At 43.9% G+C, this 434,280-nt stretch overlaps 1 protein-coding gene and 1 non-coding gene across 12 annotated transcripts; both read left to right on the top strand.

Moving 5' to 3' along the window:
* Nucleotides 1–60,834: 60,834 nt before the first annotated feature.
* Nucleotides 60,835–434,046, top strand: SENP6 (SUMO specific peptidase 6). Of its 11 annotated transcripts, none has more exons than XM_033935424.1 (24): nucleotides 60,835–61,468; nucleotides 86,759–86,852; nucleotides 105,361–105,424; nucleotides 145,670–145,803; nucleotides 184,877–184,981; nucleotides 186,891–186,911; nucleotides 201,056–201,120; nucleotides 211,876–211,997; nucleotides 239,864–240,248; nucleotides 246,373–246,611; nucleotides 261,988–262,158; nucleotides 267,572–267,605; nucleotides 290,865–291,050; nucleotides 292,565–292,791; nucleotides 301,780–301,883; nucleotides 301,968–302,084; nucleotides 332,402–332,521; nucleotides 344,371–344,463; nucleotides 377,267–377,700; nucleotides 390,860–390,963; nucleotides 406,962–407,050; nucleotides 425,904–425,972; nucleotides 426,067–426,217; nucleotides 433,521–434,046. In XM_033935424.1, exons 1-24 carry the CDS (start codon nucleotides 61,435–61,437, stop codon nucleotides 433,719–433,721), a joined length of 3,363 nt encoding a protein of 1,120 aa, XP_033791315.1. In that variant the 5' UTR covers nucleotides 60,835–61,434; the 3' UTR covers nucleotides 433,722–434,046. The 11 variants fall into 11 exon arrangements, with proteins under 11 accessions (XP_033791315.1, XP_033791313.1, XP_033791314.1 ...); XM_033935422.1 differs by having other exon boundaries at nucleotides 211,876–212,018; XM_033935427.1 differs by having other exon boundaries at nucleotides 60,836–61,468; nucleotides 211,876–211,937.
* On the top strand, nucleotides 245,568–245,638 carry LOC117358336. Its single transcript, XR_004539030.1, has one exon. It is a non-coding gene; the product is annotated as a U7 small nuclear RNA (small nuclear RNA).
* Nucleotides 434,047–434,280: the final 234 nt, after the last annotated feature.

Below are 434,280 nucleotides of genomic sequence, written 5' to 3'. Positions count from 1 at the left end.
AGCTATGCTGATGACATTACTATTGTACTCCCTGTTGCAAGCCTGAAGCTCACAGAGATACATAGAATAGACTATCCTGTCCACCACAGAAGATTGGATGACCCACTTCAAATTACAACTATCCATGCCAGGGCTCCGAGGTAAGATAACATTATTTGCCGATGATGCCAAACTAAGCAAAGTAGTGGGCAAAAGCACAATATATAAAAATTCAATGCCCGATAATATGATGCACGATCTACTCTTACTAGAGAACTGGTCTAAGACATGGCAGCTCAGCTTCAATGCCAAAAAATGCAAAGTTATGCATCTGGGTACACAAAATCAATGCAGGACTTATACCCTTAATGGCGAGATCCTAACAAGAACGGTAGCAGAACGGGACTTAGGGGTGATCGTCAGTGAGGACATGAAGGCTGCCAATCAAGTGGAGCAAGCTTCTTCCAAGGCAAGACAAATCATAGGTTGCATACGCAGGGGTTTCATCAGCCGTAAGCCTGAGGTCATTATGCCTTTGTATAGATCCATGGTGAGACCCCACCTGGAATACTGTGTGCAATTCTAGAGGCCGCATTACCGTAAGGATGTGCTGAGGCTGGAATCGGTCCAGAGAATGGCCACCCGGATGGTCTCGGGACTGAAGGATCTCCCGTACAAAGAACGGTTAGATAAATTACAGCTATACTCGCTCGAGGAGCGCAGAAAGAGGGGGAGACATGATCGAGACGTTCAAGTATCTCACGGGCCGTATTGATGCAGAGGAGGATATGTTCTTTTTCAAGGGTCCCACGGCAACAAGAGGACATCCATGGAAAATTAGAGGCGGGAAACTGCGCGATGACAACAGGAAATTCTTTTTCACCGACAGGATGGTTGATCGCTGGAATGGTCTTCCACTTCAGGTGATTGAGGCCAGCAGAGTGCCTGAATTTAAGGCCAAATGGTATCGACACGTGGGATCTATTCGCAGGGTAAAGGCAGGGGAGGGTCATTAGGGTGGGTAGACTGGATGGGCCGTGGCCCTTATCTGCCGTCAATTTCTATGTTTCTATGTTTCATGTCATACGCAAAGGTTTCATCACACTCTGGAAACTTAGATCCATGAGAGAATACTTTGATCTGGCACCATTCTAACTCCTAGTCCAAGCACTAGTCGTAAGCATCCTAGACTACTGAAACATTGTCTACTTAGCAGGATTACGCAAACACTTCCGGAGACTAAACATCGTCCAAAACACTGCAGTGAATCTGAAAATCTGAAAATATTAAATCACATAACCGCATTCTATCAAAAACTGCATTGGCTGACGATGGAGGGCTGAGTGCTCTTCAAATTTGTCTGTCTCTTTAACAAAACATTATATGGCCTACTGCCTAAGTACCTTACTAATCAGTTCCTATTTGCCGGATCTATATGCCATCAATCATTCTTTACCTTCCCCTCAGTCAAAGGCTGCACTCAGAAAAGATTCATCAACAGACTCCTATCGTACCAAGCTGCTTCTAGAGACCCAGAATGGAATTAACTGGTCAGAGCATTAGTCTCTTACATATACTTTAGAAAGCTCCCAAAAACACACCTCTTTCTAAATTCAGTGGTCCTTCCTACATAAGAACATAAGAACTGCCATCTCCAGTTCAGACCTTCGGTCCATCAAGTCCGGCGATCCGCACACGAGGAGACCCAGCCAGGTGTACACCTGGCATAATTTTAGTCACCCATATCCCTCTATGCCTCTCGTAAGGAGATGTGCATCTAGTTTGCTTTTAAATCCTAGAACGGTGGATTCCGCAATAACCTCCTCTGGAAGAGCATTCAGGTGTCCACCACTCGTTGCGTGAAGCAGAACTTCCTGATATTTGTCCTGGACTTGTCCCCCCTTAGCTTCAGTCCATGACCTCTTGTCCGTGTCACATTGGACATTGTAAATAATTTTTTTTTCCCTGCTCTATTTTGTCGATTCCTTTCAGTATTTCAGTATTCCTAAGATTTGTAGGATGTGACCTCCTTTATTAATCACTCCTTCCAAGCTATGTTGTAGCTCTATGACATTGGTCATTTCTACCTCTTTGTAAATCTCTACTACTACTGCTCATGACAAGTTAATTGGCCATTTCTACCTCTTTGTAAAGATCTGTTCATTACCTCATTGTAAATTTCTTTATTAACCCCTGCCAATTTATGCTCTAGCTCACTGACTTTGGTCAGTCTTACCTCTTTTGAAAACCACATAGAACTGAAAGGCTTTTGTGGTATATAAATAAAAATTTATGTTATGTTATAAAGCAATACTAGAGAAACAAACTGAAATACAATATAATCACAGATGTTCATTTTCAATGACTTGCATTTTATAATTAATAAATTTAGAATGAAATACATTTTTCTACCTTTGCTGTCTGAGTAGCAGACTATGGACTTTTCCTCCAGGAACTTATCCAAACATTTCTTAAACCCAGCTATGCTAACCACTGTTACAACATGCTCTGAAGCTTGTTCCAATTAAAAATTCAAAATACAATGCTTTTTTTCTATCTATGTTATCTGGGTATTTTATTTTTCCATCAAGTTGGTTCCAGTTTTCTTTTCTGCTTTCCTGTTCTCTGCTAATTCTTCTTCAAGCAGCTGTTTTCCATTTGTATTTTCTCCTCTCTCCTATTTATTCCCTCACTACACCTGACTCTGACATATTTATCATTTCTTTTTAGCTTTTTCTGCTTCTTTCTCACCCTTATCCTCTTTTTTTAAGCTATTTATCAAATTTAGATCTTCTTTCACCCATTAGCTCTCCCATTCCCTATCTCACTCCTTCCTCAACCCTCCATTCCCTTTCATCTTTAATTTACTCTCCATTAACATGTTTCTACCCTCTGTAATCACTATCCTCTCATTCATTTCCTTGCCACCCCTCTCCTTCCCATCCTGGCCTTCCCAAAAGGGTTCCACCATTCCCAATATCTTCCTCCTTCTACCTTCTAGCCCAGCATTTGCTCCCTCTTCCTCCCTTTTCTGCCCTCTTAACCCAACATTCCCCTGTCCCTTCTCTCTTCCTGCCTGCCTTTTAACATAGTAACATAGTAGATGACGGCAGACCCGAATGGTCCATCCAGTCTGTCCAACCTGATTCAATTTAAATTTTTTTATTATTTCTTCTTAGCTTATTTCTTCTTAGCTATTTCTGGGCAAGAATCCAAAGCTCTATCCGGTACTGTGCTTGGGTTCCTACTGCCGAAATCTCCGTTAAAACCTACTCCAGCCCATCTACACCCTCCAAGCCATTGAAGCCCTCCCCAGCCCATCCTCCACCAAATGGCCATATACAGACACAGACCGTGCAAGTCTGCCCAGTACTGGCCTTAGTTCAATTTTTAATATTATTTTCTGATTCTAGATCCTCTGTGTTCATCCCATGCTTCTTTGAACTCAGTCACAGTTTTACTCTCCACCACCTCTCTTGGGAGCGCATTCCAGGCATCCACCACCCTCTCCGTAAAGTAGAATTTCCTAACATTGCCTTTGAATCTACCACCTCTCAACCTCAAATTATGTCCTCTGGTTTTACCATTTTCCTTTCTCTGGAAAAGATTATGTTCTACGTTAATACCCTTCAAGTATTTGAGCGTCTGAATCATATCTCCCCTGCCTCTCCTTTCCTCTAGGGTATTCATATTCAGGGCTTCCAGACTCTCCTCTTACATCTTCTGGCGCAAGCCTCCTATAATTTTCGTCGCCCTCCTCTGGACCGCTTCAAGTCTTCTTACGTCTTTCGCCAGATACGGTCTCCAAAACTGAACACAATACTCCAAGTGGGGCCTTACCAATGACCTGTACAGGGGCATCAACACCTTCTTCCTTCTACTGGCTACGCCTCTCTTTATACAGCCCAGCATCCTTCTGGCAGCAGCCACTGCCTTGTCACACTGTTTTTTCGCCTTTAGATCTTCGGACACTATCACCCCAAGGTCCCTCTCCCCGTCCGTGCATATCAGCTTCTCTCCTCCTAGCATATACGGTTCCTTCCGATTATTAATCCCCAAATGCATTACTCTGCATTTCTTTGCATTTAGTTGCCAGGCATTAGACCATTCCTCTAACTTTTGCAGATCCTTTTTCATATTTTCTACTCCTTCTTTTGTGTCTACTCTGTTACAAATCTTGGTATCATCTGCAAAAAGGCACACTTTTCCTTATAACCCTTCAGCAATGTCACTCACAAACATATTGAACAGGATTGGCCCCAGCACCGAACCCTGAGGGACTCCACTACTCACCTTTCCTTCCTCCGAGCGACTTCCATTAACCACCACCCTCTGGTGTCTGTCCGACAGCCAGTTTCTAACCCAGTTCACCACTTTGGGTCCTAACTTCAGCCCTTCAAGTTTGTTCAACAGCCTCCTATGAAAAACTGTATCAAAGGCTTTGCTGAAATCTAAGTAAATTACATCTAGCATATGTCCTCGATCCAGCTCTCTGGTCACCCAATCAAAAAATTCAATCAGGTTCGTTTGGCACGATTTACCTTTTGTAAAGCCATGTTGCCTCGGATCCTGTAACCCATTAGATTCAAGGAAATACACTATCCTTTCTTTCAGCAACACTTCCATTATTTTTCCAACAACTGAAGTGAGGCTTACCAGCCTGTAGTTTCCTGCTTCATCCCTGTGACCACTTTTATGAATAGGGACCACATCCGCTCTCCTCCAGTCCCCAGGAATCACTCCCGTCTCCAGAGATTTGTTGAACAAGTCTTTAATAGGACTCGCCAGAACCTCTCTGAGCTCCCTTAGTATCCTGGGATGGATCCCATCTGGTCCCATCGCTTTGTCCACCTTCAGTTTTTCAAGTTGCTCATAAACACTCTCCTCCGTGAACGGCGCAGAATCTACTCCATTTTCTCGTGTAACTTTGCCAGACAATCTCGGTCCTTCTCCAGGATTTTCTTCTGTGAACACAGAACAGAAGTATTTGTTTAGCACATTTGCTTTTTCCAGATCACTCTCCACATATCGGTTCCCAGCATCTTTTAATTTAGCAATTCCATTTTTCATCTTCCTCCTTTCACTAATATATCTGAAAAAATTTTTGTCTCCCTTTATTACATTTTTAGCCATTTGTTTTTCCGCCTGTGCTTTCGCCAGATGTTTCTCTCTCTTGGCTTCTTTCAGTTTCACCCTGTAGTCCTATCTGCACTCCTCTTCTTGGGTTTTTTTATATTTCACAAACGCCAACTCTTTCGCCTTTATTTTCTCCATCACTAGTATCGGCTTCCTTTTTCTCTTGTTTTTATTCACATAAAGGTCCATAGCCATTTTTATCACTCCTTTCAGCTTATACCACTGTCTTTCCACTTCTCTTATGTCCTCCCATCCTAACAGCTCTTTCTTCAGGTACTCTCCCATTGCATTAAAGTCTGTACGTTTGAAATCTAGGACTTTAAGTAACGTGCGGCCGCTCTCCACTTTAGCCGTTATATCAAACCAAACCGTTTGATGATCGCTACTTCCCAGGTGAGCACCCATTCGAACATTAGAGATACTCTCTCCATTTGTGAGGACCAGATCCAATATCGCTTTTTCCCTTGTGGGTTCCGTCACCATTTGTCTGAGCAGAGCCTCTTGAAAGGCATCCACAATCTCCCTACTTCTTTCCAATTCTGCTGACAGAACATTCCAGTCCGCATCTGGCAGGTTGAAATCTCTCAACAGCAGAACCTCCTCTTTCCTTCCAAACTTTTGGATATCCACAATCAGATCCTTATCAGTTTGGATATCCACAATCAGATCCTTATCAATTTTCCCATCCTTCACTCCCATTGTCTGACATCTATTCATCATTCCTTTCTACTCCTTGATCCAACATCTCCCTCTTGCACCAAGAATGTGCCTCCAGGGACTTCTGCCCAAGAGGGAAGGGTTAGGACAGACATTATAGTGGGAGATTTGATCACTAGGCATGTAGATAGTTAGGTGGCTGGTGGACGTGAGGACCCCTTAGTTACTTGCCTGCCTGGTGTGAAGGTAGCGGACCTCACACATCACTTAGATAAGATTTTAGACAGTGCTGGGGAGAAACCTACTGTTTTGGTACATGTGGGTACAAATGACATAGGGAAATGCAGTAGGGAGGTTCTGGAAGCCAAATTTAGGCTCTTAGGTAGGAAGTTAAAATCTAGAACCTCCAGGCTAGCATTTTTAGAAGTGCTCCCTGTTACATGCGCAGTCATAAAAGACAGGCAGAACTCCAGAGTCTCAATGCATGGATGAGGCGGTGTTGTAGAGAGGAGGGTTTTAGATTTATTAGGAACTGGGTGACATACTGGGAAAGGGGGAGCCTATTCCGCAAAGATGGGCTTCACCTTAACCAAGATGTTAAGCGTCAATATTTAAAAAGTTGCTTATAATCTAAGTTTGTGTCAGGAAATACAACCATACAAGTTTACAGATAATAAATGTAGTAGCCTATAATTTTCACATGTTCATTTCTTCTTTGAACTCTAGACATCTGCTAAACAGGTGACTTTTCTGGGAATAGGACAGCTGAGTTAGACCCAACATTTACACCCCCCCCCCCCCAGATGTTTCCAGCCCACAAATTGGAACTTCTGGTAACAGATGCGATGAAAAGGGGTCTGTTCCACCAATCTGTTTTAAGCAGTAAACCTCCTGTTCCCAGATGTAACGTGCAATATAAAATCATAACAGGATGTTAGCATCCAGGAAGCATGCAGGGGGAAAATGATTTTCAAAGCTGTTTACCCATGGAAAAAGACCCACTGGAAATTAATGCATTTAAAAGCCCCCATGTTGATAATTATGGAGATACTTGCATCTGTAGCCAAAAAAGGGCAAGGTTAGTTCAAGGGAGTGAGCGTACATACTGAATTTCATCTTTAAAGCCCTTGCTATACTTTCCAGTGGGTAGATTTGCACCTCTGTCAAAGTAGGTACAAATGTATTCACTGGGAAGTGAGCCCCATTCTTGTGGACAGCCTCATAAGGAAACCCCATATAAAATTTTGTCTTTGAAAATGAGCTTACATTTCCATGGGTAGCACAAGCCCTGAACAGAGTCTCAAATTTCTACCTTAGTAATTAAGAAAGTCACAGCTTTTCCTGCATAGCTCTCCTTCCAGGCATACCTCATAGAAAGGTACAAAGCTGCTAAATGACCAAGTTCCAGGAAGGAGATTGTGGACCAGTTCTGGCTTTCTGACAGTGCCATCAGTTGCATTATAGGACCTGGAAACACTGATTAAAATGAGTGGAATCAGGGACTTCAAATCCCACACTGCTTTGGGATGTAAATTTAAAACCAGGACTGACCAGCAAAGTTTCATGGGAATTCTCCAAAACCGATTAGCGCATGCTAAACGCTAACGCATGCATGTTAGTCTATGGACACGTTAGCGTTTTGCATGCGCTAATCGGTTAGCGCACCTTAGTAAAACAGGGGAAGGGATTCTTCATTTCAACAACCAACACATATGACCAATAAGTTGTTCAAAGAAACAATTATGGTGTTCCAAAACAAGTCATTACTAGAAAAACACTGCAAATAATAAAAGTGTAAATTGCTGATTTACATGATACAGTTCCACAGGGGAATAAGTTACTGATTCTTACTTCCATACTCTCCTGAGACAACTCCCTTCCTTTGAGTTCTCTCTAGACTTATACTGGTTCAAAAAACCCTTTTTCTCCCTCTTACTCCAACTACTGTATTTCAAATCTTCCTCTTTTCATCTGATCTCCTCTAGATTCTTGGATAAAACACCAACAGTCCACGAGGATAGGTACCTGTTCCACATTTCTCACTCCTGCAGGGAAGATCTTCATTCACACTTGAAACACAGATCAGAAACCTTTTTCACATTAAAGGCACACAAAGTGAGAGATTTACTTTCTGAGAGCAAGAATTCTCTCCATTCTGTTGCTGGATCCCTTAGGAACAGCTACTTATGGTGAAATGCCTGAAACATGCATGAGGACTTTAACATGTGAACTTCCGCAGGGGTGGCCTTATAATGAGGCCTCAGGCGGCAATCTTCTGGAAGCGGCCTCCTGCTCATGTTACCTCTACTGCAATCCTTCCCTGGCATCTCTCCTTATATTCCCTCCCCCCTCAGCAGGGATCTCACCTCTTCCTTCTCAATCCTCCCCCCCCCCCCCCCGATTCTACCTTTACTTGTTCCAAATATTGGTGATTCACACACACTGCCCATCTGAGTCCGGCCCGACATCTTCTCTCTACTGCGGCCTACCCCAGCGGAAACAGGAAGTTATGTCAAAGAGGGCAGCCCACAGTAGAAAGAAGACATCGGGTTGCCCTCAGACAGGCAGTGTGTGTGAATCACCAACCTTTGAAACAATTAAAGGTATCATTGGGGGGGGGGGGATCTCATCATTCACTTCAGGCAGCAGATTGCTTTGGGCCACTCCTGAGCTTCAGCACCTACTGCAGAGTAGAATTATGACCTAATGGATATTAATGAAATCTATTTACATACAGGGGAAGCAGTGCAGAAACATTTAATGCATATTGATTAGAGATAGCCTACAAACCTAATTAGTTTGTGACCTTCCAAGATTGCAGTTTTACACCCTTGGTTTAAGGGTCTGATGAGACCTAGCTCAGGAAGCAGATGATGTCAACAGTAACAGCTTCTGTATTGGCATATATAGGACAAGAGGTGGCATCATCAGTTGCCCATGTAATGCCCATGTGCATTGGTATCCCCTGAAGTCATTAGATTAGCATCTGAGAAGAAGTACTGTAGCATCATTGGCCATCACTCCCATTGATTCCAGGCCCTCATCAGATTGTTGGGGGTCTTCAACCCCTGAAGCAATCGTCTACCCAGTTTTGTGATCTGAATTATCATTTGCTCCACCTAAATTCATTAGCTCTTACTTAAGGATTCCCTTCTTCCCATCTACTGGTAAGACATATACATATTGTCCTATTGCCATTTCTGATACATTTCAAGTTCTAATCACCTGAAAGTCAAATCTCCAATCTCTTTTTAGTCAAGGTTTGTTTATTAATTTTTGAATATACAAAGTATGGAAAAAAGTAAACATATGAAACAGTCAATGCGAGGCATGCATAGCAAGATACTAATAGCAATAATTGAAACAGACAAGCAGAAGTACATAAACATAAAATCAAAACATTGTGGAGGCATCTCTCAAAAAAAATCTCCAATCTCTGGACAAAAGATCTAGGTTTGTCTTGTGGTCTTAAACAGCTGCCCTAAAACTCCCAATTATACCAGTCCTAAGTCAATCCCAGTCTATCCTCAATGGCTGCTTTTATTACTTCACCATCTAGAGCAGGGGTAGGGAACTCCGGTCCTCGAGAGCCGTATTCCAGTCGGGTTTTCAGGATTTCCCCAATGAATATGCATGAGATCTATTTGCATGCATTGCATTCAATGCATATTCATTGAGGAAAACCCGACTGGAATACGGCTCTCGAGGACCGGAGTGCCCTACCCCTGATCTAGAGCAGGGGTGTCAAAGTCCCTCCTCGAGGGCCGTAATCCAGTCGGGTTTTCAGGATTTCCCCAATGAATATGCATTGAAAGCAGTGCATGCACATAGATCTCATGCATATTCATTGGGGAAATCCTGAAAACCCGACTGGATTCCGGCCCTCGAGGACCGACTTTGACACCTGTGATCTAGAGCCTTGTAAGCTACCTGGGTTTCCTTAGTGAAAGCAAGGAGCTGATCTTGCAGCCCACTCAGTAGTTTGTGTCACTCTTTCAAATGTGGCTTCAGGATCATCTTTTTTTCCCCCAGCACTTTGGACCTTACCATATTACCCCTCTCAATAATTACTGCTTGCTTTGCAGAAGTCTACTGCTCTAGTACTTATTGCTCCTCCAAAGGTTTGATCAGCAGTTCTTGCTCTTATTGCTGTTGAGATACAGTTGAAAACATTTCTGCATGGCTTCATGTTGAGTCTGCAGTTGCTTAGTCATTCATTCCAGGATCTGCTTAACTTCTTTCTTGCCTGCCCTGTCCCCACCCAAAAAAAGTGTGGATCGCAAGAAAAATGTCCTCCTTTTTCAATCTTCTAGTCTCAAGGTCTTTAATCCCTTAAGCTTCTGCTTACCAGTTTCTTTACAGTCATCTTTTCTACCATTTCAAATTGGCTCCTCTGTTAGTGTATACCCCTGGTGACTTTTTTGCTAATAACTAAATCTTACAAACATACAAAGCTTGCATTGCCAAAGCATCTGCACATTCATCACTGCATCTCTTCATGTGGTCCTTCAAGATCCCACCACTCCACAGCTTACATTATATTCGACTTTCTTAATCCTTTCCAATTTATTTGTGGTGAAGTGAATCTAAATTATGTTCTGCTAGAAGGAGGTATGCTGTAGTCCAAAGTCCTTGCTACTGATGCTTCTAAAATAGGGTTACCATATGGCTCCAGAAAAAGGAGGACGGATTGAGAGATCTGGGTTTTACTTCCACTGAAAGCCATGGAAGTGAGGAGGACAGACAGAGACAGCTGGGATTTATTTCCATTGAAAGCAATGGAAGTAAAACCCGGATGTATCAAAACATCTTCCTTTTTCTGAAGCCTTATGTTAACCCTATTCTATAATGAAATACTCTACAGGTGTTTTCCACTCCATGCTCACCTTTCTAGGCGTAAAAACTTGGAATGACCTTACTGAAATGACCAGGATGGAACCTAACCACACCAAATTCTGGAAGAAACTGAAAACTCATCCATTTGACACCTAATCACTTATATCCTCTTCTCCTCCTGTATCTTCCTGCCCTCCATTGTCCTCCCTACTCTCTTCTAACCCCTTCCTCTGTAATGTTGCCAAGAGCTTGCGATGCACAAATGGAAGAAATAAACATCAGTATCCTCAATGCAAACTCCATGTACAAAAATAAATACTATCGTCACTTATATCAAGTTCCAACTTCTTCTCAAAAGAAATAATTGCTTTTTTTCCTCTCTAAATAGTTCCAGGAGCAACCTCACAAAAATATAGCTGTTGTCTTCTTGAAAAAGATCAGCAGCTTCCAAATAAACGGTAAAGGGATGGGACTTGTATATTGCTTTTTCTGTGTGGTTTACATATTTTAGACAAGTCCTTATTTTGTACCTGGGGCAATGAAGTGTTAAGTGATTTGCCCAGAGTCACAAGAAGCTGCAGTGGGAATTGTTCTCACAACCTCGGGGTGCTGAGGCAGCTGCTCTATCTTTTAGTAATAGTTTGGAAGGGAATGGGATAGGGGGTTTGGGATATATGGGAGGGGCAGAAATTTGTCAGTTTTGGTGTGACCTTTCCTCTCCAGTTCATTTGTGTTTCTTAATTTTATTGAATCATAAGAGAATTTTATACTGTCTATTCATGTTGCTTTGGAAATGCACAATAAAGATATTTTCAAAATAATCCTTTTGTAAAAATAGCTGCTGTTCTTTTTTTAGCAAAGCTTATGAGTTTCCAATCCAAATAATTTCTGCTCAAAATGGCGGCTGTAATATTATTTATCAAGGCCCCAAAAGCTTTCAGCGTTTCAGGGCTTAGAACAGTTTTGTCTGCTTATACTTTTGTACTACCCAGTGGTATAGTTAGGTGGTGGGCGGGGGCTCGGGCCCCTTCCAACACTGTGGCATCTAGTGCATGGCTGACAGGGGTGATCAAATCCCACCAGCCAAAGAGGTTCCCTGCCGAAGTCCAGCCCAAGCAGCCTGAGCAGTGGAAGTGCTGGGTGTCAAGAGGCCGGAACAGCCTATCACCTTCTGCTGCTCAGGCTATGTGGGCTGGGCTCCAGGAGGGAAATTTCAGCTTGCGGGGCTTGAGCATCCCTGCCAGCAAAGGTATGATGGGGGGGGGGGAATTATGACAATGGTGGTGGTGGCAACGATGGCAGTGGGGAGCGTAACAACAACAGCAGCAGCACAGGGAGGAGTACTGAGAAGAAATGCTTGACCTCTCCAGTGCACCGTCAGTCCCCCCCACCCCCCCAAAATCAACTTCTGGCTATACCCCTGCTACCACCCTCTGTAGCATCACAGAACAAACACTTGTTACAAACCATCCACAAGTAAACATGTGTCTCTCAGGTAAACATAAGTGGTCAACACCAGAAAAATAAAAAACATAATAACAAAGAGCTGCATTTTTGAAAGGATGGTCCACTCAGAATATGGAAGTCCAAGTCACTACTTCAGAAATGGATGTCTATCTTACATGTATTTTAGAACATGATACAGCCTATTCTAAAGCACATATCAGGACGTCCATGTACTACTACTTATCCTTATTTATATAGTGCTATTAGACATACACAGCGCTCTACATTAAATATTCAAGAAACGGTCCCTGCTCTGTAGAGTTTACAATCTAATCAAGCAGACAACAGGAAAAGTAGGGGGTTAAGGATTTTCTCAGAGAGGGAATGATAAAACAGGCATGGGTACTTTACAAGCAAGTGATAGTTTAGAGTTAAAAACAATCTTGATGGTTTGTTATAATAAGTTTACCATCCCCTCTATTGTGATACTTTTGCTAGGGGTGACTTCCTGAATGCCTCTACTTCCTATTATCACCTCCACCTGTATATATGATTGTTTTTCTAAGAAGCCATTGCTAGTTATGTTTTTTCTCCAACTTGTTCCCTGGGAATCCTAGCAGTGGTGGGTGAAGGCTGGGCGTCTCTACTCCTCTTTACCGGAGCTCGGCTGGAGGCTTCCTATGCTTGGGGTACCATGAGTCTCATTCCAGGGCACATTGCCACATGGTATGTAGGAGGTATTACCTCCCCAGTTAAACATAGTAAGATACTGCAAGCACTCAAATGGCATAGAGTCGCAATAGCTTGTCTACAGGAGACCTGTTTGATGGATGATGAACACCTAAAACTCAATAGGCAGTGGGTAGCTGAAATATTTTATGCCTCCTCTGGGGGATCGCCAGGGCAGAGTGGCGGTTCTCATACACAAATCCGCTCAGTGCAAGGCAGAGTTGCTGCACAAAGATTCCACTGGCAGTTATTTCTTGTTGAAACTTCAGCTGTTCGGATGGGAGATCCTCCTGTTGGTCGTCTACGGGCCCAATCAGGGTAGCACAATCTTTTTTTGGCACCTGCTTTCAATTTGCTCTCCTTATCAGCATCATGAACTGATGGTTGTGGGAGACATGAACTCGATTATGGACCCATTAGGGGACTGCTAAGGAGTAAATACTTCCCAGAAGTGTTTTTAAAACCAGCTATGTAATCTGTTCTTACCACAATCTCTGGCAATGCATTCCAGAGCTTAACTATTCTCTGAGTGAAAAAATATTTCCTCCTATTCCTCCTGCAACTTCATCCAGTGTCCCCTAGTCTTTATCATTTTTGACGGAGTGAAAAATCAATCCACTTGTACCTATTCTACTCCACTCAGGATTTTGTAGATTTCAATCATATCTCCCCTCAGCCGTCTCTTTTCCAAGCTGAAGAGCCCTAACCATTTTAGTCTTTCCTCATACGAGAGGAGATCCATTCCCTTTATCATAGAAATCCAGGACTGGCCAAAAAGTCTCCCTTCTGGAATGGGTAACCTAATCAGCCTACCCTGGGTGTACCTACCCAAAATTGAAGGGCTGGTAATGGCCATAACCAATTCATGGAGCAGCCTTCTGGTAGAGGTGGTGAAGATGAATGGGCAGACTGGCTAGGCTATATGGTCTTTATCTGCCTTTATTTTTCTGTGTTTCTCTTTGCACCACCATAATAAGTACTATTAGCTACATTCCATTGTTGCTAGCTCCAGGATTTTGATGCGACCCTATTGGGCCAGATACAATTGGTCAGCAACTATAGTACAACCCATGGACCATAATTTCAAAACCTCTGCTCTAAAAAAATTTAATGGCTACCTTTAGCTGGATTTTGTTTAACTACTTCCAGAGAACTAATTCGGTCCCCTTGTTTGTTATAGCTGAAGCTAATATAAATAAAGAGGGACATAAAACAGAATCCCAGCCTCCGAAAGCACTAATTATCCATGGAAAATCCAGTGAGTCAGTCTCTAGCTCTATATATGTCATATTTTTATAGAAACATTACATCACACTGAATCTTCAAAAAAAAAGTAGAAGCCAGAATAAATAAAACCAAGCATCAAAAAGTCTTATGTCTAATAATAACAGTCTGGAATTTGGTAATGTGTAGAGATTTTCTGTTAGAAGCTGTGCCACAGTGAGAATAACCTAGTATGAAACATTAGAGAATATTATATGTACCTGCATTTATCAATTTACTCTATGACAGCTGTTATAGTTAAGAGAGTTTTTAAGTTTATTAGGATTTTATATACCGCCTATCAAGGTTATCTAAGCGGTTTTACAATCAGGTACTCAAGCATTTCCCCTATCTGTCCCTATCTGTGCGTTCTCTTTTTAGATCAGTCATACTTTTATCTTAGGTGCTGATATTTTATTTATTTCTGTTATTTCCATTTTTAACAACATAAGAATAGCCTTACTGGGTCAGATCAATGGTCTACCAAGCCCAGTAGCTCGCTCTCATGGTGGCCAATCCAGGTCACTAGTACCTGGCCAAAACCTAAGAAGTAGAAATATTCCTCAACTGTTCTTCAACCGCTGGTCCGCAGACTGGTGCCGGTCCGCAGAAAATTTCTGCCGGTCTGCGCAGGGCCGGCAAGATTAAGGTGAACATAGGTCCCGTTTTCAGACCTCCTGTCCCGTTGTCCCCCCCCCCCACAGCTTCGGGACAGCATCCCTAAGCTGTGCTCGGGGACACCGGGACAGGCGATCATTTCCTGTCTCTACCTGTCGCGCAAAAAAACCCAAAAGCCTCCCTCCTTCCTTTCCCCAATCTGCTGCTCTTACCACCCTACTGCTGCTAAAGCTGACAGGAATTCTTCTTTCCAACGTCAATTCTGACTTCGGAGAGGACGTTCTGGGCCAGCCAGGCAGCGATTGGCTGGCCCAGAACGTCCTCTCCGATGTCAGAATTGACGTCGAACAGAAGACTTTGTGTCAGCTTTAGCAATAGCAGCAGCAGGGCGGTAAGACAGCAGCCGACCTGGGGAAAGGAAGGAGGGAGACTTTTTTTGTGTGTGTGGGCAGGGAGGGAAGGAGGTAGGCAGGCAAGCAGGCTGGCTTTGGCCAGGGAGATAGATAGACAGACAGGCAGGCTGGCTTCGGGGGTGGGGGTGGGACAAAGTATGGAAGGCAGTGAGAGGACATAGGAAAGAGGCACTGGGGGTACTAAAGACAGGAAGGGGCACTAAGGACATGGGAAGGAGGAACTGGGGGCACTAAAGACAGGAAGGGGCACTAAGGACATGGGAAGGAGGCACTAAAGACATGAGAAGGAAGCACTGGGGCCACTAAAGACAGGAAAGGGGGGTACTGAGGGAGGTGCTGGGGTGTTGCATAAGTATAGACAGCTCACCAGGTCGTGCAGGTGCAAGGCCGGAGGGTTATGACATTGATGGGAAGATAGGACTTCGATGAGAAACCTAGGGGGCAAGGGGGCCCCTTCTGGTGATTAAAGGCAGGTCATGACCTGTTGGGCCGCCGCGGGGGCAGACTGCTGGGCGGGATGGACCTCTGGTCTGACCCGGCAGAGGCACTGCTTATGTTCTTATGTTAGGGCACTAAGGACATAGGAAGTAGGCACTGGGGCCACTAAAGACATGGGAAGGAGGCACCGGGGGCACTAAGGACATAGGAAGGAAAGAGGAAGGGAATAGAAAGGGACAATTCTTGGGCCTGAGTTCAGAAAGAAAGAAATGAAAGAAAGGATACACAGACAGAAGGAAACGCAACCAGAGACTCATGTCAGTTTTGAGAATTTATATCTGCTATCTATATTTTGCACTATATTTGTCTATTTTTCTATAGTTACTGAGGTGACCGAGCTCGTGGAGATGGGGCGGAAACAGGGTTTTTAAATTTTAGTCCTTGTAGTTTGCTGGTCCACAAAATAATTATTTTATTTCTGCCAGTCCATGGATGTAAAAAGGTTGAAAAACACTGTTCCATGCTACCGATCCAGGGCAAGCAGTGGCTTCCCCTATGTCTTTCTCAATAAGACTATGGACTCTTAGGTCTGTCTAAACATAATCATGCATGGTTATTCAGCACTTGACAGATCACCCTGTCACAACTTTTATGTTCTTCTTCTCAAAGAAAACCATTTTGGTTCACTCAAATTTTCCCAAAACAGTGAAAGATGATTATCATGTCCGGTCATTTCATAATTGCAGACTATCTTTTTCAATATACATGGGCTGCGTAAACAAATAAAGCTAGGGAGGCGTGGTTTGGTGCATGTATGTAGGCAACCCTAATGCACATGATTGAATTTTTTCCTGCCTACAGAAGCTGTCAGTCACCGTTGGATTTTTATTTTTGGCAAAATGACAGAAAAAGTTGAACAACGCTACTGCATTAAATTTTGTGTAAAGCTTGGCGATTCCCAAGTGGAAACGATCCGCAAGATTCAACAGGCCTTTGGGGACGAAGCAATGGGCACCACAAAGATAAAGGAGTGGTACAACTGCTTCACAGATGGCCGCACGTCAGTGGAGAGTAAAGCAGGGCCGCCATCAGAAATTTCTGGGCCCCTTACTGAGCAATCCTATTGGGCCCCCCACGCACCCCTTCCCCCCCCCGACCCCCCCTTCTTCCATGGGCCGAATACACACATACTTTTTTCTGTCGCCGCACTCTTTGACCAAAAGATTTGTAAGCCTGCAACCACGTCAAGGTAGACTCTTTCAGCAGCTCCCCTCCCTCCTTCCCCCTTACCTTTGTGGCCAAGTCAAAATGATCTACCAACAATAAAATTTTAACAACACAAAGCACGCTGTACGCAGAGAAAATGTTAATTATCATTTATATTCTGCAGGTTTTCAAAGAGGTCAAGGCAGATGACTTTATGCAATGTCACCTCAGTAACAACTATACAAAAATAGACAAATATTCCTCCTCCCTTTTTACTAAAACGTGATAGCGGTTTTTAGCGTAGGGAGCTGCGCTGAATGTCCCACGATGCTCTCAACGCTCATAGGCTCCCTGCGCTAAAAAACGCTATTGTGTATTAGTAAAAGGGGGCCATAGTGCAAAATATAGACAGCATATATAAATTCTCAAAGCAGACACATTTTGATCACTAAATTGAAAATAAAATCATTTTTCCTACCTTTGGTAATTTCATCAATCTCTGGTTGCACTTTATTCTTCTGACTGTGCATCCAATATTTCTTGCCTTCTTTCAGCCTCCTGTATGCTTCCTCTCCTCCAGACCTCATTCCCTCCCCAAACTTTTTCTTTGTTTCATCCTGCCCCTTCTTTCTTTTTCTCTCTCTCCATACCCCCTTTCTTTCTGTATGTCTGTTTTTCTCTCTCTCCGTGCCCCATTTCTTTCTTTGTTTCACCCTGCCCCCTTTCTTTCTTTCTGGCTTCCTGTCCCCCCCCCTTTCTTTCTTTCTCCCTGCCCTCCCCTATGCCATCACCATTGGGAAAATGCTGCCACCGCCACTGGGGAATAGGCTGCCACTGCCGCAATCGGGAACAGGCCGGTGCCGAGTTTGCCCTGCTTCTCTTCCCCGTGGGGCCGACCAACTCTCGCCACCCGACGTCAATTCTAACGTCGGAGAGGACGTTCTAGGCCAGCCAGGCAGCGATAGGCTGGCCCAGAATGTCCTCTCCGACGTCAGAATTGACGCAAGTGGCGAGAGTTGGTTGGCCCCAAAGGGAAAAGCAGGGAAAACTTGGCGCCGGCTTGTTCCCGATGGCGGCGGTGGCACTCAAGTGACTAAAGAGGCCTAGGGAGAACACTGGAGGGTGGCCAGCTGTGCACCCCCTTGGGACATAAACCCAGGGCGGGGCGGGGTGAACCGCCTCCCACACCTTGGTATGCCACTATCTGTACCTCACTCCCTTCCTATGACCACAAAAATTCTCCTTTCTTCTATTCCCCGTGTACACAACCATCTCTTTCCCTCCCTTCCTCTCTCCCAAGTCCATGCCTTCTGTGTCCAAAAACCCATTCCCTCCCCCATCTCAGCATCTCTTTCCCTCCCTTCCTCTCTCCCAAGTCCATGCCTTCTGTGTCCAAAAACCCATTCCATCCCCCATCTCAGCATCTCTCCCTCCCTTCCTCTCTCCCAAGTTCATGCCTTGTGTCCAAAACGCACTCCCTCCCCCCTTTTGTGTTTCGCATTTGCCTCCCAGCCCATCTTTGCAACTTTCTCAGCAAAACGGAGCTCGAGCCGAGAGGCTTGTCTCCTGTTTCCTGCCTGCCCTGCCGCGCACAAAAAGCCGACTGGAAGTATTCTACGACGTCAGCGCTGACGTCGGAGGGCAGGCTTTGCTTAAGCCCTCCCTCCGATGTCAGCGCTGACATCAGGGAACACTTCCGATTGGCTATATGTGAGCGGCAGGGCAGGTAGGAACAGAAGACGAGCCTCGCGGCTCGAGATGTATTTAACTCTGCGGGTCCCCCGTCCAGCTCTCTCCTGTGCACCCCCTTGGGGTGTGCACCTAGGGCGGACCATCCCCCCCCTAGGTATGCCACTGGGACCGGCACCGGTCCGCGGACCGGCACCGGTCCGCGGACCGGCGGTTGAAGAACTGTGGCCTAGGAGCCTGGGGGAGCCCGGGCCCCTGAATGCAGGACTGGTAGTACTGCCCCGATGGCGGCCCTGGAGTAAAGCACATTCTGGTAGGCCCTCAACATCCAGAAATGAGATCGTCATTGACCAAGTGAGGTGTAGTTCATCACGAGTATGCACCACACAGTACAACGTTCACCAAGGGGTACTACCAAAAGGTTATGCGTCGCCTTCGTAATGCTGTGAGATGCAAACGGCCAGACCTGTGGGCAGCAGGCAATTGGCAGCTCCATCACAATAATGAACCTGCCCATTCTTCACATTTGATACGGAGTTTCCTGGCCAAACACAACACACCTGTGATTCCTCAGGCTTCCTACTCTCCCGACATGGCTCCAAGTGACTTCTGGCTTTTCCCCAAGCTGAAAATGTCCCAAAAGGGACCAGATTTCAGTCAAGAGAAGACATCATGCAGAATGCGATGGACCAGTTGCGAGCAATCTCAAAAGAGACATTCCAGCACTGCTTCTGACAGTGGCAGAACCGTTGGAAGAAGTGTGTGGCAGACCAAGGGGACTACTTTGAAGGAGATTAGTATAAGATTGTTGTATCTGAATATGAGTATTTTTTATGAATTAAGGTTTGATACTTTTTGAACAGCCCTTGTATTAACCACTCAATTTCAGCTTTGGATTTCTGATCATGGTACTTTTCCTTATTTGGGTTTACGATTTACTTTCTAAGATTTACTTTCTAATATTTTATCTCATATGTTTCCAACAGTTTATGTTCATGGATTTTGAACAGGTCAGTCAACACTTATTTTTAATGAAGATCAGAACCATTTTACTATTTTCTCACCCATGATCACAAATTTTGTGTTTTAATTATGGTCCCAGAAAACGTTTCAAAATCGGTTAAGCCTCAGCATGCTCCACAGATCCACACCCATTGTCCAAACACTTAGGTCACCTCTCTTCTTGATGATTTCTTCATCATAATATATCTACACATCATTGTTTTACTTGTATATTAACATTTTTAATTTATTTTATTCTCACTCGAATCATTCCGAAACACTTTCCTTTCACATTTTGTCACCTTCATTGATGTACACTACACAATCATTCTTGAACACGTTTCATATATTCTTTATTCCTTTTTAAAAAATGTATTAATTTGTTTTTATGTTGCATTCTTACCTATTAAAGGACCCCTGAAGAAGGCAGATTTCTGCCAAACCACGACCCACGTAGGATCCAATATTCATGACTTAACTACAGAACATAAGGTGAAATCATTGTATAATCCATAACACAAAACTCTGTGTATCCAAGTTGTTTTTATTTGACATTTTGGGGCAAATTCTATAAATGGCGTCCCTGCCATGATCAGTTTAGCGGTTGCATCCTCCCTCCCACAAAGACTACCGGCAGGAAGGATGCCCAGTCCCTCCTGCTGGAACCCCCAAATGTCTGTTCCTCTACCTCCAAATGTCTGTAGCAGGAGTGCCCAATTCCTCCTGTTACCACCCCACCAAAACATCCCCCGGCAGGAGAGATGCCCAGTCCCTCCTACCAAAACCCCCCACTCCCCATAAGACCATCGACAGAGTAGCAGAGTAGCAGGGAGCCAGGAGAATTTGGGAGGCAACGAAAAACAACAGCAACAACAAAAAAAAGGAATCAGAGCGGGGCAGGAGAAGGCAGACAAGAGGGGCAGCGATGAGAGATAGCTCCGCCCACCCCTCTGACATCGGCACTCGGATCCGGAGCTCTCCCTTAAAAGGGGAGGGGCCAACGGCACGCAGCCATTTGGTGCGCATTGAAGGCGAGCGTTAAAGGCGCTCGCCTTAGTGAGAGCACCTTTGCTAAGGGCCTTAAGAAGGACAACCACAGCAGCCTCACCAACAAGAAAAACAGAGGGAGACACCAGCAGCTGCACCAGCAAGCAGAACAGAGGGATACAACAGCAGCCGCACCAGCAAGCAGGGAGAAGCCACTTCAGACGGACCAGCAAGCGGACAGCAATGGAAGCCGCAAACAGAAGCAGGATGTTGAGCTACCCAGTTTTCTGCACCGTTTGCCATATGTATGAGTACCTCCCCTTTGGGAGGTGGTCTTATGTATGCACTCGAAGCGGGGAACTGGAGCGCCTGAAGAAACAAGTTAGACTCCTGGAAGGCAGAATACTGGAACTAGAGGTACTTTGAGCAGTGGAGGAGGGGGACAGAGAGGCAGACAACTTCAAGACAGAGGAAACCACTGAGGAAGAAGTCCGGGAGTTAGAGAAGTTCATCGAGGAGGCATACAGAGAGGCCATGGAAAATTACCAGCAACAGTGGAACTGCCGAGACACACCCACAGTGAGTGAGGACCACCTGGAGGACAACCACAAGGAAGAAATGGGTGACACAGCAGCAACACCTGGAAACAGCGAAGGGGAACCACAGGAAGATGAGACTGGAGCAAGCCAGCACTAGGTTGAGGGAAGATGGAAGTACAAGGAGGACACGGACCTATGGCTAGAGAGTTGGACATACACCAGGGACACGGACCTGAGGCTGGAGAGGCAAGAGAAGACAGAGAGGACAGCGATCATCGTGGGGGACTCCATCATCAGGCAAGTCGACAGCCACATAGCAGGAGGAAGACAGGATCAGTTGGTGACCTGCCTACCGGGAGCCAAGATAGAAGACATAGTGAACTGCATCGACAGGATCATCGATAGTGTGAAAGAGGAAGATACAGCGGTGGTGATCCATGTGGGAACTAGCAATGTGAGCAACAGGAATTACAGCAGGGAAGTACTGAAGGATCAGTTCCAGATACTAGGAAGGAAGCTGAAGACCAGAACACAGAGGGTAGCGTTCTCGGAGATCCTGCTGGTACTCATGGCTGATGAGAAGAGGCAGATAGAGCTGCAAGCAGTCAACGCGTGGATGAGGCGCTGGTGTGAGGAAGAAGGATTCCACTTCGTGCGCAACTGGACGACATTCTGGGGAAGAGCAAGCTATTCAGGAAGGACGGACTCCACCTCAACAGAGACGGAACAAGGCTACTTGCAAGCAACATCAAGAGAGAAATTGAGAAGTTTTTAAACTAGGAAGAAGGGGAAAGCCGACAATTAACCAAGAGAGAGAGTCAATGGTTCGGGAACCGATATACCCAGAGGATACCGTGCAAGAAGATAGCGGGGAAGACTCACCGGATCTCAGGCAAGACAGATCTAAAGGGACACAAGAGGGAAGGAAATTCAAGAAAGGAACAGGCCACAAACTCAAGTGTATGTACACGAACGCAAGGAGCTTAAGGAACAAGATGGATGAATTAAAAGCTATGACACAAAAGTATAACTTTGACATCATCTGCATCACGGAAACATGGTGGACCAAAGAAAATGTCTGGGACACTGTGCTACCGGGATACAAACTATACCGCAGAGACAGATTGGGTCAAAAAGGTGGGGGCATTGCCCTATATGTCAAAGAGGGAATCAAATCTACTGGAGAGAACACACCTGAAATGATGAATAAGATAGAGTCTCTATGGGTCAAAATTCCGGGAGCCAATGGATTGGAAATGAAGATCGGCTTCTACTATCAGCCCCCAGGGCAGTCTGAAGAAATTGATGGAGAAATGATAGATGAGATCAAGCGCAACTGCAAGGGAGGCAACGCAGATATCATAGGTGATTTCAACTATCTGGGAACCTAGACTGGAACCTAGGCTGCGGTAGAGAGACCAAGTTCCTGAATGCTGCAAGCGATTACTTCCTGGAACAACTTGTCAAGGAAAACACGAGAGGAAATGCAATTCTGGACTTAATTCTAAATGGACTACAAGGACAGGCGGAAGATGTAGAAGTGGAGGGGACGCTGGGAACCAATGATCACAATATGATCCGCTTCAACATGGCTGCAGGGGCAAAACATCAATCCAAATCGACGGCCACAGCACTGAACTTCCGAAAAGGGAATTAAGAAGGGATAAGACTCATGTGGGGAAGAAGATCAAGAAGAGGATAATGGTCACCGAGGCGCAAAATCTATATAAAGAACCTTCTAACATTGTTTCTAACTTTAGACCCATCGCCAACATCCCTCTGGTAACCAAAATATCAGAAGGGGTGGTAAATACCGAACTCATTACATATTTGTAGAAACATAACATCTTACACAACAACCAATACGGCTTCCGATCAGGGCACAGTACCGAAACAATTATAGCCTCTCTGTTTGATTACCTTCACCTTCTTTTCAGCCAAGGATCAAGTGCTCTGATATTGCAACTTGATCTGAGTAGTGCATTTGATTTGGTTGACCATGCTATTCTGCTGGACTGCTTGACATCTATCGGAATCTCAGGCCATGTTCTCAATTGGTTTCATGGATTCCTGGGAAATAGATCCTATAAGGTGTTTAAGGACGATACCATCTCCTACAGTTGGGTCAACCCCTGTGGGGTCCCACAGGGCTCCCCTTTGACCCCACCCTGTTTAACATTTATCTTGCCTCCCTAGGAAACCTCTTGCAAAGTCTACAGCTCAAATTCTTCATCTACGCAGATGATATCACCATAGTCATTCCGCTATCCTACTTTACACCAGAGCTGCTAAATTCTCTATCATCTATTCTAAATCAGGTTGAACTTTGGATGTCAGCGTTTCGTTTAAAGTTAAACCCAGAAAAAAACAAAATTCTTCTTGGCAGCCCCAAATGACAAAATCAAGAACACCACACTACATGTGAATGGGCTTGGCTACTGTATTGAGCAATCCTTAAAAACACTAGGAGTCACTTTAGATAAGCATCTCACTTTGGAGAAACACTCTGATCTAGTATTTAAGAAAAGTATCTCGGTGCTCTGGAAACTCCGCACCATAAAAAAATACTTTGACAACGTCTCTTTTCGTCTGCTGGTACAATCTTCTATTCTGAGTGATCTGGATTACTGTAATATCATATATCTGGGCACCTTCAAGAAAATCACCAAGAAGTTGAGGTTAGTCCAAAATACTGCTGTCCGTCTCATCTTTGGCTTGAAGAAATGGGAGCACATAACCCCTTTCTACCACAAGCTGCACTGGCTGCCGTTCGAATCCAGAGTTCTATTTAAGTTCTCATGCATCTGTTACAAAACAGTATTTGGTATGTCACCGGACTATCTTTACCCTCACTTCAACCTGAGCCACAACAATAAGAGCTCCCGCAGAACAAATCTGTTCGCTTTTCCCTCACTAAAATCGTGTCACCTAAAAAGATTCTTTGAAAGAACCTTCTCCTTTCAAGCAGCCAAACTAAATTCATGGCTAGCCAAAATTATACTTGATGCCTCTTCATATCTCAATTTTAGAAAGCAGATTAAAACTCAGCTATTCAACAGACCGAATCCCTAATCGTTCCCCATGACTATCCCCTCTCACTCTTCTAAGATTGCTGCTCTCTCCTCACGGCTTGCAAACATTTTTTTTCCTTGTATGCTCCTCCCTTATGGCGTGCATGCATTTATCCTCACATAAATTATTTGCATGTACTTATTGTATCTACTGCATGTATTCTGCTGCATGTACTTATTGCTACATGTACTTATTGCATGTACTTATGCATGTCCTTATTGCACGTACTTTTTGTACATATGCATGTATTTTTGTTCCCTTCACTTAAATTGTAGACGTATAACCAGCATGTTAATTTTTATAATTGCTTTGTTCATCTTTTTTGTTATCAACTGCAACTGCACTGTTTGTATTAAATCTAACTGCTGTGAACCGCCTAGAACTCCCTGGGTATGGCGGTATACAAAATAAAAATTATTATTATTATTATTATTATTATATATACCGTGTATCAACAAAGGATCCAAGAGGAAAAAGAACAAAGAACCAGCGTGGCTCACTGTACCGGTGAAGGAAGCGATCAGAGACTTGAAGACTTCATTTAAGGAATGGAAAAGGTAAAAAATGGACAAAAACTGGAAAAAGCACAAACAGCATCAACGCAGGTGCCATAAAGCGGTAAAAGGGGCCAAAAGAGACTATGAGGAAAAAATAGCCAAGGAGGCAAAAAACTTCAAGCTGTTCTTTCAATATATTAAGGGGAAACAACCCGCAAAGGAAGCGGTGGGACCGTTAAATGATCATGGATTTAAAGGGGTGCTAAAGGAGGACAAAGCCATCGCTGACAAACTGAACACATTTTTTGCGTCTGTATTTACCAAAGAGGATATACACAACAAACTGGAACCCAACAGGCTATACGCTGGAGGCGAAGACTGGAAACTGACAAGGTTGACGGTCAGTCTAAAAGAAGTATGCAGGCAAATTGATAGGCTTAAGAGCAACAAATCCCCATCATTAAGAAACTAAAAGGGACTATATCTGAACTGCTTCAACTAATAACCAATCTGTCGATCAAATTGGGAAAGATTCCGGAAGACAGGAATGTGGCAAATGTTATGCCGATCTTCAAAAAAGGTTTGAGGGGAGATCCGGGAAACTACAGACCGTTGAGTCTGACCTCGATACCGGGAAAGATGGTAGAGGCGCTGATAAAAGACCGCATCATTGATCACCTTGACAGACATGATCTGATGAGGACCAGTCAGCACGGCTTCAGCAAAGGACGATCTTGCTTGACGAACTTGCTGCACTTCTTCGAGGGAGTAAACAGGCAGATAGACAAGGGTGACCCGATCGACATTATATATCTGGATTTTCAAAAGGCATTAGACAAGGTTCTACATGAATGACTACTTCGGAAAATTGAGAGCCATGGAATAGAGGGTGAAATACTCACGTGGATTAAAAACTGGCTAGCGGATAAGAAACAGAGAGTGGGGGTAAATGGACAATACTCGGTCTGGAAGAACGTCACCAGTGGGGTGACGCAGGGCTTGGTGCTTGGACCCATGCTCTTCAACATATTCATAAACGATCTGGAAATGGGTACGACGAGTGAGGCAATTAAATTTGCAGACAATACGGTTATTCAGAGTAGTGAAGACGCAGAGGGATTGTGAAGATCTGCAACGTGACATAACCACGCTCGGGAAATGGGCATCAACATGGCAAATGAGGTTAAACATGGATAAGTGTAATGCATGTCGGTATCAAAAATCCCATACACGAATACAAGATGTCCGGGGCAGTACCTGGAGAGACCTCCCAGGAAAAAGACTTGGGAGTACTGGTTGACAAGTCAATGAAGCCATCTGCGCAATGTGTGGTGGCGGAGAAAAGGGTGAACAGAATGCTAGGAATGATTAAAAAGGGGATCAAGAACAGATTGGAGAAGGCTATCATGCTGCTGTACTGGGCTATAGTATGCCCTCACCTGGATTACTGCGTCCAGCACTGGTCACCGTACATGAAGAAGGACACGGTACTACTCGAAAGGATTCAGAGAAGAGCGACTAAAATGGTTAAGAGGTTGGAGGAGTTGCCGTACAGTGAGAGATTAGAGAAGCTGGGCCTCTTCTCCCTTGAAAAGAGGAGACTGAGAGGGGACATGATCGAAACATTCAAGATAATGAAGGGAATAGACTTAGTAGATAAAGACAGGTTGTTCACCCTCTCCAAGGTACAGAGAACGAGAGGGCACTCTCTAAAGATAAAAGGAGATAGATTCCGTACAAACGTAAGGAAGTTCTTCTTCACCCAGAGAGTGGTAGAGAACTGGAATACTCTTCTGGAGTCTCTTATAAAGGAAAACACGTTCCAGGGATTCAAGATAAGGTTGGACAAGTTCCTGCTGAACCAGAATGAATGCAGGTAGGGCTGGTCTCGGTTAGGGCGCTGGTCTTTGACCTGGGGCTGCCGCGTGAGCAGACTGGAGGGCCAACTGGAATCTTAGGCCTCTCTCCCAGTGCATTCTGGGATGCACTGGGAGTGGCCTAAGATTCCAATTTTAGAGGGGGGGTTCCAGCAGGAGGGAGTGGGCATCCCTCCTTCCAGGGGATGTCTTGGGGGTGGCGGCAGGAGGGACTGAGCATCCCTCCTGCTGAGTGATGTCTTAGGGAGTGGATGCAGGAGGAATTGGCATCCTACCTCCTGCTCTGGTCATTCGGGGGTGGGGAGGCAGACATTCGGGGGTTCCAACAGGAGGGACTGGGCATCCATCCTACCAGTAGTCTTCATGGAGAGGGGGGGGTATAGGTTCCCTTCCGCAGTCGTTAAACTGATAGTGGCAGGGAGATTTCCTTGCTGTGATCAGCTTAGAGGCAACCTGATTCTCCAACCGGCACCTGTAACATGTTCGCTGGTTAGAGAATCGTTGTGTTAGGTGGGCTTAGGCATTTTGTATGCTATATAGGATGCCTATGTGTGATTCTCAAAAGCTACTACTAGGCGTCCTATACAGAATCTGGCTCTTTGAGAATAATAAACATTTGCACCAGAAGCTACCTTAGCGTCCAGGAACTTTTGTTCCATCTTTGGATTCTTCTCTGTTATTGTGGAACATTGGTCCTTTTTCACTTTCACTTGAAGTTTTTTTCATATGCCATTAATAGTGTTCATTTATCTGAAGAGGGTGCAATTATTGCAAAAAGGGCACAATTTTTCAGAAAGAGTGCACATTGTTTCCCATGAGTTTGTACACTTCTCCTTCCCGATTCACGGATTTAGGACTTGCGACTTTGGTTATTTGCGGTTTTCTAAACCCGGAATCACCTGCACCTCCCTCCCGTCTTCTGGACCTCTCCACACCATACCTGGTGGTCTAGCGGTGAAGTGGGGCAGTAGTAAACGTCCTACGCTTCTGCCTCGTGCAGAGACGTCCACAAAAATGGCTGCTGTGAGTTCCTGTGGTCTCACAAGACTACAATGGGAACTCACGGCAGCCATTTTTGTGGACAGCTCTGCACAGGGCAGGAGCATAGGAAAATCGCTACTGCCCCGCTTCACTTCTAGACTACCAGATACGGTGTGGAGAGGTCCGGGAGGCGGGAGGGAGGTGGGGCGGGGGTCAGTGTCAGCCCAAAAAGTTATTCGCGTTTTTCGATATTCACGGGCCAGCTCTGCCCCTAACCCCTGTGAATATTAAGGGGGAAGTGTATATGCATGCACAATTAGAAAAAAAAAAGTGTGGTCTTTCCAAGAGTATATGATCTTAATGATATTGCTCCCATGGGGGGGGGGGGGGGTGGAACTGAACAAAATTAAAATCCCCAGAAATGACAGAGAAAATGACATGACATGAATTTTTTGGGGGCTGCATATCCCTAATACATGCTCACAATCTTGTCATGATTGCAGAATAGTAGTTTGGTGCCCTCTTGTGGGTCATATTGAAAAATGTTTTAAAAATGAATGCTATAGGTAGGGATTCGCAACCTAGTGTTCAGGACACACAAAGTCAACCTGGTTTTCAAGAACTCTGCAATGAAAATGCATAAGATAAATTTGCATACATGACTTCTTTTGCATGCAAATATATCTCATACATATTCATTGTGGGTATGCTGAAAACTTGACTAGCTAAGTATGTCCCAAGAACTGGGTTGAGAACCTCTATAGACTGATTATGCAAGCCTTAACCAGAATCTGCTTTATTGAATGCACAACCACATGTGGAGGCAGATTTTAGATAAAACGTGGAGAGGGAAATTTACCCTCTGCCTCAAACTAAATAAGAACAAAACCAAATTCCTTTGGCTAGGACCCTCACCTGATCCATGCAACACTCCAAGGATTACAGTAGATGACATAGACTTTCTATTAGAACTACAATCCTGAATCTTAGGAGTAGAATTTGATAACTACCCATCCATGAAAAGCCACATATAATCAATAATTAAACAATCTTTCCTCGTAATGAGAAAGCTAAGATCCATCAGAAAATACTTTGAAACAGGGCTTTCTGAATTTTTGTGTAATCCCTAATCCTATCTTGACTAGACTACTGTACTATAACACTAGTTCTTTCCTCTAAAACATTGCTATCGCGTCTACAACTAGTTCAAAATGCAGAAGTAAGATTCATATATGGACTAGAGAAATTGGAACAATTACAGCCCTACTATATGAAGCTACATTGGCTGCCCATAACTGCAAGGATCAAGTTTAAATTAAGCATCACTGCTTTTAAGATCCTGAGAGGGAATGCACCTGACTACCTAACAGAGTTGGCCATCCGACTCCAGGGTGCCTTCAACAGATATTCCACCAGAAATCTTTTCCACTTAAAATTCCCAGAATGCAACAATATAAAGTCAGCGCTGCCTTTGAAACTGTCGACCACCACCTCCTCTTATCCAGACTCTATGACCTTGGAATCAAGGACTCTGCCCTCCAGTGGTTCACCTCTTTCCTTCACCAAAGAACCCAAACAGTCCTACTAGGGACACACAAATCTAACCCCAAGCCTATCAAATATGGCGTTCCCCAAGGCGCCCTTCTAGCCACCCTCCTATTTAACCTCTACATCAGACCTGTCATTGATATTGCCCAGAAGTACAATGTTAAAATCCACTCCTACACCGATGACATCCAGCTGCTCCTCCCACTAAGCAAAAACCGATCATCCCAAATCACCAATCTCCAACACCGCCTCTCTAACATGAAAACCTGGATGATAAACAACAAACTACAGCTGAATGCCTCCAAGACCGAACTTTTATGGATCAGGAAAAAAAGTACCAAATACACACGCCCAACACTATCATGGGTCTCCACCTTACTAACTGCAGCAGATCAAGTACGCAGCCTAGGAGTAACATTAGATGGCCACCTGTCCCTGTCCACCCACATATCTCAAGTAGTCTCTACCTCCTTCTACTACCTTCGCCAACTGAGGATCAAACCCTACATCTCCACACCTGACCTAGCCCAACTCCTCTACGCCTATGTCCTCTCCAGGATGGATTACGGCAACTCCCTATTTAATGGAGTAGCCAAGAAAGATCTCAAGCGCCTCCAGCGGGTACAAAATGCAGCAATCTACTTCCTACACTACCTCAACTATCATGATCCCATCTCCTCAACCCTCTGCGCTGAACACTGGCTTCCAATTAACCAACGCTGCGCATTCAAGGCCCTGGTAATAGCGCATAAAAGAATTTACGCCACCACCCCTACCTACATAAAATCCAAGCTAACCCTGAATACCCCCTCCCGCCCCCTCTGCTCGGAAATGGAGAAACGCCTATGCATCCCCCCCAGGAAAGTCCCTCCTGTCAGAAACCGCCCGCAAACGCTCCTACAGCCACTTCATCCCCCAACTCTGGAACCAACTCCCCCCACAAATCAGATTATAGAACTCATTGATGACCTTCCGGAAACCCTCCTCTTCAACTAAAATTCAACCACAGTCTACGCCTCACCCCCCTTAAACCCTCCTCCCTTCTACCCTCTCTTCTCCACTCTAAACTTCTACTTAAATTGCTGTATAGTCCTTGTATTTAAACTACTGTATAGTCTTGTATTGTCCAAATGTACTTCACTGTGAATGTTTGCTTGTAGGCCGTTCTGAGCTACTGGGAGGACGGGATAAAAATATAAATAAATAAAAATTACCTTATACATCCAATATCAATTAGAATAATGATGGAACCAGCTATCACTTATACTACAATCTTGTGCCCACTATCTCAGGTTCAGAAAAGTTCTAAAATCATTTCTCTACTAAGACAGGGAGCCAACCCTGAAGTAACTGAAATAGTAATTGTAAAAGCCCATTTCTAGCACCTTGAGAGGTAAGCGATTGATTCACTTACATCGCTTGGCTATTTAGCATCGGGTTTTACCGATCCTAAAACCTGATTGCTATACACCTGTGTTACAGACAGGTCTGCCTGGGTTTATTTCTTCTTTTTTGCAATGGCACAGATATTTTACATGTATTACACATGCAAAATATCTGCCCAATAAAAAAAGAAAAAAGTCTTCCGACAGCACCCCATTGGACAAAGCATCCCCCTGACAAAACACCTCCTCCTTCCGACAAATTTCCGCCTCCCGCCCTGAACCAAAAAAAATGGCAGGAGGGATGCCCACTCCCTCCTGCCACTGGACACTTCCCCCCCTCCCGAACTTAAATATGGCTGGAGGGATGCCCACTCCCTCTTGCCAGCGGAGGCACCCCTCCTCCCTCAGCTTCCCTCCACTCTGGTACCTTTAGTCAGTCCCTCCTGCTCCTATGCCGGCCACTGTCTACAATGCGGACCTTAGGCCCCTCCCCGGTGTATCATCTGATTCATGTGGAGGGGCCTAAGGCCCTGATTGGCTCAGATGCCTCAAGCTCTCCCCTTGGGTGGGGTCTTAGGCATGAGTCAATCAGGGACTCCGTTAGGCTCCTTCTGTATCCTGGATAAAAAGAGGAGGAGCCTTAGGAGCATGGAGTGGGCATCCCTCCTGCCATATTTAAGTTCGGCAGGGGGGGAAGCGTCTGGTGGCAGGAAGGAGTGAGCATTCCTCCTGCCATATTTGGGGGGGAGGGGGCAGGCACAGGAGGGGTGCGCACATCCTGACAGCAGTGACAGGAGGCTGTTTGCCTTGTCACTGCTGTTAGGGCTGTGTGCATGTTTCAATCGCTCACTGAGCAATTGAATTAGTCGCATTTGCATGCAAACTTGATAGTGAATCAATTGCTGTTGGAGAATCGGCCAACAGCAATTGACTCGCTATCTTTAGTGAATCTAGCCCTATGTACAGTATTTCTAATTATGACCCAACTATATTAATAACTTTCCTTATCAACTCTATTTAATGTCTGTGTCAAATTGTCCATTGTAACTTCCTGGGTAACTGACCCAACCTCTTATACTGTAATCTGACCTTGAACTGAATAGGTAAAGACAGAATAGAAAACCTGATTAACATAACATTTATTTACCGCCTATCAATGGAGATTGTCTAAGTGGTTTACATTCAGGTACTCAAGCATTTTTCTAGATTAGGACAAGGAAACTCCCACAGTATTTTACAAAAAGCTCTACGTTACATTACATTATATTAGTGATTTCTATTCTGCCGTTACCTTGCAGTTCAAGGTGGATTACATAAAGGATCTATCTGGCCATTTCCAGAGGAATTATAGAATAAATAGATTGGTTCATAGAGATGAGGTGGTTCTTGTGGCGTTAGGTTGTTTTAGAGAGTGGAGATGCTTTAGGTTGGTTTCGATTGTTGGGTTTCAGGGTTTTTAAAATAGTATGGTTTTTATTTCTTTTCTAAATGTTCTGTAGTCTTGGTTCGTTATCAGCAAAGTAGAGAGTTGGTGGTCTAATCTCGCTGCCTGTGTGGCCAGGAGGCCACCGTACAGTTTTTTTTCCGTTTGACCTCTCTGATTGGGGGGTATGTGAATGGAGCGTGGGTTCTTCTCTGTTTGGTTGAGATGGTTCAGATTAGGCAGTTGTTTAGGTATGTTTGGCTGATGCCGTTCATAGTTTTAAATAGAAGACAGCAGAACTTGAATTGTATTCTTGCTTGAATTGGTAGCCAGTGTGAGTGGAGTAACGCCTCGGAGATGTGGTCATGTTTCCTCAGTGAATAGATGAGTCTCAGGGCTGTGTTCTGGACTGTTTGGAGTTGTTTAATCATGTTTGCGGGGCAGGGGAGATAGAGAATGTTGCAGTAGTCTAGGAGACCCAGCATTAGGGCCTGGATTAAGATCCGGAATTGTGTTTTGTCAAAGAATTTTCGCACTTATCTTAAGTTTCTCATGATTGCGAAGGATTTCTGTATTATTTTATTGATTTGTGGTTGCATGGTGCAGCTCCTGTTAATCGTCATTCCTAGTAGTTTTAGAGTGGGTTGCATGGGGAATGTGGTTGAGTTGATTACTAGGTTTGTTATGGATGGGGTCTTATCATTTTGTAGGAGAATGAATTTTGTTTTGTCTGAGTTTAGTTTCAGTTTGTGGTCTTTCATCCAAGTTTTTATTTAATCTAATGTTTTGTGTATAGTGTCTGTCATGGAGGGTTTTGGTTGGTCAAAAGGGAGAAGAATGGTGATATCGTCTGCATAGCTGTAGATTATGTTTTATTTATCTAGACAGGTGCCGAGGGATGCGATGTAGAGGTTGAAGAGTGTGGGGGATAAAGGGGATCCCTGAGGTACTCCACAGGGGTTAGACCAGGGTTCTGACTTTTCGTTGCTTGATTTTACTCTGTAGGATCTGGTCTTTAAGAATCCTTGGAACTATGCGTGTACTTTGTCTGTGATACCAATTATATCCAGAATTTGTAGAAGAATGTTTTGGTCTACCAGGTCAAATGCTGTGGTTAGATCTAGTTGTATGAGGGGTATTTTTTTTTTCCTGTACTGAGGTGTTGTCTAGCTGTGTCCAGGAGGGATCCTAGTAGTGTTTCAGTGCTATAATTGCATGCAGGGTAAACAAAATGATTTACCATAGTTTCAGAAATGCCAAGTTACCCAGTTCCAGGCTGGAGATTTTGGGATAGTCCTGGTTTTGAACTTACTTTCCAAAGCAGTGTGGAATGTGTAGTGTCCAATCCTGCTCATTGCAATCAGTGCTGTAAGTCCCATAATGCACCAGGCTGCAGTGCTCAGAAATCCAGGACTGGAATTGGGTAACTTGGTATCTCTGTAGCCCCATATGCTTTTTATAATTACTGCTTCCTGATATGAAAATACATTGATCCTACAACACTATTCGCCCTAACAGTGATTACTTCAGCCTCCTAAAAGCATTTATTCCCCTCAAATTTCCCAGTTCTCCCAGTATTGCCCCTAGAGCAGTGTTCTCATCTTGGTCCTGGAGAACCCCTTTGCCAGTCAGGTTTTCAGGATATCTACAATGAATATGCATGAAAGAAATTTGCATATAACGGAGGCAATGTATGCAAATCAAGTTTAAATTTGCTTATAATGGAGGCAGTGTATGCAAATCAAGTTTATGTATATTCATTGTGGATATGTCTTGTTTCTATATCCTGAAAACCTGACTGACAAGGTGGTACTCCAAGACCAATTTGAGAAACACTACTCTAGAGCAGTAGTTTTCAACCCAGTCCTCAGAGACCACCTGACCACTTGGGTTTTCAAGATGCCCACAATAAATATGAATGGGATATACAGTATTTGCATGCACTGGAGAAAATAATATAGTTTGAAAAACAAACAGGAGAAACCACCTTCACACCAGTGAGAAGCAAGAAACAACAACGAAGGTGACCAATTGGTGCTCAATCTTTTTATTTTGCAACAGACTCTACATATTTCTATAAATTTCTTCATATACTGCATTTTTAGGTTTGGATTGTAAAATTTTTTTTTTCTTTTTTCTTGTTCTTTTTTTTCTCTTTTCCTTTTTCTTTCCATCCTCAATATCTTTCAATGTTTCTCATGATTCAATGTCAATTCAATGAATAATTTGAGCATGTGAATCAGTACGATTTAACAGCAAGGTATGTTTATTTATTAAAATTTTGCACCTTTTTTATATCATTGAATAGCAAACTCCTGGTGATCTATGTATATATGTATGATTCATATTTGCATATAATAGAGATGACAGCCATGCAAATCTGCCTAATACATATTCATTAGGGATATCTTGAAAACCTGACTGCTGGGGATCCCCCAAGCCAGGTTTAAGAACCACTTTGATATACAATCCAGTGATGCAGCAGAGGGAAGGCCCTGATGGGGAAGGCCGCAAAGCAGCCCATTCAGAGCACTGCTGCCACTGCTATTTTTGGAGGCCTTGGAGCAAAGGTATGTCAGTCTCATGGTGGGAGGGTCGGTGGGGTTCTGCTGCAAAGGGGGATGGGAGGGAGGGATAGAAAGATGCTGCACAAGGAGATGGGTGGTTAGCCAACATCTCGCCCACCTCCCACCCAATCCACTTCTCCAAAAATGCCCCTTTTCATTCTAGGTGTACAGAGACAGGGTAAAGGCCTAAGCTGGTTTTAGATACATCTAAATCCAGTTTGATTATCGGTACTTGGACGACCTATCTGAGCCCCTTAGCGGGGTTTAAAAAAGGTTTGGATAATTTCCTAAAAGAGAAGTCCATAGGCCATTATTGAGATGGCTTGGGGAAATCCACTGCTTATTCATAGGATAAGCAGCATAAAAATCTGATTTACTACTTGGGATCTAGCTAGGTACTTGGGACCTGTGTTGACCACTGTTGGAGACAGGATACTGGGCTTGATGGACCTTCGGTCTGTCCCAGTATGTTTTATTTTATTTAAATGTTGCTTCAGGTATTTTAAAAAACATTGCAAACCACAGTTTAAATATTGACCTGTTAAAACCAATTATACAGCGTAAAATGCCTGCATGTTGTAAAAAGAAGGAAAAAAAAAAATCACAAAAAGAGAGCAAAAGAAGTTAAGACACCTGCAGTTTCTAATCTGAATAATTTATGTTCTTGAAAATGACGGTACAGAGATAGCTAGCTGTGCAAACTAATCCTATATGGTGGCTTGTTATTATGGACAACAGTTCATAGAAAACACCCAACTCATATCATATGGGAGCTGAGTCAGGGTCTGCAGATGTGAAAGTACAAGGTTTTTGGAATCATACTCGACTCCACCCTATCGTATGAATCTCAAGTATCCAACCTAAGGAAGAAAACCTTCTATAACATGAAAAACTAAGCATATCAGACCCTTTTTTCAAGAGCACCACTTTGCCATATTGACACAAATTCTTATACAAATGATTATTTTGACTTCTTCTATGCAGGTCTCAACTCTACTCTCCTAAACAAACTACAGATGATTCAAAACACAGCAGTCAGACTAATATTCAAATTAAAAACTGACTCTGTCTCACCTTACTACAGTGGTACGGACCGCCCCCCAATGCCAAGTCGGTGGGGGCACTGGCACCTCTCTTCCTCACCATACCATGCCACCCTCGTACCATCCCTCCCCCCACCCTGTACCTCTGTATTATCTTTGCTAACGCGAGCAACTTAAGAACATAAGAATAGCTTTACTGGGCCAGACCAATGGTCCATCAAGCCCAGTAGCCAGTTCTCACAGTGGCCAATCCAGATCACTAGCACCTGGCCAAAATCCAAGGAGTAGCAACATTCCAGCATCTCAAAGAGTAGCAAGATTCTGGAACCCCAATGAGAGCAACATTCCAGAGCTGAGATTGTGATGTCATAATGCCTCATTCCACAGTGCCTCAGAGCCAACCTCATCAGTGATGTTACAATGGCACATGTAAGAGCGTAAGAACAGCCTTACTGGGTCAGACCAAAGGTCCATCAAGCCCAGTAACCTGTTCTCATGGTGGCCAATCCAGGTCCCTAGTACCTGGCCAAAACCAAAAGAGTAGCAACAATCCACGCTACCCGCTCTTACCACATCCTTTGGCAAAGCGTTCCAGAGCTTAACTATTCTCTGAATGAAAAAAATTTCCTCCTATTGGTTTTAAAAGTATTTCCATGTAACTTCATTGAGTGTCCCCTAGTCTTTGTAATTGTTGACGGAACAAAAAATCAATCTCCTTGTACCCGTTCTACTCCACTCAGGATTTTGTAGACGTCAATCATATCACCCCACCAGCTTGGCTCCCCTCTGAGTAACTTCTGGGTCATGGGGCCAGGAAGTGATGTCAGAGAAAACCTAACGCTGGCGCAAGGAGCATGCTTGCAGAAGCCACTCATGCTGGTAAAGATTAAGAGGTATGGGAGGGAGAGCACAAATGTGGAATGGGGGCAGGAAGGAGCGGGGGGGAGGGCAACAGAGAGGAGGGTGCAGGGGGAGGGGTGCACCACCATCCCAGGTACCTCCTACACTTACTACGCTACTGCCTTACTATAAGAACTTACACTGGCTGTCTGTCAAAACTCGTATCACCTTCAAACTATCATGCATAATGTTCCAAATCCTTTATGCAAAAAACGCGAAACTGATCATACACTTCTTCCTCCCTATTCACGGGAGTTAGGGACAGAGCCAGCCTGCGAATAGGGAAAAATCGCAAATAACTTTTGGCCGGTTCTGACCCACTTCCGGACCTTATCTGGTGGTCTAGTGGTGACACGGAGCAGGAGAGATCTTCCTACAATCCTGCCCTGTGCAGAGCCATGCTGCTGAGTTCGCAAGGTCTCTCGAGACTACAACTCCCTGTTGTAGTCTCGTGAGACCACGGGAACTCACAGCATGGTTCTGCACGGGGCAGGAGTGTAGGAAGATCGCTCCTTCCCCGTGTCACCGCTAGACCATCAGGTAAGTTCCATGCTCCGATCACCTTCCCCCCCTGTCACTTCCGATTGCCCCCCGCCGCCTCTGATCACCTCCCTCCAAGTCCCAGAGCTGTTTTGTTTCTATGCCAATGAGCGATTCTCAGGGGAGGGGCCTGGGGAAAAATCCATGGATAATCAAAACCGTGAACATTGAAACCGCAAATAGGGAAGGGGAAGTAGAATCCTATTTGTCAATTCCTGGTTTACATCAACCAGAAAACTGAAATCACTTCAACTGCTCCTCCCGTCTCCCAAGGGGGTTAAATACAAGCACATATTTGACTCACTCTTCACATATCTTGGCACCAAGACCTGGAACAACCTCCCGACTGACATCAGGATGGAAACATTCTATAACAGATTCCGAAAAAATTATCTCTTCTTTGAAAGCATACACACCGTAGACAACTAACTCAAAATACCTAATGTCACTAAATCCCATACTCTACTCAAGTGCTACACCAGTAGAATCATAGAACTTCCATTCTCTCGTCCCTATTTCTCTATTCATAACTCTGCCTTCCTCAAACTGCTATAATGTAGCAAATAGATTCTGTAATCCCTTATATTGTAAGTCGCCTTGAACCTGTTTAGGCATAGCGCAACTCAGAAATTCTAGATTAGATTAGATTATCTTATTTCATTAGGCACTTCATTAGGCATTAATAGTGTGCATTCATCTGAAGAGGGAGCAGTTATTGCAAAAAGGGCACAATTTTTCAGAAAGATTGCACATTGTTTCCCATGAGTTTGTGCACTTCTCCCTCCCGGTTCACGGATTTAGGACTCGCGACTTCGGTTATTTGTGGTTTTCTAAACCCGGAATCACCCCCACCTCCCTCCCATTCTTTAACTCTTTTCTTTGATATTAGCTTCCTACGAGTTAACTACATGTTTTAACAGGTAAGGAATGAAAGTAGAGATTTTTCTACAAATAACATACAAGATTTCTAATAGCCTATTCTTGTTCCTTTAGCAAATTAAATAGTCCTTAGTGTACATGTTTGTAAAAAGCTGTGCATATTTTGTATTTGAACCATTTAAAGGTTATTGTCGATGCCCTCATTTTCACACAATCCAAATAAAAGTTTCAATTTACTGCAAGATCATCCAGGACCTTTTGGATTGGCCATTTCTATTTTTTTTCCCCCCATAATACATTCTGGGAGATTTAGGGCTCCTTTTATCAAGGTGCGCTACGGGGGTTAGCGCGTTGGACATTTCATCACGTGCTAACCCCTGCGGCACACCAAAACACTAATGCCTCGTCAATGGAGGCATTAGCGACTAGCGCGGCAGGCGGTTGAACGCGCGGTATTCCGCGCGTTAACTGCCTACCGCAGCTTGATAAAAGGAGCCCTTAATCTTGTTTGACATGTCCACTAATAGTGCCATATCCTGGGATAGCGAACAGAGGGGGGTCTTTTAGTAAGGCTTGCTAGCCGATTTAGCGTGTGCTAAATGCTAACGCGCCCATTATGTTCTATAGACGAGTTAGCATTTAGCGTGCGCTAAATCGGCTAGCGCGCCTTAGTAAAAGACCCTCAGAATCTCTGCTTGCAGCCTAAAGTAAAATCACACATGTGCACTGTTTTTACAGAGCACTAATTTCTTTCACAATAAACAGCATTACAAAATAAAAATGACAAAAAAAAAAAAAATCATTTCATGCATAAATCTGAAAAAAAGAAATTTGCTTACCACAGCCACTGCTACTGTTTTCCAAAAATGTTTTGGCATTGTAAGGTAGGTCTTTGATGGATTCTGAGCCTTAAGAAATACGTCCAGTTTAACAGTTCTTTGAAATGACAGAAAGTGCATGCACAGTAAGTCATTCCCTACAGCTACTAGAGATGTATTTTTGCTCTCCAATATATCAAGATATGAAAAAGAAAGAAGATCTTTGTTCATTTGGCGATTTCAAACAAGCATGTCTTGAAGAATCCATTGACTAACTTTTAGTGTGGGATGCATTCTCTTTCACTACACTATGAACATTTTTGCCACAAAATGCATAGCTTGAATACGGTAAATGAGGCCAGTGGACACTGGCCCTATCAGTAGGAGTACAGCCTATATTGAAAGCATTTTTGGCATAGTAACACATTTTTTTGTGGTACAGTTATTTCATCTTGGGCATATAAAAGTTGAATTTAGTAATTACAATAGTCAAAAGGATTTATGAGCCCCTCTCATGGCCACACCCCCTTTTGAGATCTGCACATTAGAAATTACACGCATCACATTATAGAAAAACACTTAGAAAGTTGTACAGATAATTGCTTGTTAATAGCCAAGTATCAGAGCCAGTTCAATGCTACTTACTATAAATGTATAACACTACTGAATGCACAAATAGATTGGCTGTTTCAACAAGATGTTGAGGAAATAACACAAGGCAACAAAAAATTTATTTTCAGAATCATCCCACTACACAGCACATTTTTCTAAATCAGTTTTTCACGCTGATTTCAGATCTGTTATTAGTTTTAATCAGTCATGTAAACTTTTTTTTAAAACTTTTTTTTTAAATCTTTATTAATTTTCCAATCTAACAACAGTGCATGAAATTAATACAGAAATAATTCAGTAAACAACACTTGCATCTTTCCATTAATACTCGAAAAAACATTTTCTCCCACCCTCCCACCCAGTTCCACAAACTGAAGAAAAACATAATACAGTCAAACCTCGGTTTACGAGTGCACCGGTTTGCGAGTGTTTTGCAAGATGAGCAAAACATTCTCGCAAATCGTGACTCGCAAACTGAGCATTGACTTGATTTGCGAGTCCCCCCACCCGCTAACCGGCATGGCCCCCCACCTGCAAATGATGCCCACCAGCAAACTGCCATCGCCCCCCCTCACGAACGCCCGCCCACCCCCCACGTGAACTGGCATCCCCCGCACGCCCAAACTGAAAGCTTTGTGGCACCAATGTGGCACCAGCACTCAGCACCAACCCACAAGAGGTGCCGGTGCCCGAAGATCATGCCTCTCCTCCGACTGGGCCTTGAGCATCTGCGCACGCTCAAGGCCTCTCATTCTCTCTGAAAAACTACTGCCTGCTCAAGAGGAGGCGGTAGCGGCTAGTGCAGCCGGCATATTAGCGCGCGCTATTACGCCTGTTAAACCGCTAACGCAGCTTCATAAAAGGAGCTTTATCCAGCTTTACTATGTAGAGGAAGCCTGCCTTATTTAAAAGTCCAGTCAGTCGCAAACATTCCTCGTGTCAATTTTCCTCGTCTTCTTGTGCCATTAATTGCTTATACTATCCTTGAGATTCCAACACTGATCACAGCTCGTATTCCATAACTTTTTATAAAGCTCCACGTAAAATACGATGACCCTTTCTGTATGTTGAGCACGTTATCTGTCCATTGAAATAAAGAGAAAAAGCTGAATCCCTTATAAGCCGAGCAACTATAAGATGATGCCATCTGCTGGTAGAATATAATTCCTCCAACCTTATATGGCATCACATTAGTGAACATATCAGTGCATTCCCAATATGTTTTGTCACAGCTAAATCAGTTACCTTTTAAAAGAAGATAAGATAAAATAAATTATAGATCTTCATCATTTGACCCTTATCCTTTCCTCATTCGATGAAGGACCGAGGTACAGTGTGAACTGATATTATTATATAGACATCTGTTCTGTTTGCTGACATATATATTCACTCAGTTTATCCGGGTCTTCAAAGTTTATAATTTTGTTCCCATGTGTAATCCGCATTACTGCAGGATAAAAGAGACCATATTTGATATCCAGTACCCTCAGCTTTGGTCTCAATAGCAGGAATTGTCTCTTCAGGTTGGCTGTCATCTTAACAAAGTCTGGAACAAAAATTAATTTAGAGTCTTTATACCATAAATTACTGTCTGCCTTTGTCAATTTGAGTATTTCAAGCGCCTGTTGGAACCGCAGTACTCTAAATATCATCGGTCTTGGGCCCACTTGACTGTTGGTTCTCCTCATTGGAATTCTGTGGGCATGTTCAATTTCCAACGGAAATTTTGAAGTCAATGGTAGCAACTTCAGCAAAATCTCTTCTATAAAAAGCAACAGCATCAGATCCTTCCAATCTCTCTTTAAGTCCCAGTATCCGTACATTATTTCTTCTAGCCCGGTTCTCATATTCCTCCAGTTGTTTTGTCACACCGTTTAAAATTTTATGATCTTTCCGGCATTGTATGATTCCATCTTCCACTTTCTCCATCCTATTTTCTAGCTAGTGTTACCCAAACATTTGCAATTTCCATTTGTTTAGCCAGATTAACAACTTCTTTTACTTCTGACAGCATCTGTTTAATGTTTCTCAGTTCCGTTAGGAGCTCAGAGCTGTCAAAGCATTGTCTGCGGCTTTTTTGGGCAGTGGGACTTTTGAGGGAGTCGGTGGATCTGCTTTCAACCTTTTAGCATTGCCTTCCCCCATGAAAGCCACTTCTAGTTTTGATTGCCTGGTAGAAGCCATCATACCACTTACAGTCTATATTTGAAAGAAGAGGAAAAGCTGCGAGTGACTATAAAAAGTTCATTCAAAACACCCAGAGCTCTATGCCCCCCCTCCAGTCATGTAAACCTGTAAAGTTGTGTCTAATGTTAGTGTATTAAAAAAAGAATTCTTTATCTTAAATATCTTTAATTCTAAAAATTTTTACATATAAATACATATTACAATATATCAACCACACAGGCACAGGATATCAAAATTGCACAACAAATCAGCAAAATACTCCTTTAAAAAACAGTCACTCCATAACAGTGGAAAAAAGGAGTACTTATCTTCTTCAGAGTTGTTGTTACATCCTGGGCTTAGCTGCCGATTTCAAAGCACTCCGTGCTTCAAACCGAAAAAAGTGAAAACAGTCCAGAGTCCTAAAAACCTCCACTTCTCAAAACGCTATCCAAATTTCTCAGTCCAACAATCCACGATCAGTGATATAACCCTTCAATGCAATTCATAGTTTCAAATATCGCAGACTTCCTCAACACAGTTTGCAGTCTCCGGTAGTAGTTTGCCCATATGTGTTTCACTTCCAGCTTTCTCATGAGGAAGAGAATTGCAGCACTCTAAAAAACAGCACGTCTCAATATAAATACACACTATATCAGCACCAATAAACTACATAACTTATCTTCTAAAACTTACATTATATAAAACAGCACTCAGCCCCACATTGAAATGAAGTCCCAGACAGGACTTTATGGTGGCATACGCATCACCACAATGCTCTCAAAGTCATAAATTACCCACCCATACTTCCTTTCTTTAAATCACATGTTCACTTTTGATGTATTTCAAACTGATTGGCTGTCAAAATACTAACAGCCTAAAGGCCACTCCACTGTTTTGTTTAACCCCCTCGGGGACACTGTGTCCCAAGTAAATATAAATCTTTGTTCACAATTTATCAATTGTCTTGAGATATTCTCACCACGGGTAGCATGAAATTGTTTCAATACAACAAATTTTAAATCGATCTCCTGATGATGTTTGGCGAGTCAATGCTCCACCCATGGCGCTACCCTCTTTCTTATTTTGCAAACAGCTCAGATGTTCCGCTATCCTCAGCTTAACTACCCGGCGAGTTTGGCCAATATACATCAAGCAACATGGACAAATTATAGTGTATATCACCTACATAGAAGTACAATCAGTATATTCATATAACTCATACTTTTGGATACAATGGGGTATTTGTACACTCGTAGTTATTAAAGCATGTTGGCAATAAACGCACTTCCCACACTGATGATGACCCCCTATTAACATTAGATGACAATTTTTGAGATCTAGATTTTTTTATTAACTCCCCTAAATTTTGCCCCCGTTTATAAGCAAAACGGGGTAAATTGGAAAATTCTGGATAGTATCTCAATATGTCCCAATGCTTTTGTATGGCAGCACGTAACTGCACTGTTTCAACTGAATAGGGAAGAACACACGTTACAGTATCTGATTTAATGGGTTGAGATTTATAATTCATCCACTCTCGATTAACATTAGAGGCACATTTATATGCTTTTTTTAAACAACCATCAGGATATCCCTGTTCCCTAAATCTATTTATCATTACATGAGCCTGATGTTTAAATTCCTGTTTAGAGGAACGTGATAGTCTCTTTAATCTGAACATCTGTCCTACTGGAATACTTTGTTTCAAATTCTTTGGATGATGACTACCATAATGCAACAAAATATTCCTATCTGTTTCCTTACAATAAATAGAAGTATCAAATCTCCCCTGTTCATAGTTAACAGTCACGTCTAAAAAATTTATTTGACTCGCATGAACAGTTTCTGAAAAAACAAGATGCGGATTACACTGGTTTAAATAATGCACAAATCGATGAACCCTTTTCTCCCTTCCAAATAAAGAAAATGTCATCAATGAACCTACGCCATATAACAATATTAGCAAAAAACTGAGATTGATACACAAACTGTTGTTCAAATTCTACCATGTATAAACATGCTACTACAGGAGCTCCAGTAGCACCCATGGCTACTCCTGCTTTCTGGAGATAAAAATGCTTTTCAAAACTAAAATAATTACATTGAATAACAAACTTTGCCATTGACATCAACAATTCTTTCTTACCACCAATCATATCAGATTTTGATAGATAATGTTTAATAGTTTGTAACTCCTCATTTTGAGGAATACTGTGATGTTCAATGTAACAAGCCAGATTTCATCTTCAATGGAAATAGACCTAACAGATTCAGGTGTCTTTTCAACAATTTCTTGAAGTTCTGTAAATTTTGCTGTTGGCCAATATATCATGGAAGGTTATTCCACTCCCTAGGACCAATACAGTGAAATCACTGTTCCTGGAATAAGAAAGCCTTAAGTCCCGCACAGCTGGCACAAACAGATCACAATGCTCAATTGAGCGAAGCAGTTGAACCGGCTCACGAGGCAAGATGCTTTGGACCAGGTGTTCAGGGGCCAACTTCCGTAAGCACATGAAAACATTTACCAAGAGCTTGTAACATAACATATCTTATCTGTTCATAAACCTTACCTAACTTATTGATTGGAAGCTTGTTTTATTGGCTTCCCTGAAATGTTCTCATAAACATTTATAAGATGTCTGAAATCTCATGGGATCAATATATAACCAAATGGAATAGAGATTTGGGTTGTAATTTATCCATTGCTAAATTTCATCAGAGCCTGGGCTCTCACAGAGTTTCTTTTATGACTGCCCCTCAATATGAGCAACATTATAAATTTTTACTGCGTACGTATATTTCACTCCTTAGGGTTTAACTTGCAACCTTATGTCCGACTGGCCAGTGTCCCAAATGTTCATGTATGGATGCTTCCCTTGGCCATATGTTTTGGACTTGCCCACAGGTTTTGTCTTTTTGGTCCTCTTTGATTTCTTTTGTGTCATGCTCGTGGAACTGTGTTTGGCGTCGTTCACCTTTGATGTTATTTGGCTGTTATCAAGTGGCATACCCCAGACTAAGGGGACTACAAGATTTTCTTCATCGTGTGACTCTGTTGGGGAAAAAGTGTATAGATATACTTCAATGCTGGCTGGTTCTGATTGCGCCTTCTCTATCACAATGGCGTTCTCTGATGATCATGCAAGCTTCGATGGAGCACAGATTGATAAAAGACATGGATTCTAAATTAGGTCAGCAGTTCACTTTGATCTGGGAACACTTCTGGTCCACATTAACACCGGAGGCCCGTGGTCAACTCTTGAATGCCTGATATATTGCTGTTTCACGCTACAGAATGTGCCTTATTTCTTATGAATACCTACCTGGCATGGGGGGGGAGGGGGGTTTGGAGGATTTGTTTAGGGGTGGGTGGAGGCATCATTTCTTGCTTGACTGATTTCATTATGAGCTGGTTTAGCTTGTATTATAATTTATGTTCTTACATTGTTAACATGAATGGCACCTCATCCTCCCCCTGGAAACCGAATTGTGGAGTCCCGCAAGGCTCTCCACTATCCCCTATCCTTTTCAACATCTATATGTCCTCCCTAAAACTCCTCCATCTATCCCCCCTTGAAACAATTTACACTTATGCAGACGACATCCTCGTCCTCCTCGAGACCGATTCGAACCTCACCGACCTGTTTAAGAACATATCCTCTTGTATAATGAACCTACAATCCTGGGCCCACACTGTGCAAATGAAATTGAATGAGTCCAAAACAAGACTTCTTTGGCTCGGTCCAAAACTAGATCACCTACCCACCTCCATCCCACTACCCTCTGGCTCCTCTCTGCAGCTTGAGTTCTCGAGCAAGGTCTTGGGCATCATCATTGATTCCACATTGTCCTTCAATGACCACCTCCAATCCTTGGTAAAAAAAAAAAAAAAGCTTTTTCAGCCTTCACATGCTGAGGAAAGTTAGATCCTGCTTCCATCAAAAACATTTTACCCTCCTTGTCCAATCCATCATCCTCTCCAGATTGGACTATTGCAACTCTATCTACTTAAGCCTAACTAAGAAAAACCTCCACAGACTCCAATGGATTCAGAATGCCGCGGCCAAGCTCATCTTCGCTAAAAGTAAATTTGACCATGTCTCCCCGCTCCTGGCCAAGCTCCACTGGCTTCCGATAATCGCCAGGGTCCACTATAAATGCGCCTGTTTAACTTTCAAAATCCTATATGGTATCCTCCCTCCCTTTATCCCTCTTTCTTGGAATTCCTCAAACCCTAATACCACCAGATCCTCCCACAAATTAAAACTATCCTTCCCCTCGCTAAAAGACATTTCCCACACAGGAAAGTTAGGGACCTCCCTCCACTTCAAAATCACTGAGCTCTGGAACAACCTTACCTCCCCTCTTCGGAACTTGAGCTCTCTCCAAGTTTTCCGCAAACATCTGAAAACCTGGCTTTTCTCAAAAAATGTAAGTCTCCCTCCAACTTAGGAATCAAGGAAACTCTTATATCTTGGCATCCCAAGTCCTCTAAATTTTCTTCACACTTCTACCTCTAACCCTCTGTTGTAGTTCCTTCCTATTTCTCCTACTGTAAACCGCGTCGAGCTCTACGAACGTGGAGATGATGCGGTATACAAACCTAAGGATTAGATTAGATTAGATTAGATTATGACCAGGTGGTCTTCTTGCTGTATTCACTGGCTAATGTTTGTATGTTTCTGTTCTTTTGAAAATGAATAAAGATGATTTAAAAAAAAAACCCAAAACAACAAAAACAACCACCTTACCTAACTTTTGGTGTGGTTTATAGAATAGCACTAAGTACATTTTTATTCTTTGCTGATTTTTCCAGCACAATACAAATAATTTAGTCCTTAATGCATTCAAATTTTAATGCTGTTAATAAATTTAACTTTATTAGTTCTATTTTTCCCTCCCTCCTTGGGTTCAGCATCTACATAAGAACAAAATAGCCATATTGGGGCAGACCAATGGTTCATCTACCCCAGTATTCTACTTCCAGCAGTGCCAAATTCTGGTCACAAGTACCTGGAAGAATTCCAAATAGTTGCAGGATTCTATGTTAACAATCTCAGAGACAGCACTGACTTTTCACATTTCTACCTCAATAGCAATCTATTAATTTTTCTTCCAGGAATTTGTCCATACCTTTTTTTAAATCTAGATATTCTAACCACTGTTACCACATTCAGAGGGGGTGAGTTCCAGAACTCACCCCCCTCTCATAATCCCCCCCCCCAAGCTCCTGCCCATCCTCTCTTTCCCTCCCCTTCCCTTGTAGGTCTGGCAATTGTTCCTACTTCATTCTTTGTCCCCATTCTGTGGTACTACAAACTTCACGGGCAGCATTTAAGCCAGACTGCCACCAGTAACCCCCATGGTCTTCCCTCTGCTGCAGGTTCCTGTTGCTACTTGGGTGGGAGGCAGCAGAGAAAAAGCCAGGGGCAAGCCAGATACTGCCTGGCTTGTTCACTGCTGCCAAAGGGGAGAGGGAGTGTGTGAGGTTAAGGAGAGATGTTAGAAAGTAGGAAGCAGAGGGTGTGAGGTTAAGGAGAGATGTTAGAAAGAAGGGAGCAGAGAGAGACTGGACTAGATAGGGAAATGCATTTTACTTATGGGAATGACATTTTTATACTGATTGAGATTGATCCAAATATTACCAATTTAACTTTTAAAATAAATCACTGTATCTCTAAACTTCAAACTTGGGCTATGTCTGTCCAGATGAAGCTAAATGCAGCTAAAACTAAACTTCTGTGGTTAGGCCCAAAATTGGATAATCTTCTTTCCACTGTACTTTTGGATTCTGGAGCCTCCCTACAAATTGAGTTCTCTTCTAAGATTTTGGGAATACTTTTTGATTCTTCTCTTACTTTTAAGGATCAAATAAACTCTCTGGTTAAGAAATGTTTTTTCAGTTTACGAATGTTGAGGAAGGTCAGATCTCTTTTTCATCAACATCATTTTCCTTTTTTGGTCCAATCTATTATATCATCCCGGTTAGATTATTGTAATGCCATTTATCTTGGCATCACTAAGAACTGCCTTCAAAGATTACAGTTGATTCAGAATACTGCCGCAAAGTTGATCTATGGAAAGAGCAAATTCGACCATGTGACTCCTTTGCTTTTCTCTCTCCATTGGCTCCCGGTTTATTTTAGAATTCAGTTTAAGTGTTTATGTATTGTTTTTAAGATTTTACATGGTATCTTTGCTCCTCTGCTATGGAATATTTATAGATTTTCATATGAAAGAGGCATTCATCGATTTAAACTTTCTCTTCCTTCTAGGAAAGGAATTCAAGGAGTTAAGAATTTTAGCAGCTCTCTGACATTTAAATTTCCCCAATTACAGAATGAACTTCCCCCTAATTTTGAGGTGTCCCAGTTCCTTCCAATTATTCCGTAAACTTCTAAAAACTTTTTTATTCGCTAAACATTTTAAAAACTAACTATCTTGTATTTCAGTTTACTTTATTTTTTTTAATTTATTGTTAACCGCGTCGAGCTTCCTTTGGTTGAAGACCCAGTATATAAGGTTAAGTTTTAGTTTAATTTAGTTTAAGGAAGGAAGAAATCAGGGAGAGATGCTGGACTGCAAGAGAGGGGGGGGGGGGGTCAGGGGTAGGGGGAGGAAAAGGAGAGTTGGCCATGGGAAGGGACAGAAACACAGAAAATAGTTGCTGGACAAGGATAAAAGAGCTAATGTTGAAAAGATCAGGATAGGGACACAGAAAGATGATGATGAACACAGTAACATAGTAACATAGTAGATGATGGCAGATAAAGACCCGAATGGTCCATCCAGTCTGCCCAACCTGATTCAACCCAAATTTTTTATTTTATTTTTCTTCTTAGCTACTTCTGGGCAAGAATCCAAAGCTCCACCCGGTACTGTGCTTGGGTTCCAACTGCCAAAATCTCTGTTAAGACTTACTCCAGCCCATCTACACCCTCCCAGTCATTGAAGCCCTCCCCTGCCCATCCTCCACCAAATGGCCATACAGAGACACAGACCTGCAAGTCTGCCCAGTACTGGCCTAGTTCAATATTTAATATTATTTTCTGATTCTAAATCTTCTGTGTTCATCCCACGCTTCTTTGAACTCAGTCACAGTTTTACTCTCCACCACCTCTCTCGGGAGCGCATTCCAGGCATCCACTACCCTCTCCGTAAAGTAGAATTTCCTAACATTGCCCCTGAATCTACCACCCCTCAACCTCAAATTATGTCCTCTGGTTTTACCATTTTCCTTTCTCTGGAAAAGATTTTGTTCTACGTTAATACCCTTCAAGTATTTGAACGTCTGAATCATATCTCCCCTGTCTCTCCTTTCCTCTAGGGAAGTGATTCCCAACCCTGTCCTGGAGGAACACCAGGCCAATCGGCTTTTCAGGCTAGCCCTAATGAATATGCATGAGAGAGATTTGCATATGATGGAAGTGATAGGCATGCAAATTTGCTTCATGCATATTCATTAGGGCTAGCCTGAAAACCCAATTGGCCTGGTGTTCCTCCAGGACAGGGTTGGGAACCACTGCTCTAGGGTATACATATTCAGGGCTTCCAGTCTCTCCTCATATGTCTTATTTTTCCAACAACTGAAGTGAGGCTTACCAGCCTGTAGTTTCCTGCTTCATCCCTGTGACCACTTTTATGAATAGGGACCACATCCGCTTTCCTCCAGTCCCCAGGAATCACTCCCGTCTCCAGAGATTTGTTGAACAAGTCTTTAATAGGACTCGCCAGAACCTCTCTGAGCTCCCTTAGTATCCTGGGATTGATCCCGTCTGGTCCCATCGCTTTGTCCACCTTCAGTTTTTCAAGTTGCTCATAAACACCCTCCTCCGTGAACGGCGCAGAATCTACTCCATTTTCTCGTGTAACTTTGCCAGACAATCTCGGTCTTTCTCCAGGATTTTCTTCTGGCTACCAATCAGCCATAGGATAACGTTTAAAATAATGCTCCTAATTTTTAAGACTTTAGCAACTAATGAACCTCAATTTATTTCTAGATCACTAATCCCTTATAAAACCCAACGCTCACTTCGATCTTCCGATCAAAATCTACTTTCCATACCCTCCCTGAAAATTATAGGGACTAGGAGAGCAGACATGTTCACAGTAATGGGACCACAATGGTGGAACGCGCTTCCTCAGTATATTAGAATTGAACGCGATATCGTAACATTTAAAAAACTTTTAAAAACCTATTTATTCAATGACGCATTTAACACTTGAATTGTATTCGTTTTAGGGACTCTTCTTAAACTGTGCTTTGGATTTTACCCCTTACCTTTTGTGTTTACCTTTTTACCGAACCCAAGATTGTAACTTTTAATTCCTTTCCTCCCATCTCAAGTATGTACTTTATGTAATTTTATGGATAAATATGTTAGTTTCTTTGTTTCTTTTACCTGGAATATGTACATCGCCTAGCAATTTTAATAGGCGATCCATCAAATGTTTAATAAACTTGAACTTGAACTTTCTCCTCATCACTCTCCACATATTTGTTCCCAGCATCTTTTAGCCTAGCAATTCCATTTTTTATCTTCCTCCTTTCACTAATATATCTGAAAAAATTTTTATCTTCCTTTTTTACATTTTTAGCCATTTGTTCTTCCGCCTGTGCCTTCGCCAAACGTCTCTCTCTCTTGGCTTCTTTCAGTTTCACCCTGTAGTCCTTTCTGCTCTCCTCTTCTTGGGTTTTTTTATATTTCATGAACGCCAACTCTTTCGCCTTTATTTTCTCAGCCACTAGGTTGGAGAACCATATCGGCTTCCTTTTTCTCTTGTTTTTATTGATTTTCTTCACATAAAGGTCCGTAGCCATTTTTATCGCTCCTTTCAGCTTAGACCACTGTCTTTCCACTTCTCTTATGTCCTCCCATCCTAACAGCTCTTTCTTCAGGTACTTTCCCATTGCATTAAAGTCCGTACGTTTGATATCTAGGACTTTAAGTATCGTGTGGCCACTCTCCACTTTAGCCATTATATCAACCAAACCGTTTGATGATCGTTACTACCAAACCGTAGTAGCGATCATCAAATGGTTTGGTTTGATATAACGGCTAAAGTGGAGAGCGGCCGCACGAAAAAGAGTGCACATGAATGGAAGGAAGGGGAAGGGAAAAGAGGAGCAGATGCTGCACATGGACAGTGAAGGGGGAGGGATACAGCCAGTGGTATACCTGGTGAGACAAAATCCAGGGCATTCCTCTCCTTCCTCCAGGCAATGGGAGGGTGCATGGAGGGCTCACAGGGCCATAACCTACCTGCATGTGGTCGTCAGCACTGCCGGCTCCCTGCTCCTTCATTATATTCAAGGAGGGGTTATTTGTATTGTGTCTGGCAACCCTAGTCATTTTGAAATATTGGCACCTATGCACAGACAGACCCTCACCAAATACTGATCAAAAATTAGAAATAGAAATATGAAAAAAAAATTGAACTGGTAACCCCAAGAAGTCAAAATTTAGCACTGGAAAATTAAAAACAAATTCATTTACTCTTGTATTGAACATAATACAAAGATATCTGTAATGCATATTTCCCAAAACTAACATATTCCAGTTCATAAATTCAGAATAAACTCACTTTTTTCCTATCTTTGTTGTCCATTTTATTTTTCCAATTATGTTGGTCTTAGTAAGTTTTTATTTTCTGATTTCTGTCTTCTGCCAGCTTTCTCCAGTGACTGCTATTTGTCCCTTCTCCTTGCTCCTCCTGTCTTTATCTATTTCTTCACATCTGTCTCTCACATATTTATCTTTCCTTTTTAGTTCTTTCCTGCCTTTCTGTCCATTCAAATTTCACCCTTTTTCTCACCCTCCAGTTCTCCAACTTTCTTGTCATATGCCTATCAACTTTCTATCTCCTTCTCTGTCCCTACCTCTCCCATTTCTGATCTCCCTTCCCCAATCTCCTATTCCCTTCTTCACATTTTTACCTTCTATACTCACCACCTACTTTGACTCCTCTCCTTGACAACCCCTTATGGCCTCTCCTATATGGTTCCATCCTGTTCATCATTTCCCCTCCCTCCTCTTTTATATCTCAGCATCTCATCTTTCTCTTTTTCTTCTCAATTCTACAGAAACCACATTGGAATCCCTATGGGTAAAAATTCCATGTGTATAGGGGATAAGGATAGTGATAGGCGTAGGTATGGCTAGTATTTTTAGGGGACCTTTTACCAAGAAGCAGTAAGCAGTAACACATGCTTATGTAACACAGCTTAAAATATCATACAATGGGGCGCACTGCATTACTTTTGACATATACACACAATATTGGCAAGCTACAAACTTCAATACAAATTTTAACTGAGAGGTGTATCTGGGCGTGAAGGAGTGTGTCTATGGAAGCAGTTAGTGCAGCTATATTACCAAGCACTGATTAGCGAGATACAGTGTTGCCAGTTGGGCATTTTTATGCTAAATTGGGCAAGTTTTTAAGTCCCACAGTGGAAAATAAAGGGCTTTGGCGGGTTTTGGGGCTAGTTATTTTTCTGTTGCACTTGCCTTTTGAAAAGAATCACCCTGTATCTGCTGGGCTTTTGATATACTATTTTCTGAAGATCGAAAGTCTACAAAATCCTGAGTGGAGTAGAATGGGTACAAGTGGATTAATTTTTCACTCCATCAAAAATTACAAAGACTAGGGGACACTCGATGAAGTTACAGGGAAATACTTTTTTTTCACTCAAAGAATAGGTAAACTCAGGAATGTGTTGCCAGAGGTTGTGGTAAGAGCAGATAGTGTAGCTGGTTTTAGGAAATATTTGGACAATTTCCTGGAGGAAAAGTCCATAGTCTGTTATTGAGAAAGACAGGGGAAGCCACTGCTTGCCCTGGATCAATAGCATGGAATATTGCTACTCCTTGGGTTTTTGCCAGGTACTAGTGACCTGGATTGGCCACCGTGAGAACGGGCTACTGGGCTTGATGGACCATTGGTCTGACCCAGTAAGGCTATTCTTATGTTCTCAAGATGAAGTGGTAGGCTACTAAGTTCAAGTTGAAACTTAACACTGGTAAAATAAGTCTAGTGCTGTTTTGGACTCATTATGCCCAGAAGTTTGAACAGCTTTTAATTTTGGGAAGGACTTTTACATTAAGTGCTTGCTTTTATTGTGCTTTTCCTGAATGTTTTGTATTTGGGATATGTGCAGTGTATAAATAAACATTTTGTATTTGTATGAAGTATTTGTTTGATAAACTATAGAGCAGGGGTGCCCAATGCGTCGATCGCGATAGACCAGTAGCTCAGGAAGGCAACGTGAGTCGATCGCGAAGCCCATCCCGGGCTCCGTGATAGACTCGTGTTGCCGTCCTGATCTACGGGCCGATCAGCTTTCCTCTCCAGGGCCTTTTAGCTGGGCGGTCCGCCCAGCTGTCATCTGCCGCTGCTGAACATTAAAAAAAAAACAAAAAAAAACGGCTTGGAGATTTCAGCCCGTAGCGAACTTATGCTCCAGGCTCTAACATGTGCGTGCCGGCTTCTCTTCTCTACCCTCCAAAACCGGAAGTTATGTCCGGGGTGGGGGGGAGAAGGGAAGCCGGCACGCACATGTTGAGAGCCCTGAAGCAAGCGTTCGCTACGGGCTAATGCGGGAGACAGGTTAGTAAAGCATTTGTTCTTCTTCCTGTCGAGTCCTGCCTACTTTCTGTTTCCGCGAAGGCAGGACCCGGCAGCATTTCCCCCAATAGGTTGATCACGATCTTGGGCTGATCAGCCTTCCTCTTCCCGACGGCAGAATTGACGTCGGGGAGAGGAATGCTGGTTGGCCGAAGCAGGGAGAGCTTGGGGTCTGTTATTGGTGGTGTTTGACTCCTGGTCCCCGATGGCAATGGCAGGGAGAAAGAAAGAAAAAGGGCAGGCAGGGAGACAGAAGGAAAGAAGAGAAACAGAAAAAAAAAGAAAGGGAGGCAGAGAGAAAGAAAGGGCAGGGAAGAGGAAGGAAAAGTTGGGGGAAGGAATGAGGTCTGGAGGAGAGGAAGCATACAGGCTAAAAGAAGGGAAGAAAGATTGGATGCACAGTCAGAAGAAGAAAGTGCAACCAGAGACTCATGAAATCACCAGACAAGGTAGGAAAAATGATTTTATGTTAAATTTAGTGATCAAAATGTGTCTGAATTTATATCTGCTGTCTATATTTTACAATATGGTCCCCTTTTACTAAACCGCAATAGAGGTTTTTAGCGCAGGGAGCCTATGAGCGTCGAGAGCAGCGCTGGGCATTCAGCGCAGCTCCCTGCGCTAAAAACTGCTATTGTGGTTTAGTAAAAAGGGAGGGGGGTATTTGTCTGTTTTTGTATGGTTGTTAGTGAGGTGACAGTGCATAGAGTCATCTGCTTTGACCTCTTTGAAAAACCCTGGAATAGGAATGATGATTAACATTTTCTATGCGTACAGTGTGCTTTGTGTTTTTAAAAAAATTTTATTGTTGGTAGATCATTTTGACTTGGTCATTTTAAAAGTAGCTCGCAAGCCCAAAAAGTGTGGGCACCCCTGCTATAGAGGTTTCCAGCGGCAATTGTTTGGGCTAATCCGAGCACATGTTGGGCTATTTTTTGCCATGAATTTGGCTGGAAATTTTTTTGCCATCTGGCAACCCTGGCATGAGAGCTCTTATCACCTACAAAATAGGTGGCAGTAAGAGCTCACACTAATTTTTATTCTTTTACAATCCCTCTGGAGGCTGAACTCGTGAGACCTTTAGCCCTCTTTAGCCTTGGCTGCAGAGCTAATAAAACTTGTTCCCTCCCAGCTAGGCTATCTGCCGGGTAGCTTCCTGTCATGCTCAGTTTGTTCCTGCAGCCTCGCTGCATGGGTGAAATCAGTCTCTTCTGCTCGTGATTTATTTTCAATTCCTAGTCTTTATTTGATTGATTCGCGCGTTTGCTCAAGTGCTGCAGATCAACTCTGTTGGAGTGATCCTTCGGGGGGAGATCGCAGACATTTTAAATTTTGTCTGCTTCTGGAGGGTACTCTGTAAGCTTAAACTGAAGTAAGCCCTCTAGACCAGTGTTCTTCAACCTTTTTACACCTATGGACCGGCAGAAATAAAATAATTATTTTGTGGACCGGCATCGGTCCGCAGACCGGTGGTTGAAAAACACTGGACTAAGTCATGGGCCAGCCCCTGCCCATCTTTACCCAATCTTCACCCCCAGACCCTGCCCCCATAGTCCTAATTGTAACACTATTTTTTTCCATTCATTTTTCATTACATACACACAATATAATCTTATTAACAACATATCGATCGCACCGCGGACCGGCAGTTGAAGAACACAGTTTTGGGCCTTATGCACATGCCGGCCCTGTGGACCGGCAGGAAATTTCTGTGGACCGGCACCGGTCCATGGACTGGTGGTTGAAGAACACTGCTCTAGACAACCTGCAGATTGGATTGGGTCTCCAGGATCGGGCACAATCTCTCTCCTAATTCATATGTAAAGGGGTAGAGCGCAGGCTGCTGCAGTTCCGTGGAGGTACGCCAGGATCAGAACCGGACCGTGTGTCTTCCCTAATTTCCCTGAGGGGTCCTGGTGGTCGTGATTTGTGGTGACAGGGAAGGTGAGGAGGTCAGAAGACATGAAAAATCCAGTTTAATCAGCTCCGGAGGTATTGATCTCTTTGCTTGTACTGTGTATTGCAGGCTGCCATAGACTTTCATTGCAGCACGTCTCTGTAGTGTTTGTGAGTCACAGAGTTTTGGCGATTTTGGGGGGGGTGCTGAAATCGGGGGTTTGGGTGGTTTCCCTGCGTGCCCTGGTCCCCCCACCTGTAAAATCATAACATCGCCATTTTTTGCGGTTCCCTGAGATTTGCAGTGTTAGGGCAAAATCGGCACCTGCGGCGGCCATCTTGGATTAAAGTTTTCAAAAGTATATATTTTGGACTTAGAAGTTTCGTTTTTACTCCAAACTTCACAGATGGCCACCTCAGGACAGGATGGCATGGATTCATGCCGTAAATGCGGTGGATGGCTGAGAGATTCGCAGCCATATATTATGTACGCCGCGGCCGAGAGCGGCGTGAACTGTGCACGGATTCTGCACTATCCTCCTCCAGAGAGGCCCTGCTTTCATCTGATTCCGTTGGAGACGCGATTCCAGCGTCCAGGACACCAAAATTGGGTGAGGAGGACGCTTTCGCGAAACGCAAGCACAGTTCCGGAGAAAAGTCTCATAAGTCTTCTAAACATTCCAAATCTGAGTCCCACAGTTCAGCTCTTGCTGCCGATGACAAATTTCTGCTGGAATTTGTGGATATGATGTATCAGGCTTTCAGAGCTATGCCTATCTCTCCCTCCAGACTCCGGTGCGGCAGTCTGTTCATCCTTTGGAATCCAACATGTCCATTTGCTCCCTTGTTGGTCCACCTGAAAGCAAGAGCAGCTCCCCGCCATTGTGTCAATTGCTATGCCGTTGCTGTCGCATGGCTATTCGGCGGGGTCAGCTTATGTAGCTAACTTAGCGGATCTAGGGGATTCCCACAACACTGATTTCCACGATCTGGGAGAGGATCAGATAGTGCGCAGGATCTTTAAGTCCAGCCACCTCCATGATCTTATCTCTGAGTCCCGCTTTCCGCTGCATTTCCGGACCATGCAGACTTGGCGGAAATGCTCTTGGAGGTTTGGGAGGCCCTGGAGGGTCCCCTGAAGTGCACTAGGGCAATGGCTAAGTTATATTCCATGGCATCGGAATTTTCCAAGAAATTAGTCCCGCCGAAGGTGGATGCGGTGGCGGCTCAGATCACTAAACGTAACTCTTTGTCCTCGGATGGAGGGGTTGTCCTGAAGGATGGCCAGAAGAGTGGATTTTGTCATGAAGTGTCTTTTTGATTCTACTGTGGCGGGAGTGTGAGCTGCGGTGGCCATTTCCATTGTGGCCCGGGCATGTCATACCAAATTCCATCAGGATCCTAAGGAGGTTGTCGTTTGGGACCTCGACTTCCTAGATTATGGGGTAAATTATTTGGCAGACGCACTCTATGATATCTTGAAAGTTTATACTAAGCTGGGAGTTTATTCAGTTTCTGCAAGGAGAATGCTATGGATGATTCTTCATCTAAGGTTAGGCTGAGCAAGTTGCCTTTTAAAGATTTGCTTTCGTTTGGTCAGGGTTTGGATGACCTTATGGCCAGTGTGCAGGACCGTAAGCCTAAGGTGCTTCCTGGCTCTAGACCTCGCCCAACCAGGGGGTGGCACGGCCAAATTTCCATCCCTTCCAGTGAACCTCACAGTACCCCTGCGGCGGGATAGCGTTTCGGAGCATCCTCCAGACCTCGCTTTGGAGGTGCAGCACGCTAACAGTCTTCCAAATCCCAACCTTCTGTTCCTCCCAAGAGAAAATTATGGGGGGTGGCCTTCGGCCTTCCTTCCAGAATGGCTAAAGATAACCTTGGACCAGTGGGTCCTAGAATTACTCAGGGAGGGCCTTCGAATACAGTTCTTGTGGCCGCCGGTGGACTTCTTTCTGTCCTCTCCTTAGGTAAATCCGGACATGGACAGAAAGGTACGCACTACGGGGCACCAGTTACTGGATCTGGCAGCCATAGGGAAGACTCGGGCTCCGGGAGATACTCAATTTATTTCATCATGCCAAAGAAAGACTCCGAAGATTACAAACCTATTCTGGACCTGAAAGCAGTAAACGCATTCCTGTGAGTTCGGTGTTTCTGATGGAAACGGAGCGTTCTATAATGGCAGCAATGGCTTCCTTGGATCTCACGGAAGCGTATCTCCACATCCCAATATTTCTGGATCATCCGAGGTTCCTGAGGTTTCATGTTCTTGGGAGGTATTTCCAGTTTGCGGCACTATCTTTCAGTTTGGCGTCGGCACCCAGATCATTCACCACAGTCATGGTGGTGGCGGCTTATCATATGTGATCACTGGGTGTGCTCATACATTTGTACCTAGATGACTGGCTGATCAGAGATTCCTCGAGGGTGCAGGGCCTCTTGGTGGTTTGCCAAGTGGTGTCTTTGTTGGAAAGTCTCGGATGGGTGATCAATCTGAAGAAGAGTCGCCTCAAGCCAATGCAGGACTTGGAGTATCTGGGAGTCCGGTTCCACATGGGGATGAACCGGGTATTTCTTCCAGAATCCAGAAAACTCAAACTCAGGAGTGGGATTCGGGACATGTTAGCGTTCCCAGCACCGACCGCCTGGCAGTATCTGCAGGTGTTGGATCTCATGGGGGCGACCATAGATGTGATTTTGTCGTCTTCAGTTATCCCTTCTCACGCGGTGGAATCCCCAGAGATATGTGCTGAGGGTGGAGCTGCTTTGGTTGGTTGCGGCGCACAGCAGTATGCTGTGGTGGTTGAACTCGGTCACTCTGAACAAAGGGGCTTGCGGATCTTGGACTGGGTGACCCTGACTTTGGATGTGAGTCTCTCCGGCTGGGGAGCAGTTTGCATGTCTGTAGTAGAGAGTTGCGCGGGGACAGAAATCTCACCCGTCCCCGTCAAAGTCCCACCCGTCCCCGTGTGGAATCCCTCCATCCCCACTTGTCCCCGTGAGGAATCCCCTCCGTCCCTACCTGTCCCCGTGAGAAATCCCCGCCCGTCCCTATAAACTTCAGAAATAGTTATTTCATTTAATTATGCTACTGAATTAAAGGCTCTGGTAGAAACCCATTTACAAATAAGCAAAGAGACTTTATTAATTTGGAAATATTAATTGGGAAGAATACATACTTTGTAAACGGGTTTCTACCAGAGCCTCTAATGTTTATAAATTTTTATCAACACAACTAATATACTACTTTATCCTGATGCAAAAAAAAAAAATAGAATTTTTTTCCTACCTTTGTTGCCTGGTTTCTCCTTTCCTCATGTTCTCATTCAATTCCTTCCATCCACTATCTCTCTTCTCTCTGTTTCTTCCATTTGCTGTTACTGAACCTCTCCCTTTCTCCCCCCTTCCAAATTGGTCTGGGACCCATCTTCTTCCCTCCGCTCCCCCCATAGTCTGGCATCTCTGTCTTCTTCCCTGCCAGCGTCTTCACCCCACTCTCTCTTCCCCATTTCCTTTCAGCGTCCTTCTCCCCCCCATCTTCCCCATGTCCTTTCAGCATCCTTCTCCCCCCTGTCTTCCCCATGTCCTTTCAGCGTCCTTCTCCCCCCCGTCTTCCCCATGTCATTTTAGCGTCCTTCTCTACCCCTTTGTCTTCCCCATGTGCTTTCAGCTCCTTCTCCCCCCTCTGTCTTCCCCAATGCTTTCAGCGTCCTTCTCCCCCCTCAATTTTACCCATTTCCCTTAAGCGTCTTTTCCTCTCCACTCCAACTTTCCTCCCTTTCTACCTCCCTGCCCCTTACCTTCGTGGCGCTTCCCCGCCCGCCCGACAACAGAACAGACCCGGTCCGACAAACCTCCCTGCCCTGAATCCAGCTGCTGTAAGAAGGTAATTTAGATTCACAGCTACAGGGCAGGGAGGTTTGTCGGACCGGGCCTGAAGTCGGTTGGTTGGGGGAAAGCGCCATGAAAGTAAGGGTTTCTGGCCGGCTCTGCAACCCCCTAAGGCTGCCCCGGGGCGGACCGCCCCCCCCCCCTTGGTACGCCACTGCCTTGAGTTTTTCCTACCTGCCCTGCCGCAGCACACAGCCAATGTCAGCGCTGTCGGAGGGAGGGAGGGCTTTGCTTAAGCCCTCCCTCCGACGTCAGCGCAGACATCGTGGAAGACTTCCGGTCGGCTGTGTGCTGCGGCAGGACAGGTAGGAAAAAGAAGACGAGCCTCATGGCTCGAGTACATCGGAACCCCGCAGGAATCCCGCGACCCTGCCAGCCTTTGTTCCTTCGGGTTCCCAGTCTATGTTCTGCAGTGTCTGGCTGTGTGGTGTCTCCTTTTGAGATACCTGGAGGCCACTAACGTTTTCCGTCTGTTGGATCATCTCTTTGTTCTTGCGTGCCATGGTCGACCTGCTTCTAAGGCTACTATCTCGGGATGGGTATGTGTGGCCATTTCCGCTATCTATGTTTCAGTGGGGAAGAAGCCTCCCCTTGGAGTGAAGGCTCACTCTACCAGAGGAATGGCTTGAGATTTGTAGGGCGGCCATGTGGGCTTCGCTTCATACCTTTACCAGGTTTTACCAGCTTGATGTGGTAGCTCGGGGGATGCGGCATTTGGCACTTCCATTCTGGCGGTAAGCTCATTGGGCCCCCCCTGATAATTGGGATTGCTTTGATACGTCCCACAAGTTCAGCCTCCAGAAGGATTGTACAAGACTGAAAGATTAGGTTTCTTACCTCTGTTAATCTTCCTTCTTGTAAATCTCCTCTGGAGGCTGAACTCCTGTCCATCTGTTTTGTCCATTTCGAAGATCGCCTCTTCAGTTACTGGTAAGCTGGATTACTGTCTTTGATCAAACTCACTAAGAATTCCATACATGTTCCGTTAGGTTGGGTTCATGGGTTGCCAGGGTTCCTGGGTGGGGCCCCCTCTGAATTTCAGGCTGTGTCTACGTTAGGTGGATTTATCTGTTTTGCAATTTGTACTTGTTCAAATTTCTATTTCTTATGTAACAAAAACGAAATCCCCCCAACAAAAAACAGAAACAATTGGCCTTTTTTGGCCGTGGTTCCTTGTATTTGATGTACTTGTGAGCAGAATTGGCTGGTAGCGGGAGTTCCCGCACCCTCTCTTCTCTTTTTCTGTTTCCTGTTTGCACTAGATATCACTGGCTTTTCGACAAACTGAGCATAACAGGAAGCTACCAGGCAGAGAGCCTACAGGGGAGGGAACAAGTTTTATTAGCCCTGCAGCCGAGGCTAAAGAGGATACAAGATCCCACGAGTTCAGCCTCCAGAGGAGATTTACAAGAAGGAAAATTAGCAGAGGTAAAGAAACCTAATCTTTCAATGGTTGTTTGTTAATGACATTAGTGCATGGCCATTATATTGTAAACTCAGCCATTTTCTGGCCACTGAAAAAGTGGCTTTAGTGTGTGGAAAATTTTGACCCACATCAGGGCTTTCCAAGGCCATTTCTTGCTGCAGCTTAGTAAAAGCACTCCTTAGGTTTTTTTTTCTGCTTTATTTATATGATTTTGATTTTTTTTGTTGGGGGGGGGCATCATTTTGATTGTTAAAAAATCATTTTTTGTGGTTTCACAAATCAAGCTGATTTTAAAGAAAAGATCCCACTGCCTGGATTGTTTGTGATAGGGGTGTTTTGTAGGTCATGCAGTGAGGGTTTTGATGCATTTTCCTTTATCGTAATTTCTCACCACCCCACCCAGAGGATGGGTTATATTTATATTTAGTGAAGAGTTATACAGTACACATTTTAGTGCAAATAAGAAAAATGACATACTTATTACTTTTTAAGAGTACTGTATTTTTTTTAAAGGTTCATAAACCGTTAATTCTACGATTTTCATGTCCTAATTTCTCACAATTCAATAGGAGCAATTTACCTATTAAAGCTAAACAAAAAAAATTAGCAAGAAGTGAAATAAATTAATTCACTTTAAATCGTCATCCAAGATAAACAACAACAAAAAAAAGGTCATTCGAGGCCAGACTCTGCTCTTCGGCAGCGCCTGCCCATTTTTCCCCAGCCCCAGCCGGTCGGTCTTCCCCAGCACTACGCCGAGAAACACCCGCGCCGAACGCCACACACAAAGGCGTCGCGAAACGTCGAAGCCACGCTACCGCGTGCCGCTCCTCGCGAGAGCGCCGCGCGGGCCCGCGCCGAGCTCACGTTTTCTCGGCTAGCTTCCCCCCACCCCTCCCCCGTCTCCTTGTAATGCAACTTCACGTCAAGTTATTTATTTTATTGCGTGTGGAAGGGGGCGCTGCGGAGACGGCTTGGGGAGTTGAGTCGCTGCGTTTACTGGAGCGGGAGTGGGGAGCGAGAAATCATCGCGGCCTGTGGATTTGAGGAGAATCGGCGGCTGCGGGAGAGGAGCCGTAGACGAGTCGGGGGTCAGCTCCGGAGCCCGGGAAGAGAGAGAGCAGCGCGCGACCCCCACCCCCTTCCTCCGGACCCTAAGAGCGGCGGAGCTGGCCTCTCGCCGCCGCCGTACTCGTCGTCTCGCCCGTAGCAGCTGGCGCGTCTGGAACAGTGACAGCTTCCGAATCCTCTTCCCACCGCCCGGCCTGCCCCGTTGTCCCTGTTGAAAGAAACCGCCCCCCCTCCCCTCCTGACCCGAACTATGGAGTGAGCTGGAAGATGGCTGGCAGCAGGGAGAGCCGGTTTCTGCAAGGTAGGGACGAGGGCGGCCTTAGGTCAGCCGCACCAGCTCTGGCGGAGGGGGAAAGAGGCGGCGGAGGCACTTTCCATATTCGGCGTTTCTTCCCAGGGCCCAGGCCGACCAGTGGGACGCTCAGCTCCGGCAAAGCCAGGGGGGTGAAGAGTTTGCTGGCTGGTGGCGGTCAGGCTTGGTTGAGGCCTGCCACAACTCTTTTCTGTTGTTGTGTGTATTATAGAGGGTAATGAGTGGAAACGTCAACCGCCCGTCCCCCGCCAAGAGGGCATCTCTAGCTTTCTGTAGAGCTATGGAGGGGGGGGGGGGTGTGCCGAAGAAACCTATTCCCATTTCTTTTTGTTACCAAGGTAGAGTTTTTGTGGGTCTTGACATTTATATAGCCTTGAGTATTACTCGATGTCCGGGCTTTATAATAAGTCAAAATAACACACAAAAAATGAACGCAGCTCTCTAGGTTGCGTGTTTAAATGTGCAGCTCTGCGTGAGTCTGGTGGCGGTATAGAAATAATAAACTGTTGTTGCAGGTTGTGAGTTAAAAATATTTCGCCTCGGAGTCTTGGCTTGAAATATCAAGCGTCCTTGTTTTTGTTTTTTCTACTTTTAGCTATCTTGTAGGACTTTTAAAATCTGCTTTTAACACACACAAATATTATTTTGTTCTCTTAGATATGGAATTCTGAGTCTTGTTTTTAGTTTTGTGTGGGGTTTTTACTTCATGGTGTAAGGAATTTGTATAGAAGTGTATAAATGGGAAACATTTTTACACAAGAGTTTTGATTTTAATGTAGAAAGCTCCTTGTAACTCTTGTATTTTGTATTATATTTGCTTAACTTTAACAACTGATCAGTAATCTGAGTTTCTCATACCATGATCTACTGAATAAAGTCAGGGTTGCTGTTTTCCAGTAAACAGGTTATCATAAGAACCTAAGGGCCTTTTTCTAAGCTGTTAGGTGCTAATGCACACCTAACACAACAAAAATGGCTTAATGTGGATGTACTAAAGTGTTTCTTGTAAGTTTTGCCATCTGCATATGGTAAGCACATGGTAATATTTTTTATCATTACATTACATTAGGGATTTCTATTCCGCCATTACCTTGCGGTTCTGTTTTGGATGGGGTGTGTCAGGGTGGAGAATGGGTGAGGATGCCCTAACCAACCTGCTGATATCACCACCATGCTAACTGGTTATTCTGTCCATAATATGTGAGCCCTTAATGCCTCCTATTTAAATAGGAGGTGATAAGGGCTCCAGTGTTCAATTTTTTTTTTTTTTAATGGACACATGCTAATGCTAACAGTGCATAGCTATATATTCAACAAATAGGAAAAAGTCCTTTTTTGACTACCATGGTAAAATTAGGCTTAAAAAGGGCCTTCTTAGTTATTAGCAATTCTGAGATTTTCCTTGCTAATTAGAAATATAAGGTTGCAAATTTTATTGCATTAAATATACTATCTTACTGTCCTAACACACATGCACAGTAAAACGTTTAGCTTGTTTTGAGATGCAAGGCACCCTTAAAAGAGGGGAGACAGGATGTTGAAGCGAAATGAACAGAGCCCAGTATTCACATATTGTGATGTATACTGTACACACTCATCCATGCTTCTTCAGGTCTCACTATCTCTGTACAAAACTAAGGGCTCCTTTTACTAAGCTGCGCTAGCGGTTTTAGTGTGCGCATGTTAGACGCTAACGCCACCATTGAGCTGGTGTTAGTTTTCATGCGTAGCGCGGGGGGTAGTGCGCGCTAAAAATGCTAGTGCACCTTAGTAAAAGAGGGGGTAAGTAAAAGATCTGTTCTATGGCCTAATACACTTCTGAAGCTATATTTACTTTGTATTTCAGTATCATACATGAATTTGATAATCTGAATTTTATATTTGCTTGCATACCTCTCATACTGTAAAGATATTTCTTTTCATATTTTCTATCATTTAAGTGTATTACCATTATTTCTATCCATTATTTATTGTTGTTCATTTCTTGTTAGACTAACTTTCTAAATTATTGTTATACCACAAATGATAGACCTGCAATGTGTATGTCTCAAATTACGATATAGTATTAGCTGGAAGGAGAAATGTTATTAGTTGAAAGGTTACGGTATATACTCAAATATAAACCGAGATTTTTGGGCCAAAAGAAAGAAATGGCCCAAAAATGGGATCTCTGTTTATATTCAGGCCAGTGCCCACATGCTACCCTCACGTACATGCAGGCCTCCACTGGGTTTGCCATAAGACCTGGTAGTCCTGTCTCCTGACTCTAATAATTTTCACGTCCCTCCTGCCTCTCCGAAACGGTACCTTAAAATCCCTAGTGGTCCAGTGGTTAACTGGAGCAGGAGGAATCTTCCTACACTCTTGCCCCATTCAGAGCCACTTTCTGAATGTCTGCCATGAGTTGTCGCTGTCTTAACGACAGGCCCGATGGAGGTCTGTAAGGCAACAGGAGGGAGGGGGGAAACAGGGTGCAGAGCCGGGGAGGGAGGGGGGGCTGGATGCAGAGCCAAGGAGGGTCGGGGACAAGGTGCAGGGTAGGGAGAGAAGGGGGACTGGGTGCAGAGCCTGGTAGGGCAGGGGAGGGGAGTGAGGGAGGGGCTGGGCGCAGAGCCAAGGAGAGAGGGGGGCTGGGAGCAGAGCCTGGTGAGAGAGGGGGGCTGAGTGCAGAGCCTGGAAGGGCAGGACACTTGAATATAAACCTCCCCGGTTTATATTTGAGTCAACCTTTTTTCCTTCTCTTTGGGAGCAGAAAAAGGTTACTTCGGTTTATATTTAAGTACAGTGGAACCTTGGTTTACCAGCATAATTCGTTCCAGAAGTATGCTCGTAAACCAAATTGCTTGTATATCAAAGCGAGTTTCCCCATAGGAATGAATGGAAACTCGCTTTGATTTGTTCCACCAACCCCCCCCCCCCCCACCCGAGGTTACCGGCGCTGCTCCAATCTCCCCTCTTGAGGCCACGGCCGCTGCTCCATCCCCCCCGCGATCCGGCATCCCCCCGCTCGAGTCGTTCCCCCCCCCTGCGATCTTACATGCTCCCCCGAGCACCAAAACGATATCCCTTACCCCGATTGGGCACCGGCACCAGCACCAACACACAGGACATGCCGGTGCCCGAAGATCCTCCCTCTTCTGTGCTGGGCTGGGCGATCCTTCCTCTTGCTTGTGCTGGGCTGGACTGGGCCTTGAACATTTGCGCATGCTCAAGGCCTTCTGGTCTCGCTCTCTCCGAGATTCTGAATCTGAGAATCTCGGAGAGAGCGAGACCAGAAGGCTTTGTATATATGATTTGTTCTATTGTAGAGAAAGTTACTGAATGGCAAAAATGTTTTCTTTGTTAAATTGGTGAAATATATCCCTTTGCTCCAGATTACATTTCAAGTTTATTTAAAATTTGGTAATCGCCCTATCATATAGTCAGGGCGATGTACAATTCTAAAAATATTTTATAACAATACACAGGGGAACAAAAAGTTCATATAACAAATACATGACTTTCAGAACAGATGAGACCAGTAGGGTAAATAGGATTGAAATACAATAATTAAAGGCAGATGAGACAATCAAGGAAAATTATAAGAGGAGGGATTTTTGTTTTGTTTTTTAAAAAAGGATGGATTTTGCTTTGGTTTTGGTGTTTTTACGATGTCTAGCATTCAAATGCATCTTTAAAAAGAAAACATTTTAATTGACTCTTAAATCTACCAACATTTCTTTCCTCCCTTAAGTAGATTGGCAAGGAATTCCACAATTGGGGAGCCACGACAGAAAAAATGTATTGTCTTCGTGTATTAATGGTTTTAAGTGATGGAACATAGTATAATCAGGTGTCAGTCTCAGGGGCTCACGCATTTGCATATAAATGCAAGACATATTACATATGCAAAAAAAAAAAAGGTTTTTACACCTTAAACAGTAAACAAATTATATACAACTGATGTACATTTTTTTGTGTGTACAGACTTGTGGGAGAGCACATAAATCATTATAGAAAAGTGCATATTCTGTGTTTTAGTGTATCAGGTAACAGAATAAACATAGCAATATAGTAAATGACGGCAAATAAAATGACCTGAATGGTCCATCCAGTCTACTCATTAGTTATAGTCATTTAAAAATACATGATTAAATTCACTTGTCTCTTTTCTTTGATATTTCTGGGCCATAGACTGTAAATTCCACCTGGTATTGTCTTAGTTTCCAAATGCTGGATTTGCTGTCCAAGCTCACGCCAGCCTATCCAACCATCCTGTTGTTTTCAGGATACCTACTATAAAGTCTGGCCAGTAGCTTCCTCATGTTTCAAGTTAGTGGAGTTCCTGTTGATGTCCTTCCCAGCCCATCCTATACCAAATCAACATATATGGGACACAGACCATGAAGTCTGTCCAGTACCGGCCTTAGTTCTTTAATTTTTACCATTCATTTTCTTGTTAGAGATCCTTTCTGTTTATCCCACGCTTTTTGTATTTTGTTACCGTTTTCTTCTCCACCATTTCCCTCGGGCATCCCTCCAGGCATCCAGGAATAGATCTTCTACTTAGCTTTACACAGAGATACTGAGACCTGGAGAAGCATGGGTGTGTATACAATACTCCCCCAATATTCGCGGGGGTTCTGTTCCAGGAACCCCCACGAATGTCGAAAAACTGCGAATACATTTTTTAGGCAGGGGAGACAGGAGAGGGCAGCTGGAGAGGCAGGAGAGGGCAGCCGGAGCACCGGTGAGTGAAGGAAATCACTCGCAGTATGCTCAGACTGCCTCTTCCTGTACTAAAGTCGGGCCTCACCAATCAAGAACTGCTTTGACCCCTTTGCGGTCAGAAAATACTGCGAATGACCGGAACCGCGGACCGCAAATTCACGGGGGAGCACTGTACATCAGAATATGTGAATAGTGGGCTCTGTACATTTCATTTTAACATCCTGTCTCCCCTCTTTTAAGGGATCAAGGGTGCCTTGCATCTTAAAACTAGCTAAACGTTTTACTGTGCATATGTGCTAGGACAGTAAGATAACAATAGTTTTGAAAACTAATCTAGTAATAAATGAATAACAGTAAATAATGAATAGAAATAATTCTAATACAGTTAAATGCCAGTACAAAATATGAAAAGAATAGGATTTTACTTTTGTGGACATTCACTTTCTGCATTTGTTACATTGTTACACCTATGCATGTTGATGATCTCAATTTTATGCTTGCTTGCATACCTCTTGTACTGTAAAGATATATCTTTTTGATAGTTCAGTAGTTGTAGAAATTATGATATTTGGGTTTTTGCCAAGTAGTAGTGACCTGGATTGGCTACCATGAGAACAGGCTACTGGGTTTGATGGACTATTGGTCTGACCCAGTAAGGCTACTTTTATGTTCTTATGAAAAGTCATTTTTGTAGACAAGTTCATGAAGTAGAGCAAATAATGTTGGTTGTAGTGCACAATATGCCCTCGCCAGGCCAAGTTTTCAGGATTTCAATGTAGGCAAATAGATCTCATGCATATTCATTGGGGAAAACCTGACTGGATTCGGCCCTCGAGGTTCAGAGTTGTGCACCCCTGGCATAGAATATGTTTAGAATGTTGTTGAATCTGTAATGTAGGCTGTATGTTATTGCAGGTCTGCTACTTTGTATGGTGTTATCCCATGTACATGGCTGTCATACCATAATAATAATAACAGTTTATATACCGCAATACCGTTAAGTTCTATGCGGTTTACAGAAGATTAGTGGAGTACAAGTTGAATTGACGTACAAGTTGAGTTAACTTAAGGGATGTGGGAACAATGGGGAGAAAGGACAAGAGAGGGGAAGGAGGGAAGTGGGTCAGCTGTCTAGGTATTTCAGGAATAGGTGAGTTTTGAGGCGTTTCCTGAATACCTCATAAGTGGTGGGCAATAGGAGTTGTTCTAGGTCTTTACCCCATAGAGCAGCCTGATGTGAGAGAAGATGCTCATGGTGTTTTTTTAGTTTACCATGTAAGTGGATAGGATCAGTTCATCATGAGATAGCATATTTTATCATTGATATAGTGTATATTGTAAGTTGCTATAATAAATTTCATTTCAAAGGTTTATATAACAATATAATAGAAGAACATATAATTATATCATAAAAATGTTCAGTATTTTATAAGAGAATCTAACAGTGCAATAGGGATGATATTCTGAATAGGGTTGAAACTGAATCTGAAACCAGACTGGCCTCAATAACGAGATAGGAACACACAACAGAGAGTCATGAGACCAAGATGTCAGAAATCCAGCCAGGGGTGTATACCGTATTTCCCCGAATATAGGCTGCCCCTCTGCATAGGCCATACCCAGAAAAGGGCAGCCTATGTTTAAAAAACAGAAGATAAGCCGCCCCATGGTATTAGCCATAGCTTATCTTCCGGTACCTCCTTTTAAAATCTACCCCCCTGGTACCTTTTTCGAGCCCCCCTGGAAGGCGAATCTCCAGCGGTGCAGAGTAGCCGCAATCTCTTCGGTGTCCAACCTGCCCCCACACTGCTTGCTGAATGGCTGACGTCAGCTCTTGTGGGACTCGCGAAAACTGACATCAGTCACTCAGCAAACGGTGCGGGGGCAGACTGGATGCCGAAGAGGTCGCGGCTGCCCTGCACCGCTGGCGATTTGCCGTTCAGGGGGCTCCGTAAAAGGTACCAGGTGTGGGTGGGATGATTTAACATTTTTATATAGGCTTCGCCCCATACACGGGTTTGTAAAACCCATGTATAGGCCGCGGCCTATACTGTATATGGGGAAATATGGTAGTTGGCTGGATTTCTGACATCTTGTCCTCACCATTCCCTGTTGTGTGTATCATAGGGTTGTCCATGGCTGCTCACGAGCATTTTGCAGAAGATGTCAGTCATAGCTTTTCAGCTAATCCTTCTTCTCCCTAGACTCTGCTGCCCCCTTCAGTTTTTCTTCTGAAGGCGAGCATGAAGGTGTTGTGCTAATCTGCTCCATTTTTCTTTTTAATTTGCTATTTTACAATCTTAAAGACAAGCATACAATATTTGAATACAGATCCATAATAATAAACCCACTTAGTTTTTACAGTGAAACAAATTACCCTGTAATAGGAAAATTATTATTAGTCCACTATTGTCGGGACCAAGAGAGGGAACAAAATAAAAATGAAAATCATTATATTTCAAAAAGGACAGCAATAGGAGTACAAAGTCTGCAACTGGTATGTTTTAAGTTGTGGGAAAAACTATTGGCCTTATTATCCCTCCCCCTTCCTTAACCACGATAAAATCCAGCAATTGCTTTGGTTCAAAAAATAAGAAATTTTTCTAGCTAATGAAACACAACATTTTGCAAGAAATTTTAACATGAAGGATGCTCCTACAACAAGGACTCTAGACCCCTATCCTAAAAAGTCCTTCCTTCTTTTCTGTGTTACTTGAGATATATCAAGGAGGAGGTGGGACTGCTGGATGACGGAGATAAGAAGGGAGTGGTGAAGGAGGAGAAAAAGTGGTGGAAAGACTAAAAATGTTCTTTTCATCAGTATTTACAAAAGAGGACACATCTAATATACCGGAACCTGAACAAATCTTCAAAGGAGACCAAGCAGAAAAATTAACATGGAAGTAAGCCTCGAAGACGTACACAGGCAGATAGAAAAATTAAAAACTGACAAATCACCGGGCCCGGATGGAATCCACCCTAGGGTACTGAAAGAACTAAAGGAGGAAATAGCAGAACTACAGCACATCTGTAATCTATCCCTGAAAACAGACGTGATCCCGGAGGAGTGGAAGATAGCCAATGTTACGCCCATCTTTAAAAAGGGATTGAGAAGTGACCCGGGGAACTACAGACCGGTAAGTCTGACCTCGGTCCCGGGGAAAATGGCGGAAGCACTGATAAAAAGATAGCATCAAGGAGCATCTAGAAAGGAATAAACTTATGATAACAAGCCAACATGGCTTCTGCAAGGGAAGATCATGCCTGACGAACTTATTGCACTTCTTCGAAGGAATTAACAAACGGATGGACAAAGGGGACCCCATAGAAATCATATACTTAGACTTCCAAAAAGCCTTTGACAAGGTACCCCATGAACGCCTACTTCGGAAACTGAAGAACCATGGGGTGGAAGGAGACGTACACAGATGGATCAGTAATTGGTTGGCGGATAAGAAGCAGAGGGTAGGAGTGAAGGGCCACTACTTGGACTGGAGGAGGGTCACGAGTGGTGTTCTGCAGAGGTCGGTGCTTGGACCGCTGCTATTCAATGTATTTATAAATGATCTAGAAACAGGGATGAAGTGCGAAGTAATAAAATTCGCAGACGACACCAAACTATTTAATAGGGCTAGGACTATAGAAGACTGCGAAGATTTACAAAGGGACCTGAACAAACTAGGGGAGTGGGTGATGAGATGGCAGATGAAGTTTAATGTAGAGAAATGTAGAGTCTTGCTCGTAGGAAACAGAAACCCGAGGTACAGCTGCACGATGGGACAGCTGTCATTGAGTGAGAGTACCCAAGAAAGGGACTTGGGGGTAATAGTGGACAAGATAATGAAGCTGTCGGCACAGTGCGCTAAGAAAGCGAATAGAATGCTAGGTATAATTAAGAAGGGTATTACAACCAGAACGAAAAAAGTTATCCTGCTGTTGTATCGGGCGATGGTGCGCCCGCATCTGGAGTACTGCGTCCAATATTGGTCGCCGTACCTAAAGAAGGATATGGCGATACTCGAGAGGGTTCAGAAGAGAGTGGCACATTTGATAAAGGGTATGGAAAACCTTTCATACGCTGAAAGATTGGAGAAACTAGGGCTCTTTTCCCTGGAGAAGCGGAGACTTAGAGGGGATTTGATAGAGACTTACAAGATCATGAAGGCATAGAGAAAGTGGAGGACAGATTCGTCAAACTTTCGAAGACTACAAGAACGAGAGGGGGGACAGATTCAAAACCAATGCTAAGAAGTTCTTCTTCACCCAGAGGGGGGGTGGACACCTGGAATGCACTTCCAGAGGGCGTGATAGGACAGAGTAAGGTTTTGGGGTTCAAGAAGGGATTGGATGATTTCCTGAAGGAAAAGGGGATAGAAGGGTATAGATAGAGGATTACTATACAGGTCCTGGACCTGATGGGCCGCAGCGTGAGCGGACTTCTGGGTATGATGGACCTCTGGTCTGACCCAGTAGAGGCATTACTTATGTTCTTATGTTATCTAGAAATTGCTCATTAATATGTCTGAAGAATTAGGTCCCTATCAGATTGCAAAGTAAACGTCACAACAAGGGTAGTCCTCTCCGTAATTACTTCTAAAGAATTTTCCCCAAAATTTGTTAGATTCATCTCACCACCAGCCTCTCCAACCGTGTCAGTAGGAGTAGAACTTTCTAATTTACTCGCCAAGTAGAGAGATTGCACTCTCAATATAGGTGGTAAATTTTCTGTTGAAATTAACAATATCTCTCTCATATCTCCGTAATATTTCAGCTGCTGACACGATTAAAGATTTTGGAAAAGTGAACATTCTCAAATTATTTTTTCTTTGTTTATTTTCCACAAATTCTAACTTTCTGGATATAAGACCTATTTAATCATTTCCATTTCTAAAGTCTTAATTTGATTAATCTGTTCTTCATGCTTTTGGATACTCTCACCGTGTTCTCGCAGCATTTCACCTTGAGTGTTCACCGTGTGGTTGATAGAGGCACAATCATTTTGTACTGTAGTCACTTTCCTCAGGTTGGTGTCCATGATTTCGATAGCCTTCCATAGGGCGTTCAAATTGATTGTCAGGCTTTACTAACTTTCCAAATTGTATGTTCTCTCTCCGGAAGGGCAAAGTTCCTATAGCCTCCTCGCAGGGTGCCAATGTGAGGGCCTCTACGAGACAAACCTCAATCACTGACTTCTTTCCCGTTGTTCATCCAGGCCTTGGGAGGAGTGAGCTACCTCCATACCTGCTGGGCTCTTCCTTCTGGGTTGGAGAGGGGCCTGCCCCTGGTCTGGGCTCAAGGAAACCCATTCCAAAATATAGACAGCAGATATAAATTCTCAAAACTGACACATTTTGATCACTAAATTGAAAATAAAATCATTTTTCCTACCTTTGTTGTCTGGTGATTTCATGGGTCTCTGGTTGCACTTCTTCTGACTGTTTATCCAGCATTTCTTTCTTTCTGCCTCCTGCATGTTTCCTCTCCTCCAGACTTCGTTCCATTCCCCAACCAACATCTCTCTCTGTCCCTCCATGAGTCCAACTTTTTTCTTCCTCTGTCCTCCGCCCCATTGGCAACAAGTCTTCCTCTCTCTCACTGTCTATCTGTCTTGAGAGATCCAGACATCTCTCCCACCTCCTGTACTGCCACATCCATCATGTCTCCCTCTCTCTTCCCCCTGATCATGTGCAGCATTTTTCACCACTGCCCACTAGCCCCATGCCCATTCCTATCACCCCTCTCTAGCACCATGCCACATCTCTCCCTCCATCACTGTGCCCAATATTACCCTACCTTGCATCCCCTCTGTTCCCTCTCCACCACAATATCCAACTCAATAAACAATCTGTGGAATTTCTTGTCAGCAGATCCAATAAAGGCCTTCTCCCCCTGTCACCCTTCTCTCCCTCCCTGCCTTCCAGCCTTTGTCAAGCAAAATATCATGTCCCCCTTACTTTTTTGAACTGCACTCGCTCCTCAGCCCCCAGCAGCACTCCCTGCAATGGATGGCACAAGCAGACCCACACGCTGCACGTGGCTGACTCACAGGTTTCCCTCTGACATCAGAGAGAAGGCTTCTGGGTCAGCCACTTACGTGCAGCACCTGAATCGCTGCGTGCACCGCCCACTGCAAAGAGCGCTGCTGAAGACTGAAGGAGCGAGTGTGGCTCCAAGGTTGTCACACTGTGTTGACTTTGGGAGTGGTGCGGCGAGACAGAGATCATCGGAAGTGGCTTCAGTGAGGGCGGGGGATGGATAGGAACGCAAGATCCTGGGTGGCAGTGGCAGATGCCACCTCTATGGACGGGCAGAAATTGGCAGGAAAGAAAGTGATGTAATTGCAGATAAACAACAAAAATGTCCTTGATCTACTCATAAAACAAAAGATATCAACTTTGAAAAAATCTGCTCCATCCAGAGTTTATGCCTCAGTGCCACCAGGGCATGAAGGGCGCACTATGGACAAGTTTGGCTGCCACTTGTACCAAAACTCCATGTTGGTCAACAGAGTCCTAAACTACAATTTCTATATTTCCTGCTATGTCAAGAAATTGTCATCTTTTGATAGGTACATCCCTTCACAGCAGTTACAGGATTTTTGTCACATCTCTCGCACCCTTGAGTTACCTTCCAGACCCTCAACTATGTCAGTGGCAATGAGACGTCTGGCATGGCTCAGAGTCTCGGACATGGATATCAATCGCCAGGATAGATTGGCTAACATTCTGTACTTGTTTGATGAACTGGTGATTCTATTGAAAATGCTACCCAAAAACTCACTGACCATAAGAAACATTGGGATGCCTTAGTCAAATCCAAGCCTAAGCCTTCATTTTCCAAGTCTTTCAAGCCTTTTTCTTCCAGACCTGCAGAAGAAACAGAAACAACAGCTCTTCGGAAGACTCAGACAGCAGCTCCACAAAAGCCTGCTCATACTTTTTGACGTACTTCTCGAGAGCATAACTGCTGTTCCTCTATCCCAGCTTCTCCCTCAACCCATCGGAAGATGGCTTCAACTCTATTATCCTCGCTGGGAACTGATTACCACAGACCTCTGGGTACTAACAGTGATTCGAGAGGGATACTATCTTCACACTCCAGGTATTTTCTCGTCCAGAAGAAGACGGGAGGTCTTCGTCCAATCTTGGACCTCCGGTGTCTTAACAAGTTTCTAGTGAAGGTAAAATTTCGGATGCTATCCCTAGCAACTTAATATCCTTTCTTAGATTGCAACAACTGGCTATGCTCTCTGAATCTGAAAGAAGCGAGTCCTCCGATTTCAGGCGGCTCGTCACCATTATCAATATAAAGTACTACCCTTTGGCTTTGCATCTTCTCCCACAGTATTCACCAAATGCCTGGTTGTAGTGGCAGCAGCACTATGGTTTCAAGGCCTCCGAGTCTTTCCTTACTTAGATGACTGGCTGATTAAGGATCCTACATCGTAAGGGGTGACAGCGACTTGCATGATAATTTCCTTTCTTCAACAGTTGGGTTTCAAAATCCCAAATTCCAATTTCAACCATCTCATACTCTACAATTTATAGGAGCTCTGCTTGAAACTGATCATCTTAGAGCGTTTGTACTTCAGCAAAGACAAGACAATTTGATTCAACTTTGCACTTTATCATCTGCCATCAATCTCAGCCAGACAAATGATGGTACTCCTGGGCCACATGGCTTCCACAGTGCATGTTTACTCCGTTTGCAAGACTTCATCTCAGGATACCTCAATGGACTCTTGCATCTCGGTGGTCTCAAGCTCTCGACCCACTCTCTCAACACATTACATCATATCTTCAATTTGACAGTCACTACACCGGTGGTTGAACTCTTCCAATCTGTCCTGAGATTTTTTGTTCCATACTCCTCCTCATCAGAAAGTTCTGACCACCAACTCGTCCATTTATGCTTGGGGAGCTCATCTGGACGGTCTTCGTACGCAAGGTCATTGGTCTGCCCAGGACTGCCTTTGTCATATAAATCTGTTGAAACTGGAGCGATCTACAATGCTCTCAAAGCTTTTCAGCAAAGTGATCAATTAGGTCACAGTGTATTACAAAAACAAACAAGGAGGCACAGGTTCTTTCCGTTGTTGTCTGGAGGCCCAGAAGATTTGGACCCGGGCCATTGCGCACAATATATTCCTGAAAGCAGTATACATTCAAAGGGAACAGAATTCACTTGCAGACAGACTCGGCAGGTTTCTTCAACCACACAAGTGGACATTCAACTCTGCAGTTCTGCATCCCATAGTTTCTCAGGGGGACTCCTCGGATAGACTTGTTTGCGTCTCCTCACAACCACAAGCTGCCTTAGTCCTTAGTTTTGCTCCCAGCAGTACTCTCCTCGCTGTCTGGAAGCAGATGCTTTTCTGCTGGATTGGACTTGTGCCTTTCCTCCAATCCCTGGTTTTCCCTTCTACTTCAACTCAGTATCAAGGAACCTATCCCTCTTCAAATTTTCCGTCTCTTCTCACACAGAATCACGGATCTCTTCTGCATCCCAGTCTTTCAGCATTGCACCTGACAGCTTGGTACCTCTCGGTCTAATATCGGCTGACCTTCATCTTTCTCAGTCTGTCAGATTAATCTTGGAAGCATCCAGAAAACTGTCTATGCAGCAGTGCTACCAGCAAAAACGGACACAGTTTTCCACCTGGTGTGCTTTTCATCATCATGAGCCTAAATCCACCTCGGATTATCTTCTTCATTTATCCAATTCAGGTCTCAAAACCAGTTCGATTAGAGTTTATCTCAGTGTCAGTGCTATCAATGCTTTTCACAGACCAGTTGATGGTAAATCTTTCACTGCTCATCCTCTTGTGTCCAGATTCATGAAAGGACTTTTCAGTGTCAAACCACCTCCAGTGGTTTGGGATATTAATGTGTTTCTTGCTGCACTGATGAAGCCTTCTTTCAAACCAATGTCTACGTGTACCTTACATTTCTCTTACTTCAACTCGATGAGTCAGTGAGCTTCAAGCACTAATGGTGGATCCCCCTGTCACAGTATTCCACCATGACAAAGTTGTGTCTCATCTATCCCAAGTTTCTTCCAAAGTTTGTCACAGAATTCCACTTCCAGTGTTCTTTCCTGAGCCTTCTTTCTCACCCTGGGGAAATGGCTTTTCATTCTCTGGACTGCATTGGCTTACTATTTGCAAAGAACTCAACCGCATAGAACGTCTCCTCAACTTTTTGTCTCCTTTGATCCTAACAAGTTGGGACGTCCAGTATTCAAGAGAACTATTTCCAAATGGTTGGCTATGTCATCTGTATATTATACTGAGGAAGGAAAATAAGAGGCCTTAAGGAAGGAGTTCTCATTGACAAAGGCAAACAAGGCCTAAAAGTATGCAGACTCTTAGTGATAGCCTATCACTAATTTCCAGAATTTCCAAAGGCTTTTGCAGCAATAATTTTGGGAAAAACCCGCATTAACAAAAATACATTTCTTCTGAGGTTGACTGTTAGGGCAGTGCAGCGGCTATGATGTGTTTTACGCCTGGCTTCCAGTAATTAAGATAGGGGTAAGGAATTAAATAACAGGCTTCTTCACCCCCACCCCTGCCATTGGCACCAGACCCCAATGCTCATCAAAGGAAGTCTAGACCAGTGGTCTTCACTAATTTTTAAGTTGGGGTCACTTTCGATTTTAATAGAGCCACCAAATAACTGCCCATATCTGTGACAGTTCTGACTAGTGCATATTAATGACATCAGCACACCTTCAAACTTTTCATTGGGGTTATCTTCTAGAAGGCATGAATTTCCAAATGCATTCTCTTCAACTATTGTCCTTTAAGCATGTGACTTTTCCCCCTCATCCACATCACCATTTCTATCCTAAGTTTTACAGAATCAGAAAGTAGTAGAAGAAAAATTATAAAGATGTTGGAGGGCTACCACAGAGGTCTCCAGGGACTGTCATTGGCCCTCGGGCCATGCATTGAAGAACACTGATCTAGACACTGTGGAAATGATGGTAGCACTCATCTGTCCTAAGAAGAGGAAGAGAAGATATTTATCAGTCAGTATTCAGTGGTGCTCAGAATGTCTTTTTTTAAAGCAGTGACTGTGGCAAATTAAATTAGCCCTGGATGTTCAGTGCAGGGCCATGACTGGGCACCAGCATGATATATCTGGGTATGACTAGACATGTCTTGGTTATGGAAACTTAAGTGGTTTCTGGCCTGCTTTTACAGGATTTTAAAAAAGGTTTGGATAATTTCCTAAAAGAAAAGTCCATTAGCCATTAATACATAGTTTAGTTTATTATTATTTATAACCTACCCTTATCCAGAGTGGAGTACAGTTAAACATATATAATAAAAATATACAACACTAAAACAACACATTTCAGACTTAACTAGAATAAATACTCCAGTGTGCTGCTTTGCAGTTGTCTACCATGATTTCCAAAACAAACATAATCAAATCTTAGCAAAAGCCTTGTGCAGCATATACTTCTAAAGTTATTTTCTTTAACATAGATACTGTAAGTTGGTTTGCTTCTTTAAATCAACAGGTAATTTGTTCACCTCATAAGGACCAGCTACTGAGAATGTGCCAACTCATGTTCTGTCTAGTCTTCAACGGTGAAATTGAGGGATCACTGGGTCCCCAAGATGGTCTTAGGAAAATCTACTGCTTATTTCTAGAATAAGCAGTATTAAGCTTTTCAACTGTCTTGGGATCTGCCAGGTTCTTGTGATCTGGATTGGCCACTATTAGAAGCAGAATGCTGGGCTAGATTGACATTTGGTCTGTCCTATATGGCAATAATTCCCTCCTTCCCCTCGACAGGTTGCAGCATCATTTTTGCCACCAGAGCTGCTAGAGGCAGGAGTGAGTGGGCTCCTGCTCAGATTGTCCACTGGACCACCAGGGATGTTTGGGAGAGGGAGAGGGGAGACCATGTTTTGTTGGGGAGTGGATTGAGAGCAAGGAGTGCATTCCCTTGGAGGCTATTTGTTTGGTTAGGTGGGGGGCCAGTAAGGGGGTTAGGCTTCTGTCAGGAGGGAGGGGAAGACAGTATAAAATAGAAACTGGTACTTAGAAGCAGTGTGGGTGCTGGCCAATAATCGGTGCTGGCCCTTCCATAGCTAAATGGACATAGTTAGGGCCACTTGTGTGGTTCTTTCTGTTCATATGGTTGTGTAAACACCAGCACTTAATATTGCTTGGACCCATATATCTCCTGGCTCCTTCCTCACTCAGCCCTCATAATGCCCCTCTCCTTTCCGGATTTGAAATAACTGGTTAGTTTCATTAATATTCAGCAGCACTGCTTGGTTAAATGCCATTGAATTTTGGCCTCTCTTGTCTGCTTAAATCGCTTTGACTATCAAAGTCTTTTATGGGAGCAGCTCTAGGAAGGAGGAAAAGGAATGGACGAAGGGATGGAAATGAATGTGCATCTTTGGGGGAAGGATAGAGCAAGAAGACTTCCGTGGGGGGAAAGAATGCTGAGGGCTTTGCAGATACTTTGCAAATTTCGTACTGTATGTATATGTACCTCACCCTCTATCAAGCCCCCTGTAAGAGAGAACCCAACATAAAAAAAACTAGGTACGGCTGTTTTCCAGATTTTTAGGATAGTCTGTTATGGATTCAACATTGTTGTGTTTTTTTGTTATAAAATATTATGGTACATACTCTGCCTTTAACAGCATGGGCCTGTTTTACAAAGCCACGCACCAACGGCCCCGAAGCCCTTTAAATCTCTATGGGCTTCGGGGCTATTACCGCGCGGCTTTATAAAAGGGCCCTATGTTTAAGCAGAATACGAGGAGATGCTAAAAAGTTCTCAACCCAACCAACTTCATAAATTTTGAGTGTTTTTTTGCCATAATTCTGAATTTTATTTTGCAAAGTGTCAATTTGCATAACCATATTGCTGTGTTTTGACATTATTTCAGATAATTGATTGAACTATGTTAATGAAAAGTGTGGCATTTTCAAGTGTGAAATTCCTATTCCTGCAGAAGAAAGCTCCAAAGGAAGTCCATGAATGTATACAATGAGTGGCAAATGCCCATCATAGTGAAGAAGTGGTGTGCAAACTTTCAGTATGGAGATTTCAAGACCAAAAATGCAGCAAGGTCTGGGAAGCCTCAAATGGCGTCAACTCCTAAAATTGTTGACCATGCCCATAACATGATTTTGGTAGATCGGTGAATATTGGCTAAAATTGCTGAGACACTATAGATAGTTACTGGTGATAAAACATGGTTACACCACTATGATCCTGAAACAAAACCAACAGTTTGTACAAGGAGTAAAAGGGGCTCTCAGGGAGGATAAGGCCATAGTGGCGAGACTGAATTAATTCTTTGCTTTGGTCTTTACGGAAGAAGATGTAAGACTGAACCGGAAATGGTTTTCAAGGGTGTTGATGCAGAGGAACTGAAAGAAATCTCTGTGAATCTGGAAGATGTGCGTAACTAAGCCAAATCAACAAGTTAAAAAGTGATAAATCACCTGGAACGGATAGTATACATCCCAATATACTAAGGGCTCCTTCTACTAAGCTGCGCTAATGGTTTTAGTGCGTGCTGCTTTGCTGTGCGCGCTAGACGCTAACGCCAGCATTGAGCTGGCATGTAGCGCGGGATTAGCATGCGCCACAATGCGGTGCACACTAAAAACGCTAGCGTACCTTAGTTAAAAGAGCCCTAAAAGAACTGAAACATGTAATTGCTGACCTGTTGTTAGTGATCTATAACCTGTTGCTAAAATCGACAGTACCTGAAGATTGGAGCGTGGCCAACGTTATGCCTATTTTTAAAAAAGGTTCAAGGCTGAGATCCAGGAAATTACAGAACGGTAAGCCTGACTTCAGTGTCGGGTAAAACGGTGGAAACAATTATTAAAAAATAAAATTGTGGAACACGTAGACAAACATGATTTAATGAAACTGTCAGCATAGGTTCAGCTGAGGGATATCTTGCTTCACCAATTTGCTTGACTTCTTTGAAGGTGTGAATAAAACATGTGGATAAAAGTGAGTTGGTTGATATAGTGCAGTGTTCTTCAACCTTTTTTCACCCTTGGACCGGCAGAAATAAAAGAATTATTTTGTGAACCAGCAAACTACTAAAACTGAAATAAAAAACCCACATTTCTGCCCCTTCTCCGCGAGCTCGGTCCCTGCAAACCATCTGATCCCATCCGCACAAGCCTCAAATAGTTATGATTTTATATTGAACGTATTTTATTAAAGTATAAAAAGAAACAATATTCTGTACGATTGTCATTTTATAATACAAATATACAGAGAAAGGACCAACAAAACCCCTGTCTCCCTTCCCCTTCATATATATCCCCTCTACTATCAAGAAAACTGAACAAGCCAAATCATTACAGAATGCTACACAGAAATATCATGCTAACAGAATACTGCAGTCACACATGACAGGAATAGTGTTAAGGGAGTGCCCCCTTGTCAGAGAGAGTCCTAAGCCAGCTGGAAGCTAAAGATGCACTGCCTGGACTTTGCAGTCCCTTGTTATGTCTCTAGCAGGATATATATTTCAAATCTGATATATTCTAATGACAAAATAGAAATAAAATTATTTTTTTCCAACTTTTGTTGTCTCTGGTTTCTGCTTTTATCTTCTTTTTACTCTTTTCCTTCCAGCGTCTACCCAGTCTCTTCAATCCAGCATCTGCCCGTTCCATCCACTGTCTTCCCCTTCCAGAAACTGTCTCCCCCTGCCATCTCTCCTCTAGACCCCCCCTCCTTTGGTCTGGCATCCATCATCTTCCCTCTGTTCCCTCATGGTCTGGCATCTTTCTCCTTTCAGCTCTCTTTCCCTCCCCCTGTGGTTTTTAGCATCTTTCTTCTCATTTCCTCCGCTCAGATCTGATATCTCTGTCTCATTCCCCGTTCTATGGCATCTCTTTCTCCTCTCTCTCTCTCTTCCCTTTCCTTCTCTGGTCTTCCTTCTTTATTTTCTGCCTCCGTCTAAATTAAATTCTTTCTTATTATACAGTCCTCAGTTTCCCTCTTTTCACTGTGTCTACTAGTGCTGCCCGATTCACGATTCGAATCGATTCAATTAAAAAAAAAATAAAAAATCGGCCTCCCGATTCAATGGCCAACCCTTTCCCCCGTGCCTTCCTAAAGCAGGAGCTCCAGCGCTGCCTCTTGCTGGCCATCCGTGACTGCTCCTGCTTGAGGAGGGGGGTGGGGTCGGTCAGAAAGGCCTCCCCCAGCTTGCCCGCTCTTGCCTCCCCCAGCTTCCCTTCTCTTACCTCCTTAAAGCTAGTAGGGCAGCTTGCAGGCTCCCTGGTGTTATAGCGATCCCTGCAGCTGCCCGTGGTCCTCAGCGGCAAGTTCTCTTTGCCGCGATCCTGCCCCTGCTCTTACGTCAGGGGCAGGATTGCGGCAGAGAGAACGTGCCGCTGAGGACCATGGGCAGCTGCAGGGATCGCTATAACACCAGCGAGCCTGCAAGCTGCCCTATTAGCGTTAAGGAGGTAAGAGCGGGGAAGGTGCAGGCTGTGGCTTGAGCAGGCGTTCGTTCGGCCGGGGGGGGGGGGGGGAAGAGGCCTTCGCGCGGGGAGGAAGAGAGAAAGGGCCTTCAGGGCAGGGAAGCAGAGGGAGGAGGAGGAAGAGTTCCTTTGGCGGTTCATAGTCTTAAGAGCGCGAGACAGATGTGGGCCGACAATTCAGTGCGCCATAGAAAATCCTTCTTTTAAAGCACTCCGACGGGGGGTGTTGATGGGGAATCCCCCACTTTACTTAATAGTGATCGCGTTGGCGTTGGGGGGGGGGGGTTGGGGAGTTGTAACCCCACATTATACTGGAAACTTAACTTTTTCTCTATTAGGGAAAAAGTTAAGTTTTCAGTATAATGTGGGGGGTTACACCCCCAACACAGCAGCGCGATCCCTATTAAGTAGAGTGGGGGGTTCCACCCCACACCTCCTGTCGGAGCCCTTTAAAAGAAGATTTTTCTGCGGCGCGCTTAAGACCCGTCACCCCTTTGGCGGTGGGGAGACAGGCCTGTGCAGAGGGAGGAGGAGGAAGGAGTAAGAGGGGAGATGCCAGACCTGGGGGTGAAGTGAAGGGAAGAGAGAGACCAAAAAGAGGGGGAGGAAAGCAGAGGAGAGGTGCTGGACTAATGGAGAGAGGGAGACAGAAATGCAAGACCACAAGGGGAAGGGTACAAGAGGGACAGATACTGCTCCAAAGTAGGTGGGCAAGGTGCAGGATGGCAGGAGTGATAGTAGGAGAAAGCCTGTACCTGGGGAAGGGGATACAGGAGGTAAGGAAGAGAGAAAGAAGAAGCTGGATATGGGGAGAGATAAGATGCTGGGCATGGAGGGAGCATAGGAATAAGGACACAGAAGAAAGATGCTGGATGAAAGGGTAGAATAGAAAAGGAGAGATGGTGGATCTGTGGATGCTGAGGTCCATCGCTGCAGCTGCGGGGGGATGGAAATGAAAAAAAGGAAAGATGCCAGACCTCCGGGGGAGGAAAGGGAAACAGAAGGGGAGGACAGAGATGGAAGATGGATGGTTAGTACGGAGAAAGAAGGAGAACCTGATCAGAAGACAATCAAACCAACACGGGACCAACAAGATTTGAAAAATGACCAGACAACAAAAGGTAGGAAAAATAATTTTATTTTCTGTTTTGTGATTACACTATGTCAGATTTGAAATGTGTATCCTTCCAGAGTTGATGTTGGACCGCAAACGTGAGCTAGGATTTAATAGAGAGAGGAAAAGTATTTTTTGTTTGTTTATTTTGTTTACACCACAGGACCAGTGTGGGTAGAAGAGGGCAAAGAAGGTGAAGAAGCTATAAAATAAACCCACCAGGATGTTTGGAAAAAACCACCCAATTGGGCAGGAAAATCGAATCGAAAAATCAATTCAATAGGATGAATCTAATCGAAATTTTTTTTTCCTGAATCGGGCAGCACTAGTGTCTACCCACAGCATGCCACCCCTTTCTTTCACCCCTCCACTATCTCACTAACTCTATCTTCTTCCTCCATCCAGCATATGACCTTTTTCTTTATCCCTCCTTCCATCCAGTATGTGTTCTCTTTCTCCACTTACATTCAGCATTTGCTCCCCCTTCTCCCCACTTCCATCATCTGCCCTCCTCTCTCTCTTCCCCCAACTTCCATCATCTGCCCCCTTCTCTCAATCTCTCCATCCAGCACAGGCCCATCTCTCTCCCTTCCTCTCACCTTTCTTTCCGATTTTGGCAACAAGATCAGCAACGTGCCTCCCCCCCCCCCCCCGCGATGAAACTCAAAATTGGCAACGGGCCTCCTCCCCTGGCATCAACAGCACTTCAAATCGGCAACGCGGTGCTCAGCCCTAAGCTTCCCTCTGACTCTAACTGGCTGGGCGGAAACAGAAAGCTGAGTCAGGGAAGCTTTGGGCTGAGCACCGTGTTGCCGATTTGAAGTGCTGTTGATGCCGGAGGGGAGAAGGAGGCCCGTTGCCGAATTTGAGTGCAGTCGCGGGAGGGGGGAGGCCCGTTGCCGATCTTGAGTGCCGGGGGACCCGTTGCCGATCTTGAATTGCGTCGCATGGGGGTGGCCGCCGCCAATGCCGCTCATCGCCATTGCAGCCTAGACGCTGCTGATGGCCCCAATCCGATCTTGCTGGCCCTGTACGGACTGGCAGGAATATTCTGCGGACCGGCGGTTGGAGAACAGTGATGTTAGTGCATCTAGGTTTTCAGAAAGCTTTTAATAAAGTTCCTCATTAGAGGCTCCTGAGAAAATTAAAGAGTCATGTGATAGATTGGAAAGTTAAATTGTGGATTAGGAATTAGTTAGCGGATAGAAAACAGAGGGTAGGGTTAAATAAATGGTCATCTTTCTCAATGGAGGAGAGTAAACAGTGGAGTGCCGCAGGGATTTGTATTGGGACTGGTGCTATTTAACTTATTTATAAATGATCTGGAAATTGGAACGATGAGTGAGGTGATTAAGTTTGCAGATGACACTAAACTGTTCAAAGTTGTTAAAACGCATGCAGATTGTGAAACATGTAAGGCAGACCTTGGAAGACTGGGCAACAAAGTGGCAGAAAACTGGAAGTGGTAGAAAACTGAAATACTCTTCCGGAGTCTGTTTATAGAGGAAAACATCCTCCAGGGATTCAAGACAAAGTTGGACAAGTTCCTGCTAAACTGGAACGTACGTAGGTGAAGCTGGACTCATTTAGAGCACAGTTCTTCAACCACCAGTCCGCAGAAAATTTCTGCCGGTCCTCACAGGGCCGGCGAGATCAAGTCGGCAGTTAAATTTCCTGCCGACTGCGGTTCCTGCTCACTAATGTTCCTCCCAGCCTCAGGCGATTAAGACAGTCTGCCGACGTCGGGGCCTTCCCTCTGTGAGTCTCGCCTGTTGGGAAACAGGAAGTTGAAACAAAATAGGCGGGACTCAGAGAATGAAGGTCCCGACGTCGACAGCCTGTCTTGATCGCCGCCCCTGCCGAGTTGCTGAAGAGGGCCGCGGGGAAGTTACAAGTAGAATGGAGAGAGCTGCAGATACAGGTGCAGGTGGAGGGAGATGGTCAGCGTGTGCGAGCAAGATCCTGGGGAGCCTTCACAGTGACTTCCTCCCCTCCCACCAGCTCTCCTACTTGCCAGGGCAGTGATTTACCAGCAAGTTCCTGCAGGCAAGTACTGAGAGCTGCTGGAAGGGGAGACAGCCACTGTAGGAGGCAGGGAAGCTGCTGGATAGAGGGAGAGCTGTTACTGGACTTGGAGAGAGTTAGAAGGAGAGATGCTGCTGGGAGGGGAGGAGGGAAATTGATGGGAAGAGAGTTAATGTTGGATAGAGGGAGGAGAGAAGGGAGAAGGAAAAAAAGGAAGGAGGGAAGGGAGAAAGAAAAAGGAAGGAAACAGCTGGCAGGGAGATTACAGGAGGGGAAGGGGGTCAGGGTGGAATGGAGAGATCAGATGAGGGAAAGGGGAGAGAGAGGAATGAGAAAGTAGAGAGACATTGATGCTGGAAAGGGGGTCAGCAGAGAAATGAAAGAGGGATAAAGATGCTAGATCTGATGTAGGAGAGATAAAAATGAAGAAGGCAGTGAAGCTGGAATGAATGATGTAAAAAAGAGAGATGAGGAACAGGCTGGATGGACAGGGAAGAGGGGCATAGAAAGAAGTCAGATACATATGGAAGGGGGAGAGGGCAGACATTGGATGGAACGGGCAGATGCTGGAAGGAAAAAAGTGAAAAGAAGATGAAAGCAGAAACCAGAGACAACAAAAGGTAGAAAAAAATAATTTTATTTCTCTTTTGTCATTAGAATATATCAGATTTGAAATATATATCCTGCTAGAGACATAACTGGGGATTGCAGTATTCTGTTAGCATGATATTTCTATGTAGCATTCTATAATAACTTGGCTTGTTCAGTTTTCTTGATAGTAGAGGGGATATATGTGAAGGGGAGGGGAGACAGGGGTTTTGCTGGTCCGTGCACTGTATATTTGTATTTATAAAATCACAATTGTTCAGAATATTGTTTCTTTTTATACTTTAATAAAATACGTTCAATATAAAATCATAATTGCGGCTTGTGCAGATAGGATCAGATGGTTTGCGGGGACCGAGCTCGCAGAGATGGGGCGTAAACGGGGTTTTTAAATTTTAGTCCTAGTAGTTTGCCGGTCCACAAAATAATTCTTATTTCTGTTGGTCCACAGGTGTAAAAAGGTTGAAGAACACTGATTTAGAGCACTGGTTTTTGACCTGTGGGCCGCTGCGTGAGCGGACTGCTGGGCATGATGGACCACTGGTCTGACCCAGCAGCGGCAATTCTTATGTTCTTATATTTAATATGGACAAATGCAAAGTGATGCACTTTGGGAAGAATAACCCGAATCACAGTTACTGGATGCTAAGGTCCACCTTGGGGGGTTAGCACCCAAGAAAATATTTGGGTGTCATTGTAGACAGTACGATGAAACCTTCTGCCCAATGTGTGGCAGCAGCCAAAAAATCAAAGAGGATGCTAGAAATTATTAAAAAAGGATGGTTAACAAGACTAAGAATGTTATAATGCTCCTGTATCGCTCCACATTGCGACCTCATCTGGAGTATTGCATTCAATTCTGGTCTCCTTATCTCAAGAAAGATATAGCAACACTAGAAAAGGTTTAAAGAAGAGCGCCCAAGATGATAGAGGGGATGGAACTCCTCTTGTATGAGGAAAGACTAAAAAGGTTAGGGCTCTTTAGCTTGGAAAAGAGACAGCCGAGGGGGAGATATGATTGATGTCTACAAAATCTGAGTGGAGTAGAAGGGGTACAAGTGGATCGATATTTCACTCTCAAAAATTACAAAGACTAGGAGACACTGGATGAAGTTACAGGGAAATACTTTTAAAACCAATAGGAGGAAATATTTTTTCACTCAGATAATAGTTATGCTCTGGAACGCATTGCTAGAGGTTGTAAAAGCAGATAGCATAGCTGGTTTTAAGAAAGGTTTGGACAGTTTCCTGGAGGAAAAGTCCTTGGTCTGTAAGACATGGGGGAAGCCAGTGCTTGCTGTGGAACGGTAGCATGGAATGTTGCTACTCCTTGGGTTTTGGCCAGATATTAGGCACCTGGATTAGCCACTGTGAGAATGGGCTACTGGGCTTAGAAACAAAGAAACATGACGGCAGATAAAGGTCAAATGGCCCATCTAGTCTGCCCATCCATAGTAACTATTATCTCTCTCTCTCTCTGAGAGATCCCCCGTGCCTATCCCAGGCCCTCTTGGATTCAGACACAGTCATTGATAGACCATTGGTCTGATGTATGTAATGGCGGCACTCAGATTCTCCAAGACTAAAGAAATTTAAGATCCAGAAGTCAGCAGGAAAGGTCATGGTCACAGTGTTTTGGGATCAGGAAGGTGGAAAATACTATCTTCCAAGGGGCCAAACAGTTAATGCAAAATAGTACTGTACTTGCTATGCCAATTAAAGGAGGCGTTGAAAGAAAAAAAGGAGAGAGAAGCTACGGAAAGGAGTTTGCTTTATGCAAGACAGTACACCTGCTCACAAGGCAAAACGATGGATGTATGATGCAGTTGGGGTTTCAGTGCATAGAACCATTCACCCTACTCACCAGATCTTGCTCCATCTGATTATTTTCTGTTTTCAAACCTTAAAAAGATTTTTGATAAAAAGGGCAACAGTTTTCAAGTGTTTCGGAGGTGATGGCAGCAGCAGAGCAGTATTTCAGTGACAAGACGTCGGAGTATTTTTTTGGAAGGGTTATAGAAGCTTAAGACACGATGTGCCAAGTGCATTCAACTTAGGGGTGAATATGTAGAATAACTTTTAAAATTCCTTTCTTGGTTGGGCTGAGAACTTTTCAGCACCCTCTCATATATGTAACCAAATTAAATTAAAAATCTGTTTACGTGTTTGTCATATATACTTTATTATATAGTTTTAAAGTGTGTATGTCAAATGCCAGGATTAAAGTAATAAATCAATGATTCATTTTACTTTTCTCATTGTATTTTTGTTCTTTTCTGAATTCAATTCTTATCTTATATCTACCTGAACCTTGTCTTTCAGAACTGGATAGAACCCAAGCCAGGAGAGATGGAGGGTTTAAGAATAACTGGAGCTTTAATCGGTCAGAAGAAAGTGAAGGAGATGCAGAAAGAGAGTAAGAATGGTCATGGATTACAAAAATAAAATCGAATTCAGACTTAAAGTTGTCATTTGCTAGTAATTCTCAAATCCATCTTAAGGAAATCCAAGTTTCTAAGTTTATTTCAATTTTCTATCCCACACCAAGGGTCATAGCCTTCTGGGCAGCTTACATTCTAAAAAACCAAGCAATTTGATTTACATAAATCAGTAAATAAAACAATCTAAATTAAAATTAGTTTAAAAATTACATAAATCAGTAGTCAAATATCTAAATTTCTAATGTCTCCAGGGTTCTCTCCCTATCGAACTGCTGTTAACCATTCCCTTTTGGAGTGTTTAGGTGGTTAATTTATTTGCTATACTGTCCCATGAAATAAAACAAAACAATTTATGCCATCATTGGTTAAGAATATGTAAAAATAGGACAAGCTTAAAAGTTAGGTAACAACTAAATAGATAAGGTGCAGGTCATAGAATTCACAAATTCTACTGAGGTCAGGTCATAGAATTCACAAATTCATCATTTTCTAGACCATTCAAATTGAGAAAATGTTACAGTGCATTGCTCTTTTCAAGACATTAAAGAAAGATAGATAACTATAAGCCTTTGTTCAAAGGTCTAATTTGTGCTAAATAAGTTAAATTCAGAATGTGGTAGCTAGGATTGATTAAGATTCTGCCAGCATATTCATTCCATATTAAGAGAACTGTATTGTCTTCTGCAATTTATTTAATTAGAGTTGGCCTTCAATAAATAACCTCATAAGAAATTACAGTAAATTCATACAAAAATATGGTAAGGTTCCATATTAAATTTAAGATTTTAAGTCTCTTTAAAGTTAAATAATGTTAGCTGCGCTGTTAAGTTTCTAGTAATTTGATTTGTAAGGGTTTCTGGGGACAGAGATAGAGTCCCCCACCTCCAAAACCCCATTCCCTGAATTTTTTTAAACTTCAGGGGAGCCCCTATGAGCCTTTTTGGCACAAATTCACTGGTGGCAACCATCTTGGATTTTAAATGATCTTTTTTTTTTCTAAAGTTTTCTCCTGCCTCAGAACCTCTTGATTTTGCTCAAAATTGATTGGGATGTTCTGCCCCCATATCATGCCAGTTTTGTTCTGGATGACAAAGGAGTGCCTTTGTACCGTGTGCTGTGTGGCATGTAAGAGAGCAATAGTAGCCTTGGTCTTGGCCTCCTTTGAGTCTGCTAGGACTGGGGAACTGCAGGGGGTCTGGGTGGCTGTGAAGAAATCCTTCCCTGAGACCCCAAACATGCAAAACGTAAGTGTGGAAGCGGTGGAGCCCAAGAAAAGCCAGTCTGAGGTCCTGCAGGACTCTATGGGGCCTCCTGTTCAGGGGATTACCTTGGATTTTGTTAAGTTCCAGTGGAAAGCCTATTTGAGGGATTTGGGATGCTCTGTGCTGCCTATAGGCAATGCCGTTTTTAGACCAGTGAGAGAGTCTGTTGCAGGAGACCTTCCTACCACTAAGGAATCCAACACCCAACCTGAGTGACCAGGACTCGGAGGATTGGAGATTGGGACAGTAAAGGCATGAAATCCAGAGTGTGGTTTCTTGCCCGGAGTCTCTGTCTCCCTTGTAGAGACCAGAGGTCAGGAGGCAATGGTTCCGCTCAACCAGGGAGATAATCCCTCTGTGTGGTGGCTTTTTAAGTCTGCTACCATGTTCATGTTATTACGGATGCACTCAGAAAATTGAAGCTGGACCTGCAACAGCCATCGACCTCACAGTGCACTTTCAGGAGTGCAATAAATGCTCAGACTACTTTTTTTCCCGTGCACCTGGACATCACCTTGGTAGTCATTGAGCAATGGGAGACTCCAGAAGGCTCTCTAAAGGTAGCCAAGACTGTCAAAACTTGGCTCTGGAATTTCAGCAACAAAGGATGGACAGGATTGCAAGGTAGACGTGGTTCTTAGGAGGCAATTTGAAGTGCTAGCTTTGGGAATCGAAACTGCAGCGGCAGACTCATTTGTGGCACATGCCTGCCACACCAGACTGCGGCAGAGGAGGATATAAGCCCCCAGCTGGTGCTGGAAGGGGGAGATTATGTTGCGGATTCTCTCTATGACGACGACAGAGTTAAGAGCAAGGTGTCGGCGTATTCTGCTTCACCTGCAGGATGCTCTGGATCAGGCAGTGGGTGGGTGATTCAGCCTCTGATACCCCCTTAAACAGACTGACTTTAAAAGGGCATATATTATTTGGTAAGGGCTTAGATAAAGCCATTGTGGTAGATTGCTGTCCTAAGACTTTGGCAGACAGCAGATCTCGCTGACCCACTGGGGGAAGCAGGGGCAATTTTCATTCCTCACGACATTCCCATCAGTATTACACAGGTGTCTCTGCTCAGATATCTTATTAGGCATCCAGAAAGAGATTTGGCAGCTCCAGACGTCGGCAACCCTTGGGGTCTCATGTCAGTCCTGCCTCCGAGAAGACACGATACTAAGGTGAGAGCTGCACTCCCGCACATTGACGGGAGGCTGTCAATGTTCTAGAGGGCATGGGATCAAATTTCCTCAGACCACTTGTTCTAGATCTTATTCGAGAGTGTCACAAAATCGAGGCTGGACGGCCAGAAAAGGAGGCCAGGATCCAAGCGACGATGCAAAGGCTAATACGTATTCAAGCCGTAGAACCAGCCCCTGACAAAGAATTGCACTCTGGCAGATACTCCATATACTTCATGGTGCCCAAAAAAGGCACCGAAGACTGCAGACCGATTCTGGACCCGAAATCTATAACTGTGGCCCTGAAAGTACCACACTTCCACATGGAGACAGTCCAGTCAGTAATTGCTGCGGTGGTACTGGGGGGAATTCCTAGCTTCCCTAGATCTGATGGAGGCGTGCCTTCATATCCCCATATTTCCAGCCCACAGGAGATATCTAGAATGTTGCCCGAGTAAGACCTGGGCTTCAGTGTCTCTATCTTATATTTTTAAGTTTTTAGTTATATTTAGTTTTGTTTTGTTGATTTCTACTTTATTTTTCTACGTTATTCATAGTTTTACAGGGTTCTGTACTTTTTTCTTTTAATTTTCACTCGGGGGAGCTTGACAGTTATAGAATCACAGCATAACTGTCTACTAACCTAAAGGCCTGGAATGGTTAATTTTCAGCAGAGGCCCTTCCTACCTGCATGTGGTGACTAGAGATCGTTGTTGGAGGCGGGACCAGTGGAGGCATTGTTGATCACTGCTGGTTGATGCCAGACTCCGGTGCGACCGTCTGTGCAGCCTTTGGATTCCTGTATATTAAAGCATAACTTTATTTCCAGTTCTGTCCCCTATAAATCAAAGGAAAAAGTATTATCTCTGTGGAAGGCTTGTGGAGTTATGGAAGGCTATGTGTTAAGGCTATGAGTCAAACAAAAAGTAAAGGTGCACATTGTGGACTTCTCAGGCATTTCCAGAACAAGAATTTTAAATATATGACATCATTCTCTAGTGCGTATTGCACTCGTTATGTGACCAATATGCAGGAGTTGACAGAAGCATATATTCACATATAAACAGGAGGTCTGAAATCTTAGTTTCCTTCCCCATTGATTTTCCTTTCCCATTGATAATAGTATGCTCACACATAGTGCAATATTCACAAACAGAGTTCAAAATTTATGAAATGGTTACCCAATCTTTAATCTTTAATGAATCACCTCAGAGAAAATATGTTCTATGGGGTTTTCTATCTTGTCTTCTGATCAGTTATAGTAAAAGTACATGTTGGGCATACAAGGCACGATTAGTAAACTCTTCTAATCACCCCTCACTGGGTGCCCTCTTTCTAAAATCTGGCACGCATGCCAGCTAGCATAGATATCTCTTTATAATAATTTTATTTCTGTTCTTTTAATTGCTTTTGCATATCTTAATTAGTGAAAAAAAAGAAGTTATATTAGGATGGATGGGGCCTGGAGTCGGGTCATATTATTATGTAGCTCTGACTTTCTGATTCCTACAATTAGAGAATCAGAGATGTTATTTTGGTTATTGGGTTAGGGATATGGGTAGGTAATTGGGGAAGGGTTAAGGTGTTTGGGAGGGCTCTCAGGACTGCTTTTGGGTTACTTTGGGTTTGTTAATTATTGTATTAGTCATTCAATTCTTTGATTTAATATTTTATTCTTTACCAAAATATATTGTTGATGTACATTAAATTGTTCCTTATTTTTATTTATACATATCATGACAGTAATATCTCCTGTCACCTGTGGTGAAGGCTGGGCACCCTGGTGTAAATCTCATGTTTTTTTTGTTCATTGCTTTCTTTGCTACCTGGGACGATTGGGGCTCAATCTCTTTCTTCATTGCGAATAGTCACATGGAATGTGTCTGGGATAAACTCGCCTATCAGACGGACCAAATTGCTTTCTTATTTACGTCGCAAAGAAGTAGATATTGCTTGTTTGCAAGAAACTAAACTATCTGATGCAGAACATTTGAAACCTAAATCTGGTTGGGTTGGTGAGATCTTTTATTCTTCCACAAATTGTAAAAAAGGTAGGGTAGCGATATTGATTAATAAAAGATTGCTGTGTCAAACTAAACTAATTGCTACAGATATTATGGTCACTTTGTACTCCTGAAAGTGATCCTAAGTACATTTAGTTTTAACCTTTTAGTAGTATATGCTCCCACTACTTATGAACATGCTTTTTTCCAGTCTTTAGTTAAAACAATCTTAGAGCATGATGCTTTTCACTTAATTTTGGCTAGAGACTTGAATCAAGTGCTTGATCCTTCTCTTGATAGGTCTTCTCCAGGCCAGCAGCCTTCTGCCCCACATAAGAGAGTTCCTTATTTGTGTTCCACATTGGACATGGTAGAGCAGGGAAGCACAACTCCGGACCTTGAGGGCCGAATCCAGTCGGGTTTTCGGGATTTCTCCAGTGTATTTGCATGAGATCTATTTGCCTGCACTTCTTCCATTGTATGCATGTTGATCTCATGCATATTCATTTGGGAAATCCTGAAAACCTGGCCTGGTGAGGGCCAAAGTTGTGCACCCCTGTGGTAGATCCATGGAGATTGTTACATCCTGTTGATAGGGATTATACACATCTTTCCAGATTTTACTTGACATGGTCACGTATACAGTAGATTATGTTCTTGTCACTTAATCTTTGTTTTCTCAAATTCTTTCTTCTACAATAGTCTATTTCTGATCATGCTATGGTGCTAGTTGATTTAGATATTGGTACACGAAGAAGTGGTGGTTGGCGATTTCCTGCTTACCTATTTGATGATTCTCATTTTCAACAGTATTTATTAGAGTGATGGGTGGATTATACACAATTTAACTCTAATTGCACTGATAACCAAGTCCTTTTTTGGGAAGCTTCTATGGTGGTTTTAAGAGGTGATATTGCTTATGTAGCAGCATGAAACCGCCGTATTGCTACTAAAGTCATCTCTCTTGAACACCAATTTCAATGTGCTAAAAAGACCTACATTTGTCGTCCCACAATTGTTGGCTGCACAATTGTTGGCTGCACAATTGGCTTTGAATACATTATTACATGAAAGAAGCAAGCATAACACCCTTTTTTGCAAACATTGTTTTTTCCGCTTTGGTAATTGTTTTGGGCATTTACTTGCAAATCTCACTAAAATCTAGAATGGTCCTAGGTTAATTCATTCCATTCATTTGCCAGATGAATCTTTGACTAATGCTTCTGATAAAATTTCCCAAGCCTTTTGTGATTATTTTTCCCGCCTTTATATGACTGATACATCGTCACAGCCTTCTTTAATTCAAGCATACCTAGAAGATGCATCTTTGCCTAATTTGACTTCACAGATGCTTGAATCATTGAATGCGCCTTTACGTGCAGTAGAGATCCAACAAGTAATTAAGTCTTTGTCTACGTGTAAAAGTTCCAGGACCTGATGGGTTTACTACGGAGTATTATAAACTGCTCCATCCGGGAGTGATGGTAGATTATTTTAATACTTGTGTGGAAGACTCTTCTTTCCCTCTCGGTGCCACTGATGCTTTAATCACTTTGATTCCCAAATCTATAAAGGAACTTCAATACGTAGATTCTTATCGTCCCATATCTTTACTTAATGTAGATCTTAAGATCTTTGCACGGGTGTTAGCAGATTATTTAGCATCTCATCTACCTCTATTAATAGGGGAAGAACAGGTTGGTTTTGTACGTGGTCGTCAGTCTGTTCTACATGTTCGAAAAGTTTTGACTGCATTGGCGACTGGTCAAGCAACAGCAGTATCAGGATTGCTAGCAAATTTAGATGCAGAGAAGGCTTTTGATCGAGTAGAGTGGTCTTTTCTATTTTCTACATTGTCTCATATGGGCCTTTCTGGATAGTTCTTGGATTGTTTGCATGTCTTATATGCTGACCCCTGAGCATCTATTCTCATTAATGGGACTTGATCCTCTTCTTTTGTTATTTCAAGAAGCACCCTTCGGGGATGCCCTCTTTCTCCGTTATTGTTTCTTCTTTACTTGAAACCTCTCTTACGTACTTTAAAGAGAGATGTTCAAATAACTGGTCTCTCTGTAATGGGTCATGAATTAAAAGTACAGTGGAACCTTGGTTTACGAGCATAATTTGTTCTAGAAGCATGCTCGTAAACTAAAATACTTGTATATCAAAGCGAGTTTCCCCATAGGAACTAAGGGAAACTCACTTGATACGTTCCTCCCCCCCCTGCGCGAACCAGCACCCCTTGCCCGAACAATTTCAAACTTACCCCCCGTCTGGCACTGGCACGCAGCCCACAGGACGTGCCGGTGCTGCTTGAAGAAGTTCCTACCTCTTGCTGGGCCTTGAGCATCTGCGCATGCTCAAGGCCTTCTAGTTCTCCCTGTCGCCGAGATTCTCGGAGATCTCCGAGAATCTCAGCGAGAGGGAGAACTAGAAAGCCTTGAGCATGAGCAGATGCATACTCAAGGCCCAGCAAAAGGCAGGAACTTCTTCAAGTGGCACTGGCACGTCCTGTGGGCTGTGTGCCGGTGCCAGATGGGGGGGGGGGTAAGTTTGAAGTTGTTCGCATGGGGGAGTGGGGTGCCGTTTCACGCGGGGTGGCCTTTGTGAGCTGGGGGGGAGTGATGCCGGTTATCGGAGGGTGCTTGCAAATCGAGTCAACACTTGGTTTGCGAGAATGTTTTGCTCGTCTTGCAAAACACTCGCAAACTGGGTTACTTGCAAACCGAGGTTTGACTGTATTAGCATTTGCAGATGATTTGATGATTATTTTAACTAATCCAGTAAGTTCTTTATCACATCTGCTTGAAGCCTAAAATGAATTTGGATTTCATTCTGGATTTAAGTTAAATTATCAAAAATCAGAAGCTCTACCATTCCATTTTAGTCTACCTATTCATTGGCCTAACACTTTCCAACTCACTTGGCCATCTGAGAAAGTTGTTTATTGGGGATCACTATTCCACAGGATATTTCTCAACTTCATGATCTCAATGTACAACCCTTAATGGATAGAACTAAATCTCGTCTTTTGCCTTGGCGTTATCTTCCTATTTCTCTAATGGGCCACATTGCTCTCTATAACATGTTGGTACCACCTCAATGGTTTTATGATTTTCAGATATTACCTTTCTAGGAAAATAGAACTTCAATTGGACAAATTAATTTGTGGATTTCTTTGGCTTGGAGGTCGTTCTGGTCTCCCTCTTAGTATGATGGCCGCATTGCTCTCTATAACATGTTGGTACTACCTCAATGGTTTTATGTTTTTCAGATATTACCTTTCTAGGAAAATAGAACTTCAATTGGACAAATTAATTCGTGGATTTCTTTGGGTTGGATGTCGTTCTGGTCTCCCTCTTAGTATGATGGTTTTACCCAGGGGTCTCCAAAGTCCCTCCTTGAGGTCCGAATCCAGTCAGGTTTTTGGGATTTCCCCAATGAATATGCATAAGATCTATGTGCATGTACTGCTTTCAATGCATATTCATTGGTGAAAGTCCGAAAACCTGACTGGATTTGGCCCTCAAGGAGGGACTTTGGAGACCCCTGGTTTTACCAATTGATAAAGGAGGATTGGGTATGTTACATAGAAACATAGAGTATGATGGCAGAAAAGGGCCGGCGGCCCAACAAGTCTGCCCACTCAAGAACCCTCTCTCCTTTGAGAATCCATCTTTTAAGTATAACTCTGTAGCAACCCCGCCTGTTTGTCCCATCGTCTCTTGAAGTCGAGGAGGTTACTGGCCTCGACTGTCTGGCGTGGAAGACCATTCCATCGATCAATCACCCTTTCGGTGAAGAAGTATTTCCTGGTGTTACCATGAAATCTTCCCCCTTTAAGTTTTAGCGGATGCCCTCTTGTCGCCGTGGGACCCGTAAGAAAAAATTATTTCTTCCTCCACCTCAATGCGGCCCTTGATATATTTGAATGTTTCTATCATGTCCCCCCTTTCTCTGCGTTCTTAGAGAGTACAAGCACAGTCTGCTCAGACGTTCTTCATATGGGAGATCTTTAAGTCCCAAGACCATCCTAGTGGCTATTCTTTGGATCGACTCCATTCTCTTCACATCCTTTTAATAGTGTGGCCTCCAAAACTGGACACAGTATTCTAGGTGAGGTCTCACTGTGAATCTGTATAACAGCAGTATGACTTCAGGCTTTCGGCTGATAAAGCTCCTTCTGATGCAACCCAGCATTTGTCTAGCTTTGGCTGAAGCTTTCTCCACCTGATTGGCAGCTTTCATATCTTCCCAGATGATTACTCCCAAGTCCCTTTCTGCAACAGTTCTTAAGTTTTCACCGTTCAAGGTGTATGTTCTGCATGAATTTCCGCTACCAAGATGCATTACCTTATATTTTTTGGCACTAAAATTTAGTTGCCAAGTACTGGACCATTGTTCTAGTAAAAGTAGGTCCTGCTCCATAGTGTTGGGCCTGGTTGCGCTGTCAGGTTCTGTTGCCTTACCCACAGCATTGCATAGTTTGGCGTCATCAGCAAATAATATAATTTTGCCTCGAAGTCCCTGAGTTAGATCCCTTACAAAGATATTAAATAGTATCGGGCCCAAGACCGAGCCCTGCGGCACTCCACTGGTCACTCTCGAAGTTTTTGATGGAATACCGTTTACCATTACCCTTTGAAGTCTGCCGCTAAGCCAGTCTTCTACCCATGCAGCCAGTGTTTCTCCTAGTCCTATCGCATTCATCTTGTTCAATAACCTATGGTGTGGGACACTATCAAAAACCTTACTGAAGTCTAAATACACGATGTCCAGGGATCCTCCCCCGTCCAGTTTTTTTGTTACCCAGTCAAAGAAGCTTATCAGATTGGATTGACAAGACCTTCCCTTCGTAAAGCCATGCTGATGAGGATCCCTTAATCTTTCGTCGTCCAGAATCGTGTCCAATCTGTTTTTAATCAATGTTTCCATAAGTTTACTCACTATTGATGTGTGACTCACCGGTCTGTAATTTTCAGCCTCTGACCTGCATCCCTTTTTGTGGAGCGGGATAACGTTGGGCAGTTTTCCAGTCCAAGGGAAAGATTGAAAAGCTCGGCTAACGTTCTGCCAGGACATCTCTCAATTCTCGAAGTACTCTGGGGTGTAGATTATCCGGGCCCATAGCTTTGTTTACCTTTAATTTTGATAGCTCGTGGTAGGCGTTGCTCGCTGTAAATTCCATGTTCCGGAATGGGTCCTCAAAGCTCCCCTTTGTCTGTAGCTGAGGTTTGGATCCTGGCGCTTCACAGATGAAGACTGAGCAGAAGTAGTTTTTGAGTAGATCTGCTTTGTCTGCGTCCGAATCTGCAAAGTTACCGTCAGGTTTCTTTAGGCGCCCAATACTGCTTGTGGTGTTCTTCCTGTTGCTAATGTATTTAAAAAAGGATTTATCCCCTTTTTTAACCTGCCTAGCTATGTTTTCTTCCATCTGGAGTTTGGCCTCTCTGACTGTCGTTTTAACTTTTCTAGATTTTGCCAGGTAGGTTTCTTTAGATTCCGGTCGTTGTGATTGTTTGTAGGTTACGAAAGCTTTTTTCTTTTGCTTTACTAGTTCTGAGATCTCCGCAGAGAACCACTGTGGTCTATTTTTTCTGCGTTGTTTGCTCACGGTTTTTATGTATATGTTGGTTGCTTCTTGCAGAGTAGATTTCAGAGCCGACCATAGCACCTCTACACTGTCCGTCGTACTCTGGTTTTGCAGCGCTTTGTAGACATAGTCCCCCATGCCCTGAAAGTTAGTTCCTTTAAAATTTAGGACTTTAGTCGATGTATTTGACCTAGTGGTCCCTTTCATGAGGTGGAACCATACCATGTTGTGGTCGCTGGAGGCCAAGGTTTCTCCCACCGATACCTCTGTGACACAGTCTCCGTTGGTGAGTAACAGGTCCAGGCAGGATTGCCTGATCCCTGGTGGGTTCTAGTACATCTGCTTGAGGCGTGCTCCTCGCATGGAGGCTAGTAGCCTCTTGCTGCCGCTGGTTGTAGCGGAGGGTTTGTTCCAGTCCACATCAGACATATTGAAGTCTCCTAACACTGTATCTCCACGCAGTGTGATGGTCGCAATGTCTTCAATTAGTTCATCGTCTGCATTCTCCCTTTGTTTTGGTGGTCTGTATATAACACCAAGGTACAGGCATTTGTTATTGCCCCTGGCAAGGTTCACCCAGAGGGATTCTCCTTTATACTTGATGTCTGTGATTTTAGTAACTTTGATGTCTTCTCTAATGTACAGAGCTACTCCTCCTCCTGATTTGCCTTCTCTGTTGCGACAGAGTAAGTTATATCCTGGTATAACCATATCCCATCCATGGGACTCTGAGAACCACGTTTCTGATATCGCCAGTACATCAAGGTCGGCGTGCCTCATTTTTAATTCTAGTTCCAGAATTTTATTGCCTAAGCTATGGGCATTAGCATACATGGCTGTCCATACTTTTTGTTTGTATGGAGTATTTTCTGTCCGAGATAGTTTGTCCCCTTTAATCTTGCTTTTGTCGCCTTTATTATTGCCTTTGTCTCCTTCAGTATTCTCCCCCACTTTATCGACTTGATTACTTACCTCTGACTCCAAGATGGAGTCTCTGTCTCTCCCTCTGCCCCCCACTATACCGACTCGATTACTTACCCCAGATATTAAGTCTCTGTCTCTCGCTCTGTCTCCCTGTGAATTGACGCGAGATAATTTGCCTTCCTCGATCATGCCTTTGTTTCCTTTGGTATTGCCTCTGTCCCCTTTAGTATTCACGTGATTACTTACCTCAGATTCCAAGATGGAGTTACTTACCCTATTAGTGTGAACCAGGCGTCGTCCCAGGAGGTTCTTCCCTCTTCTGGTTAGGTGTAGCCCATCTGGTCCCTGCAGTCCCTGAAGTGCCTCTCCGTGGTCCAGGAAGCCGAAGTTCATCTCTTTGCACCATCCCCGTAGACATTCGTTAGTCCTCTGGATCCATTCTTCTCTTGCTCTCCCCTTGTTTCTTACTGGTAGGAAGGAGGAGAAGATCACCTGTGCTTCCAGTTGCTTCTGCTTCTCACCTAGGGCTCTAAAGTCTTCCGGTATTTTCTCCAGTGAGTTCCTGACGGTGTTGTTTGTCCCAACGTGGATGAGGAGCATTGGGTAGTGGTCTTGGGGCTTGATTATTTTTCCTATGCAGGTAGTCACATCCCGGATCCTGGCTCCTGCTAGACAGCAGACCTCTCTTGGTTGTAGATCTGGTCTGACTCTGCATACCGGTCCCTCGGTTCCCCGCAGCATAGAATCCCCAATAACAACCACTCTGTGCTTCTTGGGGGGGGGGGGGTGCTGGTTCGTTGCTTCTTGAGTTGGAGTCGTCTGCCGGGTTTCAAGATTACACTCCTGGATATCCTCCTGACTTTCCTCCTGAGTTCTGCTAGCGTGTCTTTCTTGTAGGAGCTGAAATCTGTTGCTCAGGATGATCTACAGTGTCAATGTGAGGTTGCTGTTTTTGCATGAAGATAACCAAGAGGAGGACTGCTTTCTGTGTTTGCTTGCAGAGGTGACTAGTTGCCAGGTGTCGTCATCTCGAGTCTCTTCTTGTACCCCAGTTTTTACTTCCAATGCTGCATGTCTGGTTGGTTCGGGTGTCTTGAGGATGGACCTATCTTTGTGCACTTGCTCGGAGACTAGAGACAGTTCTTGGAGGACATCATCGATGAACGCCTCGTCTTCTCGGATACTTCTTAACCACTGCACTTCTTCCCTCAAACTCGTCAGTTCTTGCAGGATGTCTCCGTTGGGCTGTTGCTGGGTGTCCTCTTCTGTCTGCACAGAGACTGAAGTCTTCAGTTGGGGCTCCGCTTCGGTCTGTACAGACCATCCATCAGGGGGGGGTCCTCTTCAGTTTGCACGGAGACTGTTACCTTCATCTGGATCTCTTCGGCAGCCGGGGCTGTTGATCTTGATTGTAGTCTTGGTGCTTCTTGTCTTCCCTGCCATTCCTGTTGTCCTTAAGACGCTTTATAGAGGCATATCATATGCATCATATACATGATTGGTTCTTATCCACTTCTTATTTCTCATGGACTCCGGTGGCACTTAAGTTTTGGAAACCTTAACATTTTAGTTATCTTTTACATAACTGGTGAAATCCATATTATTTTTTTCTTGTTCCCTTAAGATCCACATGGAGACAGTCTGCAATTAGATGGGTATAGATTTTCGCTCTACTCCTTTGTTACCTATTTGTGGCAATGGTTTTTTTCATCCTGGTATGTCATCAACTCGATTCCAGATAACAAAGAAGGGATCCATTATTTATTTGTATCAGTTTCTTAATAATGATACTTTATTAAATCTCTCTTAATTGCGTACTAATTGTGGTTGGAATAATTTTGATATTTTTTCTTATATGCAACTCAATTATATAAAATCATTATCAACTTTAAATTTATTTACTAAGGTGTATGAACTTTTATCAGAATTATATTGGTTGGAATCTTTAAAATATTTCAGACACTCTCTTATGGATTTTTCTCCATCATTAGATTATACAAGGGTGGCCCAGGCTTGGAATGTAGAGTTAAATATTTCATTACAGGGTTACAATATAAATAATTTTTTGAAATTGATATATAGAATATTACCTATCTCATATTTTGAAATGGGGTATAAATTTATTTGTCGTTTATGTATAGCACCTTGGCATGCTTTTCGTGCAACACTTACCTCTGAAGATTCTTGTCCCAAGAGTGGCCATATTAAAGCCAATTATCTCGTATGTTTTGGCTTTGTCCTTATGTACATCAATTTTAGTCTATAGTTTTTTCTAGAGTTAGTGGCATGTGAAATACTAGGTGGCATTGCAATAGTTATAGCTTATTTTGGCTTTTTGTTCTGCAGCATCCTGTTCCCAGAGGACTTAAAGGCTTTCTGAAACGTGTTATACTTTCAGGCTTAAAAGTCATCCTTTCTCTTTTGATAGAATCATTATATCCTACCTATAGCCCAGTGGAAGGCAAACTCATTAGTCAAAAGAGCCAAAATCAGCAGTGCAACGATTAAGATTTTTTTTTGAGAGCCATACACCCGTGCCCGCTTGCGCTATGATGGCTACGTCAACCTGACTGACATCCCGCTCACCCGCACTTAGTCAAAATCGATTTGTGGCAGAGCCTAGAGAATGACACGGGGAAAAAATTTGTCTCCGTCCCCACACAGTCCCTGTGAGCTTGGTCCCCATCCCCGCAAACCACCTGATCCCATCCACACAAGCCTCAAATAGTTTTATACTGACCTTATATCTATATATATAAAATCGGATGTATGTATGTATGTGCCGCGATCACGCAAAAACGGCTTGACCGATTTGAACGAAACTTGGTATGCAGATCCCTCACTACCCGGGATGATATGTTCTGGGGGTCTCGCGGCCCACCTGCACACGTGGGCGGAGCTACAAACAGATAATCGGATTTCACCCATTCATGTCAATGGAAAAAATGTAAAGAGCTGCCAACGCAAAAACGGCTTGCCCGATTTGAACGAAACTTGGTATGCCGATCCCTCACTACCTGGGGTGATATGTTCTGGGGGTCTCACGGCCCACCTGCACATGTGGGCGGAGCTACAAACATAAAATCAGATTTCACCCATTTATGTCAATGGAAAAAATGTAAAAACTGCCTCCGCAAAACCGGCTTGCCCGATTTGAACGAAACTTGGTATGCGGATCCCTCACTACCTGGGGTGATATGTTCTGGGGGTCTCACGGCCCACCTGCATATGTGGGCGGAGCTACAAACATAAAATCAGATTTCACCCATTCATGTCAATGGAAAAAATGTAAAACAGCTGCCAACGCAAAAACGGCTTGCCCGATTTGAACGAAACTTGGTATGCAGATCCCTCACTACCCAGGATGATATGTTCTGGGGGTCTCGCGGCCCAACTGCACACGTGGGCGGAGCTACAAACATAACTTCAGATTTCACCCATTCAAGTCAATGAGAAAAATGTAAAAAGCTGTGGGACCGATTTGAACTAAACTTGGTATGCTGATCCCTCACTACCTGGGGTGATATGTTCTGGGGGTCTCGCGGCCCACCTGCACACATGGGCGGAGCTACAAACAGAAAATCAGATTTCACCCATTCATGTCAGTGGAAAAAATGTAAAAAACTGCCATTCTCACAGTAATTCCAACTACCTGGGGTGATATGTTCTGGGGGTCTCGCGGCCCACCTGCACACGTGGGCGGAGCTACAAACAGAAAATTCGATTTCACCCATTCATGTCAATGGAAAAAATGTAAAAAGCTGCCATTCTCACAGTAATTCACAAACGGCTTGACCGATTTGAACGAAACTTGGTATGCAGATCCCTCACTACCTGGGATGATATGTTCTGGGGGTCTCGCGGCCCACCTGCACATGTGAGCGGAGCTACAAACAGAAAATCAGATTTCACCCATTCATGTCAATGGAAAAAATGTAAAAAGCTGCCATTCTCACAGTAATTCACAAACGGCTTGACCGATTTGAACGAAACTTTGTATGCAGATCCCTCACTACCTGGGGTGATATGTTCTGGGGGTCTCGCGGTCTTCCTGCACACGTTGGCGGAGCTACAAACAGAAAATCAGATTTCACCCATTCATGTCAATGGAAAAAATGTAAAAAGCTGCCATTCTCACTGTGACCAATTTGGACGAAACTTGGTATGCAGATCCCTCATTACCTGGGGTGATATGTTCTGGGGGTCTCGCGGCCCACCTGCACATGTGGGCGGAGCTACAAACTGAAAATCAGATTTCACCCATTCATGTCAGTGGAAAAAATGTAAAACGCTGTGGGACCGATTTGAACGAAAATTGGTATGCAGATCCCTCACTACCGGGGGTGATATGTTCTGGGGGTCTTGCGGCCCACATACACACGTGGGCGGAGCTACAAACAGAAAATCAGATTTCACCCATTCAAGTCAATGGAAAAAATGTAAAAAGCTGTGGGACCGATTTGAACGAAAATTGGTATGCAGATCCCTCACTACCGGGAGTGATATGTTCTGGGGGTCTCGCGACCCACCTGCACACGTGGGCGGAGCTACAAACAGAAAATCAGATTTCACCCATTCAAGTCAATGGAAAAAATGTAAGAAGCTGTGGGACCGATTTGAACGAAATTTGGTATGCAGATCCCTCACTACCTGGGGTGATATGTTCTGGGGGTCTCGCGGCCCACCTGCACACGTGGGCGGAGCTACAAACAGAAAATCAGATTTCACCCATTCAAGTCATTGGAAAAAATGTACAAAGCTGTGTGACCGATTTGAACGAAACTTGGTATGCAGATCCCTCACTACCTGGGGTGATATGTTCTGGGGGTCTCGCGGCCCACCTGCACATGTGGGCGGAGCTACAAACAGAAAATCAGATTTCACCCATTCAAGTCAATGGAAAAAATGTAAGAAGCTGTGGGACCGATTTGAACGAAACTTGGTATGCAGATCCCTCACTACCTGGGGTGATATGTTCTGGGGGGTCTCGCGGCCCACCTGCACACGTGGGAAGGGTGGGTTCACCCAAGAATGTATATGTTCTTGCTCCTGGAGGTGAAACTAAAAATGTTGTTTATAATCAATTTTTTGTGTTAGTTGAATCGTATTCATTTTGTCAAATATTTCACATTATACTTTGAATATTTTACTTTTTATAGAGCTGTAACAAAATTATTTCATTCACCACTATAAAGTATCTTTATTTAAATCCATTTACAGTGTTATTGCTATAATTAAATACCCGTGCAACGCCGGGGCATCAGCTAGTTAAAGTATAAAAAGAAACAATATTCTGTACAATTGTCAATTTATAAATCAGCGTCTTCTCCACACTCTCTCTTCTCCACTTCCCTTCAGCGCACGCACATAAAAACAAGCAAGCAATTTTATATCATTTTCATTCTATTCATTCATAGAAATTAAAGTCTAAATAATGCCAGTCACATAACAAAACATGATTTTACAAAAATAATTCCCTGCACAGTCAAGCCTGCAAGGATTACTAGATGTCTTTCAGCAGCTCCTCTCCCTCCCTCCCCTTACCTTCGTGGCCAAGTCAAAATGATCTACCAACAATAAAATTTTTAAAAAACACAAAGCACACTGTACGCAAAGAAAATGTTAATTATCAATTTATATTCCGCGGGTTTTCAAAGAGGTCAAGGCAGATGACTTTGCAATGTCACCTCAGTAACAACTATACAAAAATAGACAAATATGCCCCCTCCCTTTTTACTAAACCGTAATAACGGTTTTTAGCGCAGGGAGCTGCGCTGAATGCCCTGTGCTGCTCTCGAGGCTCATAGGCTCCCTGCGATAAAAATCGCTATTGCGGTTTAGTAAAGGGGGGCCATAGTGCAAAATATAGACAGTAGATATAAATTCTCAAAACTTACACATTTTGATCACTAAATTGAAAATAAAATCATTTTTCCTACCTTTGTTTTGGTAATTTTATCAGTCTCTGGTTGCACTTTCTTCTTCTGACTGTGCATCCAATATTTCTTCCCTTCTTTCAGCCTCCTGTATGCTTCCTCTCCTCCAGACCTCATTCCCTCCCCCAACTTTTTCTTTCTTTTAACCTTCCCCCTTCTTTCTTTCTCTCTCCGTGCCCCCTTTCTTTGTTTCTCCATGTCCCCTTTCTTTCTTTGTCTCCCCCCTTTCTTTCTCCCTGCCCTCCTCCAAGCCACCGCCATTGGGGAACATGCTGCCACCGCCTCCGTAAAATAGGCTGCCACTGCCGCCATCGGGAAACAGGCCGCCGCAGCTGCCGACGAGTTCTGAGCTCTCCCTGCTTCCCTTCCCTGCGGGGCCGACCAACTCTCGCCACCCGATGTCAATTCTAACATCGGAGAGGACGTTCCGGGTCAACTAAGCAGCAATTGGCTGGCCCAGAACGTCTTCTCCAACGTCAGAATTGACGTTGGGTGGCGAGATTGGTCGGCTCCATGGGGGGCTTATGAAAACATGTCTATATTTTGAATGGGACACTAAAAAGGGAAGAATGTTGATCACGATTTGGCAACCCTTTTTAAATACATTATCTCCTACAGCAAGAAGTCATGTTTTGAGTAATAGTTTTTAATTTAATTTAATTTTTTTTTTTTTTTTTAGCAGGCCTGGGAGAAGGGGGTTGGTTATATTTTCAAAAAAATGGTATTAATACAATGTGTTTAAAATGATTGAACAGTTATATTTGTATTATTATAATGTTGTATTGGTATAATGTTTGAATCTACATTTGAAAACTAATAAAAATAAATATAAAGACAAAAAGAACAAATAAGGGATTAGGGAGCTATTTATTGTGGGAGTAATTAAAACAGACATGTTTTGACCCCTTAAGTGATGATAAAAATCCTTTGGACTACTTTGAATTCTGCTCTGCTGGTTTGGCTTTTACAGATTGGTTGCAGCCTTGATTTTTGGATCGAACCTTACCTGATTGCAGATAGTTCTGGTAAATGTTTTATTTAACAACCCCAAAAGGTTCTGCATCACTCCCTGAGAACCATCTGAAGCAGCCCTTATTCTGAGAAAAATTTATAAAAACTCTGCTTATTTCTAATTATTCCAAATTTATCAATTTTTATACTTATGTTCTTTGAGAAAAAACTGTGGGCTACTGGCATTGAATTTCTGGGGCAAAGTTTGCTGGCTAAGCTGATATTCATTGGCTGGCTGGCTAAAGCAAAGCGGCAAAAGATAGATTTGCATGTCTGTCTAGCCACTTGCCTTAGCTGGCCAGTCAGTGAGAAATAGCTGCTGAATATTGGCGGATAGCCAGTTAAGTGATACTTAGCCGACCGGGAGCCATTCCTGGCTGGGTATATGTTCTTTCAAATGTGCTTTTTTGAAATCTTTGTATCTCCAGTCATGTTAAAATCACTGTGCAAGTAGTATTAATATCAAATGGAACCAAGGTGTGCATGCTGGTTTATTCCTAGTAGTGTAAGTTTCTGCAGAGAGTTAGTATGTGCTGATTTTTCTTTGATATTTTTTTTTCCTTCTCTCTGCTAATTTAGTGAAGCAAATCTGCTAAGTGTAGAAGACAATGATGAAACTGATGGTCCAAATGAAGAACATAAGGCAAGTACAGAAAGTTTTAATTTTAACTTTTTAATATGTCTATGTTCCTTAATTTCTCTCAACAAACAGGCTCAGTGGGTGCTGCATACATGTTCCTCTCACATATATTCTAAAAATGACTTCAAACATAGCTAGAAAATGTTTTTAAAAATGTAGAGGGTAAGTTTTTATAATAGGTCATTTATGTGTGAAGGTCAGGTCATGTTGGCACCTGTTTTATGAAGGCACTTGAGCACTTATATGTCTTTATTAAATATAAACTGCAGAAATAGCAGCTAGATTTATGCCTGTTCAAATAGGTCATGGCTCCATCCAAGCTCTTTTCCTGGGTCAAGCCCTCACTAGGTCAGCTAAAAGTATGCACCACCTTTGGCACCTGTGGGGTAATTTTATAAAAGAGGGGAAAAAAACCCCTTCAGAGATAAACTATTAAATTTCCAGACTAAATAAGGTAATCACCTCACAGGCTAAGAGAGTCCTTTAAGAAATTTAAAAAAAATAAAAAAATAAAACAACCGCAAAAACAAAACACATCAAAATCACAGTATTCAAAGCATCAAAATTCCAGTGTGTCCAAATAATGTGAAATTTATACTTATGACAAAAATAATGGTCCAACCAACGGTGGCCAGTGTATTTAGCTTAACAGCTTCAATGGAGGAAAAGGACCATAAAAGAGCTGCCGATGTCTACCTGTGGTTCTTTTTCCCTGATGAAGCTGCTGTTAAACGAAACACATTGTTTATTGTTGGACCATTATTTTTTTTCATAAGATAAGTGTAAATTTCACAGTATACAGAATATTCTGCCAGCTTGTCCTCAGATAAGCATAGTTAGTCAGGTGTAGCAGCTGTTATCCAAGGACAGCAGGCAGATATTTTCACAACCCTCGCACCTCACCTAGTTGGCTTCTTAGCTTTGTTACTGAATTGATGGTCCCGTGAGTAGATATTGGGCGGGAAGGCACCAACACATACAGTATGGGCAGTCTTAAAGATTTAAAGTGACAGTACACTTTTTGACTATCCATGCTGGGTTCAGTGGATGATGTCATCCATGTGAGAATATCTGCCTGCTGTCCTTGGATAACGTCTGTTACAGGTGAGTAACTATGCTATTTAGTCCCTTTTGTAACAATATTGCTGCTCCCACTTTCTTAGAAACAGATGAAGAAAAATATACATTGCCCACCCAAGTTCTACATAACTCAAGATGTTCTCTTTCTGTCAATCTTGTCTCTTGAAGGCATGTAGTGTCAGGATAACACACGTAAACTTCTAGTAGTCTAGATATATACTGGAACATTGTAAAAGAAAGACAAGTATATGCTGTTTTACCCAGGTACCCAGTGTCATATGGAGATGAATATAGCAAGTGAAGGGAACCAAATCACAAACTTTAAATGAAAACAGTATACGAGAGAAAAATAAAATATATCAAGAGATAAAGATGAACTCCATAAGCCACTAATAGACATAACGCAATAATTAACCTCATTACCTCCCATTTTATCCCCCCATCTTGCCACCTTCTTTATCATCCTGCTTTCTAACCCAATTTGGAACCATGCTAAACTTCCATGTTGTAAAAAGTACATGATAAGTTAGCAGATCACTAGAAGAGGTCCCGTTCCATCCACTAAAGAGGAAAAAAAAATCCTGGAAAATATATAATCACACCAATATTATAAATCTTATACCACACATTACCTGGCATGGCACAAAAAAACATGAAGAGACTAAGATGATGTAAATGCTTGTTTCAGCGATTTGAAGGTTCTGTATCTCCTGCACTGCCTCAAATGAGTGCCATCGAGCCTTATAATAGACTTTCAACAAGGCCAGATGGAGAAACATGAAACACAACTTTCTCCCTACCAACTGAGAGCACAATGGGTGAAACATTCTGCGATGTTTTGTCAGGGTCACAGAGAAGTCCTGAAATATGTGCATGGGGTTACCTTGATAAATGAGTGCATTTGTTTCTGTAGTGCCGCAGGATTTCTACTTTGTGTATTTAATTGTGAAGCTTCACCACCACCACATATGGATGAAGATATCTGTTTTCTGGCCTGTTCTTTGTGTTCATTTCCAATCACGCAGGGCCCTTGCCCTTACACATGGGAAACTCCACCAACCATATTTCCAGGGTCTGGAATTGTCTTTGGATGCCCAAAAATTGTAAGCTACCTCTGTGGGAACGATTTTCTAGATCTTCAATATTTTCAGTATGTGTGCATACCAGTGTTCACAAAGAATCAAAGTCTGCTTTGCTTTCCTTAGCATTATCTTCAGTCAAGGACATCCGATTTTCCAATTCAGTTGCCCTTAGTTCGAGTCTGTCATCATGATTTCTAAATGGGAAATGTGCTCGGATAATAATTTTTCCAGACATGGTAGAGCCCCTTCAGATCTTTCAGGATAAATACTGAGAATTGAGACACCGTGCTGAGGGGGGTCACCATCTTGTGATTTCATCTTTATCCTTTTTTGTGGATTTTGATGCCAGCATCTCACCAGAGTTAAAAATATATTTGTCCGTATGACAATCTATCAGATTGGGGAAAAAAATAATCCAGCTTGATATACCTTCAGTCTGTTCCAGTATGGCAATTCTTATTTTCTTATCAGAGCCAAATTGGAGTGATTAACGATGATGCAATTGGGGGGGGGGTGGGGTTCTCCAAGCATGTCTGCCTCAGTTCACAGCATCACGTGACCATCCTGTTTTTGGTTGGAGTTTTTTTAAAATCACCAAGCAGGATTGTCAGGCATGCAAGTAAGTGATATTTATTTAAAGATTTATAGCCCACTGGGAGGGACTGTTGCGAAGGTTCAGCCAGCTATAAATTGGGAGCGGGTGTTTCTCCGATTGCTCAATGTCTCTATAGCTAGCTCTTTGGTGGAAAATGGATACAAGATGCTATACCAGTGGTACCTTACGCCCATGCATCTACATAAAATGTACCCCCAGGTGTCAAACCTCTGCTGGAGAAATTGTGGACAGCAGGGTACCTTTCTTCATATTTGGTGGGTCTGCCCATATGTTATTCCTTATTGGGATATGGTTTTTGAATTATTGTCTAACATCTTACATACCACTCTTCCTCGAACTATGGGTAGTGCTGTTTTACATCTTCCCTTAGCTACGTTGCCCGCTAAAGCACATAAACTTGCTTGTTTTGTCTTCATCCCAGGACAAGCAGGCAGCTATTCTCACATATGGGTGACGTCATCGACGGAGCCTGGATGCAGAAGCCTTGCAAGCAAACTTGATTGTAGAAACTAGAAGTTTCAAGTCGACCACACTGCGCATGCACAAGTGCCTTCCCGCCCAGCGTAGGGCGCGTCTCCTCAGTTCTCAGTTTTCCGCGGAGCTGAGAAATCCGTCTTTGACTCTGTGTTTATTTTTCTCTCTTCGTGCCTTCTCTCACCGCAGTTTGTGTTATTTTTATTCATGAATCGCTGTGTACTTACTTTATTTCTTTTATTTCTTGTTTAAAAAAAATAAAATTATTTCTTCCATTCGGCTGCCGGGACAGGCCGCTCGGCTGCAGCCCAGGGGCTTCGACCTTGCAGCGGCTGTTTTTCCTTCTATGTCCCAGCCAGCGACAGGTTTCAAGAAGTGTAGCCAGTGTCAGCGTGCGATTTCTCTTACGGATCCATACACCAGGTGCCTCAAGTGCCTTGGGCCACAACATCATCCAAAGTCGTGTGAACGCTGTGCTACTCTTCAACCTCGAGCCCTTAAACGTCATCTACTTTCAGTGGAGAAGCTCTTCCAGATGGATTCAACCACTTCTTCGACTCCGAAGCCGACCTCGGTCTCGCCTTCGACCTAGGACCCTCCTGCCCCACTGCTTTGATCTCAAACCTCATCAGACCTTCTTTGTTTGCAGCGGCTCTTTCCTAGACAACGTCTGCTGTATCTCCTTCTGTTTCCTCAGATCAGATAGCTCAGCAGACAGTTCCACCGGTGGTGCTTAAGGTGCCTAAGACTTCTAAGTCGAAGCACATTTCCACTGCCTCGGTGGAACCTCCAGCCAACGTAGGTGGTCCGGTTTCAGACGCGGATCCATCCTTGCCGGCTTCTTTCCAGACTATGTTAGAGCAGCAATTTGTTCGGTTCCTTACCAAAATGGGACCGAAGCTAGCTATTCTAATCCAGCCTGGGCATTCTGCAGACTCCCGCAAGGTCGAGCCTCTTCCTATGCCTCAGTCTGAGTCTTCACACTCTATGCAGGGAGCAGAGTCTCTGCGAGTGTCTGGTCTGGCATCTAAGCACGTGAAGCAAGGAGCAGATTCTTTGCAAGTGCCTCGGCAGGAGTCCTCACACTCTATACAAGGAATAGAGTCTTTGGGAGTGCATCGAGATTTCTCCATCAAGCCTCTGGAGCTTCGATCCACAGCCTCCAGTCCCATTCATTCTTTGGTGGCATTGGCTGCTTCCCTCTCCGGGAAGATCTTCAAGATCTGCTTCCAAGCACCGTTCTCACCGACGATCGAGACATTCATCGAGGCATCCTTCTAGGCATAGTTCTTCTTCTAAGGAGCGTCCTTCTTCAACAAAGCCTCGATCTACATCTACTTCTACTAGACCGCCGACTCCTCGTTCGAGGTCTCCACTTCCACACCTCAAAGACTCGGCGGTTTCGCTTGCCTCGTCCACGTCTCCCTATTCTTTTGATACCTTTTTTCCAGCCAAAGCCTCATCTTCGACCCAGGCTGCCTCGATGTCCTCGAGTCCTTCAATTGGATGCTGGTTCCAAATACTCTAAGGAGTATCTCGAAGTCATGCATCTTCCTCAACCTCCAGCAGAGTCACTTAAGCTTCCTATTCACAAGCTTTTGTCTCAAACTTTTACCAGATGCTTGGAGACTCCTTATGCAATTTCAGCTGTTCCAGGAAAATTAGACTCCAGATATAAAACTCTCCATTATAAAGGATTTGAGAATTCACAGTTATTTCACCAATCCCTATTTGTGGTGTCTTCCTTGAAAAGATCCCATCCTTCCAAGGTTTATGCTACCGTTCCTCCTGGAAGAGAAGGGAAAACTATGGACAAATTTGGACATCTATCAAAATGCCATGATGTCCTCTAAAGTCCTCAATTATAATTTCCATTTTGTCACTTATTTTGAGTTCCTTATTGCTCTTTTACCTAAATTTCTTACTTATTTAGACACTCAAAAGCACTTTGAATTTCAGGAAGTCATCGCTTCTCTATCACAACTCAAATTACATCTCCTTCAGTCATCTTATGATGCCTTTGAGTTGTCTGCCCGGACGACAGCTTGTTCTGTAGCAGTGCGTCGCCTTGCCTGGCTTCGTACCATTGACATGGATCCTAATCTTCAGGACCGCTTGGCTAATATTCCTTGTGTAGGCAATGACCTCTTCGATGAATCTATCGAGGCAGCCATCAAGAAATTGTCTGAACATGAAAAATCCTTTGCTTCTATTGTCAGACCTAAGCAAAGCCAGCTCCTGTCAAGCCTTCACGCCCTCCTCCCATTTACCAGAGGCGTTTTGCTCCGAGGGTGGCTCCTTACACTCGCCCTCCTAAGAAACAGCAGCCTCAGAAGCAACAAAAACCTCAACCTTCTGCTGCACCTAAGGCTACCCAGCCTTTTTGACTGTTTAAAACAGAGCATAACCTCCACCGTTCTGTCTCTGACTTCTCTTCTCCATATAGGAGGTCGTCTCCATCATTTTTATCACCGATGGACGACAATTACATCCGACTTCTGGGTGCTGTCCATCATCAGGGAAGGATACTCTTAATTTCACTCAGATTCCACCTGAGCTTCCTCCAAGAGAGTATCCTTCCAGTCCATCCCAGACCGCCCTTCTTCTTCAGAAAGCTCAAGCTCTGCTTCGTCTTCATGCCATCGAACCAGTTCCTTTGGAACAGCAGAACAGGGGTTTTTACTCCCGTTACTTCCTTGTTCCGAAGAAGACGGGCGATCTGCGGCCCACTCTAGATCTCAGGGCTCTCAACAAATTTTTAGTCAAAGAAAAATTTCAAATGTTGTCCCTGGCATCCCTTTATCCCCTTCTCGATCAGAACGACTGGTTATGCTCTCTGGATCTCAAGGAGGCCTACACTCGTATTCCCATTCATCCGGCCTCCCATCAATACCTCAGATTTCGGGTGAGGAATCTGCATTATCAATACAGAGTGCTGCCCTTTGGCCTCAATTCCTCCCCCAGAGTGTTCACCAAGTGCCTGGTAGTGGTAGCAGCAGCAGCTCTAAGGAACCATGGTCTTCAGTTATTTCCTTACCTAGACGACTGACTCATCAAAGCTTCAACATCTCAGGGGGTTATTATAGCGACCCAACAAACTACGTGGTTCCTACAAAGTTTGGGATTCAAAATCAACTTTCCCAGATCCCAACTTCAACCCACACAGAATCTACAATTCATCAGAGCTGTTCTGGACACTATCCAACTCAGAGCATTCCTTCCACAACAACATCTGGAAGCTCTCCTTCAACTCTGTCATAGAGTGTCTTCCCGCTCTTCCATCTCAGCGAGACACATGATGGTACTACTAGGTCACATGGCTTCCACAATTCACGTGACTCCTTTTGCCAGACTTCACCTCAGAATTCCTCAGTGGACCCTGGCTTCTCAATGGACGCAGGTTTGCGACCCACTTTCTCAACACATAACAGTCACTCCTTCTTTGAAGCAGTCTTTCCGTTGGTGGATGCTCTCTTCCAATCTCTCCAGAGGCTTGCTTTTTCAAACGCCCCCTCATCAGAAGGTTCTCACGACAAGATTCTTTGACCTACATTTGGGGCGCTCATCTCGATTGTCTTCGTACACAAGGCCACTAGACCAGTACGGATTGTCAATGTCACATCAATCTGTTGGAATTCAGAGTGATTTTCAAGGCTCTCAACGCTTTTCAGCATCTTCTTCACGACCAGGTAGTCCTCATTCGGACGGACAACCAAGTCGCCATGTATTATGTCAACAAACAGGGAGGGACGGGATCTGCCTCCCTTTCCTAAGAAGCTCTGAAGGTTTGGGACTAGGCAATCTGCCACAACACCTTCCTCAAAGCTGTCTACATCCAAGGGGCGAAAAATTGCTTGGCGGACAACTTGATTCATCTGCAACTTCACGAATGGACTCTCCATTCCTCGCCTCTTCATCACATTTTTTCACAGTGGGGAACGCCTCAGATAGACCTCTTTGCAGCTCCCCACAACTACAAACTACCTCAGTTCTGCTCCAGGATATACTCTCCTCATCGCCTCGAGGCAGATGCTTTTCTTCTGGAATGGATGAATCTCTTCCTGTATGCATTCCCTCCATTCCCTCTCATTCTCAAGACTCTGGTCAAGTTGAAGAACGATCATGCCACCATGATTCTGATTGCTCCTCGGTGGCCGAGACAACCTTGGTACTCCCTTCTACTTCAACTCAGCAGCAGGGAGCCATACTTTCTACCAGTTTTTCCTGCTTACACAGAGTCAGGAATCTCTGCTTCATCCCAACCTGCAGTCTCTACACCTGACAACTTGGTACCTCTCAACATGACTCCTCTTCAGTTTTCTTAACCTATCAGAGACATTTTAGAGGCTTCTAGGAAGCCTACCACTAGACAATGCTAGATTTTCTACGTGTTGTTTTTTTCATGATAAGAAGCCTCAACATTCCTCCTTATCTTCTGTTTTGGATTACCTTTTGCACTTATCTACTTCTGGCCTCTAGTCTACATCGATCCGAGTCCATCTCAGTGCAATTGCGGCTTTCCATCAACCTATTGAAGGGAAACCCCTCTCTGCTCATCTGGTGGTTTCCAGATTCATGAAAGGACTTTTCAGTGTCAAACCTCCTCTCAAACCACCTCCTGTGGTTTGGGACCTCAATTGATGAAGCCTCTATTTGAACCAATGTCTACGGCTCATCTGAAGTATCTTACTTGGAAAGTGGTGTTTCTCATTGCCCTCACGTCTGCTCGAAGAGTCAGTGAGCTGCAAGCTTTAGTTGCTGATCCACCTTTCACTGTGTTCCATCATGACAAGGTGGTCCTCCCTAAGGTGGTTTCAGAATTTCATCTCAACCCAATCCATTGTTCTTCCAGTGTTCTTTCCAAAGTCTCATTCTCATCCTGGAAAATCAACTCTTCATACTCTGGACTGTAAACGTGCTTTGGCCTTCTATTTGGAACGCACCAAACCACACAGAACTGCTCCTCAACTTTTTGTCTCCTTCGATCCAAACAAGTTGGGACATCTGATCTCTAAGCATACCATCTCCAACTGGATGGCTGCTTGTATCTCATTCTGCTATGCCCAGGCTGGATTACCCCTACACAGTAGAGTCACAGCCCATAAAGTCAGAGCAATGGCAGCTTCAGTAGCTTTCCTCAGATCTACACCTATTGAGGAAATTTGCAAGGCTGCTACTTGGTCCTCAGTTCATACTTTCACTTCTCACTATTGTCTGGATGTTTTCTCCAGATGGGATGGCCAGTTTAGCCAGACAGTATTACAAAATTTATTTTCCTAAATTGCCAACACTCTCATCATCCCATTCTGGTTAGCTTGGAGGTCACCCATATGTGAGAATAGGCTGCCTGCTTGTTACTTACAGTAACAGGTGTTATCCAGGGACAGCAGGCAGCTATTCTCACAACTCACCCACCTTCCCTGGTTGGCTTTTCTGCTAGCTATCTGAACTGAGGAGACGCGCCCTATGCTGGGCGGGAAGGCACTCGAAACTTCTAGTTTCTACAAGCAAGTCTGCTTGCGAGGCTTCCGCATCCGGGCACCGTCTATGACATCACCCATATGTGAGAATAGCTGCCTGCTGTCCCTGGAATAACACCTGTTACGGTAAGTAACTCTGCTTTACTGCTGCTAGACTTTTATTGGCAGCCCTTTGGAAACAATCTTTTCCCCCAGGTTGGACTCACCTGTTGTGTAAAGTGGACTTTATTTTTCGTATGTCTAAATTGATTGCTTTGCTACATACTTGTCTTACTCCCTTTCTTAAGGTGTGGGATCCCTATATTAGATGGTATGAAAGTACCTCATGACCTCTGGTTAGTTTTATCTTTGTTAGTTGCAACCATTTTGTATTGCTCTTATTTGCATTATTGACCCTGGGGTGGGGGAGGGAAGGGTGGCTTGGTTTTATTGGCATTGTTCTTGTGCATTGTACTGAAGAGTTCTGGTACAACATTTTGTGTTATTGAGATTCGGGGGGGGGGGGGAGAGAGAGAGGGATTGTTTAATGTGGATCTTTGCTTTTGTATTTGTTATACCTCTGAGGCTTTGTATTTTTCTGAACATTTCAAATAAATATTATTTACTGAAAATTTCAAATAAATATTATTAAAAAAAAAAAAAAAGATTTATAGCCCACTGCATCCACAGTTCTGTGCGGGTTACATAAGGATACAAATAATAATAGGATTATAACAATCAAACAATTTATATATATTGTATTAAAGGCACAATAAACTTCCCTCTCTGTCCGAATAGGCTCACAATCTAAACTACAGTGCCTGAGGAAGAAAGAATATGAAATTTATAATATAGGGTATAGAATATAAAATAAAAGAAGTAAAACAGAATGGCAAAAAGTAGACATGACATAAAATAATCAAATAAAAGATAAAATAAAAATACTTGGACATTGTCTTTCTTATTAGGCTGATTCTTATGACAAAGATTTCCATCCCTTGTTGATTAGATCTATATCTTATAAACATTACAGAAAGCTTTTGAAGACTTTTCTTTTCTCCAAATTTTTGGCTAGCTAAACTTCTTTGCATTACATTATTTCTGTTTTTTCTCATAGCATAATCTTTTGTTAACCGCATTGAACTAATAGTTATATGGTCTTGAAATCTGCTATTATGTTATGTTATAAAAATAAATCGAAATGTCCGTTTAGTCCAATAGTGCACCGCATCCATTTCCATTCTGTGCAAGGCTGACAAATCGATGTCAGAGGCAACTCAACCAGGCAGGGCCACACATAATGGCCATCGGCTGCAATCCAAAACAAGGGCCCGAAGAGAAACAGCGGACCCTACCCTGGCACCAACAATAGTCGACTTTCATTTCAGCTCCAAATCTATCGACATCAGACCAGACCGATGGGCCTCCACCGCAGCATCGGAACCCCAGGCATCAGATCAGACCAGTGGGCCAACGCCAAGGCAAATCTCCACCCCAGCATGAAGGGCAGGGCCCAACATCATGCCTTTCGTCAAAGCAGCAGGAGAGAACCCCCCACACCTCGCACCAGACACACCACTTGAGCGGAGATAGACTCAACCCTCCGATGGACGCTAACACAGCGGCAGGCAGATGGAAGGTTTTCCGTTAACGGCCAAACAAGGAAGGACCCGCCAAAAGGAATGATGACATTCCTCCAATTCAGACCAAGTAAAAACAAACAAAAACAACTAAAATAACAAACAACTGAATAAAAGGAAGCAAAAATAACAACAACAAAAAACCCCAAACAAAAGGGTGAGAGGCACCCCGATCCATGACCTAGCCATGTGCCATCTTAAAAAAACAACAACCAAAACACACACAGAAAGCTCTCTCAAAGCACAGAACTATGTTTAAAGCCCTGAACATACATGAATCAGTCTCCAGTGTCCCCTCAGTTTTGTTTTTGTGTTTTCATTCTGCTAAAGGAATGCTTCCCCAAAATGTTATTGATGTTTAACCTCGTTATCCCAGGACAAGCAGGCAGCATATTCTTGACTGATGGGTGACGGCACCGACGGAGCCCCGGTACGGACAATTTTAGAGTGATTGCACTCTAAGAACTTGGAAAGTTCTAGTAGGCCGCACCGCGCACGTGCCTTCCCGTCCGACAGAGGCGCGCGGTCCCCAGTTTCTTAGTTTCCGCGGAGCTAAGAAGACGCGTTTTTCAACGGCCGTTGAAATTTTTTCTCTACGCCTTCCCGCTCGCGTAAACCCTTTTGGCTCTATTGCCTTTTTTTCTTTTCTTTTATTTTTGTTAAAAAAAAAAAAAAAAAACCTTATTTTTTTCTTCAATTCGGTTTTTCCCCGGCGGGGCCTACTGCCACCATCGAGGCCTCGGCCTTTGATTTGGCGGAAGCCGTTTTTACTTTCATGCCCCCTCAGCCAGGTTTTAAAAAGTGCCAGCGGTGTGCTTGGCCTATATCTCTCATGGACCCGCACAACTGGTGCCTACAGTGTTTGGGTCCTGAGCATCAGGCTTCCACCTGCACCCGCTGTGCCACGTTGAAAAAACGTACTTTGAAAAATCGCCAGATACAACAGCGATTACTTTTCGGTGCCGATATGTCCGATCCCGTACCATCGACACCGGCATCGGCACCTTCACAGTCGGCACCTACTTCTTCGACGCCGCGTGATACCACACCGGCGTCGCATCCAGGTAAGCCGGCTAAGAAGCCTTCCCCGCTGGAGCGTCCTCCGGTCTCTATTTCAGCGAGCCCAGTCCTGCCAACCGTGAAACGCCAGCGGAAGCGCTCCGCCCCGATTGAAGTGAGTCCTTCGACCTCGGGCTCTTCATCTTTGGGACGTCGAGCGGCACCACAGGTACCGCAAAAGAAAAAGGCGGTACCGGTGCCTTCTTTGGATGAGCGTATTGCCGCCGTCCTCCAAGTGCAGCTAAAGGAGCAGTTACAACAACTCCTTCCTGCTCTATTGGCACCGAACCTTCCGGTGCCGGTCCGGTCTGAACCAACCCCTATTTGCAGCATCCACTTCAGTACCGGTCCACTCGGCCTCATCGACATCGATGCCTGTTCTTGCTCCGGAACCGAGAGCCCAGCATCAGTCGGTACAGACTTCGGCACCGGTGCAACCGGTAACGTCTCCCGGTACCATATCGATGAGGTCGGGTAAGTTGGTGCGCAAATCCCGGCACTTGGAACCATCCACCCCAGAGTCCCGAGACCGTAGTTCCCATATCAGGGACCCTGATCTGTGGGGTGACTCTGAAGAGCCCTTTCTGTCTGAGGGTGAATGTTCCTCAGATGAGGATGAGCCTGCTGTGCCTGACCCATCCTCTCAACATGAATCCACATCTTTCACTTCTTTTTTGAAAGACATGTGTGACTCTCTATCCATTCCTTTGGAGGCTGAATCTAAAAAGTCTAAAGCCTTTTTAGATGCCCTTGACTTTGATCAGCCTCCAAAGGAATTTTTGAAACTCCCTCTTCATGACACCTTGAGGGAAACTTTCTACAAGAATCTGGAAACTCCTTTAACGATTCCAGGAGCTCCCCGTAAGTTAGATTCATTGTATAAAGTAATTCCTATTCCTGGTTTCGATAAGCCCCAGCTTCCGCATGAATCTCTGCTTGTGGAATCTACTCTTAAAAAGTCCACAGGGGCTAGTGTCTATGCTTCTGTACCTCCTGGCAGAGAGGGCAAAGCCATGGATAAATTTGGTAAGAGGCTCTACCAAAATGCAATGTTGGCTAACAGATCTGGTAACTATGCTTTTCATTTTTCGTTTTATCTTAAGCATCTTCTTACCACCATGGCTTCATTTGAAAAGTACCTTCCTCAGCGCAAACAGCAAGTTTTTCATCACTGCTCGTCTTCTCTGTTTCAACTACGTAAGTTCATGGTTCGGTCAATTTATGACACTTTCGAACTTACCTCCAGAGCAACTGCGATGTCTGTGGCCATGCGTCGCCTTGCCTGGCTTCGAGTATCCGAGCTCGATGTTAATCATCAAGATCGGTTAGCCAATGCCCCATGCCTGGGGGATGAGCTCTTTGGGGAATCCATGGACTCGACCACTCAAAAGCTTTCTGCCCACGAAACACGCTGGGATACCCTGCTCAAGACTAAGAAAAAGCCTCCTCAGACTCGGCCTTTCAGACAGCAATCGGCTTATCAACGACGCTATGCAGCTCGCCCATTGCCAGCAGCTCCCCAGCAACCCAGGCGTCAACGTCAACAGCAACGTCAGCCTCCCAGGCCACAGCAGCAGCAACCTGTGAAGCCACCTCCACAACAAAAATCGACACAGCCCTTTTGACTGCATTCTCCAAAGCATAGCCAGTGTTCCAATTTCTACCCACCTACCTCAACCTATAGGTGGTCGTCTCTCTCTTTTCCTCAGCCGATGGGAGGTTATCACTTCGGACCAATGGGTCCTCAACATCATCCACCATGGCTACTCTCTCAACTTTCAGACCCTTCCAGCTCAAAGCCTGCCAAAAGAGTCTGCTTTGAACACTCCTCAGTCTGCCCTCCTTCTTCAGGAGGTTCAATCCCTCCTCCTTCTAAACGCTATAGAGGAAGTTCCTCTAGATCAGCAGGGACAGGGATTCTACTCCCGTTACTTTCTAGTTCCCAAAAAAACAGGAGATCTCAGACCAATCCTAGATCTTCGCAATCTCAACAAATGTTTAGTCAAGGAAAAATTCAAGATGCTTTCTCTGGCCACTCTTTACCCTCTTCTCAATCTAGACGACTGGCTATGCTCCCTCGATCTCAAAGAAGCATACACTCACATACCGGTCAATCTGACCTCCAGACAGTATCTCCGCTTCATGATCAATCGCTGTCATTATCAATACAAGGTGCTACCATTCGGTCTTGCCTCCTCTCCAAGGGTGTTCACCAAATGTCTCATTGTGGTGGCTGCCTTTCTACGCTCTCACCACCTTCAAGTCTTTCCTTATCTGGACGATTGGTTAATCAAGGCCAATTCATCTCAAACAGTGCTTCTGGCCACCAACCAAACCATCCTGTTTCTACAACTTCTGGGGTTTGAGATCAATCTACCCAAATCTCATCTCATCCCCACTCAGAGACTTCAATTCATTGGAGCGGTACTGGACACAGTCCTCATGAGAGCATTCCTGCCATCCAACCGTCTTCAAACTCTTCAATCTCTATGTCAGCAGGTGCTTCCACAACGTTCCATCTCTGCCAAGCAAATGATGATACTCTTGGGTCACATGGCCTCCACAGTTCATGTCACCCCACTTGCACGCCTTCACCTGCGCAGTCCTCAATGGACCCTTGCTACTCAGTGGTCCCAAGCGACGGATCCTTGCTCACGACACATATCTGTGACATCATCTCTTCGTCAGTCTCTACAATGGTGGTTGATATCCTCAAATCTCTCCAGAGGTCTTCTGTTTCATCTACCTCCTCATCAACTTGTCATTACCACCGACGCCTCCCCTTATGCCTGGGGAGCTCATTTGAACGAATTCCAAACTCAAGGGCTTTGGACAGCCCAGGAAATGAAACATCACATCAATTTCCTGGAACTCAGAGCGATGTTTTATGCCCTCAAAGCCTTCCAAAATCTTCTCTTTCCTCAGGTCCTCCTGCTGTGCACAGACAATCAAGTTGCGATGTACTACATCAACAAGCAGGGTGGGACAGGCTCTCGCCTCTTGTGCCAGGAAGCCCAGAAGATTTGGGCTTGGGCCACAGATCACCAACTATTCCTGAAAGCTATCTACATTCAGGGAGAACAGAATTCCTTAGCGGACAAGCTCAGCAGAATTCTCCAACCTCACGAGTGGACACTCGATCCTGTAACTCTACAGTCCATCTTCGCTCAGTGGGGCACTCCTCAGATAGACCTCTTTGCAGCTCCTCACAATCACCAGCTGCCCCTATTCTGCTCCAGACTCTACTCTCCTCACCGTCTGGCAGCGGACGCTTTCCTTCTGGATTGGTCCATTCTGTTCCTGTATGCTTTCCCTCCTCTGCCGCTCATGTTACGAACCTTGTTCAAGCTCAAGAGGGAACGAGCCACCATGATTCTGATTGCTCCACGGTGGCCCAGACAACATTGGTTCTCCCTTCTACTTCAACTCAGTTCCAGAGAACCCTTTCTGCTTCCACTATTTCCTTCTCTGCTTACGCAGCATCAAGAGACCCTTCTACATCCCAACCTCCAGTCTCTACACCTGACAGCTTGGTATCTCTCGGGCTGACTTCATATGATTCTCTTCTGTCTCAGCCCGTTCGTTCTATTCTGGATGCTTCCAGGAAACCAGCCACTCTGCAATGTTATCATCAGAAGTGGACATGGTTTTCTTCTTGGTGTCTTCTTCATCATCATAATCCCATGTCCCTTGCAGTGGAGACATTGTTGGATTATCTACTTTCTCTGTCTGACTCTGGCCTCAAATCTACATCCATCAGAGTCCATCTCAGTGCTATTGCTGCTTTTCATGAGCCAGTCCATGGAAAACTCCTTTCAGCTCATCCCCTGGTCACCAGATTCATGCGAGGTCTTTTCAATGTAAAACCACCTCTTAAAGCACCTCCTGTGATCTGTGATCTTAATGTGGTTCTCTCCGCTTTAATGAAGCCTCCATTTGAACCTTTGGCTACTGCCACTTTCAAGTTTCTCACTTGGAAGGTACTTTTCCTTATTGCGCTCACCTCTGCCAGGAGGGTCAGTGAGCTCCATGCACTAGTTTCTGACCCACCTTTCACAGTCTTTCATCATGATAAGGTAGTTCTACGTACACATCCAAAGTTTCTCCCTAAAGTTGTCTCTGAGTTCCATCTCAACAAATCCATTGTTCTGTCTGTCTTCTTTCCGAAACCTCACTCTCATTCTGGAGAACAGGCTCTGCATACTTTGGACTGTAAGAGGGCTCTAGCTTACTATTTAGAGCGTACGAAACCCCACAGATCAGCTCCCCAACTCTTTCTGTCCTTTGATCCGAATAAATTGGGACGTCCTGTTTCTAAACGTACGTTGTCTAATTGGCTGGCAGCGTGCATTTCATTCTGTTATGCTCAGACCGGACTGACACTGGAAGGTTCTGTCACGGCCCATAGAGTCCGAGCTATGGCAGCATCTGTAGCTTTCCTCCGTTCCACTCCTATTGAGGAAATCTGCAAGGCTGCCACTTGGTCCTCAGTTCATACTTTTACATCTCATTATTGTCTGGATGCATTCTCCAGACGGGATGGACACTTCGGCCAATCTGTTTTGCAAAATTTGTTTTCCTAATGGCCAACCTTCCCTCCATCCCTCTTTTTGTTAGCTTGGAGGTCACCCATCAGTCAAGAATATGCTGCCTGCTTGTCCTGGGATAAAGCACAGTTACTTACCGTAACAGGTGTTATCCAGGGACAGCAGGCAGATATTCTTGCGTCCCACCCACCTCCCCGGGTTGGCTTCTTAGCTGGCTTATCCTAACTGGGGACCGCGCGCCTCTGTCGGGCGGGAAGGCACTCGCGCATGCGCGGTGCGGCCTACTAGAACTTTCCAAGTTCTTAGAGTGCAATCACTCTAAAATTGTCCGTACCGGGGCTCCGTCGGTGCCGTCACCCATCAGTCAAGAATATCTGCCTGCTGTCCCTGGATAACACCTGTTACGGTAAGTAACTGTGCTTTATTTTCCAATGTTGTTTTTCATCATATAAAAGAAGAGAATAGGGTTATATTTTTAAGTCATCATTTTCTTTGTTTTGGTTCCTGGCAACATCTCAACCAATGTTAGGATTCTGGGAGAAAACTTCAATACCTACTCCTAAATGTATGATCTGCTTTGGCTCTGATACAGCTAAGCTGATTACATATTTTAAACTGCACTTTGAGGCTCTTACTGATGCTAAACTACATAAACACCTGTGGAAACAATTCATTTATATTTAAAGATATCTCAAGGATGTTCCATAACTTTTTTTTTTTTTTTAAACCTGATCAAATGTAACTGGTATAAAGGCAACCAATTTAACAGATACCATATTCCACAGAATATTCTAAAACCCTGACTGATATGATAAACTAGTTACTGTTATTTAGCATATGTCCTTCAACTTAAATTTGTTTTATGATAGATACATTATTGATTTGTGTTAATGAAATAATAAAATACAATATCTCTTAAGAATACAGTGTAGAAAGATTAGAGCTAATCATATAATGAAGCCAATAGATTTTTCTTGTATAAATCCTTTTCCAAAATTTTCAAAGCAATACAACTCGACACTAAAACAGTAATTATAACTAAAGCTCAAAGGGTGCAGAGCAGAACTAGGATGGTTCACTTAACAATTTGGGGGCCAAAAAATTATATTAAAGCTTTGATGTCTCCTTAGTAAGGCCAATACACAATTCTTCTTTTGCCAGACACTGTGACATAATATAGAACCCTGCAAAAAGACATTCAGAGCCTAACCATGCCATAACAGCAGTACTGTAGCTCCCAAGATTGAAACAACAAACTTACCTATGAAAAACCAATATGCCACTTATTGATAAAACAGAACAAGCAGGACTGCTACAGATCCTATATAGTAAGTACATGCCAGCAGAATACTACCTCTCAGGTACAAAAATAAATACAGACCCTCAGCAAATAAGGGATAAGGGATCACAAATTAGAGATATGAAAGCAAAAATTGAACTGAAAATCCCAAGAAGTCAGACCTTTGTACGCAGTGCTGCACTGGAGAAATAGAAACTGAAATACATGTACTGAGGAAAGTAGAAAGACATCATAGAAGCACTTTTCCAAAAGCTGACAAACCGTATTTTCTCTAAAACTTGCCCACCTCCAGTAATTATAAGATCTATGTCTATTATGTATGTTTGTTATTTGAAAACCACTGAGATTCCAGGTGGTATATAAATTTTTTAAATAAGTAATCACCCACCCCCTGCTTCAGGACCCCAAAACACCATAACATTTGGTTTTAAAATCAAATCAAAATTCTCTTAATAATTGCCCCCCCACTTGACATTGCTCTTCTCCACTCTCCATTTCCCCCCAAGACGACATAGATCTCTCTTCTTACCTGATCTTGAGCTTATGTGCTGGGCTGGTGCAGTGTCTTGAGGATTTGCACATGCTGAAAACTTTGAGCATGTATGCATGCTTGGGGCTTTGAGTATGTGCAGATACTCAAAGCCTCACACCAGCCTACCTTGCACCATAACATCAAGACAAGCTAAGAAAGGAAGTGGGGGCACTGGAGGAAGGGGGAGTGCAAGGCCAATTACTACAGGATGGAAAACAGAATTGGTAGTCATTGTTGGGGGCAGGTTGAAGAAGAGAATTGGTTATCACAGGGAGGGAAGCCAGAGAAGATAAATAATACCTCCATTAATCTCCCACTCTAGACTTCAGAAGACCTGGTATTTTTAATAATTTCCCAATTAAATAAATTTTTGTAAACCACCTAGGAATTAAGACAGTATAGAATTTTTTAAATAACTAAATATTTTATTGTCCTTTTTTGTCTGGCCATTTTATTGTTCGCTTATGTTGGTCTTGTCTCTCTCCTGCTTTTCTCTGTTTTTGTAGAGAGTATGATGCGGTGGTTAGAGCTACAGCCTCAGCACCCTGAGGTTGTGGGTTCAAAGTCAGTGCTGCTCCCTTTGACCCTGGGCAAGTCACTTAATCCTCCACTGCCCCACCTACATCAGATAGATTGTGAGCCCTCAGGGACAGATAGGGGAAATGCTTGAAGTACCTGTATGTAAACTGCTTTGAATGTGATTGTATAGTGGTATACAAGTCCCAATCCCTCTCACCCCCCTTTTTCCTCTTATAGAGGAGTGTGTGATATAGTTGCTAGAGGCACATTAATATATTAAGGACACAAGAAGTATGATTAATCTTTTGGAGGCTTTAACTAATGTTCTTATGAATGCTTATTTGGCTACTTTGGACATTTACAGCTTTGTACATGAATATCCTGTAGGATCAGTCCATTCAGGTCATCCGGTTCCACCTAACAGCTTCATCATTGTCCAACCAGAGAGTTGAATTTTTGATTACTCTTGCAAAAATTGCACTGAACAAGAATTATTTTATGTTCAACCAGTGATTTTATATGCAAGTGAAGGGCATGGCAATGGGAGCTACCATGACCCCCACCATAGCGTGTTTATATGTCAATGACTTTGAAAAAATTTTTTGTCACATCATCAATTTTTAATAGTGTGTACTATATGTGTGGAAATGATTCATCGACCATATATTTTTGGTGTGGACTCGGTCTGCGGACAGTTTTTAACATTTTGTACAGTGGCTAAATACATGTGATTCCAGTCTAAAATTCACAGCTACCATTCATCCTCATACTATATCATTTTTGGATATTAGTATCACATTAAAGGATACTGCATTTGATAACACAATATTTCGTAAGAGCACCGACCACAACAATCTGTTGTAATTTGATAGTTATCACCCAAGACATCTACGGGAGAATTTACCTGTGTGACAGTTTTTAAGATTATGAAGATTGCACCACAGTGAGTGAATATCGTGAGCAAGCACAGGATATGTGGGCAAGATTTGGAGAGGGGATACATGTGTTGTGGTGTTAAAAGGACTTACAAAAAAGTACTATATGCACAGTGGTCATTGTGGTTACAGAATTCTACCCCAGCATCAAAATCATCTCTAGCGTGTGTTTTACCATACTCAAATTGGGCTTTCCATATAAAGCAGATCATTAAGAAGCATTGGTATGTCCAGCAGCATCATGAAGTGTTTCGCAATGTGCCTTGGTTTGCATTCTCGAGGGGGAGAAATTTGAGAGAAATGCTTACTCGATCATACTATTTAGAGAGTTTACAGGAGCAAAATCGTAGATGGGGGACATGATATATGTAGACACTGTTCTGTTTGAAATCATGCCATTATTGCCAGGTCTATGGAGCATCCCCAGCGGCAGTGAGTATATAGATATACCACACCTGTAATATTGCAATCAGTTTTGTAGTATAACCAGAGTGCCCATATTCATTTTTGTATATTGGGCATACAACCCAGGCAGTTAAGATCAGACTTGTAGATCACCTTAGTAAAATTCGTTGAGGGGATGTTATGGCTCCACTTGTTCAACTCTGGCGGGAAAAGGCACATATTGAAGCTGACCTGAAATTTTTGATATTAGAGGCATCACGTTTATATCGAGGTGGGAACCTGCCAGTATTATGGAAGAAAGAGCAAAAATGGATTTACAATTGGCAGTTGGTGGTCCCATTGGGTCTTAATCTGGAAGTGGAATGGTGGGCCTTTTTACATTAATCTTAGTCAATTTTTATTTTTATTTCTGAACATTCAATTTGTGGCCGTGTTTTGATCTCAGCTGTTTCTGCTCTGTTGATGTCACTTCGGTTTGAATCGATATGAAGAAGGAGGAAGTTGGTATGCAAGGGTGGAAGGTTTGCAAGCTTTTGAAATGAGGTACCCACTAGAGCTCCATGAGTTGTAGATGAAAGGGCTTTTAAGTAAGCATTAATGAATTGAAGATTGTTATGTTTTTTAACAGACCACACGTATGTGAAGGAGTCAAAGTATGAGGGTCTTCTGAAGCAGCTCCGGTGAAATGCGTCAGGACCTAAGAAGTTGTTATACAAGATAAGTGTATTGTTTCACCATTTTGTAAATGCAAGAAGAGTTTTTGATTTGGGCATAGCAATTTGTGCAATGATTGAGAAGTAGTTGAGACAATACACGTGGGGCAGAACTCCACATTTGGTCTTTCAACAATACTTCAGATATTTATATACAGCTATATGGGGTTCGTTATAGTCACATGCTGAGTTTTTTTTTTTTTTTTTGCTATGATCAGAAAGCAGACAGATGGAAGCCTGGGACACAAGTATACAGAAAATCCACTCATACCAACCATCTGCATGCAGAGCCCCATCACCACCCAGCAACAAAAAGAGGAGTTCTATGTACACTAGTGAACAGAGCACTAAGAGTTTGCAACCCAAGCTGTCTTCAGAAAGAAAAGGACACTCTCCAGGATACATTTCTTGCTAATATCTACAGCTGAAGGGTTACCTCTCAAGCCCTAAAACGTTTATAGACAACTGGACCCATGAATTCAACAATGTCCAACAACCATTGGATGTCAATGCTGCGACAGAACAAAATGAAACTGCTCCCCTATGTCCAAGGAGTAACGGAGCTCATAGGAAAATTGCTAAAGAAAAATAACATCAAAACAGCCTACAGTGCACCACAGAAACTTGCATTCACACTCACCAATGTGAAAACCAGTTATTCTGCTCCAAACCCCTTAAGAGTATGAAATCCCATGCAGTTGCGACCAGTCTTACTGGATGTACTGTAGAGGAAAAGCTGCAAAAGCACAAGACACCACAAGCTGTGTGTAACAGAACAATCAGCTGTAGCCCTCTATGCCAATGCAACTTGTCACACAAATAGATTTAAGAACATAAATGTCTTGGAGAAAGAAGACCGTTAGTCAAGGAGAATCAAAGAGGCAATAGAAATGGCAAGACACCTCAATAACTTCAATGGAGATAAAGGGTTCTCCATAAAGAGAGCATGGCAACTGCTCATACAAAAGAAATTTAGCACAAAAACTATCCATCCTCAATCACCTCAAGCACCAGCCAACCAGGTTTGAGTTTTCCTCTTGTTGCTCCTATTTCTATTCTTAATGTACCCCTACAGTTAGTAAAAAATACAAAAATTTTGGGAGTAATTTTTGACACTAAACTTTCTTACCATGACCACATTAGTAACATTGTAAAAATCACCTTTTATAGGTTACGCAAAATTCGGTCCATTTCAAAATTTCTTTGTCCAAAATCAATTACAATTCTTATTCACTCCTTGGTGATGTCTAAAATTGATTATTGCAATTCCTTATTTAAAGGAATTGCACTATATGAAATTAAAAGATTACAAATCATACAAAATACAGCCATAAAATTAATAACCAATGCAAAAAAATATGATCATGTAACACCACTCCTCAAAGAGGCTCATTGGCTCCCTGTCAATTACAGAATTACTTATAAATTATGTTTAATTATCTTTAAAACTCTAACCAACAAAACCCCAGCATTTTTATATCGTTTTCTTGTTCCTTATTCTACAAAAAGAATATTACGTTCTAGTGAACAAAATCTGTTATCTGTCCCTTCGTTAAAAATTATCAATACAAGGAGACAATTTATTTTTTCATGTACTGCACCACAGACATGGAACGCTCTTCCTATTTTCTTACGAGAGGAAAAAGAACTTGGAAAATTTAAAACTGAACTCAAAACTTTCCTTTTTAAAGATGCTTTTACATTATAATTTTAGTTTTAGTATTACATTTTCTATATGAAACCTGTGTTAATTATTTCCTTATGTGTTTTCCATCAATGTTTCTTCTTTACTTTATGAATTGTATTTCTTCCCTTCTTTCCCGGTTATCAATGTTAATAATCATGAGTTCTTACCCATTATTTAATAATTGTATGTACTGTATTGTTTGTTCTTTTTTTATATTTACTAATTGTTAAATTTAAAGTGTACATCGCTTAGAATATTTGATTAAGCGATTTATCAAATCATCTAATAAACTTGAAACTTGACTAGTGCTGCCCGATTCAGGAAAAAAATTTTTGATTCGGTTTAGCTTTTTGAATTAATGATTCAATTTGATTTTCCTGCCCAATTGGGTGTTTTTTTCCAAACATCCTGGTGGGTTTATTTTATAGACTAAATATAATCAACCCAAGTGGTCTGAATATCATATACTCATATAAAAAGCATATACCACTTAATATGGGAAATACACTACCTAAGCAGCATAATCCTATTCAGGAAAGGAGGCCTCAGATTTCGGAGCATACGCGTAGTCCTGTCATGGACTGAACAGTTAGCGTAATGTTATAGCTCCATACTCCAGTCATAGGCCAAACAACTTGGACTTAAATTTTTTGAAACTTTTTCTAAAGTGAAGCTTAAATAATGTGATTTAAAAGTCCAATCCTATAAACTTTAAACGTATTCACAGTGCATTTCTCACTTAATAGGCAGCTAAATTACTTATCTCAAGCAGTGTTCATTGTTGCTTGAGCATCCCGTTCTTTATTTAGTGTGATTGCATGTGTAATGCCTGAGCCGACACGGCCAGCGTTTCGTGGATAACATTTTAAGTCCACTGCGTCAGGGCCAGTAGCCAAAAGACATTAAGGCATCTTCAAACTTGATGCCTTTATGTCTCCCCCCCTTGAAAGCCTGTGTCTCCCCCCCTTGAAGGCCTGTGTCTCCCCCCCCTTGAAGGCCTGTGTCTCCCCCCCCTTGAAGGCCTGTGTCTCCCCCCCCTTGAAGGCCTGTGTCTCCCCCCCCCTTGAAGGCCTGTGTCTCCCCCCCCCTTGAAGGCCTGTGTCTCCCCCCCCTTGAAGGCCTGTGTCTCCCCCCCCCCCCTTGAAGGCCTGTGTCTCCCCCCTCCTTGATGGCCTGTGTCTCCCCCCTCCTTGATGGCCTGTGTCTCCCCCCTCCTTGATGGCCTGTGTCTCCCCCCTCCTTGATGGCCTGTGTCTCCCCCCTCCTTGATGGCCTGTGTCTCCCCCCCCTCCTTGATGGCCTGTGTCTCCCCCCCCCTCCTTGATGGCCTGTGTCTCCCCCCCCCCCTTGATGGCCTGTGTCTCCCCCCTCCTTGATGGCCTGTGTCTCTTTCCTCCCCCCCCCCGCTTGAAGGCCTGTCTGTCCCCCCCCCAGCTTCCCCGCTCTTACCTTAGATAATACGGCAGCCTGCAGAGAGAATTGCAGGTGCTGTAGTGATCCTTGCAGGTTGCCATTGTCCTCAGAGGCACGTTCCCTCTGCCACAATCATGCCCCTGACATCAGAGGAGGGGCAGGACCACGGCAGAGGGAATGTGCTGCTGAGGACGATGGCAGCCTGCAAGGATCGCTACAGCACCGGCGATCTGCAGGCTGCCATATTATCGTAAGGTAAGAGCGGGAAAGCTGGAGGACCATATAAGCCTTCCCAAAAGACCCTCCCCCCTTCGTTGCCTAAAGCAGGAGTGGCAGTGGCGGCCAGCAAGAGGCAGCGCTGCTGCTCCTGCTTTAGGAAGGCATGGGGAGGAGGATCAGTCATTGAATAGGGAAGCCAATTTTTTTGAAAGCAAATCGATTAACCTGATTTGAATTGGTGAATCGATTTGAATTGGAAGTCGGGCAGCACTATTGAGGACCCATTATATATAAAGACAAACTGAAGACCTCACAGCAGACCCTGTAAAGAGCCACAGCGCGATGGCTGAAACATTTGTTCTATATACATATATGCGGTGAGTCCCGGACAATGAAAGATTAGGTTTCTTACCTTTGCTAATCTTCCTTCTTGTAAATCTCCTCTGGAGGCTAAACTCGAGGGTTCTTGTATGTCTGGTAGCTTCTACTGCAGGGCTACTAGAACCTGATCCCTCCCCTTTGGGCTACTTGTCTGAGAGTTTCCTGTCATGCTCAGTTAGTAGAAAAGTCAAGTAGATCTATGACAACAGGAAACAGAAGACAAGAAAGAGAGGGCGCGGGAACTCCCGCTACCAGTCAATTCTGATCAAGAAATTATTACACTAAAAACTACATCCAAAAAAGGCCACCTGTAATTAAACGCATAATGTAAACATTATAAATGCTAAACATAGGAAATTTATGGAACTTAGACACAGCCTGAAGATCAGAAGGGGCACCCCCTGGGAGCACCTCCAACCCTTAAACCTTACAAAGGGGAATACGCATGTAATTCTTAGTGAGGCTTGTCAAAGACAGAAATGTAGCTTACCAGTTACTGAAGAGGTGACCTGCGAATTGGACAAAACAGATGGACGGGAGTTACGTTACATTACATTAGTGATTTCTATTCCGCCATTACCTTGCGATTCAAGGCGGATTACATAAGAGTTGTCAGGAGGTTACAAGATAATTAGGTGGATTGCATAAGAATTGTCGAGAGCTTAAGGTGATACATGTTGGGTAATTGGAAACATTTTTGATTTGATAGGGATAGAAAGTGTGGTAGGTGGAGTTTGGGAAGGAGCTGGTTTTATGTATTTTTTGAAGAGTAGAGTTTTAGTTTCTTTTTTGATGGTTTTGTAGTCTGTGGTTGAAGACAGTAGATTAGTGATTTGTCTGTTTAGTTTTGCTGCTTTGGTGGCCATTAGGAGTTCTGCTTTGGTGGCCATTAGGAGTTCTCCTTCAGAGGAGATTTACAAGAAGGAAGATTAGCAGGGGTAAGAAACCTAATCTTTCATTCTTGTACAATGCCTCTGGAGGCTGAACTTGAGGGACGTATCAAAGCAGTCCCAAATTTCAGGGGGTCCCGATGAGTCTGCTGTGAGAACAGAAGCGCCAAAGGCTATATGACCCTTTCCAGGTCGTGATCAAAAAAGATTTTTATAGAATAAAAATGACTGGAAGGTAAACTCTTTACCCAAGGAAGGTTTTGTAGCCTTCCTTTCAGAGTTTCACATCTCTGAGTAATTTTATACAATATTTCTTGATCACCCTTCAAAGGCTTGTCTTATTTACATGGTCAGTTATATGTCTTTTGGACCTCCTGTTATTGGCTGAAAAATCTGTCAGCCTTCATGTTCTGAGAAGACACCATCAGATCGAAGGTAGGACGACCTCAGTGGCGCACTATGGTCTCGAATGCCAGCCCGGATAGGGACTATTCTTCCTGGTCCAGAGTCTGATGACTGAGAAACTCTGCCTGAATGTTGTTTACGCCGGCCACATGAGCCGCGGACAAGGCCATCAGATGTCGTTCACCCAAGCAAAGAGTAACAGCGTAACCAAGCCTCCAAGCCCAGCAGGGGACTCCTTGTACCCCCTTGACAGTTGACATAAGCAACAGCCGTCACATTGTCTGAGAACACACGGACAGCCTTCCGGCGGAGACACCCTTGAAAACTCAGTAGAGCTAACCAGATCGCTCGCAGCTCCTTTTGATTGATGGACCATCTGCTCTCCAGTGCCGTTCAGCGGCCCTGGACCGGGACTAACATGCAAACTGCACCCCAGCTGGATAGACTCTCATCCGTGGTCAGGATCACCCAGTCCATGACCCACAGAGGAAGCCATTTGTTCAGAGTGGCTGGGTTCAACCACTGCTGCATATCACTGCAAACCAAGGCAGCTTCACCCCCAGTGCATCTCTCAGGGGATTTCACCACATCAGAAGTGAAAACTGAAGAGGACGCAGGCGAGCTCTTCCCACGGAATTACATCTTTAGTTGCCACCATGAGACCCAACACCTGTAGGCACTGCCAGGATGTCGGGGCCAAGACCGCTAACATGTCCCGAATTGCACTCCTGCGTTTGTTTACTGGATTCTGGAAGAAATACCCGGTTCATACCCGTGTGGAACCGGATTCCCAGGTACTCCAAGTCCTGGGTTGGCTCGAGGTGATTCTCCAGATTAATCGTCCATTCGAGACATTCCAGCAAAGACACCACTTGGCGAACCACCAAGTAGCCATGCACCCACAAGGGAGCTCTGATCAGCCAGTCATCGAGGTACGTATGCACGAGCCCACCCAGAGATCGCAGATGGGCAGTCACCCCCAACATGATCTTGGTAAAAGATCTAGGTGCCGATGCCAAACCGAAAGGGAGCGCCGAACTGGAAATATCTCCCAATAACGTGAAACCCTAGGAACCTCCGATCTGGGAGTATCAGGATGTGAAGATATGCTTCTGTGAGATCCAAGGAAGTCAAAACTCCCCGGGTGTCACCGCTGATATGACAGAAAGCACTGTTTCCATCCGGCAGCGGCAATTCTTATGTTCTTAGCTCGCAAGAATGCGTTCACTGCTTTCAGGTCCAGAATTAGTCTGCAATCGTCAGAGTCCTTATCTGGCACGATGAAGTAAATTGAGTATCTCCCAGAGCCCAAGTCGTCCCTTGGGACAGGCTGTATGGCTTCCAGATCCAGTAACCAGCGCACCTTGCTGGCCATGTCTGGGTTTCTCTCGGGAGAGGATATGAAGAAGTCCGCCGCCAGCCGGAAGAATTGCAGTCGAAGACCGTCCTGAATACCTCTAGCCAAACAAGAGCAAACCTTTAAAAGGCAATTTGCTCAGTGCAGCCTTGGATGAAGAATCACTCGACCACTGGCGAATCCATAATTACATTACATTAGGGACTTCTATATTCTCCTAGCAGAAACTGAATAAGCTCCCAGCTTAGCAAAAACTTTCAAAATATCATAGTGAATCTGCCAAATAATTCACTCCAGAAACCAGGAAGTCGAGATTCCGGCGGACAACCTCCTTAGAATCCTGATGAAGTTTAGTATGACATACATGGGCCACAAAGGAAGTGGCCGCCGCAGTTCACATTTCTGTCGCAGCGGAATCAAAAAGATGCTTCATGAGAAAATCTAGTCTTCGGTCCTGGACATCCTTCAGAACAACCCTTCCATCTGAGGGCAAAGAGGTACGTTTAGTGACCTGAGCCACCGCTGAATCCACCTTTGGCGGGGCTAGGTGCTTGGAAAATTCTGATGCCATGATATACAATTTAGCCATGACCCTAGCGCATTTTAGGGGACCCTCCGGGGCCTCCCAAACCTCCAAGAGCTTTTCTGCCAGATTCACGTGATCCGAAAATGCAGCAGAAAGTGGGGGTTTAGAACTCATGACGGAACACTCTGCCTGAACCGTTGTCTGAATCCGCTAGGCTAGCCACGTCAGCAGAGCCCGCCGAAGAGCCGTGCGACAGCGACAGCATAGAAATTGATGCAGGCACTGAGGCAATAGCGGGAAGTTGCTGCTGGCTTTCCGGCGGACCAGCAAGGGAGCAGATTGACATGCTGGAATCCAAAGGCAGAACAGACTGCTGCACCGGAGTCTGAGGGAGACACGGGCATAGCCTGCTTTCTCATGAAAGCCTGATACATTATATCCACAAACTCCGGCGGAAAATAGTCCCCGGCAGCCAGAACCAATCTCCGGGCCTGATATTTAGAATGTTTTGAAGACTTATGAGGCTTTTCCCCAGAACTGTGCTTGCGTTTCACAAAAGTGCCCTCCTTACCCAATTTTGGCGTCCCGGACGCTGGAATCGCGTCTCTGGGGGAATCGGATGAAAGCAGGGCCTCTCTGCAGGAGGATAGTGTGGAATCTATGCACAGTTCATGCCCCTCGTGGTCCGCGGCGCACAGAATACACAGCTGTGAAAATGCAAGCCATCCACCATATTTACGGCATGAATCCATGCCATTCTGTCCTGAGGTGGCCACCTGTGAAGTTTGGAGCAAAAATGAAGCTTCTGAGTCCAAAAAATATAGTTTTAAAAAACTGAAAATCCTAGATGGCATCCAAGATTTTGCCTGAAAACACCCGTTTAAAAACGCAGGAAAACGTGAAAAACTACGATTTTAGGATTTTACAGTTGGGGGGTATCCAAGGCATGCAGGGAAACCACCCAAAACCCCAAATTGAGCACCCTCCAAAATTGGCAAACTCTGTGACTCACAGACATCACAGAGAGCTGTGCTGCAATGAAAGTCTATGGTAGTCTGCAATACACAGTACAAGCAAGATCAGTATCTCGGGAGTTGATTAAACTGGCTTTTTAAGGTCTTCTGACCCCCCTTTCCTGTCGCCTCAGATCACGACCACCAGGATCCCTCAGGGAAATCAGGGAAGACACGCGGTATGGTTCCAATCCCAGCGTACCTCCACCGAACCGCAGCAGCCTTCGCTCTACCCCATGGCAGATGAACCAGGGGAGAGATGGCTTCTGATCCCAGAGACCCGATCCAATCTGCAGGCTGTAGTTTAAGCTTACAGAGCACCTTCCAGAAGCAGACAAAATTTAAAATGTCTGCGATCTCCCTCCGAAGATCACTCGCACAGAATTGATCCGCAGCATGTGGGCAAACCTGCAAAATAAAAAAAGACTAGGAATTGAAACAAATCACAAGCAGAAGAGACTGATTTCAACCATGCAGAGAAGCTGCAGGTACAAAGCCGCGGGAGCGAACTGCTGGGCACGATGGACCTATGGTCTGACTCGGCAGAGGCGATGCTTATGTTCTTATGACAGGAAACTCTCAGGCAAGCCCAAAGGGGAGGGATTAAGTTTTAGTAGCCCTGCAGTAGAAGCTACCAGATATACAAGAACCCTCGAGTTCAGCCTCCAGAGGGATTGTACATGAATTGCAACAATCATGATGCCAGCCGTGGAAGCCTAAGATGAAAAGAACAAGCTGCATCCAAAAAGTCTATTTAACACGATGAGTGCATTGGTAGTGTTCTTGAGGTCAACCTCTATAGAGGAGATTGCAGAACTGCACTGTAGTCATCAGTCAACACGTTCACATCTCATTACTGTCTAGATCACAGGTGTCAAACTCAAGGCCCACGGTCTGAATCCGACCCACCTGGCTGTTTTATGTGGCCCATGGTCCGATGTCCCTAGTATTATCTTGTGGCCGGCTTCCTCCTCACAGCCGCTGTGTGCACAAAGCTTTGTGCATGCTGTGAGGAGGAGGGAGCTGACCACAAGATAACACCAAGGGCATTGGACCGTGGGCCGCATAAAACGGCCAGGTGAGAGCCAGCCAGAACTTAAGACACCCACCGGAGGGAGGCACCGCATGGAAGGAGACAAGGGTAGGGAGAGTGATTTTTATTTTCAATTTAGTGTTTGAGTTGTGTCAATTTTGAGAATTTTAATCTGCTGTCTATATTTTGCACTGCTCAGAAAGAAATACATTTGTTTTTTTTTTTTTGGTTGTAGGGTTTCTTTTTTATACATTAGTACTTTTAGTTTTTGGTCCCTTATTTGCATAGGGGTTATCTGTGTTCTGGTAGGAATGAATGTTGAGAAGCATACAGTGTGCTTTATGTAATTTAATTTTGTGGTTAACCATTATGTGTTAATAAGATTATATTGTGTGTGTATATATATGAAAAATGAATGGAAAAAATGGTGTTATAATTAGTACTATTATGGGGGTGGGGTCTGGCCCGCAACTTAGCCTGTATTTTGGATTTTGGCCCCTTAATTTGATCGAGTTTGACACCCCTGATCTAGAGCAAGATTCCCAATGTGACAGTTGGTTTGGTCAATCAGTCCTTCAGAATCTTATTTGGAGTATAGCACCAGCTCTTTCCTTCCCCCACCCCAGTCCCTTGTTTCTATTCCATGCCAGTTAAAACAAACAAACAATAAAAATGTAGAGAACAAAATGTTTTTAAAAATTGTTCTAGGCCTTAGTCTGTTGCAAGCCTAGGGAACTCCCTACCTAGAGATCTTATTCATTTAAATTCCTATTTTTCCTTTTGACATGTTCAAAATAAAAAAAAGTAATGCGGAATGTAGGGGATTTAGTAGTGTATTTAATAAAGTTTGGAGCCCATTGACTAAATTTGTGAAATTATTATGTTTTATTTATTTATTTATTTATTTTTGCACATTTACCTTTACAAATCCATGGGGGGAGGTGAGTTAGAGGGAGGGAAATAAATATTGATGGTTACATTTGGGTAAATTTATTCTCTTCACTTTATATTATATACTATGATATGTTATGTTACCATTAAATATAGGAATTCTGGAAAATTTTGAATGATATATATGTTACTGTACTGCTAATAGTGCAGTGTATGTAAAAATTATTGTTCTTTTATTTGTATGGCACTGTTTCAGATTAAAACTCAATAAAGATTTAAAAAAAAAAAGTTTTAAGAACATTTTAAAGCTAATTTTACACTGGTTAATCATAAGAGAACATAGGAACATAAGAGTTGTCATACTGAGGCAGACAAAGTCTTATCAACCCCAGTATTCCATTTTCTACAGTGGCCAATTTAGGTCACAAGTAGCTGGCAAGACTCCAAAGAGTAAAAGAGATTTTATGTTGCTCATCTTCAGGCAGCAGTCAGAGACATGGAATTTAGTTGGTTAATATCCAATGCTGTTTCATATAAACATTAGAAAACTCTTGAAAACTTATCTTTTCAATAAATTTTTATAATACAGTATAAGATTAGGATTTAACAATCTTTCATTTTGTTGTAACTCCTGAGATTGTCTCACTCTTAAATTGTGAACAGCATAGAACTAAAATATGGTTATGCGGTATAAAAAAAAAATAATGTAATGTAATATACCATCAGTTTGTACTTTTAGTTAATTTGCTGGCTGTTGTATAATCTGCTTTATATGTCACAGGATTCAGTGGAATGTAAATTCCAGATTAGATTAGATTTCCCTTCTTTGTTTTAGTCAGCCTGGTAGTTGGGGATTCCTATATGTTAGAAATGTTGTTCTGCTTGTCCTTGGAGAAAGTGAAGCTACTCACCTGTAGCGGGTATTATCTGAGGTAGAAATTATAAATAGTACTACTAGGACAGCTGGACACACATTCTCACACATTCTCCATTTTCCCTAGAAGTTGTATTAACTTTTGTAATAGACTGGTCCCATACAATTATGGTAGGCAGGAAGATGTGCCTGCATATGTAGTATGCTGCTCCTTACTCTTGTAGAAAGAAGCTCAGAAGTTGATTTGCATTGGGCTCTGTCAGATGACATCATCCATATGTGAAATGTGTGTCCTGCTGTCCTCGGGTAACACCTGCTACAGGTGAGTAGCTGTGCTTTATCATGTGCATGAATGTTTAGAATGCCAGCAAAGACTAGGAGACACTTGAAGTTAAAGGGGGAGGTATTTTTAAAACCAATAGGAGGATTTTTTTTTTTTTTTTTTTCATTCAGAGGATGTGGTAAGAGCGATTTTTAACATAGCTGTTTTTAAAAAGGTTTTAACAAGATCCTGGAGAAAAAGTCCTTGGTCTCCTATTGAAACAGACATGGGAGAATCCACTGCTTGTTGTTGGAATTTTGATACTATTTGGGTTTTTGCCAGGTACTTTGACCTGGATTGGCCACCGTGAAGACAGAATACTGAGCTAGATGGACCATTGGTCTGACCTAGTAAGGTATTCTTATGTTCTTATATATTTGCACATACCCATGTAAAGGCCAAAAATGTGCCTGAACATACGCACACATCTTATACAGCTTGTATTTTACAGGTAGAAGTAAATGTAGACATAAGTGGGATCTGGGTGGGACTTAAGCACATAACATAAAATACTATAAGTAATGCATAGATTTCCAGCATATAAGCATAAGCCGTGCCAGTTTCATGGCTGACAGAGTAATGTGAAAATGTTTTATCCCCCTTCTGATTTCCCCCATTTTTGCATATATGTTGTAATGGATTTTTATCTTAAACAAAATGTAATATTAAAAAAAGGAACCTGAGTAAACACAACAAAGTTTTTACATCATCATTTCATTTATGTAAGAAACAAGTTACTCAACACCCATATTTTCCATATGAAAAGTAACTGCTGTCTCAACAAGTTGGCCAAATTTAATTGTAGTCAGACTTGATTTCAGGCAGCTCTGTTGAATCTGACCATGGGAATGAAGTAGTCTGCACAAGAACCACTATTCCATGATCAAAGAAAATTCCAGAAGGAGTGAGAAAAAAGGCTCAAAGTGAACAAAGCCATGGGACCAGACAAACTACATCCCAAGGTGCTTAGGGAGTTGAGAGATGTCCTGGCGGAACCATTATCCGCGCTCTTCAATCTTTCCCTAAGTACAGGAAGAGTTCCATTGGACTGGAAAACAGCTAACGTCATTCCACTCCACAAAAAGGGGATGCAGGACGGAGGCCGCGAATTACAGACCGGTAAGTCTCGCATCGATAGTGAGTAAACTTATGGAAACACTAATCAAACACAAATTAGACACGATCCTGGATGATGAGAATCTACGAGATCCCCATCAACATGGATTTACAAAGGGAAGGTCCTGCCAATCTAATCAGCTTCTTTGACTGGATAACGAAAAAGCTGGATATGGGGGAATCCTTGGACGTCGTGTACTTGGACTTCAGTAAGGCTTTTGATAGTGTCCCACACCGCAGGTTATTAAGCAAGATGAGTTCGATGGGATTAGGAGGAACATTAACTGCATGGGTTAAAGACTGGCTCAGAGGTAGACTTCAGAGGGTGGTGGTGAACGGTACTCTCTCCGAAACGTCAGAAGTGATCATTGGAGTGCCACAGGGCTCGGTCTTGGGTCTGATCCTATTTAATATCTTCGTAAGGGACCTGGCTCAGGGGCTTCAAGGTAAAACTACATTATTCACCGATGATGCCAAACTATGCAACATAGTAGACAAAAGCACAGTGCCCGACTGTATGACGCAGGACATACTCTTACTGGAACAATGGTCCCTAACCTCTCATACACTGACAGACTGAAAAAACTGGGGCTGTTCTCCCTAGAGAAGCGGAGACCTAGAGGAGACATGATAGAAACCTTCAAGATCCTGAAGGGCATAGAAAAAGTAGACAGGGACAGATTTTTCAAATTATGGGGAACCACAAGTATAAGGGGGCACTCGGAGAAATTGAAAGGGGACAGGTTTAGAACAAACGCTAGGAAGTTCTTTTTCACCCAGTGGGTGGTAGATACATGGAACGTGCTCCCGGAGGCTGTGATAGGCAGGAGCACGTTACAAGGCTTCAAAGAAGGTTTGGATAGGTTCCTAGAGGACAAAGGGATTGAGGGGTACAGATAAGAATAGATGTGGGTTATAGGGATAGGAGTAGAGGTAGGTTATATAAATAGTCAGGGACCACTGCTCAGGCAATGGGCCTGATGGGCCGCCGCGGGAGCGGACCACTGGACGAGATGAATCTCTGGTCTGCCTCAGCGGAGGCAACTTCTTATGTTCTTTAACTAAGTTTTAATGCCAAAAAGTGTAAAGTCATGCACCTTGGATGCAGAAATCCTTGCAGAACTTACACCCTAAATGGTGAGACCTTAGCAAGAACTGCAGCAGAACGAGACTTGGGAGTGATCATTAGTGAAGACATGAAGACTGCCAATCAAGTGGAGAAAGCATCCAAGGCTAGACAAATGATGGGTTGTATCCGAAGAAGTTTCGTCAGCCGAAAGCCCAAAGTTATAATGCCGTTGTACAGATCCATGGTGAGACCTCATCTGGAATATTGTGTACAATTCTGGAGGCCACATTATCAAAAAGATGTACTGAGAGTTGAGTTGGTTCAGCGAATGGCCACTAGGATGGTCTCAGGACTCAAGGATCTCTCATATGAGGAACGGCTGAGTAAATTGCAGCTATACTCACTCGAGAAACGCAGAGAAAGGGGAGATATGATTGAGACGTTCAAATATGTCACGGGCCTTATTGAGGTAGAAGAAAATATCTTTTTTCTTAAAGGACCTACAGCAACAAGAGGGCATCTGTTGAAAATCAGAGGTGGGAGATTTCGCAGCGACACCAGAAAGTATTTCTTCACCGAAAGAATCGTTGACCATTGGAATGATCTTCCACTGCAGGTAGTTGAGGCCAGCAGCGTGCTAGATTTTAAGAAAAAATGGGATAAGCATGTGGGATCACTTCAAGGAAGAAATTAGGGGGGTGGGTCATTAGAGTGGGCAGACTTGTTGGGCCGTGGCCCTTTTCTGCCGTTATTTTCTATGTTTCTATGTAAATTGGTGTGGAAAAGTTTACAAAGCCTTTTCTAAAACTGTGGGACTTTTCCAAACCAGAGTGGGAGCCATTATGTCCAAATGAAGAAGATGAGAAGCAGTGGTGAATCTTTCCAAGGATTGCCAGCCTGTCAAAATTACTCCATGGTACAGAGACAATTAATTTGGGAAGTCATAGGATATCCCTCAGATATCTGTAGGACTCCAGGTCTCTCTACATAAGAACATAAGAATATCTATACTGGATCAGACCAATGGTCCATCTAGCCAAGTATTCTGTTTCTATAGTGGCCAATCCAGGTCACAAGTACTTGGCAAAAACCCAAATAGTAGCAACATTCCTTGCTACTGATCTCAGGGCAAGCATCGGCTTCCTCCATGTCTGTCTATATAGCAGACTATGGACTTTTCCTCCAGGAACTTGTCCAAACTTGTTTAAATCCATTTGCATTAACTGCTGTTACCATATCCTCTGGCAATGCATTCCAGAGCTTCACTGTTCTCTGAGTTAAAAAAAAATATTTCCTCATATTGGTTTTAAAAGTATTTCCGTGTAACTTTGAGTATCCCCCTATGCTTTGTAATTTTTGGTGGAGTAAAAAATCGATTCATTTATGCTCTAGCTTCAGCTAAGATCAGCATTCATGATTCCACAATAAGAGTCTGGGCAAAATGGGATCTGTGGGAGAGTAGCAAATTAGAAGCCACTGCTATCAGAGAGTAACATCAATACTTATCTCACATTTGCAAAAACACACCTGAATGACAGTGTTCTCCCCAGGGCCTTTTAGCCGGGCGCTCCGCCCGCCTAATTTAGATGACCGCCCAGCTGTCATCTATCGGGAATCCTGCAGCTGCCGCCGCTCAATGTAAACCCCCCCCCCCCAAAAACCACCTCTCACTGGATTGGAAATGCGAACTCATGCTTCGGAGCTCTAAGGTGTGTGTGCAGCTTCCCTTCTCTTCCCTCCGAAACCGAAAGTTACATCTGGGGGGGGGGGGGGGGGGGGAAGAAGAGAAGGGAAGCCAGCACACACACCTTAGAGCCTCGAAGCATGAGTTCGCTGCGGGCTAAGGCAGGAGACTGGTCAACGACGGATGGAAGCTTACAACTTGCTGCCGGGTCCTGCCTACTTTCTGTTTCCGCGAAGGCAGGACCCGGCAACGAGGAAGGCCCGAAGCAAATTGTAAGTTTCCCTCCGTCGCTGACCTATGGAGGGAAGCTTACCGACTTTGCCGACGGATGTGTGAGTTGGGAGGGGCGGCTGGGCAGGGCTGATGCTGTCGATGCTCATCTCTTCGCCCTTGTTCTTGTTTCGGGGGCCGAAACAGTGTAGAACTAGAGCTGGCCGTGGACCGGGAGCGGGTGTTGCTGGCTCAGCGGCGGCAGTTGCACGTGCTTTTCACACGCTAGGCGACAACAGCTCGCTGACGGTGCAAGGCTTTCGGCAGCTCCTGCTCAGCATCGGTTTGGGGCAAGTCAAGTCAAGTGGCTACCGGGGGAAGAGGAGGTGGAAGATGCCCGGTACCGGGGCTGGACTCTGGCTGCCCGGCTCCTGTTGCCCACTGCAGCTTGGCTCTGGCAGCGCCCACAAGCCCCAAACCGCTAACCAGACACAACTATCCCAAGGCCGTTTACAGCCGGAGCCCCAGGAGGTGAGACACCGAGTGCCACTATGACTAAACTAATTCATTATTTGCCTGTGACTTTCTGGTATTTAGGATTAACTCTTTCCATTCAACCCTTGACTTTAAACACACAAGTCTGGAAGTCTAAGCACATTTATTTATTTATTTATGTTTATAGGTATTTGGGAACATAAAACATAGTGAAAGCTACTTCTGACCGGTGATAGGACAAAAGCGCGCGAGACTTCGGCGCCCCCACATTTCAGCACAGACAAATTGGCGCAAGACCCCAGCGCGCCGCCTAAAAAGTTACTTTTAAAGAGCTCTGACGGGGGTGGGGGGGGAAACCTCCCCACTTTACTTCATATTTTTTGCGCTGCCGTTGGGGGGGTGTCATTATAGAGAAAACTGAACTTTTTCCTAAAAAAAATCAGGAAAAAGTTAAGTTTACTCTATAATGGAGGGTTCCAACCCCACAACTCCCCCTAATGGCAGCGTGAACAGTATGAAGTAAACTGGGGGGGGGGGGGTTTCCCCACTCACACCCCGCGTCGGAGCTCTTTAAAAGTAACTTTTTAGGCGGCCTGCTGGTGTCTTGTGCTGATCTGTCTGCGCTGAAATGTTGGTGCGCTGAAGTCCCGCGCACGAATGACTATGAACCGTTGTGACCTTGCCCCCCTCCCCAAAAAAAAATGATTTTGCAGTGGGAGGGTCTTAACTGGTGTTATTTAATAGAGTAGGGACTGGATGCTTGAAGAATGTATGGTAGTCCTGGATTTATTGATGCAGTTGCAGTGCTGTAGAGAAACACTTTTCTAGATTATACATCTTATTGTTTGGGAGTGTATTGGGGGAGGCTTATCCTTGCTTTTAAAGTTGGACTTATAAATGTATTTTGCATTATTATTATTTTTGTATTAATAGGATTTTTATAATTTTGACATTGGGGAGGAGTATTTTAATGGTTGTACAGTAGGGTTATGTGTACATGAAAAATGAATGGAAGAAATTGCATTACAATTAGTACTATTATAATGAGAGTGGGGTCAGGGACGGAGCTTGGACTGAGGTACTCAGTTGGTATTTGTTAGACTTAGGGGGGTACTTGGCTTGAAGAAGCTGAGAAACATTGGTCTCTAGGTGACTAGTATGGAGTTCACTAAGTAAGGGTCCCTTTTACAAAGCCACAGTAGCAATTCTCCCATGGCAAATGCACCAAAGTCCATTCAATTCCTATGGGCTTCAGTGCATTTGCTGTGGCAGAATTGCGATCGCAGCTTTGTATAAGGAGCCCTAAGGCAGGAACTACTGTCTCTGTGCTGTGTCTTAAAACACAGATTGCCGGGGATGCAAAGCATTAACTGATTCAACTTGAGTTTGAAGTATGGTAGTTTTGAAAGAAATAGAAGGTTTGATACTGGTCATTAGTTATTAGGAATAAGAGGATCTGCATTACTTTTTTTCAAGGGTGGCTTAAATGCTACTGGAATACTGCCTAAGTGTCAAACCTTAAAAAAGGAAGTCATATTGAGCGTTGGAAAATAATTAACTAATAAAAATCGTACACATTTAGTGATCTTTTTACTAAGGCGTGCTAGCTATTTTTGCATCCATAAACTATAATGGACACATTAGCGTATAGCGTATGTTAAAATGACTATAGCAAGCCTTAGTAAAAGTACCTTTTCATTTTCCCCACCACCAAATTTCCCCAGCCCGCCCCGCCCGGCTACTTTTTCATGCCACCCGGCTGGAAAAAATTTCTGGGGAGAACACTGAATGATCTTCAAATCTTTTGAGATAACTGATTTATGAACAGATGAGTCAGAAGTGGAACTCTTTGAATAACACAAGTCCCATTATGTCTGACAAAGCAAATACAGCACTACATAGTAAGAACACCATACCAGTAAGTCAAACATTGTGGTGGTAGTAGTCGGATGGTGTGGAGATACTTGCTATCTCAGGAGGACCTGGAAAATTGCCATTATTGAAGGAACCAGGAATTCTTCACTACACCAGAAAATTCATAAAAGGTATCTGGTCATCTCTCTGTGAACTGCATCTGAAGTGTAATTGGATTATACAACAAGACAATGATCCAAAATACACAAACAATTCTACACATGGAGAATCAAAGTTGGATTGTTCTAGTCAATTTCCTGACTTGAACCCAGTAGAGATGCTGTAGCAGGACTTGAAATAAGTTAATGCATGGAAAACTACAAATGTGTCTCGAGTCTGTAGTGCTATAGAAATAATAAATAGTAATAGTAGTAGTATTTTAAAGCAGTTCTGCAGAGAAAGATTGATTGTGAAAGATTAATTCCAAATTATGGGAAGCATTTGATTGCTGCTAAAGGTAGTACAGCAAGGTAAGTTTATGGTGCAGCTATTTTTTCACATTGGTGTTGGAAAACTTAGTTTATATATTATTATGTTATTTATATAAGAACTGTATTGTGTTTACTCAGGTTCCCTTTGTCTAATATTATATGTATTTTTTTAAAGATCAGAAACCATTCAGTGTGACACAAATGCAATAAAAAGAAATATCAGGAGTGTGAGGGCAAAATTTTTTTTTGGACATCATTAACTCCTCCTCTCCCCCTTTATCAAGCCAAGCTAGAGGTTTTTATTGCCGGCCGGCGAGGTAAGTGCTCCAGTGCTCATAGGAATTCTGTAAACTTCAGAGCATTTATTGCACCGGCTCATGCTAAAAACCTCTAGTGCAGCTTGATAAAAGGGGCCCTAAGTGCTTGCATCTAACAACAATACATATGCATATACCTGGTTATAAAGTAGGTACCTACTTTCTTTTATAGAATAGGCACCTAAATATAAATGCACTATTATAGAATTACCCCTCTATTGAGGGTGGCCAAGCACGGACCTCGAAGGCTACAACCTAGTTGGGTTTTCAAGATTTCCACAATGAATATACAGTACATGAGATCTATTTGCATACTATGAAAGCAATAAATCTAATCTAATCTTTATTTTATATACCGAATCTACTCCCTAAGGAGCTTGATTCTGTTTACAGTTCGTTAAAAAATGAAACATAACAAATAAAAACTGTGGGATAAAAACAGAAATTGGTTAGATTAGATCAGGGGTCTCGAAGTCCCTCCTTGAGGGCCGCAATCCAATCAGGTTTTCAAGATTTCCCCAATGAATATGCATGAGATCTATGTGCATGCACTGTTTTCAATGCATATTCATTGGGGAAATCCTGAAAACCTGACTGGATTGCGGCCCTAAAGGAGGGACTTTGAGATCCCTGGATTAGAGGGATGGAAAAAGTTAGAAAAAAAAAGTATGTTGAATTACTTAAAATTACTATTCCATAGCTAAAATCAAATTAACTATTGTGAAAACAACCAGGTTTTTAAACTTTTTCGAAATTGATATAATTGATCTACCAGTCTTAGAGAATCGGGAAGTCCATTCCAAATTCTCACCAATTTAAATGTAAAAGATTTACTAAGCTTTCCAGTACATTTAATACCTTTCAGAGAAGGAAATGCTAATTTGTGAATTGTTGTAATTCTTGAATAGCAGGATCTAAAGGAATTCCAACTAAGGGGAATCAGAGTCAAATATTCCATAAAGGAGTTTGAAAACCACACATGCACACTTGAACTGTACATGCAAATCAGTCTCATGCATATTCATTGTGGAATTCTTGAAAATCCTCAAGGTCCATGCCCACCCCTGTCCTTTATGATAGCATGCATTATAAACATTAAGAATTAAAGTCAGTAAATGGCGCCTAAATTTGGGCACTGAAAAGAAATCTGTATAGAATGTTGTTCTATAAATGGTGCCTTGAGTTGCGCGCTATTTATAGAATAGTGCTTAGAGCTGACTTCCATGCCAAATTTTGGGTGCAAAGATTTACACCAGCTGAAACCTGGGGTAAATCCTGGTAGGTAAATTAGTCATGGAACCTTGGTATTCAGTAATACTGAGCATATCTCTAGTGAATGCCTATGCCACCTTTTGAATTGTGCACTATAAAGTTTGCTAGCGAGATGCACATGCAGATCCTAAGTGGAGTTCATTAAATGCAATAATTAGCATCCAACTATTGCTAATTAATGGCTTATTACTCATTTAATTTAAGTGCCCAGTTTTAGGCACTGTATATGGAATCCAGGGGTAAATGGAGAGAGAGATCAGTGACAAATTTAATGTAACTGTTACCTGATGTCAAATTTCTTTCCTAAAAACGTCCTTGCTTTTACAGCACAGAAGTACTGTCTTGACAGTTGTTGGATTATTTTGCAGCCAAAGCAGCGGAGAGTGGATGTTATCCGAGATTCTGTAAAAACATATGAGAGAAGAAACAAGCTTGGAAGTTTAAAGTGCTTGAAGGGAAATGCAATTGGTCTCAACATGTTAGGAGCGAGCAAAAAACCTGGGTACAGTATTTCACTTTGAATTTATAAATCATGAAATGACTTCATGTGCAAAAAAATTATTTGAATTTTTAGTGCAACAGGTGTATTCATGCTGGACAGACAGGTAATAATATCCCAGTGCTCATGAGCTGTGCCTCCTCCCTTTTGTGGTCACAGGTCCTCAAATTTTTGTTAAAGTGTATTGGAGCCTTTTTTGGCACCAAAATGCTACCACGGCAGCCATCTTAAAGATTTCCAGATTTTTTTACTTTTATTTTTTTTTAAGTTCTCCAGAAGCTTAAATCACCTCATGTTGCCTAAAAATTGGCAGGGATGGAGTCCTTAGGCTCCTTTACCCCTAATTCATGCCAGATTTGTGCTAGATGAGTGCCCAAAGAGTGACCTTGCACAATGTGCTGTGCAACATATGAAGGGGAGGTGGGAGTGGTCAGCTTGGACTCCCCTTTGCTCTCTAGCGGTGAGGAATGGTTGGAGGATCCATTGATTGGGTGTAAATCCCTTCCAGAGCTCTGGAATGGCAGTCATCCTAGGTGAAGAGGCTGCAGAGCCCAAGAGATGCAAGCTGAAGTCATCTAAAGGAGACTGAATTTGTCAGTCTAATATGGAGAGCCTTTTTGGATGACCGAAATCCACAAGGGGCAGCTGCCAGAATGCACACGAGGGAGCTTGGGCTTCCAGGGTGCATCTGCCTCAGCTTCAGAGATTGGCCAGAATCTGGTGGACCTTTCCGAGGGAGACTCAGAGGATGAAGGGTCTGTTTCTGTGTCCTTAATGTCACAGAATAAGCCCTCTCAGTCATGAGATCCGGTATCGCAGGCAGCTAGATACAGTGGTAGCCCTCAATGACTCCACGTTCCACCTGCTGTTCAGCCCCTCAACTGTGTTAGAGCATATTGCTGACCCTGCGGGATTTTAACTTGGTCTCCCAACAGGTCCCCTCGATTCCCTGCTCAATAAAGAGTGAAGTGAAAGCCCAGTCGTCTACATTTCCTCTGGCATTCTGATATCAATGAATTGGTCAAAGAGCTTTGGGATGCTATCGAAGGTCCCCTTAAAGTAGCCAAGACAATGGCTTGACTGTATCTAATGGCAGCTGTTCTCTTAGCCCAAGGTAAATTCCTTGATAGTGCAGGTAATGAAGCTCATATCCCTACCAAGTGAAGGAGGTGTGGTATTAAAGGATTCCCACTGCCTTGGGAATCAAAGCTGCTGCAGCAGCTTCCTTTGTGACACATGCCTGTCATTCCAGGTTGTGGAGTCTTGAGTTGGCAGAGGGCGAACCTTTACCCCAGCTCCTATTAGCAGGAGTGGATTATGTAGCCGGTGCTATATATGATATCATCAGAGCCATTGGTAACGTTTCAGCTTATTCGATCTCAGCCTGTAGAATGCTCTGGATCAGGCAGTGGGTTGAAGATTATACCTTTAAGACTACTCTCAGCAGACTTGCTTTCTACTACTACTACTACTACTATTTATCACTTATATAGCACTGAAAGGTGTACGCAGTGCTATACATTTTGACATTTAATAGATTGTCCCTGCTCAGAAGAGCTTATAATTTAACTAGTGAAAATGTTGTTCAGAAAGTGGCTGGATGGTTTCATGACCAGCGTAGCACATTGTTGGCTGAAATCTCTACCTAACAGCAGACTGTGAACCTCTAGAGCACAAATGTCAAAGTTGGTCCTCGAGGGCTGCAATCTAGCCGGTTTTGCAGGATTTCCCCAATGAATATGCATGAGATCTATTAGCATTCAATGAAAGCAGTGCATGCAAATAGATCTCATGCATATTCATTGAGAAAATCCTGAAAACCTGCCTGGATTGCGGCCCTCGAGGACTGACGTTGACACCCCTGCTCTAGAGGCTCCAGGCGCTTTTGGCAGTTCTCAGGAGCAGCCTCCTCTCAGAGATCTTTCCAGGAATCCAGACAGAGATTTTCAGGTCCCAGGTTAAACCAGGCCTCCAGTTCTGGTTCCGCTACAACCTCCAAGAAACCACAATGATGCCAGGTCCCAAGTAGTTCCCATGAAGATAGGGAGACGGCTCTTGGACTGTGTGCAGATCTTGTCAGACCTTTGGCTACTGTAGATCATTCAGAGCAATTACAAGCTCGAATTCGCCCAGCCCTTGATGGACTGGTTTGTGGACTCCCCAGCGAGGCAACCATAGAAAGCTAATAAGGTCGTGGCTACAGTTCAGAGGCTGTTAGATATTCAGGCCTTAGTGTCTGTGCTGCCTGAAGATTTGGGCTCAGGCAGACAATCTATATACTTTGTCGTGCCCAAGAAAGGCTCAGACAGTTGTAGAACCATTCTGGATCTTATGCACTTCAATGAGTGCTGAAAGTTCCGCGCTTTTGCATGGAGACAGTACGGTCAATCATAGTGGCGGTAGCGCAGGGGTTATTTCTGGCCTCTCTGAATTTGATAGAGGCCTTTCTGTACTTTTCCATATTTCCAGACCACAGATAGTTCCTGAGATTTCATGTCTTCGAAAACCATTTCCAGTTTTTGGCCCTTCCCTTTGGGCTGGTGACAGCACCTCACACATTTTCCAAGGTGATGGTGGTGGTAGCTGCCTATCTGTGCAAGATGGACTTGCAGTTCATCCATACTTGGACAACTGGCTGATCAGAGCTCTGTCATTCCCAGAAGGAGAATAAGCGGTGCCATACATGGTCTGGGTTCTGCAGAGCCTGGGTTGGATAGTGAATTTCCAAAAGAGCCAACTGGTCCCGTCCCAATCCCCGGAATTCCTGGGGGAAGTCTTTAACATAGAAAGCCATGTCTCTCTTCTAGAGCAGTGTTTATCAACTCAGTCCTGGAGTACCCCCTTGCCAGTCAGGTTTTCAGGATATCCACAATGAATTTGCATAAACTTTATTTGCATATACTGCCTCCATTATATGCAAATTTCTTTCATGCATATTCATTGTGGATATCCTGAAAACCTGACTGGAAAGGGGTTGGGGGTACTCCAGGACCGAGTTGAGAAACACTGTTTTAGAGGCACGCAGACAGAAGCTTTGGAACCAGATATCAAACATGTTGGCCAAGCCAGCTCTGTCGCGTGGCACTACCTCCAAGTGCTAGGCTCCATGGCAGCCACGATAGATGTGACCCCCTTGTCAAAGGCTCACATGCATTCTCTCCAGAATGTAGTGCAATCACGGTGGTCATCTCAATTGGACTCCTTGTAGATGTGTCTGTTGTGGAACCTGGAAGTCCGGGCCAGTATGGACTGGTGGCTTTGCCCACAGGCGTTATAAAGGGACATGCCCCTTAGAATAGCCTCATGGGTAATTGTGACAATGGATGCCAGTCTGTTTAGCTAGAGGGTTCACTGTAATGGACACCTGACCCAGGGACGTTGGTCGACCTTCCAAAGAAAATGGGTGATAAATAGATTGCAACTTTGAGCCATTTAATTGCATTGCACAGGTTACAGAAGAGTCTGGAGGGACAAGCAGTTCGATTCTTCTCGGACAATACTACAGTGGTGGTATATGTTAATCAGGGTGACACCAAGAGTGCACAGCTGAGTCTGGAGGCTTGCTTACCTTTCAAGTGGGCAGAGCTTCATCTTCAGGCTCTCTCAGTGGCACATGTAGCAGGAGTGGTCAGTGTCCAAGCCGATTTCCTCAGCAGACAGACACTGGATCTGGGTGAATGGACACTGTCTGCAGGAGATTTCCAAGGGTTCATAGACATAATTGCGGAAGACAAAGGCGCGCGCCGACAACTGAGCGTAAGACGGAGGTGCGCACCAAAGAAAATTACTGTTTTTAGGGGCTCCGATGGGGGTTTTTGTTGGGGAGCCCCCCCCACTTTACTTAATACAGATCGCGGCGGCGTTGTGCGGGGTTTGGGGGGTTGTAACCCCCCACATTTTACTGGAAAATTAACTTTTTCCCTAAAAACAGGGAAAAAGTGAAGTTTTCAGTGAAATGTGGGGGGTTACAACCCCCCACAACGCCCCCACAACGCGGCGCGATCTGTATTAAGTAAAGTGGGGGGGGTTCCCCCCCAAGCCCCCCGTCGGAGCCCCTAAAAGCAGTAATTTTCTTTGGCGCACGCCTCCGCGCTGCGCTCAATTGTCTGCGTGCGCCTTTGTCCCGGCGTGCTTTTGACCTGACACCCTTTCCAAGATATTGTTCGTTGCTGGGGTCACACAATGTTCATTCTGATGGTGACAGCAAGAAATAAGAAGGCAGACAGATTCTTTAGTTGAAGATCTAAGACTGGAAGCACAGGTCTGGACGCTAGTCCAGCCATGGCTGAAGAGCGAACTGTTGCTCTTGTTTCCTCTGTGGCCTTTGATAAGCCGGATTCTCCACAGAATTGTAGGCTATCGGGGAGCTCTAATTCTTGTGGCTCCAGATTGACCATGCAGACCTAGTTCTTCAGAGGAGTACAAGTCTCAGACTGCTAGTACAGCTGGACCTTCTTTCTCTGGGATCAGTGGTCATAGAAGATGTGGATCACTTTGTTCTTACAGCATGGCTCTTGAGGGTGCGGTGCTAGCATGCAAGGGTTACTCAGAAGTGGTCTGAGCTTCTCTGTTCAGAGCCAGAAACCCTATAATGGTCTCTGCTTATGCTAAGGCATGGGAGACTTTCTAGCACTTGTGCATTAAAGAGAAGGTGGAGCTTTTCTTTGCTCTATCTCCGTGTTCTTAGCTTTCATCCAGGCTGTCCTTAACAAGGAACTTGCAGTGGTGTCCCTCAGAGTCCAAGTGGTGGGACTCTTGTTTCAGGGCGCAAGAGCATAAAGTCTGTTTGCATCTCATCTAGACATAGCCAGATTCCTTCATAGAAGTTTAACGTGGTTTTGCAAGGCCATAGGTTTCATACAAGCAGCTGAAGGAAGCGTCCTTGATGGATGTGACGCTCAAGATGGTTTTACTTGTGGCTATTACTTCAGGCTCTTTCTTTCAGTGAGCCTTTCCTCAAGTTCAAAGAGGGTGGAGCTTCTTTGCACACGATTCCATCCTTCTTGCTGAAGGTTGTTTCAGCTTTCCATGTCAGTCAAGAAGTCAGATTACTGGTGTCCAGTCCACAGATTCTAAGAAGGACTGGATTCTGAAGAAGTTGGATGTGAGAATGGTATCTTGAGAGCACCAATGAGTTCAGGCTATATGATCATCTTTTTGTGCTCACTAGTCAGGCTAGACCTGGCACACTGGCTTCTAAGGCCAAGATATCCTGATGGATCCATATATTGCCTGTGGAAAACAGTCTCCAATCTTTGTCAAGGTGCATTTGACTAGAAGCTTGGCTTTTCGTGGGCGAAAGCTTGGGCGGTCTCTCCAAGCAGATTTGTAGGGCAAGGACCTGGTCCATTTTACATACATTTTCCTAGTTTTACTGAGTGGATGTAGCAGCAAGGGAGGACTCTACTTTTGGGTACTAAATGTTACAAGCTGGTGCAGTGGTCCAACACTAGATTTCTGTGATTGCTTTTGTATGTCCTGTCCATCCAGAATGACATACCTATTGCAATAGAAAAGGAAATTAGGTTCTTACCTTGCTAATATATTTTCTAGCAGATAGGTGTTTCATTCTAGAGCCCTGCCCTGTTATTTATCTCCTGTGCAAGTTTGAGACCTTAAGGGTACAAAGAATAATCTTTTACTATAGCACCTTGGGGTATACTGGAGCCCCTAAATCAGTGGTTCCCCAACCTATCCTGGGGGACCCCCAGCCAGTCAGGTTTTCAAGATATCCCTAATGAATATGCATGAGAGAGATTTGTATACCTGTCACTTCCATTATATGCAAATCTCTCTCATGCATATTCATTAGGGATATCTTGAAAACCTGACTGGCTGGGTGTCCCCCAGGACAGGTTTGGGAACCACTGCCCTAAATGTTCTGTTTATCATGATTGTTTCACTGTTTTGTTTGTTAGTGACAATGTTTAACGTGTTTATGATTTCAGAGTAGAACAGAGTTGTAGTTAGGGGAGTTTCCTTGTACCCATCTTTCACATGCATTTCTATATGGGGCTATTGCCTGCTTTGGTACAAACTGAAGGGGGCAGTAGAGACCTCTAGTGAAGGAGGAGGAATTCAAAACCTGGAGTGGATTCCTTCTGCATGACTTGCGAGCACTGGGATATTACCCATCCATTTTGAATGATACATCTATCTACTAGAAAAAATATTAGCAACATAAGAACCTAATCTCTTTTTTTTTTTTTTTTTTCGAAATGGGTTAATGTTATGTGCAATCTTATATCCCACTGAATTCTTGCAAATCGGGTTACAGGCAACATATTGCTATATAAAATTATATATATAGAATCATATGTAACCCTCCGGTTTCCTGTATGAGGGCAAAGGGTACATAAAGTCCTTTTAGTGTGTATATTGAAGACCCAAAGCAGGAGCCAACCTTCACAGCTTAACTCCAGAGCAAGCAAGCACCAGACTTTCAATTTCTATCTTGACTATGTCAGAAGGTTGCTGAATAACTCAAACCTTTACTACTACTTTAAGAACTCAGAAGAGGCAGTACACTTGAATAGAAATAGTTTCTTTCAACTACTCCAACATATGTACAAAGTCCAGAATCAGATGTAAATGATTCAAATGCTCAGGAATCCTCATTGGATGGATCGAATAGTAAAGTACAATCACCATCTTATTTCTGTGGAATAGACCTGACATGTAGATTTTTATGAAGTGATCAGTTGGTTTAGATTCCCAAAAGACAAAACTCCCGCCCAGAACCAAGTCTTAAGACTTCTCTAGAGTGAAATCACAACCGAGACCACCCTCCAGACAATCCTAAGACTGGCCTGGGCTCTAGAAACAACTAGAAATCTGACAGTTCCAGAGGTGCCTGAAAGTCTGAAACCTGCCACTGGTCCCTATGGAAACCTTGATGCAAAGACCAGAAGTTCATGTCTTTAAACTAACTGCCTCATCTTTGCTGCCCCTCCTCACTTGCAGTGGAACACAGCACAAATGATATTAAACTGCAAACCTCAGCATGGACTTAGCTGATGTACTTGTCTGCTATAGGTGGGATATATGCAAGACTCTATCCTCATAGGGCATATATGCACCTAGGGCTACACATACATGCTACATACTTATACATATTACATAAAATTGTAATTTAATATAAGATAAGGCATGTAAAACAGTGACAAATGACCTGGCCAACAACTCCACACTTGCAGCACAGAAAGCTTTTCGGGAGCTTGGTGAGGGCGTGAAACCTTTTGTAAAGACTTTAGCTTTTTCTGAAATACTGCCTGCATATGGAAAAGGAGAGCAAAGAATGAAAAACACAGAGGACTTTAATAGATGGCTCAGAGCCTGGTGTCATCAAGAAGGCTTCAGGTACATAGGAGGATGGGGAAATACATGGAAGGACAAGAAGCTATATTGCACTGATGGGCTACATATTACTACAGCAGGAAAAAGAAACCTTGCAGAGAAATTTAGACAATATTTTTCTAGGCATTTAAACTAGAAGGTGGGGGTGGTGTATGTAGAGACCACCCCCGGCAAAAGAAAAGATGTGATAGTAGTAAAGGCTGCAACAAAAGCAATATCAGCAACTCATTTCTTAGTATTGCAGCGGAAAGTGAAACGACACAAAAATCCATACGAAAAAGGAGATTATCGCTGAAAAATAGCTGGAAAGCGATGACCACAAATGCTCGCAGTCTAAGCAACAAAGTTCATGATCTGCAAGCCCTAATATTAGAGGCAGATCTAGATATTGTTGCTATCACAGAGACATGGTTCAGTGAATCACATGGATGGGATGCAAACATACCGGGATATAATCTTTTTAGGAAGGACAGAGATGGTCATAAAGGTGGAGGAGTAGCTCTCTATGTAAAGATCAATATCCAAGCGACCGAAATGCAAGGGACCTGGGGAGAGGAAGAAGCGATATGGATTGCTCTGAAAAGAGAAGATGGAACTTCTATCTACGTGGGTGTAGTCTACAGACCTCCGACTCAATCGCAGCAAATTGATAAGGATCTGATTGTGGATATCCAAAAGTTTGGAAGGAAAGAGGAGGTTCTGCTGTTGGGAGATTTCAACCTGCCGGATGCGGACTGGAATGTTCCGACTGCGGAATCGGAAAGAAGTAGGGAGATTGTGGATGCCTTTCAAGAGGCTCTGCTCAGACAAATGGTGACGGAACCCACAAGGGAAAAAGCGATATTGGATCTGGTCCTCACAAATGGAGAGAGTATATCTAATGTTCGAGTGGGTGCTCACCTGGGTAGTAGCGATCATCAAACGGTTTGGTTTGATATAACGGCTAAAGTGGAGAGCGGCCGCACGATACTTAAAGTCCTAGATTTCAAACGTACGGACTTTAATGCAATGGGAAAGTACCTGAAGAAAGAGCTGTTAGGATGGGAGGACATAAGAGAAGTGGAAAGACAGTGGTCTAAGCTGAAAGGAGCGATAAAAATGGCTACGGACCTTTATGTGAAGAAAATCAATAAAAACAAGAGAAAAAGGAAGCCGATATGGTTCTCCAACCTAGTGGCTGAGAAAATAAAGGCGAAAGAGTTGGCGTTCATGAAATATAAAAAAACCCAAGAAGAGGAGAGCAGAAAGGACTACAGGGTGAAACTGAAAGAAGCCAAGAGAGAGATACGTTTAGCGAAGGCACAGGCGGAAGAACAAATGGCTAAAAATGTAAAAAAGGGAGATAAAAATTTTTTCAGATATATTAGTGAAAGGAGGAAGATAAAAAATGGAATTGCTAGGCTAAAAGATGCTGGGAACAAATATGTGGAGAGTGATGAGGAGAAAGCAAATGTGCTAAACAAATACTTCTGTTCTGTGTTCACAGAAGAAAATCCTGGAGAAGGACCGAGATTGTCCGGCAAAGTTACACGAGAAAATGGAATAGATTCTGCGCCGTTCACGGAGGAGGGTGTTTATGAGCAACTTGAAAAACTGAAGGTGGACAAAGCGATGGGACCAGACGGGATCCATCCCAGGATACTAAGGGAACTCAGAGAGGTTCTGGCGAGTCCTATTAAAGACTTGTTCAACAAATCTCTGGAGACGGGAGTGATTCCTGGGGATTGGAGGAGAGCGGATGTGGTCCCTATTCATAAAAGTGGTCACAGGGATGAAGCAGGAAACTACAGGCCGGTGAGCCTCACTTCAGTTGTTGGAAAAATAATGGAAGTGTTGCTGAAAGAAAGGATAGTGTATTTCCTTGAATCTAATAGGTTACAGGATCCGAGGCAACATGGCTTTACAAAAGGTAAATCGTGCCAAACGAACCTGATTGAATTTTTTGATTGGGTGACCAGAGAGCTGGATCAAGGACATATGCTAGATGTAATTTACTTGGATTTCAGCAAAGCCTTTGATACAGTTCCTCATAGGAGGCTGTTGAACAAACTTGAAGGGCTGAAGTTAGGACCCAAAGTGGTGAACTGGGTCAGAAACTGGCTATCGGACAGACGCCAGAGGGTGGTGGTTAATGGAAGTCGCTCGAAGGAAGGAAAGGTGACTAGTGGAGTCCCTCAGGGTTCGGTGCTGGGGCCAATCCTGTTCAATATGTATGTAAGTGACATTGCTGAAGGGCTAGAAGGAAAAGTGTGCCTTTTTGCAGATGATACCAAGATTTGTAACAGAGTAGACACCGAAGAGGGAGTGGAAAATATGAAAAAGGATCTGCAAAAGTTAGAGGAATGGTCTAATGCCTGGCAACTAAAATTCAATGCAAAGAAATGCAGAGTAATGCATTTGGGGATTAATAATAGGAAGGAACCGTATATGCTGGGAGGAGAGAAGCTGATATACACGGACGGAGAGAGGGACCTTGGGGTGATAGTGTCCGAAGATCTAAAGGCGAAAAAACAGTGTGATAAGGCAGTGGCTGCTGCCAGAAGGATTCTGGGCTGTATAAAGAGAGGCGTAGTCAGTAGAAGGAAGAAGGTGTTGATGCCCCTGTACAGGTCATTGGTGAGGCCCCACTTGGAGTATTGTGTTCAGTTTTGGAGACCGTATCTGGCGAAAGACGTAAGAAGACTTGAGGCGGTCCAGAGGAGGGCGACGAAAATGATAGGAGGCTTGCGCCAGAAGACGTATGAGGAGAGACTGGAAGACCTGAATATGTATACCCTAGAGGAAAGGAGAGACAGGGGAGATATGATTCAGACGTTCAAATACTTAAAGGGTATTAACGTAGAACAAAATCTTTTCCAGAGAAAGGAAAATGGTAAAACCAGAGGACATAATTTGAGGTTGAGGGGTGGTAGATTCAGGGGCAATGTTAGGAAATTCTACTTTACGGAGAGGGTGGTGGATGCCTGGAATGCGCTCCCGAGAGAGGTGGTGGAGAGTAAAACTGTGACTGAGTTCAAAGAAGCGTGGGATGAACACAGAGGATTTAGAATCAGAAAATAATATTAAATATTGAACTAGGCCAGTAACTGGGCAGACTTGCACGGTCTGTGTCTGTGTATGGCCGTTTGGTGGAGGATGGGCTGGGGAGGGCTTCAATGGCTGGGAGGGTGTAGATGGGCTGGAGTGGGTCTTGACGGAGATTTTGGCAGTTGGAACTCAGGCACAGTACCGGGTAGAGCTTTGGATTCTCGCCCAGAAATAGCTAAGAAGGAAAAAAAAAAAAAAAATTTAAATTGAATCAGGTTGGGCAGACTGGATGGACCATTCGGGTCTTTATCTGCCGTCATCTACTATGTTACTATGTTACTATGAGTAACCACTAACATTATATTCAATTGAATAAACATTTAATAAGTCTGAGTCTCCTTAAGCCCCTTACAGGGAGTTCTTGACAAGCCATGTTTTCAGACTTTTGCGGAACACTGTATATAAAGTGGTTACACAAATTTTGATGGGAAGTGAGCTCCATACTTTTGCAATTTGGTAGTTTAAATGATTTGCTTTGAGTTGTCTTGTATTTGATGTCTTTCAGAGTTGGGAATGATAGGATCAAATGGTCAGAGTTATGATGATTAGCAGATCTACCTAATAGTTCAGTAAATCTAGGGAAGCTATTAGGATCTCAAAGTCCCTCCTTGAGGGCCGCAATCCAGTCGGGTTTTCAGGATTTCCCCAATGAATATGCATTGAAAGCAGTGCATTCACATAGATCTCATGCATATTCATTGGGGAAATCCTGAAAACCCGACTGGATTGCGGCCTTCAAGGAGGGACTTTGAGACCCCTGTATTAGGGGTATCATGGACCATTCAGGTCTTTATCTGCCATAATTTACTGTTACTATGTTACTATATAGTGTTTTGAATGCTAAGCAACATAGTTTGAATTCTGTTTGGTTTTCTATCGGTAACCTGTGTAGCTCTATAAGCAGCGGTGTGGCATGGTCAGATTTTGATTTGTAATACCGTATTTTCACGCATATAATGTGCGCGCTATACAAGATTTTACAAACCGCGGAAGAAGATGCGCATAATATCCGTGAGCGCGTTATACATTTTTTTTACACCCATTCGGCGACACCCATATGGCAGAGACGGCATTTGCCACCCCGATAATGGCGTCCCTGCCGTATGGGTAATTTTGGCCCTTCCAAGTCCCCGCGCCGGTGGAGCTAAGGGCGCTTCCAGGACCCCTTGACGCCATGTTGGAACAAAGAATATGTATATGTAAGAGCTCTCCAGTTGTGGAGTATGAATTCATCAACAAAAACACAAATCACATCTTCATTCTCATTAACTCTCAAATTTAATGTAGATCAAACAAAGTATCAAGGACAAAATAATCTAAATAAAGTTGTAAATAAAAAAAAGTTTACTGTTTTTTTCAGTCATCATTATCACAGTCATCTGAATCTTTGAATCCATCAAAATCCGAATATTCATCATCATCGTCACTAAACAAAGTCAGCACGGCCTACAGACGATCCTCGCTTATTTCTGAAGTGATATAGTCATTGTCGTCATCGCTGATATCTGTGTTGTTCCCTCCTTCCGCTGCATGATTAGTGTCATAAAGAATGCCCGCTTTTCTAAATCTGTTTCGAATAGTAGCAGGTGTTATTTTATCCCATGCTGAAGCCACCCACTTACAGACTTCTGTGAAAGTTGCCCGCTTCAGCCGCCTCGCGGGTGTGTACTCGTGCGTGCCGTTCTGCATCCACTCCTCCCACTCCCTTCTAACAAAAGTCTTGAATGGATGATTCACTGCGATGTCTAGTGGCTGCAGCTTACACGTCAGGCCTCCAGGTATCACAGCGATGTGGGCAGCATTAGAATTAATGTAGGCCTGAACATTTTTTTTCTTTGTGGGCAGCCATGGCATCAAAAATTAACAAGGAATTTTTTTTTTTTTTTTTAATTTATTTATTTCAGTTTTAAATTTTAACAAAATCAAACATTTTGTCCAGAAAGATTGTCTGATTATACATATATTTAAAAGAAAAAAAGGGAAATAATTTTCCACAATAAATCTCTACTCAAACAATCTCAAGTCCTCATATTGGATCCAAGAGCTTATGAGTGAACTTTAAGGAAATTCAAATAATAAATCCTATACAAAGAAAAGGGTATCTGATGTCTGGGTTAAGGAGCTTTATATTCTATTAAAGTCCATTGTTGTTGTTGTTCCTTCCTTTTCCAAACGTTTCAGCGTCAAGAAAGCTGTAAGTTGGTCCGGTTCAAAAAACACATATTTATTGTCACGATACCTTTACATAGAAAGCGCAAAAAGAAAATACTACCCAACTGCGCAACTCCTGATTTCAACAAAAGAAATTGACGTCTACGATTCTGAGTTTCTTTACTAACATCTGGGAATACTTGAATTTTCAAACCCAGGAACTCCTTATTTTTATTTTTGAAAAACATTTTTAATATCCAATCTTTATCTGGCAATAACGCCACAGATAATAGAAGAGTTGCTGGTTTAGCCAAATCTTTATCAGATACTTCCAGAATTGCTGTTAAATCTAATTGAGGTTCTTGTTCAACCTGTTTCTGATCCTCCGCTTGCTACTCCATTACTTTAGTAGGCAAATAGTACACCCGAGTGAGAGGAGGTATTGATTCCTCGGGGATATTTAATATCTCTTTAAAGTACCTTTTTATCATCTCCCTTGGGTTTATAGATGGAACCTTTGGGAAATTCAGCAAGCGCAGATTATTGGTCCGATAATTATTTTCCATTGTTTTCCAATTTTCTTCTAATAATTTGATTATCTTTTATTATTGTAGATTGAACTTGCTTAATCATTGTTGCTTCTTTTTCAATTTCTCCTGCTTTTTCTTTCATATTGGAAATTTCCTGTTTATTTTCCTCTATTGTTTGTTTTTGAATTCTTATTCTTTTCACCTTCTTTAATCTGTTTAGTTAGTGAGTCTCCCAGTTTGGAAACCAAGTCCCATATTGAGTCAAGAGTCTCTTCAGCCGGTTTTTCATGTTTAAAGGAAAGCTCATGTAAAGTTGAAAACAGCTCACCTTGACTGCCTTCTGTCTGCCGATCCGGGTTCTCTCCTGTCCGCTGGAACTGTCTCTGGGCTTAAAAAGTCCAACGAGACTTATCCTTGCTGGCTCCCAGATGGTTCAGCCTCTCGGTCGGGGTGTGCTGCTTCTTCTAGCTCGCTCCTTTCATGTGTCGAGCTAGCGCTCAGCGGTGGGGGAGGTGGAATCCTCTGATCGGGGCTCAGAATTGTATCTAGCCCTAGGACTTCCGGGTCGGCGTCACTCCACGCCGCAGAGTCCAACGGGCAACTCCCCAAAACTGCAGGCTCCCTCTGAAGCCGCTGCAAAAATTGCTCGATGGAAGCAAGAGGGGGGTGTTCAGAGCGCCGCGAGGCTGCAGCAGAGCTCTTAACCCGTCTCTTCAGCATCGCAGTGAAAGAAAAAGACTGAAATCGAGAAAGAAAGCAATAGTGATTCCCACAGCGTCTCACCAGTCACAGGTACCGGATGCCATCTTGGATCGGAATTTTTTGAAAAAAATCCACTCTGTCTTGCCTTAAAACATTTATCAACCCACAATCTCATCACGTCGCAGTCCATCCATCCCTTCCTGTTGCAGTGCACAACCACACTGGTGGGCAGTTTTTCACGGGGCATAGTGACCCTTTTGAAATTGACCATGGGCTTTAACTTAACCCCGCTAGCTGAGCAAGCAAGAACTGTTATAAAACACGCTCTTTAATGCCCAGTTGTGGTGATGGCAACAGATTTAGTACCAGTGAGGGCTACGGTTCTTGTTGCTGGAATGTCGAATGCCATTGGAATTTCATCCATGTTGATGACGTCCTTTGCAGTGATGCCAAGTTCTGAAATTTCTTTGGTGACAAACCCACGGAAATCAATCAATTTTTGCTGCCAATCATCCGGAAGTCGCTGGCCAACAGTTCTCATTCGAACCGATAGTCCGTTCCTTTTCATAAATTTCGAGATCCATGTGAAGCCTGCTTAAGCAGGGTATTCCTCTTCCATTGGAAATGAATTTTGCCTTCATCTGAGTGGCAACGGTAGAGACTGATTGATTTTGCTCCCTTCTTCTCAGAATCCACTGCTTCAAGTCATCCTCCAGCTGAGGCCATTTTGTTTTGGCCCCACGACGTGCCCGTTTTAGCGGATTACATCTCTCCAGTTCCTTCTTATCTTTTCTCCATTCACGCACCGATGTTTCTCCAACATTGAACTCTCTCGCCGCTGCCCGATTGCCTATTTCCTCAGCTTTCACTACGACTTTAAGCTTAAAGTCCGCTGTATATGACTTTCGTCTCATTCCTGGCATTATAAGGAGGGTCAATTTGAGTTCAGCCAGGTGAAACGGGGTGATGCATTTATGGAGTTGGGACGACCAACCAACCAATGGAGGAATTAAAGACATGGGATGAATAGAAAGACCCGTCGGCTATAGGTAAAAGGTGTAGGGAATAATTGTAATATGGAGTCTTTTATTCATCCCGGGTCTTTGTTGATCCTTCTATTGGTTTGATCAGTGGGCCGACTTTATGAATGTAAACGCCCCTATTCACGCGGTCAAACTCAAATTGCAGTCAAATTGGGTTGGTGGGAGAATGCGCGGTATACGCTTGTGCGCGCTATAACAAAATTTTCTTACATAAATGCCTTGTTCCCGCGTGCTATACCCGTGTGTGTGGTATATGAGTTTTGCTGCTGTGCTTTGTAACAACTGGAGGTTTTGTTTGTTTTTTTTGTTTCATAGAAATTCCTGAAAGTAGTGTATTGCAGTAGTTCAGTATAGACCAATGGTCTCAAATTCAAACCCTTTGCAAGGCCATTTTGGATTTGTAGGTACTTGGAGGGCCGCAGAAAAAAATAGTTAATGTCTTATTAAAGAAATGACAACTTTGCATGAGGTAAATACCTACAAATCCAAAATGTGGATTATCTGAAATTATCGGAAGCAATTACCGGTAAGGAAATATTTATAAACTATAGTTTATAAATCTTTCCTTAATTGCTTCTGATAATTTCAGCTATACACAACTGAAAGCAGTGCAGCATGCAGAAAGTGAAAAACTATCAAAGTATCAACTGCAAGAGACAAGATTTTGGACCAACTATTTTGAGGCCCTCGGTATTATAAAGAATAATTTTATATGGAAAACTTGTGCCTTAAGTGTCCGGTGGTCACGTCCGCAACCACCTTCAGCTCTCACCCAATTGGGTGTTTTTTTCAAACAAGCTGGTGTTTATGATTTCTTTACCCCTTTTATAGCCTCTTCACCCCTTTGCGCTGTGGTATAAACAAAAAAGATTTTTCCTCTTTCTGTTAAATCCTAGCTCACGTTCACAGTCTAACACCAGCTCTGGCAGGATGTAATCACAAAACAGAAAATAAAATTATTTTTTTTACCTTTTGTTGCCTGGTCATTGCTCAAATCATTTTGTTCCCATAACTCGCTTGCCAGAGTCTCCTGCCCGTTTGTTGTTTTCTTCTTTCTCGGTGCTAACCATCCATCTTCCATCTCTTTCCTCCCCTTCCGTTTCCCTTCCCTCTCCTGGAGGTCTGGCATCTTTCCTTTTTTTCATCTCCATCCCCAGATCTACCTTTTATCACCTACCTTTTCATCCAGCATCTCTCCCTCCTTCCCCACCACCCCAGGGTCCACCATCTTCCCAACTACCCTCCTATCCAGTATCTCTCTCCCCCCTCCACACCATCCCTTGTGTCCAACATCTCTCCCTTTCTGTTCCTTCCCTCCCATTGTCTACCATCTCTCTGCTTCACCTCTGATTTTAGAACCCACTATTTCTTCCCCCCCCCCCCAGTCTGGCATATGCACATCTCTTTGAACCCCTCCCTTCCTAAATCTGTGTACTTCCCCTGAAGGCAGGCCTGCACCACCACCCCTGAAGACTTGCACCACCATCCCTGAAGGCCTGCGTGTTTCCCCCTGGCTTCCTGGTATTACTTTTACTTAATTCCAGCAGTGGAGCAACCTGCATAGAGGATCGCCGGTGCTAGCAATCTTTGCAGGCTGCCATCGGCCTCCGGAGCTGTCTTCCCTCTGCCGCGGTCCTGCCCCTCCTCTGACGTCAGAGACAGGATCACGGCAGAGGAAACAACAGCTCTGTAGGCCGATGGTAGCCTGCAAAGATTGCTAGCATTAGCGATCCTCTCTGCAGGCTGCTCCACTACTGGGATTAGGTAAATGGATACGCGGGAGACCAGGGGGGAAGCTGGACACCGCAGCATTTCCAAACTGATCCCTGCCCTCTAAAGAAGAAGTGGCAGCAGCCGGTCAGCAAGAGGCAGCGCTGCTGCTCCTGCATGAGGGGGGGAGGGTTAGCCACCGAATCGGGAGGCCGATTGTTTTTGTTTTTAAATCAATTCGAATCGATTCGAATTGTGAATCGGGCAGCACTAGTACAGACGCAGGAAAGCGCTTGCATGAGGTTATAGCAGTGAGGCGGGCAACGTTCCAGAATACGACCGCCGGACACTTAAGGCACAAGTTTTCCATAAAGAATCATTCTTTATAATACCAAGGGCCTCAAAATAGTACCTGGTGGACTGCATGTGGCTCCCGGGCTGCAAGTTTGAGACAACTGGTATAGATAGTATAGTTGACTGTTCTGCTATCCTGTAGTATTGTTGGAAGGAATTGAATCTTACCCTCCTTAACTTCTGTAGAGTAAGCAAGGATTTCCAAACTAAATTGTTAACACAGTCTTCAAATCTCGGTGAACTATCTAAAGTGACTCCCAGAACTTTTGAGGTTTTCTGAATGTTGAAGCTAATGCCATTTGTCAGATCAATGGTAAATGGAATTAGGTTTGTGTCGACCAAACCGTAATAGTTTGGTTTTTTCAGTGTTTGAGATGGTATTTCACCTACCATCCTTTAATTTAGTTAATGCTCTGGATAGTATTGTAGCCATGTTTGCTTAGTACAGATCCACAGGAATTAATAGAAAAACATCATCTGCATATGAAAGGAGTCATTCTCCAGGTCTGAGAGTGAACAAATTTAGTGTGTTCATAAAGATGTTGTATAATAGTAGTGAGGTAGGAGATCCTTGCGGTAAACAGCATGGTGGAGACTAGTAGTTGGACAAGGATCTATTCTTGTACAATTCCACTTTATCCTAGGACAAGCAGGCAGCATAGTCTCACATATGGGTGAAATCATGCGTAGCACTGCGTAATGCGTGAGTTGAAGAAAGAATGTGGGACTTTAATGCCAGCAATTAGTCCCTTTTGAGTTCTCCCCATAGGTTGCTTTGTGGACCATGCAGGCTATCTGGAACTGGATCTTTTTTTTTTCATCAGCATTAAATGTATTTGCTCTAATAGTGGACTTGTCCTCTCATATCAGTTTCCTTTTAGAATTAATTTGACAAGTGAGCTGTTACTTTAAGTTGAAAAACTTTGCGATTGCCTGCACTGCGCATACACGAGTGCCATCCTGCCCGACACCAGCCCGAGCTCCTCGGTTCTTTGTTTTCTGCAGAGTGAAGAAGTTTGTTTTCGCTGAGCTCCGTTCAGTTTTTGTTGCCTTCTTGCGTTGCGTCTTATTTTCAATTCTGTGGGTTTTTTTTCAAGTTTAGTAATTCGGTTTTATTTTTGACGGGTTTTCTAAAAAAAGTAAGAGACTTTTTCCATCAAAGACTTCTTCCGTCTATGGTGACGGTTTATGCAGGGGTTGTTACAGTTCTTTGGTGCTGACCTTTTTTCAAAGGTTGGCAGCTTTCTTCTGTAATACCTCTTTAATTTACTTCTTTAAAATAATTTTTCTTCCATGCTCTTTTTTTTCTGTCAAGAACAGTTCTTCGGCATGAGCATGGATAGTACCAGGTCTTTGCAGTCTCTGATGTCGAAATCATCGACATCAATATCAGCATTGCAGGACATCCGCTTCCCAACAAGTGGAACAGGTCTCTACAGCATCGAGTCACTCGATGCAGACCAAACAATGATGCCACCACTCCCTTGCTTCGCAGGTTGTCTCTCCTTCACGGTATGCATCCTCATCGAGGTCACCGATACTGCAACAACCTGCTGCACTGATGGTACTGGTTGTTGAGCCTATAATCCTAGTTCATACTTCAGATCTCTACAACATCGAGTCAGTTGATGCAGACTACACGTCAATGCCGTCGCTCCCCAGCTTCACAGGTCATCTCTCCTTCATGGTATGCATCAATGTCAACCATTCTGAGACAACCTGCTGCATTGATGGTACCAGCTGTTGAGTCTATGGTACTTGTGCATACTTCATCTTTTTAGTAAGCGTCGCAGGTCTCTACAGCATCGAGTCAATCAATGCAGACTGCTTTTCAACGACTACGCTCCCCAGCTTCAGAGGTTGTTTCTCCATGGTGTGCATCGAGGTCAACCATTCTGGGACAACCTGCTGCACTGATGGTACCGGCTGTGGAGCCTTTAGTACTGGTGCATACTTCAAGGGGTCGAAGATCTTACCAGCATCGAGTCTTCATGCAGACCATACATTGATGCCATTGCATTCCAGCTTCACAGGTTGACTTTTCTTTTCGGTTTGTATCCTTATTGAAGTCATCCACTCCAAGTCAACCTGCTGCACTGAAGAAGCACCTCCAGTAATTTGATGCAAACCACTCAACATCACCACTGTTTCTTCAGCTTTGTATGTGCATTGAGACAACCTTCTGCATCGATGGTACCATGTTTCAGGACAAGCCTACATGAGTCCTACAGAAGGAAGTTTGGTACATCATGCTGAGGCTAGCATACATTCCCTTGGTACTGGCCTGCTGCCATTTTCACTTCGAGGCCTCTAAGTACTGTGGTTAGCTATCAGAGTTTTACTACTCATGAATTTTCTGAGTACTTCCATCGGCCAGACATTGACACACTCTTCTCTATTGCATTGTCCCATCTGTTTAAGTGAATAAGAGATACTCATCGATCCTTGTCATCGTCTTCATCAGATCGATACCAAGATCATCCTATTTTTACTTAAAGACTGGACTTTTTAACTTTCATTCAAGCTTTGCTTTGGCTTTACCTATGCCTGACTCTTCCAGCATTCCTTTAGAAATATCTTCACAAGAAATTGCATCCCAGGACCAGATCTTCTTCAGTAGATCTTTCCTGGATATGTGATAAGCTCAGCACAGTTCTGGTTTAAGTTTAAAGCTCTTACTGACTCACGTGCTGAGTTCCTACATGTTTGGAACAACCCTTCAATTTATTTTTGCGTACCAGGCTTACCGGGTTGCATAGGGAGAGGTATTGATGCCCTTGTATAAGAATTTGGTGAGACCTAATTTAGAATATTGTGTACAATTCTGGAGGCCGCACCTTCAAAAAGATATAAAAAAGGATGGAGTCAGTCCAGAGGAAGGCTACTAAAATGACATATGGTCTTCATCATAAGGCGTATGGGGACAGACTTAAAGATCTCAATCTGTATACTTTAGGCGAAATGCGGGAGAGGGGAGATATGATAGAGACGTTTAAATACCTACGTAATGTAAATGCGCATGAGTCGAGTCTTTCATTTGAAAGGAAACTCTGCAATGAGAGGGCATAGGATGCAGTTAAGAGGTGATAGTCTCCGGAGTAATCTAAGGAAATACTTTTTTACAGAAAGGGTGGTAGATGCACGGAACCATCTCCCAGAAGAGGTGGTGGAGACAGACTGTGCCTGAATTCAAAAGGGCCTGGGATAGGCATGTGGGATCTCTCAGAGAAAGAAAGAGATAATGGTTACTGCGGATAGGCAAACTAGATGGGCCATTTGGCCTTTATCTGCCATCATGTTTCTATGCAAAATAAAAATATATTCTTGCAAGGAAGCACCTAAGGGTCAGTGGTTAAAGGCACTGCTTCTCTCTTCCAAAAGTCATGGGTTTGAATCTACACAACTCTTAGTACCTCAACAAATTTGTCACCATTATCAAAAATTTATGTTTGTGAACAGGATTTTGTTTTTCCAATAGGAAATTATATGTGTCTAACCATTGTGTTTCTCCAGAGCACCTTTCTGTAGTATCAAATTCATAGACTGGAATTTGCATATTAAGGTTGACCTCTGCTGCTTATCTATAGCGTCTGCTATGTTATGAGCTCTGAGACGTCTAGTTGCTGGGAGTCTTTCTATCTCTAGGTGGCCATGTTACATTTCAACATGGAATGAGTTTGAATACTTTAAATAAAAGTTTCCTTTCTATTTGAGTTACAGGCAAGACTGGGCTCTTGCTGCAAAACCAGAAAATCTAGCAGCAGCCGCCTCTGAAAATTCCCATATTAGCTCCTTCTAATATGCCCAGTCCTTTTTTCATTTGCCTTTGATGAGCATACTATATTTCTCTCTGCCTCTTCCTCATCCTATCTGTTAGCATCAGAGGTTCTAGATGTTCGGTCTTCATTCACCTGATCTTTGGGACCTACAACTGCATTGGCATATGAACCACAACAATTTTAGTACACAGTTCTGCCTTTCAGCTTGACCTCCTACAAGAGGCTTCATCTGAGCGGCGTTCTGATGGCAGTAACTTTAGAGCCAAGCCTTCTTTTCCCTATCTTGAAGATTGGCAACTATAGAATGCCTCTCCTCAAGGATGCTTTCAGACATTCAAGTTTGCAGTTAACTTTTTGACATCTCAGCTTTACATAGTAACATAGTAGATGATGGCAGATAAAGACCTGAGTGGTCCATCCAGTCTGCCCAACCTGATTCAATTTATTTTATTTTATTTTTTTTGTTCTTAGCTATTTCTGGGCAAGAATCCAAAGCTCTACCCGGTACTGTGCTTGGGTTCCAGCTGCTGAAGTCTCTGTCAAAACTCACTCCAACCCATCTGTACCCTCCCAGCCATCTATACCATCCCAGCCAAGCCCATCCTCAACCAAACAGCCATATACAGACACAGACCTTAGTTCTTCAATATTTACTATTATTTTCTGATTCTAGATCCTCTGTGCTCATTCCACGCTTTTTAGAACTCTTTCACAGTTTTCCTCTCCACCACTTCTCTCGAGAGCGCATTCCAGGCATCCACCACCCTCTCCGTAAAGTAGAATTTTCTTACGTTGCTGTTGTCTACCACCCCTCAACCTCAAATTATGTCCTCTGGTTTTATCATTTTCCTTTCTCTGGAAAAGATTTTGTTCTACGTTAATACCTTTCAAGTATTTGAACGACTAAATCATATCTACTCCTTTCCTCTAGGGCAGACGTGTCAAACTCTGTCCGGTGTGCCAAATTTGGCCAGCTGTTTACTAGAATTTGGCCCGCCAGACAAATTAAAATTTCCAATAAAGCTGGCCCATTGGGAGTCCGCCACATTTTGCTAAGCTGTGCAACTCTGTGCTCCCGCCGCTCTTCACGTTCAACATTCAGGTCCGCTTGCACTTGCCTGGCTGGCTGCCTGCACTCTGCCAGCTGACCCTCCCAGCGGCCTGCACTCTTTCTGGTCCTCCTGGCTGCTGTCGACATTTGGGTCCATCTGGTCCTCCCTGCTGCCTGCACCCTGGGTTATACGGAACCAGCAGCACAAACACGCTGATGCCAACAACATAATAGTTTCTTGTGGATCTGGCACAGGAGCGTCAAACCGGGTAAGAGGGAGATCACTAAAATCGGTGGTGTGGGGGGGATGCAAGGAGGCAGAGAGGTGATGTATGGGGTGAGCAAGGAGGGAGAGGGTGTTGAACTTGAGGAGGGGAGGGAAGAGAGAGATCCAGTGAGGGGATTGAGGATGAGAGGGGGAAACTGGATGCACAGAGGGAGGGAAAGAGATACTGGATATGAGTAATGAGTGGCCTGCACCCTGCTTCTCCCAGCTCCTTAACCACATATAATATACTGCTTTTCTGTGGCTACAATCAAAAGGGACGTAGAATGGAGACTTGTATACCACTTTTTTGTGGCTTTGGCATTCACGAGGGCCTTCCTCTGCCTTCGCCGTCTCCGCTCTTTGTCGTCTGCACCCTCCTGGCTATTTTAGGCTTCTATTTTGAATTTTGGCCCATTACAGAGCCAGTGTGGGGTTGAAGAGGTTGTAACCCTATACTTCTGCTAAGACGAAGGGGTCCTTTTATTAAGTTGCGCATTTAGTGCGCGTTAAATTGGTTAGCGTACCTTAATAAAAGTACCCCTAATTATCTTAATAAAAAAATTTGGCCCGCAACTTAGCCTATGTTTTAGATTTCGGCCCCTTATGCGATTGAGTTTGACACCCCTGCTCTAGGGTATACATATTCAGGGCTTCCAGTCTCTCCTCATACGTCTTCTGGCGCAAACCTCCTATCATTTTCGTCACCCTCCTCTGGACCGCTTCAAGTCTTTTTATGTCCTTCGCCAGATACAGTCTCCAAAACTGAACACAATACTCCAAGTGGGGCCTAACCAATGACCTGTACAGGGGCATCAACACCTTCTTCCTTCTACTGGCTATGCCTCTCTTTATACAGCCCAGCATTCTTCTGGCAACAGCTACTGCCTTGTCACACTGTTTTTTCACCTTTAGATTTTCGAACACTATCACCCCAAGGTCCCTCTCCATGTCCGTGCATATCAGCCTCTCACCTCCCAGCATATATGGTTCTTTCTGATTATTAATCCCCAAATGCATTGCTCTGCATTTCTTTGCATTTAGTTGCCAGATATTAGACCATTTCTCTAACTTTTGCAGATCCTTTTTCATGTTTTCCATTCCTTCCTCGGTGTCTACTCTGTTATAAATCTTGGTATCATCTGCAAAAAGACAAACTTTTCCTTCTAACCCTTCAGCAATGTCACTCACAAACATATTGAACAGGATTGGCCCCAGCACCGAACCCTGAGGGACTCTACTACTCACCTTTCCTTTCTCCGAGCAACTTCCATTAACCACCATCCTCTGGCGTCTGTCCAACAGCTAGTTTCTAATCCAGTTCACCACTTTGGGTCCTAACTTCAGTCCTTCAAGTTTGTTCAAGAGCCTCCTATGAGGAACCATATCAAAGGCTTTGCTAAAATCTAAGTAAATTACATCTAGCATAAGTCCTCGATCCAGTTCTCTGGTCACCCAATCCAAAAATCCAATCAGGTTCATTTGGCACGATTTACCTTTTGTAAAGCCATGTTGCCTCGCATACTGTAACCCATTAGATTCTAGGAAGTTCACTATCCTTTCTTTCAGCAACACTTCCATTATTTTTCCAACAACTGAAGTGAGACTTACCGGCCTATAGTTTTCCGCTTCATCTCTGTGACCACTTTTGTGAATAGGGACCACATCCGCTCTCCTCCAATCCCCAGGAACCATTCCCGTCTACAGAGATTTGTTGAATAAGTCTTTAATAGGACCCACCAGAACCTCTCTGAATTCCCTTAGTATCCTGGGATGGTTCCCATCCGGTCCCATCGCTTTGTCCACCTTCAGTTTTTCAAGTTGTTCATTACTCCGTGAACAGCACAGAATCTACTCCATTTTCTTGTGTTACTGTGCCAGACAATCTTGGTCTTTCTCCAGGATTTTCTTCCTTGAACACAGAACAGAAGTATTTGTTTAGCACATTTGCTTTTTCCTCATCACTCTCCACATATCGGTTGCTTTTTCCTCATCACTCTCCACATATCGGTTTCCAGCATCTTTTAACCTTTCAACCACTGTAATTCATAACAGCCTGCTCGACAGAATTATACTCAGGGCCTTCCTATTCAGTAACGACAGGACCACCTGTTTCAACTTTCCAGTCAAGTCTTTCATCTTCTGTCTATTTCAGCTAGGCAACTGATGGAACTCTTGGATCACATGGTTTCAGTCCATATTACTTTCTTCACGAGACTTCATTTTTTAACTGCCCAGTAGCCTCTGGTGTCTACATGGTCTCCAGTTTTTGATCCTTTTTCACAGCCACTTTAATTGCTGTTTTACTCTCTTCAGTGGGGGTTGACTTCGTCCAATCTTTCCAAATGACTGCTATTTCAGATGCCTCTAGATCGGCCAATTCTGAACACATACTCCTCTAAGTATTCTTGCAAACCTAACCTGGACAGTATTAACACATAAGCCTGTTCTACCAAGGGCAGACATTTGTTTACATATGTTGAGACTTAAGCGAGTTGGAATACTCTCAAGTCTTTTCGTCACAGCATATTTAATCAACTCCTCTTAGTATGCATGAGTAATCAACTTGAGTTCTACTGCATAATCAAGCATGACTATCAGATTTTCTATTTTTTCGTCAGAAGGCCAAGCGGATTTGGAACTACTCAATTGCTTGAAACATAGTTCTAAACCTTGTCTATGTTGAAAAAGCAACAAATACTATTGCCGACAACCTCAGCTGATTTCTTCAGCAACACGAGTGGACGCTCACCTCCTTGGTTTTGTGCCACATTTTCTCTCTTTCTGAGACTCCTCAGATAGACCTATCCTGTTTCAGACACTATATTTTAAGAGAATGACATGGGGACAAATTTTTCCCGTCCCTGCGGGAGCTCATTTTCCTTTCCCATGCCTGCGAGTTCTTTTCCTGTCCATGCACCATTTCTGCAAGCTCCGTCCTCATCTGCACAAGCCTCAAGCACTTTAAAATCATAAGTGTTCGAGATTTGTGCGGTTAAGGCTGAGCTTACAGGACTGGGACAGTGACATTACATTAGTTCTTTTATTTCGCCAATACCTTGCAGTTCTAAGTGGATTACAAAAGGAAGAGATTTAGATCATTTCCAGAAAATTACAGGGAAGCTATTGGTTGGAACATTTGGAGTCTGGTGATGAAGTGAGGTTGATGGTTGTATCACAGGAGTTTGTCTTGACTTATTTCTTGAACAACCTGGTTTTTATTTCCCTCCTGAAGGTTCTGTAGTTTGGTGCTGAAATTAGTAAATTGGAGATGGACAGTGACAAAAACTCACGAGTACAGGACAAGGAAATTGAGTTCCTGTAGGGACAGGGAAAAATTTGTCTGCTGTATCATTCTCTTGACCAAACCAAAGCAATTTTGTTTTTGTTGTATTTAATTTTCATTTGGACCTGGACTAACCAATAATATAGTATGGAAATACATGAATTAATATTAGCAGAAAACTTGCTCAAATATCATCGACATATGTGAAGTTTCAATAGAGCTTAATGTAAATAAATTTAATGTAGTCGTATATAAATATTAAAAAGAACAGGGGACAATGGTGAACCTTGAGGGACCCCACAGTCTGAAGACCATCTAGTAGATGTTCTTTGAACCAGCTGAGGAAGTTACCCTCCAAACCTAAATAAGACAATGGTTGAACAAGAATATCATGGTTCACAACATCAAAGGCTGCTGAAAAATTGAGTTGTAATAAAATTGCAAAATGATTCTGTAGTGCAATTGGAGCGAAAGCCATGTTGAAATGGAGATAGTATGGGAAAACTTGTCTATATAACTTGATAATTGTTTAGATATTATGGACTCAATTAATTTGGTTAATAAAGGTATATTAGCGATTGGACAATAGTTTGTCGGAACAAATTGATCTAGGACTGGAATTTTCATTAAAGGGGTAAGAACTATTTGACCCATCGATGTAGAAAAATAGCCAGAATCTAGAAAACAATTTATCAGTGAAGTTAACCAAGAAATAGCCTGGCATGGAATATCTTGAAAAATATAAGATGGACATTGATCCAGGAAGTAATTACTCCGACTTAGTCTTTTGCATAAGGTCCTTAACGGGTCTTCTGTTATATATGCAAATTCTTTCTAATATCTGATCACTGGGATAGCATTTGTTTCCAAATCAGGAAGTAAAACCTCATATTCTACTTTAGGGAAAAAGGCTCTAATGTTTTAAATTTTATCATTAAAAATCTTTGCAAGTTCCTTTGTATTAGGTACACTATTCTCATGGTTATTCTTATCGATAGTGCTAAGGGATCTCTAAAGTTTGAATAAGGTTTTATTGTAGTCTTTAGATCTTCCAATTTTATTTCCATAGTAAGTCTTTTGAGATCTATTTATTTCTAATTTGTAGATTGAGATATTTCTTTTCCAAGTCAATTTATCTGTCTCCAACTTACTTTTCTTCCATTTTCGTTCCAATTTTCTACATTCACGCTTAAGCTCATGATAAGTAGCATACCAAGGTGCGTTTCGGATATAATGAACTGATTTAGAGGTTAAAGGAGCCAAATAATCCAACATTTTAGTCTATTCCTCCTTCCATAGGTGTAAAATACTGGTCAATAATTCTGTAATCTACATAGTAACATAGTAGATGACAGCAGATAAAGACCCGAATGGTCCATCTAATCTGCCCAACTTGATTCAATTTAATTTTTAAAATTTTTTTCTTCCTAGCTATTTCTGGGCAAGAATCCAAAGCTCTACCCGGTACTGTGCTTCGGTTCCAACTGCAGAAATCGCCATCAAAACCTACTCCAGCCCATCTACACCATCCCAGCCATTGAAGCCCTCTCCAGCCCATTCTCCCCCAAAAGGCCATATACAGACCGTGCAAGTCTGCCCAGTACTGGCCTTAGTTCAATATTTTATATTATATTCTGATTCTAGATCCTCTGTGTTCATCCCTTGCTTCTTTGAACTCAGTCACCGTTTTCCTCTCCACCACCTTTCTCAGGAGCGCATTCCAGGCATTCACTACCCTCTCCGTAAAGTAGAATTTCCTAACATTATTCTTGAATCTACCACCCCTCAACCTCAAATTATGTCCCCTGGTTTTACCTTATCTTATACAGTGGAACCTTGGTTTACGAGCGTAATTCGTTCCAGAAGCATGCTGGTAAACCAAATTACTCGTATATCAAAACGAGTTGCCCCATAGGAAGTAAGGGAAGCTCGCTTGATACGTTCCCGTTCCCACCCACCCCCTCTCCCTGAGGTCAGTGGTGCTGCTTCACCCCCGAAAACCGGCATCACTCCCTCCCCCCTTCCATGCAAACCAGCACCGCCTGCCCGACGAACATTCATCCTTACCCCATCTGGCACCAGCACGCAGCCCACAGGACGCGCCAGTGAAAAAGTTCCTGCCTCTTGCCTGGGCTTTGAGCATCTGCGCATGCTCAAGGCCTTCTGGTTCTCGCTCTCTTTGAGATTCTTGATTCTGCAAATGCTGCTATAGTGTAATTAACACACAGTCAGTGGTGTTTAAGGCAGCTACCGATGTAGGTGCTATTTTGCAGAATCAGTCCCTAAGTGACTTGCCTAGAGTCAGAAGGAGCTGCAGTGGAAATCAAACTCACAACTTGTATTCCAATGCAATAGGTATGTTAACCCGCTTGTCTAGAATATCCACCCATGGCTGCAAGCCATATGCAGAAGGAATCCACTCCAGATTTTTTCTGTCTCCCTCCTCCTTCTCTGGGAGCTCTACTGCCATCTGCAGTTTTTACCTTCTACACACAAGCCGGAAGGAGTGTTTCTGTTCTATGCTCTCTTTTTTTTATTTATTTAGTGGGTTTTTTTTTAAATTTTATTTTATTTGGCATTTTAGTGCTTGGAGCTTTCATCTTGATTCCAGCTCTGCCTGCATGGAGAAGAAGCAGACTCTGGTCTGCAGCTGACACGCCGATCACTGGTGGTACCTGATAGCCAGCCTACACAAGTATTTTTGGAGCTAGGGCTGTCCCAATTTTTCGTTCTCATCTACTGATTTGCAGGGGTTTGATAGCAGGTTGTTTGATGTCCGTAGGAGGCTCAGTGGTGTCTCGTAGGTTGCAGGCTTCTTTTTCACTTCCTTCCTTTGTTCATGCACCCGTTGGTCTGTGGGGGTGGAGGTGCAGTTAGGCATCATGTCTGACTGGTAGCCTGAAGATCAACGTTGGAGAGACATTTCCAGATTGAGTGATTCTTCTCACTCCCCAGCTGAGGCAGGCTGCAGCATATTGCTAGCAATAGGCCACAGTGAGTAAGGGTGTTATAGCCTCTGAAATGAATCGGAGGGGGGGGGGGAGGATTCTCTGAAATACACGGTTTTGAGGGTCCCTGCTTGTGCCTCTGGGTCCCCCTCCTCAAAAATCCCAAAATCGCCATTTTTGCACTTTGTTTAAATAATGATTTTAGGTGTGAATTTCTTGATGGCGGCCATCTTGGATTTATAGCAATCTTTTTTCAAAAGTTCCCTGCACTTTCAAAACTTCATTTTTTTGCTTCAAAACTGTTTGGGATGGAGTCCTTGGACTCTGCTACTCCAAATACATGTCAGATTGTATAAAATGTGCACCTCAGGAGCGTCCTTGCACCGCGTGGCATGGATAGCTTACCCTCTCCCCTGCATGTTAAGGTGACAGAAAAGGTAGCTAGCCCATTTGGGCAGTCATTTCTATTTGGGGGGCTTGGAACCATGGTGGCTATGATAAATGTAGTGCCCTGAACGAGAACCCACATGTGTGCTCTCCAGACGGCATTATTTTCCCACTGGTCTCAGATGGATGCTTTACAGAAGACTCTATCATGTACGTTGGAGTTTCGTGCCAGTATGGATGGGTGGCTTCGTCCTCAGTCCCTTTAAGGGGGGCTTGCCTCTGCAGATTGATTCATGAGTAGTTGTCATGACAGATGCCAGTCTCCTGGGCTGGGGAGCCCATTGCAATCGATGTCCACTTCAGGGACGTTGAACACCCTCTCAGAAAAGGTGGTCAATCAACAAGCTGGAACTACATGTCATCCACGGCTCTGTAAAAATTGCAGAAGACTGGAGGGTGAAGCGGTCAGTCTTCTCCAACAATGTGACTGCTGATGGCAGTGCATGTCATGAGTGTGGATAATGTTCAGGCAGACTTCCTCAGCAGAAGATCTTGGATCCAGATGAATGGACACGGTTGATGGCAACATTTCAGTCCATTGTCCAGCGCTGAGGTCATCCCCAATTTGACTTCATAGTGATGGCGAAAAACAAGAAGGCAGTCCAATTCTTCAGCCACAGATTTGAACCCAGAAGTGGGGGGGCTAGATGCACTAGTCCAGCCGTGGCCTTAGGACATCTGCCCTGGCCCATGATAGGCCGAGTTGCTCAATGGATTGCAGCTCAACAGGGAAGAGTCATTCTGGTGGCTCCAGATTGGCCTTGCAGGCCTTGGTACGCAAATCCGATGCGTCTTCGCACAGGCCATGGCCACTGGTTGCAGGTGCTTCCAGACCTGCTTTTACAGGGTCTGGTTTACATGGAGGATCCGGATCGCTTTGCTCTTATGGCATGGCTATTGAGCACGAAGTGTTAGAGCACAGAGAATATTCAGACTAAACTAAACTAAACCTTAGGTTTGTATACCACGCCATCTCCGCAAGCGCTGAGCTCGGCACGGTTTACAGAGTTAAGAGGAAAGGAACTACAATAAGGGATAAAGGAGAGGGACTAAGAGGAAAGAGAAGGACAGAATACTGGCGAATGGGAGGTGATTAGATTTTTGCAAAGAGCCACGTTTTCAAGTGTTTGCGGAAGGATTGGAAGGAGCTTGAGTTTCTGAGTGGGGATGAGAGGTTGTTCCAGAGTTCTGTGGTTCTAAAGGGGAGAGATGTTCCAAGTTTTCCTGCGCGGGATATACCTTTTATAGAGGGGAATGATAGTTTCAGTTTTTGGAGGGTCTGGTGGAGTGTGGTTTTAAGTAATTCCAAAAGAGTGGGATAACGGGAGGAAGGATGCCATGTAGGATCTTGAAGGCTAAGCAGGCACATTTAAAGAGGACTCTGGAGTATACTGGGAGACAGTGAAGCTTGGAGAAGAGTGGGGAGACATGATCGAACTTGCCTTTTGCGAAAATAAGCTTAGCCACGGCGTTCTGAATTAGCTGAAGTCTATGGAGGTTTTTCTTAGTAAGGCTTATATAGATGGAATTGCAGTAATCCGGTCTAGAGAGGATAGTAGATTGAACGAGGACGGTAAAGTGAGAATGATGAAAGCAGGATCTCGCCTTCCTCAACATATGAAGGCAAAAGAAGCATTTTTTTATCAAAGAGTTGAGGTGATCGTCGAAGGAGAGAGAGGAGTCTATGACGATGCCTAGGACTTTGATTGAAAACTCAAGCTCAAGAGTGGGTCCAGAAGGTAATGGGATGGAGGTGGGTAAATTATCTAATGTTGGGCCGAGCCAAAGTAGTTTTGTTTTGGACTCATTCAGTTTCATTTGTACAGATTGGGCCCAGGATTGGAGATTCGTAATACAAGTGGATATATTCTCAGCGAGGTTAGAGAGGTTCAAGTTGGTCTCAAGGAGGATGAGGATGTCATCGGCGTAGGTGTAGAGAGTTTCTAAGGGGGATAGATGAAGGAGTTTCAGAGAGGACATGTAGATGTTGAAAAGGATAGGAGAGAGGGGGGAGCCTTGTGGGACTTCACATTTCGGTTTCCAGGGGGGGGATGAAGTACCGTTTAAGTTAACGGTGTAGGAGCGGAAGCGTAGGAATTTCGAGAACCAATCTAGGACTATGGAGCTTATGCCTATTTCGGAGAGTTGGAAGATAAGGATATCCTGATGGACGACGTCGAAAGCTGCGGATAGGTCGAATTGTAGGAAAACAGCAAATTTGTTGCGAGAATGGAGTTGTTGCACCTTAGAGATTAGTGAGGCCAGAAGGGATTCGGTGCTGAAGTTGGGTCTGAAGCCGAATTGGTGGGGTAGGAGGATAGAGAATCTTTCTAGGTAGGATGAAAGTTGAGTGGATATGATGGATTCTAATAACTTGGTTAGGAGGGGGATATTTGCTATTGGGCGGTAGTTTGATGGTATGGAGGAGTCAAGGTCGGCCTTTTTCAATAGAGGGGCCAATGAAATATGTCCCATGTCGGGGGAGAAGAGGCCCAATGTTAGGGCTGAGTTTATAAGTTCGGTGAGGGAGGCGATGGCCTGTGTAGAGGTGTTCTCGAATAGGTAGGAGGGGAAAGGGTCCAAGGTGCACTTGCAAGTTTTTAGTTTGAGGCAAAGTTTGGAGACTTGCAATTCGGAAACGAGTTCGAAGACGGTCCAGGATCTGTCGGCTGGAATGGGGGTGGAGACAGGTAAGGTAGGGTTGGGGTCAGTAGAGACCAGGGAGTTGTAGGAGACTGTTCAAGTCTAAGAAGTCAACTGCAGTTTCTACCTGTGTTAAAGTGTGGAGGACTTTCCAGCATTGATGTACCCAAGAATGTGTGGAGCCGTTTTCAGCTCCAGTTTTGGTGGTGTTTGCTTTTCTCCAAGCGGGCCTTGACAAGGGCCTCACCATGGCTTCACTTCAGTTCCAAGTTGCTGGACTCTCTTGTTTCAGAGCTTGGGACTGTAGACCTACGCTAGTGTCTCATCCTGACATTGCTAGATTTCTGAAGAGTGCTCTCTGTATTAAACTATCGATCAAGCCTAATGTGGTTCTCAAAGATCTCTCCAAGGTTCCATTCGAGCCTCTGGAAGAAGCGTTCCTTTTGGCAAGGCGAGTCTTGGAGCTGCAGGCTCTTTCTTGTAGAGCCTTCCCTTAGAATTTCGGAGACTAGGATTTCTCTCTGCATTGTTCCTTCTTTTCTACCAAAGGTGGTTTCTCCATTTCATGTTAATCAGGAGGTACGTTTGCCTGTCTTCTAACGTAGGAAAAAGGACTGCATATTGAGGAATTCAGACATGGGAAGAGTGCTTCTTCACTATCAAGTCACCAACAAGTTTAGACTTTCTGACCATCTGTGCTGACTCATTCAGCTAAGTGGAGCACGCCCGCTTCCAAGGTCATGATCTCTAGATGGATCTGTAAGGCCATTTCTTTAGCCTATATTGTCTGTGGGAAGCATTCGACTAGAAGTGTAGCTTCGCCATGGGTGGAAGCTAGGGCACGCACTCCAGAAGAGATTTGTAGAGTTGGAACTTGGTCCACTCTCCACACATTTGCAAAGTTTTACAGCAGGGGTGGGGAACTCCGGTCCTCGAGGGCCGAAATCCAGTCGGGTTTTCAGGATTTCCCCAATGAATATGCATTGAAAGCAATGCATGCAAATAGATCTTATGCATATTCATTGGGGCAATCCTGAAAACCCGACTGGATTACGGCCCTCGAGGACCGGAGTTCCCTACCCCTGTTTTACAGAGTGGATGTTGTGGCTTGAGAGGACTGTGCATTTGGTTTCTCTTTATTTTGGACTGGCGCAGTCAGCTCGCCCTAAATTCCTGGGACTGCTTTGATACGTTCTGCTTGTCTAGAATGATACACCTATTAAACTGGAAAAAGAGATTGTTCTTACCTTGATAATATCTTTTCCAGTAGATAGGTATGTCATTCTAGACTCCCGCCCTTCCTGTGCCTGCTTATTGTCTCATTTTGTTTATGCTTCTTTAAGTAATTTCTTAGATGCCAGTCAGCCCTTTGGGCCCTGGAGAATTCTGTATAATACGTTTTAGCGTCTGCAGAGCTACTACCCAAGCTCCTTTGATGCTTCTGTTGGCTGTTAACTTGGTGGTTCAGCGTTCAAATGTTATTTTGTTTAAGCAGAACAGTTGATTTATTTGGGAAATTTCCCATTATCCCAGGACAAGCAGGCATGATATTCTCACATGTGGGTGACGTCATCTACGGAGCCCCAGCGCGGACAGCTTTTCAAGCAAACTTGATTGAAGTTTCAAGTTTGCTACACTGCACCACGCATGTGCATGCCTTCTTGCCCACTAGAGGGCGCATCCCCACCTCGTGGTCCTCAGTTCAGTTTTTTCCGCGGAGCCAGAAGCCCTGTGGAAATTGAGCTCCTATTTTTCTGCCTTCTGACACCGCGTCTGGGTTATTTAGCTCGGTAGCTGTGCTTTATTTGTTGTTTTTCCTTCATAGTCCGTCGTTTATCGTCAAAAAAAAAAAAGGTTTTATTTCTTCCGTTCGGCTCCGGGGGCTCCCGGGAGCCGCGGCCGCGGGACGTCGTTCGTTCCCGGCCCCTTTTCATTTTCATGTCCCGTCCCTTGACGGGCTTTAAGAAATGCACCCGGTGTGATCGGTTGCTGTCAATTACCGATCCGCACCGGTGGTGCTTGCTTTGCTTAGGTCCGGAGCACCCTACTGACTCCTGTGAAAGGTGCTCCACTTTTCAATCCAGAGCGCTCCACCGACGCTGTGCCCGGATGGCGGAGCTCTTCTCTGTGGACCCCGCGGCGGGGAAGGCCTCGACGTCGGCCTTGGCCTCGACCTCGGCCTCGGGTCCCTCGACCTCGCCGCGACCCTCGACTTCCTCGAAGCCTGCCGCCTCGACCAAGCCTGCCTCGGGTAAGTCCTCGCTTCCATCCTCGACTCCAGGGTCAGCGAAGAAGCCATCCTCAGGCTCCTCAACAACGGGGGGGGGGGGTCGTCTTCGGCCCCGCCCCGAGTGTCGAAGCCTAGTGCCCTGAGGGAATACTCGAGACCGAGGTCGCCCTCCAGGGAGCACCCCCCGGCCCCAGACCTACCGGCCATGATGGGGATTCCGGCCTTCCAGGACTTGCTCCGAGCCCTCATTACCTCGGAGCTGTCCGGGGCTCTTGAACACCTGCAGCAGGCCTTGGCCTCGACTGCTCCGGCCTCGACTGCCCCGGCGTCAGCGGCCTCGGTCTCGGTGCCCTCGGCTTCGGCCCCCGGGGTGCTTCCAACCTCGACCCCGACCTTGCCCTCGACCTCGGTTGACCAGCCTGAGAGAAGCGTACGGCCTCGGGACAAGGTGCGTCGGGTTCGGAGGATCTCTTCCACGTCCTCTTCCTCGAGATCCTCCCGGGGCTCCTCGCCCTCGGGTCGGCCTCGGGCGAGGCGCCGGCCAAGGAAGCCCAAGCGTTCTCGAGGTTCTCCTCGGAGACACGGTCGCTCCTCGCCGAGCGGAGGTGAGACGTTGCGTGTCTCGGAGCTCCGCCTTGACAATCCGAGGCTTTTCCGGCCCTCCGTTGGACGGGGTTCGCAAGACTCCTCGCCGAGACGGAAGGGGCGTGCCTCGGTGCCTCGTACCCCGGGGACTTCCCCCAAGGGATCCTCGGGGCATAGGTGGTCCCCAACTCCTTCGAGGTCGCTCGGTGTGGCCTCCTGGGGATCGGGGTCTGGTAGGGAGCCGCGGTATTCCCGCGAGGCTTCCCCCTTCTGCTCGGCGGGAAGGACTTCCCGTACTCCTTCCCCGCCTTCTAGGCCCTCTTCCTTCTCGAACTTCGTGCAGGATATGGCACGTGCTTTGGGCCTGGACTTACTTGCTGGGTCTCAGTATACGAAGGAGTTTTTGGAGGAACAAGACTTGCCCAATCCCCTGAGAGAAACTCCTCGTCTGCCTCTCAATAAGGTCCTTCACCAGACCTTCCTGAGAAATTTGGACTCCCCTCTTACAGTCACAGCGGTGCCGTCTAAGATGGAGTCCAAGTACCGGACCATCCCATGTAAGGGCTTCGAGAAAGCACAACTGTCTCACCAGTCGTAGCTCGTGGAGTCGGCGCTCAAGAAGTCGCAGCCCTCCAAGGTCTCGGCGGCGGTCCCGCCCGGACGGGAAGGGCGGACCCTGGACAAGTTTGGTCGTCGCCTCTATTCCAATTCATTGATGGCTACCAGGGTCCTCAATTATGCCTTTACTTTTTCCTCCTATCTTCGAAGCATGGTGAAAGACTTGCCTCGCTATCAAGGGGTCATGCCGGATTCCCATAAGGAGGGTTTTGCCACGTTCATGTCCAACCTCTCTCAATTGCGTCTGTACCTGTTCCACGCAGTTTACGACGCATTTGAATTGGCCTCGAGGGTATCCGCCTTTGCAGTGGCAATGCGTCGGCTGGCATGGCTCCGTACGCTTGATATGGACCCTAACTTGCAGGAATGTCTGGCCAATCTACCCTGTGTTGGCTCAGAATTATTTGATGAGTCCCTGGAGGCGGCGACCAAACGTTTGTCGGAACAGGAGTGCTCCCTTGCCTCCTTGGTCCGTCCCAAACCTCGGGCCCCGCCGCAGAAACCATTCCGGCCTCCCCCGAGGAGATACCCGCAGAAGTCCACACCGGCCTTCTCTAGGCCCCCGCCGAGGCGCCCGCCGCAACAGGGGAGAGGAGCCCAACAAAAACCTCAGGCGCCGGGGGCGTCCAAGCCGGCGCTGTCTTTTTGACGTGATGTGCGGATGGGGGCGGGCCCCCTCCGCACTCTCGCCGGACCCCCTTCCTATCGGGGGTCGGCTCCGGGCCTTTTATCTGGCCTGGACCGGGATCACATCAGATGCTTGGGTGCTCCGGATTATCTCCGAGGGCTACTCTCTAAATTTCTCAGCTACGCCGCCGGATCATCCGCCGGGAGCTTGCCCATGCGCCCGGACCCAGCTTCCTCTTCTCCTCGCGGAAGCCAGGGCCTTGTTGAGCCTTCGGGCGGTGGAACCTGTACCCCCCGACCAACGGGGGTGGGGGTTTTACTCCCGTTACTTTTTGGTCCCAAAGAAGACCGGGGACTTACGGCCCATTTTGGACCTCCGGAAGCTCAACAAGTTCCTGGTCCGGGAGAAGTTCCGTATGTTATCGCTTCCGGTTTTGTACCCTCTGTTGGAGGAAGGGGACTGGATGTGCTCCCTAGACTTGAAGGAAGCATATACCCATGTTCCGGTGCATCCCGCCTTCCGCAAATTCCTACGGTTTCAGGTGGGGGAGTTGCACCTCCAATATCGGGTCCTCCCCTTCGGACCGGCTTCATCCCCTCGAGTCTTCACGAAGTGTATGGTGGTAGTCGCCGCAGCCCTACGATCTCGGGGGCTACAGGTCTTTCCCTACCTGGACGATTGGCTGATCAAGGCCCCAACCAGGGAGGGGGTTATCTCAGCGACCCGACAGACTATCATCTTCCTTCAACATCTGGAGTTCGAAGTGAATTTCCCCAAGTCTCAGTTGTGCCCGGCTCAATCCCTTCAGTTTATCGGAGCCGTGCTGGACACGGTTCGCCTCCGTTCGTTCCTCCCTCCTCCTCGGTTGGAGGCTCTGCTTCGGTTGAGTCGCCAGGTTTCTCTGCTGCCCGCAGTATCGGCTCAGCGCATGATGATGCTTCTGGGCCACATGGCATCGACGGTCCATGTCACTCCGTTCGCCCGGTTGCATCTGAGGCTTCCTCAGTGGACCTTGGCCTCTCAGTTGCGACAGGATTGCGATCCAGTCTCTTGTCCGATAACGGTGACTCCTTCTTTGAGACGCTCGCTCCGTTGGTGGACAAACTCTTCCAATCTTTCAGGGGGTTTGCTCTTTCTCGTTCCTCCGCACCGCAAGGTTTTGACCACGGACTCCTCGGAGTACACGTGGGGGGCTCATCTCGACGGTCTGCGGACCCAGGGTCTAGGGTCCGCAGAGGACCGCCTTTGTCACATCAATGTGTTGGAGCTTCGTGCCATTTTTCTGGCGGCTCGAGCGTTCTGCCACCTGCTCCACGATCAGGTAGTCCTCGTGCGAACGGACAACCAGGTGGCAATGTATTATGTGAACAAACAAGGGGGAACGGGTTCTTGGCCCCTGTGCCAGGAAGCCCTGCGCCTTTGGGAATGGGCGGTTTCCCAGAACATCTTCCTACGTGCGGTTTACATCCAGGGAGAAAAGAATTGCCTAGCGGACAAACTCAGTCGTCTTCTCCAGCCGCACGAGTGGTCGTTGAACTCCTGAGTTCTGCGCGAGGTCTTCGACCGCTGGAGGACGCCTCAGGTGGATCTGTTTGCCTCACCGGAGACCCGCAAACTGCCTCTTTATTGTTCGCGGATGTACTCCCCGGACCATCTTGAGGCAGATGCCTTTCTTCTCGACTGGGAAGGGAGGTTCCTTTATGCGTTTCCTCCTTTTCCTCTGATCTTGAGGACGCTGGTGCATCTCAAATCGACCAGAGCCACTATGATTCTCATTGCGCCTCATTGGCCTCGTCAACATTGGTTCTCCCTACTCCTTCAACTCAGTGTCAGGGAGCCTCTGTTTCTGCCTGTTTTTCCCTCTCTGCTGTCTCAGAGTCGGGGTTCGCTGTTGCATCCCAATCTTCAGTCTTTACATCTGACCGCTTGGTTCCTTCCCCTTTGACTTCGATTCCTCTTTCTCAGTCTGTGAGGGAGGTTCTGGAGGCCTCGCGTAAGGTCTCGACTAGGCTTTGCTATTCCCAGAAGTGGACCAGATTTTCATCTTGGTGTTCCTCGAACCGTTTGGACCCGAGTTCGGTCCCAGTGTCTTCGGTGCTGGAATATTTGTTGCATCTGTCTAAGTCTGGACTGAAGACGACTTCCATTCGGGTGCATCTCAGTGCCATTGCGGCCTTCCATCGCCCTCTAGAGGGTCGATCTCTTTCTCTTCATCCTCTGGTTGCGCGTTTCATGAAGGGTCTCGTGAATGTTCATCCTCCTCTGAAACCTCCTCCTATTGTTTGAGATCTTAATGTAGTCCTAGCTCAACTGATGAAGCCTCCTTTTGAGCCTATCGACAAATCTCTTCTTAAGTTTCTCACTTGGAAGGTGGTCTTTTTGATTGCGCTCATGTCCGCTCGTCGGATTAGTGAGCTGCAGGCTTTGGTTGCGGATCCACCTTTTACGGTGTTTCATCATGACAAGGTGGTTCTTCGCACCCATCCAAAATTTTTGCCTAAGGTTGTGTCTGATTTCCACCTCAATCAGTCCATTGTTCTTCCGGTGTTCTTCCCGAAGCCCCACTCTCATCCTGGTGAGGCCGCACTTCACACGCTTGACTGTAAGAGGGCGTTGGCATTTTATCTCCAACGTACCAAGTCTCATCGGAAGGTTCCTCAGTTGTTTTTGTCCTTTGATCCTAATCGATTGGGACATCCTGTTTCCAAGCGCACCTTGTCCAACTGGTTGGCTGCTTGTATTTCTTTTTGCTACGCTCAGGCTGGTCTTCCGCTCCATGGTCGAGTCATGGGGCATAAGGTCCGGGCTATGGCAGCTTCTGTTGCTTTCCTCCGGTCTACTCCTGTGGAGGACATATGCAAGGCTGCCACTTGGTCTTCGGTTCATACGTTCACCTCCCACTACTGTCTGGACACTTTGTCCAGAAGCGACGGCCGGTTTGTCCAGTCGGTGTTACGTAACCTGTTTTCCTAAATTGCCACCCTCCCACCTGCCCTTTTTTGGTTGGCTTGGAGGTCACCCACATGTGAGAATATCATGCCTGCTTGTCCTGGGATAAAGCACAGTTACTTACCGTAACAGGTGTTATCCAGAGACAGCAGGCATATATTCTCACAACCCGCCCACCTCCCCGGGGATGGCTTCTTTGCTAGTTATGGAACTGAGGACCACGAGGTGGGGATGCGCCCTCTAGTGGGCAAGAAGGCATGCACATGCGTGGTGCAGTGTAGCAAACTTGAAACGTCAATCAAGTTTGCTTGAAAAGCTGTCCGCGCTGGGGCTCCGTAGATGACGTCACCCACATGTGAGAATATATGCCTGCTGTCCCTGGATAACACCTGTTACGGTAAGTAACTGTGCTTTTTTGTCCCTACTTCCCATTGTATCCAAGGAGCTCTTCAGTGCTTGGGTATTAACTGCAGGTGGCAGTAGAGCTCTCAGAGAAATAGGAAGGACCAGAAAAAAATCCAGAATGGATTCCTTCTGCATATGTCTCACAGCCATGGAGAGAGAATCTGCTTGTCTAGAATGACACAACTGTCTACTGGAAAAGATATTATCATAGTAAGGACATAATCTCTTTTTCTACCCTGGTAATTAAGTTACCAAATGCATAATACTAAACATGGATTTATTTCATATTTTTCTATAATTATTTCACAGTGAAAATGCTCAAAATATATCCATGTCTTCTGGAACTGTGGTGCATGGTCGACACTTCCACCATGCTAATACACAGATATCTTTGGTGAAAACAGCTGCTCAGAGGTAAATCTTCCTTGTGTTTTCTATGGTTTTTTTAATCACCAGATGTCTGTTTTCTTAAATCTGATTGATCTGTTTTTCTTCATTATGGTAAATATTTTTTTATGATGATCTTGGCTAATTCTAGTACTAGTTCTACCGGTGTCAACAGTATTTTAATTTTTTTCCTGAAAATGATGCTTTCATTGAAAGAGACCTCTGAAATTTATACTGTTATCATTGCTTCAAGAAGGTTGTTAAAGCAGAGGGAGCCATCTCTCACTTGAATAAGGTATTAGTAATAACTGGTTAAAATATTTAATGAAATTTAAAATAAGGCAATAGAAAGAAGACTTTCCTATGTATTGATTGAATTTTGAGATGAACAAGCACTGGACCTTATTAAAAGTAGCAACAGTTTGTTTGAAGACAAGCAACTTTCCTAACAAGAGCCCCAATTCAGTAAAGTCAGCGATCGTCGCTAAACCTGTTTTCACAGGTTTAGCGACAATCACTGCTACCCACCTGATTCACTAAATGGCCTACTGCGTATTTTCTGACCCGACCCATGCAAATGAGTAAAACCACATGCAAAATAGCCAAGTGATTAATTCATTTAACATTTGCTTGGCTATTTTGCATCAGGGTTTACTATCCTGAAACCTGACTGCTGTAGACCCATCGACTATTGTGTTACCGACAAGTCTGCCGTTTTTTTTGACAGGTCTGCCGGGTTTTTTTTTTTTAAAATTCATTTTTTTTCCATGGATTACACACACAAAATATCTGCCCCATAAAAAAAATGAATAAAAAACAGGCAGACCTGTCAAAAAACTGCCCCCCCAACAAACACGCCCCCTCCCTGACGACCCACAAATGGCAGGAAGGGTGCCCGCTTCCTCTCACCGCGCAGAAAAATATGGCAGGAGGGAAGCCCAGTCTGTCCTGCCATCGGCCCCCTCCTCCCTGCCCACCCGCGGCGAGCCGAACACCCACCTGACGAACACCCACGCTTAAAAATATGGCAGGAGGGATGCCCACTCCCTCCTGTCATCGACCCCTCTCCTTCCCCCAAACAAACAGCAGTAGGGATGCCTATTCCTGCCACCGGAAGGCGGACACCCCCTCCTCCTTCCCATGCCTTAAAGTTGGGAGCAGGAGGAGTGCTCAGTCCCTCCTGCATCAGCCTCCTCTGATGCAATGCGGGCCTTAGACCCCGCCCTGGTGTATCATGTGATACACGGGGAGGGGCCTAAGGCCCTGATTGTCTCATGTGCCTCAGGCTCCTCCCTTGGGGATGGGCTTGAGGTACCTGAGCCAATCAGGGACTTCCTTAGGGATGAGTCTGATTGGCCAAAACAATGCAAATCCTTGCAAATCATTTGCATGCAAACAAGATAGTGACTCAATTGCTGTTTCAGAATCGGGCAGAGAATTGCCAACAGCTATCTTTAGTAAATCAGAGCCAAGGTTTTGCTTTGAGCACACTGTCAAAGGAATTCAAACAATTAACAAATTTCTTAATAACCTCTTCATAATTTTTATTCAGGCCATCTCTTCCACAGAGAAGTAATTTTTGTAGTTTTCTCTTGTTTTCAAAATATCCTGGATAGCAAGTCATGAGGACAAACACATTTTATATTGAAATATTAATTAAATTTTATTCCTTAGTTTCTAGGTGCAGCTGTGTGTCAGTCCTGCCATGGCTTTTGCTAAGAGAACCTGTATTAACAATTGACTTCATATCTTACCGGTTATGAGCACAAAAAACCCAAATCAATCAATAATTGAGTTATGAAACCAGCCACTACATTTAGATTTTTGAATATTGTATAGTTGAAATTCACAATTTGACAAAAACAATTATATTGGATAATAGTGTGCACAAATATAGGGGGTTTGCATCTTATCTTTTTCTCTTTCATATTTTAAGCAATCTGGACCGAAAAGAAAGGTAAGATGTTTCTTGATAAAACAAAGCATGAGTTTAATTTGAAAATGTTTATTTTGTTAAAATGTCTAAAATCAGCTTTGTGTGTGCTTATTTATGATGTCAGAAATACTTTGAAGTGTAATCACACAGCTCTATAAGAACACGCGGTGGCCCTTAGGTCAAAGACCAGTGCCCTATTTGAGTCTAGCTTTACCTGCATATGTTCTGTTCTAACAGGAGCTTATCCAACCTTTTCTTGAATCCCTTAAGGGTGCTTTCCCCTATAACAGCCTCTGGAAGAGCGTTCCAGATTTCTACCACTCTCTGGGTGAAGAAGAACTTCCTTACGTTTGTACAGAATCTATTCCCTTTTAACTTTAGCGAGTGCCCTTTCATTCTCTTCACCTTGGAGAGGGTGAACAATCTCTCTCTACTAAGTTAATTCCCTTCAATATCTTGAATGTTTTGATCATGTCCTCTCTGTCTCCTCTTTTCAAGGGAGAAGAGGCCCAGTTTATCTAGCCTCTCATTGTATGGCAACTCCTCCAGTCCCTTAACCATTTTTGTCGCTCTTCTCTGGACCCTTTCAAGAAGTACTATGTCCTTTTTCATGTACAGCGACCAGTGTTGGATGCTGTATTTCAGGTGGGGGCGTACCATGGCCCAGTACAACGGCATGATAACCTTTTCAGATCTGTTTGTGATCCCCTTCTTAATCATTCCTAGCATTCTGCTTGCCCTTTTCGCCACCGCCGCACATTGCGTGGACAGTTTCATTGACTTGTCTACAAGTACTCCCAAGTCTCTTTCCTGGGGCTCTCTCCAAGTATAGCATCGGACATCCTGTATTTGTGCATATGATTTTTGTTACTGACGTGCATCACCTTGCACTTATACACGTTGAACCTCATTTGCCATTTCACGGCCCATTCCTCAAGTGTGTGTGTCTCGTTGTAAGTCTTCGCAATCCTTCTGTGTCCTCACTACTCTGAATAACTCTCAGTATTTGTGGCCCATGAGTAATACCACTCGAAAGGATTGAAACCAGCAGCTTTAAGCTGAAAGTTGTATCATAGTATCACCACTATTACTTTTGTATACTCATCAACAAATTAGCTGTCTGAAGTATTCTGTGACTTTTTCTCCATTCTACTCTGGCCAGAGGAGTATAATCTCACTGGTTTGTGGAAATTTACTGCACATTTAAGTCTTTTGAATTCTCCTATCATGGTTTAGGACAGCGTTGTCAAGCTTGCGGCCTGGGAGCCACATGTGGCCCGCCAGGTACTATTTTGAGGCCCTCGGTATGTTTATCATAATCACAAAAGTAAAATAAAACAGTTTCTTGATTATATGTCTATTTATCTATAAATTACAATATTATTATTAAGACTTAGCCAAAAGGAAAGATTTATAAATTACAGTATAATCTTGTTATAACAGACTCGCTTATAACGGAACATTGCTTATAGTGGATGAGGTCCGCTGGTCCTGGCCGTGTGCCTTTATAAACATACAGAAAATCATTGCATATAGCGGACTCACATATAACAGACTTTCGGATATAACAGACAACCAATTTGGTCCCCAGAGCCGTATTTAGCTGTAGTTTTGTTCGGCTATAATGGACATGCAGGCTCTGCCTACAAGGCGCATGGCATGCTGGTGATATAGTATCAAAATGCAGCCTAGAAGAAAATGACAGAGTATTTTTCTTTCCAGTACAGTACGACATAATGCTTTAGAACATCTTTTAGTGTTCTGGTTTTGCAATCGTTTCATGCCATTCCAATTTTTTGCTGAGTTTTGTTCTTGATGTTGCTGATATGGTTGTGCAGTGACTGTTGTTCATTGTTTGAACGTTGTTTCAAGTTGACATAAATACATTTTTTTTAAACGCAACTCTGGATATAACGGACTGTTTTTCCAGGTCCTTTAAAGTCTGTTATAATGCGATTATACTGTATAAAGAGTTTTACCTCATGCAAAATTGTCATTTCTTTAATAAGACATTAAATATTCTTTCTGAGGCCCTCCAAGTACCTACAAATCCAAAATGTGGCCCTGCAAAGGGTTTGAGTTTGAGGACCACTGGTTTAGGAAGTACAACTGTTCATTCATATACCTCCAGAATTCATAGTGTGACAGGGCCTGATGGCTTGGTGAAAACTTTTTTTTATTTTTGTACTAGATTATCTTCAAAATGGTTGTAAACTTCTCTGTCAGAAGTATGTAAAAATGGTCAAGCAAGGTTCTTTCCATTGTAAATGAATACAGCTCTTATCACATTGATTCTTAAGCAGGGGGAGGATTTCTCTCTACTACCATAATAAATCTGTCAAAATTGTGTTGCAATAAAAATACTTTGATTTAAATAATTGTCCATTCCATAGAAATAGCTTCCATTAACACTTTTAACAGGAAGAAAAGCATCGGATCCCTGCACGCTGCCAGAACTAGTCTTGCAGGCAGTGCTAGAAAGGGAAACCACTGGCTGAAAAACCTACTTTATTATAGTGCCCACCCTTCATGCCTCTGCTTTTAAAGCAATCATTGCTATACTTGCAGTCTCTGAATAACTTTCACAAAACTGTATGAAGTAGTATATGCAGGAGTGTGTTACTTATCTTCCGATGCTTTTCTGGTGCTAGGATGCCATTTTTATCTCTATCCACTTCTGGTGCTGGGACGCCATTTTTGTCTCTATTCACTCATTGCCGTTCCCAATGCCTACTGCTTATGGGAAGATTTCTCTCAGTATTGATTCTAAATTATTATGTCAGGTTAGTGGCCAAATCTTTGCATATAAAATTGGCTGCTTCCTCTTCATCCTGCTAGACCAGTCCAGACTAAGTTATTCTTCATATCACAGCACCTTAAGAGGATTAGTCATAGACCTTGGCAGTGCTACTGTGTGTACTTGACTCACACACAGCAAAATTGCACCAAGATCGTCATTGGTCTCAAAAATCTTTTATTTTTAAATTTATACTTTTAGATATACGTTTCTGTTTTAGTTCAGTATAAATAAATAAATAAATATTCATCTCTGTCAATGCGGCTAGGGCAGTGGTAGGCAAACTCATTAGTCAAAAGAGCCAAAGATCAGCAGTACAACGATTAAGATTTCTTTTGAGAGCCATACCCCGCGCCCGCTTGTGCTATGTCAACATGACTGACACCCCGCTCGCCCGCACGCAGTCGAAATTGATTCGTGGCAGAGCCTAGAGAATGACACGGGGAAAAAATTTGTCTCCTTTCCCGTCCCCGCGAGCTCGGTCCCCGTCCCCGCACACCATCTGATCCCATCCACACAAGCCTCAAATAATTTTATACTGAACTTATATTAAAGTATAAAAAGAAACAATATTCTGTACAATTGTCAATTTATAAATCAGCATCTTCTCCCCACTCTCTCTTCCTTCAGCGTCCTCAGCCCACTCTCTCTCCACTTCCCTTCAGCGCACACACATAAAAACAAGCAAGCAATTTTATATTGTTTTCATTCTATTCATTCATAGAAATTAAAGTCTTAAATAATGCCAGTCACATAACAAAACATGATTTTACAAAAATAATTCTCTGCTCAGTCAAGCCTGCAAGGATTACTAGATGTCTTTCAGCAGCTCCCCTCCTTCCCTCCCCCTTATCTTCGTGGCCAAGTCAAAATGATCTACCAACAATAAAATTTAAAAAAACACAAAGCACACTGTACGCAGCGAAAATGTTAATTATCATTTATATTCCGCGGGTTTTCAAAGAGGTCAAAGCAGATGACTGTATGCAATGTCACCTCAGTAACAACTATACAAAAATAGACAAATATACCCCCTCCCTTTTTACTAAACTGCAATAGAGGTTTTTAGCGAAGGGAGCTGTGCTGAATGCCCTGCGTTGCGTTGCTCATAGGCTCCCTGCGCTAAAAAATGCTATTGCGGTTTAGTAAAAGGGGGCCATAGTGCAGAATATAGACAGCAGATATAAATTTTCAAAACGGACACATTTTGACCACTAAATTGAAAATAAAATAATTTTTCCTATCTTTGTTTGGTAATTTCATCAGTCTCTGGTTGCACTTTATTCTTCTCACTGTGCATCTAATACAGTGGTCTCAAACTCGTGGCCCGGGGGCCACATGCGGCCCGCCAGGTACTATGTTGAGGCCCTCGGTATGTCACCATTGTTCTGGAACATCGCTCATCTCACTGCTGTAACCTAACGCAAGCGCTTTCCTGCATATGTATGCGATTGTGAGGTGGAGTGGAGAGGACAATCGCATATAGACACAGGAAAGTGCTTGCGTGAGGTTACAGCAGTGAGGCGGGCAATGTTCCAGAACGTAAGGTAACCATTGGAGGCAGTGCAGCTTGTGCATGTGTACGTAATCTCATGAACTCTCATGAAATTTGGCACCTCTCCTGGTGGTGACTGTTTGATGTAAGATGGCGGTTGTGTCCGGTGCTGGAGGAGGTGAGAGCTGAAGGCGGTTGCGGACACGACCACCGGACACTTAAGGCACAAGTTGGATATTGATTCTCCCACCTCTACATAAAAGCCTAGAGGACTACACCAAAATCTTGTCTCTTGTAGTTGATATTTTAGAATCTAAATCACAATTTTGCATGAGGTAAAACTCGTTATAATTTATAAATCTTTCCTTAATTGCTTCTGATAATTTCAGCTATACACAGCTGAAAGCAGTGCAACATGCAGAAAGTGAAAAACTATCTAAACTTCACTTTCTGCATGTTGCACTGCTTTCAACCGTGTATAGCTGAAATTATCAGAAGCAATTAAGGAAAGATTTATAAACTATAACACATTTTACCTCATGCAAAGTTGTCATTTCTTTAATAAGACATTAACTATTTTTTCTGCGGCCCTCCAAGTACCTACAAATCCAAAATGTGGCCCTGCAAAGGGTTTGAGTTTGAAACCGCTGATCTAGATGGACAAGCAATTTATTCCAGGCATAGGGAGCACCTAGATGAAAGGAACAAAGTCTGAAATTAGCAGTGGAGGAGAAAGGTACAGCTAAGACCAGCATTCCATTTATTGACATAATAAACTTTGCCTGCATCATTGTACGCCCGTCTGCAGTTTTCTTTGTTTTGTTCTCATACCCCTAACTGCAGACCTTGTTGGTTCTTCTTTGTTGTTTTCTCTGACATTTAAATACCTACATGGATTAAATGCACATGAGGCAAGTCTCTTATCAATTGAAAGGAAGCTTTGGAATGAGGAGGCATAGGATGAAGGTGAAAGGGAATAGATTTAGAAGTAATCTCAGGAAATACTTTTTCACAGAAATGGTGCTAAATGTGTGGAACTGCCTCCTGGTGGATATGGTGGAGATGAAAAATATATCTAAATTGAAGAAATTTTGGGACAAGTACATTGGAACCATAAGGAAGATATGGTCTTTATCTGCCTTCATTTTTCTATTTTCTGTTTCTATCCTAGCCCACATCAACAAAGGAGGCAATTTTGACCTTAAGGCAATAATAAAATATAGAAAAATAATTAGGCTAATATAAATACACCATTAATCGACCCTTTCACAAAACCGTGCTAGCGTTTTTAGTGCTGGCAGTGGTGGTAACAGCTTCAATGCTCATACTATGAGCATTAGAACTGTTACCACCGCAGCCAGTGCTAAAAACGCTAGCATGGTTTTATTAAAAAAAAAAAAAAAAAAGGGAGGAGAGATAACTTATGCATTTACTCCAGTGTCTCAAAGTTTTTACTTCTGATGACTCCTAAGATTTAGCTCTAATTACAAGAAATCCCCCCTCCAAAAAAAAGAGAAATATATTATTTAACCTAGCAGACAATCAAATACTTTCAAGGACAGTTAGGAAAAATGTAGCATCTAAGGCCATAACTCTGAATTATAAAGCTATAAACACTTTTTATTTGACAGCATCAGGAAAAATACAGATTTTTGCTTTACAGAAATTAACATCTCTTTTTCTGAAAGTAACTTTGAAAATCAATGAATTATCATTCTCATTATCTAAAGGTTATTAAGAGAGTAGATCTTAAAAGACCATGCCACACAGTGCAGGTCCATTAAGTCCAGTATTCTTTTTTCATAGAAACATGATGGCAGATAAGGGCCAGATGGCCCATCTAGTCTGCCCATCCGCAGTAACCATTATCTCGCTCTCTCCGAGAGATCCCACATGCCTATCCCAGGTCCTTTTGAATTTGGGCACAGTCTCCACTACCTCTTCTGGGAGACTGTTCCATGCATCTATCATCATTTCTGTAAAAAAAGTATTTCCTTAGATTATTCCGGAGCCTATCACTTCTTGACTTAATCCTATGCCCTCTCATTGCAGTTTTTCCTGCGCATTTACATTATGTAGGCATTTAAATGTCTTTGTCATATCTCCCCTCTCCTGCCTTTCCTCCAAAGTATACAGATTGAGATCTTTAAGTCTGTCCCCATACGCCTTATGATGAAGACCACATAACCATTTTAGTAGCTAACCTCTGGACTGACTCCATCCTTTTTATATCTTTTTGAAGGTGCGGCCTCCAGAATTGTACAAAATATTCTAAATGAAGTCTCACCAAAGTCTTATACAGGGACATCAATACCTCCTTTTTCCTACTGGCCATACCTCTCCCTATGCAACCTAGCATCCTTCTAGCTTTCGCCGTCACCTTTTCAACCTGTTTGGCCACCTTAAGATCATCACATACAATCACACCCAAATCCCGCTCTTCGATCGTGCACATAAGTTCTTTACCCCCTAAACTGTACCGTTCCATCGGGTCTTTACATCCCAAATGCATGACCTTGCATTTCTTAGCATTAAATTTTAGCTGCCAAATTTCAGACCATTCTTCAAGGTTCGCCAGGTCTTTCTTTTTTTTTTTCCAATAAAAGTTTTATTCATGAAAACAACAATAACAGTGAAAACACACTGTTATTCACAGCATCCTGCATGTCTACTCTATTGCAGATTTTGGTATTATCCACAAAGAGGCAAATCTTACCCGACAACCCTTCAGCAATATCATTTATAAAAATGCTTGAGGAATGGGCATCTACATGGCAGATGAGGTTCCATGTGGATAAATGTAAAGTGATGCATTTAGGTAACAAAAATCTCATGCACGAATACAGGATGTCAGGGGCTGTACTTGGAGAGACCTCCCAGGAAAAAGACTTGGGAGTTCTGATCGACAAGTCAATGAAGCTGTCTGTGCAATGTGTGGCGGCGACGAAAAGGGTGAACAGAATGCTAGGAATGATAAAGAAGGGGATCATGAACAGATCGGAGAAGGTTATCATGCCGCTGTACCGGGCTATAGTATGCCCTCACCTGGAGTACTGCATCCAGCACTGGTCGCCATACATGAAGAAGGACACGGTACTAGAAAGGGTCCAGAGTAGAGAGCTGCACGGGAACGGGGACGACGGGAATCCCGCAGGACCCGCAGGTTCCCCCTTTGGGTCACGGGGATCCCGTGGGGACGCCCTCTAGGGTCGCGGGAATCCCGTGGGGATGCCCCCTAGGGTCGCGGGGATCCCGTGGGGACGCCTCCAAGGGTCCTGCGGGGCTGGATGTACTAAGTCGCGCGGCTTTTCTCCCTACCTGCTCTGCTTGCAGCACAGAGCCGAACAGAAGTCTTCCCAACGTCAGCGCTGACGTCGGAGGGGAGGGAGGTCTTAAACAAAGCGGCTGTAAGAAGGAAATTTAGATTCGCGGTTAAGGGCAGGGAGGTTTGTCAGACCGGGGCTGTTGTCGGTCGGTCGGTTGGGGAAGCGCCACAAAAGTAAGGGGACCTGGCCGGCTGTGCTGCACCCGGAGCGGGAGAGAAGGAGGGGGGGGAGAAGGACGCTGAAAGCACTGGGGAAGACAAAGGGGTGGAGAAGGACGCTGAAAGGCCATGGGGAAGACGGGGGGGAGACAGAAGGGGGAGAAGGACGCTGACAGGACATGGGGAAGACGGGGGGAGAAGGACGCTGAAAGTACATGGGGAAGACAAAGGGGGGGAGAAGGACGCTGAAAGGCCATGGGGAAGACGGGGGGGTGGTGGAGAAGGACGCTGAAAGGACATGGGGAAGACAGAGGGGGGAGAAGGACACTGAAAGGACATGTGGAAGACAGAGGGGGAGAAGGACACTGAAAGCACATGTGGAAGACAGAGGGTGGAGAAGGACGGTGACAGGACATGGGGAAGATGGGGGGGAGAAGGACGCTGAAAAGAAATGGGGAAGAGAGTGGGGAGAAGACGCTGTCAGGGAAGAAGACAGAGATGCCAGACTATGGGGGGAGCGGAGGGAAGAAGATGGGTGCCAGACCAATTTGGAAGGGGGGAGAAAGGGAGAGGCACAGTAACAGAGAAAATGGAAGACGCAGAAGGAAGAGAGACAGTGGATGGAAGGAACTGAATGAGAACATGAGGAAAGCAGAAACCAGGCAACAAAGGTAGGGAAAAAAAATTATATTTCTTTCTTTTTTTTGCTTTAGGATAAAGTAGTATATTAGTTGTGTTGATAAAAATTTATAAACAAAAGAGGCTTTGGTAGAAACCCATTTACAAAGTATGTATTCTTCCCAATTAATATTTCCAAATTAATAAAGTCTTTTTGCTTATTTGTAAATGGGTTTCTACCAGAGCCTTTAATTCAGTAGCATAATTAAATGAAATAACTATTTCTGAAGTTTATAGGGACGGGCGGGGACAGAGGGGATTCCTACGGGGACGGGTGGGAACGGAGGGGATTCCTCACGGGGACGGGTGAGACTTCAGCGGGGACGGGTGGGGATGGGTGGGATTTCTGTCCCTGCGCAACTCTCTAGTCCAGAGAAGAGCAACTAAAATGGTTAAGGGACTGGAGGAGTTGCCATACAGTGAGAAATTGGAGAAACTGGGCCTCTTCTTCCTTGAAAAAAGAAGACTGAGAGGAGACATGATCGAAACATTCAAAATACTGAAGGGAATAGACACTCCAAGGTAGGGAGAACGAGAGGGCACTCTAAAGTTGAAAGGGAATAGATTCCGTACAAACTTAAGGAAGTTTATAGAAAACATAGATTATGACGGCAGAAAAGGGCCAACGATCAGACTGCAAACACTCCACAGTCGTGCTCCTGGTTGTATGTTCCCTTTGCAATTGCTAATAAAGATAAATAAAAAAAAAAAGAAAAGAAAAGGGCCGACGGCCCAACAAGTCTGCCCACTCAAGAACCCTCCCTCCCTCCATCATTTAAGCATTCCTCTGGAGCGACCCCACCTGTGTGTCCCATCGTCCTTTGAAGTCGAGCGTGGTTCTGGCCTCGACTACCTGACGTGGAAGACCATTCCATCGATCAGTTACCCTTTCGGTGAAGAAATACTTCCTGGTGTCCCCATGAAATCTTTCCTCCCCCCCTGAGTTTTAGCGGATGCCCTCTTGTCGCCATGGGACCCGTAAGACAAAATATTTATTCCTCCACATCAATAAGGCCCGTGATGTATTTGAATGTTTCTATCATGTCCCCCTTTCCCTGCGCTCTTCGAGAGAATATAAGCGCAGCTTGCTCAAACGTTCTTCATATGGGAGATTCTTTAGTCCTGAGACCATCCTAGTGGCCATTCGCTGAATCGACTCCATTCTCTTCACATCCTTTTGATAATGTGGCCTCCAAAACTGATCACAGTACTCCAGGTGAGGTCTCACCATTGATCTGTACAACAGCAGTAGCACTTTAGGCTTACGATTGATAAAGCTCCTTCTGATGCAGCCCAGCATTTGTCTAGATTTTGCTGTTGCTTTCTCCATCTGATTCGCAGCTTTCATATCTTCCCGGATGATTACTCCTAAGTCCTGTTCTGCTGCAGTTCTGGTTAGGTTTTCACCATTAAGGGTGTATGTTCTGCGTGGATTTCTGCTACAAAGGTGCATAACCTTACATTTTTTGGCATTAAAATTCAGTTGCCAAGTACTGGAATATTGTTCTAGTAAAAGTAGGTCCTGCTCCATAGCGCTGGGCATGATTGCACTATCAGGTTCTGCTGCGCTGCCTACACTGTTGCATAGTTTGGCGTCATCGGCGAATAATGTAATTTTATCTCGAAGTCCCTGAGGCAGATCACTTACAAAGATATTGAATAGTATTGGGCCCAAGACCGAGCCCTGTGGTACTTCACTGGTCACTTCTGATGTTTTTGAGGGAATACCATTTACCATTACCCTTTGGAGTCTACCACTAAGCCAGTCTTCTACCCATGCAGTCAGTGTTTCTCCTAGGCCCATCGCGTTCATCTTGTTCAGTAATCTACGATGTGGGACACTATCAAAAGCCTTACTGAAGTCCAAATACACGATGTCCATGGACTCTCCCTTATCCAGTTTCTTTGTTACCCAGTCAAAGAAGTTTATCAGATTGGATTGACAAGACCTTTCCTTCGTAAAGCCATGCTGATGGGGATCTCTTAGTTCTTTGTCATCCAGAATCGTGTCCAATCTGTTTTTGATCAACATTTCCATAAGTTTACATACAATTGATGTGAGACTCACTGGCCTATAATTTTCGGCCTCTGACCTGCATCCCTTTTTGTGGAGCGGGATAACGTTTGCAGTTTTCCAGTCCAAGGGAACTTTTCCCTTTGTTAGGGAAAGATTAAAAAGCTCAGCCAACAGTTCTGCCAGAGCATCTCTCAATTCCCGAAGTACTCTGGGGTGTCGATTATCCGGGCCCATGGCTTTATTCACCTTCCTAGCTTTAATAGTTCATGGTAGACATTATCCGCAGTAATTGCAAAGTCCCGGAATGGGTCCTCCGAGCACCCTTTTGTCTGTGGCTGAGGTCCGGAACCTGGCGCTTCGCAGGTGAAGACTAAGCAGAAGTAGTTATTGAGTAGTTCTGCTTTGTCTGCGTCCGAATCAATGAAGTTGCCATCAGGTTTCCTTAGGTGCACAATACCGCTTGAGTTCTTCTTCCTGTCGCTAACGTACTTAAAAAAAAGATTTATCCCCCTTTTTAACATGTCTTGCCAAATTTTCTTCTATTCGGAGTTTGGCCTCCCTGACTGCCATTTTAACATTTCTAGATTTCGCCAGATAGGTTTCTTTAGCTTCCGGCCGTTGCGAATGTTTGTAGGTTACGAATGCTTTTTTCTTTTGCTTTACTAGTTCTGAGATTTCTGCTGAGAACCACTTCGGTCTGTTTTTCCTGTGCCGTTTGCTCACAGTTTTTATGTATATGTTGGTTGCTTCTTGCAGGATTGATTTCAGAGCCGACCATAGCACCTCCACACTGTCTGTCGTGCTCAAGTTTTGCAGTGCTGTGTAGACATAGTCCCCCATGCACTGAAAGTTAGCCCCTTTAAAATTTAGGACCTTGGTTGTTGTATTTGACCTAGTGATTCCTTTCTTCAGATGGAACCACACCATGTTGTGATCACTGGATGCCAAAGCTTCTCCTACTAACACCTCTGTGACACTGTCCCCGTTGGTGAGGAGCAGGTCCAGGATCGCCTGATCCCTGGTGGGTTCTAGTACCATCTTTTTGAGATGTGCTCCTCGTATGGAGGCTAGTAGCCTCTTACTGTCACTTGTTGTAGCTGATAGTTTGTTCCAGTCCACATTGGGCATATTGAAGTCTCCCAACAGCACTGTTTCTCCACGCAGTGTGATGGTCTCAATGTCTTCAATTTGTTCTTGGTCTGCATCGTCCTTTTGACTTGGTGGTCTGTACACAACCCCAAGATACATGCATTTGTTATTGCCCCTGGTAAGGTTCACCCAGAGGGATTCTCCCTTATACTTGATGTCTGTGATTTTAGTAACTTTGATGTCTTCTCTAATGTATAGAGCTGTTCCTCCCCCTGATTTGTAAGTTATATCCTGGTATGACCATATCCCATCCATGGGACTCCGAGAACCACGTTTCTGATATTGCCACAACATCAAGGTCTGCATTTATCATTTCTGTTTCCAGTTCCAGAATTTTATTGCCCAAGTACGAGCATTAGCATACATGGCTGTCCATACTTTCTGCTTGCATGGAGCGTTTTCTGCCCGAGATAATTTGTCCCCTTCAATCTTGCCTTTATCACTCTTAGTATTTCCTCTGCCCCCTTCATTAGTCACGTGAATTTTTACCCCAGGTGGAGTCTGTCTCTCCCTCTGTCTCCTTCTTTGATGACGCGAATACTTACCTCAGATTCCAAGGTGGAATCTCTCCCTCTCACACTGTCTACCTCTGTACTGATGCGAAATGTTTTGTCCTCCTTGATCTTGCTCTTGCAACCCTTGAGATTGCCTCTGTCCACTTTGGTATTCGCGCGATTACTTACCTCAGGCTCCAAAATGGAGTTACTTACCCTACTAGTATGAGAGTGGGTCCCCTCCCCCGGCTCACCTAGTTTAAAGCCTTCCGGAGCAGGTGAGCCAGGCGTCGTTCCAGGATGTTCTTCCCTCTTCTGGTTAGGTGTAGCCCATCTGGTCCCTGCAGTCCCTGAAGTGTCTCTCAGTGGTCCAGGAAGCCAGAGAGTGGTGGAGAGCTGGAACGCTCTTCTGGAGGCTGTTGTAGGGGAAAACACCCTCCAGGATTTCAAGACTAAGCTGGACAAGTTCCTGCTAAACTGGGACGTATGCAGGTGAGGATGGAGTCATTTAGAGCACTGATCTTTGACCTGGGGGCCGTCGCGTGAGCGGACTGCTGGGCAGGATGGACCACCGGTCTATGTTCTTATGTTCTCATAGGATAGTTGTTCTATCCCCTTTGTCATTTTCATCACTCTTCTCTAATTCCACTGTATCTTTCCTGAGATGCAGCAACCAGAATTGCACCCAAGTTTTCAAGGTGTGGCTGCACCATGGATCGATGCAAAGGCATTATAAAATTCTCATCTATGTTTTGTATTCCTTACTGATAATTCCTAACATTCTATTTGCTTTCTTTGCTGCTACTGCACTCTTGAGCCGAGGATTTCAACCTTTCATCAATGTTCACTCTTAGATTTTTTTCCTGGATGGTGACTCCTAATGTGGAACCCTTCATCATATAGCTATAGTTCAGGTTCATCTTTCCCACATGCATTACTTTGCACTTGCTCACATTAAACATCACCTGCCATTTTGATGCCCAGTCTTGCAAGGTCCTCTTGCAATTTTTCAAAATTCTCTTGTGATTTAATATCTTTGAATAACTTAGTGTCATATAATTATCTCACTAGTTATTCCCATCTCTAGATCATTGATAAAAAGCAGTGGTCCCAGTACAGACCCCTGGGGAACACCACTGTTTACACTTTTCCATTGAGAATTTTGACTATGTAACCCTACTCTCTGTTTTCTATCTTTTGACCGGTTATTAATTTTTGTATTTATCACATCTTAAATATCCTGACGAAAGCAGCTCAATTGGTATCATCAGAGGCTTATTTGTCTACTCCTTGTTGATCTATTTGGAATTTCTTTTTATCTGATAGATAATAATAATTTGTAGTTGGTATATTTCCAGCTGAACAATGTTTTATAGATACCTCATCAATATTATTATGGTGTTGCTGATTGCAATATAATAAACTGTTTAATTGGCAGATGGTGAAAACGGCTGCTTTATATAACTTGATTTTGAACGCAAGCAACAGTGCCAAGTAACAGGCATTTGGGGATACAGATTTCCCATAAGAGCCTTAGAAATACATGTTGCTTCTGAGCAACAATGCCAAATGAAGGGTTAGCTATGCTTGTTGTACGCTTATAACAGGTAATATATGAGAAGCTGTTCTTACACAAAGCATTTTTGCTTGCTAAGAAATGTATTTTGGTAATCTAACAGGAGTTCAAGCCACTGGCTATGGTGCATTGCACTGCATAATACAATGGTGTCTTGAAGAGATCAGTAGAGAAGAATAAACTGAGTTGCTAGATCTTTTTAAGGATCAGAGTTATATAATTTGTGGTCTTATTAGCTCAAATGTGTCACTAGACCCTGTACTATAGTGGCAAAAAATGGGAGGGGAAGGGGTAAAGGCACTTGTTCAAAGTAAAAATAGAGGATTTGTTTGTTCCCAATGTATATCAGAGTCCCAGTATACTGTGTTGTGGTATTTGCAGTTCTATAGGCAGTCTCTCTCTCTCTCTCCTTTTTTTTTTTTTTTCTCTCTTTAATTTCGATTTAAAGTGTATATCTATGACATTTCTTTTTCAGGAAAGAATATCCTCCTCATATTCAGAAGATAGAAACTGACCATATTAGAGGACCTCGGCCCAAAGGTTTGTGTAATTTATTCTACAGTTTGCAGTGTCTAAATGACTGAATTTATATACAATGGCTGTATAAATATGTATAATATTTCTTCTTCTCTCTGCCCAAAGGAAGGTATTAGGTATATACAATGTTTCTTCTTTCTGCCTCTTCAGAGGGAAGTATTAGGTATTGGCATTTATTAATATTCATGCTAGGATACATTTTGAAGTATTGAATTATTATGCACTTTTTATCTTTGATGGCTTTTGATCCCAAAACAAGAATTTCCCCCACCTTCAAAATAAAATGCAGCAGCTATTTTATGTGAATTGACTAGTCAGATGTTTGCAGATTAATAAATAATTTATGTTCTATATATATTTTTTTTTAATTTGGCAGTATATAGCAAAATACAAAACTTTTAAAACTTGGAATTTTCACAGAACTAGTTTTAGGAGTGTGCAGCCAGAAAATTTTTGTTTTGTGTCATTTCTTATGTTTTTAAGAATGTGTAGTTTTGGGTTGTTTGGTTTTTAAAAAAATTCTGTTTTCATGGGAGTGATGTTGTTAAGAGCAAGCACTCCTGTGTAGTGCATGAATCATCACATATATAGGAAATTATTGTGGAAAGAGTCTACACTTCCTGAATAGTGCATGCTATTTAATAAGAGTACACATTATTGATGGCACATGAAATTTTGTGTGTGTGCAGGGAGTTCTGTTCTTTTTTGTTTGCCAACAACAAAGGATACGTTTGTGACATTTCCTGTTTCTTTTCAAATAATGCAGGAGACATGATCGAAACATTCAAGATAATGAAGGGAATAGTCTTAGTAGATAAAGACAGGTTGTTCACCCTCTCCAAGGTAGAGAGAACGAGAGGGCACTCTCTGAAGTTAAAAGGAGATAGATTCCATACGAACGTAAGGAAGGTCGTCTTCACCTAGATAGTGGTGGAGAACTGGAATGCTCTTCCGGAGTCTGTTATAAGAAAAAACACGCTCCGGGGATTCAAGACAAGGTTGGACAAGTTCCTGTTGAACCGGAACGAACGCAGGTAGGGCTGGTCTCAGTTAGGGCATAGATCTTTGACCTAGGGGCCACCGCGTGAGCGGACTGCTGGGTGCAATGGACCACTGGTCTGACCCAGCAGCGGCAGTTCTTATGTTCTATAGCTAATGTATTAATTTTTGCCAGATGTCTTTAGTGGTGATCTCGGGCAACTGTTTTCTGGTGGGCATAAACAGGATTAAGAGGACTGGAGCTCTTAGATGCTTAGTACATATTGCTCTGCTTGATATGAATGATGGTCAAGAATCTTCAGCAAAATAAAGAGGAAGAAAAGCCCCAAAGGACAACAATAAAGTAAAACCCAGCATAAGGGGTAATGTTTATTTTGCATTCACTAAAAAATACTCAATGCAGAGTGTATCCGCTAAAAAAGATTTGACCAGAACTGCTTTTTGACACAAAGCACCTGTCTTAGGAGTTAGTCATTTTTTGAAGGAATACAAGAAAGTGTAACATAAGAACATAAGAAGTTGCCTCCACTGAGTCAGACCAGAGGTCCATCCTGCCCAGCGGTCCGCTCCCGCGGCGGCCCATCAGGCCTAATTGCCTGAACATTGTCCATGACTAATTTTGTAACTGCCTCTGATCCTCTAATTCTATCCCTATTACCTACCTCTACTCCTATCTGTACCCTTCAATCCCTTTGTCCTCCAGGTACCTGTCCAGACCCTCTTTGAAGCCCTGTAGTGTGCTTCTGCTTATCACATCCTCCGGTAGCGCGTTCCATGTATCCACCACCCTCTGAGTGAAAAAGAACTTCTTGGCGTTTGTTCTAAACTTTTCCCCTTTCAGTTTCTCCGAGTGCCCCCTTGTGCTTGTGGTTCCCCGTAATTTGAAAAATCTATTCATGTCCACTCTTTCTATGCCCTTCATGATCTTGAAGGTTTCTATCATGTCTCCTCTAAGTCTCCGCTTTTCCAGGGAGAAAAGCCCCAACTTCTTCAGTTTGCACCTTGAATAAGTAATGGCAGAAACACTATTTATGCTACTGGTTATTCAAGATATTGTGGACGGTGCTTGTTACACTGTGAACAATTTTCAGAAGATTGTGTTCAGGAGGAGCTAGCTAAACTAAAGTTGGTCAGAACGATGGAGCCAGATGGCATATGTCCCGAGGGTACTGAAGGAACTTATGGAAGTTCTGGTGGCTCCACTGCTAATGCTTATCTAGAGTCGGGAGTAAAAGTAAGGAAAAGATACAGAAATATAGGCTGTACAGCTTGTGCCACTGCCTGGCGACCTTCGACTTTGGACGGAGCTCTGATCAGCCAATTGTCCCAAAGTATAGATGAGCCTGAATTTCTGCTTTGCAAAGGTGTGCTGCAGCTACCACTATCACCTTTGTAAAGGTATGAGGCGCTGTTACCAACCGAAAGGGAGCGCTGAAAATTGGAAATACCTCTCCAGTACATGGAAGCTGAAAAACTTCTATGTTCTGGGAAAATGTGAATATGTAAGTAAACCTCTGTCAAATCCAGTGAGGCTAGGAGTTCCCCAGATGCCACCAAAGCCAGCTAAACTTGGTGAGCACTTGGTGGGTCTAATTAAGGGGAAAACCTCTTAGTATGGTGAATATGGGGAAGGCTTTGAACAGATTTTGTTAGATTTAAGTTTAAAAGATACAATGTAATATGCAGAGTGCAAAAATGTATCAACAGGAAACTGTGTTCAGGAAGAAACTTCAATAGCAATTCTAACTAATTTAAGGTGATAATGTAAAGAGCTATAAACAACCAGTCCCTCCAAAACGGAGGACCTTGGTTCCAGTGCTCAACTTTGTTCCAGTTTCTTTTACTGGCAAGAGACTTGACTCTCTGTTTCTGCCATACAACATCATAGGAATTCATATGTGTGCTAACATAAATGTGATTAATTTTAGTGACTAACTATATGTGATGTATCCTAATGAAGTTTTTTTAAAAAAGTCCACAAACACAGCCCTGTGGCAGCACAAATTCAAAGTAAAGCACGAGTGAAAATACACTTAACTTTTGTCCCGCGCTACCGCATTCATCAGTAGTAACAATATCAATAATTATTTCCTTTGACATTGAAGCACGAAGATAATGGTTCAACCAGGCTTTGTTTCAAGGCAAAACGCCCCTTCCTCAGGAACCCTATAAAGCAAGATTTCTTTTGTAAAGAAAAAAATTCAGGTGCCTTCTGTCCAATTATTGTTCTCCTATGCTCTTTTGAGTTAACTTTTGTTAACCGGTTTGAGTCCCTTTGGTATATAAGACTAAGGATTTGATTGGATTCTCTGTAAGGCATCTGAAAACAAATCTTATGTTTTATTTGATCCTATACATTTAGAAAATTTTCTGTTATGGAAACCTAAAGTTTAGAGATGTACTGAGAAACTGATTTGGAAATAGATTGATTTGTGTAAAGCAGTGTATCGCAAACTGTCGTGGCACACTAATGTGTCTCCTGAGATTTCAGGTATGCCATGGCACACTGGGGAGGCGGAGAGGCACTGGTGCAAGCTGACTGCCTACAGGATGTGCCTCTCCTCTCAGGCCCTCTTCCCTGCTGGCACCCTATTCTGGCATCTCAGGGCCCGTCTGGAGGGCATTCACATGTGTGCGGACATCGATGTGATGATGGCACGCATGTGCATGATGTCATCAGATGCCTTGAGCCGCGGCCACTATATTTAGTGTGCCATAGCTTGAGAAGTTTGTGAGACACTGGTGTAAATGGTCAATAGATATAGTCATGATTGTGCCTGATAAGTCATCAATTTAAGTGGCAATTTTTTCATCAGTTCTGTTTCTCTCTGTTCTCCCTTGAACATAGTAACATAGTAAATGACAGCAGATAAAGACTTGAACGGTCCATCCAGTCTGTCCATTAAGTATACTCATTACAAACACATGATTAAATTAACTTCTCTCTTCTTTGATATTTCAGAGTCATAGACTGTAAAGTCTACCTCAGGGGTGTCCAACCTGTGGCCCCGTGAAGTATTTTTTGTGGCCCCGGTCAAGGGCGATGCAGTGTTTTCCTCTGCTGCCCCCGGGTGTTTACTGTCTTGCTGGCTCCCTCCTCTGTTTTGCTGCAGCATTTGTGCAGCCCCAGAAACATTTTTTTCAGCCAATGCGGCCCAGGGAAGCCAAAAGGTTGGATACCCCAGGTCTACCTGGTATTGTGTTAGGTTCCAAATGCTGAAGTTGCCGTCCAAGCTCACTCCAGCCTATCTAACCATCCTGTTTGCAGGATATCTGCCATAAAGTCTGGCCAGTAACATCCTCATGTTCCATGTTAGTGGAGTTCCCATTGATGCCCTCCCCAGCCCATCCTACACCAAATCACCACATATGGGACAAAGACTGTGCAAGTCTGTCCATTCGCTGCCTTAGTTCTTTAATTTACATCCTTTGTTTTCTAATTAGAGATCCTCTATGTTTATCCCACGCTCCACCACTCCCTCAGGAGGGCATTCCAGGCATCTACCACCCTCTCCGTGAAAAGAATTTCCTAACATTGCTCCTGAGTCTTCCTCCCTGCAACCTCAAATTATACCATTTTCTCTTCTCTGGAATAGATTTGGTTCTAAATTAATACCTTTCAATATTTAAATATCTGTGTCATATCTCCCCTGTATCTCCTCTCCTTCAAAGTATACATATTTAGGTCTTCCAGTCTCTTCTCATACTTCTTTTGGTTCAAACCTCTTACCATTTTCGTTGCCTTCCTGGCATCAACACCTCCCTTCTTCTGCTGGTTATTCCTCTTTCTATACAGCCTAGCATCCTTCTGGCTACAGCCACCACCTTATCACACTGTTTAGATATCAGACACAATCACCCCAAGAACCCTCTGTCAGTTTATCAGCTTCTCACCTCTCAGCACTTACGGTTCCCTCAGATTTCTACCCCTGAAATGCATCACTTTGTACTTCTTCACATTGAATTTTAGTTACCAGATGTTAGACCATTCTTCTAACTTTTGCAGGTCCTTTTTCATGTTTTTCACTCCCTCCTGGGTGTCCACTCTGTTACAAATCTTGGTATCATCCACAAAAAGGCTAACCTTACCGTCACCCTTCAGCAATGTTGCTCACAAACATCTTGAATAGAATCAGTCCCAGCACTGATCCCTGAGGTACTCCACTACTCACCTTTCCCTCCTCTGAGCGAATTCCATTAACTACCACCCTCTGGCATCTGTCCGTCAACCAGCTTCTAATCCAGTTCACTACTTTGGGCCCTAACTTCTTTGAGCCTCCTATGAGGAACCGTGTCAAAGATTTTGCTGAAATCTATGTAAATTACATCTAGTGCACATCCTTAATCTAGTTTTCCGGTCACCCAATCAAAGAATTCAATCAGATTCGTTTAGCACAATTTGCCTTTAGTAAACCTATGTTATCCCAGGGCAAGCAGACAGCATATTCTCACATGTGGGTGACGTTATCCACAGAGCCCTAGTACAGACAGTATTAAAAGTGTATTGTCACTTTAAGTTTTAAGAAACTTCACGACTGCCCACACTGCGCATGCTTGATTGCCTTCCTGCCCGATGTAGGCTCATGGTACCTCCGTTCTTCGTTTTCCACAGAGCGAAGAAGTACTCTGTTCAGTCTGCATTGTGTTCCCGCTGTCACATTTTTTTTCTATACTTTTTTCTTATCAGTATTGTTCTTTCTCTTTACTAAAAAAAAAAAAAGGAAATGGAAATTTTAATTGTAAAAAAATATATTTTCGTCTTTTTTTCTTCAAACACGGGCTTCGGCCTCGGATTTTTCCTTGGGGTGGTATCTCTCTGTTTTACATTGAGTATAATCTCACTGACAAAATTTTTTTTCCCCCTCTATCGATACAGTCAATGGGTTTTGAGAAGTGCTCTAGGCGCAGCGGCCTTTTAATGTCACAGACTCTCATAGTTGGTGTCTACTATGTTTGGGTCTTGAACACTGAGCTGAGTACTCTGCTTGATGTTGCATCTTACAACAGTGCTCCTTCAAGGCCCGTCGCATTCAACAGGACATTGAAAACTCCTGCATTGGCATAAGAAGAACAAATAGCACCGGAGAAGCCAGCTCGGAAACCATCTACTTCCCAGCAAGCATCGAGAGTCTCGACAGCATCGAGCCTCTTGATGCAGACCAAATGTCGACACCAACATTGTCATGCTTCGCAGGTTGTCTCTTTTTCATGGTGTGCATTCTCATCGAGGTCACCCGCTTCGAGGCAACCTGCTGTTGAGCCATCGGTACTGGTATGTTTTCAGCAAGCGTCACAGGTCTCTACAGCATCGCGCCTCTTGATGCAGACCAAACACAGACACCACCATTCCTAGCTTCGCATCGTTATCGAGGTCATCCATTTTGAGACAGCCTGCTGCACCAATGGTACCGGCAGTTGTACCATCGGTACTGGTGCATTATGACGTATATCCTCATCGAGGTTACCTGATTCGAGGAAGCCTGCTGCACCGCAGGTTCCGGCTATTGAGCCATCAGTACCATAGAAACATAGAAACATAGAAAGATGACGGCAGAAAAGGGCTATAGCCCATCAAGTCTGCCCACTCTACTGACCCACCCCATTAAGTCTGAGTACTAATGACCTAGTTCCTTAACTCGACCCTCGTAAGGATCCTACTAGGGCATCCCATTTATTCTTAAAGTCAATAACGCTGGTGGCCTTGATCACCTGCTCTGGAAGCTTGTTCCAGTGATCTACAACCCTTTCTGTGAAGAAATACTTCCTTATGTCACTATCGAATTTCCCTCCTCTGAGTTTGAATGGATGTCCCCTTGTGACCGAGGGTCCCCTGAGAAAGAAGATGTCTTCTTCCCCCTCGACACGTCCCGTGATGTATTTAAATGTCTCAATCATGTCCCCCTTCTCCCTGCGCTCCTCTAGAGTGTATAGCTGCAATTTGTTTAGTCTTTCTTCGTACGAGAGACCCTTGAGCCCCGAGATCATCCTAGTGGCCATCCGCTGAACCGACTCAACTCTAAGCACGTCTTTACGGTAATGTGGCCTCCAGAATTGCACACAGTATTCCAGATGAGGTCTCACCATGGTTCTGTACAGTGGCATTATGACTTCAGATTTGCGGCTAACGAAGCTTCTATTGATACATCCCATAAGTTGCCTTGCTTTGGATGAGGCCTTCTCTACTTGTTTGGCGGCCTTCATGTCTGCACTGATGATTATTCCCAAGTCTCTTTCTTCTGAAGTCCTAGCTAGTGTTTCTCCATTTAAGGTGTAAGGTTTGCATGGATTTCTGCTACCGAGATGCATAACCTTACATTTCTTAGCGTTGAAGCCCAGCTGCCATGTCGAGGACCAGTTTTCCAACGTAAGCAGATCCTGCGTCATACTATCCTGCAGATTGCTTTCACTTACTATATTACATAGTTTGGCGTCATCAGCGAATAGAGTTACTTTACCCTGAAGCCCTTGGGTCAAGTCTCTTATGAATATGTTAAAAAGGAGTGGACCCAGGACCGAGCCCTGTGGCACTCCGCTGGTCACCTCCGATGTCTCAGAGAGGGTGCCGTTGACCATCACCCTCTGACGTCTTCCACTCAGCCAATCTTTGACCCATGCAATTAGTGTCTCGCCTAACCCCATTGATTTCATCTTGTTTAATAGTCTACGGTGTGGGACGCTGTCGAAAGCTTTACTGAAGTCTAAGTACACTATGTCCAGAGACTCTCCCGAGTCCAGCTTTCCTGTTACCCAATCAAAGAAGCTGATAAGATTGGATTGGCATGATCTACCCTTAGTGAATCCATGTTGACTAGGATCCCTTAGATTCCCCTCATCCAAAATCGTGTCTAATTTACATTTAAGTAGTGTTTCCATGAGTTTACACACTATTGATGTGAGACTCACTGGTCTGTAATTTGCAGCCTCCGCTCTGCAACCCTTTTTGTGCAGAGGAACGACGTTAGCTGTTTTCCAGTCCAGGGGGACTCTCCCTGTACTTAGGGAGAGATTGAAGAGCATGGTTAATGGTTCCGCCAGGACATCGCACAGCTCCCTGAGAACTCGTGGGTGCAATTTGTCTGGTCCCATGGCTTTGCTTACCTTGAGTCTTGACAGTTCGCTGTAAACATCAGCTGGTGAGAACCCAAGATTCTGAAATGGGTCTTCCTTGCTTGGCTTTGCTTCCAGCTGTGGCCCGTGTCCAGGTGCCTCGCAGGTAAAGACTGAGCAGAAGTAATCGTTCAGTAATTTGGCATTTTCGGAATCTGTTTCCACATAAATCCCATCTGCTGTTCTAAGACGTACTATCCCATTTGTGTTCTTCTGCCTGTCACTGATATACCTGAAGAAGGATTTGTCCCCTTTCTTAATGTTCTTTGCTAGAGTTTCTTCCACTCGAAGTTTGGCCTCCCTGACTGCTGTTTTGACCGCTGCAGACCTTGTCTTGTATTCAATTTTAGCTTCTTTCTCCCCGGTGCATTTGTATGAAAGAAATGCTCTTTTCTTGTCCTTGACTAGGTGTGAGATCTCATCAGTGAACCAACGGGGTTTCTTCTTTCTTTGTTGTTTATTTACCGATTTTATGTAGCGGATAGTTGCTTCGTGTAGTGTCTTTTTCAGTGTTGACCACATAGCTTCCACATCATCCGTTGTTTCCAGAGCCTGTAGCGTCTGATGGACGAAATCACCCATGCTTGCGAAGTCAGTGCCCCGGAAATTGAGTACCTTCGTTTTTGTTTGTGATCTAGGGAAGCCCTTTCTAAGGTTGAACCATACCATGTTATGGTCACTGGTTGCCAGCGTTTCTCCCACCAAGACTTCCGTGACGCTTTCCCCGTGCATACTTTCAGGAGGGAGATCGGTACAATGTTTAAATTGCACCGCATATGGGTGCGCACATCAACTCCCTTGATACCAGCCCAGCCTGAGCATAGCAGTATAAGGCCTCCAAATATCAGTGTCGGCTCTCCATCAAAGCATCGGGCTTCTTCTCATGGATTTTCTGAGAGGCATCGTCATCCCCATCTAGATAACAATCTACCTCCAGGCATTGCTCCTCAAACTGAGGTTTAGTCTTCCATCGAGTCATCGATCCACTACCTCGAAGCATCGATGTTCTCTTTTGCCATGAAGGTCCTCATTGCGTCAACCTCATGCTTCCAAGCGTAAAGGGATACTCATCGATCCTCGTCATCAGCTTCATCAGTACTGAAGACGTAAACTTTCCCAAAGAATCTGAAGCGTAAGCTTTATCTAGCTCTGAGACTTCCGGCATAGCTTCAGAACTGTCACCTTGGAAAACGTCTCCTAGAAGAAGATCTTCTCCAGAAGGACCAGATATATTAGACAGTTGGACAAAGCCCTACCTATCTCATTGGAAACTGACACTGGGCCAAGTGTTGAATATTTGGTCACTTTGGTCTATACTGAGCCTCCCAAAGAGCTCCTCAAGTTACCCTTGCATAGCATTTTTTAAAGAGATACTTCTTGCAAAATACCTTTATCACGGTGGCTCCAAGACAGCTAGATTCCAGTTACAGAATTTGTTCTCCTCCAGCTTTTGATAGACCAAAGCTTCAGCATCAATCATTCCTTGTGGAGTCAGCCCTAAAAAATATTATCCCAGGACAAGCAGGCTGCCTGTTTTCACATGTGGGTGACGTCATCCATGGAGCCCGGATGCGGACCGCATTGCAAGAAGACTTGCTTGTAGAAAACTCTGAAGTTTCGAGTCTGCCGCACCGCGCATGCGCGAGTGCCTTCCCACCCAGCACAGGGCGCGTCTCCTCAGTTCTCAGTTTTCCACGCAGCTGAAAAGTCCGTCTTTGATGCTCTGCGCTGAACTTAATTAGCTTTGTGCCTTCTCTCACCGCAGCTCGTGTTTTATTTTACTTCTTACCGTGTTGCTGTGCTTTTCTTTTAGTCTTTGTTGGGTTTTTTTTGTCGAGTAATTGGTGGGGCCTGTCGCACGTCCTCGGCCTGCGAGCTTCAACTTGGCAGCGGCTGTCTTTCCTTCTATGTCCCAGACAGTCATGGGCTTCAAGAAGTGTAGCCAGTGCCAGCGTACGATCTCCCTCACTGACCCACACTGCTGGTGACTTCAGTGTCTGGGGTTTGCCCATTGCCTGGAGTCGTTCGTTCACTGTGCTACTCTTCAACCTCGAGCCCTCAAATGTCATCGAGTTCAAGTGGGGAGTATTTCGGTATGAAAACCTCGGCTGCACCCTCGACCTCTGATTCGGTCTGGCCTGCTATGGGGTGTTCTCCTGCCTCCACGACCTTGACTCTCATCAGACCTTCCTCGTTTGGAATGTCCTCGACCTCGAGTAAATCTGCCAAGTCTTCTCCTGAACTTCCCTCAGGTCAGATACCTCAGCAGACAGTTCCAGTGGTGGTCCTCAAGCTACCCAAACATCATTCATCCAAGTCGAAGCCTTTATAGTCTTGATACTTTCTGAATGAAATTTTCTTCCTGTGTGTCCTAGGCAAGGACCCTCTTTGAGTTTAGAAAGAGCTCAAAACCTTTGTTCTTTCATCTAAGAGGATTGCTAAGAGAGGGTGATGTGAGTTGAGAATTTGTATGAGACTGACTAATCATCAGTTTTGTAGTTTCCTTGAATTGTCAACTGCCTTAATACCTAAATGTGGTATGGTAAATCACTGGAACTATTTAAAAACATAAACACTGCCGTCTGAGTCATGGGAATCTTAAAAGAAAATTCAACCTAGCTAACAAATTTTATTTGTTTTATTATTTTACAGAAAATGTGCAAGAGTATAATGAAGACTCGGATTTGGAACTGGAACCTGAAATAAAAAGGAAGGTACAACAGAAACGTCGCTGTGATTTCTATCAGTCTCATTTGCCTCTTTCTTCTGCTACAGTACGTAAATCCCACTTAGAGGTGGGTCAGAGAAACTGAAATTTAAAGCTTTATCTTTACTGGTCAGTTAAATAAAACCTTTGCACCAGTTATAAATTTGGCAAATTTACTGCAAGGAATATGCAAAGAGCCTGTGAATCTGCATCCATTATTTTAATATAGCATAATTTATAGGCATGCATTTCATTTATACAGTTTCAGGAAAGTAAAACATTGTAGAAAGTAGATTTGTACAAAGTCTTGCATGAAACCACTGGAACATTTTTGGCTTCATCTTAAATTGAGCCCTTACATCAAAAAGTTCCACAGTACTTTTTATGCAAGTTTTTCTATAGGCTTTCTCCTTCCTGAAGTTGCAGAAAAGTAATTGAGGAATTTGCTATGCCTTATTGTGTAAAACTATACCTAATACTAACACTATGGGCTCCTTTTATGAAGGCGTGTTAGGGCCTTAACATGCGGAATAGCGCGCATTAGCTGCTATCGCCTCCTCTTGAGCAGGAGGTAGTTTTTCGGCTAGCGCGTGCTAATCCGGTGCGTGCTCTAAAAACACTAGTGCACCTTCATAAAAGGAGCCCTATGCTTTTATCCACAAATACCTTATTTGGATTATATAAGAAGAAGGAATACCTGGAAAGATACACTTTTGACTTTTTCATAATATACAAACTCGTAAAAATATTTGGTATAACCTGACCTTTACTGAAGCAAATTTGAAAGAAATAACCAACAAGTTTTTAAAACTCTCCAAAACAAAATATCCATTAAAATATTTAAATTCCACCTGTAAGTCAGTCCACATTTTTGATGCCACAAAGAGAAAAGAAGACTGAAGAATCTTTTTAAACCTGACTCCTTTAAATAATGGTAATGATGACTGTCTCAGCTGCTTTTCTCCCATATGCCTCACCAGTGTTCTCCCCATAAATTTTTTCCAGCCGGGTGGCATGAATAAGTAGCCGGGTGGGGCAGGGAAATTTGGTGGTGGGGAAAACTAAATGTATATAATGCAACACCACAGAAACAGTGACACGTCCTCTAATAGAAACATAGAAGATGACGGCAGATAAGGGCCATAGCCCATCAGGTCTGCCCACTCTACTGACCCACCCCCCAAAGTCTACTATCCTAGGGATCCCACTCCTGGTGACAGGTTCCCTTGGCTTAACCCTCTAAGGGATCCCACATGGGCATCCCATTTGCTCTTAAATTCTTGCACGCTGTTTGCCTCGATCACCTGCACCGGGAGCTCGTACCAAGGATCAACCACTCTCTTGGTGAAGAAATATTTCCTGGTGTCGCCATGAAATTTCCCGCCCCTGAGTTTGAGCGGATGCCCTCTTGTGGCTGAGGATCCTTTGAGAAAGAGAATCTGTTCTTCCATCTCAATACGGCCGATAATATACTTAAACGTCTCGATCATGTCTTCTCTCTCCCTACGTTCCTCGAGTGAGTACAGCCACAAATTTTTCAGCCTTTCCTCGTACGATAGATCCTTGAGCTCTGAGACCATCCTGGTGGCCATCCGTTGCACCAACTCTACTCTCAGCACATCTTTTCGGTAGTGTGGTCTCCAGAATTGCACACAGTATTCCAAATGAGGCCTCACCATGGTTCTGTATAATGGCATTATGACTTCAGGCTTCCGGCTGACGAAACTCCTGCGGATGCAACCTAACAACTGTCTTGCCTTAGATGAAGCCTTCGCCACATGATCAGCTGTGCAAAATATAAAGACAGTAGATGTAAATTTGAAAAAAAAACTTCTACATAAGTCACCACTTTACAAATTAACAAATAGAAATAAAATAATGAGAAATATGAAAATACCATTTTATTGGACTAATCCATTTTTCAATTAGCTTTCAGAGGCCAAATCTTTCTTCAAGACAGTACAGTATACAACTGTTATGGTATCCTGTCCTGACCTGAGGAAAGGGGTTTAGTCCCCCCCCCAAAAAAAAAAAAATTGCTTTATTTTAATTTCCTATTGATACATTTTAATCAATACAGTTACAATACTACTTGATTCTACATAAAGGAACAAAAAAAATTTTTTTCTACCTTTTGTTGTTTCTGCTTTAGTCATCTTCTCTTCACTCTCTTCTTTCTATTTAGCATTTGTCCTCACTCCCTTCCATTCCCTTCTTTCTATTCAGCATTTGTCCTCTCTCTTTGCCCCTTCCACCCAGCCTCTGCCTTCTCTCTACCCCTTCCATCTACTGTCCACCCTCTCTCTGCCCCTTGCATCCACTGTTCACCCTTTCTGCTTTTTCCATCCAGTGTCTGCCCTCTCTCTGTTCCATATGGTATCTTCCCTCTTTCTATGTCCCTTCAATAAACTCTATATCCTGTGCCCTTTCTCTCCTTTGTACATGATTTATTTCAGCTTCACCCCCCTCTCCATTTTTGTCTCCACCCCTCCCCTATGCTCTGGCATCTCTCTCTTCTCCTTTCCTTCCTTCCTTCCCACTCCACCCCATGGTCTGACATCTCTATCTCCTTCCCTTCTCTCCTCCCCTCTCCTCTGCCTCCTGTCTTTCCCCTTTGGTCCAGGCCTCTCTCTTTCTCTCTGTCTTTCTTCTGTGAGGAGATCATGTTGATCTTGAACACTGAATAATTCTTCCACATTCTCCATATCACTGTACTGTAGTCTGGTCCAGCAGACTGCTTTGGCACTGTTACATGGGTAATAATAAATTCATTATGCATCAGCTTTCCACACAGAATGCCACAAGTCTCTATTTCTTGTGCTGTGTTTTCATATTCACATCGTCTTCCCAATCCTTCTATCCTTGGAAGTATTGTCTTCTGGATTTTTCCATTCTTGTCAAGAGTCTGCTGTGAGGCACAGGATCCTGCATGCAACAGCAGAACAGCTTTGCCTCGAGCCATTTCTAGGCAAACTGGGACGCTTCTCCTGCTCCTGGACCTTCCTGCCTCAGTGAAGAGAAAAAGGAAATGCATGTTTTCACAATTCTACTTCCCTCAACACCCCTTTCCCCTTCTTGCGTCGAGGTCTACTCTTGAGAAGCACGCATGAGAGTGACACTTCTAGCTGGTGGTTCCTGTTAGTGGGAGAAGCTGGCACAGTCTGAACCCCAACGAGAGGAGAGTGGAGTGAGAGCCATATCGGGCGCGGGCCACAATGAGATCCATTTTGGGCCGCATGTTGTGCAGGGCTGGACTAAGGCAAGTTGTAAGCTTCCTTCCATCGCTGACCTATCTTCCATAGGTCAGTGATGGAGGGAAGCTTACAACTCGCTGCTCTTGCTTGCTTCGGGCCTTCCTCATTGCCGGGTCCTGTCTTCACGGAAACAGAATGTAGGTAGGACCCGGCAGCGAGGAAAGCCCGAAGCAAGCAAGAGCAAGTTGAAAGCTGACCTGTCTCCTATAGCGAACTCATGCTCCGGGGCGTGTGCGTGCCGACTTCCCTTCTCTTCCCCCCCCCCCCATCCCAGGACGTGACTTCTGGTTTTGGAGGGAAGAGAAGGGAAGCCGGCACGCACATGTTAGAGTCCCGGAGCATGGGCTCAAGTCGCTTGCTGGCATTAAAAACAAACAAACAAAAAAGTCAGGCTCCTGCAATTCAGGCTGAGCCGAGTCAGCCTGGTAAATCTCCAAGCCGGTGAGAAGGGTTTTTTAAAAAAAATGTTGAGCAGAAGACGGCAGCAGCAGCAGGATTGCGATCGAGATTACAGCCGGGCGGTCATCTAAATTAGCTGGGCGGAGCACCTTGCTAAAAGGCCCTAGGGAGGACACTGCTCACTCAGCTGCTCATGGTGGTGGTGTTGGACTGCTACTCTTACCCTCTTGTAGATTTCAACCCCTTCTTCCACCTCAATTACACTGTTTTTCTTCCTTCAAAGTCCTTTCCATCAGACTATTTGTTCCTCTAGGCAATTAACTTTCACAATCTTATTCCACAATAACTGATCCCTAGAGATGTTAATCATTAGCTTTTAACTTTAATTCCACTCAATTTGTAGCATCTTTTAATTATTGTAAACCGCATAGAACTTCACGGCCTGCGATATATAAACTTATTAGTATTATTATTATTACCCCCTCCGTGTAGTGGTCATTTACTGACCCCTGATACTCTCCGTTCTTCTTTTCTCACTGACTTTGACTCCTGGCTCTCTCCTTCTTTTTTCAACCTTAATCTCCTTCCCTCATTCTTGGTGATTCTAACATTCACGCTGATGACCCCTCCAACTCCTATGCTTCTAGGCTTCCAGCCTTAACATCCTCATTCAATCTTCAACTATGCTGCACTGTCCCTACTCACCAGAATGGCCACTGTCTTGATCTTGTCCTCTCCTCTAACTGCTTTGTCACAAATTTCTGTACCACAGTTCTTCCATTCTCCGAACACCATCTAATAACTTTAACCCACCACCCTCCCCCGCAGACTGGTGCAATCTCCACCAATATGTTTAGCAATTTTCAGGCTATTGATCCCTGCAGTCTCTCCACTTATGTTTCACCCCTCTTCTCTTAACACTAAACTACACTAGTCTGTAAACAAAGCTGTCTCCTATAATACTACTTTCTGTTATATATACACAGGAGTCCATACTTTAGTTGTTGATTCCCATTAACTTTGAATCTGCAGAAAGGTGTCATTTTAAGATCTTGAACTCCTCCCCTTCTGCAGTGGAGAACTACTACTACTTCAGTTTTTCCTTCTACAAGCAAACTCAGGTGTGTTCTGATCTGCTCTGCTTCTTTTTATTTTCAGGTATTTTTGCTATTGGTCTTCAAATTTTTTTCTGTGTGGCTTTGGTGCTTGGAGGTCTCCTTCTTGGAGTTTCTCTGCCGCGGAAAGGATACAGTCCCGCTTGGGTGGACTGCTGCTCACAGGCCAATCTCATTGAATACCTGTGAATCCAGCCTGCGTTGTGTTCCTTCAGGAGCTCAGGGTCCATTCCCCAGGGAGCTGCTCGCCCATTGATTTAATCAAGGGCTTGAGCTCAGGCTGTGGAGCCTCTGTGTTAATAACCCTCTCAGTGTCAGAGAGCCGGCTGTGAAGTTCCTACCCTCACCACTGTGTGAGGAATTTCAGAGGTGGGAGTGGTGGTCAAGGTCTATCTGACCAGCAGAAGATTTCCATCAACGGTCCAGTTCTGACAATATCTGAGGCAGAAATTATTTCCCTGCAGGCAGGCTGCTACAGGCTGACAGACACCAGAAATCACAGTGAGTACTCCCAGTGAGTACTGGACATTTCAATTTTAAAGGTTTCTGAGGTTAGGATTTGGTTCCCCCTTCTCCAAACCCCCCAATCACTATTTTTTATTTTTGAATTTAGCTCCAACGTTTTGGGCACAAATTTCCTTACCGTGGCCATCTTGGATTTTTAGCTAATTTTTTTTTTTTTTTTTTTTACTTCAGTTTTCTGCTTCAAAACCACTCGATTAACCTCTCATGGATGCCCCAGTCATTCTAGCCCTAGATCCTGTGTTTTATCTCAAGATAAGCAGGAGTATATTCTCACAGATGGATTATGTCATCCACGGAACCCCAGTACGGACAGTGCAAAAGTGTATTGTCACTTTATCTTCTTTAAATTTCTTGAGACTACCCTTACCACACATGTGCCAGTACCTTCTTGCCCGATGTTGGCTTGTGGGACTTTCAGTTCTCAGTTTTCCACGGAGCTGAGAAGCTGTGTTTTTTGGACTTCTCGAAAACGTGTCAAACATTTTTTTTTTTTTTTTTTGTGCTTTCCCATTTAGTTTCTCCTCAGTATATTGTTTCTTTTTTTCTTTCAATTTTTATTGAATTTTTTCAACTTTTGATTTTAGTGCCTTTTTCATGGCTGGGAGTGTCGGCTGGTTCCAGTTGTTCTTTTACTCGACCTCCCCAGGACCATAGAATCCTTTGATTTAGCATTGGTGTTTTTTCTTCAATGTCTAGGCCTTCAAATAGCCTTCAGTCTAGGGTTCAAATGGTGCAACAAGACTATCTCAGGCACTGATCTGCACAACTGTTGCCCCTAGTATCTGAGATCTGACCACCAAGTTAAGGCCTCTAAGCACTGCTCCCAGTTCCAATAAAGATCTTTGAAGGTCAGACAGTTTCAGTATGAGAAACTTTTCAGGTCATCCTCAGGAGCATCGAAAATGTCTGCTGTATCTAATTCTGAAGCCCATAGAGCACCATCGGCACAGAAGATGACACCGCCGTTGGCATCGGCATTGACAACCTGCTTGACGTCTGCTTTATCTCTCTTGCCTCCATCAGGGATGTCGTCCAAGAAAGCTAACAAGCGGAAACATGCTTCCTCTTCTCAGCAAGCTTCTGAACCTTCAAGGGCTTCTACTCCATCGACTCATACTAAGCATCGATGTCTGGAAAACCGCTCTCCTTCCCCGCAGGTGATGTCACCTTTGAGGAATGCCTTGTATTCGAGATCACCAACATCTCTACACTGCCCAATTCAGGGAAAATTTTTTTATTTAATTTCGGCTTTTGAATTGATTTTTTGATTCAATTCACTTTTCCCACCTGTCATTCTACTTACAACTCAATAGGCACAGGCAGCAATCTAAAATGGTTATATTTTTATCCTTTCCTTATATATTGTTATCCCCATCCCTTTCCCACTGCTCAATTGTAACTTACCCTTCTTCCCTTTCCTAATGTTGCAAGACATGTTTGTCCAGTTCGTATATTCATTTGTTTGAGATCATTCCACACACACCCATTTTTTTTTTTCATTGTAAACCGCTCATATTTTAACCTTAATTTTATATTTGCAGTATATCAATTAAATTGAACTAGAGCATTTATTTCCAAACATCCTGGCAGGTTTATTTTGTATCCTCTTCACCCACCCCAGCCCCTTTTGCCCTCTCCAGCCCCATGCTAGCACTATAGTGTAAACAAAACAAAAATGACTTTTCCTAGCTCATGCTCGCTGTCTAACACCAGCTATGGCAGGATCCATATTTCAACCCTTACATATTGTAATCACAAAATAGAAAATACAATTTTTTTTGCCATCTTTTGTTGTCTGGTCATTTTATTATTCAAATCATGTTGGTCCCAGGCTCTGGTTTCTATTTGTCTTCTGTTAAATTGTTCGCCAGGGTCTACTGCCCATTAGACATTTTCTTCTTTCTCCGTACTATTTGTCCATTTTCCATCTCTGTACCTTCCCTTTCACTGCCATATCCAACATTTCTTTCCTGCTGTCTACCATCTCTCTTGCTCATCCTGCTTGTGCCCTGGGTCAAACTTCTCTATTCTCCTCCATGAAGCATCTCTCCCTTCCTCCCCTCCATTATCATGTGCGCCATTTCTTTCTCCCTATGCACTGTCTCTCCCTGCCCTCTACCCTATGTACAACATTTCTCCCTCTCTCCCATGCATGTCCCCTCCCCTCCACCATATGCAGGATAGCTCCCTCTAACCCCTATCTACCTCTATTGCTTCTCTCTATCCCATCTCCACCAATTCTTCTTTTCTCCCTCTCCCTCCATGTGCAGAAGCTTTTCATCCCTCCTATCCCCCTGTGCAGCAGCTTTCCATCCTTCCAATTCCCCTGTGCAGCACTTCCCAACTGACACCCCCAACCCCCTTTGGGCTTCCTAAAGTAGCAGCAGTGGTGGCGGTAACCGGCTTGGCAGAGGCAGTGCAGTGAACAGACTTCTCGTGGCCTACCTGCCAGGGCTTCCCTCTGTGTGTCATCAGTGATGTGTATCATCGTGACAGAGCGAAGGCCCTGGCAGGCCAGGCCAGGAGATGCCTCTGCCAAGCTGGTAACCGCCACCGCTGCTGCTACTTTAGGAGGCTCCGAAGTATATCAGGAGTCAGGACTTACTGAATCAGTGAGTCTGATATATATATTTTTTTTTAAAGAAAGTAAATTGATTCAAATCGATTCACCTTCTTTCTTGTGGCGCCGTATGCCTGGAACTGCCTGGAACAGGCTGCCTGAATCAATACATCGTGCACCCTCCCTAGCAGTGTTCAAATCCAAGCTAGAAGCCCACTTTTTTGAATCTGTTTTCAACTCCTAACTCCCACTCACTGCTGTTAGATACCTTTACCTACTGTATCATTTCCTCTACCATAATCTCTCCAACCCCAAAATGTCCTGTCTAAATTAGATTGTAAGTTCTTCTGAGCAGGACCATCTATTGTATGTTAAAATGTACAGTGCTGCATACGTCTTTCAGCACTTTAGAAATAATAAATAATAGTAGTAGCACTACTAGACACCCCTCGGCACTGACTGTAGTGATGGCTTCCACGGCATCGGTGTCATCTATCCAGGACCAAATCAGGGAACTTCAGAGGCTACTATGTTGCAAATACAGGCAGCTTGTGCTACCACCATGACACTGATACCGGCCCAGCCTGAGCATCGATCCTCATGAGCCTCAAAGATAAGGTCACCCATGCTTCATCAACACTGCTCAAGAGCTAAGACAACCAGGTATTGCAGCTCTTCTTCCCAGTCGATGTCAGTCCACCGTCGTCAATGTTCCAAGAGTGTCTCCAGGCGCACACACTGTCAATACTGCTGACATGTGATGTATGTGATGATCTTAAGGATGTGATTGTATGTGATGATCTTAAGGTGGCCAAACAGGTTGAAAAGGTGGCGGTCAAAAATAGAAGGAAGTTATGGTGCATAGGAAGAGATATGGCCAGTAGGATAAAGGAGGTATTGATGCCCCTGTATATGACTTCCAGTGTATCTTAGAATTCAATTTAAGTGCGTTCGTATTGCATTTAAAATTCTCTTTGGCATTTTTATTACTTTGGTTCCTTTAGATTAGAATGTACACAGATCTCATTTCGCTAGGAGTTCAAATAAAATAAAACTTACATTTCCTTCCCTTAGGGGCAAAAATAGAACTTTCAAGAGTTTCAGCCACTCTTTCATTTTCAAACTAACTGAGCTCTGGAATGAGTTACCGTTTTCACTTAGAAGTCTAGGCCTCTTTGTTTTATTTTGGAAAGCTCTGGAAACTCTCTTGTTTACGAAACACTTTGGAAACTAAGCCATTCTAGATTATTCTTCTATATTTATGTACTATACTTACATTATTGTAAACCGAGTTGAGCACTTTTTGGTTGAAGACCCGGTTTATAAAACTAAGTTTTAGTTTTGTTTAGACTCTGGTGAGACCTCATTTAGAATATTGTGTACAATTCTGGAGACCGCATCTTTAAAAAGATTTAAAAAAGGATGAAGTCGGTCCAGAGGAAGGCTACAAATGGGTGCATGGTCTTCATCACAAGGCATATGGGGACAGACTTAAAGATCTCAATATGTATACTTTAGAGGAAATGCAGGAGGGGGAGATCAGCATCTCACCATGAAGACTCAGATAGATGCAGTAGAACGTAAAAGTTATTTCATCTTATTGAGGTTACCAACAATTAAATCCTATTTTGAATTTGCTGCTTTTTGACTATTAGTACAATCACTGTCACTGAGTCTTCTTGATTACTACAACATTGTCTATTTGACAATCACTCCGAAAGAATTAGAGAGACTGATACTAATACAGAACACATGTCTAGTTTTGCTGATCTACGACCTGAAGAAATATGACCATGTCACATCTTACCACTGTGAATTACATTGGCTTCCTATGGAAGCTTGGGTGCTGTTTAAGCTGGGTTGTTTTTGCTACAAAGTACTGTATGGATCAGCTCCTCCTTATTTAGTCAATATATTTTCCTTAGCTTCATATAAATACAGCAGAAAAATATCCTTTGTTTAATTTTCCTTCTGTCCAAGGCTGTAGAAGTAAAAAATGACTTGATCATACACTAGCATACCAAGCAGCCTCTCATGATAAAGAATTTTGAGCGTTATTGCTCACAGCTTATTCTTATAAACATTTTAGAACACAACTGAAGACTTATCTATTTTCCAAGTATCTGATTAATTCATTTGTACTATGCTTATCGTAATGGCAGAATACAAATCACTAATGTAATGTAATCATTAATGAAATGTAATGTAATTACATTGTGCTTGTTAACCATGTAACCACAAGTTCAACCCGGTTTACAAAAGACTAATAGTCTTTTGTAAACCGGGTTGAACTTGTGGTTACATGGTTAACAAGCACAATGTAATTACATTACATTACATTACATTAATGATTACATTACATTAGTGATTTGTATTCTGCCATTATGTTGTGGTTCAAGGTGGATTACAGAAGAGGATTTCTGGACATGTCCAGAGGTGTTACAGAGTAGAGCGGGTTGCTTCAAAGGATTGAAACATTTCATACGATGTTAGTCTTCATGGATTTCTTGAATAGCAGGGTTTTTATTTCTTTTCTGAAAGTTTTGTAGTCTGGGGTTGCGATTAGTAGATTGGTGGTCTAGTTTTGCTGCCTGTGTGCCTAGAAGGCCATTGTACAGTTTTTTTCCATTTGATGTCTTTGATTGGAGAGTATATGAATGGTGTCTGGGGTCTGGTTGTGGTTTAAGCGGTTGTTCAAGTAGGCTTTATGGATTTAAATAGTAGACAGTAGAATTTAAATAGTATTCTTGCTTGAATTGGGAGCCAGTGTGAGTCAAGGTATGCCTCGGTAATGTGGTCGTGTTTTCTTAGTGAATAGATTAGTCTCAGAGCTGTGTTTTGTACTGTTTGTAGTGGTTTTATCATTGTTGCAGGGGAGATAGAGGATGTTGCAGTAGTCAAGGAGACCTAGGACTAGGGACTGGACCATGAGCTGAAATTGTTTGTTGAAGAATTTTCAAACTTACCTTAGGTTTCTCATGACTGTGAATGATTTCTGTATTGTTTTGTTGATTTGTGGTTGCATGGTGCAGCATCTGTCTATCGTCATTCCCAGAAATTTTAGAGTGGGTTGAATGGGGTATGTGATAGAGTTTATTACTAGGTTTATTATGGTTGGGGTTTTATTTTTTTCAAGAAGTATGAATTTTGTTTTGTCTGGGTTCAGTTTTAGTTTGTGGTCTTTCATCCATGTTTCCACTGTTTCTAGAGTTCTGTGTAGTATGTTTGTCATGGTGGGCGTTGGCTGATCAAAAGGAAAGAGAATGGTGATGTGGTCTGCATAGCTTTAGGAGGTTAAGCCTATTTTGTCTAGGCAGGTGCCAAGTGAAGAGTGTTGGGGATAATGGCGATCCTTGGGGTATGCCACAGGGGTTAAAAACATAAGCCATGCCTCTGCTGGGTCAGACCTGAGGTCCATCATGCCCAGCAGTCCGCTCACGCGGCGGCCCATCATGTCCAGGACCTGTATAGTAGCCCTCTATCTATACCCTTCTATCCCCTTTTCCTTCAGAAAATTGTCCAATCCCTTCTTGAACTCCAATACCATACCCTGTCCTATCACTCCCTCTGGAAGCGCATTCCAGGTGTCCACCACACGTTGGGTGAAGAAGAACTTCCTAGCATTGGTTCTGAATCTGTCCCCTTTTAAGTTTTACGAATGCCCTCTCGTTCTTGTAGTTGTTGAAAGTTTGAAGAATCTGTCCCTCTCCACTTTCTCTATGCCCTTCGTGATATTGTAAGTCTCTATCATATCCCCTCTAAGTCTCTGCTTCTCCAGAGAAAAAAGCTCCAGTCTCTCTAATCTTTCAGCGTATGAAAGGTTTTCCATACCTTTTAGCAAACATGTCGCTCTCTTCTGAACCCTCTCGAGTATCGCCATATCTTTCTTTAGGTACGGCGACTAATATTGGACGCAGTACTCCAGATGCGGGCGCACCATCGCCCGATACAACGGCAAGATAACTTCTTTCGTTCTGCTTGTAATACCTTTCTTGATTATTCCTAGCATCCTATTCACTTTCTTAGCAGCCACTGCGCATTGTGCCAACGGCTTCATTGTCATGTCCACTATTACCCCCAAGTCCCTTTCTTAGGAACTCTCACTCAGTAACAGCCCTCCAATCGTGTAGCTGTACCTTGAGTTTCTGTTTCCTACATGTAAGACTTTACATTTCTCTACATTGAACTTCATCTGCCATCTCATTGCCCATCCTAGTTTGTTTAGGTCCCTTTATAAATCTTCGCAATCCTCTTTAATCCTAGCCCCATTAAATAGCTTGGTGTCATCTGCAAATTTTATTACTTCGCTCTTCATCCCCGTTGAATAGCTGTGGTACATTGAATAGCAGTGGTTCAAGCAACAACCACTGCAGAACACCACTCGTGACCTTCCTCCAGTCCAAGTAGTGGCCCTTCACTCCTACCCTCTGCTTCCTGCCCGCCAACCAAGTCCTGATCCATCTGTGTACGTCTCCTTCCACCCCATGGTTCTTTAGTTTCCGAAGTAGGTGTTCATGGGGTACCTTGTCAAAGGCTTTGTGGAAGTCTAAGTATACAATGTCTATGGGGTCCCCTTTGTCTATCTGTTTGTCAATTCCTTCTAAGAAGTGCAACAAGTTTGTCAGGCACAATCTTCTCTTGCAGAAGCCATGTTGGCTTGTTTTCATGTTTATGCCTCTCTAGATGCTCCTCGATGCTATCTTTTATCAGCGCTTCCTCCATTTTCCCCGGAACTGAGGTCAGACTTACCGGTCTGTAATTCCCCGGGTCACCTCTCGATCCCTTTTTAAAGATGGGCGTGACATTAGCTATCTTCCAATCCTCCGGAATCACTCCTGTTTTCAGGGATAGATTACAAACCTGCTGTAGTAGTTCCGCTATTTCCTCATTTAGTTCTTTCAATACTCTAGGGTGGATTCCGTCCGGGCCTGGCGATTTGTCATTTTTTAATTTTTCTATCTGCCTGTGTATGTCCTCAAGGCTTACTTCCATGGATGTTAATTTTTCTGCTTGGTCTCCTTTGAAGATTTGTTCAGGTATGTTGGATGTGTCTTCTTTTGTAAATACTGACGAAAAGAACATGTTTAGTCTTTCTGCCACTTCTTTCTCCTCCACCACTCCCTTCCTATCTCCGTCATCCAGCGGTCCCACCTCCTCCCTAGCTGGCTGCTTCCCTTTAACATATCTGAAGAACGGTTTGAAATTTCGTGCTTCCCTGGTTAGCCAGTCTTCATATTCTCTTTTTGCTCTTCTAACCACGAGGTGACATTCTTTTTGATGCTTCCTGTGCTCTTTCCAGTTCTCCCCGGTTTTGCCCTTTTTCCATTTCCGGAATGAATTTTTCTCATCTCCTATTGCTTTCTTCAGTTCTTTAGGTATCCATGCCGGGACTTTTGTTCGGCTCTTTTTGCACCCTTTTCTGAATCTGGGGATATACCGATTTTGCTCCTCGCTTACCGTGTTCTTGAATAAAGACCAGGCTTGCTGTACAGTCTGCCATTTCTTTGTGTTGTTCCTAAGTTTCTTCCTTACCATTACTCTCATCGCTTTGTAGTTTCCTTTCTTGAAGTTAAGTTGTCGCTGTTGTTCTCTTTCCCTTCGTTATTCCTACTTCAACTTTGAACTTGATCATATTGTGATCGCTGTTTCCCAGCGGTCTCACTACTTCCACGTCCTTTGCATGTCATCTTAGCCCATTAAGGATTAGATCCAGAGTGGCATTTCCTTTTGTTGGTTCTCTGACATACTGATCCATGAAGCAGTCCTGTATAGCCTCCAGGAATCTAGTCTCCCTAGCACATTTGGAGTTTCTAAGATGCCAGTCTATTCCAGGATAGTTGAAGTCTCCCATAAAGATCGTGTTACCGTTTTTGCATTCCCGTTTCATCTCTGCTTCCATTTCTTCATCGGTAGTTTTGTTTTGCCCAGGTGGACGATAGTACAGGCCCATCTTTATCTTGGGCCCTTTCCTTCCCGGTATTTTAACCCATAGTGATTCCAATTTGTTGGTCGTTGATGTTGTGTCCACTCTGGTCGAGTGTATGCTTTCTTTTATGTATAGAGCTATTCCGCCTCCTTTCTGCTCTAACCTGTCCTTGCGATAGAGTTTGTACCCCGGCAGTGCTATGTCTCATTTGTTTTCTTCATTCCACCATGTTTCCGAGACCCCACTGATGTCTAGGTTCTCAGTTTTGGCCATGACTTCTAGTTCCCCCATTTTGTTCCTTAGGTTGGACCATGGTTCTGATTTTTCATTGTTTGTCTTTACTCTATAGATCCTGGATTGTAGGAATCCTTGAATCCATGTGTGTACTTTGCCTGCGATTCCTATTGTATCTAGTATTTGTAGCAGGATGTCATGGTCTACTAGGTCAAATGCTTCGTTGAGATCTTTTTGTATAATCAGCATTTTGTTTCCTGTGCTGAGGTGTTGTCTAGTTGTGTCCAGAAGGGAGCCTAGTAGTGTCTCAGTGCTGGAGTTGGTTCTGAATCCAGATGTGTAGGGTGGAGCAAGTTGTGGTTTTCTAGATAGTTGGTGAGGAGTTTAGCTATGAGGTCTTCCATTAGCTTGACATATAGTGGAATTGAGGCTATGGGTTTGTAGTTGGATGGTTGATCTGTTGCTTTTTTGGGGTCTTTTAAGATTGCGGTGATGATGATTTCAGAGAGGTCTTGTGGGAAAAGGCCATCTGTGAGCATGGTTTGTATCCATTGCATGAGGAGAGTTCAGAATTTTAGGCTGGAGGTTTTTAATAGGTATGGAGGGCATTGGTTGAGGTCGCAAGCTGCATGGCTGTATTTTTTATAGAGTTTGTTAAGGTCAGACCATTGTATTGTGGAAAAGTGGGACCAGGTTCTATCTGCTACTGCTGATTCTTTTTCTGTGTAAAAAACTTTTCACACTAAAGCATTTACCTGGGTCTGCATGGTCAAATATTGATCCAGAATAACACTCAAGATCTTAATAATGGGTTGTATTGGATACGAGGTGGTGTTTAACGGAAAGATGTTTCAATAAGATTCTGACCCAAAGAGGCAACAAAAAGTTTAGTCATCTCTGGGTTTAATTTTATTTTAAATTCTAAAATCCATATTTCAATGGTCTTAAATATCTCTTTTACTTCATTTCTGATGGATAGAATAGAAAGAGTAAATTTCAAGATGATAAAAATATTCACTTATGCAGATATTACTAATCCCGGAGAAGCTAATTTTGAGCCTAGAGAAGACAGGTACACATTAAACAACAAAGGGGATAATGGGAAGCCCAGCGGTATGCCACATAGACTCCTCCACTTTCCAGAGAATTCATCATTAAATTTAACCTGATAGGATCGAGTTGACAAAAAATCCTCTGAATCAGTTATACACTTTCCCATGTATCCCAATGGAGTCTAAACAATTTAACATGATCCACCAAATCAAAAGTGGTGCTCAAGTCAAATTGTATGATCAGCACATTGGAACCTTTCCTAACAGATCACCTACATAGTCGAGAATCGCAGCTATTACTGTTTCATTACTAAATGAAAGTCAAAAACCCAATTGAGTGTCATGCCATCTGTTGTGAGATCCAGTCATAAAGCAAGGCTTTGAAGGGAGAGGGGGCTGCTTTCATGATGATGGGCAGACAGGTGTCTAGGCGGCAATAGGAGTTGGCATATTTGTTGTATAGTTGGAGGAATTGGAACCAATAGGGGGTTTCAGAGTGCTTCCAAGTCATGTCAGCAGGAATCAGATTGGAGCAGGGAGGCGAGGGGGTGATTGGGGGGAGTTTTGGAAGGAAGATCTAAGTATGAGGATTTTTGTCTGGAAGTGAGATGCAAAGGATTCTAAAGTTGGTAGAGGGGGATCTTTTATGATTAACTTCAAATAGTGTGTTGATTAGTTTGAAGAGTTCTTTACTATTGGTTGTGGGTGAGCCTATTTTGTTTGAGTAAAGCATGCATCGTTTTTCATTTGACAATCTTTTGTGTTCGTGTATCTTAGATCTCCATATTGCTTTGGCTTTTTCCATCTTTGTTTTGTTCCAAATTCTTTCAAGTTGGCGTGCCTTTTGTTTTAGTGCTGTCAATTCCATATCACACCATCCATCTCTTATGTGACATCTCTTTTTGCCTTTCTTTAGCGGTGCAATTTTGTCTAGGATCAGGCTGCTGACGTTGTTCCAATTTGCGGTGAAGTTCTTTCCTGTGTCGAGGTTGGGTGCTAATTCAAGGTGTGACCAGAATTCAGTGGGGTTTAGGGAGGGTCTGAAGGTTATGATTGAGTTATCCTTACTGTGTTTAACTGATGGATTAGAGTTTGAATTGCTCCAAAGCAATTGAAAGTTGGTGAGGAAGGGTGGTCTGACCAGATAGTGTCGGTCCAGGTTTTGTTGATAAGGGTGATGGTGAAGGGGTTAGGTCTTTGGACAAGAAGGAGATTAGGTCTAAGTGGCGGCCTTTCTGATGGGTGGTGGTCGTGGGGGGATGGAGAATCCCAGGGAAGTTAGGAAGGAGAATAATTCCTTAACTGATGGGGAGTCCTGGCATTCTAGGTGGAGGTTTATGTCTCCCAGTAGTAGGTTGTATTTGTCCTTGGAAATATTTAAGAGGAGAAATTTGAAGAAGTCTTGACTGGCTTTGTTCCATTTGTTTGGTGTGATGTAGAACAGAGTGGTGTTCAGGTGGTTTGTTAGACTTTGTTTTGAGAGGTCACAGGAGAGGATTTCTAGGTCATCTGTAGATTTGGAATCTATAATCTGGAAGTTGAAGTTGTCTCTAAGGATGATGGTGATTCCACCTCCTCTTTTAAAGTTTCTACATTGGTAGGATTTTTCTGCTCTTTTTTTCTTCCAGGTATAAGTACTTTAGCAACCACAGTATGGCTGGGAAACATTGTGTCACCAAAGTTGCTGCTCAGATTTCAGCTTCTGTCTCTGTACAAATAGAAAATGTTAACCACACAGAGAGTGGTTCCATGTGCAAGCTGTCTTCATTTTGAATCCTTCATGAAGGAAGTAAAGGAACTGAGAGATGAAGTGGCAAGACTGAGAAGCATCCGTGAAAATGAGAGGTACATCGACAAAATGGTCAATGAGGTGTCAAAGATTTTCAGCAGTGAGTAAGAAGAGGCTATGTTGAGGGAAGAAGGCTGGACTCAGATTATGAAACCCAGTAAGACTGGTACTGTAACTCCACCCGCTCTTGAACTGAAGAACCGGTATGCTGCCCTGGTAGTGGAGGAGATGAGAGCATCCCAAGGAGAGGAAGGACCAAAGCTTGAAATCCCAAAAATTACTGGTTGGCGATTCCCTTTTGAGGGGTACAGAAGCAGCCATCTACAGACCTGATATAATGTTGCGAGAGATTTGCTGTCTGCCTGGTGCCAAAATCCAAGAGGTTACAGAGAGCTTGCAGAGACTTATCAAGCCTGGTGACTATTATCCAATGCTGCTCAACCACATTGGCACTAAGATCTAAAGGCAAAGAGACAGTGTGATAAGGCGGTAGCTGTTGCCAGAAGGATGCTAGGCTGTATATCATAAGAATAGATTTTTGGTCAAACCAATGGTCCACCAAGCCCTGTAGCCTGTTCTCTTGGTGGCCAATCCAGGTCATTAGTACCTGGCCAAAACCCAAGGAGTAGCAATATTCCATGCTATCGATTCAGGGCAAGCAGTGGCTTCCCCCATGTCTTTCTCAATAACAGACTATGGACTGTTCCTCCAGGAACTTGTCCAAACCTTTTTTAAAACCAGCTACGTTATCTGCTCTTACCACAACCTCTGGCAATGCATTCCAAAGAAAAAAGGTGTTGATACACCTGTATAGGTTGTCAGTGAAGCCCCACTTGGGGAATTGTATTCAATTTTGGAGACCATATCCGGCAAAGGTTATAAGAAGACTTGAAGCAGTCCAGAGTAAGACGATGAAAATGGTAGGAGGTTTGTGCCAAAAGATGTATGGGGAGAAACTGGAAGCCCTGAATATGTATAGCCTAGAGCAGGGGTAGGCAATTCCGGTCCTCGAGAGCTGAATCCAATTCAGGTTTTCAGGACATCCACTATAAATATGCATGAGATAGATTTGCATCTCAAGGAGGCAGTGCATGCAAATCCATCTGATACATATTCATTGTGGATATCCTGAAAACCTGACCTGGCCTCCAGCTCTTGAGGACTGGAATTGCTTACCCCTGGCCTAGAGGAAAGGAGGGGCAGGGGAGATATTCACACATTCAAATACTTCAAAGATATTAACGTAGAACAAAATATTTTCCAGAGAAAAGAAAATGGTAAAACCAGAGGGCATAATCTGAGGTTGAGGGATGGTAGACTCAAGAGTAATGTTAGGAAATTCTTTACGGAGAGGGTGGTTGATGCCTGGAATGCGCTCCTGAGGGAGGAGGTGGTGGACAAGAAACAGTGACAGAGTTCAAAAGGGCATGGGATGAATACAGAGGATTTCTAATAAAAAAATAATGGTATATATTAAAGAACTAAGGCCAGTAGTGGGCAGACTTGCACGGACTGTCATGTATATGGCCATTCAGTTGAGGATGGGCTGGGATGGTTTAAATGAGCTGGAGTAAGCTTTGGCAGAGACTCTAGTAGATGCACAATATCGGACAGAGCTTGGGGTTTCTGGCCCAGAGATATCTAAGAAAAAGAACAATTTAAATTAAATCATTGAGTGTATTTTTGGGCAGATTGGATGGACCATTCAGGTCTTTATCTGCTGTCATTTACTATGTTACTATGATACTGCAAGCTATCCCTGTGAACATATCAAAAGCGACTTTGTGGCTCTGGGAGAGAATGTGAAGCAGACAGGTGCGCAGGTGGTATTCTCGTCCATAGTCCCTGTCGAGGGTGAAGGCCAGGACAGAGAAGCTCACATCCTGGAGATGACTGTGTGGCTATGTGGATGATGTCATCAAGAACATTTGGCTACCTGGACCATGGGATGATTTTTCTAAGGGCTGCTGAGCAGGGATGGTGTGCATCTATCAAAGAAGGGACTACAGGGACTACAGGGACCAGACGGACTCCACCTGACCAACAGAGGTAAGAATGTCTTCGGACGCAGACTAGCCCACCTACTTCGAAGGGCTTTAAACTAGGTAAGTCGGGGGTGGGTACCCACTTTTACACCAGAGCAGTAAGTAACAATCCTGATGGGACGAATCAAAACTCCACTTCTAAGTCTGAGGTAAGTACCCTTATTGCAAAAGAATCGCTAGGTGACACTTTAATTCAAATGGGTAGCTCACTACAGGAGATTAGTAAACAGAAAGAGTGGAGAGCTATGTATGTTAACGCACACAGCCTAGGGAATAAATTTCTAGAACTAGAAACAGAAATAGTTAATGCAGACCTAGACGTAGTAGCAATATCCGAAACATGGTTCACAGACTCTCATGGGTGGGATATAACTATACCAGGATACAACCTGCTTCGACAAGATAGAGAGGGTAAGTTAGGAGGAGGGGTAGCACTCTATATCAAAGAGAACATCAAGACAACCAGGATCACGGATGTCAAGTATACTGGGGAATCCAGATATTATTTAAATACCACATGTCTGGACTGGTAGAATTTCAACAAGGTGGCATATTAGCAAACTGCATTTTCTCACCTTCTTCATAGCTGACTCAACTACCACTGAAGAATGGGAAAGTTGGACGTTACTGAACCCAGGTGCTGGTTGCATGTTTATACTTTACTAGTCTTTAAGCCCGTTACATTAACAGGTGCTAGAATAGATGTGTCTGTCTGTCTGTGTTTCTTTATCTCTCTCTCCTTGGCCGCTGTCTTTATCCTTCTGTCAACCCCCCCCCCCCGAGCAAAGCTGTCTGCCCCCAGCACACACCTCCCCCCCCAAAGCAGCCCCCTTTCCCTCTCCCTAACTGTCTCTCCATGGCCCTCTTCTGTCTTCCCCCCCAGAGCAAAGCTGTCTGTCCCCAGCACACCTCCCCCCAAAGCAGCCCCCTTTCCGTCTCCCTATCTCTCCATGGCCCCTTCTGTCTCCCCCCAGCACACCCCTCCCCCCAAAGCAGCCCCCTTTCCCTCTCCCTGTCTCTCCATGGCCCCTTCTGTCTTCCCCCCAGAGCAAAGCTATTTGCCCCAAGCACACCCCTCCCCCCAAAGCAGCCCCCTTTCCCTCTCCCTGTCTCTCCATGGCCCCTTCTGTCTTCCCCCCCAGAGCAAAGCTGTTTGCCCCAAGCACACCCCTCCCCCCAAAGCAGCCCCCTTTCCCTCTCCCTGTCTCTCCATGGCCCCTTCTGTCTTCCCTCCCAGAGCAAAGCTGTCTGTCCCCAGCACCAGGTGAAAAATGCCTGTACCTTGGTGTGGTATACAGACCTCCAAGACAATCGGAGGACAAGGATGCAGAATTAATTGAAAACATTGAGAATATCACCTTACGGGGAGACGTTCTGTTAGGAGACTTCAACATGCCTGATGTAGACTGGAACACACTCTCAGCGACAACTTGTGATAGCAGAAGGATATTAACGTCCATGTAGGGACGTACGGCTCAAACAAATGGTACTAGAACCCACTAGGGCCCAGGCCATCCTGGACCTGGTACTTACGAATGGGGAAAGCGTCTCGGGGGTCTCGGTGGGAGAAACGCTAGCCACCAGTGACCATAACATGGTATGGTTTAACCTTAAGAAAGGCTTCCCTAGGTCACAAACAAAAACAAAGGTACTCAATTTCCGGGGCACCGACTTCACACGCATGGGAAATTTCGTCCATCAGACGCTCCAGGTTCAAGAAGTAACTGATAATGTGGAAGCTATGTGGTCAACCTTGAAATCAACCCTTCATGAGGCAACTAAACGCTACATTAAATCGGTAACCAAACAGCAAAGAAAAAAGAAACCCCAATGGTTCACTGATGAGATCTCGCACCTTGTCAAAGAGAAGAAAAGAGCATTTCTCTCATACAAACGCATGGGGGAAAAAGAAGCAAACATTGAATACAGGACAAAGTCTGCAGCGGTCAAAACAGCAGTCAGGGAGGCCAAACTTCAAATGGAAGAAACTCTAGCGAAGAACATTAAGAAAGGAGACAAATCTTTCTTCAGATACATTAGCGACAGGAAAAAGAACGCAAACGGGATAGTACGCCTTAGAACGCCAGAAGGGAACTATGTGGAAACAGATTCCGATAAGGCCAAACTACTAAATGATTACTTCTGTTCAGTCTTTACATGCGAGGCACCAGGGCACGGGCCACGTCTGGAAGCAAAGCAAAGCATGGAAGACCCATTTCAGAATTTTGAGTTCACACCAGCTGATGTTTACAGAGAACTGTCAAAACTCAAGGTGAACAAAGCCATGGGACCGGACAATTTGCACCCAAGAGTGCTCAGAGAGCTATGCGATGTTCTGGCAGAACCGTTAGCCATGCTCTTCAATCTCTCTCTAAGTACGGGGAGAGTCCCCCTGGACTGGAAAACAGCCAACGTTGTTCCTCTGCACAAAAAGGGTTGCAGAGCGGAGGCTGCGAATTACAGACCAGTAAGTCTCACATCAATAGTGTGTAAACTTATGGAAACTTTACTTAAAGGTAAATTGGACACGATATTGGATGAGGGAAATCTGAGGGATCCCTGTCAAAATGGATTCACTAGGGGCAGGTCATGCCAATCCAATCTTATCAGCTTCTTTGACTGGGTGACAGGAAAGCTAGACTCGGGAGAGTCTCTGGACGTGGTGTACTTGGATTTCAGTAAAGCTTTTGACAGTGTCCCGCACCGTAGACTATTAAACAAGATGAAATCGATGGGGTTAGGTGAGAAACTAACTGCATGGGTCAATGATTGGCTGAGTGGAAGACTTCAGAGGGTGGTGGTCAACGGCACCCTCTCTGAGACATCGGAGGTGACTAGCGGAGTGCCGCAAGGATCAGTCCTGGGACCATCTCTTTTCAACATATTCATAAGGGATTTAACCCGGGGGCTTCAGGGTAAAGTAGCACTGTTCGCCGACGACGCCAAACTGTGTAATATAGTAAGTGAAAGCAGTCTCAAGGGTAGTATGACGCAGGATCTGATCATGTTGGAAAACTGGTCCTCAACATGGCAGCTGGGCTTCAACGCTAAGAAGTGTAAAGTCATGCATCTCGGCAGCAGAAATCCATGCAGAACATACACCTTGAATGGAGAAGCACTAGCTAGGACTTCAGAAGAACGGGATTTGGGAGTAATCATCAGTGCAGACATGAAGGCTGCCAAACAGGTAGAGAGGGCCTCATCCAAGGCAAGACAAATGATGGGATGTATCAAGAGAAGCTTCGTCAGCCGCAAGCCTGAAGTCATAATGCCACTTTACAGAGCCATGGTGAGACCTCATCTGGAGTACTGTGTGCAATTCTGGAGGCCACATTACCGTAAAGATGTGCTTCGAGCCGAGTCGGTCCAGCGGATGGCCACTAGAATGGTCTCCGGACTCAAGGGTCTCTCATACGAAGAAAGACTGGGCAAATTGCAGCTCTATACTCTAGAGGAGCGTAGGGAAAGGGGGGACATGATTGAGACATTTAAATATTTCACAGGACGTGTCGAGGTGGAAACGACATCTTCCTTCTCAAAGGACCATCGGTCACAAGGGGGCACGCACTCAAACTCAGAGGAGGGAACTTTAATGGTGACACCAGGAAGTACTTCTTCACAGAAAGGGTGGTGGATCACTGGAACAAACTTCCGATGCAGGTGATCAAGGCCACCAGCGTGCTCGACTTTAAGAATAAATGAGACATCCACGTAGGATCACTACGAGGGTCGAGCTAAGGAACTAAGTCATGGGGTGGGTCAGTAGAGTGGGCAGACTTGATGGGCTGTAGCCCTTTTCTGCCGTCATCTTTCTATGTTTCTATGACGTGACCTCAGCAGCAGGTTGCCTAATTTACTGAAGAGGACTTTAGACTAGAAGCGATGGGGCAGGGCAATTAAAGCCCCCGGGTTTCAGGTAAGTAAATTCTGGGTGGCCTGGGGCTGGCTGGCTGACTTGGGGCTGCCTACCATTATACGTGCCCACCACTAGATGTGCCATGTACCCTTTCCCGACCTACCACTAGACCACCAGAGGAGGGACAGGATACAGGGCACACCATTTGGTTCAGAATTTTTTTAACTTGTTTTTTCTTCCTCTAGAGGTGAGTGTGTCTTATGGTAAGGTGCATCGTAAGGAGCAAAAAATACGGTATATTTTGTATAAGTCAAGTTGCTTAGTTTCACTTCTACCGATTTTCTGCACTTAGGAGTAATTCTTTAATTGGACACATACTATAGACATTGGTTATGGTGTTTATTTTAAACCTATTCAGTAAGTACCAGAATGTTAGTATAAGTAGTAGAGAAGAAACATATCTCTAGGTGTGTCCACTTGCACCAGCCCCTAAAGCTGGTGTAAGGCCTGTGCCTGGATGTATACAAAAAGGCTGGATATGAGCAAATGTATACTGGTGTTTGCCCATGAAAACCTAGAAATATGATGGCAGTTAAAGGCCAAATAGCCCATCCAGTCTGCCCATCCACAGTATCCATTATCTCCTTGTCTCCCTAAGAGATCCCACTTACTTGTCCCACTCTTTCTTGAATTCATACACAGTCTTTGTCTCCACCACATCATGACTGTTTGTCCTCTCTTTCTGCTGAACTGAGCCTGTTGCTAGGGAGTCCCATGATCCATACGTTGATACCTTGCTATCTTTCTCATCCTTGGAGAAACCATAAGAACATAAGCATTGCCTCTGCTGGGTCAGACCAGAGGTCCATCATGCCCAGCAGTCCGCTCACGCGGCGGCCTATCAGGTCCAGGACCTGTATAGTATTCTTCTATCTATACCCTTCTATCTCTTTTTCCTTCAGGAAATTATCTAATCCCTTCTTGAACCCCGATATCGTACTCTATCGTATCACACCATCTGGAAGCTCATTCTAGGTGTCCACCACTCTTTGGGTGAAGAAGAACTTCCTAGCATTGGTTCTGAATCTGTCTCCTTTTAATTTTTACGAGTGCCCTCTCGTTCTTGTAGTTTTCGAAAGTTTGAAGAATCTGTCCCTCTCCACTTTCTCTGTGCCCTTCATGGTCTTGTACGTCTCAATCATGTCCCCTCTAAGCCTCCGCTTTTCCAGTGAAAAGAGCCCCAGTTTCTCTAGTCTTTCAGCATACGAAAGGTTTTCCATACCTTTTATCAATCGTGTCGCTCTTTTCTGGACCCTCTCGAGTATCGCCATATCCTTCTTAAGGTACAGCGACCAATATTGGACACAGTACTCCAGATACGGGCGCACCATCGCCCGATACAACGGCAGGATAACCTCTTTTGTTCTGGCTGTAATACCTTTCTTGATAATACCTAGCATTCTATTCGCCTTCTTTGAGGCCGCTGCGCACTGTGCCGACGGCTTCATTGTCTTGTCCACCATTACCCCCAGATTACTACCTGTAACAGTGGTTCCCAACCCTGTCCTGGAGGACTACCAGCCAGTTGGTTTTTCGAGCTAGCCCTAATGAATATGCATATGAGAGACTGGCATATAATGGAGGTGACAGGCATGCAAATCAGCTCCATGCATATTCATTAGGGCTATTCTGAAAACCTGACTATCTGGTGGTCCTCCAGAATAGGGTTGAAAGCCACTGCTGTAGCACATGTTCTCTATGGACAGAAGGATATAGGCCCCATACGTGGTCGGTGACTCAGATGTTTATGGAGTAAAGTGGGGCAGGGCAGGGACGGGGCTAGTGTGGTGATATGAGGTATGATGGTCCAGGTTAAATTCCTTGGAGTGCATTACCCCTCTGTCTCCCTCCCCTTGCCAACATCATCTCATCCCCCCACCCCATAATTACCCATTCTCTTTCTCTTCCTCCAACCCCTCTTCACTGATTCACTAATACCTCTGTTGGGCCACTGCCTGCCTAAGTTTGCATTGGGAAGAATAAATAGGAAAGATGATCTTCCCTTTCCTGCCTCAACTCCAGAGGCTGCAAAGAAAAAGCCTACGCGGGGCCAGAGCCCTGTTCATGCCACTGCCAGTTCTACTCATCTCCTATCTCCCTCCTCCCTCTCCCATGAATCAGCTTTCTGTTTCAGGGATGGAGGAGGAGGGAGATGAGCATCACCCATGCCTATAGAAAGTTTTTAGAGTGGTTGCACGTTCACTATAGTTCATCTCTTCAAAGTCTAACTTCAATGTTAGTACACCGGGGAGTCCCTCTGGGTAAACCTGGCAAGAGGCAGAGAAAAATGCCTGTATCTAGGTGTGGTATACAGACCCCCAAGACAACTGGAAGACATGGACGCAGAATTAATTGAAGACATAGAGAATATCACTCTACGAGGAGAAGCTGTACTGCTAGGGGACTTCAATATGCCTGATGCAGACTGGAACTCATTTTCAGCTACAACCAGCGGTAGCAGGAGGCTCTTAACCTCCATAAAGGGAGCATGTCTCAAACAAATGGTAACGGAGCCCACTAGGGCCCAGGCGATCCTCGACCTGGTACTCACCAACGGTGAAAGCGTCTCAGAGGTCTCAGTAGGAGATACGCTAGCCTCCAGCGACCACAACATAGTATGGTTCAACCTTAGGAAAGGCTTCCCTAGATCAAACACGAAAACAAAGGTACTCAATTTCCGGGGCACAGACTTCGCACGCATGGGAGATTTCGTCCATCGGACGCTGCAGGACCAAGCGAAGACCGATGATGTAGAAGCTAAGTGGTTAACACTGAAATCAACCATACATGAAGCAACTAGCCGCTTCATAAAATCAGTAAATAAACGACAAAGAAACAGTAAACCCCAATGGTTCACCACGGAGATCTCGCACCTCATTAAGGAGAAGAAAAAAGCGTTTCTCTCCTACAAGCACAAGGAGAAAAGAGAGGCAAAGGTAGAATATAGGACCAGGTCTACAGCGGTCAAAATGGCAGTTAGGGAGGCAAAACTTCGAGTGGAAGAAATTCTGGCAAAAAACATTAATAAGGGGGACAAATCCTTCTTCAGGTATATTAGTGACAGAAAAAGGAACACATGCGGGATAGTACACCTTAGAAGACCGGATGGAAGTTACGTGGAAGCAGATTCTGATAAAGCCGAACTACTGAATGAATACTTCTGCTCAGTCTTCACCTGTGAGGCACCGGGACACGGTCCGCAGTTGAAGGCAACACAAAGCACAGAAGACCTGTTTCAGAATTTTGAGTTCACACCAGGTGAAGTTTACAGTGAACTGGCAAGACTCAAGGTGAACAAAGCCATGGGACCAGACAATTTGCACCCAAGAGTGCTCAGAGAATTGAGCGATGTCCTGGCGAAACCGTTGGCTGAGCTATTCAATCTCTCCCTAAGTAAGGGGAAAGTTCCCCTGGACTGGAAATTAGCTAATGTCGTTCCTCTGCATAAAAAGGGTTGCAGGGCAGAGGCTGCGAATTATAGACCGGTGAGTCTCACATCAATAGTGTGCAAACTCATGGAAACATTAATTAAAAGCAAATTGGGCACGATCTTGAATGAAGGGGATCTTCGGGATCCCAGTCAGCATGGATTCACCAAGGGTAGGTCCTGCCAATCCAATCTCATCAGCTTCTTTGACTGGGTAACAAGAAAGTTGGACTTGAGAGAGTCTTTGGACGTCGTGTACCTGGACTTCAGTAAAGCTTTTGACAGTGTCCCACACCGCAGGCTGCTAAGCAAGATGGAATCGATAGGGTTAGGAGAGACACTAACTGCATGGGTCAATGATTGGCTGAGTGGCAGACTTCAGAGGGTGGTGGTTAATGGTACCCTCTCTAAAACATCGGAGGTGACCAGTGGAGTGCCGCAGGGCTCGGTCCTGGGTCCACTCCTTTTCAACATATTCATAGGGGATCTGACTCAAGGGCTTCAAGGTAAAATAATGCTATTCGCCAATGACGCCAAACTATGTAATATAGTAAGTGAATGCAGTTTACAGAATTATATGGCGCAGGACCTGCTTACATTGGAAAGTTGGTCCTCAATCTGGCAGCTAGGCTTCAATGCTAGGAAATTTAAGGTAATGCACCTCGGAAGCGGAAATCCATGCAGGACGTACTTCTTGAACGGAGAAACTTTAACTAGGAATTCAGCAGAACGAGATTTAGGAGTAATTATCAGTGCAGACATGAAAACTGCCAATCAAGTGGAGAAGGCTTCATCTAAGGCAAGGCAGATATTGGGTTGTATCAATAGAAGTTTCATCAGCCGAAAGCCTGAAGTCATAATGCCGTTGTACAGGGCCATGGTGAGACCTCATCTGGAGTACTGTGTGCAATTCTGGAGGCCACATTATAGTAAAGATGTGCGCAGAATTGAATCGGTTCAGCGGACGGCCACCAGGATGATCTCGGGGCTCAAGGGTCTCTCGTACAAAGAGAGGCTGAACAAATTGCAGCTCTACACTCTCGAGGAACGTAGGGAGAGGGGAGACATGATCGAAACATTTAAGTACCTCACGGGACGTGTCGAAGTGGAAGATGATATTTTCTTTCTCAAGGGACCCTCGCCTACAAGAGGGCACCCGCTCAAACTCAGGGGCGGAAAATTTCATGGCCACACCAGAAAGTATTTCTTCACAGAGAGAGTGGTTGATCATTGGAACAAGCTTCCAGTGCAGGTGATCGAGGCAGACAGCGTGCCAAACTTTAAGAATAAATGGGATACCCATGTGGGATCCCTACGAGGGTCAAGATAAGGAAATTGGGTCATTAGGGCATAGACAGGGGGTGGGTAAGCAGAGTGGGCAGACTTGATGGGCTGTATCCCTTTTCTGCCGTCATCTTCTATGTTTCTATATTGACTTGAGGTGGTAAGATAAGTGGACTAGTTCTGATACCTTTATCTTTTTGTTGAAGTTTAACATGTACTTAAGTATGGCACTATGACAAAGTATTGACCCTTACTTTAGGACTAGTTTCTGTGGGTATAGATTTAAACTAGTGAAACAAATACATTATGATTATTCTGAGCAAAGTGTATATTACATACATACTACAATAAGCAAGTGTTTAAGAAAAAAATATTAATGCACACACTTCCATTTATCTGTATTGCAGGGTTCTGAATTAACCGAGCATTCCAAGATTTGTCCTCGTTGTGGAAAGGAGAAGAAGAATCAAACCAAATGTCAGAACTGTGGGGACTTACAAAGATACTTTCATCATACCTCAACTTTATATGAATCTGGGGAGCGTCTGTCGCGACCTGCTATTCATCAGAATTCAGCAGGGCAGAATTCACTTAACAGAGGCTTGAATGCAAAAGGTTTTTATGGTTCTTATGCGAAGGTTCCTGTTGATGATATTTTAAATACTGAAAATAATGAACAGAATTTGTTTGTGGTAAATGGAAAAGCTGGACTCCCACATGGGACAAACATACCTAAAAATTCAAGAAACATGAGACACAGGGGAGTAAGACAATCACCAGTAAATGATCCAAGTAAGTATATCTCCATCTTGGTAGAAAACATTGATTCTTGGTGAAATAAGATGTAATGGGCTAGAGAATGGCATGGGGACAAATTTGTCCCCACTCCATGGGATCATGGTATTCCTGTCCCATCCCTGCAAGCTCTGCCCCATTTCTGCAAGCTCTGCTTTAACCGCACAATTTACTTACGCCTTAACTTACGATTTTAAAGTGTTCCAGGCTTCGGCAGATGAGGTCAGAACTTGCAGTGTCAGGGACAGAGCTCATAGGGATGGGATGGGAATAGAGAGATCCCATGGGGAAAGAGAAAATTTGTCCCATGTCATTCCCTTGCTTTTATATCCTAGTTTGCTTGTGAATTAACTGTAGCAGTATATCTATAATGGATCTTTAGTTATGATATAGAATTAAAATTATAGCTGTTCAGTCAAAAATTTTAATCATAGCTGCTTGATTTAAAAATTTTATTTGCAGTTAATCCATGTTTTGAATCAAGTGGAAGAGCTGTGTTATTTAATGCATATAAAAGCATCCATTCTCCCCCCTGTAATAATAATAATAATTTTATTCTTCTATACCGCCAACAATCAAATGACTTCTAGGCGGTTTACACAGAAGAGAAACTGGTCAATCAGTGAAGTACAAAGTATTGAGAAAAGAAGTACAGCATGTTTTTTAAAGTACAGGCAGATTGAAAGTATTGCTATAATGAGACTTCAGTTAAGAAATGAATTTATCAAATAGTGCAGTCTTAATCCCTTTTCGAAAAGCGCTGTAAGATTGCATGGTTCTGTTGATATAATTGCCCAACCAGGATTGTTGTTTATTTGCTTGGAATGCTAGAATCCTGTCCAAAAAAGACTTGTATTTACAGCCAATGATCCTGAGGTAGGTAAATAAATTGTAGTTCCTGGTTATCCTGGTAGGGTTTGATAGCACAAAATGAGGTAACAGGTAGTTAGGAGTCAGTCCCCAGACCAATTTAAAACAAATACAAGAGAACTTAAATATTACTCTTCCTTCTATTGGCAACAAGTGTAATAATCAATAATAGGGACTGACATGATCATTTTTCCTCAGCCCATATATCAGGCGGACAGCCATATTTTGCACTACTCAGTTTTCTCAATAGTTTCTTTGGTGTTCCCAGATACACTATGTTGCAATAGTCTAGTATAGATAATACTAATGCTTGCATCAATAGTCTAAATCAGTGATTCCCAACCCTGTCCTGGAGGACCACCAGGCCAATCGGGTTTTCAGGCTAGCCCTAATGAATATGCATGAGAGAGATTTGCATATGATGGAAGTGATAGGCATGCAAATTTGCTTCATGCATATTCATTAGGGCTAGCCTGAAAACCCAATTGGCCTGGTGTTCCTCCAGGACAGGGTTGGGAACCACTGGTCTAAATAGTATGCATCCTAAATAGTATGCACTCTCTTCCCGTAAGATCCTTCCCCAGGCATCCCTTAAGGATGATGTATGTGGTGGTCTAGGGTAGTATAGGCAGGAGTGATCCTCAGTCATTCCTGTCTATGGTGACTCTGGGTTTAAAATGGTAGCCACAACTTCGGCAGTAGGCTTGCAGTACTACCTGAGAGGCATAACCAGTAGAAGAAAGGAAGTGTTAATGCCCCTGTACAGGTCATTGGTGAGGCCCCACTTGGAGTATTGTGTTTGATTCTGGAAACCATTTCTGGTGAAAATTAGAAGACTTTAAGTGGTCCAGCGAAAGGCGACAAAAATGGTAGGAGGTTTGAGCCTAAAGACATACAAGGAGAGACCGGAAAACCTGAATATGTATTCCAGGGGTGCCCACACTTTTTGGCTTGCGAGCTACTTTAAAAATGACCAAGTCAAAATGATCTACCAACAATAAAATTTGTACACAGAGAAAATGTTAATTATCATTTATATTTGGGGGGGGGGGGTTTCCAAAGAGGTCAAGGCAGATAGACTTTAAAATATGCAATGTCACCTCAGTAACAATTATACAAAAAGAGACAAATATACCCCCTCCCTTTTTACTAAACTGCGATAGCAGTTTTTAGCGCAAGGAGCTATGCTGAATGCCCTGCGCTGCTCTTGACACTCATAGGCTCCCTGCACTAAAATCCACTACTGTGGTTTAGTAAAAGGGGGCCATAGTGCAAAATAAGACAGCAGATATATATTCTCAAAACGGACACATTTTCATCACTAAATTGAAAATAAAATCATTTTTCCTACCTTTGTTGTCTGGTGATTTCATGAGTCTCTGGTTGCACTTTCTTCTTCTGACTGTGCATGCAATATTTCTTCCCTCCTTTCTGCTTCCTGCATTTTTTGTCTCCTCCAGACCACATTCCATTCCCCAACCAACATCTCTGTCCTTCAATGAGTCCAACTTTTTCTTCCTCTCTCCCTACCTGTCCCGTGCCACCCGACACACTCCATTCCCTCCCCCTTTTCCTTCCTCTCTCCCTGCCTCCTTCCTTTTCTTTCTTTCTGTCTCCCTGCCCCACCTTCATTATTTCTGTCTCCATGCCTCCCTTTTCATTCTTTGTCTCCGTTTGTCTTTCTTTCTTTGTCCCTGTTCTGCCTCACTGTCTTTGTCTCCACTTTTTTCTCCCCAAGCCACCACCGGAGCTGCCATCTGGAAATAGGCCCCCAAACCACCACTGCCGTTGCCGCAGAGTTCTCCCTGTTTCCCGACACCGCAACAGGCCAGCAGCCTTCTCCCCGATGTCAATTTTGACATAAGAACATAAGAATTGCCGCTGCTGGGTCAGACTAGTGGTCCATTGTGCCCAGCAGTCCACTCACGCGGTTGCCCTTAGGTCAAAGATCAGTGCCCTAACTGAGACTAATCTTACCTGCGCACGTTCTTTTTTTTTGAAAATATGTTTATTAAAGGATCAATGCATACGAGAAAATACAAAGTATGACCATACAAGAAAGACATCAGATACAATAATCAAGGGTGCAGGTAAAGAATAAACAAACATCAATAAATCCACAACATATCATCCCCTATGCAGATCCAATTTTTAAATGAAACCCTCCCCTCCAGCCCCTCCCCCCCACCTGCGCACGTTCTGGTTCAGCAGGAACTTGTCTTGAATCCCTGGAGCAGGGGTTTCAAAGTCCCTCCTCAAGGGCCGCAATCCAGTCGGGTTTTCAGGATTTCCCCAATGAATATGCATGAGATCTATTTGCATGCACTACTTTCATTATATGTTAATAGATCTCATGCAAATCCTGACTTTTTGACCATTTCCTATTTATAAACTTTTATCGATAAGGTTACAATACTACTTGATTCTACATAAAGCAACAAAAAAAATTTATTTCTACCTTTTGTCGTTTCTGCTTCAATCATCTTCTCTTCGCTCTCTTCTTTCTGTACAGCGTTTGTCCTCTCTCCCTTCCATGCAACATCTGCCTTCTGTCTGCCCCTTCCACCCAGCCTCTGCCCTCTCTCTCTGTCTATCCCTTTCATCTACTGTCCACCCTCTCTGCCCTTTCCATTCAGTATCTCCCCTCTCTCTCTTCCATATGGCATCTTCTCTCTTTTTGTGTCCCTTCAATAAACTATATATTCTGTGCCCTTTCTCTCCTTTGTACATGATTCATCTCAGCTTCACCCCCTCTCCATTTTTCTGTCTCCACCCCCTCCCCTATGCTCTGGCATCTCTCTTCTCCTTTCCTTCCTTCCTTCCCACTCCACCCCATGGTCTGGCATCTCTCTCTCCTTCCCTTCCCTCCCCCATGCCCTGGCATCTTTCTCCTCTCCTTCCATCTCTCCCTCCCCCTCCATTATCTGGCATCCTTTCTTTCTCTCCCTCCTTCCTTCCTTTTCCCTGGTCTGGCATCTGTCTATTCCCCCCCCCATATGCCCTGACATCTCTCCCTCCCCTTCCATAGTCTGGTATCTCCTTTCCTTTCCCTCTCTCCTATGGTCTTGGCATTTCTCTTTCCTCTCCTTTCCCTTCCCTGGTTTTCCTTCTCCCTCATTCCCTCTCTCTCTCACCAATTGGGTGCAGCAGCAGTGGCAGTATTTCTCTCCCCCCCAATTGGGTGCAGAAGCAGCATTTCTCTTCCCCCCCCCATTGGATGCAGCAGCAGCATTTCTCTCCTCCCCCCTACCTGCCATGCAGCAGCAGAATTTCTCCCCTTGCAGTTCAGCATTCACAATTTTCTACAGGCTACAGGATAGGGAAGCGATGAGGGTAGCTTACAACTTGCTGCTCTTGCTTGCTTTGGACCTTCCTTGCTGTCGGGTCCTGCCTTCATGGAAACAAAGTAGGCAGCGAGGAAGGCCTGAAGCATGCAAGAGCAGCAAGTTGTAAGCTTCCCTCCGCCTTAGCCTTTAGCGAATTAAACCCATGTTCCAGGGCTCTAACGGTAACATTGTGGGTACTGGCTTCCCTTCTCTTCCCTCCCCCCCTCGGGACATAACTTCCAGTTTCGGAGGGGAAAAGGGAAGCCGGCACAAGGGAAGCCGGCACACACCAGTGTTACTGTTAGAACCCTGGAGCATGGGCTCAAATCACTTGCTGGTGCTTAAAAAAAAAAAAGTTAGGCTGAGGCAGGAGTTGAACATAACTTCTGGCGGCTCTTCAGGCTGTGCCGAGTCAGCCTGGGGAATTCCCAAGTCGGTGAGAGGATTTAAAAAAAAAATGTTTGAGCAGCAGCAGCAGAATTCACAACCAAGATGACAGCCAGGCGGTCATCTAAAGTAGCCGTGCGGAGCGCCCGGCTAAAAGGCTCTAGGGAGAACACTGCTCTTGTAATTCAATCTGACCTCAAACTGAATAGGTAAAGGCAGAATAGAAAACCTGATTAACATGACATTTTACTTTTGTAAGTTTAGTATGTCAGCCCTACGTTTGCAAAATATTTTGCTTTTTGTATTGATTTTAACAATAACCTTTGCAAATGTGATCATTTGTTTTACAACACAAAGTAATACATAAAACATTTGCTATGTTTAATCTGCTTAGAGAGAACTTATTAGGAGACAGATAAATACTAAACCAGTGGTTCCCATACTTGGTCCTGGAGACGTTTCAAGATTAATGAGATTTTAATTGATTGCCTATCAGATTTCTAGGCAATTATACAATAATAAAAACAAGGGGATTTAAAAATACAAGAAGAAGCGGGGAGGGCTAAAATGATCAGGGAAGAAGATAAGGATAAAACAGGAGGATGGGAAGGAAAAATGAATTAAGAACTGCCTGTGCTAAAACAGAAAGGAGCTGACTTCATTCAGTGTCTGTGCTCAAACAGGTAGGAAAGCTAACTTAATTCAGTGCTAAAAGGCATCTCTAAATAAAAAGGATTTTTAGAGCTCCTTTAAATTTTTCTAGGTGGGATTCTTCTCTAAGATGTGTAGGCAGAGAATTCCAAATAAGTGGTGCGGTAACTGCAAAAGAGGTTGTACGGCGGGAGCAAAATGTCTTTAGTGTGGGGACAAAAAGTAAGTTTTGAAAAGAAGAACTGAGTTTTGGAAGAGGAATGAGTAATTTATTGATAGCTGGTTCTCTGGATTGGGGTGTGTTAAACGTGAGTAGAGCAATTTTAAATGTAATTCTATGGGGAATGAGAAGCCAATATGCATTTTAAGTATGGGGTGACATGATCATGTATCTTTGAATTGGTGATGAGTTTAATAGTCAGCTGAAGTCTCCTAATCTCTTTTTGTAGTATACCTTTGTAAAGAGAGTTACAATAGTTTATTTTAGAAATTACCAATGAATATATCAATGTGCTAAGAGCCTGGGGCTCCATAAAACTGGCTAAGGATCTTATCATTCGCAGTTTATGGAAGCAGTTTCTGACTACTGCATCGATCGGTTGGTGGAAGTTTAACTTATTATTGAGATTTGCATGCAATGGAGGCAGTATATGCAAATATCTCTCATGAATATTCATTGTGGATATCTTGAAAACCTGACTGGCTGGGGTGCCTCCAGAACAAGATATGGGAACCACGGGACTAAACTATTTTAAGAAGAACTGGCATATTTATCTAGAATATTTATTTATGTATTTAATTTAAAAATGTATACCCTATCTAAAAATCTAGGGTTATGTTCTGTACTAGCAGAATATAAACCTTAACAAATAATTTATCTTTTTCAGTTGTTTTGTCTAGTGATGAGGAGGAGGACAAAGTGAATACTGGTATCATTAACAGAATGGAGAGTGTATCACCTCGGCCAGCAGATTCTGCATGTTCTTCACCAGCACCACCTTCTGGCAAACTAGAAGCAGCACTAAGGGAAAACACTAGCAGAGCAGAACAAAGACTGAATAGTAGTATTACAACAGACGTGGAGCTTGCAGTCACAATACCAAGGAAAGCCAGAATGAAAGATGAGGTATTGTGTCAAAATGTGGAGATCATTAATCATGTCAAAACTTACATATTCAGTGCTCCAAAAGTAAGTTCATCATGTTAATCAACATCAACCCAAAATCCTGAGTTGCCAACAAGGTAGGAGACAATAGTCCATTCCCTCCAGTTTAAAAAATGCCATCTGATTCAGTCCTGATTGAAGGACAAGCCAAAGCAGGATCCAAAATTTATCAAACAATGTGGCAGTAGCTAGTGTTAGAGCAGTCAAGTCTAGGACAAAAAACATTCCAGCAGCGGAGAGGAAGGAATCAGGCACAAGCTGGAGAAGATTCTGACTGTGATCAGTAAGGGAGAAGAGTAGGGTTCAAGTCAGAGAAGCTTTTGGGATAAAAAAAAGAGAATCTAGGGGCAGTGGCTTAGTAAGGGTAAGTGGTGCCTGAAGCGTAGGCGCCCCTCCCTCGCCCTCCCCATCGTACGCATGCCTCCTTCCCTTTCCCCATACCTTTTTAACTTCTCTGGCATGAGCAGCATGCCCTCGTTGGTGTTGGCTTGCCCTTTGATGTCACTTCCTAGGTGCAGGTCCCAGAAGTGATGTCGGAGAGAGCACCAATGCTGACGCAGGCAGCAACCTCGCAACAGGGAAGTAAAATAAGATATGGGGAAGGCAAAGGGCACATGCATGCTGCAAGGAGAGAGGGGTGGGGACAGAGAGGAGGAAGGGTGCCACGCCCTTAGGAATACTGCCTGGGACAGACTGCCTGCACCCCCCTAACTACGCCACTGTCTAGGAGGGACAACAGCTTTCAACATCTGGCAAGAAAGTAATTGACCTAAGTAAACAAAGAGAAAATCTTGGCTTATTGTAGTGATCAAACAACAAAAAAGACAAGAGATATCCTAACAACCAACTGATATCAATTTATTCTTTAAAAGCATTTTGTCCCAACAAGGATCCAAATTTTGGCATAAGGATATGCCTTCATCAGGGGACACTGAGTCTTGCTGCGCTGGCTCATCAAGCAGACTGTTGACAGTTCTTTCTGATGCTATTTATGTTTCTCCTCTGCAGTCCTACTCCTAGCCCTTCATCTGGTTGTGAGAATTCACCAGGCTCTCCTAGCTTGTTTAGTGAGCCAGATATTGGAGCAGGAACTGGCTTGCCCCCTATTTTCCCATCAGCTACCTGATGAAGGCATATCCTTGTGCCAAAACTTGGATCCTTAGTGGGACGAAACACTTTAAAGAAAACATTGATATCATTTGGTTAGGACATCTTTCTTACCTTTTTTGTTGTTTGAAGACAGTAATTGACAACAGGAAGGAGAGGAGCTGTTGCAGCCAAAACTGATTCTTGTCTTTGGCCACTGACAAGCAGAGAACAAAGGGCATGGAAAGGGGGAGGAAGGAAGCTGAAGGGATCAAGGAGTACAGAAACTTTAAAAAAAAGCAAGCAAAAAACAAGGCAGAAAGACAGTATTTTGAAATAGTAAAGAAGCTAAAACTTTTCCCTCGTCTTCTAAAAATATGGCATTCAGTTTTTTCCTATAATATCTCTTTTTTTTTTTCCTGAAGCAAATAACTTGAAAAGCCATCATTCTTGCCTAGCCCACTGTTTCCCAAGGAAAGCCTTCCCTCTCACTAGAGGAGACCCATAAAGGACTATGATGGTGAATATCAAGGGGATTGGGACAGGTGTGGTTGGAGGGGAGATTACTGGGAAAGAGGACAGAGAGAAAGTGATGACAGGAGAAAAGAGGGGATAGAAAGGAAGGGGTCAAAGAGGATGGAGGGCAGTAATTAAATATGTCTTGCTGATAATGAAATTTATGAAGTTTTTAAATAATTTTAGTATACATTTAAAACTGAAATTCTACTTAATAAGGCTCCTTTTTACTGCACTTATTAGACACTTTAGCCAAGAATATACAGTGCTGCTGTTAATTTAGTCAAAAGTAAAATATAAAAGACTATACATTCAAACAACCTAAGTAATGCTTAACTCTAAATAGTTTTCAAGAATTTCATTTTGTAGATGATCCCTTGAAGTCCATAGACTCAAGGGAAATCTCTTCCAACACTAACCATCTGCACTGTTCATATGCCAGTAAAGGGTCACAGCAGTAGAGATAACTCAACTTCTCTCACTCCCGTGTGATCCAGTACATTATTTTATCCTAGGTCATTCAGGGTGGGTGATGTCATCCACGGAGCTCGTTATGGACAGTGCTAAAGTGTACTGGCACTTAAAACTTTGAGACTGCTCATGCGCGAGTGTCTTCCTCAGTGCTTCGTTTTCCATGGAGCGAAGAATTTCTGTGTTTTAGGACTCCGGACAAAATTGCTTTCCTGTCACGAGTATTTTGTCTTTCAGCTATTTCTTTTCTATATACAGTCAAATCTTGGTTTAGTAATGCGATTTGAGAGTGTTTTGCAAGACGAGCAAAACACTCCAGCAAATTGTGACTCGCAAACTGAGTGTTGCCTCGGTAAATGAGCACTTACCCGTGAGTCTCTGCCGGTTGGTGTCTACTCTTCCTTTCTCTGTCTGCAGCAACTCCAGCTCGAGGCCGCACTACCAGCCCGAGGTCCCCCCTATTCCCACCCCATATCTACATCTCGAGACCATCCAAGCAGATCTCAAGATTCCCTGAGGAAGAAGTAACCCCACTACTCCAGCCGCCCCAAAGCACACCACCACCATCCCAAACAGGCACTCAAAAGATTCACAATACACTCCACCCGGATCCCTACTGCAATCAATCTCCAAAATAGAACCTCCGTCCCGCCCTACAGTACTCATCCCACACACAACCACTGCATAGCCCCCCATGACAGGCCCCCTGGCATACTGCAAAGAAACCAGGGCACATAAGGCAACGGCTGCATATGTGGAGACACTGGCACCACTTCTGCCACTGCCGACTCAAACATCGCCGGAGTCTGAGAACGCCAGGGCGGTCATATGGAGGCCCGTCCTGGCAGCCATGCGTGTGCCTATTTGGCCGCTTCCTGCCCAACTGCGGGGCATTGGCAACCGAAACTGAACTCGGGGCCACTGCCGTTTTACCATAAAAAGGGCAATCCTCCGCTCGACTCACTTTCCCGAACTCAGGCGGGTGTTGGGTTGCTAAAAAGGTGACCCCTGACTAGAAAGGACCTCGCTGGAGGACTGTGGCTGTTAGAGGCAGAGACACTGGCAGCCGGCTAATGGGTGATGCTTGATGGAGGACTTCGCAGTTGACAGTGGTGCTCCCGAAGCTGGAGGAGCTGAAAGTGGAGGTGAGCCGGGCGATGAGGGAGGTACAGTAGTCGGTCTTCTCATTTGTTCTGGCTCTGCAGCTCCTTGTAACTCTAGGCAAAGTCATTTAACCCTCTCTCTTCTGCATCTACTTACTACTGGTTCAAGTTTTGGGGATGTGGAAGTTATTGCAAAAACTTGCAAACCTGTCAATCAGAACTGGACAGATACCAGACGACTGGAAGAAAGCAAACGTCACACCAATTTTCAAAAAAGGATCGAGAGGAGAACCGGGCAACTATAGACCTGTGAGTCTTACGTCTGTCCCCGGCAAGATGATTGAATCACTGATCAAGGATAGCATAGTTCAGCACTTGGACACACACGACTTGATGAAACCCAGTCAACATGGATTCAGGAAAGGGAAATCGTGTTTGACGAATTTACTCCAATTCTTTGAGACCGTGAACGAGCAAATTGATAGTGGAAAGCCGGTGGACATAATATACTTGGATTTCCAGAAAGCGTTCGACAAAGTTCCACACGAAAGACTTCTCAGGAAACTACAAAGCCATGGCATAGAGGGAGATATACAAAGATGGATAGGCAAATGGCTGGAAAACCGAAAGCAGAGAGTGGGCATAAATGGGAAGTTCTCTGACTGGGAGAAAGTGACTAGTGGTGTACCCCAGGGCTCGGTACTTGGGCCGATCCTTTTTAATATTTATATCAATGACTTGGAAAACGGAACATCCAGTGAGATCATCAAGTTTGCAGACGACACAAAACTCTGCCGGGCAATCAGATCGCAGGAGGATAGTGAGGAACTCCAGAGCGATTTGTGTCGGTTAGAAAAATGGGCGGAGAAATGGCAAATGAGGTTCAACGTGGAGAAATGCAAGGTAATGCATTTAGGCAGTAAGAATAAGGAATACGAGTACAAAATGACAGGTGCAACTCTGGGAAAAAGTGAACAAGAAAGAGACCTGGGTGTACTGATAGATAGGACCCTGAAGCCGTCGGCACAATGCGCGGCAGCGGCAAAGAAGGCAAATAGAATGTTGGGCATGATAAAGAAAGGAATCTCGAGTAGATCGGAGAAAGTAATAATGCCGCTTTATAGGGCAATGGTCAGACCTCACTTGGAATACTGCATCCAACATTGGTCTCCCTACCTAAAGAAGGATATAAAACTGCTGGAGAGGGTGCAGAGACGAGCAACTAAACTAGTGAAGGGTATGGAGAAACTGGTATATGAGGATCGACTTAAAACACTGGGATTGTTCTCCCTTGAGAAAAGGAGACTGCGGGGGGATATGATCGAGACCTTCAAAATACTGAAAGGAATCGACAAAATAGAGCAGAGAAGATTATTTACATTGTCCAATTTGACACGGACAAGAGGACATGAAATGAAGCTAAGGGGGGACAAGTTCAGGACTAATGTCAGGAAGTTCTGCTTCACACAGAGAGTGGTGGACATCTGGAATACTCTCCCAGGGGAGATTATTGCGGAATCGACAGTCCCAGGCTTCAAAAGCAAACTAGATGCATATCTCCTTGAGAAAGGCATATAAAGATATGGTGGCTATAAATAAACCAGGTGTATACCTGGCGGGGCCTCCGCGTGTGCGGATCGCCGGACTTGATGGACCGAAGGTCTGATCCGGAGATGGCGCTTCTTATGTTCTTATGTTCCATTGTTTTCTATGGGGAAATGTGCTTTGATATATGAGTACTTTGGATCATGAGTATTCTTCTGGAATGAATTATGCTCGCAAACCAAGGTTCCACTGTAATAGTATTTTTCATTTAGTTGCTAAAAACAAAAAAGTTTACATCTTTAATTTTGTGACCAGTTCCTCAGTCAAGCCTTCGGGTCCTTTCTACATCAGTGTTTCACTTTTCTTCATCATTGAGTCCTTCGACTTTGCTGCTGCGATTTTCCCGTCCATGTTGAGACCTCCAAGCGGTTTAAAAAGTGTTGTCTGTGTTGGCGACCGGTTTCCATCACAGCTGGTGTTTAGGGCCTGAGCATCAAGTAGATACTTGTGCTTGCTGTTCCACCTTACAAAAGCAGATCACAGCAGAAGCTTTTCGATTCCAGTGACAAGGCAGGACCTGTGGTACCAGCATCATCAATGGATACTCCTTCATCAAAGCCTGCTAAGAAGCCATCTTCCCATCCAGTGTCTCAGGCCTCTATTACATCGAATCCCTTGATGCAGGCCAATAGAAGAAGCCACTTATCCGCTTGTATCCAGGTTTATGAAAGAACTTTTGAACTCCAAATCTCTGCTCAAGCCCCCTTCAGTTGTTTGGGATCTTAATGTAATCCTTGCCAGTCTGATGAAACCACCATTTGAACCACTGGCATCTACTCATCTTAAGTTTATCACTTGGAAAGTGGTCTTCTTGGTCTCTATCACTTCTGCTTATCGAGTGAATGAACTTCAAGCATTGGCTTGCAACCCACCTTTTTTTCTTCATGGTTAACGGCCTGCATCTCCTTTTGCTATACTCAGGCTGGGTTGTAGCTCGAGGGTCGTGTAACAGCACACAAAGTCCGAGCTGTGGCAGCATCGGTAGCTTTCTTACGTTTCACACCCATTGATGAAATTTGCAAAGCAGCTACTTGGTCCTCAATTCATACTTTCACATCTCACTACTGTCTAGAATCCTATTCCAGACGAGGTGGTCGTTTAGGCCAAGCATTATTACAGAATTTATTTTCCTCTTAATGGCCAACTCTCCCTCCATCCCCTTGCAGTAAGCTAGGGATTCCCACATGTGAGAATATGCTGCCTGCTTGTCCTAGGATAATGCACAGTTACTTACTGTAACAGGTGTTATCTGGGGACAGCAGGCAGATATTCTTACATCCCTTCCACTTCCCCTGGTTGGCTTCTCAGCTTACTTACTGAACTGAGGAGCCGCAAGCTGACATCGGGCAGGAAGCACTCTCGCACATGTGTGGAACGGGCAGTCTCAAAGCTTCTCAAAGATTAAACTGCCAGTACACTTTAGTACTGTCCATATCGGACTCCGTGGATGACGTCACCCACATGTGAGAATATCTGCCTACTGTCACCGGATAACACCTGTTAAGGTAAGTAACTGTGCTTTCCGCTGTATCAGCATTTCTAGGCGGATTCCAAATATCCACTCCACCCCCACCCCCAAATGAAAACCTTAAAATGCAAGGAAAGCATTAATACAGCAAATAAAACAGATCCTTGGTCAAAAGTAAGGTGTATAATGTAAGGAAATGTGTGCTCAAACATGGTACTATTGACACTCAAGAAAGCTTAAAAATGTCTTTCACAGTTATAATGATGGTGCATAAAAAAAGTTAAATATTATTGTAAATATATAAGACCATTTAACTTTGTATCAAGTCAACATTTCTGTTCCACAGTTTTCTAAAAATAAGTTGTGAAACTGTCTCCAGTATGTTTGGCTTTTGGCTCCGTATACCAAGTTTGTGGGCTCATAAATTTTGGACAAAACTGTCAGAAGAATTGCTACATCAGATTGTGACCTTCATACATGGACCTTGTTTTGTACTGAGGCTTTTACTGATTGGTGCCACTTGAGATAAATTAACCCTTTAATTGGCAGTTGGTGAAACTGCTGCTTTATGTAATTTGATGTTGAACGAGAGCAACAGTCCAAGTAAGGCATTTGGAGATGCAAATCTCCCATAAAAGCCATAGAAACACATCTTGCTTCTGAGCAACAATGCCAAATAAAGGGTTAAATTAGCAAACCCGTTTTAATCAAAGAAAATCTTGCCTCACTCACCAGTTTACTACATTACTTTGAAGGTGTGAATAAATATATGGATAAAGGTGAGCTGGTTAATTGTGTATTTGGATTTTCAGAAGGCATTTAAAAGATATGTGATGGAATGCAGTGTCCTGTTGTGGATTAAAAACTGATTAAAAGATTATTTAGCACACCCAAGTGGTGGTGGGTGGATTTGGAGTGAAATTAAAAAAGTTATGTTATGATAAATTGCATAATATAGTATAATGTATGCTTGATGGGAAATTGATGAAAGGTGGGTGGGGATTTTTATACTATTAGATTTTATGTGTTAGATATTACAGTGCTATATTGGAATTATTTATGATATATTTTTTTGTTCTGGCTATTTGATTTAAAAATGAATAAAGATATTTTTAAAAAAGAAAACAAAGTAGGGTTAAATGGTCAGTATTCTCAATGGAGAAGGGTAAATGGGGGTCTGGGCTGGGACCACTGCTTTTAAACATATTTGTAAATATCTGGAAACAGGAATAAGAAGTGAGGTGATTAAATTTGCTGGTGACACAAAATTATTCAAACTTGTTTAATCACAAGAGGATTGTGAGAAATGTAAAGAGGACTTATGAGACTGGGCATCCAAATGGCAGATGACATTTAAATGTTAGTAGGTGCAAAGTGATATATGTAAGGAAGAGAACCCTAAACTATAGCTACTTGATACAAGGTTCCACATTATTAATTGCCACCCAGTAAAAAGATTTAGGTCTCATTGTAATACTTAGTGGAGTGGAAATGAATGTGAATTGCATGTTTGCTCTCTTCAAAAATACAAGGACTAGTGCAGTGTTCTTCAACCTTTTTACACCTATGGACCGTCAGAAATAAAAGAATTATTTTGTGGACCGGCATCAGTCTGTGGACCGGCTGTTGAAGAACACTGGCCTAAGTCGTGGACCAAACCCCGCCCATCTCTACCCAATCTCCACCCCAGACCTCGCCCCTATAATAGTACTAATTGTAACACTATTTTTTCCTTTCATTTTTCACAGATACACAATATAATTTTATTAACAACACATAATGGTTAACCACAAAATTAAACTACACAAAGCACACTGACAGCAGATGTAAATTCTCAAAATTGACATAATTCAATCACTAAATTCAAAAATAAAATCATTCCCCCCTACCTTTGTTATCTCCCTCCATGCTATGCCTTAACCTTCTGGTCTGCTCCCACCTGGTCATTTTATGCTGCCCCTGGTGTTATCTTCAGGCCGGCTCTCTCTTCCTCACTGTTATGCCTAGGGCCCGGGGGTAAATGAACTCAGCATACTACGTGACATGTCTCCTCAAGTCTGCTTATCTAACCTCCTTAACCTTAGTGTTACCTTGACAACATCAAAGGACAGTAAACTGACATTCTGACCTCCTTGACCTGAGTGTTACCAAAACAACATCAAAGGGACTGGCCAGGGGGGTAACTGAAACTCAGCATACTACTGACATGAATCCACAAGTCTGCTTATCTGACATTCTGACCTCCTTGACCTGAGTATTGCCCAAACAACATCAAAGGAAGAGTGAAACCAGATGGGAAGCCGGTTTTCTGCCACACCTCCTTCTGACATCCTGACCTGGGTGTTGTCAAAACACCAGAACAAAAGACCAGGATCGGGTGTGCCTGAATCGTAGTGAAGGATGCTGATTACTGCAGGATCAGCTGTATTACTATGAACTATATAAGAACAGAACTCTGCCCCTAACATGAGAATCCAAGACGTCTCCAGGAACAGAATCCAAAAGACGCCTAAAGGGATAGTCTCCCGGGTCCACCCACCTATCAATTGCAAGGATTCCCAATTGTGAAGGCTGGTCGTTGCAGGTCGTTGCCTGGGATTACGGTGATGTTTTTTATGCTTATATTCATATTTATATATGTATAATAAAGGGTTATTGTTTATGCTTTTATATTGTCTGTGTGCTTTTCTGAGTGTCACTGATCATCCCATTTGACAGAAATTAGTGGCGGAACACTCACTGATGCAGTGCACAAAGCTATGGGCAGCGGCTCCTTGCGCGTCCTGTGCCTCATCTGGAAATCTTCCCTCTGATGTTGCAACGTCAAAGAAAAGGCTTCTGGTTCAGGCACAGGACGCGCATAGGAGCCACTACCCGTGGCTTTGTGCACTGAATCAGTGAGGAAGAGGGAGCTGGCTCAAAGATAACGCTGCATCTATCGCATCGTGGACCGGCGGTTGAAGAACACTGTTTTGGGTCTGATGCACATGCTGGCCCTGTGGACCGGCAGGAAATTTCTGTGGACCGGCACCAGTCCACGGACCATTGGTTGAAGAACAGTGGACTAGTGGATATGCAATGAAGCTACTAAGTAGTAAAATTAAATCAGAGAAAATATTTTTTCACGCAACATATAATTAAACTCATGCATTGCCAGATAATGTGGTAAACACAGTTAGTTTAACAGGGTTTAAAAAAGATCTGGACAAGTTCCTAAAGGAAATGTCCGTAAGCAATTATTAAGCTGGAATTGGGGAAAATCCACTGCTTCTTTCTGAGATAAGCAGCATAAAATCTTTACGGTTTTGGGATTTTGCCAGGTATTTGTGACCTGGAATGGCCATTGCTGGAAACAGGATACTGGTCTTGATGGACCTTTGATCTGTCTCAGTATGGCAATACTTATATTCTTGTGTTCTTAAAATGTAACTTCACAAGTGATTCTAATGTTGGTGGCAAGAAAACACAAAAGTGGCATACTATCCTCAAAAATAGGTACCAGGCTCTAGAAGACAGGGGAAAAGACACAGAAGTTGATATACAACGAGATTTAAATGGCCAAGAGAAGATCTGGCTGTTTAATCACTTGTTTGGGCACTTAACTGGTTAGTGCTGCTGAATGTTCATAACATAAGAATAGCCTTACTGGGCCAAACCAATGGTCCATCAAGCCCTGTAGCCTGTTCTCACAGTGGCCAATCCAGGTCACTAGTACCTGGCAAAAACCCAAAGAGTAGCAACATTCCATGCTACCGATCCAGGTAGCATGAAGCCAGCTAATTTGTGGGTGATTCTGTGTCAAATTCAGCAGTTAGCTATTAAGTAAACATAGACACATAGAGTATGACAGCAGAAAAGGGCCGACGGCCCAAGTCTGCCCACTCAAGAACCCTCCCTCCCACTCAAGAACTCTCCCTCCCAACTAGTTTGCCTACTCAAGAACCCTTCCTCCCTGGAGTATCTATCGTTTGAGCATAACTCTAGTACTCCCACCTGTTTGTCCCATCAAATAGAAACAGTTATTCAACCTTTAACAACATAAATTGTCCCATAAAATGCAGTACTCTCTTTACGCAGTTCACCTTATTTGTTTAAGTGCTGCATACTTAACCACATAAGTATTATCCAGCTACATATGCCTAGACATGACCCAACATTGAAAATCTGGGGATAATGCCAGTGGTGGCCAAAAGAACACTGACCGCTGCTAGATATTTAACCAGAATGACTATAAAAAAAAGCCTATGTTTTTCACACAAGCCAACTGATTTCTTGTATCCATACAAACTGCTGAGTAATCTGCATGGGGGAGGAGGGAACCAGGGCACTTAAGACCGCATAGAACTCTTAAGGTATTGTGATATATAAAAAATTATGTTAAGAATCTATTCTATACAAAAGATAAACAAATGAGAATTACACAGTATCATAATTGTATTGAAGCCTTCATTTTACTTGATCAGTTTAATAGAAATATCAGCTTGCTGTCATGTTGTGATTAAGGTACTTTTAGATATATATCATATATACTCAAATATAAATCAAGATTTTTAGGCCCAAAAATGCCTCAAAGATTAGGATCGCTGTTTATGTTTGAGCCATCACCTAATCACTGAGACTGCTGTCCTCCCTTTAACCCCAGATGACCACCACAGTTCACAGTGAATAAGACTGTTATATCCTATGAAGAAAATTGGGTGGGGGGAGTCTGTAAATGTTAAATTTAATGGTTTATACCTGTCCCCTGATCCCCACCTCTAAAATAGCTAGGGTTTGGGGTGGGGGGAGGTCATTTTATTTTAGTGTTTTAGAGCTGTTTTATGGTGTCAAAATGCTGCCGCAGTGGCCATCTTAGATTTCCCAATTATTTTTTTTTCAAAGTTCTCCAGAAGCTCCGGATCACCTCGTTTTGCCGCAAAACTGGCAGGGATGGAGTTCTCAGTCTCTTATGCCCCTAATTCATGCTAGGTTTGTGCTGAATGGGTGCCCAATTCACGATTCAAATCGATTCACTGATTCACTTCGGGTGAATCGATTCAAAACAAACAAAAAAAAAAATAGGCCTTCCAATTCGCTTACTGATCCTCCCCCCTCGCCCCCTAAAGCAGAAGTGGCAGCGCTGCCTCTTGCTGGCCGGCCACTGCTTTAGAGGGGGAAGGGTCAGTCGGGAAGTGCTGGTTTCCGGCTTCTCCCCTAGCCTCCCGCGTATCCAGGGCCAGATTAAAGGATGGGCCCGATGCGCTGCTACAATGAGTGCAAGCGGCAGTGGTGTTGCTGCTGTTGGTGCTTGCCTGTTTGCGACTCACCTGCTGGCTCTAATTAATTCCGCTCGCTGCCGCAACTCCAAAAGAGCCAGGCGGTGCAGCGATTGCACACCGCCAAGCTCCATCAGAATTGATGTCGAGGGAAGCTTATGGACCAGCGGGTGCAATCGCTGCACACGCCTGGCCCCTTTGGAGTTGCGGCAGCAGCAGGGGTGTGTGTGTTAAATGGATTCAGCTAGCAGCGGCTGCAGGCAGCGGGTGAGTTGCGAGAGGCGGAATCGGTGGCAGGTTGGCTTGGGGGAAGGCAGTTAGGCTTCGGGGGGAGGAAGGAAGGCCATGCACGTCTCTTTGAACCCCCCTTCCCTCCCTCCATCTGTATTTCTACACCAGAGCCCCGAAGGCTTGCACCCCACCCCTGAAGGTCTGCACCCCCAAAGGCCTGCACATTCCCTCCTGAAGGCCTGCATATTCTCCCCTGAAGACCTGCACTATCCCTTGAAGGCCTGCCCCCTCCCCCCCCTTCCCCCCGGAAGGCCTGCGTGTTCCTCCCTGCCCTCCCACATCCATTTACCTAATTCCTGCAGGGAGCAGCCTGCAGAGAGGATCGCTGGTACTGTAGCAATCCTTGCAGGTTGCCATAGGCCTCAGGAGCTGTCTTCCCTCTGCCCCGATCCTGCCTCTGACTCAGAGGAGGGGCGGGACTGCGGCAGAGGGAAGACAGCTCCTGAGGCCAATGGCAATCTGCAAGAATTGCTAAAGTACTGGGAGGCCAGAGAGAAAGCCGGATGTCGCCCAGCGGCAGCTGCTCGCCCGATGGCTACAGCAAGATGTGGATCAATGGGGCCAACCCCAAACTCTCCGTGGAGAGCAACGAGGGCAAGCTGCCCTGTGCGGACTACATCAACAAGTCCCCAGCCAGCGGCTCCACAACCAGCACCCCTCCCGATTGCTACCTAAACCTGACTCCCTTCCCCGCTCCTTCAAGCATGTCCACTGCCAGAAGGACAAGAGCGCTTTACGCCCCTCTGCCGCCTGCTCTGCACCGAGGATTCCTCTTCCTCCTCCACCAGCAGCGGCGGCCTGGAGGGTGGTGGGGACTGAACGAGCTGATTTTTGGCCTGTGTTCTTCAAGAGGTGGACCAATCAGGAGGGGAAAAAAAAACAGAAGGGAACCCGGCTCTGCAATCAACTGGGGTTGCCTGAGCGATCGACTGGTCGATCGCGATTGACGTATTGGGCACCCCTGCAGTAGAGGCTATACATTATACCAGTGTTTCTTAACCTTTTCAAGCCAACCTAACAAATGCCAACCGAGTACCCCCGCTCAAACTCCACCCCAAACTCCACCTCTGACTCCACTCCATAATAATAATACTAATGTAATGCAATTTCTTCCATCCATTTTTCATATACACACAATATAATCTTATTAATACATAATGGTAACCACAAAGCACACTATGCAGATAAAATGTTAATTATTTATATTCGGGAGGTTTTCAAAGATGTCAAGGCAGATGACTTTAAAATATGCAATGTAACCTCATTAACAACTATAGAAAAATAGGCAAATATAGTGCAAAATATAGGAAGCAGATATAAATGCTCAAAACTGACACATTTTGATCACTAAATTGATTCCTACCTTTGTTGTCTGGTGATTTCATGAGTCTCTAGTTGCACTTCCTTCTGACTGTGCATCCAATATTTATTTTTCTTTCTTTATGCCTCCTGCATGCTTCCTTTTCTCTCCTCCAGAATTCATTCCATTCCTCAACCAACATTTCTGTCTCTCTCCCCCTCCATGAGTCCAACTTTTCTTCCTCTCTCATCTCCCAGATCAATTTTCACCATTGCCCATTTCTCTTTCTATCACCCCTCTCCAACACCATGCCACATCTATCCCTCTATCACTATGCCCAACCTTCCTCCCCCTTGCATCCCCTTCAATCTATCCCTCTGTTCCCTTTCCACCACTATATCCAACATTTCTCCCTCTCATCCTTCTATTCCCCATGTATCTCTACCTCACTCCTCTCTATGCCCAATTTTCCTCTTCAGTCCCCATGTGTACCATCTCTTTCTCTCTCACTCACACACTTAGGCCCAACAATTGTCCCTTTCTATTCCCTCCATCCCTCCTTCCTATGACCCAGGATAGTGCCCCTTCCTCTCTCCCTCCCTCATTCCTATGTCCCGAGTTCATGCCCCCTCCCCCTCATTGCCTTCCAGTCTTTGTCCCACCCCCTTCCTCCCTCCCCCAAAGCTGACCCATGCCGAAGCCTGCTTGCCCCCAAGCTGACCTGCTACCGATTCTTCCTCCCTCCTGGTCCGCTCACCATCCACATTTAATTATCCCCTGCTGCAACTCCAGGAAGGAAAGGGCGAGGTGCATGCAGCGATTGCACGCCACCGGCCAATAAGCCTTCCCCCCGACGTCAATTTTGACATCGGGGAGAAGGTCCGAGCCAGCCAAGCAGCGATTGGCCCAGACCTTCTCTCCAACGTCAGAATTGACGTTGAAGGGAAGGCTTGTGGGCTGGCGGCATACAATTGGTGCATGCACCTGGCCCTTCCCAGAGCTGCAGCAGTGGATAATTAAATGGAACGAGGGGACGGGTGATGGTCCACCCGCGTACCCTCAACAGGCAGTCCACGTACCACCTAGGGTACGCATATCGCAGGTTGAGAAACCCTGCATTATACCACCGGAGGGGACTTGGTTCAGTAGAGCATTATATGATAGGTAATACAAAGTGCACATGGCACAGTAGGACGAAGCACATCAGCATTTGAGACTTGAGACAGTGGAGGTTCAGGAAATTTGGGTTTGTGCACTCATAGAGGGTCAAGAAAAGAGGTGAGTTTTTACTGCCTTCCTGATGTTCCGTAGACCTTCTAATGATCTTATTCAGATAGGTAGTTTGTTCCAGAGGCACAATAGGTAGTCTGAGCAAGATCTTTTCCAGGAGGTCTCAAGATATTGGTAACTATCTAGGATTCTGCTATGTTTCTGTGACTTGATTGACCACTGTTGGAAGCAAGGTACTGGGCTAGATGAATTGACCATCAGTTTGACCGATTGTGGCTACTCCTATGTATTTATGTTGATTTGTGAAACATATTGACATCTTTTTTATGCTGTCTTGAGTGTCACCAACATCATTAATTAACCTACCTACTTTTTTGGTTTTAGTGTTGCAAGCTACATCTTCCAAACTGTAGGTCACAATTCCAAATAGGGTTACAAAATGTGCATTTGGAGGTAATGACCTGGGTAGGCATAATAAAAGACCTCAACCTGCACCTCTAAGTGAGTTTATACTGTAATTGGGTCTGCACGTGCTCCATGGAAGGTAGGGGACAACGGCAGCGTTAGGTGCAATGCTGTAGGAGGGCCAGGAGCAACAGCAGTTTCCTGTGGCTGTGGTAATTGGGACTGTGAACACAGAAAATAGGATAAGCACTGTTGTAAGCTTTATTTTTGGCCAAGGATCTGTTTGTGTAACTTTATCTTGACACTTTTTGTACTGTATGTTTTTCATGCCCACTCCCGCATTTCTGCCCTGCCTGATCACAGCTGTCAATAGTGTAGAACTCCACAGTTGACTGTATAGCTTCATTAGCATAGATGGTCTGGAACCTAATAAAACAAACTTGATAAAGAAAGAAAGAAGATTGCACTAGAATAGTTCTGAAAGTAAAATGACATGCACAAAGCACATAATATTTACAGGCACAGTTTTGTAGTATTCTGTTCATTAATAGAAGTGTTTGTCTGTCTGTTTTTATGTATTGATCTAATTCTTTAATATGTCTTTCAGTTTGGCAACACTGTTCCTAGCACAACAACAAAACGTCGCAAAATTGCACCTCTAGAAACTTCAGTTAAACCTGGACATTTAAGTTCTTTAAATACATATGAAAGCGTTATTCTGAACTGTCGAAGCATTCGAATAGGAACATTAAGAAGGATGGTGAAAGAGCCTGTAATTGTAAGTAATTTTTGACAGTCACACTCAACTACTTAATATCAGTGTTAATATCTACTTAATTTAGAGATAAAGCAGCTAACCATGTTTCCTTTCCTTTATTTTTTGGTTTACGATGGTGAAGAGAGAGAGAATCTTTTTCTAGACTGATTCAAAGCCACTAAAAAATTTTGTTGGGATTTTAATCTTGCATTTTTATTCTGTATGATTGATTGTAGGTTTCTCTGTTTAATTGTAGAAACCACTTGCTGAACCTGACAAGTGAACTATTCTTTATACACACACTTTTATTTGTACTAGTTCATCATAACTCTTGTTTAAATAAGAGCATAACATAGGGCTCCTTTTACTTTTATTTAGTGTTTTTAGCGCACGCAGGATTTTAGCGTACGCTACGCGGCTAGAACTAACGCAAGCTCAATGCTGGCGTTAAGGTCTAGTTTGCGCGGCAATTCAGCGCACATTAAAGCCCTAGCGCAGCTTTGTAAAAAGAGCCCATAGTGTTAGGACAATGAAAATCTTTATTGGAAGCCTAAACTAATGACTGTGGAGTCAATTCAGAGCAGTTTACAAAGACATTTTATTTATTTATTTTAGTATTTATATACCACTTATAGTCTAAGTGGTTTACATTCAGGTACTCAAACATATTTCCCTATCTGTCCCGGTGGGCTCACACTCTTCCTAATAATGTACCTGGGGCAATGGGGGATTGAGTGACTTGCCCAGGGTCACAAGGAACAGCTTGGTATTTGAATCCACAACCTCAGGGTGCTGAGGCTGTAGTTCAGGTGGGGGACCACACGCACACAAAACAGTGTCTAAATTCAAGAAAAATGCTCCTGCTGAAGCTACCAATAGCTCCAGCCTACCGAAAAAGTTTGCACCTTAAGAGGTTTACTTAAAAGTGTTTACTCCTTTGCATTACATGGAGTGCTCATTTTAATACAGTAAAACCTTGGTTTGTGAGCATAATTCGTTCCGGAAGCGTGCTTGTAATTCAAAGCACTCTTATATCAAATCAAATTTCCCCATAGGAAATAATGGAAACTCAGACGATTTGTTCCACAACCCAAAAAACTTTAATACAAAATACTGTACTGTTGTGCATGTGTCACGCCTATATTGTTCTCACTTGCGATTCTTGTGCTGAGTTCAGGTGTGCTCAGCGATGCGCCGCACGTATGTTGTGCATACTTGTGTACGTGGCGTGCGTTGACGTGTTCATATTGCAAGACAATGCTCATTGATCAAGTTAAAATTTTATAAAATGTTTTGCTTCTCTTGCAAAGCACACACCAAGTTACTCACAATCCAAGGTTTTACTGTACTAGTGAGCTCCTTGTAATGCATTTGCCTAGGATTCTCAGTGGCTGCTACCGCTATCAGTAAAAGCCACCAAGAACTCTTTTGAGCATTGGAGGCTGAAATAACTCAAAAAGCTAGACTGGCTACATCTTACTCAAATGGTATGCTTTTGAACATCTGCCCCTCTGAAGGTAAAGGCCTTACTTGGGATAGGGAGTTGTAGGGTTAACTGTATTCCTAGTTAGCAAAATAGGTTGTAGCACTGTGTAGTCCTGCAACAATGATATAACTGTTGCACAGATGTGAAGATTTCCTCCCTCTTGATTTCTCCTGTCACTTCATATGTGTCATGCTGAATGAATTTTGATTTTTAAACAAAATGTAATGCTGTATTTATACAAAGGTAAACACATAACTGCTTTTAAATTATTACTTATGTATTTATGGAATACCCATGTAACCCATGTGAAAAAATAATTCCCCACTAAACTTAATTGTACTGTATAGGGATCATTAAATTTGCTAGATATTTCAAACATCTTGATAATAATCTAACTCTGCCAAAAATCTGAAAAACTGAGTTGAGGCAGGTGAATACAGCACTAAAACATGTTTCTGAATTGTAGCTAAAATAGCTTGTTCAAAGGTAACTTTTTCTTCACAAAACTCTAATGTTATCCTTTTTTTATATTTAGTTTTTGATGATTCATTTTGTTCCTTGATGCTTATGATTCATAATGGCCCTTATAAGGTCTAAGTCGCACAGTTTATCTGCAGTTTTACCCAACCCTCTCTTACTTATTTTCTTTTCTTTGCGTTTTGTAGTTCCTCCCTTTTTTCCTCTTGTTTTTGTCTGTCTGTATTATAAGTCTTCGTTTTTACTAAATTTTCCCCAGTTGATAATAAGAAAAATACTGTAATGTTTTTTAACCTTGTTCTATGTTTGTTGAATGTTGTACAAATTTTATTATTATTGTACCCCCGCTTAGAAATATGATTAAGCAGTATAAGAAATTCTGAATAAACTTAGAAACTTGGAAACTATAGCCAGCTTTAATAATACTTTTATATTGGACTAACTTAATGTAGTTTATCATTAGCTTTCGAAGATAACCCCTTCTTTCTCAGATCAGAGGAAGAAGGGGTTACCTTTGAAAGCTAATCATAAACTATATTAAGTTAGTCCAATAAAAAAGTATTATTTTCTTTCCATTAAGTTTTTGTTTTATCTAATATAATAAAAGACTAAGTCGCTCATGCGCACTCCCAACTGTGTGCGTCCGTTTTCCGTGAGATGTAGGGCACCTCAGGTAGGAGTGCACATGCGCGCGAATCTCTCTCTCCTGCCAAGGCGAACAGTAGGAGCAGCTAAGTTTTTAAAGTCGTGAAAAGCCGTCGGCCATGAAGTATGCAGGCGGCATACTTCACGATCGATGGCTTTTCAAACCCCCCCAGCACCGCCGTCGCTGAACCTTTGAAAACCCTCCACCCCCACCAGCACTGCCGGCTGCAGTTAAGGCAAGAGAGAAAATAAGAAAAGGCATGATAAGTCTTCTGTTGATCACAAGACAAAGGGAAAGAGTTACCGAATCCTTTACCAACACAGAGGATGAGGTAGAGCAGTCCCATTGGGATTTCGAGGCTGAAGAAGGCGATGTCGGCCGCAGCGGCTGTAGGCTGTGGTGGCTGCAGGCTGCGGCGGCCGAGCATGAAGCAGGGTCGAAGTTTCTTTTTTTAAATTCAAAGACGCTGCAGCGGCTCCTCTCACGAGCCGCTCCTGCGTCGGAGAAGACGGCGATTGTGAGAGGAGCCACCGGGAAGTTACACTGCTGGGGGCTTGGACTGTTAGGTCCGTGCAGGCTCCTCTCGCGGTAAATGGAGGGAGAGGGAATGCTGCGGCTGCTGGACAGGGAAGTAGGGAAGGAGATAGGAAGAAAGACACAGGGGCAGGGAGAGAGACAGAAAGACAGACAGACAAAGGGGGCCAGGGAGGGAGAGAGACAGAAAGACAGACAGACAAAGGGGGCCAGGGAGGGAGAGAGACAGAAAGAAAGACAGACATATATTCTACCACCAGCGGGAGGAAGGAAGACAGAAAGAAAAGAAGAAAGATACAGGGACAGGGAGAGACACAGAAAGACAGACAGACAAAGGGGGCCAGGGAGAGAGACAGACAGAAAGAAAGACAGCAGGACAGAGAGAGAGACGGAAATAAATACAGACAGACATATATTCTAGCACCCGTTAATGTAACGGCCTAAAATACTAGTTTCTACATAATACCTTGAAGAGTGGACTAACACGGCAATCACAACATTTCACCTAGCATCATAAATGAATCTTCAGGATATCTAATCTCATAATAAATTTCAACTGCTCCTACTGCATCAAGATAGGACACCCACACACTTCCCCGGTGCTCACTGACCCCCTTCTACCACTCAAAAATGAGAACATAAAGGTACATACCTGGCTCTGGAACAGCAGCATCTGGTATAGGGAAGTTTAGTAGAGCAGCACACAGGTTTCTTAAGTAGCCTTGTGGGTGGGCTAGTAAACTAAAGAGAGGAGAACCTAGACCCATAAGACACTCTTAACTACAACATTTATGGTATTAAGTATGAGCCCATCCAAACCCTACTATACTGCCATATAGGTGCCACCTGCAGCTATAGGGGTATTGGGGTGGTACACAGGAAGGTGTAGTTGGTTTGGGGGGGCTTATGGTGAGGTATATATCTGGCACCTTTTATGTGAAGTTCATAGCAGTACCCTCTAAAGTGTCTCATTACTCTGTTGGGATGTCTTTGTGGACACTCCATTACTATGCTGATCCCACCCATGTCCAAATGGTCAGGATTAGGACATTTTCAACATGGATGTTTTTCTGATTGAAAATTTGGTATAAAGTTAGATGTCCCTGTGGCCAAGATGTTTAAGTAGACTTTCTAAAAAAAAAAAAATAAAAAATCATTCGAAAATGGCCATTTTTGTTCTTTCAACTTTAGACGTTCAGCTGGAAACGTCCAAGTTGGACTTGGACATTTATTTTTTTTTTTAATGCCCCTTTGTGTGAAATAAATGTGCATTAGGCAAATCTCTTTCATTTGAAAGTAAGCTCTGGAATGAGAGGGCATAATATGAAGAGAGGTGATAGATTGAGGAGTAATCTAAGGAAATACTTACTTTTCTCCAGAAAAGGTGTTAGATGTGTGTAATATTATCCTGGTAGAGGTGGTGGAGGAAAAGACTGCCTGAATTCACGAAAGCGTGGGACAGGCACATGGGATCTCTTAGGGAGAGTAGGAGATAGTGGATGCTGCAAATGGACAGACTGGATGGGCCATTTGGCCTTTTTCTGCCATCATGTTTCTATGTTTATGGTGAGGATTACAGTAGGAGCAGTTGAAATTTATTATGAGATTAGATATACTGATGATTCATTTATGATGCTAAGTGAAATGTTATGATTGCCGTGTTAGTCCACTCTTCAAGGTATTATGTAGAAATAAAACAAAAACTTAGTGGAAAGAAAATAATACCTTTTTATTGGACTAACTTAATATAGTTTATGATTAGCTTTCAAAGGTAACCCCTTCTTCCTCTGATCTGAGAAAGAAGGGGTTATCTTGGAAAGCTAATCATAAACTACATTAAGTTAGTCCAATAAAAAGGTATTATTTTCTTTCCGTTTTTGTTTGTTTTTTTATACTGTATATAGAATGCTGAAATAAAATGTCTTGGTGTTATATCTTTGTAATGTATAATTTTATTTTATTATGTATGTACTATTTTCCACCAAGGATATAAGATTGAGCAGATTATAAATAAATAGAATCCTCTAGATTTTTAGTTTAAGCCTGCTAAATAGCTGGTCTGAAACTAAACAGTGGTGGCACTGCCTGCCTTACATGTATTTAACACTGTAATAATTCTAATTAGAAATGTAGCAGTGTTGCTTATATATAATAATTTCAGTACTGTATTTAAATTATTGCATTTGCAGCTATTGTTAAATATTCAAACCATTTCCACCTATTAAGAACAGCAATGGATATGTTTAAGAGAGACTGTTTTGTAATCATACTAATGCAAGTATCTTTCACAGTTTTGCCTGGACTACATCAAGATAAAACTTGAAGGTTAGTTGGTTTTTAATACCATGTATTGTGTGTCTGGTGTTTTAGATGATCAAGTGGTACGCCAGTATTGAATCTCTCTTTTGGTTTTTTTCCTGAACCTAGAAAATAAAACTAGAAAAAAAACCTAATAAACTAAATTGTAGATAGGTAGTTTAACACTAAAATTTAATATAAAAGCAAGTGCAATTATGCAATCAGGTTGCAGAAAACAGAAGAGCAATGAATACAGTTTTAGGGTTGGAGGAAAGAGAAAGCTACAGCTAATCAGTAAATGGGAGATGAGCTGTATCTCATCATCTCTGATGACCTCAAAGTTGGTATCCTACAATCAGACTGTAGAAAGAAGGTATAGAATGGAGGCAAAGAAAGGAGGTTGTAATATGCTATTTATATTAATAGGTAGTGTGACCTTCTCTGTACCATCAAGTTCATTTTTGTAAAGAGATTAAGAGTTTGTACATTCTGAATGAGAGTGTAGTCTCTACCACAGCTCTTGTGAGATGTAATTTCACAGATTTAAATATTCATATGTAACAATGCAGATACCTCAGAAGTATAATATGCAGGATATTTCTGGGGCAGGCATAGATGAAAGACTGAGATAGGGAGGGGGTAACTAATGGATAAAGAAGATAGGAATAAAAAATGTTGAAATTCCTCAGGCAGTGGTCCAGTGAAGTAATTACAGCAGCCTGTGCATGTTTTAATTCAATTTAAATTGTTATAAAGAAAAATTAAATAAATATAAATAAACTTGAACAATGAAGGCGTGAATCCAATGATGACATGGATGGTTGTGTTTAAATCCCAAAGTGGGTTATACAGAACCTTATCCAGAGGATATTTAAACACCAAATGGTGCTATGTGAACACTCAAATGTTTATCTGATATTTCACTCACAGTTTTGAAAATGATTGTGAAATGTGCCTGGGCTGTTTTTGATTATAAATTCCTCAATGTGCATCTCCAGTGCAAGTTACTCCCTCCAAGGGCCAATGACCAGATTCTACTTTTACAGAATCTTTCCAGTGCAAGTGCAGCACAGATTGTGCAGATGTTATTCACACAGCACAAGTTGTTTTCTTTGGAAATAGTTCAACACCAGCCTATTCATAAACATATATCTGATCAACAGCCTTCGCCATCAACTCTCTGATCTCCCTAAGATATCCCACATGCCTGTTCTACAAGTTCTTGAATTCAGACAGTCTTTTTTTCCACCACTTCTACTACCCTTTCTGTAAAAAAGTATTTCTTTAGATTACTCCTGAGCCTATCAGCTCTTAACTTCATCCTATGCCCTCTCATTCCGGAGCTTCCTTTCAAATGAAAGAAATTTTTGTCTCATGAGCATTTATGCCATGTAGCCTTGGCTTACTGTATTTTTCGCTCCCTAAGATGCACCCTAGATTTAGAGAAGGAAAACAAGAAAAAAAACATTCTGAACCAAATTCTCCCTGCCAGGCTCTGCACCCAACCCCACACTACTTGTCAGGCTCTGCACCCTGTCCCCCCTCCCTGCCAGACTCTGTCCCCTATCCCCCCTCTAGTGGTCTAGTGGTAGGCTGGGACAGGGCACAGTATAAGCCGGAGCAGGGCACAGGGAAGGGGCAGGGCACAGGTCAGACAGGGCAGGCAGGCAAGCCTAGTGGCAGGCAGGCCCCCTCCCCCCCAGAATTAAATGTTCTCATCAACTCTCTCTTGAACAAGGGGGTGCAATTGTATAATAGGCCAGTGTTTGCGAAATACCCCTGCTATCGCGCCCACACCTCCACCAAAGGTGAGTATACAGGTGGGAAGCCAATCTTCATCCTCTTTGGCTTTGTAGCATTCTGTAATAATTTGGCTTATTCAGTTTTCTTGATAGTAGGGGGGATATATGTGGAGGGGAGGCAAGGGTTTTGTTGTTCCTTGCTCTGTATTATGTGTATTTATAAAATGGCAATTGTACAGAATATTGTTTCTTTTTATACTTTAATAAAATACGTTTGGATGGGATCAAATGGTTTGCGGGGACTGAGCTCACGGGGACGTGACGGAAACGGGGTTTTTTATTTCTGTCTTAGTAGTTTGCCGATCCACAAAATAATTCTTTTATTTCCGCCGGTCCATAGATGTAAAAAAGGTTGAAACAGGTTTTATCTTATGTGGAGTGTGTTCTAGGCAATGCGCTTCCCTTTTCTGCAGCTGGTCTCTTGCTGGATAAGTATGAGGCCTTCCGTTTAACTGATTCGGGTCAGCGGCTGTTTATGAGACGGGTGGGTGTCTTGGGGAAGAAGGTGATTCTATCTGTTTGGATTGGAGAAACTTTGCCATCCTTTTGGGCATGGAGGAATCGTTTGCATGCTCTGCTGCTGCTGGAGCGGAAGGATGCGTCTTATAGCTTACGAAGAAAGCGACAATTTCTTCGGATCTGTGATTCTTACCTTTTTTCATTATCACCACGGGCTAGAAGTGACATTCTAAATTCATTGTGATTCTTTCTGAGACCCGGGCTTGTTTTCCATCTTTGAGGGGACGCCAGGTATACTTCTCTTTCCCTTCCTTTCTTTTCTTTCTTTTTCTCTCTTTCTTCTCTCTTTTTCAGTGTTGGAGTCAATCTTTGTCTTTGGCAGTGGGTTATCTGAGTCCAAGCCTACTGCACTACAGTTATTTCTTGTTTCAGACTAGGTGGTTTGGGTGGGATTGTTGGATCTGATATTTTGTTTCTGATTGTTCTCTTCTGTTGCTGCGGTTATTGCCTGTTGGCTTGTCCTTTGTTATTTGATAATAAAAATTGATTCAACATAAAAAAAAAGGTTGAAAAACACAGTTATAGAGGATCTGTACAAGAAATATATATTAGATGGCACTCACTTTGTGATGGTCAAGGAGATAATATAGGGAAGTCAAAAGGGTGACATCATACTACCTGTGCTGTAACAGGTACAGTCCCAGCACATGAATATAAACAAGCTCTGGTGTGTAACAAATATATAGTACTAAAAGCCATAAATTTAACTCTCCTACTCGTAGGAATGCCATCATTGCGCTAGTATATCAAACTGGCCATAGAGATTGACACATGTGAACTGAAATTAAGAATCAAAAAGTCAGGATCAAAAAATCGCTGCATGCCGAAGCGGCTAATAAAAAGGAAAAAAAAAAAACCCAACGGCATGACATTACTAAAATTCACAGTGAGAAAGAGAGAGCAAAACTTGAAAGTACCGCTAAAAAATTATCGGCAAGATACTATCTAAAATCCCCAGAGAATAAACGAAGCAAAGATACTAAAAACTAAAATTCTTAAGCTCTTTACTTAAGTTTTTAGTATCTTTGCTCCTCCATTTATTACCCTTGTCTTCTGATCCCATCGGCATTATGATCTCATTTTTTATTTTTTGTTCATTTATAGAATTTTTATACAATTGTTTTCATCCATTCTTGAATATCTATGTACTGAACATCTTGGTATGTATGTAGTGCCTGCAGTTGTGCCAGATACACTTTCCATGCCTCTGCTTACTCAGCGAGGCACTGCGGCTGCTGAAAATGTGGCAGATCTGGCTGATTTTCAGGATCCAGATCAGTGTGAAGCCCCAGATCAGGGGGAGGATCCCACTGTGTGTAGAGTTTTCAAGCACGTGCATCTGGTAGATTTGATCTCTGAATCTCTCCAGGAATTAAAACTGCAGTCTAAGCACCCTGTCACTGTGGAATGTTCCCTTATGAGTGACCAGAGGCCGCAATCCGCCTCTTTTCCTGATCATCCTGACCAAGTTTGATTCTTACGGATATTTGGGAGGCGCTTGAGGGTCCTTTGAAATGTGCTCACACTGTCTCAGCTTCATCCCATGGCAGATGCTTTTAACAAGTGCTTTGCTTCCCTGAAGGTGGATTCCTCAGTGGCACAGGTCACCAAGCACAATTCTCTCCTCAGTGACAGGGGATTGGTGTGGATTGGTGTGTGGATTTCATTCTCAAGCATCTGTTTGATTCGGTAGCTGCTGGCATTAAGGTGGCGTCAGCCTCTTCTTTTGTGGCCCAGGCATACTCCTAAATATATAAATGACCTTTTCTCCTTCCCAATCAACAGACATAAGAGAAGCTCACACTTGAATTTTATATCCCCACCGGTTAGAGGATGCAAATTCAAAAGTCACCATCAACATCTTCTCTCATATCAAGCAGCATTATGGGATAAAGACCTGGAATGATTACTTATGCATGCTAATTCTTATGGAGAATTCAGGAAACACCTAAAAACATATCTGTTCCTGGAGTACTTAGGCAGCTGATTTGTACAATCTTTCCCATTCTAATTGATCTCTAGATCAATTAGTTTTGCTTGTCAGTTCTGCTCGATTTGTAGCATTTCTAATCATTGTAAACCGTATAAAACTTATTATTATTTCAAGCTCCATCATGATCCTATGGTGCTTTGTTACTTGGATTTCCTAATCTCAGGAGTGGACTATATGGCTGATGCCCTGTATGAGATTTTGAAAGTCTTTGTTAAGCTTTCCACCTATTCCATTTCAGCTCGCAGGATGCTCTGGATCTGGCAGTGGTCTGGTGGTTCGTTTTCTAAGGCAAGGAAGGAGTCTTTCCAACCAGTGATAAGTCTTTATTGTAAAACAATGGTCCCAACAAGGATCACAGTTTTGGCATGCAAAGCGCCTTCTTGAGGGGACACTTAGCTAAATCAATGATGAAAGAAAAAAATGAACGGAGTGGTTTGACCACAGAAGCATTTTTTTCTTTCAGTGTACCAGTTGCCCTTTAAGGACAGCTGCTTTTCGGCCAGGGTTTGGATGACCTCATGACCAGTGTGCAGGATCGCAGACCTAAGTTGTTGCTTGTGAATAGATCCTGCCTTTCCAAGGGTTCTGGACGCTGTAATTTTTGTCCCTTCAGACACTCTCATCCATACTCAGGTTCTCCCGCTGGCCAGCAGGTCTCCTTATCTGCCAGACAGCGCTTCGACAATTCTCGATGCCAGCAACTTCTGCAAAGAAGCAATTCTGACGCCAAGCTGGTGTCTCCTTCCCCTCTCCCCCTGCATATTGTGGGGGTGGGGGAGTTGTCTTCCTTTCTGACAGAATGGCAGGCAGGCAGAATGACAGAATGACATTACCTCTGTCCACTGGGTCTTGGAGGTTCTCAGGGATGGCTTCAAACTGGAGTTTCTCTGTTCTCTAACCGAGTATTTTCTGGATTCAGTGGCGTGCCACCCCAAGAAGGCGCCTCTGGTGCAGGCCACGGTCCACAGGTTACTTGATATTGCAGCGATAGAGCCCATTTCAGAGCAAGTCTCAGGCTCTGGGAGATGCTTAATATACTTCATCATTCCAAAGAGAGGCTTCGAAGACTGGAGACCTATTCTGAACCTCAAGGTGGTCAATGCAGAGCTGAAAGTGCCCTGCTACCGCATGGAGACAGTATGCTCAGTGATAGCCTTGGGGGTGCCGGGAGAGTTCTAGCCTCCCTGGATCTGACGGAGCTGTATCTCCATATTATCCTAAGACAAGCAGGCAGCTATTGTCACATATGGGTGACGTCATCGACAGAGCCCGGATGCGGACGCCTCACAAGCAGACTTGCTTGAAGAATCTCGAAGTTTCGAGTTGCCCGCACATGCGCGAGTGCCTTCCCGTCCAGCATAGGGCACGTCTTCTCAGTTTTCCGCAGAGCTGAGAAGTCTGTCTTTGACGCTCTGCGTTAACTTCATTACTTGTGCCTTCTCTGAACCGTGGTTTAACTTTTTTCCTCACGAATCGCTGTTCTTCTTTTTATTTATTTTATTTTCAGTTTAAAAAAAAAATGTTTTTCCTCTTCCATCCTTTTCCGGGACAGGTCACTTGGCTGCAGCCCAAGGGCTTCGATCTTGCGGCGGCTATTTTCACTTCTATGTCCCGGCCTGTCACGGGCTTCAAGAAGTGTAGCAAGTGCCAGCGCACGATCTCTCTTACTGACCCACACCGTCGCTGCCTCAAGTGCCTTGGGCCGAAACATCATATTGCCTACACTGTACTATGCTTCAGTCTCGAGCTTTCAATCGTCGTATTTTGGTGGACAAGCTCTTCGAGATGGAATCTTCTACTGATTCCTAGACTTCAAAGGCGACCTCGGCCTCGACTCCTACCGAGGTTACTCCTGCTTCCACCTCGAGCCTAATCAGACCTTCGTCGTTTGCAGAGGCTCTTTCTTCGACGACATCTGCTGTATCTTCTCCTGTTTCCTCAGGTCAGATAGCTCAGCAGTCAGTTCCAGCGGTAGTGATTAAAGTGCCTAAGACTTCCTAAGACTCACACTACCTCGAAAGAACCTCCAGCCAAGGCAGGTGGTCCGGTTTCAGACGCGGATCCATCCTTGCCGGCTTCTTTCCAGACCATGTTGGAGAAGCAATTCATTCAGTTCCTTACTAATATGGGACCGAAGCTTCTTCCTCTCATCCAGCCTGGGCATTCAACAGTCTCCCGTGAGGTCGAGCAGCTTCCATTGCCTCAGACTGACCTTACACACTCTTTGCAGGGAGCAAAATCTCTGCGAGTGTCTGGTCTGGCATCAGTGCATTTACAGCAAGGCGCAGATTCTTTGTAAGTGCCTCGGAAGGAATCCTCACACTCTAAACAAGGAGCAGAGTCTATGGGAGTGCATCGAGGTTCCTCCACTAAGCCTCTGGAGCTTCGATCTAAAGCCTCCAGTCCCATACATACGTTGATACCATCAGCTGCTTCCATCTCCGAGGCGAAGTCTCCTCGATCTTCGAGATCTGCTTCCAGGCACAGTTCTTCTAAAGAAAGACCTTCTTCCACTAAGCCTCGATCTACTCCAACCTTGACTAGACCACCGACTCCTTGTTCGAGGTCTCCAATGCCGAACCTCGAGGATGTCCCGGTTTCGATTGCCTCATGCAAGCCACCATATTCATTTGATGCCTTTTTTCCTGCCGAAGCTTCATCTTCGACCCAGGCTGCCTCGACGTCCTCAAGTCCTTCTCGAGGCAAAGCATTAGCAGATCAGCTATCTTTCTCATCTTTTCTTCGTCAGATGGCTGTGGACTTGGATCTTCAATTAGATACTGGTTCCAAATACTCTAAGGAGTATCTAGAAGTCATGCATCTTCCTCAACCTCTGGCAGAGTCTCTTAAGCTTCCACTTCATAAGCTTTTGAATCAGACTTTTGGTCGATGCATGGAAACACCTTTTTCCATACCAGCTGTTCCAGGAAAATTGGACTCTAGGTATAAAACTGTGCATCGCAAAGCTCACAGTTATCTCATCAATCCCTGCTTGTTGAGTCCTACCAGCTGTTCCAGGAAAATTGGACTCTAGGTATAAAACTGTACATTGCAAAGGGTTTGACAACTCACAGTTATCTCATCAATCCCTGCTTGTCCAGTTCTCCTTGAAGAGGTCCCATCCTTCCAAGGTTTACGCCACCGTTCCTCCTGGAAGGGAAAACTATGGACAAATTCGGACATCGCATCTATCAAAATGCCATGATGTCCTCTAAAGTCCTCGGTTATAATTTTCAATTCATTACTTATTTTGAATTCCTTATTTCTCTATTGCCAAAGTTTTTGACTTATCTGGATACTCAAAAGCATTTTGAATTTCAAGAAGTCCTGGCTTCTTTATCCCAACTCAGATTACATCTCCTGCAGTCATCTTATGATGCCTTCGAGTTGTCTGCCCGGGCAGCTGCTTGTTCTGTGGCTATGCGTCGTCTTGCTTGGCTTCGTACCATTGACATGGACTCTAATCTTCAAGACTGCTTAGCCAATATCCCTTGTGACAGCAATGATCACTTCGATGAATCCATCGAGGCAGCCACAAAGAAATTGTCTGACCATGAGAAATCCTTTGCTTCTATTGTCAGACCCTTTGTCAAGAAGCTCTAAAAGTTTGGGATTGGGCAAACCGCCACAACAAACACAGCAGCAGACCCACAACAACAGACCACAACAGACCCACGGCAACAGACCCACAGCAAACAGGAAGTTAAGTCACATCCAGCTGACTGAGACAGAAGGTTCACAGCAAGAAACCCACAAAAATCAGAAGGGGGATAAGAAATGACAGCCCAAGGAAGTCAGAAGATGAGCTTTCCAGTCTTCTGCACCTGCTGTAATATGTATGACTACCTCCCCTCGGGGACTCGGACATACATATGCAGTCTATGCATGGAGCTGGATAGCCTGAAACAGCAAGTCCGGCTACTAGAAGAGACAGTAAGGGAACTAGAAGAATGCCTCACCTTTGAAGAAGAAATCTGCGAGCAGGAGAAGCGACTAGTGGAGCCCAGCATTCCTCCTTATCTTCTGTTTTGGACTATCCAATTCTGGCCTCAAATCTACATCTATCCGAGTCCATCTCAGTGCAATTGTGGCTTTCCATCAGCCTATTGAAGGGAAACCCCTCTCTGCTCATCCGGTGGTTTCCAGATTTATGAAAGGACTTTTCAATGTCAAATCTCCTCTCAAACCGCCTCCTGTGGTTTGGGACCTCAATGTTGTCCTTTCTCAACTCATGAAGCCTCCATTTGAACCAATTGATAAGGCTCATCTGAAGTATCTCACTTGGAAAGTGGTGCTTCTCATAGCTATCACTTCTGCTCGACGGGTTAGTGAGCTGAAAGCTTTAGTTGCTGACCCACCGTTCACAGTGTTCCATCATGACAAAGTGGTTCTTCGTACTCATCCTAAATTCCTCCCTAAAGTGGTCTCAGAATTTCATCTCAACCAATCCATTGTTCTTCCAGTGTTTTTTCCAAAGCCTCATTCTCATCCTGGAGAAGTTGCACTTCATACTCCTGGACTGTAAACGTGCTTTGGCCTTCTATTTAGAATGCACCAAACCACACAGAACTGCTCCTCAACTTTTTATCTCCTTCGATCCCAATAAGTTGGGTCATCCTATTTCTAAGCATACCATCTCCAACTGGATGGTGGCTTGTATCTCATTCTGCTATGCCCAGGCTGGATTACCCCTTCACAGTAAAGTCACAGCCCATAAAGTTAGAGCTATGGCAGCTTCAGTAGCTTTCCTCAGATCTACCCCTATTGAGGAAATTTGTAGAGCTGCTACTTGGTTCTCGGTTCATACTTTCACTTCTCACTATTGTCTGGACACTTTCTCCAGATGGGATGGACAGTTTGGTCAAACAGTATTACAAAATTTATTCTCCTAAATTGCCAACACTCCCACCATCCCATTCTGGTTAGCTTGGAGGTCACCCATATTTGAGAATACCTGCCTGCTTGTCCTGGGATAAAGCAGTTACTTTCCGTAACAGGTGTTTTCTAGGGACAGCAGGCAGCTATTCTCACAACCCACCCACCTCCCCTGATTGGCTTCTCTGCTAGCTATCTGAACTGAGTAGATGCGCCCTACGCTGGGCGGGAAGGCACTCACGCATGCGCGGTGCGGGCGACTTGAAATTTTGAGTTTCTTCAAGCAAGTCTGCTTGTGAGGTGTCCGCGTCCGGACTCCGTCGACGACGTCATCCATATTTGAGAATAGCTGCCAGCTGTCTCTGGATAACACCTGTTACGGTAAGTAACTGTGCTTTCCCATTCTTCCGGACCACAGGAAGTATCTGAGGTTCCATGCCTTGGAACCGTATTTCCAGTTTGTGGTGATGCCCTTTGGATTGGTGACGGCACTCAGGACCTTCACCAAAGTGATGGTGATTGTGGCGTCCTATCTTTGCACCCTGGGTGTCCTGGTTCACCCTTATCTGTACAACTGAGATATCAGGCTGTTCTTCAGGTGGTTAGGTTGCTCCAGCACCTGGGCTGGGTGATCAATTTCAGGAAGTCACCTTATGTTCTTAGTTAATGCATGATTTGGAAAATCTGACAGTTCGATTTCACAAGGGACAGAAGAAAGTGTTCATGCCTGTGTCCCGTCAGGAGAAGCTTCAGCAGGTTATCAGGCACCTTATGGCCACTCTGGTCCCAAGGTACCTCCAGGTTCTGGGGACCATGGTGACGATGATAGATGTGGTCCCTTGGGCCAGAGCCCATTTGCGGCCATTGCATGATGCTTTGCTGTCACGTTGGAGTCCACAGCCCCTGCCCTGGTCAACCATGGCACGGAACATTCTTACCTGGTGGCTGCAACCTCTCTCGTTCTCCAGGGGTCTTCCCCTCTGGATTTCAGAGTGGATGATTTTGTCAACAGATGCGATTCTCAAAGGCTGGGGGGGGGGGGGGTGGTGTGTATGACCGTGCCTGTTCATGGTGGTGTGTATGACTGTCCATATTCAGGGCCGGTAGGCTCCCTCAGAGTGCAAGTGATTGATCAATTGCCTGGAGCTTTGGGCGATTTGGCTTGCTCTCTTTCACTTCGAGAGTCATGTATTGTCCAGCCTTCTTTTGTGTAAACCACCTAGAAATTGTTTGATTATGGCGGTATAGAAGAATAAAGTTATGTTATGTCAATCATCTAGCTATCTGCGTCTTCTCAGACAACGCCATGGTGGTAGCTTATGTCAGTCGGCAGGGTGCACGAGGAGTCCCTCCCTGAGTGTGGAGGCTCAGCTTCTTTTCTGGTGGGCAGAGAGACAACTAGTGGCACTGTCAGTGGCTGGAGTGGACAACGTTCAAGCGGATTTTCTCAGTCATCAGACTCTGGACCCCGGAGAGCGGTCTCTGTCTCAAAGAGCGTTCAATTGCATAGTAGATCAGTGTGGAGAAGACACATTCAATTTAATGGCAGTTCTTCAGTTTCCATCACAAGGCAGGCAGCAAAGGCCTGGACACTCTGGTTCAGCTCTGGACACGGGAAGGGTCTCCTCTGTGTCTTCCCTCCGTGGCCCATGATAGGGCATCTGTTGCGATGGATAGCAACCCATGGAAGTCCGGTGATACTTGTCACACCTGATTGGCCGAGATGGCCATGGTGTGCCGACTTGGTTTGGCTTCAATGGGATCAGGGACTCTGGTTACCTTGTCACTCTCACCACCTCATGCAGAATGCAGGATCCAGACCACTTTGATCTTACGGTGTGGCTATTGGGTGTGCAGCCCTGACTAGTCGGGGCTATTCTGCAGCTGTGGTTGCTATGTTGCTTCGCAGTGGCTACCTATGTGAAGGCTTGGAGGTGTTATCAGGCATGGTGCATCCTGAGTCATGTTTACTGTCTGTTCCGTCAATTCCTTGTGTTCTGGAATTTCTGCAAGATGGCCTGAAGAAGGGACAAAAGGTTGCTTTTCTCCGGGTGCAGATTGCTGAGCTGTCTTATATGGGCCTTCCTTCTCTGAATGGCTCCTTGGCAGCTCATCTGGATGTAGCTCGTTTTCTGAGGGGTGCTCTGAGGCTTCGTCCTCCATTGCGCCTTCTATGTCCGACTTGGAATCTTAACTTGGTTTTCCGCTCTCTTACTTTGCATCCATATGAGCCTCTGGAGCAGGTGTCCCTTATGGATCTTATGATCAAGACTGTGTTTCTCGTGGCCATTACCTCAGCTTGTAGGGTTTCGGAGCTTCAGGCTCTGTCCTGCCGGAATCCCTTTCTGCATATTACGGATTCCGGTGTGATGCTGTGCACTGTTCCTTCTTTTCTTCCAAAAGTGATGTCCACTTTCCATGTTAATCAGTAAGTCCGGCTTCCTGCTTTTGCTTCCTCCAGCTTGAGGGAGCAGGTCCGGGTGTTGCGGTCCTTGGATGTTCACAAGCTGCTGTTGCGGTACCTGGAGGTCGCAAATGAGTTTTGCATCTCTGACCATCTGTTTGTTCTAGCAGGTCCTGCCCGCAAGGGTAAACCAGCTTCTAAGGCTGTCCTTTCCAGATGGATCCGTATGGCCTTTTCCGTGGCTTACATGGCAGCTGGAAAGCCCTCCCCTCCTCGCGGAAAAAAGGTTTGGACAATTTCCTGGAGGAAAAGTCCATAGTCTGTTATTGAAAAAGACATTGGGGAAGCCACTGCTTGCCCTGGATTGGTAGCATGGAATATTGCTACTCCTTGGGTTTTGGCCAGGTACTAGTGAAGTGGATTGGCTACCGTAAGAACGGGCTACTGGGCTTGATGGACCATTGGTCTGACCCAGTAAGGCTATTCTTATGTTCTTATGATTAAGGCACTGGCTGGTTCAAATCCCCTCTAGGAGCCCCCTGGGATTCCAAGGAAAAATAAAAAGAGAACTCTCTGCAGTAGGAAGAGTCCTCAACTCTAGGGGACCTATCCCCAGCTGAGGAAGAGGAATTTTCAGTGGTCAGATTGTTTAGGTGAGAGGAGCTCCAGAGGCTAATTGATTGTGTGACTGAAATACTGAGGTACTGTGCAGGCCTGCACAAGCCTTTTCCTTCTTTAGGGCTCTCTCCAACTTGGTCCTAAATGAGCGAGAAGGTATTAATGGTTTGTACTGGGGCACCAGTTTCCTGAGTAGACTTTACACTCTGCCATATGATGAATTGGTCAAGATGTTGCAACTCTCCATGGTGGATGTGCTGGTCACAGCAGTGACCAGGGAACAATGATCCCTATTATAGTAGCTCAGTGCCTATGATAGGAAGGTGGAGCAGCTCCTTAAACAAGCCTTTGTGTCTTCAGCTTTGGGGATTGAGGTCTCCATATGTGGGAGCTATGTGACTTACATCCTCCTGTGGAAGGTTTTAGCAGATGCCAGTCTCTCTAATGGCTGCACACTTGGAGTTAGGGTTCACTACCTCATTTGTATCGTCTCCTGGTCAGTGATTATAGTATTAGTTCAGAGTTGGCTATGGCGCTTGGCTGTCAATGTAACCTCCAAATCTTGTTTGAATAAGCTGCCCTGTAGATAGATCCAAGATGGCCGACGGTCCCGGACGCTGAGCAGCACACCGGAGGAGACTTTCTGAAAATTTTCTGCTGAACAGATTTACCTACCTAGAATGCCGAAGAGGAGAGGTCGCAGCGCCGCTGGAGCCTCGCGGCGTTCGGCGGTCCCCTCGTTCGGCAACATAGAAGAACTCCTGCGTCGGATGCAGGATATCCCGGCAGCGTCGGCACCCCCGCTGGAGACGCCTCAGAGGGGCGGAAATGAGGTGATCTCCTTGGGGCTAGAGACAACGTTGAGCCCCGACGCTAGGGCACCTCCCCCACCTCCTCAGGTTACCAGCTCCCCACGAGTGGAGGAGCTGCTGGGAGAAGGCAGGCATCTACCCTCGGAGGCCAGAGAGAACAGAGAGGGGAGCGTGGAGATGGACTCCCTGAGTTTTCAGGTGAGTCCAAGAAACACCGAGGACTTGGAAACATCAGGGATTACTTCAGGCCAGCAGAAGGATTGCCAGGAACAGCTGAAAACTGGTGAGACTATTCAAACTTTTAATCCTTCATATGTTATTGAAAAACCCAGAGAAGTAACACTGGATTCAATTTGGGATTTAGTGGCTGACCTCGCCAAGTCTGTCAAGCCCCAGCTTTTGCAGCTGGAAAATAAAATTACTCTTCAAGAAACTGAGATAAACATAAAAGTTGAAATTGGTGAATCTAAGAATTCTATTGAGAATATACAACAGGAGTTAAAAGTATCAAAACAGCTTAATGAAGCAATAATAAAAGATAATACAAATATGCGTAGAAAACTGGAATCTTTGGAGAATTTTTCTCGTAATAATAATCTCCGACTGATTAACTTTCCTAGGATAGCCTCGGTGACACCTAGGGATATGTTGAAACGTTATATATTGGAGATTTTGGGTATTCCAGAGGATACATTACCACCACTTACTCAAGTATATTACCTACCAATGAAAGCTATTAAATCACCATCTAAACAACAGGAGAATAATCAACTACTTAATGTTTCAGCAATCTTGGAACTTTCGGATAGAGAGCTAGTATCTCCGGCAACATTGCTTCTTACTGTGGCTCTTGCTCCAGATAAAAACTGGTTGCTTAGATTGTTCTTTAGAAATAAAATGAAAGAATTTCTTGGACAAAAAATATTAATGTTTCCAGACTTGGCACGGGAAACCCAGAGGAGAAGGCGAGAGTTTCTTTTGATGAAGCCAGGGGTTACATCTCTTGGTGGGACTTTTTTCCTTAGACACCCTTGTAAATGTGTAATACAATACCATATGAAGAAATATGTATTCTTTGAACCATTCCAGTTGACAGCCTTTTTGGCAGGAACTCGGCTGGATGAAGGAAAATCAAAATCAAAGTGAAGTGCATTTGAATAATGATATCCTTTCTCAGCCAGGGGATCTTGTTTTCCTAATATTTGAATTGATAGTTGTTAGCAGTTGTTAGCATTTGTTAATATGTCCGCCTTATCCTTCTTGGATCTAATGTTGAGGACTTGAGCTGAATTTAAGCTAAATATTTATTTGATTTGATTTGATTATTATGTATTTTACCTTTGAGTATTATTTTCTTGCTTTTCTTCAACTTTCTGTACAAGTGGATACTTGATTTATAACATGTAAAAATTTGATAAATAAATAATAATAAAAAAAAAAGAATAAGCTGCCCTGTAGAGGCTATCTACCTTTTGTTGAAGACCTGGAGTGACTGATCTAAGACTTTGGAAAGGCCAAGTCATAGTATCTCCAGGACAACCTCAGTGACCAGATCTAGGGTTAAGGATGGAGGTTGCTTCCACTTTGAGTGGTTCCCCTCTGGTATTATGGCAATACCCAAGATGCAAAAAGGGATGTCCTTTCAGTGTGCTTAGAGAGCAAGAGAGGATGGATCCTCACCTTCCATAGCCCCTGGTAAAGACTCCCAATGAAGCTCAGTGAGTCACCTCAGTAGTGAAGTGTTCTACCAAAAATGGACCCATATTGCCTCCAAGTGGTTCTTGAAAGTGGTGCACCAGGCAGAACTGGTTTCTAATGCCTTTAAAGCATCTGTCTGTAGATTTTTCCAACAAGAGGGATGTCAACAAATCAACTCTAGCAGTTCCTACTGTTGGGAGAGTGGAGTCTGTGCCCTGACAACCGTATTATGGAAGCTCGAATAAAGCGGGAAGATTATTAGCTAATTACCTCAAGGTGAAAAAAATAGAAAAGTTAAAAAAAAAAATCCATTATCCCAGGACAAGCAGGCAGAATATTCTCACTGATGGGTGACATCACTGACAGAGCCCTGGTATGGACACTTTAAGAACTTAGAAAGTTCTCCATAACCTGCATCGCGCATGTGCGAGTGCCTTCCCACCCGACGTAGGCGAGCAGTCCCTCAGTTTCCACGGAGCTAAGAAGTCGCATTTTCAACGTTGTTGAAAATTTTTTCGCTGCCTTCCCGCTCATATGGCTCTTTTTTCTTCTTTTTTATCGTAGTTCGGTTTCTTTTCCTTTTTACTATGGTTTGTAAAAAAAAATATTTTATGTTTTTGTGGTTGCGGCACAGGGCCTGTTGCCATGATTCAAGCCTCGACCTTCGATTTTGCCGAGACCGTTTGTCCCTTCATGTGCCATCCACAGTCGGGGTTAAAAAAATGTGCACAGTGTGCTCACCCTATTTCCCCCACGGACCCACATCACTGGTGCCTCCAGTGTTTGGGACCGGACCACAGAGCTGATTCGTGCACCTGTTGTTCCATGCTTCAGAAGAGGACCCTCAAAACCCGTCAAATTCAGCAAAAGTTACTTTTCGGGTCCGGTATGGAGGGGAATTTGATATCGGCTCCGACTTAGGCCTCCACACCGAAGTTGGTACTGCATCCTTCGACACTGCAGGAGTCTACATTGGTGTCGCAACCAGTGGGTAAGCCGGCTAAGAAGCCTTCCCCCACCCCTGCGGGCCCTCAGGCCACTTCAGCAGTGAGCCAAGTCCTGCTGAGCTCGAGGAGCCCTAAGAAACACTCGGCTTCGATTGAGGTGAGTGCCTCCTCATCGTTCTCCTCATCTCCGGAGTGCAGAGCGGCACCGAAGGTACCGGTGAAAAAGCAAGAGGTACCGGTGCCATCTCTTGAGGACAAAATCGCAGTGATAATGCGAGTCTAATTGAGGGAGGAGTTGCAACTCTTACTTCCGGTCATGGTGACACCTGCTCCGCCAGTACTGGTCCGGTCTGAGCCTCTGCTATCGGCATCGACCCTGGTGGCTCCCATTCGTTCTGACCCTTGGTTGCCGACACCGGCTCTTATGACACCGGTGTGGCCTGAGCCTTTGTCAGCACCGACTTTTGCTGAACCGGTGGCTACTGTTGTGGCACCTCCACAGCACTCTTTTTCGATGCTATTGGTCCAGGATTTGGTGTCTGAACCAGCTCGGCATCGTACTTCTGCCCATAACTCCCCTGCCTCAATGTCGGTCAGATCGGGGAAATCGGTGCAGAAGTCTAAGCACATTGAGTCCTTGACACCGGGTTCCCGAGGTGGGTTACCACCGGTGCGGGATACCAATCTTTGGGAAGACTCTGAAGAGCCTGTCTTAAGAGATGATGAGGCCTCTTCTGATGAAGTTTCTCCTCTCAAGAGCCTGTTCCAAAACCAGAACAGACCTCCTTTTCCAAATTTTTGAAGGAAATATCAGAGGCACTTTCTATCCCTCTGGAGTCTGATTCAAAAAAAAAATCTAAAGCATTTTTAGATGCATTGGATTTTGATCAGCTACCTAAGGAGTTCCTCAAGCTCCCCCTTCATGATATTTTGAGGGAGACTTTTATAAAAATCTTGAAACTCCTTTGACCATTCCTGGGGCTCCTCGTAAGCTTTGATGCCCTCTATAGGATTATTTCTGTTCCCGTCTTTGACAAGCCTCAGCTTGAACGTTATAAGCTAATCGTATTTAATGCTATATGAGCTTTCACCTCCAGTTTAACTGTGTTTGTTTGTCGGTTCCCTGACGCAGGACCGAAACGTGGCACGTTGGAACCAGCTACTTTTTCAAAGCTAAATTTGAGCAAATCTGCTTTTACATTTTAGATTTGTATAAAAAGCTAAGCATAGCTGCAGTAGCTAGCAACATAACAGTTAAGAAAAAATTTTTACCTGGAGCAAATTCACTGCAATGATTGGGTGGTGAGGCGGAACATATTACTTTCATGTCTCTGAGCAGAGTTCTATCAGTTATAGAAATTGATAATTGTTGAATTATCATTTATGAATATTCTTCATGTAGTGACTTTTCCTCAATTTAAGTGACTGGTTGATCAAGGCTGTGTCATCTCAAGAAGTAGTCCAAGCAACGTCTCAGACCATTTCTTTTCTTCAGACTCTGGGATTCGAAGTCAACTTCCCCAAATCCCATCTCATTCCAACTCAGCGTCTACAGTTTATTGGGGCAGTCCTGGACACCACTCTGATGAGGGCGTTCCTCCTGCCAGATCGACTTCAAAAGTCCGTCTCTGTCAGCAATTGCTTCCACTTCAAACCATCTCTGCCAGACACATGATGGTTCTTCTAGGCCACATGGCTTCAACAGTCCATATCACACCACTGGCAAGACTTCATTTACGCATTCCTCAGTGGAATCTGGCCTCCCAGTGGTCTCAGGCGACGGATCGTCTTTCACAACACATATCTGTGACATCATCTCTTCTGCAGTCGCTTCAATGGTGGTTGACCTCCTCCAATTTTTCTAGAGGCCTCCTTTTTTCACTTGTCCTCTCATCACAAGATCACGACGGAAGCGTCCCCTTATGCCTGAGGGGCATACATAGATGATTTGCAGACTCAAGGTATTTGGACCGCCAGGGAGCGGAAGTTTCATATCAATTTCCTGGAACTCAGAGCGATGTTTTATGCCCTCAAGGCATTTCAACATCTTCTCTCCCCTCAAGTCCTTCTCCTTTGCACGGACAATCAAGTAACAATGTACTACATAAACAAGCAAGGAGTCACGGGCTCTCTCATGTTGTGTCAGGAGGCCCAGAAAATCTGGTTTTAGGTGACAGCTCACAATCTGTTCTTGAAGGCTGTCTACATTCAAGGAGAGAAGAATTCACTGGCAGACAACCTCAGCAGAATTCTTCAGCCTCACAAATGGACTCTCGACTCTGCAACTCTCCAGTCCCTATTTGCTCAATGGGGCAATCCACAGGTGGACTTATTCGCAGCCCCTCACAATCACCAGTTGCTCCAGTTTTGCTCCAGACTTTACTCTCCTCGCCGTCTGGCAGTGGATGCTTTTCTTCTGGATTGGACGGATCGGTTTCTATATGCCTTCCCTCCACTCCCTCTCATGTTGAGGACTCTGTTCAAGCTCAAGAGAGAAGCAGCCACCATGATTCTCATTACTCCACGGTGGCCAAGACAACATTGGTTCTCCCTTCTTCTTCAACTCAGTTCCAGGGAGCCTATACTTCTTCCTGTTTTTCCTACTCTACTTACTCAGAATCAGGAATCGCTTCTACATCCCAACCTGCAGTCTCTACACCTGACAGCTTGGTTCCTCTCGGGCTGAGTTCTTCTCAGATTCTCCTCTCTCATTCAGCCTGTCCGTCAGATTATTGATGCCTCCAGGAAACCTGCCACACAGCAATGTTACCAACAAAAGTGGATTTGGTTTTCTTCCTAGTGTCTTCTTCATCATCGTGATCCAACTTCCTTGGCAGTGGAGTTGGTGTTGGATTATCTACTTTCGTTGTCTGACTCTGGACTTAAATCTACATCTGTTTGAGTCCATCTCAGTTCTATTACCGCTTATCATGAATCAGTACAGGGAAAACCTATTACTGCTCATCCTTTGGTCTCCAGATTCATTAAAGGCCTTTTTAATGTGAAACCACCTCTCAAGCCTCCTCCGCTCGTCTGGAACCTTAATGTGGTTCTTTCCAGTTGGCCACAGCTCATCTTAAATTTCTTACCTGGAAAGTAGTCTTTCTTATTGTTCTCACCTCTGCCAGAAGAGTCAGTGAGTTACAAGCACTAGTGGTGGACCCACCTTTCATGTTTTCCATCATGATAAGGTGGTTCTGCGCAAACATCCAAAGTTTCTTCCAAAAGTTGTCTCTGACTTTCATCTCAGTCAATCGATTGTTCTACCAGAACTTTTTTCTAGGCCTCATTCTCATGCAGGAGAATCAGCCTTGCATACTTTGGACTGTAAACGAGCTTTGGCATACTACCTTGATTGCACAAAGTCTCACATAACTTCTCCCCAACTCTTCGTCTCTTTCGATCCAAACAAGTTGGGGTGTCCTGTTTCCAAAAGAATGATTTCCAACTGGCTAGCTGCCTGCATATCGTTCTGCTATGATCAGACTGGACTGGCACTGGAGAGCCGTGTCACAGCCCATAAAGTTCAAGCTATGGCAGCTTCTGTTGCTTTCCTCAGATATACTCCTATTGAGGAAATCTGTAAAGCTGCCACCTGGTACTCATTTCATACCTTCACTTTTCACTACTATCTGGAGTCTTTCTTCAGAAGGGATGGGCACTTCAGCCAATCTGTATTACAAAATTTATTTTCCTGAAGGCCAACTCTCCCACCATCCCATTCTGTTAGCTTGGAGGTCATCCATCAGTGAGAATATGCTGCCTGCTTGTCCTGGGATAAAGCACAGTTACTTACCATAACAGGTGTTATCCAGGGAAAGCAGGCAGATATTCTCACATCCCACCCACTTCCCCAGGTTGGCTTCTTAGCTGGCTTATTTTAACTGAGGGACCGCGCGCCTGTGTTGGGTGGAAAGGCACTGGCGCATGCTTAGTGCGGGCTATCGAGAACTTTCCAAGTACTTAGTGTCCGTACCGGGCTCCATCGGTGATGTCACCCATCAGTGAGAATATCTGCCAGCTGTCCCTGGATAACTGTGCTTTTCTGGATGACTGGTTGGTCCAAGCTGACTTGGTAATTCTTTTTCTGGTCTGCTTGGGTGGTGAATCTTGCCAAGAATCACTTCTCTCATTCTGAAACTAGAGTACCTTTGTGTCCTTTTCAACACAAAACAGGAGGCTGCGTTCCTCTCCTAGCAGCATTTTCTCAAGTTGCAAGCTCAAAAACTGGAGCATTGTGCCTAGGAGGCACTAAGGGCCTGGATTATTTGCAACTTATGGGGGTCTATGACAGCAATCATGGAAATAGTTCTGTGGGTCAGAGTATACTTCCACTACAGCAGGTGTTGGGTGTCTTTCTGGATTCACTGGTCTCAGGATTTTGAGTTGCAATTGTCTGTATCAGAGGCAGTGCGTCACAGTTTCTCAGAGGAGTTCCTTTGCACCTGCCTGAGAGTGGGTAGTATTAACCTATCAGTGTGAGCTTCCAGGGAAGAGGGGGCAGTGCCTGGGTCAGTTGATACAAAGACAGTTGTCCTGCTTAGGGTTGATGTGATCCATCAGTCAGCTGGAGGCCAGAGCCATCCAGTTGACAGCACATCAGATTCTCCTTCTGATGAAGGGAAAGACAGTCTAGGTGACGTCAGACAATACCATTGCAAGGAGGGACCCAGTGTGCAGCGGTGGTTTTGAAAGCAGGGTAGATGTACAAGTGGGCTAAAATTCACTTCTTAGCCATTTCGGCAGTATACATCGCTGGCACCAGGGACATACATGTGGACTTCTCAGCCATAATACCCTGGAACTAGGGGATCAGGAGCTAGGCTCTTCAGCATCCCAGCTACTAGTAGATTGCGTGGGCCTTCCAATTTTTAATCTCATGGCAACATGATAGAACTCCAAGTGTGCTTGTTTCTTCATTCACAGAAATAATTTTGGTATGGCGGGCATCAATGTACTGGTTCAGTATTGACCTCAACAGTTCAAATATGTTCCCCCTCCCCCTTGGCCTCTCAGAGGAATCCTTCAGAGGATTGTCAGACATCCATTCTGTACTCTTCCAATTTCCTGAGCCTTGCCATGTTGTCCCTGGTTGTGTCTTCTCTTGGGTTCTCTGCTTTCTCTCCCAAGGTGGCAGGGCCTTCAGTTACAAGGACCAGTGGCTTCCAAGATCCATATCCTTTGGGGGTTATAGCATGGCCCTTGAAAGAAAGCATCTTGAGAAACAGAGGATACTCATTTTTGATCATGTCTCCCTGCTCAAAGCCCAACAACAGTCTACCTTCCTGGTTTTTGCCAGGGTCTGGCTGGTCTTTAAATATTAATGTACAAAGCATAGTCTCTTATCTTAGCATGTGCAGATTCCAGAAATTCTAGATTTCCTACAGAAAGGGCTGGAAGAGGAGCTTGCCCTCTGCTCTTTGAAAGTTCAGGTAGGGGCAATTTCATGTTTCAGAGGTAAAGTTCAAGGGACCTCTGTTGCAGTACAGTCTGGATGCGGTTTAAGTGAGATCTTAATTTGGTCTTGAGTGGCCTAATGGTTCCCCCCTTTTGCACTTTTTAAAGGCTAAATTTGAAGATGGTATTCTTGGGTGGTCATCTGGTCAATGAGGTGGGCTGTAGAACTGCATACTTTGTCTTGCAATAGCAATGTCGCTGCATACAGTGCTCTTGTGCTTGCCGAAGATGGTCTCCCTTTTCATGTGGTCCAGGTAGTAGTACTTCCAACCCTTTCTTAAACAGGAATATACTTCTCCCTCTGTGTTTGTGGTTTCAGCACGCGTAGTTTCGCTTATTTGTGATTTTTTTTTGTATGCTGACTCCTCCCCCCCCCAAATTATATCATGAGTAAAGTACTGTACCGATAAAAAAATTTGGTGCTTTCCAGATTTCATCCTGAAAATCGCTGCTTCCCAGTGTGCACAGAGAACATTGCTGCTTCCCAGCTTTCACAATCGCTGCTGCTATTCGCAATTTTAATATATTAAAGGATGGCTCTTACAAAAAATCCGCGAATAACATAAAAAGTTATTTGCGGTTTTTCCGTATTCGCAGTCATGTTCCGCCCCTAACCACCGTGAATATGGAGGGAGGAGTATAGTTAGATTCATCTCAAAAGCTCCATAAGCTGGATGTCAGCAGAATATTGCTTCATTATTTTATTTTTTTTTTTTGCTGTCTAACAGGCCTGAAGATATCTGCAAGGTAGTGAAATGGTCATCCCTGCATTCTTTCATGAAGCACTACAAAATTAATGTCCTTGCTAGCGCAGTGCATCCTTTGGCAATGCTGTGGTTCAGGGGGCTTTGGCCTAGATTCACTAAGGGCACAGATCGGATCAAATCCATGAGGGATCCAATCTGTGTCCGGGGGGCTGATTCATGAATTGCCCTCATGCAAATGAGGGCGATCAGAATCACGCCCCCAACCACCTGCCCAGATCGCTCTATAGCGATCCCAATGCATGCGCAAGACCATCTGTAGATTGTCTGCGCAGGCCCTCCGTGCCCGGCAGAGCTTAATTTTACTTCTTTTTGTTTAACTATTTTTTACTTTTTCCGTGGTTTTACCTGCTTTAAACCCGTGGGTTAAAAATACGGGCTTGCACAGCAGGGAAGGGCAGGAGAGTCGGGGAGAATCGGGGCAGAGCAGGGCGGCAGGAGAATCGTGGCGTGAGTTGGGACAGAGAAAGGAGATTTAGGACAGAGCAGGGCGCAGGAGAATCGCGGCTTGAGTTGGGAAAGAGAGCAGGAAATTCAGGGCAGAACAGAGCGGCAGAAGAATCGCAGCTTCAGGGTAGAGAGCAGGAGATTCGGGGCAGAGCAGTCTCCAGCATTCGCTTGTTTGCTGGTCCCCAGCATTCGCTTGTTTGCTATCGGCCAGCCCAGTCGGTGTTGCTTTTTTTTTTTTTTTGTGAATTTCTGCATGCCTATATTTGAATGCCGTTCCCCCTCATTTGCATGCGCAGATCGGAGGATGATCGGGACAGAAGTTAGTGAATCGGGTTGCAAAGTGGTTGGAACTTAATCGGTGGGCTTAGTGAATCTAGCCCTTTGTCTTCCCTTCTCCCTGTAAGGTATTGCTTTTGTGCATCGCTCTGGCCTGGACTGGTTGGAGAGGATGAAGCTAAAATTATACATGTGTATTAATTTTCTTTCTTTGAATTCTGCTAGATCTGTTTCAGAACCTGCCTAAGAAGATTTTGGAGTATGGTTTATTCAGATTTAACCTGCTCGCTCTTCCTGTTTCCCCCCCCCCCCTCTACATATATTTATAGTTTTCCCTTCATGCAAATTAATAATTTGATGATAGATGATGGCAGTGATTCTGATGAGGTATTAACATTGGTAGGTAGCAAGGTGGACCTACTTCTGTTTTAGCATTGACATACTGGAGAATTCCAGGCTTTACCAGCCCTTATTTTGGTGATATCACTGAAATAGTATAGTATCTCTACCTTCATCTGCTAGTAGGACTCAGCCCATAGATCTGGAAAAGCCTAGCAGAATTCAAGGAATAAAAAATTAAGAAATATGAATAATTTCACCATCTAACAAGTTAATCTAGAACTGAAAGTGAGATATGTTTGTTTTCATGGTTGTATTTATTTTAATTCTAGGGTCAGAAAACAAAGTGCAGGATATTAATTTAAAAACCATAGATCTTACAAACTGTGAATGGTGTAGTGTCCGCAAGTTGCCTTCAGTGTTTCTACAAACAGTACCAGCTGCCTGTCATAAACTGAGGTTACAGCTAAAGATGAGTCGAGAAAAAAATAATTTCTGGTATGATTCTAAAAGCACAAGTAAGTGAATTTTGTTATTACATTTGTATCAAATTACAAATATGTTGATATGTGTTATATGTTTCGGAAGCTTTCCTCTCCCCCCTCCAAGAGACCATGAAAACTAAACATTTGGTTATACTTTGGGGTGAACAATCATTTCAATAGGCTATGACGACACATTTTACTTGTACAAATATAGACAGTATACTGCAGTTATTTAAAGACTTTGACTAGGTCCATTAAGACTAAAGGACACGTGATGAAGTTACAGGAAATACTTTTAAAATCAATAGGAAGAAATATTAATACTTGAACTCTGGAATGCGTTGCCAGAGGTTCTGGTAAGATTACTTAACGTAGCTGGTTTTAAGAAAGGTTTGGACAATTTCCTGGAGAAGAAGTCCATAGTCTGTATTTGAGACCAGACATGGGGAAAGCCACTGTTTGCCCCCGAATCAGTCATATAGAATGTTGCTGCTATTTGGGTTTTTGCCAAGTACTAGTGACCTGGATTGGCCACTGTGAAGACAGGCTACTGGGCTAGATGGGCCAGTAAGGCTATTCTTCTTATGTCACTTACCCAAAGCCCTTGTTAAAAGAGGGCATTATAATAACCAAGATTGGTAATAAGAGAGTGAATCAGAATCTGAACAACTTTTCTTAGAAAAGATGCCATACAGAACAAACCATTTTAAATTTGAAAATGATTTATTCTGTATGCCCTCTTTAGAATTTAATTTTAATTGTGGCTAAATATATGTGAGAATGGAATAATATTAGGCGTGATGTTATTCCCTGGTATTCTGTGACAGACATAGGGGGCTGAAATCAGAAAATGGTGCTATTAAAATTGATGCTTTGCAATTCTACAGTGCATGCCCCTTTATTGCATCAGACTTAACACTGATTCCCATGTCTAACGTTAGGCATCAGATTTACACTGCTGAAACCTGGTGTAAATGATGGCACCCAAGTTAGACACACTGAGGCCATCTTTAATTCTGCGTGTAATATTTCAGAATGCCTCCAACACATCCATGGCCATGCCCCCATTTGAGTTACACAATATACATGTAGAGTTAGGTATCTAGTCTTAAAGAGTAGTACACAGCTAGATACATGCACAAATTTTAATGATTGCCAATTAACATTAATAATTGGTTGTTAGCACCCAATTATTGATAATTGACTCATTACTCATATTTGGGGACACAATTCTGGAAACCATATATTGGGGACAGTGTTTTACATAACTATGGGCTTGTTAAAATGTTCAGACTGAATTCATGTGTCTCTAAACATCTTCTGTCAAGTCCTTATTCAGTTAAAATAATGATATCCATGTTTTTCAGACAGGAAGATTGTTGAAAATTTCTTTTGATAAGCCTAAAACATACATTCACCATCCATGATAAATTCAAAAATGTTTATTTTGGTAAATAGACTTTAATTCTGTTTCATCTCTCATTTTTATATTTGACATTTCAAAGAGAAGTTGCTGACACTGTTTCTTTTATATCTTTTTATTTTAGATCGAGAAGAACGGTACATAATTTTAATTTTTGAGAATGGCCTTGATTCTGTCACAAATGGAATATTTGAAAAGGTTATAGTTGGCATTGGCATCAAGAATGGCATCTCTGATTTCTTCAAGAGAATTGCATTTGAAGAGGCCAATAATAGGCTTGTTGCCTTTACAAAATCCCATGGAGAAAACTCTGCAGGAGCCTTAATCCAAACAGAAGATACAGGAAAAAATGTAATAACTTTTTCTATATGTATATATGCATGTGCATTTTTAAAACTATATAATGAATGGATAACATCTAGTACTTTTGTTCCTATTTCAAAAACTATGAATTTACGTGATGTGATCAGACACACAATTGAGTATTTTGTCATTACTATTTGGATATATGTAACGGTGTTTGTTTAGTAAGAAGTATATGTAGGCTTAAATTTCACACTAGGCCAGAGGTGACTTGGTTGTACTGGGAGGAAGTGGTTGCTTCTCTATCCCAAGACAAAGCGTCACATGAATAATTCTAGTGTAAAGGGTATAGTAGGCTTGACAAGTGGGTTTCTTCCTTCAACTACGAGGTTTGCAGAAGACATCTACAATTATCAACTCCACTTTCTTGTGTCACTGGGCAGTGCCTCAGTTCCACAGTTTTTCTTTGTGCAAATGAGAAGAGGTGTATTTTCCTCTGCTGTACATCTGATTTATTATTTTCAGGTTTTTATTTGACTTTTGAGGCTTCCTGATGCTACGGAGGTTCCCCGGATTCCTGGAACAACTTTGCCTGGGAAAAGATAGTCTGTGGATCACAGGGCTGTAGCTGGGGGAAGGTGGGGCAGCAACCTTTTTGCAGGGCATCTACCTAGCCGGCCTGCACAAATTCTTAGATAGCTCGGGGCATATTCCCCTGGGAGCTTGGCTTGTCCCTGATTTTTCAGGCTGAGTGGCCCGGTGTTTGTCCAGAGGACTGTAGTGGGTGCCGGCTGTGTCCCCCCCCCCCCATTCCTAAGACGTGTGAGGAGATAGTGGGGTCAAGGGTTTCAGGCTTTCAGAGATAAGAGGCTGAAGAATCCTAGAGATCTGTCTGAGGCAGAAATCTTCTTTATTATCTAGCTGCAGTGTGAGCTGATGCAGGCACAGCAGCAAGCAGTTCTGTGAGTACAGTCTTATTTTCTTTGGGTGACTTTGGGGTGCTTCAAGAAGCTACTAAGTAACAGATTTAAAACAAACTGGAGAAAATATTTCTTCACACAACATATAATTAAACTCTGGAATATGTTGTCAGAGAATGTGATGAAATCAGTTAGCTTAGCAGGCTTTATAAAAGGTTCGGATAATTTCCTAAAAGAGAAGTCCCTAGGCCATTATTGAGATTGCTTGGGGAAATCCACTGCTTATTCCTAGGATAAGCAACATAAAACATGTTTTTATCACTTGGGATCTAGCTAGATACTTGGGACCTGGGTTGATGAACCTTCGGTCTGTCCCAGTATGGCAATTCTTATGTTAGGCTTCCTATAGAGTTCCCCTTCTCCAAAATCCCCTTTTCTTAATTTTTTTGAAGTTTTATATAGCTCTCCCAAGCCATTTTAAGGTGTCAAAACACTGTCACAGTGGCCATCTTGGATTTCCTAATTTTATTTTAAAAGTCACTACCTCTAAACACCTTGTTTTTGATAATAAATTATTTTTATGGGCTCCACAGGCCTTTCTACCCCGTATCATGCCAGTTTTAGGCTGGATGATTGGCTGAGGAGCAGCCATGTACCGTGGGGAATGTGAAAGGGGTGGGAACCCCTGGATTTAGCCTCCTCTGGTCCCTCTAGGGTATGAGTCACGAGGAACTCGTTTGTTGGGGCATAAATCTCCCCTAGAGTCCTTGAATGGCAACTCTGTGTCAAAGGCAAAACACAATATGGAGACGCCTTTGAACCCATGAGGGCACAAGAAGTTCCCCTGCAGAAATCCTCAGGAGATCCAGTTCAGGGATTTGACTCTGATTTTATAAGTTTGATGTTTGAAATTTATGAACCAAAAAAGACCCAAAAATTCAGAAGAGAATAATAGCAAAAGAAAGGGAAAAAATCTTCCCAAACCCTCAAAAACAGGGGTGAGTAGAAGAGATACTGCGAACCAAAACTAAGTTGAAATTAGTGAGTGGGAAGCCCTCAATCACACAGCTTGCAGTGGGGACGAACCCCTAATGCTACAGCTATCACTAATATACACCCAAAGGGGTACTATCTGTGAAACATCCCTGGGCTGTTCCGTAAGTGATATACAATAACTATTGCACAAACGAAGTGCTAATAGTGGTTAGTGAATAAACAACAAAATATAAATGAATAAGGTAAGAGCTGTCTCTGCCTCTCATCCGATGGAGCAAGAGCGGCCAAACAAGTAACCAGGCACAAAAAGTAAACAGTCAATTGGAGGTACTTAGCTCTCCAAGCCGATAGAAAATAGCCAGCAGAAAGAAACTCTTCAATGGGGCTCCGTTTTGAGGGTCAAAGCCCCCTTCCTCAGGAACCAGCTGTGCTGAAACGAGCAATTCTCAGGTACCCGCCAGAGTGTAGAACAAAGTTGAAAATGGCGCTCATAGGCTTGGAGAGCTAAGTACCTCCAATTGACTGTTTACTTTTTGTGCCTGAGGCAGAGACAGCTCTTACCTTATTCTTTTATATTTTGTTGTTTATTCATCAGTCATCATTAGCACTTTGTGCACTAATTATTGTATATCACTTACGGGACAACCCAGGGATGTTTCATAGATAGTACCCCTTTGGGTGTACATTAGTGACAGCTGTAGCATTAGGGGTTCGTCCCCACTGCGAGCTGTGTGACTGAGGGCTTCCCACTCACTAATTTCAACTTAGTTTTGGTTTGCGCTGTTTCTTCCCTTCACCCCTGTTTTTGAGGGTTTTGGGAGATTTTTCCCTTTCTTTCTGAAGCTTATATGAAGCATCTGCAGTTTGGAGTATCGCCAGTGGTGGCACATGGGTGTTTACCTTCGCAGAGCACAGTTCTCCAGCGGAAAGCTTACCACAGGAACCGGAGGTCGTCGGAAAAGGACTGGGTTGATTGAGGGTCAGGGTCAATGTCTTTACTCCCCTCAAAGTTAATTCTCTCGGGTGGATGATAACAGCCAATAGCCTGTGGAAGCCCTAGACCAGGGAGATCTGACAGTGTGCAGATTTTATAAACTGGTGGATTGGATGGAAGTCATTACAGTATCTTCAGACTTCAGCTCAAATTTTGCTTATGAGCTGCTCCAAGACCTAGTCCACATTTGTTTCTTTCATTTGCATCCAGTCGCATTTGTATACTGCCTAAATTCTAGGCAGTTTCCAATATCAAAAGCATTCCTAAATTTCCATGAAATCAACAAACATAGACAATATTTATAATCTGCATATCTATAAAGTCCATAAACATGAACAACATTCGCTATCAATGCATATATGGCGGTCACATGATACAATGATATTGATGGAGCACTAGGAGGCGCCAGAGGGCCTTCTGAGAGTTGCCAAGGCTATTGCAAAATTGTACCTGATGGCTCCTAATTTCCAGCAACTTTTAGTTGAGGCTTTAGCTCTGGGGCTGAAAGTGGCAGCAGCTTCCTTTGTGGATACACCTGTCATAAGATGTTGCTACACACTCCAACCACAGAGGAAAGCGCATACCCCCAAGTATTACATTTGGGGGTGGATTAGGTAGCAGATACCCTATATGACTTTTTAGGGTCATGAGCAAGGTGTCTGCTTATTCTGTCTCCACCCGAAGAATGCTCTGTATCAGGCAGTGGACGGGAGATTCTGCTTTTACAGCTATTTTGAGCAGGCTCCCTTTTAAAGGACAAATGCTCTTTGGCAAGGTGTTGGACAACCTCTTGGCTAGTGTGGCAGATCGTTGTCCTAAGTCATTGCCAGACAGTAGACCATGTGCCTCAAGGGGGTCGAATCATGGTTCCTTTCATGGCTACAGGTGGTCTTGTCATACAGCAATTGGCTCCTCTGTTCAGAGATAATAGAGGCTCGGGTAGGGAGGGGGAGGGTTCCAGACGACCTCAGGTGTTAACGCTGTGCTCAGCAGCTATAACCAAGAAGTCCCAATGACATCAGGCAAGAGCCTGAGCTTTCCTGAATAGGAAGAAGACTCTCGGAGTACAAGGAGATCTGGACGAGGATCCCCTGCAGTATTGAAGGGATCTGCTCTGACGAATAGGTGCTAGACATCATTTGAGCTTAAATTTTTTCACACTCCAACACTTCTATGTTGATTCTCCCAACATAAAACCAGAGAAGGCAGCCTGTTTTTGCTTCTCACAGTTTAACATTCTGGAGATCCAGGCCATGGAGTCTATCGGATGCAGAATTGGGCTGGGTTGGATATTCAATGTATTTTATCATGTCCAAGAAAGACTTAGATGATTGTAGGCCCATCTTGGATTTAAAATCTGACCATGAGGCACTTAACAGGTTCTCAGATTCTGAATGGAAACTATGCATTCAGTGCTAGCCTCGGTGGTACCGGGGGAATTCCTAACCTTGCTGGATTTGATGAAGGTCTACTTACATATTCTCATTTTCAAGGAATACAGTACTAGAAGGGCAGCACTCCCTGCACAAAGCAGGTATTCAGGTTTATCCATACTTGGGACAGTCGGTGGATCAGAGTCCTATTCAAAGACAAAGGTCACCAGGCAGTGGCACGTTATTCAGCTCCTACAGGACTTGGGTTGGATTATCATTTTCCGGAACAGTCATCTGGAACTGGTCCAATCCCTGGAGTTTCCGGAGATCCTATGCAGCATGACAAAGCGTTGTGATTTCCTTCCAGAAGCATGAAAACTGAAGCTAAGATGCTAGATTTTTGAGATCCTGGCAAGGCTAGCTCTTATAGATTGGAACTACCTGTGATTGCTAGGGTCCATAGTAATGACCGTAGACAAGGTTCCTTGGGTGAAAACTCAACCTTCAATCCTTTTCAAAGTGCACTTTTATCCTGCTAATCTCTGCAAATAGATCTGCTCCAGTGGCAGTTGCCCTGGACAGCAGAAGCACATCAAATTCTGTGCTGGTGGTAGAGGCACTGTCCAGGAGCTTACTTCTCCTCATTTCCTCTTGAGTGATACTGATGACGGATGCCAATCTGTAAGGCTGGAGAGGTCATGGCAAGGGTCTCCAAGTTTAAGGCTTCTGGTTAACCTCTCAGAGAAACTGGTCCATCAACAGTCCGGCTATCACTGCAGGCCTTTGAAAAGTCTCTGGAAGGCAAACTGGTCAGGGCTTTCTCAGACAAGGCCACAGCAGTGGTATATGCCAACAGGCAGAGGCACCAAGAATGCTCAGTAAACATGGAGGCTCAATTGTTTCATTGGATGGAAGTCCACCTAGAAGCCATGCCTTTATCACATGTAGCAGGAGTGAACAATGCATAAGCCGACTCTGTGTCGCCAGTCCCTAGATCCAGGGGAATGGTCTCTGTCCCAGAGTGCTTTCAACAAAATTGTGAAGCACTGGAGAAGACCAACAATTGACCTGATGGAGTCATGGTCAACAAGAATGTCTCTTGGTACTCCAGCTGATGATTTGAGCCGGGAAGCACAGACGTAGATGCCCTAGTTTAATCTTGGCCAACAGAAGAATTGTCTCCCCTTGGCCTATGGTAGGCCAGGTCATTCTGTGAATGGTGACCCATCACGGGGTGATGGTTATAGTGGAGCCAGATTAGCCAAGTTGTCATGGCACGTGGATCTAGTGTGGCTATAATGGGACAATGTCTCACACTGCCAACACTTCTGTCACGGGGATCAGTTGCCTTGGAGGATCCGGAAATCTTTAGTCTTATGGCATGGCTCTTGAGCACACAGCCTTAGCACACATGTTCAATGGAGGTCATAACTACCCTTCTGTGCTCCAAGAAACCAGTGACACAGCTTATGTTAAGTATTGGAAGACTTTTCATTGCTGGCATACGGATTAGAAGGTAGAGCCATACACAGCTTCCATATCCATAATCCTGTCATTCTTTAGCAACTTTCCAAACAGGCATAGGTTAAACTTGCAAGCGGGTTATATCTCATTATGACCAGCAGGTGGCGACTGAGACAAAACTTTGGAATAGTACATACCCAGGGCAAGTTACATATCAGGTGTCTCCCCATAATTACCTCAGTCTTCTTTCAGTCTCAGCAGGTGTGAAGAGCTGTGCCCTTCTCCCTTGGTAGGGCTGTTGGAATTTGTTTAGGGATCCTGGTCCCCGTTTTTGTGCCAGATTGAGCTTGGGTGGGCCCTGTTTGGGGGTCCGTCCGACCTCGGGGGTGTCGCACCCGGCGGGTCTCGTGCTAGGTCCCTTCCCCCCTTTCTTCCACCTCCCTCACATTTTTTTTAGAGGTGCCTCAACAGTAAGCATTACTCCCTGGCTGGTAAGGCATACTGTTTGGAGAGCCAAGTGGAATCTGTTCTGTAAATTTTTTTAATTTTTTTTTTTTAATCCTGAGGTAGTGCCGGTCTGAAGGGTTGCTTTCCCTTTAAATTTAATGTAAATTACTGTATTTTTAACTAACCGGCACTTTTCTTTTAGCTGGGTCGCATATGGAGCAATGAGCACTTCTCAGGAGAAGAAGTACTCAGTTTGCTCCAGACGCGAGGCACTCGCAACCAGCCTGTGTAGACGCTGGGCAGGCCAGAACGGTGGAGGAGCCTTGTCAGCAGCAGGTGCCGGCGGCCAGGGCTTCCCGCTGAAAGTACCTCATGATCTGGCAGCTGACTGCAGGGAGGCCCGATCTTCCCCAGCTGCCCACAGAGGGGTTTCCTCAGCCGCCGTCAGTGAGGGGAAAAAGAATTCCCTTTTTGCCATAGTTGCTAGAGATTCCCTCACAGCTGTTTCTTTAACAGCTGATGCCGGCTTGCCTGATTTAGTGGGTGGGACAGTTCAGGCTTCCTAGCCGCTACAGGCCCTGTCTTGGAAAAAAAGGGGCAAGTTTCTGCTGAGTCCCCTGCTCTGGCAGGGGGTCCCATGGGGCCACCAGTGGCTTTTTTCCCCTTTTTTATTTTTTGCTTTGTGCAAAGCTTATTTTCAGTCAGCCAGGGGTTTTGCAGTTGGCCTGGGGGTCTTGAGAGGGGAAGGGTTTCCCTCCACACCCTCTGCATCTTTGCCCCCCTGTACTCCTTTTACGTCCCCTCGTCCAAACGCCCACGTGTGGCCTGGGATGAAGACGTGTGGTCTGAGGAGCGGGTGGATCTGAATGAGGACCTGGACTCTTAGGAAGACCTCAAGGATCCTCTCAAGGGGATGGCTGCTGGTAGCGAGGAGGGGTTGTGGCTTCAATCATTTGAAGCTTTCTCCAGTGCCTGGCAGCTAGAGATGCATAACCCACTGGTCCCGGAATAAAGTGTGGATTTACAAGGGTCTTGTTCCCACAAGTTGCAGGAGATACTGATCACTGCTCTCTGCTGCCCCCAGTCAGTTATTTCTTTTGCAAGCAAGCCTGCAGCAGCAACTTGTTCTGCTTGGATGTCTTTTTTGTTTTTCAAGTATTTTTTGTGGGGTTTGTGTTCCTGTTCAGCTCCAGTGACTGCCTAACCTGTGTGAGAGGAGCAGACTTCAGTCTGCAGCTGACAAGTGGATCCTGCGAGGACCTACTCAGCCAGCTTGCTTGAACCGTGGAGTTTGGGGGGGGGGGTTCCCCTTCTGTTTGCTCACTACTTGACTTGATCAGGAGTGCTAGCTAGAGAATGACACGGGGAAAAATTCTGTCACCGTCCCGTCCCCGGACCACCATCCTCTTCACCGCCCTGTCCCCGCCGTCCCCTTCACGTCCCCATCTCTGCCATCCCCTTCACTGCCCTGTCACCGTCCCCGCTGTCCCTTTCACCGCCCCGTCCCCATCTTCAGCGCCTTCTCCTCTCCATTCCCCCACCCCCAGCACCCTTCACACGGTCCAGCAGCTCCCTCCCGCCGGCCAGCCGTGCATTTCCCTCCCTCCCTCCTTTTCCCTTACCTTTTCTTGTTGAAACTGACGATTTCCATAAGGCTATGAGCTGTATTACAGCCGGAGCCTTGAAGTCGCGTCGGGTTGCTTGCTAGAAAAGTCTCCTCCGATGCAACCAGAAACAGGAAGTTGCGTCAGAGGAGACTTTTCCAGCAGGTAACGCGACGCAACTTCAAGGCTTCGGCTGTAATACAGCTCATAGCCTTATGGAAATCGCCAGTTTCAACAAGAAAAGGTAAGGGAAAAGGAGGGAGGGAGATGCATGGCTGGCCGGCGGGAGAGAGTGGGCTGCCGGATCGAACGCTTGTTCACCGCCCCATCTAACCATTCACCGCTCCACGGGGCGGTGAATGGCCTTGTCTCCGATCTCACGGTGACCTTTTGTTTGGTCACCGTTTTGGCGGGTTACCCGCGGGTAACAACCACTTTGTCATTCTCTAGTGCTAGCGCAGACTGTATGGGCACCAATTGCGTTTCTTCAGAGTGCACATGTGTCAGGTGTATTTTCCTCCTCCCCCTCTTCGTGGCATTTGGATTCTGGTCCCAGGGGTTGAAGCACAGTCCAGCTGTGGCCCAACTGGCAACTGAAGAGTCACATGTGTTTCTAGAAGGGGCTAGCACCTACTTTGGAACAAAGCTGAAAGGGGCAGCAGAGCCCTCTTGTGAAGTAGGAGGGATTCAAAAACCAGAGTTGGATTTCTTCTCCACAGCTCATGGGCTTTGGGATATTACTTGTCCATCCAGAATGACACACCTATCTACTAGAAAAGATATTAGCAAGGTAAGAACCTAATCTTTTTTAAAGATGGTTTGGGGAAATCCACTGCTTATTCTAGGATAAACAGCATGAAACCTATTTTACTCCCTGGGATCTTGCTAGGTACTTGTGACATGGGTTAGCTGCTGTGGGAAACAGGATACTGGGTTAATGGACCGTTGGTCTGTCTCAATATGACAATTCTTATGTTCTTATAGAATGTTTGAAGAGCTGATTTGTCATTTAAAGAAATACCTTATTGATTTGGAGCTAAAATTCATTTCAGTAAATAGGCAAAAAAAAAATCTGTTTATTTGAAATTAACCAGCATCAAACAAATAGTAAATATGTATAATCACTTGGAATTACATTCATGAAAACTGAGCCCAGCTATCGCTATTAATATTGTTTTCTTTTGTGATTGGAGCATAATTTTAAGATGCCAGTGTAAAACTTGTACTTGTTTTTTTAGGTTTCTTCTGAACCAGGGGAGAAGCTGAAGAACACAACTTCTCACATTCAGTTTGATGATGATGAAATTGGAGAACCACCCAGTGTTATAGGTCGTATAGAAAAGTAGGTTGATTTCCATATATATGATAGCTTTTATTAGCAGCTTGTATAATTTTTAAAATTGTTTTTTGTATTTACTGTTTACAGGTTGATAGTTTATCCGCCTCCCCCTGCTAAAGGTGGTATTACTGTTACCAATGAAGATCTCCATTGCCTAATTGAAGGGGAATTTTTAAATGATGTTATTATTGATTTCTATTTAAAGTAAGTTTGCTTTCTGTATAAAAATGCCAGTGTAATTTTTATTAAAGTGAATATAAAGAATAGAAGTATCTGACAATTGTGTTACTGAAAGAAGAGCAAAGCATAATAATAAGATATGATTTATACTATATTACTAGTGTATTATATAAAATAGTTTAAAAATTAGGCCTTCAGTTCATTTTCCTTTCAAATCAGGTATATACTTTTCCTAAATATTTTTCAAACATAATCTTGAGGTTCTTTTTTTTGGATTGTTTTTGCTTCAGCCCTATAATATTGAAAAGATTTTGAATTTTTTTTTTATTTGTTATATTTTTAATGTTCATTTTAAAACAGTAAAATGTGTTAAAAATAATATAGTATGCACATGAGTAAGAATCTAACATGTGGAAAAATTTTTTGCATATAAACGTAAAAGTTTTGCCTCTAGAGCAGCACTTCCCAATCTATGGGTCACAACCCAAAGGGTTGCAAAATCCATATGTGAAGTTGCTACCAGGCCAGTAGAGGAATAATCATTGACCTTTGCCTTCCACTGAGCACATACTTTAACTAGGCCTGTGTAGGCTCCATGGAATATGAAGTACAGCATCATTGCAGCCAATGCTACAGGATGGCCAGAAGTAGTAGCATAGCACAAGGTAGTGGTAGAGTTTGCATGTTTGTCTAGGACTGCCAAAATGGGTTTGCCTTAGAAAGTTTGCTAAGTGCTGCTCTAGAGCAGTGTTTCCCAACCCTGTCCTGGAGGACCACCAGCCAGTTGGGTTTTTGGAATAACCCTAATGAATATGCATGAGAGAAATTTGCATATAATGGCAGTAAAAGGCATGCAGATCTGCGCCATGCATATTCATTAGGGCTACGGCTTTGAACTTCATGGTATAGCGGTATATAAGAAATAAATTATTATTATTATTATTATTATTATCCTGAAAACCTGATTGGCTGGTTGTCCTCCAGGACAGGGTTGGGAACCACTGCTCTATAGCATTTGCATGGTAGTAGCATGCATGTTTACCCCAAGACAATGTATAATATGCACATTACTTACCTCTGAATATTCTCTGTGCTAACCATCAAAGTGAAAGGGCCGGTTAGCACAGTGGATTTCATCCATGCCACCTGTGCCCCAGTACCACATCAGCACCATCAATCTATCCCATTTAATAGCTAGCAAACAGTTCCCCCCTTCAGTTGTTGTTAGTACCTTTGTTAGATATTGTCTTTCCCAACACTTTATTGCAGCTATAGAAGTCCCTGCTGGAATACTCATACATCTCATCTGCTTATAAAGAAGACGCAGGATCCAACCCTTATTAGAGGGAAGGAGTTTGGTGCAGAAGAGACAGCTTCATAATTGGTGCCCTGACCTCCACTCCTACCCAATCTGCTTAAGGGGATTGGATGGTACTTGGGTTGGAAGGGGCATAAATTTTCATTGGTTATTTCAGAGGGAGAGAATTGCCAATAATAACTTTTGTTGTTGTTGTTAGTATTATGTTTAGCTTGGATTAGTTAGCACAAGATTTCTGGAAACAGTTAAATAGTTTTAGGATCTAGCATATATAATATTTAACACCTGGTCCAAAGCAAGTGCTTAGGAAAAACTGAAAGAGTACATCACACTGTTTTCAAGCAAACACTAAAGCTTCATTTGCATGTTGGATCCCTGAATATACATGCACATTTTTAATTTGTTTTTCTAGTGCAAAAAGCATATGAGTCTTGAACCTTCAATCGCGAGTTGTGTAGAAGGCATCATCTATATTTTGGGCTCCGCCTCCTGCATCCCTGGGCTGTGTTGTAGCTCCTCAGTTTTTCCTTCTACTTGTAAGTTGGAAGGTATCGTTCTGATCTCTGATTCTGGTATATTATTTTTAAGATTTTATCCAGATGTTGATGCTTCTCGGTGCTTCAGAGGTTCAGAGGTTGCTCTGCCTGGAAGAAGACACAGGCTCTCTGGGTCAGAAGTCTGTAGCTAGGAGTGCAACCCTTTTACAGGGCACATGATTGACCAGCCTACATTAACGCTTTTTTGGTAGCTGAGGGGTCTGTGCCCCTGGCAGAGCTCACTCCTGATACTCTCAGAGCTTGAGCGCAAGCTGTATGGCCTCTTGTCAGTGCTGAAGACTATCAGGTGCTAACTGCATTCCCCACCCCCACCCCTACAAGCATGTGTGGAGCTTTGGGGGTCAGGGGCCTCAAGCGCTCTCTCAGGGTCTGACTGGCAGCCCAAAGAAACAAACATCGGAATCATTTTTACATGCTTGTCTGAGGTGGTAATAGTCTCCATACTGAGCTGCTGATGCAGCTGAAGCAGGCACTACACCAGCATAACTGTGAGTAAAGTCTTTTGCTGTCTGTAGGAGACATCCGGGGGGGGGGGGGGCTCTAATTTTCAGTTTGGGGGTTTTCTAGGGCTAGATTTAGGGTCACCCTCCTCGAAAAACCCCTTTCCTGAATTTTTTTGAACTTTGGTGTAGCTCTCTTGGGCCATTTTTTGGCACCAAAATGCTGCCACAGTGGCCATCTTGGATTTCCTGATTTGTTAACAGCCACTATCTGCCTCAAATTACCTTGATTTGGATTAACATTGATAGATTCTCAGGCTATTTTACCCAATTCTTGCCAGATTTGCACTGTTTGCCCGGCCGAGGAGCTTAGCCCTCTCTGGTCCCTCTAGGTCAGCGGTCTCAAACACGCGGCCCATGGGACGCATGTGGTTCTACAGATTTTATTTGCGGCCCACGGTCTGGACTGGATCATTATCTTCCTTTTGGAGCAGCAGCATGTCTGGCCGGCTCGTTCCGTTCAAAGCCGCGGGTTGGCGGCTCCTTGCGCTATCCACGGAAGAGCCGGCCAGACACACTGCTGCTCCAGTGGCGTACCAAGGGGGGGCGGTCCACTGTTCTCCCTAGAGTGCGGCTCGTCTAGAGCAGTGGTGCCCAACCTGCTTCCCTTCCCTTCTCAGGCCGGCACCGTGTTATTTGATCTCCCTGCTTCTCTTCGGGGCCGACCAACTCTTGCCGCCCGACGTCAATTCTGACGTCGAGAGGACGTTCTGGCTAGCCAATCGATGCCTGGCTGCCCAGAATGTCCTTTCCGACGTTAGAATTGAAGTCGGGTGGCGAGAGTTGGTCGGCCCCGTGGAGAAGAGAAAGAGGGAGATCTCGGCCTGTTCCCGATGGCGGCAGCGGCAGCAGCCTATTCCCCGGTGGCGGTGGCGTGGGGGAGGGCAGGAAGAAAGAAAGAAAGAAGGGGGGACAGGGAGCCAGAAACAAAGCAAAAAATGGGACACGGAATCAAAGAAAGACAGACATAGAGAAAGAAAGAAAAAGTTGGGAGAGGGAATGAGGTCTGGAGGCTGAAAGAAGAGAAGAAATATTGGATGCATAGTCAGAGACTGATGAAATTACCAAACAAAGGTAGGAAAATGATTTTATTTTCAATTTAGTGATTGAAATGTGCCAGTTTTGAGAAAGAAAAGATATTAAACTTTAAATGTGAGAGCTGCAGAAAAAAATAGAGCACTTGGAGGGCCGCAGAAAAAATAGTTAATGTCTTATTAAAGAAATGACAATTTTGCATGAGGTAAAACTCTTTATAGTTTATATATCTTTCCTTTTAACTGTTAAAGGAAAGTTTTATAAACTATAAAGAGTTTAACCTCATGCAAAATTGTCATTTCTTTAATAAGACATTAACTATTTTTTCTGCGGCCCTCCCAAGTACCTACAAATTCAAAATGTGGCCCCACAAAGGGTTTGAGTTTGAGACCACTGCTCTAGATCTTAGAGTCTAGGGTAATGGAGTCGCAGGTGACTGTTTTTTGGGATCAGAAATCCCCTATAGAGCCCTTGGTTTGTGACTCAGCATGTTCATCAAAGTGCAAATGGCATAGATGCCTCAGAGCAAAAAAGACTCAGATAATGTGAAAAACCAACTGTAATTCAATAAAACACTTCCACAATGGTAAGATGCACACTGTCTAATGGTATGTTAGAAAACAGAGTGCAGGGTGAAATGTCAATTTTAAATGGAGGAAAAAGCCTCAGACAAGCCTCCACAATGGTGGCACCTCACTGGCTAAAAAACCTCAGAGCCCATGAGAAGACAAGATGAGTTCTAGCAGGGGTCCTCTGGACAATCCTGTTCAGGGCTTTAACCCTGATTTCTTTACCAACTCTCCAGACTGGCATAAAATCTTACAAGCAGGTATATATATCTCATCATGACCAGCAGGTGGAGACTGAAACAGAACTCTGGAATAGTACATAATAGGTACCTTTCCGTATTCCTAACAGTCTTCTTTCAGTCTCACAGGTGTGAGGAGTAGAGAGTTGCACGGGGACAGAAATACCACCCATCCCTACCAGGATCCTCTCCATCCCCACCTGATTCCGCCAGGATCCTCTCCGTCCCCACCCGTCCTCGTCAGGATCCTCTTCGTCCCCACCCATCCCCGCAAGGAATTACCTCCATCCCCGACCGTCCCCATCAAAAGCAGCAATTACTTCTGACAGGATCATCAATTCCACAGTTTCTTTTGTGTTTGCGCTGCTGTTTTCTTTGTGGAATTTCTTTGGTGGAACCCTTTTTTTGTTTTCTGTTCAGGTAATTAACTTATAAACCCCCTCTTTTACTAAGGCTGACGTGTCCATTATATTATATGGACGAACCCTGCTTCCAACCCCGTGGAAGTCCCGTGGGCCAGAGGGGGGTCCCTGTGGGAGTCCTGTGGGATAGGGGGGGGGGATTCCTGCAGGACCCGTGGGATTCCCGTGATCCCCATTCCCGTGCAGACCTCTAGTGAGGAGCTGTACCCATCTCCCTTGGTAGGGCTGTTGGAATTTGTTTAGGGATCCTGGTCCCTGTTTTTGTGCCAGATTGAGCTTTTGTGGGCCCTGTTTGGGGGTATGTCCAACCTCGGGGGGGGTCGCACCTGGCGGGTCTTGTGCTCGGTCCCTTCCTCCGTTTCTTCCACCTCCCCAACATTTTTTAGAGATGCCTCAGCAGTAAGCCTTGCCCCCTAATTCAATCAAGACATACTGCCCCTCCGCACCCCCTGTGGCTTTGCCTCCCTCCGCACCCCCTGTGGCTTTGCCTCCCTCTACACTTTTGGCGTCCCCTCTTCCTCCTCCCTCGTCCAAGCACCCGAGAGTAGCTTGGGATGAGGATTTGTGGTCGGAGGAGCATGTCAGCCTGGATGAGGACCTGGACCCTTTTGAGGAATTCCAGGATCCTCTCGAGGGGATAGCCGCAGGTGGCGGGCATCTGGTTTCCTGCTTTCTGGCGAAGAGGCATCGGTGGTGCGCCTTTTTCAAAGGGATGAGCTGCCAGACCTGATTCAGCAGGTCTTCTCGGTGCTGTGTTTCAAAGATTTACCACCGGAGACCCCGTGTGTGGGGGGACTCTCTTCTTAGGGGGATCTTGTCCTGGCGCAGTGGAATACACCTGAGGCACCATTTTGGTTGGTGCGTGCCATGACTCGTTTGTATCCCAGCCCGGAGGGGGATAGGGCTACCTTGAAGTCGCCAGTGGTGGATGCAGTGGTCTCAGCAATCGCTAAGCAGCATACTGTACCTGTTGAGGGCGGTTCTGCCTTACAGGACTCTGAGGAGACCATTCTTTATTTTGTTTGTTTGTTTGAAACATCTTTACTGTGAAGCAAACAAACAAACAAACATAGCAAAAGCAGCCAAACAGCATCCAGGTACAATATAGAGCAATAAGGCAGTACACAATCAAATCCCAAAGCAGAACTATAAAGGACACAAAAAGTACCATCACTGGGAACAGATGGGAGCCCCGTCTATACAAGAGTAAGGGCCAGAACCCAACAATGCTCCATCCTCAAGATCAGCAAATAATGAAAAGGATAGAAACATTGTGAGCTTGCTCCCATATTTTGTTATAGAAAAGAAATCCCCCCCTAAACCCATCCACAAACAAAAACCCCCCTCATTCCCTCCCCCTCAGCAACTGGAGAAGTGGAAACACAGCAACTTCACAAAGGATCAACCTCAGCCAAGACCAGTTCCCAGAGCGACCTATACAACCTATGAGGTCTCACCACACTCCCCCCGTGCTGCGCAGCTCCCAATGTGCCAGCTCTTGAAGGGACCGCTTCCATCCCACCAACTCCAGGGGCGCCTCATCCATCCACATGCAAAGCACTCCCCTCTTGGCTGCAAGAATAGCAACATATACAAAACGCCAATGGTCCACAGTCAGTCCCTGGTCCAAGAGCTCCTCATCATGACCCAAGACTAAAATCCCATAGGACCCTGAACCGGCACTCCCAGGATCTTGGCAAGGAAATCCATCACCCCATTCCAGTAAATGCCCAAAACTGGACATTCAGTGATCATATGTAATAAGGTCCCAGGCATACACCCACAACGGAGTTCCAGAGACCAGCTCTCACCCCCTGCAGTCTAGTGAAATAAGTGCAATGGAGCAATTTGAATTGAAGCTCCTGCAGTTGAGCATTGTGTGCCCCCCCCTCTGAGTTACATTAGAGAAATAAGTTTGACGCACCCCATGAGTTATTTCCTCCCCCATTTCCATCGACCATTTAGAGGCCAGAGTGATCAACTGGGTATCTTCCCTCGCGCTGTCCCAAACCAAAAAGAAAAAGAGATTAGTGCAGCAGGTAAAGACAGGAAAATCTGATCCACCTTCAGAAAGTGGCTGCCCCCCAGCTTGCAGCGAATAGTATCCAGATAGTAGTGTCTCAACTGTAGGTATGCAAAAAAAAGGCATACGAGGCAAGGCCCAGGTGGTGCGGAGTGTGTCATACGAAGGGAAAGAGGATGTCGTGAATCCCATTCAGAACACATGACTCAAACAGAGACTGGTACCGAACTGTCCCCAATGCCCCTAGGTGGAAAATCAGGGCTTTGGCTGATCATCTGGAAGGCCCAATTGCCCTGCCCCTTACCAATCCGGTGATGCAACCAATACAATGCTTCCGTAAGGGGGTAAGCCAGACCGAGTTGAGGCCAAGATGGGTACACCTCCACTGCAGGCAAACCTAGGCAGTCCAGAACCGCATAGGAGGCCATTCAAGAGTCGAAAAGTCCCATGGAGGCAAATCGAGACCCGATGGTGAAAAGCGCATGAATCCAGTGCATAAGAGTGGCAACATTATATAAGTGGTCTGGCAAGCCCAACCTTCCACCAGCTCGGTTCTGCATTAGCTTCCACCAGCCTATACACGCTCTCCTGTTATGCCAGATAAACAAGCCAATAAACGACCGGTAAGAGCGTTAATCCGCACCGCGAATCCAAAGAGAGATCATCTGCAGAGGGTAGAGAAGCTTAGGAAGCAAGACCATTTTCACAAGGGCAATTCTACCCAACAAAGATAGGGGCAAGTTCCCCCAACGATCACAGAAGTCTTTCAAAATCTTCAGTTTATCAGAGATATTACGTCGATAAACGCTGGACCAGTCCACACTGAGGAAGATTCCGAATTTCTTGAGGTTCCCCCTCCTCCTTCCCATCGAAACGGTGCAATACACACGGGAAGAGACAGAATAGCCTCAGATTTACCAAAATTGATACAAAGACCCGAGAAGGCTCCAAAGTCCCCAATAAAAGTAGTCAAGTGGGGGATCGTCTCTTGCACATCGCCCACAAACAATAACATATCGTCAGCAAATAGTGTAATTTTGCATTCCTCAGAGCCCACCCGAATACCTGTGATATTCTGGCTGGTCCAAATTTTGTGAGCCAGAGGCTCGAGGGACAAAATAAATAAAAGCGGAGATAAGGGGCAGCCCTGCCGCATACCCCGATACAACTGAAACAAATCAGTGTGTCATTTATTGATAAGCAGTTGGGCCATAGGGCAGTGTACAGACTAACAATCCACTTATGGAACGGACCCATCATACCAAACTGTTGCACCACCCAAAAGAGGTAAGGCCAGGACACCTTATCAAATGCTTTCTCAGCATCCAAGCTGGCCAGAAGATCATCACTCGCTTTGCTTGAACCCTCCCAAAGCACTACCAAAGCTCGTAGTATGTTGGAAGAAGCAAAACGCACAGGGACAAATCCTACTTAATTAACATGAATCAGAGAAGGAACCATCTGAGCCAACTGGCCTACCAGAATCGCAGTAAGGATCTTCATATCCTGATTTAACAAAGATATCGATCAATAAGGCCCCACCAGGTCAGGGTCTCACCCCTGGTTTCAGGAGGACCACTACATGGGCATGGCTTTGTGCAGGGAGTATGTGACTAGTAGACTGCATGTCGGCATACATAGCCACCAGAGCAGGCCCTATCTTAGGTTTCAGTATTTTGTAAAAATCAGGCCCCATACCATCAGGTACGGGAGCCTTCATCAACTTCAGCCTGCCCACGGCAGCATTAACCTCTTTACAAGAAATAGGTGCATTTAACATCTGTAGATGGGCAGCGGACACCTGAGGGAGGACAAGATTGCGAGCTTCCAGGGGTGATTGTTCCAGTACCCCCTCAGGAGTGTGGCACCGACAGGTACTCAATTTACTTTGTGTTGCCCAAAAAGGAGGGAACCTTTCGGCCCATCTTAGATTTAAAAGGGGTCAACAGGGCTCTCAAAATTTCTCTTTTCGCATGGAGACACTGCAGTCTGTCATTCTGGCGGTTCAGCCAGGGGAGTATCTGACTTCTGGTCCTGTCCAGGCTGCTGCGCCCCCTTTTGAGCCTTTGGGTGCTTGCTCGTTGAAGGACCCTACTCTTAAGGCGGTCTTCTTGGTGGCTATTACTTCTGCTAGGCGTGTTTTAGAGTTGTAGGCTCTCTCTTGTAGGTCTCCTTTCCTGGAGTTTTCTAGGGAGCGGGTCGTGTTGTGGCCTGTTCCATCCTTTCTGCCAGAGGTAGTTTCTCCTTTTCTTGTCAATCGGGCAGTGGTCCTCTCGGTGTTGGGTAGTCAGGAGGGATCTTCTGAGCAGAAACAATTGCACAAGCTAGATGTCTGTCGGGTTCTTCGCTCTTATGTGCAGAGAACCCAGCAGTTCAGGAAATCAGATCATCTCTTTGTCCTTCTTGCGGATCCTCGTACGAGGGGATGGCGCTTCCAATGCTACCATTGCGCGTTGGATCAAAGAGACTATTGCATCCGCATATCTTCTTCAGAAAAAGTCTCAAAACTCATTCCACTCGGGGTCAGGCGGCTGCTTCTGCTGAGTCTTCGCTAGTGCCTCCAGTGGACATTTGTAAGGACGCTGTTTGGTCTTCCTTGCATTCCTTTGTCAGACACTACCGTGTGGACGTTCTGGCGCGCTGGGACGCAGTGTTCGGTAAGTGTGTTCTCTACTGCTTTGGTATGTCCTGCTTGTAAAATTGCTATGCCGGTCTGGAGAGTTGCTAAAGAAGGAGAAATTAGCTTCTTAACATGCTAATTTACTTTCTTTTAGCCTCTCCAGACCAGCATAGGACCCCACCCTGACTATTGTTGTGTTGTTCTTGTGGCTGTTGGGTGTGCAGATTTTGTTTTTTCTGCGGGTTCTAGTATTTTTTAGGGCCGAGACAAATTGATGAACAGTGGCTATGGCTCAGCCTGCATAGCTGGCGAGCTGTGGGGACATTTTCTTGCTGGGATCTCTCCTTTGCATTTTCCAAAAGCATTTGGTATATTAGTTGTTTCTGTTTGGAGTCTTGTTTATTTCTGTTTAAAGTTTTTACTTCTGCTTGGCTATTCAGCAGACTGTTAGGAATAGGGAAAGGCACCACCATGTTTCGGCATGGAAGATGCAATTTCACCAGTTCAGAGCCAACAGTGTATGTTCAGTTAAACTCGTTATGCACTCTCCCCCTGTCTTGAAAAAGACTTGCAAAACACTTCGGCGATAAGCACTTAAAAAAGCTAAGTACTATTTGCTTATATGAAAGTTAAACAATGCAACTATGAAGAGAGATGAATTTATTTATGAATTATTTACTAACTAAATGAAATTACAAAGTAAAATATAAAGAAAAACAGATAAAAATAAGAAAAAGTGTGGTTTACTAATAACCCATTGGGACTAATGAGGATTGATACCACCTGGCGTTATATTATTCGGTGGTGGTCTGATTCTGCATGATAGTGGGATGATAATGTCCTTAGAGAAAGCATAATTGCTCACCTGTAGCAGGTGTTATCCAAGGACAGCAGGCAGATATTCTCACAACCCTCCCACCTCCCCTACTGAACTGATGGTTCTGTGAGCCAACATTAGGCAGGAAGGCACCAGCAGGTGCATAGTGCTGGTGGTCTTAAATATTTAAAGCAAACATATTTTTTGACTGTCCGTGCCAGTGGTCCTTGGATGATGTCACCCACATGTGAGAATATCTGCCTGCTGTCCTCGGATAACACGTGCTACAGGTGAGCAATTATGGTGTTTTGTAATGATATGTTTTTGGTGATGGCCCCACAACTTTGGAACACTTTACCTCAATATATAAGAGAGGAAAATGATCTCAGCCGTTTTAGAAATAACTTAAAAAATTTTCTTTTTAAAGATGCTTTTAATATTTAAATTATACTCAAATTGTAAAGTAGTTACCTTCCAGGATTATACTACCCCTTCCCTAATGTTTTTTTCCATCTATGGTTCTTTTTTCTACTTTAAAGCACTGATTTGTAACTTTATTCCTCCATCCCTTGTGGATCAATTACCATATTTTCACATAGATAACGCGCACACGGGTATAGCGCGCGAAAAACACAACTTTATGTACAGAAATTTTTATATTATCCCAGGACAAGCAGGCAGGTATTCTCACTAGTGGGTGATGTCATCAGACAGAGCCCGATACGGACGTCTCACAAGCACGTGTTGCTTGTAGAAACTTAAAGTTTCGAGATGCCCGCACCGCGCATGCGCCGGTGCCTTCCCGCCCGGAGAGCCGGGCGTGTCTCCTCAGTTCTTTTCTTTCCGCGGAGCTGAGAAGTTCAACTTCATCATGCGCTAGCTGAATTCAGTTAAATTTGCCTTCCTTGTCCGCGTTTTTCGCTTTCTTTTAATTCTTAATTGTAGTACATTTCTTTTTCAGTTTAAAAAAAAAAAAAAAAGATTATTTCCTCCGGCGGGTCGAACGGGCCGGCCACGTGGCTCAGGCCTACTGGCTTCGACCTCGCGGCGGAGATTTTCCGGCCTATGTCCCGGCCAATCACCGGGTTTAAAAAGTGCAGCAAGTGCCAACGCGCGATTTCACTCACGGACCCGCACCGACGCTGTTTGCAGTGTCTTGGTCCTGACCACATTCCGAAATCGTGCAGGCCTTGCTCTACCCTTACGGCACGCTCATTCAAACGGCGTTGCCTACTGTGGGAGTCGATGTTCAAGATGGACGCAGCTAAGGATCCTTCAGCTTCCACTTCATCTGATACCTCCCCGGTTCGTGCGAAACCGGTATCGACCCCTCCTGCATCGAGTGTGGTGAAACCGGCATCGTTCATCCCGACACCATCCACGAGCTCGACGTCGGTGCCTGCCCCTGTCTCCTCGGTTCAGGTACCTCTTCCTTCCACAGTACCACCAGTGGTCATCAAAGTGCCGAAAGCTACCAAGCAGAAGCACTCGACCTCGAAGGAACGCGATGCAGGAGGACCCCCTTTCGGTGCGGATCCCTCCTTATCGGCTTTGCTACGGTCCATGCTGGAAGCTCAATTCGTTGAGCTCATGCAGACCATCGGACCCGGGCTCATCGCTGCCATACAGGGTGACCTCCCGGTACCGGTCCAAAGGGGCGGTCCGCCCCCTCCCCCTCCCCCACGCCGTTCGACCTCGACAACCGACGAGGACGAACGGGGGAGGGCGGCGATGCCCATGCGGCAAGCCTCGCTTACTGATATGCCGCCATTAGAGCCCATTACGCCTCCGCGCCAACATGGGACCAGACCTCCGATCGATAATCAAAGCCCTGGGCATAGTCAGGAAGAGTTCTTCCGCACTCCTTACCAGACTTGGGTAGCATCGCAAGAACCTGCATCGCAACCCCTGTTACGATCCACCACTTCCAGCCCTATCCATCACTTGGGGGCCTCGGGAGACCATGCGATGCACAGACGATCCCGATCTCCGTCCCGCCACCGAGAGGGACATCGATCCAGACACTCATCCTGGCACTCTTCACGCCATTCGGAGGTGTCACCGCAGAAAAAACTGCAATGTATGGGATACCCCTCATCAGAGGTATCCCCACCGGAGGGACCGGAGTACGAGGAAACACCCGTACCCGATTCTCCTTGCCATTCCCCGATGTCCATGGACCCGGAGGCCTCTTCCTCCTCCAGCCCGTCTCACAAACCGACGCTGGCGGATCAATTGTCTTTCTCATCATTCCTCCGACAAATGGCGGATGATCTGGATGTGACTCTTGACACGGGCTCCCGATACTCCAAAGAGTATCTGGACACCATGCATTTACCTAACCCTCCAACGGAGTCGCTTCGGCTCCCTCTGCATAAATTGCTGGATCAGACCTTCATGCAGTGTTTCGAAACACCGTACTCCATACCGGCGATTCCCAGCAAACTCGATGCTCGATACCGCATCGTGCACCATAAAGGGTTCGAGGGCCCTCAACTCTCTCACCAATCCCTACTGGTCGAGTCCTCTCTTAAACGCTCTCATCCCTCTCAGGTCTACGCCTCTGTACCGCCGGGCCGAGAGGGGAGAACGATGGACAAATTTGGTAGAAAATTCTATCAAAACTCCATGATGGCGTCACGGGTGCTGAACTACAATTTCTTTTTCTCTTCCTATCTGGAGTTCTTCTTGCCGGTGCTCCGCAAGTTCACTCCTTTCATAGACACCCAAGCTCGATTCGAGTTCGAGGAAGTGGTAGTCTCCCTCTCCCAGTTACGCCTCCAGCTGATGCAATCCTCCTTCAATGCATTCGAACTCTCGGCACGTGCTGCCGCAAGCGCGGTAGCCATGCGCCGCCTGGCATGGCTCCGTACAATCGATATGGATCCCAACCTCCAAGACAGACTCGCCAACGTACCATGTGCGGGAGCTGATCTGTTCGATGAGTCTATCGAAACTGTTACCAAGAAGCTGTCGGATCACGAAAAATCCTTTCAATCCATCCTGCGGCCCAAACCCAAACCTCAACAGTCTCGACCTTCCAGGCCACCCCTGATTTACCAGCGGCGTTACATGCCCCGACAAACGCCTGCTGCGAGACAACCTGCGAAGAGACAACCTCCCCAGAAGTCTCAGCAAAAACCCCAGCCACCGGCTGCACCTAAGGCTACCCAGCCCTTTTGACTCCCTTCCTGGGAGCATAACCGACACCGTTCTGCACCCCTCAGCCTCTCCCATAGGGGGCCGCCTCCATCTTTTCTACCATCGATGGGAGGCCATAACCACGGACCTATGGGTCCTTACCATCATAAGAGACGGATACTCTCTTCACTTCCATCGGGTCCCCCCGGACCATCCTCCAAGAGAGTATCCTTCAAGCTCGACACAGACCGCCCTTCTTCTTCAGGAAGTCCAAACCTTACTTCAGCTTCGGGCCGTCGAGCCGGTCCCGTCAGACCAATTGAACCGAGGGTTTTACTCCCGGTACTTCCTCGTCCCGAAGAAAACGGGCGACCTGCGACCCATTCTAGACCTTCGGGCCCTCAACAAGTTTCTGGTCAAAGAGAAGTTTCGTATGCTGACTCTGGCTTCTCTATACCCCCTCCTCGAGCAGAACGACTGGTTATGCTCCCTGGATCTCAAGGAGGCCTACACTCACATCCCCATTCACCCGGCCTCCCGAAAGTTCCTCAGATTTCGGGTGGGAAATCTGCATCTACAGTATCGAGTGCTACCATTCGGCCTCTCTTCGTCCCCCAGAGTCTTCACAAAGTGCCTGGTGGTAGTGGCCGCGGCACTCCGGGACAGGGGTCTACAGGTGTTCCCATACCTCGACGACTGGCTCATCAAGGCCCCGTCAGCCCCAGAGGTCACTTCGGCGGTCTCGGCTACAACCTACCTCCTCCAGAACTTGGGCTTCGAGATCAACTTTTCCAAGTCTCACCTACAACCCACCCAGTCCCTCCCCTTCATCGGGGCAGTCCTGGACACCAGTCGACTCCGAGCATTCCTGCCTCTTCAACGCATGGAGGCTCTTCTTCATCTCTGCCAGTCGGTGTCTACTCGCCAAACCCTACCGGCGAGACAACTGATGGTGCTCCTGGGCCACATGGCCTCCACAGTACATGTGACACCCTTTGCCAGACTCCATCTCAGAATCCCCCAGTGGACCCTGGCATCACAGTGGAATCAGATGTCCGATCCACTAACCAAACACATCGTAGTCACACCTGCTCTTCGGCAGTCTCTACTTTGGTGGATGACCTCTTCGAATCTATCCAGAGGTTTGCTGTTGCACTCTCCCCCCCATCAGAAAGTTCTCACAACCGATTCGTCGAACTATGCATGGGGGGCCCACCTGGATGGTCTCCGCACCCAAGGATTCTGGACCAGTGCGGACAGACTACATCAAATCAATCTACTGGAGCTCAGAGCCATCTTCAATGCTCTCCAAGCTTTCCAACACCTACTTCACAACATGGTGATCCTCATTCGCACAGACAATCAGGCCGCCATGTATTATATCAACAAGCAAGGAGGCACGGGCTCGGCCCTCCTTTGCCAGGAAGCTCTACGAATCTGGGACTGGGCGGTTCGCCACAACGCCTTCCTCAGAGCTGTCTACATTCAGGGGAAGAACAACGTCTTAGCAGACAACCTAAGTCGTCTTCTACAACCTCACGAATGGACTCTCCATTCCAGCCCCCTTCACCAAATCTTCACACAGTGGGGGACGCCTCAGATAGACCTCTTTGCGGCTCCCCACAACTCCAAACTGCCTCAGTTTTGCTCCAGGATCTACACTCCTCATCGCCTCGAGGCAGATGCTTTTCTACTGGACTGGGGGAAACGATTTCTATATGCGTTCCCACCATTCCCGCTGATCCAGAAGACTCTGGTCAAGCTGAAACTCGAACAGGCCACCATGATTCTAATAGCTCCTCGGTGGCCCAGACAACCTTGGTTCTCCCTTCTACTTCAACTCAGCAGCAGGGAACCTGTACCACTTCCAGTGTTTCCTTCACTACTTACTCAACATCAAGGATCACTGCTTCATCCCAACCTGCAGTCTCTCCACCTGACAGCTTGGTTCCTCTCAACGTAACCCCTCACCAATTCTCACAAGAAGTGAGGGAGATCTTGGAGGCTTCCAGGAAGCCCGCCACTCGACAATGCTACTCCCAGAAATGGACTAGATTCTCCTCATGGTGTGTGTCTAAATCAAAGGAACCTCAGCGAGCTTCCTTATCCTCCGTGCTGGACTATCTCCTACACCTATCTCAATCTGGGCTCAAGTCTACATCCATACGAGTCCACCTAAGCGCTATTGCAGCTTTCCACCAGCCTCTACAAGGGAAACCCCTCTCGGCCCATCCGGTGGTCGCCAGATTTATGAAAGGGCTCTTTCATGTTAACCCTCCTCTCAAACCTCCCCCAGTAGTTTGGGATCTCAATGTAGTCCTTTCCCATCTCATGAAGCCCCTGTTTGAACCACTCAACAGGGCTCCTCTTAAGTATCTCACCTGGAAAGTGCTTTTTCTTGTAGCCCTTACGTCTGCTCGCAGAGTCAGCGAACTCCAGGCATTGATGGCGGACCCACCATTCACAGTATTCCATCACGACAAGGTGGTCCTCCGCACTCACCCGAAATTCCTGCCTAAAGTGGTCTCCGAATTTCATCTCAACCAATCCATTGTACTTCCAGTATTCTTTCCTAAGCCCCATTCTCACCACGGAGAATCGGCCCTTCACACTCTAGACTGTAAACGTGCTTTGGCTTTCTACCTGGATCGTACCAAGCCACACAGAACCACCCCCCAACTTTTTGTCTCCTTCGATCCTAATAAGTTGGGAAGACCCGTATCAAAGCGCACCATCTCTAATTGGATGGCGGCTTGTATCTCTTTCTGCTATGCCCAGGCTGGATTATCACTTCCTTATAAGGTCACAGCCCATAAGGTCAGAGCAATGGCAGCCTCAGTAGCATTCCTCAGATCAACACCAATTGAGGAGATTTGTAAGGCTGCCACCTGGTCCTCGGTTCACACTTTCACCTCACATTATTGTCTGGATACTTTCTCCAGACGGGATGGACAGTTTGGCCAAACAGTGTTGAAAAATTTATTCTCTTAAGTCGCCAACTCCCCCTCCATCCCACTGAGGTTAGCTTGGAGGTCACCCACTAGTGAGAATACCTGCCTGCTTGTCCTGGGATAAAGCAATGTTACTTACCATAACAGTTGTTATCCAGGGACAGCAGGCAGCTATTCTCACGTCCCACCCACCTCCCCTGGGTTGGCTTCTCAGGCTAGCTACCTGAACTAAGGAGACACGCCCGGCTCTCCGGGCGGGAAGGCACCGGCGCATGCGCGGTGCGGGCATCTCGAAACTTTAAGTTTCTACAAGCAACACGTGCTTGTGAGACGTCCGTATCGGGCTCTGTCTGATGACATCACCCACTAGTGAGAATAGCTGCCTGCTGTCCCTGGATAACAACTGTTACGGTAAGTAACATTGCTTACTGTGCACACATGTATACCGCGCATGCCGCCCCGTCGCCGCCCGACTCTCCTTTCACCCGCCCCGACTCTCCTTTTGCCCGCCCCGACTCTCCTCTGGTCCCGACTGCTCGTTTCCAGCCCTGCCCCGATTCTCCTCTGGTCCCGCCTGCTCGTTTCCAGCCCTGCCCCGAATCTCCTCTGGTCCCGCCTGCCGTTTCCAGCCCTGCCCCGAATCTCCTCTGGTCCCGCCTGCTTGTTTCCAGCCCTGCCCCGAGTCTCCTCTGGTCCCGACTGCTCGTTTCCAGCCCTGCTCCGAGTCTCCTCTGGTCCCGCCTGCTTGTTTCCAGCCCTGCCCCGAGTCTCCTCTGGTCCCGCCTGCTTGTTTCCAGCCCTGTCCCGAGTCTCCTCTGGTCCCGCCTGCTCGTTTCCAGCCCTGCCCCGAATCTCCTCTGGTCCCGCCTGCTCGTTTCCAGCCTTGCCCCGAGTCTCCTCTGGTCCCGACTGCTCGTTTCCAGCCCTGCCCTGAGTCTCCTCTGGTCCCGCCTGCTCGTTTCGCCGCCCTGTCCTGCTTGCCGCTCTGTAAGCATGCGCAGACCATCTACAGACAAAGAAGATGGTCTGAGCATGCTTGATGCTCAGTTTTCTGTGCCGGGTTGTCGGGGCGCGCTTTTGATCTGTCACCAAGGCGAGCCTTTGTCACGGTGTGCTTCCAGTAACCCATAGAATAACATATAAAATATGTCTACTTACCTTTAAAGCAATGCTTTTTAAAACTCCTGCTTTTATCTATAAAACACTGATTCCCTATTCCACAAATAGAATATTGCGGTCTAACGAACAGCATTTATTAACAATTCCATCTCTTAAAATTATAAATACTAGAAGACAATATATCTTTTCTGTTACTGCACCACAAATGTGGAATTCCTTGCCAATCTACCTAAGAAAAGAGCATGATATTGAAAAATTTAAGATTAATTTAAAAACGTTCCTTTTTAAAGACGCCTTTGATTAATAACTTATAATCTGGATCACAATAATTTAATAATTAAAAAATTTCCCACCTTATGTTTTTCCCCAACCTTCTTTTATTATATTTTGTAGTTCTTATCCCCTTCTCCTTTTACTCATGTTTTGTTAAATATGTATTTAGGATTTTTTATTCTCTTTTAAATTAATTTTTAAGGTCATGTATAATTAATGTCTTAATTTTTATTTTTTATATTGTAATATTAATTATTTCTATTTATATATATGTATGTTCATCGCTTTGAAAAAAAGACAAAGCGATTAATCAAAAATTTTAATAAACTTGAAACTTGAAACTTTTGACCATGTGGCTTTGTCCCCCTTCTATCTGGCCTTGTAATTTGCCCAGTAAATACCATTTTGCCTTTACAACAGCATCTCAGCCTTTGGGTAAGCCTATAAAAGATTAATGCTTCATGTAGAGCCCACATTTCAGTAATTTGATCTCTTCAGATTGGTATTCTGCATTTATCTACCCGGTAGTAGAGTTTATCAATTAAATTTAAATTTACAGCCATAATGGAAGGAATGAGACGAAAGTCATATACAGCGGACTTTAAGCTTAAAGTAGTTGTGAAAGCTGAGGAAATAGGCAACCGGGCCGCAGCGAGAGAGTTCGATGTTGGAGAAACATCGGTGCGTGAATGGAGAAAAGATAAGAAGGAACTGGAGAAATGCAATCCGCGCAAACGGGCACGTCGTGGGGCCAAACCAAAATGGCCTCAGCTGGAGGATGACTTGAAGCAGTGGATTCTGGAGAGAAGGGAGCAAAATGAATCAGTCTCTACTGTTGCGATTCAGATGAAGGCAAAACTACTTGCCAATGGAAGAGGAATACCCGACTTCAAAGCTGGCTTCACATGGATCTCAAAATTTATGAAAAGGAACGGACTATCAGTTAGAATGAGAACAACTGTTGGCCAGCGAGTTCCGGATGACTGGCAGCAAAAATTGATTGATTTCCGTGACTTTGTCGCCAAAGAAATATCTGAACTTGGCATCACTGCAAAGGACGTCATCAATATGGATGAAATTCCAATGGCATTCGACATTCCACCGACAAGAACCGTAGCCCCCACAGGTACTAAATCTGTTGCCATCACCACAACTGGGCATGAAAGAACGTGTTTTACAGTAGTTCTTGGTTGCTCAGCTAGCGGGGTTAAGTTAAAGCCCATGCTCATTTTCAAAAGGGTCACTATGCCCCGTGAAAAGCTGCCCACCAGTGTGGTTGTGCACTGCAACAAGAAGGGACGGATGGACTGCGACGTAATGAGATTGTGGATAGATAAATGCTTTAGGGCAAGACAGGGTGGATTCTTTGCAAAAAAATCCTTGTTAATTTTTGATGCCATGGCTGCCCACAAAGAAAAAAATGTTCAGGCCTACATTAATTCTACTCGTGCCCACATCGCTGTGATACCTGGAGGCCTGACACGTAAGCTGCAGCCACTTGACATTGCAGTGAATCATCCATTCAAGACTTTTGTTAGAAAGGAGTGGGAGCAGTGGATGCAGAGCGGCACGCACGAGTACACACCCGCGGGGCGGCTGAAGCGGGCAACTTTCACAGAAGTCTGCAAGTGGGTGGCTTCAGCATGGGACAAAATAACCCCAAATACTATTGTAAACGGATTTAAAAAAGCGGGCATTGTTTATAAAACCAATGACACTACGGCTACTACCAGTGCAGCAGAAGGAGGCAACAACACGGATATCAGCGATGACGACGATGACGATATCACTTCAGAAATAAACGAGGATCGTCTGCAGGCCGTGCTCACTTTATTTAATGATGATGATGACAATTCAGATTTTGATGGATTCAAGGATTCAGATGACTGTGATGATGATGACTGAATAAACCTGTAAACTTTGTTTATTTACCGTACAACTTTACCGTAACTATGGTAACTGTATTTAGATTATTTTGTCCTCGATACTTCATTTGATCTACCGGTTAATGTTATAGTTTATAAGAATGAACATGTGATTTCTGTTCTTGTTGCTGAATTCATACTCACTAACTCTAGATTAAAAGTTATACGGTTGTTTATAAGAATGAACAGTTTTTTTCTTTTGACGTTTTTGGGTGGAGGGTGTATGAATGGTGCGTGAGTTCTCCTATGTCCATTTTTGTTCCCATTATAAAAAACACTGATAAGTTCCCAGAAAAAGATACATTAAAATAAGAAGTGAAAACAAAGGCCCCTACAGATGAGAACATAAGAATAGCCTAACTGGGTCAGTCCAATGGTCCATCATGCCCTGTAGCTCATTCTCATGGTAGCCAATCCAGGTCACTAAATACCTGGTCAAAACCCCAAGAAAACAACATTCCATGCTACCGATCCATGTCTTAATAACAGACTATGGACTTTTCCTCCAGGAATTTGTCCAAACCTTTTTAAAACCAGCAACGCTATCTGCTTTTACCATAACTTAAATCATTCCTTCCAAACAGAGACCTTGCTAGATGTCAAATACAGAAAGAACAAGGTACCGTAACTTCACAAGGACTTAGCTGTGCAGGAATACCTATACCTATATACCTATATACCTATACCATATACCTAGTGCAAAAATGTGCAAAGGTCTGTTTTTTTCTTTCCATCACTACATAGTCTACGGTAATGCCACACAAGCAGCGCTGTTACAAATATATTCTGAAGGTCAATGCTAAGGTTAACAAAGTTTCCTTCCTTGGACCACAAGGAGATACTGACAAACCACTGAAAGAGATCTCAGGAACAACACCCAAAGACCCACTCAGTGTGTGAACCAGTTGAGTGGAGTGGACTAGGGTAACTGGGGGATGGAAATGGACCCGGTGTTTTCTCAGCAGAATTTCCCAGACCACCTCTTCCTCTCAACACATTGACACGCTAGTGGGTTTATTTTATAGCTTTTTCACCCCCTTCGGTCTGCCTGTCCCCCTTGAAGTCCTGTCCCCCCTTGAAGGTCTGCCTGTCCCCCCTTGAAGTCCTGTCCCCCCTTGAAGGTCTGCCTGTCCCCCCTTGAAGTCCTGTCCCCCCTTGAAGGTCTGCCTGTCCCCCCTTGAAGTCCTGTCCCCCCTTGAAGGTCTGCCTGTCCCCCTTGAAGTCCTGTCCCCCCTTGAAGGTCTGCCTATCCCCCCTTGAAGTCCTGTCCCCCCTTGAAGGTCTGCCTATCCCCCCTTGAAGTCCTGTCCCCCTTGAAGGTCTGCCTGTCCCCCTTGAAGTCCTGTCCCCCCTTGAAGGTCTGCCTGTCCCCCTTGAAGTCCTGTCCCCCCTTGAAGGTCAGCTTGTCCCCCCTTGAAGGTCTGCCTGTTCCCCTTGAAGTCCTGTCCCCCCTTGAAGTCCTGTTCCCCCTTGAAGTCTTGTCCCCATCCTGAAAGCCTGATGCCCCCCCCCCCCGATGCCCGATTCATCACCCGGAAGGAGCGCTCGCACTCCCACCCCGAAGGACCGTTCGCACCCCCACCCGAAGGACCGCTCGCACCCCCACAGCCTCCCCCCCCCCTCCCCCATGGAGAAGCTGTCTACCTTGATTCCGGATGCCAGCGAGCCCAGCTGTTTCCTCTGCTGGCGGTCCCGCCCCTTCTCTGAGCCCTGCTGCGCTGCTTCCTCATCCGGCGGTCCCGCCCTTTCTCTGATGTCAGAGAAAGGGCGGGACCGCCTGAAGAGGAAGCAGCGCAGCACAGAGCTCTGAGAAGGGGCAGGACCGCCGGCAGAGGAAGCAGCTGGGCTGGCATCTGGAAACAAGGTAGACAGCTTCTCCATGGGGGAGGGGGGAGGCTGTGGGGGTGCGAGCGGTCCTTCGGGGTGGGAGTGCGAGCGCTCCTTCCGGGTGATGAATCGGGCGTCGGGGGGGGGGGGGACTATGTAAAAAAAATTTTGTACAACGCGCTCACTCGTATAACGTGCAAGGGTATGCGCGGTACGTAAAAACCACGTATAACGCGCGCGTTATATGCGAGAAAATACGGTAGTCTGTAAGTTTGTCAGTCTAACCCATTATTTTTAAATTTTAAAAGCAAAAACCAGAGACAACAAAACAGTATGTCTAAATGTATGTTCATTTTTATTGTATTGTATCTCACTTAGTAAATTTGAATAAGCGATTTATCAAATCAAAATAAAACTTGAAACTTTTATCCGAGGACAAGCAGGCAATATATGCTCACAGTTTGTCTTGACTATATTTTGATGTACAGCACTGCATAAGTCTAGTAGCGTGTTAGAAATGATAAATAGCAGTAGTAGTACAGGTGAGTAACTATGCTTTTTCTTCTGTAGCAGATAAGTTGGGGGGTCTTTTACTCAAGATTCTTGTGCATGTTACCAGTATCTGACATAGAATCTAATTTATTCCTTTGGGCCATGCTGCAGATAACCTACGTTAATTTTTAGTTTAAGACCCACTTTGTTGTTTGTCTAGTTAATATGTAGTTCATTTTTGCTTCATTCCTCAGTTGATTTTGAAAATCCACTTGAACAGCACTCATCCAAAACTCACTCAGTCCATCGTTTCAATCAGTTTTGAGCTATGCAGTTAATGTTGTTCACAAGGCAGTGTCCCTCAAGGTTCTGCACTTTCTCCGTTACTATTCAATATCTTTTTAAGTCCATTAGCTTTACGTATCCAGGAATTTCAGATAAAATGTTAACATCTATATAGATGATAAAATGTTACATCTGTGCGGATGATTATATCAGATGATATTCTGCTAGTATCCACTCACGATTCTTCCAATTTAGATTTGACCAGTCCTGCCTTAATATAATTGTCATGGATCCAAGAAAATATAATGATATTGAATCCAGCAAAAATGGTGGGACTTAGGGTCACAGGCACAAACCAGTACCTAAATGTGCACCATCATTGCAGTCAGGGACCATTCAGTTAGTAGAAACCATTAAATATTTTGGAGTTAATTTTGATACTGCCTAAACACCAGATATTCGCAGTTGTTATATCTTGCTTCTACCCCCTGTGCCAAAAATGTAGTATTCGCTGTTACATCGATTTATAAAGCTGTGCTTGTCTTCTTTATGCACTAGTTACATTTAAATTGGATCATTGTAATATCATTTATGCCAGACTTCCAGCATTTTCACTTAAAAGATTACAACAAAACACTGCAATCAAATTACTTACTTTAGCTCGTAGATATGATCTCATGACACTAGTCCTTAAGGAACATCACTGACTACCCATCAGATACCATATCTATTACAAGCTACTGATCCTTGCCATACACTCTTGCCTTCCGCAGTACTTAGCAAATTTCATTATTCCATGCATTCCATAACTAAACTAAACCTTAAGTTTGTATACCGCATCATCTCCATAAAGATAGAGCTCGGCACGGTTTACAGGTAAATCACATTATCCCAGGACAAGCAGGCAGCATATTCTCTACATATGGGTGACGTCACTGACTGAGCCCCCTAGCGGACGTTTTCGCAAGCAGACTTGCTCGAAGACCTTCAGGCTTGCGATTGGCCCCGCACATGCGCGCGTGCCTCTTTTGCCCTGCCTAAGGCATGCGTCTCCTCAGTGTGTCCTCAGTTCTGTTTTCCGCGGAGCCAGAAGCACTACTCCCTTGTTTCGTGCGATCTCATTGTCCCACTTGCACCATGGCTTATTTGGTTAGTTTCTTTTGAGTCGCTTTGCTCGCGTCTTTCATTTTCTTTATTTTCATTTTTTTCAGTTAGTGTATTTTTGACCGGGTTCCTGGTCTTCCTTTGGCCTGGCCTCGGCTCTCTTTTTCCTTATGTCCCAGCCTCGTTCCGGATTTAAACACTGCACTAAGTGCAACTGGGTTATCTCCATCACCGATCCTCATCATTGGTGTGCGGAGTGCCTGGGTGCAGAGCACTGTGCTGAGTCGTGTCCTCATTGTGCGACTTTACAACTGCGGGCTTTTCGTAGACGGGTGGCCAAGATTCTCCAACTCTTTGGCCCCATGGATCCTGCGGGACTGGCCTCAAGCTCGGCCTCGATGCCTTCGTTGAGTGCCTCGGCCTCGAAGTCCTCGTTGAGTGCCTCGGCCTCGAAGTCCCCGTCGGCCTCAAAGGCTCCGGCCTCGGCTCCTCCTGCTACTCCGGCTTCGGGTAAGTCTCCTCTTTCCTCCTCAGGTATGCCAGTGAAGAAGCCTACCTCGGAATCTCATGTTAGCACTGCCTCGTCGGCGTCTTCGTGACATCAATCTAAGTGTGCCTCCTCACGTAGGGAATACTCTTCCACGAGATCTCCACCGAAGGAGTGCACTGCTGCATCTCCGACCCACCTACCTTTGGTCTCGGTGCCTATGTTCGAGGACATGCTTAAGGCTATTATTACCACACAGTTTTCCTCGGTGGTAAGCCAACTAGTCCCGACTTCGATGCCTTTGACCTCGGTCTCGATCCAGTCGCAGTCTGACCAGCCTGAGCGTCCACTCGTCTCTTGAGGCCTCAACTGTAAGACTCGTCGGATTTCCTCGAGCAGGTCTTCCTCTCCTGAGTCACCGGTGACTTTTCGAGGGTCCAAGCTGGGGGCCAATTTTTCTCCCGCTACTGCGGCGAGGCTTGCCTCTTCTAAACGGCCCCGATCTTCCCCGCCTGTCGGGGCAGGTCTCCAACCTCGAAACAGTCCAGACACACGCTTGTCCTCGAATTGGACTCTAGTGTTTGTTCCCCATCGAGGTGCTTGCCGGCTTCTAAAGGGACTGCTTCAAAGCCAGTTGGGGATTTTTTCTATACCCAGTCTTCTCCGAGGCTTCCTCAGCGATTTCCTCAGACCCCGGGGTCTTCCCTGGCCAATCTGGCATGTGGCCGTTCCTCGACACCCCCTACACGCCTTAATCGAACCTTTTCGGTCTCCCGTTCACGGGACTCTGAGGCTCCGGCTTACTATTCCAGGGACGTTTCTCCCTCTCTCTCGGCTGCACCCCAGTCTCGGTCGGAGTCTCCTCCGGAGGATGAATCTTCTTCTCGTTCCTCCTCCTTTTCTCGTTTCATCTCTGACATGGACAGAGCTTTGAACTTGGATCTTCAGACCGACTCCCGCTTTACCCAGGAATACCTGGCGGAAATGGGAGTTGACTATACGCCTCGCGAGGTGCTTCGCCTTCCGTTGCATCAGGTTCTCCGGAAAACGTTTCTCCGGAACCTGGAGACACCATATGCTGTCATGGCTATTCCCTCCAAGTTGGAGTCACGTTACTGGACTATCCCGCTTAAAGGGTTTTAAAGTGCTCAGCTTTTCCACCATTCCTAGGTGGTTGAGTCTTCCTTGAAGAAGTCTAACCCCTCGAAGGTTTACGCTGCTGTCCCTCCAGGCAGGGAGGGCCGTACGATTTGACAAATTTGGTCGCCGTCTTTATCAGAATTCAATGATGGCGAACCATCTCCTTAACTACAATTTCATCTTCACGTCCTACCTCCGGTTCTGTATAAATGCCTTCCACTCGTTCCGGGAGGTCGTCCCAGAGCCTCAGTGTCAGGATATGTTTCAGGCCTCTTACGACGCCTATGAATTGTCTTCGAGAATTACTGCCTTTGCGATCGCCATGCGTCGCCTCGCTTGGCTCCGGATTGTGGATATGGATCTGAATCTACAGGATTGCCTTGCCAATCTCCCGTGTGTGGGTCGTGAGCTATTCGATGATTCCATCGAGGCGGCCACGAAGCGCCTCTTGGACCACGAGCGGTCCTTTACGTCTCTGGTAAAACTTAAACCTAAGGCCCCTCCGGCTCGCCAATATAAAATCCATCTCCGGAGGTATCCACAAAAATCCACTCCTGGTTTCTCTAGGCCTCCTTCGAAACGGCCCCAGCAGCAGCATCAACCTAAGACTCAGCCGCCGGCCCCGGCGAAGACCGGCCGTCCTTTTGACAATTCCAGTCCGAACCTTCGGGCTCCCTTCCTCCTGGAGCCTTCCCCCCTCCCTTTCGGGGGTCGTCTCCATCATTTCTATACCCAATGGGGAGAGTCTTACCTCCGACGGTTAGGTCCTGTCTATCATCTGGGAAGAGTACTCCCTCCACTTCAGTCGCATACCCCCGGACTTACCTCTAAGAGAGTTTCCTTCTGCTCAGTCTCAGCTTCCCCTCCTCCTACAGGAAGCTCAGGCTCTTTTTCACCTTCGGGCGGTCTAAGAAGCTCCTCCGGAGCAGTGGAACTCCGGATTTTATTCCCGGTACTTTCTGGTACCCAAGAAGACGGGGGATCAGCATCCGATCCTGGACCTCCGTGTTCTGAACAAGTTTCTGGTCTGGGATTCTCACCCTTCCGACGTTGTATCCCCTCTTGGACGAGGGGGACTGGCTGTGCTCACTGGACCTCAAGTAGGCATGCACGCACATTCCGATACACCCGGCCTCTCGCCGGTACTTGAGATTCTGGGTGGGGGATCTCCATCTCCAGTATCGTATTCTTCCCTTCGGCCTGGTGGCCTATCCGAGGGTTTTCACGAAATGTCTGGTTGTGGTGGCTGCGGCCCTGCGCCTCCGTGGCCTGCTGTTGTTTCCCTACCTCGACGACTGGTTAATCAAAGCGTCTTCTCTCAACGAAGTCTTGCGAGTGACAAGTCAGACCATCTTGCTCCTTCAGAGTCTCGGCTTCGAGGTGAACTTTCCCAAGTCTCACCTCTGCCCGACCCAGTCTCTCGAGTTCATCGGAGCGGTCCTGGACACGGTTCGTCTCCGCTCCTTCTTGCCTCACCCTTGTCAGGAGACCCTAATCCGTTTGTGCCGAAGGGTGACCCATCTGCACTCGGCACTGGCTCAGCTCATGATGGTCCTCCTAGGTCACATGGCCTCCACGGTTCACGTGACTCCTTTTGCCAGACTTCACCTCCGTGTTCCTCAGTGGACTCTGGCGTCCCAATGGAACCAGGATCAGGATTCTCTCTCCCGACGCATTGTTGTGACTCCTTTGTTGAGGTCTCTCCGTTGGTGGATGCTCTCTTCCAATCTCTCCAGAGGTTTTCTGTTCCATGCTCCTCCTCTGCAAAAGGTCCTCACGACGGACTCGTCGACCTACGCTTGGGGTGCTCATCTGGACAGTCTGCGCACCCAGGGTCTTTGGTCCCTGCAGACCGCCTTTTTCACATCAATCTTCTGGAGCTTCGAGCGATTTTCCTCGCTCTGAAAGCCTTTTGTCACCTACTTCGCGACCGGGTGGTGCTAGTTCACATGGACAACCAGGTCGGCACAGGGTCCAGGTCCCTGTGCCAGGAGGCAATGCGGCTCTGGAATTGGGCCATCCGCCGCAACATATTCATTCGGGCTAGTCTAAATTCAGGGCCAGCGGAACTGTCTGGCAGACAAGTTGAGTTGTCTTCTGCAGCCCCACGAGTGGTCCCTCCACTCCCTGACCCTGCGTCAGGTGTTTGCTCGTTGGGGGACTCCGAGCATCGATCTGTTCGCATCCCCCCCTCAATCACAAGTTGCCCCGCTTCTGCTCCAGGGTTTACACTCCTCTCAGGATCGAGGCGGATGCCTTCCTTCTGGATTGGACGAACGAGTTCCTGTATGCGTTCCCTCCATTCCCTCTGATTCTGAAGACTCTTGTCAAGCTCAAATCTTCGAGTGCCACCATGATTCTGATAGCTCCTTGGTTCTCCCTTCTGTTGCAACTCGGTTCCATCTGCCTATTTTTCCTTCTCTGCTTACGCAGAGTCAGGGTTCTCTGCTTCATCCCAACTTCCAGTCTCTGCACTTAACAGCTTGGTTCCTCGAGACTTAAAACCCTCGTTCCAATTCTCCCAGTCTGTGCTGGATGTCCTGGAGGCGTCTCGGAAGGAGTCCACTTGACAATGTTACTATCAGAAGTGGACCCGCTTTTCTTCCTGGTGTGCTACTCGGCCTCCTTCCTGGAGCCGCTCTCCGCCTCCTTGTCAGCTGTCCTGGATTATCTGTTGCACTTGTCTGGGGCTGGGCTCAAGTCCTCTTCGGTTCGAGTCCACCTTAGTGCCATTGCTGCTTTTCATCAGCTGATTGACGGGAAGTCTATCTCTGTTCATCCTGTGGTTTCCCGCTTCATGAAAGGACTTTTCCACGTTCATCTGTCCTGCAAACCTCCTCCGGTGGTTTGGGACTTTAACGTGGTCCTTGCTCAATTGATGAAACCCCCGTTCGAGCCGCTAGCGCGGGCTCACTTAAAGTATCTTACTTGGAAAATTGTGTTTCTTATTGCTCTCACTTCTACCCGTCGGGTCAGTGAGCTTCAAGCCTTAGTAGCGGACCCACCTTTCACTGTCTTCCATCACGATAAGGTTGTTCTCTGTACCCATCCTAAGTTCTTGCCTAAGATTGTTTCTGATTTTCACATCAGCCAATCCATTGTTCTTCCTGTGTTTGTTCCAAAGCCCCATTCTCATCCTGGGGAAGTGGCTCTACATTCTCTTGATTGTAAGCGTGCGCTGGCCTTCTACTTGAAGTGCACTGCTCATCATCGTTCTGCTCTCCAGCTGTTACTTTCTTTCGTTCCTAATCATTTGGGTCGCTTTGTCTCTAAGTGAACCATTTGTAACTGATTGGCTGCTTGTATTTCTTTCTGTTATGTTTAGGCTGGTCTCTCCCTGCTGGGTCGAGTCACAGGCCACAAAGTCAGGACGATGGCGGCCTCTGTTGCTTTCCTCCGCTCCACTCCCATTGAGGAAATCTTTAAGGGTGCCACTTGGTCCTCGGTTCATACGTTCCCCTCTCACTACTATCTGGATGCTTTTTCCAGGCGTGATGGCCACTTTGGCCAGTCAGTTTTGCAACTTCTATTCTCCTACATTGCCAACTCTCCCTCCATCCCTTTCTGGTTAGCTTGGGGGTCACCCACATGTAGAGAATATGCTGCCTGCTTGTCCTGGGATAAAGCACAGTTACTTACTGTAATAGGTGTTATCCAGGGACAGCAGGAAGATATTCTTGCAACCCACCCACCCACCTCCCCTTGGTTGACTTCTTTGCTTGCTATCTGAACTGAGGACACGCTGAGGAGACGCATGCCCTAGGCAGGGCGGGAGGGGCATGCGCGGGCCAATCGCAAGCTTGAAGGTCTTCGAGCAAGACTGTTTTCGAAAACGTCCGCTAGGGGGCTCCGTCGGTGACGTCACCCAAATGTAGAGAATATCTGCCTGCTGTCCCTGGATAACACCTGTTACGGTAAGTATCTGTGCTTTCTCTCCAGTCATCTGCAGCCCATCAACTAAAAATTCCATCTGTACACATGGCAAGACTAGAATCAACAAGAAATTCTGCCTTTTTTGAAACCGTTCAAACACTTTGGAACTCTCTACCATTAGAAATATGTATGGAGCGCTCACTTATGAAATTTAGGGCACTATTAGACTCTTCAATTTCAGCAGGCCTTTCTAGGGGAACATTTAATGGCAAATACAGTGATTACTCGCGAAGGGAACTGGATTTATAACTGTTTTGTTTGTCTGCCCTCTTCTCTCTTCTTTACTGTAATTTATTTTGTATTTCCTTTACTTTTCTATGTTGTGTTATATATTGCCTTGATGGAATAATCGCTTGGCAGTTTATAAGTATGTATTAAACATTAAACATTCATTTAATGTAGCTTATTACTGAACCAAAACTCACCAACTCCATGGTATTTTAGTGACTCTGTTAAATAGTGTATGCAGAGCTCACAGTCCAAAAGCCACTTCCTATTTTTCTCAGAACTGCTGATGATGAACTGAGTTTTGGAATAAATGCTCTTCAATTATGATGAAAGCTATATGTGGAATTTTTGGGAAACCCGTGATGGTATTATATTTCTTCATTGAATCTGAGAATTGTCAATAATGTATGCTAAGGTCACTTTTTTCTCCATTTTTATTCTAAATCTATACATGCAGCTTAAAATCGTGTATGCAAATATGCACTTGCAATTTAATTGACAAACAGGCCAATTAGTGCAGACAGTTGGGAGCTAATAAATATTGGTGCTAATTGGCATTAATTTAAAATTATGCCTGTATCTTTAGGCAGCAGGATCCACTTGTAAAATTTACAGGTGGATCCAAAAAACAGGGAGGAGCATGGGTGGATCAGGGGCATTCCTGGAATAAGGGCTATCTGTGCCTAGCAAAATCTTTGCACCCAATTGGGTACAGATTTCAGCACCAAATTCTATTTATAAATGGCGCCCAACTCTTAGCACAGTTTATAGAATAGGGCTAAGCACAAATTTTTTGCAGTGTCCAAATTTGGACACCATTTATAGAATTAAGTCCTTTGTCTTTTGCTTGGCTTGCATAATCTTTGAGAATTATGAGAAGTAAATTTTCTAGCCTGTTTATATTGAAGTTGAGTTGTACAGTATTTTATGTTTTTTACTTTGCATATTTGTTGTCCCATATTTTCAGGGGAAATAAGTATTTCTTTGCTGAGTGTTTTTAGCATCTTATTACTTATACATACTGAAGGATAAAAGATGCTGAATTTGAGGTTAAAGGTTCTATATTTTAGTAAGTACAGTTGTCACAGCATAACACACTTTTTTGTATTAGCAACTTGGAAACACTGCTCTTCACACAACCAAAGATCATATGGTCAATTGATAAAAGTAGTTATGTGGTAAAAGAAAAAGACATTTAGTCAGGTTGGTAATTTGAATTTTCAAGACAGATAAGTACTGTAATTTAATCATTTGTTCTCATTTTTAGAAGGAAAGTATAATTTATGAAAAATGTTAAAAATTCTGATTTTTTTTTTTGCATTTTATTTATACACAGGTATTTAGTGCTTGACAAATTGAGAAAAGATGCCGACAGAATTCATATTTTTAGTTCATTTTTCTATAAGCGACTCAATCAAAGAGAGAGAAGAAACATTCAAGAAACTTCAAATCTTTCGTAAGTCTCTTAAAACATGTTAGTTTAAGAGTTATTTATAGAAATGAACAAATGTATTAGCTTGGAACTGTTTTGATAAATGGTTAAGGAACTTTATATAAAGGGGTTTATATTATTTTAAGATAAGCGCACTTACACTAATATTGGGTTATGAAATATTGCAACTTTGAAAATATTACTGTGCTATGATCAGAATACAGAGGATAACCACTAGTTTTTTGTAACTTCATGATTACTTCTTGCATAAAGCTGTTATCCTAAGACAGATACCATAGAAGGAGGCAGAAAAGATCAATAGGTTCTCGAAGAGACTGTCGATTGGCTAAATACCCACGGCACGCAATAATAAGCTCCAAACAGGAGTTAAGAGAATCACAAGTAAATTTTAATTTGATAGGAAATGCCCTCAGTGTGATAAGACAGCGAAAGGAGCAATGCTCCTGCGCTCAAATCATGAAGCAAGGACCACCAGTCCCTGCCCCCACACTATCATAGGGCTTTTCCAAAGTGTGTGAAATAAATCAATCAGTGCAAGAAAGTGCAAAAATTAAAGCACAAAGCAACACACACAGGTAAAGGCAATCAACAGTCTCTAAGAAAACCTCCCCCCCACACAAACCAGAATCACAGTGCCGACTTAGCTGGAATAAGGTGGTAAAACGAACTCCCCAAAAGCAAGGAAGAACGCCGAGTGGATGGGTCAACCAGGCATGGTTTCGGGAAACTCCCTTCCTCAGGAACCAGAAAACTCCATGAAGCCATGGAGTGGAACACGATACTCTGACATGGTCCCGCCTTCCTGTGCTGCTCATTGGTTGCCTCATACCATGACGTTTCCTGTGGAGTCCTTTTAGTGCGCTGCTGCGCTGTCCTCTGGTATCTCCACCAGTGTTCCCGCTAAGGTGCGCTGGCCTGCGCGCGCGCACAAAATATTACATCGCAGCGCAAAGTTTCTCTTCACAGCGCACACACGCGTCGCAAAGGTAAGGGGAGGTAAGGTAAGGGGACGCATTGGGGGGATTGCACTTCCCCACAATTGCCATGCTTCGGTTCCTCTTCTTCCTTCCTTCCTCCCCCCCCCCCCCGCGGGACCCTGCGGCACCATCAACTCTTACTCCCTCTAATGTCGGCCCTGCAGCTCCAGACTTCCTCGCACCTTCTCCCCTCCCCCTTTGGATCGCTATTATTTTAAATGTTATAGCCGCGGAGCTGTATCCATCAGTGGAGATGTCTAACCTCGGCCTGCCCCGGAACTCTTACTGCAACAGTGACTTCCTGTTCCTGCCTAGACGGGCGGCTGCTGCAGTAAGAGTTCCGGGGCAGGCCGAGGTTAGACATCTCCACTGATGGATACAGCTCCGCGGCTATAACATTTAAAATAATAGCGATCCAAAGGGGGAGGGGAGAAGGTGCGAGGAAGTCTGGAGCTGCAGGGCCGACATTAGAGGGAGTAAGAGTTGATGGTGCCGCAGGGTCCCGCGGGGGGGGGGGGAGGAAGGAAGGAAGAAGAGGAACCGAAGCATGGCAATTGTGGGGAAGTGCAGAGCTGCAGGGAAGAGTGTTGCGGTACCCAGCTGGAGGGAGAAGGAAGATGAGGGAGGGAATTAAAGGAGATGCCAGGGCTTGGAGCATAGGAGGAAGGTATGCCAGTCTAAGGGAAAAGGAAGGGGGAGATGTGAGAGCATGGAGGGAAAGATGGAAGAAAAGGAAAGGAGAGAGATGCCAGAGAATCAGGGAAGGGGAGATACCAGACTATGAGGAGAGGTGTGGGAGAGGGAAGGCGAGGAGAGACCAGACCAATGGGGTGAAAGGAGAGATGGAAGGGGGAGGCATACAGTTTCTGGAAGGGGCATAGAAGGAGAGAAGATGCCATATAGGGGAAGAGAGACGGCAGACAGTGAATGGAAGGAAGAGAGTTACAAGAAGATGAGGAAAGGAGAAACCACAGAAGACAAAGGTAGAAAAAAATTTCTATTTATTTATTGCTTTAGGAGACATGTGTCACTGTTTCTGTGAAGCATTGTATGCAGAGTCCAGCTTCTTGCTGGTTCAATTTAACCTTTGTCTATGTATTTTTATTTTATCCCCCCTTTTACAAAACTGTGAAGCGTTTTTAGCACCAGCCTTGGTGGTAGCAGCTCTGATGCTCAGAATTTTATGAGCATCAGAGCTGTTACCTCCGTAGCTAAAATCCACACTACAGTTTTGTAAAAGAGGGAGGGGTTAGTTTGTGATTACATATTCCTTACTAGGCGAAGGTGTTTTCTGTGTTCTGTGTGTTCGAAAGACATGGTTTTCTGTTAGGATTGACGGTGTAGGATTGATCTGTGCTGGTCTGGCTTGTTTAGTTTTACAATGGGTGTATTGATGTACTGCTCACTGCAATATGTAAGATGCTGCCTTTTCCTAGGTACTCATGTGTGACGTGTGGTTTGTTACTAAAAATCATGTTTTTCTTACAGATGGGGGGGGGGGGCCAAAAAATGATGGGCCCCGGATGTTACATATGCTAGGTACGCCACTGTATGTAAAGATACCAGAAAGCTGGCGTAGCAAAAACTTCTAAGTTTTGAGTATTTAACCCTCCCACAATCTCACGGGCACTCGTTTCAAGTTTATTGAGATTTTGATTTAAACGCAATATCAAATATTTTCAATGCGTATAACAAAAATAAATTTGGGGAAATAAATAAAACCATTTGAACCAGTGTTCCCGCTAAGCTGCGCTGGCGTGCGCTGGCGCACAAAATATTACATCGCAGCGCACACGTTTCTCGTCACAGCGCACGATCGGAAGAGGCGTACGGCAGATGGCAGGGCGGCGAGAGGAGAATCGGGCGAGTTGGCTCATAACTTGCTGGCGCCCGATATTTTTGGCTCACGGTGAAAAAAGTTTGCTCACAACACCCGCCCGCTTAGAGGGAACACTGATCTCCACCCTCCCCCAGCCGGCCTGACGGTCTTCAGAGTTAGTTTTCTGGTTCCTGAGGACTCCGATTGCAGACTGTTTCTAGACCTGTCAGCAGTACACGCATTCTGGCAAGTTCCACATTACGGATGGACCCGAGGCATGCTGTCAAAGCAGTGATAGCACCCGGGGAGTTTTTGGCTTCTTTGGATCTCATAGAAGCCAATCTCCACTTCCCGATATTCCCAGATCGAAGGTTCCTGAGGTTTCATATTCTCGGGAGGCATTTCCAGTTTGCAGCGCTCCCTTTCTGTTTGGCATCGGCGAACAGAACTCTTACCAAGACTATGGTGGTGGTGGCTGCCCATCTGCGATCTCTGGGTGTCCTAGTGCATCCATACCTCGACGACTGGCTGATCAGAGCTCCTTCATGGAAGCAGGGTAACTTAGCGGATCGCCTAGTGTCGTTGCTGGAACGTCTCCGAGGGTGATCGCTCTGAAGGAGAGTCGCCTCATGCCGACCCAGGACTTGGAGTACCTAGAGATCTGGGTCAACACAGGTTTGAACCGGGTGTTTTTTCAAGGATCCAGAAGACTGAAACTCAATAGTGCAATTCAGGACATGTTAGCAGTCCCAGCACAGACGGCCTGGCAGTGCCTGTAGGTGTTGGGTCTCATGGTGGCGACCATAGATGTATTCCCGTGGGCAAGAGCTAGCCTGCGTCCTCTTCGGTTTTCGCTTCTGGTGCGGTGTAATCCACGGCGCGCAGCAGTATGATGTAGTGGTTGAACCCAGTCACTCTGTCCACAGAGCGCCCTCTGTGGGTCTTGGATTGAGTGACCCTGTCTACGGATGCGTGTCTCTCTGGTTGGGGAGCGGTTTGCATTTCCGTCCCGGTCCAGGGCCACTGGACACCGAGAGAGAGCCGATGGTCGATCAATCGGCTGGAGCTACGGGTGATCCGGTTAACTCTGCTACGATTCCAAGGGAGTTTCCGCCAGAAGGCTGTTAGTGTGTTCTATGTCTACCGTCAAGGGGGCATGAGGAGTCCCTGGCTGGGATTGGAGACTCAGATTTTCTTTGCTTGGGCGGAACATCATCTCTTGGCTTTTTCCGTGGCTCATGTGGCCGGCGTCGGCAACGTTCAAGCAGACTTCCTCAGTCATCAGACTCTGGACCAGGAAGAATGTTACCTGTCAGGGCTAGCGTTTGAGGCCATAGTGCGCCGCTGGGGTTATCCCACCTTTGATGGCGTCATCGGTGACCAGGAGGGCAGCCAGATACCTCAGCCTCCGAAGATAGGTCAACGCTCTGGTTCAACCTTGGCCCACAAGTGTGCTCCAGGTGCGGTCTGCGTCATCTTTGGCATCGGTGGTTGCTCACACATGGACCGTTTGCACTTCAAATCTGGTCTGCATTGGTCTTCCGGCCTGGCGCTTGAGTGGGCAACCTTGACAGCCAAGGGTTGTTCCTCTGTGGTTATCACCATGCTCCTACAGAGCAAGCAGAAATCGATGGTATTGGCCTACCCGACAGGCTGTAGGTGTTTTCAGGCTTGGTATGCGGGGCTTCAGGTGGACTCTTTGGTGCCGTCGGTGACTCATGTTCTGGACTTCCTGCAGGATGGCTGCAGGAAGGGTCTGACAGTCTCTTCTCTGCGTGTTCAGCTTTCAGGACTCTCCTGTTTGGATCCCTCTTCGTTCAGGGGTTCTCTGGCTTCTCTCCCAGATGTTGTCCGGTTCTTGGGGGGGCAGGGAGGCTGCGGACTGCCTTGGCCATCGTGGACCCTGAATTTGATCGTATGCTCCCTGACTTGTCCGCCCTCTGAATCCCTGGATGAGATCTCTCTGAAAGATCTTACTATTAAGACCGTCTTCCTGGTGGTGGGCACATTGGCATGGTGAGTGTCAGAGCTTCAGGCTTTATCGTGCAGAGATCCTTTTCTTCGCATCATGGAGTCTGCGGTGATATTTGAGGACTGTGCTTTCTTTTCTTCCAAAAGTGGTTTCCTCTTCCCACGTCACCCAGGAAGTTCGTTGGCAAGGCTTTGTTCCTTTGGGTTCCAAGTCTCAGGACTGTGTTCTGCGGTCTCTGGATGTCCGGCGTCTTCTTTTGAGATACCTAGAGGCTGTTAACAACTTCCATCTGTCTGTTTGTCCTGGCGGGCCCCGCGTGTCAGAGTCGGCTTGCTTCCAAGACTACTATTTTGCGTTGAATACAAGTGGCCATTTCCGTGGCTTCTGTAGCAGCGGGGAAGAAGCCTCCCCTTGGGGTGAAGGCTCACTCTACCAGAGGAATGGCTTCCCCTTTGTAAGTTTTAAGGGTTGGTGGGGGTTCCCCAGGAGGTGCCCTTTCTGATCTTCAGGCTGTGTCCACGTTCCAGGATTTTCCTGTGTTTTGCAGTTTATAATGTTTACATTATGTTTGATTCCAATTGGCCATTTTTGGCCATAGTTTTTAGTATAATACGATATTGAGCAGAATTGACTGGTAGCGGGAGTTCCCACGCCCTCTCTTTCTTTTCTTCTGTTTCCTGTTGTCATAGATCTCCATAGCTTTTCTACTAACTGAGCATGTTAGGAAGCTCCCGGGCAGGTAGTCCATCTTTTAGTTTCCCTGCAGCTGAAGCTATCAGAGATACAAGATCCCGTCAATTCAGCCTCCAGAGAAGAAAGGAAGGTTAGCAGAGGTAAGAAACCTAATCTTTCATTCAGGTTATTCTTCCCAATGTGCAACACTTTGCATTTGTCCACATTAAATTGCATCTGCCATTTGGACTTCCAGTCTTCCAATTTCCTAAGGTCCGTCTGCAATTTTTCACAGTCAGCATTCGTTTTAACAACTTTAAACAGCTTAGTGTCATCTGCAAATTTAATCACCTCACTCGTCTCAATTTCCAGATAATTTATAAATAAGAAGCACCAGTCCTAGTACAGACCCTTGCGGCACTCTACTGTTTACTCTCCTCCATTGAGAAAAATGACCATTTAACCCTACCCTCTGTTTTCTATTCAATAACCAATTCCGAATCCACAACTGAACTTTGCCACCTATCCCATGACTCTTCAATTTTCTCAGGAGCTTTTCATGAGGAACTTTATCAAAAGCTTTCTGAAAATCGAGATACATTACCGTATATCAACTCGCTCACCTTTATCCACATGTTTATTCATACCTTCAAAGAAGTCAAGCAAATTTGTGAGGCAAGATCTCCCTTGGCTGAACTCATGCTGACTGTCTCATTAAATCATGTTAGTCTACATGTTCCACAATCTTATTTTTTATTATTGTTTCTACTATTTTGCTCGGCACTGAAGTGAGGCTTACCAGTCTGTAATTTCCCAGATCTCCCCTGGAGCCCTTTTTAAAAATTGACGTAACATTGGCCACCCTCCAATCTTCATGTACTACAATCGATTTTAGCAACAGGTTGCAGATCACTAATAGCAGGTAAGCAACTTCATGTTTGAGTTCTTTTAGTACCCTGGGATGTATACTATCCAGTCCTGGCGATTTATCACTTTTTAACTTGCCGATTTGGCTTAATACATCTTCCAGATTCACCGAGATTTCTTTCAGTTCCTCCTCATCCTCACCCTTGAAAACCATTTCTCTTACATCTTCTTCCGTAACAATTGTAGCCAGAGGCCCTATCGATGAAGCTATCTTCTGGGCCAGTTATGAATCTAACGTCACTGAACATTCCAAGGAGGAATTCTGTACCCACTGGGACACCTTCAGTGAAAACACCATAAATTGTATCGCCCCAAAACGACTGAAAGCCAAATGTCAAAGGATATCAGACAAATGGTTTGACAAAGAAATGCAAATACTAAAGCGACAAGTAAGATGCCTAGAGCGTGCCTGGAACAAGAATAAAGGAGACAATGTCAAACTGAAATGGCTGGAGAAATCACAAGAATACAAATTCAAACTGAAAGAGAAATGCAAAAACTACTACTCCACCTTAAGAAACCAGCACGGACTTGACACAAAACAACTGTTCCAACTAGTCACTAACCTGATAGATACCACCCCTCTTACATGCACCACCCATGACATTACGCCTACTGCAGACACCCTTGCCCACTGCTTCCACTCAAAAATACAAACAGCAAGAGACTCTCTCTCAAAGCAAAGAAATCCATCATTTTTATAATCCTTCTGAACCCAAGGATGCATGCACACTGAGTCAACTTGTGCTGGAACTCATTCTCTTTACCTACCAGTTCAACTATTTCTTTAAGAAATACGCTCAAAAATACTCCCCATAGACTCCTGTCCCCCTGCACTAATGGCTAAAGCCTCAGACAAGTTCCTATCCAATCTTTACACTTGGTTAGCAGACACGTTAATCAGAGGAGAAGTTCCCACAGTAAGAGGCCACATCATCCAACCCATCGTAAAAGATGAGAAAAAATGTACCTCACAGCCTGACAATTAAAGACCCATCTCACTAATCCCACTATTCATAAAACTCATGGAGGGGATAGTTCAAACGCAACTAATGAACCACCTACATCAATTTCATCTGCTCCATGATTCCCAATCAGGTTTCAGATCATTCAGCACTGAAACAATAATCACATCCCTCCTCAACGACTTATACAGTATATTAAGCAAGGGACTAAACACACTCATACTCCAACTGGATCTCAGCAGTGCCTTCGACCTAATGGACCATGATTTGCTATTATTCCACCTAGACTCCTTTGGAATATCAGCAAATGTCCTCAACTGGTTCCGAGGCTTCCTGAAATCTTGCAGCTAACAAGTTCAATCTGAAGACACACGGACAAATAGACCAGCAGCTGTGGCATTCCACAAGTTTTCCCACTGTCACCCCTCCTCTTTAACATCTACCTAGCCTCTCTAGTGGACCACCTGAGCAACCTAAACATCACCCACTACAGCTTTGCTGATGACATCACCATCATTCTCCCTGTTACCCGCCTAACACACACAGAAATACAGAGCATAGACTCGGTCTTCTCTACAATAGAAGATTGGATGGCCCACTCCAAATTAAAACAAAATACTGAGAAAACAAAATTCTTCATAACCTCATCTACCAACTTCACAAAGGACTCCCTTACCTTGAGGGGAACCAACTTTCCAATCTCCCCTACAATTAAAATCTTGTGTGTCCACCTTGACAGACAACTATCCAGGTCAGCCTAAGTAGATAATGTTGTACATAAGGGCTTAAATGCATTATGGAAACTCAGGTCCATAAGGAAGTATTTTGAACTAGCTCCATTCCAACTCCTAGTCCAGGCACTAGTCTTCAACATTGTATACCTAGTGGAACTACACAGACACTTCTGGAAACTAAGTGTCATCCAAAACACTGCCATCTTCAACCTAAAAAAATTCAATCACATAACTGTTCTATCAAAAGCTGCATTGACGATTGATGGTCGAGTGCCCTTCAAATTCGGATGCCTCTTTTACAAGGCATTATATGGTCTACTGCCTAACTACCTCACTAATCAATTCATATTCGCCAGACCTGGTCAATTCACACCTCATCTATCATCCTTCCCCTTCCCCTCATTTAAACGCTGTTCTCAAAAAAGATTCATCACCTGGCTACTATCTTACCAAGTTGCTTCCAAAGACCTGAACCGAGTCAACTGGTCAAAACATCTACCTCCTACGTTCACTTTAGGAAATTCCTAAACATACCTTTTCCTGAAATTCAGTACTTTTTAGATACTTTTTCAAACTACCTCAAATGCTAGCCTAACTTGTCACTCATGACATATCTCACTGATACTGATCTATACCTCTTTTATAAAGCTCACGGCCTACCTCTGAACATTGCAGTTTACCGCTGTTGCCAAGTTATATGGCAGCCCCTTGTCATTAATCTTTCTATCACTTTGTAAATATGTACTGTCAACCTCCTTTGTAACTCCACTGCTAATCTCCTTCCCGAGTCTTATTGTAGGTCACTGACGCTGGTAAGCTTTTCCTCTTTTGTAAACTGCATAGAACCACAAGGCTTATGCAATATACATAAAAATTTGTTATGTTTTGCCATCCACGGAGCCCGGTACGGACAGTGTTAAAGTGTACTGTGAAGCTTTGAGACTGCCCGCACTTCAAATGTGCGAATGCCTTCCCTCCCGACTTTGGCTCGTGGTTCCTCAGTTCGTTGTGGAGCGAAGAAGTTGCATTTAAATTCTGTCCATATGAGTTTACCTTCCCGTCTCTAGTTTATTCATTTTGTCCTTCTGGTCTTCTGCGGCAGGCTCTTTTGGCACTGGCATGCATATGTCCTGTGGGTTGGTGCATGCCGGTGTCCACTTGAGGTAAGGGTTTGGGGGTGGGCCGTGAGGGGTGCGAAGCCAGTTCCCGGGATGGGGTGGGGGCTCGCATATTGAGTCAGTGTTCGTTTTGCAAGTCAGAGTTTGCAGGAGTGTTTTGTTCGTCTTGCAAAACCCTCGCAAACCACAGTTTGACTGTATTCACATTTTTCCCCCCAGTCACCAACGAATGCTTCCAGGATTCATATGCACTTAGCTTGCTGCAGGCCTCTGACATTGTTTGCAGTTCAACAGAGCTCTATCACACATGTCATCATAGAATCCTCCGCAGCAGCCTAGTGGTTAGTGCAGTGGGCTGAGATCCTGGGGAACAATTCCAACTGCAGCTCCTTATGACTCCTTATGACTGGGCAAGTCACTTAACCTTCCATTGTGCTAGATTCAAAAGCTTGGATTGTAAGCCCATTAGGGATGGAGAAAGTGTGTGCATATAATAAATGTAAACAGCTTTGATTATACCACAGAAATGAAGAATATAAAATCTCATTATTCTTTAAAATTCTCTCTTCCCTTCATGGTATCCCTGTTTGTCCCTGCTGCTCTACAGTTTAGTCAGAGAGGAATCCATAGGACCTTCTGTCTTTTCATAAGGGGGCTGTCAACCTTTGTTCCTGTAGTTGCAGTTGCATTCATGCCTTTCACTTGATACATTTATCCTGCAGTTCTTTGCTATCATGTGGTCTTTGTTGTGCTTCTTCCTTTGTCAGGGTTCTGCTTGGTTAGGGAGCAGAGATATTAAGCTTCTTCATAAAGTTTGATGCCATTCCATCCAGGGAGATATGGATTTTATTCAGTTTGTTTTATTCAGTTAGGAACGGGAGCTGTGGAGCAGCTCAGCACTGGTAGTATCTAGGATCCTTGCTTACCTGATACTAGTTAGGTCAATTGGGAAAACTACAGATCTCAGCAATGAGGAGACAGTCTTAGTGTTCTAACCCTGAATCATTGAAGTTTGGTAGGAATTTTGCAGAAATTGGCTGAAAAGAATTATGCTATTTTTATCATAATTATAATGTTCTACATTTTGCTAATGACTGTTTATAATACACTAATTGGTGATATTATAGTGTTTGCATTTCACTGAAATTGCAACTGCTGTCTTAAAACGGGATCAGATTTGAAATGTTTGTCATTAAAAGGACATATATTATTTGGATTAAGGAAATCCTAAAGGTACAGAAAGTTTAGGTTTAATATTTTATTTAACCTTTCTGGTCCTTATGGACAGCAAAAGCTATCCAAATCAATCCAGTCCTTAGACCAAATGAATGCAGTAATTTGGTCTAAGGACTGGATTGATTTGGATAGCTTTTGCCTATATGCCTATATATTTTTATGAAATAAGCAGATGCAAATGTTTTGCATATACTCTACGTGCATGCATGTACAAGTAAGTTATAAAGTATGCTCATATATTACTACTTGATTTCTGCTCAGACTACACTTCTGGGTGCATATATGGGGTCACAGACAATGACATTTCACCAAAAACTGAAGAGACTGTGTTGTTGACAACTAAATGTGAGTAAAAGGAGGGAAAATAGCCTCAGAATCCCATCAGAGATACAACTGTTGACCTCCAAACTAGAAATGATAAATCACTTAACAGGCTTAAAAAAAACCTTTTTTACCAAAGCAAAAATCTCTCAGGGTTAAATAACATATCATTGTGACTTGTATTATTACTTTTTTTCCCCTCTTTTTACTCATATTTAGTTGTCATTGACACAATCTTATAATTTTTTGGTGAGATTGCATTGTGTGTGATAGTGTTTTGGACGCGATTGATAAAAGGTATGGAAAATCTTTCGTATGCTGAAAGACTAGAGAAGTTGGGGCTCTTTTCATGGAAAAGCGGAGACTTAGAGGGGACATGATAGAGACTTACAAGATCATGAAGGGCATAGAGAAAGTGGAGAGCAACAGATTCTTCAAACTTTTGAAAACTACAAGAGCGAGAGGTCACTCAGAAAAATTAAAAGGGGACAGATTCAGAACCAATGCTAGGAAATTCTTCTTCACCCAAAGGGTGGTGGACACCTAGAATGAGCTTCCAGAGGGTGTGATTACGACAGAGCACGATATCGGGGTTCAAGAAAGGATTAGATAATTTCCTGAAGGAAAAAGGGATAGAAGGGTATAGATAGAAAAATACTATATAGGTCCTGGACCTGATGGGCTGCCGCGAGAGCAGACTGCTGGGCATGATGGACCTCTGGTCTGACCCAGCAGAGGCAATGCTTATGTTCTTATATGGATTCCACATAAAAGAATACATCCTCTTGCCACCACACTTGATTATAAGTATGTGAATAATTTTATAAGAACTATCTTCTATATGTAAAACATACTTCAAAATAACAGAAAATACATGAAATTACTCCCATTGTGGATGTTATGAAAATAACACCTATTTATCGTTGTGCTCCCTTAATTTTTATAAAATTACCTTAATACAGAATCAGCAATAAACATTTATTATTACAATGAGACTCACTCTGTAAATAAAACATAAACAGTAATATCCTGGGATGCTAATGAAATTAATTGAAATGACAGTTCTAAAGTTTAAAACTAAAAACTTTAAAAAAAAAATTTTGTTTTGCAGACTACAGCAGAAACGGCATGGAAGAGTGAAAACATGGACACGACATGTCGATATTTTTCAGAAAGATTTTGTTTTTGTTCCTCTTAATGAAGCGTATGTAGATATTTTCTAATATAATCTTTGATGAAGGAGACCAGTTAGATTATACACTCCATTTGTAATAGACTAGATTGAAACGTGTATGTTTAGGAAAGATCTAACTTAATATAGTATTTCTCTTTGAGTATCAATCAGGTATTTATCATTAATTATATTTTAAAGGTAAACATTATTGAAGCTTAGTTTATGGTTAAGGCTAGAACAGCAAAATACAAAACAGTGGTTCATGAATTTGTTCCAGGAATTCTTGTCTTGCCAGTTTATAAAATACAATTGACATTTTACTACAACATTTTGTTAAGTCTGTGTTCTTTTCTATAAAGGCAACAAAAAGAGGAGCTGCTTCTACTATATCGCTGCATTTCAGCAAGCACTCCACATCCCTCAACAAGGGAGCTAGGGTGTCATCTCTTACAACTCAATATTAAAAGGAATATTTAGATAGATAATTTCAATTCGGTTAAATCTACTCAGAAACCCATACGTTAGGTGATCAATCCATTCCTGCAACCAGGTTTGGCAAAAGTGTGATATTTAGAGCTTTCAGCACCTCCCACATACTAGTGGAGTGTCCCCTTCAGATTTTCCTTCTGCAAGTGAACTGTGCAGAGGTGTTTCTGATCTGCTCTGCTTACTTTTTCTTATTTTCAGCTTCTCAAATAGGCAAGCTTGCCCCCAGTTCCGGTGTCCATTCAGAGCCAGACTGGCAGGATTGGAAATCAGACTCAATGCCACTATTATCTCAGGCCTTGGAGACCGTCCTGGAAAACTCCAGTTCCCTGTTTGGGTCCGATAGCCAAGATGCCTCTCTGGCACTTAACCAGGGAGATGACCCTCTAATCCGCCACCTCTTCAAGTCGATCTCTGTCCACCATATTATAGCGGATGCTGTTAAGAAGTTGAAACTGGAGGCTCAGCCCTCTACTTTCCAGTGCATGGTCATGAGTGGCTCTAATGTTTAGACCTCCTTTTTTCCAGTGCATCCGAACATTACTGTCCTAGTTATGGAGGAGTGGGAAACCCTGGAAGGATTGCTTAAGCCTTATCCAGACTCTCTTCCATGGCACCTGAGTTCCAGCAGCTTTTAATCAGCTGATGATGGACTCTGTGGTGACTCAGGTCACCAAACGCCCAACTCTCCTGAGTAAGGGAGGAGTTATCCTGAAAGATGCACAAGATCATAAGGTGGACATGGTTTTGAAGAAACAATTTGAAGCTCTAGCTCTGGGAATCAAAGCGGCAATCGCAGCTTCTTTTGCTGCTCAGGCCTGCCACACCAGATTGAGATGGGAGCCCTCTGTGGAGGAGGACATATGCCACCAGCTTATGCTAAAAGGAATAGATTACATGCCAGACACCCTGTATGGACCTTATCAGGGTCATGAGCAAGGTATCGGCATATGAAGTCTCTGCTCGCAGAATGTTCTGGATCCAGCAGTGGGTGAGTGATTCAGCATTTAAGGCAGCCTTAAGCAGACTACCCTTTAAGGGGTAGATGCTTTTCAGTAAGAGCCTGGACAACTTTATGGCCAGTGTGATGGATTACCAACCTAAGTCTGCCAGAGAATAAGCCACGCCAACCCCCAGGAGGGAGTAGATGTACTTTTAGTCCCTCCTGCTGTTCTCACCAGTACAACCCGAGTTCCTCTACCCAGAGATCCTTCCAAGGTTACAGGCAGCAATTTAGCAACCCCAGATACCAGCAGCCTTTGGGGTCTTGCATCAGCCTGCCCTCCATAAAGCCCTATTGACACCAAGATGACGCTGTGCCTCCATATATTGGAAGGCGGGTGTCAGCGTTTCTGAAGGAGTGGGAGAAAATTTTCTCAGACCATTGAGTGCTAGACATCATCTAAGAGGGTCACAAGATCGAGTTTTAACGTCCCGTGGATTTGTTCCTCAATTCTCCAGCCAGATGGCCAGAAAAGAGGCCAAGGTTCGAGCCACACTTCAAAGGCTCTTAGATATTCAGCGGATGAGGATGTTCTGAAAGATGACTTATTTGTCACTCTTCACAATAAAAACAGATAATGCAAATCCAAGTTGATAGTCCACATATGTTTGTCTTACTGGACCCTACACGATCCATGTTTCGCCACTTCGTCTGCACTACAGTCATTTTGGTGATCTGTTCAAAGACATGCATACTGTTTTTAGTCTATATTTTCTTTATTTGAGATTTTTATACCAACCGGACCCCAGAGGAAGGTGTGTTCACTGAAACACAGACCGTGTAGGGTCCGGTAGGACAAATATATTTGACTATTAACTTGGATTTGTATTTGTATTTATCTACTTTTATTGTGAAAAGTGACATAAAACATCTTTCAGAACATCCTCATCCACAGTTTTTTGCTTTTATCGTTTGGATTGTTTTCATTGTGGAACATTGGGTCTTCTTTCCTTTTGTTGTTGTCTTAGATATTCAGGCCACAGAATCTGTCTTCAACGAATCGGGCTCAGGCAAATATTCCAGACAGTTCACTGTGCCTAAGAAAGGCACAGAAGACTGGAGGCCCATATTGGTTCTCAAAGCCGTAAATGTTTCTAAGGATCCCACATTTCCACATGGAAACGGCCCATTCAGTCATTGCAGCGATGGCTTCAGGAGAGTTTCTGGCCCCTCTGGATCTGACAGAAGCATACCAGAAGCAGTTGTACCATTTTTTTTTTCTCTCTGTTGTACGATTTTTTTTTCTCTACCACCTAATTTTATCTGATTGTAACATTGTACCATTTTCGCTGATTGTCCAGCCCTTCTTCGTTGTAAACCGCCTCGAACTACTTTCCCTAGCAACAGCAGCAGATGAATCCAGAGACCAATGGGATAGCTCACATCTACCAGCAGGTGGAGATAGAGAAACTGATTAACAGGTGTATTTATTGGCTGGCACTCCTCCTGTCTCATCAGTATGCTCTATCTCCCAGCAGGGGATAGTCGCTATTCCAGTTGCTCCTGGATTCTGATGATGGCTGGAAATTCCATTTCTCCTGTTGAGATTTTTCTCTTCAGTGAGCTTACAATTGATTCTATTTCTCCTGTTGAGATTCTTTCTCTTCAGTGAGACAGGGGTGTCCGGCTGAGCGATGCCGGCTTTAGAGGTTACACTTGGGCCCCCCCTTGTCCCTGCCTCACCCTCCCTCCTCTGATAGAGGGTTTATCTGGGTCTCTAGTTTTCTTCTTTCCCTAAATAAAAAAAAAAAAAATAGAGACTGCAGTTGCTATCCACGATTGGGTACTCTTTGTAGTACTCACCCTGTTCCTACCAGAGTCTTACAGCCTTGTAAGCTGGGTTGTGAGTATACCTTTTGTTACTTTGCAATTGCAAGTTATATTTTGTTGGTTGTTGGTGGTGTTTGGTGCTTCGGGGATCAGTCGTGTGGTTAGCCGGTTGTTGGCTCTTTTCTCAGCCGCTAAACTTTGGTGAGCGTATTTTCTTGTTGTGGCATAGGTGAGTGGACTGAGCTCCCGCGTTGTAGTTTGGGCTCGGTTGGAGGAGCTGCTGCCTTCCCGCGCACGGGAGATGCTTGGGAGTTTCCTGTGTGGGCGGAGGGGTATCCTCGCATTTGCTTTGTGGTACGCTGAGGCGGCCCGTCGTTTGGCAGGGGCCGCGGCTGAGGTCGGGGTAATATAGAGTAGAGAGCCCGTGCCTCTTCCGTGGGCTGTTGGATCGCAAGAGTGCTCCGACACTGACAAACGCGATGGGGGCGTTCTTCTGGTCTGTTTCGGCGGTTTTCTTTCTCTCTGCACCTTTCTCAGTCTCCGTGTTGTTTCCTCCCAGTTCCATGAAGCCGGCGATACCAGCATGGGTGTTTTCGCTGGCTCGGAGGAGAACGTCACAGCGTGGCATAGGCCGCTTGCCACGGTGGTGTTTGAGTCTCCGGCTAAGAGCCGCAGTCTTTTCTGAGTAAAAGACTAGCGCTCCTGTTCTGGGGGGGGAGGAGGCTGCGGCGTTCAGTATTTTCTCTGATCCGGCTTCTATTGGCTCAGCCGTTGCTTCTCGGCCTTTCCGGTCGAGTGCAACGGCAGAAGCTTACAGTTTATCCTGGGTTCATATTGGAGCCCAAGGTGGGGGAATCTCCCGAGTTGATTGAATGGCTGTGCTTCGGTGATCTCTTATGGGATTTTTTAATTTTGCAGCCCCATTTGCATGCAGTTTGGCGCTATTCTTCTCTCCCCAGTTTCGGCTTCCCTCCGTACGGGGTTGGTAGAAGCCGTGTCTCACCCTAATTGGGTCAGTCGTAGGAGAGGTCCCAGGTTTTTCACTTTTGGGAATCTCTGCATCTCGCTCGAGGTCTCCCTTGGGTGACACTATGTATGTTCAGCAATTTTCTTACTTTTGATACCTTTGGGGCTGCACTGACGGTCTCTGGTGGTGCTATTGAACTGCTTCCTGACTTTTGTAGCAGTCTTTGGGACATAGGGGATATTTCCAATTTCCTTCGGGCGTAACTATTTTTTTCTGTGTTCCTAGGCCCATCATTTGTCTTCCCTGGGCCACATTGGACTGCATACCCTCTGTCAGCTCTTTCGGCTCTCCCAGGGTCAGGACCTGTCATATGGGCAAGTCACAACGCGTTTGCCTGATTCCTGTTCATTTGCTGTGGTTTTCCTAAGGGCAGTAGATACAATATTTTGATTGCATCTCGTTCGTCTTTCCTTTATGGCTCATACATCTTTTTCGCTCTCGTAGCATGGAATTAATCCGGTTGTCAGGCCAGTCTCCCACATAGCTCAGCGCTTGAAAGCACGGCATGTATCTGCCTAGGGTCAGGGGTTAAGTCCTGACTAAGGTTCCCAAGGACATGGTATTACTCACCTGGAATTCTTCTTCCAGTTCCTGCAGTAATCGTAATGCTGTTTTCTGTCCTCTTGTGTTTCATTCGGAGGGGATCTTGTCTTCTCCCATGGCCTCGTCAGGTTTTCACATGAGGGAGTCGTCGCTTTGCTATCAGATCAGGGAGTGGTGTATGTTTTTTCCAGGATGTTTGCACCTTTGCATATTCCTCAGATTTTCAGTTGTTCATGGAGTGTCTCTGTTTGGTGTTTTTCTTGGAAGTGTTACTGGTCCTCGAGACGGTTCTTGTAGTTCTTGGGGTACCACTGAATGTAGGGTGGCCAAGACGGGAGCATTGGGCAGGCTGGATCCCATTCTGCGGCATTAGTTCTCGGGTTACACTTTTCTGCTGGCAACCTGGGAGAGGATCTCCAGTTTCTCTAGGGACTAGAAGTCGGCCCTAGGTTTGCCTGCCTCCCTTAGACCGGCACTTTAGGTCCTGGTTCTTGCCAGTTCGCCTACCCTTGGATTCACAAGCGTTTTAGAAGCAGTAAGCGATGGACCGTTTTGGCGCGGCCAGGCGACTCATCTGATTCTTCTTGACTGCCTGCTTGGTTAGAACAAATTCCAGTCAGGCCATTTGACTGACATGAAAAGGTTGGTTTCTTTTCCGCAATTCCTTGCTCGTACTTTTTCAAATTTGCAGCGCTTTTTTTTCTTAGGTACTCCCTGGAGGTATTTCGGGATGTTATTTTGGTTCATATAGGAGGACCAGGGGCTTCCTTCCGGAGACGGGGACGTTACGTCTCGGTCTCAGAGTGGATTTATTCGTCTCTTGTCTGGTCTAAGAGTATGGGATTCTAGTCAGTTTCTGGGTTCTTTTTTACTAACTCTCTGGGAACTTCGGCTTGCTACCCCCTTCTGCTACTAAAGCTGTTACTTTAGTTTCAGTTGTTCCCAGTATCTCTGAGATCCATTTATTTAGGATGCTCCTCCTACTTCGCTCTGGAAGATATGATGGCTCAGGGCGATGTCGCTCTTAGAGACTTGCCTCGGTCTTTGCTGGACTTGCTTTTGTCCTCTACCCATTCCGGGCGATCGGGTTGGGGAGACTCGAGGGCTTCCTTCCTCAGCTCCTGGAGTCTGGTCTTCAGGAGGCGACTCAGTACCATTCTTCTACTCTTGAGCAGGGTCAGGCTACCTTTCTGGAGCTTCTGATTATTCTCCTGGAATACTGCTAAGAATCCTTTTAGCCAGTATTCGGATGGAAATTTTTTCTCTACAGCTTGGGCAGTAGGTGTTGTACTCGGTTAGCAGGGGAAGTTGTTCTGCTTCATGGGGTGGACTCTTTCCTTCGTCCTCTGTTGGCAGATTCTTTTTTGAATCAGGTTAAGGGTGTGAGTTGACTATCTCTCCGCGGAAACTGAGCCTGGCCCATATCGTGCATATTTCTGTGTACAGCGCTGTGTACACTCTTGGAAGTGTGCAGGTTAGTACTAGTATAATCTTCTGCATCCTGAATATTGGGATTTGGGGCTCAGGCATTCTAGCTCCTTTTAGGGAAACGAGATCTCTTTGACCTGGACCTCATGGCCCTGTCTCTCAATTCTACTTTTCCTAGCTGCTTCGGCGGGCCCAGGGAGTGGGAGTTAGAAGGGATTCCTGCATAGCTCCTTTCTCGCCGCTGCCTTTCTCATTTTCAGTGTTTTCCGCTGGCTGATGATGGCTTGGATTGGCCATCTCGAGCTCGCCTTCCGGGCACAGTATGTGTAGAATCCCTAGATTGACGGCGCCTTCCTTCCTATGCGGTTCTGATAAGTCTTTCGACAGCTGGGCTCGGAATTTTCATGGCTTCTCCGGCCTTCCCCGCCTAGGATCCGATCCACGTGGATATTTGTACTACTTTAGTATTTCAACCTAGTTTTTTGGTCACTCTTGGCTGACGTGTACGGGTTATGTGAAGATGGTTGTTTCTTCTCTTATCCAGAGGCTACGGACATCTCCGGTATCTTCGGCTTCCGGTTGGAGGGTTTTCCGTTCTTGGGCGCTTGTTCAAATTTGAACCACTCCAAATTTCCTTTTTGGCACTAGGGTTTTGCTGGGGACTTAGCGTTCACTTCCCTTCAGCTTCTTGTGTTATTCTTGGCTTGTTACAGGAACTAGGTATATGGCCCTTCGCTGACGTCTCAGTTTCCTGTAGTTCAGTTCCTGAACAGAGTGCGGTATTCGTGCGCCTCTTAGAAAGCCCAGTTTGGAGTACAATCTTCACATTCTTCTTCTACGTTTACCGATGGCTTCATTTTAGCCTAGTCCTTTGGGACTTTAAAGAGCTGGGCCGTTCACCATGGGATTCCTTGTGGCCATGTCTTCAGCTCGGCAGTTGCGATGTTGCAGGCCTTGTTCAACGGAGATGCCTATTTCTTATTTCCATCTTATGGGGTATCAGTTCAGATGGTACCACTTTTTCTTTCTAGGGAGGTGTCATCCTTTCTTTTACGTCATGCTCGCTCTACCTTCTTTAGTCCTGGGAGGAGATAGTGGGAGCAGTGCTTTTTATTCACTGCATTTTTTGAGACGTATGTAGCGTTCTCCGCGAGCTCGATGTCTAACAACTGTTAGTTGTTTATATCTCCTTTTTGTATTCTTCAAGGGACGCCTCAGGCGTATGGCGGCGTCCGATGCCTACCTCGCTTATTGGGCCAGAGGGACATTCTTTATGCTTGCCTGCTGGCAGGGGAGCGGGTGGCGTTGGAACTTCATGAACATTCCGCTGGAACAATGGCTGCTTCTTGGGCTCGACCCAGAGGTGATTTCCTTGGAGGATATTGGTCTCGTGGCTTACTAGTCTTCCGAGAGTGTCGTCTCTCCGCGTTTCTACATGGATGTGCGAGCACATACAATATAGGTTTTTTGGTGCTTCGATTGTTGCGGAGGAGGTATTTGCTTCCCACCCAGGTTTAGGATTGCTTTGCTACATCCCATTGGTCTCTGGATTCATCTGCTGCTGTTGCTAGGGAAGGTAAAATTATGTCTTACCTGTTAATTTTCTTTCCCTTAGACGCAGCAGATGAATCCAGAGCTCCACCCTTTCTGATATTTGGTGGTCGATTTCTGCGGGTGCGACATTTAATGATTGGTTGTTGTTAATGGTTGTATTCTATATCGGTGCTGTTTCCGATGTATTCTGGGAAAGAAGTTTTTTTACATGCTATACCTATTGATGGTCAAATGTGCTTGGGCATGGAGCTATACTGATGAGACAGGAGGAGTGCCAGCCAATAAATACACCTGTTAATCAGTTTCTCTATCTCCACCTGCTGGTAGATGTGAGCTATCCCATTGGTCTCTGGATTCATCTGCTGCGTCTAAGGGAAAGAAAATTAACAGGTAAGACATAATTTTACCATGGCTTTGGCGGTATATAAGAAATAAAATTATTATTATTATTATATGTACATATTCCCATCTTTCCAGGCCATAGGAAATATCTGAGGTTTCATGTACTTCACTAACATTTCCAGTTTGTGTCTCTCTTGTTCGGATTGGCAATAGTCCCCTGCATTTTCACCAAGGTTATGGTGGTCTTTGTGGCTCATATCGAAAGGATGGGGGATCCAATTACACCTGTATCTGGATGATTGGCTAATCAGAGCTCTGTTCAAATGGGAGTGCGAGCTAGCACTGCAACAGATGTTAGATTTACTCCAGCGGTTAGACTGGATAGTCAACTTCAAGAAGAACCATCTAGATCCGACCCAGAGTTTAGAGTATCTGGGCATTCATTTTGACATGGCTCAGGGTTGTATTTTTCTTCCCAAACCACACAAAAAGAAGCTCAAGCATCAAATCATGGCTGTCTTAGCAATGCCAATTCCTACTGCGTTCCTGGGGTGTCTTTTTCAACTAGGAGCAAAGTCAGAGGACTCAGGCACTGCACCAAAGCAATAGAAATTTTTTTTTAAATGCTATTTCATTCGGCTTCTTGATGTAGCTCTATGTAACACAGACTGTTGGAGCCGAGAGATACAACTTCTCAGATAAGTGGCTTTTTTACATGCTGTAGAGCCATATGAACAATATCATATATTCATGGAAGCTATAGCGCTTAATTAAATGCGATCTGATTAAAAACTTACGCATTGTGTCGGCAACTTTGTACCGCTGTTCGGCGCCTTTCTGAAGGATTTATGAGCACATTTGAAGTTCAATAGTTCATTGCTAAGTTAACAATTGAGCACATTTGAAGTTCAATAGTTCATTGCTAAGTTAACAATTTGCAGCAAATTCTAAAAAAAAGTTTATTATTCTGTGGATAAGGGGTTTTGCACTTGTTTCATATTGATTGCTAATGCTTGGCATTATCTTCAGGTATTGGGCTCCATGGCAGCCTCTCTGGAGGTTGCTCCCTGGGCCAGGGCACATAAGTGGACTCTTCAGAATGCTCTTCTGTCTCGGTGGTCCCCTCAGAAACATTCTTTTCAGATGCAGCTGCCATGGGCAGGGACAGCAAAGAACAGCGTACGCTGGTGTTTCAAGGAGACTCCTTGTGAAAGGACATGCCACTTTGTATCATGGAGTGGATGACTCTTACAATCGATGCCTGCTTCTTCCGCTGGAGAGCTCCTTGTGGGGGCCATATGATTCAGGGCCAGTGGACTCACCATCAGAAGAGGTGGAGTTCTGAGCCATTCAGCTAGCATTGAAAGCGCTAGAAAAGGTCTTTGAGTGAAAGAATGTTTTCCGACAATGCCACGGCAGTAGCATATGTGAACAGACAAGGAGGCACCAGAAGCACTCCCTTACGTCTGGAAGCTCAGATGCTCTTCAGTTTCCATCTGCAGGCTCTTTCCACTGCCCATGTGGCCAGAGTGGAAAATGTTCAGGCCAACTTTCTCAGTTGGCAGTTCCTGGACCCAGGGGAATGGTCTCTCTCTCAAAGGATGTTCAATCTCATTGTCACTGGGGCAGACCGGTAATGGATTTGATGGTGTATGCCAAAAACTCAAAAGTGAAGCACTTCTTTAGTTGAAGGAACGAACAAGGAAGATTAAGATTGGATGCGTTAATTCAGCCCTGGACTAGCCAAGAACTTCTTTTATGTCTTCCCACCTTGGTCCATGGTGTGCTGGGTCATCCACAGGATTGTGACTCACCAGGACTTGTGATCTTATTGGCTACAGACTGGCCTCGCTGTCCATGTAGCACTGTAGTATGTTATGCAGACCTAATATGTCTTCAGCAGGACAGGAGCCTCAAGCTCCTCCTTCATCTCGGACTCCTTATTAATAGGTCAGACCCCATGGAGAATCCACAACTCTTTGATCTTGCGGCATGGCTCTTGAGCACATGGCCCTAGTTTGCAAGGGATATTCAGATATGGTTATTACCACTGTACTCCGGGCAAGGAAGCCTTCTACTATGGTGACCTAAGTCAAAGCTTGGAAGGCTTTTCAACAGTGGTGTGAAAGGGACCGGGTAGAGCCACTCCAAGATCCCAATTATCCTTGCTTTTCTACAGGCAGGGCTGGAAAAAGGCCTTGCAATGCCTTTCCTCAAGGTGCAGGTGACCGGTCATTCATGCTTCCAGGTGCAAAGTGGTAAGATTTCGCTGACAGCTCACCCAGATGTGATCAGATTCCTAAGAGGGGCACTCCGGTAGGGGCCTCCATTAAGGCATCCTTTCCCGTCATGGAGTCTTAACACCATTCTAAAGAGCATCACTAAAGCCCCATATGAACCACTTAAAGATACATCCCTTTTAGATCTCATAGTTAAGACAGTGTTCCTGGTGGTGGTAGTCTCGGCGAGACGTATTTCGGAATTGCAAGCTCTCTCCTGTAGAGAGCCCTTTCTCAGAATCACGGAGATGGGTGTAGCTCTCTGAGCTCTTCCCTCCTTCCTTCCAGAAGTTGTATCTAATTTTCACATTAACAAGAAGGCTCATCTGCTTGCTTTTCAACTTACAGGCTCAGACAAGCAGCTTAGGATATTTAAGAAACTGGATGTGCTAAGAGTTTTACTGCACTACCTGGAAAAAACCAGTGACTTTCATCTTTCTGGCCACCTGTTTATGCCAGGGGTCTCCAAAGTCCCTCCTCGAGGGCCAAATCCAGTCAGGTTTTCGAGATTTCCCCAGTGAATATGCATTGAAAGCAGTACATGCACATAGATCTCATGCATATTCATTGGGGAAATCCCGAAAACCTGACTGGATTCAGCCCTCGAGGAAGGACTTTGGAGACCCCTGGTTTATGCTAACCAACCAGTCCAGGTGCAGCAGACCAGTGTCTAAGGCCTCTTTAGCCAGGTAGATTCGCATGGCCATTTCATTGGCATACATCACCAGTGGTAAGCAGCTGCTGGTTTCTCTCAAGACACACTTGACCAGGAGTGTTGCATCTTCATGTGCAGAGTCTCAGGCAGTTCCTCCGACAGAAGTTTGTAGAGCAGCTACTTGATTTATTCTTCATACCTTTACAAGATTTTACAGAGTGGATGTGGCAGCTCAAGAGGACACCGCCTTTGGGTCATTGGTCTTACTGGCAGGCTCTTCTGTCATAAGAATATAAGAATAGCCTTACTTGGTCAGATCAATGGCCCATGTAGCCCATCAGCCCACCCTCACGGTTGGCAATCCAGGTCACTAGTACATGACAAAAACCCAAAAAATAGCAACATTCCATGCTATCAATCAAGGCTAAGCCGTGGCTTCCACCACGTCTTTCTAATAACTGACTATGAACTTTTCCGCCAGGAAATTGTCCAAACCTTTGTTAAAACCAGCTACACTAACCACTTTTACCACAACCTCTGGTAACGCATTCCAGATCTTAACTATTCTGAGTGAAAATTTTTTTCCTCATGTTGGTTTTAAAAGTATTTTCCTGTATCTTTTAGTGTCCCCTAGTCTTTGTAATTTTTAAATTGATCCCTAGACATTAGTTATTACTGTGATCACCTAACATATGGACTCCTAAGTAAATGTAACAGAATAAATGATTAGGTTCTTACCTGGATAATCTTCTTTCTGTTCATCTCTTAGGTGTCCATATGGACCGTCCTCAGTATATCCTGTTTCGCCTGCTTTTCTGCTTCGGACATTTCTAGATTCCAGGCCTGGAGTTCTTCTCCTGTTAGCCAGATGACTAAGCGTAAAGAAATCCTGTATAGGTGTATTCAACCCGCCTCTTCAACACCACCTACACTCTCCCCCTACCAATTATAAACCGCATCGAAAGTCCTTTTCCCCTCCCCCAACATCTAATACTGTACCTCTCTTACGCTCATCATATATGTCTAGCTGTAAACAGCACTGATCCCTAGTAACTGTTCATATTATCATCCTATAACTTAGCATAACATCCTGTATCTGATTGTAAACATCCTGTAACTGTTCTCTTGTTAATATCTTGTACCTTTTTGTAAACACTCCAGTACCCTGTACCTCATTGTAAACACACTGTAACTGTTTTTTCGTGTTAATATTTCATACTTTATTGTAATCACCCAGTAACTGCTCACTTTGTATTATCCTGTATCCTGTTAACACTGTACTCTCTCTAGACTCGACTTCACTGTAAACCGCTTCGAACTTAGGGTATAGCGGTATATAAGAAATAAAATTATTATTATTATTATTATTCCTCAGCCTCCGGCTCCTTGATGTTAGTGTTTGTTGCATGCAGCAAGTTGGTTCTCTATTGCTGCTATTTTTTAAATTCCCTTTGAACATTGTTCTAATTGTTTTCTAAGTAACAACAGAATTGTATTATTTCTGCGAGGAAGTTCCTCATACCTCTCCTTCTTTATATTATATTCTATTCTAGCGGACCTCAGTTGCTTTGGAACTAACTGAATGGGTCACTACACTCCACTTGCAATGTGGGAGGTGCTGAAATCTGTAAATATCACACATCTGCAAAACCCAGTTCATCAGAATGGATTGATCACCTAATGTATAGACTCCTGAGAGAAGATTAACAGAAAGAAGATTATTCAAGTAAGAACCTAATCTTTCATTCAAGGCATCACTTTAGAAACAAGCTTAATTTGTATTCCAGACCATCCCTCCCACACTTTTCTATGTAACTGATATCCACATGTATCTTTATGGCCAGTTTCCCAACACAATCTAAAAAATCTGGTTGGCACATGAGGAATTCCACCTTCGCACCAGATAGGGAAGTGATAGTCCTTACGTCACGCATCTACTTAGATGCCTAATGATCAAATTTCCAACTTAAACAGGTGTCCTAACTTTTTTTTCCTCCTGGGCAGAAACCACTGAAGACATAGCCTCAGTGTAAGAGAATATTACATATCCCGGAGAGCATGTCCAGGCAATACGATTGCTTTCAGCATCACCATGGTGATGCTTTCCTTTCATAGAAACATGAAGGCAGATAAAGGCCAAATGGCCCATCCAGTATGCCCAACTGCATTAGCCACCGTCTCCTCTCTCAAAGTGATCCTACATGCCTGTCCCATGCTTTCTTGAGTTCAGACACAATCTTTGTCTCCACCACCTTGACCGGGTGACCATTCCACACATCCAAAACCTTTTCTCTAAAGAAGTATTATCCCAGGACAAGCAAGCAGCATATTCTCACATGTGGGTGATGTCACCAACGGAACACTGGTACGGACACTTTAAAAGTGCATCGCAACTTTAAGACTTCAGAAAGTTCACGATATCTCGCATCTCGCATGCACGAGTACCTTCCCGCCCGACATAGGCACGCGCTGTCCCTCAGTTCTTAGTTTTCCATGAAGCTAAGAAGTCGCGTTTTTCAATGGCTGTTGAATTTTTTTCATTGCTTTACTGCTCTCGCATCTTATTTCATTTTTTCTTTATCTCTTATTCTTTATTTTCTTTGTTAAACTAAACTAAACTTTAAGTTTGTATACCGCATCATCTCCATAAAGATAGAGCTCGGCATGGTTTACAGGTAAATTCAATAAATGAGGGAAGGACATAACAAGAAATTTGAGGTTATGAAGAAGATAGCTAGCTTTACATTTTAAAAAGCCAGGTTTTCAGATGCTTTCGGAATAATTGGAATGAGCCTAGGTTCAGCAGTGGGGTAGGGAGGTTATTCCAAATCTCAGTGAATTTGAAGAAAAGGGATTTCCCCCAATTTACCTGCATACATGACGCCTTTTAACGAGGGGAAAGATAGTTTGAGTTTCTGGGCAGATCTGGTAGTGTCAGGTCTCGAAGAATTCCAGGATAGTGGAATTAGGGGAGGAAGAATGTCATGTAGGATCTTGACTATTAGGCAGGTACATTTAAAGTGAATCCTAGAAATCACCAGAAGCGGGGAAACATGGTCAAATTTGCTTTTTGCGAAGATCAAATTTAAAAAAAAATAGTTTTCTTTTCATGCCATCTGTGAGTTTTGGCCCAGCGGGGCCTTTGATCAGTTTCAGCCATAGAGTTTAATTTGGCTGAGACGGTGTTCCCGTTGATGTCAAGCCCACTGATGGCATTTAAAAAGTGTGGTCAGTGTTCTCGCACTATTTTATTAACGGACTTTCATAGCTGGTACCTGCAGTGTTTGGGTCCCGAACACTGTGTTCAAACTTGTAAGCGCTGCTCTTCCTTACAAAAGTGTGCCATCAAGAATCGTATTCTTCAGCAAGAGAAACTCTTCGAGTACCGACGACACCGTCTACATAGAAGTCACCAGCATCAAAGACTTCAGCACCACCAGACACACCAGCTTCAACACCAGTCATCGCGCCCTCGGGTTAGCTGGCTAAGAATCCATCCCCTTCTTTTCCAGGGGCACAGGCCACAAAAACATCGAGCCAATTCATGCCAACCAAGCACAAGTCCCTCCAGCGACCAGTTCCTTTATTGCGAGGTGCTTCATCCTCAGAATCATCCTCTCTGTAACGTGTCGCAGCTCCTGTGGTACCGGCGACAAAGCTCCAAATACCAGTGCTTACTTTGAGGCAGAAGCTCGATGCCTGCTTCGAGAGGTGCTCGGGGACCAATTTCAGTTGCTGCTCCTGATACTGACTCCTCTGATACCGGTCCAGCCCAAACCTAGCATTACCAGGACCTCTGGCACCGTCGATGCTCCATCGGTGCGTCCCAGAGTCTGGAGAAGTCGATCCAGCCCTGCTACTCAGGCATTGAAGCATTGGTCTTCCAAGCATCGGTCCCCATCTGCTCAACGTCATACTTCTTCTTCCAGGCACTCTGACAGGAGTTCCATGAAGTCTGGGAAGGTGTCTCGAAAGAGAAAACATTCTGAGGACCCCAACACAAGACCAGCACTGATCGAAGCATCATTCTCCTTCTCTGCTGCAGGACTCTGATTTGCAGGAAGATTCTGACCCTGATCCGTCTCCATCTATTACCGATGCTGATGATTCTCCTGCATCGAAGTCTCCCAGACGTTCTCCAGCTAGGGCTATTTCTCCCACCAAAAAGCTGTCTTTCACTAGATTTATACAACAAATGGGAAAGGATCTTTCGGTGAAGTTGGAGGCTGATTCTAATTATAGTGAGGAATATTTCGAAACCTTAGACTATGATCACCCTCCAAAAGACATGCTCAAAGTTCTTTTGCATGGGATCTTAAGAGAGACTTTTTACAAGAATCTGGAATCACCCCTCTCGGTACTGGTGGCTCCTAGGAAACTGGAGTCTCTCTACAAGATAAATTTCTCTCCTGCGATTTGATAAACCTCAGCTCCCTAATCAATCCCTCGTCATCGAGTCTACTCAAAAAAAAAAAAAAAAAAAAAGGCTACTTCATCTAAAGTTTATGCATCTGTTCCTCCTGGTAGGGAGGGCCGTATGATGGACAGATTTGGCTGACAACTATCAAAATTCCATGTTGACTAATAGAGCTGTCAACTATTTATTTGCTCTATTTATTTATTTATTTGCTCAATTATTTAGCCGGTTCTCCCAAAGGAGCCCAGAACGAGTTACAAAGTACATCTACAATATAATCGAGACAGGACAGAGATGATCTTTGGATGCATTTGGTGTCCCACTCAAAGCTTGATTGGACATGTTACACCCTGAGGCAGAAGATTTATGAAACGCTGGCCACCGTTGGTGTACCGATCAACAGAAGATAAGTTGAAAAGCATTTTCTTCTATCTTTTAATATCTTCTTTAAGTACAGAAAAGCACAGTACAGAGCTTTTTTAATGTAATGGAGGTTTATTGCCAATGAGGTGATCGCTTAACCACCTTTTTGTGGAGGTGGGAGGGCCCTTGTCTGAGGCTTTTTCCTCCGTTTTTAAATTGTCATTAAGCCCGAACCGTGTCATTATTATACCACTTGACATTGTGCATCTTTCTTAGTGAAAATGTTTTCATAGTATTATTGACTTTTCACAATATTTGAGTCTTTTTTGGCTATAATTTACAATATAGACATGACAATAAAACATATACACTAAGCAGCATCTGGTGAGAGTAGGTGGCGTAGATGACGTTGACTCTGAATGGCATTTCTGGGTGCATGTCTTAAGGCGCTGGGTTTGTGAAGAGGAAGGTTTTCACAGCTTTCCTCTGAAGCTCCAAAGTCCATCTAGTGTTCTAACAGATGGGGGGGGATGGTGTGCCATAGTCTGGTTATGAAATGTGAGTAGGAGCGTTTGCGGGCTGCTTCAGTTTTGAGGGAGCAGCCAGGAGGTAAGGTCAGTCGTTTTTCTCCTTGGGACTTCAGTGGTTGCTTTGGGAAGTAGATTTGTAGTTTAGTTGTCATATAGTGTGGAATCGTTTCGTGGAAGGTTTTGAAAGCAAGCATCAGGGCCTTGAATGGGCAGCCAGTGCATGGAAGCTAATGCAGTGATAATGTGGTCACGAATGCCAAGGTTTTTCAGGAGGCGGATTGCAGCATTTTGCACCATTTGGAGGCGGGAGAGCATTTTGGTAGGCAGGCCCCACAAGTAGTGTGTTGCAATAGTCTAAGAGGGATAGTACAAAAGTGTACAATAGGGCGAATTTGGGTTCTGAGAAGTATGCATGTATGGTTTTTAGCTGGTGGAGGTAGTAGAAGGAGGATGATACCAGTCTGGATACATGATCTGTCATTGATAAGTTTGAGTTGAGAGTTATCCTAGGCTGCAGACGTTATTCTTGGGTGTAAGGGTGTTTGTACCTCAGGAAGTTTCCTAATTTATGCAAAATTTGATAAACCACCTTATCAATAGTTTCAAGGTGGTTATACAATAAAATCAGGGGGAGGACAAATAATAACAAAAACATCATCAATTAAGACAGTGGACAGATAAGACAAAAGGACATACTGAAACAAATGGTAAAAGGGATAACAATATAAATAAAGGAAAGAAAGAGGTATAGGCAAATGCAATAGGTAAGGGTAACATATCAGTCCAACTTAAGTGGGCTAAAAGTAAGTTTTTATAAAATCCTTAAAAGGACAATCAAACTTGGAATGCGTCTTTAAAAAGGAATGTACTTGGAGAGACCCCCCAGGAAAGAGACTTGGGAGTACTGGTCGACAAGTCAATGAAGCCATCTGCACAATGTGTGGCGTCGGCGAAAAGGGTGAACAGAATGTTAGGAATGATTAAAAAGGGGATTACAAACAGATCAGAGAAAGTTATCATGCCGTTGTACTGGGCCATGGTACGCCCTCACCTGGAATATTGCGTCCAGCACTGGCCACCGTACATGAAGAAGGACACAATACTACTCGAAAGGGTCCAGAGAAGAGCGACTAAAATGGTTAAGGGGTTGGGGGAGTTGCCATACAGTGAGAGATTAGAGAAGCTGGGCCTCTTCTCCCTTGAAAAGAGGAGACGGAGAGGGGACATGATTGAAACATTCAAGATAATGAAGGAAATAGACTTAGAAGATAAAGACAGGTTGTTCACCCTCTCCAAGGTAGAGAGAACGAGAGAGCACTCTCTAAAGTTAAAAGGGGATAGATTCTGTACAAACGTAAGTAAGTTCTTCTTCACTCAGAGAGTGGTAGAGAACTGGACTGCTCTTCCGGAGTCTGTTATAAGGGAAAACACCCTCCAGGGATTCAAGACAAGGTTGGACAAGTTATGCTGAACCAGAATGAATGCAGGTAGGGCTGGTCTCGGTTAGGGCACTGGTCTTTGACTTGGGGGCCGCCGTGTGAGCGGACTGCTGGAAACAATGGACTACTGGTCTGACCCAGCAGCGGCTGTTCTTATGTTCTCCATGGATGTTGTCTCTCTCAAATGGTTAGGCATTGAATTCCAAAGGGAGGGAGCAACAACTGAAAAGATGGAATTTCTCCTCATACTGGTGTGTCTGAGTGATGGAGCTACTAATAAATTTTGATCTGTAGATCGGAGGGTACGTGAAGAGGAATTTGGAATCAAAAGTTTGTTAATAAATTCCGGCTGTCCGGTTTTTCTTGTTTTAAATTCCAGCAGTAATGTTTTATAAGTGATACGATGGGCTTTGGGGAGCCAATGGGCTTTGATCAAGAGAGGAGTGACATAGTCAAATTTCTTGGCCTTAAATATGATTTTGACCGCAGTATTTTGGATTATCTGAAGACGTCTGATCTCTTTTTTTTTTTGTAATTCCATGGTACAATGAGTTACCATAGTCCAGGCAGGAGATAACCAAAGAATGAATAAGAATATTTAGAGCAGAATTATCAAGAAGGTTAACTAGAGAACGAATCATCCGGAGACGATAAAAACATTTTTGAACTACTGTGCTTATATGATCATGAAAGTTGAGGTTCTCATCTAGAGTAATTCCTAAGAGTTTAATTGATTTGACTAATTATACTGGAACAGAATAAAATTTAATTGGGGAGATCAGAGAAGATCCTTTCTTAATTGGGAAAACCATAGCTTTGGTTTTATTGATGTTAAGTGATAATATATTAGTGTTAAGCCATTCACCTATTTTTTCCAGCTTTTGATTGATATTGAAAATATCTTCAAGGTTATCCAAGTTAATGAGATGAATTAGTTGGATATCATCGGCGTAGGCATAGATAGTGAAGCCATTTGATTGTCCAAGGGTAATCAGGGGAGCAAGGAAAATATTAAAAAGTAAGGGAGAGAGCACTGATCCCTGAGGAATACCAAAGTTGATTGGGTAAGATTCAGAAAAGGAGCCATTAAATGCTACTTTTGAAGAACGATCTTTAAAATATGAGATAAACCAGCTTAATATTTGATCTGATATTCCTATTTCCTGTAATCAATGAATGAGTAAGTGGTGGTCAATTGTGTCAAAAGCACTGCAATGAATACCCGATCTAGGAGTGTTGGCCGGCTTCCCAAAGGAAGTGGTTGATCAATAGATTAGAACTTTGAGCCATTCGACTGGCGTTTCAGAAACTGCAGAAGAGTCTGGAAGGAACCTTAATGTGGTTTTACAAGGCCTCAGCCAGACTTGATACGAGCTGCTGAAGGAAGCATGCTTGATGGATCTAACATTCATAATTGTCTTTCTTGTAGCCATTACCTCAGCGAGAAGAGTTTTGGAGTGACTGGCTCTTTCTTGCAAAAAGCCTTTCCTCAAATTCACAGGCCGTAGTTTTATTGTGCACCATTCCATCCATTCAGAGGCTATAGTTTTATTGCGCACCATTCCATCCTTTTTGCCAAAGGTTGCTTCTGATTTTCATTTCAGTCAAAGGCAGATTGCCAACGTTCCAATCCACAGGTTCTAACAAGGACCAAATTCTAAAAAAGTTGGATGTGAGAAGAGTGCTTCTCGGATATCTTGAGGTCACCAATGAATTCAGACTATCTGATCATCTTTTTGTGCTTGCTAGTCAGGTTAGACGCAGAACATCGACCTCCAAGCCACAATCTCCAGATGTATCCGTAGGGCTGTTTTGTCAGCATATATTGCCTGTAGAAAACAGTCACCAGTCTCCATAAAGGCACATTTGACTAGATGTATGGCTTCTTCATGGGTGGAAGCTCGGCAGTCTCCTCCGAGGAGATTTGTAGGACAGCGACTTGATCCACTCTACATACATTTTCCAAGTTTTACAGAGTGGATGTAGCGGCAAGGGAGGACTCCGCCTTTGGGTCCTCAGTGTTACAGGCCAGCACAGTGGTCCCACACTAGATTTCTGAGACTGCTTTTGTACATACTGTCTGTCCAGAATAACACACCTATTGCACTTGAAAAAGAGATTAGGTTCTTACCTTGCTAATATCTTTTCTAGTAGATAGGTGTGACATTCTGGAGCCTCACCCTTTCAGTTATCTCCTGCACCTGCTTACTGTCTCAATCAGAAAGTTTTAATCCAAAACTGAAATTCTAGATGTCAGTCATACCTTAGGGGTATGAAGAATTATCTTGTCGCTATAATTTATTGGGGTATTATTTGAGCTTCATAAAGATTTCTGTTTGGCATGTTTGTTCTACTGTTTTGATTGTTTAATGGCACTCTTTAACAAGTTTGTTGTGTGTTCAGAGCAGAACAGCACTGTAGTTCTGCAAGTTTCCCTTTACTCCTCCTTCATTTGTGTTTCTATATGGGGCTATTGCCTGCTTTGGTACAAACTGAAGGGGGCATCAGAGCTCTTTGGTGAAGGAGGAGGGATTCAAAAGTTGGCGTGGATTTTTTCTACACAGCTCACGAGCACTGGGATATTACCCATCCATCCAGAATGACATACCTCTCTACTAGAAAAGATATTAGCAAGGTGAGAACCTAATCTGTTTGTAACTTCATCCTATGCCCTCTCCTCCAGAGTGTTCATGCATTTGAAAAATTCATCTCTTGTACATTAATGCCACGGAGGTCTTTAAATATCTCTATCATGTCCCTTCTCTCCTGTCTTTCTTCCAGAATATGGATATTAAGGTCTCTTAAGTCTGTCCCCATACAATTTATGACAAAGACCACTAACCAATTTTGTAGTAGCCCTCTGGACTGATTCTATCCTTTTTATATATTTTTGAAGTCTCCAGAATTGCACACAGTATATTCCAAATGGGGCCTCACCAGGGACGTATACAGTGCATAATCACCTCCCTTTTCCTATTAGCCATTCTACTCCTTATCTTCCTGGCTTTGACTGTCTCTTTCTCTACCTGTTTTACCACCCTGAGATCCTCAGACACAATGACCCCCCAATCCTGCTCTTCTTTCATACAAAGAAGTACTTTCCTCCTATACTGTACCATTCTCCTGGATTTTTACAGCCTAGGTGCATGACCCTGCATTTTTTAGCATTAAATCTTAATTTCCCATTGCTAGACCATTCTTTTTTTATTATTTAATATTTATTGAATTTTTCAATATAATCAAGCATAAAACTTGTACAGAAAGGAAATTCAGCATGAAATTAATACAATTGAAAAGATATATAAAAGAATATCAAATATAAGCATAAATTTCTACTCAAGTCCTCAATCAGATCCAAGAGGGGTAATAGGCGAATCAAAGTAATTATATTTAAACCAAGCAATAACTAGTTGAATGAGATTAAAGCACCCTTTCTTAAACTAAGCACTTTCTTTCTCCAGAGATGCAGTTGAGAGAAAGGTTGTCAGTTGAGATGGCTCAAAGAAAACATATTTATGAGAATGATAATTAATAACACATTTACATGGATGTCGCAAGTAAAAGGTCACCCCCAGAGATATAACACCAGGTTTCCTTAACAAAAATTCTCGTCTCCTTCTCTGTGTATCCCTAGCCAAATCTGGGAACATCTGAATTTTACAACCTAAAAATTCTTTGTGTTTATTTTTAAAGAAGAGTCTCAGCAACCAGTTTTTATCTGGTGCGAGAGCTACTGTCAAAAGTAAAGTGACAGGGGTCACCAATTCTCTATCAGACATTTCCAAAATATTAGATATGTTCATTAAGTCAGGTCCCATTTTCTGTTGTTGTTGGTCTTGAGTTTTATTTGGAAGGTAATAGACCTGCGTAAATGGTGGTAACGACTCTTCAGAAAGTTCCAATACTTCCGTCATATAACGTTTCAACATTTCCCTTGGGGCTATCATAGAAGCCCTAGGGAAATTTATCAGTCTGAGATTATTATTACGAGAGAAATTTTCCATTGCCTCCATCTTCCTTCTTAGGTTAGTATTGTCTTTAATTAATGTCTCAGTAATTTGTTGGGAGACTTTTAATTCTTGACAGACATTCTGTACTGAAGTTTTTGAGTCCTCAAGTCCAGTCTTTAAATTTTTTATCTCAATTTCATGGTTATTAAGTTTCTTTTCTAATTGTTGTAGTTGTGGATTTATAGATCTTGCCAAATTGGCCACAAGATCCCACAGAGAATCTAATGTAACCTCTCGGGGCTTCTCAATTTGAAAAGGTTGTAAAGGTTGTAATTTTAATTTGGTTAGCTCACCCTCTGGCAGCGTGTCTCCTACGGCAGTCTGTCGAATTCTCTCATCCCCCACTGCTTCCTCCTCAGTCTCCTCGCTCAGACTCCTCTGCACCGGCAGGGAGTCCTGCCACACAGTTCCCCCGTTGTTCTCCTTAGCCTCCGGGAGGAGGTGAACTCCGACCTCAGGAAGTACCTCCTCTCGCGGGGAACTGGTTGACTGAGGGCGTGGGGGAGGTGCCCTTACTTCGGGGCTCAACGATGTCTCCGGCCCCATGGAGAGCGACACAGATGCGCCTCCACCATGCGTCTCCCGCGGGGAACTCCCCGAAGCTGTCGGCGTGCCCTGCATTCTCCTCATCAGTTCCTCGATGTTTCCGAAGACGGCCGTTCTGGAGCGCTGCGAGGCTCCAGCAGCGCTGCGTCCCCTCCTCTTCGGCATTATAACAGGTAAATAGTTGCAGTAGACAAAGATATTTTAAGGAGCTTCAGGGAGAGTGAAGCTCAAACAACTCCTCGTGCGGCCATCTTAGCAATATATTTGCTAGACCATTCTTAAAGCTTTGCTAGATCCCACTTCATGTTATCCATACCCTCCAGGGCATCTACCTTATTACAGAGCTTGTTATCATATGCAAAAAAGACAAACTTTGCCAGGCAGTCCTTCTGCAATATCATTTATAAAGATGTTAAAAAGAGCTGGCCCAAGGACAGATCCCTGCGGCACTCCACTAACAGCATCCTTTTCCTCTGAGCAAACTCCATTTGCCACTTATGTTCCCTCTAAGTTGAGCATGTGAGCAATCGTTCATACATTCTAGGAGCATTGCTCTCCAAAATATTTGCAAATCTAGAAAATTGTTGGTTTTTAGAATTTGTTGCTCATATGAAAAAATATTTTTAGAATGTATTACTCACATGCAAAAAAATTTGCACGCACCCAGCCAATCCTTAGAGGGAGCATTGTTTTCCACTACCGTTTGTCTCCTTCAGTTAACCAGCTTTTAATCTAGTCTGTCACTTTAGTTTCCATATCAAAGGCACTCGGTTTATTTATCAACCGCCTATGCAGCACCATGTCAAAAGGCTTTGCTAAAGTCCAAAAACACCATATCTAGCACCCCTCTTATATCCAGTTGTGTGGCCATCCACTCAAAGAAATCAATCAGATTCATCTGATAAGACTTTTCTCTCATAAAACCATGCTGCCTCAGGTCCTGCAGTCCATTCAATTCTAGAAATCTCACTATCCTCTGTTTAGGAAGCATTTCCATAAGTTTACTCACTAGCAAGTTTAGATTGATTGACCTGTAATTCCCAACCTCATGTGCAGAGGAACCACATCTACCATTCTCCAGTCCCCTGGATCCACTCCATGCTCTAAAGAAGCATTGAAAAGATGAGACAACGGAGCTGCCAGAATTTCTGAGTACCTTGAGTACCCTTGAATGTATCCCATCAGGCCCCATCACTTTATCTATTTTTAATTTAGCTAGGTCATCACAAGCACAGTCTTCTGAGAATCTCTCCTGGTCTACCTCACATACATTCCCATTTGTGTTCATTTTCTGCGGTCTTGCCCCCGATCTTCATCCATGAACACAGAACAAAAATAATTGCTAAGTATTTCAGCCTTATCCTTATCAATTTCTGTATATTTATCTCTTTCACCCTTGAGTCTTTCAATGCCAATTTGACACTTCTTCATATCACATATCTAAAAAAACATTTTGTCCCCAATTTTACCATATCAGCTATCTTTTCTTCCATTTGCATCTTTGTTTTTCTGACAGCTTCTTGTAGCCTTTCCACATATTTTTACGACGTCTTGTTATTTATGAAGGCTAACCTTTTTTTCTCTTACCTTTTCATCTACTACATTTGAGAACCAAAGCAGACTTCTTTACCCTTTACCTTTATATACTTTTCTAACATAAAGGTTTGTTTCCTTTAAAATAGCTCCTTTCAGTTTTTCCCACTGCTGTTCTATTTCATTCAGCTGTTCTGATCCAACTAACTTCTCCTTGAGGTATTCCCCCATCTTGACAAAGTTCTTGTGCAGTCTAGAACCTTCAAACTTTAGTAAGTCCTCTTGTACCACGTCTTAATATTGAACCACACCATTCGGTGACCACTAGATGCCAAATGATTGCCCACTGTAACCTTACAAACACTTTCCCCATTTGTAAGCATCAAGTCTAGAATAGTTCTATCCCATGTGGGCTCCATTAATAATTACCAGAACAATTCTTCCTGTAGTGAATCCAATATCTCATTGCTTCTACACAACCCCACAGCAGGGATAGCCCAATCAACATCTGGCATATTAAAATCTCCTACTTCCCCTTTCCTAGTTATCTTGTGAACATCTTCAATTAAATTTTTGTCCATTTCTTCGGACTGTGAAGGAAGCCTGTATACCACACCTACATAAATACATTTTCCATTCCCTCTTTCCAGATTAACCTGTTTTACTTCTGCTCTGGAGGGTTAAAAAAAACAACAAAAAAAAACTTGTGTGGGGTGATGACCTTGTGTGATCTTCTGCTACAGCCATTTCTTAATGGTCTCGCAAAGTGGTTTATTTCTTGCTCTGATCAGAAACAAAGAGTTAAGGGCCCTGCAGGGCAGTAGACTCTTTCTGCTTTTTTCCTTATATATTTTGGTGGGAAATCTTGTGGCATGCATTTCTTCCTACTCATACTTCCTTCAATGAGTTTAAAAAAAAAAATATCCAATTTTAACATCTGCATTCAAGACTTCATTATGAGTCTTAATTGGTTTCTTTCTGGCCTCTGCTATTATGCTTCTGTTCCAGTAATTTATGCTTTCTGCATTTGGTTTTTCTTCATTGCCTACTTTGTGCAACATTGTATTTTCTCTTGGTTGCTATTTCATCCAGTGTTTTTTGATGTTGGTGACCTTTTTTTTTTTTTTTTTTTTTTTTTTAAGGTATTTCTATTACTTCATATGAAGCTTCTCTTCATCACCTTAACTCTGTAGGCACAATGCCTTTTTTCATTTAGTTCGGTAACTCTCAGCTCTTCAGTATCTCCTTACCTTCAGTGATTCCATTGGCTCAGGAGTACTAACTCAGTTTTTTGGGGTACCAAATGGCTAAACTCAGGTTACCTATGTTTTTCCTCTTCTAAATTACAGTAAGAAGGTAGAGGATGTCACTGCCATGGGGTTGGTACTTTCATTTCCTGTCTCTTTCTTTGGTTGTTCACCCTCTCCAAGGTAGAGAGAACGAGTTAAAAGGGGATAGATTCCGTACAAACATAAGGAAGTTCTTCTTCACCCAGAGAGTGGTAGAAAACTGGAACGCTCTCCTGGAGGCTGTTATAAGGGAAAACACCCTCCAGGGATTCAAGACAAAATTAGACAAGTTCCTGCTGAACCAGAATGTACGCAGGTAAGGCTAGACTCAGGGCACTAGTCTTTGACCTGGGGGCCACTGCGGGAGCGGACTGCTGGGCACGATGGACCACTGGTCTGACCCAGCAGTGACAATTCTTATTTTATGTCCCATATGACATTATGCGGTGGGTCACTTACCTTGTAGCTCATTTCTCGTTTCCTGTTTTTGCTTTGGCAAAATTTTTATTTATTTTGATTCTCTAGTTTTTTAATGAGCTATTATTACAAGACAGTACTTTGCAAAGGTTCAACTACTGTCTTTCTAGCCATTCTTTCATGGTTCAGATTCCATTTTAGTACTGTTCCTATCTTTACTAAGCACCTTCTCAGGAGTTAAAAAAAAAAAAGAGAAACCCACTCATCAACTTGGGGTTTTTCTGAGGATTATTAAACAAATTTATTCTCAATTTATTTTTCAATTATTGTCATATTGTTTGGTAATGTGCTTTCCCTCTACTGATTTTTTTTTTTTTCATTTTACGGCTATTTACAGTTTTTTTCAGCCTTCTTGAGAACTGTCAGAATAATACCTGTTTCTCAAAAGGTTTTTTTCTACACAATCAGCCACTATGTCATTTTTATTTGATGCTCCATATATTGGCTTCCTAGGACAGTGCCTACACTTACCCTCTACACAATTTTTTTGCCAGCAAATCATACTTTGGTTCCTTGCAAAATTCTTTTTTCTGTTCGTTCATATCCATTGTTCATTGAGTTGGATGCCCATTATGAATGCATTACCCAGTATTCCTATCTTCTTCTTCTTTTTTTTATTTTGAAATTTCAGATAATGTTTACAAAGAAACATAACAGGATATGGAAACATAACAAATCATTTTACATAATTATTATCATTACAAAATCAGAAATTCCATCTAGCCCTCATTAAAAGGAGAGGTGCACCATTTTATTACAGAAATCTTTTCAAAGGAAAATTAAAGGAAGAAAACATCTTCCTTCTATATAAGCATCTTTTTCAAATCAGGCTCCTCAATTTGAAATAGCTATCTCAACCAATAAAATATATAATCCCCCATTATTTTTGATCAAGAAATTGTATTAACTGAGCCGGATCCTGAAAAGTCACCAAACACTTGCAAGGAAACTTCAGAAAAAATGTGGCCCCAATTCAGAAACTCGAGGTTTCAAGGCTAAAAAGCCCTTTCTTCTGAGTTGAGTCGATCTTGCCACATCAGGGAACATCTGAACCTTAGCTCCACAAAATAAAGCATTTTTATTTTTAAAATAAAGTTTCATCGTCAATGCCTTATTGCTCTCACTCAAAAAAGTTACAAGTAAGGTAGCTGTCATCTTTATTACATCTTGGGAGTCTTCTAAAAAATCTGTCAGATCTATATCGATAGATTCTAACTGATCTGTTCCTTGCTTCCTTGATACTTTTTGTTTAACTGGTATATAATAGAGAGTAGTTAGGCACTGTCTCAGAATTCTGCATACCCAAAATCTCACCAAGATACTTCCGAAAAAGGATCTCATATGAGATTAAATGAGTTTTAGGACCTAGCAGCATTCTCCATCGCTTCCAGCTTTAGGTGAATAGGATGTGAATCTTTCAATGCAGACATGGAGAATGACTGTAGTTTAACAACCTTTTTTCCCATAATTGTCATAGTGGAGCCTAAAACCTTAATATTGGAATCTACGTTCTCCAGTTTTTCTACAACTTCTCTAGAAAATTCTTGTGATTGAGATACAACCGTTTTCAATAATCTCTCCATCCTCATGTTAAGCATCCAAATATCTTTCAAGGAAACCTCTTCTGGAATTTCATCTGAGCCTAACAGCCCCTCAGTTGAGGTAGTGAAACTTTTTGGTATTCCTATCTTCTTTGAGTTTTGAATCTTTTTGGTGTGTCATCTACTTTTAGATTCAATTGACTCCAAGAGGTTGTTATTTCTCAACCTTCATGCATATAAGTTTTCTTGGAAGCTTCCGTTTTCCTCTATTAGAATATGGAGTTCCTTATACTTTTGCTCCGTACGGTTCCTTCCCTTGCTGCCACGCTCACAGATCAGAGATTAGGTTATGCTTTGCGAGACAACTCAAATTTTTCTGAGTTCTTGGAACCCAACTCTCCCTCCATCTCCTTTTTTTCTAAAGATAGAGAGTCCCACATGTGAGAATATGCTGCCTGCTTGTCTAAGGATAAAACACAGTTACTTACTGTAATGGGTGTTATCCTAGGACAGCAGGCAGATATTCTCACAACCCGCCCACCGCCCCTGGTTGGCTTCTTCGCTTGGGCATAGAACTGATGACCTCATGAACTGACCTCAGGTGGGAAGGCATTCGCAGATGCGCAGTGCGGGCAGTCTAAAAAAAACTTGCTAAAACTTAAAGTGATACTACATTTTTCACTGTCCACACGGGGCTCCATGGATGATGCTACCCACATGTGAGACTGCCTGCTACCCCAGGATAACACCCGTTACGGTAAGTAACTGAGCTTTCCCTTCTCCTGCCTCTTTCTTGATACATCCATACCTCTCTCTTTTTCTCACTTTCCTCCCGACACTACCTGCTCTTGACACTTTTTTCTTGTTTTTCTCATTCCAACTTGTTTTTAGTGAAGGGTTTGTTTTGGGTTGTTTTTTTTAAATAACTTTTGATGTTAAGAGGTAATGTTGAAGTACAGAAGCAATACAAGGCAAGGAACACAAAAGAATAATGGATAAAACTCAAAAGAGTAAAGAGAGAAATACAGCTAGCAAAAGAACAGGTGGAATTAAAAGTGGCTACAGATGTAAAGAGACTTGACAAGACCTTTTTTAAGTATTTTGGGACAGGAGGAAGGCTAGAAGGGTAATTATAAGACTGAAAGATGTTGAGAACTGCTATGTAGAGTGAGATGAGGAAAAGATAGACATGCTAAACATAAATGTCTGTGTTTATGGAAGAAAATCAAAATGACCTTAGTCATCTGATAAAGGTACATATGGAAATGGAAGAAAGTTTATAAAACAACTTGAAGAACTGAACAGAGCCATAAGCCGAATGAAATCCATCCCAGAATATTGAGGGAGCCTGGAGAGCTTCTGGTGGGTCCTCTTAAAGATTCATTTAATAAATCCTTGGAGTCAGGAGAGGATCTGCAGGATTGGACAAGAGTGGATGTGGTCCACTTTGATAGTTGGAAAAGTAATAGAAGCATGGTTGAAGGAAAGGGTAATGAACTTTCTGGAATCAGAGTTACAGGATCTGAGGCAATAAGGCTTTACCATAGTAAAATCATATTATGTGGCTCTGTTTATTTTTTTGATTGGGTGGCTAAAGAATTGGATTAAGGACATGTATTAGATGTGGTCTACTTGGTTTCTCATGGGAAGAGGTTCTTGAATAAACTCTTCAGGCTTAAGTTAGAACAAAAAATGGTGAACTGGATTAAAAACTGGTTAACCTTTTTCTATAGTGTATCCCGGATGACGGGACATTCCAAAAATGACATAGATAGTGGATAAACAGTCTGTATCTAATATAATAAAACGCTAGGCCGCGCATGCGCACTTCCTCTGCGTGCGCCGGTTTTCCGTAAGCAGTAGCGACCCGCAGGTAGGAGTGCGCATGCGCTGCTTAGGGTTCTGTTTTTCCGTCTGGCCTGCTCCCTGCTGCTCCTTGCCGTATTGTATTTTTTAGTTGAAAGACGCAGCGGTGGCTCCTCTCACGATCCCCGCCTGCGTCGGACTTCCGACGCAGGTGGGGGTCATGAGATGAGCCACCGCCACCGAAGCTCCGACTTGAACTGCCAGTTGGCCGGCTCCCTTGCCAGAGTTATTTTTTCAGTTTAAAGGTGCCGCCGCGGCTCCTGTCACCAGCCCCACCTGCTTCAGAAAACACTTCTAATGCAGGCGGAGATCGTTAGAGGAGCCGCCGTGGCACCTTTAAACTGAAAAATAACTCCGGCAAGGGAGTCGGCAAGATCACTACGGCAGCCACTCCCGTCCTCTCGGGCTATTCTCCGGGAGCAGGCGAGTGAAGCCCGGTACTTCTGGGTAGCTAAGGGGCGGAGCGCAGCTCATGCCCAGGGTCCGGGTGGAGAAGCCGGTGCTGGAGCCGCTCCCGCACATTACCGCTGGTTAAAGCGCCCCGGGAAAGACCTGAAAGCGACAGGGAGGAGCCACCCCCAACACAAAGATGCCAGCAGAAATGGAACAGGGCTGGATTTTCAAGGTCTGCTTGACTTGAAGCATTTATTTCTCGATAACGATGTTCTCAGCTTTTTTGAAGTTCAAAAATGTAACTATTGCAGACTGCTTGGTGGGGGGGGGGGAAGTAAGGGAGGCCTACTGCTGGACAGGGGGATCAGGAAAAGGTGCTGATGGACAGGGGGGGAAAAAGGAAGGGAGGCCTACTCCTGGACAGGGGGAGCAGGAAGAGGTGCTGATGGACAGGGGGGAGGTAAAACAAAGGGAGAAGGGCTGCTGCTGGATAGGGGGAGCAGTGAAGGGGTGGTGGTGGACACAGGGGAGGTAAAAGGATGGGAGAATGGACAGGGGGAGCATGCAAGGGGTGGTGGTGGACAGCCAAAAGAAAGACAGAAAGAAAGACAGAAATACAGAAAGCGGCTAAGGAGACAGAGAGAGAAAGAAATAAAGACAGACACACATATATATTCTAGCACCCGTTAATGTAACGGGCTATTCAGCAAGGGTCTGGGCAGGAAGAGCGACAGAAAGAAAAAAAGAAAGAAATAAAGATAGAGAGCGGGAGGGAGAGAGAAAGATAGAAGGAGAGAGAAAGAAAAAAGATAGACGGGGCAGGGAGACAGACAGAAAGAAAGGAAGAAACAGACAGGGAGGCAGGAGAAAGAAAGACAGACATCTATTCTAGCATCCATTAATGTAACGGGCTTAAACACTAGTGGACTAATAAAGAGCCAGGAACACAAAATATTTGAATTTACAGACTTATGACTTATTTACATTATGTTTACAATAGCCGTAAATGATAACGGTGAATAATGCAAAACTTTGCTAAAATAATTATGATTGGAACCAGCATAACGTAAAATTTATTACAATAGGAAAAGGTTAACTGACAGGTGATAGAGTAAGTGGAAATTTTTTTCACGGAGAGAGAGGCAAGTAGTGGCGTACATCAAGAAATTAGTACTGGAGCTGATTCTATTTAATATAATTGTGAGTGACGTTGAAGGCTTAGAAGAAAAAGTTTGCCTTTATGTGGACGATGAGAGTTCTGAAAGAGAGGATAATAGGAGAAGTAAAAAAAAAAAAAAATAGAAGAATGGTCTAATGTTTGGCTGTTAAATTTAATGCAAAAAACTGCAGAATTGTGCATTTGGGAGTAGAAATCCAGAGAAGCTGTATGTGCTAGGGTCCAAGAAGCTGATGTTTACAAACCAGGAGAAAGGACTTTGGGGTGGTAGTGTCTGAGGATCTCAGTGTGGTAAAACAATGTGACAAGGCAGTGGCTGTAGCCAGAAGGATTCTATGCTGCATAAAGAGAAGCATAACTAGCAGAAGAAAAGATGTGGTAGAGAATGACACTGTGTTAGCATTTGTCACCACCTCCATCCCTGCGGATAACCACGGGAAACCATCCCATGACACTTGTCAGTGTTTATCTCAACCTCAGTCCTTCTACACCAGCATTCTTCAATGCAAGGCTCTTGATTCTTCCCTCTCTTTAAAGAATGATATGGGGATGTACAAGTTCTTGGTGATGCCCTATGTGAAGTATTGTGTTCATTTTTAGAGACTATATATTGCTAAAGATATAATAGAGACTTGAAGTGGTTCACAGGAAGGTGACAAAAATGGTATGAGTTTTACATTACAAAAACAACATCAAATCCAAAGTAAGAAGCAGAGTGTAGCCGGTCTTCAAACGAACCACACCTTAATAGCAACCAGTAGTAAAACAAATACAGAAAATCATCTGGCACAGTGTATGACTCGATTTGGGCTGTGTTTCGGCTAAAGAGCCTACATCAAGAGTCCTTGTAGATGACAAATTAGATAATAAACAATATGCATAAAAAGAATGCCAAATAATAAAAAGTAGTTAGAGTATTGAAACAGCGGTAGGCGAAACATGTCAGGTCTAACCCTCCCAAGCCAAATCAATTAAAGCTTATAAAGAAGATTGAAGAGTAAAATATACAGCTAAGTTTTTTAGAAAAATGTTTATATCTTTATAATATATTTAAGAAACGAATGAACTGAGTAAGCACTAAGCACTTTAGAAGAAGTGAAATAAATAAGGAGTAGCAATAGCAAAATGCACAAGCACTTTAAAATTAATGGGGAAAAGCAATAAGTAAAAACTAAATAGAAATGAGCCAGTGAGGAAATGACCAAAGCTCACCGCAATGAGAGCATTTTGAGGCGGTAGAGTGGTGGGACTGAAGCTCAAAGATGCATAAATCAATAAGAATTGCTTTGGAAGCTTAGAGTGTTTAAATATAATCCATTGCCTTTAATAAAGCCATATTGCCTCTGATCTTGTAACTCATTTTGATTCTAGGAATTTCACTATCTCCTTCAGCAACGCTTCCATTATTTTTCCAAAATGGCCCTAAAATGGGGGTATCGGTTTATATTTGGGTTAGCGCTGACCTGCCCCCTCCCAAACCTGTTGCAGGCCCCTGCTTGGCCTGCCCTAGGATCTGGTCCTGCCTTGATAGTAGGACAGGTCCTACGGTGGTCCAGTGGTGAGCCGGGACAGGAGGAGTCCCTCCTGTTTCCTGTCCCAGCCAACTTTTAACAATTTTTATTTAGTTCTTTTTCAAGACTACCTGAAATAGAGATACCACTGTAATATCCTGTTATCAGGTATGTTATCCTTATTTTAACATTTTTCAAGATTTCCTTTGACCATGATTTATATTTACCATGTCTTATATTTTTCATGTATACTAATGATTTCCTTGTGTATACTAATTATGGTTCTGTATTTAGATGTTTTTAATATATTTTGTTCGTTTTAATCTTTTATATGATTTGTTTATCATATTCTGTATGTTTTATTTTAATAAATGTTTTATTTAATATATTTATTTTACTTTGGTATGTACCCTGAGGAAGGCAGTGTTCTTCCGAAACCAGGATCCTAGTTGGGACTTCTCATTGGAATTTTCAATAAAATCCCTTGTGTTGTATTGTGACATCACACACTAAGGGCAAGGAGGAAACAATTTTAGTAAACGTATTACTAACTAAAATAGTTTTCATTGACATGTACTATAATATTTTGGGACTATCAAAGGCCTTCAGACATGTTTTTGAATATTTTTTAATTCTTGTTTTTTGCCTTTGCAGATCCCACTGGTTTTTGGCTGTGATTTGTTTTCCTGGGTTAGAAAAGCCTGTATATGAACCAAATCCTTACTACCAAGGAAATGTAGCATCACCAACTGAGAGCTCAGCGACTGAAAATAGTGACAGCTCTCCTTTATCACAAAATGAGTTGGACATTAGTATTCAAAGCTCTCCTGCCAAATCCATTTTGAAAAGAACACCATGCAGAAGGCAGCTCATCTGTGTACCTGAGGCAAACAGTGCTAGTGAGAACAGTGACACACCAGAGCTCAAAAGGAGCCCTTGCACTGCAAAGCATATGTTTAATAAATCAGAGGAAGACGGATGGGCAGCAGAAGCTGAGATAATAGAATCTGTAATACAGAAAGCGGACCTTAGGACTAAAGATAAAAATGGTGTGCAGAGCAAAACTAGAATACTTACAAAGTCTAATGGTATGTATCTTGGTATTTATCCTAGATCTACTTCTAATACTGTGGAACAAAAGAAATTTTTTTTAAAAAGTTGTATGAATAGTGAGGTGTGGTTTTTTGTTTTTTACTTTAAGGTTTTCCTTGCAATATTTGTTTAAATGAGTTTCTGGTGCAGTGTGTCTAGGATATCTCCCAAATCGTGAGTTGTTGTAAAAGGATGAAATTTACATCTGGAGTAACGTGCCCCCTTCATCTTCTTCTGCAAGAAAGTTGGGAAGGTGTTGTATTGTATTGTGTGTTTATTATTCACCTTATACAAAGCGAAGTACAAATTAACAAACATAATAAATGTCATTACAAGCAAACATAAATTAGTAAATTGCAGTGATTGTAAATTTAAATATTTAATAAATATGTTGCAAAGTGCTCAGACCCGCAACCTGGTGAATAGTAAAAACTATACCACAGTTGCCACTGTTATTGTCACGACCGCCATAGTGCATTAGTGATAATACTACAAAATAAATCAAAAATTCAAACTTATCTGTGTGAAACTGGGTGGTCAGCTGAGATTGTTGGGCTGGTGGCATCTGTGGGTATGGATTTAAAAACTGGACAATATGCTCTGTCTCTCAATGACGTGACTCTATCTACCCCCTGACTCGAGTTTCGTGTCCGTCATCATAAGGGGATATTGGTTGTGGCCGCATGAGCCAAACAAACTACCAAGGCAGGAGACAGGCGTTGATTAGAGCACGAAACTTGAGTTGGGGGGGTGGTTAGATAGAGTCATGTTATCGAGACACAGAGCATATTGTCCAGCTTTTAAATCCACACCCACAGCTGCCACCAGCCCAAGAATCTCAGCTGACTGCCCAGTTTCACACAGATAAGTTTGAGTTTTTGATTTATTTCATGGTATTATCACTAATGCACTATGGTGGTCGGGACAATAAAGTGGTTATTATGTCCCAGTGGCAACTATTCACCAGGTTGTGGGTCTGAGCACTTTACAACATATTTATTAAGTATTTGAATTTATAATCACTGCAATTTACTAATTTATGTTGATTATTAGCATTGCTGTGAGTAACATTTTATTTCCCTAGATCTGGTATTCATAATTACAAACATAAAACCATACAGCAGTACAATACATAAAAACAATTCATAAGAACAAAATACATAAGAACATAAAACGGTTAGCAGTGATTAAGCATCAATATTCAAAGCACATCTTCACATAGCCACAAACGTTGCCCTTCATTCTTCACCCATATTTCATTTTGCAAAACAGATAGCATTTCAGCAATCTTTTAAATGTTTTCAAAGTCCCCTGCTGCTGTATATATTGTGGAAGCCTGTTCCATTCCTCTGGACCAATGCAGGAAAACACACCCACCCTTGTTGTTTGCAATTTTAGCTCCTTTCTCGACGGGATCTTCAAATCCCAGTGGTCAGAGGAACGCAACTTCGGAAGCGCAACATAATGCAATAGACAGTCAGTTAGGTATTTGGGGGTCAGCCCATGCAGACTCTGATAAGCTACCAACAGCAGTCCATCCTAAGCCAATATAGCTTGATGTAATAGATACATGTTCGCCTCTTGTTAATCTAAACAATGTCCTTATGACAGAATTTTGCACTATCAGCAATGCATGAAAAACAATGGAAGGCAAGCCAAGTAGAACAATATTACAGTAGTTGAGGCTAGACATCACAACTGACTGAAGGACATGTTTATAATCCCCCTCATGAAAGGTAAGCAGACAACTTACGCAGTACCCTCACCACCGCAGACACATTTTGTCTGAATAACAACTGAGAATCGAGAATCACTCCCAGATAGCATATTTAGGAGGACACTTCAACTACAGAATCCAACAGCATGATTGAAGATGACAAATTCTGCTGAGGGTCTCTGGAGAGATACATTAAGGTTGTCTTGTCAACATTCAATCTTAGTTTATTCTCATCCAACTACTCATTTATACTCATAATGGTTTTATTCAGAAATTTGACTGCCACTGTCATCAAATCCTCCACAGGGAAAAAAAATGGTATATCGTCAGTGTACAGTCTATATCAGTGTCTCACAAACTTTTTCAAGCCAGGGCACACTAAACCTAGTGTCCCTGGCTTGAGACACCTGGAATTGTGCTGGTGTCAGCATGCTGATGTCAGCACTTGCGCAAAGGCCCTTCAAACGGGCCTTACGCCGAGAGAAGAGAAGGGCCGGCAGACAGAAGAGATGCTGGTGTCAGGAGATTGCTTCCTGGACATGCCTCTCTTTGCGAGAGGCACATCCTGTAGACAGTCAGCTGGCGCCAGCATCTCTCCTCTTCCCCAGTGTACCACAGCAAACCTGAAATCTCAGGAGGCACACTGGTGTGCCGCGGCACATAGTTTGCGATATACTGCTCTATATAATACGTTAAGAGTATCTACAGATATAAATTAAACAACATTGCTGACAAGGCCAACCCCTGTAGGTAATGCTGACTGAGTCCCATTAACTGTGACTTTTTAGGTCCAGTCCTGTAAAAATGATTTGAACCACCGCAACACAGTTCCTGCCAGACCACAAGCACTCAGCTTTGACAAGAGAATCTCATGATCTAGAGCAGCGGTCTCAAACATGCGGCCCGCAGGCCACATGTGGCTTTCCAGGTTTTATTTGCGGCCCGCGGTCTGAACTGGATCATTCTCTTCCTTTTGGAGCAGCAGCGTGTCTGGCCGGCTCGTTCCATTCAAAGCCGCGGGTTGGCGGCTCCTTGCGCTATCCACTCCTGCATCGGAAGCCTCTCTGACATCACAACATCAGAGAGGCTTCAGATACAGGCACGGATCTTGCAAGGAGCTGCCACCGCGACTTTGAACGGAATGAGCCGGCCAGACACGCTGCTGCTCCAGTGGCGTACCAAGGGGGGGGGGCGGTCCACACAGCTGGCCTCCCTCCACTGTTCTCCCTAGAGTGCGGCTCGTCTAGAGCAGTGGTGCCCAACTAGCTTCCCTTCCCTTCTCACCGCTGCCATCGGGGAACAGGCCGGCACCGTGCTCTTTGATCTCCCTGCTTCTCTCGCCGCCCGACTATTGAAATGTGCCAATTTTGCGTAAGGTAAAACTCTTTATAGTTTATATATCTTTCCTTTTAACTGTTAATGGAAAGTTTTATAAACTATAAAGAGTTTAACCTCGTGCAAAATTGTCATTTCTTTAATAAGACATTAACTATTTTTTTCTGCGGCCCTCCAAGTACCTACAAATCCAAAATGTGGCCCCGCAAAGGGTTTGAGTTTGAGACCTCTGATCTAGAGTATTGAATGCCTACAGTCACATAAGATTTTCTTAACTTCCTAATTCCTAACTTCATCAATAAGTATCCCATTATGTTCTGATCTGTTCTAATCATTTGTTTTTTATTTTACAGGGTTGGGGAGGGGGGTCTGAATTAGGAAGTTTTGCAGTGCTCAAGAGATTCCCAGTGGCCCTAGGACAGCTCTGCTTAGGAGAGCACACAGGCTCTGGGAAAGAAGCAGCTACCAGGAAACCCCTCATGGTACTTGTCTGGCCAGCCTGCTCTAGCACTTGTGCTCCGGGTCTTTTCCCTTGAAAGCTCGCTCACAATCTGATTTATCAGGTGCTTGGGTACAGGCTGTTTGGCCTCCATGGTGGTCTGGTTGGGTTTTCGCGACTGGACCACCCCTTGTCACATGGACTCATGGGGGTTGAGGTCTCAGTTCAACTTTGATCCAACTGGCAGCCTGAAGATCGAAGCATGTGGATTTGCTTTGGCTGACAGGGATAGTTTTCTCTCAAAATTCCTGCACCTGTGACAGCTGCATCAGGCTAGCACCAGCATATTCAGACTGTGAGTAAGGCTTGTGAGGCTATTGTAGCCTATGAAAAAAATCGTAGGGAAGGGGGGGAAGGTGTGTCTAAAATTAGATGCTTTAAACATTTCTGAGGCTGGATATAGGGTCCCTCACCTCCAAAAACCCTTTCCCTGAATTTTTTTACCTTTAATTTGGTTTTCCTGGCGTGTTTTGGTGCAACTACACTGCCATGGTGACCATCTTGAATGTCCTGACTTTTGTTTAAATGCTTCCATCTGCCTCAAAACCCTTTGATTTTGATAAAAAGCACTTGGGATGGACCCCTCAGACTGTGATCCCTATAGCTTGCCAGATTTGTGCTACATGGTCAGCTGAGGAGCATCCATTTGCCACAGGGCACGTGAGACAGGGACAAGAGCCTTGGGCTTAGCCTCTTCTAGTACCTCCAGGGCTGTAGGATCACAGATGGCTCCTTTGTCTGGTAAAAGATCCCTCCCAGAACTGCTGGATAGCGATCGGGCAAAGTTCATGTATGTGGACACCATGGAGCCCAAGAGGAGACCATGGGAAGCCCTGAAGGGGGTCCTTAGGGCCCTCTAATCAGGGCTTTACCGCTGATTTTGTAAGTCTAATGTGGATGGCCTACTTAAATTGGTGGGGTTCCCAGGATCCGGCAGAAGGAGAGCTGGTGGCTGCACAAGGGGGTTTGCCCACTTCAAATACGCACCCTTCAGAAGAAGTCTCTGGCTAGGTTCCAGAAGCCCAGTCAGATAAAGACTGGGTGACTGAAGCTATGCTTTTGCTGGCCCAGAGTGAATCTTCCCTTGTGGGAGATGTAGAGGCCCAGGCAGAGACTGAGAGTCCAGAGGTACTAGACAAAATTGTTCCTAAACATACCATAAAAAGATGCCTGGAGGAAGATAATAAATGGTATGACATAAAATTAGTTGAGATGAAGCGAGTAGTGTGACGGTTGGAAAGGAGATGGGTAAAATCAAAACTAATTGCTGACAAGGATATATGGCAAAAGTTTTATTAAAAGAGAAACGTAAAGCTTTCTACTCAGCCAAAGTAGGCACCATTAACTGTAATACATTAATCAAAATCGGTTTGCAACAAAGTAAAGTTCCATTAGACTGGAAGAAATCTCATATACGCCCAGTTATCAAAGATCAAAAGATAGGCTCTGATATAAAAAATAATTATAGGCCCATTGCCAATATTCCATACTTAGCTAAAATAACTGAAAAAATTGTTTTCAACCAAATATCTGAATTCATCGAAAAAACAAATGTGCTACATCCAAATCAAACAGGATTTAGATTAAACCATTCTACCGAACACTCCTTAATCGGTTTGACAACATCAATCCTTTACCATCTAGATCACCATTCTTCCGTCATTTTGATTTCTCTCGATTTATCGTCTGCTTTCGACACCATTGACCACACCCTTCTAATAAATAGACTTCAGTCGATCGGGCTCACATATCAAGTTCTACTTTGGTTCCAGTCTTACTTTGATAACCGTACATCGATTGTTTCTTTTAACAATACCATTTCAAATAGTTTTTCTCTCTCTTATGGAATCCCTCAAGGCTCCATCCTTTCGCCTATTTTATTTAATATTTTCTTAGCCCCTCTGTTGACTCTGTGTCAATCCATTGGATTCACAGTATATGCGTATGCAGACGATATCCAATTAATACATCCAATTAACACTAAAAATCCACAAGAAATAGCAACAATAAATGAGAAACTAAACCAAATTCATTGCTGGCTTGAAAACAACAAACTCGCCTTAAATATTCAGAAATCAAATCTTATGTTTTTCCCGTGGAAAGATGGTGAAATACTTTCTTCGCCTATATCTATTAAGGGCATTACTTTGCAGATGGCTAGGAACATCAAGATCCTAGGAGTAACATTTGACAATAAATTGTCTTTCCATGATCACATAAGCCAAGTGGTAAGATCTACTTTTTATAGACTTCGCCAGATTCGATCGATATCAAAATTTTTATGTGCAAAATCTTTAAATATCTTAATTCATTCCCTTGTAGTCTCTAAAATTGACTACTGTAATGCATTACTTATAGGTTTACCACAGAAAGAGCTTAGGCGGTTACAATTAATTCAGAATGCCGCTATTAAAATAATTTATAAAGCCAAAAAATTTGATCATGTTTCACCCCTACTTAAGAAAGCACACTGGCTTCCAGTAGTACATCGCATATTATATAAACTATGTTTACTTACTTTTAAAGCTATAGAATACAAAACTCCAGCCTTTATATATAGACTTTTGATACCTTATACCACCTCTAGATCTCTTAGATCGCAAGACCAATACCTATTAGCAATTCCATCACTAAAAGTTAACACAAGACGTAGCACAATCTTTTCAATAACAGCCCCTCAAACCTGGAACAACCTCCCACTATACCTAAGACAAGAAAAAAACCTGTCAAAATTTAAGTCTGAACTAAAAAGTTTTCTATTTATAGATGCTTTTAACGATTAAATCCTTCATACTCTTAGTTTAATTATTAGGCCAAATGTCTTCGTTTCCCCTTCCTAATGTTTTTCCCTCGAATTTAATGTTTTTAATAGCGATTGTAACCATTAAATAATTTTCCTTTTGTTTCATTATAGTATGTAGAAATTCCCTCTAAAATGTATTGTAATCTGTATACATAAGTTTATTATTTTTTTAATTTAATTATTGTATGTACATTACCAAAAACTTTTATTTACTTGTACATCGCCTTGAATTTTGAATAGGCGATTAATCAAAATATTTAATAAACTTGGAAACTTGGATAATATTAATAAATTGTTTCATCTGGTTAATAACCTATTTAATGTGACTAAAAATATACATATAGCCACTAAAAGATACTGTATTCATATAATGAACCCAAACACCAGAGGTTTTATCACAGCAGTTTTCCAAATTAATACGGAGATAAGACCTTAGTGTTTCCCAGGAGCATACCCAGGAAACTTCTATGACAAGTATAAAGTTGCCATAGAGAAGCACATCCTTGGTCTAAGAAAAACTCCGTTCAAAATTAAATGAGCAACAATAGAAACTCAAATATACAAAATAGGAGACCAACATTTAGCCTTTTAGTATCTTCGTATCCTCTGGTAATGGAAAAATCTCAGCAGTTCAAATTAAACACCCAGTACCGTTAAATTCAACAGTACCCGGGAGCCATACTCGGAATTCCTGACAGGCCCTGTTTCGCGTTAATGCTGCATCAGGGGAATTTCTAAAAAGCAAAAACCAGAAGATTAATATATTACTTCATTAATAGAAGCGATGCTCATAGCAAAAAACATTAGTAACATTTCATTTACTTTAGAAAAAGAGCTACCACTTCAAAGATCTTCTTTGAGAAAACGGTGGCTCGGCGTTTGACTTGGCTTTAAAAAAGTAAGTACATGCGTCGTCAATAGCCAATCAGAAAAAAGTAAGGGAAAAAAACAGCCAATCAAAATTTACTTCTCATCGTATACAAGGAATACTTTTTTCAAAAAAAGGCGCACCATTCAACTCGGGCATTCAAACCATTAGGGGTACACATTTGCAATTTGAAAACCCATTTTTGTTCGCGCTGCCTTAGAAAGGTTTTAAAATCTCCTCCCATGCTCGATGGAAAAAAATAATTCTATAATCCAGCAACGCATCTCAGTAAATGAATGGTGTAGATCCAGGCAGTGCTGTACCATAGGTGCTTCAATCCTAGAACATGTCAAACAAGACCTATGTTCAATTACTCTAGTCTTGAAGGGTCTAGATTTCTGTCCAATATATAAGAGGTTATATGGGCAGCGCACAGCATAAATCACTCTACTAGTCTCACAAGTCGTAGAGGATTTTAACACATAATCTCTATTATCTTTTGGATTAATGAATGAATTACATTCCAAAGAAACCTGGCAGATCAAACAATGCCCACACTTCCGGTGTCCTATCAGTCCATCATGATCATCTTGGGCAACCTCATGTATCATAGCGCCTCTACTGATAGAGCAAAGAAGTTCTTGTAGATTTTTTTTCTAGAGTATGCTGTAGTTATTTGCACATCTCTAAAACATGAATGAATAGATAAGCAGTTCCAGTGTTTTTTAAAGATTTTTTCAAAATACCGTGCCTGTTGTGAATATCTTAGTTCCCAAGAGAAAACTGGACTGTTTGTTGAAATTTATATATACACGGACAATGTGATGTATGAGGCAGTCCTTATTTAGACTTAAAGTCTAGTGCTAGTCACTAATGAGTTTCTGCCTGAGCCAAATAATTTCTCGTGTGGCATCACCAAGGCTCATACTGATGTCCATTATTAAAAGACAATTTTACTGTTCCTTTATTCTCCAAACATTTTTTCCATAAGAACTAGAGTTCTGTCCAGTTTTCTCTTGGGAACTGAGTTTTGATTTTACTGGCAGATTATTCTTTAGGGTTATAGTTGTTGAGCTATTCTTGGTGAATATCTTAGGACACAAATGAGTTTATCAGTCTCTGGTTCAGATTCAGAATACTAAAGTAAGAGATCCCTCTGGTTAAGCAATGCTCGTGTATAAGATCTTTTAACATATGCCTCAGGATAACCCTGAGCTAAAAGTTTATCACTCAAAATTCTAGCTTGAGATTTGAATTCTTTCTTCGTAGAGCACAACCTACGATATCGAAGGAATTGAGAATTAGGTAAGTTTTCTTTAAGATGTTGCAGGTAAGGGAAGAATCAAAAAGTATTCCTAATACAAATAATAATAATCAAATAAGCACTTATAAACAATCAGAATCTATATAAAAGTTAAAAATTCCCTCCCCCACCTATCATTACCATCAGGAATAATACCAAAACAAAAGATATACCCCTCTTCCCACTCCTACTCCCCCTGGATGTGTGGGTGCAATACAATAGAAAATAAAGATAAAGGGCAACTATAATAAATCTACAAAAGACGTCAATGGACCCCAAGCCAATCTGAATATCTTATTATGCCCCAGCAAGTCAGCATTCATTTTCTCATACTTATAAGTTAAGCATAAGCTCGCCCACCAGAAAGGAAAACTAAGGCGATCCCAATTCTTCCAATTGCGAGTAATCATTTACATGGCTATCCTGGTCATAATTAGGAAAAGCCAGCAGTTATAGCGGTCCATGGGGGGCTTAATATGCAGTAACGTTCCACATAAAACTACCTCATACGTCAATGGAATTGATGCCTCCAGTATGGTATTAATCTATCCCCGACATTGACTTCCAAAAGTTAAGTATCAAAGGGCAATAGAACAGCAGATGATCCAGTGTGCCAACATCAAGATGACAGCATTTATTAGATTTAGAACTGTCTAATTTTTGTAAACGAACTGGGGTCCAGAAACTTCTATGTAACAAAAAAAAACCCATGTTTGTCTCATAGATGCTGATGCTGTACATCTCATCCTCCAAGTCCAAATTCGTGGCCATTGAGATGCAGAAATATGTTAGCTCAATGTTCCAAATGTCTCTAAGACAAATTTTTGGCTTTTTATTCAAGAATTAAGATATTAATTTATACCACTGGGCAACCTGATGTCCTAGCAAATCTGTCTGGAAGCATAGGACCCGAAAGCTATAATAATTTTTTTAATTTCGCCATTCAGGGAACCCCTTCTGAATGGCTTGCTTCAACTGCAATCACTTATAAATTTGAGACTTTGAAATACCAAAAGATTGTTGCAGTCTTGAAAAATCAAGCATTTTCCCATTTGATATAACATCATCTAGTGTACGTATGCCTGCCTGCCTGCAAAAAAAAAGTTAAGTTGTTAATATTTGAGTTGATTTCAATCAGAATAAAAATGTCATCCGCATAAGCAAACAGCATTTCCCATGCTGACAGCTTGTAAGTATTCAAGGTTGTCATATAAAGATTAAACAGGATTAGTGAAAGCGGAGAGCCCTGAGGAACCCCCACAAGGAGGTTGCCAGGAATTAGAAATATTACCATCAATATTTACTGAATAAGATTGAGCCAGTAAAAATTTAGGAAAACCAAACAAGGATAACCTGATTAAGACCAATATCTGAAAGTAATCGGAGCAAAATATTATGATGCACTACATCAAACGCCGCGGACAAATCAAACTGAAGCAAAATAGAACATTTATTTTGCAATCATAATTGTTGGATTTTAGAAAGAAGAGAAATCAATAAGGTTTCGGTACTAAAATTAGAATGAAATCCATATTGAAAAGGTTAAAGTAGTGAAAATTTCTCCAGATAATTAGTAAGTTGACCTGCTACAATTGATTCTAACAACCTTGTAAATAATGGTATATTAGCAATTGGTCGATAATGAGAGGGGATAATAGGATCTAGATCTGATTTTTTTCAGAAGGGGAAGGAGTATTATTTGCCCCATGGATTGGGTAAAATATCCATTTTCCAGTGAATAATTTAATAAAATGGTCAACCATGTTATAACCTGAGAAGGAATATTAAGAAAAAGATATGATGGAAAAGGATCTAATGAACATTTACACTTTCTCAACTTTTCGCATAATTTGGATACTTGGTATTCAGAAACTGAATCAAAAGAGCACCAGTAACGATCAACTGGTATCTCCATTGTGGAATTATTTGAATATGAGGATAAATATCCAATATTTCCTTCTCTTTGGGGAAAAAAAGGTTACCTTGGTTTATATTCGGGTTGGTTTATATTTGAGTTTATACGGTAAGTCAAAAACCAATCTGCAAGAATTTGGGCTAAAATTTTCAAGTCCACATTTATCAGAGAGATGTGCCTATAAGACTCAGGAGAGGGTTCAGATTTTCCAGGTTTCAAGCCTCATTAATCCCACTAGGAAGTTCACCCACCTGAAAAATGTGAAAAAAGAAGCCCTGAAGAGGGCCACATAAACATGGAGATCATAATTTAAAGAATTCAGATGTAAACCCGTTTGAGCCTAGTGCTGTATAATGTTTTGCGATTTAATGGCTTTTTGAATGTCTTTAGCTGTTAGAGGAGCATTCACCTTCTCCTCCACCATAAGCTTGGTGAGACTAGCATCTTCTAATGAGGGAGCTGCATAAAAATATTTAAAATGTGCATAAAATATCTGGGCTATACTGTTTTATGAAGTATCTATCCTACCATGCTTATGCAATATCATTCGAGATCTCATCCATCTCTTCCTCAATTGGGCCAAAAACTTACCCAACTTATTACTGTGCCAATAGAATTTTTATTTTTGGTAAAATAATAATTTTTTTTGTGCACTCATGAATAAGTGAGTTTAGCTTTGCTGCCAGAGAAATGAGGTGTGATTGTTAATATATGCCTGTTTAGACAAGAGGAGTTTCTATGCTACATGTAAAATTTCTTGAGCTAGGCGCTTCTTGTGAGCAGTGACGTAGGCTATGCATTCCCCACAGAGAACATTCTTAGCCGTATTCCAAAATAGATCTGGGGAGTAATGATGCTGTTCATTAAATTGTTCCGTACAAATTCAGACAATTTGCTGTTAAGAAACTGCTTAAAATGAAAGTCCTTCTTTAAGTAAGCAGGAAATCTCCAATAACAACCATCAGGAAGATGGCCTGTATTTGTCTACCCACGTCATTGAGTGATCTGATATAGTCATGGGACCAGGGAGAACCAAGGCTGATGCGAACAGCAGGTTGGAGATGTTGTTTGCGCTGGTGAAATTAATAAGGTACAGGAAGAGGGAAGGAACTTGCTTGGTGAGGGTGGGAAAGGAGCAGGGAGGTGGAGAAGAAGGCACTGCCCTGGGTGCCTCCTAACGTCACTTTGTCACTGTGCCTTGGTTACTGCTTGAGTAAGTTCCCACAAAGCTTCCTCCGAAAACTGATTAACTGCAGCAGCCACCACAAGCACCATCTTGTCTTACACTCTTCACGGTCTTTCACAGTCTTTTTTTGTCGACTTCAAGGACATCTCCGGGATTCTATGACAATTCGTAGGAAGAAAATTCATTTGAAGACAATTGGTAGGAAGACAGTTCTTAGGATATGACAATTGGTAGGAAGATCCAACCAATTGTCGGCCTAACAATTTTCCTACTTATATCTACCAATTTAACCTTCCCAGAAGAAGAAGCAGTTTGTCAGCAACCCCTCCAAAAGACTCCCCCAACTCCCTGGAAGAAGAAACGTGGTGGTATGGGGGCCATGTTTTTCCCCCCTCCCTGTAGGAAATATCAGCTTGGCAGCAAACCCTCCAGAAGATCTCCACAGCCCCACCCCTGGAAGAAGCTTGGTGGCATGGGGATGCCATGCCCCATAAGACACAGCAGCTTACCTACTCAGAAGCAGCAGCAATGCATAGACCTACTCCTTCTCTTCCTCCTCCTGTGCAATTGTTCACAAATCCACAGGCACCAGCTGACGCAGAAGCATTCTGTGTGACATCAGAGAGGACCTCTCTCTGATGTAGAGGGAGCCTCTGACGTCAGAAGGAACACTTCCAAGTCAGCCACTGCCTGCGGATTTCTTCAGGTCCTTATAACCAGCAAGAAGGAAGTGGAAAAGAAGTATGCAGAGGTACATGTATGCAGAGGTACAGAGGGAATGGTTTTGAGTCAGCCGCTGCCTGCAGATTTCTAAGGGTCCTTAGAGCCAACAAGAAGGAGTAGACCTCCGTGGAGAGGTACAGAGGGAACGGTTCTGAGTCAGCTGCTGCCCACAAATTTCTATGGGGTCCTTATAGCTGGCGAGAAAGAGTTAGACCTACGTGGAGAGGTACAAAAAAACCAATGGGAGGGGGACACGAAGAGGTATCTAATAGGTAGGAAGACAATTTTCCTACCAATTGTATCCTACAAATTATCTTGCCAGGCTGACTCGTGCATGTGCGGTATGGGCAAGACTTCTAAAGAAGTTAAAGTGACAGTGCAAAAGTGTACTAGGCTCAGTGGATGACATCATCTATCTGTGAAAATATCTGCCTTCTGTCCATGAGTAACACCCGTTACAGGTAAATAACTGCTTTTCCCAAACCTAGGCACATCCTCAAAAGTTGCAGTCTTTCTTGAACCATGGAACTAACTGAGTGATAGAGGAGACTTTTGCACATGGGAAGGGCAACACATGCCTGCATCTTTATACTTAATTCTGAGCTATGTTCAGCTCCTGCAATGTTATCATCAACTTGTGTACCTAATTAGTCATGTCTATATGAAAATATTTCTTGAAAATAGGATTTTTCTATTTATGAAATTCTGTGCATGTAATTAAATTGTAAGAGTAATCTCATTTGTGAATATAGTAATGACTAATTTAAAGCTCATTCAGTCCTTATTTTCTTTGCGTTTTTTTGCAGACAGTTTAAACAGTATCAAACTAAGCTATAGTGATGAGCCAACTGATGCCCATAAAATAGATGAGGATGAACTTATTGATTTCTCTGAAGATCAGGATAGTCTGGTAAGCATAATGTCTCTTCAAGGTGTATTCATTTCACTCTTGCATATGTTTAACATAGGAAATATTAGCAGATAAAGACCAGTTGGCCCTAGGGGCATAGCCACAGGCCTGGCCTGCCCAGTTTGGGCTCAGGCCCATCTACCCAGTAGCCACAGGTTGCCCTGCCAACCCCCATCCCCCAGCCTGTGCAGCTTCTTTCTTCCTCTTCAGGCCACCAACAGCTGGTCCTGCACGCTGCTGGCGCCTGACCAGAAAGCTTTCCCTCTGACACGTTTGCTTTTTGCATCAGAGGGAAGGCTTCTGGGTCAGTTGCCAACAGCATATAGAAACATAGAAGATGACGGCAGAAAAGGGCTACAGCCCATCAAGTCTGCCCACCCTGCTTACCCACCCCCTGTCTATGCCCTAATGACCCAATTTCCTTACCTTGACCCTCGTAGGGATCCCACATGGGTATCCCATTTATTCTTAAAGTCTGGCACGCTGTCTGCCTCGATCACCTGCACTGGAAGCTTGTTCCAATGATCAACCACTCTCTGTGAAGAAATACTTTCTAGTGTCGCCATGAAATTTTCCGCCCCTGAGTTTGAGCGGGTACCCTCTTGTGGCCGAGGGTCCTTTGAGAAAGAAAATATCATCTTCCACTTCGACACGTCCCGTGAAGTACTTAAATGTTTCGATCATGTCTCCCCTCTCCCTATGTTCCTCAAGAATGTAGAGCTGCAATTTGTTCAGTCTCTCTTCGTACGAGAGACCCTTGAGCCCCGAGATCATCCTGGTGGCCGTCCGTTGAACCGATTCAATTCTGCGCACATCTTTACTGTAATGTGGCCTCCAGAATTGCACATAGTACTCCAGATGAGGTCTCACTATGGCCCTGTACAACGGCATTATGACTTTAGGCTTTCGGCTGACGAAACTTCTATTGATACAACCCAATATCTGCCTTGCCTTAGATGAAGCCTTCTCCACTTGATTGGCAGTTTTCATGTCTGCACTGATGATTACTCCTAAATCTCGTTCTGCTGAAGTCCTAGTTAAAGTTTCTCCGTTCAAGAAGTACGTCCTGCATGGATTTCCGCTTCCGAGGTGCATGACCTTACATTTCTTAGCATTGAAGCCTAGCTGCCAGGTTGAGGACCAACTTTCCAATGTAAGCAGGTCCTGCGCCATATAATTCTGTAAACTGCATTCACTTACTATATTACATAGTTTGGCGTCATCGGCGAATAGTGTTATTTTACCTTGAAGCCCTTGAGTCAGATCCCCTATGAATATGTTGAAAAGGAGTGGACCCAGGACCGAGCCCTGCAGCACTCCACTGGTCACCTCCGATGTTTTAGAGAGGGTACCATTAACCACCACCCTCTGAAGTCTGCCACTCAGCCAATCATTGACCCATGCAGTTAGTGTCTCTCCTAACCCCATCGATTCCATCTTGCTTAGCAGCCTGCGGTGTGGGACACTGTCAAAAGCTTTACTGAAGTCCAGGTACACGACGTCCAAAGACTCTCCCAAGTCCAACTTTCTTGTTACCCAGTCAAAGAAACTGATGAGATTGGATTGGCAGGACCTACCCTTGGTGAATCCATGCTGACTGGGATCCCGAAGATTCCCTTCATTCAAGATCGTGTCCAATTTGCTTTTAATTAGTGTTTCCATGAGTTTGCACACTATTGATGTGAGACTCACCGGTCTATAATTCGCAGCCTCTGCCCTGCAACCCTTTTTATGCAGAGGAACGACATTAGCTAATTTCCAGTCCAGGGGAACTTTCCCCTTAATTAGGGAGAGATTGAATAGCTCAGCCAACGGTTGAGGACCCACTACCGGTGGCCTGAAAAGAGAGGCTGCCCCGGGTGGGTGGGAAGGGAGGGAAAGTGAGCTGAATAGACTGGGGGGTGGCAGGGTAAGAAAAAAGATAGGCTGGATGGGCTGGAGGTGGCAAGGGAGGGAAAGAGAGAGGCCCACCCAAAATTGGCTGTCTGGCTACGAAACTGGTTGGCCCACCCAGTTTGCTAGTTGATCGCATCCAAATTGCTATATGAGATATTAGATGCTTCATATGTCTCCCTTTTAGTGTGTACAGTAGAATCTCAGTTATCTGGGACCCACAAGGATTGGTGGATACCGGATAACTGTATTTCTGGTTAATTGAAAGTGTGTTAGAAAACTTGTCTAACACGCTCTCAATTCCTCCCCCCCCCCACCCTAAAGCACCAGCATGGCAGTGGTCCTGAGCCACAAAGTCCTCCTCCCTCCCTCTCTTCCCTGAGCGCAGCAGGTTAGCAGGAGGCAGCCTCAAAACAGGCTGCCCGCGGCCAGCCCCAGCAGGGCCATGCCAGGACTGGCCGTGAGCAGCCTGTTTTGAGGCTGTCTGCTGTTGACCAGCTGCGCTCGAGTAAGGAAGGGAGAGAGGAGGGAGTTTGCGGCTCATGACTGCTGCATGCTTCTGTCACTGCAGGGCTTGAGGGAGGAGGGCTTTGCAGCTCAGGATCACTGCCGTGCTTGTGCTTTGGGGTGGGAGGTTCATAGCTGCTTGAGGGAGAGAGGAGGGAGTATTTGTGGTTCAGGACGCTGCCGCTGGTGCTTCGGGGGACATTTGTTTTTTCCATCAGCAATTTTTTTTGCCTGTTGTGTGATGCCGGTTAACTGAGACCCGGTTGACTGAGACTCACTGTATTATATCTCTCTTATTTGCATTTCAGTGCTGTTAGTATGTATTTGAAACTGTTTCATGGTAGTCCTATTATTAAGTTTCAATTTACTAATTTTAACTTTACCTCATTCATTGTATTTAAGTTTATATTTGGTCTTTTTACTCCTGTTATATACTGTTACTTGCTGTACAACACCTTGGGTGAATCTCTTCATAAATGCAGTTAATAAATCTCAATAAAAATAAAATATATTCTAGCTGTTGACCATATAAGCTTGGCTTCTTGTATCATCTTGGGTGCCCACCTGGCCGGTAATGATCAACAAATGGTTTGGTTTGATAGCTAAAGTGGAAGGCAGCCACATAAAACTCAAAAGTCCTGGATTTCAAACGTGCAGACTTTGGTAGCATGGGGGAGTATCTGAAGAAAGAGCTAATAGGATGGGAGGACATAAGGGAAGTGGAAAAGCAGTGGTCCAAGCTGAAAGGAGCAATAAAAATGGCTACAGACCTTTATGTGAAAAAATAAAAAAAAGAGAAAAAGAAGACCAATATGGTTCTCCAAACTAGTGACAAAAAAAATAAAGGCAAAATAGTTGGTGTTCGTGAAATATAAAAATATTCAAGAAGAGGAGCACAAAAAGGAATATCAGATGAAAGAAGCCAAAAGAGAGATACGTCTGGCGGAAGAGCAGGCAGAAGAGCAAATGGCTAGAAATATAGAAAAGGAAGCCAAAAATTTTTTTCAGGTATATTAGTGAAAGAAGGAAGATGAAATTGCCAGACTGAAAGAAACTAGGAACTACTATGTGGAGAGGGATGAGGAAAAATAAAAAGTGCTAAACAAATACTTCCGTGTTCACAGAAGAAAATCCTGGAGAAGGACCACAATTGGCTGGCAAAATTCTTGTGGGATGACATGGATATGGCACTGTTCACAGAAGAAAGTGTTTAAGAACAACTTGAAAAATTGAAGGTTGACAAAGCCGTGGGACCAGACAACATCATCCAAGGATATTGAGTGAGCTCAGAGAGGTTCTGTGGCTCCACTTAAAGATTTATTCAATAAATCCCTGGAGACAGGAGTGGTTCTGTGGGATTGGAGAAGAGCGGATGTGGTTCCTTTTCACAAAACTGGTCGCAGAGATGAAACAGGAAACTATAGACCTGTAAGCCTCATATTGGTTATTGGAAAAATAACACAGGTCTGCAAAAAAAATTTTTTTCAAGAGCTGTTTTGGATATTCCACGTAATCTTTTTGTTTTTTGGTGCGCTGAATCCGAAAATGATCTCTATTTTGTCATAGGACATCACGTTTCCTGACAATTTAGGTAAATATGTTAAATAAGGCAATACCTCAAAATAAATGGAAATAGACTTCTAAAATTAAAGTTTTATTACAATTTTTTTCATGAAAATTCTCTTTTGAACTGAAATGAGCTCACCTATACAAACTAAACTCAATTCTTCTTCCCTGTGAGGCTCCTCTTGGTGCATTTATGCTTGTGAGTAGCATCTGGAATGTCTCTCTGAAGCATCCAACAGTAGTCTGTCATCATTGTAATGCTCCATTTTCCCTGATATCTCCTTTCCATCTCTTTAATGTCTTGATGGAATCGTTCACCTTGTTCCTCACTCACAGCTCCCAAATTTTCAGGAAAGTAGTCAAGGTGGGACTGGAGGAAATGCATTTTCAAACTCATCAGGCAACCTAAAGCTTGAAATGCTTTCAGCATTCATCCGATCTTTTTGTAGTGAGGATCTTTGTTATTGGCTAAAAATTTCTGTACGACTTCTTTAAATGCAATCCATCCTTCTTTTTGAGGATCCGTCATGGTATTAACAAACTCTTGATCAATTATAAGCCTTCTAATGTCTGGTCCGACGAACACACCTTCTTTATATTGCCTCCGACAGACCTGGAAACTTGGTGACCAAGTATTTGAAGCATTCTCCATCTCTTGGAAGTGATTTTACGAATTGCTTCATCAATCCCAATTTTATGAGGAAAGGTGGTAGAAGAACTTTATGGGAAGGTACCAAAGTTTCTCGGAGGACATTTTTTTCACCGACTGTTAGCACCCTCGGCTGCCAACTCTTCTTGGTCCAGTGATTTTATCGGTCTCGACTGTCCCATAGACACAGAAAACAAGGGTATTTGGTAAACCCAGCTTGTTGCCCGAGCAGCATGCACAAGACCTTCAAGTTCCCACACACTTGCCAACCATGGTCTTCATATTTAAGTTTACAAAGAACCAATTCCAAGTTCTCGTAGGTTTCCTTCAAGTGTACGGAATAATCTACAGGTATGGAAGTGTAAAAACCACCGTTGTGGAGTATAACTGCTTTGAGATTTCTTTTTGAAGAATCTATAAGAAGACGCCATTGCTTTGAATCATCAACATTGATGCAATAAGCCAACTTGTCTTCCTGGACAAAGTAAGGAACGAACTCCATTTCACGATGTCTGAACCATGAAGATGACACTCCTGGCAACAATAAATTCCTGCTTTTCAGCCTTGATCCGAGTAACTCAGCGGCATCTTTGGGAAGATTCAAGACTCTTACCAAATCATTCAATTTTGGTCTTGCATCATCTTCAAAGTAAAAACTTGATTCATCTGGTTCAGGTATAACTTCACCTTCATCGGAGCTAGGTATCTCTTCCAAGGTAGCAGGGGACTTGGGTACTGGTATATCTGTGCCATGGGGGATGGGACGAATTGCTGAGTGAACATTGGGGTATGATATGGAATGCTTCCATTTGGAATTAAACCCTTTCACATCGCATGAACAAAAGTAACAGTCGTCACTATGGTTCTTTTGCTCTTGCCATACCATAGGAATCCCATAACGGAAAGATTTTTTTCTTACCCTTGAACCATTGTCGGAGGTCCTCAACACACCGTTTGCACACTTTATGAGGCGCCCAAACTTTTATCTTGATCTCCAATTTTTAGTCCAAAGTATGTGAAGTATACTTTTTCACAAAGTCTGTAATATTCTGCTGTTGCTTCAACACTATATATTCATTACAGATGAAACAAACTGTCTGGCGAATTAATATACTTTCGCGGAGCCATAACATAATGGTTGAAGAATGACAAGCTAACATGAACTGCGATAAAAAAGTGTGGTTGTCGGGTAGACTGCAGAGGGTCGGAGTGAAGGGCCAATATTCTGACTGGCGGGGAGTCACGAGCGGTGTGCCACAGGGATCGGTGCTGGGACCGTTACTCTTCAACATATTTATCAATGACCTGGAAAAGGAGGCAAAGTGCGAGGTTATAAAATTTGCAGACGATACCAAACTGTGCGGTAGAGTTAGGTCCAGGGAGGAGTGTGAGGACCTGCAAAGGGACCTGGACAAGCTGGAAGATTGGGCAAACAAATGGCAAATGCGCTTTAACGTGGAAAAATGCAAGGTCATGCATATAGGAAAAAAGAACCCGTTGTTCAACTACAAATTGGGGGGGGCATTGTTGGGAGACAGCAGACTTGAGAGAGACTTGGGTGTGCTGGTGGATGCATCACTGAAGCCATCTGCACAGTGCGCAGCAGCCTCGAAAAAAGCCAACAGGATGCTGGGCATCATAAAGAGGGGCATAACAACCAGGACGCGGGAAGTCATCATGCCATTGTATCAAGCGATGGTGCGTCCACATCTGGAATACTGCGTTCAGTATTGGTCGCCACACCTCAAGAAGGACATGGCGGTACTTGAGAGAGTCCAAAGGAGAGCAACGAAACTGGTAAAAGGGCTGGAACACTGCCCATACGCCGATAGGTTGGATAGGCTGGGGCTCTTCTCTCTGGAAAAGAGGAGGCTCAGGGGAGATATGATAGAGACCTTCAAGATCATGAGGGGCATAGAGAGGGTGGATAGGGACAGATTCTTCGGACTGAAGGGGACAACAGGTACGAGGGGGCATTCGGAGAAACTGAAGGGAGATAGGTTCAAAACAAATGCAAGGAAGTTTTTTTTCACCCAAAGGGTCGTGGACACTTGGAATGCGCTACCGGAGGAAGTGATCAGGCAGAGTACAGTACAGGGATTCAAACAGGGATTGGACGGATTCCTGAGGGATAAAGGGATCGTGGGATACTGAGAGAGGTGCTGGGATGTAATACAAGTATAGAAAACTAATCAGGTAATAAGTATGGAAACCCAACCAAGTCGTGAATGTGCAAGACCGGAGGATTAGGACTTCGATGGGAAGATAGGACTTCAATGGGAAACCAAGGTGGCAAGGGGGCCCCTTCTGGTTATTCAGACAGGTCGTGACCTGTTTGGGCCGCCGCGAGAGCGGACTGCTGGGCAGGATGGACCTATGGTCTGACCCGGCAGAGGCACTGCTTATGTTCTTATGTTCTTATGTGAACAGCCTAGAACCAAGAACCTGATGATGATTCGTGCACAAGTGTGGACTGCAGGAGAGAGCAGCTCTTTGTCTTTATAGAGTTGTCACAGTGCTGTCCACGCCCCCTGCACTGACTGAAGTTGCTGCTATCTGCCTTGAGTCTCCCTCCCACTGGATTCTTCCGGAAAGATTAACCCCTTCTACCATTAAAAGCACAGACTCAGGGCTGAGGCTTACACATACAGCATGCTGCTGAGTATCCCAGTAGTCTGACATGTCACTTAGAGCAGCATTTGTATTCACTCCTTTGAAGGGGAGGAGGGGCAGAGATTGTTTACCAGCAAATAGCAACAAAGGGCCAGAAGAGAATTAGGGAAATGAGGAAATATAATTTTTTCCACTAAAACTTGCTTAGCTTATGTATATATTGCTGACCATCAGATTTACAGTGCTATATTTTTTTTTTTACCTAACTCAGACAACTCCTTTAAGGTTTTTGTGGCATTTTATATCTTAAATGCACTTAAGTGAATTAATTAATAGTAATTTGTACTTTAAATTTTGTTAAAACCCATAATATTAAAAAATTGATAAATTTGAAGACAATTTTGCATTTTGTGGCAAATCATGATATCTAGGAGTTTTTTCAATATTTTATTTGTTTTCAGCACACCAAAATACATAGAAATTAGATGAAAATAATCAAACAGCTTTTTAGTCACAGACTTGTGTAATAGAAGCGTTGCTGAAGGAAAGGAGAGTGAAATTCCTAGAATCATAGTAACATAGTAGATGACAGCAGATAAAGACCCAAATGGTCCATCCAATCTGCCCAACCCTACCCACTTTTTAAATTACTGACTTAATTTAAATCTTCCTTCTTCTTAGCTATTGCTGGGCCAGAACCTAAAGCTCTGCCTGGTACTATGCTTAGGTTCCATCTACTGAAGTCTCCATCAAAGCTCACTCCAGCCCATCCAAACCATCACAGCCATTGAAACCCTCCCCAGCCAAACGGCCATATACAGACATAGATCGTGCAAGTCTGCCCAGTACTGGCTTTAATTTTTTCTGATTTGAGATGCTCTGTGTTCATGCCACGCTTTTTTAACTCTGTCACCATTTTCCTCTCCACCACATCCCTCGGGAGTGCATTCCTTACATTGCTCTTGAGTCTCCCACCTCTCAACCTCAAATTATGTCCTCTGGTTTTACCATTTTCCTTTCTCTGGAAAAGATTTTGTTCTACGTTAATACCTTTCAGGTATTTGAACGTCTGAATCCTACCTCTCCTGTCCCTCCTTTCCTCTAGGGAGTACATATTCAGGGCTTCCAATCTCTCCTCATATGTCTTTTGGCGCAAACCTTCTACCATTTTCTTCGCCCTCCTCTAGATCGCTTCAAGTCGTCTTATGTCCTTCGCCAGATATGGTCTCCAAAACTGAACACAATATTCCAAGTGTGGCCTCACCAATGACCTGTACAGGAGCATCAACACCTTCTTTCTTCTACTGGTTATGCCTCTTTATGCAGCCCAGCATCCTTCTGGCAACAGCCACTGCCTTGTAAAACTGTTTCTTTGCCTTAAGATCGTTGGACACCATCACCCCAAGGTCCCTCTCCCCATCTGTGCATATCAGCCTCTCACCTCCCAGCACATACGGCTCCTTCCGATTACTAATTCCCAAATGCATTACTCTGCATTTATTTGCATTGAATTTTAGTTGCCAGATATTAGACCATTTCTCTAACTTTTACAGATCCTTTTTCATGTTTTCCACTCCCTCCTTGGTGTCTACTCTGTTACAGATTTTGGTGTCATCTGCAAAAAGGCAAACCTTTCCCTCTAACCCTTCAGCAATGTAACTCACAAACATATTGAACAGGATCAGTCCCAGCACTGAACCCTGAGGGATTACACTACTCACCTTTCCTTCTTCGAGCGACTTCCATTAACTACCACCCTCTAGCATCTATCCGATAACCAATTTCTAATCTAGGTCACCACTTTGGGTCCTAACTTCAGCCCATCAAGTTTATACAAGAGCCTCCTATGAGGAACTGTGTCAAAGCTTTACTGAAATCTAAGTAAATTACATCTAGCATATATCTGTGATCCAGGTTTCTGGTCACCCAATCAAAAAATTCAATCAGGTTTGTTTGGCACGATTTACCTTTAGTAAAGCCATGCTGCCTCGGATCCTGTAACCCATTAGATTCTAGGAAGTTCACTATCCTTTCTTTCAGCAACACTTCCATTATTTTTCCAACAACCAAAGTGAGGCTTACCGGCCTGTAGTTTCCCGCTTCATCTCTGTGACCACTTTTGTGTATAGGGACCAGTGCTCCCTCTAAGCGGGCGGGTGGTGTGAGCAAAATTTTTTTCGCTGTGCGCTAAAAATATCGGGCGCCAGCGCCAACTCGCCCGATTCTCCTCTCGCCGCCCTGCCATCTCCGTACGCCGTGCGCTGTGACGTGACATTGTGCGCTGCGAGGCAATATTTTGTGCGCCAGCGCACGCCAGCGCAGCTTAGAGGGAACACTGATAGGGACCACATCCGCTCTTCTCTAATCCTTAGGAATCACTCCCGTTTCCAGAGATTTGTTTAACAATTCTTTAATAGAATCTGCCAGAACCTCTCTGAGCTCTCTCGGTATCCTGGGATGGATCCCATCCGGTAGAGAGCTAAACGGGGACGACGGGGATCCCGCGGGTTCCCCCTTCGGGTCACGGGGATCCCGTGGGGGACACCCCCTAGGGTTGCGGGGATCCCGTGGGGATGCCTCCTAAGGTCGCGGGGATCCTGTGGGGTTCGATGCACTCGAGCCGCGAGGCTCATCTTCTTTTTCCTACCTGCCCTGCCGCAGAACACAACCAACCGGAAGTCTTCCACGACGTCAGTGCTGAAATTGGAAAGACTTCCGGTTGGCTATGTGCTGCAGCAGGGCAGGTAGGAAAAAGAAGACGAGCCTCGCGGCTCGAGCTCCATTTTGCTTGCAGATGAGGGCTGGGAGGCGGAACACAAAAGGGGGGAGGGAATGCGTTTTGGACACAAGGCATGAACTTGGGAAAGAGGATGAAGAAAGGGAGGAAAAGAGATGCTGAGGTGGGAGAGGGAGTGCGTTTTTGGACACAAGGCATGAACTTGGGAAAGAGGATGGAGGAAGGGAGGGAAAGAGATGCTGAGGTGGGGGAGGGAATGCATTTTTGGACACAGAAGTTATGAACTTGGGAGAGAGGAAGGGAGGGAAAGAGATGGTTGTGTACACAGGAATGGAAGTAAGGAAAATTTTTGGTCATAGGGAAGGAGTGAGGTACAGATGAGAGGGAGAAATATTGTGGTGGAAAAGGAACAGTGGGACAGAATAAAATGGATGCAAGAGAGAGGAATGTTGGACTTAGTGGTGAAGGAAATGGAGGGAGTGATATGGCATATTGCTGGAGAGGGAGAAAAGTTGGGCATGGGGCTGGTGGGCAGGCACAAAAGATGAGAAAGGGATAAATGCTGGACCATGGTAGGAGGAACCAATAGACAGCAACAGAAGAATTTACAGAAGATGGGAAAGCGGAAAAAAGAAACTGGGACCAACTTTATGGAAAAATAAGTCTCCAGACAACAAAGGTAAAAAACGGAATTTATTGACTAAAATATGTTAACTTTGGGAAATGTATATAGCAGATGTCTTTGTATTGTGTTCAAAAGAAAAGGAAATGCATTTCTGGTTTTATTTCTACAGTGTTGAAGTACTTGCTGACCCTTGCTGTGACTGGTGGGGATCCCCAAGCACCGCCAACAGAGGACCTCTAGAGACGGCCAGAACTCCCCTCCACCAAGCACAGCAGTCGCTGGCAACATCCATGAGCCACTGAGGTGCCAGCATCTGTGACTCAGGGACGCTACTGCTGCCTGCCAAGCTTGGCAAAAGGGACCCCCGGCCAACTACAAAGGAAGTCCTCAGTTGACAGCTTGGGGGTTCTCATCAGCTGAGTATTTATATTTTATATTTACATTAGAGGCTTTGTTAGAAACCCGTTTACAAAGTATGTATTCTTCCCAATTAATATTTCCAAATTAATAAAGTCTCTTTGCTTATTTGTAAATGGGTCTCTACCAGAGCCTTTAATTCAGTAGCATAATTAAATGAAATAACTATTTCTGAAGTTTATAGGGACGGACGGGGACAGAGGGGATTCCTTGCGGGGACGGGTGGGATTCCTCACGGGGACGGGTGGGATTTCTGTCTCCGCGCAACTCTCTACCATCCGGTCCCATCACTTTGTCCACGTTCAGTTTTTCAAGTTGTTCATAAACACTTTCCTCTGTGAATGGCGCAGAATCTTCTCCATTTTCTTCTGTTACTTTGCCAGATAATCTCCAGGATTTTCTTCCATGAACACAGAACAAAAGTATTGTTTAGCACGTTTGCTTTTTCCTCATCACTCTCCACATATCGGTTCATAGTACACTTCTCCCTCCGTATTCACGGTGGATATGTTCCGGATGTAGGCGTGAATATGAAAAAAACGCGAATAACTTTTCAATGTCATTTATGATTTTAGGAATCTGCCACCATTTTTACTAATGAAACTGCGAATAACATATTGAAAAGTTATTTGTGGTTTTTAAGTTACTCTGCCACTATTACTACAGTTCTATTGAAATAAGCTGCCACTATTACTACTTTTGAAATTATCAATTTTTTATTACTGTATACAACTGTACAGTCATATTTCCTGGGCAAACAAAAAGTTCAAATACAGTACTGAGAGTTAAATACACTTCTCCCTCCATATTCATTGTGATAGGGGATTAACAGACCCGTGAATATAGAAAAACCGTGAATAACTTTTTCATGTTGTTCGCTGTTTTCTATTAAAAACCATTGTAAATATGGTGAAACCGCGAATAACATGGTGAGAGACCTGGCCTGTTCCTGAAGAAGAGGCCATGGTGAAGAAAGTGCCAAGAATCAGCGATTTTCTCTGTAAATGCTTGGAATCGGCAATTTCTTTATGCAAGCTGATGTAATTTTGGGGGGAAGAGCCAGCAAGCTAAAAACCGCGAATAATCGAAACCGCAAAAGCTGAAACCGTGAATATTTTCTCCCAGAATTTGTACATATAATGTATTAGGCTTTTTTGGTTAAAAAGACTATGCTGGCTTCTACTCAGAATCCAGTGCAGCAGATGGGTTCTGCCCCTCCTCTGGATTCCAGCATGTCTCTGTGTTCCTTTTCAGAGACACTGGACAGCAGACCAGCGGTGCCCGCCATCGCAGGTTTCTTCGGTGGCGTCTTCCAATGTGGCTAATCTAGCGGATCTTCGTGATCCTCCTGACAGTGGGTCCCAAGCTCTTGGGGATGACCCGGCAGTGCGCAGGCTATTTAAGATTAGCCACCTGCCTGACGATATTATTTCTGAGTCCTTCAGAACCCTGAACCTAAATTCAGACCATTTGGAATAGGCAGAATGTTCCATTATGAGTGATCAGTGTCCACTGTCTTGCTTCCTTTCCAGACAATCCTGATCTTGGGTAGGTTACTCTCAGAGTTCTGGGAGTCCCCAGAGGGTCCCCTCAAATGTGCTAGGGCCATGGCGCGTTTGTACCCCATGGACCCGGAATTCGCCAAACGACTGGTCCTGCCGAAGGTAGATTTGTCTGTGGCGCAGGTCACTAAGCGAACTTTGACCTCTGAGAGGAGGGGTTGTCCTGAAAAATGTTCAGGACAGGCAAGTGGATTTCATCCTCAAGCACCTTTTCAATACCTTGCGCTGCAAAATCAGCAGAAGGGAAGTCGATCAGGCCCTTAGGCCGCCCCCATTGCATCCCAATTAGGCAAGAGGGAGTGGGATTCCCTCCTACCGATTTTGCAACGCAAGGTACGGGGGTGTCAGTTGATCTAGGGGACACTGTTGTCTGAAATCGGGTGGTGTCCAGGGATGAGGGAGGTGTTGCTTGAAGTCGGGTGCTGTCCAGTGATGGAGGGGGCAGGAATGGGGGGATGTTTGGGGGAAACCGGCTCAGCTGATGGGGATTTCTCTGCTGCAATCAGACAAGTTAGTTGGTTACGTCTACAAAACTTGCTTTTGTGTGTTTTTCACATGAACGTTTTTATTTCTGAAAATGGCCAAAACTTATACCTAGGTTATTTTCAAGAATAAAAGATAGACATTTGACAGCTTTGAAAATTGACATTTTTTGTCCTGGGTTTGTGGATGTCCTGCCCCTCCCCCCGAAAAAAAAAAATCACACAATGAGACTTTGACTGAACTTCCTAGAACAGGAGATGGGTTGGGTCTTCTGGGCTCAACAAAACTTCATTGTCCTGGCCGTGCTCCTATCAGACATTACAGTCTGATGTGGAGATGAAACAGCAAGTAACCCTCTGCCTCCCTCTTGGGCATGAAAAAAAAGATACTGAGGTAAAGTTACAAGTTATATAGTTCCAAGGAATTGGGAACCCTCAGTTATATATCTTGACTTCACTGCCCGCCCATAGGGATTTATGGATGTCTGGGCGTTTACTACATGGTAGCCGCTACTGCAGCTTTGCAAAAGGAGGGGGGTATATTTAGATATAATACAATAAATCAATATCTAGACCACATAACCAGATAGTTCTAAGCGGGTCACAAAAGAATAATAAGGATACAAGGAATAATCTGAGTGTAAGAAATCTAATTACCTATAAATTTGTTGAAAAGATGAGTCTTCAATTACTTTCTAAACTGAAGGTAAGAGTGTGATATAGAGCACAAATGCCTGAAAGGAGGTACTAAACAAAAAGAAAAAACCCCACTGGGTTCCACAAAGTCACAAGAGAAACAAAACAACCAAAAACACATGGAACCAATGATGACATAACATACCATAAAAATTAACTTCTATGCGGTTTACACAAGATTAATTAAAAAATACACATAAGATGAGAATAAAAACTAAGTGTAAATAGGATACAGTGTAAATAGGATACAGAAGTGTAAATAGGATACAGTGTAAATAGGATACAGAAATCAGTAATAGGGGTTTCTGCTCCTTATCCCATAAAGCAATCTGATATGAGAGCATCCGGTCATGATCCGGATGAAAAGTCTTTATGTTCAAACAATTTTATTGATGAAAATAGCAAAACAAGCTTAAACAGACTAAACAAAGTCGAGTAAGAAATAATGGATATCATCAACCGTAGAGAGAAACAGACATCATCATTTTATACATAATATGCAAAAATCACCTACCCAACTATTCCCCACTAAGAGACCTAGGTCCATAAGCAAAACCAAAGCACACCAGGGCCCTGGACTCTTATGAGCCCTGGAGTAGTCCATCCATCATCCCTCCCCCCCACTCTGACAGGAAAACAGTTATAGCAAATGCTTAATGTACAAAAAGATACCCCCCTCCCCTCCCCCCCCCAAAAAAAAAAAGCAAACTGAGAACACCCCACACCCCCTCCCTACCCAAAGAGCGCTGATCCATTGCCAAATTCAAACATGCCTCCATCCCCCAGAACTACCCCCCCCCCCCCAGGTACTCTCCTTCCACCCCCCTCGGTACTCCCCACTTGGATAAAAAGTCTTTATTAAATGTCTAGACAAAATCCAAAGTCTTCAAGATATATGATAAAATCCAATTAGGAAACTCAGTGCCGACTGACACAAGACCCAACACAGCCTGTGTTTTAGCAAAAATGAGCCTTCAGGGTTCCTTAAACATACAATATGTGTGAACGGTATGTATAGTTGTATCTACAAACCCAGAGCCATATGTGAAACACTGTAGGGCTAATATAAAAGGAGTAACAAAAAAGGAGTAACAAAATGTATAAAGAAACATGATGGCAGATAAAGGCCAAATGGCCCATCTAGTCTGCCCATCCACAATAACCATTATCTCTTTCTCTCTCCGAGAGATCCCACGTTGCTAACCCAGGCCCTTTTGAATTCAGACACAGTCTCTGTCTGTACCATCTCTTCCAGGAAACTTCCACGCATCTACCACCCTTTCTCTAAAGAAGCATTTCCTTAGGTTACTCTGGAGCCTATCACCTCTTAACTTCATCCTATGCCCTCTCATTCCAGAACTTCCTTTCAAATGAGAGACTCGACTCATGCGCATTTATATTACGTAGGTATTTAAACATCTCTCAAATGTGGAAGAATACTAATCTACTAAAGTTTGAGTGATGCGTTCAAGTGAACCAAGAACTGAGTTATAAGTTCTGAAGAGAGTGAAAATTATAGCTTTAGAAGAACAATGGAAAATAGTGTTGTGAAAAATAAACCAATAGTATATAAATCTACTAAGGTGGATAAGTGATATATCATACAGAAATGTTAAAGATTGTTATATATAAGGATAGTTTCTCAAGGGTATGTGTACAATATAAAGCATGCTTAGACAATGTGAATATCGGATAATATTAAAATGGAATAGATTGCACAGCATATGAATCATTGAAAACCACATACCCTTTTCTCCAGCGTATTGTTAGACTGCTTGTATTTTATATCTTACCAGACACTATGTGTCGGATTTACTCCTTGCTCTTTATTGCTGTGTATTATTGCTCGACTGTCCCTTCTGTATCATTGTATTATTGTATTCTTTATTTATTTATTTATTTGTACTGCACCCAGTTCTTCTCTGCCTCAATAAAAATGATCTTAAAAAAAAAAAGAAAACCACATACCTTTATAGATGCACCAAAACCAATATATTTAAAAGAACCAAAATCCATAAGGATCTGTAAAAGCATTGTTTTAGACAGAGAAACAATGTGCATCACCCAATAGGAGACATCTTAAGTAGTGAGTGTGGTCAAAAATAAAAATGTACAAATGTTTGAACTGGGTCCCATCAAGTATAAAAGAATATGTTCCACAGTGTCATATTTAATGAATTGCCTTTCAACATGTTTTTTTTTGGGGGGGGTCCAATTTTTGAACAGAACTTATAATTCATCATTGTTACAGGAAGAAAATAGTGATGATGGAGGCCTTGCCGATGAAAGTTTTATTTCAGAAGCAGAAAAATGGTATTTAAAATCAACTATTTGTAAACAGTAAGTATAATTTCATGTACATTACAATAAACATTTCTAAAAAAAAAACAAAACCTGATTATTTTCACAACCAGTAAAAATCTTAAACATCAAGGAAAAGTATAAAAGTGTAAATTAGTGTGCAGGCTAAAGTAAAGTATATTTAACTTGTTTTTGATGCCATCAGCACAACTAGGAAGAATGAGATGCTTCATTCATACAAATAGTATTTCTAATGCAATGTGTCTAGTGGTCTTAAAAATTAGGGTTATGTATCAGAACCCACAAGTTGCTTCCAGAATGCTGTCAATCATCTTTTGAACTCCACTCCTTCCCAGAGAGGTGTTATGCCTCCTCAGGTTTTTTTCTGCAAGCAAGTTGCTCAGAAGTGTTTCTGCTCTACGGCTTTATTATTTTTGGGTATTTTTTCCTAAATGTTCAGTTGGAAGCTCGGTGCCCAGAGGTTCTCACTTGTTGGAACATCTACTTGGGAGAAGACTCAGACTCGTATTGCAGAAGTCTGCTGCTAGCAGGATCAGCCCTCAGGGACACCTAGCTAGCCAGCCTGCTTTTGTATTTTTTGAACTCAGGCTCCATCCCGTGGATAGCTGCTTGCATCCCTGATTTATCAGGAGCTTGAGCACAGGCTGTTTGGCTTATCAATATCCCGTGTGTGGGGGAGCCTTGGGCTCAGCCGCCTCTGAGTCCTTTTGGGCTGGAGATCCACAGGAGACCTGTTCTCAAGGGAAGAGACCCTTTTCCAGAGCCCTTTGAATGTGCATTGGCCAAGCACAGACACATGGTTGCTGTAGAGCCCAGGAGGACCGGCAGGGAGGGGGGGATCCCTGTCGGGGTCCTCGAGACCCCTAGTACAAGGCTTCATCCCAGATTTTGAGAGCATTATGTGGAATGCTATTTGAATTGCCTAGGGTCCTTAACATGTGCGTTCAGTGTGATGGAGGCAGTGATGCAGGGGAACTCTTCTAAGCAGGTGCCCTGACCAGACAAGGACACAGAACTGGACCCACTTATATACCAGAGCAGTAAGTAACAATCCTGATGTGGTGAACCAAAACTCCGCTTTTAAGTCCGAGGTAAGTACACTCGGACAAGATTGCAAAAGATTCGCTAGGAGACACTTTAACTCAGATGGGAAACTCTCTACAGGGGCTTAGCAAACACAAAGAGTGGAGAGCTATGTATGTTAACGCGCACAGCTTAGGAAACAAATTTCTAGAACTAGAAACAGAAATAGTGAATGCCGACCTGGACGTGGTAGCAATATCCGAAACATGGTTCACAGACTCTCATGGGTGGGATATAACTATACCAGGATACAACCTGCTTCGCCAAGACAGAGAAGGTAAGTTAGGAGGAGGGGGGTAGCACTTTACATCAAAGAGAACATCTAAACAACCAGAATCACAGATGTCAAATACACAGGGGAATCCATCTGGGTAAACCTGGCCAGAGGCGGAGAAAAATGCCTGTACCTTGGTGTAATATACAGATCTCCAAGACAATTGGAGGACAAGGACGCAGAATTAATTGAAGACATTGAGAATATTACCTTACGGGGGGATGCTGTTCTGCTAGGAGACTTCAACATGCCTGATGTAGACTGGAATACACTCTCAGCGACAACTTGTGCTAGCAGGAGGATATTAACGTCCATGGAGGGAGTACAGCTCAAACAAATGATACTAGAACCCACTAGGGTCCAGGCCATCCTAGACCTGGTACTTACGAACGGGGAAAGTGTCTCAGAGGTCTCGGTGGGAGAAACGCTAGCCACCAGTGACCATAACATGGTATGGTTCAACTTTAGGAAGGGCTTCCCTAGATCACAAACAAAAACGAAGGTACTCAATTTCCGGGGCACTGACTTTGCACGCATGGAGGATTTCGTCCCTCAGACGCTGCAGGTTCAAGAAGTAACTGATAATGCTTTGACACGCAGCTCCTGATTGGATAAGGCCCGACTTAGTGCAGGAAGAGGCGGTCGGAGCGTACCGTGAGTGATTTCCTGCACTCGTGGCGCTCCGGCTGCCCTCTCCCGCTGCCCTCTTCTTGTCGGCAGTTCGCGGTCAGAAAATACAGCGAATGACCGGGACCACGAACCACCGGGGGGGAACACTGTACATTTCATAAGGTTACTGAAATCAGTCCTGTTTGTAAAATTTTTAGAAAATTGAATTGATTGATGTCTACTTTGTAGTTCACTGGGAATGTCCAGTTTTCTATCTTTGTGAACCACATCGATCACCGGGGTTTTGCGGTCTAGAAATGTAATGTAATCATACAGTGGGCAGGAGATTCAGCCTCTAAAGCCACAGTGGGCAGGCTTCCCTTTCAAGAGCAGATGCTATTTGGCAAGGGTCTGGATACATGATGGTCAGCATTATGGACTGTCACCCTAAGGCTTTGCTGGACAGCACACTCCAGATGGCTCGGGGTCTAGGACATGGGAATTTTTGTGGCTTTCAAAGATTTCATCCTTATGCAGAAGTTTAGCAAGGGCAGGAGACATCAAGTCTCTGGCTCTCATCCCTCCCCTACCTCCAAGAAAGTGACACCAGGGCAGGGGCCAGATCCCCACACAGATAGGGGGGGTGCAAGCTGTCAGCCTTTTAGTCAGTCTGTGCTCAGATAGACACAGACCATTAGGTTCTAGAAGTTGTTCGAGAAGGTTTCAAAATCAAGTTTTATACCTCCATTCCAGACCTCTGTATATTCTCCAGCAACATGGCCGGCCAGAGAGAGCCGTAAGAGTCCGGATGTTTGAATACATCCAGTCTGCCCAACCATACATGCTCCATAAATTAATTTAGTTTAAATGGTCCTTTTTCTTATATATTTCTGGGCCAGAAACCCAGAGTCCTGCCCAATAGTATGCTTAGGTTCCATCTACTGGAGTCTCCATCAAAACTCACTCCAGCCCATCTTAACCATCGAAACCCTCCCCAGCCAGTCCTCGACTTAATGTCCATATAAGGGACAGAGGATGTGCAAGCCTGCCCAGTACTGGCCTTTGTTTCAAGTTTTATTAAAATTTGATAAAACGCTAATCATAAATTCTAAACGTTTGAGAATTAAAAAATTAAATGGGGAACAATCAACAGACTTAAGGACACAACATTACTTACATGAAAATAACGGGGTAGTAGGGAGAAATACGGTATTAAAAGGAGAGAGTACAATTAAGGTGAAAAATGAAAGGGAAATGGGAGGGATCATATTGAGTGTGGCAAGGAAGGAGCCAGAGATCAATTAGCAATCATGAGCATCTTTAAATAAGAAGCTTTTAAGGTTGCCCTTAAATTTATCTAGATTTTGCTCAGCCCTTAAATATGATGGTAATGAATTCCATATTGTAGGGGCTATAGTTGCGAATGAAGAGGCCCTACGGGTACTTATGATTTTTAGGGATGGGACATGAAGAAGGTGCTGTGATTCAGATCTTAAAATTCTCAGAGGTTCATGAGGAATAAGATACTTATGAATAAAAGCAGGTTCCTTGGTGTTCACAATTTTAAATTAGATTAAAGCAATTTTATAAGTAATAAAGTGGTGGATTAGTAACCAGTGTGCATTTTTTAATAAGGGAGTGATATGATCCTTCAATTTATACCCACTATTTTTTGATTAGAGATCCTCTGTTCATCCCATGCTTGTTTGAACTCTGTCACTGTTTTCTTCACTACCACCTCCCTTGGGAGCACATTCCATGCATCAACCACCCTCTCCGTAAAGAAGAATTTCTTAACAAATTATGCCCTCTGGTTTTAACATTTTCCTTTCTTTGGAATAGATTTTGTTCTTTGTTAATACCTTTCAAGTATTTGAATGTCAGAATCGTATCTCCCCTGTCCCTTCTTTCCTTTAGGGTATACAAATTCAGTGCTTCCAGTCTCTCCTCGTACGTCTTCTGGCACAAACCTCCTACCATTTTTGTTGACTTCCTCTGGACCACTTCAAGTCTTTTTATGTCCTACACCAGATATGGTCTCCAAAATTGAACACGATACTCCAAGAGGGGCCTCACCATCGACCTATACAGGGGCATCTTTCTTCTACTAGTCACACCTCTCTCTATACAGCCTAGCATACAGCCTCTCTCTATACAGCCACCGCCTTGTCACACTGTTTCTTTACCTTTAGATCTTCAGACATTATCACCCCAAGGTCCCTCTCCCCATCTGTGCATATCAGCCTTTCACCTCCCAGCACATATGGCTCCTTCCGATTTATAATCCCCAAATGCATTATTTTGCACTTCTTTGCATTGAATTTTAGTTGCCAGATATTAGATCATTCTTCTAACTTTTGCAGATTGTTTTCATGTTTTCCACTCCCTCCTCGGTGTCTACTCTGTTACAAATCTTGGTATCATCTGCAAAAATGCAAACTTTTCCTTCTAACACTTCAGCAATGTCGCTCACAAACATTATTGAGCAGGATCAGCCCCAGCACCGATCCCTTCAGCAATGTCGCTCACAAACATTATTGAACAGGATCAGCCCCAGCACCGATCCCTGAGGGAGTCCACTACTCACCTTTCCCTCCTCCGAGCGAATTCCATTAACCACCACCCTCTGGCATCTGTCCGTCAACCAGTTTCTAATCCAGTTCACCACTTTGGGTCCTAACTTCAGCCCGTCAAGTTTGTTCAAGAGCTTTCTATGAGGAACCATGTCAAAGGCTTTGCTGAAATCTAAGTAAATTACATCTAGCATATGCCTTTGATCTAATTCTCCATGTACAGACATCATATCCCCCCCCCCCCAGCTCTTACTTCCATCTCTGGAGAAGACTAAGGAATAACGACCAGATATACAAATTCAGGGTAAAACAACAAGGCCTCTATTAGTTACTGAGATCATTGCTCATGATTACCATTAAATGCATTTTGACGAATTAGAAACATCCCACTAAACTCTCTTTCTCAGCTTGGTGGAATCTGGTATGTACACTTATACAATATGAAGGTCTAACTGCAAAAAATCTAAACAATTGTCATAAATTTGCATGAATATGGGAACCCCTAATCAGTCACTGTAAGGTCCATTTGTTTGCTAACTTCCCTTTATCACCTGCCCTCTAACACATGTTGCATAAGTTGAGGTATATCAACATTATTGTGTGTTTTACTTCCAAATATAACGAAAAACTTTATGTTAAATGGTTGTTTTATGGATTAATATATATATCAAAAACCACTGAATAATTAGACTGGTAGACACTAAATTAAATTCCCAAACTGATTTAAATTTTAACTGTGGGGGCAAGCCTCAGACCATGGAGTCAATCTTTCCCATTTTTTGGGACTTCTCAAGAGGGAACCATCCTTTCTTGCACTCCTTTTAGCATCATAGGCCTGAGACCCACCTCCCTACCAATTACTTAATTTAAATAACTATATACCTTCCTTTTATTTTCTTCAATTTAAATTTAATTATTTCTTATTAACTATTTATTTCATCCAAAATCTCATCTTATTACTTCCAAATATACCCTCTGGGTATGTCTAAACCACAGATGTCAAACTGAAGGTCCACAGGCTGAATATGGCCCGCCTGGTTGTTTTATGCGGCCTGCAGTGCGATGCGCGTTTTCATTGCTGCCTCTAGTGTTATCTTCTGGCCGGCTCCCTCCTCCTCACTTCCAGATGAGGCGCAAGGAGCCGCTGCCCACGGCTTTGTGCACACTGTGGCAGTGAGGAAGAGGGAGCCAGCCAGAAGATAACATTGGGGGCAGCAATGAAAATGCATATCACACCGCGGGCACATAAAACGGCCAGGCACCGGAGGGAGGCACCTAGTTGAGGCACAGCATGGAGGGAGGGAAACAACAATGGGGTTCATAATAAAAAAAAAAGTCTTAAAAGTGTCCTAAATGGCTACTTGGGCGTTCAAAAAGCCTGATCGTCTAAGTACCCATAACCAAAGCTGTTATTTAGATGTATCTAAAAACAGCTTAGGCTTTTCCCCTGCCATTAAATGCACAGAGAGAAAAGAGGTGTGTTTAGAGGAGGGGAAAGGGCGGGCAGTGGGCGGGCAGTGGGCCGACCTACTCCTAGGCGTACAACATGTATAACCAAAACATTAACAGGTTGCCTAGTCGGCACTTAGACCTTTCTGACTTAGACGAAGTCAAACCAGGTCTAAGTGCCGAAAAAGGGGCCGCTGAGCTGATGGCCGCTGGCGCCATCAGTTCAGTGGCTGGCAACCTACCCACTGCAAGCATCGCGGCAGGAGAGATGCCTCATCTCCCCTACCACGATGCCATCACTCCTCTACCCGAACTGCCATGACCCGCGGCCGGAGAGATGCCCTATCTCTCCTGCCGCGGATCGCGGCAGCTCGGGTAGAGGAGTGATGGCATTGTGGTAGGGGAGATGAGGCATCTCTCTTGCCGCGATGAATCAAACCCCCATACACACACAACATCGGGACAAGAGGGAACTCAAGCCCTCTTGCCCCGCCAACTCCCCGACGATATCGGAGCAAGAGGGAGCCTTAGGCACATGGGCCCGGATAGGCCCAGCTGTCCCAAAGCCCTGCCCACAGGTGGGGCCTAAGGCGCCTGGGCAAATCAGAATAGGCCCGGGAGCCTTAGGCCCCTCCTGTGGACAGGGCCTTAGGCACATGGGCCTATTCTGATTGGCCCAGGCGCCTTAGGCCCCACCTGTGGGCGGGGCTTTGGGACGGCTGGGCCAATCCGGGCCCATTCTGGCGTTGGCTGCCTGCCGGATGGATGGGTTTGGTACCTGTCAGTCCGGCCAACTTTAAGAGGTAAGGGGGTGGGGGTGAAGGGGTCGGCCAGGGGGGTCGCGGGTTGGCGGGGGAGCGATCGGGGGTTCTAGGGGGGGCGGTCGTTGGGGGGAGGGGGTTGCGTCAAGGGCAGGAGGGCCTGGGAACCCTCCTGCTCGTAATGTACTGGGGGTGGGGGGTAGGGGAGGGTCACCGGGGCCAGGAGAGCTTGGGCTCTCTTCTGGCCCGTTAAATCAGAGGGGGGGGGGGTGCCGGGGCCAGAAGGGCTTGGGCTCCCTCCTGGCCAGATTGAGTCGGGGTGGGGGGGGTGCGATCGCTGGGGGTTAGGGAGGAGGGGTCGCCGGGGCCAGGAGGGCTTGGGGGTCCCTCCTGGCCAGATTGAGTCGGGGGGGGGTGCACGATCGCTGGGGCAAGAGGGCTTGGGCTCCCTCTTGCCCCGATATCAGCGGGGAGTCGGCGGGGCAAGAGGGCTTGAGCTCCCTCTTGCCCCAATGTTGTTGGGGGGAGGGGTCGCGGTTCGACATGGCAGGAGGGCTTGGGCACCCTCCTGCCTGGATCGTTGGGGGGGGGGTTCTGTAACCGGTGTTGTTTTTGACAGACACCGGTTACAGAATCCAGCTTTTAGGTGAAGGACTGGCTCCTCCTTCGCCTAAAAGCCCTTCTGTTGGACGTTTGGGGCTTAGGCGTATTTTTGGCCAAAAAGTGTAGACATCCTGGGGGTGTACTTTTAGACGTAGTGGTAATCTGGGCGTTTAGTAGAGGCAGGTCATAATCAAAACAATGACGTTTGTTTTGGTTATGGACACTTTCCCTGCTTTTGCTTTGAACGTTTAAGGACTTAGGCCAAAAGAGGACTTAGACGTTTTTTTTTTATTATGCCCCTCAATGAGTTTATTTTTAATTTAGTGATTAACGTGTCAATTTTGAGAATTTTCATCTGCTGTCTATATTTTGCACTGTTCAGAAAGAAATGCATTTGTTTCTTTTTCTCTGGGGTTGTACTTCATGCAGAGTCTTGAATCTTAAGGGTTCGTTTGTATATATTAGTACTTTTAGTTTTTGGTCCCGTATTTGCATAGGGGTTATCTGTGTTCTGGTAGAAATGAATGTTAAGAAGCATACAGTATGCTTTGTGTAGTTTAATTTTGTGGTTAACCATTGTGTGTTGTTAATAAGTTTATATTGTGTGTGTATAAATGAAAAATGAATGGAAAAAATGGGGTTACAATTAGTACTATTATGGAGGTGGGATCTGAGGCAGGGATGGGCCCGCAACAGCCTGTCTTTTGGATTTCGGCCCCTTAATGTGATTGAGTTTGACACCCCTAGTCTAAACAGATACAATGATGTTTTTCTAGGAAATTCAGTATACTTTAAGGTGAGATGTCTGCTTACACAAAAAGATGGTTTGTATTATTTTACAAATGCTTACTGACCACAATATTCTATGTTACAGCCTGACTATTCATGTAATGCTTTAATATCATGATTAATGTGATTTAATAAAATAAAGTAACAACCTGTGGTTATCAAGTATCATATACTAACATCAAAAAAAATCCCACGTGGAATTGACAAAACAGAAATGTGAGAATACAAATCTTATTAAATTTATGTTTAATTTTTATAGGAAAAAGAGCCTCAGAATTTGGAGCTAATTCACCTACTATGGGTTGTTATGTGAACAGACATTCACTTGCTCCTGCTCACGTCACATAACATAACATCGTACTTATAAACCGCATAACCGTAAGTTCAATGCGGTGAACAAAAGAAGGGTATTACAACCAGGATGAAAGAAGTTATTCTGCCGCTGTATCGGGCGATGGTGCGCCCACACCTGGAATACAGCGTCCAGTTTTGGTTACCATACCTTAAGAAGGATACGGCATTACTCGAGAGAGTTTAGAGAAGAGCGACACGTCTGATAAAAGGGATGGAAAACCTTTCATACGCTGAGAGATTGGAGAAACTGGGTCTCTTTTCCCTGGAGAAGAGGAGACTTAGAGGGGATATGATAGAGACTTATGAGAGACAGATTCTTCAAACTTTCAAAAAATAAAATAACAAGAGGGCATTCTGAAAAGTTGAAAGGGGACAGATTCAATACAAATGCCAGGAAGTTCTTCTTTACCCAACGTGTGGTGGACACTTGGAATGCACTTCCAGAGGACGTTATAGGGCAGAATACAGTACTGGGATTTAAGAGAGGATTGGACATTTTCCTGCTGGAAAAGGGAATAGAAGGGTATAAATAGAGGATTACTGCTCAGGTCCTGGACCTGTTGGGCCACCGCGTGAGCGGACTGCTGGGCAAGATGGATCTCAGGTCTGACCCAGCAGAGGCATTGCTTATGTTCTTATGATTAAAAATATAATAACATAAGGATGATTTAAATTAGTTTGCTAAATATTTTAAAAATAGATGAGTTTTCAATTGGGTTCTAAAGTGCTTATAAGAACAAGCACATGCATTGCTTTCAATACATATTCAGTGGGGAAATCCTGAAAACCCGACTGGATTGCGGCCCTCGAGGAGGGACTTTGAGATCCCTGGTCTAAGCCTAGCCATCTCTTTCTTGGTACATGTCAAATAGACACTGGCTCGAATTCCACCCTACCACCTCGTGCATTTTATTTTTAAAATTCACTGTGATTAAATACTTTAATTGATTTAATTGATTTTCTTTTTTACTAAAAGATAAGTACAGCTTTCATTTACTGTCACAAAATGAAATGTAATGGTTGTAAAAAAAGAAATTGATGTGAAAAAATAAGTTTTCTGATAGTGGTTCCGATTCTGTGCAAAGCAGTTGAGTTGATTACACCACCTGTAAAGCTTCTGAAAATATTAGGCTGCAAATTAATTAAATGTTAAAAAAGTGGTGAAGTAAAAAGGAAAATAAATCTTACATACCCTGTATTTATAGGGTATAAAGTCCCATTTCCTTACTGTGTTGACTGGGATAAAATCTTTTCACAATTCTTGCCTATCTTTATCTTGACAGTGTATAATCATAGTTACATACTTTCACTTTTCCTTTTTCCACTTACTCATACATTCAAGCCAACTTACAATTTCCTTATTTTTATAAACGCGTCTAACATTGTATTAGTGCAGTGTACCGCAAACTTTGTTGAACCATGGCACACTAAACTTAGTGGCTGGGGCTCGAGGCATCCAGAAGTGCGCGGACGTTGTCGTGATGACATCACGTATATGCACAAAGGCCCTTCAGACAGGCCCTGAGCTGCCAGTGGGAGGGTGCCAGCAGAGAATAGGGCACGAGAGAAGGAGAGGCGCTGGCACCGGCTGATTGCCTATTGGATGTGCCTCTTGCCACGAGAAGTATATCATGTAGGCAGTTAGCTGGCACCGGCTCACCTCCTCCTCCCTAGTGTGTCACGGCACACCTGAAATTTCAGGAGACACACTAGTATGCCGCAGCACACAGTTTTAGTGTTTTGCTGACATCCATATTATTCTTGCTATATTAATTAACTATTGTTATTAATAAAACTCTCACAATAGCGGCTAACTAATTGCAATGAATCATAAATTTCTCTGCAATCGTTTCTACTTATACAATTCCTTCAACATAGCATTCCCCCTAGGATGGGGGTTTCACTTCCAAGTTCCTCAGCTCCTTTATACAAATCAAAACATAACATTTTAATCTCTGACATTGTGCTTTTCTAAATTAAATAACTATACATAAAATGAAAGATATATTAGACCTTTATGAAAGATAAAAGAAAAATGCATCCTAGTTAATAATGAAAAACATTTAAATATGGTGCTAATTCTTGATTTATTCTTAGATAGTTTCAAGAACATTTATACACCTCACAGAAAGAGGAAGAAAGGCAAAAATATCTGGAAAAGTTAAGAGAGGCTGGTTGTGTAGTCAGGAAAGCAAAGATGCAAATGGAAGAAAAAATAGCTGACAGGTAAAATGGGGAGACAAGACATTTTTTAGATATATTAGTGATAGGAAGAAGTGCAAAAGTGGCATTGTGAGCCTTAAAGGTGAAGGGGAGAAATTTGTAGAAGCTGATAAAGAAAAGGCTGATTGACAGCATTCTGCAAGCAACTTGTGAGTTCAGATGCTTAACCCTAGCATTCAGGACCACTAGACACATTTACAAGAGAGAAGATTATTGAGGTAAAAACCTAATCTTTCACAGAATATAATAGCAACCATACAGTATTTCAGAATAGGGTAATGGATTTGATATACTGCCTCTCTATGATAAAAGCAAAGCAGTTTACATTTGTTATATGTAAGTACTTTCTCAATCTCTGCCCCTAATCTGCATTTTTGTACCTAGGGTAATGGAGGCTTATATGATTTCCCCAGGGTCACAAGAAGCCACAGTGGAAATCAAACCCAATTCACTGTAACACACTGATATACACTAAAGATGGTGAGTGAGACAATCTGGAAAAACTCCAAACTGACAAAAAAATCCCACTCTTCAAAGCATAGGAGATAAACAGGGGGAGGAAAAGGATCTCAGAAACCTGCTTGGTGACAGGGAATAAACCTCAGCCAAGTCTGACACGGTTCCACGTTTCATTCATTGATCCTGAAAAACTTCCTTCTTCCTATTTTAATCATTTTATTAATGATTTATCTTAAAATCATTTCCATTAAGGGCTCCTTTTACAAAGGTGCGCTAACGTTTTTAGCGCAAGCTAGCCGAAAAACTACTGCCTGCTCAAGAGGAGGCGGTAATGGCTAGAGCGCGCAGCATTTTAGCGTGCGCTATTCTGCGCGTTAAGGCCCTAATGCACCTTTGTAAAAGGAGCCCTTAATCTTCATTAAAACATTACATTAATGATTTCTAGTCCGCCATTAACTTGCGGTTTAAGGCGGATTACATATGAATTTGTCAGGACATTTAGAAGTACCGTATTTTCACGCATATAACGCGCGCGTTATACGCGTTTTTACCTACCGCGCATACTCCTCGCGCGTTATATGCGTGAGCGCGGTATACAAAAGTTTTAAAACATAGTTCCCACCCCGCCCGACGCCCGATTCACCCTCCCAGCAGGACCACTCGCACCCCCACCCCGAACGACCACTCGCACGCGCTCCCACCCGCATCCACGATCGGAGCAAGAGGGAGCCCAAGCCCTCTTGCCCGGCCGACTCCCCGACGTCCGATACATCCCCCCCCCCGGCAGGACCACTCGCACCCCCACCCCGAAGGACCGCCGACTTCCCGACAATATCGGGCCAGAAGGGAGCCCAAACCCTCCTGGCCACGGCGACCCCCTAACCCCACCCCGCACTACATTACGGGCAGGAGGGATCCCAGGCCCTCCTGCCCTCGACGCAAACCCCCCTCCCCCCCAACGACCGTCCCCCCCCAAGAACCTCCGACCGCCCCCCAGCCGACCCGCGATCCCCCTGGCGACCCCCACGACCCCCCCACCCCCCTTCCCCGTACCTTTGGTAGTTGGCCGGACAGACGGGAGCCAAACCCGCCTGTCCGGCAGGCAGCCAACGAAGGAATGAGGCCGGATTGGCCCATCCATCCTAAAGCTCCGCCTACTGGTGGGGCCTAAGGCGCGTGGGCCAATCAGAATAGGCCCTGGAGCCTTAGGTCCCACCTGGGGGCGCGGCCTGAGGCACATGGGCCCAACCCGACCATGTGCCTCAGGCCGCGCCCCCAGGTGGGACCTAAGGCTCCAGGGCCTATTCTGATTGGCCCACGCGCCTTAGGCCCCACCAGTAGGCGGAGCTTTAGGATGGATGGGCCAATCCGGCCTCATTCCTTCGTTGGCTGCCTGCCGGACAGGCGGGTTTGGCTCCCGTCTGTCCGGCCAACTACCAAAGGTACGGGGAAGGGGGGTGGGGGGGTCGTGGGGGTCGCCAGGGGGGTCGCGGGTCGGCTGGGGGGGCGGTCGGAGGTTCTTGGGGGGGGGCGGTCGTTGGGGGGGAGGGGGGTTTGCGTCGAGGGCAGGAGGGCCTGGGATCCCTCCTGCCCGTAATGTAGTGCGGGGTGGGGTTAGGGGGTCGCCGTGGCCAGGAGGGTTTGGGCTCCCTTCTGGCCCAACTACCAAAGGTACGGGGAAGGGGGGTGGGGGGGTCGTGGGGGTCGCCAGGGTGGTCGCGGGTCGGCTGGGGGGGCGGTCGTTGGGGGGAGGGGGGTTTGCGTCGAGGGCAGGAGGGCCTGGGATCCCTCCTGCCCGTAATGTAGTGCGGGGTGGGGTTAGGGGGTCGCCGTGGCCAGGAGGATTTGGGCTCCCTCCTGGCCCGATATTGTTGGGGAATCGGCGGTCCTTCGGGGGGAGGGATGTATCGGACGTCGGGGGGGGGCATCAGGCTTTCAGGATGGGGACAGACCTTCAAGGGGGGACAGTGCACGGAAGTCAGGGGGGGTGAACGGAGAGTCGGGACAGCGCACGGAAAGTCAGGGCAGTGCACGGAAGTCAGGGGGGGGTGAACGGAGAGTCGGGACAGCGCACGGAAAGTCGGGGCAGTGCACGGAAGTCAGGGGGGGGTGAACGGAGAGTCGGGACAGCGCACGGAGAGGCGGGGCAGTGCACGGAAGTCAGGGGGGTGAACGGAGAGTCGGGCAGCATGCGCGGTATAATCGTGAGCGCGTTATACCAAAGTTTTTGTGCTTATCATCGTGATTTCTGCGCGCTATACACGTGTGCGCGTTTTATACGGGTGCGTGTTATTTGCGTGAAAATACGGTACATTAGTAGTCTGGACATTTTTTGAGTTGCTAAGGAGAGTCTTGCAGGTGATGCTTGAGATAAATCTAGCTATGTTAGTTTGGTTTTATGTATTTTTTGAATAGTAGGGTTTTTGTTTCTTTTTTGAAGGTTTTGTAGTCTGTGGTCGAGGTCAGTAAGTTGGAGAGTTGGTGGTCTAGTTTTGCTGCTCGAGTGGCTAGGAGGTTGTCGTACAGTTTTTTTTTCATGTGACTTTTTGGTTGGAGGGTGTGTGAATGGTGTGTGGGTTCTCCTGTGTTTGGTTGAGGTGGTTTGGATTAGTCGGTTGTTCCAGTAGGCTGGGCTGTCTCCATTTTTTGCTTTAAATAGTAGGCAGTAGAATTTGAAGAGTACTCTCGCTTATATTTGGAGCCAGTGTGAATGGTATTCAATATATCTTCAAAGTACTTATCTGAAATGTTGCAGGCAGCCACAGCCCGATGGGGCCTGTTTCGCCACAATTACTGGCTTTCTCAAGGGTTCATGTAAGCTGCTGTATAATTATTCAGCAATAACATTTAGTTTCTGGGCTTCCTACTGAGCGGCAACGTTGGAAGGAAGGAGGAGGTTTTTCAGGATCAATGAATGAAACGCGAAACCTTGTCAGATTTGGCCAAAGTTTATTTCCTGTCACCAAGCAGGTTTCTGAGATCCTTTTCTTCCCCCTGTTTATACCCTATGCTTTGAAGAGTGGGATTGTTTTGTCAGTTTGGAATCAAACCCAATTCCCCAAGTTCGTCCACTGTCACTATCTATACGCTACTCCTCCACTTCTAGAAAAAGAAATGGAAGGGTCTAAAATATTGAAGAACACATTATTGCTGCTACACTGACCATTTTCTTTACAGACTAAATATAGATTTATTTCTTGCTTGAAATAATTAATCCTTCCTTTTCTTGAATTGAGCATCTATTGTAAACATTGAGCATCATTGTAAACATTGAATCTTCAGGTAGTTTACATCAGTGTTTCTCAATTCAATCCTGGTGTACTCCCTTGTGTCAGATTTTCAGGACATCCAGATTGAATATGCATAAACTTGATTTGCATACACTGCCTCCATTATTTGCAAATTTCTTTCATGCATATTCATTGTGGATATCCTGAAAATCTGACTGGCAAGGGGATACTCCAGGACCGAGTTGAGAAACACTGGTTTACATGACACTTGCCATTTGGCTTAATTGTATTTCTGTTTGGTTTGCTGGTTAAATTTTATTGGTTCCTGTACAATAATTAGGGCTGAACAATTAATACATTTATAACATGATTAACGTGTTAATTGTTTAATGTCAACATAAAATTTTAATGAGATTAATGGGTCTGACTGACAAGCACTTTTGGTGTGCTCCATCAAAATTAACGTCAGACCGAAAATGACTTTGGAGGAACGTTGTATTATTGCTTCCTCTCTAACATTACTACTGCTTCCCCCCCTCCTCCCTGGAAAGCTGCCTTGCTGCTATTGCCACTGCTGCACACCCCTGAAGAGCTGCCTTGTCGCTGCTGCCCAGCCCAGGAGACCTTCCTTGCCATCGTTGCTGCTTGCTACAGTCCACTATAGCCCCTCCCTCCCTCTCACTAACCTTTTATAACCTGCTGGCAATGCTAGCGATTAAAGCAGAGCTTCTGTACCCCTCAGATGGGAATCGCCAACCACCACTACCTTATGCCTCCTAGTAGTCATGGATCCAGCAATTTTTGGGATTTCAAGCTTTGGTCCTTCCTCTCCCTGGGATGCTCTCATCTCCTCCACTTCCAGGGCAGCATACCGGTTCTTCAGTTAAAGAGTGGATGGAGTCACAGTACCAGTCTTGCAGGGTTCTGTAATCTGAGACCAGCTGTCTTCTCTTAGCATAGCCTCTTCCCCACTGCTGGAAATCTTTGGTGCCCTAATGAACCTTTTCATTGATGTACTTCTCATTCTCACGGATGCTTCTCAGTCTTGCCACCTCCTCTCTCAGTACCTTTACTTTCTTCATGAGGGATTAAAGCTGAAGACAGCTTTCACATGGGATCACTCCCTCTGCCTGAGTAACATTTTCTATCTGCACAGAGACAGAAGCTGTAGCCCGAGCAGCAGCTTTGGTGACATGTTTCCCAGCCATACTGTGGTTGCAGAAGTACTTGCACCTGGAAGAAAAAAGAAAGAGCAGAAAAATCCTACTAAAGCAATGCCTTGTTCCTGATTGGCTGAAGAGCCAAAAAAAGCTCCTCCTTGGGGTGGGTGGGAATTAACCTCAGATGTGACCTGTTGAGTATGATCTCTTAGAATGTCCTCAGAGTTCAGTCTCAAACTAAGAGGCTGAAACCAGCCATAGGTATGTCCTCAAGGAACGCTTTTCAGTTGGTGAGAAGATTCACACCCCCGTTAAGTATAGCATGCTTGGCCTGACTTAACAGTTTTCCAGGCCTCTCTCCCGCTTACTACTCCCCAAAGTCTGAAAAAGGTCCTAAAAAGATCCAAAGAAGCCTTTTAGTCAACAGCTCTCTCATCAAGCAAATATATGCAAATTATATATGCAGGTCACAGGTTGCTATGAAAATTATCTTTAATGCTGAGCTTCTACAAGCTCTCTCTTAGAACCAGGCTTACTGAAGGTTAGGCACTAGGCCAGCATTCCTCCCCTCAAGGGTCACTTGTGGACTCTGATCTCTAAGAAAGTCAGGTTTCAGATTTATTTAAATATTTGATATACTGCCTTATCAAAATTCAAAGCGGTTTTACATAATAAAAACAAAGAATAAAGAGAGCATAAGTTAAAAACAAATTACAATTATTATTACAGACGATCAAACACACAGACAAACATTAACATACCAATACAAAATGGAAAAGGGCAGAAGTACATTTGTATAATAAAAAAGAGACGGAGAAGGATCAAAACAAAAGGGAGATTGTTTTTAAGTTACTTGAAAGCTTATTAAATCACAAACTGGTACATTCAGTCTTCTGTTCCACAATCTTTTTGTTGTTTTGCTTCTTCATTTCCTTTATGGAACCTTTTTGGTGCTATTTGGATTTTGTTGTTTTACCTGTTTGAATCTCACCAAGTTTGATAATAATTAAACAGTAAACTCAGTATAAAAAAGTATATATTTTAATGTGTATATGGAAGTCTTTGGTTTTTAGATGGCGGCCTTCAGTGCGGCAAAGCAGAGATAAATTAATAAAGCCTTTGTTTTAATGCTCCCTCATATATCACCAGGCTCCCAAATAATGTGTCTTAAATGTGAAAGTCATTCAATATGGCTATTTTTCTCAATGGAGGATGGTAAATAATTTATTTATTAAAAAACAAATAATAATAGAGTGCCGCAGGGTTCTGTACTGGCTAGTGCAATTTAACATATTTATTAATGATCTGGAAATTGGAACAGCAAGTGAGATACCTGTACCCAGTGTATCATTCCTTCTGCTAGAAACTCTGTAACCCTGAGATGTCCTTTCTGTCCAAATTATATTGTAAGCTCTTCTGAGCAGGGACCATCTATTGAATGTTAAATGTACAGCACTGCATATGCCTTTCAGTGCTATAGAAATGATAAATATTACAGATTTGAAATCAGCGTCATTTAAATTAATTAAGAACACTTCTTAAGTTCTCAGTAGCAAAAACTTTTTTTTTTGTTAACCAGTGTTATGTGCTAGATAGTATTTCAAAAGTCTGTAGTAAACAGAAATATGCTGCATATATTGTTTTCCTTTTTTTTTTTTTATAAAATGTATTGACGTTAATCAAGCTATGCTTCTGCATTTTACTTGGGTCTCTTGGGGATTTATGGACTGTTAAATATGATTATGACAGGCTTTGGACAAACTTCTTGAGAGTGTCTTGATTTTTATTTTTTTAAATGGTAATTACTTTACCAATTAATCATGTTGTCAGGCTGGCTTACTGTGCTGTCTTTATATGCAGTGTTCATACTTGATGGAGGGGGTTATTTACTTTTTAATCTTCTGACTGTAAGAGGAAATGGAGTATGATAGTCTGGTTTATTGTATTTGCAAAGGCCCAAGCCCACTCAGTAGCAGCACATCTGTGAGGTAGCTGTTGTGGGTTCCCCAAGCCCTGGCAGCTAAAAATTCCCAAAATGTCTCCTCATGCGTACCTTTAAAGGGCTGATCTTCACCTGTAGTGAGCAGCGTGTTTGATACACATTGCTCGCAACGGCCCTATAGCCTTCCTTCTGACACAGCTTCCTGTTTCTGCAGAGGCAGAGTGTATTAGAAAGAAGACGGGCTGGTGTGAGCAGCGTATCAATCACACTGCCCACTGCTGAGGAAGATCAGCCCTTCTAAAGGTAGGCAGTGGCAGCAGGAGGGAGGGACTGGATCAGATCACTTTGCCTGGGTAGGAGGGAAAGAGATGGGATCTTCTGTCCACCCAACTGGGGTCCAGGCCCACCTAAAATTGAGTGTATGGCTATACTACTGGACATGCAAGTCAGAACAGTTTACAATAAGAGAATAAAAGGAAAAGAACTCCAATTCAAAATGAAAGTACAAAAATAGGCAAGCACACTAAAACATGACTAAACCCACAGTAGCTTGTCATGCAACTAGCCTAGCAGTTAAGGCTTGTTAAAAGAAATAAAGTTTTTACTAAGCTCTTAAATTTGTAAAAAGATGATTCTGCATGCAGGGATGGAGGTAAACTATTCCAAAATTTTAGTGCTAAAAATAAAAGGTAGACTGCCTTGTAGATTCATAGTGGGTTTGTTTTGGACTTGGTAACACAAGGTAGTGGAGTCAAAGGATCTCAAGTACCTAGAAGCAGTATAGAGAATTATGAGAGTTGAAAGAAATAAAGGAGCACCTAGGTAATGGGCCTTGTGCATCAGGAATAAGATCTTAATCTGAATTCAAAATGGGATGGGAAGCCAATGCAGGTAGATAAACAGAGGGGTAATATGGCAACATTTTTTAGAGCTGCAGAGGAGCCTGGCTGCTGTTATGTAAAGTTTAAAGGCATCTAATTAAATGTCCTGTAATATCTGCATAAGCTGCATTGCAGTATTTAAGCCATGATTTTAGGAGAGCATGGATAAATAGTCACAGTTTTGCAAGATGAAGATAACTTTGGAGATAGCATACTTTGTGGATAACAGTGAACCCAGTTCTGACATCTGAACGTTGCTGTTGAAAGGACAGCAATGAATCTAGTATAATTCCTAGGTAACAAAAATATGTGACAGGGTTGATTGGGATATTAAACAAAATTGGAGAGAAAGAAGGCTGGGATAAATGACCAATAATCCAAATGGTTTTAATTAATGGAATGTATAAAATTAAATTAAATATTATTGTTCTTTGTTAAATTAAAAGGACATTTTAATTGCAGTGATATGTTTTTGTTGCAGGCCCTGTATTTTACTTATGGACTCACTCAGAGGACCTTCTCGATCAAATGTGGTTAAAACGCTGCGCGAGTAAGCTCCATAATTCTTCTAATCATGATGCTTTCTTTTTCTTCTCTTTATACATTATTCATTTTTAAATTGTCTTTGTGCTTGTTGGTCACAGGTATCTAGAAATAGAGTGGGAGGTCAGGAAAGGTAGTAAAAGGAGTTTTTCAAAGGAATTCATGAAAGGTTCCAATCCCCGAGTGCCACAGCAGAACAACTTCAGTGACTGCGGAGTGTATATACTGCAGTATGTAGAGAGTTTTTTTGAGGTGAGTAATTTTTTTTTAAAGAATTGTTTGCATATAAATATCTATTAAAAAAAACATATTGAAGCCAATCATCTGCAATTGGTTGCTACCAGAGTATGACTGGGAAACATTGTGTCTCTAAAGTTGTTGCTGTATAGACAGAAAATGTTACCCAAGCATAGGGGGTGGTTCCTTATGCAAGTTGTCGTCAGCTTGAATCCCTGAGAAGCATCCGCAAGAACGAGAGGTACATCAATGAAATGCTTCATGAAGCCTCAAAAATTTCCAGCAGTGGGGAAGAAGAGGCCATGCTGAGGGGAGACAGCTGGATTAATACTGTGATTCTACATGCCCTTGAACTGAAGAGCCAATATGCAGCTCTGGAAGTGGAGGAGATGAGAGCATTCAAGAGAGAAGGACCAATGCTCGGAATCCCCAAAGTTGCTGAATCTGTGACAACTAGAAGGTGAAGGTCATGGTAATGTTGGTTGGTGATTCCCTTCAGATGGGTACATCTGCAGACTAGATATGATGGCCCAGGAAGTGTGCTGTCTGACTGATGCCAAAATTCAAGATGTTACTGACAACTTGCCGAAATTCATCAAGCCCAATGACTATTATCCGATACTGCTCATCCATATTGGCACTAAGGATAATGCTAAGTAATCTTCCGAAAGTATCAAAAGTGACTTGGTGGCTCTGGGAGAGAAGGTGAAGCTGTCAGGTGCACAGGTGGTGGTGGTCTTTTCGATCCTCCCTATCGAGGGTAAAGGTCAAGGCAGAGAAGCTCATATTCTAAAACATAGAATAAAAGGCCAAATGGCCCATCCAGTCTGCCCATCTGCAGCATCCACTATCTCCTCTTCTCCCTAAGAAATCCCACATGCCTGTCCCATACTTTATTGAATTCAGACACAGTCTTTGTCTCCACCACCTCTACCGGGAGACTATTCCATGCATGTACCACCCTTTCTGTAAAAAAGTACCTCCTTAGACTACTCCTGAGCCTATCGTCTCTTAACTTCATTCTATGCCTTCTCATTCTGGAGCTTCCTTTCTAACAAAAGACTTGCCTCATGTGCATTTATGCTACATAGGTAATTAAATGTCTCTTTCGTATCTCTCTTGCCTTTTCTCCAAATTATACATATTGAGATCATTAAGTCTGTCTCCATATGCCTTTTGATGAAGACCTCCGACCATTTTAGTATTCTTCCTCTGGACTGACGTCATCCTTTTTATATCTTTTTGATGATGCGGTCTACAGAATTGTACACAATATTCTAAATGAGGTCTCACCAGAGTCTTATACAGAGGCATCAATATCTCCTTTTTCCTACTGGCCGTACCTCTCTCCCTATGCACCCTAGTATCCTTCTAGCTTTAGCCATCGCCTTCTCAATCTTTTTGGCCACCTTAAGATCATCACATACTATCACACCCAAGTCTCTCTCCTGTTTCGTGCACAAAAGTTCTTCACTCCCTAAACTGTACTGTTCCCACGGGCTTTTGCAGCCCAAATGCATGAACTAGCATTTCTTAGCATTAAATCTTAGCTGCCAAATTTCAGACCATTCTTCAAGTTTCGCTAGATCCTTCCCCATGTTGTTCATACTAGAAAATGACACGTGGAAAAAATTTGTCTCCGTCTCCGCCCCGTCCCTGTGAGCTCGGTCCTCGTCACCATCCCATCCCCGCGAGCATGGTCCTCGTCCCCGAAAACCATTTGATCCCATCCGCACAAACTCTCCCTTCTGTGTTCCTATTTTCCACATTTCTAATATCTCCCCTCTGTATCTGCATATTCCCTCCTGTGTCCATTTACCATCTGTATCTGTATACTCCCTTCTGTGTCCATATACCATCTCCCCTTTATGTCTGTCCCTATGCCCCAGCTCTACTAGCTTACTATGTGGGAGCGTTTGGAAAAAACTTTCTTCATATGATTATATAATTTTTTTTTCCCCCTGAAGTAGCCTTTTGAGGTGAAACAGAAGTGCTTTCTGTCAGGAAAAGAATATTGGATGAAAGAATGATTGCTGCTGCAATTTGAGATAAGTTTTCCAAGTTTCACATTCTTTGGTTTTCACAATATTAAGAATTACTTATATTTATACCAGGCTGTTGCCACTGCAACCAGTTTTAGACAGATTGGATTTCTATCTATATATTTTGATGCACGAGACAAAATGAATTTTGAAAAATAAGTTTTTGAAGTGAATGAAAGGATATTTATGTACAGAGTTTTTTTCAAACCAGTGATGATACAGGTGGCTTAGGGTACTTGTAGAGTCCCGGCTGCCTGTGTATGAGGTTTGTTTTTCTCCGTTTTTGTATTTATCATTTTTTCCGTTGTGTCTTGAATGTGATATGAATGAAACCCTTCTGCTAAACTAATTATACAGTACATGTTTTTGACATATTTTTGGGATATATACGATTGTACCCTTATATATATTAGTCCTATGCCCCATGCACATAATTTCTCCTCTGTTACCTTCCTGTGTCCAGATTTCTCCTCTCTTCCACACCAATGTGTCTCTCTCCTCTCCAACCCCATCTAGTTTCTTTCCCTCTTTCTCCCCACACTTTCAGCATCTGGCTCACCTGCCTGTCCTTCTCCCCTTTCTCTTTCCTGCTGTGGGTTCAATATTTGTCTCCCTCTTACTTCATTCCCATGGCCCAGCATCTCTTTCCCTTTCACTCCCTTCTTCTCCTACTGTGAGGGAACACGTGCGGTCACGGATCACACGGTCCAGCAGCTCCCTCCAGCCTGATCTCCGCTGTCCCACCATTTCCCTCCCTCCCTGTGTAGTCCTGCTGTCTTCATCTCCAAAGCCTGGCAGGCTGTGTATTACATGACAGATTTCAGTGCTGAGTTGTGTCTGGCAGTTCATCTCTCTTCCTTCTCCTCCTCCTACTCCCACCCGGTCCCCTCTCCTGCTTCTCTTCCCCATGGTACTAAGTGCACTATCCCAGTTGAGTCAGAGTCTGAGAACCCAGCTCTGAGCTCAGAATCGTGCTGGGCAGGCTGTGCTGACTTGTGCTCTACCAGAGCTGCCCCATGGGGACAGGCTCCCTTTCCAGATCTGGAGAGTAACAAGAATCTGATCTTCTGTCTGTCAGTAAAGTCATATACTCACTGCCTGCTCTTCCCCTTCCTTTACACCTGTCTCTTACTAACTTAGCCTTTATTTCCCCTGTTCTTTTCCTTTTCGTTCTTTTGCACAAATTCTCTTCCACCTTTTTCCTAGCTCCTTCGTGTTTTGGTTTTTTTTTTCAGTGCTCCTTTTATGGAATCAGTAAGAGCTGAGGAAAAGCTGCACATTCTCAAGAAAGATATAGCGGTCCAGCAGCCCCCTCCCACCCGATCACTGCTGTCCCACCATCTCCCTCCCTCCCCTTCACCTCATGTAGCGAATTTCATTTTTCTCCCAGTGGCACGCTTTCAACAAGTCGCGCATAGCTGCTTGAGTTGAATCTTCTCCTCTAGTTGCATCAGAGGAGAAGATTCAACTCAAGCAGCCGCACACAACTTGTTGAAAGCGTGCTGCTGGGAGAAAAAAAATGAAATTCGCCACATGAGATGAAGGGAGGGAGGGAGATAGCGGCGTGAAGGGGCTGCTGGACCGCATGATCGGTGACCGCGCGCATTCCCTTACTTCACTGCAGGGACAACACCATTTACTGCTCCACAGGGCAGTTAATGGCCTTGTCCCTGTCCCAACTACTATTTTTCTCTTCCCGTTTTAGTGGGTTACCCGCGGCTCCCAGTGGGTAACAGCCACCGTGTCATTCTCTAGTTCATACCATTGGGGTGACTGCTCTATTGCCGATTTTGTTATCTGCAAATATGTCAAACGGAGTATCCCTATTGTGACATCTCCTAGAAGTAGGGAGATTCTAGATTCTCTACAAAGAGAACTGTTCTAGCAGTTGGTAATGGAACCCATATGGTGCCATACTGGACCTAGTGCTTACAAACAGGGAGTGTTTCTGATGATATAGTGGTTGATTATCTGGCATCCAGTAATCATCACCACATGGTGTGGTTTAATATCAGGACTGGTGTGGAGAGGGCTTTTTCAAAAACAGGTTCTAGTTGTCTGGATAGGAACTTCTGAAAGAGGTAGAAATGCAGTGGGCAAAACCAAAAAGAACTATTATAAGGGCAACAAACCATTTTTTAAGAAAAGTAAATAAAAGTAAGAGGAAACGAAGGCCGCTTTGGTTCTCAAAATTAGTAACTGAGAAGTGAGGAAAAAGAGGTTAGCTTTCATAAAGATCACAGAAAGAGGAAGAGAGACAAAAATATTTGGAAGAGTTGAGAGGCTTATCAAGTAAGGGGTCAGACCAGGGGTCCATCTTGCCCAGCAGTCTGCTCACGCGGAAGCCCATCAGGTCCAGGACCCTTCTATCCCTTTTTTCTTCAGGAATTCATCCAATCACTTCTTGAACCCGATACCGTACCCTGTTCTATCACACCCTCTGGAAGCGCATCACCGTCCTTTGGGTGAAGAAGAACTTCCTAGCATTGGTTCTGAATCTGTCCCCTCTTAATTTTTCCGAATGCCCTCTCGTTCTTGTAGTTTTCGAAGGTTTGAAGAACCTGTCCCTCTCCACTTTCTCTATGCCCTTCATGATCTTGTACGTCTCTTATCATGTCCCCTCTAAGCCTTCGTTTTTCCAGGGAAAATAGCCCCAGTTTCTCTATCTTTCATCATATGAAAGGTTTTCCATACCTTTTATCAGTCGCGTCACTCTTTTCTGAACTCTCTCAAGTATCGCCATATCCTTCTTAAAGTATGGTGACCAATATTGGACGCAGTACTCCAAGTACGGGCACACCATCGTCCGGTACAACGGCAGGATGACCTCTTTCGATCTGGTTGTAATGCCTTTCTTGATAATACCTAGCATTCTATTTGCCTTCTTAGAGGCCGCTGCGCACTGACTACGAGGTGACATTCTTTTTGATGCTTCCTGTGCTCTTTTTAGTTCTCCCCAGTTTTGTCCTTTTTCCATTTCTGGAATGAATATTTTTTGTCTCCTATTGCTTTCTTCACCTCTTTAGTTCGGTTCTTTTTGCATCCTTTTCTGAATCTGGGGATATACAGATTTTTTGCCTCGCTCACCGTGTCCTTAAATAAAGACCAGGCTTGTTCTACAGTCTGTGATTTCCTTGAGCTGTTCCTAAGTTTCTTTCTTACCATTACTCTCATCATTTCATAGTTTCCTTTCTTGAAGTTACAAGTCGTTGCTGTGATTCTCTTCCCCTTCGATATTCCTAATTCAAATTTGAACTTGATCATATTGTGATCGCTGTTTCCCAACGGTCCCACTACTTCCACTTCCTTTGCAGGTCCTCTTAGCCCATTGAGGATTAGGTTCAGAGTGACATTCCCTCTCGTCGGTTCTCTGACAAGCTGTTCCATGAAGCAGTCCAGTATAGCTTCCAGGAATCCAGTCTCCCTAGCACATTTTGAGTTTCCAAGACTCCAGTCTATCCCGGGTTAGTTGAAGTCTCTCATAACAATCGTGTTACCGTTTTTGCATTCTCGCCTCATCTCGGCTTTCATATCTTCATCATTTGCTTCGGATTCCCCAGGTGGATGATAGTACAGGCCCATCTTTATCCCATTTCTTCCTGGTGTTTTAACCCATAGTGATTCCAATTTGTCGGTCGTCGCCACTGTGTCTACTCTGGTCGAGTGTATGTTGTCCTTTATGTATAGGGCTCTTCCTCCTTTTTGACCTGACCTGTCTTTGTGATAGAGTTTGTACCCCGGCAGTACTATGTCCCATTTGTTTTCTTCATTCCACCAAGTTTCAGAGACCCCAATGATGTCTAGGTTCTGTTTTTTGGCCATGACTTCTAATTCTTCCATTTTGTTCCTTAGGCTCCTTGCATTAGTATACATGTAATTTAAGTCCTGGTGTTTTTTTGTCTTCATTTTCATTTCCTGCGCTACATTCTTCTTATCATCCTCTTGATCTGTCAACTCTTGTTTTTTGCCCGTCGTGTCTTCCCAGCGTTTTTTCCACTCAGTATCTTCTCGAGATACCTTTTTCTGAATCATTGACACTTGGTCGACTGTCGGCTTTCCCCTTCTTAATTTAAAGCCTGCTCTATTCCTCTCCCGCCGCACTCAGGTGTAGTCCATCTCTCCTGAAGAGCTTGTTTTTGCCCCAAAACATTGTCCAGTTCCTCATGAAGTGGAACCCCTGTTCCTCACATGCATTTATTGATTGTAGTTCCGTCTGTTTCCTCACATCTGCCCTTGGTACCGGTAGGATCTCTGAAAACGCTATCTTCTGAGTCCTCATCTTCAACTTCCTTCCTAGAATCTTGAACTGTTCGATCAGCGCATTCCTACTGTAGTCTCACCTGCTGACGTCGTTTGTCCCGATGTGGATCATCACTGTAGTCTCTTCCATCTCTGCTCCTTCTAGGATCCTTTCAATTCTGTCGAGGATGTTTTTTGCAAGACTCCAGCAAACTAACTCGCAAGACGAGTGCAGTCCTAATAAATGAACGCATAGGTGTGCATCACGTGTAAGCACACACGTCGATGATGCTCTCATCAATGTGTGTGTTTATACATAATGTGCATGTACGTAATTGTTTAGCGGGATGGCACTCAGCTACATGGGCTCAGGTGTTCCAATGAAAAAAAAGGTTTCAGTTAAAATGTTAGAATTTTCCAGCCCATGTTCTGTAATTTTCCTATGGCTTCATTTGGATGTGCATTGTCAGCAGGGGACACTTTTTGGTTCCTGACGAAAAACGTACCGGGCTCTGAGATGTTGACTGGGTATGCTGAATTTTAGGGATGTGCTTTCAAGCATTGGCACCCAGGCATCATCCAGGCATATGCCCACCTCTGGGCCACCCCTCACCATTTCCTCCCAGCTCCTTATAGCACCCCTTTTGGGTTGTGGAACGAATTATCTGAGTTGCCATTATTTTCTATGGGGGAAATTTGCTTTGATGTACGAATGCTTTGAATTACGAGCATGCTTCTGGATCGAATTATGCTCGTAAACCAAGATACCACTGTATATAGAACCGAAAGGCACAGGCGGAATAAAAATCTCTAATGTAATATAATGTATATGATATTTGTGTAGTCACCTTAAGACATCTGTATAAGCTTATGGTTCACAAACTGAAATCTCGTCACTTTAAATTCCATACCTATCTGATCAATAAAACAAGAGCTGACTGGTTTGCTGAATTTATAAAGTATTGTGAATATTAAGATTTTCTAAGTTCATACAGGACTGATTTTTAAATTACATAAGTGTTTCTCTTTCTTCATAGCATCCCATTCCCAGTTTTGAATTGCCTATGAATTTGACTGACTGGTTTCCTCAGCAGAGAATGAAAACTAAGCGAGAAGAAATTCAACACCTAATTCTTAATCTGCAGGAAGATCAAAAGAAAAGACAGAAGGACTTTAACATAACAGAGTCATCTTTACAGGAAGGAACAGAGCAATTTATTAGCAGCAACTCGGACTAAATACTTTGTTCTGCATCTTAGATGTATAATTTTAAACTGAATTGAACTTCATCTTGGTTAAGAAGGCTAATGAGTTGAAAGGTTCACTACTTAAATGACCAGGACTGAGAATGCTTATATAAATGTGTGTCATAAAATTAATTTGTTCCCAATAGATGATGTGTACTAAGTAAATGCGTCTGTACATATGTTAATGAGGCCAATTTTTTCTGAATTTGTAATTATTTTTTTCACTTGTTAGGAAGCTTTTTTGTTTTGTATTTCTGTTAATAGAACTTAAAATAGCAAATTCTGAGCATAAAAAATAAATATTTATAGGATTGTATTTTAACTTGCATTCTTATATCATAAGAAATGTAATTTTACATCAGAAGTCTAGTTCAGATGTAACTCTTTCATGCCCAAGTAAGTATTGTGCAGGTTATTTTGTGTAAATACAGTGGAACCTTGGTTTACGAGCATAATTCGTTCCAGAAGCATGCTCGTAAACCAATTTACTCGTATATCAAAGCGAGTTTCCCCATAGAATGTAAGGGAAACTCGCTTGATTCGTTCCACC

The sequence above is a fragment of the Geotrypetes seraphini genome, chromosome 3 (genome assembly GCF_902459505.1).
Source record: "Geotrypetes seraphini chromosome 3, aGeoSer1.1, whole genome shotgun sequence".
Taxonomy (NCBI): Eukaryota; Metazoa; Chordata; class Amphibia; order Gymnophiona; family Dermophiidae; genus Geotrypetes; species Geotrypetes seraphini.
This window is presented reverse-complemented; position numbering and strand designations above follow the sequence as displayed.

Bases quoted from the DNA above. Each gene is read 5' to 3' on its own strand.
- SENP6 (XM_033935422.1), top strand. From the start codon at position 61,435: ATGGCTGGCAGCAGGGAGAGCCGGTTTCTGCAAG. The intron at 267,606-290,864 runs GTTAGTTGGTTT...TTTTAATTCTAG, and splicing joins CATCAAGATAAAACTTGAAG to GGTCAGAAAACAAAGTGCAG. The intron at 425,973-426,066 runs GTAAGCTCCATA...TGTTGGTCACAG, and splicing joins GTGGTTAAAACGCTGCGCGA to GTATCTAGAAATAGAGTGGG.